Consider the following 576,716-nt stretch of genomic DNA (forward strand, 5'->3'; position numbering starts at 1 on the left):
TTTTGAAATAGTGCCTAGGGATCTTAGATCCAGTGGAGAGGCAGACAAGGCCTCAATTTAACGTCTTATCTGAAAGATACCGTCTCAGTAGTGAACTGGAGTGTTGACCTTGATTTTTGTATGCAAGTGCTGGAGTGGGATTTGATCCCATAATTGTTCTGACTCACAGGCAAGAGTGCTACCAACTGAGACATGGCTGACAAGGAAAAATTGCAAGCTATCAAAAAAATCACATACACTCAAAATATAGAGCAAGCAGCCTTCCTTTTAAACAAAACAACACATGTGACCATGTCTTTACTCAAGTGAAAAAAAATCTTCTAGATTCATTATTGCTTTTACAACAAAACATCTGCTTGGGGAAGATCACTTTGGTAGCAGAAGTTTCTTTGTGACAAACAGTTAATTCGGAGGAGGCTATTATTTTTATTAATGATTTCGATCAGCTCCTTGAATGATCATAAACTCTCTTACTAATTGCTTAACATTTCATGGTTGAACTTCTGCCCTTAATTTTAAACTTGTCATCAACCTATAGCAATCTTCCTGCTTGTTGACTTCAGTGACTAATCTGCATTTTCACTGTTCCCATGGACTAGAGGTCATGAAAATCATGACAGCATCAGTACAGAGCGCACACCAAGGACCTCATTGTCATGTGGATTATAATAGTACGAATCAGTCTCATTAAGAAAAATGGTTTATTGCAGCCTTCTTTCACTATTGCCATTAATTCTAATGAAAACCAAGCTCTAATTAGCCTCCTACGCTCCTTTAATCACCTTAATTTTATTCTATTTATCTAAAAAAGATTAACTCGTTTGTAGTAAAAACACATCATGCTTCAGCATAGAATACAACACCTGTACTGTTTTGAACTAAAATGGCTGAAGTGATGGGCAAAGGGAATCATTTTAAATGCAAAACTGTTCTACTGTCTTAAATGCAGCACTTTTGCAGTATATAATTTTGCATTTTCTTGACTAATAGCCACAGTCTACAAATTTCCTCACTTTTGTTCTGATTTTTGTGATCCGTTTCTCAATCTTGAAGAATTGTAGATTTTCACCTGCAAAATAAGGAAAGTGTGGTATTTAAATGTTGCTAATTTGGAAAGAGCACCATCCTCAGAAAAAACGTCTTGGAGCAATTTTTTCTCTGCTTCCCATGCTACATTGGAGACAAGCTAACCATGCCAAGATTATAACGAAAAAGAGCTTGGATTTAATATAGTTCCTTTAACATAATTAAACATCTCAAGGTGCTTTGTAGGGGGGGCTATAAGATAAAATTTGACATTGAGCCATATAAGGAGATACTAAAGCAGCTAAGTAAAAGCTTCGATAAAGAGGTAAGTTTCAAGAAGTGTCTTGAAGGAGGAGAGAAATTGAAGAGGTAATTAAAGAGGTTTAGAGTATTTCAGAGCCCAGGCAGTTGAAGACATGGCTGCCAATAGTGGAACAATTCAAATTGGCGATGCATCAAGAGGCCAGAATGACAGGAACGTGGACATCTTTAAGACTTGAAGGGCTGGAGGATTAAGCTACAAAGATAATAGGGTTAGGCTACAAAACTTAACTGTGGTACCCCTTACCCCTCAGCTGAGGTCAGCTAACTTAGCAGAGTCTGGGCACTGAATCGTGGAGGGATTTTAAAACAAGAATGAGAATCTTGAAATCGTGGCGTTGTCAGACTGGGAGCCAATGTAGGTCAGTGAGGGCATTAGGAGATTACAAAATGCAATGATGAAAGGACTTCAAAATGCAAATTATATTGTTTATGTATGAGTTCTCCCTGATATAAATGTCTCAGCGCTTCCAGCTCTTTTATTTCTCCACAACTGAAAAATGTCGCTTAAAAATTGTTTACACGTCCCTTTGGGCTTTGGGTTTTTTTTTTCAGGAATGTACAGGACACATAAATCAAGCCGGCTTTCAGTTTCTGTACACAGTGGAGGGCATTTTTCAAACTAAACCCAGCATGATGTATCAGTTTCATGTTCAACTCTGGCTCTCCGTTTTGAAGATGCTGAGCGAAGCTGGAGCACAGCTCCACAGGCAGCAGTTGCCTTCCCCTACAACATCTGAGAGTGATTCTAGTGAGCAGGCTATTTAACCATGGATACAAGATTGATTCCTCAAACCGCATGCATAGAATTTACTTCCGCTGAATGGAAACGATTAATGGAACCATGCCCTGTTTAGTCGCAGTCCTTCACTGAATAGGTCAAAATGCCACTGCAATACCCCTTAGCCCTCAGCTGAGGTCAGCTAACTTAGGAGAGTCTGGGCACTGAATCTTAGGGCTGAACCTTAGGGCAGAATTTTACCATCTATGGCTGTGGGCAGGAGTCCGACCCGGAATCCTGCCTTTGAGAGACGTCTAATAATAGGGCAATCGGCCAATTTATGGCCGCTATGAGGATTTTCAATCAACAGGATTTCTTCAACGATAAAAACAGAAAATGCTAGAAAAACTCAGCAGGTCTGACAGCATCTGTGAAGAGAGATACAGAGTTAATGCTTTGAGTCTATATGAGAGCTAAAGAGAATTAGAAATGTGATGAAATTTATATTGTTTAAGGGGGACTGGAGCAGGTGAAGCTGGATAGAAGGCTGGTAATAGGTGGGGGCTGAGAAGGGATTGACAAAGGTGTCATGGACAAAAAGGCAAAAGGAGTGTTAATGGTATTTGTAAGGGCTAAAGAAGGTGCTGATGGTGGCACAAAGGTAAGAAAGCAGAATGTGTTAATAGCAGAACAAGGGTCAGCATTCTGTGAAAGAACAACATGGAATAAGTAAGAGGTGGCCCTTTTGGAGGTGTGGTGGAGGGAGGGGCAGTGGTTCAGGAAAAAGGATAGAAAAAGGGATAAAAAGGGGGACAAAAAAGGGAGATAAAACAATGAATAAATGAATACAATGAAAAAAAGAAAAAAATAAGCAGACAAAAAATAAAAATACATTTTTAAAAAGGAATGAAGATAGAGGGGAGAGTTCATGGTCTGAAGTTGTTGAACTCAATGTTAAGTCCAGGAGTCCAGATGGTTTGCTCCAGCAACTCGCTCCTTGCTGGAGCAAACCATCGGGATGCTGAAAATGAGGTTCCGGCGCCTGGGCCGGTCTGGTGGAGCCCTGCAATACCGTCCACGGAGGGAGTCACACATCGTCGTCGTCTGCTGCACCCTTTACAACCTGGCACTGCAATGGGGAGAGGAGCTGGCTGAGGAGGAGATGGAGGAGATGCTTGTCTGCTTGAAGAGGGTGTTGATAGGGATGAGGGTGAGCAGGTCCTCAGCGGCGATACTGAAGGAAATGAGGACAATGAGGATGCTAAGAGTACACAGAGAGAATGATGGAACTCTGTGACACTTGCCCACGACATTCTGGCAGTGATGACAAGCACCATCGAGGCCAGGGAGTGTGAGGCCGGACCATCAATTTGGTCTGAAGGCTGCACAAAGAACAGAGAAGAGGCCCTGGACTTTGATACCTGCCTTTATCTTGTGCAGGAACCAAGGTTTCACACCTGAGTGACATAATCACTGCTCATCAGAACAAGGAGCTATAGGCAGGGAGACATTCTTGGGAGTTTATTTACATAGTGAACATTACGTGCAGGTGATTAACACTGTGTCCAGGTTGTGCAATTACATCTTCGTAACCTTCCTAACCCTGTTGCTATGTCTTGCTGCTCCCTGGACATCCACAGTGGAGTTGGAGGTAGCCTGCTGACTGCTATGCCCTGCCTGCGATGACCTTGAAGGGTGTCCTCTGGAGAGCCGATACCTGGAGGGCCCCGGCCTGCTTTCGGGTCCCTGCAGTATGGCAGCGGCACCCACCTCAGTCTGTGAAGTTGGAGCTGTTGAGGTCACACGAAGAGAGGATTCAGATGGACTGGACCCTCCCAAAGCTGCCTGAGTGGATTGCCCTGGGGTTTCGAGCTGCTGGTCCACCTCCTTATGGGTGCCGCAGGGCCTGGTTGACTCCTTGAGTAGAAGGGGAAGTTGGAGTGAGATCAAGCTGCCCCACACCCCTCTCACGTACACACCATTCATTCTCTAACAGGCACCTTCATTGTCCTCATCCCATCCATGAGACCACTCACCACCCACACATGCCAGGCATCCTTCTCATCTGGCCTGACAGGCATCCCCCTTACACTTTCCCCATCGGTATTCATGCAGGACAAGAGGGAGAGATCACAGACTGGTGAATCGTGAGTCATCCGAAGGACAATAATGTCCTATGTACATAAATGATGTATTATTTGAACATCCTAGAGAAGAGCACTGATTTATTTGCTGTGTATAATGGTTGACGGAGATGGATTCCATGGAAGATTTTATTTGAATGTAACATGGTTTGGAGGTTTGTGATTTCAAGAGATGAGGAACTTTCTGGTGATGATGGAGGGAGGAGGAGGAAACAGCTGGCAAGATATTTCGATGGACAGAGTTACTGGAATTTCTGGAGGATTAAAAACTCACTTGTTTCACGCCCATCCAAACGTTCCCTGACAGGGCCTTGTACATCTGGCTGTCTTGGATCCCCCTCCTCTTCCTCTATCTCCTCATCAGAGGAATGGATGGTCCCCCTTAGCTCTTCCTCTGATAGGGGATCCCCACTTGGGAGTGCCAGGTTGTGGAGAGCACAGAAAACAAACACCATCAGAGACACCCTCAAATGCATGTACTGGAGAGCTCCTTTAGATCTGTCAAGGCATTGGAACCTAACTTTGAGCAGACAAATGGTCTGCTCAGTGAGGGCCCCCATTGTGATGTGACTCTCATTATATTGGCGCTCAGAGTCAGTCCTGGGACCTCGAACTGGTATCAGGAGCCACTTCTTCAACAGGTACCCTTTGTCACCCAGCAGCCATTCTTCTAATGCATCAGGTCCAATAAATATCCCGGGCACCTGGAAGTTCCTGAGGGTATAGGAATCCTGGCTGCTTGCTGGGTACTTTGCACAGACCTACAGGAGGCACTGCTGGTGGTGCACGTTGATTGACAGAAACCCTTCCTGTGAATAAAGACACCTGGCTGGCCTTAATGGTGACATGAGTGCAGTCAGTTACACCTTGCACCCTTGGAAACCAGCCATGGCGGCAATACCTCTGGTTCTTTCCGCCTGACTATTGTGGTAAGTGGAGAAGGCAATGAATTGCCCTGCATATCTAAACATGGCACCCGTAAGCACTTTAATACAGTGGCGTGCTGCACGATGGGTGATACCTGTGCATCTTTGGGGCGCTCCCTAGTTACACTGCCCTAGAGCTCGGAAGTTTCGGCCCATTGTCTTTTATGTATGAAGTGAGGCTACACCTCGTGCATTTAAATTCCATTTTCTGATCTATGGGACAAGTATGGAAAATAATTGGCAGCCACTGCCTCCCAAAAATGGTGCTACAGGGAGGTAAGAAAAGAGAGAAAAATGAGCGAAGAGGTGGACTGACTGCACAAGAGAAGATAACAGATGCAGCTCAGCAGCAATTGCCATAGTTTTACCAAGATGAATGAGGATAGGGCATTGGAACTGTCAGGGAGCAGAGAAATCCCATTGTTGCTATGGCAATATGGACACGAAACAGAGTAGAACCTAGTTATCCAGGCTTCTTAACACAATTCTAGAATTTCAAATGGTCAAACATTTGATAATAACTGATGCTGTTTAGCACCTTTTAAATAATAATGTCTAATTATTAATGTCTACTCGAGGTTGAATGTCCATCACCAACCCAAATTTGCATGGATATAGGTTGCAAATATTTCAGAATTTCTACAAGATAAGCTACCAACATTCTCAGAAACCTGTTCATTAGTTTTTGATTGTATTATCATATTTAAGACACTGGCTACCCTATTACAGCAGTTATGCCTTTGAATATTGGGTTATTAGTGTCCCTTGAATGCACTGTTAAGTAATCCTCAAGGTCCTTTAGTGTCCTTTTGACAGATAATTCCCATTTAATTTTGGCACAGTTGACTTTAACCATATCTGACATGGCTGACTTGCAAACAAACTTTTAGGAGGGAATTTTCAGCTTTCCCACCAGGCAGAAATAAGCTGATAGCACAAAGCAAATGGTAAGTAATGACCTCACTGCCCTGTTCCCGCTGTTATTGCGGCCATGGGCAATGTTTCCCTGGGCCTACTGGGTGGTCAGTGCAAACCCCTGGATCAGGCGATAGGCTCAGTTTAATTGCTAACCCGTGCCCTATCATGGAAATGAGGAGAATTTTCTTTGCTCTCTCAGAGGGTCATGAGCCTTTGCAAATCTCTTCCCCAGAGAGTGGTGGAGGCAGGGTCATTGAATATCTTTAAAGTCGAGTTGGACAGATTCTTAATTGATAAGGCAGTCAAAGGGTCTCGGTGGGGGGGTGGCGGGGGGGGTAGATAGGAAAATGGAGTTGAAGCAACAATCAGACCCGCCATGGTCTTATTGAAAGGCAGAGAAGGCTCGAGGGGCCGAATGGCCTAGTCCTGCTCCTAATTCGTATGTTTGCACATCACACTTGTAGGACAATAGTGAGCATTTGTGTCCTAGAGGTGGGCGCTAACCACATTCTGACCAACTGCAGTGGGCAGATCCCTTCATAAACCCAACCTGGGCTATTGTTGCTTTGGTTCCCCTTCCATAGATCAGTAATTCCCCCACTCCTTCCACCTGGGATATGTCAATGCTTGGCTTGGGGGCTGACAGGGTCACCTGTTTTGATGGAGTATCAGAGGCAATGGGCCACTCGGAGTGCTTTCTGCTTGATGCAGTCTGGTGGCCCAGTGTAAATGTGATCCAGTTTTCCTGGTGGGCTGACCAGTCTACTAGGCTGCCCAGATTTTATCCTTGCTGGAGGTGGGGGTGGTTGAGGATGAGGCAGGGGTTGATGTGGAGAAGATAAAATCCCCTCCCCCATCCCATGAAATTTTCATTCTTTTTGAGTCACTCCATGGTTTCACCCATCTCCATCTCTGTAATCTCCTCCAGCCCTACAACCCTCCGAGATATTTACACTCATCTAATTCTGGCCTCTTGTGCATACCCATGTTAAACACTCCACGATTGGTTGCTGCACCTTTAGTTGCCAAGGGCCCAAGCTCTAGAATTTCTTCCTTGAACCTCTTTTACCTTTCATAACTCACTTTACCTTGAAGACACCTCTTAAAACCTGCTTCATTAACAAAGCTTTTGACCCCTGCCTTAATATACCTTATTTGTGTTGGTGTCTGATTTTGCTTTATAGTGCCCCTGTGAAGCAGTTTGGGAAGTTTTATTATATTAAAGATGCTATATAAATACACTATAACTGCTGATGCCAATCGGCCTGGTGCCAGGAAGAGTTGGTCATCCACCAGCACACATGTGGACTCTCCCACGACTGAAGCCATATAAATGTAAGTTGTTGTTGTTGCGGTGGCTGTATTATCTGAAGCTTATTTCTGAATGATTGGTTTATTAGCGACAGCCACCTAATGTGTTAGTTCGCCTGGCAAACCGGACAGTTAATTTTAGCCCTCAGTGACAGGTAAATCAGAAGGGGTGCAAAATGCACAATCCAACCAGCAGTTTCCTGCTGAGCTCACTGGGGTAAAATTAGCCCCATTGTCTGATATCAAGAAGGTTCTCCTGTACCGCCACAAAGCTGTGTGTCGTGTTCGTTACTATGCGTACTTTCATATTGTTAACTGAACACCAGGTGATTCCCTGATGTGTGAGCGCATTGCTGCAGTTACCCTCCCCTTGTCATGTTTTGTTTTTCCTTGGTGGGTTTATTCTAGAGTCTGAAGCAGGAACAGCTAGTTATGATCCACCAATGTCCGTGTTTATTCAGCTCTAACATCATTGTTAGTTGGCGGGGTTTTTTGCGACGTTTTAGTATTTCTAGGATTTTGAGATGCAAACCCATTGAGACTTTTAAGCAGAGATCACAATCAGCATTGAACATTTGTGGGATTATTGCTACAAGATAAAATGATTAGATTTGACACATTCTGTCAGACTATTGTATTTCCGTGACCTTGAACATTGATCTTTTCGTCTCACTTTTGGCAAACTCGAATAAATAAAGAAAATAAAACTTTTGGATTGCTTGATGAACACTTTGCCAAAGCCTTGACAAAATGATGCCAGTGATGCCTGACAGTTTGAGGGTGGTTCCTGATTTAAAGCTGTGTTGCATAATTTGTTTTTATATGCTATGCAGCCAGTCAGAGATTTTGGCAACAAGAGCACGTCTCACAAAACTGATTCCTGACTGTACATATTCCCTGCCTCTTGAGGGATCATCAAACAAAGCTCCAGAATATTTGACTGCCCACATGCTTATTGATCCTGGGTCTACTGCGTCACATCATGCAGAAAGTGTGTTACTGTTACTTGCAACTGTGCTTGTCTTTCAAATCACAGCATTGCCTGACCCTGCTCAACAAGCTACTAACAGGAACATCACAGCATGTTGAGGCTACAGAACATTCTCAGAGAAAAAGCAGCAATCACCAGGTCCCATGTGGGCCAGCATCATTACTCAACTGGACACAAAACAGGAGCTGATCATGAAAGGTCATGACCTTTGTGGCTTAGTAGGACATACGCTAAAAATTAAATCCCCCAATGATAGAGCGCTGAAATTTTAGTTAAACATATGTGAGCCAGATCTTGAACGGACAGATCTTTTTCATTCCCAGTGTCATTTACCATCTCTCCACCAAGCTTCAGCAGTCAGCAAAGTGGGTAAACTATCTCTCAGTGTCAGTCTAATTTTTCTAGACACTTGTTTCCAGCATGAGGTGCAACAAATTATACCTGCAGAGATGAACTTGCTTCGGTATTCCTACTTAGGGGGAGGATTCTGGTCTTGGCTTGTAGAACAATTCTTCCCAGCCTGCAGATAAAAAGAATGAATAATATGTCCAGAAAAACATTGTACAAACAACAATACTGCTTTTTTTTTGCATACATTTTATATGGCATGAAAGATAACATGAGCACCTGTGAGATGTGCATCAGAGGAGAAACATATTGACCTATTATAAGAACATAAGAAATAGGAGACCATTGGTTCCTTCAGCTTTCTCCACCATCCAATAAGGTCATAGCTGATCTTCTACCTCAATTCTACATTGATGTCAAATTAAAATTAAAACACTCTGCTCTTAAATGCCAGCTTCTCTTTTACTTTGTAGTCCACATCCAATTTATTCAGTTTACATTTTCAAATAAAATACAAATCGACACCCTCAAAATCATCAGCTGACCACCACTCATTGGTGCATGAAGTGCAGAACCCCTGAATGCAACCGTCTTGACATTTTTGAGGACGGTTATGGATGTCCTTTTCAAATTAATATCAAGTCCTGGCCGATTGCGTTTCTGTATTGTGCCCTGGCTGAAGTAATTTATTTCATACCCCTGACTCCAGCAAGTTAAGGTGGAATCTAAACAAGCCATGCCAAACTTCTTCAGCCTGAATGCCATCAGCCAACTGTATCATCTACGGTCTTCCATTTTACCTTTCTGATTGGGACACATGTTCAATCATTCCCTATAGCTCTAATCTTTCAAGGCACCATCCTCGTAAATCCTTTTTGCACTTTCTCCAATGCTTCTATGGAAACCAGAAATGTGCACAACACTCTAAATGAGACCTGGCTAGGGCCCTGTACGAGTTTAACATAAATTTATTACTTTTGAATTCTGCACCCAAAAAATAAATCCCAATATTCTGTAAGCATTTTAATTGCTTTCCTAACATGCAATGCTGCTTTTAATTGTTTGCTTACATGACATCATGGTTGACTGCCACTTGATGCAAGGATGACTTCTACTTGGGGGTCATGAGTTGTTTCCGTTGACTCTTAATGTGACTAAACGGGCTGATTCTCGGCCCACAGATCTTTGAGCACAATGTCCCTCAGGGGAGTGGGATCCGGAGTACAAGATTTGCTTCCTTTTCTTTCCTTCACTGCTGCCACTTTGCCTCATCATTAATACATAAAAGCATAGCCAGTATCTGAGAAAATGGGATTGAAGATCAAAACAATCCAGGGCTACATGTTTAAGATTTCTTAATTTCGAAGATGTTGGCGATGTTTACATTTTTTTCTAGAAAAATAAATGACCTCACATTTATCCATGCGTAGTAATCATAGTTTCGGGAAATGTTGGACTGTAGCTTTAAGAATAATCCTGCTCAGTGTTGTAAGATCACATGATCTGTGTAAACCAATGAGTTGGCGGTGCGGGAACCTCTACAGAGAAGAGTTCTTCTTTAGTTATGGAGTTTGATGCACACATGTAGTTGCTGCTGCTGCCTTGTAAATAAAGCCAAATGTTTCCACTAAGTAAAGTTGGCTGAAGATCAACTCTATAACACTATGTTAATCTGTCAATTAACTGCCCAGTTTGCAAGTTTACCAATGGCTTCTTGTATTAATTTGTATTTTTGGTGGTGTGTCACGCTGCGCGGGGGGAGGTGGTGTATGGGGATTGGGCCTTGGGCGGGGTGGGGGGTGGGTGGAGGGGTGCTGTTGGGCTTGGTGGGATGAGGGATCGGGCTTTATAGGGGTGGGGGATTGGGCCTCATAGGGAAGGGGTCGGGCCTCGGAGGGAACTGCCAGGCAATGAAGGAGCAGCGATCAGGCCTCGGAGGATGGGTGGGCAGTCAGGCCCGGGGGAGGTAAGGGATTGGGCCCCAGGAGGGAAGGGGGTGGGAGATCAGGCCTGAGGGGGGTAGGAGGTCAGGCCTTGGGGGTTGGGGAAAATCGGGCCTCAGGGTGGGTTGGGATGGAGCCTCGGCGGGGGTGTGGGGGGGTCGGGCTTTGGGGGAGGGGTGCTGATCAGGCCTCGGGGAATCAGATGGGGAATATGACCCCGGAGGTGGGGGTTGGAGTGGGGGATCCAGCCTCAGGGATTAGGGGGTCAGGCCTCGGGGGGATGTCAGGTCTTGCGTGTGGTGTCGGGGCTGGTAGGATCTTGGGAGGGTGGGGCGATTGTTGGGCCTCGGGGGTGGCAAGCTAGGCCTTGGGGGTTGGAGGGTCGGGCCTCAGTGGGGGTTGCGGCCTCAGATTGGAGGGGTGGGCAGGTTGAGGGGTATTGATAGAATGTCACACATAGACGATGTGGGGGAAAGGATGGGTCCAGCTGCTCCAAGCTTTTCTATCAGGACCTTCAAGTACTGGTGGAAGAGGTCCAGAGGAGGAGATTAGTCCTGTACTCGACTGGCCAGCATAATCTACCTGCAACTATGGCCTGGATTCAAATTGCAGCTGTGGTGAGCTCTGCAGGAGGCCATCAGCACTCAGTGCCAGAAAAGGCTCACTGACCTGCTATGTTCGAGCAAGATGACTAGCTTGGTCTGTCCTCACAGAGGTCCAAGGCAAGGTTCATATCTGCATGCTGCAGTGAAGGTACAAGGCAGATAACACATACCTGTGCTTCGGCATTGAGGCCTGTATGTGTACGCAGCTCATGTAGTGCACACAGAAGACATGTGAATGAGCACTGATACACAGACGTAATGAATATCAATGTCCCTCCATGCGTCAGCAGCTGTGGTGGCCCCTCGGAATCGAGGATGACTCCGTTAGGCTTGGTGAGACACCAGATGACTGAGGAACCCAACTCTGGATCTACATGTTCTTCCGCTGTGGGAGCACGTTGTTGCGCAGGGGAGTGGAAATCGGATGCCCCGGTTTGGCTTCCTTTTCCTTTCTCTAGCGCTGCAATTCCACCTCGCTGTCGAGCCGCTGAGCCTCCAAGTAGCTTGTGTCTTGATGGATCAGGTGGTGCCATGCCGAGCGATTGGCAGTTTTCTCCTCCCGGTCAGGGGTGCTCCATGCCCCGTTTATATCGGGCTAACATTAATTCATGTCATTGTTGCAGGCCAAAAGTGTGGAGAACACCAAGGAGATAGCCTGTACTGGGGGTGGGTCACCCTTCCTGAGGCACATACGTTCTGCTGAACAAATGGCCATGGAGGTTACCAGGGTGCCTGAATAGCTGTCTGTTGGTGATGGTGAATCGCTAGTAGCAGGTTATAAGTTGGTGTTGAAATAATCTTGGCACATTGTGGCAATGGTGGAGGTCGTGCTGTCACTTCAATGAGCACATGGGTGTTAGCATAGGTGCAAGGATGAGGTTGGATTATATGGGCAGCACGAGCACAGTTAAACACAATGGTGTGCATCAGAGCATGCCTTTATTGAGAGAAGGGATGTGTCTAATAACTCCTTTTGTGTTTCACACAGGACCCAGCTCTGCTCCCTCAGCCCTCAGGCCAGATCACCCCTCAAAAGGATGAAGAGATGTCTGAGGAGGCAGCGTCCACATCATACTAGCCCACACTCCACCAACTCAGATACCAGCACATTGGAGGGATGTAGCATGTGTGTAAAGTCAGTGGCACAGGGTGAAAGTCACACCACCAGAAGGAGTGAAGGAGGTGTCAGAGTCAGAGACATCTGTGCACAGACCCCTTTGAAGCGAGGGAGAAAGTCACGGTTATGCTGCAGTGGGCAGGTATGTGGAGACTTGGGAGTCACCTTTGGGAGCAGTGTTTAGATAATCAGCAATAGATGCCTGGACATCTGTTGGAGTTCCAAGGCCGCTGGAGCTCTTAGGCTATAAGTGGAGGAGTCCATCACCATCAGAAGCTCCAGATTGTCCCTAGGGCCCACCCACATGAGCTCTGACCATGAGAAATTGGCCAATTTCATGGGGAGACACACACAGCAACACACAGAGCGGATGCCAGAGCAACGTCTCGGCAAGGAAATGGTACAAGCCTCCCTCAGGAGCCTGGGTCAGTCCACTCAGGGTATGGCGACTGACATCCACAGAATACATGAGGGGCAGCATACACTTAAAAGGATGCCCACTACTTGGGCTGCATTTGCATTCCAGGTGTTGCAGGATGTGCTTTGTGTGGCAAGCAGAGGCCTATGGAAGTCAGGAATTTTGCAAGTGGCGCTTACATCATAAACAGGTCCATTGGCTGAAATGGATGATTCACGAGTTCTTTCAAAGAGCTGTTGTTGGACTGTTGCGGGCTCCTCATGTGTGGGATGCCGTATCTGAATGTATGCTACAACATATAATCCTATCAGTATGTGTGGGTTTGAAGTCTGATATTGTGTCACTCTCAGCATTATGAGCATGGTTAGATTATGGACAAGTTGGCAGCATAGGCTCCTCATTGACAGTCACTAGTACTCATGTAGGGGGTCAGGTTGTGAATAATTTATTACCATGTGTGGTTGCAATATGATGAGGCCCATGGTTATGATGGTGAGGGTTTCAACCACATGAATGTGACTGAGTCCAACTCACTGATGTTGATTCCCTCCCTTGCGAGGGATGGACAGTCTCCTGAGTACCTGTGGAGTCAATGTACAGGGTATTTTAGGTGGAAGCATGTTTCCAGGGCCTGGCTGATGACATTTGGGAAATGGGGGGACCTAATGAGAATCTATTTTGCAGTAGAACCCATCCAGCAGTGATCCCGTCCTGCACAGTCAGACCTGGATACATGACCACGCCTCCCAGCTACACAGTCAGACCTGGGTACATGACCACGCCTCCCAGCTGCACAGTCAGACCTGGATACATGACCACGCCTCCCAGCTGCACAGTCAGACCTGGATACATGACCACGCCTCCCAGCTGCACAGTCAGACCTGGATACATGACCACGCCTCCCAGCTGCTCTGCCATTGGTGGCCTCCTCATCCTCACCATTTCTGAATCTCTGGAATGGACAGGGCTTCCTCCTCTGCCTCATCTCCCTCCTCCTCAGAGGTTGAAGCTCTGCCCATGGCCTCATTTTCATCGATTTGTAGGCCCCTCTGCAACACAATGTTGTGCAGCATGCAGCACAGCACTACTATTCTTGATAAGCTTGCTGGGGAATATTGCAGAGCTCCACTTGAGCAACCAAGGCATCGGCAGCACATCTCTGAAATGCCAATTGCCTGCTCGATGGTACTCCTGGTGATGACATAACTGCGGTTGTAGTTGCACTCAGCCACCATTTGTGGGTCATTAGCCAAGTTCTTAATGGGTATCCCTTGTCCCCTAGAAGCCATCCACTGACCTGTGCTGGTGGCCAAAATAACTGAGGGAGTTTGGAACTCCTGAGTATGAATGAGTTTGTGGCAAGTGCCAGGGAACCTGAAGAAACATGGAGGAAGACCTTGTTGTGGTCATAAATCACCTGTACATTGATTGAGTGGAAGGACTTCCAGTTGACAGAGGTGTCTGCATGTTGAGTTGGGGCTTTTTGGAGATTTAATGGTAACATGGGGGCAATCAATAGCACCATGTACCTGAGGAAAGCCTGCTGATTGGGAAAAGGCCATGCCTCTCTGCATCTGAGACACCAAATGTATATGGAGATTAACGTGATTCCCCCTACATGAGCAAACTGGGCACGAGTTAAAGCCTTAATGCAGCTGTGTGCTGCTGACTGGGGTATACCACACAGGTCTCCTGGTGATCCCTGAGAAGATCCTGAGGCATAAAAGTTGAGAGCGATGGTTACCTTCACCGTGGACCGTGTGAAATATGTCTGTCACCACCTCACATCTTAGCCTCAGTCGTCTGCAGCACTGGTTCTCCATCATATTGAGGTAGAATGTTCTAGGTTTGTACGCCCTTCCCACAGGGTAGTATCCGGCTACCCATGAAATAGCCTCTTCCTCCTGACCTGTTACCCTCCCCGTGGCAACTGGCTTCTACATTGCGAGGCTGCCGTGGCCATCCTCCACCTTCCTTTGCACAAAGTGCTGTGTGCCTTCCTCCAGCACAAAGTTCTTCCCTGGCACCTGGATGCACAGGCCAGTAGAGGCAAAAACAACTGCCCTGCGAGATCAGAAGCCCCACCCTCCTACCCTCCTGGGTTCAGGGAAAAGAGTTGGAATTGATTTTGTACCACTTCTTGGGGCTGTGAATAAAAGTTTTATTGAATAAGAAGTTATTCAGTGAAGAAAAATCTCATCCCACAGGGGTACCTTACCTCTCCAAAGGAGTATCCTGGCTACCCAATCAAATTCACCAAGTTCAGACCTGGTCCTACCGGGTCTACCCTGCTCACATCTGCCTCTGTGAATCACGGATGTGTGAAACATGCCCTAACACCTTTTCCATCTCCTCGAAAATCAAAATTGTCCTGTTCAGGGATAGACTGATGATTTTTCAGCCACTTTTGCCATTTTCCCCATGACAGAGAGACTCCCTGCAAATCCAGACCCTGTTTTAGGAATATAACTTTTAGATTGGGGGATAAAGTGTTAAAAGTGGAATAAATGGAAAGGAAAACTGGATTTGAGAAATTGGTGATCACATCTAAGATCATAATTACCTGGAAAAACTCAGCAGGTCTGGCAGCATCGGCGGAGAAGAAAAGAGTTGACGTTTCGAGTCGTCATGACCCTTCGACAGAACTTGAGTTCGAGTCCAAGAAAAAGTTGAAATATACAACTTCTCTCTCTCTCTCTCTCTCACCCCCCAGCCCCCCCCCCCCCCCCCAACACCTTAAACCAGCTTATATTTCAACTCTTTCTTGGACTCGAACTCAAGTTCTGTCGAAGGGTCATGACGACTCGAAACGTCAACTCTTTTCTTCTCCGCCGATGCTGCCAGACCTGCTGAGTTTTTCCAGGTAATTCTGTTTTTGTTTTGGATTTCCAGCATCCGCAGTTTTTTTGTTTTTTACATCTAAGATCATTACCATTCAAAAGATAGTCCATGTTTAAATAGAATGGTCAGAGTTGGAACTGTGAAAATAACAAACTAATGGGCTTTTTTTTCCCCTGAGTTTCTTAGTAGAGACAAGGGGCGGAATTTTGCAGCAGCAAGATTTCATGTTCCTGCCGAAGTCAGTGGGGTTTGGAATAGCTCGCTGCATTTTACAGCCCCCAGACCCATCATGACAGGTCCATAAAATTCCGGCCAAGATTTCTACATCATCCTAGGGGATGCCATATCAAAGAAAGCTTTAAAAGCGGAGGGTATGTAAGGAGAGATCCTAAATATCCATATACTTTTCAGATCAAGGGCCTGGCTTAAAATTGAAGATAATTAATTTATATTTCTCTTGGGGACATCCCAAGTATGTCACATTTCTCTGGAGATAGGCCATTCGGGAGGTAGCCTTTTATTTCGGTTTAGCTGTGTGTTTTCTCACAGGCACTGGAAAATTTACTTCTGGAGCTGGAACGGCCAGGGAAACAGGCAGAGAGAGGGATTTTCAGGATTTTGACTCAGTGACAGTGAAGAAACAGCGATGTGGTTCCAAGTCAGGATGGTGAGGGACTCAGAGGCAAATTGCAGGTGGTGGTATTCCCATGCATGTACTGCCCTTTTCTATCCATGTGGTGGGGTTCATGGGTTTGGAAGGGGCTTTCACAACGTTGCTTGGAAACAGAAACATAGAATTAGGAGCAGGAGTCGGCCATTCGGCCCCTCAAGCCTGCTCTGCCATTCATTATGATCATGGCTGATCATCCCACTCAATAACCTGCTCCCGCTTTCTCCCCATATCCTTTGATCCCTTTCATCCCAAGAGCTATATCTAACTCCTTCTTGAAAACATACAATGTTTTGGCCTCAGCTACTTTCTGTGGTAGCAAATTCCACAGGTTCACTACTCTCTGGGTGAAGAAATTTCCAATGATCTCAGTCCTAAATAGTCTATCCCGTATCCTCAGACTGTGACCCCTGGTTCTGGACTCCCCCACCATCAGGAACATCCTTCCTGCATCTACCCTGTCTAGTCCTATTAGAATTTTATAGGTTTCCATGAGATCCACCCTCATTCTTCTGAACTCCAGCGAATATAATCCTAACCGACTCAATAAAAATCCCTCCTCATATGTCAGTCCCACCATCCCAGGAATCAGTCTGGTAAACCTTCGCTGCACTCCCTCTATAGCAAGAACATCCTTCCCCAGATATGGAGACCAAAACTGCACACAATATTCCAGGTGCAGTCTCACCAAGGCCCCGTATAATTGCAGTAAGACATCCCTGTTCCCGTACTCGAATGTTCTCGCTTTGAAGGCCAACATACCATTTGCTTTCTTTACCGCCTGCTGCACCTGCATGCTTACGTTCAGCGACTGGTATATGAGGACACCCAGGTCTCGTTGCACATTCCCTCTCTCAATTTATAGCCATTCAGATAATAAGCTGCCTTCCTGTTTGTGCTACCAACATGGATGACCTCACATTTATCGCATTATACTGCATCTGCCAAGCATTTGCCCACTCACTCAGCTTGTTCAAATCACACTGAAGCATCTCTGCATCCTCCTCACAGCTCACCCTCCCACCCAGCTTTGTGTCATCTGCAAATTTGGAAACATTACATTTAGTTCCTTTGCCTAAATCATTGCTATATATTGTGAACAGCTGGGGTTCCAGCACCGATCCCTGTGGTACCCCACTAGTCACTGCCTGCCATTCGGAAAAAGACCCGTTTATTCCTACTCTTTGTTTTCTGTCTGTCAACCAGTTTTCTATCCATCTCAATACACTACCCCCAATCCCATGCGCTTTGATTTTACACGCTAATCTCTTATGTGGGACTTTGTCGAAAGCCTTCTGAAAGTCCAAATAAACCACATCCACTGGCTCCCCCTCATCAACTCTACTCGTTACATCCTCGAAAAATTCCAGTAGATTTGTCAAGCATGATTTCCCTTTCAGAAATCCATGCTGACCCTGTCCAATTCTGCCACTGTTTTCCAAGTGCTCAGCTATTAAATCTTTTATTATTGACTCTAGAATTTTCCCCACTACCGAAGTCAGGCTGACTGGTCTAAAATTCCCTGTTTTCTCTTTACCTCCCTTTTTAAGGAGTAATGTTACATTAGCTACCCTCCAATCTGTAGGAACTGTTCCAGAATCTATAGAATCTTGGAAGATGCATCCATTATTTCTAGAGCCACTTCCTTAAGTATTCTGGGATGTAGATTATCAGGCCCTGGGGATTTACTAGCCTTCAATCTCATCAATTTCCCCAACACCATTTTCCTACTAATACTGATGTCTTTCAGTTACTCCCTCTCACTAAACCCTGTGTTCCCCAACATTTCTGGTGTGTTATTTGTGTCCTCCTTTGTGAAGACAGAACCAAAGTATGTATTTAGTTGGTCAGCCATTTCTTTGTTCCCCGTTATAAATTCCCGTTTCTGACTGAAAGGGACCTACATTTGTCTTCACCAATCTTTTTCTCTTCGCATACCTACAGAGACTTTTTCAGTCAGTTTTTATGTTCTCCACAAGTTTACTCTCGTACTCTATTTTCCCCTTCTTAATCAATCCCTTGGTCCTGCTTTGCTGAATTCTAAACTGCTCCCAATCCTCAGGTCTGTTGTTTTTTCTGGCCAATTTGTATGCCTCTTTCTTGGATCTAATACTATCTCTAATTTCCCTTGTAAGTCATGGTTTGGCCACCTTTCCTGTTTTACTTTTGCGCCAGACAGGAATAAACAATTGTTGCAGTTCACCCATGCACTCTTTGGATGTTTGCCATTGCCTATCCACCATCATCCCTTTAAGTAACGTTTCTCAATCCATCATAGCCAACTCATGCCTCATTCTATCGTAGTTTCCTTTATTAAGGTTCAGGACCCTAGTCCCAGAATCAACCACATTACTCTCCATCTTGATGAAGAATTCTTTCATATTATGGTCGCTCATCCCCAAGGGGCCTCGCACAACTAGATTGCCAATTATTCCTTTCTCATTATACAATACCCAGTGTAGGATGGCCTATTCTCTAGTTGGTTCCTCAACACACTGGTCCAGAAAACCATTCCATATGCACTCCAGGAATTCCTCCTCTATGGTATTGTTACTAATTTGATTTGTCCAATCTATGCAGATTAAAGTCACCCATAATTACAAATGTTCTTTTATTGCATGCATCTCTAATTTCCTGTTTAATGCCATTTAATCCGGAAGTTGTTTAATTAATAGCTGGATTAAGAGATTATTTTCTTGAATTGATAAGTGAAACTAGCTTTTGTTTTAACTATATTGATTTTTTTTCTCTAATAGCAATACTGTATCCTGTATGTTGATTACTGACCAGACTGATTTGTAGCTAGGATGCATATAATTCTGACAGTGATCCATACATATGCTATAGTATATCCAGGAGACCATAATCTGCTTTAAAGGCATGGATTATGTCTCAGTGGTAGAACCTTTGCCTCTGAGCCACTGGTTGCTGGGTTCAGGCCCTATAGGTGAGCACATAAATTAAACTGATATTACATTGTAATACCGAGGAAGTGCTGCAGTGCTGGGGGTGCTGATTTTCAAGCACAGTGTTAAATGGTGATCCTGTCTGCCTTTTCACGTGAAGGTGGACATGAAATATTTCATGGCACCATTTGAAGAGCAGCGGAGGAGCTTCCTTGGTGTCCTCAGTCAACATTTGTCTCTCAATCAACCCTGCCAATAGCTGATCATTTAACTAAAACTGCTTGTGGGACCTTGCTGTGCACAAAATTGGCTGCACCTGTTTTCTAACAACAGTGACTACAATCTAAAAGTAATCATTGGCTGTGAATTGCTTTGAAACAAAGTGATGATGTGAATGGTAGTATAACTGCATATTGGAATACTGACAGGAATTGAAGTAAGTGTTTAAGGTATAATAGGGTAGATATCCAGGGAACTCAGCCATCAAACTGGAGCTGCGAATCAGGGATTGGTATAACCTTGATGGCAAGTTGAAAATCTGCCACAATAAAATCACTTAGGACTTTGAACCCGAGACAAATTTTATAATTTTGGCTAGGTACTGTAGCTACAGCTGTGTGTTGATTGAATTTGTATTTGTGTCGACATCCTTGAAAGTTAGTTCATGAAACTGTTTTTTTGATGAAAAATAAGCTTATTGAAGAGAAAAAGAGGTCTGACAGTTGAGTAACTCCCAATCTGAAAGGCCCAATTTTAATCTAAAGTTTGGGTGAAAGTGTCCTCTGGTCATGGTGAGTGGCTGACACTGTAACTGCAGCCCAAGGGATTGACTCTGAACACAAGATTCAACAATAGAATACTTTTCTTATTTTGCCCAAACTAGTGACCATAGAAAATCTTTTCAAAATGTTGACAGTATCACTACACACAGTGACCTGATAAGACTGCGCCCTCCCAAGATTGTAAGAAACTAGGGTCTTCAATAAACAGATATTTTCTTCGAGAAAGGCAACAATTTTTAAACAGTCTATGAAAACAGGCAAAGTCACTTAATTCAGACTGCCATGTTGACATTCCTAATCTGTTAAGATGGCGTCTTCTGTACCCCTTATCTATTGCAAATGTTTAGAAAGGACCAGGAGATGACCCTCAGCGTGATATAAACTAAAAAGCTGACCTCGAGCAGGATGACGCACAAGGGGGTTGTAACCACCCTGTTGTTCTGAGTGCCTGTCCTGTACCCTTTGGCCAAAATGATGAGGGTGGGTGATTGGCACTAGGTGAGCTTCCGACCCCAAAATGAAGGATAAATGCTGCCATGAGTTGGGTGATACTGGTGAGTCTGATGAGGTGCTGCTGAGGTCGTGGTGAAGCTGCAGTGTTCGCTGGTCGCTGCCTTCTTCGGAATAGATAAGTAGGAGGAGGTAGATGAGAGCAACACACACTGTGCCAACTGTCCATTTGTCGTCTGGGATCAATAAACTGCTCTCAACTGTTATGGATTGTATACTTTTTCTGTATAATTAGTTAGTGCATTATATCTAAACAGTTCTTTCTTAATAAACTATCTTAAAATAGTTGACTGCCTGTTTTAAGTATCTGTAGCCCCTGAACTCCAGGAAATCTTACAAGGGTGATGGTCAGATTTATCGGGGCAATGGTGCCATAGCGGTAATGTCACTGGACTAATAATCCAGGCACCCAGTCTCTGGGGACACAGGCTCAAATCACACCAAGGTAGCTGGTAGAATTTAATTTCAAATTTGGAATTATAAAGCTAGTGGAGAGCATGACAACTATCATCCATTGTTGTAAAAACACATTTGGTTCAGTAATGTCCTTTAGGGAAGGAAATCTGCTATCCTTACCTGGTTTGGTCTATATGCGACTCCAGACCCACAGCCACGTGGTTGACTCTCAACTTCCCTCATTTCAAGGACAGTCAGAGATGGGCAGTGATGCCCACATCCCAGGAAAGAAAAAGACTCTACTGTGCTCACTAGATGAGCTTTGGCAATCTGTGCTTAGAATGCTAAATATAGTGCTGCATGCTAAGGTGAAATGGGCCAAAATCAGGGTCTTACTACAATATCCCTTTTATCTAATTTGTCACCTCTCCTCTGCCTGTTTTATAGGTTAGCCGAGGCAAAAACCTTGAAGTCGTTTAATTAATAGCTGGATTAAGAGATTATTTTCTTGAATTGATGAGTTAAACTAGCTTTTGTTTTAACTATATTGATTTTATTTCTCTAATAGCACTACTGTATCCTGTATGTTGATTACTGACTAGGCTGATTAGTAGCTAGGATGCAGATAATTCTGACAGTAATCTGTACATATGCTATAGTATATCCAGGAGACCATAATCTGCTTTAAAGGCATTGATTATGTCTCAGTGGTAGAATCTTTGCCTCTGAGCCACTGGGTGCTGGGTTCAGGCGCTACAGTTGAGCACATAAACTAAGCTGATGTTATATTGTAATACCGAGGAAGTGCTGCAGTGCTGGGGGTGCCGATTTTCAAGCACAATGTTAAATTGTGATCCTGTCTGCCTTCTCACATGAAGGTGGACATGAAATATTTCATGGCACCATTTGAAGAGCAGTGGAGGAGCTTCCTTGGTGTCCTCAGTCAACATTTGTCTCTCAATCAACCCTGCCAATAGCTGATCATTTAACTAAAAGCTGTTTTGCTGTGCACAAAATTGGCTGCCCCTGTTTTCTGACAACAGTGACTACAATCTAAAAGTCATCATTGGCTGTGAATTGCTTTGAAGCAAAGTGATGATGTGAATGGTAGTATAACTGCAAATTTTTATAGTCTGACTTTTTACATACTCATTGCTTTTGAAATCAGACTTAAATTATTTATAGAATTTTTCAACTGACTCATTCCAGTTCAGAACAGAGGGTTAAAAGTTCGGTATGATATATAAAAACAATGATTAGTTCATTATAAATTGACCCCTATTACTCAGCAAGACACTCGGGTCATCCTCTTCACTAAAAATAACATACAGAACTTGATGAGCTGATCTTAACTATTAAGCTAGTGTTTAATCAAATTTCAGGAAATGCATATACTTTTAATATTCCCTTGCAAATGGTACTCTGCTCAGGATGTGTTAATTTATATTAAACCAGCCACTGGAAACAAAACAGAAAAGATAACAGCATCACCTCATTCAAAGTGCAATTATAAAATAGCAATTCTTAGTTATGTTAATCCTGCTGACAGTATAAAGAAAGTATAAAAAGTTTAGGAAAAGCAGATCTTCATGCAGTCAATAGTGGCAAGACATCACAGAAAAGGAATGATTTTAAAAATATACTTATCTGAACATGGAGACAGGAGGTGCAGGCATGCTCCTCCCAGATTCACCATGACCCTGCACTCCATTGCAGCTACACGGTCCCTCTCATTCCCAATCACCCCGCTTCCCAATCATCCACTCTGCCTATCTTCCCCCTTCCCGATTGCCCTCCTTCCATGTTAATCATTCTCCCTCCTGATCACCCTGCTTTCCGATTCCTCTCCTTCCTGATTGCCTCCTTTCCCAATCGCCCTCCCTCCCGATTACCGTCCTTCCTGAGTGCCCTCTCTCCTGTTTGTCCTCCTTCCCAATTAGGTCTTTACTGGCATTGCCACACTGGCAATGATATACTGCTGGCAATGTAATGGACCAACATTGCAAGCCTCTTAACAGGACGACTGCCTCAGGAGAATCTGCAGCTGCCTAGCTCCAATATCTCATCCGCTGCCGCTCCTGAACTGGGTATTTGGATTGCTGGCGCATAGCTGTTGTCTTTGTAAAGGGAGCTAGTCATAAATATTCACAACTCCTTTCGTGGCTTACTCAATGCAGAAAGTTGGACTTTTCTTGTGATCTTACAAATTCTACAAATGTAGAATGTGGGAATGTATCTCAAAATCCGCATGATATTCAATGAAAGGAAAGTTCTGTATGTATTTCCCCATTCTTTTAATTCAAGCAGTATTATTTGATACAGTAGGATGGGGATTTTCACTTGCCTGCTTCATGCAACATGCCTGAGATTTTCCGAAATGCACTGGTGAGTACATTTCAAGTAAGACTTGGAAAATCGACCTTACTGAGTTGAAATTTCCATTATACAAGCTGTTGCATACGAGAGCTTCTAAAACATCCTTCTATGACATTGCTAGTTAATCTTACAACCTATATTATTCACATGGGCTCTGTTTCATGATCTAACAGTTTAATTTCACTGATACATTGATTTTCTCCAAAATGCAATGCTTTATTATGGAAATATATTCATGGCATTATTCGGAGTTTTGAAGGAAATGGAAATTTCTAATATGTGCAGCTTTTTTCATTTGGCCGGCTGGAAATAAGCTACAATTGTAACTCTACCAACCCAAGGAAGAGTGGGTTCTCCTTTGATAGGTAGATAGTTCCAGTGTGCATTCTGTTATGATGCATCTGCTCTAACTAAAGCAAACAAAGGGTGATACTTTAATGACAAGCTGGTACTTTGGATGGATCTTAATGAGAGCTGAGTAACAACACCAACTTATGTAAGTACACAGCATCCTTCAGGCTGATGAGATGTCTTAGAGCACCTCACAGGGTGGGGAAGAAATTGGATTACCAAGAAAAAGGAAGAGCAGGCAGAATATGGCATTAGGAGATGGTAACAAAAGAGCGGATGAAGATAAGACATTTTGAAAGGCAGGAAGGGATGAGAAAAGGGAGAGGAAATTTAAGAGGGACTCCCACGACAAAGGGTCATGGTCACTGAAACAGTCGCTTTGAATGGTGTAGCAAGGAGAATAGCAAATGAACTGTAAACCAGTGTCAGAGGACCAAAGGGTATGAGTAGTTATGTTGGGCTGAAAGACGTCACTGAAGGAGCCTAGACTGAGACCTTGAGCAGAGAAGGACATGAGCAATAGTATGCTGAATGAATTGCAGTTCTATTGAGGCTGTAAGCAGAGAGCTTAAGGGAGTATGAGAAAAAATAGGTTTAAAGCTGGTCACCACATTACAGGAAGAACATAATTGCTCTGGAGAGAGTGCAGGGGAGATTTACAAGAATCTTGCCAGGTCTTGAAAATTGCAGCTATGAGGGGAGATTGGTTAGGCGAGGGTTGTTTACCTTGGAACAGAGGAGGTGGAGGGGTGACCTAATTGAGGTGTACAAAATTATGAGGGGCCTAAGTAGGATAGACAGGAAAGGCTTGTTTCCCCTAGTAGAGGGGTCAATTACCAGGGGCATAGATTTCAGGTGATTGGTGGAAGGACTAGAGAAACATGAGGAAAAACTTTTTCACCCAGAGGGTGGTGGGCATCTGGAATTCACGGCCTAAGTTGGTGGTTGAGGCTGAAATGCTCAACTCATTTAAAGGGTAATTGGATGTGCATCTGAAGTGCTGTAACCTGCAAGGCTACAGACCAGGCACAGGAAAATAGGATAAAAAGAAGCAGCTGGTTTCTTTTTTCTCCTTTATGGCCGGCACAGACACGATGGGCTGAATGGCCTCTTTTTGCACCATAACTTTTCTATGGTTCCATGGTATGGTTAGCGTCTTGGCAGCAATGAGGAGAGGAAAGGGCAGTAACTTGATGGTGATGAAAAGCAAAACGAAAGTGTGGAACAAAATGCAACTCGGGCCCATGTTAAAGCTCACAGCATTGGACATTTTTTAGGGAAGTAACAGAATAGTATGGTTATGGCCTTCATAGCTAATTTACAGAATCACAGCTTTAAGTTCATTACGTATGTCTAAAGAATGAAATGCTAGCACTGAGAGCAGAATAAACACACAAAAATAAATTGGAAGAACCATCAGCTATCTCCTAAACAAAATCTGCTAAAAGAACAAAATTAATGTTTTTTTATGGTCTGGATGACTGACTGTCTAATGTGATAATTACACTTTTAAATGTTGAAAATTACATAGAAGTGTGACTGCCAGCGTGAACCTTTCTGGGAAAAAAAATTGATGTAACTTGGAACCACTTGTAGTTATTGCCAAATATAAAACTGAGAAGCTTTTATGCATATATCAGTATTTTCCACCAAGCATCTGCGCATGTAGCGCAGCCCATATCATATTCTAGCACTTAATAAATGCTCGCAGAATGGAATGGAGTTATTTTACTACCTTCTACATTTGTAAATATTTTGCTATAGTTCAGTACATAGGCTGAATTAGCTTCTAATTGTTCAATCTCTTTCATTACTTATGCCTAAAATTAAATATGAAGGGGCATCAAGAGGGGTGGAACTATTGTGAAAGTGCAGCCTGACTGGACGTGCACAGCCTTGTAAAGATCAGTCATCTATTACTTAAGAAAAGGTTAATGTACGAATGATCTGATCCTATCTGTTCCTTGCTTGATGCCTCTTCCGAAACAGCACAATAATACGAAGAAAGCAATACAATACGTTTCTGGAGACGGAACATTGGCTCACAAACTGGCTTTTATTTCCCATAATCATGACCTAACAGCAATTGTGCCTGGACGCAGCTGTTCTGATCTTGGTGCTCATGCTCTGAACCTGCCTTGCAGTGTAAAGAGGTCAAATTTGGAACACAAGCAGCTACACTATACAAGGAACAATACCATTAATTATGATTGATTCAGTGGACCGTCTGTTGTCAAATATTAGCACTCCATTGTTAAACAGTCCAAATCTCTTTTTTTTTTATTGGTTCATGGGATGTCCGTGTCTCTGGCTAAGCCAGCATTTATTGCCCATCCCCTTATTGCCCTTGAGGTTGTGGTGGTGAGCTGCCTTCTTGAACTGCTGCAGTCCCTGTGGTATAGGTACACCCACAGTGCTGTTAGGGAGGGAGTTCCAGGATTTTGACCCAGTAGCAGTAGGGGAATTATATTTCCAAGTCAGGATGGTGAGTAGCTTGAAGGGGAACTTGCAGCTGGTAGTGTTCCCATGTGTCTGCTGCCCTTGTCCTTTTAGATATTGGCGAACGTGGTTTTGGAAGGTGCTGCCTGAGGAGCCTTGGTGAGTTTCTGCAGTGCACCTTATAGATGCTACACACTGCTGCCACTGTGCGTTGGTGGTGGAGGTAGTGAATGTTTGTGGAAGGGGTGCCAATCAAGTGGGTTGCTTTGTCCTGGGTGGTGTCAAGCTTCTTGAATGTTGTTGGAGTTGCACTCACCCAGGCAAGTGAATGGTAAACCCTAATTTCTTACAGATTTGGCATTGCACCCATTCTCGACTCTACTTGTGAGCTACCGCTTTGTCACATGGCACTGTCAAACATAAATGAACCCAATCACCTTATTTTCCTTCACTTTATGTTAATTACACATGAAGGGACATGAACTATGAAAAAGATGCCTACATGGGAGATTTCAACCACTGATTATATTATTTAAGGACAATTATATTATGCTCATTGCTTTGAGGCAAAAGACATGTCTTTTACAAATAAAAAGCAGTGGCCTACGGATCACACAATGGGAACAAAATGGACAGCATGTCATTTTCAAAACAAAAACAAAAATGCCTGGAAAAACTCAGCAGGTCTGACAGCATCTGCAGAGAGGAACATTTTCAATGTCATTTTCAATGTCTACTGCATTCGCTGCTCCCAATGCGGTTTCCTCTACATTGGAGAGGCCAAACCCAGACTGGGTGACTGCTGTGCAGAACACCTTCGGTTGGTCCGCAAGCATTACCCAGACCTCCCTGTCACTTGCCATTTCAACACTCCACCCTGCTCTCATGCCCACAAGTCCATCCTTGGCTTGCTGCAATGTTCCAGTGAAGCTCAACGCAAACTGGAGGAACAGCACCTCATCTTTCAACTAGGCACTTTACAGCCTTCCGGACTGAATATCGAGTTCAACAATTTTAGATCATGAACTCCCTCCTCCATCCCCACCCACTTCCCGATTCCCGCTTTTTCCAATAATTTATACAGATTTTCCTTTGCCCACCTATTTCCATTATTTTTAAATGTATTTCCATCCATTGTTTTATCTCTACCTTTTAGCCTATTTTAATCCCTTCCCCCCACCCCACCCCCACTAGGGCTATCTGTACCTTGCTCGTCCTGCTTTCTACCCTAATGTCACCTCTTAGCACATTTCTTAACTAATATCATCACCGTCAACACCTCCTTGTCCTTTTGGCTATGACATCTTTTGGCAATCTCCACCTAGCACTGGCCCTATATCCAGTTCCACCTGTCCCACCGCCCCCCCCCCCTCTTAAACCAGCTTATATTTCACCTCTCTTCTATTTTTCCTTAGTTCTGTTGAAGAGTCATACAGACTCGAAACGTTAACTCTATTCCTCTCCGTGTCAGACCTGAGTTTTTCCAGGTATTTTTATTTTTGTTTTTGTTATGTTATTTTCATATTTGCTTTGGTAGTTCTTGAATTTTGTTTAATTGAGTTTTCAGTCTGAATATCCTCTACTGTTCAGATGATTTGCTTTAACCAGTCAGATGGAAGTGATCACAGTTCTCACCAAATGGGCAAAGTAATCAGATCCCTTACAAAATTGAGGCAGTCATGAGAACTTTGTGTGGCATGAATGTCACTTGCCACTTGTTAGTCCAAGGTTGGATATTATCCAGATCTTGCAGAATTTGGACGTGGACTGCTTCAATATCTGAGGAATCGTGAATGCTGCTGAGCATTGCGCAATCATCAGCAAACATCCCACTCCTGACCTTAGGATGGAAGGAAGGTCATTGATGAAGCAGCTGAAGATGGTTGGGCCTAGGACACTAACCTGAGGAACTCCTGCAGTGATTTCCTGGAATTGAGATGGCTGACCTCCAACAACCACAACTATCTTCCTCTGTGCCAGTTATGGCTCCAACCAGCAGACAGCTTTCCCTCTTATTCTCATTGACTCCACTTTTGCTAGGAGTCCTTGATACCACATTCGCTCAAGTGCTGCCTAGATGTCAAGGGCAGTCACCCTCACCTCACCTCTTTCAGCTCTTTTGTCCATGTTTGAACCAAGGTTGCAATGTGGTCAGAAGCTGAGTGATCCTAGCATAACCCAAGCTGCGCACCAGTGGACAAGTTATTGCTGAGCAAGCATTACTTGATCGCAGTGTTGATGACCCCTTCCATCACTTTACTGATGATCGAGAGTAGACTCATGGGACGGTAATTGGCGGGGTTGGAGTTGTTCTGCTTTTTGTGTACAGGACATACCTGGGCAATTTTTCAAATTGCTGGGTAGATGCCAATGTTTTAGCTGCACTGGAACAGCTTGGCCAAGTTCTGGAACACAAGTCTTCAGCACTATTGCCAGAATATTGTCAGGGCCCATAGCCTCTGCAGTATCCAATGCCTTCAGCTGTTTCTTGATATCACGTGGAGTGAATCGAATTGGCTGAAGACTGGCATCTGTGATGCTGGGGACCTCCGGAGGAGGCTGATATGGATCATCCACTCGGCCCTTCTGGCTGAAGATTGTAACAAATGCTTCAGCCTTATCTTTTGCAGTGATTTGCTGGGCTCCTCCATCATTGAGGATGGGGATACTTGTGGAGCCTCCTCTAGTGAGTGGTTTAATTGTCCACCACTATTCACAACTGGATGTGGCAGGACTGCAGAGCTCAGATCGTGTCATGGAACAGACAAATTTGGGGTTATTGTTTGTGCTTTTAAAAAAAAATGTCTTTCTTCTTTTCTTCTTATATATGCATAAATATATGATAAATACAAAGTGCTTTCTCCTTTCAACTAAGTCATCTTACCTGCTTTTTACTTCTTTATTTTTATATTATCAGTTATAATTGTCCTATCATTATTATTATAATTATTATTCAATATTCAATAAAATTGTTGTTTTAACGCATTACCTGGAATTGTTACACCCTGTAACATCCAGAGCATAGCTCCAAACATAAGTGAGACTCCAGAAGGGACTCTCATGCCCTTACTAGGTAAATAATCATAGATCTTTACTTAGGTCAAATTTGAAAGCAACATTTCTTTTGGGTGCATTTGGGAGTTTGAGTTTGAAGGTTATGCAAAGGTCATAACCTTTAATTTTGGTACAGATTCAGGAAAATGCTGCAACTACAATATTCGCTTTCCCCTTCCAACGCTGATATATGATTACTTGACACAAACTATTCCCTAATCTGTGACTCTTCTTGTACAGGGTGTGCACTTGGATAGGCCATACTATGCTGAGGTGCAAACAAATAAAATCGCATTGCTATTCCCTTATTTTCCTCCTCGTTGAATGATTAAAGAATCAGAATCCATAAAAATAGTTATCTGTTAAATTATGTTGCCAATTTCAAATTGACATTTAACCCTAGTTTTGTGTTGCTCTTACACTGTGAGAGCTGCAATCCATTAAATCTCGATTATTGGTCCTTGTGGCCTCATTAAGGAACGCCCCTTTCCTTGGCAAGCTGATATTTTCAGTCTGGGAGACATCCGGGAGCTGAAAGAGATAGTGTGAAGGGAAAAAAAAATTCAGTGATGTGGTCATATTGTTTTTCAATGATACAAACCTGCCTGAACGCTTGTGGGGAAGGAATAAATTAGAACAAGCTCTACAGAGGGCAGGATGTAATTTTATTTATTATTCTTAGGCATCGGCACATTTTTCACTTTGTCAACAAATATAATTAGTTGTTTTACTGCTAAGATATCAGCAAGAAAAACCTTGCTTTGGACCAGCAAAATAAACAAAAACAAAAGGAAAAAGGTAACTTTAGAAGGTTGATTTATTCTTCTGAAAGACAGAGAGATGAAACGAGCATTTTTATCTGCCATCTGGAGGAAAGCTTAGCAGACCTTGTAACTAACGCATTGTAAACCATGAAATATTCATTTAAAAATCATGACCTCTGACCAGATTAGAATATGTGTGTCACACAATATCCCTGAGTAGATCACCCTTTAACAAAATGCTGAGCAGTGTTTAAAACAGATTCCTTATTAAGAAACTGGGACTGTAGCAAAATAGTCTTTTTGAAATAAACACTGGCAGTCTTCGTTTCTGTTGACCTGAGTAATGTGCAGGGAAACAGAATCAAATATCAAAGGCACAAGATGTATTCCTTCTATTAAGGTCCAGCATTTGAGCTCCACAATACAAATAAGTCTATCTGCCTTCAGAGATCCTTAGAGGTAAACTAACTAAAAGCAGGCAATACTTCTTTCATAAGTAGATGTAGTCAGGAACGCGGAAGCTAATATCCATTCTTATGATAGAGAATTGTGATGGGTTTGCACATTGATAATATAGATTTTGATTAAAAGTAGAATTAATTAATTTCAGTCTGAATAAATACACTCTGAAATTAGGCATTTGCTTTACATTTGCATCTGCATGAAATTCAATGTTTAAATTAACATTTATTGCAGGTGGCTCAGGTAACATGGGGTACTGACATATTTGAGTGAAGTTGGTTTTAATTGCTACCCTTTACAATATGTTGCTGTTTCTCTCTTACCATTCCCTTCATGCTAATCTAACCTTTCATGGGGCATGGTTGAAAGGGTACATAGGAGAGAAATTCATTCACATCTCCCTGTTATGGCGGCACTACACAGAGACGTTAATTCCTGGCAGAGGTGCTGCGCGCCATTACCTGCACTGCCCATACTGTATTCTTCAATGATATCAGTATCAGGTAGCAGCCTGCTCCTGGAGAATTGACGTAGCCACATGAAGTGAATTAATTTCTCCCCCAAGCATATTTACTTTGGCACAACTGGCAGCATATATAGAATCACTGAATATCCAGCACAGAAAGACACCAATTGGCTCAACAAGTCTGCAAAAGTTTGAAGTCCTCTTATGTCAGAAGGTGTGCTTCCTCAGACAAAGATGTGAAAGAAGAAATTAATGAGCATCTTCTTGATATTAATAAGTTTCCTTGGATACTGGAGTAGTACTAAGAGCTGGAGGACAGCAAATGTGATTCCAATGTTGCTAACTCCACACATTATATCTTGGAAAGATTTAAAAGAATGAGAGGATGATTCCAGGCATTAGGGAAGCAAGTCATGAAGATTGATACTGGCGCTGCGCTTTTTTTTGCAAATGAAAGATGGACTGAGATGCGACTTGATTCAGAATAATGAAGGTTCTGAATAAGATTGAGGTTAGCAGATTATTTAACTTGGACAATGAGCACATTATTTGTGGGCACAAGTATAACACTTAGGTTAGACTTAGGTTAGAACTGAATTCCTCTCTCTCCAACAGATGCAGTGTAAATAAAATAGAATATCAGGAAACATAACAATTCTGAGTCAGCTGATAACATAGAACTGCATAGATTGTTGAGAAAGCAGATTGAAAGTCGTAGAAATATTAATAGATCTGCTTCACATGGGAGTTACATAGAGGGTGAAGAGATCTTTGCTTGGGCAGAGGAACAAATAATTGATGGCGTCATGCATGAATTATGAAGGGAGGAGTTTTGATGAGCTAAATGGCTAAATTATTTTCTTCTTTATGTATAAGCGCCATTAGCAAGCTCACTTGCAGCATTCTACAGAGATGTGTTTGCACTTTCAAGAAATCTTTGTCATGCTGTTTACTTTTCTGGTTATTCAGGAGCTTTGCCAACTAAATGCCATTAAATGCTTGAAGTTCCAATTCCAAATACAGTTCTGGAGACTTTAGGAAGATATTCAATCAATAAAATTGATTTATTTAAAAAAAACGAAGCCTCCCACGTTCTCCTCTCTGTAAACTTGAGCGCATCCAAAAATCTGCTGCCCTTGTCCCAACTCGCACCCATTACCCCTGCCCTTGCTGTCTTATGCTGACTCCTGGCTAAGCAGCACCTTGATTTTAATATTTTCATCCTTGTCTTCAGGTACCTCCATGGCCTCCATGAGAAATAAGGATTTTGAGATAGTGAAATGAGGACAAGAGATATGATTAACAGGCTCCCCTCTGTTAACTGTCTCATTTTCATGAAATAAAGGGCTTGCCAAGATATTATTCAACACCCCATTTACCTTGTGATGATTTTTGTATCAACAAGATGATGTACAGGTTTCCAGACGAATGCACACAGTACAACTCAATGAGATGGTTTCTCTCCCTATCTTCGCAAGCAGAACGCTAATGGAAAAGGTGAATGGTCATTTTTGGCAGCACAAGCATCCATCTGGAGTTCTTAGGCCATAGACCAGCCGAATCTTGAGCTCAAGTGCATGGGCCTGAATTACATGCTCCATCGCCAACGGGTTTTTACATGGCGGGGGGGAACCATGAAATTGAAGGAATGGGATTCCCTCTGGGTTCCTGCCCACCTTGATTTTGTAGCGATTTTATACTGAGGTGGCTAAGGTCTTGGACAGGCCGCCCACCCTTGCCCCAATTGAGGCCCTTATGGCCAATTACTGGTCACTTAAATGCCGTTTCCCGCCCAGCCTCAATTTTTAGGCTGGTGGGAAGATTTACCTTGCATGGGGATGCCTAAAAATGAACAGGCTTAGACCTCGGGTGGGAAGGGAAGGGGGGGTTTGTTGGTGGGGGTTACCTCCATTAGACGTGCCCCTTACCCTTAAGGTCCAGTGGTCGATGGACCTCCCTCCCACCACCCCACACAACACCTGCTCTCTTCCCCAACATTCCAGTTGCCCATTTTCCACCCCTCCAGGCCTCCCATACCCTACTCTCCCTGCCCTGGGACCCCCTAAACTTATCTTGCCATCCAGTCCTGGGACTTAGGCTCAGGGCATCTTCCTGGGCTTTGTCTTCTGTCCACCATAGCTCTTGTCGCTGCAGGGACTAGAGAGCTGTCAGCCTGAGTGAGGGCAGGAGTCCCGCCTGCAGCCAACTGATGCTTATTTGAGCGTGAACTGGCTGTGGGGCAGTCAGAATCGGCGGGGATGTGTTCTCTACCGACTCTTTAGGTGACGGGAAGGGAAACTGCGCCATCCAAAATATTCAGGCCATTGTCATAGAATGTTATCGTAGAATCATAGAATGGTTACAACACAGAAGGTGACCATTTGGCCCATTGTGTCTGTGCTGGTTCTGTGCAAGACCACCTCAGCTAGTCCCACTCTCCTGCCTTTGCCCCTTAGTCCAACAAATCATTTTTCTTCAGGCAATCATCCAATTCCCTCTTGAAAACAGCAATTGAACCTGCCTCCATCACAGTCTCAGGCAGTGCATTCCAGATCCTAACCACTCACTTTTTCCTCATGTCACCTCTGTCTCTTTTGTCAATCACTTTAAATTGGTGTCCTCTGACGCTTCCACCAATGGAAACACTTTCTCCCTATCTACTTTGTTCAGACCCCGCATGATTTTTAACACCCAAATTTCCTTTCAACCTTCTCTAAAGAGAACAGCCCCAGCATCACCAATCTAGACATGTAACTGATATCCCTTGTCCATGAGGCCATTCATGTAAATCTTTTCTGCGCCCTCTCTAATGCTGTGACATCTTTCCAAATGTGTGGTGCCCAGAACTGTGCACAATTCTCCAGTTGAAACCGAACCAGTATTCTGGAAATGTTCACCTTAACTTGCGTGCTTTTGTACTCTATGCCTCGATTTATAAAGCCCTGGGTCCCGTATATTTTATAACTGAGTTCTCAACATGTCCAGCCAATGATTTATATACATCCATCTTCAGGAACCTCTGCTCCTGCACCCCCTTTAGAATTGTGTCCTTAGTTTTACACTGCCTTCTTTCATTCTCCCGACCAAAATGAATCACTTCCCACTTTTCTGTGTTAAATTTCAGCTGCCAGTGTGTGCCCATTCCACCAGCCCGCCTATGTCCTCTACCTTACAGTTCATAACACTTACAAGTTTTGTGTCATCTTCAGATTTTGAAAGTGTAGCAAGAACACCCAAGTCTGGGTCATCAACATAGATCACGAAAAGCAGTTGTTCTAGTACAGACCCCTGGAGAGCCCCACTATACACCACCGTCCAGCAGAAAGAAGAACTGTTCAGCACTACCCTCCATTTCCTGTCACTCAGCCAACTTTGTATCCATGCTACCACTGTCCTTTTTATTCCATGGACTTCAACTTTGCTCACAAACCAGCTATGTCCTATTTTAGCAAACGTCTTTTGGAAGTCCGTGCACACCACACCAACTGCATTACTCTCGTCACCCTTCTCTGTTACCTCTTCAACAATCATGATCAAATTAGTTAAAATTAGTTATATTAGTTATTGCTGAAAAAAGAAACATGCTTTTTGTCTTGTGCTCATCAGGATGCCTTGCAGGAATACCAATATAAGGGCAGAACAACAATTTATACTGTGTGAGAAGAGAGTGCTGATTGGTTGGCAAGTGGACTCTAATTGTTAGAGGCGTTGCCATGGAAAATGCAGCAAATGATGATAACTGGCATTTAATTGCCAAGCACTGTTTGAAATTTAAATCAGGCAGCTTGACCCCGATTGAGTCAGCGAATGGATGTCACTTTTTTGTTAGCTGAAACAGGCATGTGTACATAGGGCCTGAATAGTTTGCTCACCAGGCAAGCTTGATGCTGAAATAGGGCACATCAAAGACATCCTGTGGGATAATGGCTACCCTGATCAGATCATTTCGCGCTGTCTATCATGCAAACTCATGAACGGGCCTAAGGCCATCACTTTTGAGCTGAAAAGTGCCCAGTCTGCCTCAAATTACCCTGATAGGGCAAAGTGTCTCAAATATTTGAGCAACAGGTGAAGTGAGCTGTTTCGCGCTGTTATTCGGCAATAGCAACATGAGTGGTATTCACCACTAACAGGATGCTGCCATCAAGCTGAACATTCGCTCTGCCTAATATACAAATAAGCAATGTGATTGATGAATTTCAGTGCCAGTGTGATGTTGGCAGCCCACACATCCCAAAGACTGGCGGATCATATCAAACACCATGTCCCAGCCGCTGTTTGCAACAGGCAAGGTACAGGCTGTACCCAACCATCCCGTGCTTGCAAAACTCAAAACACAGTGTCCAACATTAGATGTGACTCCACGATTGGACAACAGTTGCTAAGAAATCCTCAGTGTGCTAAGAATTATGCTGACAGCTAATTTAAGCTTGTCAGTCAGGCTCACAATGTGGAGTATTTGCGTGTGCTGGAAGCTGCATATATTAATGCACAGGGCACTGTTCATTGCAGACAGAAAGAAAATGTACATATATTGTACCTGTTTCAGCTAAACAAAATAAGTGACAGCCATTCATTCACTCATTCCTCAGGAATGCATTAACTACTCAGGGTAAAGCTGCCTGATTTAAATTCCAAGCAATGTTTGGCAGTTAACTGTCATTCACCATCAATTGATGCATTCTCCATGGCAACGCCTTCTCCAGTACTTAGTGGAATATGTTTCCAAATTTATGGTGGTCTGCTGCATCCTCCACACCCTGACTCTCATGAGGTTTGACATGACCAGACCTCGGCACGCAAAGGAAGAGATAGAGGGAGGAAAGAGGCACTTGGACCCCTTTGCTTAGGATGGGCTGTCCATAGCTGCCTACTCAGATGCCACTTGCCCTAAAATCTCATCCCCACATCACCATTGCTCCACAATTCCCCATCAATTCAGGATAGAATTAATAGCCACATGGAAACATTTGGATTGATTCAGAAGAGTCAGCATGGATTTGTTAAAGGAAAACCATGTCTAACTAATTTGTTTTTTGAAGACATAACAGGCATTTCATGAGGGCAAGGCCATTGATGTGCTGTATATGGACTTCCAAAAGGCATTCGATACAGTGCCACTCAACATACTTGTGAGGAAAGTTATAGGTCATGGAATAAAAGGGACAGTAACAATGTGGATACGAAATTGACTGAGGGATAGGAAACAGAGAGTAATGGTTAATGGCTATTTTTCAGGCTGGAAGAAAGTTTCTAGTGGAGTTCCCCAGGAATTGGTATTGCTCTTCCTGATATATATAAATGATCTAGATCTTGGTGTGCAGCGGACAATTTCAAAGTTTGTGGATGACACAAAACTTGAGAGAATTGTAAACTGTGAGGAGGAAGGTGTAGAACTTCAAAAGGACATTGACACATTGGTGGAGTGGGCAGGTAGGTGGCAGATGAAGTTCAATGCGGAGAAGTGTAGGGTGATACACTTTGGTACAAAGAACATGGAGAGACAGTATAAAATAAAGGATATTCTAAAGGGGGTGCAGTAACAGAGAGACCTGGGTGTAGATGTACATAAGGCATTAGAGATAGCAGGAAAGGTTGAGAGAGCTATTTCTAAAACATACAGTATTCTAGGCTTCATTAATAGGGGCATAGAGTACAAGAGTAGGGAGGTTATGATGAACTTAAATAAGAACTCAGCTGGATTATCGTGTACAGTTCTGTGCGCCAGACTATAGGAAGGATGTGAATGCATTGGAGAGAGTGCAGAAGAGGTTTACGAGAATGGTTCCAGGGATGATACACTTCAGTTATGAGGAAAGACTGGAGAAGTTGGGACTGTTTTCTTTGGAGAGGAGAAGGCTGAGAGGAGACTTGATAGAAGTTTTCAAAATCATGGGGGGCCTGGACAGAGTAGATGAGGAGAGACTGTTCCCGCTCATAAATAGATAGAGAACCAGAGGGCATAGTTTTAAAGTATTTTGCAAAAGGACCAAATGCGAGGTGAGAAAATACTTTTCTGCACAATGAGCGGTTTGGGTCTGGAATGCACTGTCTGGAAATGTGGTGGAGGCAGGTTCAATTGAGGCACTAAAGGGGGCTTTGGATGATTTCCTAAATAGAAACAATGTGCAAGGTTATGAGGAAAAGGCAGGAGACTGGTACTAAATTAAAATGCTCAGGGAGCTGGTGCAGACACGATGGGCCAAAGGGCCTCCTTCTGCAGCATAACAACTCTGTGATTCTGTGATTCTTTCAAACACTTTGTTATGGACCATCATGCTGTCTCTTGGCCACAATCCTGAAATAGAAGAATCAACAAACAACAATTCCATAATAAGAACAAATAAAACTGGAAAAACTTAGCAAGTCTAGCAGCATCTGTGGAGAGAAATAGAGTTAACGCATCAGCTCAATGACTTTTCATTGGAACCTTGCTTTGTAAGAACAATTCCATAACAACTTTATCCAACACTTCCAATAATATGTACAAACTGAACTATTCACCCGTGTGTCTGCCCTTAGGGCAAAACTTTCTGCCTGCCGGGTGGGTGGACCTGACCCAATCTCCGGCGGGCGGGGAGCCGATCCCCACTGGAGAAGCAGGCCATGCCGTCATTTTACATGGGAGGGCCGTGACTTCCGGCGGGAAGCACTATGCACTTCCTGTGCAGGCAGGGTTGGATTCCCCAAAAGCGAGAGTGCGCTCTTTCACACATGCGCACGAAAGAACCCAAATCTCCCTGAGGCTAAGTGCTGCCTCAGGGAGATCGCTTATACTTTTAAAAACATTAAAAATAGAAAAAAAAAATCCTTAACATGTCCCCCTCATGTGACAATGTCACATGAGATGGGACATGTTCATAAATTACACTAAAACTTTATTAAATTGTTTAAATCCCTACATGAAACCTCATCCGTCCTTAAAGTTGGACAAGCAGGTCCTTTAATTGTTTTGATGATCCTGTCAGTGGTCTCAATTGGCCATTGACAGGCCGGCGGGCCCACAGCTGATTTGGCTGCGCCCCTGCCTTCCTGAAGATTTAAATGGGGCGGGATGACATCAGGCGTTTCCTCCATCGTCATCCTGCATCATTTTACGTGTCGGTGAGCGGGCCCCGCCCCCCCTGCTCACCGACGGCTAAATTCTGCCCTTTGTGTTTGTCTTGCGGGTGCCTTTGCCTGGCCTGGTGCTCCTATGCAGTACTACTCCAGTGCCCGAAGCATGGCTGCTGGAAGCTGCTGACTTTCAGTAAGGGGGTCTGTCAATGGCCTTGAACAGCGGTGAGCCCCAAGGACTCAGCATCAGAGTGCATCACCCCCGTGTGGGTGGCAGCAATCTGGGTTGGCAGACAGCAGCAAGGCCACTAACCAAGCAAACCTAGTAACCTGCTAGAGGAGAGATTGATGAGCCTAGGTGAGGGCCTTCATGCCCCTTTGAGCTGTGGTATCAGTAATGATGGCCGCAGCCTGGATTTGCATGGCACCACACTGGGCTTGCATGACAACAAGCACAGACCTCAGACTGAGCTTTCACTGCGACACTGAGATGCGTGTGGCTTCTGCCCGTGTTACAATGAAACCTGGCACCTCAGCCACCTGCATCATGGCTGATTCCTCAAGTGCTGACGTGGTAATTTGTCACCACTTCCATGCTGGAAAAGGGAGCTCCATCTCTGTGTCAAGTTGGAGCCAGACTCCTCCACGTTCCTCGACTGCGATTACAGACTGCTGTAAACCTGCAGTTACACCAAGCAATTCTATGTGGATATGCATCAGCATTCTCCTTCCGACACGCTGCCCCTTCCAAACCCTCACATTCCGGCGAGCTAGCCCCACCTAGGCTGTAGTCCACCTATTCCTGGTGACTCACCATATCCCAAAATCGTACTACCCTATAACATGCACACAGTACCAGGACCTGAGCCTGTGTCTGTGGTTTTCAAAACATATGACAAAGCTTTTTTCTACTTCTTTCATGGGACATGGGTGTCGCTGGCTAAGCCAGCATTTATTGCCCGCCCCTAATTCCCCTTGAGGTGGTGGTGGTGAGCTGCCTTCTGGAACCATTGCAATCCATGTGGTATAGGTACACCCACAGTGCTGTTAGGGAGGGAGTTCCAGGAACTTGACCCAGCGACAGTGAAGGAGCAGCAATATAACTCAAATTCAGGATGGTGGGTGGCTTGGAAGGGAGTTTGCAAGTGGTGGTATTCCCGTGCTTCTGCTGCCTTTGTCCTTGTGGGTGGTAGAGGCCACGGGTTTAGAAGATGCTACCGAAGGATCCTTGGTGAGCTGCTGCAGCGCATCTTGGAAATGATACACACTGTTGCTGCTGTGCCTTGGTGGTGGAGGGAGTGAATGTTGATGGTGGTGAATGCAATGCCAATCAAACAAGCTGCTTTGTCCTGGATGGTGCCGAGCTTCTTGAGTATAGTCAGAGCTACACTCATCCAGGCAAATGAAGAGTATTCCATCACACTCCTGACTTGTGGCTTGTAAATGATGGACAAGCTTTGGAGAATTCCCAGCCTCTGACCTGTCTATTTATATGGCTAGTCCAGTTCAGTTTCTCGTCAATGGTAACCCCCAGGCTGTTGATAGTGGGGGATTCAGTGACGGTAATGCCATTGAACATCAAGGGGAGATGGTTGGGTTTTCTCTTGTTGGAGATGGTCATTGCTATGTGTGGCGTGAATCTAACTTGCCACATATCAGAACAAGCCTGAATGTTGTCCAGGTTTTGCTGCATATGCTCACGGACTGCTTCAGCACCTGAGGAGTCACGAATGGTGCTGAACATTATGCAATCATCAACAAACATCCCGACTCCTGCCTTTCTGATGGAGGAAAGGTCATTGATGAAGCAGCTGAAGAAGGTTGGGCTGAGGACACTACCCTGAGGAACTACTGCAGTGGTGACGATTGAGCTCCAACAACCACAACCATCTTTCTTTGTGCTAGGCATGACTCCATGCAGTGGAGAGTAGCTTCTTGATCAGAGATATACTATTGGTTACAACCTTCATGGCAAGCTTGCACGGACTATCCAGGCAGCAAATCTTGGGTACATGAAAGCAAAAGTTCAGAAGGGGTGGTTGGGGTGAGCTGAAAAGGAAGTGGTCCATGGTCACGCCATCTGCTGCTTACACTTCAAACTAAATGGCAGGAAGAGGGTGAAGTGAGACTTAGAAGGGGCAAAAGACAGGAACATACAGTCATCCTGAATGTGAAGGGGCATAAGACGGGAACATACAGTCATCCTGAATGTGAAGGGGCATAAGACAGGAACATACAGTCATCCTGAATGTGAAGGGGCATAAGACAGGAACATACAGTCATCCTGAATTTTATCAGCATCATAGGCTGCAATGGCCTCAGTCACCAGCAGCATCACAATGCAGAGCATTCTCTCCTTTGAAGAGCTGAGGAGATAAGCTGGTGCCTATCTCCCTGCCCGTTCTCTGCTGCTCCCTGTGATTATGTATGACGTTGACCTGCAAGAAAGAGGGGATATTGCCAGTGAGTGTGTTGTAGTGTGTTTGAGTGATGTGCCCATCATAGTTGAATAGCTGGATGCATGGGGGAGCTGAGTTGGACATGAGGCTGTTAGCATTCATGAGTATGAGAGGTGGAGCATCTCAATGTTAGGTAAATGCTCTGATTGTTGACTGGCATCTGCTCCTATTCCCTTCACAGGGCTTGATGTGACAGCCCCCTGAGGTGCCCTTGTGGAAATAAAGCTTCTGCCGCCCCCTCGCAACCTCATGAAATAAGGCCTCCAGCATCACAACGGAGAACCTGGGAGCCCTCTCTCTGGCCTATGGCTGAATTTACCGTAGTCTTTTTTAGGCTGCTTTAGCCTAAGTCCATCTCCCCCTTAAGAAGTGCAGGAGCTCTACGTGGTGCTAGCCACACATGTACCTGGGTCCCCTGCTGTGCACGTAGCCAATCAGCAGCACATTTTGCTCTGGACTGCAGGCCACAATCAGGCAGCATGATGTTTGTGTGCTGCCTGCCTCAAGGCAACTCAACATGGGGTAATCATGCTTTCTGATCCCCATGCCCACTAATAGGCCTAATCGAATTCTTAGCACAGTTTGCAGCATGAATTTTGAACCAAATCATGCTGTGCAGATGTTGTAAATTCATTCCACCATCAGTGCCACCATTTCAACATCACCCTGATTAACTGTGACTTGGCTCCGTGTTAGCACTGTTGCCTCTAAGTCAGAAAGTTTCAAGTACTCTACCAAAGGCTTGAGCATCTAATCTAGACCGACGGTACAGGCGTGATTTTTCCACGGGCTTTGAGACCCTGAAATTGGAATGAAAACGGGGTCCCAACCCCACACTTGCCAGCAACACGGCCAGTTCAGCAATTTTACCAGATGCAACCTCCTGACTGGCCACCTCTGTGCTTGCCGCCCAACTAGGGATGGTGGTCTACCCGCAGTCAGAGGGTCAGCAGCCTCATCGGGAGAACTTGACGCTGCTGAGGTAGGTTGGGTACCATGAGGTCACCTCCTTGGATGAGTAAGTAAAAAGAAAACAAACATTTTGAGGGCCGAGGGGCAGAATGGAGGGGAATGTCCATTCTCCGGGTGAGATTTTTGGCGAGGCCAGTTGCCTTTCCTTCTTATAGCCCCAGCTTTGAACCATGGGGCCTTCAGCTCCAATGATCTCCCAGGCTGCTGCAGGGAGGTCGCCTTCATTAAGCTAGCGGCTTCCACGCTGAGTCAGGGGTGCACTTCACCACTGGCAAAATACTGAATGGTGCAAAGAATTGACCTTAAGAATTGGGTCCTTAACTATTTAGATTGGCTACTCACTTCTGTAGGGCAGGCAGCTATTCCTGAATCCCAGTCTGCTGCTGGGAAACCTCCCCAGAGGCCGGAATGCAGCGGGGGCAAGCGCCTTCCCACTATTTTCCAGCCCTCCCCCCACCCCACTCGCCCCCTCCCCCACCCACCTCTGCTTTGACCACCATGAGGATTGTAGCATTTTGTCTTTCTATGTAGTACTCAGCTACTGTCGGAGGTTTTGTCTTTCAGGTGAGATGTTGAACTGAGTCTTTGTCGCCCCTCTCAGTGCGTAAAAGGATCAATTACACTAACTTAGGGATAATAAGTACGCTCTGACAACGCACCGGCCAACTGTTATTCCTTAACAAATATCACTAAAACTAAATTGTCTGGTCATTTATCAGATTTGAGGTGCGCAAATTTACAGTCACATTTGCCGACGTTACAGCAATGATTAAACTTAGGCCCAGGTTTTCGATCCTGGGCTGGGTGCATAGAGTCAGCAGAATTCCCGGGTCTGTTAACGCGACCTTTCGAAATGTCTGCCTGAACTTCCACTTCTCAGTCCGGTGGGGGTGACAGGTCAGATTCACCATCAGGCCGGGCAGCCCCAGAAATAGTCAGGGGTCGGAGGTAGGCCCGGCGTGGGTGGGACTTCTCGGGTGCAGATAAAAAGTACTCCTTTTGAAAGATAAAAGCAAAAAACTGCGGATGCTGGAAATCCGAAACAAAAACAAAAATAGCTGGGGACAAAAATCAGCAGGTCTGGCAGCATCCGCGGAGAGGGACACAGTTAACGTTGCAAGTCCGCATGACTCTTCAAGAGAACTAAGGAAAAATAGAAAAGAAAGGTCTGTTTGAGGAGATGGTCTTCAATGCTATACTTCCTGAGCCTTGGAGGAGATGTCTTTGGGTTATCAGCTGAGTATCAAAGCTGTAAATGTTGTCCAACAGTTTGCTGTCCCTGAAATGGATGGTCCATCATGGATCTTCCCTTTGGGAGAATTATCATTGCTGCTGCCTAATCAAACGTGTACCGAACTAAACCACTGAGCGGATTCACAAGACACAGCCATGAAGGTGGTATCATTTTGTCACCACTGCTTGTGGATATAATATGCAGTGGTGTAGTTAGCTTGCTAGATCCAGTGCATGAGTGATGACAGTGCCATACTCATTATCCCATACACATGCCCTCTTGCCATCTATCAGGATCTTCCCACATGGTGGAACCATGACCAGGTCCCTGACATCTGCACACTGTCACAACAAAACAATCTGACTAAGGGGGAGTAAGCCAGTAGGGCTGTCAGTGGTCACTAAGCACAGCATGCCACCTTGGAGTCATAGGCACAACATACATGGCAACAAGCAGATGTGTGGAGCCATTCTCTTCACCGTACCATTAGCAGTAATCATTGATGAAATGTTGAGTCAAACCCCTTGATGTTCATTTGTTCCTTTGTAGGGGATGGGCAGTCCCTTGAGTAACTGTGGTGCCAATTTACACAGGTCTTTTTATGAATGCATGGCACCAGAGCCTGGCTGATGGCAAGTGTTGGATAGGTGGACCTCATCAAAATCTATTTGGAACAAGGAGCCATTTGCTGATTATCCCCCCTGAACAGTGTCAGCCCTGGCGACATGGCCTTGCCTCCCTGCTCCACAGCCATTGGTGGACTCCTCATCCTTATTTGTTTTGGTAGAATGTACAGGGGCTTTTTCCTCCGCCTCATCTTCTATCTCCTCAGAGGTGGCAGCTTTGCCCATGGCCTCTTCATCATCAGTTTGGAGGCCTCTCCGCTGTGCTATGTTGTGCAGAATGCAACATACAACAACTATTATTGAAACCCTTTCAGAACGCCACCCGAGCGATCGAGGCACCTGAATCTCATCTTTAAGCTGCCGTTGGCCTGCCCGATGGTGCTCCTGGTGACGACATGGCTGCTGTTGTAGTTTCGCTCTGTCTCGGTTGTGGGTTTCCAAAGGGGGGGTCATCAGCCAAGTACTTGATGGATAGTCCTTGTCCCTTCGGAGCCAACCACGGATCTACATTGGTGGCTGAAATAGATGCAGGGTTGCAAGCTCCGTGGTATGAAGGAGCCATGGCAGCTGCCTGCGAATCTTGCACATACTTGAAGAAAGACTTTATTGTGGTCACAAACTAGCTGTACCTAGTTTGAGTGAAAGGAATTCCGGTGTCCAAGTGCTGAGTTGGGGCCTTTATTGCAACATGAGTGCAATCTATGATGCCCTGCACCTGAGGGAAGCCTGCAATTTGGGCAAAAGCCGTGGGTGTCTGAGACAGAGATGCCAAATCTGTATGGAAACTAATATGCTCCCCCAACATGAACAAACAGGTTACAGCCTTAAGGCAGCTGTATGCTTCTGACTGGAGACAGATCTCCTGATGAACCCTGGAAAGATCCTGAGGCATAGAACTTCAGTGTGATAGTTACCTTCATAGCCACTGGCAGGGCATGGAGTGTCGACAGATTGTGGCTCCAGTTGCTGCCGGACCACGAGACACACTAATGCTAATGTGCAGGTACAGCAAGCAATTAAAAAGGCAAATGGCATGTTGGCCTTTATTGCAAGAGGATTTGATTATAGGAGTAAAGATGTCTTATTGAAATTATATAGAGCCTTGGTGAGTTCGCACCTGGAATACTGTATGCAGTTTTGGTCTCCTCACCTAAGGAAAGATGTGCTTACCAGAGAGGGAGTGTAACGGGGATTCACCAAACTAATTCCTGGGTTAAAGGGATTGTCCTATGAGGAAAAATTAAATAGACTGGGCCTTTATTCTCTACAGTTTAGAAGAATGAGAGGTGATCTCATTTAAACATACAAAATTCTGACGGGGCTCAACAGGGTAGATACAGGAAGGGTGTTTCCCCTGGATGTGGGGGGCAAGGGGGTGGGGTGAGGTTGGTCCAGAACCAGGGGGCACAGTCTCAGAATAAGGGGTAGGCCATTTGGGACTGAGATGAGGCGGTGGTGAATCTTTGGAATTCTCAGCACCAGAGGGCTGTGGAGGCTCAACCATTAAGTATTTTCAAGACTGAGATCAATAGATTTCTACATAGTAAAAAAAAACAAAGGAATATGGGGATAGTGCAGGAAAATGATGCTGAAGTAAAAGATCAGCCACAATCTCACTGAATGCAAAGCGGGCTCAAAGGGTTGAAACGTCTACTGCTGATTCTATTTCTTATGTTCTTATGTCTGTCACAACCTCACAGCTCAACCTAAGTCTCTTTCGGCACTGGTTTTCCATCATATTGAGGCATGATGTCTTAGGTGTGTACACCCTCCCCTAGGGTAGAACCTGGCTGTGTTCCTTCTCTTTCTCCTCCTTCCTGGCGCTCATGCTGCTGCCTCTTCCTTCTGACTGTTGGCCCTCCCTCTGTCCTCCGGCTGCTCATGTTGGGTGACTTCTATGGCCTCTTATGTGAGAGGGTGCCATGCCCATCCTCTATGATCCCTCAGACCAAGTGTATTATGCCCTTCAAAAACACTAAGCTTTTCCTTACACCTGAGTGCAAGAGTCAGTAGGGGCAACAAAGATTTGCCTTGGGAGAGCTGCAGCCCCACCTTCCCACTCCCCTGAATGATGAGAGGACAGTTGGAGTTAAGTTCTTGACACTCCTGGGGCAGTAAGCACAAATTTTAAAATAACCCTACAGGGGCACCTTACCTCTCCAAAGGGGAACTCTGTCTATTCAAGGAGATGCACAAAGAACAGACCTGCTCTGACCGGATCTGGTCTGCACATGTTGTGTTTCAAACCACAGCAATGCCAAAATCTGATTTGACTGGAGGTAGCGGATGGTTTAAATGGCCACTTGCCTCCTGGGTCACACTTGCATGAACCTTGGCCTGCCCCCGCAAAAATAGGAAGTGCGGTGTTCTGGGACAGGACTGAGGATTTCCGTTCTGGTCCATCATTTTTGACACGGTGGAGAGTTTCTCCATCGTGGTGAAAATTCAGACATCAAACAACACTTCACTGAGCTGCGGGACACTCTGAGGCTATGAAAAGTATTACATACATACGAGTTCTCTCCTTCCCTTTCAAAGGATAGTATATGATATAGTCTGAGACATGTCTGACAATTTAAGCAGTTCTCTCTAACAAGTTGGTAGCTGTTTTTGGCTGACAAAATAAAAACTGCTCAAGCAAACACATTAGTGAAATTTATGGAATACTACTGGTACATGCCTTCAAAAATATCTTGGAATTGCATTCATTCAAGTGCAGATTCTGCTTGCATTCTGTGATTTTTCATAAAGACGTGTTCAAACCTCTTTTTGGATGAAAGTGCTTTTCATTGCTTTGGTTCTTGAAGCTATTCTATCAAATTGAGCCATATATTTTCAACACATGCAACTTGCATTTATAGCACCTTAATGGAGTAAAATGTCCAAGGTGCTTCACAAGACAGTCATCAAACAAAATTTGACACTGAGCCACAAAAAAGAGCTATTAGGGCAGATCACAAAAAATTGGTCACAGAGGGGGATTTTAAGCCGTTCCTTCACTGCCGCTGGGTCAAATTCCTAGAACTCCCTCCCTGTCAGCACTGTGGGTGTGCCTACACCACATGAACTGCAGCGGTTCAAGAAGGTGGCTCATCACCACCTTCTCAAGGGCAATATATGCTGGCCTAGCCAGCAACTCCCACATCCCATGAATGAGTAAAAAAAATAATGGGGAGGGTGAGGAGGCAGAGAAGTTTAGGAAGGGAACTCTGAAATCTGGACCGCAAAGTCTAAGCAGCTGAAAGAAAGATGACCAATGATGGACTGATTAAAATAAGGGATGCAGAAGAGGTTAGCATTGGAGGGACATGGTAATTATGGAGGGCTGAAGAGCTGGAGGACGTTTGCAAAGATAGGGAGGGGTGAGGCCATGGAGAGATTCGAAAATAAAGATGATAATTTTAAAATTGAGGTAATGGTGGACCTGGTAGGTCAATGAGTGCAGGAATTATGAGAAGAACTGTGTTGGTACAGGTCATAAAACGGGTAGTGTAGTTATTGATGAGATCAAGGAGGGTGACAGATGGGAAACCGGCCATGAGAGGAGAGCTCATCAATTCTGGAGATGATAAAGCATGGATGGGGGGTTCCAGCAGCGGATAAGCTGAGCGGAAGGCAGGGTCAGGCAATGTTATGGAGGTGGAAGGAAGCAACCCTTGAGGCAGAGAGGATTAGAGGTCAGAAGCTCAGCACAGTGTCTTAGGACTCCAAGGTTTTGAACTGTCTGCTTCAGTCTGAGATGGTAGCCAGGCAGCGAGATGAAATTGGTGACAATGGGGTGAAATTTGAGACGGGGTTTGAAGTCAATGGCTTTGATGTTCCCAATGTTTAAGTGGAGGAAATTGGGGCTTATCTAGGGCTGGATATTGGCCAAACATTTTGACAACACAAAAGCAATGGGTATTTTGAGAGAGGTAGTGATGAGATGCAACTAGGCACCATCAACATACCTGTGGAACCTGCCATCATGAATCAGATTTTCCATAGAACCATAGGAAAGTTACAGCACAGAAAAAGGCCATTCAGCCCATTGTGTCTGTGCCGGCTGAAAAAGAAAAAAATGGAAAAACTAGCTGCCCATTTTATAGCACCCGGTCCAGAGCCTTGCAGGTTACAACACTTTAGGTGCAGATCCAGGTACCTTTTAAACGAGTTGGGAGTTTCTACCTCCAGCACAAAAACAGGTAGTCAATTCCAAATACCTACTACCCTCTGGATGAAGTTTTTCCTCGTGTCTCCTCTAATCCTTCTACCAATCACCTTAAATCTGTGCCCCTGGTAATTGCCTTCTCTGCTACTTTACCTAGGCCCCTCATAACATTACACACCTCAATCAAGGAAAATGACCCCAATCTTTCCTCATAGCTGCAATTTTCAAGCCCTGGCAACATTCTTGTAAATTTCCTCTGTGCTGTCTCCAAAGAAATGATATCCTTCCTGTGATATGGCAATCAGAACTGTACATAAAATTCCAGCTGTAACCTAACCAGCATTTTTTACAGTTCCAACATTAAATTCCTGCTTATGTATTCCATATCCTGTCTAATAAAGGAAGGCATTACAATATGCTTTCTTTACCACCTTATCAACCTATCCTGCCACCTTCAGGAACCTGTGGACATACAGTCTAAGGTCTCTCACTTCCTCTACCCCTCTCAATGTATTCCCATTTATTGTGTATTTCCCCCCACCCCCCCCCGACCCCCCCACCGCACCCCCCCCCCACCCCCTCCACCCCCCACCCATCGCCCCACACCCCAACACCCAGTGCAATACCTCACACTTCATTGGATTGAATTCCATCTGCCACATTTCCGTTCACTCAACCAAGCCATTGATATCATTCTGGAGATGACTGCTCTCCTTTTCACTATCAACTACATGGCAAATTTTTGTGCCATCTGCAAATTTCTCAATCATGCCACCCACATTTAAGCCCAAATCATTGATATATACAACAAACAGCAAGAGGTGCAACACTGAGCCCTGTGGAACGCTACTGGAAACCATTTTCCATTCGCAAAAAACATCCATCAACCATTATCCTTTGTTTCTTGTTGCTGAGCCAATTTTGAATCCAACTCATCTGTATCCCATAGGCTTTTACTTTTCTGACCATGTTGGACCTTGTCGAATAACTTACTAAAATCCATGTAGACAACATCCACTACACTCCCCTCATCAATCCTCCTTGTTACTTCCTCATATATTTGATTGAATTAGGAAGGCATGACTTTCCCCTAACAAAACTTTGCTGACTATCCCTGATTAATCCATTCCTTTCTAAGCAACAGTTTATCCTGTCTCTCAGAATTGGTTCTAATAATTTGCCCCCCACAGAAGTCAGACTGACCAGCCTATAATTATTTTGTCTATCCCTCGCACCCTTCTTAAATAATGGTACAACTTTCACAGACCTCCAATCATCTGGTACCTCACCTGTATCAAGTAGGGATTGGAAAATGATCATTAGAGCATCTGCTATTTCCTTCCTGGCTTCTTTAAACAGCCTGGGATACAATCCATCAGGCCCTGGTGACTTATCCACCTTCAAGGATACCAGTCCGTCCAATACATCCCCTCTCGCTATGCTTATTGTATCTAATATTTCATACCGCTCCTCTTTAACTAGAATATCTGTTTCATCCCTCTCCTTAATAAGGACAGACAAGGCACTCATTGAGAACCCTTCCCACATCTTCAGCACCAGAGCGCAAGTTACCATGTACATCTCTGATTGGCCCTGCGCTTTCCTTAGTTATTGTCTTGCTCTTAATGTACTGGTAAAACACCTTTGGGTTTTCTTTGATCTTACCTGCCAATATTTTTTTCATATACTCTCTTTGCTTTCCTAATTACCTTTTTTACTTCTCTATGCTTTCTACAGTATTAAGTTTTTTGTGACTGTCATAAACTTTCTTTTACTGCTTTATCTTACCTTGTATGCTTCTAGATAACCAGGGGGCTCTAGATTTAGCAGTACCACCCTTTTTCTTTGTGGGGACATGTCCACATTGTGCCCGTAGCATCTCACTTTTGAATGGCTCCCACTGGCCTGTCACTCCAAGCAGCTGTAACCAGTCCACTTTCTCCAGATCACCTCTCAGCTTCTTAAAATTTGTCTTTCCCCAAATTAGAACTTTTACTCCTGTTCTATCTTTATCCTTTTCCATAATTATATTAAATGTAATTGTATTATGGTCACTGTTGTCAAAATGGGGGAGGCAGTGGCATGGTGGTATTGTCACTGACTAGTATTTCAGAGCAATGCTCTGGGGACCTGGGTTCAAATCCCATCATGGCGGTTGATGAAATTAGAATTCAGTAGAAATCTGGAATTAAAAGTGTGGTTGACTCTTAAATGCCCTCTGGGCAATTAGGGATGAGCAATAAATGCTGGCCTAGGCAATGATGCCCACATCCCATGAATAAAAAAAGAATGGTCATTTCTTAATGCCAAATCTAGAATTGAACACTTCCTCTCATTGGGCTTGTTACATGCTGGCTAAAAAAGTTCTCTTAAATGAAGTTCAACAATCTTGTGCCCTTGGTGTCTATTACATGTTCATATCCCAGTTGATGTTAGGGTAGTTGAATTATTATTACTGCTCTGTTGTTGCCAAATTTTCAATTTCCAATTTCATACATCTTTAATGTTTATTTCATAACAGATTCAATTACAAGGTTCAATAACATTTTCAAGTTTGCATTAAGCCAAAGTTTTTTTAAAGCTTTCTTAGAAGCTTAATCATTTTTCTTTTGCTTGAAATGTCCATTTCACTTGTGATAATTTATTGGTGCAATTTTGCAATGATGTGTGACTTTTGTCTTTATGGTAGCTGAGCATTGATTTGAAAGAGAGTTTACAATGGGTTGGAACTTGATATGTATGAACAGGAATGTGAAGTAAATTGAAAATAAACAAACCTCAGATTATTCCCAGATGATCTTTGACATAGAGAATTTAGTTGCTTTCAGACTTCCCTATATCATTGTTTTCATCCTGAGGTCCTATGATTCATATAGAAAATAAATTGCTGCCCAATATCAGGAGTAGAGCACAGCACTCTAAGACGTAGTATATAAATTAATTCCCTATATGGCGCTATCATTCTATCCACTCTTTGCTCTGTTTCCCTGTGACGCATTTAGTATAAGGGCAGGGTGACCAACTCTCCCTTATTTTATAGGATTGTCCCATAATGGAGCCCACCATGGGATGCTGTTTTGGTCTTTAAACCTTCTGCATGTGCAGTAACTGCTCTCCGCCTGTTTACATTCTCTCTGCGCTCCTGCTGAATATCTGCTATCCACCCTTGCCCTCCCCCACCTCCCACCAATTCCCACACCCCTGGCAGCACCACCCACTACTGCCCCCCACACCCCCCCCCCACCCCCCTTCAGTGTCCCCACTCTAATGAACTCTCATGCCATAGTGTTCCTTATTTTGCTCCATGGGAGTTGGTTACCCTGTATAAAGGATTAATTCTAAATGTGCCACTGAGACACAGCATACATCATCACAGGAAGGGATGCAATGTCTCATGACCTTGATCTGTCTTGGAGACTTCATGGCAAGGAAGCCACAGAAAGTTGTTTCTTAATAAAATTAACATTTTCCTTACCTCAGCACACTCTGTAAATATTCAGTGTTAGTGCAACAAGACCAAGAATATTATATTGATGGCAACAAATGAAAGAACAAGCATGTAAAAATCTCTGCCATTACCAGAAAGATTTGAGTAGATTGCAGGTGTCAAGCACACAGAAGTGTAGCTGAACTGGCACTGAAAATTTATCAGATATCACACCTCATCGGGCTTCATGGCATGGCTGAGCAGTAAGCAGGTCAGTACGCTGTTATACGTGATGGGTGGCTGTGCAGACAATATTCTGGTCATGCAAGGGATTGACAAAAGAAAAGCTAAATACAATGAAGTAATGAAAGTACTTTATGCCTACTTCTACCTGTGGCTTAATTTAACAAGCATACCCAATGTTAAGGGGAAAGTATTAATACATTTATCAATGATCTGAATAGAGTTGCATAGAACTGTGATTATGGCAGCTTAAAAGATGAATTAATTAGGGACAGGTTTGTTGTCGGGCCCTTAGATGAAGCATTATCTGAACACTTGCAGTCGAGAAATGTTTTAACCTTAACAAAGACAATTCAACTGGACAGACAAGCTGAGGTCAGGATGTAAAATCAATCAGTGGTTTGAGGTGTTAGGGAGAACCATATCCCAAAAATTGCTGACTCAGTTTCTGAAATGTAAAAGCAGAGGGGCCCATACAAAAGCAGGAAAGGTAGGAAGAGTGTCAACCACCCCAACCAACTGTAATCAGTCTGGTGGCAGAAAAACACGGGCGTGAAAATATTCCCTCCAAAGAGAATGAATGCCATTTTTGCAGGGTGAATATACGAACATACAAAAAAGGAGCAGAAGTAAGCTATTTGGCCCCTCGAGCCTGTTCCACCATTCATTAAGATTATGGTTGATCTGTTTGTAGTTCAAATTCCACATTCCATCTACACCCAATAACCTTTGATTCCCTTGCCTAGCAAGCATCTATTTAACTTCACCTTAAAAATATTCAATGACCTCGCCTCCACTGCCTTCTGAGGCAGAGAGTTCCAAACCTTCTAAGAGAAAAAAATTCTCCTCATCTCTGTTCTAAAAGGGCGACCCCTAATTTTAGAACAGTGCCCCGTAGTTCTGGACTCACCCACAAGAGGAAACATCCTTTCCACATCCACCTTATCAATATCGTTCAGGGTCTTATAAACTTCAATCAAGTCATCCCCCACTCTTCTAAACTCCAGTAGAAACAAGCCCAGTCTGTCCAACCAATCCTCATGAGACAACCCACTCATTCCAGGTATCAATCTAGTAAACCTCACTTTCAGGCCGTGTGTCACAACAAGAAGCCCATAAAGAATAAGCAAAAAGAGAAGACTTCGAAAGGTGGTAAGATCCATCAAATAGAAGGAATCAGTGATATTGAGATGTGTTTCCTTGGAGAGATGCAGAAACAAAGTGGAAGCTACTGGTGTGCTGATATCCTAGTGGAGGAAAACAAGACATGCTTTAAGTTAGACACAGCTACAGCAGTTTTGGCTTTTTCTGATGCTGAACAGAAATGTTCTCCTCAGCCATTATACAAAAAGCTACATGGGGAAGGAGGTATAGAACTCAAGATCATCGGCAATTGAATGCAACATAGATGGAGAAAAATCACTGAAACCTTTTATGTGATCCTGAACCAGAGCTGTTCACTGATAAGCAGGAAGGCCTGTACCAACTTACATCTGATTTGCAGCATAGAGGAGCTGGGAAGCCAAGAAAATTGACCTAAAAACTTCAGAGCTGAATTTCCACAGCTGTTCACAGGACTAGGAATGCTGAAGACAGCATACCACATCATTCTTTATCCTGAAACGAAGCCAGTGCATCTGTTTACATCCAGGAAAGTTCCTCATCTACCCTTGTCAAAAGTAAAGGTGAAAATTGACTCTATGTTGGAGCAAGGAGTTATTTCACCTGCAACAGAACCACAAGCTGGTGCTCGAGGGTGGTCCCAGTGCCAAAACCCAACAGATCTATCAGAATTTGTGGAGATCTTACCCAGCTGAACAAAGCAGTTGCAAAGTTTATCCCATGTTACCTGTGGAAGAGAGCTTAGCAAAATTGGAAAAGATTTCAATCTTCATGAAGCTAAGTGCAAATGGTGATTTTTAGCAACTAACCCTTGATAAAGAGTCTAAGTTGCTCACAACCTTCATTACTCTGTTTTTGTTTCAACAGATCACATCAGCACCAGGAATCTTCCAAAAACAATGTCAGTTATCCTAGAAGGATTGGATGGATTTCTGGGTCACATGGATGATGTCCTGATCCATTGATCCACTTAGAAAGAACATGAAACTAGAGTGTGAGCTGTAGTGTTCAACGCTCGCCATTTAGAATACCATAGGCCTGAATCTTCACCCTGCCCTATGTTGTCTATAACTTATCTTGTTATGCATGGGTATAATGTTGACAGGCTATAATAATCTCAGACCGAGCTTTAAATGCCATTAGCAGCAACACTGCAACTTGTAGAATCATTGGTGCTAATCCTATCTTTAGAAATCCATTCAGAGTGGTATTGCTGAGCGTGAAACAATTCCCATTCACTTGACATTCAATGAACTTGAGTTAGAATCACAATGACAAATTTGAGAAGTTTTAAACTGTGGACCCACAGTCACTGCTAATGCTGACTCAACTGAAACCACTGCAATTTATTTCACTTATGCCTCTTCACAGTTGGTATAGCAGGGAGTTTCAGCCAATTAAGTATACTTTCTGTACCAAGCATGCTTATTCAAAATACTTCAGTGGGAATGGTAGGATTCTCACAGTTTAAGAGCTAGAAAAAGAAATTATAAATTGTTCCTATGCCTAGACGGGAATGACTTGTCCTCAGTCCAGTGAAATTGTGTATCCCTTCAGAGCTAACAATTCTGTTCATTTAAATTTTTATTTATAAGAAGTTGATTAGGTATCAATTGGAAATCTTCATTGGTATTTTTGGTCACAAATGTCTTAAAATATACAAATGTTAGTGTAGGTAAAAAAATTCCCGACAAAGGGCATTTTCTCTTTCATGGGCATTCCATAAGATATTATTTCCAGATATTATGATTAGGTATTGTCCAAGTCTGTGATATTGTAGCCTTGAAATTCATTGGCAGAAAATGGATGCGTAATCATCCAACATGGTGGGCAGTATGTATGTACACTCTGTGCTAGAAGTGCGCTGTCCACTGTATTGATAAAGGCTCCTGTATAGGCATCCAGTGCCAGTGCCAGTACAGGCATTAACCCCTTTCCATGTACAATATGGAGCCTAATATCCACTACAGGCCTGCATTAGAAAACCTGTTAGCAATTAGCAGCAACATGCAGTGTGAAATTTTAACCTGCACTAGTAATCACACAGAATCACAGTGCAGAAGAAGCCCATCGAGTCTGCACCGACACATGAGAAACACCTGATCTACCTACCTAATCCCATTTACCAGCACTTTGCCCATAGCCTTGAATGTTATGACATGCCAAGTGCTCATCCGGGTACTTTTTAAAGGATGTGAGGCAACCCGCCTCCACCACCCTCCCAGGCAGTGCGTTCCAGACCGTCACCACCCTCTGGGTAAAAATGTTTTTCCTCACATCCCCCCTAAACCTCCTGCCCTTCACCTTGAACTTATGTCCCCTTATGACTGACCCTTCAACTAAGGGGAACAGCTGCTCCCTATCCACCCGGTCCATGCCCCTCATAATCTTGTACACCTCGATCAGGTCACCCCTAAGTCTTAAACAAAAACAGAATTACCTGGAAAAACTCAGCAGGTCTGGCAGCATCGGCGGAGAAGAAAAGAGTTGACGTTTCGAGTCCTCATGACCCTTCGACAGAACTTGAGTTCGAGTCCAAGAAAGAGTTGAAATATAAGCTGGTTTAAGGTGTGTGTCGGGGGGGTGGGGGGTGCGGAGAGAGAGAGAGAGAGAGAAGTGGAGGGGGGGTGTGGTTGTAGGGACAAACAAGCAGTGATAGAAGCAGATCATCAAAAGATGTCACCAACAATAGAACAAAAGAACACATTGGTGTTAAAGTTGGTGATATTATCTAAACAAATGTGCTAATTAAGAATGGATGGTAGGGCATTCAAGGTATAGCTCTAGTGGGGGTGGGGAGAGCATAAAAGATTTAAAAATATTTAAAAATAATGGAAATAGGTGGGAAAAGACAAATCTATATCATTTATTGGAAAAAAAAGGAAGGGGGAAACAGAAAGGGGGTGGGGATGGGGGAGGGAGCTCAAGACTTAAAGTTGTTGAATTCAATATTCAGTCCGGAAGGCTGTAAAGTGCCTAGTTGGAAGATGAGGTGTTGTTCCTCCAGTTTGCGTTGGGCTTCACTGGAACAATGCAGCAAGCCAAGGACAGACATGTGGGCAAGAGAGCAGGTTGGACTGTTAAAATGGCAAGCGACAGGGAGGTTTGGGTCATTCTTGCGGACAGACCGCAGGTGTTCTGCAAAGCAGTCGCCCAGTTTATGTTTGGTCTCTCCGATGTAGAGGAGACCACATTGGGAGCAACAAATGCAGTAGACTAAGTTGGGGGAAATGCAAGTGAAATGTTGCTTCACTTGAAAGGAGTGTTTGGGCCCTTGGATGGTGAGGAGAGAGGAAGTGAAGGGGCAGGTGTTGCATCTTTTGCGTGGGCATGGGGTGGTGCCATAGGAGGGGGTTGAGGAGTAGGGGATGATGGCGGAGTGGACCAGGGTGTCCCGGAGGAAGCGATCCCTACGGAATGCCGATAGGGGGGGTGAAGGGAAGATGTGTTTGGTGGTGGCATCGTGCTGGAGTTGGCAGAAATGGTGGAGGATGATCCTTTGAATGCGGAGGCTGGTGGGATGATAAGTGAGGACAAGGGGGACCCTATCATGTTTCTGGGAGGGAGGAGAAGGTGTGAGGGCGGATGCGCGGGAGATGGGCCGGACACGGTTGAGGGCCCTGTCAACGACCATGGGTGGAAAACCTCGGTTAAGGAAGAAGGAGGACATGTCAGAGGAACTGTTTTTGAAGGTAGCATCATCGGAACAGATGCGACGGAGGAGAAGGAACTGAGAGAATGGGATGGAGTCCTTACAGGAAGCGGGGTGTGAGGAGCTGTAGTCGAGGTAGCTGTGGGAGTCGGCGGGTTTGTAATGGATATTGGTGGACAGTCTATCACCAGAGATTGAGACAGCGAGGTCAAGGAAGGGAAGGGAAGTGTCAGAGATGGACCACGTGAAAATGATGGAGGGGTAGAGATTGGAAGCAAAATTAATAAATTTTTCCAAGTCCCGACGAGAGCATGAAGCAGCACCGAAGTAATCATCGATGTACCGGAGAAAGAGTTGTGGAAGGTGTCCGGAGTAGGACTGGAACAAGGAATGTTCCACATACCCCATAAAGAGACAGGCATAGCTGGGGTCCATGCGGGTACCCATAGCCACACCTTTTATTTGGAGGAAGTGAGAGGAGTTGAAGGAGAAATTGTTCAGTGTGAGAACAAGTTCAGCCAGACGGAGGAGAGTAGTGGTGGATGGGGATTGTTCGGGCCTCTGTTCGAGGAAGAAGCTAAGGGCCCTCAGACCATCCTGGTGGGGGATGGAGGTGTAGAGGGATTGGACGTCCATGGTAAAGAGGAAGCAGTTGGGGCCAGGGAACTGGAAATTGTTGATGTGACGTAAGGTGTCAGAGGAATCACGGATGTGGGTGGGAAGGGACTGGACAAGGGGAGAGAGAAGGGAGTCAAGATAATGAGAAATGAGTTCTGTGGGGCAGGAGCAAGCTGAGACGATCGGTCTACCGGGGCAGTTCTGTTTGTGGATTTTGGGTAGGAGATAGAAGTGGGCCGTCCGAGGTTGGGCGACTATCAGGTTGGAAGCTGTGGGAGGAAGATCCCCAGAGGAGATGAGGTCAGTGACAGTCCTGGAAACAATGGCTTGATGTTCAGTGGTGGGGTCATGGTCCAGGGAGAGGTAGGAGGAAGTGTCTGCGAGTTGACACTCAGCCTCCGCGAGGTAGAGGTCAGTGCACCAGACAACAACAGCACCACCCTTGTCAGTAGGTTTGATGACAATGTCAGGGTTGGACCTGAGAGAATGGAGTGCAGTAAGTTCAGAGAGAGACAGGTTAGAATGGGTGAGAGGAGCAGAGAAATTGAGATGACTAATGTCGCGCCGACAGTTCTCAATGAAAAGATCAAGAGAAGGTAAGAATCCAGAGGGAGGCCTAAGTCTTCTCTGTTCCAATGAAAACAACCCAAGTCTACCCAACCTCTCTTCATAACTTAAATGTTTCATCCCAGGCAACATCCTGGTGAATATCCTCTGCACCCCCTCCAGGGCAATCACATCCTTCCTATAATGTGGTGACCAGAACTGCAATCAAATGAGAGGGGTACCTGCTGGAAATCAGCAAAACTCTTCTGATCTCATTGATGCTCGATTGCTATTTTAATTAGAGGCCTGTGTGGGAAGCCATTGTGACTTTCCTGCCCATCTAACCCAATGGAATACTTTCTTGGACCAATAGAGGCCCAGAAAGTAATGCTGAATAAGCAAAAGGAGATCTATGTCCCATGGTCTTTAGTTTGATAACGTCGTAATGAAGCATTGAAAGAATTCTTCTGTGTTGCGTTCCTTCCTGGTGATTTCTACACTGAGAAGCCAGTAAATGTTTGGACATGAAGCTTTTTGAAAACTAATTTAAATTTGATAGGTTTGGCTCCTAAGATGCATCTGTTTACTTCAGTTAAATTTTTTTGTCAGAAATTCATTAAGTTTCTCTTTAGTAGTGTAAGACACTTAAGGTCGAGCATCATTCTCTGACATGAGATGGATTTCAAGGTTATTAGAAGGCTCAGGAAATCTTTCGAGCATTGGTAGATGCTTCAAAATGTAAAGTTTAAGGAAGGTGAAGTTGTGTTGGGCTGAATAGTGGTAGATAATATAAAATATCTTCCGAGTGTTAATAGTTAAGATATCCAGGCAGAATAAGAAAGTGCTGTACACGTATTAGGCAGCTGGGAAAATATAACCTGTAACGTCAACTGAAGTTAGGTAGAGGCTGACGAAAGGTGATGACGACTATGGATAATGATTCATGTCAAACATATCCCAAAGGTAAAACAAAAGCTTCACTAATGAAGACAAAGCTGCCTAATGCTGCAGCCAGCTTGCTACTTAACAAATGCAATTTTATGCTTACATTCCCTGAGGGATAGCCTTCAAAAAAACTATCAATGTTATGTTGAATGTAGACTATGAACTTAACCTGAGCGTCTTAGACATATAGTCAAGTAAATGAGTGCTGGATACCGCAGGGACTGATTCAATCCCTGATGCTACTGGTAAGTAGCGCTAAGTTTGCTTCTCTCAATATTATAATTCAGTCCCCCTGTCAGGCCAAGCTTGTTGTGTTCCTGAAATTCATGCGGCCCTGCTCCACTGGTTCAACTGTGCTGAGGCAGAAATACCTATTTGCCTTTCATCTAAAGACATAAACTGAATTTCAACTTGGGGACGGGAGACGTTTTTTTAAAATTCATTTATGGGATGTGGGCATCACTGGCTAAGCCAGCATTTATTGCCCATCCCTAATTGCCCTTGTTCAGAGGGCATTTAAGAGTTAATCACATTGCTGTGGGTCTGGAGTCACATGTAGGCCAGACCACGTGAGAATAGCAGATTTCCTTCTCTAAAGGACATTAGTGAATCAGATGGATTTTTACAACAATCGGCAATGGTTTCATGCTCATCATCAAATTTTTTATTCCAGATTCTTATTGAATTCAAATTTCACTGTCTGCTGTGGTGGGATTCGAACCCAAGTCCCAGAACATTACCTTGGGTCTTTGGAATATTAGCCCTGTGACAATACACTATGCCACCGCCTCCCCTTTTTGGTAAGTAATTCAATAAATTTCTCTTTAGTAGTGTAAGGCATGGGTGGAAGGGTGGGGGGGAATAATGTCATTTACATGGCCGGGGTAATTCAGCAGCGTCCATCTTGGGGGGGTGCATGACACACCAGCTGGAGGGTAGCCAAGTACGTGTCTGAGATGCTGCTAGGAATTTCTAGCCCTTTCCGGGCCAAAACTATCTCTTGCATCCAGAAGACTCCTTATCCCTGCAGATTAAGGTGATCCATCTCAGAAGGGGATTGACTGCCTTAGCCTAATAAAGAATTGGAAGTCTTTGAAAGGCTTCATTGTGGCTCAAGCCAACTCAACTGGCATGAATTTTCCTGAGACATACTGAGGGTATAAGTGGTGAAAAGATTGCAGAATCTCAGAAACTCGATCAGACACACAGCCCTCACCTGGTGAGGGCTCTGCCCCAAATTCAGGCCTCACCCTGATTTGAAATCTCCTTTCCTGTACTCTTTGGCTCCAGGTATTTCAGGGTCAATTTCTTTAAGGAGTGCTATGTACAATAGCTCATAGTGTCATTGGTAAAACCCCAAATATAAACAGTAAATGCTCACTTGATTTTCTGATAAATGTGCATTGATGAAAAGGGAGAAGATTCATCTGAAAAGCTTCAACTAACGTAAGTTGAAAGATGGAACTTTTCAATACAATATTTCCTACTTATGAGTACAGTGTTGGATCCACATTCCCTATGGTGTATATGGAAGATAATACTGGAAGTTATAGAAAGCAAGTGATTTTTTTTGATAAAATAAGCAATTAAGGAACAATAAGGATATGGTACAGTGTGATATTGTCCTAGGTAAGATGAACCAGATGGACCACCCTGATCTTTCCCAACCCTGTATATGCCTATGTAAGTATACCACACAGAAAAAATATTTTGTTTGGTCCATTAATGGACATTTAATATATGAGGCAGGGTTTCTTCCTGCCTTAAATTAGATAGGATTGCAGCAGGAAAGGCTGAATATGTCTCCCTTTAACATGGCAAAAGCATCCCAAATCTCTTCACAGAGGTGGACAGGGAAAATGGGCACAGGACCAAAAAAGGAGATTGAAGAGGAGCGTTTTTTAAGGAGGGGCTTTAAAGTAAAGAAGGAGATGGAAAGGCAAAGAGGTTTAGGGAAAGAATTCCAGAGTTTGGAATATCTGAAGGTGCACATGCCAATGGTGAGCAAGGGAAGAGGAACGTACAGGCCAACAGCGGAAGTACAGAGAGTTTTCCATTGGTAGTAGGGCTGGTGGAGTTTATGAAGGTATTTAAACAGCAGGGGAAGGAGAACGGAAGGGAAGAGAAGGGCTTCACAGCCAGTGAAGTGCTTTTGAAGTGTAGTCACTGTTGTAAGAGAGGAAACACGACAGCCAGTTTAAGCACACAAGATCCCAAACGGTATTATGATGATGACTAGATAAACTGATTTTAGTCAAAAACAGAATTACCTGGACAAACTCAGCAGGTCTGGCAGCATCGGCGGAGAAGAAAAGAGTTGATGTTTCGAGTCCTCATGACCCTTCAACAGAACTGAATTTTAGTTGTTGGCTGAGGAATCAACATTGCTCAGGATACTGAAGATAACTCTCTGGCTCTTCTTCAAAAGAGTGATATAGGATCTATTATGTCCACCTGAGAAGGAACTTAGTTTAATGCTTCATCTGAAGGAAGGCAACTGCCACAGGGGAGCATCTTCTCAGTAGTGCACTGGAGTGTCAGCCTAGATTATCTGCTTAAGTCCCTACAGTGGGATTTATACCCACTACCTTCTGACTCAGGCAAGAATATTACCACTCAGCCATGGCTTACACCATGACATGTAAGAAATAAGTTTCATTCAAAAACACAATAGCCAAAACTTAGTTCTTATTAAAGAATGGTTAGTTCGATTTATAGGTTCATTTCTATTAATTACTGATTGATGGTACAATCTCGCAATATCATATAATTGAATTGCATCCGTCATTTATAAATGGTGATTAGTTGTAAATAATGAGAATAAATGAAGACTAATCTTCTGGGAAAGCTGTCTTGAGAGCAGTTGGTTCAAATTTAACCCTGAATTTGTATCAATGGAAAGATTACTAAAGTAATGTCATGCAGGTTTGAACAGCACTGCAGCCTGTGCATATGAAGAAAGAGTTCTATAAGTGGAGGATGGTAACAAATTTCTGAGGGCAGCCAAATTTAAGGATGCTACTCCATAAGCCCTCATGGTTGACAGTGTCGAGGGGTTTTGTGGGATCAAAAAAGATTGTGTACAGCAGCTGTTCCTCACATTTTACTTGAATTTGCCATGCAATCAAGATGTGGTGCCTCTTGGTGGGCAAAATCTGCACTGCTACCCTGGAAGGAGCTCTTCAGCCGCTGGGAGGAGGTGGTTGAGGAGGATCGTTGCAATGGCCTTCCCTGTAGCAGACATCCCAGGGACTCTTTTTGTTGCTACCACAATTGGACTTGTCTCCCTTCTTGAATATAGTCCCGATCGCAGCATCCCTGAGGTACCCGGGCACACACTTCTCTTCCCAGATGAGGGTTATGAGGTTGTGGAGCCATGCCAGGGATACATTTCCATCGTATTTCAGAATTTCAGCAGGCATTCCATCTGCACCAGACCCCTTGTTATTTTTCAGCTGTCAAGTGGCTTTGTCAAGGTCGCTCCAGTCCAGGATAGCACCAAAGCTGAGCCGTATGGGGTATTGAGGAACGGGAGTTGAGGACATTCAAGTTGAAGCCTGAGGCCTGAATTTTCACAATGATGGAGAGTGCCTCCTTCATTGTGAAAATTGCAAAAGAGACTGAAAAACAGAAATCCTGTCCCCAGACACAGTACATACCATTTTTATAGGGGCAAAGTGGGGCCATGTTGCAATTTTCACATACAGGTTTTGCGAAGGCAGTTGACCATATAAAAACAGCACCTGCCTGATTTTTGTTAGCCTGGAGTGGGAAACATGACATGTTTAAACTTTGCGGAGTTCTTTTGAGAGATGGGGTACCCTCTTGGAGAGGTGGGGTGCCCCTTTGGACATGGTTCCATACCACCTCTGGAGGAAGAGAACTGCCCCTTTGAGGTTGTTAAAAATTGACATGAATGTGTGTAAAAAGTGCATAAATTCATTGGATCTGTCAAGAAGAGCGGTCAAAAATGGCACAGATGTCAAAAGCAACTTTTTAAAATTCTTTCATGGGATGTGGGCATTGCTAGCTAGGCCAGCATTTATTGCCCATCCCTATTTGCCCTTGAGAAGGTGGTGATGAGCCACTGTAGTCCATGTGTTGTAGGTACACCCACAGTGCTGTTAGGAATGGAGTTCCAGGATTTTTACCCAGTGGTAGTGAAGGAACGCCAATATAGTTCCAAGTCAGGATGGTGTCTTGCTAGGAAGGGAAATTGCAGATGGTGATGTTCCCTTGCATCAGCTGCCCACGTGCTTCTAGGTGATATAGTTTGGGAGGGGCTGTTGAAGGCGCCTTAGTGAGTTGCTGCAGTGCATCTTGAAAATTGTACACTCGGCTGCCATTGTGTGTCATTGGTGGGGGGTGTGAATGCTTAAGGTGGTGGATGGGTTGCCAATCAAGCAGGCTGTCTTGAATGGTGTCAAGCTTCTTGAGTATTTTTGGCGCTGCACTCATCCAGGCAAATGTCCAAAACAACTGTCAAGCTTTCAAGGTATTTAAAACCCTTGCCCTTTAAACCTTTGAAAAAAGTAGGGTGGAGTGTTTTAAAAAAATCATTGTTGGTGTTTGTCTGTCTGTTGACATAAGCCTGGGGATTTTCATTACTTGATTTGTGCTGCATGACTGATTTCACAACCTTCCATTAGCACAGTGGGGTGCCTTCCATTTCATTGTTTGACAGCTGAAAGTGGTTATAGACTCTTTGAAGTGGGACTATGGATTCCAATGTTTGGTTTTTGTAAAGAATTAGGTACTTGAATGAAATATGGGTTCTTGTTAGCGATGATGTAGTTGAAGCAATCTAAATGTAATGAATGGGTTTTTATGAATGAGAGTTTTTTTTTTAAGTTTGCAAAAGACACTTAGAACTTTATTTTATTTTATCTCACCATTGGTACTGTGGTAGGTGTAAGAGCAGAGGGTGGTGGGTCGGTTAATGAGTTGGCAGTAAGTTGGCATAGGAGCTATAAGAGGTCATGGGGGTGGGTAGATGGGCCTAGGTTGGCATGGGGGAATGAGGGGCCGTGGAGGGCATGAGGTGACAAGAGTTGACATGGATGGGGCATGGGGAGTGTGCAGCAAGGTGAGGGGTGAGGACTGGAGGATTTATTTTTGTTTGAATGCCTTTTAAAAAATCTTTGACAAATTGCCGGTGAACCAAGGCAGTCCTCCCGCCCAGGCCGACAGCCAACAGCCTCCACACTCATTCTAGGGTCACTCGGCCTGACTCCCAGAGAACCCCACCAGCCCAGAATGAAAATCCCAACTTCCAGATCACTTTTTCCCGGGTCAGGTTTGCAGGGTGGGAAAATGTCCTGACTCTGCATTCCCAAGCCAGGAGCGAAAATTCAGGCCAGAGTCTTGGTTGAGGAGTTCTTCAAAATGTTCTTTCCAGTGAGCACTGACTCTCTCCCTTTCCTTGATAAGCTCCCTTCCGTACTTGCCTCTCAGCCCACTCCACGATGACATGCAAGCCATGATCCCCAGCAATAGAACCACCCCAGACACTATCTCAGTGAAGACTGGGGTCAGACAAGGTTGTGTCATTGCAACAACTCTTTTCTCCATTTCCCTTGCTCCAATACTGCTCCTCATCTCCATCAAATTCCCCACGGGCATGGAGCTAGCCTACAGAACAGATAGGGAACCCTTCAACCTATACCGCCTTCAATACAAGGCCAAAACCACCCTGACTTTAGTCACTGAACATCAGTAAGGCTTGTGTGTGTGCTGATTCAGAAAGTGAGCTCCAGATCATTGTTGATTCCTTCTCTGAAGCATATGAGAAAATGGACCTTTTAATAAACTCCCAAAAAAACTAAGATTCTCTTCCAAACTGTTCTCATAGCAAAACACCTTGCTGCTGTGGACTAAGGTCAGCAGCAAGATAGTAGAAAGCGTGGACCATTTTCTGTATCTTGGGAGCCTCATGTCGATGAAGGCAGACATAGATGATGAAATTCATCATTGCCTCCAATGTGCCATCTGAGCCTTCAGTCAACTGAGGAAAGGGTATTTTAGGAATAGGGTCTCAAACCCAAGACTAGGGTCATGGTTACTGGGCAGCTGTGATCTCTGCACTCCAATATGGTTCAAAGAAGTGGATAACCTACAAACAGGCACCTCAAAGCACTGGAGAAGTACCACCAGCAGTGTCTTTACAAGATCTTCCAAATCTGGGGGCAAGAAAGGTAGTCCGGCAGTAGCATCATCTCCCAAGCCAATATTCCCAGCATCAAGGTGTAAATCACTCAAAACCAGCCCTGCTGGATGGGACACATTCATATGCTTGACACCAGACTCCCAAAGCAGCTGCACTACTTGGAACTCGGTCGCTTCCAGAGGGACAGCAGAAACATATTATGATGTCCTCAAACCAACCCTGAAGAGATCAAATATCCCCGCTGACCCATGGGAGCTCCTGGCCTGTGGCCAAACAAAATGGAGAAGGCTTATTTGGGAAGGCACTGAGCACGTCGAGAGACTTTGTTGGGAACATGCAGAAGTGAAGTCAACACTTCGGACAGGCTACAAAAACTTCCAAACACCTCATCATCCTGACCCTTCAAACACCATCTGCCCCACTCGCGGCAGAGTCTGCAGATCATGCATTGGACTTATCAGGCAGCTCAGAACCCATCAAACCAGAGTGGACGCAGGTCACCCTCAATCCCGAGGGGCTCTCTAAGATACTTTTTAAGGGGTACAATAAAAACTCCATTAACTGTGTTCCACTGCTGACACGGGGTGCAGGTATATGGGGAAAGGAGTCGGTGTTCTGACTGGGAAACCAGTCAAAATTATTAAAATGAAACATGGCACATTACAGTGCATTATCAAGATTCTACTCCAAAGAGAGTTGAATAATTAGTTACATCGTAACTTGTAATTGAAGATATTTCTGGGGCATTCCAGAATGAGAGGCCTTGGTTTTAGGCTAAAGGGTGGTAGATTTAAATCAGAGATGAGGAGGAATTACAAAAGCAGAATTACCTGGAAATACTCAGCAGGTCTGGCAGCATTGGCAGATGCGCCGCCATATGAACACACTCGACCTCTCCCTCCTGCAGCACCACCATACCCTTTTACAAAGCTGCGCGTGCCCCCAGTTTCATTTTATTCTTCGTCTCATCCGACGCCTCAACAAGAAACTTTTTCTCTTTCTCTCAAGTGCTAAGGAACGCAAGCTCCAACAACTCATCGACACCAACACCCATCTAGGACCCTCCACCCCTGCCTGTCCCTCCGTCCCCACCCCATCTTCCAATCCCAGCCCCAGCTGTGTATTCACTATACCCCCTGACCTTCCCCTCTCCGATGCTGAATGTTCAGTGCTCAGCAAAGGACTTATATTCATACCCTTACACCCTCACCTTAATGCATTTCGGGCTCGGCAGGATGCTGAATTCTTCTTCCGCCGTCTTCGTCTCTGTGCTCACTTCTTTGGGCAGGAGTCCTCTCCCTGTTCAACAGATCCTTTCACCCACCTCCAATATTCTCCCTCCACCTGGACCCCTCCCTCTGGATTCTTAACTTCTCTTGATCTTTTCATTGAGAACTGTCGGCACGACATTAGTCGTCTCAATTTCTCTGCTCCTCTCATCCATTCTAATCTCTCTCTCTCTGAACTTACTGCACTCCGTTCTCTCAGGTCCAACCCTGACATTGTCATCAAACCCGCTGACAAGGGTAGTGCTGTTGTTGTCTGGCGCACTGACCTCTACCTCGCGGAGGCTGAGTGTCAACTCGCAGACACTTCTTCCTACCTCTCCCTGGACCATGACCCCACCACTGAACATCAAGCCATTGTTTCCAGGACTGTCACTGACCTCATATCCTCTGGGGATCTGCATCCCACAGCTTCCAACCTGATAGTCGCCCAACCTCGGACGGCCCGCTTCTACCTCCTACTCAAAATCCACAAACAGAACTGTCCCGGTAGACCGATCGTCTCAGCTTGCTCTTGCCCCACAGAACTCATTTCTCATTATCTTGACTCCCTTCTCTTCCCCTTGTCCAGTCCCTTCCCAACTACATCTGTGATTCCTCTGACACCTTACGTCATATCAACAATTTCCAGTTCCCTGGCCCCAACCGCTTCCTCTTCACCATAGATGTCCAATCCCTCTACACCTCCATCCCCCACCAGGATGGTCTGAGGGCCCTTAGCTTCTTCCTTGAACAGAGGCCCGAACAATCCCCATCCATCACTACTCTCCTCCGTCTGGCTGAACTTGTTCTCACGCTGAACAATTTCTCCTTCACCTCCTCTCACTTCCTCCAAATAAAAGGTGTGGCTATGGGTACCCGCATGGGCCCCAGCTATGCCTGTCTCTTTATGGGATATGTGGAACATTCCTTGTTCCAGTCCTACTCCGGCCCCCTTCCACAACTCTTTCTCCGGTACATCGATGATTACATCGGTGATGCTTCATGCTCTCGTCGGGACTTGGAAAAATTTATTAATTTTGCTTCCAATCTCTACCCCTCCATCATTTTCACGTGGTCCATCTCTGACACTTCCCTTCCCTTCCTTGACCTCGCTGTCTCAATCTCTGGTGATAGACTGTCCACCAATATCCATTACAAGCCTACCGACTCCCACAGCTACCTTGACTACAGCTCCTCACACCCCGCTTCCTGTAAGGACTCCATCCCATTCTCTCAGTTCCTTCGCCTCCGTCGCATCTGTTCCGATGATACTACCTTCAAAAACAGTTCCTCTGACATGTCCTCCTTCTTCCTTAACCGAGGTTTTCCACCCACGGTCGTTGACAGGGCCCTCAACTGTGTCCGGCCCATCTCCCGCGCATCTGCCCTCACGCCTTCTCCTCCCTCCCAGAAACATGATAGGGTCCCCCTTGTCCTCACTTATCACCCCACCAGCCTCCGCATTCAAAGGATCATCCTCTGCCATTTCTGCCAACTCCAGCATGATGCCACTACCAAAGGCATCTTCCCTTCACTCCCCTCTGTCGGCGTTCCGTAGGGATCGTTCCCTCTGGGACACCCTGGTCCACTCCTCCATCACCCCCTACTCCTCAATCCCCACCTACAGCACCACCCCATGCTCACGCAAAAGATGTAACACCTGCCCCTTCACTTCCTCTCTCCTCACCGTCCAAGGGCCCAAACACTCCTTTCAAGTGAAGCAACATTTCACTTGCATTTCCCCCAACTTAGTCTACTGCATTCGTTGCTCCCAATGCGGTCTCCTCTACATTGGAGAGACCAAACATAAACTGGGCGACTGCTTTGCAGAACGCCTGCGGTCTGTCCGCAAGAATGATCCAAACCTCCCTGTTGCTTGCCATTTCAACACTCCACCCTGCTCTCTTGCCCACATGTCTGTCCTTGGCTTGCTGCACTGTTCCAGTGAAGCCCAACGCAAACTGGAGGAACAACACCTCATCTTCCGACTAGGCACTTTACAGCCTTCCGGACTGAATGTTGAATTCAACAACTTTAGGTCCTGCACTCGCTCCTCCATCCCCACCCCCTTTCTGTTTCTTCCCCCTGCCTTTTGTTTTTTACCAATAAATTATATAGATTTTTCTTTTTTCCCACCTATTTCTATTATTTTTAAATATTTTTAAATCTTTTATGCTCCCCCCACCCCCACTAGAGCTATACCTTGAGTGCCCTACCATCCTTTCTTAATTAGCACATTCGTTTAGATATATATCACCAACTTCAACACCTATGTGTTCTTTTGTTCTGTTGTCTGTGACATCTTTTGATGATCTGCTATCACTACTTGCTTGTCCCTACAACCACACACCCCCCCCACTTCTCTCCCCCCCCGCCCCCCCACAAACACACACACACACACACACACACACACACGTTAAACCAGCTTATACTTCACCCCTTTCTTATTTCTACTTAGTTCTGACGAACGGTCATGAGGACTCGAAACGTCAACTCTTTTCTTCTCCGCCGATGCTGCCAGACCTGCTGAGTTTTTCCAGGTAATTCTGTTTTTGTTTTGGATTTCCAGCATCCACAGTTTTTTGTTTTTATTTATGAGGAGGAATTACTTTTCTCAAATGGATGTGTATCTGTGGAATTCACAACCTCAGAGTGCAGTGGATGCTGGGATGCTGAATAAATTTAAGGAGGAGATAGACAGATTTTTAATTAGTAATGGGTTGAAAGGTTATGGGGAGAGGGAGGGAAATTGGAGTTGAGGCCGATTTGAGATCAGCTATGATCGTATTGAATGGCGGGGTAGGCCCGGGGAGCTGAATTGCCTACACCTGCTCCTAATTCTTATGTTCTTATATGCAACTTGGCCAAAAAACTTTAACAGTGACTTTCACATTGTCAGATCAGTTGCTGGGTTAATTATTGGGGTCCATTACTGCACACATGTTATTACAGGAAGTGTAAACTTGAGGCTCTGCATAACATTTTGTAATGTGTATCTGATCATTTGTTGAAAATTTGAGTCAATTTGACCTGCAGGGACATCATGTCCTGAAACTAGAGGGCAAATTGTGTCACTAAAATTTCCAATAGTGCAGGTGGGCTTCAGTCTTTTCATTAAATGTGGATCTTGTTTTTGTGATGAACTGGAGAAGATTGTCTCTTTGCAAGAAATCGCAGCCAAGATGATTCGCGTTCAGGAGTTTCATGAATGTATCAAACCTGAGTTCAACTTTTTACTTCGACGCACTCACCGATTAATACACAGCTATTTAAACTGATTTTCTCTCTTCAAAGATATGTACGTGTATTGCATGGTGAATTTGCTTTTTGTAATGAAAAAGCATGGATGACTGGCAAAGGAGATAGAAATATAGAGGAAAACTTCACAATGTGTAAATTTCAAATGATTCAAGGAAATTCAGTGCTCGGTATTGACACATGGTGCTACCTCAAGGTATTTTAATTAAATTATTTGCCCTGTCGCAGCAAGATTATGATTAATATGAAAAAGAGAGAAATTAATGTAAATGGTATGGAATAATAATATGCTAGAGAATGATTACACAATTATTGCTCCTGAAAGGAGCTAGCCAGATGAAAGAAAATGGACTTTCACATCGAATACAACTTGGTTTAACCAGCTCTTTCTAGTGATGTGATAATTTGAACACAAAAACACCAGAACTGAATTGAAATGAGCAGGACTGGGTATTCAGGTGACTAGCACAACCCACGCTGGCATCCTTAGTTCATTATTATGAGCTACAAGTGGGTAATCACTGCTTACAGGACTCCCGATCTCTTTAACCTCCTCTAGATCGGGAGTCCTGTAAGCAGTGATTACCCACTTGTAACTCATAATAATGAACTAAGGATGCCAGCGTGGATTGTGCTAGTCACCTGAATACCCAGTCCTGTTCATTTCAATTCAGTTCTGGCCTCTTGAGCAGCCCAGATTTCAGATCATTCCCTACATTGGTAGTTGTGCCTTCAACTGTTTAGGCCCTAAGCTCTGGAATGCCCTCCTTCCCTCTCTAAACTATATGCCTCTCTCTCTCTCTTCCTTCTAAAATGCTCCTCAAAACCTACTTCTTTGATCAAAGTTTTGGTCATCTACCCTAACATCTCTTCACACGTCTTGGTGACAGATTTTATTTCATAATGGTCTTGTGGAACACCTTAGGATGTTTTGCTACATTAAAGGTGCTATAAAAATGCAAGGTGTTGTTGTGTGTTCAGCTGGTGAAACCTGTTTCCATTACACAATGTGTAAAGTTATTTGTACAAGACTTTTGAACAGTAACACCAGCCGTCAACAAAGAATAAAAGCAGTTCCTCTGAGGGAAAACAATGAAACATCTCTTTACGTGCCTCAGTTATATGCAGAAAGCATTTTCCCCCTTTTCTTTTTGGAATGTCAGAAAGCAGCTTCACACACACTTTATTCTTCAGAGCCAAGTCTGTCAGTTCCCTCAAGGCCAGGCAAAAATAATGTGTGTGCAAGTTTTCAGTAGTCTATCACACAAGGGATGTAAATCCGAGGTAAATTCAAGGCTATTAATTAGTTATTCATGAAACATATCACCATTTGGCACACCATTGAGAGTAATGTTTCAGAGAGGGTGCTTTCTAGATGATAAGGCAAAACCCTTAGACAAAGCATGAATCCTGCTGGAAAGCCACAGATCTCATTGGCTGGGGGATATGACTTTCTCCTTAACAAGCTGCCAGAAGGACAGGATTCAACCCTGATCCTTCCTGTTAATGCCCTTCTCAGGCCATGCTGTGAAACTGCTGGCATAGTTCACTCGCCTTCAAGTGGCTACCTCCAGAACCCTGCCACAATCCGGAAAATCCAGTGCAAAGTGACCCCTTTAAAATTGGCTCTCCGCAGTGCAGAACTGTCCCTCAATCGTCTGCTCAATATTACCCACTTCTGTGTCAGCTGAGCATGGATCTCTATGTGACTCCTGAGTGCACGGCCGGTAGGTGCCCTGAAACTAACCTCATGACCCCCTCCTGCGTAAGAATTTATGAACACATAAGAAAACAAAAATGGCACGCGAATAAACAACAGGCCAATCAATACTGATCCAATTTCCTGGTACAATGTTGTGCAGCACTTTCCCTAATTGTCGGCATTGCTAATTCATGGAGAAGGCAAAATGCCAAGGCAAAATGACCTCTTGAGAATGCTGGAAAATCTTCTCCTTGACTGAATCAAGTAATTAAGCCATCGCCGGGAAACCAGGAGTATATATGACGCATGCGCAATAAACTAACCTCCTCCGCACAATGGCCTTTGCAATATTGATCTGTACAGACATTAAGGGGGAAATGTTGGAAAAAGGACCAAAAGTGGGATGGGGGAGTTGGGGGGAGTTGGACAATCATGATGCTTGATGAATCTGTGTTTGTTCCTTCCAATGAAGGCAGCATGGAAACCTTATGCTTTGTCATTTGAAAGATAATAGCACTCAGCCCACCACTAAATGTGCTCTCGAGAGGCTGCAAGCTTAGTAGGGAGTCAAAGTTCGTACAAGGCGCGCATCACTTAAAGCTGGCCTGCGCTACTTAAAGGCAGTTTATATCTCTTGACGGGGAGGTGCACTCTAGCCGCAGCTCAAGCTTCAAGTGAAAAGAGACACAACTTGTGAATTCTTTCCTGAAATGTATAACTTTGTAGTTCTGGTATAATCCTTGTAAATCTATTTTGCTTTCAAGTGCCTCTGTATCCTTTTTAGAATGCAATGACCAGAAGTGGACACAGCATTCCAAGTGTGTTTTAAGCAAAGTTTGATACAAGCTTAGTATAACTTTTCTACTTTTCAAACCTCTCCCTCTAAAACTAAACCATTGTACTTGGTTTGCTCGTGTTATACCTTATTAAACTATGTTGCACTGTTTAATTATTTGAGTTTTTCCAGATCCCATTACTCCTTTCTAAGTAATATGTGACCTCCATGTCTTTCTTACCAAAATGGAATACCTCTGTCTTATCCATGTTGAACTTATGAAATGGCCAATTATATGCCCATTGCGCAAGTTTATTAATGCCTCCATGTAATATATTGCAGTCCTCCACTGTGTTGACAACCCTACCACCACCCTCCAAATTGGTGTGATCTGGAAATTCAGAAATTGTATTTTTGATTCCAAATTCTAAATCATTGGAACATAGATCTAACCAACCCTGATTCAATTTCCTGGGTCAGGGTTCATTCCAAATATGTGACATGCTCCCAGTGAAATTTCTGCCATCAAGGAGGAGCTTGCTTTAATGAGAGCTGAGAATGGAAGGGCAAAAGAGGTTGCAATGGACCTCAGGGGGCAAAAGCACCCTGTTCACATCAGAAATGCTCCCACTGAGCTGCCGCAAGGAGCTCTCTCCCTTGCAGGCGGGTTTGCTAGTGCTGTTGGGAGGAGTTTAAACCAATTCGGCAGAGGGAGGGGACACAGAATGTTAGCAGAATAGGGACACATCATTATACAGTAAAACAATCAAGTCAGAGGGAGTACAGCTGCATTAAGTTTCAAGGGAGTAAGGCAAGGCTGGATAGCCTCTACTTTAATGCCAGGAGTATTACAGGTAAAACGGATGAGTTCTGAGGGGCGACCTGATCAAGGTGTACAAGATTATGAGGGGCATGGACAGGGTGGATAGGGGGCAGCTGTTCCCCTTAATTGAAGGGTCAGTCACGAGGGGACATACGTTCAAGGTTAGGGGCAGGAGGTTTAGGGGGGATGTGAGGAAGAACTTTTTTACCCAGAGGGTGGTGACAGTCTGGAATGCGCTGCCTGGGAGGGTGGTGGAGGCGGGTTGCCTCACATCCTTTAAAAAGTACCTGGATGAGCACTTGGCACGTCATCACATTCAAGGTTATGGGCCAAGTGCTGGTAAATGGGATTAGGTAGGTAGGTCAGGTGTTTCTCACGTGTCAGTGCAGACTCGATGGGCCAAAGGTCCTCTTCTGCACTGTGTGATTCTGTGATTCTGTTGAAGGACCTTTGATCCTTCCCTGTGAATTCCATATGACAACCCTGGGGAACAATAGGATGTTGGGCAGACGAGAGGGGAACCTGTCTAGAGACCAGGCCCTTTCCTGCTGCCCTACTGCTTTTCACACCCAATTTAGGGGAGGCAATGATGTACTGGTATTGTCACTGGACTAGAAATCCAGAAACCAGGGTAAGGCTCTAGGAACCCTGGTTCGAATCCTGCCACAGCAGATGGTGGAATTTGAATTCAATTAAAAGTCTGATGATGACCATGAAACCATTGCCGATTGTTGTAAAAACCCATCTGGTTCACTAAGCATTAATGCCCTTTAGGGAAGGAAATCTGTCATCCTTATCTGGTCGACACGTGACTCCAGACCCACATCAATGTGGTTGACACTTAAATGCCCTCTGAAATGGCCGAGCAAGCCACTCAGTTGTAACAAATCACTACAAAGTCTCAAAAAAGGAATGAAACTGGACGGACAAACTGGCAATCTTAGCCCTGTCGACCCTGCAGAGTTCTCCTTACTAACATTTGGGGGCTAGTGCCAAAATCGGGAGAGCTGTCTCACAGACTAGTCAAGCAACAGCCTGACATAGTCATCCTCACGGAAACATAGCTTATAATGTCCCAGACACCATCCCTTGATATGCCCTGTCCTAGAGAGACCCAGAAGAGGCGGCAGCACTGTGGTATACAGTGGGGAGGGAGTTTCCCTGGGAGTCTTCAATATCGACTCCAGACCCCATGAAGTCGCATGGCATCAGGTCAAACATGGGCAAGCCCTACTGATCCTACTAATAATCCTACTGATTACCACGTACCGCCCTCCCTCAGCTGATGAATCAGTACTCTTCCATGTTGAGCGCCACTTGGAGGAAGCACTGTGGGTGGCAAGGGTGCAGAATATACTCTGGGTGGGGGACTTCAGTGTCCATCAACAAGAGTGGCTCAGTTCCAACACTACAGACCAAGCTGGCCGAGTCCTAAATGACATAGCTGCTGGACTGGGCCTCAGACAAGTGATGAGGGAACCAATATGAGGGAAAAACATACTTGACCTCATCCTCACCAACCTGCCTGCCACAGATGCATCTGCCCATGACAATATTGGTAGGAATGACCACCAGTCATTGTAGGGATGAAGTCCTGCCTTCACATTGAGGATACCCTCCATCATGTTGTGTGGCACTACCACCATGTTAAACGAGATAGATTTCGAACAGATCTAACAACTCAAGGCTGGGCAACCATGAGGTGCTGTGGGCCATCAGCAGCAGCAGAATTGTACTCAAACACAATTGTAACCTCATAGCCTGGTATATCCCCCACTCTACCATTAATATCAAGCCAGGGGATCAACCCTGGTTCAATGAAGAGTGCAGGAGGGTATGCCAGGAGCAGCACCAGGCATACCTAAAAACATGGTGTCAACCTGGTGAAGCTTAACACAGGACTACTTGCGTGCCAACCAATGTAAGCAGCAAGTGATAGACAGAGCTAAGCAATCTCACAATCAACGGATCAGATCTAAGCTCTGCAGTCCTGCCAAATCCAGTCGTGAATGGTGGTGGACAATTAAACAACTCACTGGAGAAGGAGTATCCACAAATATCCCCATCATAAATGATGGAGGAGCCCAGGACATCAATACAAAAAATAAGGTTGAAGCATTTGCTGCAATCTTCAGCCAGAAGTGCCAAGCAGATGACCTATGTCGGCCTCCTCCGGAGGTCCCCAGCATCACAGATGCTAGTCTTCAGCCAATTCGATTCACTCCACGCGATCTCAAGAAATGGCTGAAAGCACTGGATACTGCAAAGACTATGGGGCCTGACAATGTTCTGACAATAGTACTGAAAACTTGTGCTCCAGAACTTGCTGTGCCTCTAGCCAAGCTGTTCCGGTACAGCTACAATACTGGCATCCACCAATTATATGGAAAATTGCCCAGGTATGTCCTATACACAAAAAGCAGGACAAATCCAACCTGGTCAATTACCGTCCCATCAGTTTACTCTCAATCACCAGTAAAGTGATGGAAGGGGGTCATCAAAAGTGCTATCAAATGGCACTTGCTAAGCAATAACCTGCTTACTGATGCCCAGTTTGGCTTCCGCCAGGGCCACTCAGCTCCTGACCTCATAACAGCCTTGGTTCCAGCATGGACAAAAGAGCATAACTACCAAGGTAATGTGAGAGTGACTGCCCTTGACATCAAGGCTACATTTGACTGAGTGTGGCATCAGGGAGCCCTAGCAAAACTGGAGCCAATGGGAATCAGGGGGAAACCTCTCCAGTGGTTGGAGTCATACCTAGCACAAAGGAAGATGGCTATGGTTGTTGGAGGTCACTCATTTCAGCTCCAGGACATCACTGCAGGAATTGCTCAGGGTAATGTCCTCGGCCCAACCATCTTTAGCTGCTTCATCAATGGCCTTCCTTCCATCATAAGGTCAGAAGTGCGGATGTTCGTTGATGATTGCACGATGTTTGGCACCAATCGCGACTCTTCAGATACTGAAGCAGTCCATGTCAAAAAGCATCAGAGCTAGACAATTTCCAGGTTTGGGCTGACAAGTGGCAAGTAACATTCGTGCCACACACAAGTGTTAGGCAATGACCATCTCCAAGAAGAAAGAATCCAACCATCACCCCTTGATGTTCAATGGCATTACCATCACTGAATCTCCCAATATTAACATCCTGGGGGTTACCATTGACCAGAAACTGAACTGGACTAGCCATATAAATAAGTGGCTACAAAAGGAGGTCAGAGGCTAGGAATCCTGTGATGAGTAACTCATCTCCTGACTCCCCAAAGCCTGTCACCATCTACAAGGCATAAGTCAGGATTGTGATGGAATGCTCTCCACTTGCCTGGATGAGTGCAGCTCCCACAACACTCAAGAAGCTTGACACCATCCAGGACAAAGCAGCCAGTTTGATTGGCACTACATCCTCAAATATTCACTCATTCCACCACTGACACACAGTAGCAGCAGTGTATACCATCTACAAGATGTACTGCTGGAACCAAAGCTCCTTTGACAGCACCTTCCAAACCTATGACCACTGCCATCTAGAAAGACAAGGGCAGCAGGTAGATGGGAACACCACCACTATCTGGAAGTTCCCTCCAAGTCATTCACCATCCTGACTTGGAAATATATCGCTATTCCTTCACTGTCACTGGGTCAAAATCCTGGAACTCCCTTCCTAACAGCACTGTGGGTGTACCCACACCACATGGACTGCAGTGGTTCAAGAAGGCAGCTCACCACCACCTTCTCAAGGGCAACTAGGGATGGGCAATAAAGGCTGGCCCAGCCAGTGAAGCCCACATCCCATGAATGAATTTTTTTAAAAAAGCAGAAAAGCAGCAGCCAGCAATGGATCCAATGGAGCGAGTGAATGATATCCTGGTCAGGCTAGTAACACAATGGAGGTTTCACTGCAGTAACTTTCCATCATCCTTTATGATTTTGGGTAGGATAGCAGCATACCCCATGATATATTTTTTTCAAAGGGCCTTTAGGTGTGACATCAGCGTTTCAGGTTAGCAAGCTTGTCCATCTATGTGTTTGTACCTGACTTTAACTGTCATTGGAGTCAACCAGAAGATTGTTCCAAATGGATCAATACTCTATCACAAAAGAAATTCGGTAATAAAACGTTGTACCATTAAACCTTGAAATTTTTTTCAAAGTGCTCTGACCAGCACACAATGGGATGGGCATTCTACACAAAATGATCTGTCAAGTTGCTACAGGAACATAACTCAAGAGCTCCACACCGTGACATGTATAAAACACTGGTCTCAATAAGGATTCTATTTTATATAGAATTGCATAGGACATACAGCAGAGAAACAGGTCATTAAGTCCAACCAGTTCATGCCGACATTTAAGTTCCACTCGTGCCTCCTCCCATCCTTCTACATCTAACTCTATCAATTTCCATCTTCCTCATATACTTACCTAGCTTCTTTTAAAATGCATATAAAGTCAACCACTCTCTGTGGTAGTGAGTTCCATATTCTCCAAGTAAGTTTCTTCTGATTTCTCGATTTGACTTCTTAGGGACGATCCTATATTGATGACGTCTAGTTTTATTCTTCTCTACAAGTTTAGTATCAACCTTGTATTTACTCCATCAAAAGATTTCATAATTTTAGACACATAGATTAAGTCACTTGTTACCCACCTCTTCATCCTTTCCTGATAGATATAACCCCACAATTCATGTATCATCCTTGTAAATCATCTCTGCACTCTCTTCAGTGCCTTGTTATCCTTTTTTTACAATATGGCAACCAAAGCTGTACACAATACGCCAAGTGTAGTCTGGACAAGAGTTGATACAAGTTTGGCTTAACTCCTCAAGAGGCTCCTCCAGAAGAATAAGAATTGATCTTTTGAAACTTATGAGATCCTGGAGCGACTTGATAGAGTGAATACCGGGAGGATGTTTCCTCTAGTGGAGGAGACTGGAACTAGGGGATAAAAATTTAAGAATAAGAGGTCTCCCTTTTAAGATGGAGGTGAGGAAAAATATTTTTCTCTCAGAAGGTTGTTAGCCTGTGGAATTCTCTTCCCCAGAAAGCAGTTTAGGCTGGGTCATTGAATTTATTCAAGACTGAGTTACCTAGATTTTTGATAGGCAAGGCAGTCAAGTTTTAAGGTTGTGGGGGAGGGGTGAGGAGCAGTGTGAGGTTTGGGGGAGGTGGGGGGAAGACAGGAAAGTGAAGTTGAGACCACAACCAGGTCAGCCATGATCTTATTGAATGGTGGAGCAGGCTTGAAGGGCCAAATGACATACTCCTGCTTCTAAGTCCTATGTTCAATGTTGTCCACCTATTAATGCTATCATTCTGGGAAAAGAAGCCCTGATGCTTGGTTTGCTTTTGTTGCAGGCTTATTGAGATGCATCACAACTTGCAATGACTTGTGTATTTTTATGTCCAGATGCCTTTGTACCTCAGTCCCACCTAGATTGTTATTTTCCAATTAACATGTGATGATCTTATTTTTCTTTACAAAATGTAATTAGCATTTACCTTTGTTGAAATTCTGTTGATTTATTACATAATGAGACATTATCAGCGGGATCTTCCACACCAGTCCACTGCCGTGATCTTCTGGTCCTGCCTCAAGTCAATGGGCTTCTGGCTGGGACGCCACCTCACCCACAGCGGGTCCCACCCATGACAGGCTGGAAAATTCCGGCCAATGTTTTATAATGTAAAGTGACATTTTGTAAATTGATCCAAAATTGTGATGTAGATTATTTTGAGGTGCCAATTATTAACATTAAACTAAATAGGAAAGATATTGGAGAACAAGTTGAGAAAAAGCCATTTTTCCCCTCTCCCCAATGGAACATGTACAATTTGCACTGAAATTTAAACTATTCAGGTCATAACCACAGATTAAACTTCCAAGAAGATGAAACTCTTCAAAGGTTCTCCAATTTCAAAAGTTAATCAAAAACTCCAGGATACCAACCAAACTTACAGAATTCGACCTGACAAATACGATGAGGAAAAATTTCATTGGGTTCCTCATGATCTTCTGATATTATGTTGGTGAAACTCAGAGGAAACTCTAAATGGCTGAGGGAATTTGAGATGGAAGTTTCTGTCATCTAAGGAGGGACTGGATTCATAGGCCCAGAACTTCCAATCTCCAGATGGTCGTACACAGGAGGTACCCCTCAAGATCCATTGGGGAACCCTCAGAGGTCCTCACCCACTGACTACATGGGAATTACCTGATAAGTTTGGATTCCCATGGGCAAATATCCTGCATCTGGAACCCTCCGAACCTCTGAATTAAAGTTGAATGCTTCAGGTCATCCTGACTCTCTCAGCAGAATAGTTACCCAGGAAAGGTTAGGAGGATTAAAACCAATTTTTACTCCTGAGTAACTATATCACTGACCTGGCATATATTCCCCTAACCATGCCTCTACTATCCCCCCAATCTGACTGCCTCCCTGACACCCTCCCCCCCAAACTACCCCACCAACTCCCTGACTACCACCCCGACTACACCCTCACCCCCCCCCAACTCAATTAACCTCCGACCCCAGGCCCATCCTTCCCCCTCACCCACTTACCTACACACTTACCTTCTCTCTGTTGCTTCTCAAAGTGGTTTTGGGACATTACCGGGAAGTGGCAGCTAGTGCTGTAAAAAGGGGGCGAGGCTTGGCTTCCCCCAATGATCCTGCACCATGAGGGACAACTCCCAGAACAGGCACGCTCTGCATTTCTGAAGAGGCCCGATTTGGAAGTCTGAGCCAGAAATGCAGAGCTCCGGTGCAAGATAGGTAAATAGGAGCAGAGTGGCAATCTGATGGTGACTGCCACTCCTTGGAAGATTTGGCTCCAAGTACTCTGCATGTCTGTATATATAATTTACACTTTAAAACACAAGTTAGTGTTAGGAAATAGAGATATGTTAAGTAAGTTACATGTGTATTTGGGTGTGTTATGATCAAGGTATGTCTTTATGTTTAGTTTTTAAAATTTTTTTAATACTTTACTATTCATTCACAGGATGTGGGCTTCATTGGCTGGGCCAGCATTTATTGCCCATCCTTAGTTACCCTTGAGAAGGTGGTGGTGGTGAGCTGCCTTCTTGAACTGCTGCAGTACATGCGATGTAGGTACACCCACAGTGCTGTTAGGAAGGGAGTTATTTGTGGGATCAAAAGGCGAAACTTGGGATCAAAACAGCAGGTCTAAAGCTTTGTTTGTACACCTGCATTTTGAATACGATTTTTCGACTCTAGAAGGAGAGTTAAAGCCAACAAGAGTAGAGAAAAAACTGTGCTGTTGCATAGCAACAGAGGTGTAGAGATGGAGGAGACACACACACACACACACACACACAAACACACACACACACACAGAGAAAAAAACAAAAAGAAGCAGTTTGAGTTCAGTTAGAAGCAGCTGCCAGAGAGACTGGATAGCAGAGGGACAGATATTTATTGGGGAGGTGATGACATAGTAGTATTATCACTGGACTGGTGAAATTTTAATCCAATAAAAATCTGGAATTAAAAGGCTGATGATGACCAGGAAACCATTGCCGATTGTTGTAAACTCCCATCTGGTTCACTCATGCCCTTTAGGGAAGGAAATGCCATCCTTACCTGGCCTACATGCGACTCCAGACCCACAGCAATGTAATTGACTCTTACATGCCCTCTGAACAAGGGCAATTGGGGATGAACAATGAATGCAGGCCAAGCCAGTGACGCCCATGTCCCATGAACGAATGAAAAAAAAGATATCAAGTCCCAAACTGAAGTTGAAGCCAGGGCTCCAGAAAGACTGGACACTGGAAGAGAGAATTGCAGAGTGAGAGCAGATTTCCCAAAAGAACTGAAAGGTCCAAAGGCCAAGGAATGAGACAGAAAGGAGGGGTCCCAAGAAGACCTTCTGATCAAAGGAAGAACAAGAGTCTGGAAAAGGTCCTGTTCTGTGGAAGTGACAGTAAGGAGCAGAGAGGAAGGCTTCAAGTTTAAAGAGAAGAAAGCTGCAGGACATAGATGTAAAGCGATATAGGCATGCGAGAAGTCAGAAGATCCAAGAAGAACAGCTGAAGGTCGATAACTCTACTATGGGAATGTGAAGCAGTGGTGTTCTGTTGACAAAGCCTGAGTCAGTGAGAGAGAGCATGTGGAAGGAAGAGTGAATGCATGCGGCGATCCAGGGGAGAGGAATATTGGAAGGAGAGTTTGAAAGCCTGGAGGTGGATCCTTGTGGAAGGCACCTGAGAGAAATCATCTGTTAGGGAGAAGATTCCAAAGTGAGTTCTTGGCGAGTGGAGATTGGACAAAGACGGAGTTCAGTGAGAATGGTTGGCTCACAGTGTGACAAGCATCTGGGGGGAGTTGAGGAGAGATCCATAGCACCTGTTTGGGGTGGCATTTGTCACTTGGTTTCAGAGTGTGGTATGCCTGACTACAGGTTGCTTATTTTTGCATGGACTATGTACTTACTGTGATCATTAGAGTATAGGATAGCTTTTGTAACTTGTATTATCCTTCCAAAACTATATATCTGTAAAGATATAGTTGTGGATGAAGGAGTATTGTAATATAGTTAATCTTTCCTTGTTTTATAAATGTTTTATTATTTCGTTAAAATTTCACCGGCTGACTCCTGTGACTCTGTTCAGTAGCCACTATCTATGTTTCTAAATAGAAAATAAAATTTAGGATCTATCAATCTAGGTTCCATCCTGGGATCAGGCTTGTCCAGTAATAACTTCAGCTGGGATCATAGCATTACAGATTAATAGAATATTTTGAGATGACTGGTGCTGGTCATCCCTAACCTCCTGCAAGTTGCCCTAGGACCAGTAGGATCCTATGCTCATGGTTACAAGCATTGCCAAAGGTGGTGTATATAGTCATATTGCTTGTTGTTAATTGCAATTGAAAATGGGAAGCTCTTACAAGCAACTGAAAAGGGAAGCATAAAACCCCAAGGCATTGAGGCATAAGCAGGGGGCCTGGCTTTAGGCAGGTCACTACCACACCTCAATCTCATTCTGAATCCAACTTCTAGTTAATGTGCTGTGTGGAGGCGTTTCCATGATATAGATAAGATATTATAAACACAGGGATTGAACCTCTGCAGTTATGATTATCCATAACTTCAGTGTGAGATCCATAGAAAACTTGAGGGAGCAGTATCAACAACATTTACACTGTTTGTCTAGAGACCCTCCAACAAAGTTACGGTGGACAATTAGAAGAGCTCTTGCAGAAATTCAACCCCAGGGAATTTGGTTGCTTTTGGTGGGAAGTAATTCCACACATTTTCTGCTCAGGGAGGAAAAAATACATTGTTCTGATCTCAGGTTTTGTACAAGGTTTTGTCCGGCATATTTTGCCTGAATTGCACAATTAATTTAAATTCTTTTGCCATTTTTTTCCCCGTCTCTCCTCTAGGTGTTGGCCTATTGTTCAAATATAAGATAATGAAGACCATTAGACAAAATGGAAGCACAAGTAATGGGAGGCAATCTTGCGCTTCAAGTGAGTACAGCACAGATTCACCAGAATAATACTGGTGCTGGAAGGGTTAAACTATGCAGACAGTTACATAAACCTGGTTTATATTCCCTTGAGCTTAGCTAAGGGAATTATCTAATTAAAATATTTAAAATGACAGAAGATTCGATAAAGTACAAAGAAATTATTTCCTCTGGTGAGGACTCCAGAACAAAGAGCCACAATCTTAAAATTACAGCTAGGCTAATAAGTGATGAAATCAGGAACACATTTTCATAAAAAGGCTAGTGGAAATCCTGAACCCTGTTCTCTAAAAGACTATAGATGCTGGGTCAATTTTAATTTTCAAGACTGATTTTCAAGATAGATTTTTGCTATGAAAGAATATCGTGGGGTATGGTTCAAAGGCAGCTATATGGAACTGAGAAAATTATACAATTCAATGGTGTAACAAACTCAAAGAGTTGAATGGCTTACCCCTAATCCTACGTTAGTGGGCTATTCAAACTTTGGGCTCAGTTTTGATTCACCCAATCCTGCTTTAACCAATATTTACACAAATGTACTTTCAAACTGGGGATGGTGAATTGGGATTTTTAGCAATATCTTTACTGCATTTCTTCTCCCTAGACCAAAAGAAGTAAGATCAATTTTTGTACCCTCTATGTGGCCACCTCAGCTGAAAGCAAATAACTCACAAACATACTGGCAATCAAACCTGGTGCTTTCTGGACAAATACCAAGGCATTAGGGGAGCTAACTGCAGGTGAACTTTGTATCAGGTTTGCATCTAGAGTCTTAATCCTTTGAAGCATTTTAAATCAATGCATTATGACTCCTGTCAATATTCATTTTGCCAATGAAAATATGTTCAATGGTATAAATTTCACCTTAGAGGTTAGAACTTTACACCCCAGATTCGTCTGAAAATAATGCTTCCTAACTTTTAGTTCATTTTTGCCCTCATTATTCCACCACTTTATGGTCATATGCTTCCTATTTTTCCTTAAATTTGTCTGAACTTTATTTTTTACATTTCAAATTTATGGAAAATTGAACATAAGGAAAAGAAAAGGACTAAGCCTTCAGGCCCTCTGAGACCACTCTGCCATTCAGTAAGATCACAGTTGATCTTTTACCTCAGCCCTTACCTCTGGCCTATCTCCAGACCCCTGGATTCCCGAAGTGCACAAAGTCCTACCCACCTGAGTCTTGAATACGCTCAATGACTGCAACCACAGTCCTCTGGGATAGAAAATTCCAAACACCCTCTGAGTGAAGAAATTTCTCCTCATCTCTGTTGTAAATAACAACCCCTTAACCTGAGACTATGGTACCTGATTAAATATACAAACAGACCAATTAGGAACAGGAGTAGGCCATTCGACCCTTCAGCCTGCTCCGCCATTTTATAAGATCATAGTTGATCCAATTATGGCCTCTACTTACCTGTCTACCCCTCTATACCCTTTGACTCCCCTATCAATCAAAAACCTATCTAACTCAGCCTTAAAAATATTCAATGACCCTGAGGAGGAGAATTCCACAGACTAATGACCCTCAGACACAAAAAAAATCTCCTTATCTCCTTAAATGGGAGACCCCTTATTTTTAAACTGTGTCCCTTAGGTCTAGTCTCCCCTGTAAGGGAAAACATCCTCTCAGTGTCCACCCTGCCAAGTCCCCGCAGGATTTTTTATGTTTCAATAAGATCACTTCTCAATCTTCTAAACTCCAATGGACACAGGCCCAACCTGTCCAACCTGTTCTCATAAGGTAACCCCTTCACCCCAGGAATCAGTCAAGTGAACCTTCTCTGAACTGCTTCTAATGCAATTATATCCCTTCTTAAGTAAAGAGACCAAAAATGTGCATAGTACTCCAGATGTGATCTCACAAACACCCTATACTGCTGTAGTAAAACCTCCATAGTTTTATATTCCATTCCCTTTGCAATAAATGACAGCATTCCATTTGCCTTCCTAATCACTTGTTGTACCTGCATACTAACTTTATTGTGTCTCATGTACCATGACATCCTGAGCCCTCTGTATCACAGAGTTCTGCAATCTCTCTCAACTTAAATAATACACTGCTTTTCTATTCTTCCTGCCAAAGTGGAAACCTCACATTTTTCCAAATTATAGTCCATCTGCCAAATTTTTGCCCATCCACTTAACCTATCGATATCCATTTGTAGACTCTACTCTCTTCACACCTTATTCCCCTACCTATCTTTAGCAATCATACATTCAGTCCCTTCATCCAAGTCATTGAAGTAGATTGTAAATAGTTGAGGACCCAGCACTGATCCCAGTGGCACTCCACTAGTTACAGCTTGCCAACTTGAAAATGACCCATTTATCCTATCTTGTTGCTTCTTGTTAGCTATCCAATCCTTTATCCATGCTAATATGTTACTCCCTACACCATGAGCTCTTATTTTGTGTAGTAACCTTTGATGTGGCACATTTTCAACTCTCATTTGGGAATTCAAGTACTCTACAGGTTCCCCTTTATCTACATTGTTTGTTACTTCCTCAAAGAGCCCCAATAAATTAGTCAAGCATAGTTTTCCTTTCACAAAACCATGTTGACTCTGCCTGATTGCATTAAGATTTCCTAGGTGCTTTGCAACGACTACCTTAATTATGGCTTCTAGCATTTTCCCTATGACAGATGTTAAGCTAACTAGCCTGTAGTTTTGTTGCTTTCTACCTCCCCCTTTCTTATATAGAGGAATCACATTCACTATATTTCAATCTGTTAGGGCACTTCCAGAATCTAGGGAATTTTGGAAAATGACAATCAAGCATCTTCTATCCCAATAGCCACTTTATGTAAAACCCTAGGATGCAGGCCCTGTAAGATACACTTCTTTTCCCAGAAATCAATGTAGAGGCTTTGAACTACCTTTAAGGCAAGGATATTCTTCCTTAGGTAAGAATGCCAAAACTGTGTACACAACGGAGAAACGTAGAAAGGGGAAAAAAAAAACATGTTCTGGCAGCTGGTCAATGGAAGTGTAACCCACAGAGCACAAGAAATTACATGTTGTGTAAAAATTTGTTATCAGTCAAGATTAGTCACTTTGTTGTGAAGGAGGTTTAGTAATGTGCCAGGCCATCTGTTTGTATTCAGGAATTAACTATGCTAAATTTCTGAATGTAATATGCACCCATCTTGCAATGCTCAGCATTGCAACAGACTGATTAAATAAATCAAAGTGTTTATACGTGAGGTTTTTTAACAATATGGTCTTCAGTTAGCCAAAAAGGAAACCATTGAAACTCTCAAAAATAATTGTACTGAAAGATAGTAAAATTAGCGACAATTGTATTGGATATTCCTAATAATAGCTGATCCAGATTAGTGCCTTAGCTCCTTCTGTCCTTTTAAGCAACATTATACATATAGACAAGAGATATGTAGCTTCTGAAGGTTACTGAGGTTCTTTTTAAATTATCTTCCCTATGGGTGGATGTCCACTGCTGAGTTCATTCTGCAACAAACATAGGACATCACAAACTTTCATAATATAAATCAATGAGCTTTATCAGTGGCACATGTGTACCTGCATGGAGCTTAACCCATCTGCAGCGTTTGACACTCATAGATTAGAGGAGAGAGAGAGACAGAGAGAGATGGTACAATTTTAAACAATCCCACCTAGTGGGAAACTGTCAGGATTGGATATACCTCCCACCTGATTTTACTCGTCACTGAAGACAGAGGAGGATAATATTATGTAACCAGCATTGTGCTCTGGATCAGCGAGTTAGGTTATCCAGAGAGAAAATTCAAAGCTGCATCACACAGAATTCTATTATTCTCCGACACCTGCAGTTCTGTTCTCAGAGCAGTGAAGAGTGTTTATCAATTATTTTCATTGAAATGACATTCTACAGATAAATAGTACACCTTATTACAGCACACACAACGATACAATGCAGACAATAAGAACATAGTGTGGTGAAAATTAGTGCAGGTTTTTAACGGGGAAATTGAAAAAAAGATCTTTTGAATAATTTAGGATAAAAATAATGCAGCAACTTTCAACAGGCGATTCAGTGATTCATGTCAGATTTTTGTTCTGAAAGGGAAAAAGCTCAGTTCTTGTCCCTGGTACCTCGATATAAATCCTTTGATGTGTGAGGCGAGAGCTCTGGTGTAATGATGATTTTCCACTGATTCACATAGGGCAGGGTTTTCCCTTCGTAGAGCGGATGCAGCTGGTGGGTTCAGGAATGGCCGCGAAACGGACTGTCACCCCCGCGATCAGGCTCCGAACGCAATTTCACGCTCGCCCCAGGGACATAAAACTCTGCCCCTAGTCACCATTTTCTCATCTTGTGACCCACACTGGGGTTTTTACCGGGTCCCACCCACCGTGGGAATCGTCACAGGCGGGACGGGAATTTTGACAGACCAGCCAAAGGACCATTGACTTTGGGCGGGAATTTCGGGTGTGGTGGGGGGGTGGGGTGTGGTGTTGAGGGATGGAAAATCCCAACCACAGTTTCTGGAATGAAGAGAATCGAGGGATCTAACTGAATTCATGTCGGTCGGCGCAAGGAAGCGAGGGGTATTCACATACTCTGTTATGGGCACTGGAAAACAATAGCAAAATATGTGGGAATATTTTCTTTTCTGTCCGAAGTTTTTTTGCCTCAAGCTGTGGGCTGCTGAGTGTCAGATATTATAAATCCATCGCCAATTTAAATCTCAAAACAGGCAGGACAACATTTAAGTGGCATCAAATATGCAGCTGACAAACACAATATAGAACTATAGGATTGTTACAGGCAGGCATTTGGCCCATCATATCTCACTGAAACAACAATTCACCTCGTGCTGTTTTACCTAAAATCCTGCAAATCTTTCCTATGAGGTCAGTTTAAGAAACCATTGGTTTTCCATTGTTCAACCTCTTGGCTGATCCTGTGGTTTATTCACCTCTCCTATATTTAATTATTTACCCAGGATTCATTTCAAAGTAGCACATGACAGGCTGGCTCAAGGGGTAGAACACTTTCAACCCAGATTAACTTGCTAACCAAAATGGGTAGAATCGTCCCAGAGTTGCACTAAGTGCGGTGGGGGGTGGGGGGGTGTATGAAAAAAGATATTTTACCTGCCGTCCGCAATGGCGTGTTTTAGCGCCATATCGTCCCCTTCCTGCCTCATTAATTATGCAACCACTGGAAACGTGCCATCTCCCTGGCAGGTGCCCTCCGATTTGCCCACCACGCCCTCACCTCACAGCTTCCTCACGCCGGGCGCCATATTTAAACTGCAGCTGCGCGCACGCTTCTCAACGCTTGCAGCCCAATACCGCTCCGGTGAAGACATGGCCCCAAAACCAAACAGGAGTCCAGCAACCAACCCCCCCACCCCACCCCCCCGATTCAGTGGAAGCCCGCCGTGATGTCCTCTACCCCTGCCCTGGCCACAGGAGGCCCATCAGTCTCACCACTCCGGCTTGGGAGGCAGTGGAAGAGGTGGTCAGTGCCAATGGCGCACACAACTGATCGGCCATCCTGTGCAGAAAACGGGTGAATGATTTCATCTGTGCCACCAGGGTAAGGCAACCATCTCATCGCTCTAAATTGACACACTCACAATGCCACTACATATTGACTGGCATCTCACTCACTGTCAGTTCAAGGGACCTCACTATTCACTCTCACACACACATCCTCGCATCTCCACCTGGCCTCAACTCCTCTAAAGGCTGCCTCCTTATTTGTCATCATCTTGAGGCCACTTGCACAGATCAACATTTGCCCTGATACACACCCTGGGATAACCCCTTCCCTCGTACAGACCTCACCCTGCAGCCTCTTCCCTTGCCTGAGGCCATTTCTCCACCTTCCCCAAGCAAGCATGAGCCCTGCAGCCGTTGAAAAGCCAATCCTAGCTTATGGCTGGTCTGGCAGGTAGAGACCTGCCCGTGAGCACTCCTAAAAGTGATGTGATGCTGCCTGGTGCAGATGACATGAGTGCCACCCAAAATAAGATAGGCAAACAAACCTCGAAGTCCCGAGTGAAGTGCATCTTGCCAGGTGCACATCACTTATTTACAATTGTGAAACACGTCGGTGTGCCTGGATGATTCAGCATTGGGGGGTGAATCCAGTGAGCTTATAATGAGATGTTAAAGTATTGAAATTAGGTTCCCGACGTGTGGCAGTGGGAAATGTGACCTGCCATTGCTGGCTAGAGCGGACAATTGCAAACTGGTTTCACGACGGCGTAAATCCGATTTTTGGCCCTCTCACCATATTGTCTGCTCACACCCACCATGGTACCTGCTGCCAATGGGACCCGCTGATTCAGCCAATTGACTCTTTCTCCAATTTGTAGATGGTGTGGAGAGAGGTGCACAGAATAGATCACAAAGCAACCCGGAGGTCGTGGCATCCAATGCCGCCATGATAAGTGGTTAAGTTAAATTCAATAATAGTTTCGCACCAAAAAAAACCCACGAAAAGCTACTGCATTGCCACAAAAGCTAACTGGCTCATTAATCTCCTTCTGGAAGGAATGATCACGCATACAGGGTAACTCCAGTTTGTGCTATAAGGTGAATTCTTGATGCCTTCTTAAGCAAACCAGTTATTTCTGATCAATCATTATAAAAATCAGTACTTGAAGAAACCCAAATGGGATATCAGCAATGATCCTGAGATAGTTTAAGGATAAGACCAACCAATCTCAGTCCAGCTTATAACGCAGAGCCCAGTCCAGCTTATACCACAGAGCCCTCCTCATTAACCGTCTGGAGGAACTGCGCACTCGGTCGGCGGGTGTGCGCGGGAGTCAGTAGCTTAGCCACCGACAATTAAGTGGCCTATTAAGACCTTTAATCGATTAGTTGATTGGAAAAGGCCAAGCCGCCTTTGCATTTTTGGCGAAACCTCATCCACGGGCGGGATGAGGATTTGACCAGTGATGAAGAAAAAAAGTAAAAAAAAAACTTTTAACACTCCTATTTAACATGTCCCTGCTCATGTGACAGAGTCACATGAGGGGGCATGTTTACATTATTTTAAATATCTTTATTTTTACTGTTAAAAATCTCCAGCTCCCTGAGGCAGCTCTGTGCCTCAGGGAGCTTTAACTGCGCGCACCCCGCGTACATGCGCAAACATCCACGCTCGCCCTCCTCCCACCCCACCCCACCCCGCCCACCCTGCCCGCCCTGAGCGTGGCAGTGCCTGTTTCACGCTGGCTGGCTGTTAATTGGTCAGCCAGCGTGAAATCGCGGTTGGGACCCAATCACGAGTGGCGGTCGGGCCCGCCCATCACATCTGCCCGGTGAGGGCAAAATTCTGCCCCAAGTATTCCCTGAGTACGCCTCCCTATCCCTGTAATTCCCTCCAGTCAACCCTCTGTGATATCTGAGCTCCTCTAGTTCTGGCCTCTAGGACATTCCCGATTTTAATCAATCCACCATTGGTAGCTGTGCCTTTGGCTGTCTATTTTCTAAGGACTGGAATTCCCACTGTAAACCTCTACATCTTTCTCCTTTGAGATGCTTTTTAAAACCTACCTCTTTGACCAAGCTTTTGGGCATCTGCTCTAATCTCTCCTTATGCTTGGTATCCAATTTTGATTTGTAGTGCCCCCTGTGAAGTGTCTCGGGATGTTTTATTACATAAAAGATGCTATACAATTCCAAGTTATGGGTGACTTGATGATGCACCTTTTAACAGGATGGTTTGCTTGGGAGAGAGAACATATACCTTATAATGCAAATTATCAGCAGCGATTATCTTGACTACTTTCCAAAAAGGGAAGTGTTTGAATTGCACTATTAGTGTTCTGCCATTTTTGTTTACGATTGAGGGTGTTGATTCATTGCAAACTTAGCTCCCCAATCGATTTTAAATATTCTCATTAATTATAATGAGCTAAAGCAAGTAAACAAGCAAATCTCACTCAAACACTTTGGTGGAATAAAGTGATCGCTTCATTTGGATCAATAGTTTCAAAACAACAAAATCTACCAATTGCTTTGGACCCAAGCACACCTTGAAATCTGGATCACTTACCTTCCTGTTGGTCTGGTAAAATGGAAGTCGGGAGTTGTTTTTAGTTAATACCATTCCATTCTCCGTGGTTCTAGGAGGGTTGATGCTCATAAAGGGAGGCTGGTTTTTCAGGACCCCAGATACACAGAGCTGTGCCACCTCCTTTAAAGCCTTCAGCTGGGACTCCTGAGACAAGGAAGATCACACACTGATTCAATCCCATTGAACCATTAAATCAAGACCCTTTTGAGCTTTTGCTATCGATCAGGGCATAGATGCTGCATAGCCAACACTTTAAACTGTTTAATTATCTGTTGATTTTGTTGCTTTTTCTCATGCACAAGAACAACTCCTGTGTACCTGTACTTGAGCTTGCTAAATGCAGGCTCCTGATAATTCAAATATGTACGATCAACAAAAAAAAAAGCGATGAACTAATGGATGTGCGTGAAGTCACAGAATCACACAGTGCAGAAGAGACCCTTCGGCCCATCGAGTTTGCACCAACACGGGAATATAGCCCAGGAATTCTGAAATTTTGGGTAGCATATTTCAGTGGGAATCTGGGTAGAACCTGCTTCCTATAAGTTTTCCCCCTTTTCTGACATCAATAATGAAATTCCATGTGTGGGTTTAGACACCTCTTTTACCCTCCATTGCTGCATAATCACAAAGAAGCAGAAGAAACACAAGTCAAAGTATGATAAAGTTCCAAGTGAAGTTAAACTTACAATATTTATTATCTTAATTTTATTATGAGCACAGTTAACATAGGGTTAACGAACAAGACCAAGATGTAGAAGCAGAAGTAGGCCATTCAGCTCATTGAGTCTGCTTTGCCATTCAATGAGATCATGGCTGATCTGATAATCCTCAGCTACACTTTCCTGCTGTTTCCCCATAACCTTTGATTCCCTCACTGATTAAAAATCTGTCTATTCTCAGCCTTGAATATAAAAAAAAATCAAAATTCCAATGTTTAATAATCTGCTTTTCCCCTGGCTTTCTCCCTCTGGGCTGTACACATCTTAGCCTAGGCTTTCTGGCTATGTCTCGCTAGGGAAAATGGGATTAGAAATGTGATCAGGCACATGCACTTTCCTGTCTGCCATTTTTCCAGTAGCCAATCCAGCAGAGTGGGTAGGCGCATGTGAATCATGTGAGAATAAGGGGAAATGACCTCTGCCATCTCTGTCCTGCATCCACTCAGTTTAAAAGCTGGATGTTGGGACCACATGCTAGGTATTGGCATCCAGCATTCAAAGGTTTGTGGAGGGACCCCCAGGGCTTCAACTGAAGAGAGGGCTGCGCTGGCTGTGTACAAGCGGAAGGGAAAACACACTACGGAAATCTGGAGGCAGCTGCCTTGGCCCTCCTCCTTCAGCAGGTCCTGAATAACGCAGCAGCAAGCCTCCAACTCACAGCATCGTATATCTGTTTAGCGAAAGGCAGGGAGCCTGCCTTCAATATTCAAATGATTCAGAAGCCAGGAAATCAGCCACGGTCGGTGAAAGGAATGGGGCACCTCTGTGGCAAACAGAGATCACACACACAGTCAGAAAGCTTTGGGCCCTATGCCAAAAAGTTGTGCTGTATTTCCATGCCAGGATCACCCTTGGTCACATACCTCTACTGCAGATGGTGAAACATGAATTCAACAAAAAAATCTGGAATTAAAAGTCTGATGATGACCATGAAACCATTGACGATTGTCATAAAACCCCATCTGGTTCACTACTGTCCTTTCGAGAAAGAAATCTGTCATCCTTACCTGGTCTGGCCCACATGTGATTCCAGACCCATAACCAAGTGGCTCTTAAATGTCCTCTGAAATGGCCTAGCAAGCCACTCAGCTCTCAAGGACAATTAGGAATGGGCAATAAATGCTGGCCTATCCAGTGACGCCCCCATCCCATGAACAAATAAAAAAAAAAGGTCCACTTTATTTTTGCTGCGACACCTGTGTGCATCGTCATGGTGACCCATGACTTTGCCGTTGTAGTCTGGTTTAATGCTGTACATCATTACTGGAAAAAAGCCATCAGGCATCTCAAATTCCTTCTTTTGAAAGAAGGAGGAATTTTATATTCTTCGAAAATAGTCTTTTTGCCACAAATATTGATAATAATCATGCAAACAGGTATGGGAAAACTTTCCCAAATGAAGTATCAAGAGTGGACTAGCAAGAGTACACATCAGGGTTGTAAGTATGCTGTTGTGCTAAACAACAGGGGAATGGCAAATTCATTAAACCAGTTCTTTTTACGTTTCTTTCGCAGCAGAGGAATAGGGTGACATACAAGCAATGAAAAGGGAAACTAATAATAAATCATGAAGAGGAACTTATTGGTTCAGTCTAAGGGACAGAATGGTAATGGAGAAAATAATGGGACTTAAGATAATTAAAACTTCAGGACCTGGTTTTCACTTAGGAAATTGCAGTTCATGTCTCCTGCCAACAGTACAGCTGAACTTGGAAATTCAGCAGGAAAATTCACTTGTGTACATAGCCCAATCTTTCTTGATTCCAGAACTGTGCTGTTAGATTCGAAACCTACTCATGCCACTACTAATAAAGAAGGCTGGGAGAGAGAGACCAGGAAACTCCAGACCTGTCAGTTTAGCATCAGTTGTGGGAAAGCTACCAGAATCTGGAGATAAAGAGAAACTATTTCTTCTGGTGGGAGAATCAAGAACGAAGGGATATAATCTTAAAATTATAGCTCTGCCATTCAGGAGAGAAATCAGAAAGCTCTTTTTCACACAAGGGGTAGCAGAAGTTTTGAACTCATTTGGCAAAAAGCTTTGAATGCTAGGATAATTGGAGCTGCCAAGACTGAGGTCAATAGATTTTTGTTAGATAAGGATATCAAGGGACATGGAGCAAAGGCAGGGAAACTGATTTGAGGTGCAGGTTTGCCATATCATAATTGCATTGTCAGAGCAAGCCTGAGGGTCTGAATGACCTACTCCTGTCCATAAAGTTCCTATGTTCCTAAGTGTGCATTTGTTGCCCTTCGTAAACAACTGAGGACAATTTAATTTTAAACGTTGTTATCCGGTGTCATGTTGTTCCTTTGTTTCACAGCCGGTGGCAGGTAGTACTAATTATATTATAACAAGAGAGATGATTTGGTCATTATGTTATCAGAAAGATAGGAACGGATGATCTGTCAAAACATTGGCCAGCTTGGAGCAACTATAGAAATGTTACAAGTCTATGGGCCACCCCTGGGTTGATATGTCACTTTGTTTTATGTTGCTTTGTTGGATAAATTTTCTTATACTCTTTTAATAAACTTAAATGATGTCTGCCTTATGCTAGAAGTAAGGGACATAATAGAAGTGCCCTGCTTCCAGATTAAATTTGCATTGTAATTCATCGTTAGGCTGAACAAATGCTTTCCAAATACTTTATTGAATTGCTATGAGCTCTCTCTGAAATAGGACAGCCAAGTGTCAATGTACTTAACTATAGTCTGACACTACAAACCCAATACCACAATGTTTATCACTTCAACTACCATGGGTCACTGAGAATCTGGTTGATATACATTTTATACAATGAGAAAAAACGGAGCAAATCTATTGAAGTCGAAATTGTTCAAAGCGTTTTGTAAATGTGCAAAATAGTCAGAAAATGTAAATGATAATTTTTATGGAAGTTTATGTAAAAGGCAATATAATAAACAATGATCCTCCTGATTGTTTTAGAGGATCTAAATCATATTTATTGACTGGCAGGTGTGAGGGGAAGGCTGGGATATGAGCTGGCGCTTTGACCTCTTTTGGATTGGACGTTAAATTTTGTTTGGGAATTTTGTAAGGCTTATCTTCTACTTGCCTCTAGGCCAAGGGGTGTGGCTTGGGAACTCCTTGACTTCCTCAACAAATTTATTTAAGTATAAAGGGTTAACAGATGGAATATGCTAATGTTTGTCGTGGATGATTATGTACCACTGACACTAGTCAATCATGCGTTAGACCCGAGAGAGAGAAGTTGGAATCATGGCTCGGAACTATGTGCCCATTCTACAACCTTAGAATAGTACTAATAAACAAGTGTTAAGCAGATACCAGATTATGTCTACAATCTGTCTAAGAACCAAGTTCTACGCTTAGAGTCTAAGACGGAAAGACCCATTCTCAGAACATTTCTCCCTTTATACTAGGATGCTTGCCGTGGAGTCCCAGAGGAGAGAGAGAGACAGAAAGGGGGAGAGAAAGAGAGAGAGAGACTGTAAGAGATTGGGTAAGGTTAGTGCAAGGAAAAGGAGGTGGTAAAGGGAAAGTAAAAGGCTAAGGGGGAAACAGCATTAAGAAGGAAAAAAAATCCAAAATTGACATTCCATGTCTGTAGTCTGTCATTAGTCAGTCAGTTGGTTGGTCTGTGGTCGATGAGGGGTTACGTGCCTTCTTGAGCTTTCTTCTTGCTCTTGCATCTTCAGCCTTCATCATCCACCAATCATTTTTAGCAGTTAACAAATGTGCAAGTTTCAAGAGCCATTCAGTACTCAAAAAGGTACTCAGCAGAACTAATGGTGGTAAAGACCTGGTGAAAGTCACTTTGAGGCCTTCTAAAGGCTCCTAACTTTCAGAGACATTATCACAGAAGCTTAACAGCACAGAAGGTGTCCATTCAGCCCATCATGTCCGCACCAGGTCTCCAAATGAGCATTATGACCTAGTGCCATTGCCCTGCCTTTTCCCTGTACCCCTCCATTTGCCCTCTTGAATGCCTCGATTGAACCTGCCTCCACCATACTTCCAGGCAGTGCATTCCAGGCCCGATCCACTTCTGTGAAAAAGTTTTTTTCCCCACATCATACTTGCTTCTTTCGCAAATCATTTAAATCTGTGCTCTCTCGTTCTTGAGCCTTTTACGATTGGGAACAGCTTCTCCCTATCTAATCTGTTCAGCCCCCTCATGATTTTGAACATCTCTATCAAATCTCATCTTAGCCTTCTTCTCTCCAAGGAGAACCGTCCCAACCTGCCCAATCTATTCTCATAGCTGAAGCTTCTTATCCCTGGAACCATTCTTGTGAACCTCTTCTGCACTCTCTCCAATGTGTTCATATCCTCCCCATAATATGGCGCCTGGAACTGTACACAATATTCCAGCTGAGGTCTAACAAGTGTCTTAAATAAATTCAGCATTAAGGGAATTGATTCTGGATTTTGATTGATTGATGGTGATTGAACCTTAGCTGGTTGGCATGATTTGAGTGTGAGACAAAGAGCTTTTAAAAATAACTGTTAAGCCCATTTGGGCCTCTGGGGGATTCCACTTCATCTTACAATGTCAGATTGGCTCAGGCTGGGTACTTGCTGCTAATGTACTCTTTCACGCAACAGCAGCGTACATTATCTTGTTTCAGGAATTTAGGATTAATCCCATGCTTTGGCAACATGAGGGAGAGCTGCCCTCCACTAGACACACACAGGCGTTCCAAGAATTCCCAGGCCATTGCATTTAGAAATTGAACGAGAGCACTGGGAAAGTCCAAAGGGAGAAACCTGGTGAGGTAACTGATCTTATCACCATTATCACATTTAGGAACATAATTCGGAATCTTCCAGCCCTGCCGTGGTAGGGCTAGCGAGCCATTGAAAATCTGTTCACATTGGCGGGACCGGAAGATCCCACTGGCGTGAGGGGCTGTAAAATTCCGGCCGCAGGAACAGGAGCAGGACATTTATCTGCTTGAGAACGCACTGCCATTCAGTGAGACCATGGCTGATCTGTGATATTCACCTTTTTGTCCCGTGTACCTTTGGTTAATAAAAATCTATAAACGTCGGACTTAAAACTAATAATTGACCTAGCATCAACTGTCTTTCAGAAGATGGTTCCAAACTTCTAGCAGCCTTCGCATGTAGAAATGCTTCATAACTGCACTTCTGAAAATCCTGGCTCTAATTTTTAAGTTCTGTGTTCTGGTTCTGAACTCCAAAACCGTAAGAAATAGATTCTCCTTATCTACCCTATCAGTTACTCTTAATACCCTGAAAATCTTGATCAAATCACTCCTTAAATGTCTAAATTCCAAAGAATACAACCTTAGATTGTGTAATCTCACCTTGTAAATTGACTTTTAAAATCTAGGTATCATTCTTGAAAACCTACATTGCATCCCCTCTAAGGTCAATATAGCCTTCCTTAATTATGGTGCCAAGAACTGCTTACAGTGCTCCAGGGTATAGTCAAACCAAGGCCTTGTATAGCTGTAATTTAGCTTCTACCCCTTGTCTTCTTGTCCGTTTGATATAAAATCCAACATTCCAATTGTCTTTTTGATTATCTTTTTGTAACTGTCCATGACATTATAATGATTTATGTCTCTTGGATCTCCACTGTTTCTAGCATTTCACCATTTTGATATTACTCTGACTTTTAGGTTCAGAGTAAATGACCTCACACTTGCCAACTCCAAATCCATTCGCCAAAGTTTTCCCATTCATTTAATTCATTAAAATCTTTTTGTAATATTATACAACAATCTACAGTGTCTATCTTTCTGTCAATGGCCAAAGCCATTAATAAATATGGTGAACTATCCAGGCCCCAACGCAGACCCTTGTAGGTCATCACATTCTGCCAGTTAGATTATTTGTCCATTATCCCCATTCTCTGTCATCTGCCACTCAACTAATTTTCTAACCAGATCAACAATTTGTCTTCAATTCCACAAACCTCAGCTTTGGCTAATGATCTCTTATGTAAGAATTTAACAAATGCCATCTGGAAGTCCACATAAATAACATCCATAGGCATTTCCATCACCAATACTTTTAGTCATCTATTTCAAAAAAATTCAACTGTTGGTGATCTCTTCAAAAGAATTCAGTCAGATCCATCAGACATGGCCTACCCTTTACCAATCCCAACTGTACACTCCCTAACCAGCTGAAAATTTTCAAGATCATAAAATAAGTCACAACCAAACGCTCAGCACAGCTGTTGTGTGACATGTATGCCAGCATGCTGTGTCTCTTATCCTGAAGAACTGATTTTTCTTTTTTGCCAGGAATAAAATGTCAATGTGAAACAGCAATATGTTGCCCTCTAACAAATTGTAGACAAATGTCTTCAGTGAATGATCTTGTTTTGTTCCCTCTTGGTTACCTCTAGCACATCCCTATGGCCTTTTAAAGGCTCCTACTGATTAATGGTCTTGAGGTCATGACATCTGCAGCAGTACTAGGCCTGTTCCTTGTCTGGGAGAAGCTAATTCCCTCTGTTGCTTTCTTGTCTCTCCTTTGGTACCAATCCAATATATAATCTATCCTTGCATGCATGTTACAGACAAAAATTTCATCAGTATCAACCAACTACTGTGGCTGATCAAAACACGTTGATTGTATACTATTTTGTCAAAATAAGAACTGGTGATGCTTTCTTTCAATGTGATTACTGTCAGTGAAGATTGAAAGCAATAAGATTTGTGCTGGGATATGAAATATTTTGGCTTGGAAGTAGCATTTTGTAGGCCATAATGAGTTTCCATCAGCAATATCAACAGACACCTCTGCTTCTGCATGATTTCTCTTCCTAACAATAACAGCTATAGTTTAAAAGCATTGTGACAGACCATTCTCTAGATAACCACTAATTGCAAGGAAAAGGACAGCAAGTCAGATCAAACAGTAAATACTATCCAATTTTTATTGGCTTCTGATGGATGGTTTACTGCCCTGCGCAAGACAGTTTGTGTCTGATATGGAATAATCTATAAAATGAAAAATAAAATTTAGTGGGGAGGAAATTAAAACCTTGGAACAGCCTCTGTATTGCAGTGGTAAGGATAACTTTTACTTGAATCACTGATAGTTTTACCAGTAAGCATCTTCACCAGGGTAACTGTCTACTGGCCAATTCTAAGGAAAGAAGGGGGTGCAGGGAGAGAAAGAGAATGTCAGTTTTCAAACAAGCTCAGATTTATTATTAGTGGCACTTTAACAAAAATTGCAGGCAACACAACAGCTGAGTTGTGCACAGAAATGTTACAGAAATAGCAATGAGATAATCACCTGCTTTAATAATGTTGGATGAGGGATAAAATGTTGGGCAGAAGATTGAAGAGAATTCACCTCCTCTTCTTCAAAATTGTGCCATGTGGTCTCACCCAACTGAGAGGGCAGAGAGGTCCTCATCGAAAGAAGGCACTTCCTGACAGTGTAGCACTCACTCAGTGCACTGAAGTGTCAGCCTGGATTATGTGCTCAAATCCTGGAGTGAGATTTGAACTCACAATCCACGGATTCAGAGTCAAGGGTGCTGCCATAGAGCAAGACGAGAACAGAATACAGTCCTTTATCTCTGGGCTGTCTTGAACTTTCAAGGCTTCAGTACAGCACATCTTTAACAACTTGTTCCCTTCTCCCCCAGCCTGTCCTGAATAAGGGAATTGTCATATGTGCAAGAAAGCAAAATCAAACGATTTCACAATAGCTACATCTTAAAAAGAGCAGAAATGTTGTAGAACATTGTCAGAGAAATAATAAGGTTCACGGTTGAAAAGGAAATTCAGTGATCTCATTTATAAAATTCTTGTCACCTTATCACCTGCTGTCTTTTCCAACTCCTGCTTAGCTGCTAACAGTTTGCGCTCCAGATCAGTGAGTTGCTGTGCCTGGGTAAGAGAAAGATACAATAAATTGTGGTGTACAATAGCAGAACAACATAATTGCAGAACAACATAATTGTGCATTCAAACTCTGCCTCAGATGGGTAACTGCATAATCTGACCAAATTATTTAAAGGTCACAAATTGATTGATGAACGTTGCTAGCTAGTAATAGATTGATCATAATGTCCCGTATATTGGAGTGAAAATGGGTCTAAGTTCAAAAAGTGCCATGATAACCTCAGATGAGGAAGGCCATTCCAACCATTTTAAGTTCATATATCTAGAATGACCTTAAAGCTCCACTTGCACCAAGCAGTTCACCAATGGCCTCTTTGAAGAAAGAGAACAACATATTGCCTTCTCAATGGAGGCCAACAGCCAGAACGAGAGAACATTGGGATTTGCAGCAGTGGGTGGCTTCCTTCACACCCATTATAGAGCTCTGATGAAAGGTCATCAGTCTGAAACTCTCTCCACAGATGCTGTCCACCTGTTGGGTTTTTCCAACAGTTTTTGTTCTTATTTATTATCAAGGGCAGTTGTATAGGTACTATGAGGTATTGTGGCATAGTCCTGCCTCAGAGCCAGGAGCTTCGGGTTCAAGTCCAGCCCCAGGACTTTATGGCCAGGGAAGATGCATTCATATTGTGGCCAAACAGTTTAAGTACCCTGCAAATCCTTCAATGCATCGCAATAGTAGGCAGCAAGAGTGGGAGAGATTCCTGGTCAGCCATGGGATGGAAAGAAAATTGGAACCTCCACCATCACTATCCATAGCTCCAAACTGCAATGTATAAGTATAAAGTGCATGCCGACATAGCAACTTGGGCTCCCTAACTCAACTGTACCATACCACCACCATGTAGCTACTGGTCACTGGAGGAAAAGCAGCAGCTTCTGTGAGGAGAAAGGGTTTTCAAATGTGAATTTGTGTTTTAAATAGACCTCTTGCTGATCCACCAGTAGCTGTGCTTTCAAAGTGGGTGATTGCTCAGCTGGTCAGTGGGAAATGATGCTGATGAGATGGTCAAGGCCCATATTCTGCAGTGGTAATGATAGAAAAACTATCAGTGTTTACATCATAACTCTTCTGAAACCAACAACAACTTCTGGACTCTACATGCACAGTTAAATATGGAAATCCAGAAATTGCTGTTAGTGACTCTATAGGCTTCTATAGGGTGTTGAAGTCCCCTCAAGCTTCAATCAATTAGTAATCACTGAACTAATAGGAACTTGCTGATTAACACTATTCATCTCACTGTAAAAACTCTTGAACAAGTTTCACTTTACTGAATGAAGTGTAACCGGGTTTTTAATTCTGTAGGAAGTATATAATTACTGCTGAACACTTCTCTGGCCCCAAAATTGAATTTTATATTTGGCAAATGTCGAATCTCTCCATTAACACAACAACTTATATTTATATAGTGCCTTTTAACATGAGTAAGTGTCCCAAGGAGTTTCACAGGAACATTGTAAAACAAACTATGATATGTAGTCACAAGGAGATACTAGGTCAGATAACCAAACCCTTGGGCAAAGAGGTAAGTTTTAAGGAGTGTCTTAAAGGAGGAAAGCGAGGTAGGGAGGCAGAGGTGTAGAGAGGTGCAGGGGAGGTATTCTAGAGCGTGGGGCCTAGGCAACTGAAGGCAAGGCCACCAATGGTGGAGCAATTAAAATTGGGGATGCCCAAGAGGCTAGAATTAGAGGAGCACAGATATCTGGAAGGGTAATGTGGTTGGAGAAGATTATAGAGATAGAGAGGCACAATGCCATGGATGGATTTGAAATCAAGGAAGAGAATTTTAAAATCAAGATGTCACTTGACTGGGAGTTGATGTCAGCCAGCAAGCGCAGAGGCGACAAGAGAACAGGACTTGATATGAGTTAGGACAGGGCAGTAGAGTTTTGGATGGCCTAAACTTTACGGAGAATAGAATATGGGAAACCAGTTAGGTGTGCATTGGAATAGTTGAGGTTAGAGATAACAAAGGCAAGAATGAGGGTTTTAGAAGCAGTTGAGCTGAGATGGGGCAAATTCGGGTGACATTACAGGTGTGGAAATAGGCAGTCTTAGCCATGGAATGACTATAAGGTTGGAAGCTCATCTCCGGATCAAATGTGTTATCAAGGTTACGGACAGACTGTTGCCAGGGAGAGGGATGAAGTTGATAGCTAAGGAACGGAGTTTAGAGTGGGGATCAAAAACATTGGCTCCACTCTTCTCAATTAAATTCTTTAATTGGAGGAAATATCTGCTTATCCAGTACTGCATGTCAGATAAGCCATCTGATAACTTAGCAAAAGTGGAGGAGTTGAGAAACGTGGTGGTGAGGCAGTGCTGGGTGCCATCAGGGTACATGTGAAAGCTAATGCTGTGCCTTTGGGCGATGTTGCCAAGGGGCAGAATATAGATGAGAAATAGGAGGGGGCCAAGGATAGTTCCTTAGGTGACACCAGTGGTAATGGCAGGAAGAGAAGCCACTGAAAGTAATTGATTAGAAAGGTAAGAATGAAACCAAGTGAGAGTAGTGGGGCCCAGCTGGTCGATGGTGGTGAGGCTTCGGAGGAGGATAGCGTGGTCATCTATGTCAAAGGTTGCAGACAGATTGAGGCGGAGGAATAGAGAAAGTTTCTCTCTGTCACAGCCACAAAGGATGCCATTTGTTACTTCGCTAAGTGCTGTTTTGGTAACTGTGGCGGGCAGTTGGAGTGATTCAAACATGGAATTCTGGGAAAGTCGGGAACACATTCAAGGGCTTTTGAGCAGAACCAGAGATTGCAGATGAGATGGTCGTTGCAAGAAAATGGGGTCGAGGGTCAGTTTTTTTGAGGGGAGGGGTGGTAAAAATCAACGGGCAGAATCCCAACCCGATCGGGCGTAAAATCGCGCGGGAAGACGCTGAGCGAGCGTCCCGACATCACCGCCCACCCGCGCAATATTTCGCTGGGTGGGCTTGCAGGTAAGTCAGAAGCGCACCCGCCGACAATTCAGAGGGCAATTAAGGCCATTGACGGTGCAATTGACACCAATTTTCCGTTGCCCGTCCAACCTTACGGTTGGCGGATGGGCGAATCTGCCAGGCGGCCTTTGCATTCTTCATCAAACCTCAGCCAAGGGCCGGGATGTGATATTTCTGTGATGAAATAAAATAAAGATAGATATCTGTGGAAAGCATTTGTATCAGCGATATTTTCAGGTGGTTGGTTATGATGCATGGACACATTTCTTCTTTCCAGCTTTTAAAACCTTGATTTTAGCTTTTTTCAGGTCCCCAGCTCCCTGAGGCAGCTGCCTGCTTTCACGGAGCATTCTCGCAGTACTTGCCTGAGCCCACAGAGACGCCATTGCCCACCCTCCCCCCACCCCCACCCCCGGCAGCGCTGAGCTTCTCAGCGCATGTTTCACACCGGCCGGCCGTTAATTGGCCAGCGTGAAATCACAGTTGGGGGCTGCTCGATGTCAGGGGCCTGTTTCCCGGTCACGCCCGGCAAAGGCAAAATTCAGGCCCATATATTTTTAAAAAATTTATATTTTTTATAACGTTTGTTTATGATATTTTAGCTTCTACCTCATTCCCATGTGTTTGTCCCAACGGTTTATTTTACTATCTCTAAAACATGATTAAAAATGAAGAATAATTAATACATTTTACTTCCTGCTTTGCTGCCTGTGAGAATACATAAACGTGATTGGCTACTTTCCTTGCTTGATGATGTCACGGTTGCTGGACTCCTGGAGACCTCCTTGACTTGGTGTTGGTTTCAAACTAACCTCAGCCAAAGGGAAATCTGCCATACAAAGATCGCTGGGTCTTTATGGACAGCTTTCTCTGAGGTCAGTTGCATGCACTGTCGCTTTGCCACTGACTGAGAAATCCAGGCCAATGCAACCTGCGTGAGAAAATATCCTGAGCCTTTTTTTTGGGGAAAGGGAGTGAATTCCTCATTATGTATCTGCCCACAACCTATGCAGAGTTAAAATCAGAGCTCCCACGTTTCTCCATAACCCTGCATTAAGCTTCTACTATTATGAATCAACCCTACTAACTCTCCCCTGCACTGGCTTCAATACTTGAGTGTCCCTCCTGTGTCTCGATTAGCAGGACTAGACACAGCCTTCAAAGGGTAGTCTGACCGTTTAATCATTAACTCTTCCAGCTATATTGTACCACACTCTATTGGCTGTGATGGTTGTTGTATTAGCTAGGCAAGCTGACTGTAGCAGAACTCTGGCTCTTGGTTTCTTTTCAACTTCACACTTTATTACTTTACACAACTTCCAAGTTCAAATTGCCACACCCACCAATGCTTCCCTAGTTTACAAGTTAATAACAACTTGCATTTATGTAGCACTTTAACATTATAAAATGTCCTAAAGCACTTTGCAGGATCATTATAAAGCAAAATTTGACATTAAGCAAAAAAGGAGGCGTTAGGACAGATGACTAAAGGCTTTGTCAAAAAGGTAGATTTTAAGGAGCGTCTTAAAAGAGGAAAGAAAGGTCAAAAGCCAGAGATATTTAGGGAGGGAATTGCAGAGTTTAGGGCAGTTGAAGGAATGGCCACTGATGGCAAAGTGACTAAAATTGAGGATGATCAAGAGGCCCAAATTCGAGGAACGCAGATCTCGTGGAGTGTTAGGGGCTGGAAGAAATTACTGAGATAGGGAGGGGTGAAGCCTTGGAAGGATTTGATAACTACTTACTTGGTTCAAGTAAGAATACAAACAACAGAGGTTTGGATAGCATCGAGTTTACAGAGGTTAGGACATGGGAGGCCAGCCAAGAATCCATTTATCACTATTTAATAAAATCAGAAAAAGGTTTCCACCACTTGTTACCTGCTAATTTGTTTGTCTATCTTTGTAACTACATGATTGTTACATGTTTTTATCCTGATTACTTAGTTTAAATGCGGAAGTTTTGTGGTGCAGTGGGTAACGTCCCTGCCACTGAGACAGAAGTTCTGGGTTTGAGTCCTACCCCAGGACTTGTTCATAATGTGACAAAACAGGTTAAGTATCAACCTGAAAATCCTTCTAATACACACCAATGACAGGTGGTCAGAGCAGGAGAGATTCCTGGTCAATCGTGTGATGGAAAGAACATTGGAGTCCCTATCATCACTACCAATAGCTCCAGAAAACAGCATGCATGTAGAAGTGTATGTTACCACAGCAACTGTAACACACACACACCAACCCTTAGTCTATCCATGAATTTTTCAACGTAAGTTGCACTGCAATTCAGCCTTCGGCCTGTGAACATGTTTCTTGAATGAAATACCATTGGATAAAGTACCATACCATATATATGTAAAACTAACACACCTACTTACAATATTAACAAGCAGAAAAGGACTAGCTGCTGTTACAATCCCTTTATTCTTTCATGGCATCTGGCAAAGTCAGCATTTGTTGCCCATCTCTAATTGTCCTTGAATTCAACATTTCAGAGGGTGATTAAGAGTCAACCACATTGTGGTAGGTCTGGAATCACATGTAGGCCAGACTGGGTAAGAACAGCAGATTTCCTTCCCTGATGATAGTTTCACACTCACCTTTACTGAGGCTAGCTTTATATTCCACATTTATTAATTGACTTTAAATTCCACCAACTGCTGTTGTGGGATTTGAACCCATATCCCCAGAGCATTAGGCCCATATCCCCAAAGCATTAGGCTAGGCCTACAGATTGTTAGGCCAGTGACATTACCACAATGCCACCATCTCCCCAATTTAAATTCTGCCCCATCATAGGTAAATACTTCTTTCTCCCAACCTCAACGTGACCTCCCACAACCCTGCAAACTCACTCCTGTCTCCGCATCATGTAATCCATATAATTTTGAATATTTTTGATCAAAATTTATAATAATTAAGGAATTGTGAAGATAAAGGAAATGTTTCATGATTTGTGATTTTTTTTGTAATCATATTAATTAAAATTAATCAATTGAGAAAGCCTGCTAATTATCCCTAAAATGGGCTATTAAGGCAAAAATTTACTCACATTTTGTTAATGATGCATCTTCCACACTGATGAACAAGTTCAGAAATAAGTGAGTTCAGTTTGCCTTTTTTAATTAAAAAAATATTGAAACACCCTTGCTTAAAATTCATTTTTTTTTTAGGCGTGACAACTAAATTAGGGTTTCATGCATAAAAATTTAATTCAGTTGAAATAATTTGGACATAAAGGGAAGGAAAGCTGTAGAGCACCATCGCTTAGCAAACTCTCCTTACATCTCTAATGTTTGAATCCAGCTGAGATTGATGACATTAAAGCCTAACCTTTCTGTTAACTGTAAGAGTATCACATAGAATAAGTTTGCACTGTCCTCAACCCAGTTAGTCAGAATTAATCCATGATGTAGTGAAGAAGAGTCATACGGACTTGAAACGTTAACTCTGTTTTTTTTTCTCTCCACAGATGCTGTTAGACCTGCTGAGCTGTTCCAGCATTTTCTGTTTTTGTTACTAATGTTACCTCAGTTGGCAATGATCAGGGACTAGGATTCATGAATGTAATGCCAGAGTTGATGCTTCCTCTTTCACCCAACTGTGGTATTAGTTAATAAAAAATCCAGTTAATCGATTAGGTGGGGTGATGGTGAATCTTTTGCAAAGTGTGTAAGGTTGATTCTTGTGTGTTCTGAATTTGTAAAATAAAATGATGCTTGATTGGATCTTTTGCTGTGTGTTCTATTTCACTGGATCTATATGGCATATGGGACCGATACCGAGTGCCAGACTACAAAGGGATTGCATTTCCCCAGCAATGAGATTCTTCAATTTAATGAGGACAGAAGTCTGTCTAAAATATATGTGCAGTCACTGCAAACCTCCTCTATTTCATGCAGAATAAAAGCCTTAAGTTATTGCTTGAAATAAAATTTTCGATAGGAGCATTTATGAACCTCCAGTGGCTTGCTTGCCGAATGTACAGATTAAATGTTATTAAGACATAACAGACTAAAAGGGTCAAGATTGATCCTTAGCCGATCTGAATAGATCAGACTCCATGTCCATGTTAACGAGGCATGATTATTGGCATCAGCACACCCATATTTGTTTTATTCATTTATGGGATGTGGCCTTTGCTATCTGGGCCAGCATTTATTGCTTATCTCTAAGGTGGTGGTGAGCTGCCTTCTTGAACCACTGCAGTCTGTGGCGTAGATACACCCACAATGCTGTTAGGAAGGGAGTTCTAGGATTTTGACCCAGTGACAGTGAAGGAACAGCAATATATTTCCAAGTCAGGATGGTGAGTGACTTGCAGAGGTACTTCCAGGTGGTAGCGTTCCCATCTATCTGCTGCCCTTGTCCTTCTAGATGGTTGTGGCCGTTGGTTTGGAAGGTGCTGCCTAAGGATCCTTGGTGAATCCCTTCAGTGCATCTTGTAATAGTACACACTGCTGCTACTGTGCATCGGTGGTGGAGGGAGTGGATGTTTGAGGATGTGATGCCAATCAAGTGGGCTACTTTGTCCTGGATGCTGTCAAGCTTCTTGAGTGTTGTGGGAGCTGCACTCATCCAGGCAAGTGGGGAGTATTCCATCACACTCCTAACTTGTGCCTTGTAGATAGTGGACAGGCTTTGGGGAGTCAGGAGGTGAATTACTCATCGCAGGACAAGTAATTCATCTCCTGTGAGTAACTCACCTCCCATCTTAGGGAAGAGAAAAAAAATCAGCCTTATGAAAAAAGCACTCCTCCTTATAGCTGTCCAGGATTACACATACTGGAGGTATCAAATGAGGATAGGGCCAGACTCAATTATGAGGTCTGCCTGAGCTGAAGATCTGTTGTCTAACCTGGGCTCACAAATGAAAAATGCTAACCGGGCGAGATAATGGGAGGATGCAGAATGAGTTAAAATCTTCAGGAGGGGCGGGAAAAGTGGTGTGAAGGGAGGACTCAGTTTTTAAAGTAGCTGTTTTATATAATTTCACAGCATAATTATCTTGTAGTAGCTCGTGACAGATTATGGAAACTTCTGAACGGACTCTACCTTATGCTTATAGGCACAGGGCATTATTTTCCTTTCATTCTGTTGAGATTGCATGTGATGAGTTGAAGGGTACGTTGCTCTATAAGAATAGAGTTTGTAACGTATGGTTTATTGTTGTGAAGGCAAGCATCTATGAGAATACAGGAAACTGAATTTTGATTAAACGCTTCATCTGCATTTTTATTTAAAATCTGCAGACTAAATTGCCTCAGTACTGTTTTAGTTAATAATGCAACTGGGGAGGTTGATTATTACTTCATTTTACATTTTCATACGGCACATACATGTGACCCAGCAGATTGATTAATTCAAAGCGGATGATCAGAATCACAGGGCAGAATTTCATGGTCCCATCACGATGGGGACAGGCCAGAAGATGCAGTGAACCATTCAAAGGCACATTGATTTTGGCGGGACCGTAAAATCCAGCCGGCGTAAAATTCCACCCACAGCTTCTCGACTATTTGCATGTCGGTATTCTTTATTTGTGAACTTAAAGGATTTTTGGAAACAGCAGCATTCAATTGAACACATTTCTCTATCCCTAGACATTGTATTTCACTGTTTTTCAAATGACATCAGAGCAACCCAATAAATTAATTTAAAATTCAGGCTCAGGAGAATTTGTACACTTCTTACAGATGAGATTGCTGTTGAAAATGGTAGCATTCCCATGACATTTATTTATACACTGACATGGCTTTCAAGAGCAGCAGCAGAGAAATAAAAGGTTGGGTGGAATTTTCCCAGAATTGCACTGAGTGCAGTAGCGGGCGGGTAAAATGGAGTCCTACCCGCCAATGAAAATGGCGGGTTTTCACGCCGTATCTTCCCGCCTCATTATATATTCACTCCCGCAAAACATGCCGTTTCTATGGCAGGCGGGATGTCATTCGCCCGCTCGCCATCACCCCGCTGTTGCATCACGCCGGCCGCCATTATTGAAAGGCAGCCGCCAGCAAAGAGCTCATCGCCACCAGCTCACCACTGCTGCCTGGGAGACATGGCCGACAAAGGCAAAAAGACTGCAGACCCCTGCTCCAACGACAGCTTCTTTGAACGATTTGCTGAACGCTATGGAGGCCCGCCGGGATGTGTTCTACCCCCCGCTCTGGCCGCAGGATGGGTAGCAATGTCACCAAACTGGCTTGGGAGGCGGTGGCAGCGGTGGTCAGTGTGAACGCCCTTCAGAAGAGGACAACCACCCAGTGCCACAAGAGGATGAATGATCTCCTCCGTTCCACCAGGGTAAGTCTCTTTTCATCACTCCCAACTCACACACTCGCAAACCCATCACACATTCACAGGGCCCTCACTCGCTGCCAGTGCAAGGGACAACCCCATTCACTCTTTCACACACACCGTCATTGTCCTCATCCTGTCCATAGGACCACTCACCACCCACACAGGCCAGGCATACTTATCATCTAGCCTGGCAGGCATCCTGATACACTCTCCGCATCTCTATCCACGCAGGGCAAACTGGCTCACAACAGCAGGGAAAGGTCACAGACAGGTGGAGGGATGCCAGAGATCAAAGTCCTGACAGAAGTTGAAAACAGAGCCCTCCAGCTGGCTGGCGAGGATCTGGACCGTTCCTGTGCTGACGGTGAGGTCGGCAGTGCCCTAACAAGTGAGGATCCGGCAGTGCAACATCCATCAGACAACCATGCTGTGAGTGATGTGTCCTTTTTCTCAGGCCACTGTCATGCACTAATTATCTCCCCTTGCTTTCACAGGCACATCTGCCAAACAGCCGACAGAGACCGTGACACAGGGCCTCCAATCAAGCTCCGAAGAGGAATCTGGAGGCACTCTCTCTGAAGTCCCATCAGAGCGCTAACCCACACCCTCCACCAGCGCAGAGACACACACTTTGGTGGAACCTAGCTTTAGAGGAACCTCAGAATCACAATCTGGTGAGCACATCGCACCTTCTGATCTACAGCAGGGACTTCCCAGGTCCTCGGCATGCGGAGGACTGCTGGAGGCCAGAACATTGCTGAGTTCGAGTCAGATGATGAGCCTCTGGACTCGGTCATGTCACAGTTGCTGGAGCTGTGTAGGCAAGCTAGGGAACAACAGGGGGGTATGTCCACCGCACACCTCAGATTGTAAGGCACGATAGAGGTGTCCATTCATCTTCAGGCTGAGGTGATAACGCCGGCATTGCAATGCACTGAGGTCAACACTGGCAGGAGGGCAGCTGCCATGGAGACCTTGGTCCTGGACGTCACTCCTGCACTGGCTTAACTCAATCACTGATGCCATAGTTGGACTCCAACAGTGTGTAGGCAAGAGGAGTACTGGGTAGCTCAATCTCACTCCAGCTACCCCTTCTGCTCACAGAGTCAGTCAGTGGCCCTCGGGCACCCATAGGGAGGAGGATTAGCAGGTGCACGCTCCGGGTCCATCCACTCAGGTGAGTCTGGGTGACTGGCCCACTTGACTCTCCTCTTCCTGTGACATCCGCAGCTCCAGTTTCACAGGCCGAGGAGGGTGCCACTGCCACACAGCAGGTCCCCTCCGAAAGCAGGCTGGGGCCCTCCAGATCTCAGACCTCCAGAGGATGCCTGCCAAAATCATCACAGATAGGGTGTCACAATCAGCAGGCTGCCTCCACCTCAGCTGTGGATGTCTGGGGGGGGGCAACAAGACATAGTGACAGGCTTAGGAATGTTAAATAAAAGTAGTTGCACAGCTTGGCCAGGGGTGTTGATCACTTGTACACACTGTTCACTATTGTCAATAAACTCCTAAGAAAGACTCCCTGCCTATGGCTCCTTGTTCTGATGAGTAGTTTTCCTGTCATTCAGATGTGAAACCTTTCTGCACAAGGTAAAGCCGGGTGTCTCAGCCCAGGGCCTCTTCCCTGTGCTCTGTGCAGCCTTCAGACCAAAGTGATGGTCCGGCCTCACATTCCCTGGACACATTACTGATGCCTGCTCCTCGGTGGTGCTGGTCATTGCTGCTAGAATGTAGTGGGCAGGTGCCACAGAGTTCTCTCTTACTCTCAGTGTGCTCTCAGCACCTTTAAGGTGGGGCTGGCCCCCATCACACCAGCATCTGAGACCAGTGATGCTGTGCACCAGCTCCTGAAGGGCTGAGGTGCTGAAGGTGGACACAGCATCAGATGTGTCTAAAGTTTCATGGCTGCATCTCTGAGATGGCCCTGATCATGGAGCGCAAGCTACCTATCCTCAGCCCGCCAGGAGTCAGACATTCTCAGAGGTTATGTGAAGATCTATGGAGTGTCCTCACTGCATGTTGTCATCATCCTCCTGTGATCGAGCGACTATTAGGGCCTCCACTGCATCTCCATGACAGGAGCATTCTCACAGAAGGTACTGGTGCTGAGATAAGCCAGACTGGAGTCAAACGTTCACAACTGCGATGTGAGGATCTACAGGGACACCTCGCTACATGTCGTCATCATCCTCCACAAATCTGGCAGCCATAAGGGCCTCCCAAGGGCACCTGTCTCATCTAGCCAGTGTGAGAGCCTCATCCCCTTCATCATCACCACTGAGGACCCCCTCACCCTCATCTCAATCAGCGTCCTCCTCACTGGGGTAGACGTGCAGCCCCTCCATCTCCTCCCCAGCCAGCTCCTCACCCCATTGAAGCACCAGGTTGTAAAGGGCACAGCAGATGACGATGATGTTTGACACCCTCTGCGGACTGTATTGCAGGGCTCCAACAGACCGGTCCAGGCACTGGAACCGTAACTTCAGCATCCTGATGGTCAGCTCCACCAAGCTGCGAGTTGCTGCATGAGCCTCATTATAACGTCGCTCTGCTGCAGTCTGAAGCTGCCGCATGGGTGTCATCAGCCATGGGCTCTGCAGGTAGCCCTTGTCCCTAAGGAGCCACCACTGCAGCCTCTGTGGACCCTGGAAGACTCCAGGGATCTGCGAGTGACTCAGGATCTAGGCATTGTGCACACTCCCTGGAAACCGTGCGCATACCTGCAGGATGTGTTTCTGGTGATCGCACATCAGCTGCACATTCAGTGAATGGAAACCCTTGCGATTGATAAAGTCCACTGAGTGTAGTGATGGAGACCTGAACACCACATGAGTGCAGTCAATCACACCCTGCACCTGTGGGAATCCCAAGATCTGGGCCCTGGCATCCTGGCTGTCCCCATCCTGGGTGAAATGCACAAAGCTGTGTGCCATGGAGAAGGTGGCATAAGTGACCTCATGGAGGCATTTGTGGGTGATGGATTGTGAAATCCCACAGAGATCACCTGTGGAGCCCTGAATGGAGCCACTGGCATAGAAATTGAGTGCCGCGGTCAATTTCACAGCCACTGGTAGTGGATGCCCTCCATGTCCCCTTGGCGCCAAGTCCTGCAGTAAGTGGCAGATGTGAGCCTCCAGGTCCCTAGACATAAGCAATCATTGATGACACTGGTTCTTAGTCATCTGCAGGAAAGGGAAATGGCATCTATAGACCCTGGGAGTTGCTAGGTGCTGACCAGGTGTCACTCCTGGGCAGTGTATGCAGGAGCCCCTGCTGCCCCTTCTTCATGAGTTTGCTGCTCCTGCCTTTGTTCAGCCAGGAGCCTCAGTCACTCTCTCCTCCGGCTTTAACGGTTTCTGTAGGTCATCAGGCATATAGCTAGGTCACCAGGATCCATGATCCTGATGTGGTCCTCTTGCAGCACGAAAGAGAGAGAAAGAGACGTGGTTACCATGGGTGTACTTAGCACCTTTCTGGACCCTGTGTGACCACCACTTGATGCTTCCCGGAGAGTGCTGGTCACCCCTCGGATGGCCAGAGATGAGTGTGCTGCATGACTGCCCTGTCAACCTGCGATATGGGGGACACTGGTCCAAAGCAGGATGCCGAGATTACAAGGGGCTGTGAGCACCTCCAGCAGTAACTGCTCCATGGTCAGCATTGGCGAGAGATTGTACAATGTCGAGCTGTTCCATGTTCCAACAAAGTGGTGGGGGACTCGAAGTCTGTACCAGGGGCCAGTGGGGGGGTGGTGGATAAGGTATGGAGCGCTTGGTGACCCTTTGGTGCCACTGCTTCCTTGCATGGGCGGGCAGGCTAGGAGCCCGACCCCAATCATATCACTGTGGCTGCACCTGATCTGTCTCAGTTTAAGAGGCATGGCCAGTTTATACAGGTGTCCATAATGTGTGGCCACTTCCCTCAATTACCCTGCCCCCCACATCAATTGCCTGTGCACAGAATGCAGCGCCAGGGCAGCACTTGATTCCCCACACACAGCAGTCACCTCGGAGGCTGGCCAGCACTTGTTCCCAGACACTCCGACCCCTCAGCAGTTGTCTCCGAGGCTGGCCAGCACTTGCCCCCATACACCATACCCCCAGCTCTGCAGTCGCTTCCGAGGTCAGGCATCTGTTTCCCCCAGCCCCTACCGAGGCCTGTAAACAATGGGTGAGCTGTGGAGAACGCTGCTGCTTATTCACCTCAGTTCCCCCAAAGTGAAGGCCGCCAAATGCATGTCATCTGTGTGCTGTTGTGGAACACATCGGCGTGCTTTCCCGCTGATGTGGATGGGCAGTATGACAGGGCTCCAAGAGCCTGGCGGGGTGGCCTTTTAATTATATGCTAATGTATTACAATTTGCTCCCCGCCAACTGATGGTGGGAAACACGGCCGGGCGTCAGTGGGCTGAGCAGAAGATCGCGACCTGCCTTCACGCAGTCGTGAAGTGGGTCCTGCCATGTTTCCCACGCACGCCACCTATCACGCCCACTGCCAGCGGGCTCCGGGAAATCCCGCCCACTCTTGCAGAAGACTCCAGCAGGTCTTCTGGCACAGTTGATAGCATCCCTGTCTCCAAGCCAGGAGTTCTGGGTTCAAATCCCATCCCAGGTCTTGATGGCCAAGGAACTTACATTCATAATGCAGCCGAACAGGTTGAGTATCAACCTGAAAGTCCTTCCAATGCATGCCAATGGCAGTGGGAGTGATACCTGATCAGCCATGGGATGGAAAGGAAGTTGGAGCCTCCACTATCATTCTCCAAAGTTCAAACTATAGCAACCATTATGGAGTGACTGAAGGTATAGCCTCTCTCACTGTCTATCACGTGATGTCCTAGGAGTATCTGACCAAAGATCCATAAGCACGGACAACCCAGGGACTGGGGTTTTCTGACAAGCGTCCTGGTCGAGCATGTAGCACTTGAAAAGCTCTCTGTAATAAAGTTTATCTACGTCTTGTTGAAACCTGTCCACTCCATCGTCATTACTGTCAAGAAGAGGTATTAATGTATATAAAGTTATTGGAAATTAATTTTTTTAAATGGAGCTTTAGTATGTGTGTGTTCATTGGATTAAAGCCAGCTAGTCTGGGTGCTTTGATGTATAGTAGTTTTGAGATGTAAACAGAGGTAGAGGGTGCATTTGCATTTTGTTGAATACAGCATTCATGAGTGGGAGTGAAATCTTGCACCGAGCTAAGAGACACCAAGCAATATGTTTATATTACTAACAAAATTGGACCATGAAAGGGGTTTTATTGTTAGAAGAGGAGGAGTTCAAAGGGCCTGGTGATACGATGAACATTTACATTCAAAGGGGAAGGCTGGGTATAACAGAAAGGAGTTTGTGTGTGCAGGTTAGAGGCAAATAAGATCTAAACCTATAAACCTAACACTGTGTCTGCAAAGGAACCAAATTGAAAGGAATCTCATTTTGAATTCATAAGGTGAAAATGCTTCACCTGGTGTCTGGTTAAGTCTTAGTGGAGATTAATTTGGGAATTTGTTAAAAAGTTATGATAATAGTAATTTGTAGCCATGTGTATGAGTTTCATTTGTTGTAACTTAATAAATGTTAATTTAGTTTGATGTAAAAACATCTCGAGACCTTTATTCCTGAATTTAGAGCTGTAGCTCGAAACATATCAATTGAAGATATGGGTAATGACAGTTGTTTAAAAGTTCCCTCTTGGACTTTAAATAATTCAGCCTTTACAAATTGCTGCGTCATAACATTACACATTAAAAGTACATGATCCTACAGCAACTCAGACTCCTTGAGCAAACTGTAACACACCACAATCTGCTAGATAATCACAACTTGACTCTGAGGGGGAAGGAGGCAGCGCATCAGAGGAAGGAGAGGGTGGACCTGCTTGTGCTGGATGCACTCTACAGGGAGGAGGAGGTCAGGAAGAAGGCCATGTTCCAGCTCCAATGGCAATGAGAGCATGTGCTAAAGATTGGTAAAGCTCAGAGTGTGGCTCCCAGGAGCTGGCAGCAGGACTGGGAACAGTTTAATGAAATCACTTGGGTGGTTAAGGTGAATGATTGCATCTTCACATCACATCCCTCACCCACCAGACACTGTTCAGTGCACCACAGCCCCCACCCCCCCATCACTCTCAGCAGCAGCCTCTGAGGATTTACCTCATACACTTTACACCAGACTTGTCCAACTCATGGCCCAGGGCTGCATTGTGACCCCAAAGCCTCATCTGGACTCAGCCTGCAAAACTTGCTAGACATTCAACTGACAGATATTCGAAAAATGCTCTAAAGCTGCTCAGCCAATCATAGGCTGGTTCCTCCCTGCCTTTTGCTGCTGATAGGCAAATACAGAGAGAAACCAGCCTGTGATTGGACGAGCGGTAAACAGTGGGAAGGTAAGTTTTTAAGTAAGGTTCCAGGGCCCGAAGAGCCAGGGCAGGGTGGGGTAGGAGGAGAGGTGGAGAGTAAGGGCGGGGGGATGGGGACCGAGGCACGAGGGAGCTGGAGCGGGGCACTTGAAAACCGGAGCGGGGCCCAGTTGACCGGAGCGGGGGCTAGGAGATCCAGAGCATTATCCGGTTGAGCCAGAGTGGGGCCCATCAGCATCTGAGTGAGAGAGTGGAGACTGTCAGGGAGTGAGGAGGAAAGCCAGAGAGTGTGGAGGGAGAGGGAGAATTTGAGGGTGTGAGAGGGAGAGTGTGAGGTAGAGACAGAGAGAGAGAGAGAGAGAGATGGGGGCAGGATTATCATTGACCAGAAACTGAACTGGACTAGCCATATAAATACTGTGGCTACAAGAGCAGGTTAGTGGCGAGGATTCCTCCGGTGAGTAATTCACCTCCTGACTCCCCAAGGCCTGTCCACTATCTACAAGGCACAAGTCAGGAGTGTGCCTGGATGAGTGCGGCTCCGACTATACTCAAGAAGCTTGACGCCATCCAGAACAAAGCAGTCCACTTGATTGGCACCACATCTACAAACATTCACTCCCTCCACCACCGATGCACAGTAGCAGCAGGATGTACCATCTACAAGATGCACTGCAGGAATTCATCAAGGCTCCTTAGACAGCACCTTCTAAACCCACAACCACTAAAATCTAGAAGGACAAGGGCAGCAGATAGTTGGGAACACCACAACCTTGAAGATCCCCTCCAAGTCACTCACCATCCTGACTTGGTGTTCCTTCATTGTTGCTGGTCAAAATCCTGGAACTCTTTTCCTAACAGCACTGTGGATATACCTACACCACATGGACTGCAGCGGTTCAAGAAAACAGCTCACCATCACCTTCTCAAGGGCAACGAGGGATGGGCAATAAATGCTGGCCCAGCCAGTGAAGCCCTCATCCTGGGAGTGAATTTAAAAACACTGAGGGAGACAGAGTATTGGCGGGGGGGGGGTGGAGAGAGAGAGAGTTTGTGTGAGGGGGAGACAAAGAGAGAGAGTTTATGAGGGGGAGAGAAAAAAGGTGTGTGTGAGAGAGAGAGAATGTGGGGGAGAGACAGAAAGTGATTGTGTGAGGAGGGGAGAGAGAGAGAAAGTGTGTGAGGGTGAGAGAGCGAAAATGTGCATGAGGGGGAGAGAGAGTGTGAGGGGGAGAGAGGCAGAGAGGGAGTGAGGAGGAGAAAGGGAGAGTGAGGGGGAGGGGGGGAGAGTGTGTGCAGGGGGAGAGTGTGTGAGGGGGGAGAGCGAGTAAGTCTGGCTCGTTCCCAGTCTAACGGTTCTCATTCACCCTCACCTCATACACCAACACGCACTCTCACCCACTCTCACAGAGGGAGTGGGAGAGGGGCACCCTGAGACTGGAAGTGAGCTGGACACACAAACTCTCACCCTATCACACTCTAATGGTCGTCTTCTTTTATCACCCATTTGATTTAGTCAATTTATTGTTTTGTTTTTTTTCGCTCAGCAAATTCCTTAATTTCATGCTCAGTTTTTTTTTAAAATTCATGTTTAATGTTGTGCCAAACTTCACCTTTGCAAAATTTATTCATCAGTCCCTTGAGTGAGAAAAATTTTGAAATGGGGACCTGCACATGAAAATGTTGATCAAGCCTGCTTTAGGCCATACCTCACCAACACAGAGCTTCCAGTCCTGCCAGCTACGCACAAATTTCTACACACCCCTGCCAAGCTACAGTTATTCAACCGTAGCAGGCACATTACCTAACCGCACCAACATTGTAACAGACATTCTCCCCTCTCTCTTGCAGCAGGTCACCAACAAACAGAAGGACACCCAAAGGACTGCTGGAGGACCACCCACCCCTCAGTGCCCTCGATGAGATTATCCACTGAATCATGGACACCAATACCACAAAACCATTGGTACCTGATGCTGCTGAGATCATTGAGGATGATGGTAACTTGTTGGCTTCTCCATTCACTCCTCATCCTGATAGGTGCCATGAAATTGGAACTCCAGATGGAAAAACAGTGGGCCTGGTACTTTTCTCCTTGCCCTTCCTTTCCTTGGCCCCCCCCCTCCCCTTATACAGCTGTGCTTTCAGATAGTCAAGAGCTGCCACCTCCTCAGCAACTGCAGTCTCAAGTGGAAGGGTGTGAGGAACAGTACAGCTGTGAGGAAGAAGCACTGTCACATGACCTACCAGCCATGGCCAACAGCTCAGAGACTGGGCACTGAGCGAACGTTAGAGGCTAGTTTAGAGTTGGGATCTATATGGAGTGCTTCACCGAGCTCGAGTGGGCTGCAGCCAGGCCATGGGGATTGGTCAGCTCGTATGTGAATTCCCCACAAGGTGAGGTCATGGACGTCTTCTGCTGTAGCGCTGTCATGTAAAGGCCTCATTGGGACGGACAGTGGGAAGATGCTGATGACAACGCGCACTGAGATGCTTGGTGCATTGTCAGGCCTGATAAATAGCTTCCAGTCAACGGCTAGAAACAAGGATAAAATCCGGAGCTATCATGGCACAATGCTTGGAGCCCTCCCTTTCCAACGTGGACATGGTGGTGGTCAACTCTAATGGAGCACTACCAGATTGATCCATGAAAGAACGTCTGCTGGTGGCTGTCTTAGCTTCACTACCGTACAGACAGAGTCTTTCTGATGTCTCCGTGCTGCAGCAGAGGCTCAGTCAGAGTTCATGCGAACCCTATCCGCTGACATCCAGATGCCACCGTTGTGATGCTCTCAATGTTCAAGGGGACATGCAGCTTTTCACAGCAGTCCAGCCACCTGTGCTCCAGCGGGTTAAGCGTGTTGTTTGAGATACCACCCTGCGGAAGTGGCAGTGGCCCTGCGGAGAACAAACCTGCTCTCCTCTTTCATGTTGACAGCATCTGTGCTCTGACCACAGCCCGTCCAGCAGCGCTCTTGCTGTTCTCTCTGAGCCAGCAGCCCAGACAGCTGCCGCTCCAGCGAGCATCGCGCCGTCTGAAGCTCGGCCTTCAAGGCTCGGAGCCTTCCACCAGCCAGGCTGCAGCCGCTGGGATGGCACTGCTGAGGAGTACGAGCAAGATAGGCGTTAAGATGATTTTTCTCTGTATTGTTGAAATATTGCTGGATAAAGTTGTTGGGTGCAAGATTTCTTTCTGTTGCCCTTTACTGAGTAATGTTGGCCCAGGGGCTTTGTGGTGGACAGCCTAATGGATGTACAATTAGGGAATGGTGAGTCCATGTCGCAGGTGAGGATATTCCTTCTAACTGAAAGGAAGCATCAAAATGTGGTCCCTCTCATTCCATCCAGGTGCATGCAGTGGACATTGTTTTCTCCATCCCACCTCTCCCTCCTCCAGCGGTGCCCTCCAGATCCCAGGAGTGTAGTGACTGAGCCCACATATCTGCCAGGTGGTGGAGGGCCAACACACCACCAAAAGTTTGAAGACAATCTCAAGAATGTACTGCATGAACCCCCAAGGTGGTCTAAGCAGCAAAACCTTTGCTTTTGGAACAAAAACAAAAATAACTGGAAAAACTCAGCAGGTCTGACAGCAGCTGCGGAGAGGGATACAGTTGACGTTTCGAGTCCGTATGACCCTTCATCAGAACTAAGACATACCGAAATGAGATGAAATATAAGCTGGTAGAGGGGGTTGGGTGGGACAGGTAGAGCTCAACAGGGGGCCAGGTGGAGGCCAAGAAGAGATTGTCAAAGATGTCATAGACAAAAGGACAAAGGGGTGTTGACGGCGGTGATATTATCTAAAGGATGTGCTAATGGGGACATTAAGGGTAGCAAGCAGGACAAGCTAGTGGCAGATAGCCCTAGTGGGGGTGGGGTTGGGGGAAGGGATCGAAATGGGCTAAAAGGTGGAGATAAAACAATAGATCGAAATAAATTTAAAAATAGATGGGAAAAGAAAAATATATTTGTTAAAAAAATGTTTCAAGTTATTGGAAAAAGGGGGATCGGAAAGGGAGTGGGGATGGAGGAGAGAGTTCATGATCTGAAATTGTTGAACTCAATACTAAGTCTGGAAGACTGTAAAGTGCCTAGTCGGAAGATGAGGTGCTGTTCCTCCAGTTTGCGTTGAGCTTCACTGGAACATTGCAGCAGGCCAAGGACGGACATGTGGGCATGAGAGCAGGGTGGTGTGTTGAAATGACAAGCGACAGGGAGGTCTGGGTCATGCTTGCGGACAGACCGAAGGTGTTCTGCAAAGCGGTCACCCAGTCTGCGTTTGGTCTCTCCAATGTAGAGGAAACCGCATTGGGAGCAGCGAATGCAGTCGACTAAATTGAGGGAAGTGCAAGTGAAGCGTTCCCTCCACCTGGGCCCCTCCCTCTGGATTTTTGCCTGCTCTTGATCTTTTCATTGAGGACTGTCGGTGTGACATCAGTCATCTCAATTTTTCTGCTCCTCTCACCCACTCTAACCTGTCTCTTTCTGAACTTGCTGCACCCCGTTCTCTCGGGTCCAACCCTGACTTTGTCATCAAACCTGCTGACAAGGGTGGTGCTGTTGTTGTCTGGTGCACTGACCTCTACCTTGCAGAGGCTGAGCGTCAGCTCGCAGATACTTTCTCCTAGCTCCCCCTGGACCATGACCCCACCACTGAACATCAAGCTATTGTTTTCAGGACTGTCACTGACCTCATCTTCTCTGGAGATCTTCCCTCCACAGCTTCCAACCTCATAGTCTCCCAACATCGGACAGTCCGCTTCTACCTCCTACCCAAAATCCACAAATAGAACTGTCCCTGCAGACTGATAGTGTCAGCCTGTTCCTGCCCCACAGAACACATTTCTTGTTAGCTCGACTCCATTCTCTCCCCCGTGTCCAGTCTCTTCCCACCTACATCTGTGACCCCTCTTATGCCCTACATCATATCAACAATTTCCAGTTCCCTGGCCCCAACCAGGGGTCCTCTTCACCATGGACGTCCAATCCCTCTACACCTCCATCCCCCACCAGGATGGTCTGATGGCTCTCCACTTCTTCCTCGAACAGAGGCCCGAACAATCCCCCATCCACCTCTACTCTCCTCCATCTAGCTGAACTTGTTCTCTCACTGAACAATTTCTCCTTAAACTCCTCTCACTTCCTCCAAATAAAAGGTGTGGCTATGGGTACCCGGATGGGCCCCAGTTTTGCCTGTCTCTTTATGGGGTATATGGAACATTCCTTGTTCCAGTCCTACTCTGGCCCTTTCCCACAACTCTTTCTCCGGTACATAGATGACTGCTTCGGTGCAGCTTCATGCTCTCGTCTGGATCTGGAAAAATGTATTAATTTTGCTTCCAATTTGCACCCCGCCATCATTTTCACGTGGTCCATCACTGACGCTTCCCTTCCCTTCCTTGACCTCTCTGTCTCAATCTCTGGTGATAGACTGTCCACCAATATTCATTACAAGCCTACCGACTCCCACAGCTACCTCGACTACAGCTCCTCACGCCCCACTTCCTGTAAGGACTCCATCCCATTCTCTCAGTTCCTTCACCTCCGTCGCATCTGTTCTGATGATGCCACTTTCTAAAACAGTCCCTCTGACATGTTTTCCTTCTTTCTTAACCGAAGTTTTCCACCCACGGTGGTTGACAGGGCCCTCAACCGTGTCCGGCCCATCTCCCGCTCATCCGCCCTCATGCCTTCTCGTCCCTCCCAGAACCATGATAGGGTCCCCCTTGTCCTCACTTATCACCCCACCAGCCTGCACGTTCAAAGGATCCTCCTCCACCATTTCCGCCAACTGGAGCATCATGCCACCACCAAACCCATCTTCCCTCCACGCCCCTAATGGCTTTCCGCAGGGATCATTCCCTCCGGGACACCCTGGTCCACTCCTCCATCACTCCCTACACCTCAAACCCCTTCCATGGCACCTTCCATGCAACCGCAGAAGGTGTAACACCTGCCCCATTACTTCCTCCCTCCTCACCATCCAAGGGCCCAAACACTCCTTTCAAGTAAAGCAGTGCTTCACTTGCACTTCCCTCAATTTATTCTACTGTATTCGTTGCTCCCAATGCAGTCTCTTCTACATTGGAGAGACCAAACACCTTTGCAGAACACCTTCAGTCTGTCTGCAAGCATAACCCAGACCTCCCTGTCGCTTGCCATTTCAACACTCCACCCTGCTCTCATGCCCACATGTCCGTCCTTGGCTTGCTGCATTGTTCCAGTGAAGCCCAACGCAAACTGGAGGAACAGCACCTCATCTTCCGACTAGGCACTTTACAGCCTTCCAGACTTAATATTGAGTTCAACAATTTCAGATCACGAACTCTCACCTCCATCCCCACCCCCTTTCCAATCCCCCTTTTTCCAATAACTTAAAACATTTTTTTTACAAATATATTTTTCTTTTCCCTTCTATTTTAAAATTATTATGATCTATTGTTTTATCTCCGCCTTTTAGCTCATTTCGATCCCTTCCTCCAACCCCACCCCCAGTAGAGCCATCTGCCACTAGCTTGTCCTGATTGCTACTCTTAATGTCCCCATTAGCACATTCCTTAGATAATATCACCACCATCAACACTCCTTTGTCCTTTTGTCTATGACATCTTTGGCAGTCTCTTCTTGGCCTCCAATTGTCACTGGCCCCCTATCAAGCTCTACCTGTCCCACGCCCTCTACCAGCTTATATTTCATCTCATTTCTATATGTCTTAGTTCTAATGAAGGGTCATATGGACTCGAAACATTAACTGTATCCCTCTCCGCAGATGCTCTCAGACCTGCTGAGGTTTTCCAGGTATTTTTGTTTTTGTTCTAGATTTCCAGCATTTGCAGTATTTTGCTTTTATCTTTGCTTTTGGAGATCGGTAATGTGCTCCACAGTGTTGGGTGGCTTCATGGCTTTCATTGAAGGCCCTCTTAACCTCCCTTAGTGAGATGGGCAGATGATCAATTATCCATCAGTTGGTGTCACATGTGGAGGGGGCATCCCATCGTGTGTCTTAGAGACCCAAAGCTGTTGGGACTTGCTGACTATCACAGGATTAAAGTATCCTGGGTGCTGCATTCCTGGAGATGATTTTTTTGGTGTGGCTGCCAGCTACACAGTAACTGAGTGGTATCTCCTGCGCTTGTGTTATTGCTTCCTGCTGACATGGGGGTCCAGAGCCAAGAGAGTGCAGTCAATGGCACCCCGCAGCATCGGGAAGCTCACTCTCCTGGAAAAGCTATGGTTCCTTTCAACTTGATCTACTCTCCTCAGGGAGAAGAGGATAAAGACCTGTGTCCTTTTGTAAAATGCTTCTGTAACCTACCTGATGCACGTGCATTGCATGGCGAATGTTACTGATGTCGCCTGCTCTTGCCAAGCTGTTGTTTCAGAGAAAGAAAGGGCATTGGTGATCTTTGCAGACACCACGAGGGCTGTTCTCACCCTGCTTTGAGACTCCATGTTGTCACAAAGGAGGTAGCACAACTCCATGACTGTAAAGTGTTGCTTCCAGAGGCACTGTTCCTGCCTCATCCCAACATTGCACTGGCTCTCCCAGGAAACCCTTTGGGGGTAGGCCTTTCTAAAGAGAGCCTTCCTTTTCTACCCTCCTTGCAGAGATAGCCCTCTCTGCCTCTTCCTCTGTCTCTCCTGCTCAAGTGGCAGACATTTAAGGCAATGTAATTTTCTGCCTTCCTGTGGCAGCTCAGCTCAGCGCTTCCACCAACTTTGCTTGAGTCAATAGCACCTCAGGGGCAACTTGTTGAGTGACCCTTTAAATAGCCCCAGAACAAGGCATTCTACACCATAATACTTGTTGTTCCAGGAAGACATTGCCTGGAGGTCTTTTGGCCAATTTTGGTAACCTGGTGTTGCATCAGACCATTGACATCAGCAATGATGTGATGAGGCAAGTTCAGTGGCTTCATCCGCATGTGCCAGGTGAATTATGTCACACAAGAAGCGGTGAGCGGTACCCCCCATGCTGTAGATTTTCAGATAGACCTTTATAGCACCACTAGAAGCAGTGATTTGCAAATGAATTCTGCACCCTATATACTTCCTTCTCTTTGAACAGAATTCAAACTCTCAAGCTGCATTGGTGGCATTTGAACTGATATTCTCTGGATTTAAAAGCCTGGGCCATGGCTTAATCCACCACATTGGTTTGGGTCAGAAGTGATCAATTATTCGTGAGTTGAAGTTGGGCGACTTTGTTAATTATTTACAGGTTGACCTTGAAGAAAGCACATTATTGTCCATACCACATCTACCATCCTTGCTTAGTGCTGGCAGCTGCCTATATCAGCCAAATGGTCTGACAATTTACCATTACTATAAGCATCAGTTACAAAAGTGCTCCCTAAACTATATGCAGCAGTGTCACCTATTCCAGGCAGTTCAAGCAACTGCTCAGGGTCACCCCCTGAAGGTCCCATCCACTGTTTACTCACCCTGTAACACTGCTTTAATGTATTTGAATCATCCCCAGAACTAACAGTTACTTCCTGAAAGATGCTCTGAAGCAAAGCAAAAGCAGGTCAGGCTTACGGAAATCAATCTGGGCAATTCAAAGGCAGCAGGTGCCACAGTCTTCAAAGTTCATTTCGAATCTTACTTTGCAATTAAATTCATAAAATATAATTTTTATTATTTAAAGTGGTTCTGCTGCATGAGTTTGAGTCTGAGAAGTGACTCAAGCATTTCTCCTTGCGGCTTTTCCACTGACACTATTACAGACTCCCATGGACTTGCTGTCAACCAAACTAATGTTTGTTAGCATGAATTGGCTCACAAAATCCAGCGGTGACTGTAATTATTTAGAGATTAGGGCCAAGAGAACTAATTAATTATTTTCATTTATTATTGATCAATTAATTTGGAGTATAGGGAACTGCAGTATTGGAATAAAATATATTTATGGAGCGTGACACATTGAACTTGATATTTTCTTTCAGTATTTAAATGCCATAGAATGCATCAATTATTTGAAGGTTGGGTTCAAGAGCGTTTTCCCCGCCAGGGTGACCTTATAATATCAATGACAGCATCAGTGGCAGATTACATTTATTTATATTCTCCAGCTTTTTTAAAATTTCACTTTTGCTGTGGAATATATCCCAAATTATTTTATACGAGCAAACACAGCTGGTAAGTTACGGAGTAAGGCTAGGGCTCCTGATGGGCAGGCCTGTGGGATGTAGTTGGAAGGATGAATGCCAGTTTGTCACTTGGGATGTATCAGACAATTCTTAGGCAACAAACAATTGTGATAACCAGACAGGCATGATTGAAATATAGTGATACAAAGCAGTAATTGATTCTTGGGATGTATATGAAGTGTGCATTTCCTCAAGATTACAGCTGGCTGGATATTTTGTGCATAAATCATGGCGGTGTATCATTCTGGAGTTGTCCCCAGTGATGAACGCTGGGGACTGAATTTTATTCAGAAGTCAGAAGTCCCAACATGGGGGCTTAAAGCGGAGGGTTGACTGTGCTTCGGCCAGCGGCAGGATCCAGGATTTCACTTTGCAAGTGGCGGTCAATTGAGTGACCACCGCCGGGACAACTGTCCAATTAAGGAGAGCAGCCCGCTCCCAATTGTTGTCAATCCAGTCAGACAGCCGGCGGCTCAGCAGCCTCAGGAGTGCTGGGGTGGTCCTTCAGGATGGGGGCATCTCTGGGCACCCTCAAAGTGAGGTACACACAGTTGGGGGATGCCGGGGGAGGGCTGGGGGTGGGGGTGAGAGCGGGCAAGGCAGGGGGACCACGGCGATTGTTGGTGGGACGGGGCTGCTATGGTAGGAGTGGAGAGTTGGGCGCAGGGACGCTCCCCACAGAGCCCAAAAGGAGGCAACCAGGTTTCTCTGGACAAAATGCCTACAGAGACGGTAGTGGCCCTCAATTGGCCAATCTTCCAGCTTTTCCACTGCTGGCAAAATGACATGGTGGCAGGAAGACTTGGGAAACCCCTGACACCTTCCCATGTCATTCTGCCAGCCTTCCTGGCTCATCGCTCATTGCCAAAGGGCCTGGAAAATTCCGATCTGTTACTCCATAACAATGTGCTTTCCGGGGATACTAAAGACGATCAGGCAGAGGCAGTCAAAGATTTCAAACATCAAACATTTTTGAAATTTTCTTTTCCTCATAGGCGTTTGCCCTGCAACTGTCTTGGCCAGTAGTTATCCCTCAACTAACATGACTAGAAAAGATTACTGCCATTTGTGGGAGCTTGCTGTGCAAAGATTGGCTGCTGCAGTTCCTATATTACAACTGCATTTTAAAAGTATTCCCATTGACTGTAAAGCACTAGGGGAAGTCCTCATGTTATGAACAGTGCTATATAAATGAAAATCTTTCTTATCCCCATAGATCATGTTAGGGGTAGGGAATGGAGCACTCTCCATTCTGTACTGATGGCTGATATTGATGACTCTCCCACATCACATATAGTGTGAGCCAGACAGGGAGCCAAGCATGCTGCATTGCAAAAACGTGTGTTGATCCAAGACCAGGAAAGGTCTCTTCCTGCACAATTGCACTATAAGATGAGATGAATCGTAAGATAAGTGCATTTAAAATATATTAATAAATCATGTATTGAATAAACTAAACAAATTCCAAGAGGATAAGAACCCTGAAACGCATGGTTTGCATCCACATATTTTAGAAGAATCTGGGGAAGAGATAGCAGAGGTATCATTACTCATATTTAATAATTCATTAAAACAACATGTAGTGCCAGAGGATTGGTGGTTAGCTAATGTAATTCCTATATTTAAGAAGGGACTTAGAATATGTCTAAGGAGTTACAGAGCAATCAACTTAACATCAGTGGTAGGAAAAATAATTAAATCCTTACTAAAAGAAAAAATAGACGAACATCTAGAAACAAGAAATATAATAACAAATAGTCAGCATAGATTTCAAAAGGGAAAATCCTTCTTGACCAATCTTATTGAAATTTTTGAGGAGGTAACTGAGAGAGTAGACAATGCTAATGTAGCAGATCTAATTTATCTGGATTTTCAAAAAGCTTTGTTTAGGTGGCCTCTAATAGGCTAATGACTAAGGTCATAGAATGTAGAGTTAGTGAGCAACTGGCAGAATGGATTAGGAGTGGGGATAAAGGGTAAGTTATTCAGAATGGTAGAAGGTGGGAAGTGATGTTCTATAAGGATCAGTGCTGAGACCATTGCTGTTCACAATTTACATTAACAATTTGGACTTTGAAATCAAAAGCACAATTTCTAAATGTGCAGGTAATACCAACTTGGAGGGATAGTCAATACTGAGGAGGACAGCAACACATTACAGGAGGACATTAATAATCTTGCAGAATGGACAAACAATTGACAAATGAAGTTCAACACAGATAAATGTGAGGTGGACATTTTGGTAGGAAGAATAGAGAAGGTCATTTATCACTTGGAAGGTGCAAGCCTAGGTGAGGTAGAGGAACAGAGGGATCTCAGTACAAATACATCAATCACTAAAAGTTGCACCACATGTTAGCAAGTTTACTAAAACAAACAAACCAAGCACCAGGTTTCATTTCCAGAGGGATAGAATTGGAAAGTAGGGAATTTATAGAGACTGGATACAGGGAGAATGTAACCTATTGTGGAGAAGAGCATTACTAGAGGCCATCAATATAAGATAGTCACCAAGAAATCCAATAAGGAATTCAGAAGAAAATTCTTCACCCAAAGTTTGGTAAGAATGTGAAGCTTAATACCTCAGGAAGTGACTGAAGTGATTAGTTTAGATACATTCAAGGGGAAGCTAGGTAAGCATAAAGGGAAGAAGCCATGATGGTAGGTTTAGATGAGAAAAGATGGGAGGAGTCTCAATTGGAGCATAAAGGCTGGCAGGGACTAGTTGGACTGAATGGCCTGTTCAGGTGCCCTATATGTCCTATGCCCTTCCAAGTAATAACTTTCCATCCTCTTAACAGTTGTCCTTTGTACCTTCTCTGGGTGATAGCAGCAGTTTGTGTCAAATTATAGACCGTTCTCTCCTGTCATAGCTGTGATGTAGTTAAACAGTGTTCAGTCTTGTCATGTTAGATCCCATCCACTGTTAGAGGAAATTTCTATTCCATCAGTCTGAGCTGGTTGCAAACATGAAAAAGCAATCAGCTAATCCACTTCACCAACCAAATGTCTCATTGCTTTAGATATCAAAAATGGAAAAGTGATTAGTATTCAGTAAAGGGCTCCTGCAGATTAATGGTGTAAAGTTGCATGCAACACACAAAACCTTTCCAAAGCAATTGGCCCCCCAGCTCCCTGACTAACATTAACATACTTTTTTGTCATTATACCCATTCTAAGACCCGTTGCCTTGCCAATAGACCAAAGTCTGAGGGAAGCTGAAGATGAACTAAGTGAATTTTAAGACACCAACTATAGACCTTGAAACTGTTGCTATTTGAAGCTCTAATAGTAACCTCTAAGTCGGAAGCTTTGTTGTTGCCTGCTCCTGTGTGGAAGCATGCACCGAATGCCATGAGCTTAATTTCTGGGGACATTGCTCCTTTTAAAAAGAAAGACACACTGTTCCATTGCCCATGTGTTAAAAAAAAAATGAAGATGCTTCCAAAACCTTCAGCAGAGTTGATCAAAGCACTGATTGATGTGAGAGATTTTCGCAGCAAATGCGAGGAAAAATAAAATGCCAGTCTCGTGGTAGCGTTGTGAGACTGACAACATCAGCCGAAAGTGGATTACAAGCTCAGTTATAACAAATTTCCAAATACAAAGTTGTTCTCAATATAAAACATAGTGGAAATATTCTTGTTACATTTGGTTAATTAAAGGCAATGAGTTTGAGTAAGGTATAAGTAGCTTGCTCTATGGTTTTCTCTATTGTACAGGCTTACCTACACTATAATATTTGGTACTCATCAATTCTAACGAATGGCAAATAGACCAATTCAAACCTGACTCTCTAATTTTGCCAAACATGTTGGTATTGAATTCTAAGGTAAAAGCAAAATACTGCGGATACTGGAAATCTGAAACAAAAACAGAAAATGCTGGAAAAACTTAGCAGAATAGCTCTGAAGAAGAGTTATAAGGACTCAAAACATTAACTCTTTTTTTTCTCTCTCCACAGATGCTGTTAGGCCTGCTGAGTTTTCCCAGCATTTTCTGTTTTTGTTTGGGCATTGAATTCATCAGGTTATATGTTCATATCATTAATAATAATATTTTGTTCACAAGATTTTTCTGGCACTGAAAGATCCTTTGGACAGGTGATGGTTTCTTTAACAATAAAGTTTATGTAAAAGACACATTTTGACCATTGGGCAGCTAACCCATGGAGTATATTGGCCAGCCTCCAGTTCAGGCTGAGCAGAGACCATACTTACTTTGAACCTCTTTTGACATTACCAGGCGAGCTGCAAGGTGTAAAACAGGCATGTTGACACAGCTCGCCAGATTGCAGTCTGAAAATTGGGCCTGAGCTGCCTCCAGCAAAACAAGTTATGGGGGTGGAGAGGTGAACAATCCCCAAAGGCCCAATAGCATTTGATATGATCTAGTCAGGTCTGGTGATAAACCAGGTAAAGAAAGACAGGCTTGCATTTATATTGCATTTCCCATGACCACTGGATGCCTCAAAGCACTTTACAGCTAATTAAGTACTTTTTGAAGTTTAGTCCCTTTTGTAATGTAGGAAACAAGGTAGCCAATTTGTGCACAAAAAGCTCTCAGAAACAGATATTTGATAATGGCTAGGTAATGGGTTTTTGTGATGTTGATTGAGGAATAAATATTGGTCAGGACACCAGGGATAACTCCCCTGCTTTTCTGTGAAATAGTGTCATAGGATCTTTTCCATCTGCCTGAGAGGGTGGATGAGGCTTCAGTCTAATGTCTCATCTAAAAGGTGGCACCTCCGACAGTGCGGCTCTTCCTCAGTACTGCACTGGAGTGTGAGCCTTGAATTTTGTGCTCAAGTCTTGGAGTAGGACATGAATTCAGAAGCCTGTGACTCAGAGGAGAAATGGCTACCAAAGGAGCCATGACTAACCTTGAATGTTAGGAGAGCGAAATGCTTAAGCCTGTGCCCCTTCAACAAAGGAACTAAATTTGGGGCAATATCAGAGGCATTGATCAAGAGGTAAGATTGTAAAGGTTTTAATAGAAACAAAGACATGTAAGTAAGACAATGATTGAGCAGTTGGATAGTTACAGAAGTATTGTGGTGCCTGAAAGTCCAAAAGCCAGACAGTGAAGTTTTAAGTGAGCTGCAGGAGATACTTTTATAGTATTGAACACAAAAGGAAATGGGATTGGTAACATGGTACAGTAGTGTAGGGGTTATATTACCGGACCAGTAATTCACAGCCCTGGGTAAATAATTCAGATCCTATGCATTGATTTTTCAATTGCAGGAGGGGGCCAAGCAAGTATACAAGCACATATGATAAATTGAATTCCTGGCTGGATCCTCACACCTCCGGAACATGACAAGGTTTCCAAAGGGAGGGTTGGGGGATGGGATCCGGAAAACTGGTCGACTCCGATTAATGGCCCATTAAGCTCATCGAGGAGCTTGTTAACGGCAAGGGCCAGGAGATGATTTTCAAATCAAAAATTACCAACCCCAAACAGTCTGATGCATGTTACATTCAAGGCGAGGAGCTACAAAGATTTTGTAAAACCAAAAATGATTTTTCCAGCAGACGTTTCACTGCGAGATGTGGTGTAGTACTGTTTGGCTGACCATTTGGCTAACTCTCTGAGAGCCTAGACTTCTGGTACTCCGAGTTCCTGCCTCCTCTCTTGTGCAAGGCAGTGGCAGCCCTTATCATGGCTGCCATCTGCGCTTGACAGACCTGCTCCAACAGGCACCTCCTGCCTCCTTGCAGATCTCAGTGCCGCAATTTGTATGTCATGCTCACTTCTGACCCAATCAGGGCATTAACATTTGAAGATTGCATCACGCGTGTGACACAGACAAGACGAGGGGTCAGGATCTGGGAATTATCCAGGTGTCGGGTTCCCAATCCCTAATTGAAAATCAAGTTCCATGATTATGATTCCCATCATAATGATAATCTGAACTTAGTTTTTTTTAAAAAGTCCAGTAACAAAGAGGTTGTAATCAGTAACAGTCACCGTGAAGCTGTCAGATTGTCATAAACACCCAGCTGGTTCACTTATAGCCATTGGGGCAGGAACCCTGTTGTCCTTACCCAGTCTGTTTTAAGTACCCTTTGTAATGGCTCCTCGGTCAGGGCACTGCATGACAAGAAATGAATGCCAGCTTTGTCAGAGGTGCCAACATCCCAAAAATGAGAATAACAAAAATAGGGATGCAGGGTTGTGATTTGTGGGAGGTTCAAGGGACTAGCGTGAAAAGCCTTTATCTGTGATTGAGAACATGTGGGTCAAGGTTATGGTCAGTACCTCTACCATTTCTAACTTTACTTCCTTCAGCATCCTTGGATGCATCCCATTTGATCCTGGTGACATATAAAATTTTAAGTGTAACCAACCTTTCTAAAGCCTCTTCTTTATAATTTTTTTAGCCCATTTAGTACATCAAATACCTCCTCTTTCACTATAATTCCGGCATCATCCTCTTCCTTAGCAAAGACAGGTGCAGAATAGTCTTTTACCAAAGCAGTCATGCCCTCTTCCTTCATGCATAGATCCCTTTTTTGGTGAGGATCTGGAATATGTTGCCTGAGATAATGGTGGAGGGCTGCTTCAATCGTGGCTTTTACGGATAGATAACATATACATATCCATATCCGTACTTAAATACGGATAAGCATCTAAGGAGAAAACATTTGCAGAGCTATGGGGAAAGGGCAGGGAGTGAAGCTAGAGAAATTGGACAGAGCTGTCATGGAACAACCAGCCAGATGGCCTCCTTCTGTGTTGCAACCATTCGACTTATAGGAAGGCTCGTTTTAAACAAATTCAGCAAATTTTTTGTCTTTTCAGGGGGCTATTGTAAAAAATTCTATGCAGTTTGCAAGCCTGGGAAGATGTGATGAATGTTAAAATATCCACTGAATTCCTGTTTTTTTTCATGCAAAATGATTTAAAATGAAGATTCTAGAGAAGCTTCTGGCCATCTGGTATTCAAAGATGTATTGGTGAAGAAAACTCTGTGTAGGTGGAAGATTTCCATTCCACACTGTGTTATTTTTCACCATCTTGTGCGGAAGATTATTTGCAACTCTGAATCTATAAATATATGACAATCTTTCAGTAAAATTAACAAAGATCTAAAATTTTTAAGAGCTCCAACTGGAGCTGAATTGACTATTTGTTCCTGGATGTGGACACGAGTGGAAACTTCTTGGATCTATGCCAATATCACAGATACAGGAAATTAAGCCAAACTTCTTGAGCTAGCTTTATGCAGTCGTTTTCCTAAGAATTAAATAGGAGTCAAAATAAATAATTATATTCTTACATCAACGTTTCCCATATGCACTTATTTGTTAGACATCCAAATCCATGCTTAAATATTTGCATATATGCCTAGGGATTAAATATTTATATTCTCACATTTAGCTGTAGTCTTACCTCCACTGCTAACTGTTGTCTATGTGAACACACAGCACATCTGAGCATTCACCCACTTACCTAAAAATTAATTTATGTAATTGGGAGGAATTGTTTGGCCTGTAAAAGCAACATTTAGCATTATAATATGGACATCTGCGCATACCATTTGTGCTTCTTGGCCCCTGACAGATAATTACAATTTGAAAGTCTCTGTAACATTCTCTTTCTCTGACTGTCAAAAGTCTCTGTTGACTGTTGGTGAGACAGGCGTTGCTTGGATAACCATGCCTCAGTTGGCAGCAATATGTGGACCACTATGTAGGCACTGTTCAGTTTCCAAGAAGTCAATCATGCGATCTTGTTGCAGGGTTTCTGTACAAATTAAGGAAACTGGCATTTCGAAATAACAGTAGATGGACTAGTCATCAGTTGGACCCACCTATTACAGTTTTTCTAAATAATGTCTTTCATTATCATGTACACAGAATACACATTAAAGAAGCTATGTACTTTGAGTAGGTATTGCTGTCACTTAATTTCACCAGCTACCTTCGGTGTTTATCAATATGTTTAACAGTTGCACATAGATTGGCATCATCAGCAAGTTTTAATGACTGTGAGTTTCCACAGAGCTGCTCTCGAGCTATTTTTGTAACTTTGCAGGGAGTGCAGTGAAAATGGTTACACAGCCACCATTTCTAATGCTCTCCCTTCCAAAAGATTCATGAACAGCGATAGCAGCAATGGGTATAGGTGATGACTGGGTGCAACTCTTCTACATGCTGTTCCCATGACAGAGAACTTTACGTCCGTAGAATTATCCTCCTCCTCCTTCAGGTACCTTGCCCTAAGAGGGCGTTGCTGACCATGGACTTTCATGACGATACTTGGCAAAGTACTGCCTTCTGCAGTATTGCTGACCAGGAAACTTTCCTGTTCTGACCGCCTGCCATCAGCCGCATTGGAAGGACGTCCAGGCTGATAAATCACCCGTCTGGCTCTGTTATGAACACACCTTCTGCGGCCATCAAGTCTTGAAGTCAGATGAGAACCGGGAGCTTCTGGCCCAGAGTAGGGGCAGAATTTTACGGCAGTGGGGTTTCACGTTTCGGCTGTGGTCAATGGGATTATTAATGTCTCGCTGCAGGCCCGCGCTCTTAGAATTTTACATTCTTCCTTGGTCGGGGCAGCAGACAGTGGGGTGGGGGTGGGGGTGGGGATTGGGGGGAAGGAGGTGGTTGTAAACTTAGGTGCCACAGCAGTGGTGCAAAGTCCGTTGCCTACCCGTACCCATTGGTATTTTACTTATGGCAGGAGGGTGTTGGGCATTCTGCTCACCCGTGGGCCAACTGAGGCCCTTATGTGGCCAAATAATGGCTACTTAAGGCTGCCGCTATGATTTTGCCAGTGGTGGATGAGGCTGGTGACAAGTGTCCAGGATACCCAGTAAAAGTTGGCGAGCCTTGTGGCCTGGCAGAGGTGGACATGGGGTGGGTGGGAAGATTTCCTTCTCAGGCAACCTGTGCTCATCAGAGGCCCCTTTCCAAGGTATTTCTACAGCTCCGTGTTTCCTCCTAACCGCCCCCCCACCACCACCCCCCCCACCCCCCCCCCCAGCCCCCCCCCCCACCCCCCCCACCCAACCTGTCAATCCCAGTCCCCACCCCCTTCTCTGCGGCCTGCCAATCTGGACCTGGCAAGACCCCAGGCTCACCTTGTTCTGGGCTCCTGGCTGCCCTTCTTCAGGGGACTCGCCATAGCTTGAGCATGGCCACTGATCCAGGCGGTGCTGCTGGAACAAGAGAGCTGCTGGCTGGGGGACCTCCTCTCCAGCTAAACCAATTAATGGCCCAGTAGCGTTAAAATGGCTGTGGGGCGAACAAGCCAAGTGGAGGAGACATCACCCCTGACTTTTAGGCTGGGAGGCAGGGGGCCGCGGCCCCACATAAAATTCAGCCCATAGAATCATACAGCACAGGAGAAAGTTGCCATGACACTGCTGGCACTTTGAAAGACCAATCACTTAGCTCCATTTCCCTGCCTTTTACCCATAGCTCTGCAAATGTTTCCATTCCCAGTATTAATCCAGTTCCCTTTCTGCTTCCACCACCCGTCCAGGCAATATTTTCCAGATCATAACAAGTCACTGCAGTAAAAAAAAAAGGTCATCTTGGTCTCCCCCCTTTGCCAATCCCATGGCCAGAATCTTTGGGTCGACATGCAAGACCCGCTCGCTGATGCATAAAATGGCGCGTGGTGGCTTCAGGCATGCGTCCAAATGTCACCCCCCATCATTCCGATTTCTGTTCGGCGGGCATGCACCAGAGTTGGATGTGGGCCTACCAAACTGTCAAAGGCCTATTAAGGCCATTTAAATATCAATTAAAGTAATTAACGGAGCTGCCCGTCCAACGTTAAGGTTGGCAGGCAGGCGAAGAGCCCAGGCAGCCTTCGCATTTATCGTGAAACCTCATCCACGGGACATGCGTGAAAGACCACAGGCCCCGACTCAGCCTACTCCCCCCGCCCGCACAACTCTTCCAGGTGCACGTCACACTGGGCGGGCCAATTAAGGCCCACCCACATAAAGAGGCAGCTCGCAGCCAATCGCAGGACTCACCAGCCCACTCCCGCTCAGCGCCCACCTCCCCCCGCCCTGATGGGGAGAAAATTCTCCCCTATGTTCTCTGGTTACAGACACACCTGCCAGTGGGAACCAAAACCCCTCAATATTTCAGACATCTTTATTAAATCTTTCCATAACCTTCTGTGCTCTAAGACAAAGAATCCCAGCTTTCTCCAATCTCTCCACATCACTGAAATCCCTCACCTGTGATACCATTCCAGGAAACCCCCCAGGTAACTTGTCCAAAATTGTAACATGCTCTTCCTTGCTTCCTTTCTCTGCTGCCATTTCCCCCCTACAAGGTGTAAGAGTGTGCATCACACTTCAAAGCACCATGCGTGCAGGGTTAAGGCAATTATTGTCTGTTAAGTTAATTTTGAGAATTTGTTGAACATTGAACGGTAAGAAAAGCTATGATTCATGAACCAACAACCCAAACTAATCCAACCAACTAAACTGTTCATTTTAAAAATACTGGCAGTCACAAACTAACATACATCTTAAAGCAAATCTATGCATCATTTAAACTTTTGTTCAACTGTTTTTGCCTGCCATTTTCCTTACTTATTTAAGCAGATACATATAAGGTAGAAACAACATGTATAACATTGACAAAAAGAAAATGATACAATCCTGCACAAATCAATAAAGTCATTTAGTAAAGTAATCATTTCACACTCAAAATGCGTGCACTAACGATCCCCTCTACATGAAAGGACAACATCAGCAAAAAGCAATAAATTCACAGTGGGAAATATTTGTAATGATGTAAATAACTGGGGAAGGAGTGTGGCAGAAAGAAGCTAGAAAAGTATTTTGCATATTAATCAGATTTTGCAGCTTGCTGTTGGAGTCAAAGCGAAAATACATAAGTAATGGCTCATGAGTAACCAAAACTAAGATGATTCAGGGAAGGAAACACAAATTGTTATTTACATTTTAAAGTGGTAGGCAAATTGTATTATGAATATTACATTTCATGCCTGTATCTTTCAATATCAGTAATGTGTGATATTTTTCATCCCATGTCAGCCATAATACATGTCGATGCGGTGACTGTGCTGTGTAGTATTACAACAAAAACTTACATTTATATAGTGCCTTTAATGCAGTGAAAAGACCCAAGATACCCAATGGCCATAATGGCCAAGCTGATGCGGGACCACTGAAAAAAAAAATGTTTTTTTTTTAAATGTCAACTGAGAGTGACTAATCTTCTACAAAAATTTCAGATGCTGATTTTTATCAAATGCCTTCTAAAACTTGCACAAAATCACAAGATTGCATGATAAATATGGATATTGCCCAATGGTACCAGAGATAAGGGATTTCAGTGATGTGGAGAGATTGGAGAATCTGAGATTCTTTGTCTTAGAGCACAGAAGGTTACAGAAGGATTTAATAAAGATGTCCAAAATATTGAGAGGTTTTGGTTCATGCTTTCCTTACCTTCCATTGTTCAACAAATTCTCAAAATCAACAAATTCTCAATTAACATTGGTCCATCCAGAGTAAGAATAATCAACTGGCAGAGACCGGACTTCAATGGGGCAAGAACAGAGCTGGGCCCGATAGACTGAAACCAAAAGTTGGCAGGTAAAACAGCAGCTGAGCAATGGGCTACCTTCAAAGAGGAGACGGTTTGGGCACAGTCAAGGTATGTTCCCTCAAAAGGGAAGGGTAGGATAAACAAATCCAGAGCTCCCTGGATGATAAAGGAGATGGAAATTAAGTTAAAGAAGAAAAAGTTTGTTTCCAACAGGTGTCAAACCACAAACACAATTGAGAACCAAGCTGAATACAGAATGTTCAGAAGGTTTGTGAAAAAGTAAATATGAGAAGCAAAGAGGGAATATGATAAAAGACTGGCAGCTAACAGAAAAGGAAATCCCAAAGTATTCTATAAGTATCTCAATAGTGAAAGGGTGGTAAAAGGAGGAGGGCTGATTAGGGACCCAAAAGTGGATTTACACATAGAGGCAAAAGGCATGGCTGAGTTGTTAAATGCTTTACACCTGTCTTTTCCTACGAGGCAAATGCTACCCAGGCCATGGTGACAGTGGAAGAAATTCAGTCACTAGAAGGGTTTAAAATTGATAAGGAAGAGGTACTGGATAAGCTGTCGGCACTTAAAGTTGATAAGGGAGGACCAGATGAGATGTATCCAAAGACATTGAAGGAAGTGAGAGTGGAAATTGCAAAGGCACTGGCAACAATCTTTCAATGTTCCCTGGATTCGGAGGAGGTGCCAAGGGATAGGAGAATTGCAAACATCACACCCTTGTTCAAAAAGGTTGTAAAGATCTGCCCTGCAATTACAATCAATTTAACTATGGTGATTGGAAAACTTCTAGAAACAATTACTTGGGGTAGAATTAATAGCCGCATTAAAAACGTGGATTGATTCGGAAGAGTCAGCATGGATTTGTTAAAGGAAAATCATGTCTAACTAACTTGCTGGGGTTTTTTGAAGACATGACAGAGACGGTTCATGAGGGCAAGGCCATTGATGTGGCGTATATGGACTTCCAAAAGGCGTTCGATACAGTGCCACACAACAGGCTTGAGAGGAAAGTTATAGGTCATAGAATAAAATGGACAGTAGCAACATGGATACAAGGTTGGCTGAGGGATAGGAAACACAGTAATGGTTAATGGGTATTTTTTGGGCTGGAAGAAGGTTTGTAGTGGAGTTCCCCAGGCACCCGTATTGGGACCCTTGCTTTTCCTGATATATATAAATGATCTAGATCTTGGTGTGCAGGGGGCAATCTCAAAGTTTGTGCATGACACAAAACTTGGGAGAATTGTAAACTGAAAAGGACGGTGTAGGACTTCAAAAGGACATTGACACATTGGTGGAGTGGACAGATAGGTGGCAGATGAACTTCAATGTGGAGAAGTATGAGGTAATGCATTTTGGTACAAAGAACACGGAGAGACAATATAAAGTAAAGGATTCTATTCTAAAGGCAGAAGCAGAGAGACCTGGGTGTATATGTACATAAGTCATTAAGGTGGCAGGAGAGGTAGAGAGAGCTGTTTCTAAAGCCTACAGTATTCTAGGCTTCATTCATAGGGACATAGAGTAGAAGAGCAGGGAGGTTATGATGAACTTATATAAGACACTGGTTAGACCGCAGCTGGAGTATTGTGTATAGTTCTGAGTGCCACACTATAGGAAGGGTGTGAATGCATTGGAGAGAGTGCAGAAGAGTTTATGAGAATGGTTCCAGGGTGAGACACTTCAGTTATGAGAAAAGCTTGGAGAAGTTGGGACTGTTTTCCTTGGAGAAAAGAAGGCTAAGAGGAGACTTGATAGAAGTTTTCAAAATTATGAGGGGTCTAGACAGAGTAGATAAGGAGAACTGTTCCCACTCGTAAACAGATTGAGAACCAGAGGGCACAGTTTTAAAGTGTTTTGCAAAAGAAGCCAACGTAAGGTGAGAAAAAATTTTTTCACACAGCGAATAGTTAGGGCTTGGAATGGACTGCCTGGAAGTGTGGTGGAGGCAGGTTCAATTGTGGCATTCAAGAGGACATTGAATAATTATTTAAATAGAAACAATGTGCAAGGTTATGGGGAAAAGGCAGGAGATTGGCACTAAGTGAAAATGTTCAGAGAGCCGGTGCAGACACTATGGGCTGAATGACCTCCTTCTACACCATAATAATTCTGCCATTCTGTGATAATGAAGGTCATTTGCCCCATCTTATCTACAAAATTAATTAGTCCTTCCTACTACCCAGCTTTCTATTTCAAGTGTTAATCACTGTTTTACGTCAAGAAAAAAATGCTTGTCATACATTTGAAATTTGCCTTTTAACAGACTGAACTTGGGCCCTTTTGTCCTTGAAGGTGTGATTTGGTTTACTATAAAATATGTCATAAACCTCAACAAGGCTCTCCTTTCGGTCACTTGATTTCAAGGTTGAAGCTTCACTAGTTTTCCTCATCGTCTGACATTAGAGACCAGTCTTTTAGATTTTTTTCCGAATCACCTCCAATATACAAATGTTTCTTTTGTACTGCGGTGATCAATTCAATACGGAACATGGCACTGTGCTAGTCAAGCTGAGGAATGACCAAAACCCAGTGCAGTTTCAGCGTGATATCATCTGGTTTATCCTGTACAGATCTAGCAATATTATATCAACTGGATAGCATCAGTCCACGGATTCAATTACTGCCCCATCAGCTTGAATAGATTTCTGAGACTTTAGGGCAAATTCAATGCTTCTGCAGCAGAGCTGCCCTTAAAGGAAACTGGAAAATTGACACTGCAATATTGTGGCCCTATTTCTGCCCCTCACCCCCATCAAAACCACCTCCCTAACTGAGAGGGAAAAATTTACCCTATAATTAATGGATTATAAAATCACAATAATGATCATTTTTAAACTTATTGAACATGCAATGTATTTGATTTCTCATCAAGGGGATATTAGTGCCAAGGACTGGAGGGCTCCTCACTTACTGAGCAGGATTTTGAGTTCAGCGAGATGGTGCAGTCGATGGGTCCGGGAGCGACTGGGAAACCGGCTGCTGCCCGTGATCGGCCCTTGACCGCGATTTCATGCTGGCTGGCCAATTAACAGACAACCAGTGTGAAAGGTGCGCAGAAACGCTCAGCACTGCCAGTGTTGGGGTGGGAGGAAGGCAAGGGCTGAAGTCGGTGCGAGGGGGCACTCACAGAAAGCCCCCTGAATGCAGAGAGCTGCCTCAGGGGAGATGAAGAATTCAAAAGCCGTAAATATTTTCAAATGCCCAGAAAAAAATGTCCATGCACCAGGATCAGTCCCTTGGGGCAGGATATTGGGGGCGGGGCCCGCTCGCCGACGCGTAAAATGACGCGGGATGATGTCGGGCGGAACTCCTGATGTCACCCCCATGTCATTTCCATTTTCATGTCAGCGGGGGCTCAGACGAATCAGCTGTGCACCCTCCGACCTGTCAACAGCCAATTGAGGCCATTTAAAAACGAATTGAACTAGTTAAAGGACCTGCTCGTCCAACCTTAAGGTCGGTGGGCAGGCTGGGAGCCCTGGAGGGCTTCAGAAAAAGCCTGAAACCTCGTCCACGGATGGGATGAGGTTCCATGAGGATTTTTAAAAATGTAATAAAAGTTTAGTTAAAAGCGATGGACATGTCCCAACTCATGTGACAGTGTCACGTGTGGGAACATGTCAGGGAAATTTTATTTTTCTACATTTAACATTTTTAAATTTGGCGCTGATCTCCCTGAGGCAGCACTTAGCCTCAGGGAGTTGAGTCCACTCTTTCAGCACGCATGTGCCTACGAGCGCACCCTCGGCAGAGGGAATGCGCCCCTCCGCCCGCACAGGGAAAACACATAGCGCCTCCTGGCGGACATCACGCTGGGTGGGCCTTAATTGGGCCCGCCCACGTAAAATGGGGAGAATTTCTCCCGACGGGGTGGGGGTGGGGGGGGGGGGGGAGAATTCTGCCCCTGAATATGTGGCTGATGTAAATCCTGTCCAAACATTTTTATCTTTTTTTTAATTAATATCGGAAACTTCACCCCAAACTTGGATGAGGTTTCCTCAAAAAGGCAAAGGCCACTTGGCTGATTCACCTGCCTGCCAGCCATAACATTGGATGAATGAAAAATCGTCATTTATTAGTACATTAATAGTCTCAACTGGTGGTGGGTGCGCTGCCGACTCTTGCGCGCACCCACCCACTGAAATATCGCGCGAGTGTGTGATGACATTGCGCCCAACGTCATCACGCGCTATTTTGCGCTCGAGTGGGTCAGGGGCGCCATTGCGCCCAACGTCATCACGCGCTATTTTGCGCTCGAGTGGGTCAGGCGCGCACCCACAGGACGAGCGCAAAATGCTGCCCAATATTTCAGGCACCCAGTGTCATGCCAAACCTGCTTTAACACAACTGGACGCAAAGTAAAGTTCCTCATACTCTGCCCCAGGAATGTGCATCACGCACAACAGAAGAACATTCACTATTGCAACGGTGTGGCAGATATCCCAGTTCCCACATGACCACGTGAAGATAAAAGCAAAATACTGCGGATGCTGGAAATCTGAAATAAAAACAGAAAATGCTGGGAAAACTCAACAGATCTGACAGCATCTGTGGAGAGAGAAGCAGAGTTAACATTCCGAGTCAGTATGACTCTTCTTCAGAGCTAACGAGAAGTAGAAACGTGATGGAATTAATACTGTTTAAGAGGGGTGGAGCAGGTGAAGCTGGGTAGAGGGTCAGTGATAGGTGGGGGCTGAGAAGAGATTGACAAAGATGCCATGGACACAATACAAAGGGAGTGTTAAGGGCCAAAGAAGTATAACACACCACACCACACCAAGGCCAAGCGACGTTTCAATGAGGGCTAAATTTAAGGCACTTTTGTGGCCCTTGTCCCCGGAAAACTGGATTGAGATAACTTAAAGTTACTTAAACTGGAAAAAAAAATCATCCCATCAATCTAGGCTGGATTTGTAGAGTCAAAAAAATCATCTAACCCTACTCAATTCCCCTCTAAATGAACGCTGGTGACATCTTTTAAAATGGCCTTCAACATTATCCCTCACAATAAATTTTCAATTAAGTAGTCAATAGACATTCAATTGTTTTTTCTTGCTCTCTTGACCATTGAGGTATATTATACCAAACTGCATCCCTTCAATAAAAGCCATTTGTGAATCATTTAGGAATATTCGTCAGAAGCATGCAAATTTTTTACATTAACTTTCTCAAGGATTCAAAGGTGTATCCCATTGACAGTTATTTTCTTGAGTTTATTCATAACCCCTGCTTTAATGGCCTCCTTTAATGATGTTATACTATCTTGGCAATTTGACTGCGTCCGGAACTGCTACACTCTTCATTTGTCAATCTGAGGTCAGAAGTCCCTTTTACATAATTGTCATTTCCTGATTCTCTGTAAATTTTTTCTGATTACAGCTTTACAACTTAAATTTTAAAAAGCCTGAAACACTACTGCCTCAGTACTTAATCTTTTGAAATGTTTTACATTCTATGAGAAAAAGAGTAAGCAAATAATATTTTATCAAAACAAAAGCAAAATACTGCAGTTGTTGGAAGACTGAAATTAAAACAGAAAATGCTGGAATTTTTTGACATTTTATCAAAAATCTTCTAACATAATGCTGCTGTGATTAATTATACCATTATTTGCATTTTGAAGCCAAAAATATGTATGTTTTAATGCCTCACTTTGAGATAGTACAAAAAATAAATCCCTTACCTGAAAACTGAATTACTCCATGATTCACAATCTTTTAGTTTATTTAAGTAATTCAGTTTACTTGGAAAAAGAAATTCAGAGATATGGATACAAACCCGCCAAAGTTTGCCAAGATTTAACTTTGGTAGTTCTGTGTAAAGGGAGTTCAAGATAAATCATCCACCTTGTATGTTGACAGGCCAAAACTAAAGGACCGTGTTTCTTTATGATCAGCTCAGATTTTTCCACTGTCACATAGCAGCTTTCATTCACTTCAATGTTTGGAAAAAGCCATGAGTCCAGCAGCTTCAATGCCTCCTCTGAGGTGAAAGCAGCACTATAAGCTCTTATCAAAATGTTGCACATTACCTATGTAAATCACACTGACTCAAATGCTTATAGACTCACCTTAAAAATCAAATCCTTCTTCCCATAGCGTAGCTCCTTAAGCTGTGACTGGATTCTTTTGGACTGCAGAAGCAAGATAAGAAGGGATGGAAAATATCAGTTCTCATTTAAATGCCTGAAAATACCTTCAACTCATTCAAGTATGCACACCAAATCATTACGAATTAAACATACCTCCTCTGCATGAATGCCACACTGCTTGTTTCCAGACAGAAGTTTGTTTTTCAGACTTTTATTCTGTGAGAGAATTATTTCATTATTTAAAATTTCTTAAATTATTAAAGTAAGCAAGTAGGATAATATTTCACAATCACTTCGCACGGCTTATGCTATGTACCATGTATTTAACAAATGAGGGAGAAATCTACGGCTATTTCATTAAACTGCTCTTTAACATTTCAAAAAAGTAAATGTATCTGCATTTTTAAAAATTTATGCAAGAATAAGTTATGTTTTAGTTTTCTGATTGATTAGCCTGTAGGTGTATTCGCTGTCTGACTCTAGTCGATACTCATTTCTTTTAAGTGTTTCTAAATCCATCAAATCCTCACCATACTAAACAGATGAATGATGCAGAATAGTTCAACTTTGAATGATTTTTCCATAGAACTATCAATAAGAAATGCTGAGCTTCTCAGTTGTATGGATTCTAACTCAACACAAGTTTAAACTGAGGGAAAAGAGTCAACCCATTTTGATTTGCCTTGAGCAGTAAAGCAGGATTGTTAGGGAATCTCTAAGACAGAAAGGGAAGTCCATATTGAATGGTTTTAATTCAACTCAAAAATTATTACAATGCTGTGACTTACATTGGCACACGTTTAGTCACATTTTCCAATTCCTGTTTTAAACTGGCTCCTCTCCACAGTCCAATCTGAATTCAGTGGCAAGACATTGAATGTATTGTAAAGGCACTCAAAGTTACTTCCTCTGATATTCTTCTTATGCATAATCATAATGCTATTTTGCATGTCTACAAACGACAATATCACTATGGTAACAAAAAGCATTATTCCAGAAGAAGTGTCTAGTTGATTCAAGATTTGTTCCAGCAGTGAATGTATCCATGAGATGATGTTCCTTCTTGACAGGTTGACTTTGAAGGGCAGAATTCATTAATTTAAAATTAAGGAAAAAAACATTTTTGTTTTATTTCGCCATTCATTGTATTGTGTCAATAAGGAAACTATGGGGGTAGTATTGTCAACAGCATATCGTTCCTGACATTGTAACTGAAAGTATGCGCCACTTCCGCCTTCTTGTTATTTCCCATTTCTCACGCAAGTACAATTAAAATTGAAAGTGCAGTGCGGTGCACAGGAGACACATGCGATTCTGCAGTGGGGAGAAGCTTTTCTGTCGGGCAACTCACCATCAGCTGAAAATGCTGCAGCAAATGGTGGTCTACACAAGAGCCTCCTGGTCAAACAGGGAGGCTCTGCATCTTGGCTACAACTTTACTGCTCAACTCCATTGCCATTAATATAAGACTTGAGAACAAAAAGGTGGCATTAGTGTTCTTTCAAAATTATATTTCACTTGTAAATATTTCACATTACATTGGTTTCACTGCTTCATTGTTATTTGTTGAGTTTAGTTTAGGCAGAGGTCTAAATGTAATGTTAAGCCTCATGGTTGTCACACATTGATGGTTACAGGAGAGTTAGGGACATTTTGATCATTGTGGAAGAAACAATATTGTGTTTTTTTGTTCACGCTTTAATGAATGTTCACGTTAGTGGTCAATGTTGTACTCGCCACTCTGTGGGACATGGCTGGACTTGCAGACTCAGCTGGCCCTCCTTTCTATGAATTAGAAGGGACATTGTCCAAAATCATTCTCAGCGGGAATAATTGTAAAGTTGTAGGTGAGCTCTCCCCACTTCACTCCTCAATTCCCCTGGCCCCACTTCACACGACATCCCCACCCCGACCCCCACCACTAACTCATCCTTGTTCATCCTGAGCCTCCATGCAACCTACCATTCTCCTGCTCCCTTCCTTTATGCAATTGAATTAAATAAGGAAAACTGCTGACCTTACACAGAACTGCACAAAGCCAGCTGGTGGGCACCACCTTTAAACAAACCTGAACTGGGTGCCATGAGATTCTCATCCGCTGCCGGCTTTATCATGAAGGTAGGACGTAATTCTTTTAAAGGTTTTATGCTAATGATTATTCATGGCATGCAGTTGTAATACAGTATGAACACACCATAGGCTGTTGTGAAGCTTGACACACCACAAACACACTGTTGGCTTTATCTCCGCATCTCAACTCACCAATGGGAAATCAAGATTTTGCATCCCACCTAATTCCATGCCACATTTGCAGGTTCCACAAAACTCTCCCCCATGTGTTAGCAACACAGATTAAGACTGTCGTAACAAATTATAAACTGCGCATTTCTCAGAACTCCTAACTAGTTGGTGGGATCAAACTTAAAATTTAAGTGACATCTATTTACTTGAGAAGACCATCTGAATTTTATTGAATTACAGCAGATTGTTGTAATCCAGTCTATAAAATGCCAAAAGACTTTGCATATACTCAGCATATAAGTCAACCCCTCCACCTTTTCAGCTATGAAATACTACAGTTGTATTAGTGGTCAGTGCATTTTTAAGCCAAATCACCAAATAAAATGTTTTATTTGTGACTTAATTTCAAGTTCTTTCCAAGAAAGCGTTACTGAAGGAGGGTTCTGCCTCTTGGACTAGAAATGTGCATTTCAACTATATTGTGAAACTATTTAAAATAATTTCCACAATGTAGTTGAGAGGCACTCTTGAAGAACAACATTAGGATATGTGTTCATTAACTTTTCCTCACCCCAAAATTTAAATGAATGGCTAAAAGCTTGTTTGCACCCATTTTTTGATATTACTGTGGCCATTCCCATTGAGGCAGCTTGCTCAGCAGGAGACCTAACAGCATTCAAGGCTAGTACACTTTCCCACTAGCCTTTAGCTCTTAAAGGAAGCCTGCCCTTCTTGAAGGGACGTTGAACTGAAAGAAAGAAGGCTGCTGCTGCCAGTCAGTTCTGGATTGGAGAGAAGGGAAATGGAACACCAGAGCATAGGAAGGGTTCCACAGTTTACAGATGTGACACCGAAGGCCTTAATCTTGAGGTGGACAGCAATTTATGACGAATTTTCTAATAATGCTCCTGGTGCGAGCTTGCATTTTGTTCAATGGATATGCAACCTCCCGGCTCTATTTCCAATTGTGCCACCGGATCTCCAGTGTGCACTTAAAGAGGTGGGCGAGATCTCGCGTTTAATGTATAAACATCAGGCTGTCATTTTCAATCAAACAGAGTCCTCTCAGTGATGCACTGGACAGTTAGCCTAGATCATTCAACTAGCTTGCTTCAACCATGTCACATGTGGTTAAATAGAATCCTCTGCAGAAGCAATGGTCAAACTCCTTATTGTACTGTCCTTGGCCCTGTTCTTACACTTAACTGGCATGTCCCTTGGATTTAAGGAAAAACTGGCTAATGTTGTTTCTGCAGCAAGTGAATTAAAAGTGCTATGAGGACTATAAATTTTGAATACAGCACATTTGATTGTTGGGTTAGGCCTATTTTATGCTTCAGCTCTGCTACAGAAAGCATGATTCTTTCCAGAACACTCTCCATTTGCCTGGATGAGTGCAGCTCCAACAACACTCAAGAAGCTTAATACCATTCAGGACAAAGCAGCTCACCTGAATGGAACCCCATCCACCATGCTAAACATTCACTCCCTCCACCACTGGTGGACAGTGGCAGTCATGTGTACTATAAACAAGATGCACTGCCGCAGCTTGCCGAGGCTCCTTCAACTGCACCTTCCAAACCCACAATCTCTATCATCTAGAAGGACAAGGGCAGCTGATGTTTGGGAACACCATGACCTGCAAGTTTCCCGTCAAGTCACTCAACGTTCTGATGTGGAAACATATCGCCATTCCTTCACTGTCTCTGTGTCAAAATCCTGGAACTTCATGCCTAACAGCACTGTGGGTGTACTTACACCACCTGGACTGAAGCAGTTCAAGAAGATGACTCACAACCACCTTCTCAAGAACAATTAGGGATGGGTAATAAATGTTGGCCATGCCAGTGACACCCACATTCCAAGAATGAATAGAAAAAATGTGGAGGGGTTCAGTAGCAGAAGGTCCCACTTGTGCATCCCACCATTTATTTTAAGTCCCTTTATCTCATATAACAGCAATTTTTAAGGCAAGTTGAATACAGTTATTGGGAGATGTAATCCTGATTAATTAGTCCTCTTCAGGTGGCTGGTGGCCATCTGGCTCATGCTAGTCTTGGTAATAAAGAGGTGCTCAAGTGTTGATTTGAAGAAGAATAGTCAGAGCATATTTGATTAGATTGCCCATCTGGATTTGATAATTTATTTAATGCATCAAGAAAACATAGAGAACAACAGCTTTTGCCAAAAAACACCCTACGCCTCCAATAAATATCCTGAAATTTTCATGAGATGTAACAATTATTCATTCTTTAGATATGATTGCCAACAAGAATATTGTTACATATTCCAGTTGCTCTCCAGAAAATCATTTTTTTTTAAGTTTTAACACCTAACCTTTCTTAAATGAGTCATTAACACCAAGTACATAAGCAGTTAATATAAAAGTATAGATGACTATATGCTGAAATTACAAATTACTAGAAGCACCAGTTTATATACCTACAGTAATAGGCAAGTTAAAAACTAAACTTATGTGCCCTTCCTAAAGGGGATATGTTCAAATTAATTTTTGAGCCTATAAATACATTGAAAGTTGGCAGAAGGGAGAGGAAAGCAGTCAGGTTTTGTAACCTGCTCATGATAACTGATGAATGCATCATAAGGGTAAGCTGATAAAAATCCATGCCAATAATCACTGTCTGAAGGGAAACTTCATTAGGAAAAGAAGGTTCAGGGAACAGTAGGCATAGTGGTAAAGTTACTGGACTAATTATCCAGACATCTGAAATAATGATTGGGAGACATGTGTTCAAAGCCCAATCATGGCACTTGGAGAACTTCAATTTTAACTCAGTACAAGGCTAATCACAGTAATGGTGACTGTGAAAATACTGGATTGTCACCTGGTTCACTGCTGCCCTTTCAGGAAGGAAATCTATCACCTTTGAATGGTCTGGCCTACATGTGACTTCAGACCGACAGCAATGTGGATGACTCTTAATTGCCCTCTTAAATGGTCCAGCAAGCAAACTCCTCAGTTATTAGTGATTCGGAATGGACAGTAAAGGTTAGTCTTGCAAGTAATTAATTAATTAATTAATTAATACATTAAAAACAACCCTGACACCTGTAAACAATGCACACAACTAAGGGACGAATGCTAATGTGTTTAAGATTTTCAAGCAAACTAATTGAAATGTATTGCCTGTTAGCAGGATTAGAGGTTAACTGCTGATTTTGTAGGTTAAGACTATATAACTGGAATCAAATTTATAAGCTCAAGCACTCATCAATGTGTGTCAAATCTGGGCTCCTGTTCACTGACAGAAAAGCGAAATACTGCAGCTGATGGACATCTGAAACCAAAGCAGAAGATTCTTGAATCAGCATATCAGTCCGGAGTTCTGGAGAGAAGAGACAAGGCATGTTGTGTATAGCTTCTTACTTCAGCTTTGTTGCAAGGACCACAACCAAAGGGTCTTGTCCATTCTCTCCTCTGATGCTGCCTAACCTGTTCCGAGTTTCTTGAGGAAATGGATTATCCTTGCTGCCAGGTAAATAAATAATGTGAAAAACAGTTTTGAAAGCATATTACCAGTGCAATCTCTCTATATGGAGTGACTCTGATTGATGAGGTCAATGGTTAGTAAAAAAAATGGAGTACCTCAGCTTGAAAGGAGATGAATGATAGGGGATCATGTAAAATAGCAAAAAAGTTAATCCTAAATACTATCTCAAGTTAAATAATTATTTGCAGGATGAGGGAAGTGAGGTAGAAACTGCTAAAAGATGAGTGTAAGGCTATCGACAGGAAGCACTTCTATACACAAAGGTTAAGGGTCGTGAAAACAAGCTCTTGAAGCCTTTCAAATTGTGACAAGATACTCTAATGTGGGAGAATAGGCTTCCATGGAAGTTTGATCAAATAATCCTCCTCATCTGTAGTCATGCATGTGTCAAGTGTGATACTCCCTGGGTCATTTCTGTTCAACTTGGATTATTCAAAATTAAATACAAAAGTGCTGTGGTGCAGCATCAGGCTCCAACATTGCATCCTTACATAGATTCAGTGAGAGTTTTTTTTTTCTTTATTCTTTCCTGGGATGTGGGTGTTGCTGGTAAGGCCAGCATTTATTGCCTATCTCTAATTGCCCTTGATAAGGTGGTGGTGAGCTACCTTCTTGAACTGCTGCAGTCCATATGGTGTAGGTCGCCTCCTGACTCCCCAAAGCCTGTCCACTATCGACAAGGCTCAAGTCAGGAGTGTGATGGAATACCCCCACTTGCCTGGATGAGTGCAGCTCCCACAACACTGAAGACGCTGGACACTGTCCAGGACAAAGCAGCCAACTTGATTGGCACCACACCCACAAACATTCACTCCCTCCACCACCGACACACAGTAACATCAGTGTGCACTATCTACAAGATGCTCTGCAGGAACTCACCAAGGCTCCTAAGACAACACGTTCCAAACACACAACCATTATCATCTAGAAGGACAAGGGCAGCAGATAGGTGGGAACACCACCACCGGGAAGTTCCCCTCCAAGTCACTCACCATCCTGACTCGGAAATATATTGCTGTTCCTTCGCTTTTGCTGGGTCAAAATCCTGGGACTCCCTTCCTAACAGCACTGTGGGTGTACCTACACTACATGGACTGCAGCAGTTCAAGAAGGCCACTCACCACCACCTTCTCAAGGACAACTAGGGATGAGCAATAAATGCTGGCCCAGCCAGTGAAGCCCACATCCTGGGAATGAATTTTAAAAAAGGTACACACAATGCTGTTAGGAGGGAGTTCCAGGATTTTGACCCAGCGACAGTGAAAGAGCAGCAATATATTTCCAAATCAGGATGATGCCTGGCCTGGAGGGAAACTTCCAGCCAGTGGTGTTCCCATGTCTGTTGCCCATGTCCTTCTGGATGGTGGTGGGTTTGTTAGGTGCTACCTAAGGAGGCTTGATGAGTTCCTGCAGTGCATCTTGCAGATGGTGCACACTGCTGCTACTCTGTGTCAGTGGTGGAAGGACTGAATGTTTGTGGATGGAGTACCAATCAAGCTGGCTGCTTTGTCCTGGACAGTGTCAAGCCTCTTGAGTGTTGCAGGAGCTGCACTCATCCAGGCAAGTGGTGAGTATTCCATCGCACTCCTGATTTGTGCCTTGTAGATGGTGGACAGGCTTTGCGGAGTTATAAGCTAACTTACTCGTTGCAGGATTCCTAGCCTCTGGCCTGTTCTCGTAGCCACAGTATTTATATGGCTATGGAAGGAAGATCATTGATGAAGCAGCTAAAGATGGTTGGGCCTAGGACACTACCCAGAGGAATTCCAGCAGTGACGTCATGGAACTGAGATGATTGACCTCCAACAACCGCAGCCATCTTCCTTTGTGTTAGATATGACTCCAACTAGCAGAGAGTTTTCTCCCATTGACTCCAGTTTTCCTGGGATTCCTTGATGCCACACTTTGTGAAATGCCGCCTTGATGTCAAGGGCAGTCACTTTCACCTCACCTTGGGAGTTCAGCTCTTTGGTCCATGTTTGGACCAAGGCTGTAATGAGGTCAGGAGCTGAGTGGTCCCGATAGAACTCAAACTGAGCATCAGTGAGCAGGTTATTGCCAAGCAAATGCCACCTGATAGCACTGTTGATGACCCCCTTCCATCACCTTACTGATGATCAAGAGTAGGCTGATGGGGCAGTAATTGTTCTGCTTTCTGTGTACAGGACATAACTGGGCAATTTTCTACTTTGCCAGGTAGATGCTCTGTTGAAGAGTCATACGGACTCAAAACGTTAACTGTGTACCTCTCTGCAGATGCTGTCAGACCTGCTGAGTTTTTCCAGGTATTTTTGTTTTTGTTTTGGATTTCCAGCATCCGCAGTTTTTTGTTTTTATCTAGATGCCAGTGTTGTTGCTGTACCTAGTGTAATTAAGAGTCAATTACAATGCTATGGGTTTGTAGTCAAATGGAGGCCCCACTTCCCTCTTGGGAGCAGATGTTTTTACCACCATAGATGATGGTTGCAAAGGTTACCATTACTGAGACAAGCTTTATATTCCAAATTTATTAATGAATTTAAATTCCACCAGCTGCCATGGAGAGATTTGAACCCATGTTCCCAGAGCATTAACCTGGGCCTTTGGATTACAAGTGCAGTGATATTACTGCTGCACCACCATCACCCCATCAATACTGTTCAGAAGGCTGCCATTTAACCCATTACGTCTCTGATGGCTCCTTGGTGGAGCTATCCAATTCGTTCCATTCCCCTACTCTTTCCCATAGCTCTGTATTTTACTTCCTTCATATATTTAGTCAATTCATTTTTTAAAGTTCCTATTATATCTGCTTGCTCCACCCTTTCATGAAGCACATTTGAGATCATAACCACCTACCGTGTCAAAGAAAAGTCTCTTCGTGGCATCTCTGGTTCTTTTTCCAAATAATTCTATGTCCTCTGGTTACCAATCCTTTTGCCATTGGAAGCAGCTTGATCTTGTTTTTCCCATCAAAATCACTCATGATCTTGAACATCTCTATCAAATCCTCTCTTAACCGCCTCTGCTCTAAGGAGAACAACCCCAGCTTTTCCAGTCACTCCACACAACTGAAGTCCATTATCCCTGATACAACTCTAGTAACTCTCTTCTGCACCATCTCTAAGACCTTAATGTCTTTCCTAAGGGATGAGTAACTTTGGGCAGAAGAGAGAGGGAGAGAGAAGGAGGTGGGCACTACAAGTCCCTTCCCTTCGAAAATGGCCTTCAATGGACTTCCCACAAGCCAATGATATACCACCACCACTCTCCTGCCAGTAGCCACAGTTGCTGGTGCTTAAGGTGGGAGGCAGGAAATTTATCCGGTTTCCTGGGCCCTGCTCCTGCTAAACATTTAAATACGATGGGGTAGTCAAGATGCAAGTTTCTACGTTCCCTAGTGGGAAAAGGGGAACAAAAAAGATACTTTGAGTGGCAGGAACCTGGCAGTCCGCTTCCCCATTCATATTTCTCTTATTTTTCTGCCACCGTTGCCCTGTATCCAGCCCACATTTGATGGTGATCTTGCAAAATGGCTAAAAAAAAAAATCAATAACAGCTGTGGCAATTTTTGAAAGATAGAGCTTCAGTGTCAACCAGTGGAATTAGCTTGACTGTATTGTACTATCAGTCTGATGAGCTGCATGACTAAGATTCTTCTTCAATTACTGATAAATAGGGCCAGGTGCAAGATAAAGCCAGAAGTTTCAGCTCTTCAATGTGGTTTTAAAGAAGACAGAGGAATGAGAAATGGTCCCTTTATGGTACATACAATAACAGAATGAACCCTAGAGATGAAAAAAAGGTGAATCCATGTGTTTTATTGATTATAGCAAAGCATTTGATAAGGTGAAACATGAGGAACTGATGAGCATCTTAGAGTCTCTTGACTTTGATGGCAAAGATCATAGAGTTATAAGAAACCTTTATTGCAGATAAACTGCAGCCATGAAAGTTGAGAATGATCCAAGTGATTTTGTGAAGATTAAAAGAAGGGTGAGACAGGTTCACAAATCTCCCCAGATTTATTCAGTTTGCAAAGCGAAAATATTCTTAGAAAGATTGAAGACCTTCCTGGATTATTAGTTGGAGGTTTCAACTTTAATAATATAAGATATGCTGATGACACCATTCTTATTGCCAGCTCTGAAGAGAAACTGCAAAAGATTTTGCATAGAGCAGTGAGTGAAAATGAGAAGAAAGGGCTGAGCATAAATTGTAAGAAAACAAAATGTCTAGTGGTGTCCAAAAAGAAAATCATACCAGAATGTAAGATCACAGTGGAGAATGAAAAAATAAAACACGTAGGCAAATTTTGTTACCCAGGTAGCATGTTAACATTGGATGGAACATGCGACCAAGACATAAGACAAAGGATTGGAATGGCTAAAGATGCATTTCAAAAAATGACAAAGATTATGATCAGCTCAAAAATTAGCCTTGAAAACAAAGCTGAGAATCCTGGAATGCTGCGTCACACCAATGTTGACATACAGAAGTGAGCGTTGGACGATAGGTGAAGCAATGCAGAGAAGAATTGGGGTGCAGTGTTAGGGTTTTTGAGGCAAATAATGAAGATATCTTGGACAAGTGACACTAACAATGAAGGGATGCTAGTAAAATCTGAGACGAAAAGAACTCTGCTGACCAAGATCAGGAAGAGACTGTTGGAATTTCTTGGGTCCGCAATAAGAAATCATGATTTAAAAAGTCTGATGCTGATGGGAAAGATCAATAGTAAGAGATTGAGGTAGACAAAAGAACCATGGGCAGAATAGCCCCAGATTTGCACTAAGTGCAGTAGTGGGCGGGAAAAAGAACATTTTACCCACTGGCTGCAGTGGCGGCTTTTTACACTGTATCATCCCAATCCCATCTCGTTAACCATGCATTTCTGAGAAACATGCCATTTAGCTGGTGGGCAGACTCCGATTCACCCACCACCCCGTCACCTCACTGCTTCCTCACCCCGGGCACCATATTTAAAGTGCAGCTGCACGCACATTTCTCAGTGCTTCCAGCCTGGACTGCTGCACAGAAGACTTAGCCCCAAAAGGCAAGAAGACTGCAGCCCCCCGATTCATTGACACATTCCTAGGAGGACTTCTAGACACTGTTGGAGCCTGCAGTATAGTCCTCTACCCTGACTCTGGTGCAAGAGGCCCATCAGTGTCACCACTCCAGCTTGAGAGGCGGTGGCAGAGGTGGTCAGTGCCAACACTATCCACAAGAGGTTCGCCATCCAAGGCACAAAGAGGATGGATGATCTCATCCAGCCACCAGGGTAACGTGATAATCTCATCAATCTAAACTCACACGCTCACAAGACCATCACTTATTCATCCCACTCACTCCCAGCTCAAGGGTCATCACCACTCACTCTCCCCCACACACTCTCAGATCTCCATCTGTCCTCACCTCCTCTGGACACTGCCTCCTCACTATATCTTGAGGCCACTTGCACAAATCAACATGTGCCCCTACAAACACACCCTGGGATACCCTCCTTCCCCAGTACAGCCCCTTCCCTTGCCTGAAGCCACTTATCCCCCTTTCCCAGCAAGCCCTAGCCCTGCAGCTGTTGAAAAGCCACCCCTGCCTCACGATTGGTCCCATAAGAGACCTGCCTGTGAGTCTCCTTAAAAGTGATGTGGTGCTGCCTGCGAAGCCTGGCACTGATGACTGCGAGTGCTGCCCGAAGCAAGGTCGGCAAACAAACCTCGAAGCTCCGGGTGAAGTGCGGCTTGCCAGGTGCATATCGCTTATGTCCAGTTGTGAAATACGTTGGCGTGCAATCACATCAACATGCCTGGATGATCCAGCATGGGGATATGATTCCGGCGAGCAGGGTTTATAATTATATGCAGATGTGTTACTGTGAGGTTCCCAATGTGCGGTGGTGGGAAACACTGCCCGCCATTGACTGGACAGAGCAGATGATTGCAAACTGGTTTCACAACGTCGCGAAACCGATTTTTTGGCCTTCCCGCCATATTGTCCGCTCATGCCCTCCATGATGTCCAACACCAGCGGACACAGAAAATTCCGCCCTATCTTTCTAAAGAGCCTCACAAATTGGATGAATGTACCACCAGTGAAGACGATTCACGCCTCTAGAGCAAGATTAACATGGAGATCCATGGTCGCCAACACCTTCTTAGGGCATGGTACTTGAAGAGAGAGAGAGAGAGAGTGCTGGTAGACATATGAGGCTGCTAAACTCTTCTAATCTATGTTCACAGCATGCACTCTGTCATTACCAATTTGCATTCCCAGTTGGTGTCATTAGAATCTGCAAGAGCTTAAATGGTAAATAATAACTAATCAGGTATTTGCTGTGTAGATCTGAATTTTAGGCAGAAATTCCACCCATCATTAAATCTACCCATTAGTCTTGGCGCTCTCCAATACTATGGTCTACAGGATCACGTTTGATACTGATACTCTTCAACAAGAAGGTGTCTTGCAATATTTTCATGCAGGAGATTGTAATTTTTAACTGCGCCAAGTCAATGGGCTTGATCCAAGCAGCTATGACTTTGAGAGTCTTTGTTTTCTGGTTACCCAACATCTTCATCTGATTCAGTTGTTCCGATATTGATGGGGAGTTGGCAACAGAGCAAGTGTGGGGGAACCCATCTGGAAATCCTCTTGATGTAGAGGTCCTGCTGGGTTTAACAGCAGGACCTGGTGAGCATTTCTTTCCCTCGCTGTTTCCTGCCTGGCAGCTCACCAGATTGATAGGCGGGGCAGCTGCTGGGGGCACAGAGCAGCAGCAGAGGGGAAAGATCAGGCTTGGTGGAGTGGGGAGAGGGGCAGTGGTGGGTGGTGGTGTGGCAGTGATGATCAACCAGTTGTCAGGCACGAGGCTGGACAATAAAGTTTAGTTCAAAGGCAGAGGTCAGCCAATTAGCAGGCAGATGGGTCAAGATTGGGGGTCGGAGGGAGATTATTGGTTAATTGCCAGGCAGGAGGCTAGAGATTGGGTATTGGATGTGGGGGCAGGGAGTGTTGGGAGTGTTGGCCCAATGAGGACAGGCCACAATTGACAAAAGGAAAGTTGAAGGATTGCTTGAAGGTTTAGGGGAGTATTCATGCTCCCCCGGCCCACAAGGAGTGCTATAAATGTGTTTGCCTTCTGTTGTCGGCTGCTTCCAATTCTCTTTAAGTGTCGGGTTTCCTCAGCCCTGGGAATGTTGACTGACAGCTGTTAAATTCAAATCAGGCTCCCCGACTGCTCTGTGGGAATCAAATTAAATATTATAGTGAGGTGGCCCACCTCTCTCAGTTGTCTCACCCGCAGAACACATACCTGTTGCCGTAAAAAATGCTGGCCAATGTGTTTGCAGCAAGCTGGGGATGCGTTCTACGATTTAAGATTTTTACCCTCCTATTAGAGGGGGGTTAATATTGGTCCCAGTGGTATTTCGCAATTCATGATGTCCTGAACCTTCCAGCGGCCATTCTCTCCTTTAAAGGATCACTCCAGCACAAGGAAATTTGCTTCCATTTGCCAGATCTCCTGGTGCCAGTTTGTTGCTGTAGCTAGGGTCTTGCCGTTTATTGAAAGACACAAGTAAAGTTCATCCCGGAATGACTGTTCAAAGTATGTCAGGTGTACGCTCTCTGCTGCACAGTCCCTGGACTGCTTCCAAAGGAAATTTTACCTCATTCTGAAAACATTCCTGATAATGCTAGGGGAAAAGTTGATGATCAGTGATAACATAAATTCTCACTCTTGGTTAAGATTCAAATCTGCCTAAAATCTGAATGCTGAAGAGTAACTTCAGTAATCCTGTGTTCCCAGCAGGGGTGCAATTAATTTAAAAGATCTGGAACTGAAAGCCAGCCTCAGTAATGGTGATCATGAAACTATCATCAAACGTTGTAAAGACCCATCTGGTCACTAATATCCTTTAGGGAAGGAAACCTGCCGTCCTTACTTGTTCTGGCCTACATGTGACTCCAGATCTACAGTATTGTGGTCAGCTCTTAAACTGCACCCAGGGCCAGTCAGGGATTGGAAACTAATACAAAACAAAAACAGAATTACCTGGAAAAACTCAGCAGGTCTGGCAGCATCGGCGGAGAAGAAAAGAGTTGACGTTTCGAGTCCTCATGACCCTTCGAGTCCTCATGAGTTCATGTCCAAGGAAACTAATGCTGGCCTTGCCCTTATCTCATGAAAGAATAAATAAAAATCTCCAACTTTTGCTCACTTCAAATGGCAACATAAGTTCAAGCGATTGAATTTATTATTCAATTTATTGTTCAATTAGTGTTGAGACTATCCAAATTGTTTTCACGCTTGTTCCTAAATTTTATTAAACTGTGAATGCATGATATGGAACTTGCCCCTTGTCAAAAGCAGATAATTATTGCATTGTTCCTGTCTCCAAAATGGTTTCTTCTTGTGTGATGTAAACACAAGAGGTATAAGTGTATTCAATGTTGCTAACCAACTTGTTTAGTTCTAACTTTCTCATCCACAGTAAAATGTAATACATGAACAAAATTACGATGTAACATCTACAGAGTGCATGTTTATAAGCCATGATGGAATCAGAAAATTACCATACCGACTTCTACTATCCCTCCAAAAGTATTGTTCATTATGTATTTAGCAGATGGCAAAATTTTCCTCTTGGCGCTCAAATGGCACATTTTCCAGAATGTTTTTTAAATTACTTTTTTGGTGTGCCAATTACAAGAAAACAGTTGAATCACTCCGTAATGGCAATGCCAGCCATCATCAACCATGCTTAACATTACATTACATTACTAGGCACCTCCTTTTGTTATCATTGTAGGCCATTTAAAAATTTGGATCCATATGGTAGTTGTATTCAAATCCAGTCAAGACTGATATAATAATTCCCCACTGTCTAATGACATTTAAGGATTCTGAGTGAAAATAATTTGGATAATCTCAACCCAGTTCCTAATGGACACATCTGCAGACCCAGACTGCCTATAATTCAATACTAATTGAACAATTTCACTTAGAAAGTTCTCAAAGAGATTTTCTATGGAAAATAGACATTTAAGATGTCACCTGGATTCTTCTATTGGGTGTGTTTATGTTGGAGTGGTTCCAACGCCACCTTTTTTTGTTCTCTGCCTGACAGCAGGTTCTAGGTTATTATTCATCAAACCAATGGCTAAGTGACATGAATTCTCACTATGGATATGTCAATGAGGCAGGGCCTGAGTCTACCTTAGCTGGATCAGGGATTGAACCCTGTGGTGTTGATGTTAATCTGGTCCATACGCTAGCCTCTCATCCAGTGCCTATCCATGTGAAATCACTGCTATTTGCTTCTGGAAGCCACATTAACTATGCAGAAGGGTTTAGGGGCTAGAAAACAGCTATTGATTGGCTTAGCACCTCTGGGCGTACATTGTGATGCAGCCTTTGAAGGACTGGGGATTGTTAAAGGGGAGCCTTGAATTTTGCAGATCCAGACACTGCACAGTGGCATTCCTGAATGTTTCCCAGGTCAGGTACACTTTTTTTAACATGGCTGCCAGCAGTTGCTCCAGCCACCTTGCGCCTCCCCTGTGGAAGGTGTAGGCTAGCTTTAAACCTTGCTGTTCACTCATCATGTTAGACCCCTGCTGATTTATCCAGCCAATCAACAGTGCAGTTAGCAATGGATGGATGTTAAAATCATTGAAAGGGGCATGTGGTCTGCACTACAATCAGCGGATGGGGGTTAATCACACATCATAATCCTTAAACTTGTTTTTGGGTGCAGTCAAAATTAGCTACCTATGAATATAAGATTATCAGAGATTTGTTAGAACGTGGAATCTGCTATCACATTGTTTTTTTTATTCATTCATGGAATGTGGGCTTTGCTGGCTGGGCCAGCATTTATTGCCCATCCCTCATGGCCCTTGAGAAAGTGGTACCTTTCTTGAACCGCTGCAGTCCATCTGGTGTAGATACACTCATATTGCTACAGTTGAAAGAACAGAACGTGAAAGACTTGCATTTATATAGCACTTTTCATGACCACTGGAGGTCTCAAAGTGCTCTACGGCCAATGAAGTACTTTTTGAAGTGTAGCCACTGTTGTAATGTAAGAATAATTGAGGCAGATACATTTAAGTGGATGCATGAAAAAGGAAGAAATAGAAGGGTATTTTGATCAGGTGAAAGTAAGTCAGTTGGGCGGAGGCTTGTGTGGAGCATGGTATAGAGTTTTTGGCCTTATTTCTGTGTTATAAGTTATAATGTAATCATTTCAGTTAGACAATGTCACAGGATTTACAGGAGCTGATTAGAGCTAGCTGCTCTATAACATTGACAGGCTGTCCCTCTGAGCCTGCAGCCCATGCCGATGGATCACAAGGAGTCATTGCCAATCTCTTTGTCCGTCCGGAGAGTGCCTGTGAGTCTGTTTCCTTAAGAGAGGCTCTTTTCATTTGACCCCAAGGCTTCTGGAGCAGCAGTCTGAACATTTATAAAATAATCTCTCTGTTCTTAGAATCTATGATACTGAGTGCTCCATTATGGATGTTATGGGAATCAGTACGTGGTCAATGGTAAACTGCAGTGCAGACAACAATTCACCCGATGGCTGTTGTGCAGACCTAGTTAATATCCTCCTCCATACTTCATGAGATCCTGCCAAGTATTTTCGCACACGCACTAGTGACTCATATAGTCTAATCCTCTCACCAGTCTCCCTTCATAAGAAAGACAGGCTTACATTTATAATGCACCTCTCATGACCTCAGGATCACACAAAATATTTTACTGTCAATGAAGCACCTTTTGAAGTGCAAAATGCCACAGCCAGTATGTGCACAGCAAGCTCCCAAAAGCAGCATTACGATAATGATCAGATAATCTGTTTTAGTGACTGATTGAGACGCAACCATTAGCTAGGACCCCATGGATAATTTCCCTGCTTGTCTTCCAAACAGTGTCAAGGGTTTTTTTTTCACTTCTACCTGAAGAAAACAGGCAGCATCTCAGGTTAACATCGCATCTGAAAAACTGAAGTTAACCCAGATTTTTTTTGTGATCATGGGTAGAATTTTTGGCTTGACGTGTGGGGGCGGGGCCTGCTCACCAACGTGTAAAATGACACCTGGTGATGTCAGGCGGGTTCCCTGACGTCACTGCGCGTCGTTTAGATTTTCAGTTCGGCGGGCGCACAGCCAACTCAGCTGTGTGTCCGCCAAACTTTCAAAGGCCTATTAGGGCCAGTTTAAAAACTATTCAAAACAATTAAATGAGCTGCCCATCCAACCTTAAGCGGCCTCCGCATTTTTCATGGAACCTCATTCACGGGCGGGACAAGGTTTCACGAAGTGTTTAAAAATTCAGTAAATCTTTTTTTAAAAAATTCACTGACATGTCCCAGCTCCTGTGACACTGTCACGTGAGGGGACATGTTTTAAAAGTTCTTAATTTAATTATTTAGATGTTTAAAACTTAAACAAAGCTCCCTGACGCACAGAGGTGCCTCAGGGGGATTTCTGCACTATTTTTTTTTCGTGCACATGTGCCTAAAAGTTCAGGGAATCCCCCACCCCGGCACGCCCAGGAAGCACTCAGTGCTCCCAGGCGAGCATCGTGCTGGGTGGGCCTTAATTGGCCCGCCCATGTAAAATGGCGGCGCAGCCCCGATTGGGGGCGCCGAGCGGGTTCATGCCTGCCCCCAGACAACCCCACCCCCCCAACAGGGGGAAATTTCTGCCCTATGTCTCTGGAGTGGCATTTGAACCCACAACCCTCCTAACTCGAGGACAAGGGAGTTACCAATTCTCCAGAAGGGCAAGATCCAGCAAAACTTGGAAATAACTCGTACTGGTCCAAACTGGAGTTCCATTTTAAGGCATGCAAGACCAGTTTGGACCAGTACCAGTCATTTCCAAGTTTTACTGATTTATCCTCCTGGGAATTGGAACAACAGCTGACATCATTGGAAGACCCGGTCAGTTGAGAATCCCAAAGACCCGGTCAGTTGAGAATCCCAAAGACCCGGTCAGTTGAGAATCCCAAAGCGCCTCTGTAGAGGCAGAGATCATATTGACTTTTCGCTGCCACTCGGTCAAAATTCTGGAACTCCCTCCCTAACAGCACTGGGTGTACCTACACCACATGGACGGTAGCAGTTCAAGAAGGCAGCTCACCGCCACCTTCTCAAGGGCAAATAGGGATGAAATAAATCCGGGCCCACCCAGCAAAGCCCACGCCCCGTGAATGAATGAATAAAAAGCAGAAGATTTTTACTCCCCCACTGCCAGCATCATACACGTACACATCATCTTCAATGCACAATGATTCTTGCAGTGCTACCGCTTCAATCTCACTACTTAAAAGAAAGGATAATGGAGATGGAATAGATACTGAATGTTAAAAACTTTGAAAATGAGTAGGAAGAGATAAAAAGAAAGAGTTTACATTCACTACCTCAGGACATGCCAGTGCACGTTAGAGCCAATAAGGCACTCTTGAAAGTGTACTCACTTTTGTATTGCACGCAGCGCTGAAGATTAAGGGTCCTGAGATAGAAATCCAGATAAGTGAAGGGCAAGATGATAATACCGGAAAAGAAAGCAGCATTGGTGCTAGATTTCATGAATCCAGGGGTTTTGATTCCTTTTTGATGCAGTTAACAGCTGCTCAGATTTGTTATTACCTCCCATGCTCCATTGGTCAGCCCACTGTGGGAGTTATAACGTACATTATGCACCTGAAAACTAGCAAGGGTTACCGAACAGATGTTAATTCATACAGAAATTTGGAGTAACCACACTTAATCGCTCAATAACATGAATAACTATTGCTGAGTCTATATTCTGTAGGGCATTAATGTAAAATGTATAACCTTGCAACAGTTTTTTACATCCTCTTCTGTCAGCTGAAGTACATCTTCAATGAACCTGCTGTGCAGTTCTACATTTCTAATGTGTTTTTTGGCAGGCGTCTTCTGCAAACTTCTAAATAATACCCTAACACTCTGACTAATGAGGTATTCTTATAGAATTATATCCCTAGCACGTATCCTTAATTATTAGCCGCGTGTACAGGAATTCCGGCTTCCACGATTTCTACCCATTCATTTAATGGATGGAAAAGCATGGGGAGCTCACTCCAGGATTCCTGGTTATGGACTCTTGGCACAAGACACAACTCTGGAAACACAGTTTGTAAAACTCATCCCAATGATCCTCTGCTACATTTTTACTTCTTGCATCCCTGATTACTTGAGAGTAGCTAAATAAGGGGCAGGGCAAGGAGGCAAGTCCCAAGTCTGCCCCAGCCAGAACAGGGATTGAACACAATGCTGTTGGTGTGATTTGGAGCCACGTGCTAACTGTCCAGCCAACTGAGCTAACCAGCTTGCTGCTACAATTATGTCTCTCTTAAAATATTTATTCTGGACCTGACACTATTGCCCACTTAATTTAAAAAACAAAGAACGGCAAAGGATGAGCATTGATGATGATGATCGAGGAAAGATAGAGGATTTTACAGAATAGAGGAACATAGGAAATAGGAGCAAAAATAGGCCATTCAGCCCTTCAAACCACCAATCAGTAAGATTATGGTTGATCTTTTATCTCCCCTATTTCCCTTAGCATTCGAATACCTCAGCACCCTCACAGCTATGGGCACCTGACCCTAGAGGTAAAACATTCCAGCATGTGCTGGGTAGACTGAGAATCTGCTCTGTTTGTGCATTTGGAGGTTCAGGACCACGGTCTTTATTTTCTTTCATTCATTGGATGGGGGCATCTCTAATTGCCCTTGAGAACTTTAATTCCAGATTTTTTTTCATTGAATTCAAATTTCACCATGGTGGGATTTGAACCAGAGCAATTCCTTGGTTTTCTGGATTACTAGACCAGTGACAATACCACCATGCTACCACCTCGCCAAGTATCTGTAGGAAGTTTCTAGTGTTAAAGCTGTGCCTTAGGTGCTGTGAGCATAAAATCGTACAACCTCTTTCCTAAGGTATCAGGCTGGCTTCATCTTTGGATTGTTCTGACTTAGTCTGGTTTCAGCTTTGGGTATGTATGTAACAAGACACCAGACATAGTCTTCTTCCTTCCTCAGTTATCTTCACTTTCTAACTTTAACTAACCTTCAATGCGCTTTATTTTCATCCTTGGCTCTTATTCTGTACTTTCTCAGTCTGCTTCAAAATATAAACTATAGAATTTATATTTTGTGAGCAACACACCTTACACTCTCCACTTCTAAAGATTTTAAACAACAGAACATTCACCTCTGGCTTTGCACTCTGAAATGTTCTTTCAACTTTCTAAATCCTTCCTGAGCCTTCTAACCCCTCACTTTGAAAACGATCAGATTTAGTTGAATAATGTCTGACCTTAAATGCTATGCACGATCACAGAGAACTCCATTTACAGTGAGTGGGGAAACCACAGCGATTAATTCATTAGGTGGATCATTTTCAAAGACTGCCCTGGAAACTAGAATTGTCAGATTTCAATTAGTTACACAAAAAACTCACTTCAAATAATTTTAGATTTTATTCTGTGTGAAACATTGGAAGAACATGAAAAGCCTTATTCCAAAATCAGCTGAGTGCATCAATTTCCCTTTGTTCTCTTTACTTTGAACATTATGTTAACTCATCCTTGTAGAAGTGTAGCACTGGCCAAAATAGATAAATCTGATTATTTCTCTATGTTGAGAGAATTAACTCCTTCTTCCTTGGATGCTGCAGTGCTGTCTGGGATGTGCGCAGAGGACTGGTCTTCTTGCAAATGTATCTTCAAGACTTGCCTTAATTTCAGTCGGCATTAAACAGGGTGGTGAGGTGCTGTCATTATCCTAAAATTATGCCTTCACCAAGCCTTCCTATCCCTTCATTTTAGCCTGCTGCATTTTAAACCTCTGCCATTTCAGCAGCTGCTTCTCATTTATCAGGCTGCTTGCCTGATATTGAATATAATATGAGTTGAAATTAAATTAAATACTGGGGAAAATCAAAACCATTGTTTTTGGTCCTTGCCACCATCTTCGTTCCCTAACCATTGACTCCGGCCCTTTCCCTAGCCACTATCTGAGGTTGAACCAGACTACTTGCAACCTTGGCATCCTATCTGACCCTGAGTTGAGGATCCGACCCATATCTTCCCCATTACTAAGAGCACATGCTCCCACCTCCAAAAAAAATCATCCGTCTCTATCCTTGCATCAGTGCTTCTGCTGTGAACATCCTCATCTTGCTCTGGTTATGACTAGACACAGCTGTTCCAAAACTCCCCTGCCTGGCCACCCAGTTTACACCTTCTGCAAATTTCAGTCAAACTCTTCTGCTCTTATCCTAACTAGTGCCAAAACCTGTTCACACATCACCCCTTTGGCTCACTGACCAGTCGGGAAATGGTTTCAACGATTTTAAAATTCCCATCTTGTTTTCAAATCATCCCACGCTGTGGTAAAATGGAGTGCTATGTACCTTTGAGAGAATGTAGTTAGTTGACCATGTGACTGTATTGACCAATCGCTGCATAGTGCGGGCTTCTTGGTAATTGGAAGTCTAGAGCTGGAGGTGATTGAAGAAGTGCACACGGTGTTCGCGCTCTGTTCTTAGTTCCAATAAACCACCAGTGTTTGTTCAGTTAATTGGTGTCTCTCCTGCCTGTATTGTTTCAAGCACCAACTCGTGCGTTAATATCAAGGGTGCAGCTATCATTCACTGGACAAAGCGAGCCTGATAGCCAAAAAGTTGAAACATGCACTCCCTCCCTCTGCAACCTCCTCCAGAATTACAAACCTCTGAAATCTCTGTGCTCCTCCAAATCTGACCACTTGTGCACTCCTGATTTTAATCACTGCACTACTGGCAGCCACGCCTTTAGCTGCCTTATCCCTAAGTTCTGGAAGTCCCTCCCTAAACCTCTCCACCTCTATAACATCTCTCGCCTCCCTTAAGACGCTACTTGAAACCTAGCTTTTGGTCTAATGTTCAAAAATCACTTTATGTGGCTCAATATCAAATTCTGCTTGATAATAACTCCTGTGAAGCACCTTGAGGCGTTTTACTATGCTAAAGGCGCTATAAAAATGCAAGTTGTTACTGTTGGCAAAGGCTGCTAATAAGTTTGAGGCTTCCCAGAAGCATTCTGATTTTGTTTGCTGTTAATGTGCACTCGAATGCAATTTTTCTCATCCTCTACTTGTTTCTCCCTAGATCAATTGGAACTGCACCTGTTGCTGTAATGTGAATACATTTATACCAGAGAACTGAGTACTGTTACCACTTGACTTTTCAAGAGTGATTCAAGCCAATTATGGGCAAAAAATGTCATAACAATGAAGTATTTTTGTCATTTACACCCCTCACAATGCTGGGCACCAGGGGGAGAATTTTCCCCAGGTTGGGCAGGCCAGTCGGGAACAGGCAGGGGCAGGCACGGAGCAAATCACCACCCTCGATCGGGTCCGCGCTGCCATTTTATGCGGGCGGGCCAATTAAGGCCCACCCAGCATAATGCGCAACTCCTGAGGATAGCGGGAGTGGGCGGGCAGCAGTGGGAGTGCAATGGCCGCCGGGTCCAATGGCGACCCGGCGGCCTGTTTAATTGAAGTGCCGGCAGCCTTGGAAAGGCTGATCTCCATGGCCAGTAGAAGGGCTCACCAGAGGGCTGCTGGAGAGCAGGCCGGGCCGGAGGTTGGGCCTGTGGAGCAGGCCGGGCCGGAGGTTGGGCCTGTGGAGCAGGCCGGGCCGGAGGTTGGGCCTGTGGAGCAGGCCGGGCCGGAGTTTGGGCCTGTGGAGCAGGCCGGGCCGGAGTTTGGGCCTGTGGAGCAGGCCGGGCCGGAGTTTGGGCCTGTGGAGCAGGCCGGGCCGGAGGTTGGGCCTGTGGAGCAGGCCGGGCCGGAGGTTGGGCCTGTGGAGCAGGCCGGGCCGGAGGTTGGGCCTGTGGAGCAGGCCGGGCCGGAGGTTGGGCCTGTGGAGCAGGCCGGGCCGGAGGTTGGGCCTGTGGAGCAGGCCGGGCCGGAGGTTGGGCCTGTGGAGCAGGCCGGGCCGGAGGTTGGGCCTGTGGAGCAGGCCGGGCCGGAGGTTGGGCCTATGGAGCAGGCCGGGCCGGAGGTTGGGCCTGTGGAGCAGGCCGGGCCGGAGGTTGGGCCTGTGGAGCAGGCCGGGCCGGAGGTTGGGCCTGTGGAGCAGGCCGGGCCGGAGGTTGGGCCTGTGGAGCAGGCCGGGCCGGAGGTTGGGCCTGTGGAGCAGTGTGCCCATTGGTTTTCCGATGAGTGCCTAGCTGCCCTCCCGGAGGAGGTGGCAGCACAGCGGGAGCTCCTCATTCCGAGGGATGGGAGGCGGAGATCCCCCCACCTGAGCAAACATGCCTTGGGAGGGGGTGGCTGAGATAGTCAGCTCCCATGACGTGGTGTGACGCATGTGGGTCCAGTGCCATAAGCGACTCAATGACCTCATGCACTCGAAGGGTGAGTACCATGTTGGCAGAGATCTCCATGCTGGAGGAGTCCATGCCGAGCATCACCAATGCAATGAGCCTCATCGCACCAACAAGTGCTGCACGCTTCTATAATAATTAAGGTAGCTTGATTCCAAGCTCGCAGATAGGTTCTAGTTGTGGCTTAGTTGGTAGCACTCTCACCTCTTAAGGTGCAAAGGTTTAGGTTCAAGTCCTACTTCACGGGTTGAGCGCAAATTCCAGCCTGTCCCTCTATTGTAATACTGAGGGAGAGCTGTGTTATTGCAATGCCATCTCCTGTCTGAAATGTTAGACTAAGATCTTGATTCCCTCTTGGGTTGAAGCGAAAGATCTGGTGACATTATTTTGAAGAAGAGCAGGGGACTTTATCCCCCAGTGACCTGGCCAATATTTATCCCTTAATCAACCTTGCAAAACAAACCAGGTTGTTTGGTTATTAACACATTGCTGTTTGTGGGAGTTGCTGTGTGCAAATTGGCTGCCATGTTTCTGACATTACACTTTTTTCATTGGTTGTAAAGCACTTTGAGGTATCTGGTGGTTGTAAAAAGTGCTGCATAAATGCATGTCTTTCCTTCTTTCTATTCCACCTGAGATCTGCACCCTAACTTTAGAGTTTTTTTTTCCCCTTAAGTGATCATCTCAAAGCTCTGGCAGCCTGCCTCTTCTCCTGTTCACCCACCTCCATTCAACCAAGTGAAAGCAGGCCTTATTGCTAAATCCGGACAAACATGAACATAACCCACTTGCAATAGTTGATTTACACTGGCAGTAGCATATGCATATGCAGTAAATTAAGATTATAAGTTGACATGCTTAAACTTTGATTACTTTAGAGATTTGACTACTTAAACACGCAATTATGTTGGCAACAGCTACTACGGAAGGATTAATGCACCTCTTAAGCATACTGCACATCACACTCTCAGTGCCTTCATAACAATTTGGGACAAAGCGGAACCCAAGCAGCAAGCAAACATCAAATTTCTTTCCCCATATTGTTGGCTACTATCACACATATATATGTATATGATTATATATATATATGTGTGTGTATACATATATATCTCAAAATTCATAGGTTATAAGCTAAACAAATAAGATACATTTTCCCAGATTATTTTACTGTACTAACTGTAATGCTTGAAGTCAGGTATTGCTGATATCCACAACCACGAAACTACCCAAGCCCAAACTCCATGGTAATATTAAACGAAAGAGACATCAAGCGTGAAATGAAACTCCTTCAGAACTGAATATTAAACTCTTTACTTTTTATCTGTGAACAACCAGAATTTGTAAAATAAAAGTAGCATTTATATCCCTGTTACAAACAGGAGAGGGTTTAATTTAAACAGACCTGATTTCGCCTCTCACCATCTGTCCCTACACAGAAAGGTGTTTTGATCTTGATTTCCCCCTGTATAAGCGGTGGTGTATTTCCCAACTCTTCAGTTTTGGCATGAGCCAATTTCTATTAATGGCCCCACAGAAAACTCGTGATAGGAGTTTCCAGTAGAGATGAATTCCACAATGAGATAGGCACGCAGAGATGAATCAGTCTTAAGCTATGGTGCAAATGGTCCAGTAGTTCCAGTAGAAACAGTGTAGACAGGGCCAGGCATTCAAACCTGGGCAGAACCTTTTTACTGTGTTGCTGCCCAGTAAATGGAAAGAAGGCAGACTGAGCTTTGCAGCTCCACAAGGCTCCACAAGGTTCCACCATCTAGGGGGTCACATCATGACTCCCACCTCTTCACTTTGACTTTGATATAGGGTGTGTGCCCTTTTGTCTGGGCTCCTGGGGTTGTTAATTTCCCAGCCATTAATTATTAAAGGGGAGGTTGCAGGGTCCTTTGTCCAAGCAGATGAATCAGCTCTGGTTGGCCAGGCCTGGCTTATGAAATGTAGATGGCCTTTGTATTTGGTCTGTGCAGCCCACAGGGGTCATTAGCATCGCTGCAGAGATAACAAGGCACAAGTTTCTGCAATATAGCCAAATAGCTCTTATTGTTCAAGGGTCACAGTCACACATAAATTCAGCCATTTTAAAAGCTCATTATCCAGCTTACTTAGTCATGTTACACCCCATAAAAATGTCAGATATATGGAAAAAATATTTGGAACAGAGTTTCTCACAAAACCAAATAATTAAAGTGTGAATTATATGACAGAAGTGAACCACAATTCTGTGCAGACTGTCAAAAACATTATATCCCATATTATATGGATTAATGATGCTCATTAGGTTTAAAATCTTGCACAGAAGTAGGAAAAGTTTGGGCAAGACACAGTGAATTGCAGCATAATTCAATCACAGTGAGACAATGTAATTGAGATTCAGCACTTAGCCATGGTGTTGTAAAGACCATTCTGTCAAGTTCTCTTCCTTCTCCTCAGGCTTCTGCCCATAGCCTCGGGAAGCCAAATGCCAATAAACAAATTCTTACCTCTTGCTGTAAATCTTTTATCAGCTTGGTCTTCCTTTCCAGCTCAGCCTTTAAGAAGTTGATCTGTAACGGCAGCAGATCTGTAACATTAAGTTACAGAGCACAAAAAACTACAACGCTGCATAGAACAAACAGAGCTGTTTTATTAGTAGGAAGTGCAGTATTTCTTATATTTTTGGTGCCATAGAGGCAGTAAATGAACAGAAGTGTTATGTCTGACAGAGCTTACCCCAGCCTGCTGTTTTTCTGCTTTCAGTGCAGCCTCATTGATCTGTTTTTGAAGGGTTTCCTGCAGGGATTTCATTTCATCTCTGATTAAAAAGAAAGAACTGATGTCTCTAAATACTATCTGTATTGTGAAAAATCTTAGGAGTTACTTTTGCGCATACTGAACATTTCTGTTTTAACTATTTCAATTTGAACAAATTGTTAAAAATGCATAAGTGTATCACATATCCTGCAATATGCTTGATACTATATTGGATTTTTGCTGGCCTTTTCTTAGGGGATTAGAGGGAATGTGCGCAGTGATGACTGCACACAGATTGAGGAAGATAATTTCCGATACAGGGGGCATGGTGCTACTGATAATGGAGTAAAGGGAGGATGATGCACAATCAAACCGAGGCAGCAAGAGTGAAAGGCATGTGCTGGAATGTAGAGCTGCAGAAGACTGAAAAGATAAGTTGGAGATAAGCCAGACAGGGATTTGAAAATAAGGGCAAGGTGTAATTTCCACAGTTGCAACAAAAAATGAAGAGTTACCAAAGTTTTCAAACAGCTTAGAAAATAGTGCAATGTGAGATAAAGGAATAGTTATGACAAGAGAAGAGGGCAATAGGATTAGTTTCGGATTGCATAAGAGAAGAGCTGATGCTGAGATTGTTGTATGTTTAATATCTCTAAACTATGCAGAGATGACACTAGTTTCAATGTGTGTAACAGGTTTTATTCAGTGTTTTAAAATGTCTGCTCCATGCTTACAGCACTAGCTTCCAGCTTTCCAGTAACTTGTACAATTTGTTTGCTTTTCTCTTAGCCCACGCCCAGGCTTAACTAATCAAGCACAGTGAGCATCAGTTGTAAATAGACTCAGATAATCAGACAGAGAACAACTGAACACTGCAGAGATAATTGATTGAAAGCTTTCATTTTGTGCTGCAAACCTCTTTGATGATAAGAAGAAATCAGGCAGAGCATAGAAATTTATGCAATTTGTTTGATATAGGAAATAATAGGGGACATTTTCCTGGACATGTGCCTAATCACAGTGGAGTGCTTGAGTGTACTGAATATTGAAAACGCAGGCAGACTCTTTACAGGTCTGATTTTCCGATTTTCATTTTCTCCAGGCGATCCAGGGTGTCTAGGCACAGATCCAGCAAAACGTCCTTATCCTTCTTCTGGGGTTTTTTGAGGATGTCTTAAGTGTAAATTAACATTCCATAGCCTTGTGCTTAATTGATATATCAACTTCATGTTCAGTCAGCGTATTTTTCTTGTGCTGCCGTGATTAAAACAGTGCAACATTTCAATTGGCCCATTTTAATATTGTGAAGCTGGCTCTATTGGTTGCAACAAGCGCTCACCTAGATAGGCCAAAAGAATTTAAAAGGAGTTACAATATTTAATAACATTCAGCCATAAGCAGTATTCCAGCTATCAAGAAATGTTAATACCAGCTTTTAGTGCATTGATGCTACACTTGGTAGCTTTTCTCATCCATTCAAAGCTTTGAAGGGAGGATTAAACTTTGTAAAATAAGTTTACTTCCTAAATCTACTAACACATTTTTGGCCAATAAAATGACATACCTATAACCAAAAGCAATAATGATCAAACTTGGTCTCCCTGCAGGGAGGGTTTAAGAACACAAGAAATGGGAGCTGGAGAAGCCAATACAGCCCTTCAAGCCTGCTCCACCTTTTCATGAATAATGCCAACCTTCTGCTTCAGCTCCACTTTCCTGCCTATCTTTATAATGGAGCGGTGGGCTGGGCAGTGGTCAGTTCTCTGGGATGCTGCACATTCACAATGACATTGGAGTTTGTACCGTAGTGGTAGGAAACAGGCAGGAGTTTGAAATCATAGTTAAGTCATGTAGAATTAAATATGACTCGGCTCTACTTTCATTAGGATTTCCCAGTCCTTGTCGATGTCAAAGGTTATCTGGCATAGATGGGAATATGGAACTCGAAACACAAACAGATCAGCCATGATCTTAACGAACTGCAGAAGAGGTTCGAGGGGCCGAATGGCCTACTTCTGCTCCTATTCCGTATGTTCATAGTTTGTAGATCAGGCAGAAACCCAGGAAAAATGTATATAAATTAACTCATCCGTTTCAGAAAGGATAAAGCACAGTCACTTATTTCTCTGCTTTATACCCTAGAAATAGGTGTACACAGTGCCATGCATGTGTTTAAGCCCTGAATCAGATGCATTCTCAGCAGGTAGGCAGTCATTCCAATACGCAGATATTTATAGAGATCTAAAGCTGATGCCAAGTATTGTGAAACTAGTTTTCTTTTGTTGCTGAAAGGGACTTGATTGGAATCTTTGACATTCAACCTGTGGAGGAGATTGTGGCAAGGGTTTTTGCCTAACTGTTTCTGCTACCTGACTCGTCCCCACTGTGGGTGGCCGTCTGAAAATCTGATCTGATGTGCCTCCTTGGAGACAGAGCAGGAGGGTGAATGCAAGGATACTGGGCAAGCCCCAAAGCACCAGTGGGGACAAGTTGCAACCACATTTATTTTCCAACTGGGTATTCAGGGCAAACAAACATTCTTGCAATTGTCAGAAGAGCAGTGATGGTGGAAACTGTGGTATAAGGGTCTGCCATGGAAAGGGCTAATGTGGAACTGGGTGCAGTATCATCCACAGTGTGATGTAAAGGAACACATTAACTGGCTCTAGACACCAGCCTTGCACTGGACAGAGATGTGTGTAATGGCAAGCATGGAGACAACTCCTAGCTTACACCTTATACTGTGTATATGTATACAGTTACAATTAGTTAATAAACACTCACTGTTAAACTATATAAGACTCAGAACCTCTCCATCAGACCTGCTGAACTGCACACAACATCTTACAACAGAAACTACATTTTCACAAAAGTGTTAGGGTGGATTTTTCTGTGCCCTTTGGCATTGGGCATGTTCGGCAGCATGAATGGACAATATGGCGAAAAGGCCAAATGGCAAAAAGGCCAATATGATGAAAAGGCTCATGGTTAGGGCTCTGCCTACCAGACCAGCCATAAGGCAGGGGCGGCTTTTCAATGGCAGCAGGGCCAAGGCTTGCTTGGGGAGGGGGGAGAAGTGGCCTCAGGCAAGGAAAGAGGCTGCAGGGTGAGGGTTGTACTGGGGAAGGGGGGTATGCCAAGGTGTGTGTGGGGGCACAAGTTGTTCAGTGCAAGTGGCTTCAAAGATGGTGAGAGCTGAGTCTGCAGAGCAGATGAGGCGAGATGGAGATGTGAGGGTGTGTGTGAGAGATTGAGTGGTGGTGTCCATTGAAGCTGGCAGTGAATGAAGTGCCAGTGAATGTGTGATGGGCTTGTGAGTTTAAAGTGATGAGATAGTTGCATTACCCTGGCAGCACAGATGAGTTCATTCCCCCTATCTGCGTTGGATGCCAACCTCTTCAATGCAGCATTGGCACTGATCACCACTGGCATCGCCCACCAAGCCAGAGTGGTAATGTCGCTGCCCCTCATGCGGCCAGACTGGGGGTAGAGGACATCACGGCAAGGCTCCGTGGCGAAAAAAAGGCACTCGAGGGACACATCACTTAACCAGGTGCATTACCTCACACTTTTCCGGGTTGAATTCCATTTACCACTGCTCTGTCCAACTGACCAGTTCATTGATATCCTCCTGCAGTTTACAGCTATCCTCCTCACTATTTACTGCCCTACCAATTTTCTTGTCATCTGTGAATTTCTTGATCATAGACCCTACATTTAAGTCCAAATCATTTGTGTACACCACAAACAGCAAGGGTCCAGTCACAGAAACATCGCTCTACCATCAGCCTCTTCTTCCTGCCTCTCAGCTAATTTTGGATCCAATGTGCCACTTTGCCTTGGATTCCATGGGCTCTTACTTTCTTGACCAGTCTTCCATGAGGGACCTTATCAAAAGCCTTGCTAAAGTCCATGTAGGCCACATCAAATGCATTACCCTCATCAACACTCCTGATTACCTCCTCTAAAAATTCCATCAAATTTATCAAACACGACCTTCCCTTAACAAATCCATGCTGACTATCCCTGATTAATTACCATAAGGTGACAATAGTTGGAAGTCCTGTGAGAGCTGTGTGAAGATCTGGCACAGCTTCCAGAGTGTATCCGTGCCATGGCTCAGATATTGGAGGAATCCATCCAGGACATGAGTGCTATGATCACCCTCTCCTCTGCTTATATGGCCTCCTCCAACAGGAGATTGGCAACTCTTCTGGAGAGCCACATCCAGCAAGACAGTCAGTGGATGTTGGGGGCATGCACAGTCCTGCATGCCATCACTTTGTCCTTCAGCTCAAGGAAACAGTGCCAAGTTGAGGGGGTGCTGAGAGAGGTCGGGAATGAGGTGTCTGGAATGTCCACTGCAGGTCATCATCCTTGTTAGGTCAGCAGGGTACAAGTGTGCCTGGCAAGGGAGGAGGAGGTGGCTTCCTGTTTCTGGGGGCTCCTCTTAGGGTACTCCTGGTATCAACAGGGGCACTTCAACATCTCTGCCAGTGACCTAGCACCTCAGCTGAGGAAGATTCATCCCTCATGTGCTGGGGCTCCCCAGGCCTCAGGCAACCAGAGTACCACTGCCAGGACCATCGCAGGCAGGAGCAGCTCCAATTTAGCTGGCAGTGAAGGGAGAGCGCCATCTGGGAGCACATTTAAAAGAATTAAGAAAAAGATAGATGCATTTGGGGTATCATGGATGCCTAGACAGTCAATGATTCTCTGCTTGTCTCTAATGATTTTTATAATAAATGCGATTTGGTTTCTGTAAGTTTCCATTCATTGTTTATAACCCTCAGGCAGTGCAAGACTGTCATGGGTTGACCCAAGGCCTGACTGGGGCAACCATGGCATGTTTGTCCCTCTTAACCATTGCAAAAGTAGCAGATGCTAGTGGCTGAGGGGGCCTGGGCTTAGAGCACAGCTGAGTTTTTAAAATTCATTTTATGGGATGTGAGCGTCGCCAGCTGGGCCAACATTTATTGCCATCCCTAATTGCCCTTGAGAAGGTGGCGGTGAGCTGCCTTCTTAAACCACTGCAGTCCATGTGGTGAAGGTACACCCACAGTGCTGTTAGGGAAGGAGTTCCAGGATTTTTACCCAGTGACAGTGAAGGAACGGCGATATAGTTCCAAGTCAGGATGGTGAGTGACTTGGAGGGGGAAAGAAAACTGAGTGGCATTAGTCTAGGTGGAAGGTATTTTTACATTTGGTTGGTTCACTACAGTGGAAAGGGCCAACAAAATGAATGCATGCAAGGTCTCCTGAGCCTCTTTTGCGCCTATATTTGGCACCCTCCAAGCTGCCCCTCATGCTTGCCAGGCTCTGTTGCTTGCTCTCAGCTTCCTCCTTGTCTGAGCATGCCTCGTGCTCAGGAGCCAGGGTCTCCCCCCACAGCAGACCACCATGATCCAGGAGACCCTCCTGGGGTACACTGACATTCTGAACCAGAACAATCCAGATACTTAACTTCATCTTGAGGAGACCAATGGTCTGCTCAATGGTGGCATGGGTTGCTACCTGTCTCAAGTTGTGTTCCTCTGCCTCCATCCTAGGATTCCTCACTCATGTCCTGAGTCATCTCTTCGGTGGGTATCCACTGTCGGGAGGAACCTACCCTCAAAGATGAAAAGCAGTGGCACCCGGGAGTACTGCAGAATTTAAGCATCATGGCTGATCCCAGGATAACAAACACACACTTGCAAGTTCCCTCAAACTGGTCACAGATGAGTTGCACTTCAAAGGAATAAAATCCCTTCCAGTTAATGAAGGCCACTGGCTGGCCTGTGAGAGTCTTGATAGCCACTTGCACACAGTCTATGAAATATTGCACCTGGGGCAATCCAGTGAGGGGGCCGAATCTTCTCAGTCTGACTGTCCCCGTCAGTACAGAAACTGACGTCTTGGTTCGTCCTCCTGAAATCGGTATCAGTCACTAACTTAATGCAGTCACCTGAAGCTGATGACCGATGCTGCACATCTCCAGTAGGCCCTTGAAATGAACCAGAGGTGTAGAGGTTCAGGGCCATGATGACCTCAACAGGCACTGGAATCGGATGCCTAACATGCAACCAGCACTCACCTCCTCTGCCACCATGGCCCACAACTGGTCACGGCCGCTCAAACAGGCACAGTCTTCGGCAACACTGTCACTCTGACATCTGCAGGTACCTCATCCTTTGTCTGTGCACCCTGGGTGTAGGATACCTTCGTCTTCACACTGTTGCTTGCTCGTGGTCCCTTCCCTGGCCTCCTCCTGAATCCCCATCACCAGACTGGCCCTGCTGGTGGCCAGGAGGTTACTGCTGTCCTGATCCATGTTCCCACAGCTCCCACCCTCTCAGGCTCTCGTCCTCGCTGGAGGATCCTCCTCAGGAGAGCATGATGAAAATGCCATCTGGGCACTGCTGACCTGACTGGGGCAGCCCAGTAGCTGCTGCAACACAACCCAACCCAAGTACCTCCCAGGCCCCTCTCTAGTGAGCCCGCTGCCAGGGTTAAAGATCTCATAAAAAGGTCATTGACTCCATATGAATGGCTGCTCAGCTCTTTTGAATTCCACAGTTGCTGTGTGCAGCAGTGACAACAACTGCCATCCTGTTGCTACCCTTTCAAAGCCACCGAGGTTCTGATGCCCCCGTGTCCCCCATACAGCAGAAGGGCCCACAAAATCGTGGCCTATTGCTTCATTAGTGAGCTTAAATGCTTAAGTTGCTGATTTCAAGAACGCGAGCTGCATCTCCAAGTAAAATTCAGACCTGACGCGGTGACATCAAGGCCCGACCCGATGCCAGCCCACTCAATTTCACACCCCTCCCCCGCCTCCAATGCCATCTGCTTCAGAGGTGTAAGATCACTGCCCTAGGTTTTCCCGCGCTGCAGACAGGGTAGCAAGATATCACCTGACTGCATCTGTGTCAAATGTCGGGAAGAAAATGATCCCATACGGTAAAGACAAAGAAGAACAGTTAGTGTATTCAGTCAATGCGCTGATTAATATACTTCAGGATGAGATTACACTAATCATCCAGGGGCTTGACTCCGGGTTTACACGGGTGCACTGACATTAATCTTGTCGTGCAAGTGCGCCTTCAGTGTCTCTCAGCTCAGGCAATGCAAGCTACTTGATTTCTTCCTTCAAGTAACATTTCACACGCGTCAAACGGGTCTGTGCCATTCATTCTCTGAACGTGTTCCAATTGACTGAGCCACGTCACTTGTAAAAGTAAATTTAACTCTAAGCTTTCAACTGGAGGATCTTTCAGCTTTCCTGTTCGCTGCTGCTGAATTCAGCCAGGCAGTGCTGAGGATCAGACGGCCACTTTCATAGCCTAATCAGTTCCTGCTCATGCACTTGGAAGGACCATCGCCACATCGTTCATCATTTCAAACTTCCTCTGATTCTTAAGTTCTCCATTCTTCACTGAGGTGTTTGATATTTTCTTAGAAAACAGGAGGTTGGCTATGTCAATTCCTCTCATCACTTCTGGCTTAATATTATTATTAAGAAAGCCTCGGGGTCTATAAAAGGGTTACTGGTCTATGAAGACTAGGAAAGGAAGGGGAATAGCCCCGATGACATAAACTCAGTCCTGAGAAAGGATTTTGGCTCAGAAGATCAGGAGGTAGAATCGGTAGGGGTGGAGCTTAAAATAGCAAGGGTCGGAAAATGCTATTGCGGAGTAATTATAGACCCCCTAAAAGTAGTTATACTGTTATATAGTGCATTATGCAAAAAATAATTAAGGCTTGTAACAAAGTCAATGTCATAATTGTGGGAGACTTTAATATTGATATCGACTAGACAAATCAAATTGGAAAAACTGGTCCAGAGGTGTGTAAATGATTTTGCAAGAGGGAAAAACTATTTTAGATCAAATATTGTGTAATAAGGCAGAATGAATTAGTAATCTAGGGTCCCCTGGGGAAAAAAAAAGTGGTCACTGAAGCAGGTCCCTGATCTTGTAGCAGAGCAAGAACCAGTTCCTACAGGGTGAAAGAGTTTGAAAAAGCTAAGGAGCACCTCCCCCTCTCCTCACCTACCTCCTTCACCTCACCAAACTCCCACAATTCAGTCGCACACTCAGTGCTGGTTGTACTGGGAAAGTCTGAATTTATATGTCCTAAACAAAGGGACTATCTGAGACTCTGGGTCCTCTTTTCACTCACTCTTCTAGGTGGGGGTAACATATTGGCATTAATGGAAGATTCACTGGCCTAACAGAAAGCAGATAGTTGGCATAAATGAGTCTTTTTCTGGTTGCTAGGATATAACGGGTGGTGTGCCTCAGGGATTAGTGCTGGGCCCTCAACATTTTACAATTTATATAAATGACTTGGATGAAGGGACCAATGGAATGGTTGTAAATTTGCTGATGGCACAGAGATAGGTAGGGAAGTAAATTGTGAAGAGGACATAAGGAGGCTTAGACATAGATAGGTTAAGTGAGTGGGTAAAGATCTGGCAATTAGAGTATAATGTGGGCAAATGTGAAATTGTCCATTTTGGCAGGAAGAATTAAAAGGAAGCTTACTATCTAAATGGTGAGAGATTGCAGAGCTCTGAGATTCAGCGAGACCTGGGTGTCCTAGTGCATGAATGACAAAAGGCTAGTATGCAGTACAGTAAGTCATTAGGGAAGCTAATAGATTGTTATTATTTATCGTGAGGTGAATTGATTACACAAGTAGGGAGGTTATGCTTCAGATGTACAGGGCACTGGTGAGACCACACCTGGAGTATTGTGTACAGTACTGGCCTCCTTATTGAAGGAAAGATGTGCATGCGTTAGAAGCAGTTCAGAGAAGGTTTAGTGGACTAATACCAGGAATGGGCAGTTTGTGTTATGAGGAAAGACTTGTATCCACTGGAGTTTAGAAGAGTAAGAGGTGACTTGATTGAAGCCTTTAAGATCCTGAGGGGTCTTGACAGAGCAGATGTGAAGAGGATGTTTCCTCTTGTGGGAGAATCTAGAATTAGGAGTTCCTATTTAAAAATAAGGGGTTGCTCATTTAAGACAGAAATGAGGAAAAATGTTTTCACTCGGGGTCATGAGTCATTGGAACTCTCTTCCTCAAAAGGTGGTGGAAGCCGAGTCTTTGAATATTTTTACGGCAGAGCTAGATAGATCCTTGATTAACAAGGTGGGGGAAAGGTTATTGGGGGTAGGTGGGAATATGGGGTTGAGATTACAATCAGATCAGCCATGATCTAATTGAATGGTAGAGCAGGCTCAAGGGGCTGAGTGGCCTACTCCTGCTCCTAATTTGTATGCATGTGTGTTCGTAATACAATTGAACTTTTATATTAAGTTTGAAAGTGTTCAGGTTCAAAACAAGAATCTTATCTTATCTAGAACCAATTACATTGATATGAAAAGCTGGCAAAGGTTGATTGGGTAAATAGGTTGAAAGCTATGGCAGTAAATAAACATTGGGAAAAATAAGAAATTATTCAAAATTTTCAATAAAAATGTTCCATTTCAAACAAAACTCAGTGAGAATCAATGGCTTACTAGGGAAGTTATGGGTAGTATTAGATTAAAAGTAAAGGCTTATAATGTTGTGAATAATAATAGTAGGTCTGAGGATTGGGGAAATTTCAGGAACCAGCAAACATTGACCAAAAGGTTGATAAAATGGAGGGAAAAATAGATTGAAGTAAACTAGCCAGGAATATAAAAAAGTCAATTCTTAAAGCTTTTACAAGTATATAAAAAGAAAAATAGCTAAAGCAAATGTTGGTCCCTTAGAGAAAGAAACAAGAGAAATTATCATGGGAAATGAAGAAATGGCAAAAACATTGAACAAATATTTTGCGTCTGTCTTCACAGTAGAGGACACAAATGACATTTCAGAAATAGAGAGTAACCTAACGACTAAGAAAATGAAGAACTTAAAGTAATTAATAGCAACAAAGAAAAAGTATTAGAAAGCCTTAAGGGGCTAAAAGTCAACAAATTCCCAGGATCTGATGGCTTACATCCCTAGGATTCTAAAAGAGATAGTGGATGCACAGGTTATGATTTTCCAAAGTTCCCTAAATTCTAGGATGTTCCCAGTGTATTGGAAGTTAGCAAATGTAAAATTGCTCTCCCCAGAAAGGAGGGAGAGAGAGAACAGGCAACTACAGGTCAGTTAGCCTGACATCAGTCATTGAAGAAATGCTGGAAATCTAATGTTAGGAAGTTTTTAACAATGCATTTTGAAAATCATAGTATGATCAGACAAAGTCAACATGGTTTTATGAAAGGGAAATCATGTTTGAAGATTTTATTGGAGCTTTTGGAGGATGTAACCTGCAGGGTGCACAAAGGAGAACCAGTAGATGTAGCATACTTGGATTTCCAAAAGGCATTCGGTAAAGTGTCACATAAAAAGGTAAAGGGACACAGAAAGTTAACATTCAGGTACAGCAAGCAATTAACAAGGCAAATAGCATGTTGACATTTATTACAAGAGGACTGAAGTACTACGAAGTCTTGCTACAATTGTATAGGGTTAGGGTGAGCGCACAACGTACTGTGGGTGGTTTTCGTTTCCATACCCAAGGGAGGATATATTTGCCTTGGAGGTGCTATAGCAGCTTTGAGGCTATAGGTGAGACGATGGGTGGGATTTTCTGGACCTGTCCGCCGCGGGGATCATTCGATCCCGCCACAAATCAATGGGCTTCTGACTGGGGCACTGCCTCATCCGCAGGTCCAGCCCATGATGGGACCAGAAAATCCCGGACTAAAGGGGTTGAAGCTATATCTGGGATGAAAGGTTTGTCCTATGATGAGAGGCTGAGTAAATCGGTCAGATGTTCTCTGGAATTTAGAAGGAAGTGTGGAGATCTCATTGAAACATACAACATTCAGAAGGGGCCTGACAGGTTAGTCACTGAGAAATGTTGACACCCAGCTGGAGAATCTACTATTCAGAATCAGGGGTCAAACATTTAGGACTCAGATGCAGAGAATTTTTTTTTTTCATTCAAAGGTTGTAAATCTTTGGAATTCTATACTTTGGATGCTCCAACACTGAGTATATTCAAGGCTGAAATAGACAGGTTTTAATTGTTTAGGGAATCAAGAGACATAGGGGATAGGCGTGAAAGTGGAGAGAGAACATCAACTATGATCATTATGAATGGCAGAGTAGGCTCGAGGGACCATATGGTCTATCCCTGCTCCTGTTTCTTATGTTTTGAAGAATAGAGTATTACTTTTTGACTCCCTTTCTTGGTATTATATCTACTTGACCCGGAAGAATAAAATGTTATTGATACTTCTATTCTTTCTTCTCCACCCTTACATGTCGATCGTACAAATGTCCAGGTATAATATTTAGACCATTTAAGAGAGAAGTCTAAAAGGCTGAAATTCATGTGGACTTCTCCTGTTCAGCCACTGTAGCTTTGGTTGAAGCCCAGTCCACACACACATACGGTGGCCTGTATTTTCAAGGAGTCAGGGAGCATGCAATAAGGGAGTGGGTATCTAGTTCACGCCCTGCAGTCCTGGCTTGGCCGGATCCACCTCAGGGGTAAGTATCTCCTCGCCCATCCCCCACACTTTAAGTTGAGTCGAGCCAGTTTTTCAAGGACTCATGGTTCACGGCTGCTCAGAGGTGTCATGAACCATAGTCTGGATGAGGGAACCTTTTGAAAGGCCAATTCACAATGTTTTACCCATGCCCCCCATGACAATAGCAATGCAGACATGATGGACTGAATGGCCTCCTTCTGCACTGTAACAATTCTGTGATTGGATGCTCTGAGGGGCTGTTGGGGTTGAGTGGAGTGGCATACGTCAGGCTGGAGAGTATAAGGGGCCTTTTGGGGCAGGTAGAGGGGGATGAGGTGGCATGACTTGGCATGGATGGGGGCCATGGGGGAGTGTGTGTGAGGTGAGGGGGGTGTGACGAATGAGGGTTAGAGGGCCTTATTAACATAATTGGGATGAAGTCCCAAAGCACCAAGGCAGGCTTTTAACAAGGCTGCCTTGATACTCAGCAGCCCTGTGGCTGCCTCCAAACTGTTTCCCAAGGGGGTGATGGGCCTGAGTTCAATTACGTCCCCATCCCTCAGGATGAAAACCCTGCCTTTGCAGGCACTTCTTCCTGAGGCAGGCTCGCCGAGTCGGCTACCACTACCTGCCTCTAGGATGAAAGTCCAGCCTGGCATTATAGCTGAAGTTACTGTTACAGAGTGGGAGAAATGCTAGGGAATCTCCAGCATGAGGGTTTGGCTTCCTAACATTGCATTGAAATGATTTAGGTTGCTATGTTCGTCTATTTGTGCAGAATCTGCAAACGAATGCGTAAGATCAAACATCACCTTTTAATGTCACTTACAATTATTTGTGTTTTAAAGTATGGCTCATCTGGTACTGTTTAAGATGCAAAAGTAGTTTTAATTCATCAGTTCATGAGACTGGAAGCCTGAGGCTAAAAAGACAATAACTTAATAATAAACAGCATCAAGGCACATGTGACAAGGTTTCGTTGAGACATTTAAGCCCTGAATTTAATTAGTTTATAACGTTTGCTATCTTTGTGCAAAATAGTTATACCATTTAGGAAAGAAATAAGTAAAGAAATCTATTTGAAAGGAACCAAGCTTCATTTTATTCCTATTCTTACTGATGGGTTCTTCCATTTGATGAAAGGGGCTGGGAGTAAACATAATCAATCAAGATTCAATTTGAGATCTTGTTGGCAAAAAACATAACTTACTGAATAAGTTTTTAGAATTCATATCAAGAGAGGCAAATGTTTGTGATCTAGTCAACATGGCCAAGAGAAACAGCATTTTATGGTCATTTGAAACTTGTATTAAAATCTCCAGTGGCTAATTAAGTTCCAACATAGACACATCTTTAATTTTGAGCATACGTTCAAACGTTCTTTGAGAACACAGCCAGATGACATCAAAAGTGGCACTATTATTAAAAATAGGTATATCAATACATTCATTTGGTAGTACAGAACTTGAGTATTGCTGACAAAAGAGAGTGTTGAAGCTTTTCATCTTACACTCATCAGGACAGATTCGCCAGAATACAGATTGGAAATTGGGAATACCAATTGGTGAATATCAATTTTACAATTGGTATTCTTGCAAATCTTTCCTGATGAGGTGAGGTGAAAAACTTTGATAGCACATCTCTTTTTTCAGCTACGTTCAACTGTATTAGTAACAGAAGCTCTTTTTGCTGACACAATAGTGAAAGATAAAGCAAACAGACACTCACTTCTGCTTCTGGCTTATCTCCAGAAGTTTCTGCGCATCATTTTTAGCAACTGCTTCATCAGTTTTCAAGCTCTGGTGATGTTTTGTGAAAGAAGAAATAGCAAAATCAGGAAGGATCTCATAAATGAGACATCACAACAGCATCAATTCAACATTGAGTGTTCATGTTTGTTGCATATGCAGTGACAAATGTTTCGTTGTTTCACTGATTTAAAATAACAGTGACTTTATCATTAGCCCAAATGGTTCCACTTTAAAACCTTCAAAATGCTTTTGCACACATTATATTCATGAAGATAATATGAAAAGGGAAATCTTTCGAAAGTAGATTGAAGGCTCAGAATATTCTCTCTGTGAATTCCACAACCACACAGCAAGATTAATAACTTCAAATGATAAATATTGTCACTGTAGATACATGGTCATATTAAAGACTTCCTCAATACACTGTCTATGTTATGAATATAAGTTAATTTCAGTACTGGCATTATATGACTTAATTTCATGGAATTGTTGAATCATACAATTACAGCACAGGAGACGGCCATTTGGCCCATCTTGTCTGTGATGGCTCTCTCTGAAGGAGCAATTCACCTAGTACCATGCTCCTGCCTTCTCCTGTAGGCTGCCCATTATTCCTTTTCAGATAGGATACTACCCTGAGGCCCAACCATCTTCAGCTGCTTCATCAATGACCTTCCTTCCATCATAAGGTCAGGACTGGGGATGTTTGCTGATGATTGCACAATGTTCAGCACCATTCACAACTGCTCAAATACTGAAGCAGTCCATGAAGCAGACAATGCCCAGGCTTGGGTGGACAAGTGGCAAGTAACGTTTGCACCACACAAGTGTCAAGCAATGACCATCTCCAACAAGAGGGAATCTAACCATCGACCCTTAACATTCAATGGCCTTATCATTGCTGAATCTCCCACTATCAACATCCTAGGGGGGTTACCATTGACCAGAAACTAAATGGACTAGCCATATAAATGCTGTGGCTACAAAAGCAGGTCAGAGGCAATGAATCCTGTGGTGAGTAACTCTCTAGCTGACTCCCAAAGCCTGTCCACCATCTACAAGGCACAAGTCAGGAGTGTGATGGAATACTCTCCCCTTGCCTGGATGAATGCAGCTCCAACACTCAAGACGCTTGACACCATCCAGGACAAAGCAGCCCATTTGATTGGCACTCCATCCACAAATATTCACTCGCTGCACCACTGATGCAGTGGCAGCAGTGTGCACCATCTACAAGATGCATTACAGGAACTCACTAAGGCTCCTTCGACAGCAGCTTCCAAACCCACGGCCACTACCATCTAGAAGGAGAAGGGCAGCAGATACATGAGAACACCACCACCTGGAAGTTCCCCTCCAAATCACACACCATCCTGACTTGGAAATACATCGCCGTTCCTTCACTATTGCTGGGTTAAAATCCGGAAACTCGCTCCCTAACAACACTACGGGTGTACCTACACCACATGGACTGTAGCAGTTCAAGAGGGCAGCTGATCACCACCTTCTCAAGGGCAATCAGGGATGAGCAATAAATGCTGAACTAGCCAGTGAAGCCCGCATCCCAGTGAGTGAATTTAAAAAAAAATCTAATTCCCTCTTGAAGACTTATTTGGACCTGCTTCGACCACACTGAGCAGTGCACTCCATATCCTAACCACTCACCGCATAAAAAAACTTTTCCTCGTGTCACCATTGCTTCTTTTACCAATAACCTTAAGTCTGTGCCCTCTGGTTTTTGATCGTTCCACCAATGGAAACAATTTCCCCCTATTTACTCTGTCCAGACCGCTCATGATTTTGAATACCTCTAACAAATCTCCTCTCAATCTTCTCTTCCCCAAGGAAACCAGTCCTAACTTCTCCATTCTATCAGTGGAATGGAAGCTCCTAATTCTGGAACCATTCTTGTGAATGTTTGATGCATCCTCTCCAATGCCTTCACATAATTCCTAAAGTGTGCTGCCACGAATTGAATGCAATACTTCAGTTGAGGCCAAACCAGTGTTTATACAGGTTTAGCATTACCTGCTTGCTTTGGTATTCTTTGCCCCTATTGATAAAGCACAGGATGCATGGCTTCAAACTTTGCAGATGATACAAAGATTGGCAATGTTGTCAACTGTGATGGGGATAGTCTTGAACTTCAAAGGCATGTTGGTGGCAGACAAGTTGCAGATGAAGTTCAATGCAGAGAAGTGTGAGGTGATTCATTTTGGCAGGAAAAATATGGTGAGACAGCATAAAATAAAGGGAGAGCTTCCAAAGGAGGTGCAGGAACAGAGGGACCTCATGTATAGGTCATTGAAGATGACAGGGCATGTTGAGAGAGCAGTTGGTAAAGCATATAGTATCTTAGGCTTTATTAATAGGACATTGAATACAAGAGTAAGGAGGTCCTGTTGAATGTGCATAAGGCACTAGTTAGGCTTCATTTTGGAGTACTGCATCCAGTTCTGGTCACCATACTTGAGGAAGGATGTGAAGGCATTGGAGAGAGTACAGAGGAGATTCACAAGAATGATTCCAGGGATAAGGAACTGTAGCTATGAGGATAAATAGGCGAGGCTGGGACTATTCTCCTTGGAGAAAAGAAGGCTGAGAGGAGACCTGATAGAGGTATCCAAGATCCTGAGGAATATGAGTATAAATAGTGAGAAACTGTTCACACTCTAGACAACATCAAGAACTAGAGGGCACAGCTTCAAAATGATTGGCAAAAGGAGGAAATGTGAGGTGCGGAAACAATTTTTTCAACAAGAGGGTGGCTGGAGTCAGGAACAAACTTCCTGAAAGGGTGGTGGAGGCAGGTTCGATCAAGGTGTTCAAAAGGAAATTGGATTGCTACCTGAAAAGAAAGAACATACAAGGTTACAGGGATAAGGCAGGGGAGTGGGACTAGGTGGAATGCTCTTTCAGTGATTCAGTACAGACTCGATGGGCCGAATGGCCTCCTTCTGCACTGTAAAGGTACTGTGGTGTATGCTTTATTGATCCCTCTCTCAACTTGTCCTACTACCTTCAATGATTTATGCATATTTACATGGTTCCTCTACTCTCACACCCACTTGAGAATTGTACTTTCATTTATATTGTTTCTCCATGTTTCTTTCATTTATTTTAACTGAGTTATTTTCTGCATTGATTCATGTTCTTTTGGACTAATCACTGGTCTATTTGAGATGCCTGGATTATCCATGATGTATTTTTACAGATTAGAATTATGGCTACAATAAGGCATTGAATGCTTACCATCCATAAACTCCCTTAACTCTAGATATAAGTGCATGACAATTGCAGATAAGCAATGCACATGAAGTGTTAATGCTTAGTGAAATCATAGAATTCACAGAATCATAGAAATTTGCAACACAGGAGGAGGCCACTTGACCTACTGTGTCTGCACCAGCTGGTGAGTATCATCCAGCCTAACCCTACTTTCCAGTTCTAAGTCCATAGCCCTATGGGTTATGGCACCTCAAGTGCATATCCAAATGATTTTTAAATGCTATGCTATGCGGATTTCTGTCTCTAGCACCCTCTCTGGCAGTGAGTTCCACATTCCCACCACCCTCTGGGTTTAAAAAAAAAAATCCCCTTAAATCCCCTCCAAGCCTCCTGCCTCTTGCCCTAAATCTGTGCTCCCTGGTTATCTACCCCTCAACCAAGGGAACTGGGCCTTCAAAACCATTCTATCTGCACCTCTCAGAATTTTATACACTTCAATTAGGTTGCCCCTCAGCCTCCCCTGTCCCATAGAAAAGAAACCGAGCCTATCCAACATTTCCTCATAACAAAATGTTCAAATCCGGACAACATCCTTCTCTGGAAATCTCCTCCGTACCCTCACAAGTAAAATCGCACCTTCCCAAAGTGCGGTGACCAGAACTGCAAAAAAAAGTACTTCAGCTGTAGCTTAACTAGTGTTTTTTATACAGTTCCAGCATAACCACTCGCTCAGTTCTTATATTCTATGCTTGGCTGAGAAAGATAAGGACCCAATTCGACTCCTTCACCACCATATGTAGCTAATCCAGCCACCTGGAATACAGGAAGCTGGGGACGTGCATTCCAATGTGTTCCTCTACATTTCAGGATATCCTATCATTTATTGCATATTTCTTTGCCTTTCTTTGGTGCTCCAGCCCTCTGGAGTCATACCTGTACCCAGAGAGGATTGGGAAATGATGGTCAGAGCCTCCATTATTTTTCCCTTGCTTCTCCGAACAGCCCAGGATACATTGTCACTTAATTATTCACCAAAAAAACATTTATCAACTTAATTAAAAGAATGTTATTCTTGTTTGAATTTAATTCTCTTTTAATATCTTTTGGTAACCTTTAGGAAACACACAGGATCTTACAGAGCACTGCAGTCCCTGCCCTCCGGTGACAATGTAAGGGGTGAGCCCACACCATCCATGGGTCATCCCACCGGCATTTAAGGCTACGGGGTGGTGGGGGGGGGGTGGTGATAACTGCTTTAAGGTAAGACTTCTGCCCCAATCTTGACAGGAAGTCCTACTTCTGAGAGCCGCCGGTCAACCAAACGGCTAGAAGCTATCGAGTCACAGCAGCCCCATTGCTGAGGAAGCCGAGAAATCAGAGTGAAAGGCAATTGTTGGCAGGATGTTGGGAGGGGATGGGGGGGGTAGAGGGGAGGTGGGTGTGGTGCGGCGATAGAGGGGCTGTGTTTCACTAGAGCCAGGCTGGGGTGAAGGGGTGGGGAGCAGGACAGGATAGACAAGCCAAGGGCGGAGGAGAATCGGGGGGCAGTACAATGGGCCGTGGGAGCCCATTAAGGAGGAAAACCCCACCCTTTCCCGTCACCAGCTAGTTCCCAGCAGTGGTGGGATGAGGCCCGTAAATGGCCATTGATCGACCACTTTAAGGGCCTTAACTGGCCCACGGGCTGGCCGGCTGCCTGACAGCCCCACGGCCACTCATAAAACTGCAGCAGGAACAAGCAATAAGTGACGGGCAAGATGCCCACCGTATTTTAGGCAACCCCCAACCTCCTAAACCTGCTACTTGGGACTGTAAAATCCAGCCGACAAAGCACTGAGCTCTACTTAAAATTTATTTTAAATTAATTGAATAACTAAAAATCCATGGCTTACAGATGTGCACAAACGTATAAAGAATGTCATAAATGGTAAACATGTCAAATCCTTTGATAATTATTGCAAACAGAGTTCAATGAGAATTCCTATAAAATGTAATCATTATCACTTTGCTTGTTGGATTGGAGCATTACATCAAAAAACTTAACTGTTTCTTTGCAAAAATACTGAACTCCCTTTATGCTACTTAAGCACCTAAACAACACTAACAACTCTTGGAAACATCAGAAAGAACAAATCAAAGAACCAAAATGTTCCATAATGAATTATTCATTAATTTGTTTATGCTTCATTCTGGCTGGAAACCCTTTACAAAGGGTGCTCAAGAATACTGTCTGGCATGGAACTGCTTTGATACTTCAAGCTGAATTGCATGCCTCACACTTTAAGTGCTGGTACAAATGAAGGATAATGTTTTATTCTGTTTTCAGTATTTTACTTGTGAAAAATAATATAAAGTTGCAATGATTTCAGGTTAATATTTTATCGAATTTATTTAAATCTAAGATTTCTGACTGTCGTTTCTTTATACTGTCTATTTTGTTTATTTGGGTCTCCGATGAAGTATTTCTAGTTATTACATGCAGAGTTAAAACTTGCAAGGTGAAGCCAGTTTTGTTTGCAAGATATAGGCACAGTTTTATCTGGGTGTCTCTCAGCCTGGCCCTGGCGAAATACCACCACCTACCCGAAAAACCCCCTACCCATCCCCCGAAGGGCAACAGAATATCTGGGCCCTTAGTGCACATTGGAACAAGCAATGTCTCTTTTAAAGATCAAGAAATAAGCTAATGAAGCACTGAGAAGGAGAGCAATTTATAATGGGTGAATTCAATGTTAAATCAGAGACAGAAAGAAAAGTAAAGAGCAGGAAAGGACGAATGGATTAAGAGGGAACAAAAACAGACAGAAAGGAAAAGTAAGAAAGAAAATTAATATTTTTATAATTGCCTAAAAAAGTTCATAACCTGGCAGAATGAAACTCCAAACTTACAATTGTTCACTTTCTGGGCAAGAGGAAGTAATCGTCAGTCATTCATAATTATCACATTGTTCAAAGGGTACTTACATTGTTAATTGGTAGACTTAACTTTATGTGGTGAGTTTAATGTGCAATGAATGTGAAAATGTAGAAAATTAATGAAACTCTATGAAACTAACAGCGGATTTGAGCAAATCAACCAGCAACTTACGGCGATTCACAATTCATGTGGTATCTCTTCCTCACCACAAGTTTATCACTGACTTGTACATTAACAACAAATGCATGGTTCAGAAGCTATTAGATTTTTAGTAAAATTTGCACCCCATAGTCTGAGGAGCTGAAATATTTCTCTTATTGTTACAAGCATAATGCATGGCTCTACAATAATTTTGGGGACATTTTTAAATAGATGCTGTCAGGATTCGCTTATGCAGAATAGCATTCAGACTATAAGTTTGATTTGAATTAGATTAAACCTCTAAAAACCGAGACTCAGAAAATGATGTTGAAGAAATTAGGAAGAAAGTTAATACGAAATGATAAGAAAGTACAGATGGCAAATATAAGCTCAGATCACATCTGAGGGGCTACAAAAAGACTACCATGTCACTAGAAGCAGAAACAAATGAGACAACTGGTTGTTCCTGTTTTCGTTATTCAGCTCAGCTTTTGCCACAAATCCAATTTTTGTAACCTCGGTTCAAACAAGATGAACAAAGATTTGCTTGATGTCTAGTTTAAAACTGTCTCGCCTAAGTCCACTGGTAAACAACAGTACAAAGATGTAAAAAAAACCAAAAAAACTGCGGATGTTGGAAATCCAAAACAAAAACAGAAACAGAAATACCTGGAAAAACTCAACAGGTCTGGCAGCATCAGTGGAGAAGAGCACAGTTGATGTTTCGAGTCCTCATGACCCTTCAACAGAACGAAGTAAAAATAGGAAAGGGGTGAAATATAAGCTGGTTTAAGTATGGGGGGGGGGCGGGGTAGGGGGGAGAAGGGGGAGGTTTGTTGGGACAAGATGCCAGTGATAGGAGGAGATAACCATAGAACTATGGAAGCATAGAACACTACAGCACAGAAATTTAGACCATTCGGCCCTTCTAGTCTGTGCTGAAATATTATTCCGCTAATCCCATTGACTTGCATCCAGTCCATAACACTCCAAAAGATGTCACAGACAAAAGAACAAAGAGGTGTTGAAGGTGGTGATATTATCTAAAGGAATGTGCTAATTAAGAGTAGAGAGCAGGGCAAGCAACGTACAGATAGCTCTAGTGGGGGTGAGGTGAAATAATACTTAAAGGGCGTAAAAGGTATAGAAAAACAATGGGTGGGAATACATTTAAAAATAATAGAAATAGGTGGGAAAAGAAAAGTCTATATAAATTATTGGAAAAAACAAAAAGGAGGGGGAAGAAACGGAAAGGGGGTGGGGGTAGAAGAGGGAGCTGAAGATCTAAAACTGTTGAACTCAATATTCAGTCTGGAAGGCTGTAAAGTGCCTAGTCAGAAGATGAGGTGCTGTTCCTCCAGTTTGTGTTGAGCTTCACTGGAACAATACAGCAAGGCAAAGACAGACATCTGGACATGAGAGCAGGGTGGAGTGTTGAAATAGCAAGCAACAGGGAGGTCTAGGTAATGCTTACGGACAGACTGAAGGTGTTCTGCAAAGCAGTCACCTGGTCTGCGTTTGGTCTCTCCAATGTAGAGGAAATTGCATTGGGAGCAATGAATGCAGTGGACTAAGTTGAGGGAAGTGCAAGGGAAATGCTGCTTTACTTGAAAGGAATGTTTGGGGCCTTGGATGGTGAGGAGAGAGGAAGTGAAGGGGCAGGTGTTACATCTTTTGCATGGGCATGGGGAGGTGCCATAGCTGGGGGTTGAGGAGTAGGGGGTGATGGAGGAGTGGACCAGGGTGTCACGGAGGGAACGATCCCTACGGAATGCCGCCGGGTGGATGAAGGGAAGATGTGTTTGGTGGTGGCATCATGCTGGAGTTGGCAGAAATGGCGGAGGATGATCCTTTGAATGCGGAGGTTGGTGGGATGATAAGTGAGGACAAGGGGGACCCTATCATGTTTCTGGGAGGGAGGAGAAGGCGTGAGGGCGGATGCACGGGAGATGGGTCGGACACGGTTGAGGGCCCTGTCAACGACCGTGGGTGGAAAACCCCGGTTAAGGAAAAAGGAGGACATGTCAGAGGAACTGTTTTTGAAGGCAGCATCCTCAGAACAGATGCAACGGAGGTGAAGGAACTGAGAATTTGGGATGGAGTCCTTACAGGAAGCAGGGTATGAAGAGCTGTAGTCGAGGTAGCTGTGGGAGTCACTAGGCTTGTAATGAATATTGGTGGACAGTCTATCACCAGAAATTGAGACAACGAGGTCAAGGAAGGGAAGGGAAGTGTCAGAGATGGACCATGTGAAAATGATGGAGGGGTGGAGATTGGAAGGAAAATTAATCAATTTATCTAGGCCCCGATGAGAGCATGAAGCAGCACCGAAATAATCATAGATGTACCGGAGAAAGAGTTGTGGGAGGGGGCCGGAGTAGGACTGGAACAAGGAAGCTTCCACATACCCCATAAAGAGACAGGCATAGCTGGGCCCCATGCAGGTACCCATAGCACACCCTGCTTCCTGTAAGGACTCCATCCCATTCTCTCAGTTCCTTCGCCTCCATCGCATCTGTTCTGATGATGCTACTTTCAAAAACAGTTCCTCTGACATGTCCTCCTTCTTCCTTAACCGAGGTTTTCCACCCACTGTAGTTCACAGGGCCCTCAACCATGACCGGCCCATCTCCCGCAAATCTGCCCTCACACCTTCTACCCCCTCTCAGAAACATGATAGGGTCCCCCTTGTCCTCACTTATCACCCCACCAGCCTCCGCATTCAATGGATCATCCTCCGCCATTTCAGCCAACTCCAGCATGATGCCACCACCAAACACATCTTCTCTTCACCGCCCCCAGTGGCATTCCATAGGGATCGTTCCCTCTGTGATACCCTGGTCCACTCCTCCATCACCTCCTACTCCTCAACCCCTCCCACGGCATCTCCCCATGCAAACGCAGAAGATGCAACACCTGCCCTTTCACTTCCTCTCTCACCGTCCAAGGGCCCAAACACTCCTTTCAAGTGAAGCAGCATTTCGCTTGCACTTCCCCCAACTTAGTCTACAGCATTCGTTTCTCCCAATGCGGTTTCCTCAACATTGGAGAGACCAAATGCAGACTGGGTGACCGCTTTGCAGAACACCTTTGGTCTGTCTGCAAGCTTTATCCAGACCTCCTTGTTGCTTGCCATTTCAACACTCCACCCTGCTCTCATGCCCACATATCTGTCCTTGGCCAGCTGCATTGTTCTAGTGAAGCTCACCGCAAACTGGAGGAACAGCACCTCATCTTCTGACTAGGCACTTTGCAGCCTTCCGGACTGAATATTGAGTTCAACAATTTTAGATCTTCAGCTCCCTCTTCTACCCCCACCCCCTTTCCGTTTCTTCCCCCTCCTTTTTGTTTTTTCCAATAATTTATATAGACTTTTCTTTTCCCACCTATTTCCATTATTTTTAAATGTATTTCCATCCATTGTTTTTCTATATCTTTTATGCCTTTTTAGTATTATTTCACCCCACCCCACTAGAGCTATCTGTACCTTGTTTGTCCTGCTCACTACTCTTAATTAGCACAACACTTTAGATAGTATCACCATCTTCAACACCTCTTTTTTCTTTTGTCTGTGACATCTTTTGGTTATCTCCATCTATCACTGGCCTCTTGTCTCAACAAACCGCCACCTCCCACCCCCTCCGCACACCCCCCTTAAACCAGCTTATATTTCACCCCTTTCCTATTTTTACTTAGTTCTGTTGAAGGGTCATGAGGACTCGAAATGCCAACTGTGCTCTTCTCCACCGATGCTGCCAGACCTGCAGAGTTTTTCCAGGTATTTCTGATTCTTTTTTTGTTTTGGATTTCCAGCATCCGCAGTTTTTTTGTTTTTATCTCTGTGTTTAATTGACTGCCACTTCTCTTCAAGAAATGCCTACCTTGAAGAAATTTTACCTTCCTCTCCGTCAGGATTTTCGAATCTCTCTCTTGCCTTATTCACCTTCATTGCTTTCCATTTCCCTCCTGGTGTTTGACCAGGTGGTTACTAAAGCCCGCTTTCACAGCCATATCTCCTTTCTCAGTGACTGTCTCCGTCTCGGGCTTAACCCACGTGGATTTCAACTGAAATTCCACCCCTCATGTTTTGAACCCACCCAGGATTACAGGTATCTCCAGGACATACAATATTCCTCAGATTGCTGTTCCTGTCGCATTCTGAGATCCACACTCAGTGCCATGCGCCGCCATATGAACACACTTGAACTCTCCCTCCAGCAGCACCACCGTACCCTTTTTTCAAAGCTGAGCGTGCCCCCAGTTTAATTTTATTCTTCATCTCATCCGAACCCTCAACAGGAAACTTTTTCTCTTTTTCTCTCAAGTGCTAAGGAACGCAAGCTCCAACAACTCAAGGACTCCAACAGCCATCCAGGACCCTCCACCCCTGCCAGTCCCTCTGTCCCCATCCCGTCTTCCAATCCCAGCCCTGGCCGTACATTCACTATACCCCCTGACCTTCCCCTCTCCGACACTGAATGTTCAGTGCTCAGCAAAGGACTTAGTTTCACACCCTTACGTCCTCATCTCCATGAATTTCGGGCTCGGCACGATGCTGAACTTTTCTTCTGCTGTCTTCGTCTCCTTGCTCACTTCTTTGGGCAGGAGTCCTCTCCCTGTTCAATGGATACTTTTACCCACCTCCAGTACTCTCCCTCCACCTGCACCCCTCGCTCTGGATTCTTACCTTCCCTTGAACTTTTCATTGAGAACTTTCGGCGCAACATTAGTCATCTCAATTTCTCTGCTCCTCTCACCCATTCTAACCTGTCTCTCTCTGAACTTACTGCACTCCGTTCTCTCAGTTCTAACCCTAACATTGTCATCAAACCTGCTGACAAAGGTGGTGCTGTTGTTGTCTGGTGCACTGACATCTACCTCTCCCTGGACCATGAACCCACCACTGAACATCAAGCCATTGTTTCCAGGACTGTCACTGACCTCATCTCCTCTGGAGATCTTCCTTCCTCAGCTTTCAACCTGATAGTCGCCCAACCTTGGACAGCCTGCTTCTGCCTCCTACCCAAAATCCACAAACAGTATTGTCCCGGCAGACCGATCGTGTCAGCCTGTTCCTGCCCCATAGAACTCATTTCTCGCTATCTGGACTCCCTTCTCTCTCCCCTTGTCCTGTCCCTTCCCACCTACATCCATGATTCCTCTGACACCTTACGTCACATCAACAATTTCCAGTTCCCTGTCCCCAACCGCCTCCTCTTCACCATGGACGTCCAAACCTTCTACACCACCATCCCCCACCAGGATGGCCTGAGGGCCCTTAGCTTCTTCCTCGAACAGACGCCCGAACAATCCCCTTCCACCACTACTCTCCTCCATCTGTCTGAACTTGTTCTCACACTGAACAATTTCTCCTTTAACTCCTCTCACTTCCTCCAAATAAAAGGTGTGGCTCTGGGTACCTGCATGGGCCCCAGCTATGCCTGTCTCTTTCTGGGGTATGTGGAACATTCCTTGTTCCAGTCCCACTCCGGCCCCCTTCCACAACTCTTTCTCCGGTACATCGATGATTATTTCGGTGCTGTTTCATGCTCTCATCGGGACCTGGATAAATTTATTAATTTTGCTTCCAATCTCCACCCCTCCATCATCTTCACATGGTCCATCTCTGACACTTCCCTTCCCATCCTTGACCTCTCTGTCTCAATTTCTGGGGATAGACTGTTCACCAATATTCATTACAAGCCTACCAACTTCCACAGCTACCTCGAATACAGCTCCTCAAACCCTGCTTCCTGTAAGGACTCCATCCCATTCTCTCAGTTCCTTCGCCTCCATCGCATCTGTTCTGATGTTACATTCAAAAACAGTTCCTCTGACATGTCCACCTTCTTCCTTAACCGAGGTTTTCCACCCACGGTAGTTGACAGGGCCCTCAACTGTGTCCGGCCCATCTCCCGCACATCCGCCCTCATGCCTTCTCCTCCCTCCCAAAAATATGATAGGGTCCCCCTTGTGTTCACCTACCACCCCACCAGCCCCCGCATTCAAAGGATCATCCTCCGCCATTTCTGCCAACTCCAGCATGGTGCCACCACAAAACACAGCTTCCCTTCACCCACCCTGGCGGCATTCCATAGGGATCGTTCCCTCCGTGACACCCTGGCCCACTCCTCAACCCCCTCCCACGGCACCTGCCCATGCAAATGCAGAAGATACAACACCTGCCCGTTCACTTCCTCTCTCCTCACCATCCAAGGGCCCAAACACTCATTTCAAGTGAAGCAGCATTTCACTTGCACTTCCCTCAACTTTGTCTACTGCATCCGTTGTTCCCAATACAGTTTCCTCTACATTGGAGAGAACAAATGCAGACTGGGTGACCGCTTTGCAGAACACCTTCGGTCTGTCTGTAAGCATTACCCAGACCTCCCTGTCGCTTGCCATTTCAACACACCACCCTGCTCTCATGTCCACATATCTGTCCTTGGCCTGCTGCATTGTTCCAGTGAAGCTCAACGCAAACTGGAGGAACAGCACCTCATCTTCCGACTAGGCACTTTACAGCCTTCCGGACTGAATATTGAGTCCAACAATTTTAGATCTTGAACTCTCTCCTCCATCCCCACCCCCTTTCCATTTCTTCCCCCTCCTTTTTGTTTTGTCCAATAATTTATATAGACTTTTCTTTTCTCACCTATTTCCATTATTTTTAAATGTATTTCCACCCATTGTTTTTCTATACCTTTTACGCCCTTTTAGTATTATTTCACCCCACCCCCACTAGAGCTATCTGTACCTTGCTTGTCCTGCTCTCTACTCTTAATTAGCGCATTCCTTTAGATAATATCACCACCTTCAACACCTCTTTGTTCTTTTGTCTGTGACATCTTTTGGTTATCTCCACCTATCACTGGCCTCTTGTCCCAACAAACCGCCACCTCCCACCCCCTCCGCACACCCCCCCCCCCTTAAACCAGCTTATATTTCTCCCCTTTCTTATTTTTACTTAGTTCTGCTGAAGTGTCATGAGGACTCGAAACGTCAACTGTACTCTTCTCCGCCGATGCTGTCTGACCTGCTGAGTTTTTCCAGGTATTTCTGTTTCTGTTTTAGTACAACGATGTATCTCTTAGTGCTTTTAGATTTTTTTATGTCATTCACTTTGGAAGAATGCGATCATGTTATTGCAGCAACAATTTAACTTACATTCCTTGTGCCATTTTGTTCATTATTTCTGTTTTTGTTAACTATATGGAAGTAAATTCAAGTTCAGTAAAATAATTGAAAAATTCTTTCAGTAAAGAGCCCAAGTGACAGTATGTTTCTTGCAAAGCACATAATGTCATAATAGTGACGTAGTAGATCAGGACACAGTACTTTATCCAGCTGTACTTATCACCACCCCCCCCCCACCCCCGCCTTAAACCAGCTTATATTTCACCTCTCTTCTATTTTTACTTCATTCTGTTGAAGTGTCACTCAGACTCGAAACATTAACTGTGCTCATCTCCGCAGATGCTGCCAGACTTGCTGAGTTCTTCCAAGTATTTTTGTTTTTGCACAGTACTTTTACCTCTGGAACTGGGATTTAAATTCTGCTTGGACCAGATCTCTCTGTTTTCACCCTTGAGGATCCTAATTGAAGTGAACTTGAGCAATCTTATGATTCCCAGATGGACTGAGTTCAGAACACCAAATTACTTATGCAACGAAGCTAATGAGTCAACATCAATCAGTAAGAGCATGAGCATAGGACGGAATCGTTTTCTGAGTTTGAGATTAATGGATTTAATGGGAGCACAGGAAAAGATACTGGAAAGTATATCCAACCTACGCTTTAATCGTAGATTATTGTCACTCAAAAAGGAATGAAAAGTACAAAAAAACTAGACAGGAAACTACAATTGTTTGGTAATCAGTGTTGAGAATACATAATAATGTAACATTACCCATTTCTGCCATTGTAGGACAATCGCCCTGAATTATTCACTAAGATAAAAGCAAAGTATTACAGATTCTGGAAATCTGAAGCAAAAACAGAAATGCTGGAACTCAGTAGGTCTGACAGCATCTGTGGAGAGAAACATTCTCTGAAGAAGATTCATACGGACTCTTTGTCTCCACAGATGCTGTCAGACCGACTGAGCTTTTCCAGCATTTTCTGTTTCTGTTCCTGAGTTATTCAGATTGGCTGCAACAATTATTTAGAAGCATGAAGCAAATTTGTGAATCTTTAGGAAGAAGCCCATACTTTTCCACACTTAAGCTTATCATTTCAAGTTCCACATGGCACTTTACATTTTTAGGTTCAACCGTTAAAAACAATTCCCTTAAATTTTAGTCTATAAATGGACTGAATATCACTGATAAAAAAAAAAGATGGCACGGATAATTCGATTCATTATTGGCTTCTTCACAATAATGTTAGTTTTACCCAGCTGGCTGTCCATTGTTCTTTATATGCAGTGTGAAAGCATATTCCCAAGCCAGAAGCCCCAGGACTAAAGACTTAAAATGTTGTAACATGGAGAGTGGTTGGGGGACAGTTGTCTAACCTGAAGATTTGTTTTCTTTCCTTGCAACCCTGTTGCTGACTTTGAGAGTTGCTGAAGAAGACTACTTTTCTCTGTGGAAATCTGTTTCAGCTTTCTTTCCAGATCTTCATAATTCTGTCTGAAAAAGAAATGATTTGAAGAAACTAATGGTAAGCAACTTCTCAACTGGATTTAATTGATAATAAAACCAAGGATATTAACACAACTAAAAACTTACACTCAAGGGGTTAATCGTTCAACTTTCTTTTGTCCCCCTTTGCTCAAATTTCATTACAAATCTTTGAACACCAATCTGCTGATGAACAGTTTTACAATATTGGTTCATTCTGAGCTATGGCTCCATTACAGCATTCCTGCTTCAGGGTTATGGGTTTAAGTCCCACTCCCACTTGAACACAAAATCTAGGTTGACACTTGGCACAGAATTGAGATGTCAGCCTGCATTTTACAGGGTCTCAGGGAACGTGCTGGGTGTGAAAGACGAGGTCAGAAGGCAAGGGGGTGTGCCTGTTGCTTTACCGCTGTTCCGGGCAGGGAAGATGGAGGACAGCTTTCCCACCCACAGGTAAATTGAGACTCTTAAGTGACCAGTTAGATACCACTTAAGGGTCTCTTCCCGCCATCACTTGCATTTTACCAGCGGCCTCCTTGTGGGTCAGGGGAGGTGGGGCCCTCCTGGTTGGGCATCCTGTGATGGTCCCCATGGAAACACATACTGTTGCCCGCAGCAACCACCCTCCCACCATGACATGGCCCTGCCTAATTGGCGCCAATGACCCTGACTCCTCTCACCTGTATATTCCTGGGCCCACTGCATCACTGGTACTCTTGCCTGGTTACAATGTGAAGAGTGGCCACCACTCTCAGTGGTGCTGCTGGGATTGAAGAGCTACCAGCCCTCTGATTGACTGGCTGTCAGCTTTTGAGGGTCATCAGCTCTTAAAGGGACGGGAACACCAACAGATTGATGAACATAAAATTGAGTTGTGGCTCCGAGATATAGCCAAGACAGGGTTGTTCTTGTCTTTTTGGCTGATGGGGGTGGCCACTGCTGCCCTGCAAAATCCCAGCCATTGTCTTTTGAATGTGACATTAATCTGAAGCATCTCCAGGACTTCTCCTGGTTGCCTGGTCTACATGTAGCCCTCAGCTAAAACAGGTTATTTGATCATCTTCACATTACTGTTTGTGGAAGTTCACTGTGTGCAAATTAGTGCACATTGCCCTCATTACAACAACGGCTACACTTCAAAAATATTTCATCGACTATAAAGCTCTTTAGAATGTCCTATGGATGTGAAAGAGGCTATATAAATGCAAGATAAAAGCAAAATACTGTGGATGCTGGAAATCTGAAACAAAAACAAAAAATAGCTGGAAAAACTCAGCAGGTCTGACAGCATCAGGTAGTTCTGATAGTTCATCAGTTAGTTCTGATGAAGAGTCACACAGACTCGAAACATTAACTGTATTTCTCTCCACAGATGCTGTTAGACCTGCTGAGCTTTTCCAACTATTTTTGTTTTTGTTATATAAATGCAAGTCCTTCTTTCTATCGAAATACCTGCAATAATCGGCTTACTTGAAAACATGCTACCAAATTTGTCATGATTTGATGTCTATTGTATTACAATATTGCAAACCTAGAAAGGGCACTTTTACTAACTCACAAAAGTACATGTGATGCATTCTTTAGGTACAGCATTATGTTTAATTGTAATACTTTATTCCATTAGGTCTCTTTGATGTGATTAATAAGCCAATGGACACCCATCATCCCTAAGCCCACTGAAAGTTAGTGATGGCCCAGGGATGAAATGGGGGGTGACATGCCTTTCTCGTGCCCTTAGAAGGCCACCCACATGACATAATGTGGGTTAGCCAGTCCTCCAGGAGAATTCCTCGTAGTCAGGCAACAAGGGACCTGGATACTGAGAGCCACCCGCCAATTAAGGCCCACCCAGCGTGGATCGTGAGCGGCAGCGCTCAGCGCTACCTGCGCAGGTGGGGTCAGGAGGGAGAGCAGGTCTGGCACGCAGTTCCCGCATGCGTACGAAAGAGGGCTTCAAACTCCCTGAGGCACAGAGCTGCCTTAGGGAGATTGAAGCGGTTTGTGAAAAAATCTATTAGCAGCACTAAAAATTTTTAAAAACACGTCCCCTAACGTGACTCGGTCGCATGAGCTGGGACATCTTTTTAATTCAAAAATAAAGTTTTCAGTTAATGTTTAATTGCTTTAGGGAACTTCATCCCGCTCGTGGATGAGGTTTCCTAAAATATGTAAAGGCCACTTGGCCTTTTCGCCTGCCCGCCAATCGTAAGGTTGGACAGGCGGCGTTAATTTGATATTAATTAGCTTGTTAATGGCCTTAATAGACCTTTCAATTATCGGCAGGGTGCGCAGCCGACTCCGGTGCTGACCTCCAACCACCACAACCATTTTACTTTTGCTAGGTATGACTCCAAGCGGCGGACTGCAGTTTTGCTAGGGCTCCTTGATGCCACAACTGGTCAAATGCTGCCTTGATGTCAAGGGCAGTCACTCTCACCTCCTGGGGTTCAGCTCTTTTTGTCCATGTTTGAAGCAAGGCTGTAATGAGGTCAGGAACTGATTGGCCCTGGCGGAACCCAAACTGGGTGTCAGTGAGCAGGTTATTGTTAAGCAAGTGCCATTTAATAGCACTGTTGATGAGCCCTTCCATTACTTTACTGATGATCGAGAGTAAACTCATGGGGCAGTAATTGGCCAGGTTGGATTTATCCTGCTTTCTGTGTACAGGACATACCTGGGCAATTTTGCAGATAGCCAGGTAGATGCCAGTGTTGTAGCTGCACTGGAACGGCTTGGATAGGGGGTCGGCAAGTTCTGGAGCACAAGTCTTAGGTACTATTACCAGAATATCGTCAGGGCCCATAGCCTTTTCAGTATCCAGTGCCTTCAGCTGTTTCTTGATATCACGTGGAGTGAACCGAAAATTGGCTGAAGACTGGAATCTGTGATGCTAGTGACCTCCAAAGGAGGCTGAGATGCATCATCCACTCAACACTTTTGGCTGAAGATTGTTGCGAATGCTTCAGCCTTATCTTTTGCACTGATGTGCTGGGCTCCTCCATCATTGAGGATGTGGGTATTTGTGGAGCCACCTCCTCTGGTGAGTTGTTTAATTGTCCACCACCATTCACGACTGGATGTGGCAGGACTACAGAGTTTAAATCTCATACATTGGTTGTGGGATCGCTTAGCTCTGTCTATCACTTGCTGCTTATGCTGCTTGGCATGCAAGTAGCTCTGTGTTATAGCTTCACCAGGTTGACACCTCATTTTTAGATATGCCTGGTGCTGCTCCTGTCTTGCCCTCCTGCACTCTTCATTGAACCAGGATTGATCACCTGGTTTAACGGTAACAGTAGAATGAGGAATATGCTGGGCCATGAGGTTACAGACTGCTCAAGTACAATTCTGCTGCTGTTGATGGCCCACAGTGCCTCATGGATGCCGAGTCTTGAGTTGCTAGATCTGTTTGAAATCTATCCTATTTAGCACGGTGGCAGTGCCACAGAACACGATGAAGGGTATCCTCAATGTGAAGGCAGGACTTTGTCTCCACAACAACTGTGTGGTGGTCACTCCTACCGATATTGTCATGGAAGATGCGTCTTCGTCAGGCAGGATGGTGAGGATGAGGTCAAGTATGTTTTTCCCTCTTGTTAGTTCTCTCACCACTTGCCGCAGACCCCATTCTAGCAGCTGTGTCATTTTGCACTGGGCCAACTTGGTCAGTAGTGATGCTACCGAGCCACTCTTGGTGATGGACATTGAAGACCCCACCAGAGTACATTCTGCACCCTTGCCACCCTCAGTGTTTCCTTCAAGTGGTGTTCAACATGGAGGAGCACTGATTCATCAGCTGAGGGAGGGCAGCACGTGGTAATCAGTAGGAGGTTTCCTTGCCCATGTTTGACTGATGCCATGAGACTTCATGAGGTCCAGATTGATGTTGAGGACTCCCAGGGCAACTCCCTCCCGACTGTATCCCACTGTGCCACCACCTCTTCTGAGTGTTTCCTGCCGGTGGGACAGGAAACACCCAGGGATGTTGATGGTGGTGTCTGCGACATTATCTGTAAGGTATGATTCCGTGGGGATGGCTACATCAGGCTGTTGCTTGACCAGTCTGTGAGACAGCTCTCCCAATTTTGGCACTAGCCCCCAGATGTTAGTAAGGAGGACTTTGCAGGGTCGACTGGGCTGCGATTGCCCTTGTCGTTTCCTGTACCTAGGTCAATGCCAGGTGGTCCATCCGGTTTCATACCTTTTTTGTGACTTTGTAGTGATTTGTTACAACTGAGTGGCTTGCTAGGCCATTTCAGAGACCATCTAAGAGTCAACCACATTGCCGGAGTCACATGTAGGCCAGGTCAGGTAAGGATGGCAAATTTCCTTCAGTAAAGGACATTAATGAACCAGATGGGTTTTTACAACAATCGACAATGGTTTCATGGTCATCTTCAGACTTTTGATTGAATTCAAATTCCACCATCTGCCATGGCGGGATTCGAACCCAGGTCCCCTGAATTGTGTCTCAGAAGCATCATACCACAGAAGTGATAGTAAACTGTGCCAAAAAAGGCCCCTGGGTTTTCAACTTTTATCCCTAATTCTGACGGTCTCATTCCTTATTAGTCCAAATTAAACATTAACCTCTTTCATTGGCCTAGAGTGAGGGTCACCTCTGTAACGAGAGTCATGTAGACTGAAGACAAACATCCATCTCTGATTCCCCGGGCCCCCAGGGTGACATTCTTTCATGAACAATTTATTATTTTAATTCGTTCAAGGGATGTGGGCATCACTGGCTAGGCAGGCATTTATTGCCCATCCCTAATTGCCCTTGTTCAGGGGGCATTTAGGAGTCAGTCACATTGCCGTGGGTCTGGAGTCACATGTCGGCCAGACTAGGTAAGGATGGCAACTTGTTTCCCTAAAGGGTATAATGAACTAGATGGGGTTTTTATGACAATCAGCAATGGTCAGACTTTTAATTTCAGATTTTTTATCGAACTTAAATTTCACCCAGGTCCCCAGAGCATTACCCTGGGTATCTAGAATACTAGTCCAATGAAAATACCACTATGCCACGACACATCCTTGTATATACAGAGCAGTTGTACAAACAATGTTACATTTTTTATCAATTAAACAACCTTTACCATAAACAATTCATAGTAACATGCTACCCTACTCCATGGATGTTAATACAATTAAGAATACATGTTAGCAGTAATTTCCTATCACAATGTCAGAAAAGATGTCTTCTTAAAATATAGGTGTTCTATCCCTCAGATATAGGTTAAGGCATTAGCAAACCTCAGCCTGGTTAGAAAAATAGAAGCAAGAGTAGGTCATTCATCCCTTCAAACCTTCTCCGCCATTCAATATGATCATGGCTGATCCTCTATCTCAATGCCACACTCACGCTCTCTCCTTATACCCCTTGACTATTTAGAGTCTAGAAATTTATCTATTTTCTTCTTAAATATATTCAGTGAGTTGGCTCCCACAACTTTCTGTGGTAGAGAATTTCACAGGTTCACCACTTTCTGAGTGAAGAAGTTTCTCCTCATCTCAGTCCTAAATAGTCTACCCGTATCTTGAGATTGTGACCCCTTGTTCTAGACCCCAGAGTTCTCTTTTATTTTCGTTGCAAGTTTAATCTCATACTCTATTTTTCCCCTCTTATTCAATCTCTTGATCCTCCTTTGCTGAACTCTAAACAGCTCCCAATCTTCAGGCTTGCTACTTTTTCGAGCAACTTTGCACGACCCCCCTTTGGACCTAATACTATCTTTAATTTATTTTGTTTGCCATGGTTGGGCTGCTTTTTCTGTCATGTTTTTGCACCAGAAAGGAATATACAACTATTGCAATGCATACAGTCATTGCATAAATATTAGCCATTGCCTATCCACCTTTTAATGAAATTCCCCAATCTATCTTAGCCAACTCATGCCTCATACCTTCGTAGTTTCCTCTGTTTAGATTTAGGACCCTAGTTTCGGATTGGACTACTTCACTTTCCAACCTAAGGAAGAATTCCATCATGTTATGGTCACTATTCCCTAAAGGACCCAGCACAGCAAGATTATTAATTAACCCCTTCTCATTGCACAAAACCAAATCTAGGATACTTGTTCCGTAGTTGGTTCCTCAATGTACTGGTCTAAAAAACCATTTCGAACATACTCCAGCAATCCATCTGCCACAGTATTATTACTAATTTGATTTTCCCAGTGTATATGTAGATTAAAGTCACCCATGATTACTGTAGCAACTTTGTTACATGCATCTCTAATTTCCTGTTTAATATGATCCCCTAACTTACTACCATTGTTTGGAGTACATGCAGCTCCCACTAATGCTTTCTGCCCCTTCTCACTTCTTAGCTCCACCCAAACTGATTCTACATCTAGGTTTTCTGAGCCAATATCCTCTCTCACTGTTGCACTGATTTGATCCTTAACTAACAACAACACGCCACCTCCTTTTCCTTTTTGCCTAAACGGCAAATATCCTCAGACATTCAGTTTCCAGCCTTGGTCACCCTGCAGCCTTGTCTCTGTAACCGCAATCATATTGTACCCGTTGATATCTATTTGCACTGTTAATTCATCTACCATACTGCGAATGCTCCGTGCAAAAATGTAAAGGCCAACTGGTCCATCCTTTAATTGTAAAAGTGGACAGGCGACAAAAAATTGCATTCAAATGCCTCCTTAATGGGCTTAATTGGCCACTTAATTGTCGGCGGGCGCACTTCTGGCTGCCACATGTGCCTGCTGAGCAAGATATTGCGCGAGTGCGTGGTGATGTCGGGATGCTTGCCCAATGTCATCTTGCGCTATTTCACTGCCAGACAGGCCCCTGCCTGCGGGGCGTGAAATTCTGGCCATAGAGATGATGTATCATCCCCATAATTACACTCAAAAGAGTAACTGCCCTTTTGTCGAAACATGAACCTGAGGTACCTAAAGAAGACAAAATAAAAGTAATAAATGACTGCATAAATTCACTGATAATATTAGGTTACAGTTTTTTCGAAAATTATGCCTGGATTTTGCAAGATGGCGGAACCGTCAGTGTTCGCCGTCTTTACTCCACCAACACTGACAGGTACTTCTGGAGTCTGCACATGTGCAGAATAGCAGAGGTTACTGTGAATGATTCCACACTTCTCCAGAGAGTACACCCTTGAGGCACTCCCTAAAACTTCAATTATCATTTGTCTCGCTGTAAAAGCCCTTGAAAAAGCTATGCATTGTTAAATGAGGTATATCTGGGCTTTTAATGTTGCACTAGTTTTATAACTATTACCATAACTATAACTCTTGCTGACTATTTATAACTATAACTCTTGCTAAACATCCAAAAAAGTTAATTTGATATTTGTTGAAATTCATATTTCTCTACTATGATAAAGAAAATTCGATGTACTTTTTTTAAAAGTTTATTTCTATTTTAGCTTCCACCTTAATCAAATCATATTCATTAACTGGGCTTAAATTGCTACAGGGAAAGGGGAAACCGTGGCACAGAAATCACTAGATCTTTTGTGGTTAGCTTTCTTCAAGGTCAGCAGTGAGTACCCTTATTATGCTGTTGGCTGCTAAATCTGGGCCATTGTTCGTATCTTAAAAGATCATAGTATTCATCTCCTTAGAGCAGAGAAGTTTAAGGAGACATTTAAGGAGAGGTGCTCAAAATCAGGAAGGGTTCTGACCAGATAGATAGACAAACACTAGTCCCACTGGCTTGAAGGTTGGTATCTAGGGGACACAGATTTAAGATAAATGCCAAAAGAACTAAAGGGGGATGGGAGAATTTTTTTTAACCATCGTGTTGTTATGATTTGGAATGCACTGTCGGAAAGGGTGGAGGAAACATTCAATTGTGACTTTTAAAAGCAAGCTGGATAAACACTTGAAAAGGAAAAATTTGCGGGGTTATGAGGAAAGGACAGGTGAATGGGAGTAATTGAAGGCTCGTTCAAAGGACCAGCTTAGCTCATTCAAAGAACCGAACGGCCTCCTTCTGTGCCCTACAATTCTATGATTCATTCTTCATTGAATAGCATGGACAATTTCTATGCTGTATGGAATACACTTTTCTTGACCTTTTAATATAACATGAAACAGTTATATAGCCCATGTAAAAAAATAAATAAATTATTTGTGCAGCCTATTTTTTCTAGGAAATTTGATTGAAGACTATCTCATGCTTTCTTCTTCATTTGGTGTTAAAATGGCTTGTGAAAGATGGAACTAAATTAAGCTTTAATGAACGAACATGAATTGCCATGGAAGTAATTCATTTGTTTCTGAATCCTGATTTGGCAAGCTGCACAATCATTGCTGAAGGAAAACAATAAATTGACACTGCAGCTTGACTTTAAGAGATAGCAAGAGATCTGACAGTAATTGTAACTTGGTCTATTCTCCATGAAAAATATACCGATTTTAATATTTTATTGCTGAGAAATTAATCTGGCCAGTTTTAATACAAAGAAGTGTCATTCTGAGGGTAACATTCAAATCAGTTCCACAGTGAATTAATATAAATGTAGGTGAAATGCAGTAGCATTTAGCATCTCTTCAATTTATGGAGGTCATTTTCTACATGCCTCTTGTAATTGCCTAGTTCCTTTGCATGCTTTACAAAGTAAAAGTCAATTTAGTGTCATGGTTTACAAAATTCAGGGTATTTTGCAATTAGGCTGCTGTTTTTCATTACTCAGTAGTCAATAGGGATACAGCAGATCCCATCAACTTGGAAACTCTTAGATCTGACAGTGAACTGTCACTGAGATGACAGTGGGATTAATAATATTTTGACCCCTGCTGTTTGTATCTCAGGCTGGGTCTGGCTAATATTAAACTTGATCCCATTTCCATGAAGGGAAGAGGACAAATTCCTATTTTTAGCTGATTTAATAGGTTCAATCTGCTGTTTTAATTAATTCTTAAAATGTAAGTGCCAGATGCAAGTAAATGTCAAATGGAATCAAATAAATACAGCCCAAAGAAACTTGAATCAGCTCCACTGTATTGCATCACTTGTGCTGCTGTGCAAAGTCTTGTATTAACTGGAACATGCATATCTATGTAGTAATCCCTCTTCAAAAACTGAAATTTAAAACTATGATGTTCAATGTTAATAACCAGACAGGGAAAAAATGACTTATACAACATTCACAGGGCACACATCTGACAACCAATATGGATGCTCAATCGTTTTCTTAAAATTTATTACTTTTCTCCGAAGCCAATCTCTGAACTGTCAGGATTCTTCTAGACTACAAAAGAGGAAGGCTCCTGAAAGTGATGGAAGGTTTAAATATTCACTTGAAATCATTTTTTCTCTTCATAGTTGCACACAGGTGATTATTTTCAGCACTTCTGGTTACTTAGCTGCTTAAGTGTGCAGCCTGGTATGATATTGAGGCATAGACCCAGGAAAATCTAGGCTGTTGTTTGAGCTGAGGCACCAGATTTCTGCTGCGGCAGGTTTAAAAATCAAGAAAGACTTGCTTTTCTTTGATGTCCTGCACAACCTCAGGACATCCCAAAAAGCTTGATGGTTAGTAAGATACCATTGAAGTGTGAACACTGTTGTAATGTAAATGTGCAACCTTTAGCCTCTATGCTATTAGACTGCGAAGAGAAGTAAAGAGTCAACCAAAATTATTTCTCCTGATTGTTATTCAGTGTCTCCCATCCCACCCCCCCACCCCCACCCCCCCCCCCCCACCCCCCCACCTCCAGTTCACTGAAAAATGTTCATGTGTGAAGCGTTGGTCAGAATAAACAAACAGATGAAATAGCAGACAGAAAGAAACAACATGCCATTAGGTTCATCCCATTCAGTCATTTTGCAAATAAGCAATATGATCCTTGATATCAGCCCTCCCTGACCATCTGACACCTCTGACATCTAACCTAGCTCTATGCCTATGTAATTTATACACTTCATGTCACCATTAGCACATCCTTTAGCTAATATCACTACCATCAACAGCCCTTTGTCCTTATGTTTATGACATCCTTGGCAATCTCTCCTTTGCCTCCACCTATCACTGGCCCTCTATCCAGCTCCACCTGTCCTACCCCCCTTGGACAGCTTATGTTTCACCAAATTTTTTATTCCTCTTTGGTTCTGATGAAGAGTCATTCGGACTCGAAAAGTTAACTCTGTCTTCCTTTCCACAGATGCTGTCAGACCTGCTGAGTTTTTCCAGCAATTTTTGTTTTTCTTTCAGATTTCTAGCATCTGCAGTATTTTGCTTTTAATTTATACACATAACCCCTTGTTCAACCTAACTCACCGAATTCAAATACCTCCACATTGACACTGTTGAATTCTTTGATCGTAGGAAATACCTCAGTCAAATCACCCCAAAATTATGCTTTTCCGGTTTGATTGTGATGTCCACTATGTTTGACCAGGTTGTTCTCATTCACCACCCAGACTTGTTTATGAAGAATGGATACCTGCATTCAGCATGAGAGGACTATCACTACTCGCAGAATTGTACCCCAGTAAATGTACTTCAACAAGCTAGAAAGGGAAAAAAATGTTGGCAAGACAAGGCTCACGGCAACAATGTTAGGTATTTTTCAACTTCTGTCTACAACATTTACACTGGAAAACAGGGTGGCCAGCTGGTATTGGAAAATTAAAGAAAAATCACCCACTCGTTGGCCACTAAAGGACAACTCAATGCGAATTATGGATGAGCTTGCAAATGTGTGGCCATCACCTTCCACTCGAGACAAGCAGAAGTGTGTTTGACTACGAAAATCTGTCAGTTGTTGAAAGTTTTGTATGAATGCACTGAGCAAACATGTGAATGCTACACGCATTGGCCTGAGGTCGTGAACAGCCTAACCAATGATCTGTAAAAGGACTGCTCACAACAGCCACGATGTTCCTACTCCACTTTTCCCATAAAAATATTGCGACTCATTCACATCAACTCAATGCCCCTGCCCTTCTCTAAAGTTTTCTTCCAGATCTGAGAGTTTACCACCCCGATGGTGAAGTTGAAATTGCACCTGCATATTTCATACTGGCAGCAATGCAGTACAAATAGGAAGTTTATAATATTGTTATATTTCAAAACTCTGTCTTTAATTTTGGAAAAATGAAGGGGCTCATATGACCTGTTCTGCAGTCTGCTTAACAAATGGTCTAGGGTTTCTAGTTGTCAATAATTAAAGGGAGGCAGGGACTGTTTTACTGGAAGGGAAACATAAGGTGTCCATGACATCAGCGTCTGTATTTATGGTGCTAGACTGCTAGTCTCCAAAATCCCAGGAAGGTATTGGGAACAATGAGTTCTGAATGGTTATGCTTTAAACCATCTATTTATGTCCAAGATAGAATAGAGTGGAGTCAAAGAATAGCTAATCAGCATTTCTACCTGGATACAAGGCCCATGTGGTTTACATTGTCATGGAGATGGGCTTTGAGAGGGGAAGGGTTTCTAAGTTATGCCTGAGAACTCAGACATAGACAGTGTGCCAGGATCTGGGACAAAGAGAGCAGCTAGAGGTATGGATCACCATGCAGGAAAGCAGGTGAGAGCCTCGCACTCAGATTGAAAAGGTCAAATTTGTCAGGATTTGAAAGAAGGCTGGTAGATTCAGTTAGCTTGCAGCAGAGGGAAAATCTCTAAGAAAAGCCTTCACCATGAAAGAGTATGTTAGAAGTTACCAGGTTGGAAAGGTAAGGACAGAAGTAAGCTCTCAGGAGCTAAGAATCACTTTGGGATTGGGTATGGAAAGATCAAATGCCTACTTAAGATATAGTGTGAAGTACACCCATGAAGTGGGTTTCTCAATTGTGTTAAATGTAAGAGGGGAAAGATCTATTCTGTAACTTTAAGTATAAAGTTGCCTACAAAATAACAACTAGTCAATGTTGCTTGCAGTTTGCTTGTTACAGTAAATGTCCTAAAATGTGAAATCTTGATGTGTCATCCTTTCAGCTATTACCTGGAAGTTCAAATTTGTTTTTAAAAGTTGCTGGTCTATATGGGAATTGTAACAAAGACAGTAGGTAAGAATATAGGGGTACAGTAAGAACTTATTGAAATGGGATGAATTACTTCAAATCTCCAAGCAAATTGGCAGTTAAAGCTTACCAAATGAAGCTTGCACAGCCTTAGGGCCTGCAAAAGCTTTGGGAGCCGGACTGGAGTCAGAGGATGACAATAACAACTAAGATTAAATGTGCTCCTCAATAGAAAGGGGAAGAACAGGTAGGAGGGAAGGCCTCTGCCTGGGTGAAAAAAAAAATAGGGACATACAGTGCATGTACTTGTTACCAGTGATGACTGTTTAATGTCAACCTATATGTTGACGAGATCAGAATCTGGAACCTGTTCTTGTAAGTGACCAATAATGTATAAATATGTTGAACACTTGTAATTTAGCAGAGTGCTATCTCATGCTGCATTGAGATGGTTCTCTCCTTGCAATTGCTCGAATAAATGGTCGTGACTTGTACCTGAGACTCCTGAGGTCCGTTTGTCAAAATGACCACAACAGGAGAGAAGCAGAAGATAAGCACATAAAATAAGTTGACCACAAATTTATGGTTGCATTAAACTGTGTTTGCCGGGCTTGGTTTTGGAAATGTTTAGAAGTAACTTTCATTAGATGGTATGGATGGATGCTCTGTGAGTTGTTCAGCACAGAAAAGTAGCTGAAGGTGATGAAGGAAAGGGGAAATAGATAGGAGAAATGGTAGTCAGGAGAGAGCCACCGATATGAAAGTGGCATGGAAGCCGCTTGCATCTAGCAAGGAGCTGACTTCTACATCCTTCTTAAGCTGCCAATTCTTCTTTTCTTGTATGTCCACTAAGACACAAAAGATGGAGGCTTATGGTAAGGCAAAATTATGCTGCAATCTGGTCCCAACTATGATCACCAAGACCCCAGCGACACAATATTTCAGGAGATCCCCTGAGCAATCCAGTGGCTTTCAAACCTTCAGTGCTGAATGGTCAGTTCGTATTGTGGAATGGCACATATATCATCTATCGTAGTTGTACAAGGTAAACTTGAAAGCTGAACCCTCAACATGTTCTCCCACTGTGCCCTTTCCATCTGCCCAGCATCAATACCTATACGATAATCTAGAATTGACCTATGTCTTTTTGGGATTGCTACATACCAGCATAAGAAAAGTCTCCTGAATGCATTCTAAGGATTCTCCTTATACCCTTTACACTTACATTTACCTTTATCTTAGGGTATTGCTACACTAATAACTAACTGAACTGCTGTTCCTGTACTTCTCAGCTATCTGCCAACATATTTGTTGTTCTAGCTCACCCAGTTTGAGGTTCTGTAGTATACTCCCAGTAATATAATTGTCTATTTTGTGTCCCTCACTGCAACCCATATGACCTCATTTGATGGTCCTTCTACCATATCATCTCTCCTCACAGCTATGATTATTTCTTTAACCCATACTGCAACTCCACTCATTTTATATCCCCCTCTCCTATCCTCTCTGAAGACCCCATAAACAGGAATGTTGAGTCTCATTATACCCTTCTTCAAACCATGTTTCAGTGCTAGCTATGAGCCCAGATCTTCCTGTTTCCAGAGGGCCCAGAGGTACCCCAAAGATTCACACGGGGGACCCCTCGTAAGTCCCCAGCCACTGACTGCATGGGAATTGCTCAGGAAGTTTCAACTTCTGTTGGACAATTCCCCTGAGTTTGGAACCCTCCAAAACTCCGATTTGAAGTCGGAGACTTTGGATGGTTCTGATTCATTTAGAATAGCCACACAGGAAAAGTTAGAATGATTAAAACCAGTTCTAACTCCTGGGTAACTATACTACTGACTCCCGACCCTCCACTGGCCCCCCTGACTACACTCTCCTTACCCCCAGTGGTAATTATGGTTTTATCTAATGTGTAATATACCTTAATAAGAATGCTGGTAAGGAAGATCACATGATCTTGAGTAACAAATAGGAGAGTAGCGCAGGCTACCTCTGTAGTTAGTAGTCAGTAGTATGGAGACAGGGTTTGATGTGAAAGCACACATGTAGTTGCAGCTGAGTACCTTTGTAAATAAACATAATGTTTTCCACTTAAGAAGCGTCTGCTAATCAACTCTATCTATAGTACCAATTCAGACACCACTTACAACAAGTGTGCGATAAGGATATACAAGACCAACAAACTGGCGACAAGGATAAATAGAGGATAAAGCAAGTTAATGGAAGAAATCGAGTGAATCGAAATCGGGCTGTGCCTCGCACAGTACTTGTAAGTAGGACTTCCGTTCAAATCAATGAAGTAACTCCCTCTCAGAATTCCACAATTCGGAAGAATTGATCCTTTCGATCCAGCCATGGTCTCATTACATTGAGTGCCTTGCGTTCTTTTTCCAAGTGAAAACGATTACGTAGGAAGAGAAGGGGCGGGCAATCCTCTTAGGCACATGTGGGAATAAAACCTACGGCATGATTTGAAGTTTGATGGCACCCAGTGCCCCAGATTCAAAAGATTGTGATGAATTGGTGGACCTCATGAAGGGTCATTATCAGCCAAAGCCCTCAATAATGATGCAACGGTTCAAGCTTAACTCGAGAAATAGAGCCCCAGGGGAGACAGCTGCTTGTTACATGGCAAGTTTGAAGCAGTTAACGGAACATTGAGAGTTTGGTACATCTCTGAATGACATGCTCAGAGATCATTTAGCGTGCGGTGTGAATGAGAACATGATTCAGAAGAGATTACTGTCCAAAAACAAATTTGGATTTTAAGAAGGTGCTAGAGGTAGCACTGGCCATGGAAAACAAAGTAAAGGATGCAAAAGCCATACAGGGAGTGCAGACCACATTGGGCGGGAAACCCCAGACAAAAAAGGGCGCGAAAATGCAAGGCTCTGCCGAGAAGCGGGAAACAGCCCTGCCAGTCAGAAAATGAAAAAGAAAATGACTTAGTGGCGAAAATAAGGAACACTTTCAATAGAGGTGCAAACAAGTAGTCTTTCAATGATTGACAGTTTAAAAAAATATGTTTTTATTGTTATCAAAATGGACACATAATGAGACAGTGTAAGGAATGAGCCAGGCAGACTTTCAAACAAAAGAAAAATCCTAGTGAGACCTACAATGTAGAAGAGCCTGAAAATTCAAGTATTTATTTGTTGTTGTTGGAAAGACGGAACCAATATATGTAACAGTGGAAGTAAATGGCAGACCTGTTGGATTGGAAGTGGACACAGGAGCTTCCACTACAGTAATCGGGGAACATACCCTCAGATATCTGAATAATGGGGAACGTCAATTAAATTTAGAAGAAATTGATGCCAAATTTAAAAACATACATGGGTGAAGATATTCAAGTCAGAGGTGTGAGTAGAATAACTGCCCATTACAGGAGCCAATCAGCAAAGCTGCCAGTATTGGTATTGAGAGGCAGAGCACCAAGCCTTCTAAGGTGAAACTGGCTAAGAGAAATCAATTTTGGTTGGCCACTGGGATTCCGAAAGGAAGCTGGAAATGTTCTAGTTTTGAAAAAGGTGTGTGTAAGAACTCAACAACCTGTAGAAAAGCAGCCTATCTTAAGCCAAAACAACAAAAGGAACTTGAAGAGATCATGCTTAATGACGGTGATGAGGTGGGCAACCTCCAAAAGGAAAAAGAAAACCCGCTAAAAGACCTTCATACCACGAGATTCCCTCAGTCCGAAGTTTGTACCTCTGGAAAAGTACGAAGAGAAACAGAAAAAATTCAGCACCTCTCTGAATAAACTGAAGGATGAGTTGGCAGAGAAAACACAACAATGCTCAATTTTCCAGGAGGCAGCAAACAAATACAAAAAAGAGATGGAAGAGCTGAAACACCAGCTACATGAAGCAAAAGAGACTTTGGAGGCAAAAGTTGCAGAATTTTCTAAGAAGCAGACAGGTGATGAAATTTTGGGAGACTCAACCACCGAGTTCATTCAAGTCGAGCTTGCATCTGAGCATAGTCTGGCCAATAGTGAAATTGAGAAGAAGTCCGAGATTAAAGTCAGTGCTAGAAAGAAGAAGGCATGTAGAAGGTAGACGCAGGAACACAAATAAGGCTTTAATCCTGGCAGCATACGAGTACACTTTTGCACGTAGACCTGGAAATCAAATTGCAAAAGCCGATGCACTTAGTCATTTGCCTTTACAAGAAATCGATAATGAGCATGTCCCAGTTCCACAGTAACTTGTTTTATTGTTAAATTTCTTAGATATATCACTGATATATGCTTGACATATCGGAGACTGGACAAGTAGGGACACAGTCCTATCTCAAATACGAGAACAAGTGCTTCATGGTTGGTCACAAGAGCCTGTATCTGACTAAATGAAACCGTACTTCAACAGGAGACATGAAATAACGAACCAGGATGGCATCTTATTGTGGGGAGCATGAGTGATAGTATCTCCAAAGGGAAGAGAGCCACTGTTAATTGAACTACACATTACAAACCCAGAAGTATCCTGAATGAAGGCCATAGCACACAGCTATTTATGGTGGCCTGGGATGGATAGTGAAATAGAGAGTTTAGTGAAGAAGTGTGTGCAATGTCAACAACTGGGAAAGTTGCCTCCAACAGCTCCGTTATGCCTTTGGGGGTGGCCAGGAAGACTATGGGTGTGGTTACACATTGACTATGTGGGGCCTTTTATGGGAACAATGTTTCTGCTCATTGTTGATGCTCACTCAAAATGGATGGACATATATGAGGTGAAGTCACCAATGTCTTCTGCCACAATTGAGAAACTATGTCAAAGTTTTGCCACTCACAGACTACCAGAAATAGTCGTTTCAGACAATGGCACGGCATTTAAGTGTGCTGAGTTTCAACAATTTATCAGCCTCGATGGTATCACTCATGTAAAAACTGTACCATACCACCCTTCCTCCAATGGACTGGGTGAAAGGGCGGTTCAAACGTTCAAGGCAGGCATAAAGAAGTTTACTGGAGATTCCATAGCAACCAAGCTAGCACGCTTTCTTCATTATAGGACCACCCCACAGACAACAACAGGTGTCACACCCGCAGAATTATTGACGAGACACCGTCTCAGGACCAGATTGAGCTTAATAATGCTGAATTTAGTGGGGAAGGTGGAAAGGAGTCAGGGAAGTCAGAAAACTAGATACGTTTGGCATTGTCGTGAGAGCAAATTCACTGTGGGAGAGACAGTATATGTGAAGAACTTTGGAGAAGGACCAAAATGGTTACTGGGTGAAATAAGTGCAGTGACTAGACCTCCATCTTACCACGTGGAGGTGGAATGTCGAGTCATACGGATGCACGTGGATCATCCAAGGAAGAGAGAAACAAATCACCAAGAAATGATTCCACCAGCAATCATGACTGGGTCATCATTTCCTGTTGAGAGTACTCAACCCAGGACAGACACATCTAAAGTTCCTGTAAGAGTTGAGGATAAAGAACTACAGTTGCCCACTGAAGCACCTGATGTTCAGACAACTCCAGAAAAGGAGGTTCCTGACAAAGCATCTGAAGTTGTAGAGCTGAGGTGTTCTACACATATAAGGAAACCCCCAGAAAGACTGAATTTGTAAATTACTTACCAGTGTAAATAATTTGCTCTCTTGAGAAAACTGTACTTGTAAATATAAAATGTATTTCCAAGTAAAGGGGGAGGAATGTGGTAATTATGGTTTTATCTAATGTGTAATATACCTTTAAGAAGAATGCTGCAAGGAAGATCACATTATCTTGAGTAACCAATAGACGAGAAGCACGAGCTACCTTTGTAATTAGCCGTCAGTAGTATGGAGATAGGGTTTGAAGTGAAAGCACAAATGTAATTGCTGCTGAGTACCTTTGTAAATAAACAATGTTCTCCACCTAAGAAGTGTCTGCTGATCAACTCTACCTATAGTACCAACTCAGCCACTATTTACAAAAAGCACGTGACGAGTTGCCAGAGGATCCAACACCCCCCGACTAGCCCCCTGACCCAACCACCTTTCCAACTCTGCAACCCACCTCCTGCACTCCCCCACCCCCATCACTACTCCTTGACCCACCCTCTGACTACCCCCGATCCCTTTCACCCAGCCCCGGACCGTCTACTCCCCCACCCTTACAACTGCCCCAACACCTTCCTCCAACTACCCCTCACCGAGCCCCAATTACCCCCAACAAGCACCCACCCTCATCCCCTCAATGAACCAACTCCAACAACCCGATCCCCACATGAACTTACCTTTCACACTTACCTTCTCTCCTAGTTTGTCTTAGTGGCTGGGGCATTTAAACTCACTGGAATACGGCAGCTATTGCCATAAAAGGGGGGCATGGCTTTGTTTCCCCCTGATGCTCCTACACTACACATTTCTCAGCAGGCCTGGTTTGGAAGTCCAGGTGAGAAATGTGGAGGTCCAGTCCAAGGTAAGGAAATAGGAGCAGAGTGGCAATCCGATGGTGATTACCACCCCACGGAGGATTCAGCTCATGATATAGTTCCAAGTGTCTATCCGTGCCTATCAGCCACAAAACATCTAATCAGTTTGAATTCAAAGATGAGAGGATTGGATGAAATCCAAGCAAAGCCCCATCCCGAAATGTAATTACTGTATAATACAAACACCTCTGTGGTACCTCACTTGACAATAACTCTTGTAACTGTTCAAGCACTAAAGTTATTAACCCATCTCTAACAGAATGCTTTGCATTAAGAATAATAGGCTACAGATTTATTCACTTCAATTATAGTTCATTAGCTAATACTCCTTTCATCTGCTAAGCCAATAGTGGATCAACTGCAGTGATAGTTAAGTGTTATGTACATAATCCAAATCCACCATTCCTATCAAGTGTCACCTTTTTCACATCAGTCTAGTCTGGAATCAAACCTATTCCATGTAGGGGAACAGATAGTGCATTAATGCCCTTCACACCCCACTTGCCCCACACCCTCTCCAGTGCACCTGGGTGATTATAAGTGTTCTTATCTATTGAAATTCCTAGTCCTTGTTAAAATTCCATGTCTATATATTCATCATGTTTGTTTCAGAAACATTGCAAGAAGGGCATTGTATTCTCTGGCTTCATAAAATGATTATTTATCTTGAAGTGATCAGTTTGATTCATTGGAGTGAAGTTCCATATTCTGAGTAATGATAATGACAATGATGATAAAGCAAGAATGGAAAATTGGACACTTTTGCCATTTCAACATCTTGATAAGTTGTAATCTTCTAAATGGACTTGGTGCCTTAATGTGCATCCCAAAATGTGTCTCAGAAATTGTCAGGAAGTGTTAGAAAAGCCATTCAGAAAGATCACAGGTAAAATACAGGTTATTTACTCTGCTTGTCTTAACATAAACAGTTCAGTCCCTTTCATTACTGCATCCAAGTGTCTTATGAATTTACTTCTTCTGCCATCCAACTGCAAAACTACTAATCACTGCAAGGCAGATTTGTGTGCAGTGCACAGTGATTTAGATTCCCTGCCTCCTCATCTGCACCTGTCCCAACCCCACCCATATCACCGGCAGGAGGTTCAAATCATTTTGGTGTTTGACCCTCATTTTAATTTTCTAGTTGAGATGCCCATACATTTGCAATATTGATTGACAACTCATTGCTTTGGAAGGTGGGATTTAGGATGGGTGGACACATTCCCTATTTAAAGTGAGCGTCCACGTCTGAAAGTCACAGGTTCTTAAGTGCTGAATAATTTTTTTTTTTAGCATCCCATCTCTCAAATCGCAGTGTGTCCAGAAGCAGATAGCAACAACTGTGAATGCCTGAAGCAAGGCCCCCAGAACAAGAGTACAGTGCCAGAATAAGTTCAGTAGCTGCACCTAGACAGCAAAAGCAAGAATCATGTCTTATTGATGTTTTGGAATGAGATCTTGTCTTAGCTCCTCTTTCACTCCTCTTCCAGCATACTACACACTTCCCTCTACTACAAATGCCTTTCCGATGGGACACTGCAGCAAATCCTCCTTCTCATTCTAATCACACACTCCACTGCTGCTGAGACTCAACACAAGCACCAATAGTGTTCTGCTTTTAGTGGAAAGCAATTCACTCCTCTGCAGTTTTCATATTTCACATTGGAGTCACTTTCTTGCACCTGACCAACTCCTCATCTTCCTCACAACTTGCTGCTTCTCCCTCTCATCATTCACACTATATATGGCTCACTCACACCTCAGCTCAACCTGTTACAAGAGTTACCACACACTAACTCATCCCTGCTTTTCTTTCAGGATAGGTTGGGAGAAGACCCAATGCCAGGAGACAATAAATCAGATGGAGGAGGAAACCTGCTGGAGCTCTACAATATTCTCGAGTACATTTCCCATTTTGTCACAAGTTTTTTTTATTATTCTTTCCTGGGATGCAGGTATCACTGGCAAGGCCAGCCTTTGTTGTCCATCTCTAATTGCCCTTGACTTGCCACACCATTTCAGAGGGCATTTAAGAGTTAACCACACAGCTGTGGGTCTGGAGTCACATGTAGGCCAGACCGGGTAAGGGTGGCAGGTTTCATGGTCACCATTACTGAAACTAGCTTTTAATTCCAGATTTATTAATTGAATTTAAAATCCCACAAGCTGCCATGATGGGATTTGAACCCTTGTCCCCTGGACATTAGCCTGGGCCTCTGGATTACTAGCCCAGTGACTTTACCACTATGCCACCAACTTGCTGAATTGGCCACTCTGTTTCACTCCGTGATCCTCCTGATCGCTATCTGCTTGTCTGTGGGCTTATGCCTGGAAGAGAAGGGATGAAAGATGGCAAGGGTAAGAGCGTGCACACTGCACAACAATTCAATGGGGTTTGGTTGTTCCTCTCTTCCATATATCAATCTCATATGGTAAGGACTTAACTGAAGGAGGACGTAGTATAGCAGATATGAGGTCAAATTATCACCACTATTTCCTGAAGAAGAGCATACAAAGTACAAGGCTGCTATCAGGTATTTTGACTTTTACAGCCTTAGATGGAAGAGAAGGAAAAAACTTGCGCTTATATTGCATCATTTACTACCTCAGAACAGCCCAAAATGTATTAGAGCTGGTTACATGCTGATGAAATATAGTCAACACAGGAAAACACAACAACCAATTTGCACACTGCAGGGTCCCACAATCATGAGATAATGACCAGATAATCTGTTTCAATCGGTTCAGAAGATAAATATTGAAGACGACATCAGAGGAAATGTTCTGCTCATCTCCTAATTGCCATGTAACTTTATTTTTACACCCACCTGACTTAACATAATGCGATGACAGTACCTCCAGCAATGCGGCATTCCTTTAGCGCTGTGTTGCAGTGTCAGCCTAGGCTATGTTCTTAATCTGTAGTGCTGAACCAAAGCAGGCATCTGGACACAATCCTGCAGATTCCAACCACACATAGACTGCACTATTTCTGATCCCTTCTGCAGCCAACCACTTCAGTATGCCTCCTTTAGGGAGTAATGCATGTTACACCACCCGCTGTAGATTATCGGTCTCTCTCTGGCATTATGCAAGATCTTTTCTTTCAATCCAAGTGCAGAGAAGTTTAAATGTTTATCAATTTCTATGTACAGGGGGATTCAGAGGTGGCTTGAGGGTTGGCACACAAACTGGAAGACTCAGAGAGATGAACGATAAATTCCAAAAACCGGTGGGTTTGGGTTAGGTGAGAGGTAAAGAAAGTTAAAATCTCAAACCTGACCTCAATCCTCCTTCAGTATGCCCATTGCCAGGTTTACTGGAGACACGGCAGAGGGCAGGCAGCCAACCCACACCTGTCAAAAAACTGCCATATTTTTCATAATATTATTGTGGGGTATTGTAAAGTAGATTTTTGTGTGTGTGTGTGTGTGTGTGCGTGTATAGTTTTGTCGGTATGGCTGATTTAATTGAATTAAAGTCAGATTGATTTCAAGGTTGAAATTTTCAGAAGAGTTAAGTGTAAAAGGGTATTTGAAACGCTAATGAGTGACTTAGGGTAAAGGCAGTAGATAGAGCGTGAATGAAACTTGTATTTTAAGGTAAGTGGAGAGGTGTTTGGTTTTCAAAGAAACATGATAAAGTTTTACAACTGGCAGGATAAATAGGCCAATGTTATTACGTTTATTTACCCAAAAGGAAAAGGCCATATAGACAACATGAAAGATTTTTATAGTATGAGAAAAGTAAATTCCAAAGACACATGGAAACAATGAGATTTACAGATTAAAGAGGGAGGAATATATTTAAAGAAGGATGGAAGGTTGTTTCAGGGATGGCTTTATATGATCTAAAAGATACACCTGTGTAAAACAGGCTAGGGAAACAGCCTCTAGCCACTTTGCAAAAGTCTGCTGTTCCAGTAATCAAAGTTGTGTTAAAAAGCCTTTGGAATTCCACTGTTGAGTGGGTGCTGTGGTAACCTTGTTGGACTGCCTCTCTACATTTAAAATCTATTTTGGACTGTTGCCTTAAGGGGGGTGTACAACTGGGGGTCAGGTTAATTAGAAATTTTGGGATTTGTTATAATATTATGTAATGGTTAACTTTAATCTTGAGTGTGTGTTTTAATTCTTTTGCTAATAAATGTTTTAGTTTAATTTGTAAAATCTCTAAAGGTGTTAGTAGACTCATTATTTCTGAATTCAATGCACAAACCTTCTCACAATAAATACATATTGCAAATCTGTTGTGATAGTGTGGCCAAGATTCCCTTGTGGATTTGGTCAGCCTGGCAAATACTACCTGCTGTTTCATAACACTCTCAGGAATCAGGTTGGCCATTTAAATATTGAAATGATTCAGAAAGCCACACCTTTAACTTCCCTCACACAGATTTAACACTGGCTAGTGGGATTTCCCAGCCCTTGGGAAATGTAGCAGTTTGACGGAAGCAGACAGCTTTGGGGGAAAAGGTAGGTTTCCTTACATTACTGCTTGTGGACCAGGAGGAGCAGGAGTACATCCCTTCAGCACCCCTAGTTTATTTGCTACACTGGGATTGGACCAGCCATGCCCAACTCCCTCTATCCAAAGAGGTTCTCCCCCCCAGCCCCCCCACCCCCCACCTGACTGTGGATCGAACCTTCCCCCAGCGTCAGGGGTGGAACACGTACTGGGATTGGAAGCACACTTCCACCATTAGTTTTAGGTTCCTTGGCTGGAGCTGCAGCCTATTTCACAGAGCTCCTCACCCAACTGGAAGCCAAGGCTATCAATCAGGTTAACTTCTGGACAGAGATCCTGTAAACAAAAAATGCACCACAGTGGAATTTAAATTCCATTGTATGTGGGCAAAACTGGTCTTCTGGGTTTCAGGTGTGAAGCTCTGACAACCCCACCACCCCGACCCTGACCCAACTTAGAATAACAGGGCCATATTTTCTGGCACAGTAAGGATTAACACAAAAACATGTATATGTTAAGACATGTTAATACATGTATTTCTTTCCATGGACACTGGTGATTAACTATGGGCGTGAGCATAGGTGCTTTGCAATGTCCAATTTGCAACATTAGCAATTGGTTGACCAAGCTGATATGGAATAAACAACAGAAAATGTGGTGCTGGTTAATCCTTCAATGAGCTAGGGTGGACACATACCTTGCTGATTCTGGTCAGGTCATTTATCTCTTTTCAGTAATATACTGTTGATTTGGTGGAGTGTGAATGTGGCATTCACCACCTCAGAAAACATCTTTCACGCATTCTCACCATGGCACAAGATAGTCTCTTACACTAGAAGCTAAAAAATGCTGTCTGCTTAGCTCTCACCTTCCCTAATAATACCTCCATCTCAGCATTAAAGAGGTTGGAGGCTTTTTTTTACCTGCAAGTATGTCACCGCTAGCTAATGTCCTTTCCACAGTGAAGGAAGACTTCCCTTTTAAACTGCTCCAAAGCTTTAGGGTGGAATTTAGTGGAGCCTGCTGGAATAGGTAGGATAGTGGGTGGGACAGGAGAAACGCATTAGAGGCTGCGCATCTGACATCTGCTGACAGGAAAACTGTCCCGCATTTAGTGATCGGCGGGAAGGGCCTGACATTAGAAAGCTGCCAGCTAGCAACGGGAAGACAATTAGGTTTATTAATGAGCCACTTGAAACCAAATTTTCCAAAGCCCACCAATGGTTTCACAACATGGCAAACCCAAGCCCCTGTCCAGGAAACTCTTCTGGCAAAACACTTACCAGCTCACTTTTGAATTTTCCAATAGTATCTCTAGGAAATTCATCATTTACGTGAAGTAGTTAAATCAAGACTATCAGTTCACTATCATCTTTCCCTCCTCAGCTTATGTCCATGGCTCCATTTATATTGAGTCCGAGTCATTTTAGTAGGCTTCAGTTTATTTGTACCCCATACAAAACCAAAAGCTTTTAGAATGTTTTATATGAGCCTTCTTTTAGCCAGTGCAATCAATCCCAGCTCCCTTCCCTCTCTCTTTGTAGTTCAAGTGTTAGCTCCTTGTATCAGTTCCATGCCTTCCTTTGTATTCTCGCAGCCCTCACTATAGAATGGTGAGCAGCAACATACAAGTACTCCAGATGAAGTTGAAGCAATGCTGGGTACAAGCTTAATTTTACCCATGCAACAGACAGTCCATCCGTTTGGTCATTCCTTTTAAGGTCCTCATGAATTTTTCAGTAAAATGGTGGACCAGAAGGATTTTATCCAGATTGTTTTTTTTTAATTCATTCATGGGATGTGGGCCTTTCTGGCTGGGCCAGCATTTATTGCTTGTCCCTAGTTGCTCTCAAGAAGGTGGCGGTGAGCTGCCTTCTTGAACTGCTGTGGTCCATGTGTTGGAGGTACACCCACAGTGCTGTTAGGAAGGGAGTTCCAGGATTTTGACCCAGCGACAGTGAGGGAACGGCGATATATTTCCAAGTCAGGATGGTGAGTGACTTGGAGGGGAACTTCCAGGTGGTGGTGTTCCCATCTATCTGCTGCTCTTGTCTTTCTAGATGGTAATGGTCATGGGTTTGGAAGGTGCTGTCGAAGGAGCCTTGGTGAATTCCTACAGTGCATCTTGTGGATAGTACACACTGCTGCTAGTGTGCATTGGTGGTGGAGTGAGTGAATGTTTGTGGATGTGATGCTGGTCAATATTCTAGCAATAGTACTGAAGACTTGTGCTCCAGTGCTGCACCCCTAGCCAAGTTGTTTCAGTACAGCTACAACACTGGCATCTACCAGGCTATGTGGAAAATTGCCCAGGTATGTCCTATGCACAAGAAGTAGGACAAATCCAACACAGCCAGTTACCACCCTATCAGTCTAATCTCCATCATCAGTAAAGTAATGGAAAGGGTCATCAACAGTGCTATCAAGCGGCACTTGCTTAGCAATAACCTGCTCACTAACGCTCAGTTTGAGTTCCACCAAGGCCACTCAGCTCCTGATCTCATTACAGCCTTGGTTCAATCTTCTTGAGTGTTGTGGGAGCTGTACCCATCCAGGCAAGTGGGGAGTATTCCATCACACTCCTGGCTTGTGCCATGTAGATGGACAGGCTTTGGGGAGTCAGGAGGTGGGTTACTCATCACACAATTCCTAGCCTCTGACCTGCTCTTATAGCCACAGTATGTATGTGGCTAGTCCAGTTCAGTTTCTAGTCAATGGTAACCCCCAGGATGTTGATAGTGGGGGATTCAGTGATGGTAATGCCATTGAACATCAAGGGGTGATGGTTGGATTCTCTGTTGTTGGAGATGGTCACTGGCTGACATTTGTGTGGCACGAATGTTACTTACCACTTGTCAGCCCAAGCCTGGATATTGTCCAGGTCTTGATGCATTTGGACATGGACTGCTTCAGTATCTGAGGAGTCACAAATGGTGCTGAACTTTGTGAAATCATCAGCCAACATCCTCACTTCTGACCTTATGGTGGAAGGAAGGTCATTGATGAAGTTGCTGAAGATGGTTGGACCGAGGACACTACCCTGAGGAACTCTCGCAGTGATGTCCTGGAGCTGAGATAACTGACCTCCTACAACAACAACCATCTTCCTTTGTACTAGAGTATGACTCCAACTAGTGGAGAGTATTCCCCCTGATTCCCATTGACTCCAGTTTTGCTAGGGATCCTTGGAGCCACACTCTGTCAAATGCGGCCTTGATGTCAAGGGCAGTCGCTCTCACCTCAACTCAGGAGTTCAGCTCTTTTGTCCATGTTTGAACCAAGGCTGTAATGAGGTCAGGAGCTGAGTGGCCCTGGTGGAACTCAAACTGAGCATCAGCGAGCAAGTTATTGTTAAGCAAGTGCCACTTGATATCACTGTTAATGACTCCTTCCTTTACTTTACTGATGATGGAGAGTAGGCAGATGGGGTGGTAATTGGCTGGGTTGGATTTGTCCTGCTTTTTGTGTACAGGACATACCTGGGCAATTTTCCACATAGCCAGATAGATGCCAGTGTTGTAGCAGCACTGAATCAGCTTGGCTAGGAGCACGGCAAGCTCTGGAGCACAAGTCTTCAGTACTATTGCCGAAATATAGCCTTTGCAGTATCCAGTGCTTTTAGCCGTTTCTTGATATCACGTGGAGTGAAACGAATAGCCTGGAGACTGGCATCTCTGATGCTGGGGACCTCTGGAGGAGGCCGAGATGGGTCACCCACTTGGCTGAAGATTGTCCCAAGTACTTCAACATTATCTTTTGCACTGGTGTGTTGGGCTCCTCCATCATTGAGGATAGGGATATTTGTGGAGCCTCCTCCGCCAGTGAGTTGTTTAATTATCCACCACCATTCATGACTGGATGTGGCAGGACTGCAGGACTGATTGTGTATTCATTCCTGGCAAAGTGAAAACATTATTAAATGCACTCAAAGTTTCACCATTGTATGCCATTTCAAAATGATAAAATACAAGGTAATATAAGGTACACAGTTCATTAGCTTTAGCAAACAGAGCAATTAATAGTGTCCCAAACCATAGAAATTGCCCATATAAAATTTAAACCATTATTTATTTTCTATCTGCACAATCTGGAGCTCAGTACAGCTTTTAATGCCACAGGTTATTGATCATCATGCACAATCTCACAAATGTGTTCTCCAAGAAAGATGCATCCAGTCTGACACTCAACTAGAATGGCAATTTGTATTACAGGATACTGTGTTGTCAGCAGTCAAAGGGAATGGGAGAGCTAAGACAAAGACAGTCATAGTCCTTGATCTGGGGCCAAGTAGTCGCGGTGCGAGAGTGAAATCAGGCCCGGGGCTTTGTGCACCTCATAGTCAAGATGCAAGAATGAATCCATCCTGGGCTTGACAGGCCAGGCTGCAGAGCTATGCATGGCATGCACATCATAGTCCCACTCCAGGAAAGGCTGCGTGCTCAATTGGGCTAAGGCATAGCTTGGTGCAGTGTGTGGTCAGGTCCTTGCCTGTACGCAACTGTGCACAGAGTCTTGAGATGGGGAGGGGTGAAGTCCACAGTGGGCATTGGGACATCTAAGTTATGGGTTCAGGTGGGAGGGTTGGAATATCCACCACAACGATTATGGGATCCAGGATTATTGGAGGAGGCTGGAGAATAATGGGAAGGACCGCTGCCTGCATACCCTGGGGGTCCAGGAAGATTGGAGAAGAAGTGACACTCACAGAAGGAGGGACGAAGCTGATTTCATAGTAAAATCCGACTAGCGCCATATAGGCAAGTTTAAGTTATGGCGCAATTAGAAATCGAAACCAGGAAAGAATCTGGATGGGAGCAGTTGGAGACATTGTGAGAGGAAGACTTGGCTGCATTCGGGGGCCCATTTCCTAGGGCAACCTCAACCTGTTTGCACTCAAAACATTGAAATGGAGTCAGGGATGAGAGAAAAGTGGAAGATCTCCTTGAGAAGGTTCCATTGGAGCCATTGCCATTTTTAGTGCTTTAAAGAGAGACTGCAGGAGTGACTGGCTTCACAATGCAGTTGCTCCATTTGAACATCAACAGAAAGGTATGGGAGAATGTAAGTGAGGGCAAGTGTCTAGGAAGCACAACTGCTGCATATGTGCCAGATCATCAATGATAGCCTCTAATGTGCTTCATCCAATTGCCACGGAAAACGGGCCAAAGAGCATCCAGTTATTGCTGAAGTGGAAGTTAAGATTGATTAGGCTACATGATAATAGATTGCAGGATTTCCTTTGGTAAGGTCACACATTTCATGATGTCTGCAAAGCTCTCACAAGTTCTGTGGGATGGAGATGTAAAGTGCCAGGGTTGGCATCGTGGGCACCTAGATATGTAAGTGTGTGCCTCATCGGTGAGAAGCTGTTAGCGTAGATGCATTACAGTTTCTTTCTGTGTGCGAGTGGTAGGTCCTCTATATCTACCCTGTGATGATTAATCTCTCACATCTCCCCAGGGAGGAGGATTGAATAAAGGAGCCTGTGGTCAATGCTGCCTTATTGATGGCAATAATCTGACTGAGGGGGAGAAGGGCTCAGTAACGCCCAGCCCAGCCTCAAGAGGAGGCTCGGCCGGAGTCCATGATCCAAAGGAGCCCCAACAACAACCAGAGAATGAGGAGGTTAGCCCCATCCCAGGGAGGCGATTCCCATGCCCCGCAGAAGACTCTCCTATCTGGAGATGAGCAAGAGACAATGCCGCATCTGTCTGCACTTATCAAGACAGCTGATGGATCATGTCTGCCACATTCCATGAGAGGATATGACACCCCATGGACTGGGAGGACATCACCTGCCAGTGGTCCTGAATGTCACCTGCTGGTCTTCATCCCTATGGGTGCCCAAGGGCCTCTGGCTGGTTCTTTGAGGAGTAGGAGCACCTGGAGAGAGGTCAAAGTGCACCATCCCCTTGAGGGCATAAAAGTGTTAATAAGCCTGGCAACAGCAAGCTTTCCATTGTGGTTAAACAACAGATACTGTGGTTTAGTTGAGGAAGCGATCCTCAAAGGAGAGGATCCGGTGAGTGAGGTGATCGGTGACCCAGGAATCCACTTGTAAACCTGCCCTCACAAAGGTGGTGTGGCTTGTGGCAAGGGGACCATTTGGCAAAACAATGGGAAATAGAGGAGTTAAGGAAAATGGTGGAAGACAGGGGATGCCGTTATTAAAGGCTGGATGAAACAGTTAGAGGAGCAGAGACAGAGTAGGAAGGACAAAGTCAAAGTACACAAGGCAGAAAAAGAAAAGTAGTGTAGTCGACTACAATTAGAAGAAAGTCAGTGTGTGAATAATCAGAGATTGTGTGACTCAGGGGCACCCACTCCCTACCCTACTTGCAGGAAGCTTTTGAGGATTTCGATCCTGAAGCATCCAATAATACTGAAGCAGCAGTTTTGAGGAAAATGAGCTTGCACTTTGAGCGGCGACAGCAGGCAAAGGGTCTGTGGACAAACCCAAAGCCAAATAGGAAGATGTATGAAGCAAAGGGAACAGCCTCCAGGTGCCAAAGTGACAGAGACCTGGGCTGTCACTGCCTTCGACTGCTGTAGAGTTGTATCAGTGTTGTGTTTCCCAGAATGTGACCCCAAGCCTACTCTATAACTAGGAGCCACTGAGGTGTGTCTCTCTAAGCTGGTGCAGGGTGGGGTGGGGGGGGGGGGGGGGCGGTGTGGGGTGGTGCGGTGGGGGTGCTGGTGAATGGATTGATGGGCCTTCTTTGTGTGGATCCTCAGCTTCCTCATCTGAGGTGGTCAGGGTGGGGAGTGGGGCTATCTGAGGTGGTCAGGGTGGGGAGTGGGGCTATCTGAGGTGGTCAGGGTGGGGAGTGGGGCTTATGTGTGTCTGGGCCTGCTGGTGCCTGTAAGAGAGAGCAGTTAGATTTAGTTCAGGAACAGACTGCAAGTCACTCACTGTGAATGTCAGGATGTGATCAACTCATGAAGGACTCGATGGGCCAAATGGCCTAATTTCTGCTCCCATGTCTCATGGCTTATCTGTGCTGACTTGCTGGGAGAGGCCAATCTTACCTGTCCTCCCCTGCCAACTCGGCATCATTCTCCTCGAATTTGGTGAGCTCCACTATCCGGGGTCCCTCCCTCTTGTAGTAGGCAAGCTTCGTCTGGATGAAGACAAGTGGATGGAATGTAATGAGAAGAGATGGAGGAGAGGTTGGGAAGTATGTACGCCTGCTGTGTGTGCTGAGCCCTTCCCAGTAGGTGCTGAGGGTGGAGTTATTGACACAAGATAGATGAGATGCTGACAATGTTCAAATGCCCATGAAACAATCAGTGGTGATGTATCCCCTGCTAATATTGTGTGAGATCCCTGAGCAGTGTAACCTTCTGAGTGCATGATGCCATTATGAGAGTGTGAGATTGGAGTGAGGAGAATGTTAACAACCTGGTGGAGCGGATGCGATAACTCATCCGCTTCCTACACTGGATTGCGTTTCAAAGGTGGGGTCCGATGTGCTCACTGTTCTTGCAATGGCCTCCCAGGCTGATGAGGTGAAGTTGCTGGGCTTCCTGAAGCCATCCATAGAGTACAGGGTATCTGTGTTGCTGCACACCATATATGAGGGCCTCCAGAGAGTGAATGTCGGAGCAGCTTTCTTCTTTACCGAAGCAAATTCCAAACGTGTTCTTCACAAAGCTCATAGACTCAGACTGATAGACATTTACAGCACAGAAGGAGGCCATTTGGCCCATCGTGTCCACGCCAGTTGACAAAGATCTCTCTACACTAATCCCATTTTCCAGCGCTTGGCCCATAGTCCTGGAGGCTTTGGCAATGCAAGTGAATATCTAAATATTTCTTAAATGTTATGAGGGTTTCTGGCTTAACCACCCTTTCAGGCAGTGAGTTTCAGCCTCTCACCACCCTCTGGGTAAAAAAATTTCTCCTCAACTCCCCTCTTAGCATTCTACTTCTTTTCTTAAATTTATGCCCATTGGTTATTGACCCCTCTACTAATGGAAAAAGTGCCTTCCTATCCACCCTATCTATGCCCCTCATAATCTTATACACCTTTATCAGGTCCCCTCTCAACCTTCGCTGCTCCAAGGAAAACAACCCCAGCCTATCCAATCTTTCCTCATAGTCAGACCCTCCAGCCCGGGCAGCATCCTGGTAAATCTCCTCTGCAGCCTCTCCAGTGCAATCACATCCTCCCTATAACTTGGTGACCAGAACTGTACACAGTATTCCAGTTGTGGCCTAACCAGCATTTTATACAGTTCCAGCATAACCTCCCTGCTCTTGTATTCTACACCTCGGCTAATAAAGGCAAGTATCCCATACGCCTTCTTAACCACCTTATCTACCTACACTGCTACATTCAGGGGTCTGTGGATATGCACACCAAGGTCATTCTGATCTTCAGTACTTTCAAGGATCCTACAATTCATAGTGTAATCCCTTACCTTATTAGCCCACCCCAAGTGCATTACCTCATACTTTTCTGGATTGAATTCCATTTGCCACTGCTCTGCCCACCTGATCAGTCCATTGATATCCTCCTGCAGTTTACTCACTATCCTCCTCACTATTTACCACCCTACCAATTTTCTTGTTATCCACAAATGTCTTGATCATATCCCCGACATTTAAATCCAAATCATTTATATGCACCACAAACAGCAAGGACCCCAGCACCGAGCCCTGTGGAACCCCACTAGGAACATCCTTCCAGTCACAGAAATGTCTCTTTATCATCACCCTCTGCTTCCTGCCTCTTAGCCAATTTTGGATCCAACATGCCAATTTGCCTTGAATCCCATGGGTTCTTACTTTCTTAACCAGTCTGCCATGAGGGACCTTATCAAAAGCCTTGCTAAAGTCCATGTAGACATCAAATGCATGACCCTCATCAACAATCCTGGTTACCTCAAAAAATTTGATCACATTTGTCAAACATGACCTTCCCTTAACAAATCCATTCTGACTGTTCCTGATTATTCTGTGCCTCTCCAAGTGCAAATATATTCTGTCCCTCAGAATTCTTTCTCGTAACTTCCCCACTACCAAGGTTAGACTGACTGGCCTGTAATTTCCTGGTCTATCCCTTCCTTCCTTTTTTATTAATGGGAAAACGTAATCAGTCTTCCGGTCCCCTGGCACCTCACCTGTGGCCAGACAGGATTTGAAAATTACTGCCAGGGCCCTAATATCTCTTCTCTTGCCTCCCTCAACAGCCTGCAATCCATCTTATCTGGGCCAAAGGATTTATTCACTTTTAAGGCTGCTAAACCCACTAATACCTCCTTTCTCTCTGTGTTAATTTCCTCTAATATTTCAAATCCTCCGCCCTGATGTCTATATCTGCATTGCCTTATGGTCTTTTGGTCCTTTTCCATTATGAAGGCCGACGCAAAGTATTCATTGAGGACTGTACCCACATCTTCCGTGTCCACACACAGATTACCTTTATGGTCCCTAATTGGCCCTACTCTTCTCCTAGTTATTTTCTTGCTCTTTATATATTTAAAAAACACGTTTGTGTTTTCCTTTATTCTACCCACCAGTGCTTTCTCAGTGCATTCCTAATTTCCTTTTTAAACTCCACCCTGCACTTTTTATACTCCTCTAGTGACTCTGCCGTATTGAGCCCTCAGTATCTGGGATAAGTGTCTCTTTTTTTCTTAATTCTAACCTTTATGCCCCTTGACATCTAGGGTTCTCTGGACCTAGTCAGCCCCTTTGTCTTTACAGGAACATATTTGCCCTGTACTCTCACTATTTCCTCCTTGAATGCCTTCCACTGTTCTGACACAGTTTTATCTGCAAGTTACTGCTCCCAGTCCACTTGGGCCAAAATGTATCTCATCTTAGTAAACTTAGCCTTTCCCCAGTTTAGAACTTTTATTCCCAGCCCAACCTTATCCTTTTCCATAACTATCCTAAATCTAACTGAGTTATGGTCACTATCTCCAATGTTGGATTTCCGACGTAATGCAGGATATGCAAATCACGAGACTGAACTCCCTAGATTTATCTTAACTAAAAAGAATACGGACCCTTGCTTTTATTTTACCCTTACTTTTACTTGAGTCTCGCTGTTTTAACCTCACTCCCGAAGTCTTGCTGTTTTAAACTCTCTCTCCCAAAGTCTCACTTGGCTGGAGAGGGTGAGGGTGGCATTTAAATAAGGTGCCTGGACCTTCAAGCCAATTAGGCGATGGCGAGGCGGGTGAATCAATTCCTGTCCTGACACGTGATTCAGAAGGAAACTCTCCTATGCATAATTAATGAGCAGACAAGCACAAAATCGGGCACCATTTCCTGTCACATTGCCCAACGGGAAACATGCCGCAAGATTTGCCCGCCACAGTGCTTAGTCTCCGGAGCAGAAAATTCTACCCTTGCAAGCGAATGTTTTTTTTTAAAACACCTTCATGGAAAGTAATTAGTTCATATTTATTGCTGAAAAGATAATCCTGTAGTATAAATTGTTGTGACTATTTGAAATTTGTCATTCTCGCATTTGTCCTGATGAGTGCAAGACGAAAAGTTTCAGCAGCATGTCTCTCCTTTCAGCAATATTCATGACCAAACAATTAATTAATGATTTTTTAACCTATTGCAGCTAGATAAATGAGCCAAAATCAACACTGCCTAAGCAAATCTTTATAATGCATAATCATTGTCTTAACATCTCAAGAAGCAGGTGATTAATCATTTTGTTTTTCATTAAAAAAGAAAATATTGTTTTTAACATCTCTTTGCTAGGCTTACAATGCTCCAAGATTATGTAATTTATTCACTAACGTACCCCATCTCTTCACTTCTCTCTTCCTACCTGAAGACTCTCACTAAAAGCCACGTCTTATTAAGCTTTTAGTTGTCCATTCTAGTCTCTCTTTGTTTGGCTCTCTGGCAATTTGTGTTCGATTATGCACCTGTGAAACACATTGGACGTTCTGCTACATTAAAGATGCTATATAAATGAATGTTGCTGTTGCTTTTTTTAACCTGTGCGTAACGGGCTGACTGAAGAAGGGGAGTGGGTGTCGGTGGATGACAAAGTCTGTGACTTATGCCTGCTGTTCTCAAGCATGTGGACCCAGCACAACCACCCAGATCACCAACAATGGAACTTAAGGGCCAATGTTTTCCCATTTTTAATGGATAGTGAGAAAGAAAGGAAGGAGAAGAAATTAAAAATAACCATGTTTTTGGCAAAAAATGAAAAACAGGGATACAAATTTCTAGTTTCAGCTTCCCATACCTCATTCACTTTACAAATGCTCAGGAACCTATATTGGAAGGGGGTGTCATTTAGATGTCCAGCCAAAACAAGCAATAGGTGCTGTTCAAGCATTATTCAGGGAACTAACTGTAAGATTCTGATGTAAAATTTGGATCCAAGTGGGTCAAGTTTTAGCCAAGGTTGTACCAGGCACCTTACCTGGTAGTTCTTAAAGGAGCTGCTTAAGAAATGGCCATGGAGTCTTTTTAATAGCTGCACATCTGTGAAATTAGAAGAGAGTGTGATTCCTGGCTTCAAAAAATACCATTGGATTTCTGTTGGCTTGGGCTCAGTCCCCTCGGATTCTCTTCCACTCTTGGATACATCTCGATGTTGAACCAAGAGGAATTGGTCAGTCTTTGACCCCCCCCCCCCCCCCCCCCCCCCCCCCCCCCCCCCCCCACCCGCCCCCCCCACCACCCTGAGCTGCATCGAGGTGTCCAGTTGGCCAGAAAGTTACCAGTTTCAATCAAGGGCAACCCAATGCCAAATGTGGCTTGATTTCCTCATGGAGTGAATTGGGTGCACACTCAAATGCCTCACCCATTTTGTGCCATTGAATTTCTCCCCTTAAGAATGTTAAAATGAACCAATTCTAGACTAGCACTAACACTGTTTAGTTTTTTTTAAAAATTCTGTGCCAGCTTGATTCTTAGCTTACTGACAAAGTAGAATGCATCACTTCTCCCCAGAGAGACTAGTGATAACTGAGTTTCACTCTGCTCATTATCCATTTGAACCATTGCCATTACAAATACATGTTTCAAACCTTGCAATGTCTTTTAAACCTTATGGAAATAATGAAAGGGCACAGATCATAAGGTAGACCCAAAGCATGATAGTTTGATCGCCTGAGTTGAGACCGTAAAGTCAGCAGCCAGAAATCACAAGCAGCGTTTGAAATTGTAGGTGGCTGACAGCATTTGTGAGAGATTGTTGCAGCATCAATGGCTGTAAATCCAAGATGATGACACAGACTGACGCGACCCTTCTTGTCTAGAAATGAGCCTGAACAGCCAAACTGCAAAGTGTCTGCCTCCAAGCATTCTTGGTATGCTACAACCAGGTGAACTCTCAAAGAAGTGAAGGAGCCCTACTGACATCTGTCGACACCGAACATGGAAATTTCCTGCCCTTACAGTTTTAGGACCATAAGGCGTAGGAGCAGAAGTAGTCCGTTCGGCCCATCCAATGAGATCATGGCTGATCTGCTAATCCTCAACTCCACTTTCCCGCCTTTTCCCCATAACCCTTGATTCCCTTACTGATTAAAAATCTGTCTATCTCAGCTTTGAATATACTTAATAAATCAACCTCCACAGCCCTCTGCTGTAAAGAATTCCACAGATTCACTAAACTCTGAGAGAAGAAATTCGTCCTTATCTCCGCCTTAAATGGGTGACCCCTCACTCTCAGATTATTCCCTCTGGTGCTAGACTCACCCAAAAGGGGAAACAACCTCTTAGCATCTACCCTGTCAAGCCCCTGGTATGGTTTAAATTAAATAGGTGCTTGTGTAGTAATTGGTCTTATTCTTGGCTGCTGGTCTTATGTTTTCATATTAAAGGAAAGAGCTTTAGAGTTAAATGTTGTGCTGCTAAGAACTTCGTCTGAGGTTTTGCTGATATGAATTCATTTATTTTTTCTTAAAATTACATTTTAAACCTCAAACATAACTTAATGTGACCCAACCCTCCAATGGCCACCCCAAAGTGGAATGTGCAGGAGGATAGCAGCTGGATATCCAGAAAGAAAAAAACATTTCGGACCAGAACTCTTATTTTCCAGTTGTTACAGTTGTTCCACTTTATGGTATATAAGACCAGTGCGGACCAGTATTCTTATTTCCCAGTTTTTACTGGTGTTCCACTTTAAGGTATACGAGACCAGTGCGGACCAGAATTCTTATTTCCCGGTTTTTACTGGTGTTCCACTTTAAGGTATACGAGACCAGTGCGGACCAGAATTCTTATTTCCCGGTTTTTACTGGTGTTCCACTTTAAGGTATACGAGACCAGTGCAGACCAGAATTCTTATTTCCCGGTTTTTACTGGTGTTCCACTTTAAGGTATACGAGACCAGTGCGGACTAGTATTCTTATTTCCCAGTTTTTACTGTTTTTTTCCTTCTGGATAGAAGTTAATGGAGTATCACACACCAACCCACAACCTGTTAACTCCTGGGATTCTGGCAGCATGGAGGCTGCCTGCCATAGGCAGGAAGAGGTGTGATTTGAAGATGACCGTGGTAGTCCAATGACACCTTCAGTGCTGCACACGTTTTTAACTTAAAATTATGAGAGTGCCACATTGTGCCAATCCTGGCAGCAAAAACCTCGTGGGGACCAGAAGAATGGCAGCAGGAGGCCATAATAAGTTTTATAAACTTACATATTACTGAGATTTCCTTGTAAGCCAGGAGGACCAGGAGTGCTCCTCAAGGAATTCTTGGGCCTCCCAAACCCCGCCATAGAGGACCACAGTTTGCACTTTACATGTGTTCACTACCTGTCATTGGGTACCTCAAGCCACCCAGCAATAGGCCCATGTGAGCATTATCACTTCCACAGCGACAGCAGCGGCATGATGGTGGAGTGTTGCTTAGCATTTTCATCCTGTTTCTGGCAGGTGGGAGACCTGAAAATTCAGGCCTATATCTTAATTTCACCAAATATGATCTATAGACTTTAAATACAAAATGCAGAGGGGCAATAGACCTTTCATTTCTAATTCGTAAATTAAGGTGACCTGCAGTTTGCAACACATTGTAATTATTTGTATTTTGAAATGATCATAATTGTGCAATCACTTTATTATTTTATACATTATTTTTATTTTAATGATTGTCTACAACTATGTAATGAATTGTTTCATTTGTATTTTCATCATGATATGCCACCTAATAATATTTCAATAAGCCAATTACCTATCTAAAATTTTTTACTGAAATTTGAAAACAAATAAAATGAACTGTAGGCTAAGACAACACTTTAAGATATCATATTTCCTCATCACAATATAAGTCATTTAATTGTCATTTGGAAATATATCACTTTTCCTTCACTGTCGCTGAATCAAAATCCTGGAACTCCCTTCCTAACAGCACTGTGGGTGTACCTAAACCACATGGACTACAGTGATTCAAGAAGGCAGCTCACTACCACCTTCTCAAGGGCAATTAGGCACGGGCAGTAAATGCTGGCCTAGCCAGAGATGCCCATATCATGAATGAATAAAAAAAATGTTTGCAAAGTGATATAGATTAAGGAAAATAGAAATTATGCTATAACGACTTGCATTTATATAGTAAACACAAGAAAAATCCCGTGATGTTTCACAGAGATGTGACAGAAACTCATGCCGAGCCAAAGAAGGAGAGATTGAGAGGAGTGACCAAACATGTCAATTAGTTCGATGGAAAGCTTCTATCCCTTTTGTTATGTTCCTTCTGTCAGGTCGCTTTGCTCAGCGAACACAGTTGCATGCCTATCCACTGGTGAGTGGGTTGGTAAACAATGTAATTCAGATGCAGAGACCAATATGAGATGAAGCACATGCTGCTTATTAACGCAAGAATCAGAACACTAACATGTGTGCTTCTCCAACCAGAACTTGTCTAATTACTGATTAACATTGTAGCCCGCACTACACAGCAATTGGATAATACAATCACGTGGGTCAATCTGCTCATATTTTCTTAAAGGTGTATTGCACCTCAGATCACCACATCTCGAAAGTACAATTTACAATCTTTACAATATATTAACTACTTACATAAAGAAACTATTTACAAATTCAGTCCTCTGGACGCTTCTTCAAACGTGTCAAACATCGTAGTTCTAGGACATCAGATGGTTTACCCGCAGCCTCTCCCCCAGGAGTCATCTGTTCACTAGGCTCTCCAGTAGGAACCTCTAAGTTTGTTTCTTCGACTCCCTCAGGCTCAACAGATCTTACAGGCACTACCAAACCAAGTGGACTTCCTTCCACATGTGGTGTAGACTCCAACAGGAATGCTTTCACCCTCTTTCAGGCTCAGTCATATACACTCCTGCTGTCCCTCCCCTCCAAGTTCAACAACATGAAGGTCAACTATCAGGAAGGTTCTCAAAATCAAGATGTTGGGCAAGGCTAAATTCAACACGGTATGATCAGCTTCCTGTTGTGTAAAAATAATATTCGGGGCTCTGTCAGTAATTCTGCTTTTCCTTCCTACGTGTCTTCTTTTGATGGGTTTTCTGCTTGGCAGCGCTGACTTTAATCGCAACCTTCTTTTCAATTTCCCTATTGGCCAGACTAGGCTCAGCAATAAGCTCAATTTGAGTGAACTCAGTGGTTCAGTCTTCCAGTATTTCCTCATCTGTCAACTCCTTTGAAAACTCAGGGGTCTCCATTATTAAAGCTTCTTAGCTTTCACGTAGCTGATTCTTCAGCTCTTCCATTTCTTTTTTTTATATTTGTTCATTGTTTCCTGGAGAATTAAGCATTGTCATGATTTCTTGGCTAATTTATTCTTCATCTTGGCCAGAGATATGGTCAATTCTTTCTGCCCTTCCTCATACCTTTTTAGTGGTGCAAATTAGGATCTGATGGAATCTTGCAATATGCAAAAGTCCTTCAGCGGGTTTTCTTTTTCTCTTTGGGGTTTACTGACTTCAACTCGAACTCTGTGCTGAAGCATCACCTCTACGAATTTCTTTTGTTGACTCTTTACATACGCCTTTTTCCAAACAGTAACATTTCCTGCTTCTGATTGAGATCTCAATAATTTCTCAATATTAATCTCCGTTAATCAGTTTCTTCTGAAGAGACTCGATCCTCTGCCTGCTATCAACATTTGGGGTAGATTAGCAGACTGGCTTCCATATTGTACTGGAACCTTGCATATACCTCTTACTTGTATGTCTTCACCAGGATACACCTTTAATTTAGCATCTGAATTTTCTAGATTTAATGAGTGGTCTCCTCCATTCAGATATTTGAACATATGTTCCCCTATAACTTTTGTGGATGCCCCTGTATCCACTTCCATTCGAATGGGTTTCCCATTGACTTCCACTGTCACGTAGATTGGCTCTGTTTTACCCATTTTTAGATTGTGTAGTGACTAAATATCCGACTCTGTTTCTTCTGGTTGCTCTGTTATGTGGACTTCACGATTTTTACCTTTTTGCTTAAAGTTTTTGTCTTAATCTGTCTATACAGTATCACATAGTGTGCCCATTATGATGGCAGTAGAAACACTCAATTCTTTTAAATTATTTTTAAATCTTTTATGCCCCACTAGTCTTTCCACCCCACCCCCACTAGAGCTGTACCTTGAGTGCCCTACCATCCATTCTTAATTAGCACATTTGTTTAGATAATATCACCAAATTCAACACCTGTGTCCTTTTGTTCTTGTGTCTGTGACATCTTTTGATTATCTGCACCTATCACTGCTTGCTTGTCCCTACAACCACACCAACCACCCCCCACAACTTCTCTTTCCCCCCCCCAACCCCCCCCCCACCACCTTAAACCAGCTTATATTTCACCCCTCTTCTTATATTTGCTCAGTTCTGTGGAAGGGTCATGAGGACTCGAAACGTCAGCTCTTTTCTTCTCCACCGATGCTGCCAGACCTGCAGAGTTTTTCCAGGTAATTAAAAGTTTTTCTTTTAAATTATTGCACACTTGCAGGCTGTCTGGTTCCATTTCTGTGGTTATCATTGTGGGTTTTCTCTGTTAAACTATTGCTTTTCACTGGTCTGTTAATGGTGACTGTTTCCCGCCTTTCCGTGGAACCCTGTGCTTCCGCACCATTTCTAACCGGTGCTTCCCTCCCGATGTGAAGGACGGCATCATTTTGTGCTCCCTTGATTGCTTCTGAATCTCTGACTGCGTCTCCATTGCGAACACTAACTCCAGTGCCTTGCTGAAGCCTAAATTCATTTCTGACAACAACCTTTTTTGAATGGCGTCTTCATTAATCCCACATACTAATCAGTCTCTTAACATGTCATTAATTGACGTCCCGAACTCACAATGCTCTGTCAGTTGTTTTAAGGCTGCTACATAGCAAGCAACTGTCGCTCCAGGGACGCGATACCTCAAATTAAATTTAAAACACTGTGTTGTTACCGAGGGTTTCAGCTGAAAGTAGCTTTTCACAAGGTTTAACAACTCATCAAAGCCTTTGGGAATCTGGGGAGTAGGGTGCCGTTAGACTACGAATTAGGCTGTATGTTTTATGCCACATCCTCGATAAGAGGATTGCTCGCCTCTTCTCCTCCCCCGATATGTTGGCCACAAAGAAGAACGCGAGGCATTCAATATATTGTGACAAGTCATTGGTGGTCTGATCAAAGGGTTCAGTACAGCCAAACCGTGGCATACTGGAGGGAGATAACTTTGACAACTATGATGAAGGCTGTACTCACAATCGCCTTGCAAGGTACAGCTGATTTATTTCTGTTTAATTTCCGTGGCTTTCTTTGGTGTTGTTGACTGGTCGTGTTTTGCCTTGTCGCCATTTGTTATGCTCCTTCTGTTGGGTCACTTTGTTCAGCAAACCTGGTTACACGCCTAGCTACCAGTGGGTGAGTTGGTAAACAACACACTGTAGATGCAGAGACCAATGTAAGATGAGGCACTTGCTGTTTATTAACACGAGTAACAGGGCACTAACACAATGTGTGCTTCCCCAACCAGACCCTGTTCTAAACTACTGATTAACATTGTAGTGCACTACACAGCAATTGGGTGATACCGTCACATGGTCAATCTGCTCACATTCTTTTAAAGGTGTATTGCGCCTCAGGTTACCACACATTTCTTCTCTTCATTACAATGGAGGTCATTTCTGTTCACCAGGACTATTCCAATTAGGAACATATATCTGGAAATTCCGGAGACACCGCTCCAGCAGTGTAGGTACAGCCAAGTACCCTTCTCCCAAATTCCATGAATGGAATTGGTCTGCATAGCCGGGCTAGGCCACCAGTACTCTCACCTCCAAGTCAGAAGGTCATGGGTTCAGGTCCCACTCCAGGGACTTGAGCACAAAATGTGAGGTGACACTTTAGTCTGGTGCTGTGGGTGCACTGTCTCAAGCGTCATCTTTCAATTGAGACATTAAACTGAATAAAAAGATTCCATGTCACTATTTGAAGTAGAGCTATGGCGTTCTCGCTAGTGTCCTGGCCAACAGTTATCCCTCTGCCAATATCGTGAAAAGCCAATGACCTGACCACTATCAGAGTGCCATTTCTCATAACAGTGAATAAACTTCAAAAATACTTTAATTGGTTGTAAAGCACTGTGAGGCACCCTGAAGTCATGCAAGGTGCTATATAAATGCAATAAAAACAATAGGTTCCGGGAAAACTCAGCAGGTCCAGCAGCATCTGCGGGGAGACAGTGGCATAGTGGTAATGTTGCTGGACTAGTAATTCAGAGACCTAGGCTAATGCTCTGGGGACATGGGTTCAAATCTCACTGCAGTAGCTGATGGAGTTTGAATTCAGTTAATAAGTCTGGAATATAAAGCTAGTCTCAGTAGTGGTGACCATGAAGCTGTCATTGATTGTTGTAAAAACCCAACCGGTTCACTAATATCCTTTAAGGAAGGAAATCTGCATCCTATATGTGACTCAAGACCCACAGAACAAGGTGGTTGACTTTCAACTGCCCTCTGAAATGACCTAGCAAGTTCTAGGGCAATTAGGGATGGGCAACAAATGCTGGCCTTGCCAGTGACATCCACATCCCATGAAAGGAAAAAAAAGAAACAGAGTTAATGTTTCGAGTCCAATATGACACTTCTTTGGAACCTGAAGTCAGATATAAGTTCAAAATAAAAATACCTGGAAAAACTCAGCAGGTCTGACAGCATCGGCGGAGAGGAACACAGTTAACGTTTCGAGTCTGTATGACTCTTCAACAGAACTAAGGAAAAATAGAAGAGAGGTGAAATATAAACCGGTTTAAATGGGGGTGGGACAAGTAAAGCTGGATAGAGGGCCAGTGATAAGTGGAGATAACCAAAAGATGTCACAGACAAAAGGACAAAGAGGTGTTGAAGGTGGTGATATTATCTAAAGGAATGTGCTAATTAAGGATAGAAAGCAGGACGAGCAAGGTACAGATAACCCTAGTGGGGGTGGGGTGAAGATATCGAAATAGGCTAAAAGGTAGGGATAAAACAATGGATGGAAATAAATTGAAAAATAATGGAAATAGGTGGGAAAAGAAAAATCTATATAAATTATTGGAGAAAAGGGGGTGGGGATGGGGGAGAGAGTTCATGATCTAAAATTGCTAAACTCAATATTCAATCCGGAAGGCTGTAAAGTGCCTTAGTTCTTTCGTTTGCCGCTAAACCACTTCTCAGGTGGAGCGGACTTCCCTGGAGGCTCAAATGCCAAATTGTTATTTTAAAAATGCTTTGGTTATTACCGGAGCTACTCCAATTAAAGAAGGCAATTAAAAAAAAAAGCATTCCAGAGGAAATTTTGTTTCTCAGCCCAACTTCATTACTGGGTGGTTTCATTCTAAGTGTTGGCCAATAGACTAGTGGCTGTGGTTACATATAAGCTTGTTAAGTTTTTGGACATTTTTTGAATTTTGTTCAAGTCTTGGGATTTATTGAATAGATGAAAGGGACTAACAAACTATGCACAGGAGAAGAAATAATTGATTTGACGAACGAGATCAGATTAACCAGGTTCAGATATATTTTCACTGGACCATATATTTGTTAGAAGCTGTGATTGGCTCTGTTGTTGTTGATCAATTATGCACTGCATTTCCATTTTCTGGCACTGTCAATCAATTAAAAAATACGTTGACATCTGCTTTGCAATCTGTTAGTATTTTATTTCAGTCAATGCTCCCAGCAAACTGTGGTATAGGAATAATTCCCGTGCGCTAACTGAACTGTTCAAATGCTTTCCGCTACACCACTTACAAAATACAGTGGGTCAGCTGAAGGATATTGGGCACAAAGCAATAATTACAGATATATCTAGATACAGTAATTTATATAACATCTACTGTAATTGCATTCCTTCTTCTAATTTACAGTAAAAAGCAAACTACACAGTAAATACCTTGACAACAGATAGAATAGGAAATGGAAGTGTGAACATCAACATTAACATATTATGTGCTTTTTCCTATAAGTTTTGTTGATATAATTTGGAATATTGACGGAGAGGAGGTATTTGGTTTAGTAGTGTGAAGGGGCTGAATTAGCACCAGCATAGATGTCATTAATCGGCAGCTCATCTGCAATCCTGACCTTTATTTTTTTCTCCCACTCCCTCCAGCTTAGTAACTTCTTCAAGCTAGTTCAACCAGCAATGGTCGCCAAGACTAGCTGCATACATGAAATTATTCAAATAAATGAGATGAAAGGGGGGAATAAACAAAGGGATGTTAAAGGTGGTTGTAGTGTTGATTTCCACGTGTTCCTTTATTCTTTCAGGGAGTGTGGGCATTTGTTACCCATCCCTAATTGCCCTTGAACTGAACATTTCAGGGGACAGTTTGCTGTGGGTCTATAGTCACATGTAGGCCAGACCCAGTAAGGACAACAGATTTCCTCCCCTAAAGAGCATTAGTGAACCGGATGAGTCTTCATGACAATCAATGATAGCTTTTTCAAAAACAGAATTACCTGGAAAAACTCAGCAGGTCTGGCCGCATCGGTGCAGAAGAAAAGAGTTGATGTTTTGAGTCCTCATGACCCTTCAACAGAACTAGGTGAATCCAAGGAGAGGGGTGAAATATAAGCTGGTTTAAGGTGGGAGGGTGGGTTGGGGGGAGAGAAGTGGAGGGGGGGATGTGGTTGTAGGGACAAGCAAGCAGTGATAGGAGCAGATAATCAAAAGATGTCACAGACAAAAGAATACATAGGTGTTGAAGTTGGTGATATTATCTAAACGAATGTGCTAATTAAGAATGGATGGTGGGGCACTCAAGGTATAACTCTAGTGGGGGTGGGGGGTCATAAAAGATTTAAAAATAATGGAAATAGGTGGGAAAAGAAAAATCTATATAAATTATTGGAAAAAACAAAAGGAAGGGGGAAGAAACAGAAAGGGGGTGCGGATGGAGGAGGGAGTTCAAGACCTAAAGTTGTTGAATTCAATATTCAGTCCGGAAAGTTGTAAAATGCCTAGTCGGAAAATGAGGTGCTGTTCCTCCAGTTTGCGATGGGCTTCACTGGAACAATGCAACAAGCCAAGGATAGACATGTGGGCAAGAGAGCAGGGTGGAGTGTTAAAATGGCAAGCGACAGGGAGGTTTGGGTCATTCTTGCGGACAGACTGCAGGTATTCTGCAAAGCCATCGCCCAGTTTACGTTTGGTCTCTCCAATGTAGAGGAGCCCGCATTGGGAGCAACGAATGCAGTAGACTAAGTTGGGGGAAATGCAAGTGAAATGCTGCTTCACTTGAAAGGAGTGTTTGGGCCCTTGGACGGTGAGGAGAGAGGAAGTGAAGGGGCAGATGTTACACCTTTTGTGTGGGCATGGGGAGGTGCCATAGATGGGGGTTGAGGAGTAGGCAGTGATGGAGGAGTGGACCAGGGTGTCCCGGAGGGAATGATCCCTACGGAATACCGCCAGGGTGGGGGGCGTGAGGGGAGCGGTGGGGGGTGAAGGGAAGACGTGTTTGGTGGTGGCATTATGCTGGAGTTGGTGGAAATGGTGGAGGATGATCCTTTGAATGCGGAGGCTGGTGGGGTGATAAGTAAGGACAAGGGGGACCCTATCATGTTTCTGGGAGGGAGGAGAAGGCATGAGGGCGGATGCGCGGAAGATGGGCCAGACACGGTTGAGGGCCCTGTCAACGACTGTGGGTGGAAAACCTCGGTTAAGGAAGAAGGAGGACATGTCAGAGGAACTGTTTTTGAAGGTAGCATCATCAGAACAGATGCGACGGAGGCGAAGGAACTGAGAGAATGGGATGGTGTCCTTAGAGGAAGCGGGGTGTGAGGAGCTGTAGTCGAGGTAGCTGTGGGAGTCGGTAGGCTTGTAATGGATATTGGTGGACAGTCCATCACCAGAGATTGAGACAGAGAGGTCAAGGAAGGGAAGGGAAGTGTCAGAGATGGACCACGAGAAAATGATGGAGGGGTGGAGATTGGAAGCAAAATTAATAAATTTTTCCAAGTCCCGACGAGAGCATGAAGCAGCACCGAAGTAATCATCGATGTACCAGAGAAAGAGTTGTGGAAGGGGGCCGGAGTAGGACTGGAACAAGGAATGTTCCACATACCCCATAAAGAGACAGGCATAGCTGGGGCCCATGCGGCTTTTTCACTGACTATTTAATGACTAGCTTTATTTTCCAGATTTATTAATTGAATTTAAATTCGAGCTGCTATGGTGGGATTTGAACCCATGTCTCCAGACTATTAACGTGGGCCTCTAAATTACTAGTTTAGTGACATCCCCACTATCACCTACCTCTCCCCCATTCCACAAGACTGCTGAAAATGATGGTTAGCTTTCAATTAAAGAGAAATGTGCAGACCACATATTGGCAGTAAATGAAAAACATAAATCACACACTTTTACTTCTTCTGAAATTACTAATGAATCAGCTCTCTGAAACATGTCATGTTTAACAAAATGGAGAAAACTGTATTGTTTCTCAGTTGCCCAAAGGCATTGTTGTTAAATCACTGAATTAGGAGATAGATGTTACTGATGGTAATATTAGGAGATAAATGCTGTTGGAGTAACTCTTTCTATCTGCCATTTCACAGAGATTTTACTTTGATGGGAATAGGGAAATTTCTGTTTTTATTTCACCCAGTTTTTTTTTGAAAGCTAAGAGTTAGAATTGAAACTGTTCTTCAACACCAGGATTCAAAATGGGGGAAATCACAGATGGTGTTTCTATGGAGAAGTGTCAAATAAGCTCAGAAACCAATTAAGTCAAAATTGCTTTAACAGAACAGTTTATTTGAATTGTTAATATGTGCAGATTGGCAGTAATATTGACAGGTTTATTCATTTTGGTGACTGAATCATTCATTAACACTTTAACAGGCATGAAACGTGTTAAATTTCCAGTTTGTTTGTTTATTTAAAAAGAAAAGGTAGAGTACATGTTGTGTAAGTAAATATTTAAAATTAGGTCATTATCTTTGGGCAAAAGCAAAAAATACTGTGGATACTGGACATCTGAAATAAAACAGAAAATAATATTTCAACATAAGCTCAAAGAGCACCTTCTCACCTTTTGATTAGGCAGTTTACAGTCTTTTAGACCCAATGCTGAGTTCAGCAATTTCAAATTACATTCTTTTCCCCCAACGATTTTTGCTGTTTTTGGATACCAGTCATTGGTAATGTTCCCAAAGCACCTCCTCTAGACACGTTGGGCAGAATTCAATGCCCTTCCATGTGCTGAGCTTGTTGGTGAGAGCGTCATTTAATCAGGCAGAAGGGTGAGGGGTTTGGATCCTGCCACCTTCCCACCTCCACCCCAATTAAATCCTTGGCGGGAAGGCCCAGCCCACTACCAATTGAAAACCTTAAGCAGCCAATTAATGTCCACTTAACCCAGCAGCGGGCAGTGGTCTCACCATGTGGGGGGCACCACAAGCAAACCCATGCGGAGTTCCTCGTCCAAAGTTACTCAGTGACAGATCAAGGGACCCAGCATCCGGAAGGGGGAGGGGCGCTGAGAGCCAGCCCCTGCCCTGGCTGCTGACCTCCATCTCCCCACTCCCCTACGACACCCACCCTGCCACCCTTCCGTCTAGTATTCACTCACCTGTGGCCTAAGATCCAGCAATGATCCCAGCCTCGGGTGGGTGTCGTACTGGCAGCAGCTGCCACCTCCCTGTTAGCACTGCCGTTCCACAGAGCTGCTGGCCTCTGAGGTGATATTGTTCTCTTGTAGGCTGTCCAGCTGGTGGGTTCCTCTGTTGCCTTCATTAAATACTGCCATTTTGTCTCTTGTCACACCACGACCCTTTTTGCTATGCACCATCATCCCTTTTGTCATTTAATATTTTTTCCTGTTTTCCACACTATCACAGACCTTCCCTTCGTCTGTTGCCCCCTTTTCCCTGTCTCTGAACTCGCTTCAAACCTGCAGCCATCTCTAACTATTTCCAGTCCTGATGAAGGATCATTGACCGGGAACGTTAGCTCGGTTTCTCTCTCCACAGATGCTGCCTGACCTAGCTGCTGAATATTTCTAGCGTTCTCTGTTTTTATTTCATTATCCTTGTTGGGGGGTTGGGGGGGTTTGCTTAATTGTCCTGCACCTCAGGTGAACTGTAAGGGTTGAAAAAAAAACAAAAAAACTGCGGATGCTGGAAATCCAAAACAAAAACAGAATTACCTGGAAAAACTCAGCAGGTCTGGCAGCATCGGCGGAGAAGAAAAGAGTTGACGTTTCGAGTCCTCATGACCCTTCAACAGAACTTGATCTGTCGAAGGGTCATGAGGACTCGAAACGTCAACTCTTTTCTTCTCCGCCGATGCTGCCAGACCTGCTGAGTTTTTCCAGGTAATTCTGTTTTTGTAAGGGTTGAAGTTGGTCTTCTAATAGAAAACAAAATCAGTCAACCTCCAAAACTTTCATGATCGACAATCTCACATTCAGGCCCAGGACACATTCCACCCCCATTGTTTCAATACTTGTACTTACTTATGGCAAACTGATTGGCAGCACTATCTGATCTAATTTCATACTGCATTTGCCATTGAGAAAGGGACTTTCTTATTTCATCTATTTGTTATCACTGCCTATGTAGGTACTGTCAGGCATATTTTGATAAGATCAGTGAAACGAACAAAATAGATAATGCAATCTCACTTCCTTAATGATTGTTAAACTTGGCAAACAAGATAATGAAGGGACACAATCCTTATCTTAATTACTGGATCAGTAGCCTAACCCTAAAAGACAGCGACCTCCAAATGAACACTTGGAGAAAAGTAGCTTTAGAAAAGATTTGTGTTCCAGCTTTCTTATTTTTACTAAAATGGGGAGCATTCAAAATGAATGAAATAAAGGAAACCTTGTCAGTGACAGAAAAGCACAAAACAGTGGCCTTTGTAAGGGTTTTCAGCAGGAGCAAATTAGTCAAGATAATGTGAAAATGGGTTGTTCATGTGGAAACTGTTGAAAAAAATGCTTAAGTAGCAAAATGGATAAAATCAGATCGCAGTAGGGGCTTGCAGGTACAGTTGAATGAACCTCTTGGCTTCTCCTTTCTCACTTGTTTTTTTCTGCTTTTTTTGATGCATTTAAATATTCAGAGCAGTGATAAAGGATTTTAATGCGTCGACACAAAGACACAGTGTGCATGATTTGGACAGGTGGTGGGGAATGGTGGTGGGGTTCCTGACAACATGGGGAAAGCCCAGAAATATGTGCAGCTGAAATATGTGACTTATAATGCTGCACCTTATTAAATGTTGGATTTCCAGCTGGCCCGTCCCATTAGCACCAGCAGGAATGATGACACCCCTGTGATGTGATCTCAACTCCATGAGTTAAAGGGACTCCCCGAATACGCAAGTTGGAGTCAGGTGGGAGAGAGAAAGAAATCTTGCAGTGGAATATACAGTGGTCAAGGCTGCACCTCACTACACTGATGCCTCCCTGCACTTGCTGCTGGCGGCTTTGAGGATCTGGAGGGACATACTGTTCCCTAACAACAGGAGGAGGAAGTCAGCTGAAGATACCAAGGGCTGAAGGTGGCACAAGAGATCAGCAGCAAGAGTGTGGTGCCACACTCCTGAGTCCATTGTAGGAAGCACTTTGATGACATCAGCAGGGCAGGAAAAGTCAGAGCAATGGCCCATTGTCCGACATTCTGTTGTGCATATCATCTCAATCCCCTCCCTCACTCTGCTTTCTCAAGCCTACATGCTGGGAGTCTTTTCTCTTGAAAAGAGAAGGCCGAGGGGTGACCTAAAAAAAAAAGTCTTTGAAAACGCAGAGAAATTGTTTCCACTTGTGGAGAAGAACAAACATAGAGGACACCAATACAAGATAGTCATCGCAAAATCAATGAGGTAAATCAGAAGGAACTTCTTTACCCAGAATGTGGCAAGGATAATGAAACAGGGAGTGCTTGATGAGAGGAGTATAGATGCATTTAAGTTAAAGACTGATAAGCATATGAGGGAGAAGGGGATGGAGCGTTATGTTTATAGTTAGCTAAAGAAGGATGTGAGTAGGATGGAATGGAGTATAAATGGCAGCATGTACTGGTTGGGCCAAATGGCCTGTTCCTATGATGTATATTCTATCTAATTCTCCTTCAACAAACCCTCCTCACATCTTTTTTATATTTATCCTTGAACTGGATTCAACTCTCTCAATTGCAGTTGTGTAGTTGCCTCGCATTCACTGGCAAGCACAGGATGTCTGAGAAACACACGAACCCCAAGTTAAATTTAAAATCAATATCAATACTGCCCTAATTGAGCAATTACCAGACATTAAGTGGCAACCTGCCTCTCTGGAGAGGTGTTCTTGTATGCAAACAATGGTGCTTAGTAAAACTCAGAAGTTGGAACCTGCTTCTAGGTATGTTAATAATTTTGCCAGTTTTAACCCCCAACTCCATGCATTCCTCCTCAATGCAATCCAGCCTGAAGTTTTCTATTGACAATTTCTCTCAATGTTATTTACACAAATCTACACTTTCTTTAAGATGAGTAAACACAGGAATACTTGCTTCCTGTCACTTTCTTTTGAGATTTTTCAATCATTGACCGAAAACATGACAATTATTTAACTGATCGTGCACATTCAATTCCAGAAGTTGAAGATTCAAGTGTAGAAATGTTGAGGTGGATTTGATTTTTTAAAACTATATATATATCTATTTTAAAGGATTAACTATTATGCACCAAACGTCTTCATCAAAGTGAAAGATGTTAATATCTGGGTTAAAAGCAACTAAATACTTCAAATGCTCAACAAAGCCCAGCAACGAATTTTATTTGCTAACAAATAACTCAGCAGGATATGCCTTTCAGGAATTGTAAGTTAAACCATTTCTTACTGTTATGGGGATCATGTGACTGTACAGAAAAATCAGCCCTAAGAGCAGGGAATCTTAGGGGCGGAACTTTTAGCCTGGGTCTGGGAACAAGCATGTAGCCTCACCAGGAGTCTGTAAATAAAGTTTACTGTTTCTTACAAGAAACCCGTCCTGCACTCCAAGTTTATTACATTTCTCCTGCTTGTTTTTCTTTTAAAATGATTGGTTCCAAATTTATTTCAGCTTTCCAATGGACTTCTGCTGTGACACTGGAGGAAGCCCATAGAGACAGGCATTTCTAGGCATTCCAGATCTTTATCTCCAGTAGATCCTGGTCATCCTTCTCTGGGTAGAAATGCTGCTTATGCTTAAGACCAATGATGTCAAGTGGATAGAGGCAAAGGTGGAGGCACTGCCTATATTAAGAATTGTCATTTCCCTGCTTCAGAATGGACCCAGGGTAATACTGAAAGCCAGTGTACTGATAGAGCTGTGTTCTTCAGATGGAAATGGTCTTCACCACTTATTAGGAAGCAGCCTAGTCACCCCAAAAAATTGTATATTTTTTAAAGAAGTAAATCTGTTTTGTCTCTTAGCTGTGCGTGGAATCTGTGCGAGGGTTAGATGGAGTCTTGGCAGGTGTTTATTGGGTAGCCCCCTTCCCCCAAAGACGGTCAATGACTTGATTTCCTGCCAACACGGCACATAAGGGTGACAGAAATTTGCCCATAATGGAGCAGACATTGACCAGCCAATTGCATGTGAGAATCCATCATGCCTTGCTGACATCAGAACTAGCAACTGAGCGAGCTAGTGAGCATGATCCAGGATCAGACCCAATGTATTTCTGGAACCTTGGCGTTTTAGGGAAGGCTTTTGCATATTAAGAAGCTAGGCGTTCTCAGCACCCAGACCTAATGCAGACTAAAGATGCCTGAACCTCTGAGGCACATCTCATCCTGTTATTTTTACTGATCTGTCTATTTACCACACCAGCATCGTTGTTGCTTCTCTCAGTGGTACTGACAACTTTGCGCTGAATGTTGATGAATTATGAGTGGTTTTCTGCTGTACATTCATGCACATCAGGAGCTGAATTGAAACTTCCCAAACTCATTCCATGTAACATCCTTAAGGCAGTTAGGGGAATCTTCAATCCTGTCTATGTGAACACCAGCTCAGTGGTAGAAGGTTCTAGTGCTAAGCCCCTGAGTCATACTCTCCTAGAGTGTGAGAAGTAGGATACTGTCCAAAAAAATTGATGCAGCTGTTTTGCAGGCAAAGAAAATATAAAAAAAAACACAATCAAAATGGCAAAAGCACTGAGAGTTTAAATAAAGCACTTTAAATGATTGTATTTCTGTAAGCAACAAATAAGCTATCATTTCAGTTGTCTGTTGAATGATGTACGAACATACGGCTTAGGAGCAGAAGTAGGCCGTTCGGCCCCTTGAGCCTGTTCTGCCATTCAATAAGATCATGGCTGATCCATTTGCGTTTCACACTCATATTCCCATCTACCTCTGATAACCTTTGATTCCCTTGCCTAACAAGAATCTTTCTACCTCTGTCTTAAAAATATTCAGTGATCCTGCTTCCATTGCCTTCTGAGGCAGAGAGTTCCAAAGTCATACAACCCTCAGAAAAAAATTCTCCTCATCTCTGTCCTATAAGGGCAACTCCTAATTTTAAGACCTGGACTCACCCACTACAGGAAACGTCCTTTCCACATCCACCTTGTCAAGGCCGTTCAGGATCTTATAACTGCAAGATAAGGAGGAAGGTGGCCCAATGGATCCCTAGAAACATGTAAGTCAGGGGTCTTGAGCAGGGTGGATTTGGGCAGATCAGGATGGTGAGTGGGTGAGATGTAGGGTGGTGGGAGAGTGCGGGGGAGGTGATGGATTTAAGGCAATGGATGGGTAGGAGGAAGGAGGGGTCTATGTTGGGGGGGTTGGTTGGGGGTGTCTGGCCCCGATTGGCAAAGGGCAGCCCCAGATGATAAAATCCCCCCACTCCCTTCCCACCCTTTGAGGAGATTATTTTAAAAGCCGGGCTCACCCAACTGCCCACACCAAACGTTTTATGGCTTAGATAGTGCATTATCGGTGTCAACAGGCCTGGTCACAGGGCTAATTGACTGTTTATTAATTATTTAAATATGGCGGGCATGCTGCCGATTTCAGCGCCCGCCCACATCTGTATTATGGGGGTGAGCTCGGGGTGGGTGTGCCTCCTTCTCGAAAATAGGCCCAGCTGGGGCATGGAAAATGCAGCCTGATGTTGCCTATTTGATATCACAGTAAAATAGCTTTTCATTACAAAAATATTGCTGATACATCACTGCTTCTGTTTTCCAATTAATGCCCCAAATTGCCATCTGAACTTAAACACAACATGTAAATACACTTAGCAACTTATTAAAGACATTATTTTTTTAATTTGAAATATTGGTTGAGGACCTTTCCTGTGCAGCAACTCCATTATTACCAAAAATAATGGATTGATGCATCTTAATTTTCTAGATGGAGCAGAAAATAATTGTTGAAAGGAGAGACTTTTTCTCTTGAACTCATCAGGACAAATGGAAGAATGCCAAATTTCAAACAATCACAACAATTTATACTGCAGGATAAAAAAGGCACTGATTGGTTGGCAAATCGACTCTGATTGACCGAGGGATTGCCATGGACAAAGCAACAGTGAACTATAGGCTCCTTGAGCTCCTGGGTAATTCAAAAAGGTGCAAGGCTTGAACATATTCTTTTGTTTGCAGAGAATTGGTCCCTGCAAATGAATAGCAAGCATAAATAATTCTTTATTGATTGATGAAATCTTTATTAAAGCATACAGAAACAGTTTAGTTGCTATTATCAATAACTTTAATGCATGTAGTTTACTGCCTTTAATGAATTCATTGGTTTAGCCCCCTAATTAAACTGGTTATGTTGTTTTTATGTTACCTTTTGTCATTGGTAAACATTGCTATGCTTTCTTGGGTAGTGTCTTGGTGAGAAGGTTGCTGTACAAAGCAGGTACAGTAGAAGCATTAAGGTTTGAAAATGGTGCCAGTAACGAGACAACATTTTAGAGATGGTCTCACACAGCTAACAATGCATGTGGCTGCAGTGGAAAAGCAGGCACTATGAGGCTTGCTTTAAAAATATAGGCTTTGGCTTGATTCATGTCAGCTGTGACTCATTGGTAGCATTCTTATCTCCAAGTTAGAAGGTTGGTGGGACTTGAGCACAAAAATCTAGGTTGACATTCCAGTGTGCTGCCTTTGGATGGGATATTAAACCAAAACCCTGTCTGCTCTCTCAGGTAGATGCAAAAAATTATTTGGCAATATTTTGAAGAAGAGCAGGCAAGTTATCCCTGGACAATATTTATTTTCAATCAACATCATTAAAATACAGATGATCTGGATATTATCACATTGTTGTTTGTGGGAGCTTGCTGTGCACAAATTGGCCGCCATGTATATGACATGTCAACAGTAACTATGTTTCATTGGTTGTAAAGGGCTTTGTGATATTCTGAGATCATGAAAGGTGCTCTATAAATGCAGGTCATTCTTTATTTCGCTTTGTAACAATTGAAAAGAACTACCCATCCTGTCAGATGTTTCCAGTCATTAAAAACATTCCCTAACAGTTAAATGCTAGTGATTTGTACTCTACAGACAATCTCCAGTTTCTGTCATCCCTAACTCCACAGTGATGTGAGTGGATAACATAAACACAGTTTCCCATTTGCATTACTGATGTGAATGAAGACTTCACACCCCTTGGAGCACTACAATAGGGCTCTAAATTCCCCTTGCTGCAGTTAAATGGGCTCTAACAGCAATGAATGATTCAGTCTTGACACATTATTTTACAGGGGGATTTGACAAATTTCCAAAGACCAGCAAAGTGAGCACAGGCACAGTGGAACTATAATAATGTCTTTAGTAAATGTGTTTGATCAAATTTCACAGGATCAGATTGATTCCAAATTGGTGATTTATGTCAAGCGTGATCTAATCACACAATTGTTATGGTGCAGAAGGAGGCCATTCAGCCCATTAGGTCCGCATTAGCTCTCCAAATGAGCATTATGACTCAGTGCCATTCTCCTGCCTTTTCTCTGTACCCTTGTACATTGTTTCTATTCAAATAATCATCTAATGCCTTCTTGAATGCCTCGATTGAATCTGCCTCCACCACATTTCCAGGCAGTGCATTCCAGACCCAAACTACTCACTGTGTGATAAAGTTTTTTTCCCACATCACATTTGCTTCTTTTGCAAATCACTTTAAATCTGTGCCCTCTTGTTCTCGATCCTTTTACGAGCGGGAACAGTTTCTCCCTATCTACCCCGTCCAGCCCCCTCATGATTTTGAATACCTCTATCAAATCTCCTCTTAGCCTTCTCCTCTCCAAGAAGAACAGTCCCAACTGCTCCAATCCATTTTCATAATTGAAGTTTCTCAACTGTGGAACCATTTTTATAAACCTCTTTTGCACTCTCGCCAATGGAACAATGTATAAATTAACTGTGAAGTATTCCCAATTGAATGGTCTTACAAACTCCAACTATAGCCTTTCATTTGTAAGGCTGCAGTTTCAACACAAAGACGTTGTTCCCATTAATAGGGGAGTGATTTACATTAACTTTTGAAGCCCTGTTTAGAAATGTAGAGGAAAGATGTGCACAAGTGAGGTGGAACTGGTATGGCAGTGCATAAATTATCTGATGGATTGGCCCTAATGAGTTTAGGAAATTACAGGGTTAACTTTGGTAAGCTAATTATCAATCATTAATTCTGCAAGGAATGTAAATTGTTTACAGCATTAATTGGGTAATTAGTGGTTATTTGTCAAAAAAAACTTCAGAGATCAATACAAGGCTGGTTCTGTCTCCGATGCTTAAAGTTAGACTAAATGAAAGCTTAACACTACTGTTCCATTAACATCAATGGACTTCTGTTTACGATGCTACCTTCTTTATATAGCACTCTGATAAATTGCTATTGGATTTAAGGTATGGGTGTTTCGAGATAAGTCCAATATATGTGTCATGAAGAATAGTTCAGCTGATTTCATGCAGAATTTTGAGTTGTCACTTTAATACAAGAGCACTTGTCAAATATGTTTCTGGTAAAGTATGTTTACCGACGAAGGATGAATACATAATGTGGGGAATGGCGTTCAAACCCCAGGGCACAATTTCAAAATTTGTGGATGACACAAAACTTGGAAGTATTGTGAACAATGGGGAGGATAGAACTTCAAAAGGACATCAGACAGATTGGTGGACTGGTACACAAGTGACAGATGAAATTTAATACAGAGAAATGTGAAGTTATTCATTTTGGTAGGGAGAATGTAGAAAGAAAATATAAAACAAAGGGTACAATTTTAAAGGGGGTACAAGAGCAGAGGGACCTGGCTATTTTTGTGCATAAGTCATGGAAGTTGGCAGGACAGGTTGAGAGAGTGGTTAATAAAGCATACAGCATCCTAGGCTTTATTAATAGGGGCATGGGATACAAAAGCAAGGAGATTATGTTCAATTTATATAGAACATTGGTTCAGCCTCAACTGGAGTATTGTGTCCAGTTCTGGGCATCATACTTCAGGAAACATTTGGCAGCAATAGAGAGAGTGCAGAAAAGATTCATGAAAATGGTGGGATAAGGAACTTCAGATACATAGACAGATTGGAGAAGTTGAGATTAGTTTCCTTTGAGAAGAGAAGGTTGGGAGGTGATTTGATAGAGGTATACAAAATCATGAGGGATCTGGAAAGAGTAGATAGGGAGAAACTGTTCCCATTGGTGGAAGGATTGAGAACAGAACGACACAGATTTAAGATAATTGGCAAAAGAAGCAATGGCGACATGAGGCAAAACTTTTTCATGCAGCAAGTGGTTGGGATCTGGGATGCACTGCCTGGGAGTGTGTTGGAGGCTGGTCCAACTGAGGCATTCAAGAGGGAATTGGATTATTGTCTGAAAAGGAAGAATCTGCAGAGCTAGGGTCAGAAGGCCACTAGATAAAATGTCCCTTTGTGAGAGCCAGTGCAGACATGATGGACTAAATGGCTTCCTCCTACGTTGCAACCATTCTGTGATTCTATGTTGGCTTTGAAGACTCAAAAACTAAAGCCTAGGAAGTACAGAGATTCGGTCTCCACCATTTTCAACCTGAGCCACACTAAGAGAGGAAGAAAGAAGTAATTTCACTTCCAAAGCACCTTTCACAACTCCTGGATGTCCCAAAGTTTTTTTTTTTACAGCCAATTCAATACTTTTGAAGTGTAGCCACTTCCAATTTAGGAAACATGACAGCTAATTTGCTATAGCAAGCTCCGGCAAACCACATTGTGATAGTGACTAGGTCATGCAAGTTGTGAGATAGATCTTGGCAAGGACCTAGGGGCATAACTTAACTGCTGTTCTTCAAAGTGTCCATGAAATCTTTTACATTCATATGGGAGAAAAGGAAAGGTCCCTTTAGCTTCATGTTTCATTGTAAAGATGGAGTCTCTCAGTGCTACAATCCCTCAGCACTGCACTGGACTGCCAGCTTTGATCTTGTGTTGAAGTCTCTGGAGCAGTACTTGAACTGACAATCTTCTACCCGGAGGTGTAAATACTTTCCACTGAGGTGAGCTTGACACCTCATACTCTCCTCCCCAGTTCAGGCAGGCACCACAGCTTACACATCCCTGAAACAGTGGGAGGAGAGAGTGATGCCTATGGGCCAATAATATCTCTGAACGACCATCTACAGGAGGCAAGCTGGCCCATCCACCCTTTTGGCAACAGCTGTGTAGGTCAGGAAAGACCAACAGTGGAGAACATTTTAAAAGGAATGAAAATTACCCAATGAAAAGTATTTTAAAAAGCAGAAAATACACTTTTCTGCAGAGATACTGGATATTGTCTTTTTTAAAAATGTAGCATTAACATAATACAGACAGGTTTGAGAAGAGTTCAAGGTTGAAGATATATATTTGCTGTTACACTTGACACTCAAATATTTCAGAAATAAGGAATATTATTCTGGTATTTACAGTAATTTTTCAATCACATGCTCTCACAGGGGGGATCTCTAACAGGCCATTGAAGTTTGAGTGTCCCAATTCCGTGTTTGCATGGCTTTTGACTTAGTGTAGGATTGGGGAACCAAATGTATAGTAATATTACTATCACTGAGCACATTTCTATATATTTTAAACTTAAAACCTTGATTAATTGGCTCAATAAAATACTTTTCATAAACTCACAGCAAAAGCATTTCTTTCATAAATCATTTAATGGCCTATTATGCCATTCACATATAGAGGTTATTTTATCAATTGACATAGCCAGCTTAACTCCTCAATGCATTACAAAAATGTGGACATCATTTTCACCAATATTTTCTTGAAATATTTAGAAAAAAGTTTCCACCAGAATTTCTAATATACCCACTCAGTGGGTGGGATACCATAGGCAAAATCTTTCCCTGTGGCGGGAGTGGGAATGGTGAGTCTTTCCCACCATTGGCGCTGAATCATGTGATGTCAGCCTCATTCATTATACAATAGGGAGTTTCCCGACGTTTCACGTGGCAGGACGGGTTAGATGGCACACTCCCTGCCATCATATCTGGGCACCATATCTATCCTAGCCAACCTACCCACCCAAGCAGAAGATGGCCTGAAGATCAAAAGGATCTTAGGCCCCCAGATTCACTGACACTTTCCTGAGAGTCTTGCTGAATGGAGGCTGGGAGGGGCAGCCTCTGCCTAGAGGATGGGAGGACAAGGCTGAGCCAACAGCCGGATCCAGCATGGGAGGAAATCTCAAGGGTGGTCAGTGCCCAGGACCTCCAGCGGATGACTGCCCTACAATGCCGCAAATGGATGAATGACCTCAACCGCTCCGCCAGGGTAAGTGAAGCCTCAACTGCTCACGCTCACCTCACTGAATGCTCCAGGGGACATGGGCCTCAGTGGCAACGTACTAAGGTGATGCCCTCATAGCCCCATTGCAGTCCATCTAGTCTATAAATAGAGAGGCCACTGTGGGTCCCTGCCGCTTCCACACACACAGAGCTCAGATGCTGTGTGAGTTATGAGTGGCGGGTGGGGAGGGAAGGGAACTCAGTCATTGAGGGAACCAGCAAGCACTGATATTGACATCCTCTGTGAGCCTTATCTTTCTATCTGCATGTCTTCTCTGCTATGGAGGATGCTGCCCTCTGGACAGCCTGCAGTTCAACAGTCACATGGCTCACAATCCAGTGGGCGATTTGTAAGAGTAGAAGCATGAGAAAGAAATCTGAAACCCAATTGCTCTCAAGCCTTTCTTCTGCCTTTGGGCAGGAAAAGCTAAGGCACACTAGGAGAGAGAGGGAGAAGACAGGAGGGGGCTGGCCTGACATCATGACGCTGACAGACTTTGAGAAGCAGGCAGCTCAGATGGTAGGGGAGGAACCTGACAGAGCCTGCCGAGGTGGGCTTACAGCCTCCATCCAGTAAGGATCCGTGCATGTCATAGAAACCTAAGGGACATGCGTTCCTCCATGTTGGAGGCAGCTCGTGCAGTCACTTGCTCGCTCCTCTCTAACTTACAAGCACCATCAGGAAGAGGGCAAGGCAAGAGAATGAGGCTCTGTCCAGCAGCCACACCAGCCCACAGAGGACCAAGGACACTGGGGAGAAGAAGGAAAGGGCACCTGTTGAGGTGACACAGCAGTCACCTGCACCCTCCACAAGCGCAGAGACACACACCTCCATGTGCACTAGATCTAGTTCAGTGTGGGCCTCACAATCTGGTGGTCATTGCATGGACTCATGCCCACAGCAGGAGGTGGCAGTGTCAGCCAGGCTCATCAGCACTCACAGGTCTGCTTGGATAGAGGCATCTGCAAGGATCCAGTCCAATGATGAGCCTCTGGAATTTGCCTTCCATGAGATGCTGGAGAGGCAGAAAGGGGAAAACATACAAACATACAAATGAAGAGCAGGAGTAAGCCACTCAGCCCCTCAAGACCACTCAGTAAGATCATGACTGATCTGATTGTAACCTCCTGCCTACCCCTGATAACCTTTCACCTCATTGTTTATCAAGAATCTATCTATCTCTTCCTTAAAAATATTCAAATACTCTGATTCCACTGCCTTTTGAGGAAGAGAGTTCCAAAGGCTCACTACCTTCTGAGAGAAAAACATTTCTCCTCATCTCACAGAACATCAGGCAGAGGTGGCAGAGGTCCTTAACAGAGTGGCCTGAGGCAGAGGAGTCTGTCTGCCTGCTCTCTGATGAAATAGTTCTGACCTGGGCGCAGATGGAGGTCTCCATGGGGAGAGTAGTGGACACCATGGAGACCTTGGTGGAGATGCGCATGGACCTGCACTCCATCACTGTAGCCACGGGTAAGCTTATGCAGTGGCTACATGAGGGGGGGAGGCGGGGCATCTTGACCTCCCTCCAGGTGCACCTTCCCCCTCAAGGAGTTAGGCAGGGGCCCTCAGATGCCCAAAGGGAGGAGGAGCAGCAATTGGACACACCTAGGACCCTAACTCAGCACTCTCTGAGTGACTGACCCTTCCAAAACCCTCTTGCCTGTGACCCCTTCAGCCTCATCCTCTATGACTGCATAGGGACCAGCTGTTCTACAACAGGACAGCCAAAGTAAGCCGGGGCCCTCCAGAGCAGCTCCAAAGGGCACCCGCCAAAGTCATCCAAGAAATTGGGGCCAATTGGTCAGCAGGCTGCCTCCACCCCTCCTATGGATGTCAGGTGATTGCCTAGAAGAAGTGACCAGTAACGCAAGATTAAGAAGTTTGATTTCACATGCAGTTGTACGGGTGCGCTATGATTGTTAATGTTATGACACTTTTGTAACTATAGCCCACTTGCACTTAAATGAGATCCAATGTGATTTATTTGTTATTTAGTCCTTAAGCCTTTACGTGCACTCCACCCCCAACATCATCTCCAGAGGGACGCCCCAGGCTGGATCTATGTCCACTCGGAATCATGCATGTGTAGGGACGCAAAGCTATTTGCTGGGGCCCTTGCGGGCCATGCAAAAAAGGTCTCCCATACACACTGAGCCTTTGCCCTTTTCATTCTCATCTGTTCCAATGCCCAGCGTTGTAGGTACTATATGCTGGGTTTCTCTTCAGTTGTCCAGTTAAGCTGATCTGTTGCTCCGCCAACTCCCAATGACCCAGCTCCCATACAGCATCTCGAGATCTCCACCACAAGGCTCTGCATAATTGTGACCAGCCAGCCATGGTGCAAATAACATCCAGCATTGAATCCAATACCTTTTCCTCTTTCCCTCCCATCACCCACATCCTCCCCCATAACCACTGATCTCCACCCCGCAAGTACCCGTTCACACCTGCATGTACCCCCACTACCAGAATTCCAGCACGGCCTTTCCACCCTCACTCTCCATACCACCTTACCCATTCCATCACTCCAGCATCATCACTCTGTTTCCCCTATGACCCCCAACCTCCCTGCCAGCCTCCAGGCCTCCACACCCACCTCTTCATTCCCCTCCTCCCTGTCTAACAGCCCTCCCAGCACAGACCATCGCTGCCTAATGGTACTTCCTGCAGCCGTCCACCTGCTGCTTGAAGATTCACCTCCTGAACAAGCTGCTGCTCGAAGATCTGAACCCTGCAAGTAGCTGCTCTGAGGACACCCACTTCCTGCAAGCTGCTGCACTGAGAAGATCCACGTGGTTGATGCTCCACCTACCCACTGCTGCATGTCATCTTCCAAGGTCCAGTCAATGGAGGCCCCCATCTTCACTTCTGATCTCCGCCAGCTGTCCCAGGCCCTCTTGCAGGTAAGTCCCACATTTGCGCACCACATTGGTCCAGATGTGTTCCACTGGGAGCATGGATGATTGGGCAGGGGTGGGGGGATGATTCCAGCCAGGCCTTCATCTGCATCCCATTAACAGGATGCAAAACAGTTTCACACTGGCATGAATGGCAAACCGCCATGATAGACAGGAGCCCGTGTTCCCGCCATCATCATACACCAGCAGGAGACTGACTTTTCAGCTCCCACCGCATTGTTCCCCTCCCCCCAGCAATGCCCAATATTAAACCCACTGCAGTTGTTTGGTGGGGGAGGGTGGAAATGGGAAAATTCCACCCCATGTCTACAGTTGTTGTTTATGCTTCTGGTTCTCACTCAAAAGTGCTTGAAGGGAATTATCAAAGGGGCAAATAATTAACAGGTTTTTGTATTATTTCTATGCTTAATACAGGAATTGGTCAGTTTATCATAAACGGTTCAATGATTTTTCTAAGATAGCAGACTAAGGGATGTTGTAGAAACAGGTTAATTTAATCTAATTAATTTAATATTGCTTGTATCTTTCATGAAATGTGATAAACTATACATTTCAGTTTTGATTTTGAAAGTGCCATTTAGTGTTCTTGAAGTAGACAGATAGGCAGGTATAAACAATTTGGTGGACTGCTCTGAACATTCAGATACAGTCACCCATGGCATTTATGAATTATCCATAACAAATTCAGTTGTTTGTTCGATATACTGACCTTTCTTTGTCATTGAGGCTACTAAACTTCCACTTTACCAACTTGGCATTCCAATATACAACATGACACATTGTAGTAAATCATCACTATAACCTTCTCTTTTGTTCATTGTTCTGTTAACTGAACCATTTTGAACTTCAATTGAGCTTATATTATAAGTCTTGTGAAACCCCTATTGGTGCCCACATATATGTCCGAATGGAATTCTATTTCCTGTTCATCAGTGTCATGAGTTTGCTTTTTAATTATTTTACGTTATTTCAATTGACAGGTGAGGCTATGCTTGGTAAATATAATGAATGGACAATAAACTGTTCAATTTTTCACTCAATTTTTCTGTCAAATAATTTCAGATATAGGACAAATTACATAACTGGTACAGCTATATACAATACAGTCCACCTGCATTGCAATCTCAGTCAATACAACATTTACACTTGCCAGTCTTTGTGAGTTCTGTGAGTGTAACTCCTAACTTGCTACTTAGTGTATCACCTTTTCTTAACTGTTGCTGCGTGATCAGAACAGCAGCCCATTTTAAATCCCATCCCTTTCACTTCTCACCTGCATGTTCCCCTCCAAACAACTCACCATCCTGTCTTGGAACTATATTGCCGTTCCTTCACTGTCGCTGGGTCAAAGTCCTGGAACTGCCTCCCTAACAACACTGGGGGTGTACCTACACGACATGGACTCCAACGGTTCAAGAAGATGGCTCAGCACCACCTTCTCAAGAGCAATTTGGGATGGGCAATAAATGTTGGCATAGCCAGTGATGCCCACAGCCCATGAAAGAATAAATCCACTAAACAACACTTAATAGGCAATTAATACAACAAACTACAGAAAAGGTATTTCCCATTGATGTCGGAACACAACCAAAAACTCCATGCCATGTTTATACATTATTACATTTCTGCTGAGAGTGCAGTGTAATGTGTTCAAAACCCAAAGCTCCTCCTTGCTTTAACATGGTCTCTTTTCCCTGCCCACTAAGGTGAGTTTTTGAGGGTCCTTTTAAGTGCCTTCATTTGATCTTCTGAATATTATCAAATGGACATCCAGTGGAAAGGCATACTCTGGCATCTCTTTGGTCCTTAACTCTCCATGAGCCTTGTTTCTTCAAATGGGGATCTGTCATCACCAGCATTCTGCTTGGTGGTTAACCCCAAAACAATCTTTTTCTTTTGCCTGGCACTGCAGCGCCTGTTTCCAGTCTTCTTCCCCTGAACTCTCTCTGACTAACTCTGAGGCACAGAAAGACCACTTGCCTCCTTCTTTGTCCAAGTGTTAAAACTTACTTTCAATAAGTTTTGACCTGAGTCCCTGTTCCCATGGCAACTGGGTCACATGGGCTTGTCTCCAGGCAGATTTCATAGAGGGTCACATCTCTCTCTCTCCAAACTCCGCTTTACCTTGAATTAAAGGACACAATTTAAAACATAACTGCCCTAAAAATCCAGCATTTGTAACACTATATTAATGGCCCGGATTTTACTGTTAGTCATAAAGGTACAGTGTTCATTGCTAAACTCAAAGATGGCTGCTTAGAAATATTTACCAGGCTTCAGAATATCCACTATTCTGGCTTGACTTTCAATTTGACAGCATTTATAGTGGCGTCCAGGAAGTGTGAGGTAATCAAATAGGCTGAGCAGTCAATTACATTGAAGAATTCTCACAAACAACAAACCAGGATGTAAAAAGAATGGATTATATATATTTTGTAACCGTTTTATGAAATAGGGGCCAAACACTTCCTTGAAATATCATAAACAAATTAAAATTAAATTAAATGTAAACTTAGCTTTTCAGGGCCAGAGAGACTATTCAGAAGTAATTATGACTTAGTATGCCGTTAAAAGCTATACCTCGTTCAACAAGGTTTCATGTTTTCAATGGCTTTGCAGCTAGAATAGTGTGTGAATATTGAAGGACGTGACAAATAACTGATTTTGTGTTGATTGCACTGTGAAGACTGCAGTAGTGCACCCTACGGAGAAGCAGGATATCACCGATAGCAACTCCCAGATTTCCACTCTTAACTGCACAAGAGGTTGTTGTCAGTTTTACACAGCAATATCGGTGAACCCTGACAGTTTTACCATCTTTACCACATCACAGTTCTTGAAATTGTGTTTTTCAAACACCTTTGCACACTGATTTTGGGTTAAGGTTTGAGGCATGTTTCCCAATTGTTCCATTAATCAGAAAATTCATTTCAAAATGAAAGGTTGAGATTGAATTTTTTTTTATATATAAATTGTTCTTAATTGTTGTATTGTGATTGTAAGGAATGCTTAATTCATTATATTCAAAATTTAATATATATAAATAAACTTTAATTCCTAAAGCCACAAGTTAATTGTAGAGAACTGGGTGAAAACCTATATTAAAACAGGCAAACTTCTGATGTGAATGCAATTCAAATAAGCCCAAGTTAATTATAATTCAAAGAATGAGTTATGTTTATTGACAGGCTGGACCGTGTCAACTTAAGGTTTGTAAAATCCATCTCTTTCTTTGGAATTTTAGAAGGAAGGAATTTTAAATGAGGGATATTTCACCTAAAAGTCTGTTTGAGGACATCCCAGAGGATGTTGTGCCAGCATGGAGATGGGTGGAGCTTAGGGAGATTCTCTGGTTTCAATTTAGCTGGGAGTTTGCTGGGAAAGTTTGTTCATTGCAAACTGGATTTTGTGTGGTGCATTCCCTGAGAGAAGGTAGCCAAATTGAATGACAGTGGGTTAAGACTGCAGTTTAAGCAGAGGAAATGCTGAATTCATCATTCATGCATGAACTTCAGTTAAGGCTTAATCTCAGTTTGGATTTTATGAGGGAACAGAAGTTGAAAGTCAATGGGATTCACATAAGTGTCAGGTGAGCACCTTGGCCAACTCTGCAGCTCCCTGACCAATTTGACATACAGGCCCTCCTGGTATGGACTGAGCATGCACAAGTTTCATGCTACATTGGACCCTTAAGTACCTACTTTCTATCTAAAAAACGGGCACAACATAGTCTAACTTCGAGGCCCTGTTTTCTCGATATGTGCTCCTCCAACATAATGATTTATGGATATCTTGTCCTTCTGGATGAGACTCTGCAACAAGAGGGAAAGGACAATCTGGGGCACAGTCATGGTTCTTGTGTCGAAGGGTACTCGGTATCCATTCTTCATTTTAATACAGAAATTCCAAAGTTATATTTTTTTTCTTGGCTTGATTCCACCAGATTAGCTGATGTTAATTGAGTTAACAGGCAGGAAAAGACCAGCTGCCCTACATTCACATGATGGCTAGAACATCATGGCAAAAGACTGCGTAAGGAGCTTCCATTGATGCCCATTCTATTTCTTCTTTTACCTCTGGTACAGTAGCAGTTCTGTGAATGCCGCAGTTCATGATAATGTCACAGACAATGCTATGTTGGTAATAAGGAATTAATTGGACTCTAACACCAGGTTGTTAGCCTTTTGAATTCTCATCCATAAAGATCACTGGAGGCTGGGTCATTGAATATATTCAAGACTGAGTTAGACAGATTGACAAGGGAGCGAAGGGCTGTGGGAGAGAAGGCAAGAAAGTGGTGTTAAGTCCCCAATCAGGTCAGCTGTGGTCTTATTGAATAGCAGAGCAGGCCTACTCCTGTTCCTTATTTCTTATGTTCAGATTCATTTCTGAGTCAAGCAGTGAGGAAAAAGTTTTTTTTTTAATTCATTCATGGGATGCGGACATCACTAGCTAGGCTGGCATTTATTTTCCACCCCTTATTCCCCTTGAGAAGGTGATGGTGCGCTGCCTTCTTGAACCGCTGCAGGCCATGTGGTGTAGGTGCACCCATAGTGCTGTTAGGGAGGGAGTTCCAGGATTTTGACCCACTCTTACCTCACCAAGTCATTGGTGCAAAAGTCCAGTTTGAGGTCCTGATGAAATGTTTTCTAATGTTTATATTTCACAGTTATGGTTGATTTGCACTGTGGTGAAAAGGGAGGTGATGGTGTGAGCTCCTCCAGTGACTAAGTGGGTGAATCCCTCCACCACCGATGCACAGTAGAAGCAGTGTGTACTATCTACAAGATGCACTGCCTCACCAAGGCTCCTTAGACAGCACCTTCCAAACCATCGACCATTACCATCTAGAAGGACAAGGGCAGCAGATAGATGGGAACACCACCATCTGGAAGTTCTGTTCCAGGCTGCTAACCATCCTGACTTGGAAATATATCGCCGTTCCTTCACTGTCACCGGGTCAAATTCCTGGAACTCCCTCCCTAACAGAACTGTGGATGTACCTACACCACATGGATTGCAGCGGTTCAAGAAGACAGCTCACCACCACCTTGTCAAGGGCAACTAGGGATGGGCAATGAATGCTGGCCCAACCAGCGAAGCCCACATCCCGTGAATGAATATTTTTTAAAATCTAAAGATCGGTCCCTATGTTGAGCAACCTGATCTTAGCTGGGCCATCAGTTGGAAGACTGCAACTGGTTTCACTTCCCAGACTTGCAAGGGGGTATGGTTTCTACTCTGGTTCATTACTCATTTCCTTTTCCAAAAGTATATGTAACAATGAGTTTCTGACTAGATTTGGTCCAGTTGCAATGGCCCCCATTGCTGGTGGAATGGCTCATTAGTTATCCACTGTTTGAGTTCATACTTGGAGGATCACCATTCAGATGAGGCACTTGCAAAATCACTGGTGCAAATCGAACTGTACTCCAGCATCCTTTCAGGAAAGGAAAACAAAGTGCAAGAGTTTGGAAGGAGTTTTAATTAAAACAACAGACAGCAGTTAATGCAGCAGATGTATTTCAGGTGTGATAAAATTGGCATATTCTGCTTCACTGATGCTGGTAAATGGAAAACTGATTGAATCTAAAATTAGCCAAAATCTATAATGTACAACAAGAAAATTGTACGTGCATAATCAAAGCAAATTCTAACTGGATTCATCCTCAAAGGTTAGTTTTGACCTAATATTAATCTGTTCACACTAAACAAAATGTATAATATATCAACAAATGTGCCAAATACTTCTTTACACTCCAGCTATGATGACACCACACGCAATATTCTTACATCATCAACATAACTTGTTAATGGCACTGTGTGTGATTTGCTAAGGTCAACGTATATATTACGTGGCACAGGACCACCCACACACTGATATAAGAGTACAGATGACCAGCACCTTGGGGATGGTCCAGTGTCGGATAGAGCTGTGTGCACGAGCAAGCACGGAGACAGCTCCTGGCTTGAACCCTTTCATGTACATAGTTCTTGTCATTAATAAATATATATAGTTGACCTACTTAAGACTACAAAGACTTCATTAAGACCTACCGAAAGGTATCCAACAGTCAGCATTGTGATGACTATTCTTGTTATATATTTTTCTCCCCCTTTTCCCTGCTCTGAAGGTGTTGACTTGGTGACTCATTCAGATTATTTTCTTCTTCCTATCCCAAGGGCACAGAAGCCTTGCATAACCTCCTTGATGCTGAATTGATCAACTCAGTAAAGACCAGGGATCAACCCTGGGCATTCACCGCATACATGGCTTACCTGAGCCATTGGGAGAGCCACAGTGCCTGACCTCAGCTGAGTTCTTCGTTTCCGCCCAAAACTGTGTGCATAGGGAAGCAGCAACCCCAGTGTTTGTCATATTCTTGTCCTATTATAAAGGCTGCCAAGATTCTCAATAACAATGATTATCCTTTGGTTTCAGCTGCTTCCCACTGCTAAATAACAGACACAGCCACCCATTTCACAGATTGGTTGATACTGAAACAAAAGCCAAGAGAAATGCGTTATATACTTCTTCTGAAGTTCACTCTTTCTGATCAGCATTCAACAGTTTCATCAGTTCAAGTCAAATATTGATTATCAGGTTTTGTTGATGTACCATTTTAATTGGACATTATTGTTCAATTGCCTTTGTCTAAATTGCATATTTCCACTGTAGTCATTGGTATTCTAAGCTTGTGACTCTTCAGCAACAGCAGCATTGCTGCATGGTGACTGCTATCATTTTAAAGAATATTGCAATGAGGATTTTCATTTACAAGCCAATACTTCCTAACAATGTTTACACAGTTAAAGTATTGTGCTCAAAAGTTAAGTAGCTTGCTGTACTGGACAAGTTTCCTACTTGAAACATTTTTTACTTACTGAGCTCTTGAAGAAGATATACGCTTGAACTAGATCTACGACTAGAAAAGTGAGAGAAACCAGCGTTCAAAAAGAATTTGAAAGATGGTTCTGTGAACTTTTTGCAGAAAGAAGATTGCATATGATGAAAAATTAGCTGCAAATTCACTAGGAGTCTGCTTCACAATGCTGGCAAAACAAATTACCTCCCCATTATCCCCACTGGGATGTGCGCACAATTGGAGGTGTTGTATTTTAGGTGAAATATTAAAGTCTTGTTTGCCCTCTTGAGTGGATACTATTTGAAGAGCAGGGAAATTTATTTTCTTATTCAAATGAATATTTATCAAAAGAACATGATCCCTTGGTCATTTACCTCATTGCTGTTTGTGCAATCTCTCAATGCACAATTAGGCTGCCTTATGTGACAATCTTTGTGTTGGGAAAAGTTTGTATTTTCTTTTGTGCAATGTCTCTTTAGGACAAAGTGGGCTGTGGAGTATTCGGAAAGAAAGTTAATTGACTTCCTGATTATGACATCATTAGGATCCAAGAAATGCCCATATTATCTGAGTTTGCCATAGGGATGAACAACTAAGAAGCAAAGGGTAAAAAGATAGCTAACTGCAGTGGAGCTGAGTCAGCCAGTGTTCTCTGGTTGTCAGTTCAGAACACTGAGAATTTGTGTAAAGAAAAAACAGGCAAGGTTCCCTCTGAATGGAACAATTTTCTGTTTAGCAATCTTCAAACAGATCCTTGTGTTCAAGCCATTCTCTAAGAATAGAGCAAAGAGCTGAAGATAAGAAGGGCAAGTGGTTGTGGCCTGGACAAGTTTCCCTCTGGGATTTGAGCAACTCAGCATTTAGCATCGGCAATGTCATAATAGTGAATTATGCAAACTAAGTTTGTAGGCAGAATAATGAAAGGTGAAATTTAATGCAGGCAAGTGCAACAAACTAACCACAGGAAGGAAACATTAATGATGTTTACCCCATGATTTATACTGAAATTGTAAAGGGTGTAGATCATTTTTAAAAACATGTTGCTGTTTCAGTATTACCAGAGCCTATCAGACCATGTAAAGGGTCTGGAGAAGGGAATCCCAAGAAATTCTGTGCCACCAGGACTGTTGTGACTCATGTGAGAGAGGGTTCATAGGCATGAGCCTTAAGAGGGTTGACCATGTCCAGGGACATTGGGCAGAATACAGATACTGGTGTATGTGAACTCAAGGTTGAAACGATTGAGTGGGAAATGAGATACCCTATAAAACAGGAGTTGAGTCGGAAGGACTGTCAGATTACAGATTTGTGCAGGTAGTGCAAGTTATTTGCCCTTTTATTAGAAATACCCTTCACTTGTTAATGAATGTAGGAATTATGTTGATTTTAGTTGGTTTCATACAGTAAAGGTTTTAAAAAGTGAAATCCTGTCCAGCAGTTTTCTTACCATTGGCATTGTAAGGGTTTTTTTTTTTAAAGTTACCGGTCTCCACGGGGTTCACAACACTCGTTTCTAAGTTACAACAGTAACTCCGTTTTGAAAATACTTTATTAGTTGTGAAGGACTTTCTAATGGTCTGAGTTTGTGAAAGGCACTATACAAATGCAAGATTTTTAAAAAATGATCTACACCCTTTACAATTTCAGTATAATTCATGGGGTAAACATCATTAATATTTCCTTCCTGTGGTTAGTTTGTTGCACTTGCCTGCATTAAATTTCACCTTTCATTATTCTGCCTACAAACCTAGTTTGCATAATTCACTATTATGACAATGCCGATGCTAAATGCTGAGTTGCTCAAATCCCAGAGGGAAACTTGAAATAACTGTGATAACCAATTTTGCCATATGTATGTTCTGAGAAGCAGGTTTTGAATTCACCACCGAGTCTCAAGAGATTTTTGTAAAACTAAATTAAACATTTATTACTGAAAAGATTGTAAGCACATCCTATGTCTACAAATTACTATGATAATACCTTCTAAAAAATCCCCTAATTAATCTGATTCTCAGTTACACCTCCATTAAGGCAACAGTAAAACACATACATTTAAATGGACCCCTGGCAAAGTGCACTCTGGACATTCGTATTCAAAATGAGTTTCTTTCAGTTCTGGGTCCTTTCAGACAGCAGCTTAAGGTTTATAGGCTGGAGGCTTTAGATCTTAGAATCCTTCCTCTTTTATCAACAGCCTTCTCTTCCTTTATACATATTTTCCTCTTTGAATGCAAATTCTCATTGTATAACTAGGTTTTTGAACTTTACCTCTTCTAACAATAAAACCCTTTCATAGCACCAATTTTATTAGTAAGCTTTGAAAAAAGTAAACACATTGTTTGCCTTCTTCTGGCTAGGTGTAATATTTCACCCATTCTTGTAAATGGTTTATTTAAAGATGCAAATTGCCCCCTTTACACTTCACCTTGTAGCTTCCTTATGTTTACCTAAATAAAATTTCAAACCTACTTTTCTTCTATACATCAAAACCTCTAGACCAGCTGGCTTTAATCCAATTAAGACACACACACATACACAAGCATAGACACAGACACCTCTACAGCTTTATTTTAAAATAATTTCCAATATCATTTTCAACATTATTATATCTTCTTGACAATCACTCAGTAATTTCTGAGCAGCTTTGTCCCCCTTTAAAATCATCAGCAATTTTGACCATGTTGCATTGAGTTTCTAGGCCCAGGTCACCTTTTTTTTAAAATAAAGAACATTAGGTGTCCCCACACCAAGATTCATAATTCCTTCATCAACATTGATATAACTACCACCTGTAAGCTCCCCTCAAGCCACACACCACCCTGGCTTGGAACTATATCACCGTTCTTCTGCTGTCACTGAAACCCCCTCCCGAACAACACTTTGGGTGTACCTTCGCCACATGGGACTGCAGCAGTTTAAAAGGAAACTCATTACTACCTTCTCAAGGGGAACTAGGGATGGGCAAAAAAATGCTGGCCTTGCCAGTGATGTTCAGGCCCCATGAAGAAATAAAAAAAAAACACTTTTTATAAGCAGTCATTACTCAATAAGTTTCTTGTGCATTTTGAGGGTTTAATATCAGTTATCACAGCCTTAGTTTGATTAATAGCCTTTCATGTGGGACTTAGTCAAATGCTTTTTGGAAGTCTGGTTTAAAATGTAAGAGGACTTTCCACAGTCCACTTGTAATGTTTTACCTCCTCAAAGCAAGTCACAGAGACATAGAGCCATCAAATCATTATGGCACAGGAGTTCATTCAGCCCATTTAGTTCATGCCAGTTCTCTGTGGAGAAATCCAGTTAATTTCCATTCCCCCAACCTATCCTGTCACCCTAAAAGTTTATTTCCCCAATTGCTCATCCAATTTCCTTTTGAAATCACTCATTGTCTCTGCTGAAGCCACCCTTGTAGGCAAAAAATTCCAGATCATTACCAATTGCTACACAAAAAGGTTCTTCTTCACATTCCTTGGCATATTTTGCCCAAACCCTTAAACCTGTGTTCCCTAGTCCTTGTACAATCAGCTAATGGGGACAACTTTTCTTTATCTTAGCTAGACCTGTCATAATGTTGTACACCTCTTTCAAATCTCAATCTCTTCGCTCCAAGAAGAACAACCCCACATTCTCGAACCTAACATTGTAACTAAAATCCCTCATCCCTGGAAAATTGGCCCTGCACCCTGTCAAGGACCCTCACCTCCTTCCTAAAGTATGAAAATTAGAACTGAAAGAGAAAGAGAACACCACATGAAGGGAACACTGATGGTGGCTAGGGCACAGATGTACTCTGGGTGGGGGACTTCAATGTCCATCACCAAGAGTGGCTCAGTAGCACCACTACTGACCAAGCTGGTTGAGTCCGAAAGGATAGAGCTGCGAGACTGGATCTGTGGCAGGTGGTGAGGGAACCAACAAGAGGGAAAAACACACTTGACCTAATCCTTATCAACCTGCCTGCCGCAGATGCACCTGCCCATGACAGTATTGGTAGGAGAGACTACCGCACAGTACTTGTGGAGATGAAGTGCCGTCTTCACATTGAGAATACCCTCCATTGTGTTGTGTCGTATTACCACCATGTTAAATGGGATAGATTTCAAACAGATCTAGCAACTCAAGACTGGGAAAACATGAGGTGTTGTGGGCCATCAGCAGCAGCAGAATTGTACTCGAACACGATCTGTAACCTCATGGCCCAGCATATCCCCCACTCTACCATTACCATCAAGCCAGGGGATCAATGCTGGTTCAGTGAAGAGTGCCGGAGGGCATGCCAGGAACAGCACCAGACATGCCTAACAATGAAGTGTTAACCTGGTGAAGATATGACATAGGACTACATGCATGCCAAACAGCACAAGCAGCAAGAGATGGACAGAGCTAAGTAATTCCACAACCAATGGATCAAATCTAAGCTCTGCAGTCCTGTCACATCCAGTTGTGAATGGCGGTATTGGACAGTTAAACAACTCACTGGAGGAGGAGGCTGCACAAATATCCCCATTCCCAATGATGGGGAGCCCAGCACATCAGTGCAAAAGATAAGGCTGAAGCATTTGCTACAATCATCAACCAGAAGTGCTGAGTGGTTGATCCATCTTGGCCTCCTCAGAGGTCCCCAGCATCACACATGCCAGTATTGAGCCAATTCGATTCACTCCATGTGATATCAAGAAAGGGCTGAAGGCATTGGATATTGCAAAGGTTATGTGGCCTGACAACATTCCGGCAACAGTACTGAAGATTTGTGCTCCAGAACTTGCCATGCCCCTAGCCAAGCTGTTCCATTACAGCTACAACACTGGCATTGACCCAGCATTGTGGAAAATTGCCCAGGTATGTCCTGTCCACAAAAAGCAGGACAAATCCAACCTGGCCAATTGCCGCCCCATCAGTCTACTCTCCATCATCAGTAAAGTGATAGAATGGGTCATCAACAGTGCTATTCAGTGGCACCTGATTAGCAATAACCTGCTCACTGATGCCCAGTTTGGATTTTGCCAGGGCCATTCAGCTCCAGACCTCATTATTGCTTTGGTTCAAACATAGGCAAAAGAACTGAATTCCCAAGGTGAAGTGAGAGTGACTGCCCTTGACATTAAAGCCACATTTCACCGAGTGTGGTGTCAAGGAGCCCTAGCAAAACTTGAGTCAATGGGAATAAGGGGGAAAACTCTCCGCTGGTTGGAGTCATACCTAGCACAAAGAAAGGTGGTTGTGGTTGTTGGATGTCAGTCATCTCAGCTCCAGGACATCACTGCTGAAGTTGCTCAGGGTAGCGTCTTAGGCCCAAGCATCTTCAGCTGCTTCATCAATGACCTACATTCCATCATAAGGTCAAAAGTGGGGTTGTTCATTCATGATTACACAATGTTCAGCATCATTCACAACTCCTCAGATACTGAAGCAGTCCATGTCCAAATGCAGCAAGACCTGGACAATATCCAGGCTTGGGCTGACAATTGGCAAGTAATGTTTATGCCACACAAGTGCCAGGCAATGACCATCTCCAACAAGAGAGAATCTAACCATTGCCCCTTGACATTTAATGGCATTACCATCACTGAAACCCCATTATCAACATCTTGGGGGTTACCATTGACTAGAAATTGAGCTGGACTAGCCATATAAATACTGTAGCTACAAGAGCAGGTCAGAGGCTAGGAATCCTCTGGCTAGTAACTCACCTCCTAACTCCCCAAAGCCTGTCTACATTCCATAAGGTACAAGCCAGGTGTGTGATGGAATACTCGCCACTTGCCTGGATGAGTGTAGCTCCCACAACACACAAGAAGCTTGACACCATCCAGGACAAAGTAGCCCACTTGAATGGCACCACATCGACAAACGTTCACTCCCTCCACCACCGACGCACAGTAGTAGCAGGTTGTACCATCTACAAGGTGCACTGCAGGAATTCACCAAGGCTCCTTAGACAGCACCTTCCAAACTTACGAGCACTGCCCTCTAGAAGGACAAGGGCAGCATATACATGGGAACACCACCAGCTGGAAGTTTTCCTCCAAGTCATTCACCATCCTGACTTTGAAATATATTGACGTTCCTTCACTTTCGCTGGAAAATCCTGGAAACTTTCTCCCCATCAGTACTGTGGGTGTACCTACACCACATGGACTGCAACAATTCAAGAAGGCAGCTCACCACCACCTTCACAAGGGCAGTTAGCGATGGGCAATAAATGCTGGCCTAGCCTTTTTAAAAAAAAAAATTGCCAGTGTGGCTGATGCCTGTCACCATGCCATCAGCTTTTAGATTACTCTTCCACTCTGTTTATGTTGTCATCTCTGATTAATCTCATCTCCTTCCATCTGGTGATGTTGGCTCTTGCTCCAGCCTAATATCTTCTTCCTCCTCCTCACTCCCTTCTGATTCATCCCTAACTGTAATATGATATTGTCAAGAGATGAGATGACGATACCCCAAGCAACAGGGAACAGTTATACCATTTAAGGGTATCAAGCAGGGTGAGTGTCGTCACAATGGGAATTCAATGACACATCAACAAAATGATGAGCCCAATGGAGAAGTTCAATGGCTAAACTGATGCCCGTTCATTTTTTACCAGCCGCACATATAGGGCTGAATTTCATGGCCATAGCACTGGCCCCATCCAGAAAGTCTAGATCAATCCCACCACGGCCCTTTGCTGAAACCCCAGTGGAATTCAACGAATATCGGGTAGTTAACTAACTGCCATATGGGTTTCCGTGTCTTGGAATCCCGCTTCTAAGGGCTGTCAAACAAACAGAGGGCCGGCACCACCAGGAGTGATGGCCCCTCCTGGCACTGCACCCACCCAGGGGTAGCATCCATGGACAAGGCCCTGGAGTGCCTATAGTTTTTTGGGTTTGGCAGGGCCGGTCCATGGCAAGGTGGGCAGCCAGCCAATGTTCAAGGCAGTGGGGGTTTCTTTCAGCTGGAGGAGTCCTTGCTGCCAGGGTCACCTGGAGGCCACAGAGTAGCTGATCAGGGGGAGCTCCTCCTCCCCAAAGCTGCAGGGAGAGGATCAGCTTTCCCTGGACGACCTCCCCACATGACGCATGCTCCCACATTGGTGTGATGAGGCCTTTAAGTGGTCATTAATTGGAGGAGTCCAGAAGACAATAGGAACTCCACCCCTAGCATCCAACTCCAATTGTGCTACTGGTGTGGTGGGGTGGGGCGGTGGGGGGTTGCAGGTGGAAGGATTAAATTCTTCCCATAATGTGCGGAAAATAATTTTTCTATCGATTTTATAAAGTAAATCTGAATTTTAACTAAAATCCTTAAATCCCCACCAATATGCTTTTTATTTCAAAATTCCTTTTTGCTCCCTTATGTACTTTACAAATGGGCCTTTGAAGAATCTTACCTTGTACCCTCTAGAAAGCAAACACATCATAGAAGATTCTATTAAAATAAGCTTTCTGATAATAAACACAGATTATTTTTTCAAACTTACATTTGTACAGCACCTTTTAATGTAAAAAGAATTTCACTGGAGTGAGCCAAAGCAGGAGATATTAGGAGAGTTAACAAAAAAAACTCAATAGCTAGATTTTAAGAAGCATCTTAAAGGAGGAATGAGAGATGGTTTTAATAAAAAGAAAGCTCTGATGAAAGGTGATTAACTCTCATTTCTCTCCACAGATGCTGCCTTGGCCTGCTGAGTATTTCCAACATCTTTCAACTTGAGTCAGATATTTTCTTTTTGTGAAAAGCAAATAAGTTATCTAAAGCCTTTCAGGTCCTCAGGATATTCCACACTACTTCAGCATGGAAGTAGTTGGGTGCTGTGGGTTGTAGTTAGGCCTGAGCTCGAAGGAAAATTAAGATTTCTATTCATGGGTTCTGTACAATAACATGCTATAAAATATGTTTTTACAGGTTGTGGGCTGTAGGAAATTTCCCAACAGTCAATGAACTTCATGCATGAATAATGGATGACTGATAACCCCGCGTAACCACAATCCAGGAGAAGTTAGTACATTTGGCAAATGTACAGAATAGATGCTAGAAAACCTTAGAATTCTGTAAGTTTAAAAATAACACCTATACCAACACAACATAGTACAAGACTCTAAAGTCTCATACTCAGAAGCAGCACATCATTGTGCACCAAGATTGACATTTTAATTTCTCACACCAGCTATCCTGATTGCCTTTCTGGTGAGACTGACATGCATTGTGGAGCTGTGCTCAGTAGAAACATAACTGAGGCTGCCGAAATTAATTTAGCTCGAGACATTTGGATCCATCAGAGAGAAAGGATGTTCATTTCATCGCAAAGGATTATATTCAAACTTGATTCAGGAGGTGAAGGAGAAGTATTCTGATCCACCAAATGTCTGAAAGTCTGGGAAAATTCCAGAGAAAATTGGTGCAGACCCAAACCAGCCAGGCTTGGGTCCCAAGGGACGAAATGATTGGATTTTAACACCCCCTACAAAGAATCATGCACACTCCCTCATCTCCTTCCCTTAGGCAAACATGTGCTTAATGCCGGCCAAATCCCTAAGCAACTCTGATTCAGAGTGTACAATTGGTCTATCCACCCCTTTGGCAAGAGGTTCACAGAAATGAAATTGTAACTCAGAAACTTCAACTAAAGAGCTCAGGGTCCCACAGGGAATGAATGATTTATTTCCCCTCTTAATTTTATTCTTTTAATTTTTAGTTGTACCTACTTTATATAAAAAAAAAGTTTTCATCTCTGAAAATATCAAGTTATATTAGCTGTCCCTAAATATACAAAAATAAATCTTACTTAACAAACATCTGATTAAACATTCGCCTCAGGAAACAGGTATTTGGCATTTGAACATATGTTTACCAGCATAAATAATTGATGTGTATTAAATTTAGCAACTTAAAATCTGTAACAAAAGTTGCCTTATAAAATGGTGATTCTTCACACACAAACTTTTCTTTTTTTTCATTTAATTCATAGTTTAAGGAGCCTGGTAATCATGTTGCAACAAGATCAGGCACCAAGATACGGAAATGGCTGACTTGCACGTCCATTTGCCAGTCATGTGTGATGAGCAGTTTTGTCCGTCCTAAACCATGGAAATAGTCAGGGTGTGGAGGGGAAAATGACACTTTCAGCATGCAAGCGCTGCTCCTTTTTGCTAACCTGTAGAGTATTTTGAGAACAGAAAGAAAATATGATGTGTTGGTCTATCCATCTTTAACAACGTAGTTTAAAGCCAATCACGTGTAGCAATATCTAGGAAGAGAACCTCACAGCTTCAAGGGGCAGAATTTTCTGCCTGTCAGGCCGGCGGAGTGGGAGCGGGAGCGGGTGTGAACCCAGTCGCCGCTGGCGATGGCGTCCACGTCGCCATTTTGCACGGACGGGCCAATTAGGGCGCGCCCAGCGTGGATCGCGGCCCCCGAGGACAGCGGGAGAGGGCGGGCGGCGGCGGGACTGCAATGACCATCGGGTCCAACGGGGACCCGGGCGGTCTGTTTTAAAAAGCTGCTGCGGCCTATCGAAGGCTGTGAATCACGGCCAGTGGAAGGGCTCCCCAGAGCGCTGCTGGTGAGCAGGCCAGGCAGGAGGGTAGGACGGGGTAGGACGGGGTGGGGGGTGGGGGGGAGGTGGGGAGAGGTGGGGGTGGGGAGGGTGGTGGTTGGGCACGGTGCCCCTCGTTTTTCTGATGATTGCCTTGCTGCCCTCCTCGAGGAGGTGGCAGCACAGCAGGAGGTCCTCATACCCCAGGACGGGAGGAGGAGGCCCCCCCACATGATGAAACTTGCCTCGGAGGAGGTGGCAGAGGTGGTGAGCTCCTGTGACGTGATGCGGCACACCTGGATCCAATGTCACAAGCGCTTCAATGGCCTGTTGCACTCAGGATGGGTGAGTACCATGTTGGCATCGGTTACTTAACCCAGCAGGTAGGCTTTCCCCCCGGAGCCACACCCCTCCCCCAACTAAGTCTGAGTGTCGTTACTACATTGAATCATTGACAACATGTGTCCTTCGCTGGGTGGGCCAGCAGATATTGCCCTTGCCGAGGTCACCCTGAGAGGATGGTGATGAGATGGGTTCTGCCCCCGCAGCATGTGGTACACTGAGACTCACGTTACTGTTTTGGGGGCAACCTGGAGGAGCAGCACCTAGGCGCAGAGCTGGAACTCCAGGACATGTCCAAGTCAGGGTGATGAGATGCTGGGAGGGGAGCTTCAAGGTGGCGTGGCACCGATCGATCTGCTGCCCTCGGCGCTCCACGTGCTTGCGCCTCCTTGCTATGGAAGGTTAGACAATGTGGTGCCAAATGTGATGTAGGCAACATTTGGCCAAGTGGCCAAGGGGGTGTGGTGGGGGGGTGTGCGGGGTTGGTTGGAGACAGGACTGGCGTCTTTGTGTGAGTGTTCAGCAGCTGTGGGGTGAGGAGGCACTGGAGCCCTGCAATGTCCCACTTTGGCTGGGGTGGGACAGTGCGAAGAGATTCCAGGTAGAAATAGCACTAATCAATGCTCTTCTCTCCTTTTCAGGAGAAGAATGCTCATAATGCTGCCGAGTGGGTGAGGACTAGCAGCAGGCTGACACAGTTGGTGATACTCAGCCGCTTTGAGCAGAGTCCTAGATTTAGAGAGGTGCCATGCATCCAGGTCCACCTGTGTTGGTGAGGCTGGGGTGCCATGGGCAGGTATGTGTGCCCAGCAGTGAGGTCACCATTAGTGTCCCAGCAGCCATGGCAGTGCTGAATGTTCAGTGATTAAAGTTTGCAACATGGCTTGACCATTGCTTATGGAAGGATGAGCGCATAATGATCTGGGGGACAGGGATGCACATTGACATTGTCTCCACGTTAACTGATCCAATCTCCTTGTTCTTCCTTTCAGCATCACCGGAACAGGGCCAGGAGGAGGAGAAGCAGGGCCCCCCTCTCACATCTGAGGGCCCTGAAGTCACGGTCTTGCCAGTGTCACACCATCTCTGCCAGGCAGACACCAGCGCAGATACCAGCACCTCGGTGGGAATTAGATCATCGGCTAGTGTCCCAGGGAATAGCAGTGAGGGCACTTCACAGTCGCTGGAGGAGCTGGCAGAGACAGAGAGTTCCCATGGCGCCAGCAGTCGGAGGACTGTAGGGGACCAGGCACATGCTCAGTCGGTGCCTGATGATGTGGCTCCGGAGTTGTCCATGACGCAGCAAGAGCCGGGTATGTGGGAGCATCTGGGGAGGATACATGAGGTTATGCTTGGCTCCTCCTCTGTGGTGGAGGAGTCTCCATGTATGATCGATGAAGAAATGAACCTCATGGCCGAGCGCCATGCATCCTCCATGGAGAGAGTGGCGACTCTAGTGGAGATCGTACTTCAGGAGACCCGTCAGGGCTTCCTGGGGATGCGCTCGGACCAGCAAGCCCTCACATTGGCAATGACCAATTGAGGTCAATGCCAATGTGGGAGATGGTCTGGGCGCCAAGTTTCCCAGCTCGGTACCCATCCATCCACGGTGAGCAGGGAGGTCCGAAGCAACCTCACGTCGGCACAGCAGCTGCCTGTCGTCTCTGCAGGTTCCTCTCAGGGTGCTCCGGATGAGGGCGGCAGTTCCTCTGCCTCTCTGCCAGCGACTGTTGCATCTGGTGAGGCTGCAACAACTGGGGAGATGCCAGCTGTGGAACTGGCCACTCCCTCCCAGGCGGGGCCAGCACAGGCTCCATGGGTCAGAGGACGACCGCCAAGGTCATCGAGGCCAACAGGACAGCAGAGTGGGTAGGGTGTCTCAGATACCGCTCCCAGTGAGCAGGCAGCACCAAGATGTAGCACCCAAAAACGTAAACATAAGGCACCTTAGGCACACCATGGGTTTATCACTGGTGCTTTGTGTTGGCTGCAATGGGGTCTTTATGATTTGATGTGATTTTTAACATCTTTGTCATTTTGTTTCCTTAAGTTCCTTTTGTTATACCATTAAATTCAGACATGTCACCATGGCTGAGGGTGCCTCTTTTCTTCTGCAGATGGATGGCTTCCAAAAATGTTATGAGTGATTTGTGGGACATTCAGCTTTATTCACAAGGCCCTTAGTTAATGTTCCTATCCAGGCAGATTTTGCTCTTAGGTATCGAGTATTGTGCCTACAGCCCTGGCTTGTCCTGGTGGTCCATCTGTGGTGTGCTAGCTGAAGGTTTGTTGGATTAAAGCCTCCCAGGTGTCCCTACCTCCCTGGAGTATGGCCGGGTCAGCGTCTACCCCCTCAGCATTTCCCTGTGCCTGTTCGTCCTCGGACTCACTGCTGGACTCATCGTGTGCAGCCGCAGCCACTGTGTCAGCGTCTTCATCATCCACTGTGTCCCCCCTTTCCGGCGCAAGATTGTGGAGAGCGCAGCATGCAACCACTATCACCGAGACACGATCTGGGGGGTACTGGAGTGTGTCCTCTAAGTGGCCCAGGCATCGGAAGCACATCCTGAGAAGACTGATGGTTCTCTCCACCACAGCCCTTATGGTGCCGTGGCTCCTTTTGTACCGCTGCTCAGTTTCTGTTCTTGAATGGCGGAGAGGCATCATGAGCCTTCTTCTGAGGGGATAGCCCTTGTCACCCAGCAGCCATCCATCCAGTCAGGCTGGAGCACTGAAGACCCTCGGCACCTGGGAGTGTCTGAGGATGTGGGTTTTTTTGGGAGCTGCCTGGGTACCTTGCACAGACTTGTAGAATCAGCATCCTGTGATCACACACTATCCGCACGTTCATGGAGTGGGAGCCCTTCCTGTTGACGAAGGCACTTGGCTCACCTGCTGGCGCCTTGATGGCCACATGTGTACAGTCTATAGCACCCTGGACATGGGGGAAGCCAGCAATGGCCGCGAAGCCTCTGGCTCGCTGTGTCTGTCTTGCCTGGTCCCAACGGAAGTGGATGAAGGTCAATGTATGCCTGAACAGAGTGTCCATAAACTGATTGACACAAGTGTGGATAGCTGATTGGGAGACACCGCAAAGATCATCCACCGATCCCTGGAAGGAGCCAGAGGCATAGATGTAGAGGGCAGCTGTGACCTTTAGAGCTACCGGCATGGGGTGTCCATCCACACAGTTAGGGGAGATCTCAGGGCCTATCATCTGACAGATATAGTTGACTGTCTCTCTTGAGAGACGGAGCCTCCTTCGGCACTGCACCTCAGACATATTGAGGTAGCTGCTTCGCCGCCTGTATATTCTGGCAGCAGGATAGTGGCATCTTCTGCGGCCTCCTCTGCCTTGGACTACCTCTTGGCCCTGCGCCCCTTGTGCCTGCACCTGTCCTCCCAAAGGTGGCTACCCTGGAGGCTGAATGTGCACTCCTGATGAGACAAAGCTGGGTGGGAAAGTGAGCTGTGAGGAGGATGCAGAGATGCTTCAGTGTGATTTGGACAAGCTGAGTGAGTGGGCAAATGCATGGCAGATGCAGTATAATGTGGATAAATGTGAGATTATCCACTTTGGTAGCAAAAACTGGAAGGCAGATTATTACCTGAATGGCTACAAATTGAGAGAGGGAAATGTGCAATGAGACTTGGGTATCCTTGTACACCAGTCGCTGAACGTAAGCATGCAAGTGCAGCAGATGGTAAAGAAAGCAAATGGTATGTTGGCCTTCATAGCGAGAGGATTTGAGTAAAGGAGCAGGGATGCCTTGTTGCAATTATACAGGGTCTTGATGAGACCACACCTGGAATATCGTGTGCAGTTTTGGACTCCTTATCTGAGGAAGGATGTTCTTGCTATAGAGGGAGTCCAACGAAGGTTTACCAGACTGATTCCTGGGATGGCGGGACTGACATATGAGGAGAGATTGAGTCGGATAGGATTATCTTTGCTGGAGTTCAGAAGAATGAGTGGGGATCTCATAGAAACCTATAAAATTCTAACAGGACTGGATAGCGTAGATGCAGGAAGTATGTTCCCGATGATGAGGGAGTTCAGAACCAGGGATCTCAGACTGAAGATACAGGGTAGACCATTTAAGACTGAGATGAGGAGAAATTTCTTCACCCAGAGAGTGGTGAGCCTGTGGAATCCGTTACCACAGAAAGTAGTTGAGGTCAAAACATTACATGTTTTCAAGAAGGAGTTAGATATAGCTCTTGGGGGGAAAGGGATCAAAGTTAATGGGAAGAAAGCGGGAGCAGGCTATTGAGTTAGATGATCAGCCATGATCATAATGAATGGCGGAGCAGGCTCGAAGGGCCGAATGGCTTACTTCTGCTCCTATTTTCTATGTTTCCTCCCTTCCTCCTTAGAGGGGGTGCCTCCAGCGGAGAGTTCAGCTCCCATTCCCAAGCTTCCTGAAACATGTAGGCCCAAAAAAGATTCCTCACTGCAGAGTGCTGACCTGAAGGTTGAGAGTCCAGAACAAGCAGCTGGTGTGCGTTTTGAAGTATTGCAGATCACAAGGGCGAGTATCAGTAACTTTGGAAAAACAATATTTGACAGGGCACACTCGCAACCCCACTGAGCCCTCTTATCCCGCCTGTGGATGAGGTTTTTACAAACGTGCCCTACCCGCCTGCCCATTGCACCCATGTGCCAACCCAAAGATTGCACGGGCACCGAAAAACCACCTTCGATTGGTGCCTCAAGAGCCTTAAGTGGCCCATTAATTAATGGCAGGCGCACATCGGAGATCAACGTGCACCCGCCCAGTGAAATATCGCGATGGCACACGGTGACATCAGGGTGCTCGCCCGACGTCACCACACGTCATTTTACAGGCAGGCATGCAGGGCCTCACCCCTGAATGCCAACAGGAAAATTCTGACCATGGAGTTGAAGGTGCAGAGGAGAGATCGGAAGGCTGGAAGGAAAGTAGGACAGAAAGCATTCACTGTAAAACTCACCATGCCCATGCACCATTCCATTTCTATGTAGAAGTTTTGGAAAAAGAATGGAAACTGATGCTATAATTTCATACCAAGTAGAAATGGGAATTGAAACATCACTGCTTGACATATATATAGATCAACTATCATCCGGCGTCAAAAAAATTGGGTTCTTCCCAGTGTGTTCAAATTAAGCCTAGAGGATAAATAATAAAGCACAAAGGAAGTGGCTACAGAGATAGGGAACACATTGGTTGAAATATTCCAGAACTCACTGGATTCTGGGAGGGTCACAGCGGATTGGAAAACCGCTAATGTGACGCCTCTGTTCAAGAAGGGAGGGAGACAAAAAGAGAAAATTTTAGGCCAGTCAGCCTAACATCTGTCGTTGGGGAAATGCTAGAGTCCACTATTAAGGAGGAAATAGCAGGACATTTAGAAAAGCTTAATGCAATCAAATAAATTCAACATGGTTTTGTAAAGGGAAATCATGTTTGACAAATTTGCTATAGCTCTTTGAAGATACAACAAGCAGAGCTGATAAAGGGAAACTGGCAGATGTATTGCGTTTGGATTTTCAGAAGGCATTCGATAAGATGTCACATAAAAGGTTATTGCACAAGAAAGGAGCTCACAGTATTGGGGTAATTAGCATGGATTGAGGATTGGCTAATACACCGAAGACAGTCAGGATTAATGGGTCTTTTTCAGGTTGGAAAGACGTAGCTAGTGGAGTGCCACAAGGATCAGTCCTAGGGCCTCAATTATTTACTATCTATATAATGCAATACAAAAATAGGTGGGAGGGCATGTTGTACTAAGGACATAAGGAATCTGCAAGGGGATATAGATAGGTTGAGTGAGTGGGCAAAAGCTTGGCAGATGGAGTTTAATGTAGGAAAGTGTGAGGTCATGTACTTTGGTAGGAAGAATCAAAAGGCAGACGATTAGTTAAATGGAGAGAGACTCCAAAAAAGTGCAGCACAGAGGGATCTGGGTGTTCTTGTGTTCTTGCGCATGAAACACAAAAAGTTAGCATGCAGATGCAGTAAGTAATTAAGAAGGCAAATGGAATTTTGGCCTGTATTGCTAGGAGGTTGGAGTTTAAAAACAGGGAAGTCTTGTTACAACTGTACAGGGTGTTGGTGAGGCCACACCTGGAGTACTGTCTACAGTTTTTGTCCCCACATTTAAGAAAGGATATACTGGCATTAGAAGCGGTTCAAAAGAGATTCATTAGGCTGATTCCTGAGATGAAGGGGTTGACTTATCAAGAAACGCCTAAACAGGTTAGGCCTTTATTCATTAGAGTTTAGAAGAATGAGAGGTGATCTTATTGAAACGTTCAAGATTCCGAGGGGTCTTGACAGGGTAGATGTTGAAAAGATGTTTCCACTAGAGGGGGAATCTCGAACTAGGGGACATAGTTACAGAATAAGGGGACACTCATTCAAAACTGAGATGCGAAAGAATTTCTTCTCCCAGAGACTAGTGAATGTCTGGAATTCTCTACTCCAGAGAACTGTGAAGGCTGGATCACTGAATGTTTTTAAAGAGGGATAGATAGATGTTTGAAATATCGGGGAGTTGAGGGCTATGAGGAGCTGGTATGAAAGCAGAGTGGATTCCTGGGGTAGATCAGCCATGATCTTATTGAATGACGAGGCAGGCTTGAGGGGCCGAATGGCCTACTCCTGCTCCTATTTCTTATGTACTTATGAGTTGTAATGAGAGTCTTGCATTTATGAGGATTTGTTCATTGTTTCCTACTTGACAGCAGTAAAGAATTAATTAAAATTTCATATGGCCATAATTTTTAAGTGAAGGACAAGATTACCAGGAGGGTCATGAGGTTCTCCTGGATGCACATCCAGTTAATCACTAGTCAGCACCCAAAGCAAGAAAATAAATAACAATCAGTCATCGCTGCAATTATCTGATAACACTTTAATGACAGTATTGATTTTCCTTTGACTTTAAGTATAATCTAATTTCTTTGAGCCAATACTATAAGTAATTACAATGTTGGGAGAGATAGTGGGACATAAACATCCACTCAGTGGACAGCAATGCTTTTTAAATTGAGGCACCAAAATTTCAATTGCCTTATTTAGCAGAACATTCATATCCTTTGTTTATGTGTAGATTAGTATACAAAAAGTTTACTAGATTGATTCCTGGAATGAGGGGCTTGTCTTATGAGGAAAAGTTAGAGTGTGATTGTTTCCACTGGAGTTTAGTAGAGTGAGGGGGTGACTTGATTGAAGTATATAAGATCCTGAACAATCTTGACAAGGTGGATGCAGAAAGGATGTTTCTTCTTGTGGGCAAGTCCAGAACTAGGGGACACTGTTTTAAAATTAGAGGTCACCCTTTTGGACAGAGATGAGAAGCAATATTTTCTCTCAGAGAGTTGTGCGACTTTGGCAGTAGAGGCGGGGTCATTGAATATTTTTAAGGCAGAGGTGGATAGATTCTTGTTAGGCATGGGAATCAAAGGTTATCGGGGGTAGATGGGGATGCGGAATATGAAACACAAACAGATCAACCGTGATATTATTGAATGGGTGGAGCAGGCTAGAAGGGCCGAGTGGCCTACTTCTGCTCCTATTTCGTATGTTCCTAAGTATAGATTTTTAGCAAGAAACCAATATTTGGGTTCCTTCTAAAGTCATAAAATATTAATTTTGGGGGCTTTATAAAATACTACAAATTTGCCTTTACTTTAACACCATGTGGCAGAATAAATGCATTTTTCATGAGCTCTACTCCACGAATTCATTAGACTTCACAGTGTATCAATCACACTGCATTCGGATGGAATAAGAATTTTACAAAATAATGAACCGGATTTTGTAAACAGGAGGTTCCCTTTGCATTTACCCATAGACTTTCTATTGGGTTTTGAACCAGATGACTGAAATTCAGCTGATACCAGTGCTATGAAAGCCTGAAACTCAGAACAATGCCAGCTGGAATGCTTCCAACCATTTCCAGGGCAGCCCACGCGACTTGCTCCAACTGTAGTGACACTAGCACAGATGTTGAAGCCCATGAAATAAAAGGGACAGTGGCAGCAAGGATTTGAAGGTGGCTGAGTGACTGGGAACAGAGAGAGAGCTGGTGAATGGTTGATTTCAGACTGGAGGAATGTATACAGTGGGATTCAGTACTGTTTTTCTTGAAACACGTTAATGACCTAGACTTGGATGTAGAGGATATAATTTCAAAATTTGCAGATGACACACAACTTGGAAGTATTGTGGACTGTGAGGAGGATGGTGATAGACTTCAAGGGGACATAGGGAGGCTGGTAGAAAGGTCAGACAGGTTATGGATGAAATCTAATGCAGAAACATGCTAATTTATAAATTTTGGCAGGAAGAACGAGGGGTGGCAATATAAGCTAAAGGGTACAATTCAAAAGGGGATGCAGGAACAGACAGTTCTAGTGGTATACGTGCACTAATCATTGAAGGCCAGGTTGAGAGAAAGCTTAACCAGGTACAGATTGGGCATCCAAAGCTGACCCACGCTGCATCATAGCTAGATCGGCCAGTGCTGTCATGGAGTTGGCCACCACTTCCATACTGGCAAGGATGGGGTCCACGCTCTGAATTTTTTCAATGGTCCTCAGGTGACAGACTCCGGGAATTCAACTCCGTGGCCAGCTGCTTCCATTCCCTTTGCAGGGGCGTACATTGAGGACCTCCTGGAGCCCTGTAGAAACATGGTCTTGCAACTCCTTTTGACGTCCTTCACTATGGCCTCCAAGAACCTGGAGGCTCTCTCTCTCTCCCTCTCCTCCTCAATTAACATTAGTCTTCCCTCCAGCAAAGCCTTCTAAATGCTGTTGCAGCAGCAGCTTCTGTGGTCTGAGTGCACCTCCCCTTCAAGACGAAGAAGCTGCCTTTAAGAAGTGCAGGCTAGCTGTAAGTGTACTTGCCACACATGTTCCTCGGCCCCTTGTCAAGCCTGGAGCCTGTCAGCAGCACATTTCCCACTGGGCTGCGTGCTACAATCATGCTGGTGAGCAGGTAGCATGAAGAGTGTGTGCAGCCTGCCTCAATGGGACTGGAGGTGGGGTAATCACATATCCGATCGCATATCTGATTTCTAGATGACATGTTTCCCCCAAACGTTCCTGTCCGCCGCTCACTCAAAAAGCACAGCTCCCCCCCACCACAGAGCACAGATGCTTGTGTGAACCGGAGAAAAGAACCCTTGAGAAATCAGACTGAAGAACAATTAATGAACAACACAGGGTCTGAATGAGGGACTGTCAGTTAGAATAATGAATTCAATGTAAAATCAGGTACAGGAAGTAAACAATGTAAGGGAAAGAAAGATTGGATAATGAGAGAGATAAAAAGGGACAGAGTGAAAAAAAGTTATTGAGCTGGAGGCTCAGCTGCAGACTCTGCGACACATCAGGGAGGGGGAAAGTTACCTGGATGCTTTATACTAGGAGGCAGTCACACCAGTTAGGATAGGGTCTTCTGATTTGGTCAGTGGTCAAGGACAGGAGGCCGTGACTACAAATGAGGCAGGTAAGGAGAACCAGAGGGCAGGAGTGCAGGAACGTGAGTCTCTGCAATTGCCCAATAGGTTTGAGGTTCTGTCAGCTTGTTTTGATGAAAGTGAGGGCTGCAGGGTGGATGAACAAACTGACCATGGCACCGTGGTACAGGAAGTTATTCAAGTGGGGGAAGCAAAAAGGAATGTAATACTACTAGGGGCAGTATAGTGAGGGGGATTGACACTATACTCTGCAGCAAAGAGCGAGAGTTCAGGTGGCTGTGTTGCCTGCCTGGCGCCAAGGTTTGGGACACCTGCTCAGGGTTGGAGAGAAATTTGAAGTGGGAGGGGGGAGAATCCAGTTGTCGTGGTCCATGTAAGCACCAATGACATAGTTAGAATTAGGAGAGAGGTTTTGCATAGAAAGTAAGTATGAGGAGCTTGGCACTGAATTAAAAAGCAGAACCTGAAAGATTATAATCTCTGGATTATTACCTGAGCCATATGCAAATTGGCATAGGGAACATAAAATTAAAGAGATAAATACATGACTCAAAGACTGGTGTGGGAAAAGTGATTCTTGTTTGTGCGCACTGGTACCAATACTGGGGAAAGTGTGGCTGTACAGTTTGGACAATCTACACCTGAACCATGCTGGGACCAGAGCCCTTAAGAGCCCCATAACTAGGGATATAGGATTTTAAACTAAATAGTGGCGGCAAGGGATCATACGTTGGCAGATTTGGTACATCAAAAAGTAGAGACAAGGCAAGAGAAGAAGGTATTAAGATGGGAAATGATAAACAGACCATAACAGGAAGGGACAGAGAGTACAAATCTAAGAGTAAATCAATAGATAAGGCTAAAGGTTACAAAAATAATAAAAGGACAAAATGTAAGGCTTTATATCTGAATGCCTGTAGCATTCAAAGCAAAACAGATGAGCTGATTGTACTTATTAACCTCTATTTGCACTATCTAATAGCCATTACAGGGACAAGGCTGCAGGATGACATAGATTGAGACCTGAATATTGAAGGTTATGTGACATTTAAGAAGGAAAGGAAGTTAGGATAAGGTGGAGAGGCGGTTCTGTTAATTAAAGATGACATTAGCACAGTAGAGAGGGATGATCTTAGTTCAGGAAACCAAGATAAAGAATGTTATGGGTACAGATAAGGAATGATAAATGCAAGAAGTTTGTGGGACTGGTATACAGGGCCCCCCAACAGTAATCACATGGTAGGACAGGGTATCAAAGAAGAAATAATGGGAGATTGTCAGAAAGGTACATCAATTATGATGGGGGATTTTAATCTACATATAGATTGGCATAATCAAATGGGCAGTGAGTATTAGCTAATATCACCACTGTCAAAACCCCTTTGTCCTTTTGTCTATGACATCTTTGGCAATCTCTTCTTTGTCCCCACCTATCACTGGCCCTCTATCCAGCTCCACCTGTCCCACTCCCCCTTAAACCAGCTTATATTTCACCTCAGTTCTATATTTCCTCAGTTCTAAAGAAGAGTCATACGGGACTCGAAACATCAGCTGTATTCCTCTCCACAGATGCTGTCAGGCCTGCTGAGTTTTTCCAGCTATTTTTATTTTTGTTTCAAACATCCTGGTGAATCTCCTCTGCGCCCTCTCCGGTGCAATCACATCCTTCCTATACTATGGCAGCCAGAACTGGACACAATACTCCGGCTGTGGTCTAACTAGCATTTTATACAGCTCCAAAATAACCTCCCTTCTCTTATATTCTATGTCTCGGCTAATAAAAGCAAGTATGCCATATGCCTTCTGAATCACCTTATCTACCTATGCTGCTGCCTTCAGGGATCTATGGACATGTCCACCAAGATCCCTCTGATCCTCTGTACTTCTTAGGGTCCTACCATTCATTGTATATTCCCTTGCTGTGCTAGTCCTCCCAAAATGCATCTTTAAGGCAGAAGTAGATAGCTTGATGATAAGCAAGCAGACAAATGGTTATCGGGGTTAGGCAGGAGCATGAAGTTGAGGTTAAAATTAGATTAGCCATGATCTTATTGAGCAGCGGAGCAGACCAAAGGGGCTGAGTGGCCTACTCCTCCTCATAATTCACATAGGCACAGAATTGTTACGGTGCAGAGGAGGCCATTTGGCCCATCAGGTCTCCACCAGCTCTCCAAATGAGCATTATGACTCAGTGCCATCTTCCTCCCTTTTCCCCATAACCCTGCACATTGTTTCTATTTGAATAATCATCTAACGCTCCCTTGAATGCCTCAATTGAACCTGCCTCCACCATGCTTCCAGGCAGTGCATTCCAAACCCGATCCACTTGCTGTGTGAAAAAGTTTCTTCTCACGTTGTATTTTGTAAATCACTTTAAATCTGTGCCTTCTTGTGCTCAATTCTCTTATGAGCAGGAACGTTTTCTCCCTATCTATTCTGTCCAGCCCCCTCATGATTTTGAAATCTCCTCTTAACCTTCTCATCTCCAAGGAGAACAGTCCCAACTTCTCCAATCTAACTTCATAACTGAAGTTTCTGATCCCTGGAAACATTTTTGTAAACCTCTTCTGCAGTCTCCCCAGTGCGTTCACAACTTTCCTAAAGTGTGGTGCCCAGAACTATACACAATACTCCAGCTAAGGGCTAACTTGTGTCCTGTACAAGTTCAGCATAACCTACTTGCTCTTATATTCTATGCCCCTACTAATAAAGCCTATGATACTGTATGCTTTATTAACTGCTCTCTCCACTTCTCCTGCCACTAATGACTTGTGCATATATACACCCAGGTCCATCCGCTCCTGCACACCCTTTAGAATTGTACCCCTTATTTTTATTGTTGCTGCATGTTCTTCCTACCAAAATGCATCACCTCACACTTTTCTGCATTGAATGGCATCTGCCTCCTATCTGCCCACTCCACCAACTTGTCTATGTCCTTTTGAAGTTCTGCACTATGCTCCTCACAGTTTACAAGGGCTTCTAAGTGCTGCATCATCCGCAAACTTTGAAATTGTCCCCTTCACACCAAGATATATATCATTAATATATATCAGGAAAAGCAAGGATCCCAATATCCACTCCTGGGGAACTCCACTACAAACTTTCCTCCAGCCCAAGAAATATCCATTAACCATTACTCACCGTTCCTTATTACTCAGCCAATTTTGTATCTACGTTGCTGCTGTCCCTTTGCTTCCATGTCCGTACGTATGGGAATTTCACACCATTCAATGTATTTGAATAATGAGTCAGACAGCAAGATTCCATTATCGCACACCTTTTGAAGAAGAAGGATACACTGGACAGCAGCCTCCTGATTTCTGTGTCCAACTTAGTAGGAGAGACAGCCTCAGAGTAAAGGGAAGACCTTTTAGACCAGAGATGAGGAGAAACCTCTTTAGCCAGAGAGTGGTGAATCTATGAAATTCACTGCCACAGAAGGTTGTGGAGGCCAGGTCATTGAGTGTATTTAAGACCGAGATAGGTAGGTTGTTGATTGGTAAGGGGATCTAAGGTTACGGGGAGAAGGCGGGTGAATGGGGTTGAGAAACTTATCAGCCATGATTGAATGGCGGAGCAGACTCAATGGGCCGAATGGCCTAATTTCTGCTCCTATGTCTGATGGTCTTATGGTCTTTAACTGCATATGGGCGGGTGCTGCAACTTGTTGTCCAGGTAAATAATGGTGAACGCTGTTAACCTTCTTGCTACTTTTAGCACAAAATCCAACTCAATATCTTCTTCATAATGTGCAGGGCTAGAGGGGAGAAGACAAGAATACAGGGCAGTGGCACCAAGTAAATTACTCCTTTAGAGAACCAGCACAAGACATGACGAACTAAACTGCTTCCGTATATGCTGTAACCATTCAGTGATTCCGTGAAACCAACAATGCTTATCACGTGCAGCTGATTCATTGAAAACAAACAATAAAACAGTCAGCACATCTTTCAAAACATGCTTATTCATTTTTACAATCTGGTTCTCTTCTCTTCCAAATTGTTTTATCTCTGAATGTACGTTTTAGTTACCTGAATAAGCCTAGCTGAAGTTTGGCATTGTTACACATTTAACATGCACACGCAGTTAGAAAGCTAAAGGGACCATGTGTTATTTCTGTAAGATTGCACTGTGAATATAAATGAGGAAGTGCTGCCTTTAACAAGTTTCAGACATCGGAGAGAATTTTGACAGCTGATTGGTTGGACAAGGAAATTCTGCTTTCCATTAACCATTTGAAACGTGAAGTCTAGAAACATTCGAGCAAATAGAACATGGAGAGTGATTCAAGTAAAGTCTTTAGTCCACAAATATATCTCAAAATTAGAATGATGTAGGAAAAAAATTAGTAAATAGTCTTGGCCAATTTATTTTGAATTGTAAATTAGAATTTGAATACATTTGTTTCCTTGACAAAAGTATGCACAATAGGAAATGTTTGAAACTGTTTGGTATATCCTGCACACATGACACCACTTTGCTTGAAGAAAGATTGGCATTTGTATAGCAGCTTTCACAAACTCAGGACATTCTAAAACACTTCACAGCCCATAAGGTACTTCTTTCATGTGTAGTTACCATTGTCATGTGGGAAATGCAGCAACCAATTTGTTCACAGCCAGGTCCCATAAACAACAACGACATAAATGACCAGATAATCAGTTTTTAGATTTGGTTGAGGGTGAATAGTGGTTTGCACACATGAAACTTTCCAGGATTTTTGTGTTCATCTCTTTTCGGTACCAACTCATAGGGAAAAAATAATTATCAGGAAAGTGAAACTCAGCATGCAAATTCACCAGCTTTGTTGATAGCACCTGTTTCCAAAGGTGATCCAGCTGAGTTAGTTGACATTGCCTGTTGCTTGCAGATTGGGAGCTATTTCTTAATGTCCCAATTCAAGGGTATGTGTTTCTGGGGTATCCTGTAGCGAGGCATCTGGTCTGCTGTGATCTTGTTGGACTATATATCTGTGGACACTGACTCCAAGGAGGTGACAAGATTAGGGGGCGGTCAATAACGAACCATCTTAGGCAACCTGGTGGAACTAAATCCATGCCATCCATTTGTCAGGCAGTCTGCGCATTTTCTCATGCCAAGAATTCTCCTGCTGATCCTTTGAAGCTCTTCTGATGTTCTGGTGCATTGTTTCATTTTAGTTATAGGGTAGGAAGTAGGGACAACAGAATCAGACCATCTGGTGTCCAAACTGATCCAAATGCTCAGTCCTACTGATAATACTCTTTTTACAATATGTGCCAAAGGCCCCGTTGGCAGTTCATGTTTATAAACTGCATTATTGACGGCAAGGAACAAATCACCATCTTGAGACCCATAAAATGAGCAATAAGTTTGTATTTGAAACATTTATTGGTTTTGAAAGGTTGGTAAAGTGGAGGATTTTTTTGTATTTTAGTAGGATCACGTACAGCTTAGGATAATTTACCTGTGATATTAAACTAATTTCTGCCTTGTGCATGGGGAGGTAGCTCTGAGCTACACCTTCCCAGCAGAAAAATGCCAATCCTTTTGGTGGGAAAAAAAAGGCGGTGATTCAATGCTAAACTGTTTAAAAAAAAATCATGGTCATGAAATTAACTTCTTTGGGAATACTCATCTGCATATTCTTTACACTGTCCATGCTATGTTTCTTTCTTTGACACAACGATATTCAGATTTTTAAGCATGATACTTTGTGTAAATATTTCTTTCTAATAAAAAGCTTCCCATGCAATCTTTTCAATATATGCCATTATTTTAGTTTTGAGGAAATTCATTCCTTTTCTTGGTTCCTTCTTCAAAAGGCTTTGAGAACATTTTATTTTATTGTATACATTTGCCTTCTAACTTCTTTACCACCCACCGCACCCCCCCCCACCCTTTCTCAGCATTTCATTACGAACATTATTTCTTGGTAATGAACTTCCTTTATTACTCGAGTCAGATGGCTGAATAATTCCAGTGTTTCTAGGTTGTATGGTGATACACTCTGATAACGGGTCATGCGTTTTTGCGGCTTAGCTCAACTCACACCTTTGATGGGTCCCAAAAACCAAACTGCCAAAATGAAATGTGTCCAGCATTATTTAACTATTCAACAGGATATGCTTAAGCTGCTGTTACCCTAATGCACTGCCATTGATGGTAGACCCAGTTCCAACTGATCACATTGTAAGGCGAATGAGGTGGAGATGCAGACCCACTTCAGCTGAAGGCATAGCACTAGGGCAGCCATGCTTTAAGGGATATCAGCATGACATCACTAGAAGGGAAACATATCATGTGATGCATTCTTGGTTTCACTTTCGCTTTGAGCAGAGCATGCACACAGCTCTGATGCCTTCAAGCTTTATACCTATGTATAGCTGTTCTCATGTGCCTAACCTTAATAAATGAAACCATAATATTTTTACACAATTCCTTATGAATGATTGGTGTCTTGTACAGTAAATAAGCCCAAGGTATTATATTATAATAACACACCATTATGATCAGCGATGGCAAGACAGGTGGTAGCAAGACTAAGTACAGGCGAACAGCCTTAGATCATGTTACATGGTGTGAGAAGAACCTCAATATTTTGGTTAGACCAGAAAATTGTAGCATCAGAGAATGTTGAAAATGCAGCGTAGTGACCATGAAGAAAAGCTCTGGGGACACAGCGCTGAGCTAGTGCTCGTGTAAAGAGATGTAAACAGCTGGATGCCCGGTGTTGAGATTGCAGCGCATAGTCTGTCACTTCCGTGAGTGGGACAACGCATCGAGAGGACCAGCACCAGGTTAGCTCAGTGGGGCAAGGCAAGTCACCAGAGTGGATCGATAGCGAGCAAGGGAGAGTCAACCAAGCAAACAACAAAAAAAAAGCATCATCATTAAAATTGGGCCAGGGAAGGTTGGGATTATAACGGATAGTTTTGGGAATTGTTGAACAGTAAATTAAATAAAATGCAAAGACGCCATTATCTGTGGTGTGTTCCCACCATAACTCATCTTTGTTGGTGGAGCTTTGGAAAAGCGCACAAAAGTGGCTACAGTGACACTCATCCCAGGTACGACAGAAGGAAGAATGTCGAAGGGATATGGTCAGAATGTTCACAAAATCTCCCAGTTTGAATTGGGATGCAGCTGACCAATGAGCTGAGTTGAAAATATTTAAACAGCATACAGAGCTACGCTTTCTTGATTCAGGTGTGTCTGAACCAGACAAACAAGCCTTAAAAATTTGCCTAGCAACTGGGAATGAAGATCTACATAGACAGACCATGTCAGGAATAACAGGAAAAGAGCCAAAGGATCCCCAAATGCTATGGACTACACTGGAAGACTGGTTCAGAATCAGGTTAAACTTCCATGTCATTTCGACAACAGCCTACAGAATCCTTAGACCACTTCATCAACAGATGCAGAGAAAAAGGTACAGATTGCGATTTTTCAAACGCCGGGCACAGATGGAATTGTTGAACTGGCGGTCACAGCCACTGCAATGGAAGCATTCCAGAAAGATCTGTGAGACCAGCCCAAAATGCACAGCATCAAAGAGCTATGCAAGAATGGACGTAAGTACAAAGTGATCTCACAGGTCGTCAAAGCTCATAGGTCCTAAGCGCAATCCCAATTGTCGGCGCACTCACTAGAACACCCAAACCTAGTAAGACATGTGGAAGGCGTGGTCTTCTGTGTATACTAAGGAAATGCCCAGCTTGTCAGAAAGTGGCAGTGCACTACAGCAAAGGTTGATGCAGCTACAAAAAGCCATGCACTGATCCAAACAGACCCTACACAACAGGCACCTTCAAGCAATAGGAATGATCATCCAGCCTCCCATCAGAAACTTATACATCAGGGGGCTGACAAACCAGAAAATGACAACAATATGCACGGCAAGATTAACAGCAATGAACACATGCTTCACACTGTCAATCTCACAGAAAACACAGATGCCATCACACGGTTTGAAGTAATTGTCTGTCCTAAGAAAGTTGGTAACTATTTGTTATTGGCCAAGATTGACACAGGGGCATGTGCCAACATACTATCTCTGCAAAATCTAAAGGACATGTATCCACAGACTTGGAAGGCGTTAGCCATGCAGCAGATCAACCTCTTTTGGTTCCATTTATTCCAGTGCTGGCATATATCCCAATCTAAGTAAAATAGATGATATTAAAGCCATGCCAACACCTGAAGATAAGGACAATCTCAGAGGATGTCTAAGTCTCTTTCATTTCTTCTGCCCATACATGCTTAATTTCGCTCAAAAATCTTTATCGCTCAGGGAATTGTTGAGAAAGCATGTGCCTTTCCTGTGGTACGAAGACTGCCAGCACTTCTTCGAAGCTCTGAGGCAGTCATTATCAGGAAAATTGACATTGCAATATTACAATCCTAGGGAAACAACTACCCTGGAGGTAGATGCCTCACAGAAAACGCTAGGAGCATGCATACCACAAAAAGGCAAACTGATTGCATTTCCTTCAAAATCTCTGTCTGTAACACAATACAACTACTCCAACATAGAGCGGGAAACATTAGTTTCAGTATTTGGAATCATGCATTTTCATACCCATCTATTTGGCAAACAAATTGTGATAGAGATCGACCACAAGCCACTGCAGACTATTTGACAAAAAGATTGACCAGTGCGCTACCAAGAATGCAATGTCTCTTGATAAAGATTCAAGGTCACAACTGCGAGATCAGGCACAAGAGAGGTAACTTGATGATCACGTCAAATACACTTAGCAGATCACCTAACCCAGCAAAGACAGGAGATAAATCCTCATATCTACAAGTTGATTTCATTGACACCTTGAAGGCGTTCTCCAAATTGATCTGTTACATTTTGCACAATGCAAATACCATCAGCTACAAGAAGAAATGGCAAAAGATCCCACATACAGAAACTGCTGAAAACCATCACTGAAGGATGGCCTGATTTAATTCAACATGTTCACGAACACACAAGGTCATTTTGACCACATGGGATGAACTGGGCATTTTTAAAAATTCATTCTCGGGGTGTAGGCTTCGCTGACTGGGCCAGCATTTATTGCCCATCCCTAGTTGCCCTTGAGAAGGTAGTGGTGAGCTGCCTCCTTGAACTGCTGCAGTCCATGTGGTGTAGGCACACCCACAGTGCTGTTAAGAAAAGAATTCCAAGATTTTGACCCAGCGACAGTGAAGGGACAGTGATATATTTCCAAGTCAGGATGATGAGTGACTTGGAGGGAAACTTCCAGATGGTGGTTTTCCCATGTATCTGCTGCCCATGTCCTTCTAGATGATCTTGGTCATGGATTTGGAAGGTGCTGTCAAAGGAGCCTTGGTGAATCCCTGCAGTCTATCTTGTAAGTGGTACATACTGCTGCTAATGTGCATCGGTGTGGAGGGAGTGAATGTTTGTGGATGTGGTGTCAATCAAGCAGGCTGCTTTTTCCTGAATGGTGTCAAGCTTCTAGAGTGTTGTGGAAGCTGCACTCATCCAGGCAAGTGGGGAGTATTCAATCATACTCCTGACTTGTGCCTTGTAGATGGTGGATCTCCTGGGGAGTCAGTTTTAAAGGCAAATAGCTCTTCATACTGGAATCTTAACAACCTGGTATTCTTCAACAACCTCATCATTCACACATGGGCATAGATTGGATGAGAAAACACGTAAGAAAGGTAGTCTATTGGCAGGGTATGAACGTCATCATCACGAAGTGCGAGGCATATCAAGAGCATATGCCAAGTCAGCTCAAAGAACCAATGATTCCACACGAATTTCTGTTGGATCCGGTGCCCTTGGTTTGTTGGGGCTAAAGGGTTGCACACTTATTTCGGGGTGGCCGAGTTGGTACAGAGACAGACAACATCGGTAGATCATTGTTAGAATAAACACATAAGGCTGAATTTTCCCCCCATCGGGGCGGGGTGGGGTGGGGGCGGGGGGGGGGCGTAGTTGTGTGGGGATGGGCGGGAGCAAGCAGGAACTTGATCAGCGCCCCCGATTGAGTCCGCGCTGCCATTTTACGTGGGCAGGCCAATTAAAGCCCGCCCAGCATGACGCTCGCCCAGAAGCGCTAAGAGGTCCCTGTGCGGGTGGGGCAGACTCCCTGAGTCAGGTCCTGTACTGTTTCGCGCATGTGCGCAAAAAAGCGCAGAAATCTCCCTGCATCACAGAGGTGCCTCAGGGAGATCAGTTTAAGGTTTTAAAATTTAAATAAAAGGGGAAAAAAAACTTTTAAAACATGTCTCCTCATGGAACAGTGTCACATGAGCTGGGACATGTCAATTAATTTTTTAAATAATTTTTATTGAATTTTAAAACCACTTCATGAAACCTCATCCCGCCCGTAGATGAGGTTTCATGAAAAATGCAAAGGCCGCCTGGGCTCTTCACCTGCCCACCAGCCTTAAAGTTGGGCAGGCAACTCATTTAATTGTTTTAATTAGTTTTTAACAGGCCTTAATAGGCCTTTGACAGTTTGGCAGGCACACAGCCAAGTCGGCTGCACACCTGCTGAATTGAAAATCTAAGTGACGCGTGATGACATCGGGCAGGCGCTGTTTATTTACAGACTAAACTCAGCAGCTACACTTGTGTGCTCTCAACTCAAAACTCTGTCTTCCCTCTTCAGTGTCTCACTCAAGATTCTCTCACAGAGGTAGCCCGTGCTACTCTGCTATTGGGTATTAAGATCAAGTGATCTTACATTACAGCACTTGTCTTAAAGGTATATTACACATCAGATTACCACAAGTACCTACCCATTCCTGGCCCAAACTCGCATCCAACCTCATTCATGTCCATGGCAATGACTTCACTGTCATCGTAGATTACTTTACCAAGTACCCCATTATTTGACAATTGCACAATATGTCATGTACAACTTGTTGCGCACACACACTAAAGTGCTATTTTCATTTTATTTGATGTGCCTTGAGAGATCATTATGGATGACAGTCCGTAATTTATTGGTCAGCCATTTCAGGACATTTGGATCACATTACTTCTTCTCCTCATCCCCCAAATCTAATGGCCAAGCTGAATGAATGATTTGCACAATGAAATCTCTAATTCTCAAATGTAAACAGACCAAGGAAGAGCTACACATTGTAATGTTACATCTGAGAGCAACACATTTAACTGCAACTATTCCAACACTGGCAGTGCTCATGTTTGGCAGACCAGTGCATATCAATTTACTCCTACCCATTCTACTCTCTCAGAAACTAGACAGCAATTTTTAAAACTGCAACAGAAGATGACCAACATGCAGGATAAAAATACAGCTATAGAACTGTCAAGTTTACAGTTGGGACAAGAAGTTCAAATCCAGGATCCCAGAGAAGGTACTCGACAACCAGCCAAGGTGACAAGGATTTGTTCAGGTCCAAAGTCATTACACACAAAGGCACAAGAGTGAAACATAACTGAGGACAAATCAGATCCAGTCCAGCTCCTCAGCTACCACACAGTCCTATTGTACCTAGGACAAGATCCTGAGCACAACCAGGAACAACATCCAAGAATGACACCCCCCAGATCACTGTGGACACTTAAGAAATCTCCAGTCAAGTTTGATATCACAAAATCTGGGCACACCAGCAGATTACCTCTACGCTTTAGAGACCCATAGATTTCACCAATTCTATGCACTTATGTAATGGTAACTAAACATGAACCTGTATATTAATTGGTTATTCTTCTTTGGAAGGGGGGAAAATATCTTTAGAGGAATTATAATAATACAACCACCTTCTTTTTCCTTTTTTTACTGTACAGACCTTCCCATGCAATCAGGAAAGGCTTTTCAACTGGAAATGATAATCTGAACTTTCAGCACTGTGTACCTTAGAGTTTGTGCAATTGGTTATTGCTGCTGGTACTTGAGAACCCATCCTGCAAAGTAATATATATTTTTAAAAGTACATGTAAATTTAATATAGCACCTTTCATGACCTCAGGTCATCCCAAAGCACTTTACAATCAATTAACTCATTTTTAAAAGTGCAGTCACTGGCGTAATGTAGGAAACATGGCAGTCAATTTATGTTTGGCAAGCTCCCACGACCATGATGAGCTAATGGCCAAACCATCATTTTTAGCTGTTGGTTGAGGAATAAATTTTGGTCAAGGCACCAAGGAAACTCCTCTAATCTTCTTCAAATAGTTCCCTGGGATCTTTCAGCTCCACCTCTGATAGTGGACAGGGCCTTAGTTTAACACCTTATCCAAAAGACAACACATCCCGGAGTGCAGCTCACCCTAAGAAACGGGCAGAAGTGCCAGCCTGTCCTCAAATCTCTGGAGTGCGACTTGAACCACAACATTCTGACTCAGAAGTGGGAGCCCTACCACTGAACCAAGACTAAGCTGGAACTATTACAGATCCCCTCCTACTGCAAGGGCAATTAGGGATGGGCAATAAATGCTGACCTAGCCAGCGATGCCAACATCCTGTGAATGAATAAATAATAAAGTCTTTCAACTCAATCGAGTGCTAAAGCTGCTGAAAATCCTCACCTCTGAGTCAGATTATTATTGTTTTGAGCCCCATTTCAGACAGCTCCCAGTAGGTGGTGAGGGTTCCAGGCTGTGAACACTGAATTGACACCCAGGGTGACACTTGTGTCTAGTAGATGTGAAGTGTCAAACCCTATTTGCATCTATACAGTCTCCCTTGGTCAACCTGACATGCCCACAGAGAAAAAAAGTGGGAGTTTTCTTATTGAATAGAGCATGAACTACTAGATGCAAAAGTAGTGGAAGAAATGGATTTTTACCTTAGGTGCCACCAGGCATGGGAGAAAACAAGATGATTAAAATTGCTGCTCCCATTCCACTGTGTTACTTCAGGGAATTGTGTGCAAAAGGGCGAGACAGTTCCGAAGAATTCCCCAACCATGACTTTCTCAAATGAACAACAACAACAGAAACAAGTTATATTTATATAGTTAATTTAATGTATTAATACAAGTGCTTCACGGGAGCATTAGAAAACAGAATATGACACCAAGCCATAGAGTAGATTTTAAGGACTGTCTTTTAAGCTTTTAAGTAGTGTCTTAAAAGGAGGAAAATAAGCTAGAGAGGCAGAGAGGTATAGGGAGTTTAGTCCAGAGTTTAGGATCTAAGCAACTGAAGGTTCACATGTCAATAGTGGAGTGATTAAAATTGAAGATGCTCAAAAGGATTAGAGGAAAACAAATATCTTGAATGTTTGTGGGGCTGGAGAAGGTTACAGCGATATGAAGATGTGAGACCACAGAGCAATTTGAAAACAAAGATGAGAATTTTAAAATCAAGACATTGCTTGACCATGAGCCAATGAAGGTCAGCAAGCACAGGGGTGAAAGGTGAATGGGCTTGTTGTGAGTTAAGACATTGGCAAGAGAGTATTGGATGATCTCAAATTTATGGAGGGTAAAATGTGGGAGACCAGCCAGGAGTTTGTTGGAATAGTCAAGTCTAGATGTAAAAAAGGCATAGATTAATGTTTCAGTAGCAGATGACCTGAGGGAGGGGCAAAGTCAGGAGTAACATAGAAACATAGAAAATAGGAGCAGGAGTAGGCCTTTTGGCCTTTCGAGTCTGTTCCGCCATTCATTATGATCATGGCTGATCATCCAGCTCAATAGCTTGCTCCCACTTTCTCCCCATGTCCTTTGTTCCCTTTCGCCCCAAGAGCTATATCTAACTCCTTCTTGAAAACATGCAATGTTTTGGCCTCAACTATTTTCTGGTAGCGAATTCCACAAGCTCACCACTCTCTGGGTGAAGAAACTTCTCCTCATCTCAGTCCTAAATGGTCTACCCCATATCCTCAGACTGTGACCCCTGGTTCTGGACTCCCTCACCATCAGGAACATCCTTCCTGCATCTACCCTGTCTAATCCTGTTAGAATTTTATAGGATTCTATGAGATCCCCCCTCATTCTTGTGAACTCCAGCAAATATAATGCTAACTGACTCAATCCCTCCTCATATGTCAGTCCCGCCATCCCAGTAATTGGTCTGGTAAACTTTTGCTGCACTCCTTCTATTGCAAGAATACCCTTCCTCAGATAAGGAGACTAAAACTGCGCACAATATTCCAGGTGTGGTCTCACCAAGGCCCTGTATAATTGCAGCAAGACATCCCTGTTCCTGTACTCAAATCCTCTCGCTATGAAGGCCAACATACCATTTGCCATCTTCACCGCCTGCTGCATCTGCATGCTTACCTTTAGCGACTGGTGTACAAGGACACCCAGGTCTCATTGTTCATTCCCCTCTCTCAATTTATAGCCATTCAGATAATAATCTGCCTTCCTGTTTTTGCTACCAAAGTGGATAACCTCACATTTATCTACATTATACTGCATCTGCCATGCATTTGCCCACTCACTCAGATTGTCCAAATCACACTGAAGCATCTCTGCATCCTCCTCACAGCTCACCCTCCTACCCAGCTTTGTGTCATCTACAAATTTGGAGATATTACATTTAGTTCCCTCATCTAAATCTAATGAATATATATTATGAATAGCTGGGGTCCCAGCACCAATCCCTGCGGTACTCCACTAGTCACTGCCTGTCATTTGGAAAAAGACCCGTTTATTCCTACTCTTTGGTTCCTGTCTGCCAACCAGTTTTCTATCCATCTCAATGCACCACCCCCAATCTCTTATGTGGGACTCCCCCTCATCAACTCTACTAGTTACATCCTCGAAAAAATTCCAGTAGATTTGTCAAGCATGATTTCCCTTTCGTAAATCCATGCTGACTCTGTCCGATTCTGCCACTATTTTCCAAGTGCTCAGCTATTAAATCTTTTATAATGGACTGTAGAATTCCTCCCACTACTGACATCAGGCTGACTGGCCTGTAATTCACTGTTTTCTCTCTACCTCCCTTTTTAAATAATGGAGTTACATTAGCTACCGTCCAATCTGTAGGAACTGTTCCAGAGTCTATAGAATCTCGGAAGATGACCACCAATGCATCCATTATTTCTAGGGCCAATTCCTTAAGTACTTTGTGATGTAGATTATCAGGCCCTGGGGATTTATCAGCCTTCAATCCCATCAACTTCTCCAACATCATTTCCCTACTAATACTGATTTCTTTCAGTTTCTCCATCTCACTAAACCGTGTGTTCCCCGACATTTCTGGTATGTTATGTGTGTCCTCCTTTGTGAAGACAGAACCAAAGTATGTATTTAGTTGGTCAGCCATTTCTTTGTTCCCCATTATAAATTCCCCTGTTTCTGACTGTAAGGGACCTACATTTGTCTTCACCAATCTTTTTCTCTTCACATATCTATAGAAACTTTTGCAGTCAGTTTTTATGTTCCCACAAGCTTACTCTCGTATTCTATTTTCCCCTTCTTAATCATTCCCTTGGTCCTCCTTTGCTGAATTCTAAAGTGCTCCCAATCCTCAGATCTGTTGTTTTTTCTGGCCAATTTGTATGTCTTTTCCTTGAATCTAATACTATCTCTAATTTCCCTTGTAAGCCATGGTTTGACCACCTTTCCTATTTTACTTTTGCGCCAGACAGAAATAAACAATCGTTGCAGTTCACCCATGCGCTCTTTAAATGTTTGCCATTGCCTATCCACTGTCATCCCTTTAAGAAACGTTTCCCAATCCATCATAGCCAACTCATGTCTCACACCATTGTAGTTTCCTTTATTAAGATTCAGGACCCTAGTCTCAGAATCAACTACATCACTCTCCATCTTGATGACGAATTCTATCATATTATGGTCGCTCATCCCCAAGGGCACAACTAGATTGTCAATTATTCCTTTCTCATTACACAATACCCAGTCTAGGATGGCCTGTTCTCTAGTTGGTTCCTCAATATATTGGCCCAGAAAACCATCCCATATACACTCCAGGAATTTCTCCTCTACAGTATTGTTACTAATTTGATTTTCCCAATCTATGCAGATTAAAGTCACCCATAATTACAGATGTTCCTTTATTGCATGCGTCTCTAATTTCCTGTTTAATGCCATTCCCAACATCACCACTACAGTTTAGGAGTCTATATACAACACTCACTAACGTTTTTTGCTCCTTAGCTTTTCTCAACCCTACCCATACAGATTCCACATCATCGGAGCTGATAGCTTTCCTCACTATTATGTTAATTTCCTCTTTAACCAGCAATGTAACTCCACCACCTTTTCCTTTTTGTCTGTCCTTCCTAAATACTGAATACCCCGGAAGTTCAGTTCCCATCCCTGGTCACCCTGCAGCCATGTCTCCGTAATCCCGACTATATCATACCTGTTTATAACTATTTGCACAGTTATATCATATACTTTATTGAGAATGCTCCTCGCGTTAAGGCACAAAGCCTTAAGGCTTGTCTTTTTAACATTACTTGTCCAGTTCCCACTATTTTTCACTGAGGCCCTGTTTGATTCCTGCCCTTGATTACAGTAGTTACAGAGGTGGAAATAGGTGGTCTTAGTGATGGTGTGAATATGAAGTCAGAAGCTCACCTTAGGATCAAATGTGACACCAAGGTTGTGAACAGACTGGCTTAATCTCTGACTGTTGCCAGAGAGAGGATGGAGTAGGTAGCTAGAGAACTGAGTTTGGGGCAGGGACCAAAAACAATGGCTTCAGTCTCCTCAATATTTAGTTGGAGGAATTTCCTCTCATCCAGGACTGAATGTCAGGTAGGCAGTCGAACAATTCAAATACAAGTGCCTTTCTAAAATAACTTTACTATGACCAGGTGGGAAGCGGTGAACTGGCTCCCTTCTATTCAACCTCCTCAGTCAGTCACAACAAAGGTTTAAGTTTCTTCTTCACCAGGATATGCCATTGCCAAATCAGAATGTATTTAACTATTTAAGCTGTGAGCAATAAGTAGCCAATCAAACAAGGCTTTCTCGAGCCAAAAGAAAGAGAAAATTTATTAACAAATAATTCCGAGAAAAATAATAAAAACATGATGTCAAGAATTCGGCCCTAACCACACGCGTGTACAGACAGACAGACAGGCACCCCCACCCCCCCCACCACCACCCTGAGAAATAAGCAGAGTTAGAGTCCAGTAAAAATAAAAGTAAAAGAATATACTGTTAAGTGTCCTTTGACTGTCCTTGAGTCATAGATTTTAAATGTTCCAGCTGATTTGAGTTAGCTGTGGTCAGATGTAGAAGATGTTGCAATTATTACAAGATCTCGGTTTGTTGATAGATTTCTGGTAGAGTTGTGTTTCTTGAACCGGATGACACTTTATTCCAGAAGAGAGAGAGGGGGAGCATGAGCAGCCCTTAGCTTTTTTCCTCTGCTGAAGATTTTCTGGACACCGCCTACGTCATATGCAATTTCTCTCTAGTGGCTGGCAGCCTTGTCTTGAAATACGTCACCCATTGTGTATTTCCAAGAGGTTTTGGGAAGGTCTGTCTGTGGCAGCCATTGTTTCAATATCCTGTATTTGCATTTTGTCTCTTCATTCGTTACAAGTTTTGATGGGTGTCTGGATTATAGGAAATGCCTCTCCCTTCACACTCCTCTGAGGGTGATTTTCTGGTCCTTCACCTTTAACTTGGAATGTGACCTTGCATTTTTAAGCAGTTTCCCCTGCCTCCTTTCAAATTGCAGGATTTCCAGTTCGTTGAAAGTTGAAGTATCACATTTTCAAAAATACAAGGGCGTAGCCTTGTAACACATTTAACCTGAACAAAATTAGCCTTCGGTTCCCTCCAATTACTAGCTAGCCATGTAACATTGTTATAACATATTTAGCTGTCTGTAAGTCAAAACACAGGGTCCAGCATGGCAGGAGCTGTGGTAGAACTCTTGTCTAATTGGGCTGTTTTGAAAAATGTTACATTTAGTAGAGCACATTCAAATGTAAGAAATGTGAAGAATTACACTTCTGTCATTGATAAGTTTGAAAAGCCATAGAGACAGCATTAGATGCACTCTACCTGTGCTGATTCTTAGAACTTCAGTTCAATCTTAACCAGGCTAACACTTTGCATTTTATTCAGCAACATTTCTGTGGTCTGTCATTTTTACTTTTGCTTTTCTTCTCCATGGATCCACTTGTCTATCCTTGTATGGTTATATTTAATCAACTATTAATCAATTCAGCATACCTTGGCTTGTGATAAGATTGAGCAATTCAATGTAACTACATGTACCTGTTACTTTTGAAGCTGGCAGTGCAGTATTTTGGCTGAGAAATTCAATGAGGTGATTCATGCTCTGCCAGCATTGCTTTACATTGTTTCTACCACAGTTCAGTGAAGCAATGCCTGGGAAAGGGCAGCAACCAGAGGGGATCAAAGTTTACTGGGAGAAGGTGGGAGAATGGGGTTGAGAAACTTATCAGCCATGATTGAATGGCGGAGCAGACTCGATGGGCTGAATGGCCTAATTTCTGCTCCTAAGTCTTATGGTCTTATGGACTGAATCTCTCAGCCTACATAAAGTACCTAGAGGGAACTTATACAGGATTGGATGATTCCTATTCTGTTAATGACGTTTTACTTTCCATATTTCTATCTTAACACCAAACACAGAAATATTTATGCATGTGTTCAATTGTAGAGTAATTAGGTTTCCCACTTGAACAAGTCTTTATGGGGCATGACAATTTGTAATAGGACTGCAACATTCAACTCTTTTCTCAAAAGCACTGCTCAGCCACTTTGTTATCGCTTAAAGTAGGAAAGTACTTTAAACAAAGTGTGTGTATCTTTATTTCCAAGTAAATATTAGGATCGTGAGGTTTGAGACCATATCACACAGATATAACTGCTGTACAATGACACTTATGATAGTGGGGACTGAAAGTACGTCCTATCTGAAAATGTTTTCTTTACTCATTTTGCTTGCAGTCCATGAACATCTGAGTCTTGCAGTTTTAGATAGCTGGTTTATTGCTGGAACGCAGCAAATCTGTGCTATAACCATTTATACTCCAACCTCCAAGAGGCAAATGATACATTAGGCAAATAATCCTATATTAATTAATAGTCATAAAGCAATGTGAGAAATTTAAACGTGTTGACAATTGGCATTAGAATGCATCAGTATTAAGTTAATTTCAGTATCCTGCTAAAATAGAAAACAGGAATTATGGATCTAATTCAAACAATTAATTATAGGTAACCAGTTTTCTAAACATAGTGGTGAAATTGTCAGAATTTATGACTAGCTGTTTATACATTCTAGAAGATAGCTCCCTTCTAACATCATCCAAAAAGGTCTTACATTCATCCTGGGTCATGACTTGTATGGTGTACAACACAAAACTGCTCAAAACATTATTCCTACATTAATAACATTGTATGATTACAGTACTTGTGGATTTTTATTCTTATAAAAATAATTTGGTGTCAAGATTTAAATAGTTTCTGAAGCTGGTGATGCTACAAATCATTGGGAATGAGCAACCAAGGCAGTTTGTCAGTGATGCAGCTTTAAAACAAGTCATATAAATGAGACTCGGGGGAAATGAATTTCATAAAACAAATGCATAGGATCTTCTACATCATAACTTTTCACAGCCTAACTGGAAGCTTATTGCAGAGGTATTAGATAATTAATGTACTGGCACCTCCAGATCTCATCTTCTTCAAGATCTTCTGACATTAATTCAGATATAATACAAGTGGGCATTGCCACATTATATAGTTATAGCACATTGGCAAAGCAAGTCTTTCACAGACAGTTGGATTCTAATTATGTACTAATTATAGCCATATTGAAAGGTCACATTATTATAGCTTGTGCCAAAGTTCAACAGAGCAGAAATTATGAGCATCACACCTAAGTTTCAATGGAGCAGTGCTACTGGTTGTTTTTGACTAAAGCAGCTGGAAAATTGCTACAATTGGCCTCCAGGTGCATTGAAGGCTAAAGCTGGACCAGGTTTTGTAGACATGAACATTCCCTGCCATAATTGTGTGTAAATGTACATTGGAGATTATTGTAGTTTATTTAAATAACTCTTACACATAGGGTTGCCAAATCTGGTTGGGCACATGAGCTTTGTCCAGTTTCAATTGCTGCATTTTTAAAATTTATTATTGACCATCCTTAATTGCCCTGGAGAAGGCGGTGGTGAGTTGCTTTCTCAAACTGCTGCAGTCCGTGCAGTGTAGATACACCCATAGTGCTTTTAGGGAAGGAGTTCCAGAATTTTGATATCTGCCATGGTGAAGGAACAGAGATATAGTTCCAAGGTAAGGTGGTGCACGACTTAGAGGGGAACTCACAGGGAGTCATATTTCCAGTCTTCTGCTGTACTTCTACATGGTAGAGGTTCAAAGGATTGGAAAGTGCCGTCAACAGAACCTTGATGTGTTGCTGCAGCGCACCCTTTAGATGGTACACACTGCTGCTGCAGTGCACTAGTGGTGGAGGCCATAATTAATGTTTAAACTGTGGATGGAGTGCTAATTAAGCAAGCTGCTTTGTCCTGGATGGTGTCAAGTTTATTGAGTGTTTTATGCAAAGATTGGATCACCTTTAGCTGAATGTGTTTTCTTGTGTGTATTTTAAGAAAGCACAAGAAAAGTTAAATGATACCTGTGGTAATCTGATATGTAATATACCTTTAAGAATGTTATAATGGAAGGTCACATGATCTTAGAAAAGAGTAGCATGGGCTACCTCAGTAGTCAGTGGGCTATAGTTAAGAGTCGGTAGTGTGGAGACAGGGTTCGAGTTGAAAACACATAAGTGTAGCTGCTGAATACCTTTGCAAATAATCGTGGAACACCCTAACAGCACTGTGGTTGTACCTACGCTAAATGGACTGCAGTGGTTCAAGAAGGCAGCTCACCGCCACCTTCTCAAGGGCAACTAGGGATGGGCAATAAATGCTGGCCCAGCCAGTGAAGTCCACATCCCGTGAATGAATAAAAAAAAAATTTGAAATAAAAAAATAAACAGAATGTGTTCCACCTAAGAAGTGTCTACTGACCTACTCTGCCTATTGCGCCAACCAGGCCATCCCAAAAAAAGCGGGCAACCCGGATCCATAAGTCCTAGCAAACTGGTGACCAGGATCCAACTATACCCATTTTAAATACCCTTGTTGTGTCACTCAACCTCACTCTCTGAATTCACTTATTTCATTGTATTCTTTTGACAGTTATTAAGCCAATACCCTGGAAATCAGATCCTATGGACAGAATCTTCCCAGTCCCATGGGTCAGTGACCTGGTGTGTTCTGGCCTCTAAACAATCTTCCCAAAGGTGGGTCAGTGCCTGCAAGGGCTACCCATCCAGCTGTGGCAAGTAGCTAATCTGCCTAATTTAATGTTTATTTGTGGTCTGAATTTCCTGGCGACTGAAGGGCCCACCCCTCCTCCCACTGAGGTCCAAGGACCAAGTCTGATAAATACCTGGAGGCAGTTTGCCGGCAGCTGGACACGGGCAGATGGACCTGAGAGGGTGGGGGTGGGAGAGGGGGAGGGTGGTGGTTGGGGTAAACATGCTTCTTCCTGTGTTACCCCACTCCGCCCCCACCCAATGCCCACTGCCCACTGCCCCTGCATCAGAGCCACAGCCATCAGGGAGCCACAGTTGCTTCAGCTGGCAATCCAAACGGGTGGCCAGGCAGCTATAGGCCATCATTTATATAATTGAAGCAGATATCTCTTCAGAGGGCACCCCTCCAACAGTGGCAGTGCCCACTTTGGTTTCATGGCATCATGATACCAGTTGGCGATCGTCCGCTCAGCCTGTCGATGGCCATCGGACGTGGGGAACCACATTGTAATGCATCTACATACCATTATAAGGCTAGCCTGCCGGACTCAATAGATCATGTGAAACATGTCAGCGTGATTGCACGCCAACGTGTTTCACACTGTACATAAGCGATGTGCACCTGGCAAGCCGCACGTCACTCAGGACTTCAAGGTATGTTTGCCTACCTTGCTTTAATCTGCACTCACTGTCATCATCACCAAGTTTCGCAGGTAGCCCCACATCACTTTTAAGGAGGCTCACGAGCAAGACTCTACCTACCAGACCAGCTGTAAGGTGGGAGTAGCTTTCTAACAGCTGCAGGGCTAGGGCTTGCTTGGGGAAGGTAGAGAAGAGGCCTCAGGCAAGGGAAGAGATTAAAGGGTGAGGGCTGTACTGGGGAAGGAGGGTATCCCAGGATGTGTGCAGGGGCACGTGTTGATCTGTGCAAGTGACCTCAAGAGGGTGAGGGCTGAGGAGGCAGTTTCCAGAAGATGTGAGGCAGGATTGGATGTTAGGGTGTGTGTGAAACAGTGAGTGGTGATGCCCCTTGAGCTGGCAGTGAGTGAGATGCCAGTGAATGCATGATGGGCTTGGAGAGAGAGCTTCGAGTGGTTGCCTTATCCTGGTGGCACGGATGAGATCATTCATCCTCTATCTGCATCGGATGGTAAACCTCTTCTGTGCAGCATTGGCACTGATCACCACTGCCACCACCTACCAAGCCAAAGAAGTGGTAATGTTGCTGCCTTTCCTGCAGTCAGAGCTGGGCAGAGGACATCAAGGCGGGCTTACGTAGCATCCAAAAAGCACTCGAGGGATGCGTCACTAAATGTGGGGGCAGCAGTCCTCTTGCCTTTCAAGGCCATGTCTTACTTGCAGCTGCCCTAGGCTGGAGGAACTGAGAAGTGTGTGCACGGCTGTATTTTAAATATGGCGTCTAGTGTGATGAAGCGGCGAGGTGATGGCGTGGCGGGTGAATCGGAGCCTGCCCACCATGAAAACATGTTTCCCCCAGGAATACATACTTAATACAGCGGGTTTGGGACGACATGGCATGAGAAGCTGCCATTGAGGCCAGCGGGCAAAACGTCATTTTACTCACCAGCTACCGCACTTATCGTGCATCTGGGACGATTCTGCCCTACGAATCAATGCAATTTAACAGCAGAGCTGCCACATGACAAAGCCACAACTGAAAACTGAAGCTGTTTTAGTTCATGGCGCACTAGAGCGGCTGGGTTTGAAACAACTGCCAATTGGTCTATCTGACCCCCGTGACTGGCGACCATGTTTGTCTTTTCTAATCTATGATTAACTTCAAAAATGCTAAAGCATTGAGTAGTACTTCTGCAGGGTCACTCAGTAAATGATTCTAGAGCCAACTCTAGAGCCAAAACCCAACTCCATTACCTGCATCAAGCGTAGCTCTGCCTCCGTGTGAATATGTTGCTTTTGAGAAATCACGTTCTTGTTTGCATAAACTTACATCTGCCACTGAGGCACATCTCTCACCAGCCCCCCCCCCCCCCCCCCCCCCACCTCCCCTCCCCCTACATACCTTGCCTTCTCTCAGGTCCTATCAGGACACCAGGATGCAGGGGTGAAGAACTCCCTATCAGTGTTATGGCATCATGGATGGTAAATGACGAGCTGCTCAAATCCCAGAGGGAAACTAGAAACAGCTGCCACAACTGTTTTGTAATCTGTACTTTATTTCAAGATGTGTGTTTTGAATTCACTAGTAATAAATCCACTGACACAAGTTTTTTTTTACAAAACTAAATTAAACATTTATTGATAAAAGAAAAGATTTTAAGCACATGCAAAGGTCTATAAATCACCACTATAATAACTCCTAACTCCCCTAATTCATCTAACTCCCAGTTACACCTACATTAAGGCAACAGTAAAACAAAAATAGATTTCAACAAACACAGTGGTTTTCCTTAGCTCCGGTTCCTGTAGATAGCCGCTTGATGCAGAGAAGCTGGAGGCTTTTCACACTTGTGTTAGACCTTAGGATTCCTTCTTCCTTACAAATAACCTCAATTCCCTTTCTTCCTTTTTAGTGTAAATTCCATCATTCCAATATGTCTCTGCAACTTTACTTTTTCCATAATATAAATCTTCCATAGTACCCATATTATCAGTAACCTTTGGGAAAAATAAACGCACTGTTTGGCTTAACTTCTTATGGCTAGTTGTAACACCTTACCATGTCTTTGAAATTCAGACTACTCTGGTTTATCTAAAAATGCAAATGCTCCCCATATTCTGATTCTACAGCCATATTTACATATTTAGCATCTCAAACCTTCATTCAAAAGCTCCAGACCAGCTGTTACCAACTCAGTTAAATTCCCCACACACATACACACGTCTACACAGAGAAACTAATCCAAATCCCACTATTAACCTACCTTTACAATAAATCACAATAATATTACGAAAAGTATTATATTATCATGACAGTCAGGAACAGCTGTTGAAGCAGAATTCACAAATTCTAGAGAATTAAAGTGTTGCTTGAAAAAAAAAGAATACTAAAGTGCAGCATGAGAAAGATCAGCTATTTCCTATCAAGAAAAAGTGCTGGCACACACTTGAAGAGTGTATCGTAACATGATTCTAAAATATGATTAAATCCTTTGATGGCCATCTTTATCTATATATTTTTAATGTGCGTGGGATGTGAACATTGTTTAAAATTGATAAATGTAGCAATAAGGCCAAAAACTGTGCTGATGCTTAGTCACACCTATTCATCATATATGAACATATGAAACTGATGGACAAGCTGGTATGTGGAACCTATGCCATTCAGTAATGTTATGGTACAACTCTAAGCCTACAGAAAGTTGATTTTAGTTTATATTCTCCCTTGTTGCCCCATGAAATTTTGCCAGTTATATGTAGAATTTATAGAACAGAAACAGACCATTTGGCCAAACTGCTCTGTGCTGATATTTATGCTTCCCATAATTCCTCCCACCCAACTTAATCTAAATGTTGTTCTAGATTCTAACAGCATTATTTAAATGAGGTTGTACTTATAAACACATCTTATCATGGGAATAAGACCCTGTGTAACACCATAAATATGAGGAAAACCAGTTAAAGCTTTTACTGCATCACACACCTTTTTAAATCATGTCTTTTTTTATTCATTGAACTTTTCCATTAGTGTAAAATATGGTTCAGTGATGGCGAGTTTCTGAATTTAACCTAAACAAGGGGATAATAACCAAAGGTGGGCAAGGAGAGCTCTGTATGACGAGTGATAAAACAAAGCTAATTACATGGAATGCAGGTTTGAAAAGCTCTGAAAATATTACAGCTCAGGTCTTCCGGTCTCCGGATTTTCAGAGACCAGGCATTTGACCCAAGATGTGCATTGGGACCCTGTGGAAGTTCTGACATGTTGACCTCCATGGGAATTGCCCAGAAGGTTTGAACTTCCTCTGCTCTTCAGGAGCCTCTGAAAAAGTCTCCAACTGTGAGCTGGAGTTGGAGAGTTTGGACAGTTCTGTGGGACTTACTTAGGAAATCGTTAACCAGGAAATGTTAGACTGAAAATCCCTAGCCTAATTCCCGGGTAACTACCAAACAGACCCCTCGATCACTCACATTAACATAGCTGCTGACTGCCCCCATGATCCCCAGACTACCCCTTTGACCCACCTGCCCACCTTCCACCCTCCTCACCTTGCACCTTACCCATCTGCCACCTCACCCACCCTACCCATTTACCTCACCCAGCCTACCCATTCACTCATTCATTCATTCATCTATTCACCCTTTTGCTAACATTCACACTCCTGGACCTTTAAACTCACCAGACGACAGCTAGTGCTGTAAAAAGGGAGCGTGTTCAGCCTTCCCCCTGATGCGACAGTGATGCAATGGAGGTCTTCGATGGATGATGTGGTCTGCGTTTCTGAAGAAGCCAGGCCTGGGAGACCCAGCATGAAATGCAGAGCAGGGTAAAGGCATGGAAACGTTTGAGTGGGATGTTAATCCGATGATGGTTGCCACTTCACAGAAGATTCAGGCCTATACCTTATCCTACTCATTTCCCAGAAGAAATTGCAATTTTATTCAAAAAATATCCATGGAATTCTTTAAATTTATTTGTTTTCAGGTTACTGCTCATTTTATCTTTGGTGCAAAGTGCCTTTGAATTGTCAGGAATAGATTACATCTGCTGTGTTCCAGGTTTTGGGTGATATGTTTATGGCTTATGTTTACCTCTCTGATGAAAAGTTTTTAGCCGAAGTAATATACTCAGAACATGGACTCTCTTAGTTCTCTCCCCTACGCACAGGAGGGTCAACATTGGAAATCATATTCACTCTACATAGGCCGTGTGGCCTATCATCCGCATCTCAGGAGCCATTGCCTTTGTAATAGGAGATCGCCTGTCAAAATTATGCCCAGATATAAGTATAAGCAGGATCGTCTGTTCTCCCTGGTGGTAAGCTTGGAGGCAGGAAGGTTGTTTAGTTAGGTGAGATAGTGGCATACCCAAACACCAGTGCCATCCTGCCGCTGCCAAAACTAAATATGATGGTTGACTGTCCTGCCCTGTCTATTATGGAACTAACCAGGTGGCAGGCAGTCATGTCTCCATGCAGTGTGCATGACAGCTACAACTGTGCGGGCTTGCTTGTCACCTCCCCAGCAGTGGGGTGGGACAAGCCTAATCAGTGCCAGATTGAGGGACTCAATGTCAGGAAGCGGGTGGCCAGCTGAGCGCCACACCCCTGCCCTTGATATCGAGCCACCTGTCCCTTTCTCCCTGCGACCCCCACCCCTCAAACCCACCCATCCCCTCCAACCCTACATTACTTACCTGTGGCCTGGGTCGCTCCACGATCCTGGGACTCTGGTGCCTTTCCTTCCAGCAACAACCATCACCTCTTCTGTGGCATTGCTGAGCACAAGAGTTACTAGCCTCTGATCGGCCGGCAGCGCACAGTAGGCAAGACTTCCACCCCCAGGAAAGGCTTGCAGAAAAGAGGCAGTGGTTGGCTCGCGCCTGCTCTCCAGCTAGCAAGCGAGGCCGCCGATAAGATTCTGCCCTATAAGTCAGAAACCTGTGCTAAATGTAATGTCTGTCACCTACAGCTAGTATAACTCTACCAAACCAATTTTCAACCAACTGTCAAACAAAACGCATTATATTTTCTTCACAGTTCCCAGTATGGTATGTACGCATGCCACAGTCAATGACTTCTCCAATTCCAGAGTAATATTTTCAAGCCGGGACAGTTTAGAGTGCTCTTCTACCACCAGAAGCAATTTTTCCTTATTTAGTCTATCAAAACCATTCACGATTTGAAAGACCTCTATCAAATCGCCCCTTGACCTTCTCTAAAGTGAACAAAATCGCCAGCTTCTCCAGTCTCTCCATGTATCGAAAGTCTTTCACCCTGTACCCTCTCCAAAGTCTTGAGATCTTTCCCAGAATTGAACACAATGCTCAAGCTGAGGTCTAACCAGTGTCTTATGAATGCTTAAGCATAACTTCCCGGCTTGTGTATTCTATTCCTTCACTGATAAAGCCAAGGAAACCATGGGAAGAATTTTCCCCATGTCAGTGCGGGAGTGGGCGTGGTTGGGAGCAGACCTGACCATGGGCAGCAATCGGGTCTGCTGCACAATTTTACTCAGGCCAGGCCAATTAAGGCCTGCCCAGCATAGTTCATGACTCCCGTGGATAGCAGGGACGGGTGGGAGTGCACAGGCTGCTGGGTCCAATGGCGACCTGGTGGCCTCTTTAACTGAAGGCCTGGCAGCCTTTGCAAGACTGCACACAATGGCTGGGAGAAAAGTACTTCAGAGGCACAATGTGTCTGATGCAAATCCGGAGGATAGACCATCAGGACAGGGTGGGCCAGGCCAGAGGGTAGGCCAGCGGGCAGTGTGCCCTTCGTTTTTCCGACGAGTGCCTATCTGCGCTCCTGGAGGAGGCGGCAGCGCGGTGGGAGGTCCTTTTTCCGAGGGACGGGAGGCGGAGGTCTCCCCACCTGACCAAACGTGCATGGGAGGAAATGGCCCAGAGTGTGAGCTCTCATGATGTGGAGCAACGCACATGGGTTCAGTGCCACAAAAGATTCAATGACCCCCCTGCACTTGGGAAGGGTGAGTACCATGTTGCCTCAAGTCACTTAATGCAGACGTCACCTTTCCCCCCCTCCCCACAATCCCCCTGCAACTCTGAGTACAGTAACGGCACTGAATCTTTCACGGCATCTGTCCCTCGCTGGGTGTGCCAGCAGAGATTGCCCATGCCCAGTTCACCCTGAGAGGGCTGAGCTAGGGTGTGTTTTGCATCTGCAGCATGTGTGACACTGACACCCAGAGTATAGAATGGGGTTGAAAGTCAAGGGTCTGCACCTAGGCAGAGCGCTGGAACTGCGAAGCATGTCGAAGTCAGGCTGCTAACATGCTGGGAGGGGAGCTTCCAGTTGGCGGGGCACCAATCTATCTGCCGGTCTTTGTGTTTCACGTGCTTGTGCCTCCTTGCTTAGCAAAGCGATACCTCGTGGTGCCACATGTGAAGGAGGCAGCATTTGGGTAATGGAGGAGGGTACATGATGGGGGGAGGTTGGGGTGGTCAGTGCTGGCTTGTTTGGGTGAGTGTGCGGCAGCTGCGGGTGACAAAGAACTGGAGTCCTGCAATGCCTCTCTCTGGTTGGGTTGGCAGGGATGCGATGGGAATTCAGGTACAGACTGGACTAATCAATGCTCTTCTCTCCTTTTCAGGAGAAGACTGTGCACAATGCCTTTGAACGAATGCGGACTGGCAGAGGACAGGCCGAGTTGACCATCCTAATGGCTTACGAGCAGCAGGCCATGGGTTTGGAGAGGCGCCATGCCCCCAGGTCCACCAGTGGTGGTGAGGCTGGGGTGCCACGGGGAGGTATGTTTGGCGGGCACTCAGGTCATCATGTGTGTCCCAAAAGCCATGGCACCACTGAATGCTGATTGATTGAAGTCAGCAAAATGGGTTGACCATTGATTATGGAAGGGTGAGCAAATAATGATCTGGGGCACAGGCATACAAATTGATATTTTTGCACTGTAACTACTCAAATGTCTTTTTTCTTCCTGTCAGCATCACTGAAGCAGGGCCAGGAGGAGGAGGTAGAGGGGCCACCTCTCACACCTGAGGACCCAGAGGAAATCCACTCACCAGCGTCACACCATCTCTGCCAGGCAGGCACCAGCACACATACTAGCACCTCGGTGGGAATTAGATACTTAGCTAGTGTCCCGGGGCACAATGGTGAGGGCACTTCACATTTGCAGGCAGAGAGAGAGTGCCCAGGGTGCTGCCAGTCGGAGGACTGCTGCAGGCCAAGTACATGCTTGGTCGGTGGCTGATATTGTGCCTCTGAAGTTGTCTGAGAGGCAGCGAACGTTGGAAGTGCAGCAGGGTGTGCGGGAGGATCTGGCAGAGATACACGAGGCTATTCATGACACAGTGCCTGTGCTTGAGGGGTCCATGCAGAGTGTCGTCGATGCAAAGAGCACCATGCTTCCTCCATGGAGAGAGAGTGACAACTCTCATGGAGAGGCTCCTCCTGGAGAACAATCAGGGCCTCCTGGGATTGCGTTCTGACCTGCAAGCCCTCACAGTGGCATTAACCTCAGCTGGTCATTGCCCGTGTAAGAGATGGTTTGGGCACCATGTATCCCAGCTCAGTGCCCATCCATCCACAGTGAGCAGGGAGGTCCGAAGCAGCCTCACATTGGCGCAGCAGCTGTCTGTCATCTCTGCAGGCTACTCTCAGGGCGCTCCGGGTGAGGGCAGCAGCTCCTCCGTCCCTCTTCCAGTGACCGTATCATCCGGTGAAACTGAGACAACTGGGAAGATGCCAGCTGTGGAACTGGCCACTCCCTCCCAGGCGGGGCCAGCACAGGCTCCACAGGCCAGAGACCGTCCACCAAAGTCATCGAGGCCAACAGGACAGCAAAGTCAGCAGCAGGCTGTCTCAGCTGCCACTCCCAGCAAAGGGACAGCATCTAGACATAGCACCCGATAAAGTAAAGGCACACCACAGGTTTCTTACAGGTGCTTTTATGTTGGCCCATAGTACTTTCTGGAAGGCTTGGTGTGATATCCAACACTCCTGTTTTTTGCTTTATGATGTTACATTTGTTCCCTCAATAAATTTTGACACCTCTTAGGATGCTTCCTTCCTTCTGCAAGTAGACAGGAACCCATGATGTTACGAGTGAGTTGTTGTTTGACATTGATCTTTATTGACAAGGGCCTTAGTTAATGTTAGTATTGAGGCAGATTTTGCACTCAGATATCAAGTTTGGAGCCAGCAGCCCTGGTGTGTGGTGAAGGCCCATCTGTCGTGGGCTAGATGAAATTTCTTTGGATTAAAGCCTCCTGGGTGTCCCTGCCTCCCTGGGATATGCCCAAGTCAAAGTATACCCCTCAGCATTCTCTCGTGCCTGCTCATCCTCAGACTCACTGCTGGACTCATCATGTGCATGAAGCAACTGCGTCTACATCTTCCTCGTCCACTGTGTCACCCCTTTCCAGCGCAAGATTGTGGAGAGCGCAGCATGCAACCACGATCACCGACACACGATCTGGGGGGTACTGGAGTGCGCCCCTGAGCGGCCCAGGTATCGGAAGCACATCTTAAGAAGACCAATGTTTCTCTCTACCACAGCCCTTGTACTGGTTATTGTACTGCTGCTCAGCCTCTGTTCTTGAATGGCAGAGAGGTGTCATGAGTCACCTTTTGAGGGGATAGCCCTTGTCACCCAGCAGCCATCCATCCAGCCGGGCTGGAGCACTGAACAGCCTCAGCACCTGGGAGTGTCTCAGGATGTAGGCGTCGTGGGAGCTGCCTGGGTACCTTGCACAGACTTGTAGAATCAGCATCCTGTGATCACACACTATCTGCACGTTCAGGGAGTGGAAGCCCTTCCTGTTGATGAAGGCACCGGACTCACCTGCTGGCGCCTTGATGGTCACATGTGTACAGTCTATAGCACCCTGGACGCGGGGGAAGCCAGCAATGGCCGCGAAGCCTCTGGCTCGCTCTGTCTGACTTGCCTGGTCCCAGCAGTAGTGGATGAAAGTCAATGCACACCTGAATAGAGCGTCTGTCACCTGCTTGACACAAGTGTGGACAGCTGATTAGGAGACTCCACAGAGATCACCCACTGACACCTGGAAAGAGCCGGAGGCATAGAATTTGAGGACAGCTGTGACCTTTAGAGTCACTGGCATGAGGTGCCCACCCACACAGTTTGCGGAGTTCTCAGGCCCTATCATCTGACAGATGGAGGTGACGATCTCCTTTGAGAAATGGAGCCTCCTTCGATTCTGGACCTCAGACATACTGAGGTAGCTGCTTTGCCGCCTGTATACCCTGTAGCAGAATATTGGCATCTTCTGTGGCCCCTTCCACTTTGGACTACCTCTTGGCCCTGTGCCCCTTGTGCCTGCGCCTGTACTCCCAAAGGTGGCTCCCCTGGAGGCTGAATGTGGACTCCTTGCCTCTTCCCTCTTCTGGCCCTCCCTTCCTCCTCAGAGGAGGTGCCTCCAGTGGAGAGAACAACTCCCAATTTCAGGCTAAGGGAAGGCTTCCTGAAAGCTGCGGGCCCCAAAAAGGGGACTGTTGAGTCCTGACCGAGGCTTTTACTCCTCTCCATGCAGCTGGAATGAGTTTTGAAGTGGTTCAGCTCACACAGGCAAATATCTGTCTCCTACCCGCCTGCTCGCTGCTCCTGTGCAACGTCCTGAAGATCGCACGGGCTGCAAAAAATCAACATCAATTGCTGCCTCAAGGGCCTTAACTGTCCTGTTAATTGATGGCAGGCGGCGCATCTGAACTTATAGCATGCCCGCCTTCACAAATACCACGATGGCACGCGGTGATGCCAGGACACACGCCCAACATCACCACGCGTCATCTTACGTGTCGGCGGGCTCCCGCATGCCAATGGGAAAATTCTGCCCCATGTCTTTGTCCTACTACCTTCAAAGATTTATGAACATATGCCCCATTACTCTATGTTCCCACATCCCCTTTGGAATTGTGCCATTTCGCCCATATTGCCGCTTCTCATTCTTCCAACGAAAATGTATCACGTTGCACTTTTCTGCATTGAATTTCAGCTGCCGGAGGTGTCTGTCCATATTACCAGTCTTCCTACTGAAGTCTGTTACGAACCTTATTATTGTTTACTACATTTCTAAGTTTCATATCATCTACAAAATCTGAAAGTATGCCACCAATACCCCAGTCCATGTCCACAATATATAACAAAAAGAGCGATGGTCCTAATACAAACACCTGGGACGCAATACAGTAGACTTTCCTTTAGTCTGTAAAACAACTGATTCCTATATTCTTGCTGCCACTGCACCTTAATTCCCATGAGCTTTAATTTTGCTAACAAATCTATTCGGCCCTGCATTGTCAAATGCCTTTTGACGGTCCATATACACAACCTCAATCACACTACCCACTTCATTACTTCACCAAGGAACTCAATCAAGTTAGTCAGACATGCTTTGCTTTTCACAAGCCCAAGCTGGCTATCATTTATTAGCCCATATTTTTTCCAAATGCAAATTAATTTTATTCCAGATTATTGTCCCTGTAAGTTTTCTTACCACCGACGTTAAGCTGACTGGCCTGTAGTTGCTGGATTTATCTGTTTCCAAATTATTAAACAGGCGTGTAACATTTGCAATCCCCCAGTCCACTGGCACCACCCACAGTCAAGGAGAATTGGAAGAAAGTGGTTAGAGCCTCTGCAATTTTGAAGGCTGGAGTATAAATGATACCTAGTCCAGACTTGTTCCATTAAAAATTACATGAGCTTGTTACAATACTAAATCCTTTTATTGCTGAAAAACAAATAGGCTTTGTTAGCAAAATATGAATGCCAGTGAACCTGACATTGTATATCCATATAGAATAATTATTCTATATGATGTACAATGATAATTAAACGGTTTCATAAAAAATACAATAGAGCACAAATTATAACACGCCATGGTAATTTTTACCTTCACTTTGATCTCCATTTACAATCCTAGCTATTCTCCCATTCCACTTTTTCAATTAAGATTAACATTTTAAGTGCATTTTTGCTTTAATAATTACACTACATTCATTAACACTACACCAAGCAGATATATCTGGCATTTATGCCAAAGAAAGCACAATCATCAGAACATAATGTTGATTTTTAATAAAAAAAACATGAACAGTTGATCAGAGCACTTGCTTTTCTTATCTCCAAATGTGCCCACCAAACTTTCTGCTTCAAAGTATTAAGGCGTGTTCATTGACCGTTTCCCCCAGAGGAAAGGCATACACTTTACTATGCCCGCAATTGCCTTCTTGCTCTTCTAGCCATCCATTATGGTTTAACTCTGTCTATTACTGCATTCATTCAGTGCAGATGGCTTAAGGAAACTGATATTTCCAATCTTGTCAGACCATCCATTTCCTACCAAAGCCAATCGATTTGCAGAATTGGGCCTTCTGTGAAAACCTGAACTTCCATTGCCATTTAGTTCTTCCGCTGCAGTCCAACTGTTCAAGAAGGTGGCTTCACCACCTTCACAAGGGCAATTAGGGATAGGCAACAAAGGTTGGCCTTGCCAGCAATGCCCACATCTCATGAAATAATAAAAAAAAAATCAATATTGTTAGCAATGGAAAAAAGGCAGAGAGTAAACAGATAGGAATTTAAATGCAGGAGTGATTGAATATCCTGCAGAGGAATGTCAGTAAAATATTGTTTTTTTAATCTGTAGGGATAGTTATCCATTTGGAGTAATTATTTCAATGTTTTTACAGCTTGTTACTATACAGAAGTTGATGGACTACTGCAATTTTCTGTTGTCTTTGCTATAATACAACACACAGGATCTTGTCCTAATTTTTTTTTTTGCACAACATAAACTACCAAAGTGATTGATGAGATAGCCAATTATAATTGAACAAACCCTAAGATTATTCCCTTTATAACTCTATTTATAAGCTATGGTGTAAAATCTAACTTTCCACCCAGGACCAATAAACCAAAAACAATGTGCACAGTCATCAAACATTTTAACCTAATTCAGTCAGCCCAGTGAACTCACCTCATTTAAAAAGCTGATAAACTCACTGAATTTACGCGTTTTCTCTAGAATTTTTAATTGAGACATTTCCTTCTTTTCTGAAACTTTATGTTTGTAAAAAAAAAAATATTTGCCAATATGTTTTATGGAATGGCCAAAAAAAATGTCTGACTGAAGATCGACTTGCTTCAAAACAGATAATCTTTATGCAATGATTGACTACAGATTGGGCTCCAAGATCAATGTCATAAATCGTTGCAGAACAGCTGGAAAAGCAAACCTTTAAAAGCGGCCTAGACTTACAGCATGGGAGAATTGCCCAACTCGATTTCCACCTTTTGGTCCCTCATTTAATGCATAATAAATGTTGCATAATGGCATTGAACTGCATAACAACTTTAGCCTTAGGCAAACAAAATATTCTGGAATCTAAAATTATCTGTATAAAGACTCCTCCGACATATAAAAGCAATCATACAAGATGAAGAAAACTCACTAACTGATTTTCTTGTGTGAACCCTAGCTTAACTAGAGTAATATTTTAATTTAATTGACCCATTTCACTAAGCAATAGTCCATTATTTCTAATAATCAAATTCTGCACCATCCAACACATCCTTTAACAGCTGAATCTGGTGGCAACGTGTTCCCTTCTTAGACACAACAAAAGATTATGTGGGTTTTTGGTTCTGATTCTTTACTCAGATAGCTTTTGGTTTATATATTCAATCAGAAGTCCAGAGTTTTATAAGCCTTCTGTCAGGCTGTTATTACAAAGGTATGTGTCTTTGTAATTCCATCTGGCAGTAATGTTTCCTTTAAGTTTCCTTGCCATGTTCACTGGGCTGCAAACAGTAGTTACATTTTCAACTGCTTCTCTTTATAATCATTTCTTCCCCCCCCAACCCTCCCACTTTGTCTTGGTATGAGTCCCGAGTTGCAGATGGATCATTTTCCTTCACCGTGCCACTCTCCTCAAGTATGACAAACCCCAACTACAACTTAAATCTTCTGGAACAAGAATGGTCAAAGAATGGCCAGTATAGGCTATAGAGACGTTCAGTAGATTGGAGAGCATCAAAATTAAGGCCAAACGGAGCTGGATCTCAAGCAACCAAAGTTCTCCAGTGGAATGGCTTACCTTGGAGGACTAAGTACTGTGCATCACATTAAGTCAGGGGTTGCAGGAATATCCCTCACCAGAAAAAATGCCATGAGATGTTAGACTTGTACAGCAATGTGAAATTTCTCCCAACTATTTTAGCAGTAATATTTTGATCAGACTTCAAGATCACTCTGTGATGTTCATTATATTATGGCTTTATAGTATTGTTATTGATTAAATTATTCCACATTTACCAAGAATTATTAGTTATTGATTATGTGCAGTTCATTTTGTCTCAGCCAGTATATTTTTATTGATCCGAAATATTTTTGTTGCTTTACTCTCAAAAACTCTATTTCGTTTCAATTTAATTTTACCACATCCATGTGGGTAGTCAGAATATTATATTAATTTATTCTCTTTTTTATTTACAGTCCAGTTCACTATTATACTGCTACCAAATTGATTTGTTTGAGATTGCCTCATCTTTCCACTGCTCATAACCTTGCTGGTATGGAGTTGTTACTAATGATTTAATTTAAAGGTGCAATGGCTTCAAGAATTCTTATTATAAATATCAGACTTTCTGCTTGTAAGCAAAGAAATAATTTAACAGCTATCCAGATCGGGAAAGTCAATAACATCTGGCATAATTTTCAGGTTTGATTTTCAACCGTTTTGAGGATTTGATCAACTTTAAATTTTCAGCTCTGAAGAAGAGTCAGTACGGACTCAAAACATTAACTCTCTGTTTCTCCCTCCACAGATACTGCTAGGCCTGTTGAGTTTACCCAGCATTTTCTGTTTTTATTCCAGGATTCCTGCATCGGCAGTATTTTGCTTTTATTTAAATTGTTGGTTACTGTTCTACTGCTACTGCAAATAAAACCAATCATGTCCACTACTTCTGATCTCCTTAAATTGGCCTCAAGTTTTTATGCTGCAGTTTATCATTCCAAGAATGATTTTGTTTAGTAATAAATATGTTCAACACTTCTTGTCAAAATCATATTGTCCTTGATTTCATTTATGTTAATATCTTCGCATGGGATTTTCAAGCCCCACCCACCGCCAGGATAGTCCTCTCCTGCTGAAAGCCAATGGACTTTTGGCCAAGCAGTCGAATCTCCCATGGTGGGCCAGAAAATCCTGGCCATCGTCCGTCTTGTGCTGTTCAGGATGAATACATTGAATGCTTGTGGTGCCACTAATCATTACCTTATTCCCAGTTAAGGTTGTAATTGAGTTAACAATCTGATTGCTTTCGTAAAATATACACTAGTTTTTTTGCTATCTATAGTTAGCTAGCTTTTAATGATTCTGCTTATTTAAATGTGGCTACAATTTGTCCAATAACATTGTAATTTCTGGTTTAATGGGCCAGTTACAGTCATTTAACTTACAAGGTGTGTTGTTTTGTTTGGCTGAAGCAGGTCTTATTAATAATTCTTCAATCTGATGCAATGCTGAATTGTAATGTAGCAGTAATTCCATTGTTTTCACTTTCGATTTTTTTTAAACCACTTCAGTTGATATGATGGGATTTGTAGTATCTCTATAGTTATTCTCCTGCTCTCTTTTTGACCATTTTGTTTCCAAAGTGGCTTAATGGTTCTTAAACCCTTAACGGTTTTAGCACCCAAAATCTACTTTTCAGCTGAATTGCTTAGGGTTTTTGTTTTCAAACATTTAAGCTTGCAATTGGCACATTTGGAATTAATCAGAAAGAATTTGTTCTGTTGCAATTCACTTGTCTTTTCATATAGCTAAGCATGTCAGTTGATTTTGAATCATTTCAACTGGACTGCACTTCAACTCGTACTTGTTCTTAAGATGAGATAGTTATTGTGTTTGATCTAAAGAACGAAATAAAGACTTAAGTTTATACAGCATTTTTCATGACCTCAGAATGTCGCAGGGCTTTTGTAGAATTATAGAATGGTTACAAGCACAGAAGGCCATTCGGCCCCTCGTCTCTCTCTGCCGGCTCTCTGCAAGAGCAACTCACCTAGCTTGATAGAGCTATGGTTTGAACTAGACAAAAAAACTCCCTTCCTGCAACTATTTTCTCTTTACTTCTCCTCAATCTCTCTTCACATGTACATCCTGCATATTGCCTGCCATTTGTTGCATCTATGTAGATTGATTAGATATCTGTAAATATGAGCACATTTTGGAATTCAGGCTGCAACAAATGTAATATCATTTTCATTTGTGGAAGATATATAATAATTTTTGGCTCCCTCAACATATGTACAACAGTTTCTAAACATAAATTTATGTTTTTGAAGCGCTGACAATTGTTTACTATATTTAAAAGTAACTATAAATGTTGCAGAAGCACTTATCATTGGCTATGTATCTATTTAGATAAGTCATGAAAGATTTGTTCTGAAATGAGCTTGCAATACAGCATGTTTTTATCAACAAAAGGACACAGAATTCCTATAATTACCTGAGTTTAAAAGCGTTATGTGCTAGTCTTAATCCTCATTCAAAAGCTGCAAAGCTGGGACTAATCATGTGGTAAATGTTAGATGTTAGAGCATTTTATTGTACACAGGAGCATCATATCTCATCATATTTTATGAATTCTAAAGGGAAAAGAATAAAAGACCAACAAATTGAATATTGTTAAGAGCTGATATCTAAATAATTCTTTATGTAAATATGTTGCAAACATCACACTTGAGGAACTATTATTTGACAGACATCTAAACACTAAGATACCTTCAATATATTTCCCCCACTTCTTCAGGTGCATGTTTTATGACGTCAGCGATCATGGTTCCCAAACTTTCACATTCCATGATAACAGTCAACATCTTGGTGCTGTTCAATCTTCTGCCTGTTCTGCTTCTCAAACTGTTGGTGTATTTCTTCCTTTGTCTCTCTCTCTTGCTCCACTGTTCTCAGTTTTACCAGTCACTACCAGATGTCCTAGTTTCTCTCTCCTAAGCACGTGCCCAAGGAGTTGTAGTTATCTCTTGCTGGTCGTTTGTAAAAGTTCCTCTTGGGCGCCCACTTTCCTCAAAGCTTCCTCAACAGTTTTGTGCTGTTCAACTAATCCTCATCATACATCTCCGAAACCACACCTATGTTGCTTTTAATTTATCTCCCATTGTCTTGTTATATTCTAACTTTTGCATCCATATAATTACTTTACTAAAATGCTACACCTAGTCAATCTCATTCTGCTTTCCATAGAGATGTTTTCATGAGGCTAGACCCCTTTATTTTTTGAAAATGATTTTTCAACTTTCAACTGGCTGGAAATTTTGCAATTTGAAATGAGACAGAGCAAACTTCTTAAAATTGTAAGGCCATGTTCCAAGGTGAAGGTGAGAAACAAACAAATCACCCTCAGGGGAGTATGAAGAGAGAGACATTTCCTATAATCCAGACACCCATCAGAACTCACAACTGTCTAAAGGAAGACACATGAAAAATGCAAAGTACTGGGTATTGAAACAATGACGACTACAGGCAGATACAATCAAAGCATCTTGGAAAAACACAATGGGCAAAGTATTTCAAGGCAAGATTTCCCAGCCACTTGAGAGATATTGCAAGTGGCACAGGGGTATGAAGAAAGTCTTCAGTGGAGGAAACAGGCTGAAGGTTCTCTCTCTCCCTCCACCTCTCTCTTTTGGAATAAACATGTCATCAGTTTGAGAACCCAACTCCACCAGAAACCTCGTAATAATTGCAACACCTTCTACATCTGACCGCATCCAAGAAACCAGCTAACCCAAATTAGCCACAGCACTTAAAACATATGCCTCAAGACAATCAAATAACATTTAACCGTATATTCTTTTACCATTTTTCCCATTGGACTCTAACTCCTCTTATTTCTGGTATGTGTGTGTACGTGTGTGTGTGTGTGTGTGTGTGTGTGTGTGTGTGTGCGCACCCAAACGACTGCATGAGGGCTGAATGCTCGACATTGTGTTTTGATTATTTTTCTCAACTTTAGCAGTTAAACTTTGCTCTTTGACTCAAGAAAACCTTGTTTGATTGCTTTCCCGATGCTCACAGCTTTAAAACGTTCTGATTTGGAAAAGGCATATCTTCATGAAGAAGAAACTTAAACCTTGTCTGTGACCAACCTAGGAGGTTGAATAGAGTGGAACCAGTTCACTCCTCCTCACCTGGTTGCAACAAATTTCTTGTTTCTAAAGAGGTCTGACACCACCATATTTGGGCAACTTCATGAAAATTCCTTAATTTCATATTTGGCTGTGTGTATTCAGAAAGGGCTCGTTCTGTCACCCTTCACATCGAGCAAGGAGATACAATCATATGAATCAAAGTTTTAGGGCTACAGTGTTGTGTGTTTTTGTCAATACTGCTTTCAAGTATGACTTCCCCACCAAGAGTAGCGGAGTGTAGAATTATTTCAAGCGCATCCATAATGCCATCAATTTGGCTCTCCAGGGCCTGGCCAATAACTCATACTTTCCAAACGTACGGAGCAACTATTATTGATTTTTTTCTTGTTTATGCCACAACATGTTGAATTAGCCTCTTATCACTTTTCGTGGTTAAAATGGCTTTGGATGGCTTGCACACCTATTCATAAAACCATAAAATTGCCCACAGGAAAAATAAACAAATCCTGTTCATTTGTGAAATTTAACAAATGGAGGATTAACTTTTTTATTTAAAAAGGGCTTCATGGCCCATTGAAGTCTATTTCACTCATCTTTCATTTGAAAATAACTTAAGTTTGAGGTACTTGCAATACTTCTAATCAATAATTGCACCATGTCCTTTGCAAATTGTAAGTTTCCAGATAACCAGATGTATTCTAAGATATAAGAGGTGAATACATCTCCCTTGTTTTTCTAGGGTTGAATATTAGGATATGGAATGTAATGCTTAGAAATTCAAAGCACCTGTCGGTCATTTAAATATACACAAGTCACATTGTTATTTTGGGCAGACAATGAATAGATTGATGGAACTTGCGAAATTCAGTGCAGAGTATTGAACAGTCCGATTTCAATTTTGTTGTAATTTATTTTCAGATTTTGCTTTTGGTACATTGCATGCTTTTCACATCAGCAGTTGACAGCTTTTTTGTTGATCGGTAGTCTAGGGAAACAGTTACAGTTCTATGTCAAGATTAACAATCCATTCAATGGTTTCGGCTGATGCAGTGTGAATAGTTGCGATATCGTCAAGAATAGATCTCTCGGGGCAGAATTACAGTATATGGGCAACAGTCTGCAAAACAAGCAGCCACATCTTCCCTGGCACGTCCTCAAGAGGTTAAAGGTTGTCCAGATTTTCTGTGGAAGGTTGAAACCTGGGACTTCGCTCAGTTACCAGTGCAGTTGGTAATGTTTGCAGTCAACCAGAAAATGTGCCATCAAGAGGCGGGGCTGTCAAGAGGATGTGGAATGTGGGGCTACGGGATTTCAGACAAGTGCATGGGGTATATTTTGCAGTCCTGTGTCAATGGGAGTGCTTTGTTAGCTGTCAGCCAGTGGGGTTCTTCTGAGGGGGATGTTTTCTCTGCGGACATCAGGAGGTTCAATGTGTGCCCTCACAGAAAGACATTCCAGCGGTGTTGGTCTCAATGTTCCAGAAATAATTCTCATGGTTTTACAGAGGGGAATGTCTACCATGTTTGTGTGGTAGCTCCTGAGTTGACAGTTAATATTGAGTCCACACTGTTTTGTCTCTCGGCGCATTGTTAACATATGCCTACTAACAATTTATTCAATCACCTTCCCTGCTATCAATGTTTTCTTCATAGCCAGCCAGCACATATTCAAAATCCAAATTTTGCGCCATAGAATTTAGATCCTCCATTTGTTTCCTTGTCATTTAAGGCACTACAATTATCAGTTATACTCTCCTGCCATGCTGCATCATTTGAGGAAGTTAAAAAGAATGGTCAGGGAAAGTTATATGGCAGCATACTGCCACCATATTTTTTCTTAATAGATACCTAAACTATAGAAGTAGAATAGATAAGCTACATGAAATAAATTTGAAGCACACCACAATATACTGCAGGCACTACGTGAGTAATAACTCAATGATATGCAGGGCAGCTGCTCTAGAACCCCGCCTGGCTACCCCCATCCACCTACATAACCTGATAAATGTAACACCCTGCCAACAAATCTATTATTTTCACCAGTGTCCTTGGAAAAACTGTGAAAGAAAATTGCATAACTGCATCTATTTCTACCATCACTTTCAATGATGAAAGTGTATTACAGAAAACATCAGGATATTTCTCCAGTTATAGTTGGATTTTCATCACATAATTATTAAAAAACACAAAGAAGTCATTAAAATAATGGGACAGTTTCCCACCGGAGTCTGTCCTCTTGCTCGGCTCACTTCCTGGAACTACATTGACTCAGTTTGAGTCCTTCTGAACTCATGCTTTGAATGTGTCAATTCTTCAGGGGATCTTGGTTGTTTAAACTGAATTAAGGATTAAAATTTCTGAGAAGAGCTTACATCCTAACTACACAAACGAGTGTATTAAGGGGGTTTATCTGAAGTGGTAAAGGCGCACTTAATCATGCAAACGACTTTCTAACCATATTTATTTAACTCTTATAAGTAGCTTTTTAAAGCCCTATTAGGCAATCCTGTTGTTAATTTGTTATAGACTAGTGGCAAACAGATTATTAAGTAAGTAGCTAGAGTGCTTTGATGTTTCCCATTTAGAGGTTTGACTTTTTAATGATATTTGACTGCTTAGTGTAATTTAATTACCCACATGACACACAAGAAGAGGGTCGTTGTTTAATTAAAACATATTACCATTGACACTTATAAAACATATTAATACATTTCTGAATGGGTAAGGATGTTATAGAATTGGAATGGGTTTAGCATAGAGGGTAAGCCTAGCAGTAAAATATATTTACAAGTAAGGTTAGCTAGATAAACTCTGAATGGAGATCATATTTCTCATCTATTACTCTTCCCCCAACCTCATATTTTAAACTCAAAAACATGCCTTTAGTACCTAGATATTTGATTGAAAAATATCAGAGAAAACTGCCTGGAGAAGAGAATTTGTCATTGTAATCTTGTGGAAACCTTTTCTCTTAACACGGTTTCTTAAATGTTTTTCATTGTTTCAAAATAATGTAGAGACCAAACACTTTTAAGCATACCCTGAAGTACTGTTCACTATGATGAACATCATCCCTCCATCAGTCAACATTTCAAAGAATGCTATTTCTACTTGTATATAAGTTCTTCTAAGAATGTATAAACACAATGTGATGTCATTTAAAACTATAATTTCCAAGGCCAGGGGGGACTGTTCCCTCAGCTAACTAAATTTCAGAACTGGAAACCAATCAGTTCCCGTAATAGTGTAGCCAAGGATGAATCAGACACCAAACCAGGGTCTTAATTTTAATCAAGAGCGAGTTTCAGATGGGCTGGGAGATTACAAATGTTGGCCGGTTACGGATGGGATATCTTCTCCCTTTTTAGTTCTTCACCTCTCAGTTGACCTCAAGAAAATATATTTTTTCAGAGGAAGTGTTTCAAAACCTTTGAGGTGTTGGCACTTTAAATGATAGACAAAGGTAGGCTTTCTTGTGAGTTTAAATCGGAAGAAAGAATAAACAATTACTTACTTTTCGGGTGTTGTGTAAACACAACAAAAACACTCACTCTCTCAAACACACAGATATATACAAACAAGAAAAGATGAATTCTAAAGATGTTGCATGCATTTAAGATTAGGAACAGAACAACAAGGAACAAATCACATGTCCTGAATGATTTCTTTAAGACGAAGACATTTCAGGTCTCATGGGTTCCTTCTCTTCGTTCTTTGAACAAAAATGAAGGTTGAAAGCCTGGATTTTGGCACAATGTTGTGGTCAAGCTCCTGTAGAAAGGAGATATACTCTTGCAGGTGGAAACAAATTAGCCCTTCCCTCACTGCCTGAGTTGACCAGTTGTGGGCAGGGCTCTGTACTTCTTTCTGGATTGCGGTTCCCCTTTATGTTTGTCCCAGATTGCCCTTGGTTTGGTTGGTCCTTGGAATAAGATGATGTATTATCTCAAGTCAGTTTCAGTCATGTGTTCACATGATCAATACTTCTATTACCCACACAGATGATACGATATTAGAAGCCTTTGCTACACAATGGAAAACTCATGGTGGCTATTCACACCAGCTTGTGATAAATTGGTTTATTCATTCCCCTCTTTATTAGATCATGAGTTTGAGTTTACAGACACTGAATGGATAATCTTCTGGCTGGCGTGCGGGTGGCGGAGCCTGCGCGCCAGCACTTAAAGTGTCGCGCGAGCTTCCCGACATCAGTGCGCGGCATTGCGCTATTTCGGTTGGCGGGCACACTATGCAGCAGGACGCGCGCCTACCATTAATTAAAAGTCTCGTTAAGGCCCTTAACTTGCCAATCGTCGATGATTTTGAGGGGCAGGCGGGTAGGTGAATTTTTAAAAACCTCATCCAGTGGCGGGATGAGGTTTGATAGCGGTTTTAGAAAAGTTTAATAAAGTTTTTGTTTATTTCATTAACATGTCCCATCTCGTGTGACAGCTGGAGAATCCCACCCCCCCACCCCCGCACAGGAAATGCATAGCGCTTCCTGTCGGGTGGCCCGCTGGGTGGGCCTTAATTGGCCCGCCCACTTAAAATGGCGGCAGAGCCCGTTTCGGCGGCGGCGATTGGCTGCCTGCCCGCCGCCGAGCCGGTGGGGCCCGCCCACCCATCAAGGGCAAAATTCTGCCCCAAATCTCTAAAACCATCGTATTATGAGTTGTAAATTCCACAATTGGTCTTGCATTTTAAAATGTATTTTGAAGGGAGGGTACTCCACCCATGAACATTTCCATTTTAATGACTTTCCAGAGACATGAATTAGCCCTTGTCTAAGCAAAAATTATAAGTCACTTGAGCCCCTGGACTCCATCTTGGGTCTAGCTAAATTGTCCAAATGCCATGTTTTCTTCAAAAAAGTAAAAATGTCTATTGTCTTCATAAGTTCATGGCCATATGATGGCACAGGGCCTAAGTTTCAGGCCTCTATGCGCTATGATTCCAGGACCTCATTTAAATGTGGGTGACTCTTAAAAACGCCCTCTGAATGAGGGAAATTAGGGATGGGTAATAAATGCTGGCCTAGCCAGCGACGCCCACGTCCCATGAACGAATTAAAAAATGTGCTGCTGGTTCATTCCCCACTTGGTAACATTGGTCCACCTTTGGCTTGTCTTGCAGCTAAAAGGTAGGGGAGGGGATTTAGTGAGTGTCATGCAGGAAGCTTTTTTTTATTCTTTGAGATGTGGGCGTCACTGGCGAGGCCAGCATTTGTTGTCCATCCCTAGCTGCCCTTGAACTGATTGGCTTCCTTGGCCATTTCAGAGGGCAGTTAAGAGTTAATCACATTATTGTGGGTCACATGTAAGCCACACCAGGTTAAGATGGCAGATTTCCTTCCTTGAACCAGATGGGTTTTTACAACAATCCATGATAGTTTCATGGTCACCATTAGTGAGGCTAGCTTTCAATTCCACATTTATTCACTGAATTTAAATGCCCACCAGCTGCCATATGGGATTAGAACCCATGTCCCCAGGGCATCAGCCTGGGCCTCTAGGTTACTGGTTCAGTGACCTAACCATTACACCACCATCTTCTTGAAAGAGAGGCGTTGTTGGAAGGTAGTTGTTATGAGTCTCGTGCAGGGAAAGCCATGCCTTCCCTTTTTGAATGTGAGAACGCCTCTGCTCCTCTTGACTCTATAAAGGAAAGTTTCATATTGACTTTAGAAGGCATCCAGCTGTCAGTATACCAGTTGCCAACATATTTCATCCTGGCTTGACTATTCAGACACCAGTTAAGATGCAATTAGAGCCTTACTCTTGTAATAGGGTCCTGATTTGCACAAATTCATAAGATCCCTGCCTGCTTTACATAGGTACCTCACCTGCCTGTAGATTACTTTTTTTAAAAATTCGTTCATGGGATGTGGGCTTTGCTGGCTGGGCCAGTATTTATTGCCCATCCCTAGTTGTCCCTGAGAAGGTGGTGGTGAGCTGTCTTCTGGAAACGCTGCAGTCCATGTGGTGTAGATACACCCACAGTGCTATTAGGAAGGGAGTTCCAGGATTTTGTCACAGTGACGGTGAAGGAACGGCGATATATTTCCAAGTCAGGATGGTGAGTGACTTGGAGTGGAAATTCCATGTGGTGGTGTTCTCACCTATCCGCTGTCCTTGTGCTTCTAGATGGTAGTGGTCGTGGGTTTGAAAGGTGCTGTCGAAGGAACCTTGGTGAATTCCTGCAGTGCATCTTGTAGATGGTACACGCTGCTGTTACTGTGTGTCAGTGGTGGAGGGAGTGAATGTTTGTGGATGTGGTGTCAAACAAATGGGCTGCTTTGTCCTGGACGCCATCAAGCTTTGAGTGCTGTGGGATCTAAGCTCATCCAGGCTAATGGGGAGTATTCCACAACATTCCTGACCTGTGCCTTGTAAATGATGGACAGGCTTTGGGGAGCTAGGAGGTGAGTTGCTCATCACACGATTCCTAGTCTCTGATCTGCTCTTGTAGCCACAGTATTTATATGGCTAGTCAATATAAATATCATATTTCTGGTCAATGGTAACCCCCAGGATTTTGAGAGTGGGGGATTCAGTGATGGTAATGCCATTGAACTTCAAGGGGTGATGGTTGTATTCAATCTTGTTGGAGATGGTCATTGCTTGACACTTGTGTGGCACAAATGTTACTTGCCACTGGTCAGCCCAAGCTGTCGAGATCTTGCTGCATTTGGACATGGACAGCTTCAGTATCTGAGGAGTTGAGAACATTGTGCAATGATCAGCGAACATCCCCACTTCTGACCTTGTGATGGAAGGAAGGCCATTGATGAAGCAGCTGAAGATGGTTGGGCCAAGGATACTACCCAGAGGAACTCCTGCAGTGATGTCCTGGAGATGAGATAACTGACTTCCAACAACCACAACAATCTTCCTTTTTGCTAGATATGACTTCAACCAGTGGAGAGTTTTCCCCCTGATTCCGGTGTTGCTAGGGCTCCTTGATGTCACACTCAGTCAAATGTGACCTTGATGTGAAGGGCAGTCACTCTCACCTCACATCGAGAGTTCAGCTTTTTTGTCCATGTTTGAAGCAACGCTGTATGAAGTCTGGAGTTGAGTGGCCCTGGCAGAACACAAACTGGGTGTCAGTGAGCAGGTTATTGCTAAGCAAGTGCTGCTTGATAGCACTGTTGATAACTCTTTCCATTGTGCTACTGATGATCAAGAGTAGACTGATGGGGCGGTAATTGGCCAGGTCGGATTTGTCCTGCTTTTTGTGTACGGGACAGACCTGGGTGATTTTCCATGTACCTGGATAGATGCCAATGCTGTAGCTGTACTGGAACAACTTGGCTATAGGCGCGGCAAGTTCTGGAGCACAAGTCTTCAGTACTATTACCGGAAAATTGTCAGGGCCCATAGCCTTTGCAGTATTGCAACTGGAAATGACTCAAAAGAATCAAGTTCCAAGAACATATGTAATCCCTTTATTTTCAACTGCCGCATATCTGGGTTAGATTTCCCTCCCACATCTGTATCATCATTTCTAATCCTTTCTAAAGATGATTAGTCCCATTCTACCAAACAACATTTCCATGACACGCAATTATCATGACAGTTCCCACTACTGCATCTGAACCAAATCTCTTTCCCCGCAGTTCCGCCTGTCAGCATTCCCTGCAGTTGATATGTTTCCCTTGTTCTCCATGATTCAAGGGTCTAATTCCTGCTGCTCTTCTTGGCTATGTTCCCAACTATCTTAATGCTCATCCTCCTGGCCCAGTCTAACCAGTCCTGTACTCGTAAATTTCACTCTTGGCCCACTGGAACCCATTCCCAGCTTCATGGAATTACTGCACAAAATAATAGAGGCCATTTAGACTAACGAGAATGTGTCTTCACTGGCTATTTTGAAGATCAATCCAGTTAGTCCCACTAACCCACTCTTTCCCTTTATTCCTGCAATTGTTTCTCCTCTCTGCGTTTATCCAATTTCTTTCTGAAGGCGAATCTTGCATCTGTATCTATCACCCCACCTGGCAGTGAATACCCAATCCTAGACATGTATTATGCAAAAAAGCTTTTCTCATGTCGCTATCATTTGAAATCCATGTCCTTTGGCTATCAACCCTTTAGCACTGGAAACAGTTTTCTTTATATACTCTATCTAAACTCTTCACAATTTCAAACACACCATATAAAATTTCCTTTCAGCCTTTCCTGCTTTAAGGGGAACAGCTCCATTTTCTCCAGTTTATACATGCAATGGTAATCCCTCATCTCTTGAACCATTGACATCAATCTCATGTGCACCCTCATCAAAGCCTGTAGATTCTTCCTAAATTGTGGTGCCCAGGATTGGACACAATACTCTAGCTGGGGGCAAACTAGCATTTTATGTAAGTTTAGCATAACAATTTGGCTTCTCTACTCGGTGCCTTCGGGTCAGTTAGCTATTTGGAGAGATGACTTAAGTGTGGTTCAGAATTATGCCAACAGCATGGGCTCAATACCCATTCTGGCTGAGGTATATTTGGCACCTGCCTCTTTGCCTGCCCTATACTTGATGCTGAGTGGTGCCCCTCAGGCTATATAACCAATTGTCTCTCTCTCATAGAAATAGATGCTTACAGTCCCTTGTGAACTAATTACCTATTACCTACTCTATGCCTCTACTTTATAAAACCCAGCACCACATATGTCTTATTTACTGTTTTGTTAATCTTTCCTGCCATCTTCAAAGCATAAACACCATCAGGCGTCTCTCTTCTAGCATCTCCTTCTATTTAACAATTATTGTCTCCCTTCGTTCTTAATTCCAATCAAGATGTATCCTGGACAAGACGGTCTGAAACCCGGGGGAGGGGAAGGTCAAGGATTCTGGGGTGAGTAGTTTTTTTTATTCATTCATGGGATGTGGGTATCACTGGCTAGGCCAGCATTTATTGCCCATCCCTAATTGCCCTTGTTCAGAGGTCATTGAAGAGTCAACCACATTGCTGTGGGTCTGGAGCCTGTGGGTCTAGAGTCACATGTAGGCCAGACCCAGTAAGGATGGCAGATTTTCTTCCCTAAAGGACATTAGTGAACCAGATGGGTTTTTACAACAATCAATATTTATCATCTATAGGCTTTTAATTCCAGATTTTTATTAAATTCAGATTACACCATCTGCCATGCCAGGATTCGAACCCTGGTCCCCAGAGCCTGGGTCTCTGGATTACTAGTCAGGAACATGGATGGAGAGGGAATATCAGGAACACTGTGCGTAGTGGGTGGGTGATGGCCAGGAAGTCAGGTGGGGAGAAGCGGGAAGAATGGGGAGAGGCACTATAAACCGATTGGTAAAATTTTAAAGGGAGCGATCTGTGGTTCTATGTAAACAAGTCTCTGAAGGTGGTAAGGAAAATTGAATAGTCTGTTAAAAAAAGGATTACAGGATCCATGGCTTTAATAATAGGAGGATAGAGTACAAAAACAAGGCAGTTATGCCAAACAATTATAAACACTGTTTCGGCTTCAGCCAAGATGATGTGACCAATTCTGGGCACCATTCTTTTTTCGTTTTCTTAGGCAGTCCCTCAGCATGATTTGCTTCCACTCTGGTTCGAGCTCTGAGATGGCTGATAATCCAACAAGCAATCTGCAGATTTCCGCCAAAGGCAGGACAGATGGGGCTTGGCGGGTCAGATAGACGCATTGTTGGGAGGTCTGTGTGCTCCCTCGAATGCAGCGACTTGGCCTCTGCGTGCTGCTGAAGTCTTGCGATGCACTTGGTGCCTTTCCAAATGACCATTCTCAGTGTTGGCCAGTCACAAGGCAGGGTCGCCCATGAGTCGGCGGCGATGTTTGACCTCTTTAGGGTTGCTTTGAGGACATCCCCAAAGCATTTCCACTGTCCTCCTGGGAGTCTCCTGCCATGACTGGATTCTGAGTAGAGCAGTTGCTTCGCAAGTCTGATGTCAGGCATACGAAGGACATGTCCTACCCAGCAGAACTGGCTTTGAGTGATTATAGCCTTGATACTGGGCATATTTATTTCGGAAAGGGTGCTGCTGTTGCCCCTGGATTTGGAGGACCTCACAAAGGCACCACCGGTTGTATTTCGCCAGTGCTTGGAGCTTGCCCGCTTTAGCTTGCCCAATTCTTCACACACATAGGAACATAGGGTTCACTGCCACCAGGTAAACGATGACCTTAGTCTCAAATTTGAGATCCTGGTCCTCAAATGCACTTTTCATGAGTTGGCTGAAGGCTGAGCTGGCACACTGGAGGAGGACATGGTGACTTTTGTTGTCTATGGGCAGAATTCTCCCAGATTTGCACTAAGTGCTGTAGCGGGCAGGCAAAAATGACGTTTTACCCGCCAGCCACAATGGCGGGTTTTCATGGTGTATCAAAGTGACCCTGAAGAGGTCAAACATCGACGCCGACTCATGGGCAACCCCGGCTTGTGACTGACCAACATGGAGAACGGTCATTTGGAAAGCACCAAGCACATCGCGAGACTTCAGCAGCACGCAGAGGCCAAGTCGCTGTGTTCGAGGGAGCACACAGACCTCCCAACAATGCCTCTATCTGACCTGCCAAGCCCCGCCTGGGTAGGACATGTCCTTCGTATGCCTGACATCAGACTTGCGAAGCAACTGCTCTACTCAGAACTCAGTCATGGCAGGAGACACGCAGGAGGGCAGTGGAAATGGTTTAGGGATGTCCTCAAAACAACCCTGAAGAGGTCAAACCTGCCTCATTATTTATGCACTGCACTCCCGGGAAACACGCTGTTTCCATGGTGGAGGGGCTCTCATTCGCCCACCGGCCATCACCCCACTACCGCATTACACCGGGCGCCATGCTTAGCCACAAGTCCAGCCGCAAGAACAGCGCTCATTGCTTCCAGCTCACCACCGCTGCAAGGAAGACATAACCAGCAAAGGGAAAAAGACCGCAGCCTCCCACATTAACAATGGGTCCCTCGAGTGACTGCTGCATGTCATGGAGGCCCATCAAGATGTCCTGTACCCCTACTTTGGCCAGAGGATGGGCAGCAACGTGACCAATCCAGTTTGGGAGGGTGTGGCAGTGGTGGTCAGTGCCAACGCTGAAACGAGGTCGGCGCTGCTTTACCAAGTGAGGATCCAGCAGTGCAACATTCATCAGATAACCTAAGCCGTGAGTGATGTGCCCTGTTCTACAGGCCACTGCCGTGCATTAATTATCTCCCCTTGCTTCCACAGGCACATCTGCCAAACAGCTGACCCAGTCCATGACCCAGGGCCTCCAATCAAGCCCCAAGGAAACCTCTGGAGAGGAATCTGGAGGCACCTTCCCTGAAGTCCTTGAAGTCCCGTCACAGCACACACCCACACCCTCCATCAGCGCAGACACACACACTTCGGTGGGACCTAGCTTTAGAATAGCCCCGGGTCACAATCTGGTGAGCACATCGCACAGCAGGTGGTGGCAGGAAATCCCCAGGTGCCCAGCACTCGGGAGACTGCTGGAGGCCAGAAATTTGCTGAGTCCGAGTCAGATGACGAGCCTCTGGAATCAGTCATGTCACAGTTGCTGGAGCTGCAAAGGCAAGCTCGGGAGCATCAGGAAGGATGTCCGCTGCACTCCTCAGATCGCAAGGCACGATGGAGGAGTCTGTCCGCCTTCAGGCTGAGGTGATAACGCCGGCGTTGCAATGCACTGAGGTCAACATTGGTAAGATGGTGGCCGCCATGGAGACCTTGGTCCTGCATTGCTGCGCGGGCTCAAATCCATCCAAAACGAGAGGGGTGCCGGGCAGCTCGATCTCACTCCAGCTACCCCTGCTCCTCAAGGAGTCAGCCTGGGGCCCCTGGGCATCCATAGGGAGGGGGATCAGCAGGTGCACACTCCGGGCTCATCCATCCAGGTAATCCCAAGAGTGTTCAGCCAATCCCACTCCCCTCTTCTGGTGACCTCAGCGCTCCAGCACCACAGGCCGAGGAGGGTTCCACTGCCACACAGCAGGACCCCCCGAAAGCAGGCAAAGGCTGTCCAAGCCTCGGCCCTCCAGAGAATGCCCCCCAAGGTCATCACAAGCAGGGCATGGCAGCCAGCAGGCTCTCTCCACCTCCGCTGTGGATATCCAGGGAGCAACAAGTAGCAGCAGCAGGATTAGGACAGTTAAGAGGAATTAGTTGCACAGCCTGTGCATAGATGTCAATCATTTGTACATAATGTTCACTATTGTCTATAAACTCCCAAGAACGTCTACCTGCCGATGGCTCCTTGTTCTGATGAGCAGTGTTCTTGTTATTCAGATGTGAAACCTTCCTGCACAAGATAAAGGCAGGTGTCTCAGTCCGGGCCTCTTCCCTGTGCTCTGTGCAGTCTGCAGAACAAAAAGTGATGGTCCGGCCTCACACTCCCTGGGAACATTACTGATGCCTGCACCTCAGTGGTGCTTGTCATTGCTGTTGGAATGTAATGGGCAGGTCCCACAGTGTTCTCTCGTTCCCTCAATGTGCTCTTAGCACCTTTAAGTTGGGGCTGGCCCCCATCTCTTCAGCATCTGTGACCACTGATGCTGTTATCCTGAAGGGCCTCAGGTGCTGAAGGTGGATAAAGCATCAGAAGCTTCTAATGTTTCGTGGCTGCTTCTCTATGGTATGGACCTGATCATGGAGGGCAAGCCATCTGCCCTCGGCCAGACAGGCGTCAGACATGCTCAGAGACTACGTGAAGAGTTATGGAGTGTCCTCATTGCAGGTTGTCATCATCCTCCTGCAACTGAGAGACTATTACGGCCTTCATCACCTCTCCATGACAGGAGCAGTATCAGAGTGGGTATTCACGCTGTCGTAAGCCAGACAGGAGTCAAACATTTACAAATGCAATGTGAGGATCTATGGTGTCTGCTCACTGCATGTCATCATTATCCTCCACATATCTAGCAACCATGAGGGCCTCCCGAGCACCTTTGCCTTGTCTAGCCAGTGCAACGGCCTCATCTCAGTCATTGCCACCTCAGAGGACCTTCTCAGCCTCATCCCTGGTATCCTCCTCATCAGAGGAGACCTCCAGCTCCTCCATCTCCTCCTCAGCCAGCTCCTGTTGCAGTACCAGGTTGTTAAGGGTGCAGTAGATGACGATGATGTGTGGACTGTATTGCAGGGCTCCGCCAGACTGTTCCAGGCACTGGAACCTCATCTTCAGCATGTTGATGGTTTGCTCCATCGAGTAGTGAGCTGCAGTATGAGCCTCATGATACCTTCGCTCTGCTGCAGTCTGAGGCCGCCGCACAGGTGTTATCAGCCACGGCCTCTGCAGGTAGCCCTTGTCTCAAAGCAGACAACCCTGTAGCTTCTGTGGAAGCTGGAAGGCTTCAGGGATCTGTGACCAACTGAGAATGAAGGTTTCGTGCACTAGAAACCATGCGCAAACCTGCAGGATGCGTTTCTAGTGGTCACATACCAGCTGCACGTTCAGTGAGCGGCACCCGTTGTGGTTGATGTAGTTTATCATGTGTTGTAACAGAGGTCTGAGCACACCCAGTGAGTGCAGTCGATCACACCCTGCACCTGTGGGAAACCCGAGAACTGGGCGAATCCAATCACTCTTGCATCCTGGCTGTCCGGGTTCTGTGCCCTCGAGGAGAAGTCATCCGTGACCTCATGGATGCATTTGTGGGTGTCAGCTCATGACATCCCACAGAGGTCTCCTGTCGAGCCCTGAAAGGAGCCACTGACCTAGAAACTTTCACAGCCACTAGCAATGGATGCCCTCCAGGTCCCCTGGGCGCCAAGTCCTGCAGTCCTGCAGTGAGTGGCAGGTGTAAGCAACCAGGCTCCTAGACATGCGCAGTCATCGATGACACTCGTTCTCAGTCATGTGCAGGAATGGCACGCAGCATCCATAGACCCTGGGTGTCGCTAGGCGCCAACCAACTACAGCTCGCTGTCGCTCCTAGGCAGTGAGTGTGGGAGCCCCTGTCACCCCTTCTTCATGAGGTTGCTGCTCCTGTCTTTGCATGGCCAGATGCCTCAGCCACTCCCTTCTCCACCTTCTATGGTCTCTGTGGGCCATCAGGCATACAGTTAGGTCACCAGGATCCATGGTCCTGATGTAGTCCTCCCGCAGCATGACAAAGAGAGAGATGTGGTTAGCATGGGTGTACTTAGCACCTTTCCTGGCCCTGTGATGGCCACTTAATGCTTCCCGGAGAGTGCTGGTCACCCCTCGGATGGCCACAGATGAGTATGTTGCATGGCTGCCTTGTCAAACTGTGACATGGGGGAGACTGCTCCTAACTGGGTTGCTGAGATTGCAAGGGGCTGTGAGCACCTCTAGCAGTGACTGTTACATGGCCAACATTGGCGAAGAGATCGTGCAACACGGGCAGTCCAACCGCTCTGTGGTCCAGTAAAGCCGTCACCGACTCACAGCCTGTGCCAGGATCGAATAAGGACTGGATCGCTTGGTAGCGCATTGGTGTCTCCGTATTGCTTGTGTGGGAGGGCAGTCTAGAAGCCCAACCCCAATCATATCACTGTGGCTGTGCCTGAACTGTCAGTTGCAGAGGAAGGGTTGGTTTGCAGTGTGCTGCCCCCAACCTTGATTTCTTGTGCGCAGGATCCAATGCCAGAGCAGCAGTTACCGCCCCCCCCCACCACCTGCCCCCGCTGACAACAGTCACCTCCATGGCAGGGCAGCACTTCACCCCAGCCTCCCCGAAGCCTGCAAAGCAACAAGCGACCCTGGCGAAATCTGCACAATGATGCTGTTCACTCAACTCCAGTTCCCCCAAAGTGCAGGCCGCCAAGTGCATGTCACCTCTGTGCTGCTGTGAAACACATCGGCGTGCTTTCCCTTCGACATGGACGGACGATCCGACATTCAAGAGCCTGGCGGGATGGTATTTTAATGAGGTGCTGTTGCATTACCATGAGCTCCCCAACGACCGTTGGCGAGAAACAAATTCTGCCGTTGGCGGGCTGAACTGTTGATCACGACCTGACTTCCCACCATCATGAAACCAATCATACTTTATTGTCTGAGCACGCCACCTACCACACCCTCCACCAGTAGACACAGAAAATTCTGCCCTATGTCTGCCTTTGACAAGAGGAGGCCCCCCCCCAAGATATGGAAAACGATCTACATATTCCAGGATCTTGCCATTGTTCTTAATAGATGACCGAAAGCGGGGAATGTTATGCTGTTGGTGCTGGTTGAAAAAGGACCTTAGGTTTTCCAGGTGTTCAGAGAGGGCACAGACAAATTCTACTGGAATGGTACCAAGGATGAAAGACTTCAGTTGGGTTGAGAGACTAGAGAAACCGGGGCTGTTCATCTTAAAACAAAAAGTGTCCCCACCAACAAGTATTAAATTACATTGATATGTTATTTGTAGGCACCACTATTCAAATGTTCTTCTGCCACCTTCTCCCCTCAATCAACTTGAGCTCATCAAAAATCCTGCTGCATATATCCTAACTTGCCGCAAGTCCCATTGATCCATCACCCCCGTGCTCACTGATCTACATTGGCTCCAGGTGCAGCATCACCCTACATTTTAAGGTTCTCCTCATCATGTTGAAATGTCCTCCATTGCTCTTCCCTTCCTATCTGAACTTGAAACTGTAGTGTGAGCACCCCGAGGGCTAACACAGAAGTGCGAGCCCAGTCTGCTCTCTGAACGCAGCCATGTTAGCGCTTGCAGGCTTTGAAGGTACCTGGCAATGACTGCATCAAATTACACATTGCAGGGAACTTCAATTACTTTGTAGTCTGCAGGATCGAATTATACATTCCAGGCAAACTGCTGATCCCTTGGAGGGCAAGGCATACCTATCAGAGATCCGGTCCAGCCCACTTGTGATGCACATAAATGCTGTTTGCCATACCTTAGCCAATTTAGAATCCATGCTGCTATTGTTCCTTTTTAACCCACAGGCCTCAGTTTCGCTAATGAGCCTAATATGCAGTGCTTAATCAAATACCCCTTGAAAGTCCATTTCTTCCCAATTGCTGAAAGGCAGGCTTAACATTGTGAGAGAACATAATTCAAATATTAGGGATAGCAGCTAAATTTAAATGCATTGTACAATTTAACAGGAATATTTTGGCAAGGGATGGGCAAAGCAAAAAAAAAACACAGCTATCTAAAATTTATTCTGGAGTATAAGGAATAAAATCATATTGACAAGGAAGGTTGTGGTGCTGTTTCTAATCGCATTTATTTTCCTTCATTTTAGTGCTTTGAAAACTCCGCTTCAGAAGCAATATTGTTTGTTGAATAATAAGAATAATAATCAGTCAGCAGATTTTATTACTGCTAACATTGATAGCTGTTATCGTGAAATTAGTCTGTAATGTGGGAGGGGTGGAGCCAGGCAGGATTGCTCCTCTATAAGGTATTGCTAACTCCATTGTCCTCTCTTCCGACCAGCACTGTGGGGTGTGCCTACACCACGTGGACTGCAGTAGTTCAAGGAGGCAGCTCTCCGCCATGTTCTGTGCTGTTTTCCCTCACCTCTTCAGCACATGCCTGGGGGCTACTGTTGGGAAGGCAGGCCACCAACATTTTAAAACCAACAAAGGGTCAAGCTGTCTCAGGGGCACCACAAGTAGAGGCAATTCATGCCGACTTAGATGAGCCCCACGGCCCAATTTCAGGCCAAGTTCAAGGACTCAAGAACAAATTGCAGCTACATTGCTGCTTTGGTACGCAAAACTTTGTGCCAAGTAATTTCCTCCACTATGTCGCTACATGGTGAACAGATCCCAAAGATTACACAATAAAAGTGGCCAGTATAAAAATACCAAGAACTTTAATGCACAAGATGCCAGGGTTTGTTGATGTTCATTTTTTTCTTGTACATTACATGTGGGCATCGTTGGCAAGACCAACATTTATTGTCCACCCTGTGATGGTACGAACATTCCTGACTCTTGCCATCCATATAGTATAGGTATACCGAGAGTACTGTTAGGAAGAAGGGCTCAGGATTTTGATTCAGTGTAGAAATGGTGATATAGTTCCAAGTCAGGGTGCGGTGTGGCTTAGAGAGGAACCTGCAGGTGGTGATGCTCCTGTGTGTCTACTGTCCTTTTTTTGGCTGGTCCAATTAAATTTCTGGTCAATAATAATCCTTCATGATGTTGATAGTGAAGGAATCACTGTTGGTAATACATTGAACATCAAAAAAAATGGTTAGATGACTTCTTGGGTTCATTGACTGGCACTAATGTTATTTGCCACTTATCAGCCCAAGCCTGATGCTATCCAAGTCTTACTGCATGTAGATTCAGACTGCTTATGCATCTAAGAAGTTGCAAATGATACTGAATCATCAGTAAACATCCACATTTCTTATGATGAATGGGAGGTCATTAATGAAGCAGCTGAAGGTGGTTTGGCCTAGGACATGACCCAGAGGAACTCCTGCAGCAATATCCTGTGGATGGGATGACTGGTCTCCGACAACCCCCACTTTGTGCTCGGTATGATTCCAAACAGTAGGGGGGTTTCCCTCTATCCTCATTGACTTCAGTTTTGATACCTTGATGCCACAATTGGTCAAATGCTGCCTTGATCTCAAAGATAGTCATCTCACCTCACTATAGCACTACTCCATGCCTGAACCAAGGCCGTAATGAAGCCAGGAGCTGAGATCCTTTTTCATTTTTTGGGCTTCGCTGGCTGGGCCAGCATTTATTGCCCATCCCTAACTGCCCTTGAGAAGGTGGTGGTGAGCTGCCTTCTTGAACCACTGCAGTCCATGTGGTGTGGGTACACCCACAGTGCTGTTAGGAAGAGGGAGTTCCAGGATTTTTACAGAAACTAAACTAAGCGCCAGCGAGCAGTGATTGCTGTGTAAGTGCTGCTTGATAGCACTGTCGGCGACACTTTCCATCAGTTTGTTGATGATTGCGAATAGGCTGATGGGGCCAGTAATTGGCCAGGTTGGATTTGTCCTGCTTTTTTTGGGGACAGGACATACCTGGGCAATTTTTCACGTGGTCAGGTAGGTGTGTGTGTGTGTGTGTGTGTGTGTGTGTGTGTGCCTCGCCTTGATTTTTGTCCTCAGGCCCTGGATTGAGACTTGAGCCCAGAACCTTGGTGATTCAGAAGCAAGCGTCCTACCAACTGAGCCATAGTGAACACTAATACTGCACCTTCTTTTGGAGTAATATCTACTCAGGAATTAGCCACAATTAATTAGGAATTTCATTATAATACACCTGCATGTCATTATAATACATCTGCATATCATTATAATACATCAGCATATCATTATAAGCCCAGCTCACCGGAATCGTTCCCCCACAGTGGATCATCTGGGCACATCGGCATGACTGCACGCCAACGTGTTTCACAACTGAGCATAGCGACATGCACCTGATGAGCTGTGCTTTGCTCGGGACTTTGAGGCTTGTTCGCCTACCTTGCTTCGGGCATCACTCATGGTCATCAGCACCAGGCTTCACAGACAGCGCCACATCACTTTTAGGGGGGCTCATGGGCAGGTTTCATACGAGGCCAGCCGTAAGGTGGGTGGCTTTTCAACTTCTGCAGGGATAGGGAAGAGGCTATCGGGCTAGGGCATTACTGGGGAAGGGGGGTATCCCCAGCTGTGTGTGGGGTCACACTGATCAGTGCAAGCGGCCTCAAAAAGGTGAGGGCTGAGGATGCAGTCTGCGGAGGAGATGAGGCCAGATAGAGATGTGTGGGTGTTTGAGAGAGGGTGAGTGGTGATGTCCCTTGAGATAGCAGAGAGTGGGATGCTAGCGCATGTGTGATGGCCTTGTGATTGTGTGAGTTCAGGGAGATGAGGTGGTTCCCTTATTCTGGCGGCATGGATGAGATCATTCATCCTCTTTCTGCACTGGATGGCAAACGCTTCTGTGCAGCGTTGGCACCGACCACTACTAAGCCAGAGTGGGGATGCTGATGGGCCTCCTGCGGCCAGAGCAGGAGTAGAGGACATCAGGGCGAGCTCCAGCCATGTCCAGAAGGCATCCCAGGGAAGCGTTACTGAATCAGGGGGCTGCGCTCTTCTTGGCTTTTGGGGCCATGTCTTCACTAGTGCCCTCCTGGGCTGGAAGCACAGAGGCTGTGCGTGCAGCTGCACTTTAAATATGACGCCCAGCGTGAGGAAGCAGCGAGGTGACTGCATGGAGGGTAAATCGGAGGCAGTCGGCCAGCAAAACGGCATGTTTCCCGGGAATGCATGATCGATGAGGTGGAATTGGGACGATGCAGCGCTGAAAACCCGCCATTGCAACCAGTGGATAAAACACCCTTTTTCCCATTCACTACCACGCTTAGTGCAAATCTGGGATGATTCCACCCGTAGACTTCGATGCAATATTCGGGGAACAGAACCGAGATACTGATCAGCAACATACAGAGCTTTCAACTAAATAGTGGGGAGGGGAGGGTTCAGTTGCATGGAAATATAAAAAATCAAAGTTTAAGGAGCGAGTAAGAGTGCAGGTTAGTGACGAGGCTGTTTATTACCAAAAAGTGAAAGAAAGGGACAGAGTGTGTGAATGCCATATTGCACCAAAGAATCATATAAAAGAGTCAGGAAAATTGACAATAGGGAAGACTTAAAGGCTTTGTATCTGAATGCACGCAGCTTTCAGAATGAAACTAATGAGTTAAATAGAGATAAATAGGTATGATTTGGTGCCAGTTACTGAGACGTGGTTACAGGGAGAACAGGTTTGGGAGTTAAATATCCAAGGGCACTCAGTGTTTCAGAAGGATAGGCAGGAAGGAAATGAAGGTGTTGTAGCTTTGTTAGTAAAGGAAGAAATCAGTGCTAAAGTGAGGAATAATATAGGCACTGGAGAGCAAGACGTGGAGTCAGCCTGGGTAGAAATAAAAATAGCAAGGGAAAGGAGTCCCTGGTGGGAGTAATCTATAGGTCCCCAAAGAGTAGTTCAGCAGTAGGGCACAATATAAACCAAGAAATACTGGGAGCATTTAAGAAAGGCACGGCAATAATCATGGGTGATTTCAATATGCATATAGACTGGACAAATCAAATTGGCATTGAGAGAGAGTTCATAGAGTGTATAAGAGATTGTTTCTTGGAGCAATATGTTGTGGAACTAACCAGGGAGTAGGCTATTCTGGATTTAGTTTTTTGTAATGAGATGGGATTAATTAATGATCTCATAGTAAAGGACCCTCTAGGGAAGAGCGATCATAGCATGATGGAATTTCAATTTCGGTTTGAGAGCGAGAAACCTGAGTCCCATACCGGTGTTCTGGAGTTAAACAAAGGTAAACACATAGGTATGAGGGCAAATTTGGCCCTAGTGGACTGGGCAAGAAGACTACAAGATAGGACAGTTAATGAACAGCGGCAGATATTAAGGAGATATCCAATTCCTCCCAAATAAAATATGTTCCAAAGAGGAAGAAAGATGGTAAGAGGGGGAAAAAGCAAGGCTAAGCAAGGAAGTTAAAGAGAACATAAAGGCAAAAACTAAGGCATACCACAGCGCAAAAGTTAGTGGCAGGCTGGAAGATTGGGAAACTTTTAAAGATCAACAAAGGGTTACTAAAAAAATAATAAAAAGAACAAAGGTAAATTATGAAAGAAAACTAGCACAAAATGTGACAACTGAAAACAAAAGCTTCTGCAAGTATATAAAAGGAAAGAGAGTAGCTAAAGTGAATGTTGGTCCCTTGGAGGATGAGACTGGGGAGTTAATAGTGGGGAACGCAGAAATGGCAGAGACGCTTAATCAATATTTTGTCTCAGTTTTCATGGTGGAAGATATTAGTACCACCCTACTAGTAATAGTTAGTATAGAAGGTATAGAGAAGGAGAAGCCTAGAACAATCACCATCACTAGAAAAAGTACTGAGCAAACTATTGGGATTAAAAGGTGACAAGTCCCCAGGACCTGATGGCCTACATTCCAGGGTCTTAAAGCAAGTGGCAGCAGAGATAGTGGATGCATTGGTCATAATATTGCAAAATTCCCTGGATTCTGGAAAGGTTCCAGTGGATTGAAAAAATGCACATATAACGCCCTTATTCAAAAAGATGGTGTGGGGGTGGGGGGTGGGGGGGAGGGTGGGGGTTGGTGGGGGTCAGAAAGTAGGAAACTATAGACCAGTTAGTTGTCATTGGGAAATTGTTGGAATCCATTATTAAGGAAGTAGTTTTGGGGCATTTGGAAAGTCAAAATGCAATCCATCAGAATCAGTATGGTTTTATGAAGAGTAAATCATGTTTGACTAATTTGTTAGAGTTCTTTGAAGATGTGACAAGCAAAGTGGAAAATGGGGATCCTGTAGATGTAGTATATCTGGACTTCCAGAAGGCCTTTGATAAGGTGCCGCAGAAAAGATTAATACACAAGATAAGACCACACAGAGTTAGGGGCAATATATTAGCTTGGATAAAGGATTGGCTAACCAACAGAAAGCAGAGAGTCGGGATAAATAGGTCTTTTTCTGGGTGGCAAGCTGTAACTAGTGGGGTGCCACAGGGTTCGGTCCTTGGGCCCCAACTCTTTACAATATTTATTAATGACTTGGATTCAGGGATAGAAGGTACTATAGCTAAATTTGCAGAAGACACCAAAATAGGTGGGAAAGTAAGTTGCAATGAAGAAATAAGAAATTTACAAATGGATATGGACAGGTTAGGTGAATGGGCCAAAATGTGGCAGATGGAGTTTAACGTGGATAAGTGTGAGGTTATCCATTTTGTTCAGAAGAATAAAAAAGTCTATTATTATTTAAATGGAGAGAACTTCAGAATGCTTTCGTGCAGAGGGATCTGGGTGTCCTCGTTCATGAATCGCTGAAAGCTATTTTACATGTACAGCAGGTAAGGGAAGGCAAATGGATTTTTGGCATTTATTGCTAAAGGAATAGAGTATAAAAATAGGGAAGTGTTGCAACTGTACAAGGCATTGGTGAGACCGCACCTGGAGTACTGTGCACAGTTTAGTCCCCTTACTTGAGGAAGGATGTAGTTGCATTGGAGGCAGTTCAGAGGAGGTTCACTAGATTGACAGACATGAGGGGCTTGTCTTGAGGAGAGATTGAGCAGTTTAGGTCTATACTCGTTAGAGTTTAGAAGGATGAGAGGAGATCGAATTGAGGTACTTAAGATGCTAAAGTGGATAGACAAAGTAGACATGGAGTCGATGTTTCCCCTTGTGGAGCATTCTGGAATGAGAAGCCATAGTTTTAGGCTATGGGGTGGTAGATTAAAATCATAGATGAGGAGGAATTACTTTTCTCGAAGGATCGTGAATCTGTGGAATTCACTACCTCAGAATGCAGAGGGTGCCGGGACGCTGATTAAATTTGAGGAGATAGACAGATTTTTAATTAGTAACTGGTTGAAAGGTTATGGGGAGAGGTTGGGAAATTGAAGTTGAGACCGAAATGAGATCAGCCATGATCGTATTGAATTGGGGGGCTGGCTCGAGGCTGAATTGCCTACTCTTGCTCTTAGTTCTTATGTTCTTATACAGGTAGTAAGGGCTTAAATTTTCCCCACGTCAATATTAAACTGATTTTCCTCCCCAGTCAATAATAAATTGATGTTCTTTCCCCTGCTATTTTCAATTTAGCAGGACAATCTCCTGCCTTCATTACTTCATGGAGAATTCTTCATCCTCAACTGTGTTGAAACCCATCTCCATCGCCAAAAGTGACCTTATTTGAAAGTGCGCCCCAGGAGATATTTACATTCTTATGGGTGAGAAATTCCCCTCAATTAGCACAGAAAGATAGATACAAAAGAAAATGAGAGAGCAGCATGACCCTGCGGAGTCCTGGCTTCTCCTTACTATGTGACTTGTCAGCTGTCAAGTTTGTTGGAAGCAGTTGACAGATGATGCATGGTAACCTAAAGGCCTTACAAGCACGTTCACAAACAGCCAAATGCAAAGACGTGAACAAACTGAAAAGTCAACCTTACAGCTTCCTGCTGAGGTTCATCTTCACAAATCCTGCTGAACAGGCCAGGAGTCATGCTATCACCCAAGCAACAAGCCTGAAGTAATTATCAAATGATGAGTCTGCGAATTGATGGCAAGTCTTAGGTTAGAGTTACATTGCTCTCTCAAAATTACCATTGGGGCAGCAATTATTTCAGCTTCACTAAATTCATCCTGGTTCCCATAAGTCCCACTAACAGCAATGCACGTATATACACACACACCATACACACACATGTGCCCCACACGCGTGTGCGCCACACACAGTGCTGTACTATTATTTACTTTGTTACATTTAGTATCAAGTCATCTCTGATTGACTATCTAAAACTATCTTCCTTACCACCGACTGGGATAAACATAAAGGTTGGCACACATTCGATCAATTGTACGCCTCTGGACTACTTACTAAATGCAAATCTATTGAAATAGAATAGTTTGTAGTAGTGTTTGCTGCAATAGATTTTAATTGACCAAAGTATTAATTTATCTCAGATTGGATCAGCCATTTTCCAAAAGTTGTGTTAAACCTGTCAGCAAAGAATTGAATTTTTCTGTTCATTAAAAAAATATGTAAATCTTATGGCATTAAGGTTGAATCAGCATAGCTAACAGGAACTGACACAAATTAACTGCACTGTTAAATTTTTACTGAATTATTTTGGAAAATATTAGTTTGCTAGTTTCCAGACTGGTAAATTTAATTGGATTAACTTGGAATAATACTAATGAAATCAAATGAAGATGATGCATGCTACCACAAATCAAAGCGTGCAATAAAGTGAATGTTTTATATTATATACATTTCAATGAGTAGCCATAAATATAATTGATTGTTTGATTTGGCAAACCTGACAATGTAGAAGTACAAACAGACAGTGTGGCATTTAATGCTGTTGACAGTTATAGCAGATGATCTTTAAAAACCCACCCCTTAATACAGATTAAGCATTTAGAAAAAAAAGTACATATTGTTTTCCTTTTTAGCTCTCTTGATATTGTAGCCCAGCTCTCAAGAGCATAGCATTCGCACAAATTGGTTTGTAATCCACAGCCAATCCTTTAGTAAACCAACTGCACTGTGGGGTCCCGTCATTCTGTGGATGTGCAGACAGCAGGTGCATGACAATTTGGCTAACTCCCATCCCCCAGTGAAGAAGCAACATGCTTCATTAAGGAGGTAATTAACAAGTGTCAGAAAACGTATTAAATTTAGTCAGCAATACTGTGCGCCCAGCCACAATGTAAACTTCCTGGGATTTTATTTCCCATTGGAATAAATCCTAGTTTACATGAAAAATATTACACTCAAAAGTTAAAGACAGTGACATCCAAAAGAAAATACTGAAATCTAAAATGGTGTACGATCTTAAACTGGAGAATACTGGGTAAATTCAGCCTGCCACGTTCCCGGTTGAAACCCATGCTCAAAGGGAGCAGGATTGTGTAGCCCTATCGCAAACCCACAATCCCTGTGAGAGTTGCTTCTTTGCTGGGATCAGAAGAGGACTATGATTATCCTTAAAATTTCATAATTTACTTGCAATATATCAATTATATTTAGTAATGGGTCTGCTATATGTTCTCTGCCTCCCGTTGTCTATCTCGTTTTACTTCTATTCAAACCCATTCGCTCCACTTTTGTTATTTCTGTTTTCCTTTTCCTTCACCCATCTCTTGACTTCTGTTTCACTTTCCTTTCTTCCCTTCCTTTTCTCCCTCCTCTACTTTTGCCTTACTCACTTTTCTTTCCTTCCAGTTTAAGTTTCTTCCTATCTCCTCCTTCTTCATCTATTTTCTTTTACTTCTATTTTTTTCCTCCACTTGTTTCTCTCATCTTTCATTTTATATCTTTCTCCTACCACTTATTTCTCCCCCTCTTTCACTTTCCTACACTTCTGCCCCCTTTCCCTTTCTTTTTATCTGCTCCTTTTACTTGTTCCCTACATTGCCGTCACTTTATTTCCATATGTTTTTCCTTCATCTCTTTTCTTCCAGTTTTGTCTTCTCCGTTCTCGCTCACTCGCTAGCTCCTCACCCGCTTGTTCCACTATCTTTTATTCTCACTGTCTTTCCTTCATTTTGCCTGCCCTGTACACTTCTTCACTTTCTCTTACTCTATTTTTTTTCCCATCTTCGCATCTTGTTATCAATCGTTATTCTCCTAATCTTCTTCCCTTTCTTTCTATTTATTTTCGCATTCTCTATTTCACCTGTTCATCCTATCAATTGCTTCCGCACCATTGTTTCCAATATTTCCTGCAGCAAGCACATTCGGGGGGGGGGGGGGGGGGGGGGGGTGGTGGTGGTGTGGATGGAGGGTTGGTGGGGGGGGGGGGGTGCTTGGGGACACTGAAACAATGCAGGGGAGAAAGAGGATGGAACAATGGCATAAAGAGAGTCAAGCCAACACAGCAGTGAAAAGAAATAGATTAAGAACATTTCAGCAACATAGGGAAAGGGGTTGGTGGCATCCCTGCAGCATAGCGAGTGGCTTGAAGACGCCACAGTAATGGAGGGAGCAGGTCAATGGCCTAGGAATGCAGGGATTCAAGATGTCCTGAGTTAGGCAACAAAAAAAAAAAAATTCAAAATGGGTAGAAATCAGTAGTGGAGCCTGAGGAAAATAACACAATCTGTCACACAAGCCTGCTGAAGGGAAGAGCTTATAAAAGGTTGGCAGGGACAACTGTCAATAGGGTGAAAAGGTGCCAGTGTGTTTCCTGTTAAAAAAAAAACGTTAAGGCTGGATTGCCAATATCTTGATTTAGTAATTTAAAATTGCAAACACACAACAAACACTAATTTGCCGTCTGTTCCTCTATTGTGCCTCCATATCTGGAAGAAGATGAAGCACACTCCACAACTGATGCGGAACACAAGAACCGAGGTACATCTGTGATACAAATTGATTTTAAGCTCAGAAATTATGGGCTGAACTTCCCCTGTCCATTGGCGATGGGTTGGGAGGCAAGAGTGCTGGCAAAATAGCATGGGGAAGTATTGGGAGCAGAACCTGATATCTTAGTGCACCTTGACAATATGGCATGGTGACAAGGTGTCATGATCTCTTACGGTCTGCTGCCACCATATATGTTGAGGGTCTCAATGTAGACCTCAAGAGATCTGTCTCTATGCTAAGCAAGATACTGAGACTGTTGAGGGTTCTGGTTGAATACAATTACATGAAGCTTATTACTAGCAACAACTATATACAGCTTTGCACAGACCTTCATCTAACCTGACTCATCAGGTATATGTAAAGTCTTACTGAGACAGAATCACAGACAGTAGTAAACATATGCGGTAGAGATCACAGGCAATAGTGAACATCTACCATGGAGACTGTACCTTTTATCCTCCAGCCTTACACATGGTGATGTCATAGTGATGTCACTATGCAGCTTCTTAAAAGGTACATGTCATTGTCTGCATTAGCATGCATATGATATCACAACACACTGGGTGCCCAGTTAAACGACTTAAGTGTACAATTAAGGGCCAATACTCACCTCCATGGGATATTTTGTCCCCACATCGAGAAGAACCATCATTGTACTGGGAGACTGCTCGGTAAATCCTGGTGGCCTTCAAGCAGGTTCTAGGGTTGGGGAAGTGTGGGGGTAGGTCCTCCTTCATGGGCTCTCCCTTGCCCATGGAAGCCTCCCCCACCCCCCGATGGCAATGGCTGCCCTTGGGGCAATTATTCTGCCAGAGCTCAATGATTTCCCCTCTCTAGGGCACCCTGCCATTAAGGTCTCCTCATTGTCTTGCAGCTGTAATCTCAGCAATGGCCACCATTCACAGTGTCACTGCTGAGGCTGCCATCTGACTGGGTTGACAGGCCACCATCCTTCATTGGACAGCAGCCCTGATAGTGGCCTCTTATTTTGCCACTGCTGGCAAATGCCATCCCAGGTTCTACCACCAGCCGAAATGGGGTTGGCTCCCACTTTCAGGCTCAATGGTGGAACATGCCTGTCACCATCAATACCTTCTTTTTAATTTCTTTCATGGAATGTGGGACTCGCTGGCTAGGCCAGCATTTATTAACCATCTATAATTGCCTTTGAGAAGGTAGTGGTGAGCTGCCTTCTTGAATCACTGCAGTGCCCACAGTACTTTTGCATGCAGGAGGTGGGATAGTTCCAGGATTTTGACCTAGCGACAGTGAAGGAACGGCGATATATTTCCACGACAGGAAGGTGAGTGACTTGGAGGGGAACTTCCAAGTGACGGTGTTCCCATCTATCTGCGGCCCTTAAACTTCTAGATGGCAGCGGTCGTGGGTTTGGAAGGTGCTGTCTAAGGAGACTTGGCGAGTTCCTGAAGTGCTTTTTGTAGATGGTACACACTGCTGCTACTGTGCGTCAGTGCTGGAGGGAGTGAATGTTTGTGGATGGGGTGCCAATCAAGTGGCACTGCTTTGTCCTGGATGGTGTCAAACCATCATGGGTATGTCTATAACTCCATTATGATTCTGTATGTTCTTATGTTGGTTCTGCTAGAAAATTTACTTTTGTCACTTTATCCTCAGATAATAGAGAAGCCAAGGCTGTGTTTGAGAGCATGGCCATCTTTCTCCTACTTGACCATGGATTGTTGGCAGTCTTTTCTTTGGATTCTTTTTTAGTCTTGATTGGCAATTGTTTTATTTGTGGCTGGTTCAATTAAAACCTTTCCACCCAGTCGGTCATGTTTGAAATAATCCGCAACGTTCACTTCACAGGCTTTTGCTACTTCACAAATTATGTTTGACCTAATGAGCTGCAAATGCAACATGACAGATTGCGTGTCTGACCTTTGAAGGCTAACAGATATTTTCCCGCAAACTATAGACATGTTAAGCACCAGAGGGCTGATCCCCAGCCAAAGTGGATGCAGCAATTGGAACTGGGGGCTTGGCTGATTTTAACAGCGAGACTTCTTTTGAATGCAGCCAGGCAGGAGCTTGATCACTTCTGGCAGGCATCAGGAGCTGCCCAATGGAAAGGGGTGAAGATTGGGTGTCCAGGTGGTCATGAAGCATCAGGAGAAAGCTATTGGCATCAACTAAGACCATGTGGAATGGTGCTTCAAGGGACTTGTGACTGAGCAAGGGGCAGTGGGGAGGGATTTGGGATGGGTGGAGGGGTAGAGGGCATGGAACCTGGAGCAGCAGTCCAGGTTAACTAAAATTGTTTTTTTTTAAAAATAACCTTAATGAGCCTCACTGTCTTCCCAATAGGTTTGCCAGTCAGGAATGAGTTAAAATTCTATCAGGATCCCATGTGTATGTTATGCCACCCTAATTTGTATTGATTAATGAAGCTCCAGTCAGAGCTTCATTCACCATTAACATTGTAGATCAGTGGGAGATGGAATCATCACCACCACTGCTCCTTTTCTGAAGGTCAGGGACATATAAAATCCACCCTGTAACATTTCATTGCTTTAGACAAAGTATGCTTTTCACCTGGCTTGTCCAACCAAGCCTGCGAAGCCTCTACATGTGGCCCCTGGAACCACTGATCAACATGCCGGTAAGACCAGTCAGTGAAATTCAAGGTTTCTGCAAGGGACTGCTCCACCAATTACAGCCTGTTTCTCACCCATGTTTGGGAAACATGGGAAAGCAACAAGCTTTGGTTGGAGGAGCAGTGAACACCGGCAGCTGCAAATATGCAGCGATAGAGAAAGAGACTGTGGGGCCACACTACCACACTCCTGGCCCCACCCCACCCACCTCCCCACTTCATGCCACATTCCCCTGGCTCCCACTGCTTTCCCATGGCCCTTGGAGTGCTGGTTTTGGGTGCAGGTAGGCCTCAGGCCTCGCTCCAGATCTCTCTTCCCCTGTCATTGCACACTCTCCCCTGCCCCTGCAAATTTAGTAAGTGAGGGTAAGTGAGTGGGGATATGGATGAGGGTGGGTGGGTGGTTTACACACAGGCAATGTCCCTGAACCATACAATAGGTGGATTTTCAACTAAGGTTTTGTTGCAGCACGATCCAATTTGGCTTGGCAAAACTGGAGCATCGAACACCCTGAATCATACGAATTACCGACATCATTTTTACTATAAGCATCCAATCCAGATATCTGATTAACCTAATGTTTACTGTTATTACCTATCCAAATTCAATTAACATTATAAGAATAGCCAGTCCCTGTAAGTGAGTGAGAGAGAGAGAGAGGGAGAGGAAAGGGGGCTCGCAGGTTGAAAGGAAGGGGAGAGTGCATGTCTGGCTCACTCCCAGTCTCAGTGTTCTCATTCACCTTCACTCCCACATGCACTCTCACAGTGGGTGAGGGCGAGTGAGTAAGCAACCGAGGCTGGGAGTGAATCTCACTCACACTCTCACCCTCTCATTGCTATCTTTATTTTTTTAACTCATTTTATAAAATGTATCAATTTACTATTTTGACAGTTTTTTGCACAGCAAGTTATTTCTTTTCATATATCAGCATTTTTTTTAAACTCATGTTTGAGGTTGTGTCCAAACCTTATCATTCCGAAATTTGCACATCGGCCCCTTGACTGAGAAAAAGGTTGGACAAGCCTGATTTTTACCATGTGCAGTGCCACCATAAGTACTCTTTCTGGAATTATCATTAGCTGTAACATTTTCCTAGTTCACATGAACGGATGAGACCATAGCTGGGATCTTAGTGTACCCCAGAGAGGGCAGGTATAGGAGAAACTATTGCCAGAGATATCCTGGATTGATTAGACAATGGATCAGTGGAGCACCAGCTCCTATTTTCCCAGTTCCTATTTTCTTTCAGGGGAGATGACTTAAGGAGCTCCTCAGTTTGACTGTGTGAGGGAGATAATTTAACATGCACAGTTGGAGCTAAAGCACCCTGGTTAATTACTGTATATCTCTACTGACATTATCAGCTCCCTCACTCTCTTATGCTCAGTAAGTTAGCCAAGTGAATTTCCCTCAACAGTTTAAAACAAGCATACCAGAAATAAAAGCATGGAGGGTATTTTAAAAGGAGTATTGCACACAAAAACCGGTATTGAAATGGGTATTTTTCAAATTAATCTATCTGCAATAAGTGATGCTGTTGCATTCTACTACCGGGGCGGGCTGGGGTGTGGTTTCAGGATTAACCCCAAGTGTTGCCAATGAAATGAATAATTATTTTAATTGCATTTTGTTCTCGTTATGCCATTGTCAAGTTACTGAGTGGTAAGTCAATGGTTTATTCCATCCTTCTCCACCATCCTTCACCTTTGATCCACTAATGCATTTTGCAATAAATCCAGCATATCCCTAGCAGTGGCTTCTCCTGTACTGCAAACTCTGAGACTCCATCCATGGTCTCATCCATTTATATGATGCCTTCACAAACACTTGCCTAAAAATTCATAAGCACCTAAATATCTAATAAGATGCGTTGTGTGTGCTGTGAGTGTGTCATCTGGCATTTTGGTAAAGGCTCCAGAATAAGCCTTGTCCCTTGTCTAAAACAGTCATTAGGCTCCAGATGTGAAAATGGCAGACTTAGGTTCTTGTTTTTGGGTCACTTCCCAGAAGTCAAATGCAGCTTTATTCAGGGCAATTAAGACAATTGTGTCTACTTGCAACCTTAAAAAAAGGTGTCAGCACCAAAAGTCAAGTTTTACAGAAAGAAAAATTAGCTGAAAAATAAGCTCCACCTGAATGTGGAGCTCCTCCTGGTTCCACAGTTGACTGTTACTTACTCCCACTCAAACCCTTCCCTTCTCACCCCCTACCTACCAATCCCTTCTCAACAGGAGGCAATGGTATAGTGGTATTATCGTTGGACTAGTAATCCAGAAACCCAGGGTAATGCTCTGGGGACCTCGGTTCGAATCCCACCATGGCAGGTGGTGGAAATCCAATAAAATGGTGGGAATTCAATAAAAATCTGGAATTATCGATTGTTGTAAAAACCCATCTGGTTCACTAATGCACCTTTAGGTAAGGAAATCTTACTGACACATGACCCCCCCCCCCCCCCCCCCTCCCACTGTGGTGGTTGCCTCTTACATGTCCTCTAGCCAGCTGTAACAAACAGCTACAAGGTCACAAAAAAGGTATGAAACCAGGTGGACGACACTGAAAATGACAACAGCGAATTGCCGTCTCTGTCGACCCTGCAAAGTCCTCCTTACTATTAACATGTGGGGGTTAGTGCCAAAATTGGGAGAGCTAATCCTCAGGCAAAGACATGGTCATCCTCAACAAATCAAATCAGATAAAGCCCCAGACATCAGCTAGTGTACAGTCAGCAGTCGGGAGGGAGTTGCCTTGGGAGTCCTCAAAGTTGACTCCAAACCCCACGAAGTCTCATGGCATCAGGTCAAAAATGGGCAAGGAAACCTCCTGCTGATTACCACATACCGCCATCCCTCAGCTGATGAGTCAGTACTCCTCCATGTTGAACATCACTTGGAGGAAGCACTGAGGGTGGCAAGGGAGCAGAATGTACTCTGGGTGGGGGACTTCAATATCCATCACCAAGAGTGACTCAGTAGAACCACAATGGCTGAGATGGCCAAGTCCTAAATGACAGAGCTGCTAGTCTGGGTCTGCGGCAAGTGGTGATGGAACCAACAAGAGGGAAAAACATGCCTGGCCTCATTCTCACCAACCTGCCTGCCACAGATGCACCTGCCCATGACAATGAGTAGGAGTGACCACTGCACAGTCATTGTGGAGACAAAATCCCACCTTCACATTGAGGATATCCTCCATCGTGTTGTGTGGCACTACCACTGTGCTAAATGGGATAGATTTCAAACAGATCTAGCAACTCAAGACTGGGCATCCATGAGGTGCTGTGGGCCATCAGGAGCAGAATTGTACTTGAACACAATCTGTAACCTCATGGCATGGCATATTCCCCACTCTACTATAACCACCAAGCCAGGGAATCAACCCTGGTTCAATGAAGAGCGCACGAGAACATGCCAGAACAGCACCAGGCATACCTTAAAAAAAGGTATCAGCCTGGTGAAGCTATAACACAGGACTACTTGCATGCCAAACAGCATAAGCAGCAAGTGATAGACAGAGTGGAGTGATCCCACAATCAACAGATCAGATCTAAGCTCCACAGTCCTGCCACATCCAGTCGTAATGGTGGTGGACAACTAAACAACTCACTGGAGGAGGTGGCTCCACAAGTATCCCCATCCTCAATGATAAAAGGAGCCCAGCACATCAGTGCAAAAGATAAGGCAGAAGCATTTGCAACAATCTTCAGCTAGAAATGGTGAGTGAATGATCCATCTAGGCTTCCTCTGGAGGTCCCCAGCATCATAGATGCCAATCTTCAGCCAATTCGATTCACTCAACGTGATAGCAAGAAGCGGCTGAAGGCACTGGATAGTGCAAAGACTATAGGCCCTGACAATATTCTGGCAATTGTACTGAAGACTTGTGTTCCAAAACTTGCCGCGCCCCTAGCCAAGCTGTTCCAAAATAGCAACAACAGTGGTATCTACCCAGCTATGTGGAAAATTGCCCAGGTATGTCCTGTACACAAAAGGCAGGACAAATTCAACCAGGCCAATTACCGCCCCATCAGTCTACTTTCCATCATCAGCAAAGTAAATGGAATGGGTCAACAACAGTGCTATCAAGCGGCACTCGTTTAGCGATAACCCATTCACTGACGCCCTGTTTGGGTTCTACCAGGCCAACTCAGCTCCTGACCTCATTAAAGCCTTGCTTCAAACATAGACAAAAGAGCCGAACTCTCGTGGTGACGTAAGTTGAGAGTGACAGTCCTTGACATCAAGGCAGCATTTGACAGAGTGTAGCCTCAAGGAACCCTAGCAAAAATGGAGTCAATGGGAATCGGGGGGAAACCCGCTGCTGGTTGGAGTCATGCCTAGCACAAAGGAAGATGGTTATGTTTGAGGTCAGTCATCTCAGCTCCAGGACATCACTGCAGGAGTTCTTCTAGGTAGTGTCCTCGGTCCAACCAGCCTCAGCTGCTTCATCAATAACCTTCCTTCCATCATAAGGTCAAAAGTGGGGATGTTCGTTGATGATTATCCACTGTTCAGCACCATTCACGACTCCTCAAGTGCTGAAGCAGTCCATGTCCAAATGCAGCAAGACCTGGACAATATCCAGGCTTGGGTTGACAAACGGTAAGTAACATTCATGCCACACAAGTGTCAGGCAATGACCATCTCCAACAGAGAGAATCCAACCATCATCCCTTGATGTTCAATGGCATTACCATCACTGAATCCCCCACTGTCAACATCCTGGGGATTGTCATTGACCAGAAACTGAACTGGACTAGCCATATAAATACTATAAGAGCAGGTCAGAGGCTAGAAATTGTGTGACAAGCAACTCTTCTCCTGACTCCCCAAAGCCTGTCCACCATCTACAAGGCAAAAGTCAGCAATGTGATGGAATACTCCCCACTTGCCTGGATGAGTACAGCTCCCATAACACTCAAGAATCTTGACACTGTCCAGGCAAAGCAGCCCGCTTGATTGGCTCCACACCCACAAACATTCACTCCCTCCACCATTGATGCACAGTAGCAGCAGCGTGCACCATCTACAAGATGCACTGCAGGATCTCACCAAGGCTTCTTCAGCAGCATTTTCCAAGCCCACAGCCACTACCATCTAGAAGGACAAGGGCAGCAGATAGATGGGAACACCACCGCCTGGGAGTTCCCCTCCAAGCCACACACCATCCTGACTTGGAAATATATTGCCATTCCTTCACTGTCGCTGGGTCAAAATCCTGGAACTCCCTTCCTAACAGCACTGTGGATGTATCTACATCACATGGACTGCAGCGGTTCAAGAAGGCAGCTGATCACCACCTTCTCAAGGGCATCTAGGGATGGGCAATAAATGCTGGCCCAGCCAGCGAAGCCCACATCCTGTGAATGAATTTAAAAAAAACTCCCACCTGCTATCCCCCTCCCAGGTCCTATCAGATGCTACAATGACCCAAACTTGATGTCCAATTTGTCAACAAACTATCTAGCGGTGCACATAATGCATCCACAGTTCAGTGATCTAATTTAAAATTTGATCTTGATCCAGCCTTGGGCCCACTGTGCTGGTGCAAGGAATCTTTGGTTCATGTTAACAGGAGAAAACTATCCAACTTCTCCCCCAATAGTCTTCAAATATATGGCTCAGGTCTACCGTGCCATCACCAAGTTTGATTCCACAACCATTTCTCTGTTGTCAGGCTGCCATGATGACATCAAGTTATGGATGAGCTGAAACTCCCTCCAATTGAACATTAGAAAACCCAGACTGTCAGATTTGACTCCAGCAAAAGTAATTTTATTCCCAACTATTTCTGTCCCTGACTGCTCATCCAAAGTGAATCAGAGGATGTGCAATTCTAAGCTTCAACCCCCACAGCCTATCCATCGCCAAGGCAGCATACTTCCACTTGTCTAGATTACTCATGCTCGCTCCTACCTCACTTCTAAACTCTGAAACTCTTTGCTTCCTCAAGATTCAAGATTTAATTTTTGGAACACTATCCTTATCAGCTTCTGAAAGTCTTTCTTATTCAAACTTTATGTTGTCTTCTAATCTCAAGTTTTACCCAAAGCTTATTATATTTTTGCAATGAAAAATAAGGCGAAGGTGGTGGTGTAGTGGTATTGTTGCTGGACAATAATCCAGAGACTCAGGATAATACTCTGGGTACCTGGCTTTGAATCCCACCGTGGCAAGTGGTGAAATTTGAATTCAATAAAAATCTGGAATTAAAAGTCTGATGATGAACATGAAACTATTGCCATTTGTTGTAAAAACCCATCTAGTTCACCACTGTCCCTTTAGGGAAGAAAATCTGCTGTAGGCCAGACCAGCTGAGGACATGTGGTCCAGACCCACAGCAATGTGGTTGACTCTTAAATTAGGGATGAGAATTAAATACTGGCCTAGCCAATGACACCCATGAACAAATAAACAAAATCAGTGCCAGCTGAAGCTTTATGGTGTACTTTGCTGTTTACAAGATCCCGGAACAAGTTGGCACAGATGTCAGGAGCAATTGGAAAAATGCTTGGGAGTTGCAGCTATTTAAGGCTAGTCAATTTTGTACTCAACTTCATATACAATAATTAAAAGTCTTACAGTAATTTGATGAAAAATTTGTGCTCTATTGACAGAAAAATCAGTGCTGAGCCCTTGTGTCCACAAGCTGAGTTTTGTTCTTTTGTAACTTCTGAACCAAGCCAATTTTCAGCTCAAGCCAGAAAAGCTAAAAAAAAATAAAAGTTGTGCTAAATCTTACATTGTCCTGTTGGCCACAAACACTGAGTTGCAGCTCACTGTAACATTCAAAAACTATTAATTAATATCACTGAGTTACCAATATGGTTAGAGCCTCATGTCTCATTTATATGTGACAGCCAGAGATCTGATGGATTTAATTCATGTTTTCATTGTGTCTAGTAGCAATACCCCTTTAAAATAAACGATCTGAATTAGTTGATCTCACTCATGGACATGAATTGCAAGGCTTTTGGGTAAATCAAGGACACTGTGACATTCTTGCCTTCCAGCAACTATCTCTTTTATGAAACTGAACATGGAATTGCATTTGTGACAGAGGTTGTCAACGGGATTACACCTAATCCATCCCAACTGAAGATCGATGTAGGCTATCAAGTGGAGGAAAGAACCTGATAAGATTGTATTAAAAGTGTTAAAATTTCCTTCACCTTCAGCTAACCCTTATATATGTAAATATTTTTAAGAATTCTGTAGTAAAAGGTCTTGTTGGGGATTGTGAATTGCAATTCAGCACTTGCAATGAAGGATTCTTATTACAGAGCAACGGCAAAGCAAAGAAAATCAATACTGTTTGGTTACTTTACATAGAAGGGAATTAATCAAACTGTAATTGTTAGGTTGCAAGCTAGCTGATGGTAACAGTGACAAAGCACCTCTGTTGATTGCTGAGTACATCTAACTTGTGTTAGAGTTGTACATTTAAGAGTCATGAGAATTGGGTAATCACAGTTATATTACCTACATGCGTTGTTTTAGAGTGTTAAATGTATGCAGTCAAACAAAAATACACATAAATACAATTGTTTATCAGCCTCTGGCTGCCAGTGAGGTCTTGCAGTGTCAAGGACATCTGATTGCACAGTTAACTCTTTCCCATTCCAGCAAAGTAGCTGAATTGGGGACCACTTGAATTTAATGTATTTATTAAAAAAGATTTCTTTGGAGAATGGATTTTGCAACAGCAGTGCATAATTATCAGCACAGCACTGATGCCAGAGATGCAGTCTCAATGTCACATTGGAGAGCCAACATTTCAGCAGGATAAAACTATCCCATCTTTGTCTGCTTAGTTGATTATAGTTTGAATCAATATACTCTTAATTCATTTTTTGTACTATTGAAATACAACACTAATAGTAGTACTGCAGACTTTGCTTTGTTCTCCATAATGAATCCATTAATCCTGTGTAAGCATTTACCTACTGAGTCAACTTGCCTGAAATGCTTGTCGTCTATGGGGAAGTGCTCTACTGCCACAGTAATTGGTCATGGTGAGATGATTGTTGATCGCTGTATTTTATTTATTCCACAAACATATAGTAAGAAGCATGGAGTCTATTTTTTTGACAGTCACTAGTAACATTCTATGTCAATAGGTGCCACTGCATTGCATGCCTTGTAGCAGCATTATCAATCACTGTTTATAACTGGAGTTCGACAAATTAATAATTCTGACAAAACAAAATAATTTTATAGTAAATCAATTAATCCAAAAATGTGCATTACATTAAAAAGGCTTTTATTACTGATTTTATAATTATTGGCTTTAATGCATTTTAAAATATTTCATTCATTACTTGAAGAACTTTCCTTATAAGTGAAATGTCAGCTACAGTGTGCATTACCAAAAATTATAGTGCACTATAATTATTCTAAGAACTTTGCTAGTGGTTTTGAGAACTCAATGAGAGAATATCAGAATAGTTAACTGGTACGGAGTATTCCAACCTTGGTCTATTTTACAGTTTGTTGTTTCCAGTAGCAGCGATGTTTCTTTACCTCTGCTTTACTGAAAACCAAAGAAATTAAGCTGAGGTTTTGATTAATGGTTACAATGTAGAATATGATTATTGATTAAAGTATGGATTGTTTGCCCCATTAATAATTGAATGGGACTTCAACTGATATTGCACAATACTTAAAAGTATTTTAGTCTCATTCATGAACTAGTAACTTCATTTCTAAGCAGGAATTGGATAAAGATTGCATTTTACTAAAGGTTTGTGTTAGACTGAACCTGACGTATGAAATCTCAGGCCAAATAGGTTTCTAGTTATATAATTAAACATGATTTAACTGAATGGCAGGACAGGTTTGAGGGTCTGAATCGCCTACTCTTGATCCTATAAATTACCAATATCTAAGAGAACAAAGAGGCTCAAGATATATTGCTCATGAACAAAGGATACTCAACTGAATCATAAACAGGCATTTGGAAAAACCCAAGGCATCAATAAGCTGCGTCCAATTTTTCATGATATCTGAATATTGCAAATGGAAAATCTTTCCATTATTGACAATGAATTAACCTTTTCTCTAATGAGTACAAGGGACAGAAAGAGGAAATAAGGAACAATCATCCAGTGCATTAAATATTGAATAGTTGTGACATATTATAAGAAAAAGCAATATGATTGATAGCATTGACCTGTCCCATTGGCACAAAACTACGTTGATGATCAGAAAACATGCTTCCTGATTAGCATTGGAATTTATGCCTGCCTTTTATATTTTGTCCAGTTAACCTTTCTGTCCTATTATTTTGCCTAATTAAGGCTGCAGCTATCCAATTATACTAAGTATATGCAAAGCAATCACCACTTGGCTGAAGAATGTGATGAAGAGGTCTCAACTAACAAAGTGTGCTAGGGCTTTCCAAGAAATGGCATGTAAAATCATGTGAGGAACACAAGCTAAGCAAGTAGGAACATAAATAGTAGAACACTTAGTATTTTAACCCATTGGGGTCACAGTCTAAGACCTTTCAGGCAGAGTGCACTGAGGGGCTGGGGATTGTATAGACCCCTCGGGTTGTACCTAGTGAATACTAAATGTGTCATAATTGTATTGAAGCACCTCAGAATGCAACATGATATATGTCCATAACTCCAATACCATTGCAATGACTGTAATGACCATATTGAAATGTCTGTAATATGTATTGATTGTATTGAAGCACGTCCTGATCCATGTGTAAAAGTTGAATATGATTTTTGTGATGGCCATTTAGAAATGTTTTGTAACGTTCTTTCAGATTTTTTATGAATAAAGTATATTTTTCCAAAAAATTTTTTTAACCCTTTGGGGATTTAAATTACATGTCTGCACCTCGTCCCTCCAAAATTACAAGATTTCAGATATATCCTGGTATTGGTATTCTGAAAGAACTAGTCTGCTCGCAGCAGATGTATTCCAGTTTAGGATCGATCAATCGCGGTGATTACGATAATCAATCCCGAGAAGTTCAGTACAGACAAGTTTGGCCACGAGTGCAGTGGTAATACTTTATCTCTTTCTCTTTTCTCGTACTCTGGGCTATTGTTGACACCTGCAATAACACATCAGCGGAATCAGAGAAAAAAAAGTGGTAACCTCGCTGGCCGTCACGTGCATCTTTTCGAAAATCGACGGGAAACTAACAAGTGCAAGATGAGACAGAGAAGGAGAGAGATGCTTTTCCTCAATGTATCAAAAATAAAAGATATGTCACTCGTATTCCAAACCTAATTCCTATTATATTCAGGGCATTTTGAAAATAGATGGCTCTGGAAAACGTGCTTACTTTTCAAAAAAATCAGAACTGTCCTTAAAATATTACATCCAGAAATTAACCACTTTTGCAGGCGCTATACAAAGCTGAAATGACACATCCTGATCACAAAATAAGAAAAGCTAGTGTTTCTTTCCCCGCCCCCCTCAGTTTCATTCTTACTTCATTTAGTATCTAAAAGGTGCAATGTGGTGTTATATCGAAATGAAAGCAATTATTTTGTACATGAAAACCATGGGAAGCAGCAGCCCTCCTGTGCCAGAATTTGATGGAGGACGCATTAATATTGATTTGTTAAGGTCTTCTGCTTGAAAACAATGTGACTTTAATGAATCGCCGCGAACAGAAGGGATATCAGTTGCACTCTGAAAGTCTGACAAGCGGACCGAGGAGCTGACCATCTGCATGCACACACCACGGCAGCTGCTGCATCTGTACGCTCTTCTGAAGCCAAACTGGCAGAACCGATTCATCAAAGGGCCGTCCAATCATGATAAAATCAACTAATTGACTGCGTGGAGCCATTGGCCAGTGCCCACCACTTATTTACTGATAATTGCTAATTAATTTCAACAGTGACTGATGAATCAACCGGAACTATGTTACAGTCATGACAGTTTGACAAGAACATTAAACCAGAACATTTCAAGTTGAGGAACTTGAAGTCACTTGCACCTGCCAATTTACTTGACCAAAGCAGTTTTAAACATCAGGATAATACAATCCATGTGGTGAGCCATCTACTATATAGTCACAACCTGTTTCGGCCGCTAAGTATACACATAGGTAGACATTCATCATAAGTACATACTCAGAAAGAACATGCTGTAAATTGAATCTCTACTCAAACATGAGAGCAGTTAAAATAAGTTTGTGATTATTTTAATGCTCAGGCGCTTTCATATTATTGAGTCCCGCCAGCTTAAGCTAACTATCACAAATCACTGATATATTTAAATACTAAGTAACATCATGAATTATACCAGCATCTGTCTCTGAGCTCTGCCCTGAGATTCAAAATGATTCAATGCAATGAGATGTTCACTTATTAATGGTTTACGGTAATAATAGGAAAATGATATTTCACCCACCTTGTACTGAAAGCAAGAGCTGGAAAGAGGAGCAAAAAGTAATACGCACAGAGGAGGTTCATAGCTGCCTTTCCCTCTGCACACACAGGCTTCTGAACAACAAGAGGCTTACTGCTTTAAGCGTCAGAAATCTGCAGAGACAGACAGACAGACTGACAGATGGAGAAAGCTTGGAGTGCGATTTGTTCACAGTGTTTGATATGTGATGTCATGAGCAATCGGGCTGTACAGCGAGCATTCAGCTAGATAGCTTGTGATTATACAATGCAGCGACTCTCTTGATATCCTGAGGGATTTGTTATTACAGCAGTTTAAATCACGAGCGCCAGGGTGGGGGGCGATGGGGAACGGGCGGTGAGGTTGGAGGGACATGAGGGGGAAGGGCTTCAGGGCACCCTGTGAGGTTACGGCAGCAATTGGCATTCAAATAATTAGCAGAGTCCCACTCAAACAAACTGTGAGAAGCATTCTGTGCAATGAGCATCCAGAAATAATTGTCTGAACTAATGAAGCCTGCGTTGCCTTGGCATTTGCCAGGCAAATTTGAAAATAGCAGTGCCTTCCAATCATCAATTAACAGTTTATTTTCTCCCTTAGTCACAATTAAATGCAGCAAATAGTTACCATCAGCAGACGCGACATGTTCCTCTCATTGAACTAAGGCTGGGGAGCCGTTACTTTGGAAAAACGCGAACATCTAGTGGATTCATATCTTCCTGCTGTATGCCTTTTAAATGTAAATCTTCGGATAAATATATACTTTTGAAGTCACTTAATGAGTATATAGGAAAATGCTGCTAGAATGTTAATTGTAGGTTTTTTTTTAAATGTTACTGTACAAACTATAGTTTATAGCCGTCATTTTGTACTTAATGAGTTTGGAAGTACTTGCTGTTGAAGGCTAACTGTGACAGTCAAAGACCAGAAAATAAGAATGAACAACTATTAGAAATTAATACAAAACCCTGTCATCAGTTCTGACTTACCTACAGTATAGTACTGGTGTCCAGAACAGAGCTCATTCATTTTTTAAAGTTCGTTGAACAAGAGGTATACTAAATTCATGGGTAACCTTTACGCAAGTTATTTGACCCCAGTTATAGCATAATCTGTTATTGTTCAATCTTGTTTAAAGATACAACAGATAATGCTGTTGAATTATTCAACAGAATTGCATTAATTCGGAGTGACATTGGATGTATGCATGTTAAATGTGACATTGACAAATAATTTCCATAAAAAGTATAACGCCCCTATCTTTTGTGACAAACACATCATATCACCTGATTTATTGGTTTGTGCTTCATTGAAAGCTGCACCCAGTTAAAGTACCATCCATCCTCAAGTGTCTGTTTTAGTAATGGTGTCTTAGTTTCCATCAGTAGGAAGTTAATTTGGCACCTGTCTCCTAAATGTAAAAATATTTGTTAATAACTTAAATGCATTCTAATGCATATGGTGACAGTTGCAAGTTTGTACATTAGAATTTTGACACATGTGCTCCAACAAAACTAGAATAGATTGGAAATGATGGCAAAAAGAACTGGTATGTTCCGCTCTGGTGGAGACCCAAAGTAGTTCTGGACTCTAGTGCATCTGCTATTTTAATTACTCTACCATTTGTAGTTGTGTTTTCAGTTACCGAGTCCTTGAACTCTGGCATGCTCTCCTGAAATCTCTCTGTCTCTCTTCATTTAAGACATTCCTTTAAAACTGATTAAAGTATGGATTGTTTGACCAAGCTCCTGGTCACCTGTCCTAATATCTCCTTATGTGGATTGGTATTGAATTTTGTTTTTTTTTTTATTCATTCATGAGATGTGGGTGTTGCTGGTTAGGCCAGCATTTGTTACGCATCCTTAATTGCCCTTGAGAACTGAGTGGCTTGCTAGGCCATTTCAGAGGGCATTTAAGAATCAGCCAGATTGCTGTGGGTCTGGAGTCACATGTAGGACAGACCAGGCAAGGACGGCAGACATTAGTGAACCAGATGGGTTTTTATGACAATCGACAATGGTTTAATGGTCATCATTACACTTTTAATTCCAGATAATTTTTTTATTATTGAGTTCAAATTTCACCACTTGGCATGGGTGGGATTGGAACGCAGGTCCTCAGAGCATTACCCTGGGTATCCCCCCCAACCCCCCGCTCGGAGCACCTTGGGATGTTTCACTATGATAAAGGTGCTGTATAAATACACTTTGTTATTATAAAGTTGTTACATTATTACATTTTCTGGGCGGTAAATGTGTAATCAATTGCCCTACAGACCATTACGTTCCCTTGGGAGGGGAATTAAAATGCAAAATCCCTCTTTGATTGCCATAGCAACCACTGTATGCCGGGAATGATCTGATATTCATAACGTCCATTATTGCTATGGTGTTAAAAGATGCAAAATAGATCATAAGATGTCTTCCCACCATTAACATGTCATTTGAACATATTCATGCATATTAATAGAATATATTCAACATTCAGTTTCCCCATCATTTCTAGTGGACATCCTGGAACTGATGGTGGGCCATTGGGAGCAGCAGAATGGTTCCTTGCCTGTTCTGCCTTTCCTGTCCCTCTCCCTTTCACCATTTGCTACAAAAATGGTATAGGCCCAGAGGAAAATCTGGGTTTGGGTCTCTGGCCAAAACATTAAACTAGTGTTTTTGTTTCCAGAATGTGACATGCATTGTAAAGTACTTGCATTTCCTGTTTTTATATGTGATATCTAGCATTTCTTCCCATTTAAAATTTGGAGCCTGTTCGCCATTTTGCTTTGTTTCTATCTCACAAGAAATGGAAAATCTTGCCTCCTTTTTAAGTTCCACTCTCTGCAGACATGCCATTTCCTCTGTGAAATGATGAGGAGGAATCCAAGCTCCAGAGCCACTGACAACAATATGCAGAGAGAGAACTCAGAAGTAAAAGTGCCCCAGAGTAATTTTTCACTCCTTTAGGAAGACTCTAATCCCTCCCAATGGGAAGCCTCTAATCTCTGAGAATTACTTATCCCCACACGGTGAGGAACTTCTGCATTGGTACACACTTGTTACTCCAAGACACATTGTTACATCAGTGACAAAAAATAAAAAATACCTGGAAAAACTCAGCAGGTCTGGCAGCATCGGCGGAGGTACAGTTGACGTTTCGAGTCCTCATGACCCTTCAACAAAACTAAGTAAAAATAGGAGAGGAGTGAATTATAAGATGGTTTAAGGTGGGGTTGGGGGTGGTGGTGGGAAGAGGAATTATTTTTTGTTTTCATTTTTGTTACATCAGTGGACTGTGCTATTCCACCTGAGTTGTTAACTAATGTGAATTTTATATTCGCTGCTTCTGTAATTCAGCTTGTAAGAGTATTATGTCTACAAACCAAATTACTGGGGCAAAAATTGGTATGAGTTGTACTTGTTTTGTGAAGGCAAAATGAGCAAAGCACACACTAATTTAACACTGGGATGGCCTAAGTCTAATCTACACAGGTATTGATCCCACTAATAAATTCATACGGCTGATTCTTCTAGCGTCCTGGATAAATGCTTAAAACCAGCATTTGTCTCCTTCAGTAAGTCAATTCAAGAGTTATTGCCTGTTAAGTGACTCCTTTTCATAATTATTCGGCGATGAGTGGGACAGATATCGGGCCTACCTGGTGCAGGTTTCTTCAGTAATCCCCTGGATGTCAATGAAAATTAAGTTAGAATTTGTAAACAAAAAACCTTCCTGGATCCCCAGGAAGAGGAAAGTCCATAAATGTCACAACCTGTCCCTAGGCCATTGCAAACCGCCCCCACGAAACCACGTTACAATATAGTCACTGTTATAACATAGGAAACATGGCAGCCAGGTTGTACACAGCAACACCCCACAAACAGCAAAGTGCTAATGACCAGATAATCTGTTGTTTAGTGCTGTTGGATAAATATCTGGTGACTACACCTCAAACGTACTTCAATGACTGTAAATCCTTTGAAACGTCCTGAAGTGAAAGGTACAATATATATCCCAGTCCAACTTTGTGTCTTTCACTTTAGTTTGTCACTTATATTTTTTGTACTGGAAATAAATATCATGTAGCCTTTATTCACAAACAAATACAGAAAATGCTGGGAAACCTCAGCAGGTCTAACAGCATCTGTGGAGAGAAGAACAGGGTTAACGTTTCGAGTCGGTCTGACTCTTCTTCAGAGTCTTTTCTGGTAGGTTTAGTAAGCAATATAGGCCAGAAATGACTTGTTGATAATTTGTGTGGCATTCCTTTGTATGCTGTTTTAATAAAAGCGGTAAACGTTTTAAGTAAATTAATGCCTCAGTTGAATAGCAATGTCATATGATGTAAATACACTAACCTGATATTTTTCCTTTTCTTCGACATTATTCAACCTGTTTCGTGTTCCAAATATTTTCTGTTTTAAAACCTTATGACTGCTTTAAATGTTCACCTATTATTGTCACACTAAATGATTTTGAGCATCATATATTTAGGTTTTAAAAATAGTAAATATTTAGAGTCTTAGGTTGATAAATATTGAAGGAAAGGAAAGCTGGAGAGTCACATAAATATGCTAACCTATCAGAAGATGGTTCCAAGGTTCTGTTTTATAAATATTGGCTCAACCTTAAATCTGCTGAAGCTACTTAAAAATAAAAGCTGGTAATATAAAATCACTAAATCAGCAGACGTCCAACCCAGATAATCCCTGCCTTTGGATCCAATTCAGGTACAGAAGCAATAGTGAGCCAGATTGTCTTGTAAATGTAGACCATACTATTAGTTTGGCTTATTATAGATGTGTGTTGCAAGAGGTTTCAGGCCATAAATTGACCTGGCTGCTGAAGATGGATTCCTATTGAAAGAGATTACTGCAGCCTTATAATTAAGTTTGTATAATTATAGTGAGTTTTAAATTTTAAAGTATCTATAGCTTGTTGCAGAATGAATTCTTACAAGTAGGATCACAGCCAAATTAGATAAATTGCTATTAGATGGAAATACGCTTAAAAACAATCACAAATGGTCATAAAATATTGGTCCAAATTTTGAGGTCAGTGGGCAGGCGTAGTCAACGGGTCTGAGAACGGATTGGAAACAGCCCACCGCCTGCAATTGGACCCCGCCCGTAATTTCACGCTGCCGGGCCAATTTAGGTTTCAAACCAGCACAGTCAGGCCCTGAAGACTGCCGGCAATGAAGCCACCTTTGGTTTTGTAGGCAGGAGTGTAAAAATTATGGATACAAATGCGGCTGGAAATGCTAGGCGGGAGGGCAGTTTGGGTGGGCACTCGGGCCCCCATTTTTCTGATGAGTACCTCGCGGTCCTTCTGGAGGAGGTGGCTGTCGGGAAGGACACCCTTGGGAAGGAGGAGGCCACAGCACCTAACAAGAAGAGCTTGGGAGGAGGTGGCAGTGCTGGTCAGCAGCCAGGGTGTGGTGCAGCGCACCTGGGTGCAGTGCCGCAAGAGGTTTAATGACCTGCTGCTCTCAGGAAGGGTGAGCGCTGTGTTGGAGAGCATTGGATCAGTGTGTTGAAGTGTTAGGGGCTGGCTGTCCCCCTGTGGAGCTTGGGGGAGGGGGTTGGATTCCAAGTGCCAATTGTCAATGACACCAGAATTGGCCAAGGGGGTGAGACCTGGCTGTTTGGACTGAGTGCCTTGCGGCTCGAGGGCCACAACGTGGATGTGCCCTGCAAGGTGTTCCTCAGGTGGGGTTGGCCAGGCTGCAATGGTGCTGCAGGTAGAGAGTGAACTAAGCAATGCTGCTCTGTCCTTTCAGGAGAAGACGGCTCATTACAGCATTGAAAGGTCGTGGACAGGCAGAGGCCCCCAAACCTCCTAATTTTAACCAGTTATGAGCAGGATGCCCTTGAGCTGGAGAGCCAGCACGCACCTCAGTCAACCAGCCGCAGAGAGGCTGGGGTGTCAGGTGAAGATAAGAGTGCAGTGCACAGAGGTGAGGGTTTCGGATGGTACAAACATTCTTGTGTAGTCTCATCATTGATGGGAGCCTCAAAACTGGATTGCCAATTGATCATTGAAAGATGATGGCACCATAATGCAGATCTCCATGGTCTCACCAGGGTGCCTGGCATGCACAGTGACAATGTGATGACTTAAACTAATGACTTATCATTGTATTCCCTTAGATATGCAACCAAGCACCCAATCGCAAGACCCCAAAGCCCCACCCCTGAGGCCAGAGGACCACCAGGCTCCAGATGCACCTGCATCACACCCGCTCTCTGAGCCAGGCACCAGCACAGATACCAGCACCTTGATGGGCATTAGATCTTCAACTAGAATGTCAGTGCACAGCGGTGAGGGCACTTCACATTCGCTTGAGCTCAGGTGGAGGCAGAGAGTGCCCGCGGCACCTGCATTCGGAGGACTGCTAGGGATCAGGACGATAATCAGTCGAAGGCTGATGATGAGACTCTGGAGCCATCCATTAGGCTGGACATCCAGCGGGGTGTGTGGGAGGTTCCGGTGAAGATCCATGAGGGTATGCATTGCCATGGTCTCCGTTATGGAGGAGTCCATGCGGAGCGTGAGAGCTGCATTGGCTCTCGTGGCCGAGCGCAAGGCCTCCTCTATTGAAACAGTGGTGACTCTCATGGAGTCGCAGTTCCAGAGACAGAATCAGGGGTTCCTGGGGTTGTGCTCGGACATGCAAGCACACACACAGGCACTGACCTCAGGTGGTCAGTGTCAATGTGGGAGATGGGTGAGGGACCCAGTATCCCAGCTAGCTTCCTGTCCATCAATGGTGAGCAGGGAGGTCCAGAGCAGCCTCAGCATGAGCTGCTTGTCATCTCTGCGGTTCCCCTCAGGGCGCTCTGGATGATGTCAGCAGCTCCTCCACCCCTCTGCCAATGACCGTGGCATCTGATGAGGCTGCAGTGACTGGGGAGATGCCAGCAATGGCACTGGCCGCTCCCTCCCAGGCGGGGCCAGCACAAGCTCCACTGGCCGGAGGACGACCGCCAAAGTCATCAAGGCCAACAAGACAGCAGAGTCAGCAGGCTGCTTCCAATGTCGGTGCCAATGAGGGGGGAGCAACAGGACATAAGTTTAAGGCACCATGAGCACAAGAGGGACTGGTCACACATGGTCTTCTGTTGTGCAATGTTTTCAGTTTTACTGGTCTGGGGTTGAAGACCAGAGAAGGTTCTGTTAATTTGTTTTGACTGTCAACATGAAATAAATTTTCTTTTGTCATAATGGCCTGAGTATTCTTCAGCTTTTTTATTTAGTGTGGTGCAGGGTACGCCAGTATGCAGTACTGGACATGGTGGCTCAAAACTTTATTGCGCATGCACTGAGTGGACCTTGGGGTCAAAGGAAAGGGCCCCTTTAGACATCCAGGATGGAGGCAGCATTCCTGGCATAAGGTGGTGGTGCATATTTGGCAGATTAGCTGAAGGAGCATTGGATCGATGTGTCCCTGGCGCCCTTGCCTCCCTGGAGGTTACAGAGATCTGCCTCTACGCCCTCAGCATTCTCCTCACCGGGCTTCTCTTCTGACTCACTTCTGGATTCATCCTCAGTGGCCTCTGCAGCTGCATCAACATCTCTTCCTTCAGTGGGTGCCCCCTTGCCAGCGGCAGATTGTGGAGAGCGCAGTATGCAATCACTGTCAGTGACATCCGCTCTTGGGGGTATTGTAGCACACGCCCTGAACAGTCTAGGCTTCGGAAGTGAGTCTTCATGAGACCTATGGTCTCTCTATCATCACCCTTGTGGGGGCATGACTCCTGGTATGCCGCTGATCTATCTCTGTTCTTGGGTGGCGGAGAGTTGCCATAAGCTACCTCTTCAACCAGCAGCCATCCATCCAGACGGGCTGGAACACTGGGAGTGCCTCAGGATAGAAGTGTCTTGGGAGCTGCCGGGGTACCTTGCACAGACGTGCAGAATATGCATCCTATGACACACACTACTCATTCATGGAGTGGAATCCCTTCCTGTTAACAAAGGCACCCAGCTGACTTGCTGGTACCATGATGGCCATGTGTGCAGGCGATTGCACCCTAGATGTGGGGGAACCTAGCGATTGCTGCAAAGCCTCTGGCTCGCTCAGTCTGTCTGGCCTCGTCCATATGGAAATAAATGAAAGTCAATGCCCGCCTCAACAGAACATCTGTCACCAGCTTAAAGCAACTGTGGACAGCTGATTGGGAGACTCCACATGGATCCTCCACTGACCCCTGGAAAGAGTTGGATACATAGAAACTGAGGGCCACTGACCTTCAGAGCCACTGGCATAGGTTGTCCACCCACACAGTTGAAGCTGATTTTGGGCACAATATCTGACAGATGGGGGTCACCCTCTCCATTGAGAGGCGGAGCATCCTTCGCCTTTGGACATACTGAGGTAGCTGCATCACCGCCTGTGAACTTCATATAGTGGCGTCTTCTGCAGTCCCTTCTGCCTTGGACTGCCTGCTGGCCCTACGCCTCCTGAGCCTCTCCTCCCACAGGTCACTTTCCTGGAAGCTGCATAGGGCCACCTGGCCTCCTCTCCCTTCTGCCCTTCTCTTCCTCCTCAGTGGAGTTGACAGCAGCGGAGACCACAATCCCCACTACCAGGGTAACAGAAGGCTGTCTGATACCTGGAAGGGTCCACGTGGTCTGAATTCTCTGGGGTCCTTGGAGACACCAAGGAGTCCTGAAATCAAGCCTAGAGATGCTAAGAATGAAGCCGCAAATAGAGATGAAGCTGCCAAGTACCAATAAGTCATCAGCAACACCTGTCTACTAAACTCCTCGCTACTCACACTGGCAATGGTGCTGACCCTTTTTATCCCACCCATGGATGAGGTTTTGCAAGTTGACGGCTGGCCACCTGTCCGTTTTGCACATGCGACGAGCACGAAATCTGCGTCAATTGACTTTTTAATGGCTTTAACTGGCTTTTAATTAATGGTGGGCGTGGCTCCAGCACCTGGCACGCCCGCCGAGCGAAATATCACCAAGTGCGCAATGACGTCGGGATGCTCACGTGACATCATCGTGTGCTATTTTACCCTCGAGCATGTCAGATGTGCACCGGCACACCAAGCAAAAAAATTCTGCTCCTTAAGAGCAAATCAGCCCATCAGGTCTGCACTGGGGTTTTTCTCTATATGATCCATTTCGCCGAGTCCCACTGTTGTGCTCACCCTACATCTTCCTTAATAATCTTCTTTTTGAGTAACTAATTCCCTTTTAAAATAATTTATGGCCTCTTCTTCGGCAAGGGTTTATGACAGAGAATTCCACATTCTAGTCACCTTCTGTGTAAAGGCATTCTCTCTAACCTCTGGGATTTTTATGACTCGTGATACTTTAATGAAATGGCACAAATTTAAGACAATCAGTTGAAATAATCTATCACCATTGACCGCATTAAAACTCCTTGTTACCTTGAAGACCTCTGTCAGGTCACTCCTTCACCTTTTTCAGCTCGTGTGGAGATACTCTAATGCCTCACGTTATACTGTAGCCCCTCAGCCCTGGGTAAAATCCCCATTAATCTACACCTGTCTTTCTCAGTGCTATTATCTCTCGCGCTCTCTCTTCAGGTACCATGCCCTAAAAGGGCCTAGGCAACCATGGACCTCCATGTTAATCTCGGTCTAGAAGAGCAGATCATCTTTAGTGGTGGTACATTCATCCAGTTTGTGAGGCTCTTTCCAAATGAGCCATTCTAAATGGGATACCCGAATCTGTATAGAATACTCCAATTGCTGCCTCACGAAGGTCTTGTGTAGGTTTAGCAGTGCCTCCATGCTTTCATATGCTCATAGAGTCATAGTTATACAGCAAAGAACCAGGCCTTTCAGCCCATTGTGTCCATGCTGGGCATCAAGCACCTATTTATTCTAATCCCATTTTCCAGCACTTGGCCTGTAGCCCTGAATGCTATGGCATTTTGAGTACTCATCTAATTACTTCTTAAATGTTATGAGGGTTCTTGCCTCTACCACCCCCTCAGGCAGCATGTTCCAGATTCCAACTACCCTCTGGGTGAAATTTTTTTTTCTCAAAACCCCCGCTAAATCTCTTGTCCCTTACCATAAAAATGCCCCCTGGTTATTGACACCTCCACTAAGGGGAAAAGTTTCTTGCTATCTTCATGCTATGCATACAGATATAAATTAAGGATTCCATTTACCTGTTTTATGTCCTATCTCTGTGACGCTGCAATTTTTTAGTAATGTGTGTATCAAGGTCCACCAGCTCCTCTACTCCATTTAAAATCTTACCATTCGAGCTATGTTCCCTTACTTCCACAATGTATTAATTTACATTATTCTACTTTCAACGGCATCTGCTTCTTATCTCCCAGTCCTATATATGTTTATCAGCAATATTTCACAATCCTTGTGACCATTTGCTATAGCCCAATTTGATTTTAGCATCAACTTTCCTTCATTGCTAAGCTCAGATCATTTATGGCAAATCATTATAGCTCTACACAGGCCTCCTGTTAAATATCATTTACCTCCTCTTTCCAGAGCATGGAAATACTTTTTAACCCTTCACTTTTCTTTCTGCCCATCAACCCTCTTGCCATCCATGTGCTTACATTTCCCCTTAATTCAGTGTCATTATCATTGTCATATGTTTCTTATGTAGTATCTTACTGAATGTGTTTTTTGTAAACCTACATAAACCCAATGTGCTGCCTTTTCTTCCTCTCTCTGCTTTGGTGCTTCTACAAAGAATTTGATAACGTTAGCCAAGTGCAACCTACCTTTTATAAATCTATTCTGCCTGCCTCTCAGTCATTCATGCCTCTCCTAGTGTTTAGTAAATTTTATCCTCTTTTAGTCTTAAGTAGCTTGTCAACAAATGAAGTAAAGCTACTAGTCTATAGTTTTCTGATTTATCTCTGTAACAGTTTTTTTTTAAAGAGAAATGTCACATTTCCCACCCTCCAGTCCTTTGATATAATTTTCTCTCCCACAGAACTTTGGGAAATTGCAGCAAAGCCTCCATTAATTCTTCATTAGCTTCACCCTGGATCCTTAGATGTAAACCACTGTCACCAGGTCCCAACGATTTCTCTACCTTGAATATATTTCTCTCCTCTCTCTCTCTCTCTACAAAGTAACCTGCACTAATTGTAACTTTTTAAAAATAATTATACCTGCAATTATAATATCCATCCTGAATTATAATATCCATTCTCACTATGAAAACTGGAAGTAAGCCCTTGAAGTGGAAACTGAGATAACCGAGCATTCAGGAATTTCACCTTAACCCATGTAACTCATACAAGGATGGGTGTTAAACACTTTTTAATCTGCTTTAGGAGAAACATACAGTTGGCTTGGATGAGGTGTGCAACACTGCAGTGTTACAGAAGAGGTAGGTGAATGTGTCTGATAGAGTCCATTCATCTTTTTTCATTATCTCATCGAATTACGAGGGATTACTGGAAAACACTCAGATCACGAATTGACTGATGTCTTTACCTACAAAGCAATAGTGATTTTACTTCAAAAGTAATTAATTGACCACGAAGCACTTTAGGGCATTCTGAAGATATGATTGAAGATATGTGTTTGCATTTGTTGTTAGTCCGTATATTTTTTTGCTTCCTTTCTGTCTCTACCTCCTAAAACCCTTGGTTTATGCAAAAACTGGTCGTCATTTCTGACCTGGTGTATAACTAACTCTTCAACTTTCCTAGCATCATGCTTTTTGCCTAAAGGAACAAAGCTACCCTCCTTAGAAAGCTTATGCTTTGTTCTTTGAAACATAATTCTTTTAGTAATTATGAGTTGGATTTGATGGAGGTGACGGAGAACTGACGAGAGCCCTGCATTGTCTCTCTTCAGGAAGGTGCGCTCCATTTTGTGCTACTCAGTCACTTCCCCGGTATCAGAGCCGAGAGGTGTTGGCCAATCAGAGGCAGGCAACTCTTCTGTACTCGGCAGTTCCACTGGATGGTGGAGGTTGCTGCTGGCACGACATCCACCCAAGACAGATCATCATGGACTCAACCACATTGCTGTGGATCTGGAGGCCACATATAGGCCAGACCAGGTAAGATCTGACCGAAAGGGCATTAGTGAACCAGATGGGTTTTTTTTACAACAATCAGGAATGTTTCATGGTTTCTGGATTTTTTTTAAAAATTGAATTCAAGTTTCACCATCTGCCATGGTGAGATTCAAACACAGGTGCCCAGTGCATTACCTTGTAATAGTAGCCTAGTGACAATCCCACCATGCCACCGCCTCTCTCAGGCCATTGGAGTGATGGCAGGAGGAGGGGTTCAGCGGCAAGGGCAGGGGTTGTCTCTCAGCAAGCCTCCTCCACTTCCCGGTGCTGGGTCCAACTGAATGCCTTTGAATGAGGGACCACCCTCCCCTCACCCCAGAAGCCTGCAAGCAACGGTGCACGGGTTTTGCTTGTCATGTTCCACGCTTAGTGACCCCCCCTGGATGAATACCAGCAGTGGCAGTAAGAGGCCTTAAGTGGGAAAGGCCCTCAATTGGTGGTGGAGAGGGAAGGCTGTCCATGAGCCGCCTTGTCACAGACTTAATCAGGAGTGGAGGCGGGAATGTGGCGAGGCTCCTACCTGCCACCCTCCTGCCCAATTAAATGTCCCTCGCCACCAAACTATCCATCTGGGAGGGCATTAGATTACATCCTATGTGTGGGAGTTCCTCCTTAAATTCCCATAATGGTGGCCTTATATCAATATCTGAGCAGTATGTGAGGGGCATTCTCACAAAGGAGCAGAGGTCAGACTGCAGGACATACTCAACCTCATGCATTATCTAAAGACCAGCTACAGTGAGATTCTCAGAGGTAGGTCTCTTTTTTCCTTTTCTACTAGTCAGAAAATAAGGCATCTTATTGAGATGGAAAGAATAAAAATTGAGTAAGAAATGGTTTTATTTGGGGAAAAAAAGATTTTCTTGAGTAAGTAGCAAATTATACAAAAAAAGTAAAATAGGAAATCATAAGCCAAGTAAGTAAAATGTGTTTTTGAAATAATATGGAACAACTGTAAGAGTGATAATGTCTTAAGGGTCAGATTTTGACGTGAAGACACGGTATAAAATGGTCAAAACAGAAACAGAAATACCTGGAAAAACTCAGCAGGTCTGGCAGCATTGGCGGAGAAGAGCACAGTTGACGTTTCGAATCCTCATGACCCTTCAACAGAACTAAGTAAAAATAAGAAAGGGGTGAAATATAAGCTGATTTAAGGTGGGGGGTTGTTGGGAGAAGAAGCCAGTAATAGGTGGAGATAACCAAAAGATGTCACAGACAAAAGGACAAAGAGGTGTTGGAGGTGGTGATATTATCTAAAGGAATGTGCTAATTAAGGGTAGAAAGCAGGACAAACAAGGTACAGATAACTCTATCGGGGGTGGAGTGGGGTGAAGGAATACTAAAAAGGCTAAAAGTTAGAGATAAAATAATGGGTGGAAATACATTTAAAAATAATGGAAATAGGTGGGAAAAGAAAAATCTATATAAATTATTGGAAAAAACGAAAAGGAGGGGGAAGAAATGGAAAGGGGGTGGGGATGGAGGAGAGAGTTCATGAAATAAAATTGTTGAACTCAATATTCAGTCCGGAAGGCTGTAAAGTGCCGAGTCGGAAGATGAGGTGCTGTTCCTCCAGTTTGTGTTGAGCTTCACTGGAACAATGCAACAAGCCAAGGACAGACATGTGGGCATGAGAGCAGGGTGGAGTGTTGAAATGGCAAGCAACAGGAAGGTCTGCGTAATGCTTACAGACAGACCGAAGGTGTTCTGCAAAGCAGCCACCCAATCTGCGTTTGGTCTCTCCAATGTAAAGGAAACCGCATTGGGAGCTACAAATGCAGTAGACTCTGGTTTCCTCTACATTAGAGAGACCAAACGCAGACTGGGTGACTGCTTTGCAGAACACCTTCAGTCTGTCTGCAAGCATTACCCAGACCTCCTTGTTGCTTGCCATTTCAACACTCCACCCTGCTCTCATGCCCACATGTCCGTCCTTGATTTGCTGCATTGTTCCAGTGAAGCTCAACACAAACAGGAGGAACAGCACCTCATCTTCCGACTAGGCTTCCGGACTGAATATTGAGTTCAACAATTTTATTTCATGAACTCTCTCCTCCATCCCCACCCCCTTTCCGTTTCTTCCCCCTCTTTTTTGTTTTTTCCAATAATTTATATAGATTTTTCTTTTCCCACCTATTTCCATTATTTTTAAATGTATTTCCACCCATTGTTTTATCTCTACCTTTTAGCCTTTTTAGTATTCCTTCACCCCACCCCACCCCATTAGAGCTATCTGTACCTTGTTTGTCCTGCTTTCTACACTTAATTAGCACATTCCTTCAACACCTCTTTGTTCTTTTGTCTGTGATATCTTTTGGTTATCTCCACCTATTACTGGCTTCTTGTCTCAACAACCGCCCCCTGCCACCCCCTTAAACCAGTTTATATTTCACCCCTTTCCTATTTTTACTTAGTTCTGTTGAAAGGTCATGAGGACTTGAAACGTCAACTGTGCTCTTCTCCACCGATGCTGCCAGACCTGCTGAGATTTTCCAGGTAATTCTGTTTCTGTTTTTGTTTTGGATTTCCAGCATCCGCAGTTCTTTGCTTTTATCTCTGTATAAAATGGTCAATCTTGCCTAATGAGCATGAAGCATGTGTTGATTGTATTAATTAGTAAATTTATGTTTTTGAAGTCATTAAATAAAATGAGAGGGTCAGTAATTGCAGTTAAAGAATGCAGATGGGAATTTAATGTAAGCATGTTAACCACTGAAGATATTAAACCCCTAGTGCTAATTACAAAATTCATTTTGCAGATTTGTTCACCCAGCATATTGAGTTGATTCAGTTAAAATAATTAAAAGTAAAATACTAATAATAAAAAAGTTTAAGTGTATATTGTTTGCTCATGGTAATGAGACCACTGGCTGTGTTTATTTTAACTGATGTATATTCAAAGAGGCTATTAGCAAGTACCAAATTGATTTGTCCTAACAATTCCATGGTAAGAATAGCAAGTTGAAGCAATTAGAAGAAAATAGTGCAGAATGGATAGTGTTATTGGTGAAGATAGTATTTTGATAATAAATACGGTAGTGGGGAACTTCCATCATGTAGACCCCATTTTAAATTTCCAACCTATATGCATTGAGGCAGTTTTGCACAGGAAAATTTCTGATGCTGCCCCCAAAATTAAAGTAGTGCAAGAATTGATACTTTTTTTTTTTTGCATCTTTCAAAATATGCTTAGGATTGTCATGTTGTTATAACATAATACGTTGGGTTTACTTACTGTAAAAGACACAAGACAACAATTGCTCAGAAGGGATTTCTAAGCAGGTTGTAGGTTCATTTCACCAAGACTAGTCACACAAGAACAGTTATTCATAGATATAAAGCTTGAAGAAATCAGAGCTCTGTGTGTACGTTCTGCTCCTAGCAAAAGTGCAACTAAGACTGGATCACATGACACATTTCACTTCCAGTGATGCCACGCTGCTATCCCTTAAAGGCATATTACAACATGGATCTGGCAGAGCATTTTCAGAAACGCATGTCTAAAAAGGGAATAGATACACGTAGAATATTTGTCGTTATTCTTTTGACATTTATTATTTTGGTTTGGTTACTTTTCCTTAAAGTGCTGATTCTCCAGGAATCCATTTCCTTTTAGAGAGGTGACCTATCTACCAAAAATACATTATGGACATATTGCATCTTGTCAGGGAACAATGGGAAGTGTGTTTGGCCACTTGCAGATGGGATGGGCCACATTTGCAAGAGTACCAACTATATAGAGAAATATGGTTGAGACTCAATTCAAATGAACTAATTGTGCTTATATGACAATATGCTTAAATATATATTCAACCTGTAGAATTTTTGCAATGGCAAGATATATTGCCTTACCTAAACTGCCTTTAAGATATATGAGGTGAATATTTTGAATTGCTTATTTTCATTAATAGTGCAATAATAATTAATACATTCTGACATGCTGTGAGGAACTAAGAATCTTTCTCACCTAGGTGTTTCAAGGATCATCAATTATTCAAATGGACTAGTAGAAGCTGCCTTTTGAAGTTTGTGTGTTCACACTACGAACTTCACCTTCTAGCTTGTGCAATTAGAGGCAAGTCCGTAAAATGAGTACAGTAGTTCTGCACCCCTCAGACCAGTACCTGCTTTGAAGTACTGGAGGTCCACATTTCTACCTAGAATTAACAATATAGCATTCCAATGCTTTGACTGCAGTTGCTTCTATTTTAAATATTTTTTTTAAACAGAAATCCAAATAAGGTTCTGGAGCAAAGTATTTTCCTTATTACAGCATTAGTTGTAAATAGTATGCTGATGAATTTGAGACGCAATGGGGAAGAAACATTCATTAATGCTGAGTGGCGTCATTGCAAGCTTTCATGCAGTATAAAAGTTTTCACCAAAGAATACTAAATTATAGAATTATTTCCAACTGAATAGAGATACCTCACTCTCACATCAGGGATTTGTTGTTATTTGATCCAAATGTTTGACTCAGAATACTAAGTACTGCTACTGAGTCATCCTAACTATTTTTGTATGATGCATGTGATCACACTTGATAAGTTATTCCTAGTTAAAGGCATTGTGAAGCTGAGAGAAAACAGCAAGAGTGAATTGGACCCACAGTAGATAATTCATTTCCGGGACTATCACTGAGGCACTCTAAAATAAACAACGCCTGTCACACCCTTTGGTTGGCCTGAACCTTGTTGCTCTCTTTCAGTGCGAAGAGTTTGTGCATGATTGAGTGTTGCAGGCTGACACATTCTAAGGTCTAGGATGATGTGCTGAGGGACACTCCAGAGCTTGGGGCAGCCACCACAAAGGCACATTGGGGAAGAGTCATTATCTAAGACCATAGTACACTGAGGGGCTAGAAACAGGAAAAGCCCTCTGGCTATATGTTTGATATCTACAGACACATACTATACCAAAGGGCTGGAAACTGTGTCAAACTCCTCGGGGGTATCTTTGTGATGGAATGTATATTGTAAATATTAAGTGTTAAGTGCAACTATATTTAGGGACCTCGGAGTGCCAAACTGTGTAGGAAAGTAACTTGAACTGGATTGCACTTTCAGAAATGTCAATTTGAACTGGTATGGAATGTAATTTTATATATTTTTATGAATAAAGAAATCTTTGGGGAAGAAAATTCCTGTTGCAGCAGGGGCCTCCTAAGCAAGACCAGAAGTTAATTAAAATGACTGAATAGAAAGCTGAGAAAAAACACACCGTTGAACTCGCAGAGAACAGAAGAAGTTTTAAAATAAAATCTTTATTGCCCGCTTTTTTTAAACATAAGGCTCAGGATCTTGTGTTGCTGTTTTCAATTTAATTTCTACTTCATTATTGCATTCAGACTAAGTGAATAGTGGCTAAATGATTGTGTTTCAGCTTCTGATTGAGTCCAAAGAAGTATTTGCTTCAAATAAAACTCCAGACAGCCTGATGAATGAAGAGCGGGTTGCAGGCTCTGTGTATGTTAATACGTGCGTTGACAGCCAAGGGCGACATATGGGTGTAGATGACACCATGTAAAAAGTAGGTGGGCCTCTTCAAACTTGGCTGCAGCACACCCAGAGGAAGGTACTTCAAAAATAAAATCCACAAGGAAAATAACAAGAAACCACCTTGCTACTCTGCCCTAGTAAGTGGCTCAAGCATCTCATTTGTGAAACTTAAGTTATGCTCCACCCTAAGGCAGAACACAATTGACGGGCTAGTTTAGTCTTTATATGAAAGCATTGAAGGATGAGACAAACAGCAATTTTTTTTTGGTCTAGTCTCTCCGCTTCAATAATGAGTCAGCATCTGTGTTGTTTTCTGGTGGATATTTGTTTAATTCTTTACAAGCTGAAGTACGATGAAGTGCCTAAATCTCGCAAAATGCAGTACAACAGTAATGCCAGTAAGTAAAGCTTTTGCAGAGGATCACTTTGGTTTATGTAATGTCAATAAATGGGTGATTTTTTTTTTCTCTTCTCTACTCATGGGATGTAGGTGTTGCTGGCTAGGCCAGCATTTATTGCCCATCACTAGCTTCCCTTGAGAAGTCGGTCATGAGCTGCTGCCTTGAACTGTTGCAGTCCCTGTGGTGTACTGCTGTTAGAGAGGGAGTTCTAGGGATTTGACCCAGTGGCAGTGAAGGAAGGGTGACATATTTCCAACTCAGGATGACACATGGCTTGGAGGGGAACTTCCAGATGATGGTTTTCCCATGTGTCTGTTTCCCTTATCCTTCTAGATGTAAGTGGTTGTGTGTTTGGAAGGTGCTGTCTTAAGGAGGCTTGGTGAGTTCCATCTTGTAGATGGTACACACTGCTGCCACTGTGCACTGGTGGAGAAGGGAGTGAATGTTTGTTTGTGGATGGGGTGATAATCAAGCGGGGTGTTTTTGTCCTGGATGGTATCAAGCTTCTTGAGTGTCATTGGAGCTGCACTCATCCAGGCAAGTGGGGAATATTCCATCACACCCCTGACTTCTAACTTTGTAGATGGTGGACAAGCTTTGGAGAGTCAGGATGTGAGTAACTTGCCACAGAATTCCTAGCCTCTGATCTGCTCTTGTAGCCACACTATTTATATGACTAGTCCAGTTCAGGTTTCTGATCAATGGTAACCCCCAGGATGTCGATAGTGGGGGATTCAGTGATGGTAATGCCATTGAACGTCAAGGGGTGACAGTTAGATTCCTTCTTGTTGGAGATGGTCTTTGCCTGACACTTGTGTGACACGAATGTTACTTACCGCTTGTCAGCCCCAGCTGGATATTGTCCAGGTCTTGCTGCATTTGGACATGGACTGCTTCAGTATCTGTGGAGTTGTGAATGGGTCTGAACATTGCGCAATCATCAGCAAAAACCCCCTCTTCTGGAAAAACTCAGCAAGTCTCCCAGCATCAGCAGAGAAGAAAAGCGTTGACTTTTCGAGTCCTCATGACCCTTCAACAGAACTGAGTGAATATTAGGAGAGGGGTGAAATATAAGCTGGTTTAATGTGGGCTGGGGTTGGGGGGGGCGGTGGTGTGGTTGTAGGGACAAGCAAGCAGTGATAGAAGCAGATGTCACAGACAGAAGAACAATAGAGGTGTTGAAGGTGGTGATATTATCGAAACAAATGTACTAATTAAGAATGGATGGCAGGACACACAAGGTACAGCTCTATTGGGGGTGGGGTGGAAAGGCTAACAGGGCATAAAAGATATAGATTTAAAAATAATGGAAATAGGTGGGAAAAGAAAAATCTATATAAATTATTGGAAAAAACAAAAGGAAGGGGGAAGAAATGGAAAGGGGGTGGAGATGGAGGAGGGAGTTCAAGATCTAAAGTTGTTGAATTCAATATTCAGTCCAGAAGGCTGTAAAGTGCCTAGTGGGAAGATGAGGTGCTGTTCCTCCAGTTTGCGTTGGGCTTCACTGGAACAATGCAGCAAGCTAAGGACAGACATGTGGGCAAGAGAGCAGGGTGGAGTGTTAAAATGGCAAGTGACAGGGAGGTTTGGGTCTTTCTTGTGGGCAGACCGCAGGTGTTCTGCAAAGCGGTCGCCCAGTTTACGTTTGATCTCTCCAATGTAGAGGAGACCGCATTGGGAGCAACGAATGCAGTAGACTAAGTTAGGTATGTGGAACATTCCTTGTTCCGGTCCTAATCCAGCCCCCTCCCACAACTCTTTCTCCGGTACATCGATGATTACTTCGGTACTGCTTCATGCTCTCGTCGGGACTTGGAAAAATTTATTAATTTTGCTTCCAATCTCCACCCCTCCATCATTTTCACATGGTCCATCTCTGACACTTCCCTTCCCTTCCTTGACCTCGCTGTCTCAATTTCTGGTGATAGACTGTCCACCAATATCCATTACAAACCCACCGACTCCCACAGCTACCTCAACTACAGCTCCTTACACCCCACTTCCTGTAAGGACTCCATCCCATTCTCTCAGTTCCTTTGCCTCCGTCACATCTGTTCTGATGATGCTACCTTCAAAAACAGTTCCTCTGACATGTCCTCCTTCTTCCTTAACCAAGGTTTTCCACCCACGGTCGTTGACAGGGCCCTCAACCGCCTCCGGCCCATCTCCCGCGCATCCGCCCTCACATTTTCTCCTCCCTCCCAGAAACATGATAGGGTTCCCCTTGTCCTCACTGATCACTCCACCAGCCTCCGAATTCAAAGGATCATCCTCCGCCATTTCCGCCAACTCCAGCATGATGCCACCACCAAACACATCTTCCCTTCACCCCCCCCGGTGGCATTCCGTAGAGATCGTTCCCTCCGGGACACCCTGGTCCACTTCTCCATCACCCCCTACTCCTCAAACCCCACCTATGGAACCTCCCCATGCCCACGCAAAAGATGCAACACCTGCCCCTTCACTTTATCTCTCCTCACCGTCCAATGGCCCAAACACTCCTTTCAAGTGAAGCAGCATTTCCCTTGCATTTCCCCTTAGTCTACTGCATTCATTGCTCCCAATTTGGTCTCCTCTACACTGGAGAGACCAAACGTAAACTGGGTGACCGCTTTGCAGAATACCTGTGGTCTCTCCGCAAGAAAGACCCAAATCTCCCTGTCGCTTGCCATTTTAATACTCCACCCTGCTTTCTTGCCCACATGTCCGTCCTTGGCTTGCTGCACTGTTCCAGTGAAGCCCAACGCAAACTGGAGGAATAGCACCTCATCTTCCCACTAGGCACTTTACAGCCTTCTGGACTGAATATTGAATTCAACAACTTTAGATCTTGAACTCCCTCCTCCATCTCCACCCCCTTTCCATTTCTTCCCTCTTCCTTTTGTTTTTTCCAATAATTTATATAGATTTTTCTTTTCCCACCTATTTCCATTATTTTTAAATCTATATCTTTTATGCCCTGTTAGCCTTTCCACCCCACCCCTACTAGAGCTGGACCTTGTGTGTCCTGCCATCCATTCTTAATTAGCACATTCGTTTAGATAATATCACCACCTTCAACACCTCTTTGTTCTTCTGTCTGTGACATCTTTTGGTTATCTGTTCCTATCACTGCTTGCTTGTCTCTACAACCACACCAATCCCACCCCCCCTTAAACCAGCTTATATTTCACCCCTCTCCTAATATTCACTCAGTTCTGTCGAAGGGTCATGAGGACTCAAAACGTCAACTCTTTTCTTCTCCGCCGATGCTGCCAGACCTGCTGAGTTTTTCCACGTAATTCTGCTTTTGTTTTGGATTTCCAGCATCCGCAGGTTTTTGTTTTTACCCCCTCTTCTGACCTTATTCCTGACTCTCCAGACAAGTGTTCACACTGGGGCTGCAATCTTCTGAAGGCCACCTCAATTTCATTATTTTTGGCGGGTTTTCAGCAGAGTTTTTCCAGCACTCGGGTTTTCCAACAGAGGATTAGATGAAATCCCTGCAGCAGAAGATCCTTGAATCTGCAGCAGTTCAAAGGGGCCACCCTTCCCTGAGCAGCGAAAAGTCTCCACCCTCTCTGCTACATTGGGTGCAAATTGCTGCTCAGGGAACATGAATCATTCGTTCTACAATCGAATACACTTGGGGTGCAATTTTTAATTATTTCCAATGTTGCTAGGATTGTAGTTACAGAAAATCTATAACATAACTCCACCAACCATATGTTTTAACCATCCCCCTTTCTTTTTTTGAAAGGGCACTTCCAATATCCAGCCAAAATGGAGTTGGAAGATTCCATTGGGGCTAGAAGTAGGCAATGGCCTGATGGGAATACCCCCTTTGTAAATTAGAATACAAGTGACCAATGTTGAGGTCATGTCAAATAAGATTGGTAAGTTGTAACACTGTAGTTCAGTGAAATAGTATATCATTTGTTTGATGTAATGGATTAAATTGTATCCCACTCTATATAATAAAGGATAAACATGGCTCACAAACTGAAATTCTTCGGCATGGTAATGTATGTGTGAAATTGTGCAAGTGGCAGTAAGGTAGGATTTCCTATTTTTTGCCTACAGTCCTATAATACATTCATAAACCAATCGCCAGTCTGGACTGAATACAATATTTGTGTGTTACTGCACCAATCTAGCGTTAATAGTCCATGAATTATTAAGAAATTGTTATGGATTCTTGTTGGCAAGTGTACATGTTTGCCTTCAAGCCTATATTGCATTAATGGTGCCCATTTATAAAGTTGGCATGGAAGGTATTGAAGAGAGTTGGCAGAGATCCTAGATGGAGCAGACCAAGGAGATCTTGTAAGGAGAAACTCAGTTGGTTCAGTTCACATAACAACATCATTCTCACTTTGCTAACTAAGTTGGAGCAAGAGTAGGAAAAGACAACTGAAAGAGAAGAACATAAGAGAGCAATCACCAAAACCTATTGTACCACAAGTACTAATTAGCCTCATCATACAGTCCTATGTGAAAAGGCTGTAGCTGATCAAGGGATTGCAGGTGAATCATGACCTGCAGCCAAGGAGCTACATTAGCACTCCACTGCTAATTACTGTCAAAGTGATGACAGAACTCTGTTACTTTTGCTTCAGGATCCATTCCAGGCAATGGCAAAAGGCTTGAGAAGGATCAGCCAGTCTGCATTTCACCCACTGCATCACTCTGGTTAAAGATACCCTGTTTTACCATGCTGGTGAAAATATATTAATCTAATAGCAGAAGAGGATGAAAGTGCTCTCTGAAAAATGTCACATTTTCAGGGCACCGGATCTATAATTGTACTTAATGTGACCATTCAAGTATCTGTGCAATATCTCTTGTGTTTATCAGCTAAAAGAATGACTCCACAAATGGTCGCCATTTCCTTAGACAAATCTTCCCATAAGAAAAACTTGCATTTATTTCTAAGGCACCTTTCATAACCTCAGGACATCCAAAAGAACTTTGCAACCAATGAAATACTTATGAAGACAAATTTGAGATGTTGGGGCTGAGCAGGAAGGAGGTGGGCATCACTAAAAGAGGTAACACTTGGGAAGTGTAGTGAAAAATGGGGGGGAAAAATAACATTAACATTGCTTCACTGTCAATGATTCTGGTGTTCTGGCCAATATCAATCAACACTGAAAATGGATGGTCATTTATTTCAATGCTGGGGCCTTGCTTTGCGTAAATTGGCTACCATGTTTCCTAAAATACCACAATGAATAGAATCCAAAAGTATTTCACTGGCTGCAAAATGCTTTTGATCATCCTTCCTTACTTACAATTGTACTTGTTTTCCAGCAGTCAGCATGACTCTAGCAATTGCTTGTTCTCCCACCTTCCAGAACTTCTGGAGTTCTCCAAAGATCTACCTTTTGTTTACCTGCTCTTCCTCAACCATATATTGCCCCATAAGCAGGAGGTGAACTTCTATATGATCCAGCATCCAGCTCGACCTGCCTTATCAATTCCTCTCCCACCACCCACCACCTCCCAAGTCATATTGTTGTTACTGTCTGTCTGGTAGTATGTTATGGATGAGCCAGGTGAACACCAGAGAAAACCAAGTCCTTGTTTTGTGCCATATGGTAAAACGTCTGCATTCTTGCTGCTCAGCTCACCCCCTCCATGGCTGCTTGTGTAGGCTGACCCAAGCTGTATACAACCTTGGTACTCTGTGTTACTCACGACAGAGGTTCAAACCTCATTTTACAGGCCACCATGATCCCCACCTCCTCAACCTACACCAGCTAAAAAGTTGGTGTGGGGGGTTGGGGGGGGTGGGGGTGGGGGTGCTGGTGTGGGGTAGGGGGGGAGCCTGCCCAGAGGAGAATCAGCTGCCCGGCTGTCATTTTACAATTAATTGGCCGTTAACAGGATGGGGATGGGATTTCCTCAGGAACAAGAGGTCCCACGTCAGAGAGCTGCCAGGGTGGTGAGATGTGTGCACCTTTTATATTTGTGTTTATGTATATATTCTATGTAGGTAAGGGTAAGCTGTGTCTGTGTGTGTGCCCAGAGTTAGTCAAAGGGGAGGTTGTTGGAGCCAGATTGCCTGTAGAAAGTAAGAGATAAAGAGTAGAGGTGTTAGCTTCTTGCATTTTATAATGAGGCTTTAAGGTGGTGAAATAGAAATATGAAAGGTTTTAATATTTAGGAAACAGTTTTCAAACAGATATTTGAAGACAATGGAGGACTAAGATGAAAGGGGTGAAAAGTGTACTTAAGACAACAGGGCTTCAGCTATAGTGAGTTGCAGTGGGGTAACGTCACACTGAAGGCCAATTCCTGTGTGTGTGTGTGTGTGTGTGTGTTGGAAAAGCTGTGAAAGTCATTTAATTCAAGAAAAGCAACTCCAGTTTTGGGCCAGGAGACTATTTGTCCTGAGAAACAGTTTGTTTCAAATCTCCCTCTGGAAAAATCACATCAGCCTGGAGTTGTTCTGGGAAGTCATGGATTGTACTTTTGTTTAAAGTGAAAGTAATTTTCTCAGTTTGGGTAATATTTCCTGGATTTTATGGTTAAGAATCTATAAGGGCTGTTGCTAAAAATATAGTTTTGTTGCAAATCTTTGATAAAAGCATTTTGGGGGCTGTTTTGTAAGATTTTTCTAACTATGTATCTTTTATCTTGTATGTTTTAAGTTTTTATTCTATCTCTTAATAAACATTTTTAATTAACATTTTAGAAGTTATCACTGGAGTCCTGTGCTCTTGTGTTCAATAACTTTCCCTCCTTTTCTATAATAAAAAAAAATATTACAATCAGAAGAGGGAGATTTCAACCTGAGGTCTGGCTTGTTCAGCTCAAACATCCGCTCTGGTTGTAACATCAGCCAGTCAGATAGTTGACAGCTCTGTGGTCCCAGCCATGCCAGGTGAGAGTGATGACCACTGCTGGGACAACAGGCAGTGCCCAATGGAGGTCATCGCTAGAGTCAGATATCAAGGTAAGTGAGGGCGGTTTGCCATGGTCAGACTGGCCGACTGTGGTGAGGACCAGGTTTGAGAGGTCGGGGGGTTGGAGTCTACGAATCTTAGGTTAAAGGAGAAAGGACCACCTTGGAGGTCATGCATCCAATGGGTTCAGCAGACCCGCAAAAGAGGTTCTCCCACCCTTGCAAGACACCAGCCCATGCAGCTAAAGCTGCTAGGCTCCCCACATGGTGTAGGCCTCCCCCAGCCTGGGTAAAACAGTGATGGGGGCAGCAATGAGGCCCTTTTGAAGGTGGCGGGGTATATTGAGAGAGCAGCTAGCAAACCATATAGAATCTTGAGCTTCAACTATAGAAGCCTTGAGTACAAAAGCAAGCATGTTATGCTGAACCTTTATAAGGCTCTGGCTAAGCTACAACAAGAGTGTTGCATCCATTTCTGGTCAGCACACTTCAGGAAGCTTGAGAAAGTGGGGAGGAGATTTCCCAGAATGGTTCCAGGGATAAGGGGATTTAGCTACAAGGTTAGGCTGGAGGAGTTGGGATTGTCCTCTTTGGAGAAAAAGAGATTGAGGTGATCATGAGAGGTTTCGCTAAAGTAGACAAAGAAAAGCTATTACCATTAGCTGATGGTATATGGTCTAAGGGACACAGGTTTAAGTTTTTAAGAAAGAGTTGTAGGGGGTGTAAGGAAGTTTTTTTAATGCAGCGAGCGGTAGTGACCTGGAACTCGCTGCATATGAGGGTGTTAGAAGCGGCGATGAAAGATTTGGAAAGGAAGTTGGATGGGCTTTTGAGGAAAAGTAACTTGCAGGACTACAGAGATAGAGAGGGGAATTGGGACTGATTAGATTGCTTTATAGGAGCCAGGAAAGGCTTGGTGAGCCAAATGGCCTCCTTCTGTGCTGTAATGCATATGCGCCTCCAAGACTGTAGGCTAGAGTTGTTTTCTTTGGAACAGAGGAAGCTGAGGGAAGATCTAAGTGATGTGTGTAAAATAATGAGAGACCTAGTTGAAAGGATAAGAAGGGCTTATTCTCCTTTGAGGGGCCAAAAACCAGGGGGAACAGACTTGGGATAAGAGGTAGTAGGTTCAGAGGGGATTTGAGGGAAAATCATTTCACCCAGAGGGCCATGGGGGGTCTAGAACCCAATTGCTTAAAATGTGGTAGAGGCAGAAAGATTGTTTAAAAAGTATTTGGATATGCATTTGAAGTGCTGAAACCTAAAGGCTACAGATCAAGAACTGGAAAATGAACTTAGGCTGGTTGGCTACTTGTCAGCCAGTATAGTCACGATGGGCTGAATGGCCTCCTTCTGTGCTCTATATTTCTATGATTCCCTGATTCATTACTTCCACCCTCACTGATTCCTTGTTCTCCTATGCATTGCATTTGAAATCCTTTTCCTCGTCTATCAATATCTCTGAGATCTTGTCCCTCCTTGCCTCTGCTCTCATCCCCAGCTTCATGACATGCTTTCCAGTCTTTTTGACTCTGGCCATTTGGATACACTCTTCCACCCTCAGTGAAAAAATCTTTCTCTATCTTGACAGATTTCCTCCACTTCACTCCACATTTGTAGAGGTCTCTTTAAAACCCATCTCTTTGATTCAGTTTTCAATCACTTCTAACTCTTTCCCTCAAAGGTTTGGCATCAGCTTTTCTTCCTCACACATGAAGGGCATTGGATTTTTTTTTTGCATTAGTGTGATAAATACTGGTAGTTTTGTTGTTCAAACATCTGTACAAGATCACAACAAGCACACACTCTTGAACCAATCCAGGATGATCTACAATAAGCCCAAGAACAAACTGTCAGGAAGGCAATTCTGTACAATATGTTACATAACATAGCTGTGGCAAGGAAAGCATTGATCTGTGTGGAATAGCAGCAACAATAAGCCATGGTACATGAAAATGGTGATAAGTGTAGTTTTCTATTGTTCTGTGCTTGATTGTGTGAACCTATCGAGTGTTGATGCTCACTGCACTTGATTGGTTAAGCCTGGTTGTGTACTCAGAGAAAAATAAACAAACTGTAGAAGTTGCTGAAATCAAAGAGCTGTCAGCATGGAGCAGACACTTTAAAGCTCTGAATAAACCTGTTACACACGTAGAAACTGGTGCGTATCTCTGCGTAGCTCCTGGATTAAAATATACACTGAGAGGCAAGCAAGAGCAAAGCAGCCATGGCAAGGAACAAGGCCCTGAAGAAGAGACATACAGACTTGAAATGTTAACTCTGTTTCTCTCTCCATAGAGGCTGCTAGGCCTGCTGAGTTTTTCCAGCATTTTCTGTTTTTTGTTTCCGATTTCAAGCATCTGCAGTATTTTACTTTCATCATGACAAGAAACGTTTTTTTTTAATTCTGAGTTTGGCTTTTATATATCATTGAACATCCTTGCAACTAATCTTTCATTATTACCACTACTTTTGTGGCTAACATAATTTTAAACAAAAACAATGACTGCAACGTTGAAGCTGTTGTGTTATAATGTGACACATTGGGCTGGTGATATGAGAGGGAAGGCATAGGAGGTGAGCCCGATTATTTTCCTGCTACCATGGCATGTTACCACTGACACAAACCACAGCAGTGCGGCTGTCAATCAGATGGCCAATGGAGCTATTTATGGGCCCCCTGATACATGCCAAACATCACCCCACCAGCTCCCCAACCACTTGACTTCTCCCTGACCATTGGGGCCTGCCTGCCTGGCCCCAGCTTCCTGAAAGCAACTCCCACATCTTCGAGTGTATCTTGGCTCGGTGGCACCCTCTCCTTCGTGCTGCCGCCTCAGCACTGAGCATTGCTAGTGGCTGCCAAGCTGCTGGCCCTCTCACTGGGCTGGCACGCTGAGGGAAGGGGGTCTCAGGCCACCGTCTTCAATTGGACAGCTGCTCCAGCAGCAGCCTGTTACCACAGGGTCCTGCCACCCGCTGGTGCAGGGTTGGTACGGGCAGTGGAACTTGACCCTCTTTGGCAAAATTCAACCCACTAGTTGTATCTTACCACTTCTATACGATGCATAGTTAAGGAGCCTTTCTGAGAGATTTGCTCAGGATCTACTTGGGGTTCAGTTGGTCACCAACCTGTGTGTTATTGACCCTGATGTTCCTTCCCCTCCCCCTGTGCCTGAAAGAAATAGCCCGTCCTATTCTGACTATGAGGTGTGGGTGGAGGCTGCTGCTTCTCAGGGGCATTTTTGTCTTTTCAAAAGGCCTGTCAAAGGAAGAGGACTGCTTACGATTTGTGAGAAATGCTCATACGTTTACCTAGATGTTGCTAAGCTGCCTGTGCACACATCATTGCACTGGCACAACATCGGTGAATCCTTCAGCCATGGATTATAGAGTCTGTCTCCAAATTTGTTGTTGAAAGCAAAATACTGAGGATGCTGGAAATCTGAAATAAAATCAAAAAATGCTGAAAAATCTCAGCAGGCCTGACAGCACCTCCGGAGAGAGAAATGGAGTTAATGTTTTGAGTCCGTATGACTCTTTTTCAGATTGTTGATTTTGGAATTTAGGCCCCAATACTTTAATAGTGACAGTGGCAGAGACCCTTCGACTATTTTTCTTTATTCTTTCATGGGATGTGGGTGTCGATGGCTGGGCCAGAATTTATTGCCCATCCCTAATTGCCCTTGAGGAGGTGGTGGTGAGCCGTCTTCTTGCTATTTGTATGCTTGTGGTCTGTCACAATGATGTTGCGAGCTGCTCCATAAGGCCTCAAGGCTGACAATGCTCACCATACCTCAGCAATTGCATTTGTTATGCTCATTAATAAAGCACTGGAAAGGTCCAGATGTATCCTTCATTTCACATTTGATGCTATGAGGTCTGAATCATAAAAATGAATTGCTTTGATGCTCTGTCTCCATAGTGGCAATCCTTTGACGCCTTCCACACTTACGTGAAGTGACTCACTCAGCGCTGCTTTCTCTCGGTCAATAAAGCCCTTAAGGGAAGCTGGTCTGGTTCATATACTGTTGTTGCTGACTGTTGCGATGAGGCTTGTTACTGAGACACAACTTTCTGTCTTCACACTTTCTAATGTGGCTGTGTCAGCCATGGCTGGGAAGGTGTCACTCTCTCCTCTAAGTCAGAAAGTTCTGGGTTCAACCCCCACTTGAGGGGCTGGATCTTCCCGGCAGAAATTGAATGGAATGGAGGAGGGAAGGTTAAAAAAAAAGAGAGACTGCGATGTCGGACTTTTGCTTCCGCCTTGACCGATCTTCCCGAGGGTGGGTGACAGCACGTGCCTCTGAACTGGCCTGCGCCTATTATCACGGCACTTAAGAGCATTGAAGGCTTATTAAAAGCTCATCTTTGGACATCTTTCCAATAATTTCAGAGGAGGCCAGCATTTAGCAGCTGTCTAAAGCAGCAGGCAGGCGAGGACCAGGTTGAAGGGGAATCCTGGAGGCCAAAACAGTTTAAAAAGGTACGTGCTCATGCTCTTTACAGCTTAAAGGGCTAATCCCTTTGAAGTTAAAGTTACAGCAGCCCAACGCAGGTCGGGGGAGGAACCTGCATTGAGAACTTTGCCAGTTCATGGGGTTGTCACCCTCCTGGCATTGCTTAGCATCATGCAAGCATTGGAGCAGTGGGCCAGGCTGTTTTGACTCCACCTGAGCACCAGGACGGATGCAGCTGGAAATGGGTGCTGCACCCTTAGGAACTGAGGCCTTCGGAGATGAGGCGCAGCAGCCTGCACGGAATGGCAGAGCCCCAGGAGGTTAGAAGACAGGGACTAGGGGCACGAAGGAGAAGGAGACGCTATGCTGAGCATAGAACCTACAGGCAGAAGTGAAGACAGCTGGACATGACTGAGAACCATGGCGAAGGAGACTGTGGCTCTCTGGACAGATGGTCACACACATCAGTGCTCTCATCAGTGTGGACCTCTGTGGCATCACACAGACGGCTGCACACTGGTACATTGCTCAGACGGTAGATGACCTCTTCACCGAGGTTGGACAATACTTCAGATTCACAACTGAAGGGGTATCGCAGGCACAGAGGGTAGTGGGCCTGGTGCCTAGTGCAGTCAGGTGGTGTGCTTCAAGGGCCTCAGTCATAACATGGCCCTCCAGAGAGGTATGGACTTTGAGGATGGTGAGGCCCTGGAAGGGGACAGCCCATCGGGGGAGGAGTCAGAGGTAAGAGAGGAGAAGGGAGAGGAGAGGAAGATGCTGCTAAACGGAGAGATTCCTCTCTTGCATGATGAGGTGGCCTCCTGCCACTCTGCAGGATGAGGACCTCCCTCCTCTCCATCATTGGTGCCAGACCTCCTCCTCCCCCTCCTCCTGTGCCATCTCAGGTTCCTGTGGTGCAGTGGAAACTCTGGCACAAACTCTGGCCCCCAGGGCAACCAGCCAGCCTCAGTGATAGCTGCCAAGGGTGTCTGCTACCAATTCTGCCTCCACTGTCTTTAATTGGACCAGAAACCCATCTCCATATCAATTAAGGGCTCACCCCCAGGAAAATCCAAAACTCAAGTTGGTTTTCCACCGGAGGCAGGTTTCTGACACAAAAATGGACACAGCTCCTGTCTCCCATCCAGCCCTTGGACTTGAGTACAAAATTCAAGGTTGACACTCCCACTGAAGTACTGAGGTAGTGCTGCACTGTTGGAGGTGCTGTCTTTTGGATGAGACATTAAATTGAGAGCATGCCAGGATTTTCCGGCCCTGCCATGGTGAGGCGGGGTTCCGCCAGAGCAGGTCCGGAAAATCCCAGCCACATCTGCCTACTTGGGTGGATAGGATTTTGAAGAAAAGCAGGGACGATATCTGGTCAATATATATCCCTCAATTTACATCACCCAAAAAACAGATTATTTGGTCAGGTTCGCATTGTGTGTTTTTTATGGCCTGTAGATCTCGCTCTGTCATTTTTCTGTCCCTCCATTTCTATAATAAATTTCCACTGGATTAAACCAAGATTCTTTACTGGGAGATGGTTAGAATGTGGAACTTGCTAGCTTGTGGAGTAGTTGAGGCAATTAGCTTAGATTTATTTAAGGGGAAGCTAGATACATGAATGAGAGAGAAAGGAATGGGAGTATGTTTTAATATGAGAGGAAATGAGGGCCACATGGAACAGAAAGACCTGTTAAATCAAATGGCCTGTTTTGGTGCTGTGAAGTTCTGTGTGATACTAGTATGTAATACTATGTAAACCACTCTGTGCCACTTTTACCAATTAAGTGGCTGTTTAACTAGTTAAACTCCATTACTCCAGGATTTCAGATTGGCCATTCAGTTGTGCATTAGCTTATCATTTCCTACAAATCTGAGCTTCTGGAAAACAGAGTAATGCTGTGTATTATTAAGCATGTGTTACAATAATATCATGCCAATTATCTGCCATTTAACACATTGTCTGCATATCATGTGTAATTTAATTTCTTGGGGGAGGAAGATGGTGCCAGAGTGGTAATGCCACTAGACAAGTAATCCAGAGACCCAGGCTAATGCTCTGGGGGCATGTGTTCAAATCCCACCACGGTAGCTGGTTGAGTTCAAAATTCAATTAATTAAATCTGGAATTGAAAATTCATCTCAGGCTATAATATTGTTCTAAAAAGCCACCTGATTCACAAATACCCTTTAAGGAAGGAAATCTGCTCCACGCCTACATGCGACTTACCCTCTGAAATGGTCTAGCAAGCAAGCTCAGTTCAAGGCTAATTAGGTATTGGCAACAACGCTGGCCTTGTCAACAATGCCCACATCCCATGGAAGAATAAATGAATAATTTCTTCTCAGTAATAAGTAAAAGTGATACTCGCTTGCCAATTTTCATTTCCTATCAGTTGGGAAGTAGCTGGTATCCAGTCCGTGCTTCTGTTGGATAACAGTGCAAGATCAGGGACTTAAATCTGGAAACTGCATAATATTGCACACCATCATCCCAAGACACCACACAACAAAATGCACAATTTGCATATCAGCTGGGAACATCCTTGCCTCTTAGCCAGGTAAATTCAAACCCCAGCATGGAATTCAGTCCTGGGAAGGTGCTTCACAATTGGGCCACTTATTTATTTTCTGTTTGGGAGACATTGCTGAGTGCAAATTGGCTCAGGGTTAGGGCTGCATTTAAGTGCCATCAGTGGTGTATTTTTGGCGGAGGGTGGGCACATAAAATAGGGTGGGTGATGGTCACCAAAATTGGCAGCTCGCCAACCATATTCAAATAGACTTGTTACCAAGCCAGTTGACCCTGATGATACGCTCCCATGCCATAAATCATTTGGCGTGGGCATTCAGACTGGAGTGGGCAGCCCAATTTGTTAACTCCATTCTTCAAAGGATGGAAAGGAAGTCAGGTCGGGGGGGTGTGGTGTCGGGGGTTGCTCTTTGGGGGCTGCCCTTTATGGATTTGGGGGGGGGGGGTCTTAAAATGGAACTCCCCCCCAACACCCCGACTTCTTCCTAAGCTCCCACGGCCTTAAACCTGACACCCCCGGCCCCTTCCCTCACTTGCTGAAACCTTCTTTGCCCAGGGTTCCAGGCTTACCAGTTTCAGGGATCCCTGAGCCATCTTCTTCTTCTTGAAGTCCTGACAATGTCCACAAACTCGCTCTTGGCGCTTCCAGGACTGAGGAAGCTGCCGGCCAATCGGATTGGCTGGCAGCTCCCGAGGGTGGGATTTCCTCCCCATTGAGGGTTGGAGGCCTTACTTGGCCCTTGTTAAGCCCACCCACAGCGTGTTTATGGCTGCAGGTGATGCGCTCCATGCCGACTTTCCGTCTAGGGGGACAAGCTGTCCAGCACCAGCCCCTGGCTCACCTCCTCACATGGTTTTATTCAGCCCTTTGTCTATTTAATAACAATTAATCCATTGGTTGAAAAGTGCTTTGGGATGACCTGAGGATGTGAGGGGCACAATAACATTCCACGTTTTTCTTTACAGATATATATTCCCTCTGTATTTCAGTTTTTCCTCAGTTCTATTCTAAAAGAACAAAAAAGTGAAAGACTTGTATTTCTAAAGTGCCTTTCACGATCTCATGATATCCCAAAGTGTTTTCCGGCCATTTAAGGTCTTTTGCAGTGTAGTTAATGTTTTACTGTTGGAAATGCTGCAGCAAATTTGAGCACAGCCAGTTTCCAAAAACAGCAACATGATAATAACCAGATAATTTATACTTTGTGATACTGATGAGGGATAAAGTCAGAACACCAGGAATAACTCTCCTGCTCTCCTTCAAAATAGTGCTATGGGATCTTTTGACATCCACCTGACAGGGTTGATGGGTCTTGGTTTAACATCTCATTATGAAAGGCAGAACCTCTGACATTGCAGCACTTCCTCAGTATTGCACTGGAGTGTCAGCCTAGCTTTTTTTGTGTTCAACCCTCTGGAGTGGGACTTGACCCGCAACTTTCTGACTCCAAAGCAAGAGTGATACCAACTGGCAGGTTTGGGGTAATGTGTATTTGAGTTTGGGTAACTTTTAGATGTGATTCTCACCAGATTTGCATTTTAGGACAGCCTAAAGTGATCTAGTGTAAAGCATAATATGTTATTTTAAATATTTGAATGAAAGGAAATATACAAAAATAATGCAAGGCACTTAGGGTGGGACTGTGCTGTGAGCTCTGCTTATTCAGCTGAAGTGGGTGTAAAAGTAAATTCCATGTGTGATGGAATACCAAACAGAAAAAATAGGGCTACTGGTAATATCTGGCCATCAATTGTGTCAAGTGGAAAGTGCACTTCCTTTGCTTCTGGTTATTCATGGAGGATCTTTGTACATTGCCAGAACTGCATGATGATTGTGCACTTGTGAATTAATGATGACGGCCTTTTTGACTCTGAATTTTCAGTATTATGAATCAATCTGCACTTAACAGGAGTTGGAATTGGTACAAACCCAAAATATAGGGACAAACCCATCAGCAGCAAGAACTGCTGGTGCACAAGGGCCACTCAGGATTGGTCCTCTTGCATCAGCAGAACATGACCAGCATGCTGGGGGCAGTAGTCAGGCCTCAAGAGGTAGTGGAGAGTCCTGATAAAGATCGACTGTACCATCCCTCAATAAGTTCAGAAGAGCTGCCATGCTCCATGGCCTACATGCTGCCAACCTATCTTACACTATTAAGATAATTTCCAGTGTGTCAGCAACTTGGACCAAAAGAGTGACGTAAATTTGGAAATCTCTTCTGCAAACAGCAATTGACGCTGTGTCAATTGTTAATTTTAAATCTTACAAGATAGATTTTTGTTAATCAAAGGTATTAATGGACAAAGGTGAGTATGCAGAGTAAGGTCATAGATCAACCATGATCTCACTGAACGGTGGAACAGAGTCGAGGGACTAAATGGCCTATTGCTGTTCCTATATTCCTACTAACTGAGAGCGTCAAAGTGGCAGAAATCATTTGCCATGAGTTTTGTCTCTACAAATTGACCCAACTCTTCATAAAAACCATGGTTAGGAGAAAAAATTTGAGAAAATTCCAAGCCATTATTTTCAGAATATTTTCTAGAGCAACACACACAGTGAATGTTTATTTTGAAAAACAAAGTCAAACATTTTCTGAAAAATTATTGGAAAGCTCATTATACCTCAGATGTTTACAAGACTTCAGCTGCAGAGTCTCATGATGTCACCAAGCCAAGTTGGAACTAATGATAGAGTTTGGTTTTAACGCATTTTAGGTGGAGTAAGTAATAAATGATGCAGGAAGACATACTAACAACAACAGCAGACACCACAGGTAAACTGCCTGCAGCTACTAGCTATACTTACACATCTTGGCATACTACCTGGCAATGGCCACCATACCACTGCCTCTACAATCAGCAAATAAACGTGCCTGAGATCTGTGCTCCTGGCAGGCAAATGTTCCACCGCTGCAAAAGCATGCACACATAAAATGAGCCCCAATAGAACTATTATGTCAAGGAAAAGAGTGAAATAACCTTGAGCTATTACAAGGTGATAGGAACACACCCATGGTGACTGATTTGCAGCTATCCTATGTGTCAGTAAGTGACCATCCTGCTAGGATGTGCTATAATGATTTATTATGCGAGAAGCCATTGTGGAGCATCAATCTGCCAAGGTTAGCAACTGCAATTTGCAGAACATATGCCATGCTAATAAACAATAAAAGAGTTGTGAAGTTGGTGTGAAGTTTTGACAAGGCCAACAGAACATGCGCAACCGATTTACAAGCAAATCTTTCCGGCGTACAGGCATCTACCTGGTAAATGGTACCATTGGGCCCTCTTGGTGTTGTAACTTTCTGAAAGTGTTGTATGTTCTTCTGCCTCTGTTACTACATCCCCAAGGTTGTGGCTTTGGCATTTACCCTGGCCACTAGTCCTACCTCATGCCAGGAATCCTGTGCTGATGTCCTGCATGGTGAGCCTTTCTTCCTTTCCTTGTGTTATTTCTCTGATGGTTCTATCTAGAAAGATGATTTTAACCCAGTATTCTCAGTTGGAACAGAGTAAGAAATGAAAAAGAAAACACCTGCATTTATATAGCACTTTTCATACCCACTGGATGCCCCAAAGTGCATTACAGGTAATTAAGCACTTTTGAAGCATATCACTATTGTAATGTAGGAAGTAACAACAACCAATTTGTGTAACGAAAAGCCCTACAGACAACAATGTGACAGACCAGATAATTTGTTATTGATGTTGATTGAAGGATAAAATTGGCCATAACACTCCACTGTTCTTCTTCAAAATAGAGCCATGGGTCTTTTGCATCCATTTGAGAGGGCAGACAGGGCATAAGTTTAACACCTCATCTGAAACACAATGCGACAGACAACAGTATTCCGTCAATACTGCACTGGATTGTCAACCTGGATTGTTGTACTCAAGTCCTAGAGTGGGGCTTGAGCCCAAAACCTCTGGTTTAGAGGTGAGTGTGCCACCACCTGAACCATGGCTAACACTCATACTAAATGATGTCCACACTGTCTCTGCTGCCTTCACCCCACCCCACACCCAAATCACCTGACCAGTTGAAATCATTGATCTCTGGCTATGTGTCACGAGCCTGCCTGAAGAAGGGGGAATCCTAATTAAAAGGCCAAATTCACATTCAGATCACGCCCATCTCCAGTGCATCAGTGCAGAAACAAGGGCCGAATAGCCTCCCTCTGTGCTGTAAGACTCTATGATTATAACTCCAAATCACAAATACCCCTCCAAGTCTCAGGTCTGGAAAACCTAGTGGGATTGTTGGCCGAGAGCTCCAGAATCAGTATTAAAAGGGGTGGGGGTGGGTGGATCTCGATAGCAGCTCACCTTTTGCTGCCTGGATTGCCAGGAGAGTTTCCTGTTTCAGGGCCTCAACATGTTTGTTGTCTATAACCTTTTAGTCAGCTTTCCCTGCTTACTATAAGAGCCATTCTTGCTTCCCTGTTCTCAATGGAACTAGGCTTGGAGGCACAAGGAGAAACAGCTACCTCTTTGACCACCACCACCACCATCTTCAATGTGTGGGCCTCTCAGAAGACAGTAGGTAAGGAGGACTGTGCTCAGGAGGTCATACCTAACACACAGGGTCCATAGTTTAAGAGTCACCGACTCAGGCTCATCTGAAAATAGAGCGGGGGATGGGGCCGGGCACCTCCATGTCATCACAGGCCCCTACAATCTTGCGTGATGGGCCCAGCTGCCCAGCTGGACCAGGAGGAGAACATGCCATGTCAAAAAGCAGCACACTGAACTCTTAAACAAAAACAGAATTACCTGGAAAAACTCAGCAGGTCTGGCAGCATCGGCGGAGAAGAAAAGAGTTGACGTTTCGAGTCCTCATGACCCTTCGACAGAACTTGAGTTCGAGTCCAGGAAAGAGCTGAAATATAAGCTGGTTTAAGGTGTGTGTGTGGGGGGCGGAGAGATAGAGAGACAGAGAGGTGGAGGGGGTTGGTGTGGTTGTAGCGACAAACAAGCAGTGATAGAAGCAGAATATCAAAAGATGTCAACAACAATAGTACAATAGAACACATAGGTGTTAAAGATAAAGTTGGTGATATTATCTAAACGAATGTGCTAATTAAGAATGGATGGTAGGGCACTCAAGGTATAGCTCTAGTGGGTTTTTTTTTATATAATGGAAATAGGTGGGAAAAGGAAAATCTTTATAATTTATTGGGAAAAAAAAAAGAGAAGGGGGAAACAGAAAGGGGGTGAGGATGGGGGAGGGGACTCACGACCTAAAGTTGTTGAATTCAATATTCAGTCCGGAAGGCTGTAAAGTCCCTAGTCGGAAGATGAGGTGTTGTTCCTCCAGTTTGCGTTGGGCTTCACTGGAACAATGCAGCAAGCCAAGGACAGACATGTGGGCAAGAGAGCAGGGTGGAGTGTTAAAATGGCAAGCGACAGGGAGGTTTGGGTCATTCTTGCGGACAGACCGCAGGTGTTCTGCAAAGCGGTCGCCCAGTTTACGTTTGGTCTCTCCAATGTAGAGGAGACCACATTGGGAGCAACGAATGCAGTAGACTAAGTTGGGGGAAATGCAAGTGAAATGCTGCTTCACTTGAAAGGAGTGTTTGGGTCCTTGGACGGTGAGGAGAGAGGAAGTGAAGGGGCAGGTGTTGCATCTTTTGCGTGGGCAAGGGGTTGTGCCATAGGAGGGGGTTGAGGAGTAGGGGGTGATGGAGGAGTGGACCAGGGTGTCCCGGAGGGAGCGATCCCTACGGAATGCCGATAAGGGGGGTGAAGGGAAGATGTGTCTGGTAGTGGCATCATGCTGGAGTTGGCGGAAATGGCGGAGGATGATCCTTTGAATGCGGAGGCTGGTGGGGTGATAAGTGAGGACAAGGGGGACCCTATCATGTTTCTGGGAGGGAGGAGAAGGAGTGAGGGCGGATGCGCGGGAGATGGGCCGGACACGGTTGAGGGCCCTGTCAACGACCGTGGGTGGAAAACCTCGGTTAAGGAAGAAGGAGGACATGTCAGAGGAACTGTTTTTGAATGTAGCATCATCGGAACAGATGCGACGGAGGCGAAGGAACTGAGAGAATGGGATGGAGTCCTTACAGGAAGTGGGGTGTGAGGAGCTGTAGTCGAGATAGCTGTGGGTGTCGGTGGGTTTGTAATGGATATTGGTGGACAGTCTATCACCAGAGATTGAGACAGAGAGGTCAAGGAAGGGAAGGGAAGTGTCAGAGATGGACCACGTGAAAATGATGGAGGGGTGGAGATTGGAAGCAAAATTAATAAATTTTTCCAAGTCCTGACGAGAGCATGAAGCAGCACCGAAATAATCATCGATGTACCGGAGAAAGAGTTGTGGAAGGGGGCCGGAGTAGGACTGCAACAAGGAATGTTCCACATACCCCATAAAGAGACAGGCATAGCTGGGGCCCATGCGGGTACCCATAGCCACACCTTTTATTTGGAGGAAGTGAGAGGAGTTGAAGGAGAAATTGTTCAGCGTGAGAACAAGTTCAGCCAGACGGAGGAGAGTAGTGGTGGATGGGGATTGTTCGGGCCTCTGTTCGAGGAAGAAGCTAAGGGCCCTCAGACCATCCTGGTGGGGGATGGAGGTGTAGAGGGATTGGACGTCCATGGTGAAGAGGAAGCGGTAGGGGCCAGGGAACTGGAAATTGTTGATGTGACGTAAGGTGTCAGAGGAATCACGGATGTAGGTGGGAAGGGACTGGACAAGGGGAGAGAGAAGGGAGTCAAGATAACGAGAAATGAGTTCTGTGGGGCAGGAGCAAGCTGAGACGATCGGTCTACCGGGGCAGTTCTGTTTGTGGATTTTGGGTAGGAGATAGAAGCGGGCCGTCCGAGGTTGGGCAACTATCAGGTTGGAAGCTGTGGGAGGGAGATCCCCAGAGGAGATGAGGTCAGTGACAGTCCTGGAAACAATGGCTTGATGTTCAGTGGTGGGGTCATGGTCCAGGGAGAGGTAGGAGGAAGTGTCTGCGAGTTGACGCTCAGCCTCCGCGTGGTAGAGGTCAGTGCGCCAGACAACAACAGCACCACCCTTGTCAGCGGGTTTGATGACAATGTCAGGGTTGGACCTGAGAGAATGGAGTGCAGTAAGTTCAGAGAGAGACAGGTTAGAATGGGTGAGAGGAGCAGAGAAATTGAGACGACTAATGTCGCGCCGACAGTTCTCAATGAAAAGATCGAGAGAAGGTAAGAATCCAGAGGGAGGGGTCCAGGTGGAGGGAGAATATTGAAGATGGGTAAAAGGATCCGTTGAACTGGGAGAGGACTCCTGCCCAAAGAAGTGAGCCCGGAGACGAAGACGGCGGAAGAAGAGTTCAGTATCATGCCGAGCCCGAAATTCATTGAGGTGAGGGCGTAAGGGTATGAAACTAAGTCCTTTGCTGAGCACTGAACGTTCAGCATCGGAGAGGGGAAGGTCAGGGGGTATAGTGAATACACGGCTGGGGTTGGGATTGGAAGATGGGGTGGGGACGGAGGGACAGGCAGGGGTGGAGGGTCCTAGATGGGTGTTGGTGTCGATGAGTTGTTGGAGCTTGCGTTCCTTAGCACTTGAGAGAAAGAGAAAAAGTTTCTTGTTGAGGCGTCGGATGAGCCGAAGGATAAAATGAAACTGGGGGCACGCACAGCTTTGAAAAAGGGTACGGCGGTGCTGCTGGAGGGAGAGGTCGAGTGTGTTCATATGGCGGCGCATGGCACTGAGAGTGGATTTCAGAATGTGACGGGAACAGCAGTCCGAGAAACGTTTTATGTCCCGGAGATACCTGTAATCCTGGGTGGGTTCGAAACATGAGGGGTGGAATTTCAGTTGAAATCCACGTGGGGTAAGTCGGAGACGGAGACAGTCACTGAGAAAGGAGATATGGCTGTGAAAGCGGGTTTTAGTAAACACCTTGTCAAACACTAGGAGAGAAATGGAAAGCAATGAAGGTGAACAAGGCAACAGAGAAATCCGGAAATCTTGTCGCAGAGAGGAACAGAACTTCTTCAAGGAGGTAGGCATTTCTTGAAGAGCAGTGGCAGTCAATTAAACACAGAGATAAAAACAAAAAAACTGCGGATGCTGGAAATCCAAAACAAAAACAGAATTACCTGGAAAAACTCAGCAGGTCTGGCAGCATCGGCGGAGAAGAAAAGAGTTGACGTTTCGAGTCCTCATGACCCTTCGACAGAACTTGAGTTCGAGTCCAGGAAAGAGCTGAAATATAAGCTGGTTTAAGGTGTGTGTGTGGGGGGCGGAGAGATAGAGAGACAGAGAGGTGGAGGGGGTTGGTGTGGTTGTAGCGACAAACAAGCAGTGATAGAAGCAGAATATCAAAAGATGTCAACAACAATAGTACAATAGAACACATAGGTGTTAAAGATAAAGTTGGTGATATTATCTAAACGAATGTGCTAATTAAGAATGGATGGTAGGGCACTCAAGGTATAGCTCTAGTGGGTTTTTTTTTATATAATGGAAATAGGTGGGAAAAGGAAAATCTTTATAATTTATTGGGAAAAAAAAAAGAGAAGGGGGAAACAGAAAGGGGGTGAGGATGGGGGAGGGGACTCACGACCTAAAGTTGTTGAATTCAATATTCAGTCCGGAAGGCTGTAAAGTCCCTAGTCGGAAGATGAGGTGTTGTTCCTCCAGTTTGCGTTGGGCTTCACTGGAACAATGCAGCAAGCCAAGGACAGACATGTGGGCAAGAGAGCAGGGTGGAGTGTTAAAATGGCAAGCGACAGGGAGGTTTGGGTCATTCTTGCGGACAGACCGCAGGTGTTCTGCAAAGCGGTCGCCCAGTTTACGTTTGGTCTCTCCAATGTAGAGGAGACCACATTGGGAGCAACGAATGCAGTAGACTAAGTTGGGGGAAATGCAAGTGAAATGCTGCTTCACTTGAAAGGAGTGTTTGGGTCCTTGGACGGTGAGGAGAGAGGAAGTGAAGGGGCAGGTGTTGCATCTTTTGCGTGGGCAAGGGGTTGTGCCATAGGAGGGGGTTGAGGAGTAGGGGGTGATGGAGGAGTGGACCAGGGTGTCCCGGAGGGAGCGATCCCTACGGAATGCCGATAAGGGGGGTGAAGGGAAGATGTGTCTGGTAGTGGCATCATGCTGGAGTTGGCGGAAATGGCGGAGGATGATCCTTTGAATGCGGAGGCTGGTGGGGTGATAAGTGAGGACAAGGGGGACCCTATCATGTTTCTGGGAGGGGGGAGAAGGAGTGAGGGCGGATGCGCGGGAGATGGGCCGGACACGGTTGAGGGCCCTGTCAACGACCGTGGGTGGAAAACCTCGGTTAAGGAAGAAGGAGGACATGTCAGAGGAACTGTTTTTGAATGTAGCATCATCGGAACAGATGCGACGGAGGCGAAGGAACTGAGAGAATGGGATGGAGTCCTTACAGGAAGTGGGGTGTGAGGAGCTGTAGTCGAGATAGCTGTGGGTGTCGGTGGGTTTGTAATGGATATTGGTGGACAGTCTATCACCAGAGATTGAGACAGAGAGGTCAAGGAAGGGAAGGGAAGTGTCAGAGATGGACCACGTGAAAATGATGGAGGGGTGGAGATTGGAAGCAAAATTAATAAATTTTTCCAAGTCCTGACGAGAGCATGAAGCAGCACCGAAATAATCATCGATGTACCGGAGAAAGAGTTGTGGAAGGGGGCCGGAGTAGGACTGCAACAAGGAATGTTCCACATACCCCATAAAGAGACAGGCATAGCTGGGGCCCATGCGGGTACCCATAGCCACACCTTTTATTTGGAGGAAGTGAGAGGAGTTGAAGGAGAAATTGTTCAGCGTGAGAACAAGTTCAGCCAGACGGAGGAGAGTAGTGGTGGATGGGGATTGTTCGGGCCTCTGTTCGAGGAAGAAGCTAAGGGCCCTCAGACCATCCTGGTGGGGGATGGAGGTGTAGAGGGATTGGACGTCCATGGTGAAGAGGAAGCGGTAGGGGCCAGGGAACTGGAAATTGTTGATGTGACGTAAGGTGTCAGAGGAATCACGGATGTAGGTGGGAAGGGACTGGACAAGGGGAGAGAGAAGGGAGTCAAGATAACGAGAAATGAGTTCTGTGGGGCAGGAGCAAGCTGAGACGATCGGTCTACCGGGGCAGTTCTGTTTGTGGATTTTGGGTAGGAGATATGGACGTCCAATCCCTCTACACCTCCATCCCCCACCAGGATGGTCTGAGGGCCCTTAGCTTCTTCCTCGAACAGAGGCCCGAACAATCCCCATCCACCACTACTCTCCTCCGTCTGGCTGAACTTGTTCTCACGCTGAACAATTTCTCCTTCAACTCCTCTCACTTCCTCCAAATAAAAGGTGTGGCTATGGGTACCCGCATGGGCCCCAGCTATGCCTGTCTCTTTATGGGGTATGTGGAACATTCCTTGTTGCAGTCCTACTCCGGCCCCCTTCCACAACTCTTTCTCCGGTACATCGATGATTATTTCGGTGCTGCTTCATGCTCTCGTCAGGACTTGGAAAAATTTATTAATTTTGCTTCCAATCTCCACCCCTCCATCATTTTCACGTGGTCCATCTCTGACACTTCCCTTCCCTTCCTTGACCTCTCTGTCTCAATCTCTGGTGATAGACTGTCCACCAATATCCATTACAAACCCACCGACACCCACAGCTATCTCGACTACAGCTCCTCACACCCCACTTCCTGTAAGGACTCCATCCCATTCTCTCAGTTCCTTCGCCTCCGTCGCATCTGTTCCGATGATGCTACATTCAAAAACAGTTCCTCTGACATGTCCTCCTTCTTCCTTAACCGAGGTTTTCCACCCACGGTCGTTGACAGGGCCCTCAACCGTGTCCGGCCCATCTCCCGCGCATCCGCCCTCACTCCTTCTCCCCCCTCCCAGAAACATGATAGGGTCCCCCTTGTCCTCACTTATCACCCCACCAGCCTCCGCATTCAAAGGATCATCCTCCGCCATTTCCGCCAACTCCAGCATGATGCCACTACCAGACACATCTTCCCTTCACCCCCCTTATCGGCATTCCGTAGGGATCGCTCCCTCCGGGACACCCTGGTCCACTCCTCCATCACCCCCTACTCCTCAACCCCCTCCTATGGCACAACCCCTTGCCCACGCAAAAGATGCAACACCTGCCCCTTCACTTCCTCTCTCCTCACCGTCCAAGGACCCAAACACTCCTTTCAAGTGAAGCAGCATTTCACTTGCATTTCCCCCAACTTAGTCTACTGCATTCGTTGCTCCCAATGTGGTCTCCTCTACATTGGAGAGACCAAACGTAAACTGGGCGACCGCTTTGCAGAACACCTGCGGTCTGTCCGCAAGAATGACCCAAACCTCCCTGTCGCTTGCCATTTTAACACTCCACCCTGCTCTCTTGCCCACATGTCTGTCCTTGGCTTGCTGCATTGTTCCAGTGAAGCCCAACGCAAACTGGAGGAACAACACCTCATCTTCCGACTAGGGACTTTACAGCCTTCCGGACTGAATATTGAATTCAACAACTTTAGGTCGTGAGTCCCCTCCCCCATCCTCACCCCCTTTCTGTTTCCCCCTTCTCTTTTTTTTTTCCCAATAAATTATAAAGATTTTCCTTTTCCCACCTATTTCCATTATATAAAAAAAAACCCACTAGAGCTATACCTTGAGTGCCCTACCATCCATTCTTAATTAGCACATTCGTTTAGATAATATCACCAACTTTATCTTTAACACCTATGTGTTCTATTGTACTATTGTTGTTGACATCTTTTGATATTCTGCTTCTATCACTGCTTGTTTGTCGCTACAACCACACCAACCCCCTCCACCTCTCTGTCTCTCTATCTCTCCGCCCCCCACACACACACCTTAAACCAGCTTATATTTCAGCTCTTTCCTGGACTCGAACTCAAGTTCTGTCGAAGGGTCATGAGGACTCGAAACGTCAACTCTTTTCTTCTCCGCCGATGCTGCCAGACCTGCTGAGTTTTTCCAGGTAATTCTGTTTTTGTTTTGGATTTCCAGCATCCGCAGTTTTTTTGTTTTTATCTCTGTGTTTAATTGACTGCCACTGCTCTTCAAGAAATGCCTACCTCCTTGAAGAAGTTCTGTTCCTCTCTGCGACAAGATTTCCGGATTTCTCTGTTGCCTTGTTCACCTTCATTGCTTTCCATTTCTCTCCTAGTGTTTGACAAGGTGTTTACTAAAACCCGCTTTCACAGCCATATCTCCTTTCTCAGTGACTGTCTCCGTCTCCGACTTACCCCACGTGGATTTCAACTGAAATTCCACCCCTCATGTTTCGAACCCACCCAGGATTACAGGTATCTCCGGGACATAAAACGTTTCTCGGACTGCTGTTCCCGTCACATTCTGAAATCCACTCTCAGTGCCATGCGCCGCCATATGAACACACTCGACCTCTCCCTCCAGCAGCACCGCCGTACCCTTTTTCAAAGCTGTGCGTGCCCCCAGTTTCATTTTATCCTTCGGCTCATCCGACGCCTCAACAAGAAACTTTTTCTCTTTCTCTCAAGTGCTAAGGAACGCAAGCTCCAACAACTCATCGACACCAACACCCATCTAGGACCCTCCACCCCTGCCTGTCCCTCCGTCCCCACCCCATCTTCCAATCCCAACCCCAGCCGTGTATTCACTATACCCCCTGACCTTCCCCTCTCCGATGCTGAACGTTCAGTGCTCAGCAAAGGACTTAGTTTCATACCCTTACGCCCTCACCTCAATGAATTTCGGGCTCGGCATGATACTGAACTCTTCTTCCGCCGTCTTCGTCTCCGGGCTCACTTCTTTGGGCAGGAGTCCTCTCCCAGTTCAACGGATCCTTTTACCCATCTTCAATATTCTCCCTCCACCTGGACCCCTCCCTCTGGATTCTTACCTTCTCTCGATCTTTTCATTGAGAACTGTCGGCGCGACATTAGTCGTCTCAATTTCTCTGCTCCTCTCACCCATTCTAACCTGTCTCTCTCTGAACTTACTGCACTCCATTCTCTCAGGTCCAACCCTGACATTGTCATCAAACCCGCTGACAAGGGTGGTGCTGTTGTTGTCTGGCGCACTGACCTCTACCACGCGGAGGCTGAGCGTCAACTCGCAGACACTTCCTCCTACCTCTCCCTGGACCATGACCCCACCACTGAACATCAAGCCATTGTTTCCAGGACTGTCACTGACCTCATCTCCTCTGGGGATCTCCCTCCCACAGCTTCCAACCTGATAGTTGCCCAACCTCGGACGGCCCGCTTCTATCTCCTACCCAAAATCCACAAACAGAACTGCCCCGGTAGACCGATCGTCTCAGCTTGCTCCTGCCCCACAGAACTCATTTCTCGTTATCTTGACTCCCTTCTCTCTCCCCTTGTCCAGTCCCTTCCCACCTACATCCGTGATTCCTCTGACACCTTACGTCACATCAACAATTTCCAGTTCCCTGGCCCCTACCGCTTCCTCTTCACCATGGACGTCCAATCCCTCTACACCTCCATCCCCCACCAGGATGGTCTGAGGGCCCTTAGCTTCTTCCTCGAACAGAGGCCCGAACAATCCCCATCCACCACTACTCTCCTCCGTCTGGCTGAACTTGTTCTCACGCTGAACAATTTCTCCTTCAACTCCTCTCACTTCCTCCAAATAAAAGGTGTGGCTATGGGTACCCGCATGGGCCCCAGCTATGCCTGTCTCTTTATGGGGTATGTGGAACATTCCTTGTTGCAGTCCTACTCCGGCCCCCTTCCACAACTCTTTCTCCGGTACATCGATGATTATTTCGGTGCTGCTTCATGCTCTCGTCAGGACTTGGAAAAATTTATTAATTTTGCTTCCAATCTCCACCCCTCCATCATTTTCACGTGGTCCATCTCTGACACTTCCCTTCCCTTCCTTGACCTCTCTGTCTCAATCTCTGGTGATAGACTGTCCACCAATATCCATTACAAACCCACCGACACCCACAGCTATCTCGACTACAGCTCCTCACACCCCACTTCCTGTAAGGACTCCATCCCATTCTCTCAGTTCCTTCGCCTCCGTCGCATCTGTTCCGATGATGCTACATTCAAAAACAGTTCCTCTGACATGTCCTCCTTCTTCCTTAACCGAGGTTTTCCACCCACGGTCGTTGACAGGGCCCTCAACCGTGTCCGGCCCATCTCCCGCGCATCCGCCCTCACTCCTTCTCCTCCCTCCCAGAAACATGATAGGGTCCCCCTTGTCCTCACTTATCACCCCACCAGCCTCCGCATTCAAAGGATCATCCTCCGCCATTTCCGCCAACTCCAGCATGATGCCACTACCAGACACATCTTCCCTTCACCCCCCTTATCGGCATTCCGTAGGGATCGCTCCCTCCGGGACACCCTGGTCCACTCCTCCATCACCCCCTACTCCTCAACCCCCTCCTATGGCACAACCCCTTGCCCACGCAAAAGATGCAACACCTGCCCCTTCACTTCCTCTCTCCTCACCGTCCAAGGACCCAAACACTCCTTTCAAGTGAAGCAGCATTTCACTTGCATTTCCCCCAACTTAGTCTACTGCATTCGTTGCTCCCAATGTGGTCTCCTCTACATTGGAGAGACCAAACGTAAACTGGGCGACCGCTTTGCAGAACACCTGCGGTCTGTCCGCAAGAATGACCCAAACCTCCCTGTCGCTTGCCATTTTAACACTCCACCCTGCTCTCTTGCCCACATGTCTGTCCTTGGCTTGCTGCATTGTTCCAGTGAAGCCCAACGCAAACTGGAGGAACAACACCTCATCTTCCGACTAGGGACTTTACAGCCTTCCGGACTGAATATTGAATTCAACAACTTTAGGTCGTGAGTCCCCTCCCCCATCCTCACCCCCTTTCTGTTTCCCCCTTCTCTTTTTTTTTTCCCAATAAATTATAAAGATTTTCCTTTTCCCACCTATTTCCATTATATAAAAAAAAACCCACTAGAGCTATACCTTGAGTGCCCTACCATCCATTCTTAATTAGCACATTCGTTTAGATAATATCACCAACTTTATCTTTAACACCTATGTGTTCTATTGTACTATTGTTGTTGACATCTTTTGATATTCTGCTTCTATCACTGCTTGTTTGTCGCTACAACCACACCAACCCCCTCCACCTCTCTGTCTCTCTATCTCTCCGCCCCCCACACACACACCTTAAACCAGCTTATATTTCAGCTCTTTCCTGGACTCGAACTCAAGTTCTGTCGAAGGGTCATGAGGACTCGAAACGTCAACTCTTTTCTTCTCCGCCGATGCTGCCAGACCTGCTGAGTTTTTCCAGGTAATTCTGTTTTTGTTTTGGATTTCCAGCATCCGCAGTTTTTTTGTTTTTATCTTTTTTTTAACACTGAACTCTTACACCACTGGACTCGTTCAGTCAGCTACAGGGGACAGCCACATCATAGTCTGCAATTCAGAACTGCATTTCATACCCAGAAAGGGTGTTAAAGGCCATCAAATTTCTAGGCCGATTTACACTGTGAAGTGAAGTTCTGGGATGGAGAAACCACGTTTTCCACATTGAATTTCTTAATATAGAAAGTAGATCATGACTGTTTTTTCCTTGTCTGCTGACACCATTGTTTTTGATAGTAAAATTGGTTTCAGTGGGAACACATTATCCAGCCTTCAGTCCAAAAATATGGCTTTAATCAAGCAGCCTGATTGATTTGTCCTACCTGAATCCATTTTTACTAGGCGATCAGTCCACAACAAAGAGGGCAGACAAGTGGACGAAAGGTGAAATGCTTATATTTGTTGCAAAATGTGTGGTTACGTGTTGAACAACAGTGCACAATTCAAAAAGCTAGGGCAAATGATTCTGTTTCTATATAAGCCCTCAAAGCTTAAAAGTTGGGCAATCCTTCGGTTCAATAAACTGCACTTTGTTAAATAGGAATACTGATATAAAAGAATATTAAGTGAGACTGCCATGCAGATTGAAATCTCAATATGCTCACCAAGTTAAGGGTGCAAGTCCAAATTGAAAATAAAATGTGCCTAATTCCATCGCATCTCAGAGGAAACATTGCTTTGTCTTTATTTTTTTCAAGATTTGTGGACATTGGACAGGAAGTCAACCGGCAAACAGATGCTAATCCATAGGTGAGCTTGAATTCAGGAGCAGAAAATGGCACAAAGGTAATGTTGAATTGCTGCAATAAAACTTAATTGTAGTTATACCTTTGACACTCCGCTCTTAACGGAGCCCACAATTTTATTTCAAGGCGGGAGTCCTGACCTCGGCAACGAGAGACCCAGAAATTTCATCTCTCGGCTCTCATCTGCATAGATGTTGCAAATATAAAACGCTATTTGTCTGCCCGCCTGTCGTTTTTCAGTCTCTCTTGGCATGCCTCGAAATATGACCTATGCATAGTTCTCAGTGATAGATTAAACACTGCAAATGGGCATGTCACAAGACACAGTGACGCATCTAAATATATTTGAACAATCCATGGGAAAAATTGTTCTGCAACCGTTATTGGAGTAGCGCCACTGGACCAAGAAAATCGAGGCTAGCCCTCAACTGAACCCCATCTAAATATTCCAGGTAAGCTGCCAACACTTGCTACCCTTCCACAGGTCGATACATCAAAAAGGTAGTGATTATACAATTCCCCGGTTCGTGTTTTTACCCGAGGTTTCAAGAGTCAGAGTTATAATTATTTCAGATCTGTCAATAATTTGTGCCTGTAAAGTTCCCATTCGACAGTGGGTCACATTGATGAATATGTTACAAGCTTTGATGCATACTGTTGTAATTTAAATCTTTCAGATTACAGAAATCAGATAACAATTTCAAGACGCCTTGAAGTATGCTGTCCTATCCATTAGACTAAGAAATGCTTTTTCCACATCTAAACTTGAATGACGCTTTTGCAAAAGCGCACTGTTGGTAATCATCTGTGGAGTGGATTCAGAAATAAGATGAAAAGGTGCATTTTCTGACAGACTTCGTTATAACTTCCAGGGCTGAATTCTTTTCTTGTTGGCAGGTTACAGGTAGAATGGGAATAATGTCTGTCACTGGTTTAATGTAAGTTCCTCCCATCACCCTCATTTTCTATGCCAGTCAGGTTTGGGCCTGTAAAACCGGTCCTGATAGATTTACTGCTATTGAAAGGGAGAGAAATACAATTCTGGTGCCACTTTTAAAATGCTGCATCCAGTTTAAGGGCAGCATCACTTTTCTGCAGGAATGAATGAGGCAGTCGATGTTGGAAGCCTCCCAGATTCTTGTATGAAGAAATCAGGACAGGGCAAGGCTATTGGGGGAAAAGGGGTGAAAGCCTCATAAGATGGTGCACAGGCTGTATGGAGAGAAGTAGCAGAGGCATTCAAAGCCACCTCTGCAATCCCAAGAATGGCACAAAGAGATACAGTAACTTCGCAATGGTAGATAAGGTAAACCTACACACTGGTGCCCACACACATTCTTTCTGATTCATATAATCTGCACACACCTCTTCATATTCTCACCACATGGATGCCAGACAAACTTATCAGGCAGAGGAGGATCTTTTAAATACACTGGCACCATCATAATTAACAATCACTCCATCAATTCATATAAGCCTACCACCAAGGGCTTTTGCTAATCTTCAAAGATAATTAAATTATTGCAACAATGGAGGAGCAGTCACGTGTCTTTAACATTCTTTTTTCTGCCTCTGAAGGGAAAGCTGGGGGTTTTGGAAATACAGCCCCCCCAGAATTTGAATCCAGACAGCCACTTTGGGCTGCTGGCAGATGGGCAGTGACAGTTCTACTTAAATGAGTCATAGGCCTTAAAATGGCTCCAACCTCTTTGTTCCTTGCACGTGTGGACAGGCAATGCAACCTGACAGGCTACTGCCATAAGGTTAAAATCCACCCGTTGATTTTCCAGATCAGCATTGCAAGTGACACAATCAATCTTACATTACCCAAGATATCAACTTCAAAGCTTTCGGCATCGTTCTTGACATACAATGTGCTGCTATCATCAAGCACTTTGTGGTAGATGTGTGTTTCGGGTTACTTTCATCGTTAATTTTCCTCAAGGACCAACTTAATAGCAGCTAATGTTTGAGGACTGACATCAGCTAATATCTGCTGATATATTTGTATCCCATTTTTCATATGCTTACCCATCAATTAGCAACACAAATGTAGAACCATTTGCCCCATGTTTCAGCATTTTCTCACCTATTGAGAATAATATTCCAAATGAAATTTGACCAATGCTCAATGTAACTACAGTAATACTTAATTTTGCACTTACACCTTTTTTTCAGAACCGTACACTTCTATTATGCATGTACTGGCCCTTTACGAATTAGGAGCAGCAATAGGCTATAATGCCTCTCGAACCTGCTCCTCCATTTAATAAAATCAAGACTGATCTGATTGTGACCTCAATTCCTCTTTCCTGCTTACCCCCTATGCCCTTTGACTCCCTTGTTGGCCAAAAACTTGTCTAACTCTGCCTTGAAAATATTCTGACCCTGCCTCCATTGCTCTCTGGAGAAGAGAATTCCACAGGCTTTCTGAGAGGAAAAAAATTCTCCTCATTCCTATCTTAAATGGGAGACCAGTTATTTCTTTAAGATGTGTACCCTAGTTCTAGTCTCTCCCACAAGGGGAAACATCCTTTCAGCATTCACTCTGTCAAGTGTGACAGGATCTCATACGTTTCACAGCACAACACAAGAACACAGACATAGGAGCAGGAGTAGACCATAATGGACTGTCGAACCTGCTCTGCCATTCAATGCAATCATGGCTGATCTTGGGCTTCAACTCCATTTTCCCTCCCACTCCCCAGATCCCTTAATTCCCTGAGCGACTAAAATTCTGTCTATCCCAGCCTTAAATGTATTCATCGATGAAGCGTCCACAACCCACTGGCGTAGAGAGTTCCAAAGATTCACAACCATTTCAGTGATGGAATTTCACAGAATCACACAGTGCAGAAGAGGCCCTTCGGCCCATCGAGTCTGCACCGACATGTGAGAAACATCTGACCTACCTACCTAATCCCATTTACCAGCACTTGGCCCATAGCCTTGAATGTTATGACATGCCAAGTGTTCATCCAGGTACTTTTTAAAGGATATGAGGCAACCCGCCTCCACCACCCTCCCAGGCAGTGCATTCCAGACCATCACCACCCTCTGGGTAAAAAAGTTTTTCCTCACATTTCCCCTAAACCTCCTGCCCCTCACCTTGACACTTGTGTCCCCTCGTGACTGACCCTTCAACTAAGAGGAACAGCTGCTCCCTATCCACCCTGTCCATGCCCCTCATAATCTTGTACACCTCAATCAGGTCACCCCTCAGTCTTCCCTGCTCCAATGAAAACAACCCAAGTCTATCCAACCTCTCTTCATAACTTAAATGTTTCATCCCAGGCAACATCCTGGTGAATCTCCTCTGCAACCCCTCCAGTGCAATCACATCCTTCATTTGGCACTCCAGCTGTGGCCTCACCAAGGTTCTATACAACTCCAACATGACCTCCCTACTTTTGTAATCTATGCCTCGATTGATAAAGGCAAGTTTCCCATATGCCTTTTTCACCACCCCACTAACATGCCCCTCTGCCTTCAGAGATCTATGGACACACACGCCAAGGTCCCTTTGTTCCCCTGAACTTCCTAGTGTCATGCCATTCATTGAATACTTCCTTGTCAAATTGCTCCTTTCAATGTGTATCACCTCACACTTTTCAGGGTTAAATTCAATCTGCCACTTATCTGCCCATTTGACCATCCCATCTATATCTTCCTGTAGTCCTGTATCAGTGTAACCTCACTGTTAACCACCTAGCAAATCTTTGTGTCATCCGCAAACTTACTAATCCTTCCCCCCACATAGTCATCTATGTTGTTTATATAAATGACGAATAATAGGGGACCCAGTACAGATTCCTGTGGTACACCACTGGTCACTGGCTTCCAGTCACTAAAGCATCCTTCTGTCATCACCCTCTGTCTCCTACAACTAAGCCAATTTTGGATCTACCTTATCAAATTACCCTGTATCCCATGTGCATTTGACTTCTTTATAAGTCTCCCATATGGGACCTTGTCAAAGGCTTTGCTGAAATCCATATAAACTACATCAATTGCACTCCCTCATTTACACAACTGGTTGCATCCTCAAAAAATGCAATCAAATTTGTAAAGCCTGACTTCCCTCTGACAAAGCCATGCTGACTATCCCTGATCAAACCTTGCCTCTCCAAGTGGAGATAGATACTCTCCTTCAGAACTTTCTCCAATAGTTTCCCTACCACTGATGTGAGACTCACTGGCCTGTAGTTCCCTGGTTTATCTCTACAACCCTTCTTAAATAGCGGAACCACGTTAGCTATTCTCCAGTCCACTGGCACCTCCCCCATGGCCAGACAGGAATTAAAAATTTGGGTCAGAGCCCCTGTGATCTCCTTCCTTGCCTCATTCAGCAGCCTGGGACACAAATCATCCGGACCTGGAGATTTGTCCACTTTTAAGTCTGCCAACACCTCCAATACCTTGTCACTCCCTATATCAATTTGCTCAAGAACCTTGCAGTCTCTCTCCCTGAGTTCCATACCTTCACTCTCATTCTCTTGGGTGAAGATGGATGTGAAGTATTCACTCAACAATCTACCAATGTCCTTTGGCTCCACCCATAGATTGCCCCCTTGATCCCTATTGGGCCCTACTGTTTCCCTGGCTATCCTCTTCCCATTGATATACTTATAGAATATCTTGGGATTTTCCCTACTTTTACCAGCCAGAGCTTTCTCATATCCCCTCTTTGCTCTCCTAATAGCTTTCTTAACCCCACCCTGCACTGTCTGTACTCCACTACTGCCTCTGCTGATTTGCTCCCCTTGTACCTGCTTAAAGCCTCTTTTCCTTCTCATTGTATCCTGAATATCTCTGGTCATCCATGGTTCTCTGGGCTTGCTACTCCTTCCTATCAACCTAGAGGGAACATGTAGAGCCGGTACCCTCCCCATTTCCGTTTTGAACACCCCCCACTGTTCCTCTGTAGATTTCCCCACAAGTAACTGTTCCCAGTCTACCTTGGCCAGATCCTGCCTTATTTTACTAAAATCCACTCTCTCCCATCCAAAACATTTTTTTGCAACTTGTCTATTTCTTTGTCCATAGCAAGGTTTATCCTCCTCTTAGCCCTAAATGATCAGCCCTTTATCCTGAGACCATGCCTCCATGCTTTAGACTCCCCAGCTGAGGGAAACAATCTCTCAGCATCCACCCTATTGTCATGACAGTGAATCACAGCCCCGAATTACTTATGGACGTATTGAACTTTTTAAGTAAGACATGTTTGAAAAAGGCCTACAAGTGAATTCCAGCTGAGAATGTAAAGTAACCACTTGCTGAAAAGTTCCTATGTGGATTATACTTGACCTATTAGTCCAGAGAGGCCATGGGATGTCACACCTAAAAGGTATCAAGGTCTACTTCAGACAGAGGCACTTCAAAGGGAGAGATGCACTGCAAAAGACTGAACTTTAATCTCCTCTGATTGCAGAGACAATGAGGACTGATTACCACATCTTAGGAGAAAGCATCTCCTGTTGAGTTATCTCTCAGAACGTGGAAATGGTCTGAGTTGAAAGAAAGCAGATTCTAGGCAAAAGACATGTTTGTTTTTCCCTTCAAGAAATACACAAGAAAAAGAGGTTAAAAAGCGAGTGGCACACCTGATCTGTATGTTCTAGTTCTGGTGTGCTAATATGTGCTGTGAGGGATCATAGTAGAAGAACAGGGACGAGGCATCCATGCAGCTTGCATGTAAAAGATCTCTCTCTCTCACTCTCTCTTTGGCTGGAGGCAAATCAGCAAAGGAAACAGGACAACTCCTTCAGCTAACCTGCAGAACCAAATGTCTCCAAACCAACTGCTCAAATACCAATGTCAGCTCTACTGGAATCACCCAACTTAAAGGCCACAACATTTCACCATCTACTTCTCACGGACAAGTTAAAGACTGATTTGTATAACATTTTAACTTTTATTTTTGGAATCATTTATTTCTGATCTGTGTGTATGTGTGTTGCATTTTAATTATTTTTTCTCTCGTTTTTAGTAACTAATAAATGTACTCTTTCTTTGACTCAAGAAAGCTTGGTTGAATTGGCTCCTTCTAAAACATAAATACATTTGGACTGGGAAAAGGTATCCACGAGGGAAGGGATCCCTTTTAAATTAAACGTTATTGTGACCAGCCGAGGGGATTGAATAAAGACGGGTAGCCAGATCATTCCTCCTCAGCTGGGAGCATAAAAAAATTGGAATCCATTCAGGCAGTTCACAATTTGGGGTATCTCATCTGGGATCAAAAAAAATTGGGGGACCTTGCCTGAGGATCAGTTGTAAATTATCAAGCCCCTTCAGAATTTTGTACATTTCAATGATATTGCCTCTCATTCTTCTAAACTCCAGAGAATATAAGCCCAATTTACTCAGCCTCTCATCATAGGACAATGCCCTTATCCTAGGGACCAATTTAGTGAACCTTCACTGTATCGCCTCCATTGCAAGTATGTACTTTCTTAAATACGGAGACCAGAACTGCACACAGCATTCCAGATGTAGTCTCACCAAAATGTTGTATAATTATAGCAAGAGTTCTTTATTCTTGTATCAAAACAGAAAATGCTGAATAAACTCAGCAGGTCCGGCAACATCTGTGGAGAGAAAAACAGATTATCTTTTAAGTCCAACATGGCTCTTCCATTTCTCTCACCAAAGTTGCTGCCAGAACTGCTGAGTTTTTCTAGCATTTTCTTGCTTCATTCCATATTTCCAGCACCCGTTCTACTTTGCTTTTATTCTTTATTCCTGTACTTGCAACAAAGGCCAACATGCCATTTGTCTATCGAGACTTAAAAGTTTCACTTTTCAAAAATATTCTGCTTTTCTATTCTTAGGGCTAAGTGAATAATTTCACACTTCCCTACATTATTCTCTAATGTACTATCTTGTTGCACACTCGTTTAACATGTCTGTATTTCTTTGCAGCCTCTCTGTGTCCTCCCCACAGCTTACCTTCTCACCTAGCTTGGTATCATCAACACACTTTGATACATTACTCTCCATCTCTTCATCTAAGTCATTGATATGGATTCTAAATAAGTGTGGCCCCAGCACTGATCATTGCGGCACTCCACTATTCACTGCTTGCCAACTTGAAAAAGCCCCATTTATGCCCACTCTCTGCTTTCTATCCATTAACCAATCCTCCATCCATGCTAAAATATTATACCCAACTCCATGTGCCCTAACTTGCCTACTAACCTTTTGTGTGGCACCTTATTTTGCAAATCCAGGTATACTTCATCTACTGATTCCCCTTTATTTATCTTACTAGTTACATCCTCAAAAAACTCTACTAAATTTCTCATAAAGGATCTCCCTTTAGTAGAACCATATTGATTTGTTATAATCATAATATGCCTTTCTAAGAACATTGTTAAGACTTCCTTAATAATAAATTCCAGCGTTCTCCCAAAAAATGATGTTAGGCTAACTGGTCTGTAATTTACTGTTTTCTCTCTCCCTGCTTTCTTGAAAAGTGGTGTAACATTTACCAACTTCCAATCAAATGGGACCATTCCCGAATCTAAGGAATTTTGGAAAATCACTGCCAGCACATCCACTATTTCTGCAATAAGATCATCTCTCATTCTTCTAAACTCGAATGGGTAGAGGCCTAGCCTGTCTAACATTTCCTCATAGGATAACCACTTCATCCGAGGAATCAGTCAAGTGAAATTTCTCTAAACTGCTTCTAATGCAATTATGTTCTTTTTAAATAAGGAGACCAAAACTGTGAAGGGTAGTTTAAAGGTGGCCTCACCAATGCCCTGTACAACAGTAGCAAAGCTTCCCTAATTTTATATTCCATTCCCCTTACAATAAATGACAACATTCCATTCACCTTCCTAATCACTCGCTGCACCTGCATGTGAATATTTTGTGATTCATGTGCAATAACATGCAATTCCCTCTGCACCACAGAGTTCTGCAATCTCTCTCCCTCCATTTAAATAAAATGCCACTCTTCTTTCCTCTCTGCCAAAGTGGACAAATTCACATTTTCCCTCATTATACTCCATCTGGCAAATTTTTGTTCACTCACATAGCGTATCTGTATCCCTTTCCAGGCCCCTTAGCCGGGATCTTCCGTTCCCGTTTGTGGCAGGCAGGAACATAAAATATCGTGAGATCGCAAACATTGGTTTCGTGTCGTCGTAAAACCAGTTTGCGATCATCTGCTCCACCCATCGATGGGGGCCACGATTCCCACAACTGTACGTTGGGAACCTAATTTCAATACTTCAGCACCTCATTATAAGCCCTGCTCGCTGGAATCACGCCCCAACGCTGTATCATAAGATCATGAGCGTGATTTCATGCCGATGTGCTTCACGACTGTAGATAAGTGACATACACTTGGTGACCTGCACTTTGCTCAGGACTTCGAGGTTTGTTTGCCTACCTTGCTTCGGGCAGCACTCACAGTCATCAGCACCAGGCTTTGCAGGCAGCACCACATCACTTTTAGTAGTGCTCACAGGTTGGTCTCTACCCACCAGACTAGTGGAAAGGCAGTGGTGGCTTTTCAATGGCTGCAGAGCTCGGGCCAGCTTGGAAAAGGGGGATAGCCCAGGGTGTGTATGTGGGGTACATGTTGATCTGTGTAAGTGGCCTCAGGAGGGCAAGGGCTAAGGCGGCAGTCTGCAGCGGAGATGAGACCAAATGGAGATGTGCGGGTGTGTGTGAGAGAGTGAGTGGTGATATCCCTTGAGCTGGCAGTGAGTAAGATGCCAGTGAATGTGTAATGGCCTTGTGAGTTTTTTTTTATTCATTCATTGGATGTGGGCATCCCTGGCTGGGCCAGCACTGATTGCCCATCTCTAATTACCCTTGAGATGGTGGTGTTGAGCTGCCTTCTTGAACCGCTGCAGTCCATGTAATGAAGGGTACAACCATGGTGCTGTTAGGGAGGGAGTTCCAGGATTTTGACTCAGCGACAGTGAAGGAGCAGCGATATATTTCCAAGTCAGGATGGTGAGTGTCTTTGAGGGGAACTTCCAGGTGGTGGTGTTTCCTTGTGTCTGCTACACTTGTCCTTTCGGATGGTAGTGGTCCTGGGTTTAGAAGGTGCTGTCTAAGGAGCCTAGGTGAGTTCCTGTAGTACAGCTTCTAGATGGAACTCGTTGCTGCTACAATGCATTGGAGGTGGAGGGCATGAATGTTTATAGATGGGTGCCAGCCAGATGGGCTGCTTTGTCCTGGATGGTGTTGAGCTTCTTGATTGTTGTTGGAGCTGCACTTATCCAGGCAAGTGGAGAGTATTCAATCACACTCCTGACTTGTGCCTTGTAGGTGGTGGACAGGCTTTGCAGAGTCAGTAGTGAGCTACTCATTGCATGAATCCTAGCCTCTAATCTGCTCATGTAGCCTTAGTATTTAGATGGCTAGCCCAGTTCAGTTTCTGATCAATGGTAACCCCCCAGGATGTTGATAGTGGGGCATTCAGTGATGGTAGTGCCATTGACTGTCAAGGGGGGTGATGGTTAGATTCTCTATTGTTGGAAGTGGTCATTGCCTGAAACTTGTGTGGCATGAATGTTACTTGCCACTTGTCAGTCCAAGACTGGATATTGTCCAGGTCTTGCTGCATTTGGACATGGACTGCTTCGGTATCTGAAGAGTCGTGAATGGTGCTGGACATTGTGCAATGATCCGTGAACATCCCACTTCTGGCCTTATGATGAAAGGAAAATCATTGATGAAGCAGCTGAAGATGGTTGGGTCAAGACGCTACCCTGAGGAACTCCTGCAGTGATGTCCTGGAGCTGAGATGACTGACCTCCAATAACCACAACCATCTTCTTTTATGCTAGGTATGACTGCAACCAGTGGAGAGTTTTCCCCCTGATTCCCATTGATTCCAATTTTTTCACGGCTCCTTGACACCACACTCGGTCAAATGCGGTCTTGATGTTAAGGGCAGTCACTGTCATCTCACCTCGGGAGTTCAACTCCTCTGTCCATGCTTGAACCAAGGCTGTAATGAGGTCTGGAGCTGAATGGCTCTGGCAGAACCCAAACTGGGTGTCAGTGAGCAGGTTATTGCTAAGCAAGAGCTGCTTGATAGCACTGTTGATGACCCCTTCCATTACTTTTCTGATGATTGAGAGTGGACTGATGAGAAGTAATTGGCCGGGTTGGATTTGTCCTGCTTTTTGTGTACAGGATGTACCTGGGCAATTTTCCACATAGCTGGATAGATGCCAATGTTGTAGCTGTACTGGAACAGCTTGGCTAAGGACGTGGCAAGTTCTGGCGCGCTAGTCTTCAGTACAATTGTCGGAATATTGTCAGGGTCCCATAGCCTTTAGAGTATCCAATGCCTTCAGCCTTGTCTTAATATCGCATGGAGTAAATTGAATTGGCTGAAGACTGGCATCTGTGATGCTGGTGACCTCCGTAGGAGGCTGAGATGGAGCATCTACTTGGCATTTCTGGCTGAGGATTGTAGCAAATGCTTCAGCCTTATCTTTTGCACTGATGCTCTGGGCTCCCCCAACATTGAGGATGGGGATATTTGTGGAGCCTCCTCCTCCTCCAGTGAATTAAATGCCCACCACCGTTCACAACAGATAGGGCAGGACTGTGGAGCTTAGATCTGATCCATTGGTTGTGGGATCGCTTAGCTCTGTCTATCGCTTGCTGCTTATGATATTTGGTACGCAAGTAGCCCTGTGTTATAGCTTCACCAGGTTGACACCTCATTTTAGGTATGCCTGGTGCTGCTCTGTCATAGGGAAAATGTTGGAAACTATTAGTAAAGATGTTATGGCAGGGCACTTGGAAATATTCAACGTAATCAGGCAGAGTCAACATGGTTTGGTGAAAGTTAATCATGTTTAACCAATTTATTGGAGTCCTTTGAAGAAGTCACATGTGCTATGGATAAAGGAGCACTGGTGGATGTACTGTACTTAGATTTCCAAGAGACAATTGATACAGTGCCACATCAAAAGTTATTGTGGAAAATGCTTATGATATAGGGGGTAACATGTTGGCACGTATAGAAGATTGGCTGGCTATCAGGAAATAGAGGGTGGCCATAAATGGGCCTTTTCCTGGTTGGCAGGATGTGATGAGTGGAGTGCCACAGGGGTCAGTGCTGGGGCCTCAACATTTTACAATTTATGTAAGTTACTTGGATGAAGGGACAGATGGTATGGTTGCTAAATTTGCTGATGATACAAAGGTAGGTAGGAAAGTATGTTGTGAAGAGGACATAAGGAGGCTACAAAGGGATATTAACAAAGGTCAAGTGAATGGACAAAAATCCGGCAAATGGAATATAATGATGGAAAATGGGAAATGGTCTATTTTGTCAGGAAGAATCAAGAAGAAGCATATTATCTAAATGGTGAGAGATTGCAGAGCTCTGAGATTCAGAGAAATCTGGATGTCCTTGTGCCTGAATCACAAAAGGCTAGTATGCAGATACAGCAAGTAATTGGAAAAGCTAATAGAATGCTGTAATTTATTGTGAGGGGAATTGAATATAAAAGTAGGGAGGTTATGCTTCAGTTGTACAGAGCATTAATGAGACCACATCTGGAGTACTGTGCACAGCATTCCTCTCCTTATTTAAAGAAGGATGTAATTGCATTATAAGCAATTCAGAGAAGGTTTACTATACTACTGCCAGGAAAGGGCAGGTTGTCTTATGAAGAAAGATTGGATAGGCTAGGTTTGCATCCACTGGAGTTTAGAAGAGTGAGAGATGACTTGATTGAAACATATATGATCCTGAGGGCTCTTGACAAGGTGGCTGTGGGGAGGATATTTCCTCTTGTGGGAGAATCTAGAACCAGGGGTTACTGTTTAACTATAAGGGGTTGCCCATTTAAGGCAGAGATGAGAAGAATTTCTTACTCTCAAAGGGTCGTGAGTCTCTGGAATTTTGTTCCTCAAAAGATTCTGGAAGCAGAGTCCTTGAATGTTTTCAAGGCACAGCTAGATAGATTCTTGATAAATAAAGGGTGAAAAGATATATGGGGCTGGCAGGAGGTTGCAGTCAGATCAGGCATGATCTTATTTAATGCCGACCAGGGTCGAGGGGCCGAATGACCTACTCCTGCTCCTAACTCATATGTGGAACCTTGGCAAATGCCTTCTGAAAAGCCAAGTACACCATAGCTACAGATTCCCTTTATCTACATTGCTTATTGCCTCCACAAAGAACTCTAATAAATTAGCCAAACACGATTTCCTTTCCACAAAACCGCGTTGACTCTGCCTGATTGCATTGAGATTTTCTAAGTTCCCTGCGATAACCTCCTTTATAATTTTTTATATAATGGGTTCCAGCAATTTCCCTATGATGGATTTTAGGCTAACTGGCTGTAGCTTCCTGCTTTCTGTCTCCCTACTTGTTTGAATAGAGTGCAATTTCTTTATTTTCCAATAGTAATTCCCTTGACTTGCTCTATAGAGGACCTATGCTCACTTTAGTTACTCTATTCCTTTTTAAACATTTACTATCTTTTTATATATACTATCTCTTTATATATGCTATCTTACTATCTTTTTATATTTATAGCTAGCTTTCTAACATACTCGACCATCTCCCTCCTTATTTCTTTTAGTCATTCTTTGCTTTTTTTAAATATTCTGCCCAATCTTCTGACCTGCCACTGAACATTTTGAAATTATATACTTTTTCTTGTAATTTAGTGCTATCCGAAACTTCCTTAGTTAACCACAGATGGTGCATCCTTTCCCTAGAGTCTTTCTTTCTCACTAGAATGTATATTTGTTGAGTGTTATGAAATATTTCTTTTAAATGTCTGCTATTACATTACCACTGACCTATCCCTTAACCAAATTTCCCAGTTCACTTTAGCCAGCTCTGTCCTCATGCCCACATAATTGCCCTTATTTAAGTTTAAAACACTAGTCTTAGACCCACAATTCACCCCCTCAAACTGTAAAAAAAATTCAAACATATTATTATTGCTACCAAGGAAAGCCTTTACTACGAGGTAATTAATTAATCCCGTCCCATTGCACATTACCAGATCTAGAATAACCTCCTCTCTAGCTGGCTCTAGAACATTCTACTCTAAGAAAGTGTCCCAAAAATACTTTATGAATGACCTTCCTGGCTACCTTTGCCAATCAGGTTTGTCCAATCCATATGAACATTATAATCACCCATGATTATTTCTGTACCTTTCTCACAGACTTATTTTTCCCTTTTTACCCCATCCTATAGTGTTGTCAATGATAGGCGGCCTATAAACTACTCCCACAAGTGACATCTTACATTTACTATTTCTTATCTCTACCCAAACTGATTCTACATCTTCAAATTTAGACAAAGGTAATCTTCCTCTATTGTACAAATGTCACCTTTAATTAAAATAACTGCCCATCCACCTTTTTCTAGCTTCCTGCCCTTCCGAAATGTCATGTACCCTTGGATATTCAGGTCTCAGCCTTTGTCATCTTGCATGCACGTCTCTATAATGGCTATCAGGTCATACATATTTATTTCCATTTGAGCTGACAATTCATCCATTTTGTTATGAATGTTACACACATTCAGATGCAGAGCCTTTAGTTCCGACTTTTTACTATCTTTGCAAACTCTAACCTTATGTCTGCTGGTGCACTCCTTAGTTTGTATGCTCTGTCCCTTCCTGCTTTGCTGTGATTTTCATTACCCATATTGCTGATGCTTTGCTCTCTTGCCTTGACCTCTCCATTTAATTTAGCACACCTTCCCTCACTTGATCCCTTGCCCCACTCTTTAGTTTAAAGCCTTCTCTACCTCCCTATTTATGAGACCTGCCAGAACACCGGCTCCAGCACGGCTCAGGCGAAGACAATCCCAACTGAGCAGCTCTGACTTTCCCCATTACTGGTGCCGGTGCCCCATGAATTGAAACCCATTTCTCCCACACCGATCTTTGAGCCATGCATTCAACTCTCTAATCTTATTTACCCTCTGCCAATTTTCTCATGACTTGGGTAATTATCCAGAGGTTATTACCTTTTGAGGCTCTGATTTGCATAGCTGTTCATACTCCCTCAACTTTCCTAATCTTACCTATGTCATTGGTACCTAGTGGGCCACGATAATTGTATCTTCTCCCTCCAACATCAAGTACCTCTATTCTCCATTTTTTACGGAAGTCAGGATTATTTTGGATGTTCAGATGTATATTTCAAGTGGAAGGTATGTGTTAACTTCATCCACTCTAGATTGAATTCCGTGCATTGCACAACAAGCATTTCATGCACAGATTTCAGTATATTTGTACAGCACTGCAAGGTACAGACTTTTCATCAGGAACCAGACAGTGACTGCCAGAATTCATTTTGCCTCTTACCCTTAACTGTGACAAGTAAAACGTGGCCTTTCACCTTTCCCTGGGCTGGATTTAAACTGAGGTCTCCAGAGATGATCATTGGTAATGGAAGTCACTATGCTCTTCAATTAAGAATTCATGGAAATTCAAAGAGAAGAACACATTATTTAGCTGAAAAAATACAAACTGTCACTATTCCCTACTTCCACAACTTTGAAAGCTCGTCAGTTCATGGGGTGACTTACTTTTACAGATTTCTTCATCATTGAGGCAGAAAAGTGTTGCAGGTTCTTGTAAAGCAGTGTCATATAGGCAGAATTTTAATGGGATAGTTAATGTTCACACAATTATTTTAATAAACACATTATGCAAGAATATTCACCTGGCTGGCAGCTAGTAAATCTGCTCTGGTGTAGGACTTCATTTTCTATTATCTACATGGGTTTTATTTCTTAGCGGAACTAATCTGTTTCATAATATTATTTCACTGAATTTCCACTGCAGATCTTCTTTTGTAAAGTAACTTCTTTTCCTGTCATTCACTGTGGCAATCCATCCTGTTGTTTTCAAGAGTTCAAAATTATTTCTCATTTTATTACTTCACAACATCAAGGGAAAGGATCAGATTTTCATGACTGGTTCGGGCAGCGTGAGTCAGGCCATTTCCCATCGTTGGGTCCCCGAGTCCTGAAGGAGCCGCGTCACGAACACGTTATTTTCATCCCCGGTTGTTCAGGGTCAGGCTGGAGCTGGGGCCGCCGCTGCCTGAAGCAGGCCCAAGGTGGGAACAGAATTGGGTGGATGCCAAGACTAGCAGATTAGAAAGCCTACCTTCTTTCACTGGGACAATTCTATTCAAAACAGTTAGGTATTCTAGCCTTCACCCCACACTCACCCACCCATGCGTTCTCTAGGTCTCCTCATATCTCCCATGCCGTCACCATAATCCTATGTCCCCTTATGTCTCCCAAATGTCCTCCATATCCACTATCCATTATGGACAGAACACATGAACATTTTAGCAAAACTGGAAAATCTTGTAACATGAAATAAATAAATAAACAATAATCCATTCAACTCTACTATTCCAAAAAAAAGTCTCATAAAACTGTCAATCATAGCCATTCAAACTCCACTTTTAAAACATTTCTGTTCTCATAAAACTGTCAATCACAGCCATTCAAATTAAGGTTGAAAAAATTCGCTCCTCTTAAGTACCTGTACCTTTGTTAAAATCCACAAAGAACCACTCATAAACCTCTCCAAAATCCTTTAAACTGATTAATGACTCATAAAGCTATCACTCAAACAATGCTCACAGTCCCCTTTATAGTTGTGTAATCTGACCTAAAGTGACAGATCTTTTCAATCCCCCTGTTTCTTCATGCATTACTATATCACTAGTCCCGCCACCCCCCCCCTCAAAATCTTAATTTTTTTTAATACATAAAAAGTCTGCAACTTGGGGACATATCACCTGAAATAATTACTTCCTTGTACAGGCGTGATAGAAATGATTGTGCCTTTGCTTTCAAAAGCAGCTGACATTGATCCATATTCGATTGCAGGCTTGATGCTATAATTATTGATTTTTAAAATTCTCAGTTTAAAAGAAATTCATATTTATTTTATTCAGGCAGGGAGAAAAGCCGTTGAAGCCCTTCTGGTCTCATTACTGTTCAAGTGATGGTATGTTCTGGTGTTACAATCCCTGTGGGGAATCCATAAACCAAAACGACCAAGTTTACTGAATGATCTCCAAATGAAGGAATTACCAACAAGATTCCACTTTTTCTCGCTTTTACTTTAACATGAATACAGAATCTATGTAAATTAAACATGAATTAACTGGTAAATTATGGTTGGCACAAGCTATAAATTACAAATGGAATAGCAGACGCAACAAAAGCCATCAAATGAGATGACAAGTATTATTATCTCTTCCCTGCACAAATGTGGCACCACATGCAATCTCATGGCATTTCCAACTTGGCCTCCGGAATGCAGGATCTCTCACATTTCTCATCACTGGATTTCATCTGCAGTCACCTGCTGCAGTAGATTCACTCCATTCAAGTCCCCTGGAGGCAGTTGGCACCCAAACAGTACACTCCTGCAAAACCTCCTTAGTTAGGTTCATGAGAGTCTTGATGGCACATATTCCCCACAGACTCTTTTATCTGACTCCTTTAATAAACTTGTTAAACGGTCTGGTTGGCTCTGGCAAAACTGAAGAACAGCTGAAGGGATGGGAGGCCAGCCCCACTTCAAAGGTGCTGAGAGCACACAGAGAGAATGATGGAACTCTGTGATATCTGCCCACGACATTCTGGCAGCAATGACAAGCACCATCGAGGTGCAGACATCACTTAAGAGTCCAGTGAGTGTGAAGCCAGAACATCACTTTGGCCTGAAGGTCACACACTGCACAGGGAAGAGGCCCTGGACTGGGACAGGAGCCTTTATCTTGTGCAGGAACCAAAGTTTCACACCTGAATGACATGAACACTACTCATCATAATAAAGAGCCATAGGCAAGGAGACATTCTTGGGAGTTTATTTACGATAGCGAATATTAATTACAAGTGATTAACACCCATGCACAGGCTGTGCAACTACATCTTCTCTTTCTTAAAAGCTTGGCCTAAATAGCCAAGTGGTTATGGTACTGGGTTTGTAACCCCAAGATCAAGAGTTCATATCTCACAATGGCGAACAATGTAACTTCATCTGAAACAGATGGAAATGTGTTTCTTGGCCTAAATAGCCAAGTGGTTATGGTACTGGGTTTGTAACCCCAAGATCAAGAGTTCAAATCTCACAATGGCAAACTATGAAACAATGTAACCTCATCTGAATACAGATGGAAACGTGTTAACTCGAAAGAGTTACATCTTCTCTTTCTTAAAAGCTTGGCCTAAATAGCCAAGTGGTCATGGTACTGGGTTTATAACCCCAATATCAAGAGTTCAAATCTCACAATGGCAAACTATGAAACAATGTAACTTCATCTGAAACAGATGGAAACGGGTTTGTACTCGAAAGAGTTACATCTTCTCTTTCTTAAAAGCTTGGCCTAAATAGCCAAGTGGTTATAGTACTGGGTTTGTAACCCCAAGATCAAGAGTTCAAATCTCACAATGGCAAACTATGAAACAATGTAACTTCATCTGAAACAGATGGAAATGGGTTTGTACTCAAAAGAGTTACGCAAGTCCTACTTACCAAGGCCACTGCTCTTCTTTGTACAGGAGTAGTAGCCAAGTGGTTATGGTACTGGGTTTGTAACCCCAAGATCAAGAGTTCATTTTCCTAACGATCTCGTGGAGGTAATTGTGGATTCAGTTGGTTTCCTGGTACTGAGGAGAGAAGGTGTGTGGTGTTGGTGTTGCTGCTCCTCAGTGTTTCAACTGTTTCTGCTGCTGCCTTTGGGGTTGTTGCTTCTGCTGTGTGCTGCTGCTGCTCCTGCACTTGAGGGTGTTTGCTGCTGCTGCTGCCCCTGCACTTGAGGGTGTTTGCTGCTGCTGCTGGACCTGCACTTGAAGGTGTTTGCTGCTGCTGCTGGACCTGCCCGTGTGGAGCAAAAGGAGAGAGAGGGAGGCCAGGAGGCCAGGACTGTGTCTGAAAACAACATCCTAGGTGGGTGTCCAACATTATTGTTTGTGTAAGGTGGGGGCAATAAAGGACTGTGTTTTGTAGGGGGAGGAAAGAAGACTGCAGGAAGGTTTGGGGAAGGAAGAGAGGGGGGTGTGTGGTTAAAACCACCATTCTGCTACCCCCCCCGCCCCACCCAGCCCTTTCCCAGTAAGGCCAGCGGTGGCTGGTGAAGACATCGCCTCCCCCTGCAGGAAGATCATCACACCCCACCCAACATCCACCTTTCACTGGAGACACCCACCTGGACTCTTCCCTTTTCCCTCCTGTGCCTCCCTGTCCTTCACTCCTCTCCCTCCTCTCCTCTCCTGTACAAAAGGGGGAGGTTATTACTACCTCCCTCCCTAGGGAGGAACATTGTATATTTAATAAAAAAAAAAAAAAAAAAAAAATATATATATTAAAAAATATATATAATTTAAAAAAAAAAAATGGCCAATCCTTCCCAGGGTGGGCGTGGCTCTGGCCTTAAAGCCAGTTCAACATCTCCTGTGGCCGGGCCCTCGAGGGCTAATGTGGAGGCGGCTTTGTCACCGGTGGCAGGGCCTACAAAAAAGACTTATGCGGGGGTGGTTGCTTCTGCAGCTCCTGCTGCTCCCGCTGCCCTGTCGCCATTCCGTCTCCTCACCAGGGCCCTCGGGGTAAAATGCTACGCTCACCCTGAGATGACTATTGAGGCCTGCGTTAAGGCTATGGCTGGGGTTGTCGGCCCCTCAGCCATTGTCGCGGCCTCAAAGATGTATGGGAGGGCCATCTTTTTCTTGAGGTCCGAGCGGGCGGTGCGACTCGCCCTGCAGAAGGGGCTCACTGTGGGCGGGACTTTTCTGGCGGTGGATCCCCTTGAGGCCACCGCCCAGAAGATTGTTATTTCAAATGTCCCGCCCTTTATACCATGTGGGCTCCTCCTCCCCCACCTTAATAAGCTGGGGGAGGTCAGGTCGGGGGTTGCACCAGTCCCGCTCGGCCTCAAAGACTCGGCCCTCCGCCACGTGTACTCCTTCCGGCGCCAAGTTTTCGTCCGCTTGGCCCAGGAGGAGTGCCTGGAGGGGGCCTTCTCAGTTAATTTTGAGGGGACCGCCTATCGGGTCTTCTGGACCGCGGAGGGTGTGCGGTGCCATGCCTGTAAGGAGGTGGGGCACGTAAGAAAGAACTGCCCCGCCTCCAAGGCCACGAGCCCCACCCAAGCGGCCGCGGCTGGCACCGCCCCTCCTCCCCCCGCCACCACTCCATCTCCCTCCCCGCAAGGGGAAGCGACCCCGGCAGCAGCTGCCATCTCGGCTGCCGGTGAGGCGGGGGGAGAGCCCCCGCGCCGTAAGAAGGCGCGGAGGAAGACCCGAAATTTGGAGGCGGCCCCTGAAACGCCCCAAACCCCCCAAACACCTGCAAGCACCGGCTCGGGGGAAAAGACAACATCCGGCCCCGGCGTCGTGTCCGCGTGTGCTCCCGGGCCCGTGGGTGCTAAGGCGCCGAGTGCTGGGCCCGGCGTCGTCCCTGCGCGTGCTCCCGGGGCCGGCGGGGAAGGGACGCGGGACCCCGAGCCGGGGTATCTAACACCCAAAACCCAGAGGGTGGAGTGTCCGGGAGGGCTGGACAAGGAGGAGGGGGCCTCGGAAATGGAGGTCTCCCTAGCCCCCAGCCTGACCCGGAAGAGACGTCACGCTTCGGAGGAGGAGGTGGGTGATGCCCAAACTGAAGAAGTTGGGTGTGTCCCTTCCCCCGATGAAGAGGTGGTGGCGTCTCCACCAAGTAAAATCTCGCCCTGTCCTCTGGGAGAACTCAAAACCCCTGCACCGACTCCCACCACTATTACCCCTGTCAACCTGCTGCAGTCCCCTGAACAGGGCCCCTCGGGGGTCACTGAAGGCACCTCCCTTGAGGTGGTGCCCGACTCAGAGACCCTCGATACCCCCGAGGTACCTTCTGGCTCATCGGGGGACTGTAACTTGCAAAATTTAAAAAATGTTAACGGGTCATTGGGTGGCGGCGAAAAGGAAGGCCTTCCCGCTCCCTCCCAAACCTTCGCACCGGGCGTCCTAGTTTTAGGTCAGGAGCTTGTCCTGAGCTCCCCGGACGACCCGGTGCCGGGAGGAGAGCGGGCATCAGAACTGCCGCTGCCCTCTGACCCAAAACGTTTAGAGGAGACCAGAGAGGACCCCTCTGGCCTTGATCCTGGGGGTGGGATCGAGGTACAGGTGGGGCCAGCTGGCAGCTCCGAATCAGCCCCCGTACTCAATGCGGGGGAGGGGTCGGAAGCTGGAGGCGACGACCTGGAGGAGGACGGGGTGTCCGTGGTGAGCGCTGGAGATTACGCTGAGTCGCTCTCAAGCGAGGCGGTGGATCCCCTGGTGCCCTCCACTGACTCCCCCCTCATCCCCCCAAGGGAACTCCGGGACTTTTTGGCGAGTCATCGCGGTCGCCGAGACAGGGTTCAGTTGGCCTTGGACCGGTGGCATTCTTTTCCGCTGGTGTTCTGGTCCACTCGCGAGGCTCTCAAGTCTCCTGAGTTGGATAGGAACGCGCGGCGGAGGGTCCAAACGTTTCTCGCTGGGCTCCTGAAGGAGAGGAAGGACTAAAAAGTCCTCTTCTTCTTTTTAATGACTTAAGGTGAAGATTTGATGTACCTTTGACAATGAAGACGACTATAGCCAGCCTCAACATCCGCGGCAGCAGGGCCGCACAGCGCAGGTTCCAGAACTTCTCGGTCCTCAGGGACGGGAAGTATGCGTTGTGCTTCCTGCAAGAAACCCATACCGTTCCGGGAGACGAAGCCACGTGGCTCCTGGAGTGGCGAGGGGGGGTCTACATGAGTCACCTAGCCTCCAATTCTGGCGGGGTGGCTATCTTGTTGGCCCCGCATTTTCAGCCGGAGATCTTGGGGGTCAAGGAGCCAGTGCCAGGCCGGTTGCTGCACCTGACTGTGCGTCTGGGGGGGGCGGTGCTTCACTTTGTGAATGTGTACGCTCCCCTGGGCACGCAGCAGCAAGCGAGCTTCTTTGAAGAAGTGTCCACTCATCTCGGCTCCATCGACGCTGGCGAGTGCATCGTCCTCGGGGGGGATTTCAATTGCACCCTCGGGGTCCGGGACCGTCACGGTACCCCGCACTGCACGCGAGGTGTGAGTAAGTTGCGGGACCTGGTCAGGTCCTTCGACTTAGTGGACGTCTGGCGAAATCTCCATCCTGACTCCAGCGTGTTCACCTTTGTGTCACCTGGAGTCGGAGCGTCCAGACTCGACCGCCTTTACTTTTCGAAGGCGTACGTGTCCTGCGTTCCGGCTGCTTCTATACAGCAGGTTCCGTGCACGGACCACCGTCTGGTGTGGGCGGAGCTCACTTCGTTCTGCGCTCGGACGGGGTCCACGTACTGGCATTTTAATAACCTGTTGTTGGAAGACCAGCGGTTCCTGGACTCGTTCCGTCGCTTCTGGGCCGGCTGGAGAAGGAAGCGGGGAGGCTTCCCCTCCTTGAGGCTATGGTGGGACGTGGGCAAGACTCACGTCCGAGTTTTCTGTCAAGAGTACGCGAAGGGGTCGACAAAGAGACGCAAATCCAGGGTCGAGGAGTTGGAGAAGGAGGTGCTGGACCTGGAGGCACGTCTCCGTCAGCCCGACGCGGACCCGGCCCTGCGGTCGGTGTACGATGAGAAGAAGGGCGCGCTGCGGGACCTGCAACTGGTCGGGTCTCGGGGCGCGTTCGTGAGGTCGCGGATCTGTTTCCTTAAGGAGATGGACCGTGGCTCTCCCTTCTTCTACTCACTGGAAAAAAGGCACGGGGTCCGTAAGCAGCTCTTTACGCTGCTGGCCGACGACGGATCACTTGTCTCGGATCCGGAGGGCATCAGGGCCATTGCCCGAGATTACTACACTGCCCTTTTCTCTCCGGATCCGTCCAGTGAGGAAGCTTGCAGAGTTTTGTGGGAGGACCTGCCGCAGGTCGGCCCGGAGTGCGCCGGAAAGCTCGACTCCCCTATAAGTCTGGGGGAGCTGACCGGCGCACTCGACGGTCTTTCTAGGGGCAAAACCCCGGGACTAGACGGGCTGACCGTGGAGTTCTTCAGGGCGTTCTGGGACGTCTTGGGGAGCGACTTCGCGGGGGTCCTGGGGGAGAGCATTGCTACCGGGGAGATGCCCCTTTCGTGGCGCAGGGCCGTGATTGCCCTGCTACCGAAGAAGGGGGATCTCCGCCTTCTTCAAAACTGGCGCCCGGTCTCCCTCCTCAGCACGGACTACAAAATCTTCGCCCGAGCCATGTCTTCTCGGCTCGGCACCGTGCTGGACCACATGATCCACCCTGACCAGTCCTACACCGTCCCGGACCGAACCATTTATGATAACATCCATCTGGTCCGGGACATCATCCACCATTCCCAGAGGGCTGGTCTGTCGAGCGCCTTCCTGTCTCTCGATCAGGAGAAGGCGTTCGACAGGGTGGATCACGAATACTTACTCGGAACTCTGCGAGCTTTCGGGTTCGGGACGCATTTTGTCGCCCGGATCCGACTTCTGTACACTGCCGCGGAGTGTCTAGTGAAGGTTAACGGGTCCCTGACGGCGCCCCTTCGCTTTGGGAGAGGGGTACGTCAGGGCTGCCCCCTGTCTGGCCAGTTGTATTCTATTTGCGTGGAGCCTTTCCTGCGCCTCTTGCGGAGGAGGTTGTCGGGATTGGTTCTGCGCGGGCCGGGCATCGGGGTGGTCCTTTCGGCTTACGCCGATGACGTGCTCCTTATGTTTAGTGACCCGGCTGACCTGCGGAGGATGCGCGAGTGCCAGGAGGTCTACTCTGCCGCTTCTTCTGCCAGGATCAACTGGGGTAAGTGTTCTGGACTCCTGGTCGGTCAGTGGCAGATGGATCCCCTACCCGAGGAGCTCAGGCCTTTCACCTGGAGCAGGACCAGCCTCCTCTACCTGGGGGTCCATCTCTGCCCCGCTGAGGAATCCTGGCCGGCAAACTGGCAGGAACTGGAGACGAAAGTCACCGCTCGCCTGCGGCGCTGGACAGGACTGCTCCGAGTGCTATCTTACCGGGGTCGAGTTCTGGTCATAAACCAGCTGATCGCCGCCATGTTGTGGTATCGGCTGGTCACTTTGACCCCTCCCCCGGACTTTGTCACAAGAATCCAGAGATTGTTAGTCGACTTCTTCTGGGACAAAAGATTGCACTGGGTCGCTGCCGAGGTTCTGAGTCTCCCGCTTAGGGAGGGTGGTCAGGCGCTAGTGTGCCTACGCACACAGGTGGCGACTTTCCGCCTTCAGACCCTGCAGCGATACCTCTACGTCGAGCCTCCTCCTAGATGGTGTGCCCTGATGACGTATTTCTTCCGTCAGGTGCACGGCCTGAATTATGACGTGCAGCTCCTGTTTATAGAACAGCTGGGCCTCGGTGGCTCCTTGCAGGCGTTGCCCGTCTTTTACCAGGACCTGATCAAAGTCTGGAAAGTGGTCGCCTCGCGACGCAGCTCTCCCCCGTCAGGAGTAGCGGCTATCGTCAGAGAGCCGCTGCTCAGGAATCCGCCCCTCCGTCCTTTTCAGTGGTTGGCGGAGAGGAGGGCTGTGGCCGCAGGGGTGACCAGGATCGGGGACGTGCTGGGTGGCGGAGGACTGGGCTGGATGCTCCCGCAGGAGTTGGCGCGACGCGCGTCTGTGAGTGTCCAGGTCGCAGCCGATGCCATCCAAGACCTGAGAACGGTCGTGCTCGGACCCGACGTTATTTTGGGTCTTGAGGTGGCCCAGGTGCGCGGTGGTCTTCCGTCTGAGCGTTCCCCTGTTCGGACGGAATTCCACATTGGCCCCAAGCCCCGAACCCTCCCTCGGGTGCTGGTGCCCCGCAATATGAGCCGCCTCGGGGACATGCCCTCTGTGCCTTTTGGCACGGCAAAGAGGAGCTTTTTGTACGGACTGCTGCTGCACACCTTCCATTTTCTCGCCCTTGTCCGTCGACCGGACACGCCCTGGCGTGCCTTGTTGCCGTCCGGCGGCGGAAGCCCCCGATGGGAGGCCCTCTACGGAGGTGTCCTCCCCCTTTCTATCGGAGACCTGGGTTGGAGGGTGTTGCATGCAGCAGTCCCTTATAATAAGAGGATGCATTGGTTCGCGGACTCTCAGGACACGTGCCCTTTTTGCGGTCTTGTGGAGTCCGTGGACCATGTATACATAGGGTGTTGTAGGCTGCACTCCCTTTTTAGTTATTTGAAAAACCTTTTATTGATGTTTTGTTTGCACTTCAGCCCCACGCTCCTGATCTATGGGCACCCGGTGCGGAAGGGGGTCGGGAAGGAGGAGGACCTCCTCGTGAACCTGCTCCTGGGCCTGGCCAAGTTGGCCATTAACAGGTCCAGGCAGCGGGCGATCGACGGGGGAGTCCCGCCCGATTGTTTGTCCCTCTTCCGCGGCTACGTTCGCTGCCGGATGTCCCTGGAGAAGGAGCACGCGGTGTCTGCTGGCACTCTCGAGGAAACCTTCCGTGCTCGGTGGGCACCGCGGGGACTGGGGTGTTTTGTTGACCCCTTTAATCACATTTTGATTTAAAGTTTGTAAGTTTCCTTTAAAACTTTGTTCTTGGTTTTACAGCTGACCTGAATTAGGGGCTGTGCCTGATTTATCCCAATTTTGTTGATTTGGTTTTCATTTAAAAGATTATCAAGAGTTCAAATCTCACAATGGCAAAAACTATGGTGAATGGGAGTTTAGGGGGTAGGTGGTGGTATTGTCACTGGACTAGTATTCCAGAGATCCAGCAAATGGTTTGGGGATACAGGTTCAAATCCCACTACAGCAGATAGTATAATTTGAATTCAATACAAATCTAGAATTAAGACTGATGATGACCATAAAACCATTGCCAATTGTCACAAAAGCCCTTTAGGGAAGGAAATCTACTGGTCTGGACTACATGTGACTCCACATAACATTGTGGTTGACTTTAAAAAAAGCTTGGCCTAAATAGCCAAGTGGTTATGGTACTGGGCTTGTAACCCCAAGATCAACAGTTCAAATCTCCATTGTTTTTTGGGAGGAATAGCAACGTGAGAAAGTTGAGTTATTGAGAATCCCTGAGACTGCGGCAGTTCGGGGTTCGAGACTACACACACCCAGCAACGTTCTAGGCTTGGCCTAAATAGCCAAGTGGTTATGGTACTGGGTTTGGAACCCCAAAATCAAGAGTTCAAATCTCATAATAGGAAACTATGTAACTTCATCTGAAACAGATGGAAATGGGTTTGTACTTGAAAGAGTTACAAATAACAGATTTAGCTTGGCCTAAATAGCCAAGTGGTTATGGTACTGGGTTTGTAACCCCAAGATCAAGAGTTCAAATCTCACAATGGCAAACTATGAAACAATGTAACTTCATCTGAATAGGAACAGATGGAAACGTGTTTGTACTCGAAAGAGTTACATCTTCTCTTTCTTAAAAGCTTGGCCTAAATAGCCAAGTGGTTATGGTACTGGGTTTGTAACCCCAAGATCAAGAGTTCATATCTCACAATGGCGAACAATGTAACTTCATCTGAAACAGATGGAAATGTGTTTCTTGGCCTAAATAGCCAAGTGGTTATGGTACTGGGTTTGTAACCCCAAGATCAAGAGTTCAAATCTCACAATGGCAAACTATGAAACAATGTAACCTCATCTGAATACAGATGGAAACGTGTTAACTCGAAAGAGTTACATCTTCTCTTTCTTAAAAGCTTGGCCTAAATAGCCAAGTGGTTATGGTACTGGGTTTGTAACCCCAAGATCAAGAGTTCATATCTCACAATGGCGAACAATGTAACTTCATCTGAAACAGATGGAAATGTGTTTCTTGGCCTAAATAGCCAAGTGGTTATGGTACTGGGTTTGTAACCCCAAGATCAAGAGTTCAAATCTCACAATGGCAAACTATGAAACAATGTAACCTCATCTGAATACAGATGGAAACGTGTTAACTCGAAAGAGTTACATCTTCTCTTTCTTAAAAGCTTGGCCTAAATAGCCAAGTGGTCATGGTACTGGGTTTATAACCCTAAGATCAAAAGTTCAAATCTCACAATGGCAAACTATGAAACAATGTAACTTCATCTGAAACAGATGGAAATGGGTTTGTACTCGAAAGAGTTTGGCTTGGCCTAAAAAGCCAAGTGGTTACGGTACTGGGTTTATAACCCCAAGATCAAGAGTTCAAACCTCACAATGGCAAACTATGAAACAATGTAACTTCATCTGAAAACAGATGGAAACATGTTTGTACTCGAAAGAGTTACATCTTCTCTTTCTTAAAAGCTTGGCCTAAATAGCCAAGTGGTTATGGTACTGGGTTTGTAACCCCAAGATCAAGAGTTCATATCTCACAATGGCGAACAATGTAACTTCATCTGAAACAGATGGAAATGTGTTTCTTGGCCTAAATAGCCAAGTGGTTATGGTACTGGGTTTGTAACCCCAAGATCAAGAGTTCAAATCTCACAATGGCAAACTATGAAACAATGTAACCTCATCTGAATACAGATGGAAACGTGTTAACTCGAAAGAGTTACATCTTCTCTTTCTTAAAAGCTTGGCCTAAATAGCCAAGTGGTTATGGTACTGGGTTTATAACCCTAAGATCAAAAGTTCAAATCTCACAATGGCAAACTATGAAACAATGTAACTTCATCTGAAACAGATGGAAATGGGTTTGTACTCGAAAGAGTTTGGCTTGGCCTAAAAAGCCAAGTGGTTACGGTACTGGGTTTATAACCCCAAGATCAAGAGTTCAAACCTCACAATGGCAAACTATGAAACAATGTAACTTCATCTGAAAACAGATGGAAACATGTTTGTACTCGAAAGAGTTACATCTTCTCTTTCTTAAAAGCTTGGCCTAAATAGCCAAGTGGTTATGGTACTGGGTTTGTAACCCCAAGATCAAGAGTTCATATCTCACAATGGCGAACAATGTAACTTCATCTGAAACAGATGGAAATGTGTTTCTTGGCCTAAATAGCCAAGTGGTTATGGTACTGGGTTTGTAACCCCAAGATCAAGAGTTCAAATCTCACAATGGCAAACTATGAAACAATGTAACCTCATCTGAATACAGATGGAAACGTGTTAACTCGAAAGAGTTACATCTTCTCTTTCTTAAAAGCTTGGCCTAAATAGCCAAGTGGTCATGGTACTGGGTTTATAACCCCAATATCAAGAGTTCAAATCTCACAATGGCAAACTATGAAACAATGTAACTTCATCTGAAACAGATGGAAACGGGTTTGTACTCGAAAGAGTTACATCTTCTCTTTCTTAAAAGCTTGGCCTAAATAGCCAAGTGGTTATAGTACTGGGTTTGTAACCCCAAGATCAAGAGTTCAAATCTCACAATAGCAAACTATGAAACAATGTAACTTCATCTGAAACAGATGGAAATGGGTTTGTACTCAAAAGAGTTACGCAAGTCCTACTTACCAAGGCCACTGCTCTTCTTTGTACAGGAGTAGTAGCCAAGTGGTTATGGTACTGGGTTTGTAACCCCAAGATCAAGAGTTCAAATCTCACAATAGCAAACTATGAAACAATGTAACTTCATCTGAAACAGATGGAAATGGGTTTGTACTCAAAAGAGTTACGCAAGTCCTACTTACCAAGGCCACTGCTCTTCTTTGTACAGGAGTAGTAGCCAAGTGGTTATGGTACTGGGTTTGTAACCCCAAGATCAAGAGTTCAAATCTCACAATGGCAAAAACTATGGTGAATGGGAGTTTAGGGGGTAGGTGGTGGTATTGTCACTGGACTAGTATTCCAGAGATCCAGCAAATGGTTTGGGGATACAGGTTCAAATCCCACTACAGCAGATAGTATAATTTGAATTCAATACAAATCTAGAATTAAGACTGATGATGACCATAAAACCATTGCCAATTGTCACAAAAGCCCTTTAGGGAAGGAAATCTACTGGTCTGGACTACATGTGACTCCACATAACATTGTGGTTGACTTTAAAAAAAGCTTGGCCTAAATAGCCAAGTGGTTATGGTACTGGGCTTGTAACCCCAAGATCAACAGTTCAAATCTCCATTGTTTTTTGGGAGGAATAGCAACGTGAGAAAGTTGAGTTATTGAGAATCCCTGAGACTGCGGCAGTTCGGGGTTCGAGACTACACACACCCAGCAACGTTCTAGGCTTGGCCTAAATAGCCAAGTGGTTATGGTACTGGGTTTGGAACCCCAAAATCAAGAGTTCAAATCTCATAATAGGAAACTATGTAACTTCATCTGAAACAGATGGAAATGGGTTTGTACTTGAAAGAGTTACAAATAACAGATTTAGCTTGGCCTAAATAGCCAAGTGGTTATGGTACTGGGTTTGTAACCCCAAGATCAAGAGTTCAAATCTCACAATGGCAAACTATGAAACAATGTAACTTCATCTGAATAGGAACAGATGGAAACGTGTTTGTACTCGAAAGAGTTACATCTTCTCTTTCTTAAAAGCTTGGCCTAAATAGCCAAGTGGTTATGGTACTGGGTTTGTAACCCCAAGATCAAGAGTTCATATCTCACAATGGCGAACAATGTAACTTCATCTGAAACAGATGGAAATGTGTTTCTTGGCCTAAATAGCCAAGTGGTTATGGTACTGGGTTTGTAACCCCAAGATCAAGAGTTCAAATCTCACAATGGCAAACTATGAAACAATGTAACCTCATCTGAATACAGATGGAAACGTGTTAACTCGAAAGAGTTACATCTTCTCTTTCTTAAAAGCTTGGCCTAAATAGCCAAGTGGTTATGGTACTGGGTTTGTAACCCCAAGATCAAGAGTTCATATCTCACAATGGCGAACAATGTAACTTCATCTGAAACAGATGGAAATGTGTTTCTTGGCCTAAATAGCCAAGTGGTTATGGTACTGGGTTTGTAACCCCAAGATCAAGAGTTCAAATCTCACAATGGCAAACTATGAAACAATGTAACCTCATCTGAATACAGATGGAAACGTGTTAACTCGAAAGAGTTACATCTTCTCTTTCTTAAAAGCTTGGCCTAAATAGCCAAGTGGTCATGGTACTGGGTTTATAACCCTAAGATCAAAAGTTCAAATCTCACAATGGCAAACTATGAAACAATGTAACTTCATCTGAAACAGATGGAAATGGGTTTGTACTCGAAAGAGTTTGGCTTGGCCTAAAAAGCCAAGTGGTTACGGTACTGGGTTTATAACCCCAAGATCAAGAGTTCAAACCTCACAATGGCAAACTATGAAACAATGTAACTTCATCTGAAAACAGATGGAAACATGTTTGTACTCGAAAGAGTTACATCTTCTCTTTCTTAAAAGCTTGGCCTAAATAGCCAAGTGGTTATGGTACTGGGTTTGTAACCCCAAGATCAAGAGTTCATATCTCACAATGGCGAACAATGTAACTTCATCTGAAACAGATGGAAATGTGTTTCTTGGCCTAAATAGCCAAGTGGTTATGGTACTGGGTTTGTAACCCCAAGATCAAGAGTTCAAATCTCACAATGGCAAACTATGAAACAATGTAACCTCATCTGAATACAGATGGAAACGTGTTAACTCGAAAGAGTTACATCTTCTCTTTCTTAAAAGCTTGGCCTAAATAGCCAAGTGGTTATGGTACTGGGTTTATAACCCCAATATCAAGAGTTCAAATCTCACAATGGCAAACTATGAAACAATGTAACTTCATCTGAAACAGATGGAAACGGGTTTGTACTCGAAAGAGTTACATCTTCTCTTTCTTAAAAGCTTGGCCTAAATAGCCAAGTGGTTATAGTACTGGGTTTGTAACCCCAAGATCAAGAGTTCAAATCTCACAATAGCAAACTATGAAACAATGTAACTTCATCTGAAACAGATGGAAATGGGTTTGTACTCAAAAGAGTTACGCAAGTCCTACTTACCAAGGCCACTGCTCTTCTTTGTACAGGAGTAGTAGCCAAGTGGTTATGGTACTGGGTTTGTAACCCCAAGATCAAGAGTTCAAATCTCACAATGGCAAAAACTATGGTGAATGGGAGTTTAGGGGGTAGGTGGTGGTATTGTCACTGGACTAGTATTCCAGAGATCCAGCAAATGGTTTGGGGATACAGGTTCAAATCCCACTACAGCAGATAGTATAATTTGAATTCAATACAAATCTAGAATTAAGACTGATGATGACCATAAAACCATTGCCAATTGTCACAAAAGCCCTTTAGGGAAGGAAATCTACTGGTCTGGACTACATGTGACTCCACATAACATTGTGGTTGACTTTAAAAAAAGCTTGGCCTAAATAGCCAAGTGGTTATGGTACTGGGCTTGTAACCCCAAGATCAACAGTTCAAATCTCCATTGTTTTTTGGGAGGAATAGCAACGTGAGAAAGTTGAGTTATTGAGAATCCCTGAGACTGCGGCAGTTCGGGGTTCGAGACTACACACACCCAGCAACGTTCTAGGCTTGGCCTAAATAGCCAAGTGGTTATGGTACTGGGTTTGGAACCCCAAAATCAAGAGTTCAAATCTCATAATAGGAAACTATGTAACTTCATCTGAAACAGATGGAAATGGGTTTGTACTTGAAAGAGTTACAAATAACAGATTTAGCTTGGCCTAAATAGCCAAGTGGTTATGGTACTGGGTTTGTAACCCCAAGATCCAGAGTTCAAATCTCACAATGGCAAACTATGAAAGCTTGGCCTAAATAGCCAAGTGGTTATGGTACTGGGTTTATAACCCCAAGATCTAAGAGTTCAAATCTCACAATGGCAAACTATGAAACAATGTAACTTCATCTGAAACAGTTGGAAATGGGTTTGTACTCGAAAGAGTTATAGTGGTGTCAGCCATGGCTCACTGGGTAGCACTGTCTCCTCTGAGTCAGAAAATTGTACTTTGGCCTAAATAGCCAAGTGGTTATGGTACTGGGTTTGTAACCCCAAGATCAAGAGTTCAAATCTCACAATGGCAAACTATGGCTTGGCCTAAATAGCCAAGTGGTTATGGTACTAGGTTTGTAACCCTAAGATCAAGAGTTCAAATCTCACAATGGCAAACAATGTAACTTCATCTGAAACAGATGAAAACGTGTTTGTACTTGAAAGAGTTACATCTTCTTAAAAGCTTGGCCTAAATAGCCAAGTGGTTATGGTACTGGGTTTATAACCCCAAGATCAAGAGTTCAAATCTCACAATAGCAAACTATGAAACAATGTAACTTCATCTGAAACAGATGGAAATGGGTTTGTACTCGAAAGAGTTACAAATCAGCAATAATGTAGCTTGGCCTAAATAGCCAAGTGGTTATGGTACTGGGTTTGTAACCCCAAGATCAAGAGTTCAAATCTTACAATGGCAAACTATGAAACAGTGTAATTTAAAGCTTGGCCTAAATAGCCAAGTGGTTATGGTACTGGGTTTGTAACCCCAAGATCAAGAGTTCAAATCTCACAATGGCAAAAACTATGGTGAATGGGAGTTTAGGGGGTAGGTGGTGGTATTGTCACTGGACTAGTATTCCAGAGATCCAGCAAATGGTTTGGGGATACAGGTTCAAATCCCACTACAGCAGATAGTATAATTTGAATTCAATACAAATCTAGAATTAGTACTTTGGCCTAAATAGCCAAGTGGTTATGGTACTGGGTTTGTAACCCCAAGATCAAGAGTTCAAATCTCACAATGGCAAACTATGGCTTGGCCTAAATAGCCAAGTGGTTATGGTACTAGGTTTGTAACCCTAAGATCAAGAGTTCAAATCTCACAATGGCAAACAATGTAACTTCATCTGAAACAGATGAAAACGTGTTTGTACTCAAAAGAGTTACACCTTTATCCCAATTTTGTTGATTTGGTTTTCATTTAAAAGATTATCAAGAGTTCAAATCTCACAATAGCAAACTATGAAACAATGTAACTTCATCTGAAACAGATGGAAATGGGTTTGTACTTGAAAGAGTTACATCTTCTTAAAAGCTTGGCCTAAATAGCCAAGTGGTTATGGTACTGGGTTTGTAACCCCAAGATCAAGAGTTCAAATCTCACAATGGCAAACTATGAAACAATGTAACTTCATCTGAATAGGAACAGATGGAAACATGTTTGTACTCGAAAGAGTTACATCTTCTTAAATTTCCTAACCTTGCTGCTACAACTTGGTGCTCCCTGACATCCACAGCAAGGTGGATTCAACCTGCTGACTAAGGGCTTGGCCTAAATAGCCAAGTGGTTATGGTACTGGGTTTGTAACCCCAAGATCAAGAGTTCAAATCTCACAATGGCAAACTATGATGCTTGTCCTGGTGAAGTCTTTAGGCGCTGGACAGGACTGCTCCGAGTGCTATCTTACCGAGGTCGAGTTCTGGTCATAAACCAGCTGATCGCCGCCATGTTGTGGTATCGGCTGGTCACTTTGACCCCTCCCCCGGACTTTGTCACAAGAATCCAGAGATTGTTAGTCGACTTCTTCTGGGACAAAAGATTGCACTGGGTCGCTGCCGAGGTTCTGAGTCTCCCGCTTAGGGAGGGTGGTCAGGCGCTAGTGTGCCTACGCACACAGGTGGCGACTTTCCGCCTTCAGACCCTGCAGCGATACCTCTACGTCGAGCCTCCTCCTAGATGGTGTGCCCTGATGACGTATTTCCTCCGTCAGGTGCACGGCCTGAATTATGACGTGCAGCTCCTGTTTATAGAACAGCTGGGCCTCGGTGGCTCCTTGCAGGCGTTGCCCGTCTTTTACCAGGACCTGATCAAAGTCTGGAAAGTGGTCGCCTCGCGACGCAGCTCTCCCCCGTCAGGAGTAGCGGCTATCGTCAGAGAGCCGCTGCTCAGGAATCCGCCCCTCCGTCCTTTTCAGTGGTTGGCGGAGAGGAGGGCTGTGGCCGCAGGGGTGACCAGAATCGGGGACGTGCTGGGTGGCGGAGGACTGGGCTGGATGCTCCCGCAGGAGTTGGCGCGACGCGCGTCTGTGAGTGTCCAGGTCGCAGCCGATGCCATCCAAGACCTGAGAACGGTCGTGCTCGGACCCGACGTTATTTTGGGTCTTGAGGTGGCCCAGGTGCGCGGTGGTCTTCCGTCTGAGCGTTCCCCTGTTCGGATGAATTCCACATTGGCCCCAAGCCCCGAACCCTCCCTCGGGTGCTGGTGCCCCGCAATATGAGCCGCCTCGGGGACATGCCCTCTGTGCCTTTTGGCACGGCAAAGAGGAGCTTTTTGTACGGACTGCTGCTGCACACCTTCCATTTTCTCGCCCTTGTCCGTCGACCGGACACGCCCTGGCGTGCCTTGTTGCCGTCCGGCGGTGGAGGCCCCCAATGGGAGGCCCTCTACGGAGGTGTCCTCCCCCTTTCTATCGGAGACCTGGGTTGGAGGGTGTTGCATGCAGCAGTCCCTTATAATAAGAGGATGCATTGGTTCGCGGACTCTCAGGACACGTGCCCTTTTTGCGGTCTTGTGGAGTCCGTGGACCATGTATACATAGGGTGTTGTAGGCTGCACTCCCTTTTTAGTTATTTGAAAAACCTTTTATTGATGTTTTGTTTGCACTTCAGCCCCACGCTCCTGATCTATGGGCACCCGGTGCGGGAGGGGGTCGGGAAGGAGGAGGACCTCCTCGTGAACCTGCTCCTGGGCCTGGCCAAGTTGGCCATTAACAGGTCCAGGCAGCGGGCGATCGACGGGGGAGTCCCGCCCAATTGTTTGTCCCTCTTCCACGGCTACGTTCGCTGCCGGATGTCCCTGGAGAAGGAGCACGCGGTGTCTGCTGGCACTCTCGAGGCCTTCCGTGCTCGGTGGGCACCGCGGGGACTGGGGTGTTTTGTTGACCCCTTTAATCACATTTTGATTTAAAGTTTGTAAGTTTCCTTTAAAACTTTGTTCTTGGTTTTACAGCTGACCTGAATTAGGGGCTGTGCCTGATTTTTCCCAATTTTGTTGATTTGGTTTTCATTTAAAAGATTATCAAGAGTTCAAATCTCACAATGGCAAACTATGAAACAATGTAACTTCATCTGAATAGGAACAGATGGAAATGTGTTTGTACTCGAAAGAGTTACATCTTCTTAAATTTCCTAACCTTGCTGCTACAACTTGGTGCTCTCTGACATCCACAGCAGAGGTGGATTCAGCCTGCTGACTAAGGGCTTGGCCTAAATAGCCAAGTGGTTATGGTACTGGGTTTGTAACCTCCAAGATCAAGAGTTCAAATCTCACAATGGCAAGCTATGGAACAATATAACTTGATCTGAAACAGATGGAAATGGGTTTGTACTCGAAAGAGTTACAAATCAGCAATAATGTAGCTTGGCCTAAATAGCCAAGTGGTTATGGTACTGGGTTTGTAACCCCAAGATGAAGAGTTCAAATCTTACAATGGCAAACTATGAAACAGTGTAATTTAATCTGAAACAGATAGAAGTGTGTTTGTACTTGAAAGAGTTACATCTTCTTAAAAGCTTGGCCTAAATAGCCAAGTGGTTATGGTACTGGGTTTGTAACCCCCAAGATCAAGAGTTCAAATCTCACAATGGCAAGCTATGGAACAATATAACTTCATCTGAAACAGATGGAAATGGGTTTGTACTCGAAAGAGTTACAAATCAGCAATAATGTAGCTTGGCCTAAATAGCCAAGTGGTTATGGTACTGGGTTTGTAACCCCAAGATGAAGAGTTCAAGCTTGGCCTAAATAGCCAAGTGGTTATGGTACTGGTCTTGTAACCCTAAGATCAAGAGTTCAAATCTCACAATGGCAAACTATGAAACAATGTAACTTCATCTGAAACAGATGGAAATAGGTTTACTCAAAAGAGTATCAAGAGTTCAAATCTCACAATGGCAAACTATGAAACAATGTAACTTCATCTGAATAGGAACAGATGGAAACATGTTTGTACTCGAAAGAGTTACATCTTCTTAAATTTCCTAACCTTGCTGCTACAACTTGGTGCTCCCTGACATCCACAGCAGAGGTGGATTCAACCTGCTGACTATTATGCCTTGTCTGTGATTACTTTGCCGGGCGTCCTCTTTAGGGCCAAGACCTGGAGGGTCACGGCCTGCTTTTGGAGTCCTGCTATATAGCAGTGGCACCCTGTAGAGCTGGAGTTGCTGGGGTCACAGGAAGAGGGGATTCAGATGGGCCGGACACTCCCAGAGTCACCTGGGTGGAAGGCCCTGGGGTGTGCACCTGCTGATCCTCCTCCCTATGGGTGGCTCAGGGCCCTTGGCTGAATTGTTGAGGAGAAGGGGAAGCTGGAGTGAGATTGAGCTGGCCCACATCCTTCTCGTGTTGACACTGTTGGGCGCCAAACATGGATTTCAGCCCGCGCAGCAGTGCAGGACTGATGTCTTGCTCCAAGTCAGCCGCTATCCTACCAGTGTGGACCTCAGTGCATTGACATGCCAGTGCTATCACCTCAGACTGAAAGTGGACAGACTCCTCCATTGTGCCTTGCAATCTGAGGAATGCATCAGACATCCCTTCCTGATATTCCTGAGCTTGCCTGTGCAGCTCCAGCAACTGTGGTATAACTGAGTCTAGAGGATCGTCATCTGACTCAGATTCAGCAGATTTCTGGCCTCCAGCATTCCTCCAAGTGCCAGAAATCCATGCCACCACCTGTTGTGGATCAGACAGTGTGATGTGCTCAATAGATTGTGACCTCGAGGTTACTCTAGAACCAGGTGTATGTCTCTGCGCAGGTGGAGGGTTTGGTGAGCGCTGTGATGGGTCCTCAATTAGGGTGTCATCAGATTCTTCTTCCAAGGTGTCTTCACGGCTTAAGTCAAGGACATGGCTCATAGACCCCCTCAGCTGCTTCCTGGATGTGACTGCAAAAGCAAGGAGAGATAATTAGTACATGGGAGGGAACTGCGGAATAGGGGAACGGACTCACAGCATGGTTGTCTGATGGATGTTGCACTGCTGGATCCTCACTTGATTGATCACCACCAACCTTACTGTCAGCACAGCAACAATCCATATTAATGCCGGCCAGCTGGATGACTCTGTTTTCAAAGTCTGTGAGGATGCTGACATCAGGAATTCCTCCACCAGTCTGCGACCTCTCCCTTTTGTTGTGTGCCAGCTTGTCCTGCATGAAGACAGATGGAGAGAGTGTAAGCAGGACGCCTGCCTGGCCAGGTGATAAGGATACCTGGCATGTGTGGGTGGTGAGTGGTGCCTTGGACAGATGAGGACAGGATCTGCAGGGCAGATGAAGGTGTGTGTGAGAGAGTGAATGGTGATGTCCCTTGAACTAGAGTGAGATCTCTATGGATGTGGGATGGGTTTGTGAGTGTGTGATTTGAGAGTGATGAGAACAGTGACTTACCCTGGCAGAACGAAGGAGATTATTCATCCTCTTTTGGCATTGGGTGGCTGTCTGCTTTTGCTGGCCACTGATGCCAGTGGCTCCCATGCTGGATTTGTCACCTTACTTGCTCGTCTTCACCCAGACCAGGGGTAGGGGACTTCACAGCAGGCCTCCACTGGACCCAATCGGCCCCTGAGGGAGGCGTTGCTAAATTTGGGGGCAGCATGTTTCCTCCCTTCTGCAGCTGTGACTTTGCAGCAGCTTCCGATGCCACGGAGAGTGCTAACTCTGTGCAGGTGTGCCCTTGATACATGGCGCCCAGATTACTGAAAGCCAGAGGTGACGACAGGGCAGGCGGATCAGAGGCCGCTCCATCAGTGATCCAATGTGCTTCCCTGGAATGCATTATTAATGAGGTGGGACGCACTGGGAATAGAATGATATAGCGTGAAAACCCGCCATTGCGGCTGGCGGATAAAAAATCCTTTTTGCAAATGTGTGCAAATTTGGGACAATTCCACCCTTTGCGTCTGCCCACATGGCTTCTGTACCTTATCCTCCTCCCTGTTGCTACTACCTCCTGGTCAAGGACCACCAGGTCACATTGACTAGTAGTTCTTATTACTCAAGAAAATTACAATTGATCCCTTTACAATTGGTGCAAACTCTTAAGAGTAATTGTCAAGCATTCTTTAAGATATTATCGATTCCTTGGACATTTTAAAGTAATTACAAATTTTCCTTAATGTACTGCTTCCGGGTCAAAGGTCATCATGACTGGGAATTTTCTCAAAACTGCTCCTGGTTCACTACAATACTCATAAACATATGAATGTGACTGCCATGAAAAGCCCAGCTGCCCTATTAAAACTGCCCCAAAAGGGGCCAGGATTTTGTTGGGCTAACAGTCAGAAAACTGGAATTTTAAAGTCAGCCTGCAGGCCCACTGCAGTGTCTGGAGGCTGGAGTGCTTCTCCTGGTTTGGCAACTGTGGCCATTTGTTCCTTTTAAAGTGTGTCAAACTGCTGCGAGAGCACCTCCATCTTGAGGCGCCCTCTCTCTCTCTTAGCTGCATTGGCAGACTGCAGCTCCATCAGTGCTGCAGGGCCTCCTAGTGGCCCTCCAGGTTCTGGAGCCTACCTGCCGTCCTTAACTGGACAGCAAGCGCACCCTCTGACCATGAGTTGACTTTCCATTCAAAAATCGCGGCATGCATGTTATGCTGACGCCATGGGGGGGGGCCGAAATGCGGAAATTACCCCGACATTGGGGTCTCGACCCCAAAAATGAAAATCCCGCTGTGTCATTCAGAGAGTGATAAAAAGAGACTTCTATCTGTAGAGACTTGGTAGAGCATTGAATGCAATGGATGATTGAGGCAGGTAGAGAAAGCTAATATTTGTAGCAAAGAAAGATACAGCAACATGGGGAGAGAGCTAAGTAGTTGGTTTACTTTTGGATTGCTCTAGTGAAGAGCTGCAGAATGGGGCAAGTGGTCTCCTTCAATGTTATAAATGCCTATGGTTCTAAGTGAAACAAAATGGATATTGAAATCTTTTTTCACGGAAGTGCTACTGCCCATGATGCTTGGGCAGTGGAATTTTGATGACATTGTTAAATCTGACTGATCTTTGCATTCTCTTTCCCTATCACTTTCTTCCAAATCTCCTATCAATAAAAGGCATCACTTTGAATGGATAAGCCTAACCAGAAAAAAAGCCTGAAACAAGAAACCCAAAGGTAATTGAACAACCTGATTATCCACCACCATTCTGTTTTAATCACCTGAAGTAAAACTGACTCTCCTTTTTTTTGCCAAATCGTTGTACTATTCATAAAACATCAAAATACAACAGATGCTGGAAATTTGAAATAAACATGGAAAGTGCTGGAAATGCTCAGCAAGTCCAGCAGCGGCTGTAGATAGGGAAACCAAATTAACTTTTTAAGTGGATGATCTTCCATCAGAGCTTGAAGAAGTTTGAGGTGAACTGAACTCCAGATGTAAACTCCATGCATGAGGTGAGAGTGACTGCCCTTGACATTAAGGCAGCATTTGACAGAGTGTGGCATCAAAGGTCTACAGCAAAACTGGAGTCAATGGGAATCAAGGGGAAAACTCTCCACTGGTTGGAGTCATACCTAGCACAAAGGAAGATGGTTGTGGTTGTTGAGGTCAATTAACTCATTTCCAAGACATCACTGCAGGGCTTCCTCAAGGTAGTGTGCTAGACCTAACCATCTTCAATTGCTTCATCAATGTCAGAAGTGGGGATGTTCACTGATTATTGCACAATGTTCCGCACCATTTGCGACTCCTCAGGTACTGAAGCAGTCCATGCCCAACTGCAGCAAACCTGGACAGTATCCAGGCTTGGGCTAACAAGTAGCATGTAACATTGCTTGGCACTTGTGTGGCATGAATGACCATCTCCAACAAGAGAGAATCTAACCATCACCCCTTGACATGCAATGACATTGCCCTTGCTGAATCCCCCACTATCAATATCCGGGGGATTATCATTGACCAGAAGCTGAACTGGAGTAGCCATGTAAGTACTGTGGCTATTAGAGCAGGTCAGAGGCCAGGAATCCTGTGGCAAGTAACTCACCTCCTGAATCCCCAAAGCCAGTCTGCCATCTACAAGGCACAATTCAAGAGTGTGATGGAATACTCCCCACTTGCCTGGATGAGTGCAGCACTCCTTAGACAGTACCTTCCAAACACATGACCACTACTAAACAGAAGGACAAGGGCAGCAGACACATTGGAACACCACCACCTGGAAGTTCCCCTCCAAGTCACTCACCATCCTGACTTGGAAATATATCGGCCATTCCTTCACTGTTGCTGGGTCAAAATCCTGGAACTCCCTCCCTAACAGCACTGTGGGTGTATCTACACCACATGGACGGCAGCCGTTCAAGAAGGTGGCTCACCACCACCTTCTCAAGGCCATTTAGGGATGGGCGATAAATGCTGGCCAAGCCAGCAATGTCCACATTCCATGAATGAATAAAAGGAAATGAGCAGCTTTTAAGTAGGTAACAGGGAAAGGCAGGTGAGGAAAGAAAAGGACAAACAGGAAAATATGTCATAGGGTGGAAGGCGATCAAATTAAAAAAAGGATGATGGCACGAGGCAGAGGAAATGGTAATGGGGCGAGTAAAGAAACAAAAGATGGGTTTAGAGGAGGGAAATGGGAAAAGCAGAATAGCAGGGCAGGAGGAAGCATGGAAAATCTAGAAGAAAGGCAAAGGCTCCCATGGTCTGAGAAAATGGCAGGAGAAAGTCAAGCAGGCTCCAGAGATACAGGTCATCCTTCATCCATATACTGATAGGGAATCCCCTTCTAAGAACCACCCTGGACATCCTCCACTCCCTGTAGCTCTGGTGCAGTGACCTTCCTTAACCAGCAAACTCTGTCCGAGAGAAAATGGAGTGATGCTTTAAGATCTAAAGTTGTTAAACTAAAGCTGCTGAATTAGTTTTTATTAGAAGCACTATTGGGATCAGGGAAAAGGCACAACACAGATGTCTTTGGATGCCAGCTTTGTAAGGATTTAATTACAATGAGAGACTTCGAAAAATTGGATTGCATTCATTAAGGCGGAGGAACTTAAGGGAGAATTTAATAAGAAGTGTTCAAATGTTTTAATGAGTAAATAGTGAAAGGTAATCCCCAATAGTCAGTGGCTCAGCAACAATCAGTTTAGAATTAAAATTAAAACATAAAGGAGGAGACTAGAAGACTTTTTTGAGCCCAAAGGTTTTTCAAGAATATGGGATGCATTATTGTAGTTGAAGTTTGGTCATCGTTTTTTTTTGTGTGAGGCAATTTGATAGTCACTTGGAGAGGAAAAATATATAGGAAAAAGAAGGAAAATGGGACTAGAGTAGAAAGTACTGATGTGGAACTCATATGTTGGATCAACTGATATCTTTTTACAGACACAGCTCTATATTGTATGATCACAATGACCTTATAACCCATAATTCAATGACATCTCCATCACAAGGTAAACTTTGATGTGATTTGCACAGTCTATCAATGTTTGGCTAAAACAGGAGCAAACATTTGCTGAAGACTATTTTGGTGCAATAGAAGCTGAATATATTTAAGTACATAGCAGCTTCACTCTTGTCAGTTCCTCATTCAGCAAGCAACTTTGTTTGGTTCCTTGTTTGCGCTGGTCTCCAGCAATTGCGGCAGAGGCCAAAAAGGATTCAGGAGAACGAGTAAGAGATGAAAAGGGCTCCAAGAAGCCAATGCACTGCAAGTTGAAAAATGAGAACTAGATGCTAGATAATTGGTTCACTAAATTTAAAAAAAGTATATCATTGGTCAAGGTAATAAGAAAGTTAATAGAAACCTTTTGTCTCTCCAGCAAGGTCATTAGCGTTAGGGCACTTTTCTTCTTAATTGTTTTAACTGAACCAGGCATGGTAGTCTCTGAGAAATATCTATTGGTTCATATGTCCTTGCCATCCAAATCCAGAATGTCCTTACTTTAAAAGACCCAGAAATGGTTTGCAATTATGTTCTGCAGTTTGCCATGGATTTTTATTGACTTAATTTCACAGAGAATTTGCAATAATTAGAGCTTTGCCCAACATAAGAACTTTCATTCATGGCATATCCCTCAAGTTTATTTGATGTCAATTGCAGTCATTGTATCCCTTAGCTTATAATTTAATTCTGGAAGGTAATTAAATGTCAGCAGAGTTGACAGGACTGAATGTTTTTAGTTTGAACACATCCAGTCACAGCTGCACTATTGATTCCAATTCAGCTCAGAATATTTGGCTAAGTACTTTCTTCTCGCTGGCTGCTGGTGAATATCTTCAATTAAATGAACTCGGGGAAGCTAAATCCAGTGAAGAACGAGAAATAATTTTATTTTACATCGAAAACCTAAGGGTCTTGCTGGTGCGATAGGAAGTTCTTTTCAGTGGCTGGGTGACAGGCACACAGTTGGTGCAACATGGAATAATTTATTACAGTGGTGACCAAAGTCCGTCTTTTACTGGAGTCAGATGGTGGCAAAAAAATTTGTACACCCAAATATTATTCATTAAATTCTCTCCTTATGAAGACTCTGCAATCACCACTGTGTTATCAGACTGCCTCATTGAATATCATACCTGGCCTAATGATCCATAGACACGAGTTCAAATCCCATCACGGTAGCCGGGGGAGCTTAAATTCAATTAATTAAATAAATTAAAAGCTGGTATTAGTGATGGTGATCATGAAACAATTGGATTGTTGGAAAAACCCGTCTGATTCTTAAGGTAAAAATAAAATACTGCAAATGCTGGAAATCTGAAACTAAGACAGAAAATGCTGGAAAAGCTCAGCAGACCTAACAGCATCTGTGGAGAGAGAAACAGCATTAACGTTTCGAGTCTGTACGGACTTGAAACGTTAACTCTGTTTCTCTCTCTCCATAGATCCTATTAGGCCTGCTGAGTTTTTCCAGCTTTTTCTGGCTTTGGTCTGTCTGATTCATTGCTGTGTTTTATGGAAGGAAATCTGCCTTCCTTACTGGTCTGTGCCTATATGTGACTCCAGGCCCACGGCAATGTGGTTGACTCTTAACTGTCCTCTGACTTGGTCTAGCAAGCCATTCAATTGTATTCAAGAAAGTGGCTCACCACCAGCTTCTTAATTAGCGATGGGCAATGAATGGCCATCTTGTCAGCAAAGCCTACGTCCTTGTAAAATAATTTTTAAAAAATATATAACTTGCTTCAATTGAAACCTGGAGGACTAAGCCCATCATATTCATCTCCTGAACTTTGAGATAAAAGCAAAAAACTGGGGATGCTGGAAATCCAAAACAAAAACAGAAACAGAAATACCTGGAAAAACTCAGCAGGTCTGGCAGCATCGGCGGAGGAGAGCACAGTTGACGTTTCGAGTCCTCATGACCCTTCAACAGATCTGTTTTTGTCCTGAACTTTGAGCACTGGCTCAATTTCCTTCGCTGACCGCGGAAGTCATTCTAGACCCAGATTTGAATGTCAAACACCATCTGCTTAATTCCACTTTTGGAACATAATTTCCTCCACCTCAGTTGCACTACGTCTGAAAACGTACTGACACCCAAAAGAATAAAATTGACTTTATAACATTTAACAAATAGAAGTTATCAAGGGCGACCATCTAACATAGGGCAGAATCATCACAGATTTGCACCAAGTGAGGTAGCGGGTGAGTAAAATGTTTTACCCGTCAGCCGCAATGGCGGCTTCCCACGCCGTATCGTCCCAAACCCGCTGCATTAACGATGGATTCCCGGGAAACACGCCGTTTCTATGGTGAGCGGGCTCTCATTCCCGTGCCACGCCATCACCTCACTGCTTCATCACGCCGGGCGCCATATTTAAAATCCCTCCCTGCGCACACCAGTGTTTCCAGCCCACCACTGCTGCAAAGAAGACATGGCCCTGAAAGGCAAAAAGACTGCAGGTCCCAGCTTCAATGACGGGTCCCTTGAGCACCTTTTGGATGGAGCGGAGGCTCTCTGTAATGTCCTCTGCTCACCGCACCCCTCCCCTCCTTGCTCTGGGTGCAGAATGGGCAGCAGCATGATCAACCAGGCTTGGGAGGCGGTGGCAGCGGTGGTCAGTGCCAACGCCCTTCAAAAGAGGACAGCCACCCAGTGCCACAAGAGGATGAATGGTCTCCGTTCCGCCAGGGTAAGTCACTCATCTCGTCACTTGCAACTCACACACTCACAAGCCCATCACACATCCACAGGGCCCTCATTCGCTGCCGGTTTAAGGGACATCACCGTTCAATCTTTCACATACATCTTCATCGTCCTCCCCCTGTCCATGGGATCACTCACCACCCACACATGCCAGGCATACTTATCATCTGGCCTGGCAGGCATCCTGCTTACACTCTCTCCATCTCTATTCATGCAGGGCAAGCTGGCACACAAGAGGGAGAGGTCGCACACCAATGGAGAAATGCCTGAAATAAAAGTCCTCATGGACTTTGAAAACAGAGCCATCCAGCTGGACAGTGAAGATCTGGACCGTTCCTGTGCTGACGGTGAGGTCAGTGCTGCTCTACCAAGTGAGGATCCAGCGGTGCAATATTCATCAGACAACCATGGGGTGAGTGACTTGTCCTCTTTCACAGGCCACTGTGATGCACTAATTATCTCTCCTTGCTTTCACAGTCACACCTGCCAAACAGCCGAGGGAGTCCACAACCCAGAGCCTCCAATCAAGCCCCAAAGGCGCGAATGAAGAAGAATCTGGAGACACCCTCCTTTAAATCCCTTCATGCGCTCACCCATACCCACCACCAAAGCAGAGATACACACCTCGGTGGAACCTAGCTTTACATTAGTCTTACAATCACAGTCTGGTGAGCACATTGCACTGTCTGATCCAAGTCAGGTGGAGGCAGGGACTTCCCAAGTGTCCGGCACTTGGGGGACTGCTGGAGGCCAGAAATTTGATGAGTCTGAGTCAGATGACGGGCCTCTGGACTCGGTCATTTCACAGTTGCTGGAGATGCAAAGGCAAGCTCAGAAACATCAGGAAGGAATTCCTGCTGCACTCCTCAGATTGCAAGGCACGATGGAAGAGTCCACCCACCCTCAGGCTGAGGTGATAGCACCAGCTTGCCAACACACCAAGGTCAACACTGGTAGGATGGTGGGCAATCCTGATCCAGGATGTCACTCCTGCACTGCTGCACAGGCTCAACTCCATCACTGACACCATAGTTGGCCTCCAACAGTGTGTACGCAAGGTGGATGCAAGGCAGCTCTATCTCACTCCAGCTATCCCTTATCCTCAAGGAATCAGTCAGGTGCTCTCGGGCACCCATAGGAAGGAGGATCAGCAGGTGTATCCCCTGGAGCCATCCGTCCAGCTGACTCCAGGAATGTCCAGCCCCTCTTCCTGTGGCCTCAGCAACTCCAGCTCCATAGGCCGAGGAGGGTGCCACTACCACACAGCGGGGCCCCGAAAGCAGGCCGGGGCCCTCCATGTCTCGACCTTAAGGAGGACGCCTTCCAAGATCATCACAGACAGGGCATAGCAGTCAGCAGGCTGACTCCACCTCCACTGTAGATGTCAGGGGAGCACCAAGATGTAGCAGCAGGGCTAGGAAAGTTAAGAAGATGCAGTTGCACAGCAGTGAGTTTTAATCACTTGTACAGGGATTCACCAAGGCTCTTTCGACAACACCTTCCAAACCCTTGACCACTATCATCTAGGAGAGCAAGGGCAGCAGATAGATGGGAACAGCACCACCTGGAAGTTTCCCTCCAAGTCACTCACCATCCTGACTTGGAAACGTATTGCTGTTCCTTCACTGTCGTTGGGTCAAAATCCAGCAACTCCCTTCCCAGCAGCACCTACACCACATGGATTGCAGGGGTTCAAGAAGGCAGCTTACCAGCACCTCCTCAAAGGCAATTAGGGATGAGCAATAAATGCTGGCCTAGCCAGTGATGCCATAAATGCATTTTAAAGAATGTTCACTATTGTCCATAAACTCCTAAGAATATCCCCCTGCCTATGGCTCCTTGTTCTGATGAGCAGTGTCCATATCACTCAGATGTGAAACCTTTCTACACAAGATAAAGGCAGGTGTTGCAGTCCATGGCCTCTTCCCTGTGCTTTGTGCAACCTTCAGACCAAAGTGATGTCCAGCCTCACACTCCCTGAACAGATTACTGCTGCCTGCACCTTGATGGTGCTGGTCATTGCTGCCAGAATGTTGTGGGCAGGTGCCACAGAGTTGTCTCATTCTCTCTGTGCGCTCTCAGTATCTTTAAGGTGGGGCTGGGCCACACCTCTTCAGCATCTGTGACTAGTGACGCTGTGTTCCTGAAGGGGTCAGATGCTTCTGAAGCTTCATGGCTGTGTCTCAATGAATATGACCCTGATCACAGTGCAAGCAAGCTGCCCTCAGCCAGACAGAAGTCAGACATTCTCAGAGGCTATGTGAAGATCTATGGATTGTCCTCACTGCATCTTGTCATCATCTTCCTAAAATCAAGCAACTATTAGTGCCTCCACTGCTTCTCCATGACGGGAGTATTATCACAGAAGGTACTTGTACTGCCATAAGCCAGACTGGAGTCAAATGTCCACAGATGCAATGTGAGGATCTATGGTGTCTGCTCATTCCATGTCATCATCATCCTCTACAAATCTAGCAGCTATGAGTATCTCCCAAGTATGCCTGCCTCATCGGGCCAGTGTGAAGGCCTCATCCCCTTCATTGTTACCTTTGAGGACCTCCTTGTATGGAAGAAATATTAATGTCTATAATGTTATTGTAAATTATTTTAAAATTGGAACCGTAGTGGGGTATGTGTCTGTGTGCCTTTATTGGATTAAAGCCAGCTAGCCTGGGTGCTTTGATGTATAGTAGTTTTGAGATGTTAATTGGGTGAATAGTAAGGAGGGTATAATGTAAAGTGTAAATTTGCATTTGTTGAATGAAGCATTCAAGAGTGGGAGTAAAATCTTGCACCAAGCTGGGAGGCGCCAAGCAATGTCTTTATATTATTAATAAAATTAGTGGGATGAAAATGTTACTGTTAGAAGATGTGACTTTAAAAGCCTAGGATACCATGGAAAACTTACATTCAAAGGAAAAGCCAGGTATAAACAGAAAGGAGTTTGTGTGTGTAAGTCAGAGGCATTGAAGATCTAACCACCTGTAAACCTACAACTATATCTGCAAAGGAACCAAATTGCAAGGAACATCATTTTGAACTCATAAGGTCAAATGTGCTTTGCTTGGTGTCTGTTTAAAGCCTATGCATTACTGTTGCCTTGGTGGAGATTTATCTGGGAGTGATTCATTTGGGGATTTGTTTAGAAGATATTATAGTAGTAATTTGTAGACATGTGTATGTGTTTAGTTGGTCATTAAATTAATAAATGTTTAATTTAGTTTTATATAAAAAACCTCTTGAGGCTCAGTGGTCTTATTCCTAAATTCAGCGTTGCATCTCAAACATACTAATTGAAAATATAGATTATGACAGTTGTTCAAGTTTCCCTCTGGGATTTAAACAACTCAGCCTTTACCAACTGCTGTGTCATCACACTCCTCACCCTCATCCCACTCAGCATCCTCCTCAGCGGAGGAGACCTCCAGCTCCTCCATTTCCTTCTCAGCCAGCTCCTCTCCCCATTGCAGCACCAGGTTGTAAAGGGCGCAGCGGACAACAATGATGCATGACACCCTCTGTGGACTATATTGCAAGGCTCCACCAGACCGGTCCAGATGCTGGAACCTCATTTTTAGCATTCCGATGGTCTGCTCCACCAAGTTGTGAGTTGCAGCATGAGCCCCTCATTATAACATCGCTCTGCTGCAGTCTGAGGCCGCCGCACAGGTGTCATCAGCCATGTCTTCTGCGGGCAGTCCTTGTCCCCAAGGAGCCAACACTGCAGCTTCTGTGGACCCTGGAAGACTTCAGGGATCTGTGACCAATTGAGAATGTAGGAGTTGTGCACACTCCCTGGAAACTATGCGCAGACTTGCAGGATGCATTTGTGATGGTCGCACACCAGCTGCACATTCAATGAGTGGAAGCCCTCGAGGTTGACATAGTTGACCACGTGTTACAATGGAAATCTGAGCGCCACGTGAGTGCAGTTTATGGCACCCTTCACCTGTGCAAAACCCGAGATCTGGTCCAATCCAATCGCCCTTGCATCCTGGCTGTCCTGGTCCTAGGTGAAATGCACAAAGTTGTGTGCCCTCGCGAGGATAGCATCCATGGACTCATGGATGCATTTGTGGATGGAGGCTTGTGAGATCCCAAATAGGTCATCTGTGGAGCCCTGAAAGGAGCCACCGACATAGAAATTGAGCGCTGCTGTCACTTTCACAGTCACTGACAATGGATGCCCTTCATGTCCCCGTGGTGCCAAATCCTGCAGCATATGATAGATATGACCGACCAGTTCCCTCGATATGTGCAGTCTTCGGCAACACTGGTCTCGGTCTGCAGGAATGAAAGGTGGCATCTAGAGATCCTGGGTCTGGCTCAGCGCTGACCAGCAACAGGTCACTGTGGCTCTTTGTGGTGTGTGTGGGAGTCCCAGCCTCGTCTACTTCCAGAGGGGGCTGCTTCTCCCTTTGCACAGCCAGGCACCTCAGTCATCTCTCCTCCATTGTTTTCACTCTCTGTTAGCCATAAGACCATAAGACATAGGAGCAGAAATTAGGCCATTCGGCCCATCAAGTCTGCTCCGCCATTCAATCATGGCTGATAAGTTTCTCAACCCCATTCTCCCGCCTTCTCCCCGTAACCTTTGATCCCCTTACCATTCAAGAACCTATCTATCTTGGTCTTAAATACACTCAATGACCTGGCCTCCACAGTCTTCTGTGGCAACGAATTCCATAGATTCATTCATGAGGCATAGGTCACCAAGCTCCATGATCTTGATGTTCACCTCCTGCAGGATGAAAGAGAGAGACGCATGGGTGTACTCAGAACCTATCTTGGTTAAGTCTGAAGGCCTCTTAATGGATCCTGGAGAGTGCTGGCTGCCACTTGGATGGCCAGGGCTTAGTGCGCTGCATGGCTGCCGGAAACCCCACCCACCTCCTCTCCACCCCACCTGACCGATTGGCAGCAGCTTTGCCCATTGGGCTGCAAGCTGTGCTCTCAGCTCAGGCACAGGCATTCTCCTAACTCTCACTGCAAGGCTGCACTGTTAGCTTGAACCATGGGGGAGACTGGTCCATACTGGGATGATGACATTGCAATGGGCTGTGAGCACCTCCAGCAGTGACTGCTCCATGGTCAGCCTTCGCAAGAAGATTGTACAATTTGCCCTGTCATCGATCTGTTTTGCAGACCACTAAAATGCTCATTACTTTGCAGTCTATGCCTTAGGGGTGAAAGGCTCTGGAGCACTTGGCAGCACTTTGATGCCTCTGTGTTGCTTGAGTGGGCAGAGAAGAGAGAGGCCCGACTCCAAGCATGTCAATGTGGCTGTACCTGAGCTGTCTCAGCTGCAGAGGAATGGTCACTTTATTCAAAGTTTCCACTTCCCTTGCCCAACCCCGCATGCCACATGTGCTTGTGTGCCACCTTCAACTGCAGGCCAGCCCTCCCCCACCCCTCCAAGTCACCTTAAGCGCAAGACAGCCCTTGCGCCCACCACCGCACCACCACCCCCCCCACCCCCACCCCCACCCCCCCAGCACGCTCCCCCAATGCGCATCAACATTTAAGTCCAACAGGCAACCCAGGAGAGCACTCCACAATGTTACTGTGCATTCACCTCTGAGTTCCCCTCAAAGAGCAGCCTGCCAAGTGCCCGCCTTTTATATGCTGTTGTGAAATACGCCGGTGTGCAATTACACTGATGTGGGCAGATGATCCAGCGTGGGGGGGATGATTCCAGCGTGCTGGGCTTATAATGATATGCAGATGTATTACAATGGGGTTCCCGGTGTCCAATTGCAGGAAACCCCAGCCCGCCATTGGCGGACGGAGCCAACGATCACAAGCTGGTTTCAAGGCGTGGTGAAACTGATTTTTGACCTCACAGACAAGGAAAATCCCGACCTTGGACTGAACCTGACTGCACAATAGTCTCAATGGAGGCATTTGCAGTAGGCAGGTGTGAAGTCAGTGCAAAGTAGTTTTACTTCTTACCACGGCTGCAATTGTGACACAAATCCACGATCAACATCTGATCCAACATAAGAGCAAAGCAGTGTAAAATTCCCTAGAAGTGGGCTTCAAGGTCAGCTTGGGTCATCGTAACATCCTGTTTACACTGGGTAGAGTTAGTAATGGTACAAGGACAAAACTGCTTCATACCCATGCCGGACTTGTATCATAATTTCTTCCATTGAGATAGACGTGTGAGTGTTTGGTGATTGATGTATATTCAACATAGACATGGAAGATGAAATTTCTGAACAAAAGAAGACAATATTTTAAAGCATTAGCACAATGGAGACCAATGAATGGATTCTGGAGTATGGAAGGAGCTATTATTAAAAGTGGCATAATTTATTTAAATGATTGGTATTTTTTTATGTGCATTACAACAGCAAGATAATAGCCATGCTGCAGTTATTCTCAGAATCAGGTGGTCTTTCTGAATGTAGAAAGGCCTGTTTACAATTTTATTGTGAGCTATTATGGTTATACAGGCTACGTACTAGGAGTTGAAAATATACTGTCTGTGCAATCAATTGGTCATTTAATCTGCTTCTGCGCTGTTGATTTTCTGGCAGAACACTTGGTTTATGGTGGTTTATGGCAAGATGTGTATTTATGAAGCCAGCCAGTATGTCTGATATAACAACTGTTGTGCAACGATCTTGAAATAATATTTTTGTATTCAGGTCCTTTGTATCCTTACACACACCATAAATCTACTTAACACTCACTAAGTGATGGCATAATAACCTGCACATTATTGGTGTCCTTTCGGAAAAGAAATCCTGACATCCTTTCCCAGTCTAAGGGCTGGATTTTAGTGGCAGGTCAGGGTTGGGACCAGAGGCGGGCAGGCCGGCGATTTTGTGTTGCCAGCCGTCACGCCAGCTCAGCGCCACAATCCTGACGCCGAGCAATTTTTTGGAGAGCCCAGGTGGGGTTCGGATTGGCCGCCTGCCTGCAGGCAGCGGGTGACTGACTGAGGGAAATTACGTGGCTCTTTAAGGCCCCGCTCCCACGCCAATCGGGATTTCTACTCGGCAATGCAGGAAAGGGACATCGGCTTCAACCATGGCCAAGCAACCGTGGCTGGTTCAGGTCTGGAGAGGGGAGCGGAGATTAATTCCGCAAAGAGCACCCCACCTCCACCTGTCCACACCAGGCATGGCCGTCGGGCCACAGCTGTGGTCGCTGGCCATCCTGTGGAGGGGCTGGCCCTCCAGGATCATGGCAGCTCTGGCCATTTTAAATTTTTTGAAAAATTGACCTCTTTCCCATAATCTCTCCATAATGAATCTGCAGCTCCCACCTTGGTAGGTGGGACTGTTGATAAGTCAGTGCTGGAGGGCCTCCCATTGGCCCTCCAGCCTTGGCAGACCGCCTGCCATCCTTCGTTGGAAAGCAAGCCTGTTCCCTGCCATTAATAAGCCTGGCTCTTTAAAAATCTGGGTGGGTGTACCTGCAACACCCTGTGTGGGTTTGGGACCAGGAACTGAACCAGGGGCCAGGTCACTGGCTCAGGATTGAAAATCCCAGCCTACAGAGGGCTCCAATCCCACCCTAACATTAACATCCCTCTCAATTGTGTCAGCAAGTCATTCAATTGTATCAAAATGCTTTCAAAAAGAAAGACCACTACCATCTTCTCAGGGCATCTCTGAATAATAAATGCCAAGGCTGCTGACAAGGTTCATATTTCTAACTTTTCAAAATCTGTATTTTGTCAGCTTAATTGATAACAACCAAAATGCTGACCTAATACCTGTGAGACCTATTGCGATGTTGGTGATTTCATAATTGTCCAGCTAATAATTTTGGAAAAGTGGCCTTGAGTTTGCTTCCCTTGCTATACCAGTGTCCCAAAATAAACCAGATAGCAGCCTAAGTCAGCAACAAAAATTTTAAATTGCTTTCCACAGCAGAGTTTTGAAGTGTGTCCAGGGAATGTATTTGCAATCTGATTACAAGTAGCAATTTGGAAATCTACCACCAAAATTTGATCTGCTTTTCGTAGTTTCCCGAACTGAATTTTCTTAGTATACCTGAAACATTCCATTGGTTCCCACTGTGCAATGGATGCCCAGTTATGTGGAGAGACATAGAAAAGCAAAAAACAAAAAGCAAGGCTCTCTTTAAGTGAAATGGAAATCACGTGCTTTCATGGCCACTTATCGTTGGACATCTGTTCCAACTTCATCTTACTGTGCTGCACATTCTTAAAGCTTTAGCCGAATTCTGTTGCTAAGCAACTGGGGGCAAAGTGTAATTTCTGCCAATAATGGTTTATAGTACAACGCATATAGCCGTGTTTTATTTGGGAGATAAAAAAGTGAATTTTAGTGCCACTGGATGGACATGCATTTCCAAAGTTTGATTGTCTTTAAGCACTGAGCAGGTGCTGTAAAATGGGGTATTTTAGGGCCTGACGTTCCTCGTACGTTAATCTTAGCAGAAAAGTAGATGTGAGTAGATGTTCGATCCATGTTTGCTTTTGCACTAAGGATCTCTGCTCTTCCAAAAATGCAGACCAAACATTTTGTGTTGGCACAGAGATAAAAGCAAAGAACTGCGGATGCTGGAAATCCAAAACAAAAACAGAAACAGAAATGCCTGGAAAAACTCAGCAGGTCTAGCAGCATCGGCGGAGAAGAGCACAGTTGACATTTCGAGTCCTGATGACCCTTCATGATAGTTCTGTGGAAGGGTCATGAGGACTCGAAACGTCAACTGTGCGCCTTTCCGCCAATGCTGCCAAACCTGCTGAGTTTTTCCAGGTATTTCTGTTTCTGTTTTTATTTTGTGTTGGCACCTGGGTAGAGGCCGCCAGCTCAAGTGAAGTGACCTGTGAGGCTAATGGAGCCTGAACTTTTATGCCACAATGATGGGACCACAGAGGTGAAAGGTCACAGCCCCATCCAAGGATAGTCCTGCAGAGGGTATTTTTCTCCAACTCAAAGGCCCTACCAGCATCTCTAATTTATCAATCCGATGCAGAAAATGGAGGGTGACTTCACTGCGGAGCCTCTGATTTGGTTGGCAGCCTCAGGAACCTGGATGTCAGCCCTGAGTAGGGCAACGAGATCGGGGGTGGTCAATTAGAAGGCCACCCCCCGCAGAGAGTTGCTCGGCAGGTGAACTGCAGACACAGTAAGGCTTGGGAACTCCCTGATGGGCCCAACATCATGGTCCTGATGCCCGCCAGATTATCTAGCCCGCAGTTTGTGGATTACACAAATTTCTTGCATTATCAATGCACTGAAAGTTACGTATGACTGAAGGATTGCCTAAGGATGCAAATTTAATAGTCATCGGTAACTGAACCATTGTGGAGGATCGGAAAATCACAGTGTGTGATTATAGGGGGCCCAGGAAGCAGAACTTGAGACAGGTAATATTCTAGAGTGCGGTGCACTTATATAATGTCTGTAACACTGCATCACATCTCAATGCACTGCACAGAGGTGTGAGGAAACCCCGTCACCGATCCAGAATTGGAAAGATTCAGAGAGAAATGTTCAAAGCTTGGTCAGAGTCAGGATTTAAGAAAGGCTTAATGCAAAATAGGGACACTACAGAAGCAGAGGCCCTAAAGAAGGGAATTCCAGAACGTGGGTCTCAGGCAGCTGAGCTCACCAGTGGTGGGGTGAAGGGAGTTGGGATGCACAAAGGCCAGAATCAGAAGGGTTTGGAGGATCAAGGGGCAGTGAGAGATGTAGGATTAGACAAGTTGGTGGAAGGAAAGGGGTTAAATGGCAATTGGAACTTGGTTCAGGAGAGGGTACTGACACCAGAATCAGTTAAAGTTTCCAGAAGGTGAGGATCTAAGGCCGGCCGGAAAAGCATTGGAGCGATCAAGTCTGGAGTTGAGAAAGGTTTGACTAAGGCTTTCAATGAGAGACAGGATGAGGCAGAAGATAAGGATGGACAGTATTCCAAAGGCAGAAATAGGAAGTCTTCTCATTAAGGGGACAAACTTAGTTTGGCATCAAGCAGAATTCCAAGGTTGTGAAGCATCTGGTTCGGCCTGAAGTAGTAGCTAGGGAGGGGAATGGAGTTGATGGCAAGGCTGCCAAGTTTATGATGGGGTTGATGATGATGGTTCTGCTCCTCGCGTTGTTTAACTGTAGAAAATTGCAGCTCATTCAAGACAGAGGACGGAATTTTCAATCAGCGGCGGGACTCCTGGTGGGCTGGGGCACAAAATTTAGGGTGATGGAAAAAGTCAGTTTCACTCTGGGGGGAAATTCGTTTGGAATTTTGTTCTCCCGACTTTCATGTCGGCTCAGCTTTCCTGCGGATCCATGTCGGGAACCACACTTGGATTCAATTGCATTTCACGAATGCTCAGTAAAAATGCAAGAGGCTGGAATCGCGTTCTGATACTGTACAATCAGAATGGTCTGCTTCTGCTTCACGACCGTAGGAAAATGGCAAGCACCAGGCGACCTCCGCTTCACGAGTGGCTTCAAGGTAAGTAGATGCTTCTTTTCCCCTACATTCCTTGGTGGTCCTATGAGATCTCGGTGCTTCTATGAAGCTGTGACAAGGCTGCTGCGCAGGAAGCATTACCAGCGGGGAGGGGGAAGACAGTGGCATGACTTGGGTGGGGGTTGGTGGTGGAAGTGGGTAGAGCATGGGAAGGAAGACAGGAAAACAGACACGTGACAGAGGGCGGGTGGGGGGTGGGGGTGCGCAGGGGGATTGTCAAAGGTACAGAGGGTGGTCGTGTGAGACCATCCTGGGGCTGAGGCCAGAATGTCAGGGGAAGGTTCAGAGGACAGCCCTGGGGGCTGAGCAAGGCATTCTCGAGGGCTTTGCATAGCATGCATGTCTTGGTCCTGTTCCTGAGAGAGAGAATGCCTCTCTGGGCAGTGACGGTCAGGCACAGTATGTTGTGCAGGCATGGCCAATGTGCTACAGATGTTGGTCCTGGGGGTTGGGGGATCCATATGGGAAGCAGTTGGCACAGTCATGGTCAGGGGAGGCATCTGCATACTGTAAGGTGAGAGCTGGTAAGTCATGGGTGGGTATTGGAATTTCTTGTGGGGGTGCGTGGTCCCTGAAATTTACAGTACATGTGGCCTCAAGAAGGGGAGGGGTTAGGCCGACATAAGACATAAGACATGGGCACATCAATAGGGAAGTGTTCGAGTGGGTGGACAGGAGTATCAACATAACTGAAAATTGGCTCCCAGGTGACAGGGAGAGGCAGGAGAGTGATCCGAGGAAGAGGAATCTGGATGTGGTGAGGATGGAGGAAGGTAGGAAGGACTTGGAAGGTAAGAGGGGGAGACTGGGAGCTAGCCTCAAACAGAAACTGCAGCACCATCATCTTGACTCGGATCTCGAATGACACAGTTGAAAAATGAAGTTTGAAAAAAATTGACCGGGAAGAAGTAGGAAGGTGTGTGGGAGGAGACAACGAGTGCAATTTTGCGCACCCTAATTTTCAGCTCAAGTCGTGCAGATCATGGCTCAGTTGAGATCTGTTAACATGTGTCTAATGCCAACTGAAGCAGGTTGGCACCTTAACTCACGGAGCGCATTCATGTGAGAACCCATTAATGATTAGAGAAACATTTGATTTGGTCTGATTGCCCACACGTCAGTCAGGGAGGCATGTAAAGCGGGTGCAAACAATTAAGGTGCCATGGCTGTTGGCACAAGCATCAAACTTCAGACAGGCTCCACATAATCATTTCAATGGTCATTTCTTACAGGCCACAATGCTCGAACAAAGTTGGAGTGAGGCTGGGCCCCGGTCTAGGCTGAAGGAGGAAGGCTGACAGTAACCTGAATGAGGCTGAGAGCATATGTCTGTGTTCAGCTTGTTCAAAGCCCCTTAGTGAATGTGCAGTCACGTTACAGGGGGATCCTCAGCCTTTAGGATGTGCTTCAGCTACGAGGGAGGACCTGGGGATGACATGTCAGAATGAGGACAGGTCTATGGCTCCACACTAGCCTCGTGATGTGTCCACTAAGGGATGGCATTCCAGGCTAAGGTGTTATCATCTCTTCATTATATTTCTCCACAGATACAAGGAGGATTGTAGAATGCAGGCTGCAGGCAATGCTGCCCTCTGATAGCTCTGATGTGAGTGAGAAGAACGACCTGTCACCGTAGGACACAGCTCAGGGAAGGATGTCAGCAGGGGCCGAGGAAGACCCTGATGCTGCCAAGGAGGGGCCAGCCACATCCATGGAGGCATTTGATGCAACCAAGGGTCTACAGAAGACCCTATTAAACATGGACATAAGCGAGAGACAGTGCCACGGAGAGAAACAGAGTTAACGTTACAGGTCAAAGACCTCTTCTGCTAAAAGGTCAATAACCTGAAACATTAACTCCACAGATACTGGCTAAACAGGTCTGGTGGTTTACTAGACTAATTCTCCAGCAAGTAAAATCTGGATTAGTTAAAAAGGAATTTTTTTTATACCGCATCTTATCACATCCTCAGGTTATCCCAAAGGGCTTCACAGCCAATGAATCATTTTTGAAGTGTAGACACTTTTTTTTTGTAGGCAAATGCAGCTGCCAATTTTTTCAGAGCAAGGATCCTGAAACAGCAGTAGCATGAATTACAAATTTATCCATGCAGCTAGTGTTGATTGAGGGATAAAAAGTGTCCAGGATACTAATTCAGTAAGAGGTACACAGTCAGTGAGGGGAGACTTTGGCCTGAGTGAGACACAGACCAAAAGAGCATATTTGGGAATTTGGCTCAAAGTGGGACTTCATTGCAATGGGGGAAATAGGTGCTTTCAGTAAGGTATACTCCAAGCAGTAAAGTGTGCTGAGTGGGGAGCTTGGTGAAGGGAGGGGAAGTGGTGCCTTTTCTCCTTCTACTCTTCTTCAGCCTCCAATATTTGATTTCTACTTTGGTGCAGCAGAAGGACCAGGTAAACCAGTAACTGGTATTAACGGTTATACCAGTATTGTAAGTACTGTATTGTATTATCAGTATTTATTGTAAAGTTTACTGGCAGTGCCAGCAAAACCTATTGGGAGGTGGAGGCTTTATTAATTATAGTTAATTAATTGGCTATTATTACTTCATCAACACTTACTGGAGGTGGCAGGGCAAGTGACGTGCTGTGATTGCATGATGTGGGATACTGATGTGATCCAGGGCAAAAACATCTGCAGTCAATGTTTGTGGCCGCAAGAACTTCGGCTCCAGGTTACTGAGCTGGAGGCTGAGCTGCAGACACTGCAGCTTATCAGGGATGGGGAAAATTACCTGGACACTTTATTCCAGGAGACAGTCACACATCTTAGGATAGAGTCTTCTGATTTTGTCAGTGGTCAGGGACAGAAGGGTGTGACTGCAAGTGAGGCAGGTAAGGGGGCCCAGAGGGCAGGAGTGCAGGAGCCTCGCCCCTTACAATTATCCAACAGGTTTGCAGTTTCTTCAGCTTGTTTGTGGAGTGGAAGCTGCAGGGTGGTTGAGCTAACTGGCCATGGAACTGTGGTACAGGAAGCCTTTCAAGCAGGGGGAGTTATAAGGAATTTAGTGGTAGTAGGGGACAGTATATTCAGAAGGATTGATTCCATTCTCTGCAGCAAAGAGCGTGAGTCCAGATTGTCGTGTTGCCTGCCCAGTGCCAGGATTCAGGACATCTGCAGGGCTGAAGAGGAACTTGCAGTGGTGGGGTGGCGGGGGTGGGGGGGGGGGGGGGTGGTGTGTGTGGCGGGGGGATGTGGAAGGACCCAGTTGTCATGGTCCATGTTGATACGAATGACATAGGCAGGATAAAGAAGAAGAGTCTGCATAGCCAGTATGAGGAGCTCGGCACTAAATTCAGAAGCAGAACCTCAAAAGTCATAATCTCTGGATTATTACCTGAGCCACATGCAAATTGGTATAGGATTAGGGAGATGAATGCTTAGCTCATAGCCTGGTGTGGGATAAGTGGGATCTGGGCCGTGGGGCACTGGCACCAATACTGGGAAAAGTGGGATCTGTACCATTGGGACTGTCTACACCTGAACTGGTGTTCTTGTGAGCTGAATAACTAGGGAAGTAGAGAGGATTTAAAATAAGTAGTGGGAGGAGGGGTACAAATTTGGGAAGATGTGGTAAATCAAAGAGTAGAGACAAGGCAAAAGAGAAAGATATTACCATGGGAGATGAAAACAGATTGTGGCAGGAAGGGATATAGAGTACAAATCTAACAGTAAGCCAACAGATGAGACTAGAGGTTACAAAAAGCATAAAAGGATAAAACTTAAAGGCTCTGTATCTGAATACACGAAGCACTCAAAACAAAACCGATGAACTGAGAGCACACGTAGAAATAAATAAGAATGATTTGATAGCCTTTACAGAGGCATGTCTACAGGAGGACATGGATTGGGACCTGAATATTAAAGGGTATAGGACATTTAGGAAGGACAGAAAGTGAGGAAAAGGTGGAGGGGTGGCTCTGTTAGTTAATGATGGCATTCGCACAATAGAGAGGGATGACCTAAGTTCAGGAAACCAGGATATGGAAACTGTTTGCGTAGAGATGAGAAATGGTGAAGGCAAGAAGTCACTTGTGGAAGTCGTGTACAGGCCCCCTAATAGTAAGCGCATGGTAGGATGGAGCGTAAAGGAAGAATTAATGGGAGCTTGTCAGAAAGACACAGCGATAATCCTGGGAGATTTTAATCTACATATAGACTAGAAAAGTCAGATGGGCAAAGGTAGCCTAGATGAAGAGCTCATTGAATGTTCCCAGGATAGTTTCGTAGAACAGCATTTTCTGGAGCCAACAAGAGAGCAGCTATACTGGGCCTGGTATTGTGCAATGAGATGGGATTAATTAATGATCTCATAGTGAAGGCACTGCTAGATAGCAGCGGCCATAATATGATTAAACTTTATATTCAGCCTGAGGGAGAGGCGAATGGGTCCAAGACCATGCTGGTTAAAGTGAATTGGCAAATTAGGGTAAGGGATAGACCAATAGAGGTGCAGTGGCAAACATTTAAGGGGGTATTTCAGAATGCACAGAATGGATACATTCCAATGAGTAAGAAAAAGTCCAATGGATAGACACACCATCCATGGTTAACTAGAAAGGTTACAGATGGTATCAACATTAAAGAAAAAGTATATAATTGTGAAAAGGTTGGAAGAAGGTCAGAAGATTGGACAGAATATAAGGAACAGCAAAGGATGACAAAAAGGTTATTAATGACAGAAGATTAGAGTATGAGAGAAAGCTAGCCAGAAATATAAAACAGGTAGTAAGGATTTCAATAAATATTTTAAAAAGAAATGAGTTAACAAAGTGAGCATTGGTCCCATAGAAAGTGAGTCTGGAGAATTGGTAGGAGAGTCAATATGGTTTTGTGAAAGGGAAATCATGTTCAACCAACTTACTGGAGTTCTTTGAGGAAGTGTCATGTGCTACAGATAAAGGGGAACTGGTGGAGGTGCTGTACTTAGATTTTCAGAAGGCATTTGATAAAGTGCCACATCAATGATTATCGCAGAAAATAAAAGCTCATGGTATAGGGGGTAACATATTGACATGGACAGAAGATTGGCTGGCATACAGGAAGCAGAGAGTAGGCATAAATGGGTCTTTTTCAGGTTGGCAAGGTGTAATGAGTGGTGTGCCATAGGGATCAACGCTCGCACCTCAACTGTTTACAATTTATATAAATGACTTGGATGAAGGGTTGGATGGGATGGTTGCCAAATTTGCCGATGACACAAAGATAGGTAGAAAAGTAAGTTATGAATAGAATATAAGGGGGCTAAAAAAAGATATAGATAAGTTAAGTGAGTGGGAAAAGATCTGGCAAGTGGAGTTTAAGGTGGGAAAATGTGAAATTGTCCAATTTGGCGGGAAGAATAAAAGAGAAGCATATTATCTAAATGGTGAAAGATTGCAGAGCTCAGAGGTCCAGAGGGATCTGGGTGTCTTAGTGCATGAACTGCAAAAGGCTAGTCTGCAGATACAGCAAGTAATTAGGAAAGCTAATATAATGTTATCATTTATTGTAAGGGGAATTCAGTACAAAAACAGGGAGGTTATGCTTCAGTTATACAGAGCACTAGTGAGTCCACATCTGGAGTACTGTGTACATTATTGGTCTCCTTATTTAAGGAAGGGTGTAACTGTGTTGGAAGCAGTTCAGAGAAGGTTTACCAGATTAATACATGGAATGGGTGGGTTGTCTTATGAGGAAAGGTTGGACAGGCTGGACTTGTATCCGCTGGAATCTAGAAGAGTGAGAGGTGACTTGATTGAAACATATAAGATCCTGATGGGTCTTGATACAGTGGATGTGGAGAGGATGTTTCATCTTGTGGGAGAATCTTGGACTAGGGGCCGCTGTTTAAAGATAAGGGGTTACCCATTCAAAATGGAGATGAAGCGAACTTTTTCTCTCAGAGGGTCATGAGTCTTTGGAACTATCTTCCTGAAAAGGTACTGGAACAGAGCCTTTGAATATTTTTAAGGCAGAGGTGGATAGATTCTTGGTAAGCAAGGCGGTGATAGGTTATCGGGTGTAAGCAGGATGCAGATTTGAGGTTACTATCATATCAGCCATGATCTCATTGAATGCAAGAGCAGGCTCGTGGGGCCCAATGGCCTACTCCTGCTCCTTGTCCGCATGGTCTGAAAGAACTTCCTTGAAAACATGGCATGGGGTCCGAACCATCCGACAATCACGTAGATAGCATTTTGGTTTAACGACTGACCTGAAAGGCAGCACCTCTAACAATGCAGAACCTTGTGCATGTGCCCTCCCAAAGCACAGCCTGCAGAGCCCACAACCCCTGACCCAGCAATCTTGCATCTATATCAAAATCTGGGGGAAATCGTTCTCTGTGAACATTCCCGTCCACTGAATTAATTTAATTGGAGGAAGGATTGTGAAGTTACATATTATCATGTGCCTGCAAAGTTGGAGGTGGTGAGTACAAAGCAAAGAAATGCCAAGTGATGCTGGGCATTTGAAGATTTTTTTTTTTCTGTCACAAGACAAGGCACAGCTGCAACTGAAATATGTGGACAGAAATAGGACAGATGGTCATCAGAACAGTGACATATTTGGGTAATCAAATTCTATAAATGCCATAGTGTTTTCTACTGTTTGGACCCTGGTGAATTGATTTTTGGAATGTCACACTTAGAATACTGAACCCAGTTTTAATCACTTTGCTTGCTGAAGGCAATCTAGACCATAAACAAGGTACAAAAGAAATTCATGAAAATCATACATAGAAACATAGAAAAATAAAAGCAGGTCATTCAGCCCTTTGAGCCTGCTCCACCATTCAATATGATCATGGCTGATCCTCTATCTCAACGCCATAATCCCGCTTTCTCTCCATACCCCTTGACCTTTTGAGTCTAGAAATCTATCTGTTTCCTTCTTAAATATATTCAGTGAGTGGGTCTCCACAGCCTTCTGTGGTAGAGAATTCCGTAGGTTCACCACTTTCTGTGTGAAGAAGTTCCTCCTCATCTCAGTCCTAAATGGCCTAGCCAATATCCTGAGATTGTGACCCCTTGTTCTAGAGACCCCTGCATTCAGTCTGTCCAGCCCTTTGCTGCACTCCCTCTTTGGCAAGTATATCCTTTCTTAGATAAGGAGACCAAAACTACACACAAATACTCCAGGTGTGGTCTCACAAAGGCCCTGTATGGCTGCAGTAAGATATCCTTCCTCCTGTACTCAAGTCCTTTTGCAATGAAAGCCAACATACCATTTGCTTTCTTAACTGCTTGCTGCACCTGCATGCTTGTTTTCAGTGATTGGTGTACAAGGGCACCCAGGTCTCTTTGTACATCAACATTTCCCAATCTATCGCCAGTTATGAAATACTCTGCCATTCTGCTTTTCCTACCAAAGTGGATAATTTCACACTTATCCATGTTATACTATATTTGCCATGTATTTGCCACTCGCTCAACTCGTCTAAATCGCCTTGAAGCCTCTTAACATCCTTCTCACCACTCACATTCCCACCTTGTTTTGAGTCATCAGCAAACTTGGAAATATTACATTTGGTTCCTCATCCAAACCATTGATATACATTGTGAATAGCTGGGGCCCAAACACTGATCCCTGCTGAACCCCACTAGTCACCGCCTGCCATTCCAGAAAAAAGACTCATTTATTCTTACTCTTGGTTTTTTGTCTGCTAACCAATTCTCAATCCATGCCAATATATTACCCCAATCCCATAGGCTTTAATTTTACACTTTCACCTCTGGTGTGGGACTTCATCAAAAGCTTTCTGAAAATCCAAATACACCACATTCACTGCTTCTCCCTCATCTATTCTGTTCGTTATGTCCTCAAAAAACTCTTGTGGGCTTGTCAAACATGATTTCCCTTTCATAAATCTGTGTTGACTTTGTCTAATCTCATAGATATTTTCTAAGGCCAGGGCTTCCCGGTCAGCGACCAGGGGGCGGGGCCCGCTGGCTGACACGTGAAATGACGCGGGATGATGTTGGGCAGAACTCCTGATGTCACCCCTGCCTTATTTAAATTTTCAGGTGGGCGGGGGCTCAGCCGAATCAGCTGTGCACCCGCCGACCTGTCAATGGCCAATGAGGCCATTGACAAAGTAATTAAAGTAATTAGTAGATCTGCTTGTCCAACTTTAAGGTTGGCAGGCAGACCGGGAGCCCTGGTGGGCATTGGAAAAAGCATGAAACCTCATCCACAGGCGAGATGAGGTTTCATGTAGGTTTGAAAAAATGTAATAAAAGTGTAACTAAAAGCAATGGACATGTCCCAACTCATGAGACAGTGTCACATGAGGGGACTTGTCAAGGAATTTTTTTTTTTCCTGTTTTTAACATTTTTTAATGTGGAGCCGATCTCCCTGAGGCAGCACTTAGCCTCAGAGAAATCAGAGTGCTCTTTCGTGCACATGCATGAAAGAGTGCACCCTCTGCTCAGGGAATCCACCACCACCACCACCACCCCTCCACCCATCCCCCCGCCCCCCCCAGCCCGCACAGGTAGCGCATAGCGCTTCCTTGCTAACATCACACTGGGCGGGCCTTAATTGGCCCACCCGCGTAAAATGGCAGCGGATATGGGGGGAAAATTCTGCCCTAAGTGTCCTGTTATCGTATCCTTTATAATAGACTCTAGCATTTCCCCTACCACTGATGTTGGGCTAACTGGTTTGCAATTCCCTGGTTTTTCCCTCCCTTCTTTTTTAAATACTGGGGTTACATTTGCCACCCTCCAATCTGCTGGGAATGTTCCAGAATCTACAGAATTTTGGAAGATGGAAACCAACCCATCCAGTATTTCCATGGCCACCTCCTCCAGTACCCTGGGATGTAGATTATCAGGCCCTGGGGATTTATCAGCTTTCAGTCCCATTAATTCCACTGTTTTTCAGTAATACTAATTTCCTTCAATTCTTCCTTCTCACTCGACCCTCAATTACCTGGTATTTTTGGGAAATTATTTGTGTCTTCCTCTGTGAAAACAAAACTAAAGTAGTCGTTTAATTGCTCTGCCATTTCCTTGTTCTCTATTATAAATTCTCCTGTTTCGTACTGTAAGGGACGTACATTTGTCTTCAGAAATCTTTTTCTTCTTACATACTTATAGAAGCTTTTACAGTCCTCTTTTATGTTCCTTGCACGTTTACTCTCATGCTCCGTTTTTCCCCTCTTAATCAATCTCGGTCCTCCTCGGCTGAATTCTAAACTGTTCCCAATCCTCAGCTTGCTACTTTTTCTGGCAACTTTATATGACTCTTCTTTGGATCCAATACTATCCTTAATTTTTTTCGGTAGCTATGGTTGGGCCACTTTTCCTGTTGTGTTTTTGTGCTAGAAAGGAATATATAATTGTTGCATTGCATACATTCATTCCTTAAATATTAGCCATTGCCTATCCACCGTCATGCCTTTTAATGAAGTTCCCCAATCTACCTCAGCCAACTCACGCCTCATACCTTCATAGTTTGCTTTGCTTAGGTTTAGGACCCTGGGGCAGGATTTTTAGGTCAGCGTGTGGGCGCATTTGGCTGGCCGGGAGCGCCCAGGGAACAGACCACCGACCACGATTGGCCCCGACTGTGAAGTGCACACAAACGCTCAGTGCTGCTGGGGTGGGGGGCAGGAAGGAGGGTGGGAGCAAACATAAGCTCAGGCGTGGATGAGTGCTGAATGAGAGCTCCCTGGAGGCAGAGAGCTGCCTCATGGAGCTGAAGGCTTTAAAACCAATAAATAAAGTTTGTAAAATAAGGGAAAAAATGTCCAAGAATCATGGTCACCTGAACATATACATGACAAAAATGCTGTCCATAGGCTTTTATTTATTTTTTATTTAATAACTGAAACTTCACCCCAATCTTGGATGAGGTTTCATGAAGAATGCAAAGTCCACCTGGCCGAATAGCCCGTCTTCCAACTGTAAGGTTCTGAGACAATTACAACTTTAATGATCTTAACAGGCCCCTTAATTGTCAGCGAGCATGCTTCCGACTTTCGCATATGCCCCCCAACTGATATATTGCGCGAGCGCAAGATGATGTCAGGACATTCGTCCGATGTCACCATGTGCCATTTTGTGTCCAATCAGGTCGGGTGTGCGCCCACACCCCAATCTAGAAATTCTGCCTCTCGTTTAGGATTGGGCTGCTTCACTTTCCAACCTAAGGAAGAATTCTATCACGTTATGGTCTCTGTTCCCTAAAGGACCCCGCACAACAAGATTATTAATTAACCCCTTCTCATTGCGCAAAACCAAATCTAGGATAGCTTGTTCCCTAGTTGGCTCCTCGATGTACTGGTCTAAAAATCCATCTCGTACACATTCCAGGAATTCATCCGCCACAGTATTATTGTTAATTTGGTTTGCCCAGTCTATATATAGATTAAAGTCACCCGTGATTACCGTAGCACCCTTGTTACTTGCATCTCTAATTTCCTATTTAATACCGTCCCTTGCCTTACCACTACAGTTTGGAGGTGTATAGACAACTTGCACTAAATGTTTACCACCCCTTGTTGCTTCTTAGCTCCACCCAGACTGATTCTACATCTAGATTCTCTAAGCCAATATCCTCTCTCACTATCGCACTGATTTCATCCTTAACGAACAACACCACGCCACCTCCTTTTCCTTTTTGCCTGTCCTTCCTAAATATCAAATACGCTTGGATATCCAGTTCTCAGCCTTGGTCACCCTGTAGCCATGTCTCCGTAATCGCAATCATCTCGGACCCACTTACATCTATTTGAAGCGTTAGTTATGAAGAGAAACCGGAAAAACTGAGATTTGTTTCCCGCAGAACCAAAAAAGCTAAGATGAAATATGATTATATTAAAAATTATGAGACGTTGTGATAAGATATTGGGGAAAGAGTATTTTCACTGGTTAGTGGGTCAGTAACTATATAGCAGGAGTATAAAGTTGTTGCCAGAGGAATGAGGAAGAGAATTGTGCATCTTTTTACACAAAGAGCCAGGAACGTATTAACAGAAACTGTTTTTTAAAGTATACTTTGATGGTGATGTGGGTGTCACTGGCAATATTTGTTGCCCATCCCTAATTGCTCTTGAACCGAATGGTTTACCAGGCCATTTCACAGGGCATTTCAGAATCAACTCCATTACAGTGGACCTGGAGTCACATATGGGGTGAGAGGAAGCTAGCTAGAAATGTAAAAATGGATAGCAAGAGTTTTGACAGGTATTTAAAAAGGAAAGGAGTAAGTAAAGTGAGTGTTGGTCCTCTAGAGAGTGATAGTAGGGAGTTAACAGTAGGTAATAAGGAAATGGCAGATGAAAAGAATGAGTATTTTGCTTCTGTCTTCACAATAGCGGATACAAAAAAATAGCTGTAAATCAAGAGGTGGAATGGAGAGAGGAAATGGTGAAATTACAATCACTAGGGAAGCGGTACTGAGCAAACTGATAGAGCTGCAGGCTTATAGGTTTTCGGGTCCTGAGGGACTTCAAATTAAGATCTTAAAAACAGTGGCTAATGAGCTAATAGTGTGTTGGTGTTAATTTTCCAAAATTTGCTGGATTCTAGAAATGTTCCACCTGACTGGCAAGTAGCAATTATAACCTCTCAATAAGGGACAGAGGCAGAAAACAGCAAACAAAAGGCCAGTTAGCTTGACGTCTGTCGTGGGGAAGGTGTTAAGATCCATCATTAAGGAGGTTATATTTGGGCACTTAGAGAAACTCAAGGTAATCGGGAAGAAACAGCATGGATTTGTGAAAGAGAAATCATGTTTAACCAATTTGTTGGAGTTTCTTGAAGGAGTAACATGCGCAGATAAAGGGGAGCCTGTAGACGTACTGTACTTGGATTTTCAGAAGGCATTTGATAAGGTGCCACATTAAAGGTTATTACAGAAAATAAATGCTCATGCTGTAGTGGGTGCCATATTAGCACGGATATAGGATTGGCTGGCTGGCAGAAAACAGAGAGTATGCATAAATGGGCCGTTTTCTGATTAGTAAGATGTGATGACTGGAGTCTCACAGGGGTCTGTAGTGGGGCCTCAACTTTTTATAATTTATACCAATGAATTAGATGAGGGGAACGAATGCATGGTAGCTAAATTCTCAGATGATGCAAAGGTAGGTAGTAAAGTAGGTTGTGAAGAGGACCTAAAGAGGTTGCAGGCAGATATAGATAAGTTGAGTGAGTGAGCAAAAAGTTGGCAGATGGAGTACAATCTGGGAACATGTGAAGTTATTCACTTTGGCAGGAAGAATAAAAAAGCAGTATATTACTTAAGAGGAGAACGGTTGTAGAATTCTGAAGTGGAGAGGGATCTAGATATTCCAGTGCGTGAGTCACAAAACGTTAGTACGCAGGTACGGCTAGTAATTAAGAATGCTAATGGAATGCTATACTTTATTACGAGAGGAATTGAACATAAAAGTAAGGTGTTCTGCTTCAGTTATACAGGGAATGGGTGAGAACACATCTCGAATACTGTGTGCAGTTTTGGTCTCCTTATTTAAGGAAGGATGTAAATGCGTTGGAGGCTGTTAAGGAGGTTTACTCGATTGATACCTGGAATAAGTGGATTATCTTATGAGGAAATGGTAGACAGACTGGGCTTGTTTTGACAGAAGTTTAGAAGAGTGAGGGGTGACTTAATTGAAGTATATAAGATCCTGTACAGCCTTGATATGGTGGACGTGGAAATTATGTTTTCTGTTGTGGGTGAGTCCAGAACTAGTGGGCACTGTTTTAAAATTAGGGGTTGCCCCTTTAAGATAAAGATGAAGAGAATTTCTTTTCTCTCAGAGGGTTGTGTGACTTTGGAACTCTGCCTCAGAAGGTGGTGGAGGGGACGGGGGGGGAGTGGGGGGGGTGGGGGGGGCGGTGCGGCTAAGGAGCGGGGGGTCATTGAATATTTTTAAGGCAGAGGTAGATAGATTCTTGTTAGGCAAGGGAATCAAAGGTTATTGAGGGGTACTTGGGGATGTGGAATTTGAAAAACAAGCAGATCAGCCATGATCTTAATGAATGGCAGAGCAGGCTTGAGGGGGCCAAATGGCCTTCTGCTGCTCCGAGTTTGCACGTCTAAACCAGCCAAGGACAGCAGATTTCCTTCCCTGAAGAGCATTTGTGAACCAGATGGGTTTTTACAACAATCATTGGTAGTTTCTAGGACACCTTTGCTGAGATTAGCTTTACATTCCAAATTTTTTTTATTGCTAATTGAATTTAAATTTACAGTTGCCTTGTTGGGATTTGAGCCCATGTCCCCAGAGCATTAACCTAGGCCTCTGGATTACTAATCTAGTGACAATACTGGTACACTGTCATCTCCACCATGTGAACAATCCCAAACAGGAAAAGACCCACTGGTCCATTTGGCCTGCTGCATTACCTTATCATCATCTGCATTAGCTTTGAAATGGGGGAGGGGAGTGGAAAAATATCTGAAAGCAAAAAACAAAGGTAAAGCATACGGAGAAAGCAGGGTGGAATGGGACTAAATCGATAGTTCTTTCAGAAAGCCAGAGCAGGTGTAATGGTCCAACCAACCTCCTTATGTCCTGTAAAAACCTATGCTGCTTGGATGTTTTACAAATGACTGGTTACTTCCTGGTGGTGATCAATCAGCAAAGTGATTGGATCCTTTACTCATCTTGTTTAAAGTGTAGACTGTGCTGCATCCACATGATTGATTAAAAAATCAAAAAGGATATACGATTGTGAGGAAAACACAGAAATTAAAATGTTTGCAGTATAGAGTTTGCAGTTCATTTAAACCTCAGCATAGACTTAACCCCATGAATAGGGGCGTACACCAATTAACTCCCAATAGCTGCTTTGGCACAAATTGACAGTTCAGAGTTTGTGAGTTCTTGGAACAAATTTATTGTGGTGAGTTGCCATTTTCTTTTATGAAAAATATTATTTCAAGTAGCCAATCTTTACAATCAGACAATGAGGTATTATTTCTCAATCTTCAGCTTGGGCAAAGTAGTTGGCACATGAGTGCAAACCTAGGGATATTGTCACAACTTCCAACCCATGCTCATGGCAGGATAGGCACTTTCCAAAAGGCAAGGATTCCGCAAATCTGCCCTTACAAATTGAAACAGAAAAACTGCCAAACATCTAAAAATCAATGATTTTAAATAGGAGAAAAATGACATTGGATTTTATGTTCATAATGTCGATAGTATATTGTTAAGGTGATATTTATAAGGGAGCATGTTGATGGTATTGTTGTGGATGTCTGTACAGTAACTTGGTACTGATGCCAGGGTGGAACAGCTCGATGCAGGTGCCCATGAGCTATGTAATTTTATCCGGGGGTCTCTCTGTGTTGAGTCATGCTCCCTGTACAATTGGAAACCAATGGTGATATACTTTAATTGTGTGCCCAGTGTCAATCCACTTCTCGAGATATGTTGAAGAGTTTCTGAGTGGGGACATTACATAATTTGACTTCCATACATTCCATGCGTGCATTATCCACATGTTTTGGGTTAATGGGCTGGGTTATACCAGTGGCAGGAAGAAGAACACTGAAGAGTGGTTGGCTCTTGCTGAACCTTGAAGACCATTGCTGCCTCCTGGAAGAAGCATTAACCATTGAAGGTATCCCGCTAAGTCAATGGAAGTTTTCCATTATCTGTTAAAATTACACTTTCTTACCCTTGTGAAGCTGAGACTGGTTATGCCCTTCTAGTGCTGGACTGCAGGGAGTTGTGTAACACTAGTCTGAGGCCTTATTCCTGTACTGGAGCATCAGATTTGATACTGTGTTCAAGTCCTGGATTGGGGCTTGAACCTGGTTCCTTGTGACTCGGAAGCAAGAGCACTAGCGACTATAAGGTTACCAGCTACCAATTGTCATTGTGTAGATTTCAACTCTCGTCAGCAGCAGAATGAAGGTGCAACCCCAAAAAGTTTCACAGTTTCAAACACGATGCATCAATTTCCCTGGTAGAAGGAATGATGTCAAATACTAGCAGTTCGCATTGCTAGCAATTGCTAGCTGCTCAAGGCCTGCCAAGAAATGCCCATGATGAAGCTTGGAAGATAAATCATCCATGAAATAGCGGCAGCAACATTTGGTAAAGGCAGAACCTGCAACAAAGACTGGTTTGAGACCTGCACGGCAGAGATCAATCTGTCATTGAAGCAGAAAACAAAGCCTACCTGATGCGCAACATAAACCCATCAGATAGAGCATTGCCTGACTTGAAAGTGGCCAAGACAGTTGTGCAAAAGACAGGAAGACACTGCACAAATAAACACTGGAGCAACCTATGTCAAGGAATCCAAACTGCCTGTGACAACATATATCAGTGTGCTATGTAATATGGCATTGGTAGGGCATTTGGTCCTACAATTACCAAAGTTGCCCCTATGAAATCGGCAGGTGGCAAAGCACTCACCGACAGAAGCCTCATTGGGCTGAACACTATGCTGAGCTGGACTCCCATGAGACAGACACCGTCCAGGCTGTGCTTGACTCTCTCTCACAACCCACATGGTTGAGTTAGACTTGTATTACTTGAGCTGGAAAAGACCATTGATTCCTTAGCAATCGGGAAGGCTCTCGGCATGGATGGAATTCCAGTCAAACTCCTGAAGCACAGTAACTTCCATCTACTGCCACACCTTCGTGACCTCCCCCTTCTCTGTTGCAGGGCAGGATCTATTCCACAAGGACATACATAACACAAAAATCATGATGTCATACAAAAAAACGGCAACAGAGATTACAACAACCACAAGGACATCTCACTCCTTAGCATCACTGGAAAGGCTTTCGCTGGGGTCATATTTAATATATTGCATCAGCTTGTAGTTTGAGAGTATCCAGAAGCACGGTGCAGATTCCATGTTGGCAGATCCATGGCAGGTAAGATCTTCTCCATATGCCATCTACAAGAGAAGTGTAGGGAACAGGGCGCACATTTCCACCTCGTAGATCTCACAAAAGTATTCAACATCCTCAATAGAGCAGACGTCTACAAGATTTTAGGGAAAGCCCTTTAGCCTCTTCCATTCCTCTCATGCCAACACTCATGACATTTTTCAGTTGACAGTTTCACTTCCAACAGTTTCAGGGTGAAGGATGGAGTTTAACAGGGCTGTGTCCCAGCCCCTATTTTGTTCGGTATTTTCTTCTCTGTGCTCCTGATCTTTGCCTTTCCTACTGATATGGAAGGAGGTTACCTATATATTAGGTCAGACGGCGGACTCTACAATCTGTCCAGATTGAAAGCCAAGTGAAAATTGCAGCACAGCTTGATCAGAGAACTCCCTTACGCTGATGATGCCGGGTTAGTCACCCACACAGAAACTCTGCGATGAAGACACATGGATTGTCTCTCCCATGCCTGTAATTTGCTCTCCCTGACTACAAAGGCAAAGAAAACCGTGGCTATGGGACAGGGTGTCACATCTTCACATTCGATCGCACGAAGCGAAACTCTGCTGGAAGTGGTTAGAAGATTCTGCTACCTTGGGTCCACGCTGGCAGGCAATCTGACTCTTGGGGCAGAATTTCACCCTCTTGTCAAGCGGGCTCGACAGAGGTGGGCAGGGGAGATCGGGAAGTCGACCATCGAGGCCGGAAGGCAATTTCACACTGGCGGGCCAATTAAGGCCTGCCCAGTGTGAAACACGAGTGGCAGCGCTCTCAGAGTTCGCTGTGCGGGCGGGGGTGAGGAGGGCCAGTGGGGCGAGCGCCATCTTCGCACATGCAGGCGAGTGCGCACTTCATAATCCCCCCGAGGCACAGAGCTGTCTCAGGGAGATGAAGCATTTCAAAAAAATAATGAAAGAAATAAATATTGTAATAACGCGTGTCCCCAGAGTCACATGAGCAGGGACGTGTTAGTGATTAAAATTTAATTATTTTATTTTGCTTTTATTTGCTTTAGCAAACCTCATCCCGCCCGTGGATGAGGTTTCCTAAAAAGTGTAAAGGCCGCCTGGCCTTTTTGCCTGCCTGCTAACCTGTAAGATTGGACGGGCAGTGAAAAATTCTATTCAACTGGTCCTTAACAGGCCTTTTAATATTCGTCGGGCATGTAGCCGACTCTGGTGCGCCCGACGAGCGACATATCACACGACTGGGCAAGCGTCCCAATGTCAATGCGTAATGTCAACCCGTGTCATTTTACACTCGAGCAGTCAGGCGCGCGCCCACCCATCGAGCTAAAAACGTTGTCCTTGATGTTGAATTTGACTCATATATAGGGAAAGCAACCTTTTGTCAACTCTCCAGGCCGACATAGAAGAACATCAAGCTAACCTCTTGGACAGAGATGCTGTTTTAATGAGGCTTATGTTCTCAGCATCTTTTTGCATGGTTGCAAAATATGGGTGACTTTCGGCTACCAAGAAAGGAAGCTCAAAATATTCATCTTCATTGTTTGCGGCGCAATCTTGGGATATCATGGAAGCAAAAAAATCACAAATATAAACAGTGCTCTCAAAGGCAAAAATCCCAAGGATGTTGACACTCATCAAGTAGAGGTGACTTTGCTGGCTCTGGCACTTTCACAGTATGGAAGATGGATGCATTTTCAAGGATATTCTGTATGGCATGTGTCATGAAAATATAATAATTTTCCTAACATTATTATGATTTATTATGAAGGTTGGTTAATAGTGGATTAGTTTCTCTGTGTGGATGTGTGTGTGTGTGGGGGTGGGGGATTTAATTGAATTGGAAACAGCTGGTCTGGAGCTTTTGAGTTATCAAAAGGGAAGCTAGGTTTGAAATGCTAAATATGTAAACATGGCTCAAGATTTAAAATGTGAGGAAAAATTTCATTTTTAGATAAATTAGAGGAGTTTGAATTTCAAAGCAATGGTAGGATGTTACACCTATCTAAAAGAAGCTTAGCCAAACATTGTGTTTATTTTTCCCAGTGGTTACTGATAATAGGAGTACTATGAAAGATTCATATTATGAGAAAAGTAAAGTTGCAAAGACATATTGGAAGAAGGACATGTACATGAAAAAGGGAGAAATATGCTTAAAGGGATTGAGGTTACATGTAAGATGGAAGGCAATCTAAGATCTAACATGTGTTAAAATCCTCTGTGCGCGTCTCAAGGGCGGGCTCGCACCCGACCTTATTGGGTGTAAAATAGCGCCTGATGATGTTGGGTGTGCATCCCGAATTGTGCGATATTTTGGTCAGCGGGCAAGTGCAAAAGTCAGCAGCGCACTGGCCAACAATAAAGAGGCCTACTAAGACCATTAATTTAGTAATTGAGAGAGATATTTTGCTGCCTTTCAAACGTTACAGTTGGCAGGCAGGCGAATCGACCAGGCGGCCCTTGCATTTTTCAGAAAACCTCATCCAAGGGTGGGATGAGGTTTCCGGCATCAATTTTTAAAAAAATGTTTTGACATAAATTTTATTACATATAAGTGCATGTGAGTGAGTCCTATGTGGGAACATTTTTGTCAGACTTTCCAAATCCTTATTTTTGATTTTAAAATTCTTCAGCTCCCTGAGGCAGATCTCTGCCTTCAGGGGGCTTTCAATGTGCACTCCCATGCACCTGCGCAGACTTCAGCGCTCGCCCTCCTTTCACCCTCCCACCCCAGCAGCTCTGAGCCTTCCAGCCCACCTTTCACCTTGGCTGGCCGTTAATTGGCCAGCCAGCATGAAATCATGGTCGGGGGCCGGTACAGGCGGTGGACCATTCCCTGGCCATTCCTGGACCTGCCCATCGCGCCCACGCAACAGCCCAATAGTCCTGCCCTATTTGTTTTTACTGTTGCCTTAACAGAAGTGTAACTGGGAGCCAGATTAATTAGGGAATTTAGGAGTTATTACAGTTGTAATTTGTAGACCTATGTACGCACTTAAAATCTTTTCTTTTATTAATAAATGTTTAATTTAGTTTTGTAAAAACACCTCTAAGTCTCAGTGGACTTATTACTACTGAATTCAAGGCATGCATCTTGAAATAAAATACAAATTGCAAAACAGTTGTGGCAGCTATCTCAAGTTTCCATCTGGGATTTGAGCAGATCAGTATTTACCACAGAGATAAAAACAAAAAAACTGCGGATGCTGGAAATCCAAAACAAAAACAGAATTACCTGGAAAAACTCAGCAGGTCTGGCAGCATCGGCGGAGAAGAAAAGAGTTGACGTTTCGAGTCCTCATGACCCTGTTGAAGGGTCAGGAGGACTCGAAACGTCAGCTCTTTTCTTCTCCGCCGATGCTGCCAGGCCTGCTGAGTTTTTCCAGGTAATTCTGTTTTTGTTCAGTATTTACCATCTACTGTGCCAAAACATGAGGTAGTTGGAATGAAAAGACCGATAGGATGCCCAAATCTCTGCTTCAAAGATGTTTTCCAGTGTGACATGAAGACCCTAAAACCAATTTTCCCACCTGGGAAATAGCAGCTAACAGCAGAGGAAAATAGCAACATTACCCCTAAGTTGAAGTGCGCCACCATGACGATCAGTGGCTAAAGCCACTTGACAACAGGTGCCAATGCTGAAAACAGCATCCTACAATAATACCTGACAATTTCCTCATAGGCAGCACTTGTGGCAGAACTTCTCATGTGAGCCTCTCATGGATTGACCTCTTCAGCTTTCAGTAAAAGTGCACCATGTGAAACTCTCACATCGCCAATGGATTTGCTATATGTCCATCTTCTCACATAGATGGAAAGGTGCTGAATGTGAGCGAGCCTGAAGGTATAGCTGAAAGATCCAATGGGATATTCAGTTGTGCATATTCCAGAAAAAAAGTGTTTGTGGCAATATGGGATGTTACTTCATTCCTTCTGGTCCCTTTCCCAGTGTATACAGCCTAGCTTAGGTAGCTTAGGAGATGCCGGTCTCCCACCCTGTTTTGAGGTTGTGTTCCAAGTCCTAATGCCTTGAACTGGACCATCTAATTAATGGCAGACCTATTCTAGTTTGGAAAATTATAGGAATTCTGGCAGCCATTTGCCTGCCCAAACAAATTTGCCTTGGAGTTCTTAAAATTGCTGAACTTGGGCTGAGACCCCAGTAGCTAAAAGAGCCAGAGGAACATATTCATCTTTAATCTTGCTGAAGTAAAGTGGCACCTTTACACTTGCTAGAAGCGACATACATTCATACGCAGGGACCCATTCTCTTCAAACAAAAGCAGCATGTTCAAGCCTTGCACCTTTTTGAATTACCCGGGAGGTTGGGGAGTCTACAGTTCCCTGTTGCTTTCCCCATAGCAAACCTCAGCCAACCAGAGTCAACTTGCCAACCAATCAGCACCATTTTCTCCTGTAATATCAATTGTTATGACTGTTTGAAAGTTGGCATTCTTGCGTTTGTCCTGATGAGTGCAAGACAAAATCTTTGGCAACATGTCTCTCTTTTCAGAAATATTCAAGTACTGTACTACCAAGCAACATTTATCTTTACTAATTTTAGCCCGGAAGGGCTAATTCAAGAGCTGCCCTCTTGCTAGTTCAATTTGTAAGAATGCTGGGCAAATGTGTAGGAGCCAAGATTAATAAACGTTAAGAATGAAGTAAGGTTTTTCAGCCTTCTAGAATTTCAGAATATTTACCCCCCACATTGGAACTTAATTAATGTCTGATCCCACTATGTTTGATCTCACTATGCTACTGAGCAAACGATGTGAAACATTTGTCATCCTTTGAATAAAGATTTTTTTTTTGCCTCTTAGGTCATGTTTTAAATTTATTTTACACTAATGTAAATTCACTCCCTCTTGTTCTGCTTACCTCATTGACCTTGAAGTGATATTCTGGATTCATCTATTTGCACCAGTCAGCACTTAGAATTTCCAAAGGCTAAACAGTTAATGGGCTGAAAATCTAGTCCTCACGCGGTAGCCTCAACCTAATCGAGTATAAAACATACATCAAGATAATTTTACAATTAAACTATTTAAAATAATGAGGAGTCACGAAATGTTTTGCAGTTAGTGACTGTCACACTCTGAGATTCTCCTAACACATAATCCTTAGTCAATTAACTGTTTAAAGTATGCACCTTGTAGCATAATATCTCTAATTCCCTGTGTATTCCCTACAAATGGCAAAAATAGCTTCAGTACATACACCCAAGATCCTTAACAGCCTTGAGGGCCACCAAATTGATTGAAAGCACCTCTGATTGAAATCACATTTTATAATTTATACTGTATGGGCTATAGCTTCTTTTATAAAAAACATGAGAGATCTATCTTTAAATACTGAGAACACAGGTCTCAAACCAGGTTCTCGGGGTCAGTTTGATTTTTTTTCACGTTGGTTTGGTGATTTGACGAAAGGCAATGGTTGCTTTAATGTTGATATAAATCAACTGAGTCAATATACAAAGAAAATAGACTGCAACGATACAGCAGATCAAATGTTGACAGAATTGGAAGAACAGGTTACAGCTGCTTTTGGTTCCTTTACTTGCAATTATTCATAAGGAGCAGATATTTTACATCCAGTGCCCTAGTGCATATTCCTTCCATTCTTAATTTATCATTTTTTTTGCTATGCTCCAAACATTGAGCACGTGTTTCCCTGAAATGGGATCAACATAGATTGTTGTCAGGAATTTTTCATTGCTAAAGATTATTTTGATATTGTAAGAACAAACAACTTAATGCTATATCTAGTAATCAAAAGCAGTTTATTCATCAATTTATCCATCACTGGTATGAATCCACTGGGACAGGTATCACGCTAAACAAAATGGGTTTTCTAATTAATGTTAAATATGCAAAGAGTTATAGTTCCCAGGCACATGTATCTGCATTGCTATTTGATATAAAGCATTAGTACCAGCGGATTATTAATGATTAATTAAAGGATTGCAAGAAGAAAAGAGTGTAATAATAATTACTGCAATAATTTATTATTGGTGCGTGTTTTTCTGAGCAAATTCATGGTAAGAACTACATATAATGTAGTAATATATTAAAAAAGTCATTTCAGCCTACACTTCCTGTCAACTTTTTCTATTAGATTTTACTAAGTCTATATTTATAATGAAACCTGCATATGTAAGCTTATCACCCTGCCTGCTACCAATGGAAGCACTGCAACACCATTAGTAACAGGAAGCAGAAACTTAACTGGACCAGTCGTAGGAGTCAAATAAATACTGTGGCTTCAAGAGCAGGTCAGAGGCTTGGAATTATACGAAGGGTAACTCACCTCCTGACTCCCCAAAGTCTGTCCAATATCTACAAGGCACAAGTCCTTGTGATGGAATGCTCCCCACTTGCTTGGGCGAGTGTAGTACCAACAACCCAAAAGATTGACACCATTCAGGATAAAGCAACCTGCTTGAATGACACCCCATTCATCACTTTAAACGTTCATTCCCTTTACGAATGGCATAGAGTGGCAGCAGGTTATATATTCTACAAGTTGCATTAGAGCTACATGTCAAGGTTGCTTTGACAGCACCTCCCATACCTGTGACCTCTACCACCTTAGAGAACAAGAGCAGTAGGCACATGGGAGCAGCACTACCTCTAAATTCCCTTCCACGTCACACACCATTCTGACTGGGAACTATGTCGCCGTTCCTTCGCTATGTTATGGACGGGAGAGAGATGGTGGGATAATTTTTCCCCTTTCTTCTCACTCCTCGGGTGTATGCAACAAGATGTGTAACTTAAAGGGAGTATTTAAAAACCTTTTTAGTGTTGTGACTTTTAATAATAGACACAAGACAAGCTTTCTGGTAATTTAAATTTGAAGAAAAGATAAACTTTTATTTGCACAACACCCCGAAATGTAAACACAATAAAAAATTCACTTCCTCAAGCACAGAAAAAGATGAATTCTAGAAAAAAAATCATGCACTTAGGTTACAAGAAGCAAAAACTGAGGTGTTTGAATCAGTCCTTTTTAAGACGCAGTTTTGTAGACCTGGATGTATTATTTCCCAAGGTTCTTTGGAGATGAATGAAAGTTGGACATCTCACAGATCACAGATTTAAAATAATTGGCAAAAGGAATAAAAGTGAGGTGAGGAAAATTTTCACCCAGTGGGTAGTTGGAGTCTGGAATGAATGTTCTGAAAGGAAGTGTGGGCAGAAATAGCATTTTTAATATATTACTACATTATATGCAGTTCTTACCATGAATTTGCTCAGAAAAACACACACTAATAATCAATTATTGCAGTAATTATTATTACACTCTTTTCTTCTTACAACCCTTTAATTAATCATTAATAATTCACTGGTACTAATGCTATATATCAAATAGCAATGCAGATACATATGTCTGGAAACTATAACTCTTTGTATATTTAACATTAATTAGAAAACCCATGTTGTTTAGCATGATACCTGTCTCAGTGGATTCATACCAGTGATGGATAAATTGATGAATAAACTCCTTTTGATTACTAGACATAACACTAAGCAGATTGTTCTTATAATATCAAAATAATCTTTAGCAATGACAAATTCCTGACAACAATCTATCTTGATCCCAGTTCAGGGAAGCACGTCCAATGTTTGGAGCATAGCAAAAAATATTAAATTAATAATGGAATGAATATGCACTAGGGCACTGGATATAAAGTACCTGCTACTTATGAATAATTGCAAATAAAGGAACCGAAAGCAGCCATAACCTATTCTTCCAATTCTGTCAACACTTGATCTGCTGTATCATTGTAGTCTATTTTCTTTATATGTTGACTCAGTTGATTTATATCAACTTTAAAGCAACCATTGCCTTTCGTTAAATCACCAAACCTGCATGAAAAAAGATTGTGGGCAGGTTTGATCAAGGTATTCAAAAGGAAATTGGATTGCTATCAGGAAAGAAAGAATGCACAAGGTTATGGGGATAAGGCAGGGGAGTGGGCCTAGGTGGAATGCTCTTTCGGACAGCCAGTGCAGACTTGATGGGCTGACTGGCCTCCTTCTGCAATGTAAAGTTTCTGTGACTCTGTGATCTCTGGGTTTCCACAGGACGTTGTGGCCAAGGTTCTTTGCAGACGAATCCTTTCAAGTAAAGACAAATTAGCCTACTCTCACCCCTGGGTTGTCTGGGTGTATTAGGCAGGGTTCCTTTATTCTTGTTGGAGGAATGTTCAGTCATATGTCCTGTTGGTTCCCAGACTGACTTGTCTCTGGCTGGTTCTTCGAGTAGACCATAAGACCTAGGAGCAGAAATTAGGCCATTCAGCCCATCGAGTCTGCTCCGCCATTCAATCATGGTTGATAAGTTTCTCAACCCCATTCTCCTGCCTTCTCCCCGTAACATTTGATCCCCTTACCAATGAAGAACCTATCTATCTCGGTCTTAAATACACTCAATGACCTGGCCTCCACAGCCTTCTGTGGCAATGAATTCCATAGATTCACCACTCTCTGGCTAAAGAAGTTTTTCCTCATCACTGTTCTAAAAGGTCTTCCCTTTACTCTGAGGCTGTGCCCTCGGGTCCTAGTCTCTCCTACTAATGGAAACATCTTCCCCACATCCACTCTATCCAGGCCTTTCAGTATTCTGTAAGTTTCAATCAGATTCCCCCTCATCCTTCTAAACTCCATCGAGTATAGACCCAGAGTCCTCAAACGTTCCTCATATGTTAAGCCTTTCATTCCTGGGATCGTTCTCATGAACCTCCTCTGGACCCTCTCCAAGGCCAGAACATCCTTCCTGAAGTATGGGGCCCAAAATTGCTCACAATATTCTAAATGTGGTCTGACCAGAGCCTTATAAAGCCTTAGCAGCACATCCCTGCTTTTATATTCTAGTCCTCTCAAAATAAATGCCAACATTGCATTTGCCTTCCTAACTACTGACTCAACCTGCAAGTTAACCTTAAGAAAATCCTGGACTAGGACTCCCAAGTCCCTTTGCACTCCAGATTTCTGAATTCTCCCCCCATTTAGAAAATAGTCTATGCCTTTATTCTTCCTACCAAAGTGCATGACATCACACTTCCCCACATTATATAATAAGATTTGTTATCTGAAGTCCGTTTTGATCATCATCAATACTTCTATTGTCCACACAAATGATTCAAAGTTAGAAGCCATTGTTACATAATGGGGAAATGAATGGTGGGTATTCACACCTGTCTGTGGTAAACTGGTTTCTCTGCACCTCTCTTTATTAAGTTTTGAGCATGCAGACACTGAGTCTAGGGGAGACCATTGGAGTAGAGATATGGTAAATACCCATACAATAGGAGGTATAAATTCATGTGATCTTGCATTTTGTATGTCCTTTCAAGGGTGTGTCTTCCACCCACTGACATTTATATTTTAATAACTTTTAGAAGCATTTTCAGACATAAGTTAATCCTGTCCTACTACAGTCTTCAAGAGGTCACCTGATCTTCAGGGGTCATCTTTGCGGAACATTGTCTATTTTTTAAATGAAAAGTCAATTTCAAAGAGTCCACATTGAATGAAGTCTGTATATTGAAAGTTAGAAATATGTTATATATCTACAGACATGACAAATGTCACTGGGTCAAAGTCCTGGAACTCCACCCTAATAGTACTGTGAGAGTACCTACACCACATGGACTGTAGAGGTTCAAGAAGGCAGCTCACCACCGCCTCCTCAAGGGCAATTAAGGATGGGCAATAAATGCTGCCCTAGCCAGTGATGCCATGAATCCAGTGAATAAGCACAAAAAATGCTGGGTGTTGTGATAGTGCAACATCTTTACATAGAACATCTTCTTTATAAATATGGATATAGGAATTCATCACGCAACTTAACAAACAAGGACAGAATGTATAACTTTAAACTGGGGACTGAATTACAACTCATCCATTTACACACCTGCTGCCTAGAAACTTTACAGAGGCCTGGAATCAAACCTTCAGCTTTAATCAAGGTTTTACACATTTGTGTCATGGGTGCCAACACGCGTTGTGTATAACTCCAGTAGCAGTAGATGCACTTACCATAAATGGACAGGATGCTTCATTGCAGTATTCATTTCAGAGCCTCTTCGTGCTGCACTGTATTGCCTGCAGTTCTGGCAAGCAAGATACCTGACATTAATTATACAGGTTTGAAATAAGCACCCAGGATTGCTAGATGATGGTAGGACATAGTAATGTATAGGTAAGTATATTTTGGCAATACATTGATCATTTTCTTTCTTATTTTTTGCTTAGTTTTCCCATTGGCTTTCATTTACTCGTGAGCCTTTTATAGAATTGGAGAATCGCAAAATTCCACAACAGAGAAGGAGAATAATTGTTCCTATTCTGGTTCTTTGAAAGTACTGTTCAGTTAATTACAACTCTCTCTCGTTTCTCCATCTCTATTAGAAATTCAGTGCACAGTTCCTGTTGGCATGATTTTTGGCTATGCTTTTTATGGTAATGTATAACATTGCAAAGATCTGTGCAATCAGATATTATGGGAATCCCCTGTCTAAACAGGTCTCAGTGATACTTTAGTTTCAGGCTGTTGCCATTTGGCCATGTCTTTGTTCTGTCGCTGCGCATAATGCCATGGGAGATTGACAAGCCACCATTCACATTTTTCCTTTATAAGAGAGTGTGAGAGGAGGACCCTGGGACAGGAAGTCAGCAGCACCTAGAGGAGAGTGGACCTGTGTGAGAAGGGCAGCGGCAGCGGGACATAAAAACCGACAGCAGAGAGACCCTTCAACCTGTTTCTACCTGTCAGAGCCAAAATGTGATGTCACAGGAAAACAGGTAGGTGATTGTTGGGTATCTCTTCCACATCTCGTTTGATTGGCCAAGTGGTTTAAATCAAGGGATGTTATTACAGTTGAAGAGTACAGTTAAGAAATTCACTTTTAAAATATTTAATATCCAAATTAATTAATTAAATAGAATAGAGATGGCTGTCAATGGCAACTCAGGCAATATATTGCAGCTGTATTATGTGGGAGTTGGTGGGCGCTGGTGCGATCCACGGTGACCACATCTGCAGCTAGTGCTGGCTACTCTAGGAACTTCATTCAGAGTTGATGAGCTGGAATCTGAGCTGTGGACACTGTGACACATCAGGGAGGGGGAGAGTTACCTGGACACTGTGTTTCAGGAGACAGTCACACCCTCTAGATTAATTACATCAAATTAGGACCTTAGTCAGGGACAGGAGGGTATGACTGCGAGTGAGGCAGGTATGGGGTGCAGAATTTAGCTTTGGAGGAATCTCAGCCAGTGCCATTGTTCAACAGGTATGAAGCTCTTGCTCGCGGTGTGGACGGGGTCACAGAATGCAGGGCCGATGAGTGAAATACCATAGCACCGTGGTACAGGGCGCCATTCAAGTGGGGGGAGAAAAAGGAAAGTAGCAGTAATAAGGGATAGCATAGATAGGGGAATAGATACTGTTCTCTGCAGCAAAGACAGAGATTCCCGAAGGCTGTGTTGCCTACCTGGTGCCAAGGTTAAGGGCATCTCTTCAGGGCTGGAGAGGAACTTGGAGTGGGAGGGGAAGGATCCAATTGTCGTGGTCCACATAGGTACCAACGATGTAGGTAGGACCAGGAAAGAGGTTCTGCTGAGGGACTATGAGCAGCTTGGGGCTAAATTAAAAAGCAGAACCACAGAGATAATAACCTCCAGATCACTACCTGAGCCAAATGCAAATCGGTCCAGGATAAATAAGATTAGAGAAGTAAATGCACAGCTCAAAGATTGGTATGGGAGAAATGAGCTCGGATTCATGGGGCACTGTCACCAGTACTGGGGAAGGAGAGAGCTGTTCCATTGAGACAGGCTTCATTTGAACCATGCTGGGATCAGTGTCCTGGTGAATCATATAACTAGGTTTGTAGATAGGACTATAAACTAGTTACTGAGGGAGAGAGTTCAATTGAAGGGAAGTTTAAAAAATTCAAAAAAAATGAGCGAGTAGAGGTGCAGGGTAGTGAAGAGGCGAACGATAATCAAAGTGTGACAGGAAGGAGCAGAAAATTTAAGCAGAAGAGTGCAGTAGAAATTAGAACCTGAATGAATAATAATGGTAACAAGTCAAAGCTTAAGGCTCTTTATTTGAATACATACTGTATTTGTAACAAGATAGATGAGTTGACAGCCCAAATAGAAATAACTGAATATGACTTGATAGCAGAGATGTGGTTGCAGGGTGACCAAGACTGGGAACTCTATGTTCAAGAATATTTGACATTCTGGAAAAAATAGGCAAAAAGGAAAAGGAGGTGGGGTAGCTTTGTTAATAAAGGAATGTATCAGTGCGGCAGTGAGTAATAATATAGGTGCAATAGATCGTGATGTGCAATCAGTTTGGGTAGAAATGAGGAACAGCAAGGGGAAGAAGTTATGGGTGAGAGTCGTCCATAGGCCCCCGAAGAGTTGCCTCACTGTAGGACAAAGTATAAACTGGGGCAAAATGGATGTGTGTAAGAAGGGTAATACAATTGTCATGGGTGTTTTTAATCTGCATGTTGACTGGACAAATCGAATTGGCAGGGGTAACATAGAAGACAAATTTGAAGAGTGCATCAAGGATTGTTTCTTAGAGCAATACATTGCAGAACCTACTCAGGAACAGGCTATTTTAGATCTAGTAATGTGTAATGAGGTGGGATTAATAAGAGATATTATAGTTAAGGATCCTCTAGGGGATAGCAATCACAATATGATAGAATTTCAAATTCAGTTTGAGGGCGAGCAACATGGCTCTCAAACAAGTGTCTTCAACTTAAATAAAGGTGATTACAGAGGAATGAAGAAAGAATTGTCTAAAGTGGGTTGGAAAAATAGACTAAGGGGAAGGTCAGTGGATGAGCAGTGGCAACATTTAAGCAGATATTTCATAACGCTCAGCAAAAATTTATCCCGGTCAAAAAGAAGGACTTGATGAGAAGGATGAACCACCCGTGGTTAACAAAGGTGGTCAAGGAGAATATCCAATCAAAAACTAAGGCATACAAAACAGCGAAAGCAACTGGTGGGCCAGAGGTTTGGGAACTTTTTAGAAACCAGCGGTGGTTGACTGAAAAGCTAATAAAAATGGAGAAAATTGATTATGAAAGTAAATTGGCAAGAAATATAAAAACAAACAGCAAGAGATTCCACAGGTATATAAAAAGAAAGAGAGTGACTCAAGTGAGCTTGGGACCCTTGGAGGATGCAACTAGAGAATTAGGGAAACGGCAGATAATTTAAGCCAATATTTTGTATTAGACGTCATGGTGAAGGACATTATCGACATCCCAAAGATACCAGATAAGCAAGGAGCTAATGGGAGGAAAGATTTTGTAACAGTCTCTATCATGGGGATCAAAGTATTTGACAAACTAATGGGACTAAAGGCAGACAAGTCACCAGGACTTGGTGGCCTGTATCCAAGGGTTTAAAAGGAGGTGGCTGCATAGATAGTGAAGGTATTGGTCGAAATATTCCAAAACTCACTGGATTCCTGGAGGGTCTCAGTGGATTGGAAAACCGCTGATGTGGCACCCTGTTCAAGAAGGGAGGAAGACAAAAGGAAACTATCAGCCAGTCGGCCTAACATTTGTCATTGGGAAAATGCTAGAATCCATTATTAAGGAAGAAGTAGCAGAACATCTAGAAAAGCTTATCACAATCAAACAAAGTCAACATGGTTTTGTGAAAGGGAAATCATGTTTGACAAATTTGCTGGAGTTCTTTGAGGATATAACAAGCAGAACTGATAAAGGGGAACCGGTAGATGTAATGTTTTTGGATTTCCAGAAGGCCTTCGATAAGGTGCCACATAAAAGGTTATTGCACAAGACAGGAGCTCATGGTATTGGGGGTAATGTATTAGCATGGATTGAGGTGACAGAGAGTCGGGATTAATGGGTCTTTTTTAGGTTTGTAAGAGGTAACTAGCGTCACAAGGATCAGTCCTAGGGCCTCAATTATTTACTATCTATATTAATGACTTGGAGGAGGGGGCAGAGCTTAATGTATCCAAATTTGCTGACAATACAAAAATAGGTTGGGGGGCATGTTATGATGAGGACTTAAGGAATCTGCAAGGGGGCATAGATAAGTTGAGAGTGTTTGGGCAAAAACTTGGCAGATGGAGTTTAATGTTAGAACGTGGGAGGTCATGCACTTTGGTTGAAAGAATCAAAAGGCAGACTATTTTTTACATGGAGAGAGACTCCAAAAAAGTGCAGCACAGAGTGACCCGGGTGTTCTTGTGCATGAAACATAAACATTTAGCCTGCAGGTGCAGCAAGTAATTAAGAAGGCAAATGGAATTTTGGTCTGTATTGCTAGGGGGTTGGAGTTTAAAAATAGGGAAGTCTTGTCACAGCTGTACAGGGTGTTGGTGAGGCCACACCTGGAGTACTGTGTACAGTTTTGGTCCCCGTATTTAAGAGAGCATGTACTAGCATTGAAGGCAGTCCAAAAGAGATTCACTAGGCTGATTCCCTGGATGAAGGGATTGACTTTTCAAGAAGGGCTAAACAGGTTAGGCCTTTACTCATTAGAGTTTAGAAGAACGAAGGGTAATCTTATTGAAATGTATCAAGATTCTGAGGGGGCTTGACAGGGTAGATGTTGAGAAGATGTTTCCACTAGTGGGGGCATCTCGAACTAGGGGACATAGTTACAGAATAAGGGGACATTCATTTAAAATGAGATGCCAAGGAATTTCTTCCCTCAGAGGGTAGCGAATGTCTGGAATTTTCTACCCCAGAGAGTTGTGGAAGTTGGATCACCGAACGTATTTAAAAAGGAGGTAGATAGGTTTTTGAAATATCGAGGAGTTGAGGGCTATGAGGAGCTGGCACGAGAGAGGAGTTGAGGCCCGGGGCAGATCAGCTATGATCTTATTGAATGATGGGGCAGGCTGGAGGGGTCGAATGGCCTACTCCTGCTCCATTTCTTAGTTCTAATGGTCATTTCCTCTTTTAAAATCTATTCACTTTGTTCTCCTTAGGCAATCCCTTGGGATTGGGATGAAATGCTTCCATTCCGTTTTGATAAGTTCTGAGATGGCTGATAAGTCCATAGTGTGATCTGCAGACTCTGCCACATGTGGAGCAGGTGGTGCTGAATGGATGGAAGCTATGATGGATTCTGCTTCCACCATTGCTTCTGAGAAGATATTTGGCCAGCAATTTCCAACCCTGCACTGACCAGTCTGTAGTTTCTGCACAACGTTATTTCTTCTCCTTTCATTCTTCTGGTAAAGGTCTTCAAATTATTTCCAACTCACTGATTTATAGGTGTAGCACTTCCTGATTCACCGTACGAAAACCACTTAGAATTTTTGAAGGCTCACGGCTAATCTGTTCTTAAACATTTGTGTTCTAATGAAAAAGAGCCCCAGCTTCTTTATTCTCTTAACTAAAGCTGCTCATCCTGATCCCAAGCCAGATGGTAAAGTGTGAAATTAGATGCAAATCCTTTTCTTGAAAGTCGGTTTATTTTCAGAAAGTAGCATTACATATGCATTCTACACACTAACCCAGTGCCCCAGCGGTCTCGTTTTACAAGTGCTCTAAATACTTAATTAAACAATGTCCTGCATTGTAAAAATATCTTTAACATATCGTCAACAATAGTATCTTACAGGATCCCTTATGCACACTCTCCATGATCTCTCTTCCTAAATTAAGGTATCGAAAATGGACATGATATTGCAACTGTGGGCAGATCAATGATTTCTATAATTCATGTGGATTTTTTTCTCATTCCCACTGTCACTATTGGGCTCTCCAGTGGGAATTCCCCAACTTGGAAGAAGTGCAAGGCCTGTGGGGCAACTCTAGGTTTGCCAAACTGCTCTGTCTACCTGGCAATACCTCTATACCACATCTGGAGGCAGAAATTTTAAAAAAAGTTCACTTTGGAACAGCATTGGTGCTGTTGAAAGGTCCTTTTCTGAAAGGAAGGTGAAAAAACAAAACAAACAGCATCACTAAAGTATGTAGACATCTAGCTAAATGTAACATTGATTGCTTCCTGCCCCAGTCACAAATTGTCCTGTGTTCAGTGATATTAGATGAGAGGAGATTTGCTGGACTGATCAATAGCCAGTGATAACTGACTAACTGCACTCACTAAGATGCCAACAACAAACTGTGAAGGTCTTGGCACATTTACCCAGGGAATACGGCAGACAATGACACAGTGGTAATGTCACAGGACTAGTGATCCAGAGGCCTAAGTAAATTCTCTGGGGACAATGGTTCAAATCACATCAGGGCATTTGGTGGAATTTAAATTCAATGAATGATTCTAGAATTGAAAAGCTAGTCTCAGTAGTGGTGACCATGAAATCATCATTGATTTGTTGTAAAAACCCATCTGGTTCATTAATGCCCTTTAGGAAAGGAAATCTGCTGCCCTTACCTGGTCTGGCTGACATGTGACTCCAGACCCACAGCAATGTGGTTGACTCTTAGGTGCACTCTGAAATGGCCAAGCAAGCCATTTAGTTCAAAGGCAAATAGAGGTGAGCAGCAAATGCTGCCTTTGCCAGTGATGCCCACATCCCATGAAAGAATAAAGAAAAAGAATTGTTTTCTCAGGATCCAGCTCACCATGCAGACCTGTGCCCAAATGCAGCAACTTCATCTGCTACTGGCATCAACAACAACTTGCACTTATATAGAATTATTAGCATTTTTTTTAAATTACAAAGCGCTCCATAGAGCTACAAGCAAAAAACGGAGTTTTACTCAAAGAGATGGTTAAAGAAGGGGAGGAATACCGTACAGCATTGAAGTGGTATATATAGTGGCAGGAATTTTCCAAAAGTCATAAACGTACTAACAATAGTGATTCTCTTCTCTTCAATCCTGATGCACTGAATATCCTAGCTTGAGGCTACTGTACTTTACAATCCTCTTCTGGCCAGCTAATACACTGACACTAAAGATCTGACTCTCAACTCAATGCTCTTGACGCATAGCCCCTGCTATTCATAAAAGCTGCCTCTGCTGTGGTTAGTTTCAGGATTAGGGAGGCAGAACATTTTCGTCCTCCTAATCTAAGTGTCAAAGTTGGCAGGATAGCAACAATGTTTTTCAAAAAGCTCACTGCTTTGGTCTCCATTGGCTCCTGAGAGTTTTGCACTCAGTTTGCACTCTACTTCCCAATCCCCTGCTTCGCCCAGCTCCCTCACAAACATAAAGCCAAGGCAACAGTGTTCAGTGACACTGCACCAAGGCCCTGCAGCAGCCTAGCCATAGGAATGCTTTGGTCTTTCTGTCTCATTTTTCTATGAAAAACGAAAGCCTGCAGCAATTCAGAGAACGTAGTGCTAATTATTCAGAAAGTAATTTATCTGCCTTTGTTTATCTTTCCTCCCTCCAGGAAACTGCAACATCTCTGCAAGATTTTGAACACACAGCTAATTAAAATTCTACCAGGTCTATGTATATATATATATATATATATATTACAAGTGGATAATATGCACATAAAACAGTATCTTGTCAACCTGTTACCTAAACAACAAGCCGTTCGATGATACATCAAATAACAAAGTCAATCACAAGTTAATTATCTAATTTCATTTTCTCTAATGACTATTTTTAAGAGGACTGCACTGGCAAAACTATTATCTCCACTGGGTCTATCTGACAGTGGAACTTCAGCAGTTCAGATAAAAGCAATTGAATCTGGAGCCCGAGAGGGCAGGGTACACAGACAGCTGAGGGCATGTTCTGCAATGTACAAGCAAGGCTCCTCAGCTTTAATTTGAAACAGGAACTTTCAAGGAAAAATGTACCCGGATATGGGTCTGTTTCTTTAAAACTAATTAGCGTATTAATATACTTAATTTGACTATTAGTTGTTCGTGAAAGGGGAGCTGCATTTTAATCAATCGGATCAGCATGCAATCAGGTAGAATAACCAAACTCCTGTTGTTGCAAAAAGCAAGAGCTTTGTGTCTTGCACTCATCAGGGCACTCGCAAGAATACCGATGTAAGGGGGTAAACTACAATTTATGCTGTATGTGAAGAGAGTACTGACTGGTTGGCAAGTGGCGTTGCCATGGAGAATGCACCATTGACAGTTAACTGCCAATCATTGTTTGAAATTTAAACCAGGCAGCTTGACCCTGATTAGTCAAGGCATTGCCCTGAGGAATGAGTCATTGAACGGTTGTCACTTACTTAGTTTAGCTGAAACAGACACAATAGTCTGAATTTTGCCATCGGCAAGCAGGGGTCGGGGCCCGCTCGCCGATGGCAAAATGACGCGGGATGACGTCGGGGGGATCCCCCAATATTGTCCCGCCCCATTTAAATTTTCAGGAAGGTGGGGGGTGGGGGGGGGCGCAGCAAAATCAGCTGTGCACCTGCCGACCTGTCAATGGCCAATTGAGGCCATTGACGGGATCATTAAAACAATTAAAGGACCTGTCTGTCCAACTTTAATGTTAGCGGGCAGATTAGGAGCCCCGGCAGCAACTAGAAAAAACATGAAACCTCATCCACCGGCGGGATGAGTTTTCATTTATGGATTTAAAAATTTGAATTAAGTTTTAATGTAATTTATTAACATGTCTTATCTCGTGTGATATTGTCACATGAGGGGGACACGTTAAGGATTTTTTTTTACCTCTATTTTTAATATTTGTACAGCTGTCAGCGATCTCCCTGAGGCAGCACTTAGCCTCAGGGAGATGTGTGCTCTTTTGTGCGCATGCGCGAAAGAGCACACTCTCGCGTTTGGGGAAACCCCCAGCATGCATGGAAAGCACATAGCACTTCCCACTGGATGTCACACTGGGCAGGCCTTAATTGGCCACGGGGCCCACTTTTCCGACTGAGATTGGCTCCAAGCCCGCCGGAGATTGGGTTGGGCCCGCCCGACAGGCAGAAAATTCTGCCCAATGTGTGTAGATGTTCTTTCTGTCTACAAAGAACAGGGCCTTGTGTATTAATATGTGTAGCTTCCAGTACATGCAAATGCGCCACATTACGAGCTCAATTGGCAATCCTAAATTGGTTGTCAATGTAATTCATAGCACATTGAGGGTTATTTAGTAAATGTTGTCCAATCATGGAATTACATCACACCAACCAGCACTCTTTTCACATACAGTATAAATTGTTGTTTTCCCCCTTACATGGGTATTCTTGCAAGTGTCCTGATGAGTGCAAGGTGATAACCTTAGACATGTCCCTTTTTTCAGCAATATTCAAGTTCTGTATGACCAAATGACTTCTTCTATGTCCAGCCTGAGAAAACACTCTCCGTCAGATCATTTACCAATGTGCTTTCAGATCCTCAAATTTAGCCATTGATCCACAACTCATTGTGATATTTCTGCAGCTACATAACACCCCCTCCAACAACTTTGTTGCCTTCATCCCATTAAAAGAATTATTGGCTTCATCCTATTCATTTCACGTGCTATACCATTTATTTTTGCTCTCTTAAGTTCAATGGATGTAAATTTGAATATCTTTGGTGGACAATTGATTTAACCATCCATAGTCAGGTCTGGCTGGACCTCATTAAACATTATTGGTTCCTTCACTAAAACTGCTCACAATTCAAAGGTTATCCAGCAATGCAAAGATAACTCCCAGCTTCTCTTCTTCACAAAACAACTTTGAAAATCACCCTCACCCGTGCTATCCTAGCCCCTGAGCTCACATCTCTGCCTAGACTCTGTGCAAATTCCTGCCTTGCTCTTTTTGAACACATCTTGTCCATGAGACCCACATCCTGTTCCCTCCATTCTATTTCTACCAAAATATCAACTACACAAAATCCTTCCTGGGCTCCATGTTATCTGAAGTTCCATGTTCTGAAGAAGTCATATTGGACTCGAAACATCGACTCTGAGCGGAATTTTACGCTGGTGAGATTTTACTCATGATTTCGAATATCACAATCAAATCTCCTCTCAGCCTCCTCTTCTCCAAGGAAAATGTCCTAAATCCTCCTTCAAAAGTGAAGCTACCCATCCCTCGAAATATTCCTCAGAATCTTTTCTGCGCTCTCTCCACTGCCTTCACACCTTTTCTAAAGTGTGGCACCCAGAACTGGATCCTGAATTATTGTTTCTCAAGTTCCCCACCAGAGAAGTTAGACTGATTTGCCTGTAGTTGTACTCTGGGTGGGGGGCTTCAATGTCCATCATCAAGAGGAGCTCGGCAGCACCGCTACTGGTGGAGCTAGCCAAGTCCTAAAGGTCATGGCTGCTATACCAGATCTGCAGTAGGTGGTTAGGGAACTAACAGGAGGGAAATACCCTACTTGACTTCATTCTCACCAATCTACCTGCCGCAGATGCATCTGCCATTCCAGTGTTGGTAGAATTGCCCACCTCATAGTTCTTGCGGAGCCCAAGTCCCATGTTCACACTGTGAATACCATCCATCATGTTGTGCAACACTGTGCTGAATGGGATGGATTTCAAACAGATCTAGCAGCACAACACTGGGCATCCATGAGGCATTGTGGGCTATCATCAGCAACAGCAGAATCGTATGCAATCACAATCTGTAATCTCATGGCCCCACATATCCCCCACTCTACCATTACCACCAAGCCAGGGGATCAACCCTGGTTCAATGAAGAGTGCAGGAGGGCATGTCAGGAGCTGCACCAGGCACACCTAAAAATGAGGTGTCAACCTGGTGAAGCTACAATGCCAAATGGTGGAAGTAGCATGCGATCGACAGAGCTAAATGATCCCACAACCAATGGATCAGATCTAAGCTCGGCAGTCCTGCCACATCCAGTCATGAATGGCAGTGGAGAATTAAACAACTAACAGGAGAAGGAAGCTCCACAAATAATGGGGGAGCCTTGCACATCAGGTCAAAAGATAAGGCTGAAGCATTTGCAACTACCTTCAACCAGAAGTGACAAGGTGGATGATCCATCTCAGCCTCCTCCAGAGGTCCCCAGCACCACAATGCCAGTCTTCAGCCAATTTGATTCATTCCAGGTGATATGAAGGATCGGCTGAAGGTAAAGGATACTCCAATGGCTATGGGCCCTGACAACATTCCAGCAATAGTACTGAAGACCTGTGCTCCAGAACTTGCCTTGCCCCTAGCCAAGTTGTTTCAGTACAGCTACAATGCTGGCATCTACCCAACAATGTGGAAAATTGCCCGGGTATGTCCTGTACATAAAGAGAAGGGCAAACCCAACCTGGACAATTACCTCCCCATCAGTCAACTATCAATCATCAGCAAAGTGATGGAAGGGGTCATTGAAAGTGCTATCAAGCAGTACTTACTCAGCAATAACCTACTCACTGATGCTCAGTTCGTGTTCTGCGATGGTCACTCAGCTCTTGACCTCATTACAGCATTGGGTCAAACATGGAAAAAATGGCTGAACTCCAGACGTGAGGTGAGAGTGACTGCCCTTGACATCAAGGCAGCATTTGACTGAGTGTAGCATCAAGGAACCCTAACAAAACTGGAGTCAATAGGAATCAGATAAAAAATACTCCACTGATTAGAGACAGACCTAGCTCAAAGGAAGATGGTTGTGGCTGTTGGAGGTCAATTAATGGGGTCCCAGGACATGACCGCAGGAGTTCCTCAGAGTAAGGTCCTACACCTAACCATCTTCAGCTGCTTCATCAATGATCTTCCTTCTATCACAAGATCAGAAGTGGGGATTTTCGCTGATGATTGCACAATGTTCAGCATCATTCATGGCTCCTCAGATACTGAAGCAGCCCATACCTAAATGCAGCAAGACCTGGACAACATACAGGCTTGGACTGATAAGTGACAAGTAACATTTGCACCACACAAGTGCCAGGCAATGACTAGATCCAACAAGAAAAAACCTAACCATCTTTGCCTTGACATCCGATGGCATTACTATTGCAGAATCCCACATTATCAACATCCTGAGAGCTAGCATTGATCAGAAACTGAATTGGACCTGTCATATAAATACTGTGGCTACAAGAGCAGGTCAGAGGCTGGGAATTCTGCAGCGAGTAACTCACCTCCTGGCTCCTCAAATCCTGTCCACCATCTACAAGGCACAAGTCAGGAGTGTGATGGAACATTCTCCACTTTCCTGGATGAGTGCAGCTCCAACAACACTCAAGAAGTTTGGCTCCATCCGGGCCAAAGCAGCCCACTTGATTGGCACCCCATCCACCAATTAATCAGCATCCCAATCCATCACTTTAAACAGTCACTCCCTCCATCTTGGCACAACATGGCAGCAGTATGTATTGTGTATAAGATACATTGCCATAACTTGCAAAGGCTTCTTCGATAGTACCTCCCAAACCTATGAGCTCTACTGCCTAGAAGAATAGGGACAGCAGATGTACGGGAACACCACTTCCAAGTTTCTCGCCATCCTGGCTTGGAAATATGTTGCTGTTCCTTCTTCGCTGGGTCAAAATTCTGGAACTCCCTCCCTGACAGCTGTGGCTGTACGTACGGCAATGGTTTAAGAAGGCAGCTCGCCACCACCTTCTCAGGGGCAATCAGGGATGGGTACTAAATGCTGTCAATGCTCACTTCACAAGAATGAATAAATTATAAAATTCAACCTGTTCCTCCTTGCTGACTCGCTCTTCCTTGCAGACAGAATGCACATGTGAAAACAGAGTTGTTATAATGGGAGGCTTTCATTGTCATAAAATCAAGAATAAACAAAACATCTCGTGTCTCAAAACCAATGAATTCTTTGAGTGCATTCAGGGTAGTTTTTTCTCGAATAACATTTTCTTGAAGCAACTAGAGAATAGGCTATCTTAGATTTATAAAGGAGTAATCAGCCTGAATTGATCAATCCTCTAAAGATATGGGGACACATAGCTCACCGAGTAATAATAATATAATAGAATTTTATATTTGGATTGAGAGAGAGAAGGGTGAATCATGAACTAAAGCTTTAACATTAGATAAGGCTGAATTAGGAGGCAGGAGGGATTGAGTACTATCAATGGTTAAAACAACAGTGAAACAGGGGGTAAAAGCAAAAAACTGCGGATGCTGGAAATCCAAAACAAAATTAAAAATATAAATACCTTGAAAAACACAACAGGTCTGGCAGCATCTGCGGAGAGGAACACAGTTAACGTTTCAAGTCTGAATGATTCTTCAACAGAACTAAGTAAAAATAGAAGAGAGGTGAAGTATAAGCTGGTTTAAGTGGGGGGGGTGGGGTGGGTGGGGCAAGTAGAGCTGGATAGAGGGCCAGTGATAGGTGGAGATAAACAAAAGATGTCACAGACAAAAGGACAAAGAGGTGTTGAAGGTGGTGATATTATCTAAGGAATGTGCTAATTAAGGGTAGAAAGCAGGACAAGCAAGGTACAGATAGCCCTAGTGGGGGTGGGGTGAAGGAATTGAAATAGGCTAAAAGGTAGAGATAAATCAATGGATGGAAATACATTTAAAAATAATGGAAATAGGTGGGAAAAGAAAAATCTATATAAATTACTGGAAAAAAAGGGGGGGATCGGAAAGGGAGTGGGGATGGAGGAGAGAGTTCATGATCTAAAACTGTTGAACTCAATATTCAATCTGGAAGGCTGTAAAATGCCTAGTCGGAAGATGAGGTGCTGTTCCTCCAGTTTGTATTGAGCTTCACTGAAGCAATGCAGCAGGCCAAGGACAGACATGTGGGCATGAGAGCAGGGTGGAGTGTTGAAATGGTAAGCAACAGGGAGATCTGGGTCATGCTTGCGGACAGACCGAAGGTGTTCTGCAAAGCGGTCATCCAGTCTGCGTTTGGTCTCTCCAGTGTAGAGGAAACCACTTTGGGAGCAACGAATGCAGTAGACTAAGTTGAGGGAAGTCCCAGTGAAGTGCTGCTTTACTTGAAAGAATGTTTGGGCCATTGGATGGCGAGGAGAGGGGAAATAAAGGGGCAGGTGTTGCAACTTCTGTGGTTGCATGGGCAGGTGCTGTGGGAGGGGGTTGAGGTGTAGGGGGTGATGGAGGAGTGGACCAGGGTGTCCCGGAGGGACCAATCTCTGTGGAATGCTGCCGGGGGGGTGAAGGGAAGATGTGTTTGGTGGTGGCATCATGCTGGAGTTGGCGGAAATGGCAGATGATCCTTTGAATGCGGAGGCTTGTGGGGTGATAAATGAGGACAAGGGGGACCCTATCATGGTTCTGGGAGGGAGAGGAAGGTGTGAGGGCAGATGCGCGGGAGATGGACCAGACACGGTTGAGGGCCCTGTCAACCACCGTGGGTGGAAAACCTCGGTTGAGGAAGAAGGAAGACATGTCAGAGGAACTGTTTTTGAAAGCGGCATCATCAGACCAGATGCAATGGAGACGAAGGAACTGAGAGAATGGGATGGAGTCCTTACAGGAAGTGGGGTGTGGGGAGTTGTAGTCGAGGTAGCTGTGGGAGTCGGTAGGCTTGTAATGGATATTGGTGGACAGTCTATCACCAGAAATTGAGACAGAGAGGTCAAGGAAGGGAAGGGATGTATCAGAGATGGAGCGGTGGAAATTGGAAGCAAAATTAATAAATTTTTCCAAGTCCAGACGAGAGCATGAAGCAGCACCGAAGCAATCATCGATGTTCCAGAGAAAGAGTTGTGGGAGGGGGCCGGAGTAGGACTGGAACAAGGAATGTTCCACATATCCCATAAATAGACAGGCATAACTGGGTCCCATGCGGGTACCCATAGCCACAACTTTTATTTGGAGGAAGTGAGAGGAATTTAAGGAGAAATTGTTCAGTGTGAGAACAAGTTCAGCCAGACGGGGGAGAGTAGTGCTGGATGGGGATTGTTCAGGCCTCTGTTCGAAGAAGAAGCGGAGAGCCATCAGACTATCCCGGTGGGGGATGGAGGTGTAGAGGGATTGGACGTCCATGGTGAAGAGGAGGCAGTTGGGGCCAGGGAACTGGAAATTGTTGATATGATGTAGGGTATCAGAGGAATCACAGATGTAGATGGGAAGGGACTGGACAAGGGGAGAAAGAATGGAGTCAAGATAGCAAGAAATTAGCTCTGTGGGGCAGGAACATGCTGACACGATCGGTCTGCCGGGACAGTCCTGTTTGTGGATTTTGGGTAGGAGGTAGAAGCGGGCCGTCCGAGGTTGAGAGACTGTGAGGTTGGAAGCTGTGGAAGGAAGATCTCCGGAGGAGATGAGGTCAGTAACAGTCCTGGAAACAATGGCTTGATGTTCAGTAGTGGGGTCATGGTCCAGGGAGAGATAGGAGGAAGTGTCTGCGAGTTGACGCTCAGCCTCCGCGAGGTAGAGGTCAGTGCGCCAGGGGGTGGTGTTAAACAGGGGGTGGTGTTAATCAGGGGATGGTGTTCAACAAAGCATTTGGTGGGATTAAAAGATATGCACACACCCCTAAAGAACAAGAGCTCTACTTGCCTATTTAAACAACATTGTCAACAAAGAAAGTGAGAGGCAGTTGTTACGACCACGTGAGGAGGTGTGAAATGGCTGCCCAATCTATCACACCAGGTCTGACCATAACAGGGGTCTTTTGAGAATTTATACGCATGAAGGTATTAGTTCAAGGTCTGTGCTTAACCACTTAGCCTGACAGACGTTCTTGAGTTTAAAACACAAAGGGGTTAGTTTTTCATTGAGCTAAAAGCCCACCCAGGTAAATATACGAAGATACTTTAAAAAATAAATCCACATCCCGACCTTTGCAACACACGCAGCCACAGCCAAGAAAAACCACAAGTTATAGAGCAGGAAGTTACTTTCTGGCTGAAGTGAAATGTAAAAAAAAAATGAGTTTGTTGCCTATGGGCAGAATTTTACATCCCGTGGGTGGTCGAGCGCCCGATCCGATTGGGCGTAAAATTGCACGAGATGATGTCGGGCGAGTGTCCCAACGTCATCGCACACTCGCATGACATTTTGATCGGTGGGCAGGTGCAAAAGTAGGAAGCGTACCTGCCGACAATTAAGCGGCCTATTCAGCCCATTAGCGGCACAATCGTCTGCGATTTTTCCTGGTCCGTCCAACCTTACAATTAACGGGTGGGCTAATGGGCCCGACGGCCTTTACATTTTTCATCAAACCACACCCAAGGGTGGGATGAAATCTCCAGTTATGAATTAAAATTAACATAAATATCTGGGGGTGGGGGGGGGGTGCATTTTTATTATGAGGTGCGTTATCAGGTGCTTGATTGTGATGCATGGACCTTTTTTTCTTTTTGCAGCTCTTCACGCCTCTATGCCATCATTTGCGGGTCTGCTGCTCCCTGGGGCAGCAGTCTGCCTTCCGGGAGCGCTCTGGCAGCGCTCACCAACCCCCCCACCGCCCGCGGTGACATCATCGCCCGCCCTCTTCCCGCGCCCCACCCCTGGCAGTGCTGAGCTTTCCCGTGCGCATTTGACGCTGGCTGGTCGTTAGTTGGGTCGGCGGGAAACCGCGGTTGGGGATCGATCGCTGTGGGCAGTCCGTTTCCTGGCCACTTTTGGACCCGCCCATCATGCGCACCCACCAAGGATAAAACTCAGGCCTATGAGTCATTCACCATGGTGTCCATGGCTGGGGCGGAATTTTGACATGGCGGCCTTGAAAAGGGAGTGAGACCAAAAAAAAACTGTCAGCGATAACAAGAACAACACTAAAGCACTAAAGGCTTCTACAAATATATTAAGAGAATGAGAGTGGCTAACGATGACGGGAGAGGCGATGGCATAGTGGTATTGTTGCTGGACCATTAACCCAGTGTAATGCTCTGGGGACGGTAGTTTGGATCCTGTCATAGCAATTTTAATTCAATAGAAATCTGGAATTAAACGTCTAATGGGGACCATGAAACAATTGTTGTAAAAACCCATCTGTCCTTTAGGGAAGGAAATCTGCTGTCCTTACCTGGTCTGGTCTACATGTGATTCCAGACCACAGCAACGTTGTTGGCTCTTAAATGCCCTCTGAAAAAGGGTAATTAGAGATGGGTAATACATGCTGGCCTAGTCAGTGACGCTCACATCCCATGAATGAATGCAAGTGATAGTGTAATTGGAAATGTGTCAAAGTACTTGTGTCTGTTGAAATACGTCCATTCATAAATTCTAGACTTTATTTGCTTCTATAAATGTTTCTCCACTTCTTTTCCATCTTGTAATTTGTCCTGTGTTCCTCCACATTTCTCACTGTTGCACTCTTTGGTGGAAAGTGAGCAAGCCATCGGTCCATTTTACACCTTAACTGAAAAGAGACAAGATCTACTCACACCTCTTTTTTTCCCGTTAGCCTGTGAGGTTGTCACATATGTTTTTCATTGTGGTTTCTCTCTTTGCTCTGTGTCCTATTCTTTTCCTCACCAACTATTCTATTGAAAAGCTGCTGACACCAGAAGTCACAGTGCTGTGAATTCAGTGCTCTCCCAGCGCAGCTTTCATTACACGCCAGAAGCAACATCTTAGTATTATAATGAGGTGGCCCTGCATTGTGTGATGAGGTCAACTCACTCAAGCACAGGGGTGCAGGCAGCACCTTAGAAGCAGTGGCATGGTATTATCATACTTCAATAGCATAGATTTACATAACTGCAGTATCTGTGGAGTAAAACGTTTTTCATCTATATAAATGCCATGAGCAAAGAGAACATGATTCTACCACTGAATGTTTTTTTTTAATAAGCTACCGGCTATTATGGGTTGCAGATTGACCATAATATATTATTAATCTTTCCAATTCGCTATCATAGAAATTTACAGCACAGAAGGAGACCAGTCACCCCATCATGCCTGTGCTTTTTCTTTGATGGAGATATCTAATTAGACTCACAGCCCTTCACTCTTTCTTCACAGCCCTGAAGATTTTCCATTTGAAGTATATATCCAAATCCATTTTCAAAGTTACTATTCTATCTGCTTCCATTGCCCTTTCAGATTCCAGATCATAACAACTCACTGTGTGTAAAAGAAAAATCTCCTCATTTCCCCGACCATAACTAGGAACATAGAAACATAAAACCTAGGAGCAGGAGTAGGCCATTCGGCCCATCGAGCCTGCTCCACCATTCATTATAATCATGGCTAATCATCCAACTCAATAACCTGCTCCCACTTTCTCCCCATATCCTTTGATCTCTTTTGCCCCAAGAGCTATATCTAACTCTTTGAAAACATAGAATATTTTGGTCTCAGCTACTTTCTGAGGTAGCGAATTCCACAGGCTCACCACTCTCTAGGTGAAGAAATTTCTCCTCATCTCAGTCCTATATGGTCTAGCCCGTATCCTCAGACTGTGACCCCTGGTTCTGGACTCCCCCGCCATCAAGAACATCCTTCATCCATCTACCCCGTCTAGTCCTGTTAGAATTTTATAGATTTCTATGAGATCCCCCCCCTCATTCTTCTGAATTCCAGCGAATATAATCCTAACCGACTCAATCCCTCCTCATATGTCAGACCTGCCATCCCAGGAATCAGTCTTGGAAACCTTCGTTGCACTCCCTCTATAGCAAGAATATTCTTTCTCAGATAAAGAAACCAAAACTGCACACAATATTCCAAGTATGGTATCATCAAGGCCCTGTATAATTGCAGCAAGACATCCCTGCTCCTGTACTCGAATCCTCTTGCTATGAAGACCATTTGCCTTCTTTACCGCCTACTGAACCTGCATGCTTATCTTCAGTGACTGGTGTACTAGGGCACTCAGGTCTCATTGCACATTCCCCTCTCTCAATTTATAGCCGTTCAAGTGATAATTTGCCTTCCTGGTTTTGCTACCGAAGTGGATAACCTCACATTTATCCACATTATACTGCCTCTGCCATGCATTTGTCCACTCACTCAGCTTGTCCAAATTACACTGAAGCATCACTGCATTCTCCTCACAGCTCACCCTCCCACCCAGCTTTGTGTCATCTGCAAATCTGGAGATATTACGTTTAGTTCCCTCATCTAAATCATTAATATATATTGTATTATAGAAACATGATTAAATTCTTAACAACACAGGGTAATCACCAGTGATGCGTTGTTATGACAATTTGCTTCTTGAGTAGCATTAGAGGCAATCTAGTTCTGTATGAGCTAAGGAGAGGCTTTTCATATTTTTTAATTCATTTACAGGATGTGGGCATTGCTGGCTAGACCAGCATTTATTGCCCATCCCTAATTACCCTTGAGAAGGAGGTGGTGAGCTGCTTTCTTGAACAACTGCAGTCCATGTGGTGTAGGTACACCCACAGTGCTGTTAGGGAAGGAATTCCAGGATTTTGATCCAGTGACAGTGAAGGAATGGCAATATTTTTCCAAGTCAGGATGGTGAGTGACTTGGTTTGTTGGGGGGGGGGGGCGGGCGTTTTGGTGGGGTGGGGGTGTGGGGGGTTGGTGTTCCGGATGGTGGTTTTCCAATCTGACTGCTGCCCTTGATCTTCCAAATGGTGGTGGTTATGGGTTTGGAAGTTGCTGCCTGAGGAGCCTTGATGTGTTTCTGCAGTGCATCTTGTAGATGGTACACACCGTGCATCAATGGCGGAGGGAGTGTATGTTTGTGGATGGGGTGCCAATCAAGCCAGCTGCTTTGTCCTGGATGGTGTCAAGCTTCTTGAGTGTTGGAGCTGCACTTATTCAGGCAAGTATATAAGTGAAAGAGCAGCCACAATGTTGTTTTGCTGATGTAGTATTGTATGGATTCTACGATTATTACAATTGTTTGAGGAAAAACAGGTGATAAACTTCCTTTCACTTGCACAGGTGATGATACCATACTTTTATATGCCTTTTAAGGTGTTAAAAGCACTTGCACGGCATCTGATTCACTATATGATGTTTTTGCGATCATGATGTTACGTGCTTTCTGTGCTGCAATTTGTCTTTGGATTTTTTTGCAATGATTTCTATTTATTTTTGCTGGCATTATGCTGATGTGAATTGTTTGTGTTGCATAAAGAAAGCACCAAGCACAGCGCTTTTGAAAGAATAAACTTCACAAAAACAGAAATAATGTAATATTTGTTTTGAAGTTTCAACATCATTGTGGTGTGATGGTACTATTGGGGCATGAATTAAATGTAATTATATGGCTAAACCATACAATGAAAACGTGCCAGTCTATAGCTTCGAAAACCAGAGCTTAGCCAATCCAGGATCGGCACAGCTGGCTACAGTGAACAGTGGTAGCATTGTGCATGATCAGTGACTTTGCCAGTTCAGTGATCAGGCAATCGGATGCAAGGAAATTGCTGTATTGACTAGAAGCACATTGGAGCTGTGTGGGGGGTTAATGAATCACCTTCAGGAAGGTTGTCCCAATGTATGCAGAGCTAAGGAAGTGTAGACCTCATGGGAGAGTATGCATGATGACCCTACATGAGAGACCATGTGGAAGCAAGCAGAGGGCACTGACTTTGCCACATAGTTTGAACTCTCAGTGCCATGTATCATAAGGAAAAAAAATACATGTTCCTGTTCTGGAACTGTGATGAAAAATGATAAACAGTTAATGCAGCACTTCATCTATGGAGATGCAACCTTGTGTATCTTACCTGCTCAAGGAGAGGGTGTAGAGACCACATAGCAGCCAACAGCAAAAAATTAAATTGATGGGTGTGGAATTGCACTATCTTAGTAACTGTTGAACAGGGAGTTGACTTAGACTTGCATAGTTCTCAATCAATGTCACCAAGCTTTGTGAGGCTGTTTGACTGAGGGGAAAACCTGGGCAGCTTTCAAGTGGTTTATAATCCAAGTCCCTTTTTGGGACTATTCCAGGTCAGGCATACTCCTCAGATGATCACCCTCACTTAAGTTTGAGAAAGGCAGGCCTCACAGACACTTAAGTGGCTTTGAGGAACTGATCTAACTCCCCTGAAGGAAAGGAACTGCCAGAGAATATTATTGTCCCCCAGATAGCCATTTTAACAAGTTTTAGATGGATTATAACAACCCTGATATTACAAACATCTGGGCATCTCTCCTTAACAATGTACCTCCCCGCTGAAGAGTGAATAGAGATGAGTTTTCAAGTTTGGAGACTATGTGAGACAATATATCTTCTAAATTATATAAAAGTTTGTTTAAGAATACAGTTCACTTTTAATGGTATTCATAACATTGACAGTCTAGGATAAGAAAGTATAATCCTGTTTCTACTAGAGAATCCAAGTCTTATTAATATTACAGAGAGATATTTAAGATGTCCATCAATATTTAAAGTAGTATTTATTTTAAACACCCGAGTAGAAAGCTAAAGAGTCTGGCCATCCCAGTTAAGGGGAGAACTATCATCACTACACTACAGCAGCTAGACTTTTATCTTGAGATATGCTGGAGTGAATTCAACGAATCCAAAAACCCTGCTGTGTGGTTCAATATGTATACCATAAAAGAACTGAACCAGCAGGAAGCATGTTGAGCACTCATGTTGGACAAATCCATTGTCTTTGTCAAAATCCTTCAAGAAAACAGGATGCTGAGAGGTTCAGATAGTGGTCATTACACTCAGTTCCCAGGATTCAGCTGACAAGTTATTTAGGGTCATCCTTAATGTTATCCATTGTTACATTGTAATATCTTACAATTTATCAATGTCTTGCTGAGGTGATTTAGGTTCTAGTTCCTGTTTTTTTCAGAACTGCCTTGTGTTAGAGGATATGCCTTATTTGACACCATAGGATGTTGTTATCCTTGGGCACACTATTATGCCCAGGTATGTTAATAAACTTATAAACCTTTGTCCAGCAGATTAATTCTACTTTTAGTTTTTGATTGCAACTTCATAGAGAAGTCACTATTTTAATCTTATAACTCTGTATTTATTGTTGGATTCTCTTTTCACCCCATATTTATAGGCTGCATTCCTTCACAGCTTGATGACAACCATGGAATGCTGATATCCCATGCTGTTTGGAGGTCAGTAATGTGATGGCAGGCACCCTACATTATCAGATGAGTATTTCTAGGGCCTATTCCAGTCTCACCGTCATAGAGGGCCTTAGCCACTTGATTAACATGGCCAATGCATGATCAGCTGGGAGAGTGATGAAGGCCTTACTCTAGGAGGCCACACAAGTCTGTGACATTCTCTGAAGAAATCTAGCATCCTAGTGCACTACTTCTCAGGAAATAATTGGAGATAATTGACTTTGGGACTATAGATGCTGTAGGTAAGACCAGGACCAAAGAGCAGCCCTTCTTATATATGGTTACCCCAGAGTCCCAACTACATCTCTTGAGGTTGCCTAGCCTGCTACTCCTCTTTCTCCTCTTCCTCCAACCACTGTAGAGTGGTCAGGATGAGACCCACCTGGAGCTCTAGGCTTCTAAAAGTTTAGAAGCAGAAGCAAAACGAAGATCATTAAATTCCAGTAAAAAGATTCCTTAAGAAACCTGACCATTTAAATAACATACGGACCAATGATATCTGCAGATTAGTGCCTCTCTAGGTAATGTTACTGTTACTATGCTTCACAGCTATCCTATCCATTTGCACTGAGCAAGTCTAGTGCAACATGCTTTATTTATTCTGGTGAGCAAGGTTGGCGTCAGAGTCTGATTTTCATCTTAGGGCCTCAATTTCAATATTTAAATAAGCCACCCAAGTGGAGATCTAGAGGAAGAGTACAGCTGGTGGGATTCGAGTGGGAATGGGTCAATAAGTACAATTCAAAGATTTTGCAGTAGCTGCCATTCCAATCGCTCTATGTGGATTTGTAAAATTGGCCCTGATGACTCTGAAATGATGCTCTGCCTGGTTCTAACATAAACACTAGGAACAAGCTGAATACAAGTGTATCATATTCAGGTTTAAACATAAAAAAGTATTTTGTGTGTATAGCATTACTCATAGTACAAAGGGCCAAGATCTTTTAGACTATTTTCCTGTCCAATCCACTCAAATTGAGCTACTCGACTGATGCTTGTTCTCTCACAACCATTAATCTATTTACTTAGTACATAGCCCGTATCTGATAACCTCCTTCCTGATTAAATCAGTCCCAGGTTGCTTCAATCATTAAATCAATCATAGGTTCCTGCACCCTTGTATAGATTAATTATGCCATTTAAAACTTAATTAGGCAATGAAAAGAAAATAATGATAATTTACTAAAGAAAGCCTGTGACCTAATCAAGCACAATCAATAACTTAAAGACATTTTTAGGAGGAATTTTGCCGCACATTTTACACCAAGCTTCAACCAGATTCAGTGAAACCTGAAAATGGGCATGGGGTTAATGTGATTAATCCACTCATGTTGCGTCCCATGCAGTCACTTAGCGCTGCTTGTTCATTATCATGATTGTACCATGCAGCTAGTGTGAAGAGCGTTGTTGAATGGCTGCATGCCTGAACAGGGTGTGCAAAATGGTGGGGCACGAGCACCACTTAAAGCCAAGCCTGCACCTCTTAAAAAGGAGGTGCATTTTGACTGCAGCAGACACTTGGGAAGTGACTGGGGGAGGAGTGTCCAAAGAGGAAGAACACTGAATAATGACACAACAGAACAGAGAACGTACTCCAAGTTTATCCAACACAGCGCTGGAAATTTTGGTGCAGGAAGTGTACAGGAAGAGAGTGATCCTTTAACTACAGTGGGGTCAGAAGACTATTCAGATAGAAAGGCAGTGGGGTGCATGTAGCCATTGCTGTAAATGTTAGCAATGTAGCCCTGTAACTTGGATGCAGTGCTGCAAGAAGCTCAATGACTTCACACAAGCAGCAAGGTCAGCGATTGCAAATTTAAATGGCAAATAAAACCAATAGCCTCGCTCACCACTCAATTCATCACCCCACATTCACTCACCTAACAAAAAACTCTATCAGCCACTGAGGACTTTGCAGCTTCCTCACCTTTACACACTTAACACTGCTGCAAGTCTTAAACCTCCCTCTCACAGCTTGTTTGCATTGTCAGTTATTCAACCATAGCAGATACCAAAGGACTGAAATCCAACAACGCAGTGCTGCGAGAGCAAGAAGTGGAAGAAGAAGACGAGACTGATGACAAAACATTGTCACTTGATCTCACAATTACAGAATCAATTCAGATACTGTGTGTACTTTAGACGATATCTTGGAGGCATCCGATGAGACAACCAGGCATGAGTAGGCTGCAGCCATGGCAGTGCAGAAGGGCAGTGTAGCTGCCAGCTCACAAGAGGGCAAGGTTACACACAAGTTCTGCTTCAGATGACTCAGATGAGGGCTCCATGGGGCAACCTATATGAAAAGATTTGGTGTATTGACAGCTCTGCCAGAAAAACTCTGGTACCTCCCCAGGAGCAGTCCAGCATCAAACTTTCACATGGCTTTCTACCTAACCTGGAGCCTATCCCTTCCAGCTTGTAAGTGGTTGCCAACCCTACTTGTGGACACAACCAGGGTGCAGCGCTTGATGGTTGATGTTGCAGCCTCCCAATTGCCATTTATATAAATATTCTATCTTCAAATAAAGAGCCCATATTACTGTTCTGATAGTACTTGTTATATGATTTGTACATTTGAGCTAAATAGGAGAATGCAACACTCTCTAGCAAGAGAAATGAAATGTATTCATCTCTCAGTTCATGCAGAGCCTCAGTCACCTCCCTCACAAAACAGTGGGCAGCAAAATGAGAAATATTGGAATTATTGCCTGCTCCAGCCTGGAAGGTTCCTGACATTAAAAAAAAACATGGCCACGGTCACCATCACAGCCACTGGAAATGCTGTCCTAATCCCTGCTCTGAGACTTCAGGTCTGCCAGTAATACATGGAAGATTTAATTGAGCACCTCCTTTGTGAAGTGAATACATCACCCACACTATTCCTCTCTGAAGCTGAGGTTGCAGAATTGCTCCCTGAAGGCTCTGCATGAATATGCCTCATGCTGGGAGTCTCTCATCCCCCTCCTTCTCCTCCCTCTTTGAGCAGCTTGTCCTCCTCTGTTTCACAGAATCCCAGATTTGTTACAGCACAGAAGGGGGCCATTTGGCCCATTGTGTCTGCACTGCTCTCCAAATGAGCAATTCACTTACTTCCATTTTACCACCTTCTCCCTATAAGCCTGCACATTCTTCCTTTTCAGATAACAGTCTAATTCCCTTTTGAACCAGCCTCCACCACAATCTCAGGCTGCGCGTTCTAGATGCTAACCAGCCGCTGCATGAAAAAGTTATTTCTCATATCGCTTTTGCTTCTTTTGCCAATTACTTTAAATCTGTGCTCTTTTGTTCTCGATCCTTTCATAAGTTTCTCCCCATCTACTCTGTCTAGACCCCTCGTGATTTTGAATACCTCTATCAAATCTCCTTTCAGCCTTCTTTTCTTGAAGGAAAACAGTCCTAACTTCTCCAATGTATCTTCATAATTGAAGTTCCCCATTCCTTAAACCATTCTCATTGTCTGCATTCTCTCCAATGCCTTCACATCCTTCCTAAAGCGTGGCACCCAGAACTGGATGCAATACTCAGCTGAGGTCGAAATGGTGTCTTATAGAAGTTCAGCGTAACCACCTTCTTATACTTTATGCCCCTATTTACAAAGCCAGGATATTGTATGCTTTATTTACCAATCTTTTGTCCCGTCCTGCCCCCTTCAATGACTTCTGCGCACATGCACCTAGGTCCCTCTGCTCCTGCACACCCTTTAGAATTGAACCCTTTATTTTTTATTATCTCTCCATGTTCTTCCTGTCAAAATAAATCACCTCACATTTCTCTGCATTGAACTTCATCTGCCAGCTGTCTGCCCATTCCACCAACTTGTTTATGTCACTAGTTCTATGCTTGCCTCCCCACAGTTTACTATGGTACCAAGTTTTGTATCATCCACAAATTTTGAAATTGTGCCCTGTAAACCAAGGTTCAGGTCATTAATATACATCAGGGAAAAGCAAGACCAACACTGACTGCTGGGGAACTCCACTACAAACCTTCCTCCTGTGTGAAAAAAAACATCCATTAATCATTACTCCCTGTTTCTTGTCACTCAGCTTGTGTTGCCTTTGCTCGTTCTCCTTGTCATGCAGCAGGTCAAGGGGAATAGAAACTATCTTGCCCATGACTGGGAGAAAGTGGCCTGAGAAGAATCTTGAAACCAGATCCTTCACCACAGGACACATCATTATCTGTATGCTTTCTGCAAACTCAAACACCAGTGCAAACCACTAAACACTTCCATTAACTCAGCAGCAGCCAGTAGGAATCAATCAGCAGCTAACCTGAAAGAAGCTGAAGATCTCCTAAAAGTGATGTTGCTGGGGGGGTTGGGGGTGGGGGGTGTCCTTCTTGCTGCTGAATGCATGCTCAACTGTGAGAGGTTAAAGCATTAGCTGAAGCATTCAGGGTGAAAATGGCGCTGCTATGGGTCAAATCAGCATGAGCACTGACTGACATCACAATCTTAAGAACGATGAGAGAGGAAAACAGGGATTTATGGGCTAGTTAGCCTAACATCAGTTGTCAGGAAATTACTAGAGTCTCTAATTAAGGATGGAGTGACTGAACACCTTGAAAATTTTCAGCTGATTAGAGTCGGCATTGGTTTGTAATGGGTAAGTCAAGCCTGATGAATCTGAATGAATTTTTTTGAAGAGGTGACTAAAGTAGTGGATAGGGAAATGTATAAAGATGTTATCTGTACAGAGCAGCAGAAGGTATTTGATAATGTCCCCCAAAGGAGACTGTCAGCTGAAGTGGAAGCTTATGGAACTGAAGGTAAATGTTTGAGCTGGTTAGGACAGTGGCCGACTGACAGGAGACAGAGGCTAGAGATAGTAGGCAGGTACTCTCATAGGCAGGATGTTACTTGTGGTGTACCACAAGGATCTGCCTTTTGCACCTCAACTATTCACCGTATTTATTAAGGCTTAAATAATGAGACAGACAGCCATATATCCAAATTTGCCAATGACGCAATGATAGGTGACATTATGAACAGTGTAGATGGAAACAAAAATTTACGAAGAAATGTTTGTAAATTAAGTGAATGGAAAAAACTGTGGTAAATGGATTGCAATGTAGCGATGTAGGAAATGTGGGATCATCCACACTTTTGACCTAAAACGCATACAACAGAGTACTTTCTAAATAGTGAAAAGTTAGAAATAGTGGAGGTCTAAAGAGTTTGTGGGTCCAAGTGCATAGATCATTAAAATGTCATAAATAGGTACAGAAAATAATCAAAATCAAAAAGGCTACTGAAATACTAGCCTTTAGATCTAGATGCAATACATGCTTCATCTATACAAAGCCCTGGTTAGACCGTGAGCAGTTCTGGGTACCACACTTTAGGAAGGATATGTTAGCTTTGGAGGGAGTGCAGCATAGATTTACTAAAATTATACCTAGACTTCAAGGGTTGAATTATAAGGAGGGATTACAAAAACTAGGCTTGTATACTCTGTAATTCATAATGTTTATGGGATGATTTAATCCAAGTTTTTCAGGTATCACGGAAGCAGATTGTGTGGATATAAACAAACTATTTTAACTGGGTGTGGAGTCCAGGATGAGGGGAGTCTAAAAATTAGAGCCAGCCCTTTCAGGAGTGAAATTAGAACACTTCCACATACAACAGATGATAGAAGTTTGGAATTCCCTTCTGCCAATGACAATTGATGTTAGATCAATTGCTAATTTTAAAACTCAGACTGATAGTTGTTTATTAGCTAAAGGTGTTAATGAATATTTTTATTTCATTCTTTCATGGGATGTGAGCATTGCTGGCAATCCCAGCATTTGTTGTCCAACCTCGGTCATCCTTGAACCGCTGAAATCCATGGAGTAAAGGGGAAAAAGTGGGTATATGGAGTTAGGTCACAAGTCACATTGAATGTGGCAGAACAGGCTCAAGGGACTATAGTTCTAGTCCTTTTCCTATGTTCCTAACCTGCCTACTCTGCATACCTCCAGCATATGCTCCCAGCACCTGTGTTGGCAATCTGCACAGTTATATCACCAGATGTGTGTGCATCGCACCAGGGACATCATTTTGGACCTGGAATGACATCCATTGCACCAAAGATATGAATTTTGTGGCCTTTGTTTTTGGACTTGGGTGTCCTGCCAGAAGCAAGATAACAATGAAAAGGTTCCTGCAGACTTATGTTAGGAAGCAGATTTAGGCTTAGTGGATTGAGTGGTTTGACTCAATGACATTTAATGGAAAGTAACAGCTAAATGTTAACATTCTGCATCTCTGATTAACTACAAATCTTTCATCCAAAGAGAGAGAACAATTGTTGATTACCTCAAGCTATCTTTCTTTATCAATCTTGTGAACACACAGCAATAATTGTTTAGCTGGTGACATGACCTGAGGGCTGTTGCTCTTGGGAGATATTTTGGAACAAAGCTTCAGGGTATGATACAGAAATAATAGAGGCAAAATAATGTGGGTGCTGGAAATCTGCACTAAAAACAGAAACTGCTGAAAATACTCAGCAGATCAAGCGGTATTGCTGGAGAGGAAAGCAAAGTTAACATTTCAGGTTGATGACCTCTCACCAGAACTTATGTCATCAACCTGAAACATTAACTCTGTCTCTCACCAAAGATGTTGCACAAAAATAAAACCTGTTTTAAGTAGAAGTCCCCATTAAACGTAGTTAATGGCATGACTGACTGAGCTGAAACACACAAAAACAGAAACAGAAATACCTGGAAAAACTCAGCAGGTCTGGCAGCCACGGCGGAGAAGAGCACTGTTGACGTTTCGAGTCCTCAAGGCCCTTCAACAGAACAGGGCCATGAGGACTCGAAACGTCAACTGTGCTCTCCTCCGCCGATGCTGCCAGACCTGCTGAGTTTTTCGAGGTATTTCTGTTTCTGTTTTTGTTTTGGATTTCCAGCATCCACAGTTTTTTGCTTTTATCTCTTTTTTTTGAGTGGCCAGAATTTTTAGCTCGGCGGGTGCGCGCGCGCCTGACCAGACCGAGCGTGAAATGACGCGCGATCATGTCGGGCAAGCGTGCTGACATCAACACGCAGTCACACAATGGTTCAGTCAGCGCTGGAGCCAGCAGAGCACCCGGCAACAATTAAAAGGCCTATTAAGGCCATTAGGTTATCAATTGATGTTAATCTTTCACTGCCCATTCAACCTAACGCCTGGCGGGCAGGTGAAAAGGCCAAACGGCCTTTGCATTTTTTTTTGGAAACATCATCCACGGGTGGGATGAGGTTTCCAAAAGCAAGTACAAATAAATAAAAATTTATTTTTTTAATTAAAAACATGTCCCTGCTCACGTGACAGAGTTACACGAGGGGACATGTTTCATTACAGTTTTGTGTTGTTTATTCATTTTTTCAATATCTTCTTCATCACCCCAAGGCACGGAGCTGGCTCAGGGAGATTATTCAGTGCTCTATCATGCGCGTGCGTGAATCAGGTTAGGCCTGCTTGTCCTCCTCTCCTCCCCCATTCACACAGGCAGTACTCAGCGCTGCTCTTCGCATATCACGCTGGGCAGGCCTTAACTGGCCCGCCAGCGTGAAATCACTGTGCGCTGATGATCGCGGGCAGCAGTCGGATTCCCGACCACCCCTGCCTGCTCCCGCCGATCCTGCATGCCAAGGGAAAAATTCTGCCCACTGAGAACCTTCACCTCATGAACAGGGAGCGCCTGGGGGCAGATTTTTGTCTTAACTGTTAAATAAGACAGAGTGGATTGCTCACCCTATGTGGAACCCATTTGATTTCCAATTCAATCACAAGTCTACCCCATTGAATGACAGTTAGATACAACATTTATTATACTCAATAATGAAGATGGCGTTCTCAGAATGCGCCAGCAGCTCTCTAAACACTACTGCATACTTAGAAAGCAACACATTTTAATGCAATAAAGGGTTACAGGCTAGAAATTAGACTCTACAATGATATTACTCGCATGCTTAAATTACATTCCTGTGTTTGCTGTTTTAATTAAAGCGATTATCGATTTATTTAAATGGGTTGATGGCACTGTTAAAATGACAGGAATGTTATGTGGAAAATATAATTATGCGTTAAAATTTCACACATAATTTTTTAGGCTCACACCACATCCCTGAAGGGAGCAGGAGGAACTGCCCATTCTTACTTTCAAACCTGTTCTTTTTGTTGTCCATTAATAGCCTTGTACCTTTTTTTCACTTTGGTTCCATCATGTTTCTGAGCTGGTGCAGGCAGACTGGGCAGAATTTCAATGTCCCCCATGTTGTCTTTTAGATATGATCAGCAAACCAGTCTGGAAGTCTCAACCAGCTAATCGATTCATAGTGCTAATAGATCTTAAGCTCGAACACTGAATCTTGATGCAACTTGGCAAAAAAAAACTGCTCCACCTTACACCTAGATCACACTGTTACAAAACATGTCAGTGCCAATAATGTGGGTCCCATTGCTTCAGCACCAATACAGTTGCACACTGGGCATTAAAGACCACAGACTGACAGTGTCACATCCTCTGAGGTTAGTTCATTTAGCTGGGATTCTCAGTGCAGAGCAGATGAAGTGCTAAGAAAACAATGAGAGCAGTGAAGGGCAGTGACTGTCCTTCAACAATTGTTATTTTTCCTTCAGACTGAGCTTGTTTTTTTTTTCTGTCAAAGAAGCAATTGGTTGGGGAAGTCGATCTGATTTTTTGGTAGAGCATTGATGGTGCCATTCAAGAGATTCCTCACTGAAGACAAGAAGAAAGCAACTCAGAAAACAATTCTTTAAGTTTTCATCTGACTTAATTTCCAGGGCTTTGAGCAATTGCTTTATAAGGAACACAATTCATTTATATAAAAATTGACGTCCCATTGAGTCTTGTGCACAATTGGCTCTGAGTGTGTACAATGGTCCCCAGCCACATAAAGATGCACATTGCATTACAGGCGGGGAATAAGCCTGAGCTCCTGGGCTCTGCCCCCCAAAGCACAGTAGCAGACGTCAATCCTGTAGGTATGGCAAATCTTCCCACGCCCCAGTACTTCCCAACTCCCATTTCACCCCTCAGTGAACCTTATTCTCCTCTCAAAGTACCTAAAAACATATCTTTCCCCCATGTCCCTAAATCTGCAGATGTTTTCAGTTCCTTTTTCCCCAATTCATGCACAATCTTTTTTCCCTCCAGTCTGACTACTTGCACATACAAATAAACCCTACTCCTGGCACATCCAACTACTCTCCAGTAACTTCACATGTTTGCTCTCTGCTGACTCACAGCACTCCCAACTCTGATCCTTCTCTGACCGCCCAGAAACCCCACTGCTTACCTAACTCTTTCTCTCTCCTGAGCCCTTCCAGTGTTTCTCTAAGTACTAGGTCCAGGCACCAGCCACCTTCTCCCCAGTGCCCCAGGTCTCACCTTAACTCCTTATATACTGCCAGAGAAAGCAACAGCCCTGTCCTCCAAGACTACAGATCACAATCTCACTGAGTATCCCAGGATTCCAGCACTCCTACATTCTGTCCCCCATGATTACTCCCAAGACCAGCCTTGTCCAGTTCCCTCCCAAATCGTGACTCCCTCTGCTCCCTCACTTCTGTAGTCCAACCCCCCAACCCCAACCTCTTGCTTCCTGAAGGTTACAACAGCCCCCTGTCCCATTTGTCTTAACCTGACACCACTTCCTTTCTCAGCTGCATGTATTTCAACACTCCTCCTCCACCCTCTCTCTATGCTCAAATATTATTTGGTGAAAAAGCAAAATACTGCAGATACTGGAAATCTGAAACAAAAACAGAAAATGCTGGAAAGAACTCAGCAGATCTAACAGCATCTGTGGAGAGAAAAACAAAATTAACATTTCGAGTCTGTATGATTCTTCTTCAGGGCTAAGAGCTATTTGGTATATATCACATCCCATATCTGACATACCCTGCAGTCTTTAAAGATGAGCATTCAGTGCATTGGTCAAGGAGTGAGAGCTATACAGTAACAATGGAAATATATAAGAGACAGGAGACCACAGAGAAGAAAAACCTATAGAAGGAGTGAGACAGAAACACTTAAAAAAGATCTCAAATGATACAGAAACCCTAATGACAGAAGTGTGTAATAGTGAGTGGAAGAAATAGAGTGGCAGGCAAAAAGATATGCAGTGATAAAGAAGCTGAAAGTTATTTACAGAATAAGTCATCTGTATGCATTTCTCTGGCAAGTCACTCTTGACGTTTTCTATCCAACACTTTATTGGTCTTCCTCGGATTCTTGTTCCATATATCTTGCTACACATGGTCATGAAATGTATTCCAGCTGTTTCCATTCTTGAAACATGCCCAAGAAATCGCCATCTTCCTTGTAGCGTTGTTTGTGTCCAGGCCATGTTTCTGTCATATTAGCACTCCAAAATCAGACAGAACACAACAGAAAATGTAAGCGGTACTGTTATTAAAGATCGAAATGCTGGAAGTGCAATCAAACGTGTAACCTTGCACAGCACATTTGCCTTTGCGTTATTATTATGTGCAATGCATTTTGGCTTTGCACTGTTTGGTTGTGCATGATTGCACAGATGAATAATAAATAACATTCTCTTTAACGTGTTATGAAAGTCATGCTAGGTTATGCTACTGCGCAGCTACAAACAGCTGTTGGGAAGCAAGTGTAGACCATAGCTGCACTGTTTAACCGAAGTATTTTATATTTTCTTGCTTTGCTATTTGTTTCCTTGGTTAACATAATAATGGAAAACCACTCATGCTGCTGCTTTTTCAGTTAAACAACTGGGCACTGCTCTGCAAGTGGAATTTCTTTTGTCAGTGTATGTCAGATATTTTGTCCTTTCACAGGATGTGGATGTTGCTGGCTGGGCCAGCATTTACTGCCCATCCCTAATTGCCCTTGAGAAGGTGGTGATGAGCCGCCTTCTTGAGCCGCTGCAGTCCATGTGGTGTAGGTAAACCCGACGATGGCCATCGTCAACACATTCACCGAGGCTTACGAGAGTATGGGTCTTACACCAAACACCCATTAGACAAAGGTCCTTTATCAACCTGCCCCCTCCACACCGCAATGGACATTACCCCCCCACCCCGCCCAAGTTATCAAAATCCACGACAAGGTTTTGGACAACGTGGACCACTTTCCATACCTTACAAGTCTACTGTCAACAAGGGCAGACATCAATAATGAGGTTCAACACCACCTTCAGTATGCCAGCACATTCTTTGGCCACCTGAGGAAGAGAGTGTTTGAAGACCAGGACCTCAAACCCAGTAGCAGTAGCGATACCCGCCTTCCTATATGGGTCAGAGACATGGACTATGTACGGCAGGCACCTCAAAGCTCTGGAGAAGTACCACCAGTGCTGCCTCCGCAAGATCCTGCAAATCCATTGGCAGGATAGGCGCACCAGTGTTCTCACTCAGGCGAAAATCCCCAGTTTCGAAGCATTGACCACTCTCAGTCAGCTTCGCTGGGCAGGCCACATCGTCCACATGCCTGACAAGAGACTCCCGAAACAAGTGCTCTACTCGGAGCTTCAACGCGGCAAGCGAGCCCATTGAGGGGAGAGGAAATGCTTCAAGGACACCCTCAAGCCTCTTTGAAAATGTGCAACATCCCCACTGACATCTGGGAAACCCTGGCCAAGCTGGAGGGAAAGAATCATGGAAGGAGTTGACTACCTTGAGCCCCATCACCAAGGGATAACTGAAGCCAGGTGTCGACAGTGAAAGGAGAGCATGGCAACCTGGGCACCCCAACTACCCGTTCCCTCTACCACCATCTGCCCCACCAGTGACAGAAACTGCACTGGACTCTTCAGTTACCTGATAACTCATTTTTAGTGTGGAAGCAAGTCATCCTTGACCCCAAGAGACAGTCTAAGAAGAAGTTGGTACACCCACAGTGCTGTTAAGGAAGGAGTTCCAGGATTTCGATCCATCAACAGTGAAGGAACGACGATATATTTTCAAGTCAGGGTGGTGAATGGCTTGGAGTGAAATTTCCAGGTGGTGGTGTTTCCATGTATCAGCTGTCCTTGTCCTTCTAGATGGTAGCGGCCATGGGTTTGGAAGGTGCTGCCTAAGGAGCCTTGGTAAGTTACTACAGTGTATCCTGTAGATAGTACACACTACTGTCACTGTCATCACCACACTGCTGTACTGCCATGAGACCTGAACTGTATATCAGTGACACAGAAGAATGCTAGAGAAATTACATCAGAAATGCCTCTGCCACAACCTCTAGATTCAAATGGAGACCAGTAGAACAAAGGCTAGTGTCACTTAAGGTGTATTTATATACAACACTCATTAGACCTCAGCTGGAGTATTGTGTACAGTTCTGGATGCCACATTTTAGGAAGATGTGAACACATTGGAGATAGTGCATAAGAGGTTTACAAGAATGGTCCCAGGGATGAGAAACTTCAGTTATGAAGATAGACTGGAGAGGCTGGGACTGTTCTTGGAGAGAAGAAGGCTAAGGGGAGATTTGATAGAGATATTCAAAATCATGAGGGGGCTGGATAGAGTAGAAAAGGAGAAGCTGTTCCCGCTCGTAACAGGATCAAATATGAGAGGGCACACATTTAAAGTGATTCGCAAATTAAGCATATGTGACATGAGAAAATTTTTTTCACACACGAGGTCTGGAATGCACTGCCTGGAAGTGTGGTGGAGGCCATTCATCGAGAGGGTGTCAGATGATTATTTGAATAGAAACAATATGCAAGGGTAAGGGGAAAAGGCAGGGCAATGGCACCAGATCATAATGTGCATTTGGAGAGCCGATATAGACACGATGGGCAGAATGGCCTCCTTCTGAGCCATTAAAATTCGGTGATGTTTGAAGCTAGCTCCACAAGCAATCAGGCAAACCTCTTGCAAAATCACTTTAATGGTCTGGACACTGTCCGGATGGCCGTAAAGCATCTCCCCTGCCAGATCCTGTTCTCTCAACTCTCAAATGGCTCAGGGAGGACCAAGAAAATACTTCAAAGACACTCTGAAGCTCTCCTTGAAGCATGGCAGCATTGACATTAGTGACTGGGAGGAGTTTGCTACCAATTGTTCAAAATGATGAGAACTCACCCATCAAGCTGTATCATGCTTTAATCCCAATGTCTTAATGATGAGGCAGCGCAGCAGCAGGTAAGAAGAAAAGAAAGCAAATCCTGCATTCCAGATCCCAGTACCTCATGGCACATCCTGCTCAATGTACCCAAAGGTCTGTGAGTCGAGAATCGACCTGGTCAGTACATGAAAACCCGTGGCAGAAAGTCACAACCCTGAGTAGACATCATTCTCGAATTGAGGGACAGGTGACGATGATATATTGGTGAGAACTCACCAGTTCTTCTTCAAATAATGCCATGGAATCTTGTATGTCCATTTATGAGGGCAAATGGAGCTTCGGTTTAACATCTTATACGGAAGACATCATGACAGTGCAGCACTCACTCAGTATTGCACTAAGTAATTTTACACCATGTTATGCAGCTATTTGCTCCTTATAAGCTTTCAGTATTTGCATAAGGTTAAAGGTCTTAATCATCACATTAATGTCTCAGACAGCACCATCACCATCCCTGGGTATGTCCTGTCCCACCAGCGAGAGTTGCCCAGGGAGTCATCAACATCAACTTTGGACCCCATGAAGTCTCATGGCATCAAGTCAAACATGGGTAAGGAAACCTCCTGCTGATTACCACGTACCACCCTCGCTCAGCTGATGAATCAGTGCTCCTCCATGTTGAACACCACTTAGAGGAGGCATTGAGGGTGGCAAGGGCGCAGAATGTACTCTGGGTGGGGGGCTTCTATGTCCATCACCAAGTGTGGCTTGGTAGCACCGCTACTGACTGAGCTGGCCAAGTCCTAAAGGACATAGTTGCTAGACTTGGTCTACAGCAGGTGATGAGGGAACCAACAAGAAGGAAAAACATACTTGACCTCATCCTCGCCAACTTGCCTGCTGCAGATGCATCTGTCCATGACAGCAAGAGTAGAAGTGACCACCGCACCATTCTTGTGGAGATAAAGTCCCTTCTTCAGATCGAGGATACCCTCCATCGTGGTTTGTGGCACTATCACCATGCTAAATAAGATAGATTTTGAACAGATCTAGCAACTCAAGACTGGGCATCCATGAAGCACTGTGGGCCATCAGCAGCAGCAGAGCGGTACTTAATCACAATCGGTAACCTCGTGGCCCGGCATATCCCTCACTCTACCATTACCATCAAGCCAGGGCACCAACTCTAGTTCAATGAAGAGTGCAGGGGAGCCTGCAAGGAGCAGTACCAGGCATACCTAAAAGTGAAGTGTCAACCTGGTGAAGCTACAACAAAGAACTACTTGCGTGCCAAACAGCATAAGCAGCAAGCAATAGACAAAGCTAAGTGATTCCACAACCAACAGATCACACCTAAGCTCTGCAGTCCTGCTACATCCAGTCGTGAATGGTAGTGGACAATTAAACGACTCATTGGAGGAGGAGACTCAAAAAAAATCCCCATCCTCAACGATGGGGGTGCCCAGCACATCAGTACAAAAGATAAGGCAACAACCTTCAGGCCAGAAGTGCTGAGTGAATGATCCTTCTCAACATCCTCCGGAGGTCCCCAGCAACACAGATGCCAGTCTTCAGCCAATTCGATTCACTCTACATGGTATCAAGAAACGGCTGAAGGCACTGGATACTGCAAAGGCTATGGGCCCTGACAATATTCTGGCAATAGCACTGAAGACTTCTGCTCCAGAACTTGCCGCACCCCTAGCCAAGCTGTTTCAGTACAGCTACAACACTGGCATCTACCTAGCAATGTGGAAAAGTGACCAGGTATGTCCTGTACACAAAAAGTAGGACATATTCAACCAGGCTAATTACCATCCCATCAGTCTACTCTCGATCATCATTAAAGTAATGGAAAGGGTCATCAACAGTGCTATCAAGCGGCACTTGCTGAGCAATAACCTGCTCACTGATGCTTAGTTTGGATTCCGGCAGGCTTACTCAGCTCATGACCTCATCTCAGCCTTGGTTCAAACATGGGCAAAAGAGCTGAATTCCCAAGGTGAGGTGAGACTGACTGCCCTTGACATCAAGGCAGCATTTGACTGAGTGTGGCATCAAGGAACCCTAGAGTCAAAGGGAATCAGGGAAAACTCTTTGCAGGTTGGAGTCATACGTAACATAAATTACAGTTTTCAGCACCATTCGCAACTCCTCAGATACTGAAGTCATCCATGTCCAAATGAAGCAAGACTCAGACAATATCCAGGCTTGGGCTGACAAGTGGCAAGAAACATTCGTGCCACACAAATGCCAGGCAATGACCATCTCCAACAGAAGAGAATCTAACCATTGCCCCTTGACAGTAAATGGCATTACCATCATTGAACCCCCCACTATCAACATCTTGGGTGTTACCGTTGACTAGAAACTGAACCAGACTAGCCATATAAATACTGTAGTTACAAGGGGAGGTCAGAGCCTAGGAATCCTGCAATGAGCATGCAACTCACCTCCTGACTCCCCAAAGTCTGTCCTCCATCTGCAAGGCACAGGTCAGGGGTGTGAGGGAATACTCTCCACTTGCCTGGATGAGTGCACCTCCAATAACACTCAAGAAGCTTGACACCATCCAGGACAAAGCAGCCCACTTGATTGGGGCCACATCCACAGGCATTCACTCCCTCCACCACTGACGCACAGTAGCAGCAGTTTTTACCATCTACATTCACCGAGGCTCCTTAGACAGCACCTTCCAAACCCACGACTGGTACCATCTAGAAAGATGGGTGCAGCAGATTGATGGGAACACCACCAGCTAGAAATTCCCCTCCAAGCCACTCACCATCCTGAATTGGAAATATATCGCCGTTCCTTCACTAACACTGGGTGAAAATCCTAGAACTCCCTCCCTAACAGCACTGTGGGTGTACCTACACCACATGGACTGCGGCAGTTCAAGAGGCCAGCTCACAACCACACTCTCAAGGGCAATTAGGGATGGGCAATAAATGCTGGCCTAGCCATGAATGAATAAAGAAAAACCCTCAGTAAATGTCATCTTCGAAGTAAGAGACAGCTGAAGATGAAGATTATACCAGTCCATGCAAGTTTGCAATGCAGTTGTACAAAACATCATTCTGTAGAATTCAGTTTAGTGAATTACCATTTGACTGCTGCAGCTCATGCTCCAGCATCCAAAATAGGTCTTACTTGATGTGTATTTGCAAGGACAGTTAAAGGTGACATTTGCAAAGAAAAAGGTTTGCTCATGGTCTGTTGTAGCCTGAGCCCTGGGGAATTGTGAAATCAATTCTTCCTGGTGAATTTTAATGCCAAATATCTGTTGCAGGAAATGGTACATAGTTTGTATTTTGGGAATCCAATCAGGTCATAGAAGTTACAGCACAGAAGGAGGCTGTTTTTATATGAGGTGGCAGGGGACAAAACACAAGGTGGCCATCCACACAAGCTACGAAGAACATGGCCAGGATTTTACAGCCCCTCCGCAGCATGTCCCCTCCCCCCACCACACCACCCCCCTGCCCCCGGCAGATGTGGCAATCCATTAAAACCTCCATTCAGTTGGGCAGGACCATAATATCCTGATGGATGGGAGGGGCTGTAAAGTCCTGGCCCATTTGTTTCCAAGACTGTGTATCTTTCTTCCCAAGGATATTCCCACAATGGAACAAACTGTCAAAGGAAATAGTCACAGCCCTATCACTCGAAATCTTCAAGAACCCTCTTTAGTTTATTTCCATTTATAAGTTTTCATTATCAGGACTGCCATCTCAGCAGGTCATACCTGGTTTAGCTAGCACTTCCTATATAAATGTTGGCAGAATACAGATATTAGTCTGCGATTCCCAGACAAATGAAGCTGAAGCAAAAGGGATGACTGTCAGTTGCTGGGAAAAGTGGAAATACAGGAACAGCAGATGGCCTGAAGAATTTAATGACAGGGCATCTGAATTTTTTTTACTCAGTTTCCCAGCCATCAGACAACCAATTGCAAGGAGAGCTGGCTGATGGGTGTGAAACTTTACACAGTATAAGGGCCTCAGCCTGTGACCAAAGAGGAAGGAGGGTGAAAGAGATTGTGAGGGAGGAGATTGTGGGACCATGACAATCATGAGGGGAGGGAGCTGTTGCAATTGTGAGGGGAGAGAGAGGTTGTAATTGTGAGGGGAGGGAGCAATTGCAGTTGGGGCAATCATGGGTGTATCGATTCGTAGGGCTGAGATGTTAGATTGTAGGGACTTGGCCAATCGTGAGAAGCAAGGCAGATTGTGACAGATTTACTTAGATTCTGGAGGAATCATTCCTGCTCCTCCTGGACCACAAGCAGTGCTGGAAAAGCATTTACCTGCTGGATTTGGTAGTTGTGGCCTTCCTGAGGCTAGGGAAACTGGATACAGCCATGGTGCTGCTGGGATCAAAGAGCTGTCGGCTATCTGATTGGCTGGCAGCTCTCTGAGGTGCAACTTCCTGTCCCTGAGGGACGGAAATCCCACCTCCACCCTATTAATGGCCAGTTGACCATCAAATGACAGTGGTGCAGCCATTCTTCTCCTGGGTGGGTTCCCCACCAACTTTTTAGCTGGGGAGGGTGGGGACCATGGCGCTCAGTGAAATCCAGCTCACTATGCCTATACTAGTGTTAGCTCTTCAATTAGCGCTGTCTGCTTTTATTCCACTCCCTTATCTCTTCTCACCTAATGGTGGACATACAGTAGAAAGAAACAATTCAGAAAAATATACAATATGATAATAATATGAGCTGATTTTAACTATCCTTGGATAGTAAGTAATATTAAAGTATTATCAGAAAGGACAATAATTTTTATAAGGTATCCAAGGCTGTTTTTAGATCAGAATATTAACTAGCTCAACAAGAAAAAAAGAGTTGTTTGAGTTTGTTTTGGAAATAGGAACAGGGCATATTACTGATGTGAGTGTAGGAAGAGAATTAGAAAATAGTTTTTTCATCTTTATTCTTTCATGGGATGTGGGCGCCGCTGGCAAGGCCAGCATTTGTTGCCCACCCATAATTGCTCTTGAACTGAGTGGCTGGCTAGAGCATTTCAGAGGGCAGTTGAGAGTCAACCACATTGCTGTGGGTTTGGATGTTACATGTAGACCAGACCAGGTAGGTCGAGCAGATTTTCTTCCACAAAGGGCATTAACGAAACAGATAAGTAGTTTGGTTTACAACAATCGATGATGGTTTTGTGGTCACTAAAGCTGAGACTAGCTTTATGTTCCAGATTTTATGAGTTGAATTTAAATTCCACCAGCTGCCGCAATGGGATTCAAATCCATGACCCCAGGACAGCCTAGGCCTTGCTTGTTCAGAGACTTTACCACTACAATACCATCTCCCCCACATAATGGACACAGCACAATTTGGTTCATTGTAAAAGTAGAAATGGACAAAGAGGAGTCAAAGATAATGATGTTACATTGGAGAAGTAAAAAATTCAGTTAGATAAGAAGAGGCTGGCCCAAGTTAACAGATTAAGTAAGTTAGTAAACAGGGTGAGAAATCAGCAGTAAAAGAAGCTTCAAATGCGAGCTTGTAAGATTACAATATAAACATATCTTCCTGCAAGGTAAAAGGGTGTGTAAAAGAATAAATTATCCTGGATAACTAAAGAGTTTAACTCTAAAATGAAATTTAGTCAAGAGGCATATGATAAATTTAAGCCTAAAGAAAATCATGAGAAACTGTAAAGTGTAATGTAAAAAGAGACATGAGCTAAAGGAGAATATCAATAAATAGCCATAAACATGAAAAGAAAATGTAATGAACGTTACAAGGATGGAAAATAAATTTTATAAAGGGGTTTGAACACCTTAAGGATGAAGATGGAAATCTCCTCCTCCAGGTACCATGCCCTAAGAGGGCATTGGTGACCATGGACTGTCATTGGATTGCTCCAGTACTGCAGTGGTTTGCCATTACCTTCTGCAGTATGGCTGACCAGGTAAATCTCCTGCTCTTAATGCCTGCCATGAGGCCTATTGGAATGAATTAACAGGCTGATGTTTAACCTGTTTGACCACTTTACGAGCACTCCTGTGGCCAACGAGTCCTGGGGTGAAATTTGAACACTGAGCTTCTGGCGTGCAAGTAGAGACGCTACCCAGTGCACAAGTCCTCCAATGGAAAGCTAGTGAAATATAAAGGTTTGGCGAAGATATTAAATAAATAGAAACCATGCTGGAAGTGAGATTGTAGGTGTACTAGAGGACAATGTGACACAGTTGTTAGAATTAACAAGTAGAAAAATTTTATTCAGGAATATTAACACTAGCTGAATAAGTACAAGGGCCTGATGAAATGCATGCTAGGCCTTGAAGGATATTAAAGAAGAGTTAGTGGAGGTTGAACTTAGAATTTTTCAATCCTGCTTAGATATGCAAATTGCATGTCAATGTAACATCTGTTTAAGAAGGGTAAAGTAGGATAAACATGATAACTACAGACTGCAGTTAACTGTAGGTAAACCACTAGAATCTATAATAATTAATAAGAGAATTAGTGAGCATTTAGAACTACATCAAGGATAGTTTGAGAACCAAGCTGAATACAGAATGTTCAGAGGAGAGGTGAAGAAACAAATAAGAGAAGCGAAGACGGATTATGAGAAAAGGCTGGCAGCCAACATAAAGGGGAATCCCAAAGTCTTCTGCAGGCACATAGATAATAGAAGGCTGGAAAAAGGACTGATTAGGGACCAAAAAGGGGATTTACACATAGAGGTAGGAGACATGGCTGAGATGTTAAATGAATATTTTGCATCTGTCTTTACCAAGGAAGCAGATGCAACCTAGGCCATGGTGACAGAGGAGGAAACTCTGTCACTAGAAAGGTTCAAAATTGATAAGGAGGAGGTATTGGATGAACTGTCAGTACTTAAAGTTGACAAGGCATTGGGACCAAATGAGATGCATTTAAGGGTATTGAAGGAAGTAAGTGAGAAAATTGCAGGGGCACTGGCCATAATCTTTCAGTCTTCTCTAGACTCAGGAGAGGTGCCCAGGGACTGGAGAATTGCAAACATTACACCCTTGTTCAAAAAAGGTTGCAAGGATAAACCCAGTAATTACAGACTGGTCAGTTTAACTTCAGTGGTGGGGAAGCTTCTAGAAACAATTATTTGGGATAGAATTAATAGACACATGGAAAAATGTGGGTTAATTAGGAAGAACCAGCATGGAGTTCTTAAGGGAAAATCATGTTTAACTAACTTGCTGGAGTTTTTTGAAGAGATAACAGAGAGGGTTGATGAGGGTAATGCTGTTGATATGATATACATGGACTTCCAAAAGGCATTCAATGCAATGTCGCACAACAGACTTGTGACAAAAGTTGTAGCTCATGGAATAAAAGGGACAGTAGCAATGTGGAAACAAAATTGGCTGAGTAATAGGAAACAGCAAATAATGGTTAATGGATAGTTTTCAGGCTGGAGAAAGATTTGTAGTGGAGTTCCCCAGGGGTCGGTACTGGGACCCTTGCTTTTCCTGATATATATTAATGACCTAGATCTTGATGTGCAGGGGACAATTTCAAAGTTTGTGGATAATACAAAACTTGGAAGCATTGTATACTCTGAGGAGGATAGTGTAGAACTTCAAAAGGACATAGACGGGTTGGTGGAGTGGGCTGATAGGCAGCAGATGAAATTCAATGCAGAGAAGTGTGAGGTGATTCATTTTGGTAGGAAGAACATGAAGAGACAATATAAAATAAGGGGTACAACTCTAAAGAGTGTGCAGGAGCAGAGAGACCTGGGTGTGTATGTTCATAAGTCATTAAGGGTGGCAGGACAGGTAGAGAGAGCAGTTAATAAAGCATACAGTATCGTAGGTTTTATTAATAGGGGCATAAAGTACAAGAGCAAGGAGGTTAAGAGGTTAATCTGAACTTGTATAGGACACTAGTTGGACCTCAGCTAGAGTACTGTGTACAGTTTTGGGCATCACACTTTAAGAAGGATGTGAGCGCATCAGGGAGAGTGAAGAAGAGGCTTACAAAAATGGTCCCAGGGTGAGAAATTTCAGTTATGAAGACAGATTGGAGAGGTTGGGATTGTTCTCCTTGGAGAGGAGAAGGCTAAGACGAAATTTGACAGAGGTGTTCAAAATCATGAGGGGGCTGGATAGAGTAGATGGGGGCAAACTATTCCCGCTTGTAAAAGGATCAAGAACAAAAGGACACAGATTTAAAGTGATTTGCAAAAGAAGCAAATGTGATGCGAGAAAAAAGTTTTTCACGCACCGAGTGGTTCGTGTCTGGAATGCACTGCCTGTATGTATGGTGGCTGCAGGTTCAAACAAGGCATTCAAGAGGACATTAAATGGTTATTTACTTAGAAACAATGTACAGGGTTTGGGAAAAGGCAGGCAAATGGCACTGATTCATAATGCTCATTCAGAGACCTGGTGCTGACACAATGGGCCAAATAGCCTCCTTCTGCACCATAGCAATTCTGTAATTCTATGATTCTGTGAGTTAATGGAATACAAAAATTCCATTGCCTGGTACAAGAGGCTAGAAAGGTGATTGATAGGCAAGAAGCAAAAGGCTTAGGGCTAATTATTGTTAATGTAATTGGAGGAGTGTTGGAACCCAATTGCTTCCACTTTTGTTCTTGGTCCTTCCAGGTGATTTGGAGTTGGGTGCACAATATTAAAATTTGCTGACAGCAAATACTTTGGCAAATAATGTTGAATGTAAACTATTTCAGGAAGACATGATAGTGGAATAGGCAGGCAGGTGGAAGATGCATTTAAGGTGCCAGCCTTGTCTCATGGTTGCTGTCTATCATGTCAGAAGGATTCAAGTGCTGCTCCAAATTCTGCAGCGCATCATCTCGGCTGACATTTGACTGACGTAGCCTGGGGTTGTGCTGCATTGCTAGAGGCGCTGCCTTTTGGATAAGATGCTAAGCCAAGCCCCGCCCCACCCCCCCCCCCCCCTCACTCTGTCCTCTCAGGTAAATGCAAAAGATATCTGTCCTGAAGAAGCGCATATTCGACTCGAAACATTAACTCAGTTCCTCTCTCCAAAGATGCTGCCAGACCTGCTGAGTATTTCCAGCACTTTCTGTTTTTATAAAAGATTTTTTTGCATTATTAGAAGAGCAAAGGAGTTCTCAGCATCCAAAGTGCTTATGCCTAAAATGGCAACACTAAAACAGATTACCTGGTTCTTTATTTCATTGCTGTTTGTATGATCTGGTGAATGCATTGGCTGCTATGTTAACCTATAACAGTGATTATGTTTCAAAAGTACTTCACTAGCTGTAAAAAAAGAGAGCTGTGAGACATCCCAAGATCATGAAAGGTGCTAAGTTAATGCAAGTTCTTTTTTATATTATGAAGCTAGGCCAAGTAATTCATTTCAGCAGGAAACTGACGCATGGGAATAAACACTGAATGGAAAGAAACTGAAAAATGTAGGTGATCAGAGAGACCGGCTGGTACAATTAATTGCTTCGAAGTGTGAACACATGTGTATTGAATCATAAAAAAATGCCAGTGACCTAGAGTACACAAGTACACAAAGAAGTGATGTTGAGTTTGTACAAAGCAATAGTTCATTCACAATTAGAGGACAGTGAGTAATGTTGGGCACCCCATTATAGAAAGAGCATTAAATCTACAGAAATCATACAGAGTAGATTCACCATTCACAATTATAGTGATGATGAGAGATTTTAAATACTTGGACTAATTTCTTTTTGGAGTAGAGAAGACCAAGAGGAGATTTATTGGAAGTTTTTAAAATAATAAAGAATTTTAATAGAATGAATAGGGAATGACTTGTACCTTTGGTTGAGAAGTCATCAATTTACAATTGTCATTAAGAGGCGAAGGAAAAAGGTTAGGAGAAATTTTGTTGCTCAAGATGTTTGCCGAGCTTGGATTATTCTGACACTGGGAATGGTTGAGGGAGAGATTATTGCTTCTATTAAGGGAAATTGACTAAACATTTGAAGCAGAAAATGATTCTGAACTATGGGGAGAGAATTTGGCAGTGGGATTAGTTTTGGGTTCCTGAAAAAAAGAGGTTGTATGGATATGGTGAGCTGAACAACCTTGGTTTATGTTGTAACCTCCCATCATTCTATGGTTTTAATCTCAAACCATGTTGTGTCACCACAATGGAAAATATCAGTGAAAAACAAATGTATAAAGGAAAAGGACGATGTTCTCTCTCAATCACATGGCCAGGACAAAGGAAAGGCACATTTATTCCGTACCTGAGGAGAACCCTGTGACAATCCTAGGACTATCTCAAATCAGCCAATTAAATATTTTTAAAGTGTAGTCACTGTTGTAATGTAAGGAATGCAGCAGTCAATTTTGCACACAATCTACTTTTAGTGATGTTGGTTGAGGGACAAGTTTTATTCAGGGCACCAGAGAGAGCTCCCCTGCTCTTCTTCAAAGTAGTGCCATTGGATCTTTAATATCCATCTCAGAACACAGACGTGGGTCGCAACTTTTGCCCATAACCTCCGAGCTTCGGGCCATTGTAACTGGGGGTGTATCCCAAAGATGCATTGAGGGCCTCTCTCCCCCGAAGTCCCCAGCTAAGGATTGCACGGCAATTGCCCAGGAAGTTCAATCTTTCAATGGCCAATTGCCCTGCACTGGGAACCATCTGAAAATATGATATAAATCACAAACTTTGGATGGTTCCAACTGTCTTACAGTAATAGTTATCTTGGAAAAGTTAGAAGAATTAAAACCACTTCTAACTCCTGGGTAACCTCCCACCCGACTCAGCATGGGATTTCCCACAGCCCCCAACCCCCCACGGGAATCTCCCCTCCCCCTCCCCCCTCCCTCCCCCACCCTCGGCCAACCACCCAACCACCCAACCCCCGCCTCCTCACCTGACCCATCAACTGACCACCCATTTCCCCTCAACTCCACTGACCACTCGGATCCCCCACTGCCCATCCGACCCCAACCGACCTCACTGACCACCCACCACTGACCACTCCTCCACTGACCACCCGACCCCCACCGTCCCAGTGACCACCCCCCCAATTACCATCCTCACCACTGACCGGTCAACTCCCGCTCCTCCCAACCTGACCCCACCCCCCCAACCACTTGACCCCCAACTGATCCCCCCCACTCAACCAACCGACAATCCCTTTCAAACAACAATCCCTCCCCCAACCGAACCCCCACCACAATGACCCACCGAGCACCCTCACCCCCCCAATTCTACACATTTACCTTACAAACTTACCTTCCTCCCATCTTCTGAAAGTGTCTGGACCTTTAAATTTACCTGCTTTATGGGCGCTAGTTCCATACAAAAGGGACGTGTCGTCCTTACCTCTGACTCTCCAACCCTCGACACAAGGCCTCACGAACGCGCTACACTGGGTAGTTCCAGCCCGGCTTGAGCCGGAAGGTCAAGTGAGAAAGGATCCACTGGATTTCCAGATAAGAAACTAGAGTGGAGTGGCAATCTGGCTCTGACTGCCACTCTGTGGAAATTCAAACCCAACATCTTATCTGAAGTACTCTCCCTCATTACTGCACTGAAACAACAGCCTACAATTGGTGCTCAAGTCTCTGCTGTAGGATTTGAATTCAACCTTTGAACCTGAGCTTAGACTGCTACCAACTCACCCACAACCGACACCTACATCAGTTACAGTGGCCATGTCCCAGGAGTGATTCCTTGCCTCCCGTAATACACATGCATCACAATGTGAATATATATATATATATAGCCTACACAGAGCACTAACTGCAACTTGTTGCATTTTATTTTGTTACATGGCTAGACTGTTATTGTTAAAATTGTTATCGTAAACCCTTGGGGTCAACTTTTATAGACTGATTAATGCTAATGAAGTGGTTTAGAAAAATTGTGTTTGAGTGAGTTTAATAACATGCAGCAGCCAAATGCTGAGTGCATTGGGTGGAATTGAAATAAATCTGCAGCAATTTCCTAAGGGCAAGCGTATTATTTACAATGAGGTGCATGAACATGTACTGCAGGAACTGTAATTTATCTTCCTGTAGTCTAGATATCATATCTAGGAATATGAGTTCAGTTATACGACGTTATGTTTTATTTAAAGCGGGAATTTATACAGCATATTAATGCTATGACCATAGCATGTTTAAGCAAATAATAATGGACAATTGCCGGTATAATATTGCAGACCCAAAAATTGCTCTTCTTACAGTTGAACCACAATCCCAATATCTACATTATTCTTAATATTTTATTTCCCCTTTCAGGTGACATTGGCAAAACTGGTCCTCCGTAGCTTCCTGAATGTGGTTTGGAAGGTTTTTTTTGCTATTCATTCTTGGGATGTGAGTGCCAATAGCAAGGTCAATGTTTGTTGCCCATCCCTAATTGCCCTTGAGCAAGTGGTGATGAGCCAACTTGAACTGTGTGGCTTGCCAGGACCATTTCAGAGGGCAGTACAAAGTCAACCACACTGCTGTGCGCCTGGAGTCAAATGTATGCTTGAGTGGGTAAGGATGGCAGATTTTTCTACCCTGAAGGATATTGGTAACCAGATGCGTTTTTATAACAAGCCGGTAGTTTCAGTATCATTGTTTTCAAGATTATTCAAGATTATTAAATTAAAATTCCTCCAGCTGCCATAGTCAGATTTGACTTCAGGTCTCAGAAGCATTAGTCCAGGTCTCTAAGTTGCAAACTTAGTGAATCCACATAACCATTTTGCTACTGGCCTCTTGAACAGAACAGAAGAATAAATGTGCTGAATCATACATACCAGGACGCTTACAAGTTCAAAAACTGGTCTATACCTATTTAGACCATCTAAACAACAGTGCAAGTGTGAGCCCTCTAGTTGGTCAGTCAGTCCTAAGTGAGAGGGGAAAAGGATCAGGCATTCTCTTTACTTCCCTTAGTAAGACTGATCAATTAGAGCCAACAGTTTCAAACTAGGCTCCCAGGACCAAAGAGGGTTGATTAGATCTCAGGAGACCCTGAAGATATTAGATAGCAGCACACCCTGTCATCACATTTTAATATTTATACTGAATTTGTTGACTTATGTATAGGGAACAAAAATAAGTTGTTTTAAAAATATTTTCCTGCAAAGAGATCAGGGTAGCACAGATCTGCTGATTGAGCCCTCTCAGAGGGTGAGCTGTTGCAGGGACAATGGCCACACAGACTTTGACCTGTCTAACCAAAATGGATTAAACATCAGGGTCTGAAGGGTTGATGGCTTCTTAAACACAACTACCTGCAAAAGCATCTCTTCGCCAAAAACACCTGATTGAGGAATCCACCCATTGTTTTTCTTCTGTGAGGGACTAAGACCTCACACTGTATAATTTTATATAATATGTATAGATATGCTCATTGCTATTTCTAAAATTATAAAATTGAACAGAGACCTTTAAAATGGCTGAACCTATGTCTGTACATGAGCCCCAAATGAAAGAAGCTGCCTGGCAGTTCTAGGAAATTGTGCACCTCATTATCGCTGAGGAGCCATTTAAGACCACCTGTGATCCGTACAGCCCAACTTGGAAGAGAGCCAGACAAAGGTTGATTAGTTTTGGTTTTAATTTTCCAAAATTCCCTAGATCCGGGGAAGGTTCCATGAGTTTGGAAAATAGCAAATGCAATTCCTGTATTTAAAAGGGGAGGGGCACAGAAAGCAGGAAACATAGAAACATAGAAACTAGGAGCAGGAGTAGGCCATTCGGCCCTTCGAGCCTGCTCCACCATTCATTATGATCATGGCTGATCATCCAACTCAATAGCCTGCTCCCACTTTCTCCCCATATCCTTTGATCCCTTTTGCCCCAAGAGCTATATCTGACTCTGTCTTGAAAACATATATTGCTTTGGCCTCAACTACTTTCTGTAGTAGCAAATTCCATAGGCTCACCACTCTCTGGGTGAAGAAATTTCTCATCATCTCAGTCCTAAATGGTCTACCCCATATCCTCAGACTGTGATTCCAGGTTCTGGACTCCCCCACCATCGGGAACATCCTTCCTGCATCTACCCTGTCCAGTCCTGTTAGAATTTTATAGGTTTCTATGAGATCCCCCTCATTCTTCTAAACTCCAGCGAATATAATCCTAACCGACTCAATCTCTCCTCATATGTCAGTCCTGCCATCCCAGGAATCAGTCTGGTAAACCTTTGCTGCACTCCCTCTATAGCAAGAACATCCTTCCTCAGATAAGGAGACCAAAACTGCACACAATATTCCAGGTGTGGTCTCACCAATGCCCTGTATAATTGCAGCAAGACATCCTTGCTCCTGTACTTGAATCCTCTCACTATGAAGACCAACATACCATTTGCCTTCTTTACCACCTGCTGCACCTGCATGCTTACCTTCAGTGACTGGTGTACGAGGACACCCAGGTCTCATTGCACATTCCCCTCTCTCAATTTATAGCCATTCGGCTAATAATCTGCCTTCCTGTTTTTGCTTCCAAAGTGGATAACCTCACATTTATCCACATTTTGCTGCATCTGCCATGCATTTGCCCACTCACTCAGCTTGTTCAAATCACACTGAAACATCTCTGCATCCTCCTCACAGCTCACCCTGCCACCCAGCTTTGTGTCATCTGCAAATATGGAGATATTACTTTTAGTTCCTTCATCTAAATTATTAATATATATTGTGAATAGCTGGGGTCCCAGCACTGATCCCTGTGGTATCCCACTAGTCACTGCCTGCCATTCAGAAAAAGACCCGTTAATTCCTACTCCAACCAGTTTTCTATCCATCTGAATACACTACCCCCAATCCCATGTGCTTTAATCTCTTAAACTCTTATGTGGGACTTTGTTGAAAGCCTTCTGAAAGTCCAAATAAACCAAATCCACTGGCTCCCCCTCATCAAATCTACTAGTTACATCCTCAAAAAATTCCAGTAGATTTGTCAAGCATGAATTCCCTTTCATAAACCCATGCTGATTCTGTCCGATTCTACCCAGTTTTCCAAGTGCTCAGCTATTAAATCTTTTATAATGGACTCTAGAATTTTCTCCATTACCGACATCAGGCTGACTGGCCTATAATTCCCTGCTTTCTCTCTACCTCCCTTTCTAAATAGTCGGGTTACATTAGCCACCCTCCAATCTGTAGGAACTGTTCCAGAGTCTATAGAATCTCGGAAGATGCATCCACTATTTCTAGGGCCACTTCTTTAAGTAGTCTGGGATGTAGATTATCAGACCCTGAGGATTTATTGGCCTTCAATCCCATCAATTTCCCCAACACCATTTCCCTACTAATACTGATTTCTTTCAGTCCTTCCTTCTCACTAAACCCTGTGTTCCCCAACATTTCTGATATGTTATTTGTGTCCTCTTTTGTGAAGACAGAACCAAAGTATGTATTTAGTTGGTCAGCCATTTCTTTGTTCGCCATTATAAATTCCCCTGTTTGACTGTAAGGGACCTACATTTTTCTTCACTGATCTTTTTCTCTTCACATACCTATAGAAACTTTTATAGTCAATTTTTATGTTCCATACAAGCTTACTCTCATACTCTATTTTCCCCTTTTTAATCAATCCCTTGATCCTCCTTTGCTGAATTCTAAACTGCTCCCAATCCTCAGGTCTGTTGTTTTTTTCTGGCCAGTTTGTATGCCTCTTCCTTGGATCTAATACTCTCTCTAATTTCCCTTGTAAGCCATGGTTTGGCCACCTTTCCTGTTTTACTTTTGCACCAGACAGGAATAAACAATTGTTGCAGCTCACCCATTCACTCTTTGAATGTTTGCCATTGCCTATCAACTGTCATTCCTTTAAAACAATAGGGCAGTTAGCCTAACATCTGTCATAGGGAAAATATTAGAAGCTATTATTAAAAATGGTATGGCAGCACACTTAGAAAAAATCAAGGCAATCAGGAAGCGTAAACATGGTTTTGTAAAAGGGAAATCATGTTTAACCAATTTATTGGAGTTCTTTGAATGTGTCACATATGCTGTGGATAAAGGGGAACTGGTGGATGTACTGTACATGGATTTCTATAAGGCATTTGTTAAAGTGCCACATCAAAGAAAATAAAAGCTCATGGTTTAGGGGGTAACATATTGGCATGGATAGAAGTTTGGCTAGCTAACAGGAAGCAGAGAGCTGGGATAAATGGGTCCTTTCCTGGTTGGCAGGATGTGATGAGTGGTGTGCCAGAGGAGTCAGTGCTGGGGCCTCAACTTTTTATAATTTGTGTAAATGACTTGGATGAAGGGACTGAAGGAATGGTTGCTAAATTTGCTGATGACACAAAGATAGGTATGAAAGTAAATTGTGAGGAGGATCTAAGGAGGCTAAAAAATGACATAGATAGGTTTAAGTGAGTGTGCAAAGATCTGGCAAATGGAGTATAATGTGGGCAATTGTGAAATCGTTCATTTTGGCAGGAAGAATAAAAAGGAAACAAAAGGTTAGTATGGAGGCAATTAGGAAAGCTAATAGAATGTTCTCATCTTATTGTGAGGAGAATGTATTACAAAAGCAGAGAGGTTATGCTTCAGTTGTACAGGGCATTGGTGAGACCACATCTGCACATTTGGAATATTGTGTACAGTACTGGCCTCCTTATTTAAAAAAAGATGTAAATGTGTTAGAAGCAGTTCAGAGAAGGCTTACTTGGCTAATACCAAGGATGGATGGATAGCCTTATGAAGAAAGTCTGGGCAGGTCAGGCTTGTATCCACTGGAATTTAGAAGAGTAAGAGGTGACTTCATTGAAACCTTTAAGATCCTGAGAGGTCTTAACAGGGAGGATGTGGAGCGGTTGTTTCCTCTTGTGGTAGAATCTAGAACTAGGGGTCTGCAATAATCATGGTTGCATTTAGTGTGCAATGTACTTTTAAGAATAATACTAGTTAAGAAAGATCACATGAACTGTAGTAGCCAATAGGAGAGTAGCATGGGCTACCTCAGCAATCAGCGTAGAGTTAGATTTGGAATTGAAAGCACACATGTAGTTGCTGCTGAGTATATTGTAAATAAACTTCATGTTTCCACTCAAGAAATGTCTGCAGATCAACTCCATCAATAATAGCACAACTCAGCCACCCGACAGCAAACTAGTGACGAGGATAAAACAGAATTGAACAGACAAAATCAAGTTAGAAAGAATTCAGCACTGTAGTTTGCCCAGTAATTGTAAGTAGCAAGCTCTGTTAGAATTGAAGAAGTTATCCCCTCTCAAAATTCCACAATTTGGGAGAATTGATCCTTTAGAAACAGCCACAGAAGATTTGTTTCAATACATAGAACACCTCACATTCTTTTTTCAAGTAAACAAAATTACGGGGGAAGAGAAGAGGTGTGTGATTCTCTTGAGTACTTGTGGGAGCAAAACCTACAGTCTGATTCGAAGTTGGATGGCACCAAGTGCACCAGTTTCGAAAAATTTAAATGAATCGGTGGACCTTATGAAGGGTCACTTTAACCCAAGTCCTCAGTCACAATACAGAGGTTTAGGTTTAATTTGCAAAATAGAACCCCACGTGAGACAATTGCATGCTACGTGGTAAATTTGAAGCCACTAATGTAAGTTTGGTATGACTCTGAATGACATGTTCAGAGATCGTTTGGTGTGTGGCGTGAAAGAGGACATTATTCAGAAAAAACGATTGTCCGAAGTGCATCTGGATTTCAAGAAGGCACTCGATATAGCGCTGGCCATGGAAAGTGCATTAAGAGATTCAAAAGCAATACAGGGTGCACAAAATGATGCCGTCCTCCACATCGGCTGGGAAACCTCAGCCGAAAGCGATGCGGAGAAGTGAGACTTCGCCAAGAAGCAGGAAACAGCACCCTGCTAGTCGAAGAATAAAGAAAAATAACTTAGCAGCGAAATCAAAGAATATTTTTAATAGAGGAAACAAGCAGTCTTTTAGTGACTGGCAGTTTAAAAAAATCCAATGCTACTATTGTCACAGAAATGGACAGATGATGAGGCAGTGCAAGGAAAGATTCAAGCAGGTTTGTAAACAAAAGAAGAAGCCCAATGAAATCTACAATGTAGAAGAGCCTGAAACAACAAAGTTAGACATTTACTCGTTTAATCTGAAAGTTGGAAAGACAGAACCAATGTTTGTCACAGTGAAATTAAATGGCAAACCTGTTAAAATGGAAGTAGACACGGGAGCTTTCACTACAGTAATTGGGGAACATATCTTCAGACATGTGAATAATGGTGAAAATCAATTAAGTTTTGAAGAAACAGCCACCAAGCTAAAAACATACACGGGTGAAGACATTCAAGTAAAAGGCATAAGCAGAGTAACTGTCCATTGTGGAAGCCAATCGTCAAAGCTACCCTTGATGGTGAAAGGGCCAAGCCTCCTGGGGTGAAATTGGAGAATAAGTTAGAATGGGCTGAGATTTTTCAGTTCAGAGCAACTGGGCTACCAGAGCTACTTAGAAGGTATGCCACTGCCTTTATGGGTGAACTGGGGAACATCCAGGGCCTGCAGGCCAAGATTATGTAAATCCGGAAGCCCCTCACTTCTTGAAGGCGAGACCGGTACCATATGCCCTGCGAGAAAAAGTCGACATTGAATTGAACAGACTAGAGGAACTGGGCATTATACAACCTCTTCAGTTCTCAGAATGGGCAGCACCCATAGTCCCCATCCTTAAACCTGACCAAGGCGTCCAAATTTACGGAGACGACAAACTGACGTTTAATTAAGTAGTTAACCAAGACATGCACCCTATTTCAAAATTCTAAGACCTGTATGCCAAGCTGGCAGGAGGGACAAGGTACACAAAGCTTGACATGAGTCATGCTTATCAACAATTAGAATTGGATAATGCCTCCAGGGAATTTGTCACAATTAATACCCACAAAGGTTTGCACCAATATACATGATTGCCTCTTGGTGTCTCCTCCACTTGTGCTATCTTTCAGGGAACAATGGAAAGCTTACTGCAGGGACTGCCCCAGGTTGTAATCTATTTAGACAATGTATTGGTGACAGAATTCACTGAAAAAGAGCATTTGACAAACTTGGAAGAAGTCTTAGAATATTTCTTGCAAACTGGAGTGCGTTTAAAAAAAAGTACACATTCCTTGCGAGGGTGGTTAGCTATTTGGGTCACCAGGTAGATTCACAGGGCCTCCACCCAGTTGAGGAGAAAGTAAGAGCTATAAAAAAGGTACCTGCGCCAAAGAACGCTTCATAGCTCAAATCTTTCCTAGGAATGATAAACTATAATGGGTGGTTCTTACTCAATTTGTCTACAGTGCTGGCCCCCCTGTATTCTCTACTCCAAAAGAACCAACGTTGGTGTTGGGAGGCGCCCCAGAAAGAAGCTTTCATAAAGGTGAAACAGTTGTTGCACTTGTCCAATCTATTAATGTATTATGACCAGACGAAAGAATTGGTGCTGACATGTGACGCATCTCCCTACAGAGCGGGAGCAGTACTCTCTCATCGGTTGGATGATTGCACTGAACAGCCAATAGCTTACGTATCAGGGACGCTCACCGCAGTGGAAAAGGGATATTCACAGGTGGAAAAAGAAGGCCTATCCATCATCTTTGGTAGCAGGAAATTTCACCAGTATGTACAGGGCCACCATTTCACAATCATTTCAGACCACAAACCATTGCTAGGATTGCCTAGTGAGGATAAGGTTGTACCACCCACAGCCTCAGCAACAATACAACAATGGGCTTTAATTCTGGTGGTATATGAATACACTTTCGTATACAGGCCTGGCAATCAAATCACAAATGCTGATGCCCTTAGCCTTTTGCCCTAACAAGAAAATGATGAGCACGTCCAGGTTCCACAGGAACTTGTTTTACTGTTAAATTTCTTAGATTCCTCACCAGTATTGGCTTGACAGATCAGGGACTGGACAAGTCGGGACCCAGTCCTATCTCAGGTATGAGAACAAGTGCTACATGGTTGGTCACAGGAGCCCGTATCTGATGAAATAAAACCGTACTTCAACAGAAGACATGAAATAATCAGTCAGGATAGCATCTTAATGTGGGGAGCACAAATGATAATTCCTCCAAAGGGAAGGGAGCCACTTCTAATTGAACTACACAATGTCCAATCAGGAATTTCCCAGATGAAGACCATAGCACGCAGCTATCTATGATGGCCTGGGATGGATGGCGAAATAGAGAGTTTAGTAAAGCACTGTGTACAATGTCAGCAACTGAAAAAGTTGCCAATGACAGCTCCATTACACCCATGGGAGTGGCCAGGTAGACCCTTAGTGTGGTTACACATTGACCATATTGGAACTTTCCCAGGAGCAATATTTCTGCTCAAAGTCGATGCCCATTCGAAATGGTTGGACATATATGAGACGAAGTCACCAATGTCAGCTGCTACAATTGAGAAACTTCGTCAGAGTTTTGCCATTCACGGGCTACCATAAATAACTATTTCCAATAACGGCACGGCATTTGCGAGCCTCAACAGTATCACTCATGTGTAAACTGCACCATGCCAACCTTTCTCAAACGGGCTAAAGGCTATTCAAATATTTAAGACAGGCATGAAAAAGCTAACTGGTGATTCCTTGGCAACCAAGCTAGCATGTTTTCATTTTCATTACAGGACTACCCCTCACGCAACAACAGGTGCCACACCTGCGGAGTTATTGTTGAAACGTGGTCTCAGGAAGAGATTAAGCTTAATAATGCCGAATTTAGGGGGGACGGCGGAAATGAGTAAGGGAAGCCAGAAAATTAGACATGGCTGGCATAGCCGCAAGAGGAAATGTACCATGGGAGAGCCGGTATACATTAAAAATCTGTGGAAAGGTCCAAAGTGGTTACCGGGTGAAATTGGTATGGTGACTGGACCTCTATCTTACCATGTGGAGTTGGAAGGCTAGATCATCCATTGTTATGACATAGCCAATGGGAAATGATGAGTTGATCAAATCTAAAAAGGAAACTTGAAACAATTGCCACAACTTGTTTTGCAATTTGTATAAATTTCGAGATGCGTGCCTTGAATTCTGTAGTAAGACCACCAAGTCTTATAGTTTTTTTCAAAACTAGATTAAACATTTATTAATAAGAGAAAAGATTTTAAAACACATATACAGATCTGCAAATTTCTAAGTCCCCTAATCAATCTGACTCCCAGTTACACTTTCGTTAAGGCAATAGTAAGGCACATAGATTTTAAAAGACCCAGGCAGGGTGGCACACAGTAACCTGAACCAGTCGAATTCAAAGTGAGTTTTCTTAATTTCAGTTCTTTGAAAATAGCATCTTGTGGCCTAGATGCTGAAGGTTTTCACACTTGTTAGATCTTAAAAACGCTTACCCTTGCACACAGTCTTCATTCCTTTATATATATTTTCTCCTTTGAATACAAATTCCCATTCTTTCACCATGTCTTCGGACTTCACCTCTCTAATAATAAAAATCTCCCATAGCATTAAGTTTTACCAGTAATCTTTGGGAAAAATAACACACTGTTTCTAAACTTCACTTGGCTATGTGCCACACTTCACCCCCTCCTTATTAAAAACAATCTAGTATGGTATATTTAAAAATGCAAATGTTGTTTTGCAACTTACATTCTAAACTTCCCCCATGTTTACCATGTTTACATCAAAGCCCTCAGAGCAGCTGCCTTTAATCCAATTAAGTCTCTCACACACACAGACACATGCAGACACAGGTATCACTGTTGTACAATAAATTCCAATAACATTATGTGAATTACAATATCTTCCTGACATACCACTTCTTATTAAAAAATGAACCATCATAATTTAAAAAGACAGCTTCATTTTTATTACCCCATCTTATACTACCTCCTATACTTATCTATGTACTTACACTATTACATTACCAGATGCATGCATTAACATAACAATATATACACAAATCCTTTGTATCAACAGACATCATTTCAGTTCAGTGTTCAGTTTTTAAATGTCCCATTTTCCTTTTAAGCTTCAAACTCTTGATAATGCATCTGACATCAGAGTTTTTCATCCTCCTACATGTATAATCAGTAAATTAAATGGTTGCAATACTAAACTCCATCTGAATAGCCTGGTACTTCCGTCTTGAAATTTGTCCAGAAACTTTAAAGGATTGTGGTCTGTATAAACAATTGTTTCTGATGAATTGTTTGCAACTCAAAAGTGCTGCAATGCTAACAACAAACCCAAAGTCTCCTTTTCAATTGTTGAACATATTCTCTGTTGTGCGTTCAAATTCCGTGAAAAATACCCTATCGATTTTTCAATTCCAGAGTCATCTTCCTGTGACAGTACAGCCCCAGTGCCTATATCACTTGTGTCAATGGCCAACTTGAACTGCTTGGCATAATTGGGTACTGCCAAAACTGGTGTCATAGTTACTACAGTTTTTAAATTGTTGAATGCCTTCTGACACTCCATTGTCCATTGAAACTCCTTGTTCTTTTTTTAATAGCTCAGTCAGTGGAGCAAACACACTGCTAAAATTTGGTACAAATTTCTGATAAAACTCATTCATGCCCAGAAATCTCAAAACTTCTTGTCTTGTTGTAGACACTGGGAAATCCACGATAGCTTTGAATTTCACCTCTCTCGGAGCCACCTTACCATGTCCAATGGTATGGCCTAGACACGTCACTTGACCTTTTGCAAATTCACTTTTAGACAAGTTCATCATGAAATTAGCTTCTTGTAATTGAGTAGATAATTCTTCCAGATATTGTAAACCCTATGTATGACTGAAAACTGTCAAGTCATCAATATAAACAACACAATTGCTTCGACCTGCAATTACTTTGTTTGTCAGTCTTTGAAATGTTGCAGGTGCATTTTTCGTACCAAACGGCATGACTTGAAACTGATATAGTCCATCTGACAGCACAAAGAGCACCGATAATGGTACTTGCCAATATCCTTTAAGCAAGTCAATTTTTGTGATAAATTTTGATTGTCCCACTTTCTCAATACAATCTTCCAACTGTGATATAGGATATGAATCTGCTTTTGTCACTGCATTTATCTTTCAATAGTCCACACATAGTCTTTGTGTTCTATCTGGTTCAGTACCAGCGCAATAGGCGAACTCCAGTTGCTGCAAGTGGACTCAATTATATAATTTTGAAGCGTGAATTTAATTTCTTTCTGTACTTGTAGTGACTGTGTCAGATTTAGTCTATAAGGATGTTGCCTTAGCAAAGATGAAACTTCCACAGACCCATCATGTATAGCTAAATTCATCCTCCCCAGTTTATTTCCACAAATAGCTTTGTGTGACCACAATAGCTTTTCCAAATCACTTTGACACTTGTCTGGAAGGTAACTCAATATATAATTTAAATTTTCAAGTACACCCTCATTATCTAAATTTATTAGAATAAAATCAATTTCATAATCCTTCATTTCTACTTCTTTCTCATTATCTACCACCACTAACACTTCATTTTGGTCCTCTTCCCTGTCAAAGTACTTTTTAAGCATATTTCCATGACACACCCTCTGCTTCTTTCTTCTATCTTGAGTTATTATTAAATAATTCACTTCACTCAGCTTCTTTTCAATCCCATAGGGTCCACTAAACCTTGCCTTTAATGAGTCACCCAGTACTGGTTACAGAACTAACACTTTCTCCCCAACAACACAACTACCAACTGTAGTTTTCCTGTCTTCTTTAACTTCCATCACTTGCTGTGATATCTTTAACTATTCCCTAGCCAACTCACATGCTCTGTCTAATCTCTCTCCAAAATTTGATACATAATCCAGAAGAGTAGTTTCTGAATTTTGAAGAATCAATTTCAGTTGTCCCCTTACCTCATGATCATACATTAGTTCAAAAGGACTGAAACCAGTCGATGCATTAGAACCATCCCTAATAGCAAACAACAAGAATGGGATTCCCCTATTCCGATCCTGTGGATAATTCTGACTGCACGCTCTCATCATAGTTTTAGAGCTTGATATCATCTTTTCAAAGCCCCTTGTGACTCAAGATGATAAGCTGTTGACTTCAATGTTTTATTCCAAAACTGTTCATTACTTCCTGTGACATGAAATTTGAACCCAGGTCTGATTGTATTTCTTTAGGTAAACCAAATCTTTTAAAAAATAAATTGGTAACTCTTTACAATTTTCTTTGTTGTAATATTTCTCAAAGGTATCGCTTCAGGAAATCTGGTAGATACATCAATTATTGTCAGTATATACTTAATTTCACTTTTAGACTTCGAGAAGGGTCCTACACAATCAATCATGACCCTAGTAAAGTGTTCTTAAAATGCTGGAATGGGAATTGAAGGTGCCGGCTTTAATCACTGCTTGTGGTTCCCCTATCACCTGATATGTGTGACATGTTCGACATAGTTTGACTACATCTCTATGTAATTCAAGCCAAGAAAAATGTTCTTGTATCTTTGCCTGCATCTTTCTAATTGCTAAATGTACCCCAATTGGAATTCCATGAGCTATCCTCAGAATCTCATTTCTATATCCAAATGGTAATACAATCTGATGCATCTCCTTCCAGCTTTCATTTGCTGAAGAATGATGAGGCCTCCATTTTATTTTTAAATTTTATCCTTAAAGTAATAACATTCTGGAATAGATTTCTGAGTAAGCTATCTGATATAAATGTTTTATTTGCAAATCATTTTCCTGTAACTCGACTAAACATCTTGAGTTAAACACTTCAGCTGAATTGTCCACCCATCCTTCCTCCTGAACAACCTTACCAAATGCAGTGTCAGCTAATTGGATTTCCACACCTTCTCCCTGCTTATGAGCTTCCTGCTCTTCTTGTTTCAACCAATGAGCCTGTGATCTCATTATCACACAATCTAGAAACAATCCAGCATGCTCTCACTGCAGCACTTCTGCATTCACAGGCTGCTCAACTACCATAGGCATTGCCCACATTTGTGATCCAGCTATATCATTACCAAGAATAAACTGAACACCTGCTATGGGCAATTATTCCACTCCACCAACATTCACCTCACCAGTTTTCCACTTACTCCTTTAATTTACCTTCCACAATGGAATAGATTTAGCATCTCCATGAACCCTACCTATTATCACCTGTTCCAGCAATACTTCCTCTGAACAACAAATAACCCCACAACATAAAAGATTAACTAGCCCCTGTGACTCTTAACATTTTAATATATTTACCTACTCCACCATGTACACATGGAAAGACTTTCCCTTTGCACATGAGATCTGTAAACATTTCTGCAACCAGCTCCTCAGAATTCTCTTGTGTAAATTGTGAACACATTTCCACTTGTTTACTTATCACTGATTCTCCCTATTTTACCTGTACACAAACCAATGGTTTTTCCAGTGCCTGAACCTCAGAACCCACAGTACTTTTACTGGCAGAGCTTTTCTGAACCCCTATTATTCCAATAGATTTTCCCTGCACTTTGCAGCACACATATTTCATATGTCCAACTTTATTACAAAGAAAACACCTCAATTTTCAAATGTAATTTCTACACTCAGCATCTTCCTTTTTATTCTGAGAAAAAACTTCCTGCAAATTTCCACTTACTCCTTCCCTTCCCTGACTACCCCACATTCTTTTCAGCATCCCACTTTCTATCCTTTTCAGATTTAAAAGGGTGACGTAAAGAAGGCTTAGCTCTATGAACTAGCTCATAATCATCAGCTTTCTCTGCTGCTTGTCTTACCGTTTCAATCCTTTGCTCCTCCATATAAGTTCTCACTGCTGAAGGAATTGAATCTTTAAATTCTTCCAAAAGAATTACCTCTCTAAGAGCTGCATATGTTGCCTCTATCTTTAATGCCTGTTTCCACCGGTCAAAATTACTTTGTTTTACTCTTTCAAACTCAATATAGGTTTTCCCAGGCTGTTTTCTCATATTCTTAAATTTCTGCCTGGATGCCTCATGAACCAACTCATATGCACTCAAAATAGCCTTTTTATTTACTGCATCATAATTCACTGACATTTCTTCTGACAGTGAAGCATAAACCTCATGTGCTCTCCCCACCAACCTGGATTGTAACAATAACGCCCAGTTTTCCTGTGACCATTTCATCTGTTTAGCTATCTTCTTAAATGAAATAAAGAATGCTTCAACAGCTCTTTCCTCAAGCTTTGGAAGAGCTTGTACAAATTTAAACATCTCCCCACTGGGTTCTGGTCTGGAAATAAGTCCTTCCTCAGCGACTGGCATGTCTTTTTTAACTGCCTGCAATTTAAGCTGGAACTCTCTCTCTCTCTTTTTCTCTTTCCTCCTTTTCTAACTTCGCTATTTCTAATTCCCTTTCTTGTTTTCTTTGTCTCTCCTGCCTTTCTGCCTGTTCCCTTATAAATGCTCTTCCTTTTTCTATTTTCCTTTTCTGCTGCCTCTAACTCAAGTTTTTTTCATTTCCTTTGCTTGTTCAAATTCAAGCTTCTTCATTTCTAACTGAAGTCTCACTACCTGCAGCTGTGACTCACTTGTGTCAGGAATCACTTCCCACTTTAAATGCTGTGCTATACTTTCAATTATATCTGCTTTCTTCATCCCTGCAGGTAACCCCAATTGTAATTTATCTGCCAATTCCAGTAACTTAACTTTAATTCCCGTTTGTAAACCAGCCGAAGTTATAACTTCAACTCCCAGACAAGTCTGAGCAACTGCCAAAGGCATATTGCAGTCTCACCACTTCAGAAAAAACCTCATGCCAACTCCTGAATTCAAAACATTCTGGTACTCATAATATTAAGATTCACCAGCTCCAAACCAATCAAGGAATTTCAAATAGGTTCCACAAAGTGCCCCCAGCGATGTAATGGCACAGCTGATGGTAAATCCTGAGTTATTCAAATCCCAGAGGGAAACTTGAAACAGCTGCCACAACTTGTTTTGCAATTTATATAAATTTCAAGACTTGTGCCTTGAATTCTGTAGTAATAAGATCACCAGGTCTCATACTTTTTTACAAAACTAAGCTAAACGTTTATTAATAAGAGAAATTATTTTAAAGCAGATACATAGATTTACAAATTACTACAATGATAACTCTAAATCTCTTAATTAATTTGATTCCCAGTTGTTAAGGCAACGGTAAGACACATAGATTTTAAAAGACCCATGCAAGGTGACACATGGCACCCTGAACCAGTTGATTTCAAAGTGAGTTTTCTTAATTTCAGTTCTTTGGAAACAGCGCCTTGAGGCCAAGATGCAGAAGGTTTTTCACACTTGTTAGAATTTAAAAATGCCTATCCTTTGCTCATTTATACATATTTTCCCTTTTGAATGCAAATTCCCATTGTTTCACCATGGGAAATATTTCCCCCACCCCGTTAGGGGGGATGTGCGGAAGCGGGTGCAGGTGGGCACGCCTCTGATTGCATCCTCAATTGGGGCTGCGCCACCATTTTACGTGGGCGAGCCAATTAAGGCCCGCCCAGCATGACATCCGACAGGAAGCGCTATGCGCTCCCTGAGCAGGTGGGGGAGGATTCCCTCAGCCGGGAGTGTGCTCCTTCATGCATGCATGCGAAAGAGCGCACTGGTCTCCCTGAGGCTAAGTGTGCCTCAGGGAGATCGGCTCCAAGTTAAAAATTGCAATAAAAATGGTAGAAAAATTTCCCTGACATGTCCCCTCATGTGACAAAGGTTGGACGGGCAGGTCCATTAATGATTTTAATTAGTTTCTCAATGGCCTCAATAGGCCATTGGCAGGTCGGCGGGCGCACAGCTGACTCGGCTGCGCCCCCGCCGACCTGAAAATGGAAATGACGCAGGGTGACGTCGGGAGTTCCACACGACGCCATCCTGCATCATTTCACGTGTTGGCGAGCGGGCCCCGCCTCCGCTCGCCAACCGGAAGATCCTGCCCTATGTCTTCGGACTTCACCTCTCTAATAACAAAAATCTCTCATAGCTCTAAATTTTACCAGTAATCTTTGGGAAAAAATAAACACGCTGTTTCTAAACTTCACCAGGCTAGGTGACACATTTCACCCCTCCTTTGAAAACAATCCAGTCTGGTTTATTTAAAAATGCAAATATCCTTTTACATCTTACATTCTAAGCTCCCCCCATGTTTTCCATGTTTACATCAAAACCATCAGAGCAGCTGCCTTTAATCTAATTAAGTCACACACACACACACACACACACACACACACACGCCACTATTTAACAATACATTTCAATAACATTATGAGAAATATTATATCATCCTGACATCTGTAAAGAAGTGGTCCATTTAAGGAGGAAAGAGACAAATCACCAAGATTTGGTTTCACCAATGATCATGATCATTTCCTGTTGAGGATACTCAGCCCAGAACTGACATGTCTGATGCTCCTGTAAGAGTTAAGGATACAGAACTGCAAGTGCCCAATGAAGCATCTAATGCAAAGGCAACTCTGGAATAGCAGATTCCTGACAAAGGATCTGAAGTTATGGAGCTGCAACATCCTACACACACCAGGAAACCGCTTGAAAGACTGAATTTGTAAATTCCTTACCCAAGGTAAATATTATGTTGTCTTGAAAAATATGTACTTGTAAATATAAAAGTTTAAGAGTTAAAGAGGGAGGAATGTAATCATTATGGCTTTATTTAGTGTGCAATATACCTTTAAGAATAATACTGGTTAAGAAAGATCACGTGATCTGTAGGAGAGTAGCCAATAGGAGAGTAGTGCGGGCTACCTCAGCAGTCAACACAGTGTTAGAGTTAGAGTTGAAAGCACATGTGTACTTGCTGCTGAGTACTTTGTAAATAAACTTTGTCTCCACCCAAAATTATATGCAGATCAACTCTATCATTAATAGTATAACTCAGCCACCCTCCAACAGGGTCACTGTTTAAAAATAAGGGGTCGCTCATTTAAGACAGAGGTGAGTAGAGCTTTTTTCTCTTGGAGGGTTGGGAGTCTTTGGAACTCTCTTCCTCAAAAGGAAGTGGTGGCAGAATCTTTGAATAATTTTAAGGCAAGGCTAGGTAGATTCTTGATTAACAAGGGCGTGAAAGGTTATTGGGGGTAGGCAGGAATGTGGGGTTGAAGTTACATTCAGATCAGCCATCATCTTATTGAATGGCAGAACAGGCTCAAGGGGCTGAGTGACCTACTCCTGCTCCTAATTCATATGTTCATATCTGCATTTAATAACCCAGGCTGGCCAGAAGAAGATAGATCGTCTGCTAAGACATAAGCCCCACAGCCTTCCTTTTGATTCCTGATAACTGAGACATTTAACAGTCTTAGAAATCCAGACAATGGATACACATACTTTGTCAAAGATGGTGGGGAGGAGAGTTATGTGACATGGGCCTCTGGCTTGTGGAACAAGTAATATTGCCTTACTGAATTGAAAAGCTCAGTCTGTGGTTTACCATCTGACTAGCAGCCTCACTGAAAAGGAACTCTGCCCACGTGGAATACCTGGCCCCCATCTACACTGCTCCTGATGAAAATTCTGTACCATCACCTACAAGATCGATTCATCTCTATCGTGTGAAGTCAATACCACCAGAAAAGTTAATTATCCAGCATTAGTTTTCAACCCACCAACCTCCATGAAGGAATACCTCATTGGACTTTGATTCTGGGCCCTGGGGCCCGTGAGAAACAATATTTATTTTCTCTGTGGTCTCTGTACTGGGAAACCTTTTCTCTATCGCTCTCTTTACTGCCTGAGTGTGGAGGTGATGTTGTGACCCTCCTCTCCTGTTTTGAATGCGTGTAATAAAGTAACCTTTTTTAGTTCATCCTATCTCGGGTTTGTTTGGGCTTATTGATAGAAAATTGGATCACGCAAAACTGAGGGGTTAGGAAATATGCCAATGCTTATTAAGCAGGAAAAAAATCAAAACACCTTTTTGTTTATGGCTGGGTGGTGAGAAGAGAAATTAGTGTTGTTTAAATTAACCCCCCCCCCCTCCTGTCCATGACACTTTTGATAACTTACATTGTCTTTTGCAACTTAGGCAGGGAATATCTAGGAGAATGTTAATATTTCTAGTGGATCTCCAAGATTGTGTTCATATTCACAGGGGAACCTATGTTTGTTAATATTTGTAGCTGGGGGATTTTGAGATACAGGGTCCCCTGCAGAAATTTTGAAAGCAAATGATTTACAACTAATTAGCATTAAATTATGAGAAATGTTTCTGTCACTTTGAACTGAATTGAGTGAGGCTGCCAATCTCATTTAATTTAAGATCCTCAGTCACCTAAGAGAGAGAACATTTTGATTCTATTAGTCAAGGTTGAATTCAAATCCAAATTTCAGAGGTGACAGTATAGTGTTCTCTAACCTGGAATTACTCAAGCTCCTTTCCAGTGAACATGTGGAGCTTGAAGCCTGGATTTACCTAAACATTTAGAAGGAGATCAAGCTGAAGACTGACAAAGCTGAATCAAACTCTGCAGCATTATCACCACCAGCAGTGCAACAATGCAGGAGGTGATTAGCCAAGCATACTTGCCGCAGGTGGCTTCATTTGAATATTGTGGATGAGCTCCAAGCATTGGAAATGGCTCTCATTGGTTACCCAGCTTTTTGACGTTGACACTATTGCTGTTGTTGCAAATTTCAAATGCTTGCAGTGGCTATAAGGGCTCAGGCACCATCAAAAGGATTAGAAAATTGCTTGTTTCAAAAATATTGCAAGCGTCTAAATGCAGAGCATACCTCCACTTGCACACCACCTCCCACACTTCAATTCATAGGTTAACATGCTCCAGAGTGGGTATTTGGAATTTGGTGCAAAGCACTAATTGAATTGGTAAGTCTTTCTCTTTAATTTCTCTTTAATTTTGTAAGTTCAGTAGTCTAGTTAAAAGGTGGGTAAGGTAGCTGACTCAGCTGACTGTGCGACAGTTAACTGCCAATCACCTGAAGCCTGATTAGGGCCTGAATAGGGGTTAATTACTATCTGAAGCTTAACTAGTGGTGAGTCAAGTCAGCTCAATTTAAGAAAGGGACTATCTAGAAGCACGCTACAGTGTGCTTGCACACAAACAGGAGAGCGAGCACATCCTGAGTGGGGCACAGCCAGAGTGGGTATTCGGAATTTGGTGCAAAGCAGGAATTCGGTGCATAGGGGATGATCTGTTGTTTGCATTTTCTCCTTGCTATCCAACTTCTTAAACCTTCAGAGCATGCTGCAGCAGTAGAGGCTACAAGAGAAAGGAATCACTGGTAAGTAGTGGGTAAGGTATTTGCTACTTTAATCGCTTATAATTTAAGGTCTTTTTGTGGTTTACAGTTTGTATACTCTACAGTAACGAGGATCAGGAAAGAATGGCCCTAGAGTAATTGACTTAAAAAGTTTAATTTAAAGGGATAAGTCATGGCAGGAGAGCTCAAAGCCGTGGTGTGCTCCTCATGTTCCATGTGGGAAGCCGGGGACATTTCCAGTGCCCGGGTCCAGCATGTGTGCTGGAAGTGTGCCCAGCTGCAGCTCCTGGAAGCTCGGGTTTCAGAGCTGGAACAGCGGCTGGTGACACTGTGGAATGTCCGTGAGTCTGAGAGCATCATGGATAACATGTTGAGAGAGGTGGTCACACCACAGATGAAGGGACTTGAGGAAGGAAGGGAATGGGTGACCACCAGGCAGTCCAAGAGAAACAGGCAGGTAGTTCAGGCGTCCCCTGGGGTCCTGCTCACAAATCAGTATTCCGTTTTGGAGGCTGATGAGGGTGCTGGTTCCTCCAGGGAGTGCGGACAGAGCCAAGCTTCTGGCACCATAAGCAGTCTGTCTGTATAGGAGGGGAGGAAGGGAGGAAGAGCAATAGTAATAGGGGATTCCATAGTCAGGGGAACAGATAGGCGCTACTGTGGCCATCAATGTGACTCCAGGATGGTATGTTGCCTCCCTGGTGCTAGTTTCTGGGATGTCACTGAACGGCTGCAGGGCACCCTGAAGGGGAAGGATGATAAGGCAGAGGTCATGGTACATGTTGGTACCAATGAAATAGGTAGAAAGAGGGATGAGGTCTTGCATCAAGAATTCAGGGAGTTAGGCAGTAGACTAAAAAGCAAGACCTCTCGGGTTGTAACCTCTGGATTACTCCTAGTGCCATGTGCAAGTAAGCTTAGAAATATGAGAATAGCACAGATGAATACAAGGCTTAAGAGTTGGTGCAGGAGGAAGGGTTTTAGATTCCTGAATCACTGGGATTGTTTCTGGGGAAGGTGGGACCTGTACAAGCGGGAGGGTCTACATCTGAACCAGAGCCGGATTAACATCCTTGCGAGCAGGTTTGCTAGTGCTGTTGGGACGAGTTTAAACTAATTTGGCAGGGGGAGGGGACATAGATCTTTAGCAGAATAGGAACACATCATAATACAGTAAAACAATCAAGTCAGCTACAATAAGCCTCAAGGGAGTAAGGCAAGGCTGGATGGCCTCTACTTTAATGCCAGGAGTATTACAGGTAAAACGGATGAGTTAAAGGTGAGGATTGACATGTGGAATTATGATATAGTAGCGATTACTGAGATGTGGTTGAGGGAAGGGCAGGATTGGCAGCTCAGCATTCCAAGATATAGAACCTTCAAGCGAGACAGGGGAGGGGGTAAAAGAGGAGGAGGCGTTGCATTATTAGTTAAGGAGTCCGTTACTGCAGTAAGGAGAGATGATATCTTGGAGGGGGCATCGAATGAAGCTTTGTGTGTAGAGCTTAGGAATAAAAAAGGGGAAACCACATTATTAGGTATTTATTATAGACCCCTAGATAGCGGGAAATTGAGGAGCAAATATGTGCACAATTTGTGGAGGTGTGTAAAAACAGTAACAAGGGTAATTATATTAAGAGATTTCAACTTTCTCAACATTAATTGGGATAGACATAGTGTTAAGAACTGGATGGACTGGATTTCTTGAAAAGTGTACAGGAGAACTTTTTAGGTCAATATGTAGAGGGTCCAACAAGGAACGGTGCAGTGCTGGACCTAATTCTGGGGAGTGAAGCCGGACAGGTGGCTGAGGTGGTGGTGGGCGAGCATTTTAGTGATTGCGACCATAACTGGTACAGCTTAAATTTGTTATGGACAAAGAAATCGACAAGTTGCAGAAAAAATGTTCTGGACTGGGGGAGAGTGGATTTTAGTAAAATAAGGCAGGATTTGGCCAAGGTAGACTGGGAACAGTTACTTGTGGGGAAATCTACAGAGGAACAGTGGGGGGTGTTCAAAAAGGAAAAGGGGAGGGTACAGGCTCAACATGTTCCCTCTAGGGTGATAGGAAGGAGTAACAAGCCCAGAGAACCATGGATGACCAGAGATATTCAGGTTATGATGAAAAGGAAAAGAGAGGCTTTTAGCAGGTACAAGGGAAGCAAATCAGCAGAGGCATTAGTGGAGTACAGAGAGGCAAGGTGGAGCTTCAGAAAGCAATTAGGAGAGCAAAGAGGGGATGTGAGAAACCTCTGGCTGGTAAAAGTAGGGAAAATCCCAAGATATTCTATAAGTATATCAATGGGAAGAGGATAACCAGGGAAAAAGTAAGGCCCATAAGGGACCAAGGGGGCAATCTATGGGTGGAGCCAGAGCACATTGCTAGTTTCACATCCGTCCTCACCCAAGAGAATGAAGATGAAGGTATTGAACTCAGGGAGAGAGACTGTGAGGTTCTTAAGCAAATTGATATAGGGAGTGACAAGGTATTGAAGGTGTTGAAAGGCTTCAAAGTGGACAAATCTCCAGATCCAGATGATTTGTGTCCCAGACTGCTGAGAGAGGCAAGGGAGGAGATCACAGGGGCTCTGACCCGAATTTTTAATTCGTCTTTGGCCATGGGGCAGGTGCCAGAGGACTGGAGAACAGCTAATGTGGTTCCGCTATTTAAGAAGGGTTGTAGAGATAAGCCAGGGAACTACAGGCCTGTGAGTCTCACGTCAGTGGTAGGGAAACTATTGGAGACATTTCTGAAGGAGAATACCGATCTTCACTTGGAGAGGCAAGGTTTGATCAGGGATAGTCAGCATGGCTTAGTCAGAGGGAAGTCATACCTAACAAATGTGATTGAATTTTTTGAGGAGGTGACTAGGTGTGTAGATGAGGGTAGTGCAGTTGATGTAGTTTATATGGATTTCAGCAAAGCCTTTGACAAGGTCCCACATGGGAAACTTATAAAGAAGGCAAAGGCACATGGGATACGGGATAATTTGATAAGGTAGATTCAAAATTGGCTTAGTTGTAGGAGGCAGAGGGTGATGACAGAAGGATGCTTTAGTAACTGGAAGCCAGTGTCCAGTGGAGTACCGCAGGGATCTGTGCTCGGTCCCCTATTATTTGTCATTTAAATAAATGACATAAATGACTATGTGGGGGGTAGGATTAGTAAGTTTGCAGATGACACAAAGATTGGCTGGGTGGTTAACTGTGAGGTTGAGTGTCTTGGGCTACCAGAAAATATAGATGGGATGGTCAAATGGGCGATAAGTGGCAGATGGAATTTAACACTGAAAAGTGTGAGGTGATATATTTTGGAAGGAGTAATTTGACAAGGAAGTATTCAATGAATGGCATGGCACTAGAAAGTTCTGCGGAACAAAGGGACCTTGGCGTGTGTGTCCATAGATCTCTGAAGGCGGAGGGGCATGTTAGTGGGATGGTGAAAAAGGAATATGGGACACTTGTCTTTATCAATTGAGGCATAGATTAGAAAAGTAAGGAGGTCATGTTGGAGTTGTATAGAACCTTGGTGAGGCCACAGCTGGAGTACTATGTGCAGTTCTGGTCGTCACATTATAGGAAGGATGTGAATGCACTGGAGGGGGTGCAGAGCAGATTCACCAGGTTGTTGCCTGGGATGAAACATTTAAGTTATGAAGAGAGGTTCGATGGGCTTGGGTTGTTTTTGTTGGAGCAGAGAAGTCTGAGGGGGCGACCTGATTGAGGTGTACAAGATTATGAGGGGCATGGACAGGGTGGTTAGGGAGCAGCTGTTCCCTTTAGTTGAAGGGTCAGTCACGAGGGGACACAAGTGTTAAGGTAAGGGGCACGAGGTTTAGGGGAAATGTGAGGAAAAACTTTTTTACCCAGAGGGTGGTGACGGTCTGAAATGCACTGCCTGGGAGGGTGGTGGAGGCGGGTTGCCTCACATCCTTTAAAAAGTACCTGGATGAGCACTTGGCATGTCATAACATTCAAGGCTATGAGCCAAGTGCTGGTAAATGGGATTAGATAGGTAGGTCAGGTGTTTCTCACGTGTTGGTGCAGACTCGATGGGCCGAAGGGCCTCTTCTGCAATGTGATTCTGTGAAATTCCATCACTGAAATGGTTGTGAATCTTTGGAACCCTCTACGCCAGTGGGTTGTGGATGCTTCATCGATGAATACATTTAAGGCTGGGATAGACAGAATTTTAGTCGCTCAGGGAATTAAGGGATCTGGGGAGTGGGAGGGAAAATGGTGTTGAAGCCCAAGATCAGCCATGATTGCATTGAATGGCAGAGCAGGTTCGACAGTCCATTATGGTCTCCTCCCGCTCCTATGTCTTGTGTTCTTGTGTTGTGTTGTGAAACATATGGGATCCTGTCGCACTTGACAGAGTGAATGCTAAAAGGATGTTTCCCCTTGTGGGAGAGATCTGATCACATGGAATGGAAAAGGTGGTTGCTTGTTGGGTCAAGATGAAGCATTCCTGCTCCTCCTGCCCCACAAGCAGTGCCAGAAGAGCACTTATCTCTTCCAGAAATTCCTCACCTCCCTTTAACCGACAGGTTTCCCCGAGACCTGGATGGGACCAGCTGGGAGAGAGATAATGTCTGAAGCAGGCTGGATGAGTGCAAATCCCACAACACTCAAGAAGCTTGATATTATACAGGCGGAAGCAGCCTGTTTGATTGGCATCCCATCCACAAATATTCACTCCCTCCACCACCAACGCACAGTAGCAGCAGTGTGTACCACCTACAAGATGCACTGCAAGAACTCACCAAGGCTCCTTAGGCAGCACCTTCCAAACCCAAAACAACTACCATCTAGAAGGACAAGGGCAGCAGGCACATGGGAACACCACCACCTTGAAGTTTCCCTCCAAGCCACTCATCATCCTGACTTGGAAATATATCATTGGTCCTTCACTGTCCCTGGATCAAAATCCTGGAACTCGCTTCCTAACAGCACTGTGGGTGTACCTACACCACATGGGCTGCAGTGGTTCAAGAAGGCAGCTCACCACCACCTTCTCAAGGGCAACTAGAGATGGGCAATAAATGCTGGCCTAGCTAGTGACACACACATCCCATGAATGAATAAAAAACACACACACACTCATTCACGCACACACATTCACTCACTCACTTATTCACACACACACACACACTCATTGACTCACTCATACACAGTCAGTCATTCACACACAATCACTCACTCATGCACATTCACTCAAACACACACACACTCAACTCTCACACATGCCACGCAGCCTTGTCCCCACCCTAACCCTCCCCCACTTCCTCTGACCTGTGCCTCCAGAGTGTCTCACCCCTGGCCTCGCAGCCAGCCTCTCCTCCCTGCACCCCGACACTGCTCTCTCACCACCGTGCCCCAGCACTTATGTTCCCCCTCCCCGGGCCCCAGCACTTGTGTTCCGTCTCCCTGGGCCCTGGCATTCACGATCCCCCTCCCCGTGCCCCAACGCTCATGTTCCCCCTTCCCAGGTACCGTCACTCATGTTCCTCTTCCCCAGGCCCCGGCACTCACGCTCCCCCTCCACAGGCCCCAACACTCACGCTCCCCCTCCCTGGACCCAATCACTCGCATTATCTCTCCCAGGCCATGGCACTCTGCTCACCAACTGCCAGGCCCCGTCACTTATGTTCCTCCTTCTTGGGCACTGGCAATGGAAAGAATATCTCTTCTGCTGGTGTTTGCTGCGCTTCCAATCACAGACTGTTTCTCTTGCGATCACTAGTGAGCCTATCAACAGCAAACGCAGGAGAGGAACGGTCTGTGATTGGAGGAGCAGTTGCTTACAGGATTTTCCACTGCAACTTACCAGTTTGGCCAGCATTTTGAAAACTGGCTCCGGAGGCTGCAGACCGTGGCTTAAATGGCTCCGGTCTGCAAGCCGCAGGTTGGACAAGTGTGCTTTGGATTATAGTGGGCATAGGGTCTCGCAGAGTATCACAGCTATCCAGCAATCTTTCCTCCAATAGATTATCAGGGTTGCGCACAGCTCCCGCAGGATACTGGCAGTGGCTGCATGGAACACAAACCTGCTGTCCTCTCCCAACAAGACAGCATACGTCTGCCTAGCACTGCCACCCTGCCCATTTCTATTGCCTGCCAGCCAGCCCAGGCTGCTGATGCCCATGCCAGGATGGTGCAGTATGCAACCAGGCCTTCTTGGCCCGGAACTGCTCGAGATCGTGCTCTAAAGCCACTTGCAGTTTCCCCCGCTAGTACCAGCAGCCTTCCACCAACCATGCTGGGTCCACTGAGACAGCACTATGCAGGAGCACTATGACAGGCTAAGGCACATGGAAGCCAAGCACTGAGGGAATGCACAAAGGCGATCGGTTGACTTTAGTATGCAATATGGAATTTGAACTGTCACGGGGATGGTGTAGGACTCCAAAGGGTCATTAGACAAGTTGGTGGAATGGACGGACAGGTTGGCAGATGAAGTTCAATCCAGTGAAATATGAAGTGCTTCATTTTCATAGGAGGAATATGGAGAGAATATAAATTAAAGGCTACAGCTCTAAAGGGGGTGAGGGAGCAGAGTTTAGAATGCACTACCTGAACGTGTGGTGGAAACAGGCTCAACTGAAGCATTCAAGAGGGAATTAGACTGTTATCTGAAAAGAAAGAATGTGCAGGGTTATGGGTTGAAGATGGGAGAATGGCACTAGATCATTCAGAGAGCCAGTGCAGACGCAATGGGCCGAATGGCTTCCTCCTCTGCCATAACAATTCTGTGAAACAGTGGAATAAGGTTTTGTTTGTTGCCAAAATAAAAAAATTCTTGAAACTTGCAGAATTTATTCTCCTGAATCTCTTCCTCACAGAACAAACAGTGAAAGGATTCTGTGCTGTGACTATATCAGTTCTATTGTGATGGGAATATGGAAATAATTAGTCATTTCTCCATTCAAATCAGCATGAGTAATATGTTTACAGACACCTATAAACTCAGAAATGGAATGTGTTTCAACAGGTCATATAGTTTTTGATGGCGCCTACAACTATTCGTTTACACATTTGCAAGTGACAACTGGAAATTTCAGGTAATTGTAATGTTCGAGGGTTAATTGCAGAAACAAGAAAAAGAACTAAGGGTTAGAAGTTAATTGAAAGAGATGTCTGAGGACTTAGTGAGAATTCTGGGGTCATGTTGACAAGATGTAATCATTGTTACCATTGCAATTTATTGGGAACCATCCAATATATTGCTATATGGTGAGCCTCCATTAGCCTCAATAAAGGTAAAGAATTACAACAGGATCGAATTGTTTAAAATGCAATTCAAAATCATGAGGGGGTCTGGACAGAGCAGATAAGGCAAAATTGTTCCCATCGACGGCAGGCTCTGAGAACAAGAGGGTACAGGTATAACGTACTGTAATTGGCAAAAGCAGTGGAGACATGAGGAAAAACTTTTTTCACGCAGCACGTCATTAGGAATGGACTGCCTGAGAGTGTGGTAGAGGTGGGTTCAGTTAAGGCATTCAAGAGGGAATTGGATTAGTATCTGAAAAGGAAGAATGTGCAGTTTTACGGGGAGAAGTGGGGGGAATGGCAGTAGGCCAATTGTTCCTTTGGACAACCAGCACAGACCCAGCAGGCCGAGTGGCCTCCTGTGCTGTAACCATTCTGTGATAACGCAACTTAAGGGACCAAGTAATGCTAATACCATTAAATCTAAAATAAAATATTTTCTTTCATTAAAGGTTAGGACTCACTGCTGGTGGAGCATGAGCTTTGCTTTTAATTTGCTGCTGGAAGGAGGTGAGACTTGAAGGATCTGTGTTTTTTGTTGGATACAGTGCCCTGGTTTGTTGGGGCTAAATGACCCTTGTTGCACGCTTATTTCAGGGTAACTGAGTTGGTACCAAGACAGAGAAGACCAGTAGACCGTTCTTAAAAGAAACACATTCTGTTTATTTACAAAAGGAACTCAGCAGCTACACTTGCATGCTCACAATTCAAAACTCTTGTCTTCGCACTTCAGACTCTAACTCAAGGCTACTGACTACAGAGGTAGCCCATGCTAGTCTACTATTGGATATCAAGATCATGTGATCTTACATAATAACATTTGTCTTAAAGTTATATTATGCACCAGAATACTATAGTTTGGCACTAAGACCCTGTGCAGCATATTGGACTCAGAAATCATACATACTAAATCAATCCATATAGAACAGAATGTCAAATTGCTACAATAGGTGAAAACACAAGAACATAAGTCACCTACCCCCATGGCCAACACCACCCCCCCCCAACCTGTTCCCCCACCTGGGGTGTTATTTTAGCCCTTTCCACCAATATCAATTTTAGCACAAACACAGCCCTACAGCTGCCAAATTTCTGCACTGGATGGCCAGCCTCTTCTGTGCAGCATTGACACTGATCAATACCGCCATCGCCTACCAAGCCAGAGTGGTAATGTTGCTGCCCCTCCCATGGCAACAACATCCAAAAGGCGCTCGACGGATGCATCACTAAACCTGGGAGCTGGAGTCTTCTTGCCTTTCGGGACCATGTCTTATTTGCAGCAGCTCTGGTCTGGAGGCACTGAGAGGTGTGCACGTGGCTGTACTTTAAATGTGGTGCCCGGCATGATGAACCGGCAAATCGGAGCTTGCCCGCCATGGAAATGGCGTGTTTCCTGGGAATGCATAATTAATACAGCGGGTTTGGGACAATACGGCGTGAGAAGCCACCATTGCGGCTCTTGGGTAAAACATTTTACGCGCCCCCCCATCACCCACCACCACCCCCCCCCCCCCCCCCCCCACCCCCCCACCGCCCCACCCCCCAACGCACTTAGTGCAAATCTTGGACGATTCCACCCATTGTGCCCAATATGGTGAAGCCAATTCATGCAGCAACTCACTTGATGTTCAGGATGGCACATGCAAAACCTCTCAAGTTCTTTGGCATACTTTTTTTAGTGGGTCTAAAATGAGTTACCACACAAAAACCTGATGATACCAGCTTCCTCATACACTTTGGCTGGGAATTTTTCAGCCCCACCGTGGCCGAACCCGCTGTGGGGGATGCGGCAGGTAAGCCAAAAGTCCATTGACTTTCGACAGCACCGGAGGATCCCAGTAGTGAGTGGGGCCGGAAAATCCCGCCCTTTAAAATTAATCTGCCTTTTGTTGTGTTGTGGTAATGTCCACTGGGTGAGTAATCCAGGGGCCTGAGAACATGGGTTCAAATCCCACCACGACAGCTGGTGAAGTTTAAACTCAATTAGTAAATCTGGAATATAAAGTTGGTCTCAGTAATGGTGACTGTAACAACTATCATGGATTGTTGCAAAAAGCCATCAGTTTCACTAATGTCCTTTCAGGGAAGGAAATCTGCCATCCTTACCTGGTCTGGCCTACATGTGAATCCAGAGCCACAGCAGTGTGGTTGACTCTTAACTGCCCTCTGAAATGGCCTAACAAGCCATTGGGCAATTTGGGATGGGCATGCTGGCCTTGCCACTGATTTCAGTTCACATGAAAAAAATATTTTTAAAAAAGTATGCTCTGATGATTGAATATATCATCTTGAGATTGCAGTAGGATTGATTGCAGCTGGTAACTTCTTAATGGCTAAATCATTACTGGAGGTAACACTATCGAGGCATGTGAAATGCTTGACCACGTTCAAGTGGTTTGTACTATTGATAAGACTCGGCGTGACTTTTAGTTTGGATGATTGGTGAAATAGGATTGTAAGCTATTCTTTTGAGACTAATTAAAGCTAATGAATGTTCTTGTTGAAACACGAGGTGAAAGTCTTGTTTGTCATGAGGATGATTGCTAGCTTGTAGCTGCTCAGGTCAATGGCACAGTAGTAAGAGATGAGTTGAAGCTCTTCCTCTTGTGGTTTATAAAAGTGGAATGATTGACATGGAGCAGCTTGTAGCTAACCTTATTCTTGGTTTGGAGAAACTACCCTTCCTCCCATGTGGTGCCAGTCCCATTGTTAGATGTGTTAGTGCATATTTTGCAAGATTTATTGTACTTATACATTGTTTTCCCCTCAGAAAAAATTGGTGCATCAAAACATTATCAAAATACTTTTGACCAGTTTTTCAGAAGATAATCTATGCATAATGTGTGATGAAATTATAAACTCACCCTTTATAAGCAGGTTTACGATTCCACCATACATATAGCACACAGAGGAGATATTTCTCTCCATCCATCTGAAAAAGGTAATGACTGTTTTAACAAGAGCATTCATTATCTTTAATTAGCCTCAGAAGAATATCTTACAATCCTATTTCATCAGCCCAGCTTATTTAATTAATGTCTCTTGTCCAGAAAAATGATATCATAGCTCATCACTTCACATGAGAATAATGTTGCTGAAACAGTGGACGACTATGTTTGAGGGAGAGAACAGCATTTTCTCTTCTTAACAAATTTGCCTTTAGTTTCTCATTTGCACTCATTTATCTATACCTGCCCTCACCTGCAGCAGCCAGCTGTTATGTCACATTATGAAAAATAATTCCCTCTACCATCTGTGTTGTTTCAATCAATGTGCTGGTATTGTAATATTTAATTAAACAATTTCATAAAATAACAAATGTATCCCTTTTATGCTGAAAGCATTTATTCTAGCAACACAAAAGAATTTGATATGTTTCATTATGAGTAATTGTCATATATAGTACCTTCTCAGCACTTAATTTACTCAAATGCTCTCCGAAAGACTTTTTGACAGCTCCCTGCATAATATAGACTAGATAAAAATGCAGTCATGCTTTTATGCAACAAATGGAAGAAAATTATTGTGCATCCCCTTGCTGGCCTGTCCCGGTTAAGCATTAATAAGATTTCTAGTTGCAAAAATATTTCTAGTTACATATGAATAAAGTCCTACAGGTATTCTGTCCTTCCTTTTCGTGATAATTTTCTATCAGTGTATTCTTTTTACTTTTTACCTAATTTCATTCCCTCTTTAGACTAACCTCTTTCAACAACTATTTTTTTCCCCACTTTCCCTTGTGTCCAGATGTTTCTTTGTATTCCCTTTTAAAATTCTTCACAGTGATTTTTCTTTTCTCTCTCTGTGTCCATCATTTGCTTTGATTCTAAAGGTAAATATTCTCTTGGCTCAACTGATTTAGCCTCGGCCACTGTGAAGCTCTACAAAATAAGTATTGAGAGTCTAGAACAGTGCTTCAACAGGGCGCAGCCTCATTACTTTTCCCTTTAAAGTAATGGGCCGGAATTTTATGGCCCCATCGCAGCAGGCCATTCTAAACTCCATTGACTTCGGCAGGAATGTAAAATCCCGCTGCCGTTAAATTCCGCTCAGGAATCCCACACTACAATAGAAGAAGGAAAAGACATAAGAAGGCTTCAAAAGAGTGTAGGCCCCTGACACTCACCATGTGCCATGATTACTGAAAACTAGCCAGGTCAGGGAAAACACAAAAAAAATTCCATGTAGGTGTGCAAGCTCACATCTAACACATTGTCCTGTTACTTACATGATTCTGCACGTACCTTTATAATTGTGCTGGAATTCTTTCATAAAACCTCATTGACCAGTTAAATTTAAAGCAATTATCAAGAGAAGCTCGGTATTAGAAAAAACATGAAAAGAGTCAAAATAAGATATAAGAGAAACAAATCTGCTGTTGGATGCACTTTACAATACCTGGCCCAGACTCAAAGTACTGATATGAAAATGGTGCTGCTGTTGCTGTCACTATGCTAATCATTGACATCACAGCATGAGTCACTAGTAGGAGTGTATGAGGAGTAGGTGGAAAAGGAGTAGGTGCAAAAATACATCAAAAAAGATTAATCGAAACTTTTTAATTCCCTGTTTATAAATAAGTATGACTGTATCTTCTCTCTGGCTACACTTCCTCGCACACTATTTCCTGCAAGGACTCAATTCCATTCTCCCAATTTCTCCATCTCTGTCACATCTGTTGTGATGATGCTACTTCCACATCAACACTTCTGATACTTCTTCCTTTTTTCTCAACTGTGGATTCCCACCCAGCGTGGTTGACAGGGCACTCCAATGTCATCAAGCTATTTCACTGGGCTCTGCTCTCTACGCCTTCCCCTCCCTCCCAGAACCACAACAGTGTTCCCCTTGTTCTCAATTTCCACCCCACCAGCTTCTGTATTCAACAGAGCATCCTCTGCCATTTCCATGGCCTCCAGAATGATGTCAGCACAAAACACAGCTTCCTCCGCCCTTCCCTTTCAGCATTCCAAAGGGGCCATTTCCTTCGTGACACCCTGATCCACTTCTCAATCACACCAAACACCCCCTCCCTTCCCTGTGGCATCTTACCATGCAAGTGCAATAGATGCAACACCTGTACTTTCACCTCCTCCATTTTCACCAACCAAGGCCCCAAACATCCCTTCCGAATTTTCTCCCCGTCAGGCGGGCCGGTCGAGAGTGGGCGCGGGTGGGCGCAGAGCCGATTGTCGCCATTTTGCTTGGGCAGTCCAATTAAGGACTGCCAAGCATGATGCGTGCCCGGAAGCGCTCAGCGCTACCTCTGTGGGCGGGGAGAGGAGGGAGAGGAGGGGCCTGCGCTCTCTCGCTCATGGGCAGGTTAATTGCATAATATGAACTCTAAATGAAGAACCTAAAAAATCATTTACACGTGTCCCCTCATGTGACAGAGTCACACGTCACTGAGATGGGACATGTTTTTCAAATGTTCCAGAAATATTTATTAATGTTATAAACCCTTCATGAAACCTCATCCCGCTCGTGGATGAGGTTTCATGAAAAACACAAAGGCCGCTAGGGCTCTTCGCCTGCCCCCCCGCCAGCCTTAAAGTTGGACGGGCAGCTTTCTCAATTGTCTTAATTGTTTGATTCATGGCCTTAACAGGCCTTTGGCAGTTCGGCGGGTGTGCAGCCAACTCCGGTGCACACCCGCTGACCGGAAGATCAGAATGACACGCGATGGTGTCAGGACACATGCCCAACATCACCGTGCATCATCTTACGCATCAGCATGTGGGGGTCCACCCCCGCACGCCAAACAGAAGATTCTGCCCAATGATTTACTTATACATCTTTCAATGTAGTACTCTGCATTTGCTGTTCACAATGTGGCCTCCTCTACACTGAGGAGACCAAATGCATCTAGGTGATCACTTTGTGGAACACTTCTGTTCGATCTCCTAGCATGACCCTGAGCTCCCTGTCACTTGTTATTTTAATTCTCCACCTTGCTCCCATTCTGACCTTCCTGTCCACACCCTGCTGCATTGTTCCAGTAAAGCTCAATGCAAGCTTGAGGGACAGCACCTCATCTTTCAACTCAACACTCTAGAGCCTTCTGGACTCAACATCGGGTTCAACAACTTTAGAGCATAACCTCTGCCTCCATTTTGTCCATTGCATTATTTTTTCCCTTTTGCAGGCTCGTTTCTTTCTTTATCCCCCCATATTGCATTCCATTGGCTGCTAAAAAGCCATTCACGCCTCATCTGGACACATCTTTCATAAAACCTTTTATTAATTAATCTCTCCTGCTCCCTACCCTATCACAAACCTTCCATTTCATTCTTCCTTCCCTCTTCCCACTTCTACCAGCTTAAAAACTCTTCACTCAAAAATTATTTTGCCAGCAAAATGCAAACACTGTACTGAAACAAACTGCACAACTATAACAATCAGTAAGCTTCCTGGTTTCTTCCTTCTAAACTAAAAAGTACGACACAGATTAGAATGAATATTTGAGTGTGTCTTTCAAATAAATGTGAGGGTGACACAAATATTCATGAGTGTTTGTCACTGCAGAGCCAGGGGATCCCTCTAAATATTTGTTTCGGATTGGTATAGAGACCATAACTGCCGATAAGGCAGGAAAAACAATATTTCAGATTGTGACCATTCCAGACTCGTAATTGAAGACAGTTAAATTACTAGTTTTCGGAAGTTTATTGCATACACCGTACTGTTGATTTTCATTTGAACATAATTAAGTGAAAGGGCATTTTTTTAAATTCTTTTATGGATCTACTGTGGCATTGCTCAGAGACAAGATAGATTGTGAGAACAAGCAAAATTGATTATTTAATAAATTCAGACAGAATTTTCCATCGAGGAACTAGTTTACAAACCTGTAACGTGTGTGCTCAAGCAGGTGAGGAAATTGACATGTCCATACTATTCAAAACATTCTTTGAGATTTCCCATCAGGAGCTAGCCCAAAATGTTTATTTTATTCTTTGATGGGGGTTGCTGACAAGGCCACCATTTGTTGCCCTTGAACTAAGTAGCTTACCTCAGAGTCAACCACATTGCTGTGGGCCCCTGTGGGTCAGGTGTAGGTCAGACCAGGTAAGGACAGCAGGTTTCCTTCCCTAAAGAACATTAATGAGCCAGATGGGTTTTTTACAACAATTGGTGATGGTTTCCTGGTCGCCATTACTGACGCTAGTTTGTAATTCCAGATTTTAAAAAATATTCAAATTCCACCAGCTGCCATGGTGTGTTGTGAGTGGTGGCTGAGTTGGTACTATTGATAGAGTTGATCTGCACACACTTCTTAGGTGTAAACTTTAAGTTTATTTACAAGGTTCTCAGCAGCAATGACATGTGTGCTTTCAACTCAAACTCTATCTCTACACAACTGACTACTAAATACTGACTACTGAGGTAGCCCGCGCTACTCTCCCATTGGGTACTAAAGATCATGTGATCTTCCTTAACAAGTATTATTCTTAAAGGCATATTACATACTAAATAAAACCATAATTACCACACCCCTCCCCCTTTACTCGAACATACATTTAATGTTTACAAGTAAAAATTTCTCAAAACAACAAAATATTTACATTGGGTAAGGAATTTACAAGTTCAGTCTTTCTGGTGGTTTTCTTATACGTGTAGAACGTTTCAGCTCTATAACTTCGGATGCTTTGTCATCCAGAGTTTTCCAGAGTTGCCTGAACATCAGGTGCTTCAGTGGGCACCTGCAGTACTTTATCCTCAACTCTTACAGGAACTTCAGATCTGTCTGTCCTGGGTTGAGTATCCTCAACAGGAAATGATGACCCAGTCATGATCGCTGGTGGAACAAAATCTTGGTGATCTGTTTCTCTCTTCCTTAAATGATCCACATGTCTCCATATGACTCGGTCTTCCACCTCCACGTGGTAAGATAGAGGTCCATTCACTGCACTTAATTCACCGGGTAACCATTTTGGTCCTTCTCCAAAGCTATTCACATGTACCGTCTCTTCCATGGCAAATTTCCCCTCACGACTAAGCCAGTTATGTCTAGTTTTCTGGTTTCCCTGATACCTTTCCACCTTCCCCTCTAAATTCAGCATTATTAAGCTCAATCTTGTCCTGAGGCAGGGTTTCAACAATAACTCCACAGGTGTGACACCTGTTGTTGTGTGAAGGGTGGTCCTATAATGGAAAAGAAAGCGTGCTAGCTTGGTTGCTAAGGAATCTTCAGTTAGCTTCTCCAATGCATGCCTTGAATGTTTGAACTGCCCTTTCTGCCAGTCTATTTGAGGAAGTGACATTTTTAAATTGAGGCTGATAAACCGTTGAAACTCAGCACTCAAATGCTGTGCCGCTATCAGAAATGACTACTTCTGGTAGTCCATTAATGGTAAAACTTTGACGTAGCTTCTCAATTGTAGCAGTCAACATTGGTGACTTCACCTCATGTATGTCTATCCATTTTGATTGGGCATCAACAATGAGCAGAAACATTGTACCCATGAAAGATCTACATAGTCAATGTGTAACCGCACTCATGGTCTTCTTGGCCACTCCCAAGGGTGCAACAGAGCTGTTGAATGTAACTTTTGCAGTTGCTGACATTGCACACAATTCTTCACTAATCTCTCTGGGAAAAATTCTCCCCCTGTTGGAGGGGAAGTGCGGGATCAGGCATGGGCAGGTGCGCCTCTGATTGGCACCCCCGATCAGGGGCACGTCACCATTTTATGTAGGCAGGCCAATTAAGGCCCACCCAGCGTGACATCCACCAGGAGGCGCTATGCTATGCGTTCCCTGAGCAGGTGGAGGGGGGATTCTCTCAGGCAGGAGTGCGCTTTTACGCACATGCGTGCAAAAGAGCGCACAGATCTCCCTGAGGCTAAGTGCTGCCTCAGAGAGATCGGCTCCGAATTAAAATTTGCAATAAAAATGATAGAAAAGTTTCCCTGTCATGTCCCGTCATGTGACACTGTCAGATGAGTTGGGACATGTCCATAACTTTAACTGAAACCTTTATTAAAAATTAAAATACCCTTATGAAACCTCATCCCGCCCATGGATGAGGTTTCAGGCTTTTTCTGAAGCCTTAAGGTCGGACGGGCAGGCCCATTAATGATTTTAATTAGTCTCTCAATGGCCTCAATAGGCTGTTGACAGGTCGGTGGGTGCACAGCTGACTCGGCTGCGCCCCAGCCGACCTGAAAATGGAAATGACGCAGGGTGACATCAGGAGTTCTGCCCAACATCATCCCTCATTATTTTACACGTCAGTGAGCGGGCCCCACCTCCTGCTCGCCGACCAGAAGATCCTGACCTCTATTTCGCTATCCATTCCAGGCCACCATAGGTAGCTGCGTGCTATGGTCTTCATTCGGGATATTCCTGGGTGGGTACTGTGTAGTTCAGTTAACAGTGGCTCCCTTCCCTTTGGAGGTACTATCACCCGTGCTCCACCATCCTGACTGATTGTTTCATGTCTTCTGTTAAAGTACGGTTACATTATATCAGATACAGGCTCTTGTGACCAACCATGAAGCACTTGTTCTTGTACTTGAGATAGAACTGGGTCCCTACTCTGATCTGTCGAGCACATACTGGTGAGGCATCTAAGAAATTTTACAGTAAAAGAAGTTCCTGTGAACTCATCATTTTCTTGTAAAGGCAAATAACCAAGTGCATCAGCATTTGCAATTTGATTGCTAGGCCTATGTACAAAAGTTTATTCGTATGCTGACAGGATTAAAGTCCTATTAGTATCTCTGTATCTTTTTTCTACATGCTGCCTTCTTTCTAGCTCAGGCTTTAATCTCGGTCTTCTTTTTGACTTCACTACTGGCCAGACTTCTCTCAGATGCAAGCTTGGCTTAACTGAGCTCAGTGATTGAGTCTCCCAAAATTTCATCAGCTGTTTGCTTCTTAGAAAATTCTTCAACTGTGCCTTCCAAAGCCTCTTTTGCTTCATATAGCTGATCCTTTAGCTCTTCCATCTCTTTTTTTGTATTTAAGATAAAAGCAAAATACTGCAGATGCTGGAAATCTGAAACAGAAGCAAAAACTGCTGGAAAAACTCAGCGGGCAGAATTTTCCCCCCGTTGGGGGGGGATGTTGATGGGCTGGCGCACGCGGGCGCGCTTCTGATCAGCGTCCCCGATTGGAGGCGGGGCGCCATTTTACGTGGGCGGGCCAATTAAGGCCCGCCCAATGTAATGTCCGCAGGGAAGCACTGTGCACTCCCTGTATGGGTGGGGGGGGATTCCTAAAATCGAGAGTGCACTCTTTCACGCATGCGCACAAAAGAGCACACATCTCCCTGAGGCTAAGTGCTGCCTCAGGGAGATAGGCTCTACTTTCAACAATATTAAAAATAGAATGAAAAATTCCCTTACATATCCCATCATGTCACAATGTCACATGAGTTGAGACGTGTTCATAATTTCCAAAACAACTTTACTAAAATTTTTAAAACCCTACATGAAACCTTATCCTGCCGGTGGATGAGGTTTCATGTTTTTTCTATTCCCCACCTGGGTTCTTAGCCGACCCGCCAACCTTAAGTTTGGACGGGCAGGTCCTTTAATTACTTAACTGATCCTGTCAATGGCCTCAATTGGCCATTGATAGGTTGGCGGGCCCACAGCTGATTTTGTTGCACCCCCACCTTCCTGAAAATTTAAATGGGGCGCGGTGATGACGGGAGTTCTGCCCGATGTCATCCTGGGTCATCTTATGCATCGGCGGGTGGTAAAATCCTGCCCAGCAGGTCTGACAGCATCTGTGGAGAGAAAGACAGAGTTAACGTTTTGAGTCCTTTTTTGTATTTGTTTGCTGCCTCCTGGAAAATTGAACATTATTGTGTCTTCTCTGCCAACTCATTTTTTAGGTTATTTAGAGAAGTGCTGAATTCTTTCTCTTTCTCCTCATACTTTTCCAGTGGTACAAATTTAGACTTGAGGGAATCTTGTAGTGTGTGAAGGTCTTTCAGCAGGTTTTTTTTTTCCCTTTCGGTGGTTGCTTACCTTGTCTCAAACTCTGTCATCAAGCAGGGTCTCTTTGAGATTCTTCTGCTGTTCTACCGTGTTTTGGCTTAAGCCAGCCCATGTTTCTGCAGGTTGGTGAGTCGTTACAAGCTCCTTTTCCAAAACAGGAATGTTTTCAGTTTCCTTTTGGAATCTCAGTGGCTGATCAAGGTTGATTTAGCCAGTTTCATCTTAGTTGGTGCTCCATTTCTCAACACCAACACTGGTAGCTTTGCCAATTGGCTTCCATAGGACAATTACTCTACTTATTCCCAGGTATGTTTTTAGTTTGACAGCTGTTTCTCCTAAATTTAATTGATGTTCACCATTATTCAGATATTTAAAATTATGTTCCCCAGTTACTGTAGTGGAAGCTCCAGCGTCCACTTCCATTCTGATGGGTTTGCCATTTACTTTCTCTGCTACAAATATTGGTTCTGCCTTTGCAGCTTTCAGATTAAACAAGTAAATATCTGAAATTGCTTTTTCAGGCTCTTCTACATTATAGATCTCATTGGGTTTCTTCCTTTGTTCACAAGCCTGCTTGAAACGTTCCTTACACTGTCTCATTATATGTCCATTTCTGTGACAATAATAACATTCGATTTTTTTATACTGCCAATTGTTAACAGACTGCTTGTTTCCACTTCTATTAAAATGATTCATTGATTTTGCTGCTAAGTCATTTTTCCTTATTTTTCAGCTAGCTGGGGCTGTTTCCCACTTCTCAGTAGGGTCTTGCATTCTCACGCTCTTTTTGGCTGGGGTTTTCCACCAGATGTGGAGGGCGGTGCCATTTTGTGCTTTTGAGTCTCTTACTGTGCTTTCTATGGCCAGCATTATCTCTAGCGCCTTCTTGAAATCCAAATTCAGTTTGGACAATAATCTCTTCTGAATCATGTCCTCATTCACACCACATACTACACAATCTCCGAGCATGTCAGTTAGAGATGTACCAAACTCACAATGTTCCGTTAACTGCTTCAAATTTGCCACCTAGCATGCAACTATCTCACCCGGGTTTCTATTGTTTGAATTAAACTTGAACCTCTGCATCATGGCTGAGGGCTTTGGTTGATAATGATCCTTCACGACGTCCACCAATTCATCAAAGTTTTTTGAATCTGTGGCACTGGGTGCTGTCAAATTTTGGATCAAGCCGTAGGTTTCATTCCCACATGTACTTAAGAGGATCGCTTGCCTATTCCTTTTCTCTGTAGTCTTATACGATTGGAAAAAGAATGTGAGACATTCAATGTTATGAGACCAATCATCTGTGGCTGAATCGAAGGGATCAATTATTCCGAATTGCAGCATTTCGAGAGGGAATTACTCCTACTTACAATTACCGCTCGAGGTACAGTGCCGGTTTCTTTTCACTTTATTCCTTCTGTTCAACTTGTTTTATCCTTGTCACTAATTTGTTGTGAATGGTGGCTGAGTTGGTACTATTGATAGAGCTGATCTGCAGATATTTCTTAGGTGGAAATTTTAAGTTTATTTACAACATACTCAGCAGGAACTACACGTGTGCTTTCAACTCAAACTCTAACTCTGCACAACTGACTACTAATCACTGACTACTGGGGTAGCCCTACTACTCTCCTATTGGGTACTAAAGATCCTGTGATCTCCTCTAACAAGCATTATCCTTAAAGGTATATTACACACTAAATAAAACCATAATTACCACACGGTGGTAATCTCTAGTTCAGTGGTATTACCACGACACGATCTCCCCCTATTTAATCACTCACTTCAGGATTTCTGCACCTCTCTCAAGTCCTTTCAGCAAATATACTGCTTCCTCAGCTGTTCCACTATAAATAAAATTTAACAAAGCTAAACCTAAAATGTAAACAAATTCCCATCATGTCACTAAACGTATTCCTATACTGACCCAAACCACCGTAAAGATTCCTTTGACTATTTCCCCTTCCCGACTCTCTTTTTATTTTGCATTCTCCTCCTTTCCTGGACTCCAATTTTTCAGTTCAATCTTCCTCCAGGCATTTTTATGCATTCAAGGCCGGAATTTTCTGCCCTTGTTGGCAGTGGGCATCATGGCAGTTGGAGTGGGGGACAATATGGCGGGAAAGCCAAAAATTGATCTCACTTTGTCTTGAAACCAGTTAGCCATTGTCCACTCCACCCGTCAATGGCAGGCCGCCTTTCCTATCATAAGACCATGGTGCCTTGTCTCCCCGACCTTGCCCCAACCCTTGCAACACTTGCCCCCTCAGCCAACGGTTCAAGAAGGCAACTCACCACCACCTTCTCAAGGGCAACAAGGGATGGACAATAAATGCTGGCCCAAATGGTGAAGCCCACATCCCATGAATGAATAAAAAAAAATGTCAAGAACCTAATCTCAATGTATTTGCATCTCATCATCTGGCCTGCCTGCCAGAATTATCTCCCTATGTCGCATTTATCTCTCACATTGGTGTGACTTCAGAACAACGTGATTCAACAGCATTTAAAGGGCGTGCATCTGGCGAGCTGAACTTCGAGAGGAACTCGCAGGTGAGTGCACGCTAACGTTGTGCAGCACTCGTGAGGGTTGCCCGTTCGACTTCAAGGAAGAGACGCGACGCATTCGAGTGAAGGCACAGGCAAGTCATTTTTTTCCCAGCTGGCTGACAGTGCGGTGCCGGGGCAAGTGCTGCAATGCAGTTGGTGTGAGGTAAGGGGGACAAGGCAGCACGGTTCGATGGTAGTGCACAAGCACATGCTGCGTGAGGGAGGGAAGCGTCCACGTATTATGGAAACCTTATTTAAAGTGAGCATTCATCCGCAGCTGAGGCAGTTCGGGTGCATCTACATTGACATGCTTAGAGTCAGGCCTCTAGCTTATCTGCCCACTCAAGCAATGCAGGGGCATGAAAGTGCCATGAAATGCTCCTGAACTTTTCACCCCTCGGGCGCAGACTACAAACTAATGAGTGTTTTAGAGTGCTGCAGAACAATTGGATGATTAGGCAAGTTGTACAATCTCTTTGCTAAAGCTGGCCATGGAGCAGTCACTGATAGAGGTGCTCACAGCCCCTCGCAATGCCTTCTTCAGGTTTGAACCAGTCTCCCCCATGGTTCAAGCTAACAGCGCAGCCTTGCAGCGTGGGTTAGGAGAATGCCTGCGCCTCAGCTTAGAGCACAGCATGCAGCCCAATGGGCAAGGCTGCCGCCAATCAGTCAGGGGGAGTGAGGCGGAGGAGGCTGGTGTTTCCGGCTGCCATGCAGCGCACAAAGCCCTGGCCATCCAAGTGGTGGCCGGCACTCTCCAGAATGCATTAAGGGGCCTTGAGAAAAAGCCAGAGCTGCACAAGTAACCATGAGAGGTCCCTAGGAGACCAATGCTAACCCAGGTGGCTCTCTGTATGCCTCATAGCTTACTGGAAGCAGAGACTTACTGGAAGGAGGGAGTGATGGAGGCGCCTGGGTAGGCAGAGGGAGGAACAGCATCCTCAAGAAGAAGGGCGGCTGGGGCTCCTGCGTTCACCACTGAAGAGCCACAGCAAGTAGCTCAGGTCAGCACCTAGCTAGACCCAGGGTCCAAAAATGGCACTCGTCATTCCTGCAGATGACCGAGAACCAGTCATAGAGTTATACAGCACAGAAACAGGCCCTTCGGCCCATTGTGTCTGTGCCAGCCATCAAGCACCTATCTATTCTAATTCCATTTTCCAGCACTTGGCCTCCTGTATGCTATGGCATTTCAAGTGCTCATCTAAATACTTCTCAAATATTGTGAGGGTTCCTGCCTCTATCACCCCCTCAAGCAGTGTGTTCCAGATTCCAACCACCCTCTGGGTGAAAAAACTTTTCCTCAAATCCCCTCTAAACCTTTTGCCCCTTACCTTAAATCAATGCCCACTGGTTATTGACACCTCCGCTAAGGGGAAAAGTTTCTTCCTACTTACCCTATCTATGCCCCTCAATATTTTGTATATCTCTATCAGCCCCCCCTCAGCCTCTCTGCTATAAGGAAAACAACCCTAGCCTATCCAGTCTCCCTTCATAGCTGAAACGCTCCAGCCCAGGCAACATCCTAGTGAATCTCCTCTGCACCCTCTCCAGTTCAATCACATCTTTCCTACAGTGTGGCTACCAGAGCTGCACTCAGTACTTCAGCTGTGGCCTAATTAGCATTTTATACAGCTCCAACATAACCACCCTGCTCTTATATTCTATGCCTTGTCTAATAAAGGCAAGTATGCCATATGCCTCCTTAACCACCTTATCTACCTGTGCTGTTGCTTTCTTGGATATAAGGACCTGTACACCAAGGTCCCTCTGATCCTTCCTAGGGTCCTACCATTCATTCTGTATTCCCTTGCCATGTTAGTCCTCCCAAAATGCATCACCTCACAATTCTCAGGATTAAATTCCATTTGCTACTGCTCTGCCCATCTAACCAGCCCATCTGTATTGTCCTGCAATCCAAGGCTTTCCTCCTCACTATTTACGACACCACCAATTTTCATGTCATCTGCGAACTTATTGATCATACCTCCCATATTCACATCTAAATCATTAATGTACACTAGAAACAGCAAGGGTCCCAGCACCAATCCCTGTGGTACACCACTCATCACAGGCTTCCAATCAAAAAAACAACCTTTGACCATCACCCTCTGCCTCCTGCCACTAATTCAATTTTGGATCCAATTTGCCAAGGTGCCCTGGATCCCATGGACTCTTACCTTC

At 44.0% G+C, this 576,716-nt stretch overlaps 1 protein-coding gene and 1 long non-coding RNA gene across 3 annotated transcripts; one reads left to right on the forward strand and one right to left on the reverse strand.

The window, feature by feature from the left end:
* Positions 1 to 265: 265 nt before the first annotated feature.
* luzp2 (leucine zipper protein 2) lies at positions 266 to 360,897 on the reverse strand. Of its 2 annotated transcripts, XM_041196749.1 has the most exons (12): positions 360,566 to 360,897; positions 194,398 to 194,515; positions 179,573 to 179,643; positions 166,320 to 166,401; positions 166,091 to 166,153; positions 140,602 to 140,664; positions 140,428 to 140,490; positions 97,927 to 98,001; positions 89,387 to 89,551; positions 29,535 to 29,645; positions 8,800 to 8,878; positions 266 to 1,069 (listed from the first exon to the last, which is right to left on the reverse strand). In XM_041196749.1, the coding sequence occupies exons 1-11, from the start codon at positions 360,625 to 360,627 to the stop codon at positions 8,828 to 8,830; spliced, it is 924 nt and encodes a 307-aa protein (XP_041052683.1). In that variant the 5' UTR covers positions 360,628 to 360,897; the 3' UTR covers positions 266 to 1,069; positions 8,800 to 8,827. The 2 variants fall into 2 exon arrangements, with proteins under 2 accessions (XP_041052683.1, XP_041052684.1); XM_041196750.1 differs by lacking the exon at positions 89,387 to 89,551.
* A 127,505-nt stretch (positions 360,898 to 488,402) lies between these two features.
* LOC121283435 lies at positions 488,403 to 495,184 on the forward strand. The gene is made up of 3 exons (XR_005944260.1): positions 488,403 to 488,543; positions 492,745 to 492,993; positions 495,129 to 495,184. It is a non-coding gene; the product is annotated as an uncharacterized LOC121283435 (long non-coding RNA).
* The last annotated feature ends 81,532 nt before the right edge of the window (positions 495,185 to 576,716 follow it).

This window comes from Carcharodon carcharias, chromosome 10, assembly GCF_017639515.1.
Source record: "Carcharodon carcharias isolate sCarCar2 chromosome 10, sCarCar2.pri, whole genome shotgun sequence".
NCBI lineage: Eukaryota > Metazoa > Chordata > Chondrichthyes > Lamniformes > Lamnidae > Carcharodon > Carcharodon carcharias.

What these genes read in the sequence shown, in the direction of transcription:
- luzp2 (XM_041196749.1), bottom strand. Translation starts at nt 360,627, where the DNA reads ATGAACCTCCTCTGTGCGTATTACTTTTTGCTCCTCTTTCCAGCTCTT. An exon ending in CAGAAAAACAGCAGGCTGGG is followed by an intron (nt 166,154 to 166,319) that starts GTAAGCTCTGTC and finishes CTGCCGTTACAG; the next exon opens with ATCAACTTCTTAAAGGCTGA. An exon ending in TGGATTGCAGCTCTCACAGT is followed by an intron (nt 8,879 to 29,534) that starts GTAAGAGCAACA and finishes TTTTATCTGCAG; the next exon opens with GCTGGGAAGAATTGTTCTAC.